At 49.5% G+C, this 433,221-nt stretch overlaps 4 protein-coding genes, 1 long non-coding RNA gene and 3 other non-coding genes across 14 annotated transcripts; 4 read left to right on the forward strand and 4 right to left on the reverse strand.

Moving 5' to 3' along the window:
- Window positions 1-40,053: 40,053 nt before the first annotated feature.
- Window positions 40,054-40,125, forward strand: Trnap-agg (transfer RNA proline (anticodon AGG)). The gene has a single exon. It is a non-coding gene; the product is annotated as a tRNA-Pro (tRNA).
- Window positions 40,126-40,635: 510 nt separating this feature from the next.
- Window positions 40,636-40,707, reverse strand: Trnap-cgg (transfer RNA proline (anticodon CGG)). The gene has a single exon. It is a non-coding gene; the product is annotated as a tRNA-Pro (tRNA).
- Window positions 40,708-48,628: 7,921 nt separating this feature from the next.
- Rcsd1 (RCSD domain containing 1) lies at window positions 48,629-101,533 on the reverse strand. 5 transcript variants are annotated; one of them, XM_026380165.2, is made up of 9 exons: window positions 88,366-88,764; window positions 87,377-87,445; window positions 64,492-64,593; window positions 63,515-63,604; window positions 59,616-59,687; window positions 56,716-56,919; window positions 54,726-55,385; window positions 52,867-52,956; window positions 48,629-49,930 (listed from the first exon to the last, which is right to left on the reverse strand). In XM_026380165.2, the coding sequence occupies exons 1-8, from the start codon at window positions 88,486-88,488 to the stop codon at window positions 52,891-52,893; spliced, it is 1,386 nt and encodes a 461-aa protein (XP_026235950.2). In that variant the 5' UTR covers window positions 88,489-88,764; the 3' UTR covers window positions 48,629-49,930; window positions 52,867-52,890. The 5 variants fall into 5 exon arrangements, with proteins under 5 accessions (XP_026235950.2, XP_026235954.2, XP_026235952.2 ...); XM_026380169.2 differs by lacking the exons at window positions 87,377-87,445; window positions 88,366-88,764 and adding an exon at window positions 101,452-101,533; XM_026380167.2 differs by lacking the exon at window positions 87,377-87,445 and having other exon boundaries at window positions 88,366-88,761.
- Window positions 101,534-149,997: 48,464 nt separating this feature from the next.
- On the forward strand, window positions 149,998-157,661 carry Creg1 (cellular repressor of E1A stimulated genes 1). 2 transcript variants are annotated; one of them, XM_026380173.2, is made up of 4 exons: window positions 149,998-150,352; window positions 153,991-154,110; window positions 155,065-155,249; window positions 157,401-157,661. In XM_026380173.2, exons 1-4 carry the CDS (start codon window positions 150,002-150,004, stop codon window positions 157,402-157,404), a joined length of 660 nt encoding a protein of 219 aa, XP_026235958.2. In that variant the 5' UTR covers window positions 149,998-150,001; the 3' UTR covers window positions 157,405-157,661. The 2 variants fall into 2 exon arrangements, with proteins under 2 accessions (XP_026235958.2, XP_026235959.2); XM_026380174.2 differs by lacking the exon at window positions 157,401-157,661 and having other exon boundaries at window positions 155,065-155,253.
- A 13,398-nt stretch (window positions 157,662-171,059) lies between these two features.
- On the forward strand, window positions 171,060-229,779 carry Cd247 (CD247 molecule). 2 transcript variants are annotated; one of them, XM_026380171.2, is made up of 8 exons: window positions 171,060-171,197; window positions 223,237-223,340; window positions 224,353-224,409; window positions 224,949-225,029; window positions 226,180-226,215; window positions 227,007-227,063; window positions 227,832-227,867; window positions 228,874-229,779. In XM_026380171.2, exons 1-8 carry the CDS (start codon window positions 171,140-171,142, stop codon window positions 228,937-228,939), a joined length of 495 nt encoding a protein of 164 aa, XP_026235956.1. In that variant the 5' UTR covers window positions 171,060-171,139; the 3' UTR covers window positions 228,940-229,779. The 2 variants fall into 2 exon arrangements, with proteins under 2 accessions (XP_026235956.1, XP_026235957.1); XM_026380172.2 differs by having other exon boundaries at window positions 226,183-226,215.
- A 12,917-nt stretch (window positions 229,780-242,696) lies between these two features.
- Pou2f1 (POU class 2 homeobox 1) lies at window positions 242,697-383,909 on the reverse strand. The gene is made up of 17 exons (XM_026380164.2): window positions 383,875-383,909; window positions 304,027-304,113; window positions 301,015-301,080; window positions 286,046-286,146; window positions 281,363-281,416; window positions 279,597-279,716; window positions 277,544-277,732; window positions 276,081-276,207; window positions 270,227-270,321; window positions 265,291-265,464; window positions 260,869-261,010; window positions 259,399-259,544; window positions 258,012-258,191; window positions 256,715-256,820; window positions 246,494-246,833; window positions 245,533-245,621; window positions 242,697-243,059 (listed from the first exon to the last, which is right to left on the reverse strand). The coding sequence occupies exons 2-17, from the start codon at window positions 304,052-304,054 to the stop codon at window positions 242,749-242,751; spliced, it is 2,268 nt and encodes a 755-aa protein (XP_026235949.1). The 5' UTR covers window positions 304,055-304,113; window positions 383,875-383,909; the 3' UTR covers window positions 242,697-242,748.
- LOC113175837 (U6 spliceosomal RNA) lies at window positions 274,091-274,197 on the reverse strand. Its single transcript, XR_003300010.1, has one exon. It is a non-coding gene; the product is annotated as a U6 spliceosomal RNA (small nuclear RNA).
- A 384-nt stretch (window positions 383,910-384,293) lies between the features above and the next one.
- Window positions 384,294-392,837, forward strand: LOC113175836 (uncharacterized). The gene is made up of 3 exons (XR_003300009.2): window positions 384,294-384,474; window positions 392,088-392,248; window positions 392,441-392,837. It is a non-coding gene; the product is annotated as an uncharacterized LOC113175836 (long non-coding RNA).
- The last annotated feature ends 40,384 nt before the right edge of the window (window positions 392,838-433,221 follow it).

Raw genomic sequence — 433,221 nt, forward strand, 5'->3', positions numbered from 1 at the left:
AGAGGGAGGGAGAGGGAGAGCAGGACCAGGCCAGGAGCCCATGCTGCCTCGCACCCCAGGTTTGACCCCATCCCAGTCACCTGGCAGCAGAGCACCAGGTCTCCTCACCACGGAGCGCGCCAGGGAGCCAGGTGCAGGCCTCACCCACAGGGTCTCTCAAGCACGGCCGCCGTCTACTTCCTCTAAGCCTCTGTCCCACTAGCACCTCCATGGGGCAGGCAGCTGGCCAGCTCAGCCGGCTCCGCGCCCTGAAGCACCATATGGTCTCAGGCACCCAGGCAGCTACCCGGCAAGGCCACAGCATGGCCAGACGGCGCTGCCTACCACGCCACAAGGCCACTCTGTGCCAGATTCCAAGTGAAGTCACTTCTCCTGCATCTCTGCAGTAGGTGGGAACCGAGCCTGCCGATCATCCAGATAAAGCCTCCCATGTTTTTCTACAGAATCCATGAAAATCATTTTTGTTTTACTCAACCCCAGGAAGATGGCTTTTCCTGTGAGTTTCTTTTAGAGGACTTCAGTACAGAACACAATTTGCTCGATTTTCCTTGGGCAATTCACTGAAGACTCTCTCAGCGGAGAAAGCCATTTCTTAATTCTACCTGGGCCACAGGAGTCACATTCTGAGCAAATAATGTGTTAGTGTGGCTGGGTGGAAACCTCAGCAGGGCAGTGTCCTCCACACACGGAGGCTGTGGTCTCTCGAGAGTGGACCTTGAGCACACTCATGCTTGCTCGCTCGCTCGCTCTCTCTTTCTCTCTCAGCTCTGCTTCCTTCCTGAACCCAGAAGAGACAGAGACCAAAGTTTGGAGCTCGGTGCTGGGGCAGGACTGCCGTCAGCCATTACCTGGTGGGATCCGGAAGGCAGACTCTTTACCAGACCCTCTGTGTCGGAGGAGGACTTCCGTGGAGCCTGCTTAACCGGAGACAAACTCTCTGATGTGTTGCAGCTGATGTAATGACAATTTGGAGAACAAATGTAAAAAGAAAATTAAAAATTAAAATGAATGAAAACAAACACAGAACGGTGAGTTGAGGCCAGACGCAGCGCAGATACGTGAACAGACAGCGGACAGTGGGCACCCGAGGGTCACACGCCTTGAAGACGGTTTTCCACCTGATACTCGTTCTCTTAAGTGGTGGATCTATTGCAGAAATCAGTGTGGTGCCACCCCTTCAGCCCAGTTGCAAATGAAAACAGGGGGTTCTGATCACAACACAGCCTGGGCTGCTTTTTAAACCCTACTTTGGGACCAAGGTCCAAAGGAGTGAGCTTAGACCTTAATGCAATCTGCTTCTGCTATCGTCAAAAGCAAACGTCTTCTGAAGGTATTTAAAAACTACATCCAGAGTGAGTCTTGGCTTTTCTTCCCCCATCCTCTGGTTCCCCATATTCTGTTTCACCACTGGTAACACAACCACACCAAAAGCAACAGAAAAAGACAAACAGCAGACAAAGAGAGCACCCAGGAAGTCATGAGGGTGGGAAGTGTGGGGTGGGTGCCACTCGGCAGGTGAACTCTCCCGGTGAGAGGGCTTCAGCAGCAAGGCTACTGAGAGAGGGGGCGGGAGCTCCTGGAAGGGGTCATCAGCGGTCCCTAAGGGATGTGTCATCAGCACAGCTTAAGTCCTTTTTTAAAATATTCATTCTTAAGTTTTAGGTGGACACAATACTTTACATTTATGTGGTGCTGAGGATCGAACCCAGTGCCTCGGGCATGCTAGGCGAGCGCCCTGCCACTGAGCCACAACCCAGCCCCTCGGCTTAAATCCTCTAGGGCAGTGTTGTGAAAACTTTGGAGTTCGGGGAGGAGCACATTTAAAGTGTGAGTGCTCAGACTGAAGCACACCACAGACACTGCGTCCATTGGGACGGGAGGCTGCCTGGCTGAGCCAAGGTCGTGTAACTGCTCTGAACTAAGAAGGCTCAGTGACCGATGATAAAACTCATGTATGAAGAAAGAAAACAAAGACGCGCCCGTGCACACAAGCGTGCACACACACACACTCACAGACACACGCGCGCGTGTGCGCATTTCCCATGAGAGCACACACAGCCACAGGAACCAACTTCATCTGGACGTTGTGCGCAGCTGCCTGACATACTTGTGGACAGACCTCGAGGGCTGCTGGTTAGCGGAGCAAGCTGGTTAGTGGCCACAGGGAGACGGCTGAACGGACACGGAACGTGAACAGCAACAGGCAGTGTGATTAGTTACCATGTGTCTACTGGAGAGGAGGAGCCCAGCCCTGCCACAGTCCCAAGCGTCTTCTACGTCAGCTCTCCTTAGGAGGGGGGAGAGGCAGCTGACCAGCGCACCAAGGGAGGGAGGCAGGGGAGGGAAAAAACCAGAGTGAGAAGAGCAGCTCGGAATGCCATGCAGGGTCTAAAGAACGTCGCTCTGCCTTTATTAGCCCCAAAGCAAGAGCTCCACCACCTGGATTAGTCCTGTGCTGAGACCCAACCCTCTGCCTGCCCAGGAGAACTCTCGCCATGCAAGCGAACCAAGCCAGCCCCAGAGAAGCGTTCCATGCGGGCCATGCCCGAACCGGAGCACTCAAGCCCGTCCACTTGCAGCACTCCTAAGCTCCACGCCAGCAGACGAGGATCCGCTGTCAACCAGCAAGAGAGCGCACGTCCCGTACCTGCAGCACTGCGCCTGTGACACGGCCCCAGTCCCCGTCACCCCAGCCTCCCCACGTGAGCGCTACGTAGCTTATGTGGGTTAGCTCTGCAGCCCAGGCGGGAAAGGCAAGGTCCTGCCATCAGACACACCGTGCTCAAAGGTGTCCTGTGAGAAGTCACAAACAGAAACCTTTTTTTCCTTGCTGTTAGATTTTTTTTAAATATTTATTTTTTTAGTTTTCAGGTGGACACAATATCCTTATTTTATTTTTATGTGGTGCTGAGAATCGAATGCCAGGTGAGCAGTTCTTCCACTACTCCCAAGAACTGGCCTCACGCATGCCAGGCGAGCGCGCTACCGCTTGAGCCACATCCCCAGCCCTTGCTGGTAGATTTCATTGTCTTACCGCCCCAGTTTGGGGTGGGGAGGGAAATTACTAAAAGGAGGAGCCCCACATCATCACACCAGGCTAGGGCAGTTAGGACTTTCTGACCAGGGTTTTGAATCAACCTAGTGAGAAAGCAGACTCTCGTGAGGTTAATGCTAAGAAATCAAACTCAGGTAGGGCAAGTGAAGTCTGCAGCTTCAGAATCCCAAACGCAGAGTGGACCATCCCAAACAGTGCAGCCCACCCTGTCCAAAAGGGACCTGCAGAGCAGGGGCCAGCCCCCTGTCCACAGCCGGGAGAGGCACCGACTGGAGAAGGCCAGTTAGGGGCAGAGGCAACGCGGTCACTCTTCACAAGCTCTCTCCACACACACGCAGACCCTGCCTTGTCTCTCCACCTCCGAGTCAGAGTCTTACCCAGTGTAATCCCGCTTAGAGTTCCTCCTTCGGTACAGGACGGCCAGGATCATGCTGACGAGCAGGGTGAGACCCACAACCACAGCAGTGACGATGCCCACCACCACCCAGACCGGGAACAGCGGCAGACTCTCTGGAGGGAGAAGACGGCAGCGGTGAGGACTCTGCAGGGAGGAAGGCAGCCCACGAGCCAGGCACCACCTTCCCTGGCCACTCGGCTGTCACCCAGCCAGACACCGGTACCCAATGGAGGACAGGCACACGTTGGCTATGAAGAACCAATGACAGAACTGAGCACTTCTGATCCCTGGTCCTAAAACCAAAGCAAGACTGAGAAGTGCACTTTATCATTCTACTCAAAGTGGACATGAATTTCCTGCTGATTCTCAAAAAAAAAAAAAAGGGGGGGGGAATATTTGTACTGCTTTTAGAAATGTCAAATTTTTGTTCCTAGAAGACATCAGAACAGCATTGATTTTCTTCTTTCCCACTGTCCTCTACAACTAGCCACCATCAATTCAGGTTCTGTACAGTCAACACTGAAAAGCCAATATCCCTAGGATCAGTCCACAGGCTCCTGATGGGGGAATCAGTGGCACAGCCGGACGACGGGCAGTTCCCAGCAGCCAGGGCTGGGAGGTGGGCCACAGGTCCACAGACACAGGCAGCACAGCTGTCTGGCTAAAGCCCTCCCTCCAGACACAACCGACAGGTCACTCTTGGTCCCAGTGGAGCCTGGGATAGAGGACGGCCACCACCGTGGAGACGCTGAAGGGCCGAGTACCTTTCTCCACCACGTACAGCCTGATGTGCCCAGGCTGGACAACGATGTCGGGAGGGTTCTTGACGTCGCAGATGTAGGTGCCATTGTGAATGAACTGCATGTTTTCTATGTTGATGGACGCATCTTTCTTGTCCAGGTCTCCAGCCCAGCTGATTCTGTCCTTAAACGGGGGGTAGTTGCCCAGGTACACTTGTCCTTGGGAGTAGTGGAAGAACTGCAATTGGAGCAAGAGCACAGTGAGCCACGCTCAGAGGCAGAACCCCTGGAGCCTGGACGGGCCGCGGTGAGGCTGGGCGGTAGTGCTTGCCTGGCATGCACGAGGCCCTGGTTTGATCCCCTTCACCACCCGTCAGACTCCTCATGGAAGAAATGCCAGGCCCACAACAGGTCTCAGACGCGGAACCCAAGCCAGAGGTGCCCGCCTGCTTGCCTCTGGAGGCTGAGCTGCAGCCCCTCCTCCAGCGTCCTCATGCTCTCCTCAGACCTGCTTTCAGCAGAGAACTTTCTCAAAGACCTTCAGACCCAGCACCATGGGAAGGGGACCGTCCTGGAGCTCAGATCTAAGCAAGCAGCTGTGCTGGGGGCCTCTGCTCTCCTTCCTCCTGGACAGGTGACGTGGTGCTGGGGACAGTGACTTGGCAGATAACCCTACCACCTCCTGACCTCATAAGCACCTCTACTCGGTGAGTGCCCATGTCCTGGCCTGGCATCAACATCTCACCTGATGGCCCACCACTTCACGGGTGGCTGCCCTGCCCTCCAAGCTTGTCACCTGCTGTGAACCCTGCTGGGCCTCCATTCCCCCTGCAAGTGTCAGGAGGGGGCTAGCAGGAGGCCTTGGGAAGTGCGGGCTGCACCCTCGGGACAGGCCCATGACATGATAAGGGGTCCAACCAAAAGAGCACGTGCTCCTGCCCCTCGGCCCTCTGCCATGGAGCTGGACGGCAAGAAGGCCCTCGCCAGGTGCTGGGCCCTTGGTCTTGGTCTGCCCAGCCTCCATCTAAAGGAAATAAGCTTAGTTCCTTACACATTATCCAGCGCAGAATGGGCTCAGACAGGAAAGACTCACTCGAGCCACCAGCCTTGGAGCGGTCCTTGATCCCTGCCTTCTTCCCAGGTGACTCCCACCCTGCTGCCGGATCTGCGGTTCCCTGTCCTGTCTCCACATTTCCATAGCAACACCTGAGTCATGCTCATCAGTGTGGCCTCGCAACTGGTCGACTCCAGCCTGAGTGGAGGCTAATCTACCTCCTAGGCTAAATGAGGGCTGGGGCTCAGTGGGAGAGCAGTTGCCCTGCAGGTGTGAGATCCTGGGTTCGATCCACAGCACCACCTAAAAATAAATAAGTAAATAACTAAAGGTATGGTACCCATCTACAACTAAAAAAATTAAAAAAAAAAAATGGCTAAATGATCACCAACAAGCAGAAATAAAATAACTGTTAGTATTGCTAATCCAATATATACCCTGCATTTAAGCTGACCCAAATACTCATCAGAAACTGTGAAGGGTCTGAGGTTTTAACCTACTTGCAAACTAACAAACTTCCTGGTAGGACGTGGGAGGGCAGTTCCGGCGAAGACTTCCTTCCATGAAGAAGACTCGGAGACGAGCCTTATTCCGTAGGACGCAGCAGGAAGCTTTGATCTGCTCCCTTTGCCTCCCGGAGCCCAGATCTGTCTGTTGTCTGAGACAGGGTCTTGCTGCGGTCCAGGCTGGTCCTGAACTGGCCAAGTGATCCCCTCCCTAGCCTCCCCGGCGGCTGGGACTACAGGTGTGCCCCGCCACACCCAACCTCAAGTCCAAATCTTCAGCTCTCACCCCGAAGGACACAGTGTCTTTACTACACTGGGCAGTCGGCAAATGTGCCCTCTCCCCCGAGGGGAACAGCGTCGGTCTTCCAAAGCCAGTCACCTACCAAGAAACTCCAGAACAAGGCACCCTGCTCTGCTCCCAGCCACGCAGAAACACTCACTCCCATGGCCACCCTGGAACCTCAGCAGAAACACCGCGACCTGCCCAAGGTCACAGGCCCTCCCGGTGGAATTCAGCCTAGCTTCGATGCTCTTCCATGACTGAATGCCTCAGGTCTGGGCACGTCTGCCTGCTCAAAGCCCTTCACTCTCTTCTTTGCCAGGAAATAAACAAACTCTCAACCCAGGAAACAAGCCCTTCCCACAGGAAGTCTGCCTCCCTCCCCACAGCATCTCTGCCCTTGCCTGGCATTTCTGGGCCAGCAATGGTAGCAGCTCTGCGATGCTGCCCACGGCCACCTTCTGCAGTGGGTTCTCTTGGTGGGTGTCCTGTATTGGACTGTGACCTTAGAAGACAGGGGACGAGATGTGCTTCTCTGCACTCCTGAGCACACAGCAGGAATCACGTTTGTGGACTGAATTGATGAAGACAACCTTGGTCAAACCAGTGAAAGACAGGAATAAAACAGTAAAAATTCACAAGAAAAACCAGGCCTCATTTTCAACCAGTATTTAAAAAGTTCAAGCTGTAGGTTGTAAGACAGGTCCATCTCCTCTCAAAACACCTGTTTTCACTGTATTCAGCTGGGGCATCTGGAGGGAAGGACGGCACAAGGCTGGAGCTCAGGAGGAGGGAAACAGAGCATGAAGGAATGAGGTGGGAAGGAGAGGCAGGGAAGAGCCAGCGCGCATCAGACACGGGGACCCAGGTCCACAGACCAGGAGAGCCATCCGAGGTGTGCTGGGCCCTAACAAGGGTTCCCTGCTCCCTGATTGAATGTGTCCTAATATTTTAGAAATAAAGAATCCTTTAATCAGTAACTGCATTCTGTAGTTAACTGTGAGTATAAACTGATGAGGTAAAAATGTGAACCAGAAACAGCACGTTCTTACTTGTGTGTGTGGAGGGTACTGAGGATTGAACCCAGGGCTGCTCTACCACTGAGCTCTAGTCCAGGCTTTGTTATAGTTTGAGATAGGTCTTGCTAAGTTGCTGAGGCTGGATTTGAACTCGTGATCCTCCTGCTTCAGCCTCCCAAGCTGCTGGGATGACAGGTGAGCAGCACCTCACCGGCTCCAGCAATGCTCTTAACATTACGCCTGGGATTATGCAGATCTTCCTCAACCCACACAACAGGGATAATTCCAGCATGGGGTACTGCTCGGTGGTTCCTTCCTCTTTCTCCTCCTCCGTCCCCCTCTCCTCTCTTTTGTAGCACTGTGTGTGGAACTCAGGAGCATTCAACCACTACGCTGCAGGCCCAGCCCTTTTTATTTTATTTTGAGATGGGTCTCTCCAAACTGCAGCGGCTGGCCTTGAACTCGTGATCCTCCTGTGCGGCTCCTGAGTGGCAGGATGCAGTGTGGCCGGCCTGCTTTATTGTCTGTGGACTGAACAACCCCCTGTTCAGAGGATAGCAGAGGGAAGGCCTCACAAGTTGGCTGCAGTCTGTCGAGAGAACACATGCATGGAGTCTGCCCTCCTGCGATGCTGATGGGTGCGCCCCTGGCCCTGTCTAGAGCAGCTGAATGCCTCGGTCCCTGGTCCTTGAGACCTCTACATGGAGTCTGCTCTCACCCTGATAGCTACCCGAGGGGAGGCTCCTGGCAGACACCTCTAGGCCATGCCTTCCGCACTCTGTCCCACCCAGAAGCCCACCCACATGGCCCCGTGAGGAAGCTGAATGGATCTGACACCCTGACTCTACCTCACCCTTCCCCGCCTCCCACAGAGGCCACTCAGAGGGCCTCCTCTTCTAAGTCCTGGAGTCTGCAAATCAGGTTTAGGTTCCAGCGCAGGGCAACAGCTTTCACCTGGGGGCCAGAGGTCATGGCTTTGGCCATACCACACGCAGAAATTAAGCCAATTGGCCAGAGAGAACGGTGCTTTCTTCCACGCGCTAGGACTATCTTGTATGTACTTGAAGTCTCCCCAGGAGACCCTGAGCAGCTACAGACCAGGGACTGGCAATCCTCTGTCCCTTCAGCAATGGCAGACGGCACATTCTCAACCCCAGAAGTTAAGTCCCGAGACCACGGCCTTCGGCCACCCCAACAGCAGCAGGCAGTCACTGCTGCCGGCCTTTCCATCGGAGCTCCAGGGGGAGGTGTGGGCACTTCTTGCTACGTCAGGGCATGGCTGGGGGCACTGCCCGGCGAGATGGACCAGTGCCAGATCTTCCCTCTTCCTCCTCTCTGGAGCCCTAGGGCCATGGAGAGCTCCACCGTGTGATGGCACCAAGCTCCTCTCTCTCCACTGACGCGGGAACACGGGTCACATTCCCAGCACGTGGACTTTGCGATGTGCAAACCACGGTGCTTCTCTGGGTGTTCTTGCTTAAGGTGGACGACAGACTCTGCCCCTGCAGAGTGCTCACAACCTAAAACGGGTGGCACTGCTGAGGTAGGGGCGAAGTTCCAAGGACGTGTGACAAGAGCAACACAACAAGGTGCATGGGGGTGGTGCCCCGAGGGCCCGCTCCCCAGGTCCTCCTGACGACCTTCCTCCTCCAGCGCCCCACGCTGGGGCATCACCTCCCCTTACAGACCACGAGCCCAGGTCTAATAAGCACCCACCTGCACCCGCCCAGTTTCTAACTAACCCCCCACCCAGGCCCTGCCTGTTCCGCCCTCAGCTGCCTCTCCAGGCGCCCACAGGTGAGAGGAAAGCCGCGCTGGGACTTTCCTGAAGACCCTACACGCCTGTCGCACGCTCAGCCTGTGGGCTCAGGAGCAGGTGGGAGGGGAGCAAGGCGAACGCCTAAAACAGCCGAAATGGAAACCGGGCAAGTGGGCTTCAGGCGCACCACAACCAGGGACCGCAGTCAGCTCAGGCCACCCTGCAGGGAAGAGGACTCCACAACAGGGCTTGACCGTGGAGGGGCGTGGCAAGTGGGCGCCAGGAGCAGGACAGACGCTGCTCACGTTCTCCTGGAGTAGAGCCTGCAGCCTACAGCAGACCAGGACCACACTCATCCTGGAAAAGGACAGTCGAAGAATGGGCTGTCCTCACGGGACAGCAGGACAGAAGGCTGCGGCAGGCCTGCGGGGGCAGAGGGCACTCCTACCGACACTGTGGTGTCAGCCCCCTCGGGCTGGAAGCTCCAGGAGACGGACGTCAACCCGCCGGTCACGTTAGTGGACTTGAACTTGCACGGCAGCTTCCCTTGTGTCCCGTTGGCCACAAAGATTTCTTTGGGTGTGTACACCTCCAAGGCTGACACACCCGCTGTCCCTGGAGAGAAGGAAAGCACAGGAGTGAGGCTTGGTGTGACTACCACGCGCACACTCACCAGATGACACAGAAGACACAAGGAGGTCGGCAGACACAGGAACTCACTGCTGTCACACCACACTGCCGAGCAGGGTGGTGCGCACCCCTGCGCCCAGCGACTCAGGAGGCCGGGGCAGGGCGAGCAAGCTCCAGGCACCCATGGAACCTGTCCCAAACTAAAACTAAGAAAGTAAAACAGGGGCTGGAATGTAGCTCAGTGGCAAAGCGTCTGCCTTGCATTCACAAAACCCTGGGTTTGACCACCAGTTCCCCCCCCCCCAAAAAAGAATCCCACCAAAAAATAAGATTAAAAAAAAAAAAAAAAGCAAAACAGAACTATACGTTTCTGGCAGGATATTCTAAAGGTTTCCTACAGAGTAACTGCTGATGGTCTTAAGTTTTTAAAGGTTTTTTTCTTTTTTTGGTACTCTTTTTTTAATTTTTTGACAGCAGAATGCATTACGATTCCTATTACACATATAGAGCCCAATTTTTCATCTCTGTGTAAGTTTTATCAGTTTTACTAAATCTAACATGTATGTTTTCAGAACTAACAGACGTTTTAAAAGCAGTTTGAGGTTTACAGACGAAATGGGAAGTGGAGAATTCTCACCATGACCCCCGTCCCGTTAGTCATGTTGTTCTCAGCTGGTCAGCAAGCCCATCACAGCACTGCTGACTGAGGCCCACAGCTCACGTGAGGGCCACTCTGTGTGTACTCTTTGGGTACGATGACATGTGTCCGCTGTCACAGTGCCACACAGAGCATCTCGACAGCTGGGCCCTGGTTCACTGCCTCATCCCTGGCGACCTTTCTCGGCCTGTTTCTACTTTTGCCAGACGCTCTACAGCTGGAACCAGCGTGTAGCCTTTCCAGACGGCCCCTCCCAGCGGAGTTCACTTCCGCTCCCGCGTGGCCTCTGTGGCACGGTGTCCCTGGCGCATGGAGTTCCAGAATTCTCCTTTACCCACTGAGAGCCGGCAGCTGCCCCCATGGCCTGTCTGTGGCAAAGTGAGGCACATCCTACTCCTCTAAGCAGCTCTCAGATTTGCACTGTGACCCCAGGAACTTTCTTCACCTACATTTAAAGCATTGGACTCTATGTTTTTAAGCTAAGAATTTTAGGGCCATATACGTTTGTTTCTAACTTTCACTTAGTTTGAGTCTGTTTTTTTTTGAGTGAAAATTCCCATTTTAGCAGCAATCCATAATAGTTCCTGCAGTGGCCTCTGATTTCAGATCCTGAGAACAGAGCTGTGTTCATGCAGCCTGCGATGGGTGTTTTCCTTGCCATGTCCTGGGCTCAGCTACTGGAAAAGCTTCAGTGGGCAAAACACACGCTGGCGCACTGAGCTCGGCTGCTCCTGGAGGCTCTTTAAAATTCCTAGCTTAAACTCACCCAGCCCTTCAAAATAAGATATTTTAAACCAAGCTGTTGGTAGTGAATATGTGCAGCGTTCTGATGATTCTTGAAACATGACAGGCAGAAAAGGAGCGGTACTGTCGCCAGGACTGATGGTCAGTTTCAGAATCTTACTGAGGCCTTCAGGATGATTCTGTCCAGGGAGAAGAGGGCACGCCCCCATTCCTCCCAACCATCTTCCAAATATTTATTCTCAGGACACAATGGGCACTTTTGGCTATTCTTTTAAATAAACTGATAGCCACACTACATCAAGCAGATTTTTTTCTGCTAAAAGAGGGTGGATTATTATTATAGGGAACAATAGATTATTATTTGTGGTCCAAACCTCAAAACAAGCCCTTCTTTCAGACCAGAAGCAAACAAAAGAAGTCCCTTGCTATTGTGGGGAGGCAGAGAAGCAGCCCCGGGCACTGGAGTTCAGACCACGCAGGAAGCCAGGAGAGCGGTTAACCAGTTCATGCAGGGAGGGGCTAGTTAGCAGCAGCCCTGACTCACTCTGCCCTGTTGACTAGCTGTCTCCACAGAGAGCCCTGCAAGGAAAGCCAGGCTCTAAAGTCCACCGACAAGTTTCCTAGGGATTCCTGAGCCAGATCGAGGCCTGGCTGCAGAGCTGTGGGCTGGAGGCCAAGCAGCCACGTTCACAGTTAATGATTCTGAGCAGAAAGACTATCCCATATGCCTAACCGGCCTCAGGCACTGGAGGCCAGGCCTGACCTAGCTGCACCAACACTGGTGACTAGTCCGTGCCTTTCATTTGAACCATCCCATCACTCTGGCTAATGGGAACACGCAGCTCTTGGAGCCAGGACTGAGTCCAAATCTAGACGATGGGCTAGTTCCAGAAAGAGGAAGGGACTCCGACCAGTGAGCCCACTTCCCCCATCCCCTGCTGACCCTCCTCCTCCCCAGGGCGCTCTGGCTGCCCTGGCCATTCGCCCCGGCCATTAGTCAGCTCCTGGTTTCCGTGTTGACCTTCCCTTTTCTGGTGATCTGGCTAAGACTGGGCCTACCCCGGCCAGTCAGCCCAATGGCCACACCTAAACCCAGGTTTTTCTGGCTCGGCATTGCTGACAACTGGGCCGGACGGTGCTGTGTTGTAGGGGAGTGTGGAGCACAGTCAAGTGTGGGACTGTGACGGTAGCCTTTCTTCTGCCCCAGGCTGTGACAGCCGCAGCTGGGGGGTCCCGGTGCTCCAGACTCTGGGTCAGGGCCTACATCCTCGCCAGTCCTCACAGGCTTCTCGACGTCTCCTCCTGGCTTCCCAGTGTCCCTGACACCTGGTTCCCCGATCCTGCTGCCAGGTCTGAAGCTAAAGCCCACCGTCCCCCAGCCACCCCAGCATCGTGCCACCCGGCACACGCTCCCCAAGTCCTCCAAAGCACACAGCCACAGGGCGGGCTTCACCCTCCACAGGCGGTCGCTGACCTCCAGGAAACCCTGCCTTTCTCACCTGGTGCGGGGACAACCTGCGACCCCTGCATACCAAGTGTGCGTCGGCCACTCCCCACAGCCCTGCCTCTCATGAAGGCTCCCAACGCGCCCAGCAGTCTGACACGTGTCCCATCCACCCATCACTTCAGCCAGACCAGGGACAGTGCCTGGATCTAGCTGGCCAGACTCAGCTGCCCACCAGCCTAATCAGCAAGCCAAGGATGTAAAAAGGAAAAGCAAATTTCACGCAGCTTGATCGAACCAGGAGAAGCAGCTAAATTTCTCTGCCTGTCCCACAGATTCGGTTCTGTCTCACTGCAACAAAAGCCAGTGACACCCACGTGGAGATTCGCCAGGCTGCGCTGGCCAGAGAACACCAAGTTGAGCTTCCCTGGCAGCAGGCAGGCCAGAGGGTACTTTTCCCGTTTCATTCTCGGCATGAGGCAATCTGGGATGCAGAAAAGCCCTTCCCAGCCCACTTTCCTCCAAATCTCCACCTCTGCCAGGTTCTCCTTCTTACTACTGACTGACTTCCTGTTTCCCTGAGAAACCGAACACCGGGAGGGAACTTCTCACACCCCCAAGCCACCTCTGTCCCCGCAGCATCTGCCCACAGGTCCTGCCTTCCCGCCCCGGGCAAGCGGGTGTTCTCTGCCCTGCCACCCGAGGACGCCGATCCGGCAGTTCTCCGTCTTGCCCCTGACCTTTCCTTTGGCTGTGAAATCACCACTGCCAGCCATCTAAGTGCCACATTCACACTCAACCCCAGTCTTAGGGGCAAAGCTCAACCCTGCAGCCCTTTCGTCCTCTCTTTACAAATCTTAGAAGAACTGTGTGCCCTGCTCACCGTGTCCAGTCTCCCATTTTCTCCTGAACGCGGATATTCAGCCTTCACCTCCACGACCACATGGCGACTACACTGGCGCTGTCCTCCTCAGGGGCTGCCGCGACCTCCAGGTGGTTAGATCAGGGTTCCTTCTCAGCTCGTCTTACAGACCTACTTCTGGATCCCGCTCCCCTGGATTCTATTCCTCTCCTATTGCCGCTCCTTCCCTGCTCTCCCTGACCTTTTCTGTCCCCGTCATCCCCTGAGCACTAGTCAGCACTCCTCTGCTGGTTCACCCAGGCTCAGACTCGGAGACATGCCAAGCACACGCTTCGCCACGTACCAGTGTCACCTGGCTGAACTGACGCTGCCTCAAACTCAGCTCCTGAGTCCCGCCCCTCAACGTACCTTCCCACCCTCTCCTCCCTCAGCACATGGCAACCAGCCTTCCGGGGCTGGGACCCTTCCCTGACTCCTCCTGCTCACCACGGCCTCCAAAGCTGTGGGCAAAACAGATGATCTCTACCGAGACCCGTGACTAGCGCTCGAAGCTCCCGGCCCCACCCAGTCGTGGTCTTGCTCGTGGACTGCTGCAGGGCCTTCCCCACTGGGCAGGGTGGTCCACAGGGCCAGAGGAATGATGTGAGAGACACAAGTTAGATCCTGTCTCTGCTCAAGCTCTCCATGGCTCCCACATCGGGATGGGCTCAGTCCTCGAGTTCTGTGGCCAAGTCTCGAAAACCTCTCAGACCTCATCTCCCACCATCCTACTCGGGCTCCAGCAACCACCTTGGTCACCTGGTGATGAAGGTGACCATTGACTAAGGTACCTCAGGACAGAGGATGCTGTGGACAGGGAGACTGGGAGCCCTGGGACACTGTGTCACTATGGGGGACAAGGAAGAGAAGGCCTCAGGTAGGGAGGGTTCAGTGGGAACGCTTGCTTCAACGTGCACATGGTTTCCCTGCACCTCACTGTCTGCAGAATCCAAACGCCTTTTCCTCTCTCTCTTTGTGGTGCTCAGGATGGAACCCTTGTGTGTGCTAGCAAGCACTCCACCACCATGCTGTACCAACTGCCTGGAATCCAAAGGACTTTGGCCAAGCTCACTGCAGCAGTCCCTGACCAAGTGCATGTGACCGTGAACAGCATCTGTTAGAGATGCTCTGCTGGGTGGGAAAGAGAAACTGCACACAGGTTTCCCCTCAGCCTGCAATCCATGCAGCTCAAGCCAGGGACGATTTCACTGGTTTCTTAAACAATTGGGAATGGTGCACTTTGTCCAGCCCACCCCCACCTTCTTAAGTGACTGAGAGTATTATGGAAATACATAGTGAAAGTATTGTGGATTCAGGCAGCTCCCCTCCGAGCCACAAAAGGGAGGTTTTACGGGCTCATTAAAATGGTGAAAATGCAAACATAAAGAACACTGAGATATACAGACAGCACTGTTCTAGTCTACATTCCATGTCACTGAGGACTGGAACCCCAGTCTGAATAAGACATAGAACAGATTCTTTTCAAGCCTAGGATTTGCAGTTATGGCACAGTGGCCAAGAAGGCGGTGACACGATTCCAGCCTTGGCCCAGAACCTCACAGAGAGAAGAAGCAAGCTTCCTGCTGACTTCTGGGAAAACCAGCAGCCTAGGGAACGAGGTGAAATGAGAACTGACAGCCAGCTCTAGGTCCTCGTTCCACATAAGCCCCCGTATGTCGGAGCCCCTGCGTGGTGACGTGGGTGGGCCTGCTTTCTCCCTGGGCCTTCTCCCAGGAGTCTGCTGAGTCATGCCAGAGTTTAAAGAGTAGGAACGAAATCAGAACCAAAAGGACCCTTCCCTTAGCGTTGTCCAGACAACAGGGCTTCGAACATGCACCTCACCACTAAAGGCAGCATGTAGTCACAAGTGACAGTGCCGCTCAAGCCTGGACCCAGCCCAACCAACGACACCTGCAAAACCATCTGAGAAGCAGTCAACAGGTCCTCAGGGCCAGCTGGCCGGGGTCATCCCTCCCACGACATTCAGAGCTTGATGTTCCTACACGGTAGATGGAGACACGGGCATTTTAGAAAGAAAAAAGAATGAAGAAAAGACAGAATACAGAACAACGCCCATCATAACAAAGACAAAAGCAAATCTGGGAATGGTTCACCCAAGAGGCTATTTCCCGAGGCGGCCCATTTCAACATTCTGAATTATTAAAGTAACACAAAGGCAACGGTGGCGCACTTCCTCCGAGTGATTCTAGCTCTCACGTTTCCAGTGAGGTCACTGGAAATGTACTGAGCAGCATCGCCATGAAGAAATCACCGGGGCAGTCGAGGCTGGCCTGGCGCCCAGCTGGCCGGTCACTTCGTGGCAGCGTCCACCTGCAGCAAGCGGGTTTGTAAGATCCTTATCTGTATAACAGGTCCTGCGACTTCCCTGAAACTGAAAGAGGGTTTTGTTTGAAAAATTGTTTGAAGCACTTTGATGTGGTCAGGATATCTCCCTGTGGCCTGTCTCTGTTCTCCCGCTATGCCGTGGCAGTCTGACACTGCGGCATCTCCTAACAAGCACAGAGCCGGAGGAATGGCTCCCGGGACGGGGCTGGCCCGTGTGAGGGACCAGCCTGGCAGGCTCAACTCCCAGGCGGGGAGGGAGTGCCCGGGCTCACTTCACATCCACCCTGGAAGTGGGTCTCTCTCATGTGTACATTCATTTTAGGATAAAAACTTTTTAAAAAAAGAGAAGGAAGACTGTAGTAAGGTGAGGAGGGAACTCCCTTTAAATTCCAGGACGTCCCAGGGAAAGCCTGGAATCCGGCAGCCACGCTCCTCAGAGCTGGGCCACCCTGGGGCTGATGCAGGCTCCTCTCTGCTATTTCCAGCTCCCCAGGTGAATGGCACAAAGTAGGGGAGGCGACAAAAACACACTCCATCCCGTGAGCCCCACACATTAATCAACCAGCTTTTCACTGTCGGGAACACACTCCGCGGCACTCTGTCTGAAATTATGCTGCAGGCCCACCTCCAAGCGACTTCCTCCAGCATCCGCCCTGAGCCCCCCCCCACATCCTGTCCTCCCCTGTTGGCTCACACTCTGCTGGAAGGACTAATGTCTGTGGCCATCAGAATGCAGGGACGGTGTCCCCGTTCACCAGCGTGTACACCCTTATCGCCGGATGAACACTGGACTTTCGCAATGTGTTCAACAAATATGTCAGAATTTTGGGAAAAGTGAATGAAAAAAAAATTAAGGAGAATAAAAACTACCAAACAGCTCAGATAAGCTCAGCCCTAAGATAAGCGGCCGCCCCTGAGTGGCTCCAGCCAGTGCCAGCAGCACAGCGTTCGCAGCTGTGGGTCCAGGGAGGCACAGAGGGTGCTCTCAGGGGACTCCCAAAGGGGGGTTCCCGCCTGCAATCTCACAGACAGGGTCACCACACCAGGCCAACGCCTTCCCCATGGTCTATGGCCAGCAGGCCACGTCCCCAGCCTCAAAGACCTTTCTGTTTCTGAAATGAGCAATGTCCAAAAGGTCCTGAATCGGGCCAGTCATGGACTAATCAAGGTCCCTGCAAGCCCTGGCGTTCCTTCCTGGCCCTGGACATCTGCTCTGCTCTCTCGGGTGACTGATTCCCTTTCCTCAATCAGCCATTCATTCTTCCCACACCAGCTAGGACTCAGCCTCAGCCCCTGGGTCCTGACAGCCCACAGGGACAAACACCTCCAGTGCAGCCGCAGCGGCTGGGTCCTGGCCCCGACTGGGGGGCTGCTACGTGGGGTGGGGCTGCGTGGAAGACTAGAGTCCACACATCAGTGCCAGAGTTGCTGGTGGAGCAGCCCGACGGTCTGCAGCAAGTACCCGAACATTCTCTCATCATAGCAGATGAAAATAAGACACCTTGGGTACAAAGTCAGACAATTTCACTTCTGATAAGCTGCAGCAGTCTGTCTCACCATCCGTGTGGAGTGCTCTGGGGCTTGTCCGATAGGTGACACATACTCCTACTTCACACTTCCCAGGGCTCGAGGGGCTTAAAGACTCCTCAAGCTGAGAACCACAGCTGCACCTTCAACCTATGTCCCTGAGCTCCCAGATGGTGGTTCACAGCGTGTTAGGGAGCTCAATACACAACACCACCGCAGTGACAGAACAAGAGGCCGAAGGACACCTGGGCTGACAGCAACAGGGTCATGCCTCACCCCAAATACGCCCCAAAGAGAGGAAAAACCTTCAAACTGAAACCACTGAAAAGTGATGAGCCATTCTCTGTGAGACCCCATGATGGCAGAGGCATCGAGACACCACGGACCACACCCATGAAACACACAGCAGCAAGCGTGACCCCAGGGGCCTGTGGGCAGGAAACTAGGGGTCACCTTGTGCCTTCCTCTCAATTTTGTTGTAAAACTGCTCTAGAAGATAAAGTCTATTAAAAAGATGACTCCTGCTGGGTCCCACTGCCACCTCTCCCCACTCTGACTTAATTGGTATGGGGTGTGGCCCGGGCATTTGGGGTGATCCGAAACACAGGACCACCCTCCAGCACACCAGTGAGATGTGAGGACCCGAAGCTCCTGCACAAGACGGCGCCTGGTGAGCAGGACGGGCTTGGACCTCAACTTCCCCAAGACCAAAGCAAGGCTCTGTGACCTTCTGAATCAGTGACCGGTGACCAGAGAACTAACAAAACCCTGCCATTTCAGAGCCGCACTGGCCTGCAGAGTTAGCCCGACGACCACCCTCCCCACACGGGGAGTGACTCAAATGGAGCTGGTCCATTGCTGGGTTATCCTTGGGCGGGCTCTGGGTGAACCCCAGCTGCCTGCTAACCTGTCTGTACCCGTTTCTTATTAAACCCAGGTGAAAAGCTCCCGCACGCCTCCCAGAGCCCGCAGTCCTCGGCCGGCAAACAAGCCTCCTCTGGCTGCAGGACGCTGGTTTCCACCCACCCCGAGGCCAGGCCTGCCTCTGGGACCCCTGCCTGCCTGCCTGCCTGCCTGCTGAAGCCCCCAGGGGCCACCCCTTCGCCTCAGCGCTCAGCACTCCCTGCGCACACCATGGCTACCGTCCACTGAAGCCAACTCCCTTTAGTTACCAGCTCCACAGTTAACCCTAACTCCTGCGGGACTCCCATCTCCAGGCAGGAGCCTGGCCCGGCCTCTGTGCCCCAACACCAGCTGCGAATGACCAGACAGCTGTCAAACATTTAAAACAGATGACAGGCAGGTACAAGGATCCCTCTGACGTGAACCTTCGGCTAATGAAACAGAAGCACCGATGTGTGTTTTACTACAATAAACAACTTGCCCTCAAATGGGCTCTTTCACTCCTAGGGAAATCCAGTAAAGGCATCCAGGCTAATCAGCACCCATTTCTCACTGCCAGAAAGGGCTCCAAGGTAAACACTCACACTTGGACATGAATTAAAACAGAAGAATGGAAACATCTGTCCCCCATCCTGTTGTGAGAAGGCTTCACCAGAACAAAAAGGATAATGAATGGGGGTGTGGTGCACGCCTCTACTCCCAGCAACTGGGGAGGCTGAGGCAGGAGGCTCACAACTCCGAGGCCAGCTTCAGCAATTGAGCAAGACCCTGCCTCAAAATAAAAAAAAAATAATAATTTTTAAAAAAGGGCTGGGAATGTTGCTCAGTGGTAAAGTATCCCTGAATTCCATCCTCAATACCAAAAAAAAAAAAAAAAAGGTTAAAAAAAAAGAAGTCAATAAAACACCTCTTTATTGAATAGCTAATAAATGCTGGGTTCTATGGGGATGCAGCCTCATTAGCTACCACACATGGACACACACATGGGAACGTGTACTGAAAAGTGCTGTGTGTGTGCTGTGTGCGTGCTGTGTGCAGGGTCTAGTCAAATGCAGAACACCGGAAAACAGCCTGTGGGAGAGAGGTTATGGACCACCCGGTCTGTATCTGACATGTCGTTTATACCACTGTTTTCCTGTGTAAGTCCCTCCTGCATCATCTCCCCTACAGTACCAAACAGACCATGTGCAGTTGAAGTCACAGTCAAGGGAGGGGTCAGGCTCCCTTTATGGAGATGCCCTTGATTTTATCTGGAATGTGGACAGAATCAAGCCAGACTGGAAGGGCACTTTGCAGAAAGAGAAAAACAAAGTTGGTGTTTAAAAGCAAATTATGTAGGTTAATTTGACTGAAGAGAGAAAAGTTCTTAAGTTGAGGGGGAGGCTTAGATTGGATGAAGAGTTGGAATTGAAACACCGCTGGGGACTTTTAGGTGGGCAATACAGTAAAAGTGGAGTCTGGTTGAGATTGGCAGATACACAGAAAAAGGAGGAAAGAAGAGGCACTTGGAATCAATCTTTTCTAAAAAGCATTTTTGTTTATTTTATTACACTCTTGATAGTAGGCAAATACAAAGTGGTGGGAGTAACTCATCTCTCAAAGACAACAGCACTCACAAAACCACACCGCATGAGTCGTGAGTCTGAGTCCGCCTTAGATATAAGATGTTTTGAAAAGAGAGTGTCACAGAGGCCTGAAGTCTTCAACAGAGTGAGTACTAAGGAATTCCACCTGATAGTTATCAAGTGCTATACAAGTTACATTTTTCAACACCACAATCATTTTGATGGGAATCTTGCTGAGGAGTTTTGCGTTCTTCTGTCTTCATAAAAAGGTGATCCAGTGTGAGTACAATGTCTGGGGAGAACCAAGACATTTACGTAGTTTCAAAACGTTCCCCACGAGATAGTCAGGAATCCAAAGGAGAAAAAGCAGTTCTTGACAGTGAAGAGAAGGGCCCAGGAATGGGACAAGCAGCAGCACGGCTCCGCAGATCATACCACCAGGACTCACCATGTGGCCTCCTGCCAGTGCGGATGACCCGCCGAGTCCACACCCGCCCAGCGTCCACACCCGCCCAGCGTCCACCTACCACATAACAGTCAATGAAAAACTCTAAAGAAAAGGAGGAAGCGTCGCAGACTAAGGGTGAGGAAAGAGCTGGGGGGGGGGGGGGGAGGCACGTGCTCGGGACTTGCTGCTGCAACCTGAGCTGAGTGGCCTGTTAGTCAGCACCACGCTGCTCCAGGATCATTTCCTGACTCCCATCATGACCCTGTGGTTACAAAGACCATGTCCTTAGTGTCCAGGAAGAACACGGCTCCTTTGCTCCTGAGCCAGGAGAAAGGGGAGAGAGGGAGGGAGAGACTGAGCCAGTGGGAAAAATGTTAATCTGCAGAATCCAAGTGAAGCACAGATGGTATTCTTTGCACTCTTTCACGACTTGTCTGTAAGTCTGAAATTAAATTGAAATCAAAAATAAGAAAAATAACGCAGTTTTCCATGTAACCTTGACTTGGTAACCTGGAACTTAGGTGGCCACCAGGAACATGCTGTAACCTAGTGATGCCTTCTGGGGCGGCTTGGCTCTGCAAGGCTGAGAGAGCCTTGAACTTTGTGGAAATGCTTTTAACTTTCTTACTCTCTGCAGCATTGGATCAGGTCAGCTGTGCTGTTCAGCAGCCGCTGAGGCACCTCTGTAAGTTTCACTTTTTAAATCTGTCTGTTATTTATTTTTTTAGTCAGGCACAGTGGTGCACACCTGTAACTCCAGAAACTCAGACAGCAGAGGTAAGAAGATCACAAGTTCCAGGCCAGCCTGGGCAGCTCAGAAAGACCCTGTCTCAAAATAAAAAATAAGAAAGGGGGGAATGTAGCTCCGTGGTAAAGCGCCCCTGGGTTCAACCCTCAGTACCACAAAATAAATAAGTAAGTAAAACATTTAACAAGAGTGTATTTTATTTTTTGGATGAGGTCTGGCTAAATTGCTTAGGCTGGCCCCAAACTTGCCATCTTCCAGCCTCAGCCTCCTAAGCAGCTGGGATTACAGGTGTGTACCACACAGACATCCTAAGTAAATTTCTCTAATCTACTGCAGGTTTGGAAACAAATTCAGGGCATGTTCATATTACAAATGAAAAAACTCTAGCCCAGAAAGGTTAATTTACTGAACAGGAAGAGGATTTGAATAATTCCAGAGTTCTTTTTTATGTTGTCATGCTAATATGACCAGGGCATACAATAAGAGCTCCCAGTCTCTCAGTGAAGAACTGTTAGCAGTAGCAGGGGCTTGGGGGGAGGACTTCATCAGTGATCTCGGCTTCCCACTGGCCTGTTCTGCTGACTTTCTCCTGGTCAGATAAGTCTCTGCAGATCAGTCCAACTTTGGCCCATTTCAGGATTTCCCCCTAACCCACCTCTTCACAGAAACCCGGGTTTCGGCCGGTGCAGGGTCAGTCATCTGGAACCAGATCAGGGAGCACCACAGCCCTGCAGGGACCTGCTTCCCCTAGAGGCAAGTCCCAGGCACTTTCAGATAACTGAGGTCCTGCCCCCTGACTCCCCGGGATTCTTCAAAGAAGCCTCTTGAATTCCTCAGGGCCATTCTGCAGAGGGCTGGGGCTTACCAAAGGCCTCTGGACGGGAGAACTGTCTACAATAACCATCTGTCTACAACAACCAAGTCTGCCAAATGGTTTAAACTGTATTTTGAGGAGGTTATTAGGGAATAACTTTTCTTTTTTTAATATTTATTTTTTAGTTGAAGTTGAACACAATACCTTTACTTTATTTATCTATATGTGGTATTGAGGATCAAACCCAGGGCCTGCACGTGCTAAGCAAGCACTCTGTTGCTGAGCCACAACCCCAGCCCCATGGAATAACTTTTCATGCCACGTTGACATTTTGAAATAATTTTCAAAAACCCAAATATTTACAAAAATTTCCAGCAAAGGGAGCTGGTCAAGCAACTTTTTTTTTTTTGGTGGTGGTGGGGGGGGGTACCAGGAATTAAACCCAGGGATATTTAACCACTGATCCATATCCCCAGCCTCACCCCTTTTAAAAAATATATATTTTATTCTAGTGACTGAATCTTACTGAGATGCTAAGGGCCTCACTAAGTTGCTGAAGCTGGCTCTGAACTCCTGAACCTCCTTCCTCAACCTCCTTCCTCAGCCTCCGGAGCCACTGGGATTACAGGTGTGTACTACCTCGCCCAGCCTGTTTAAGGAACTTCAGGGTCTATGCCCTCAAGGGAATACCCAAAGAAGGAAGAAGGAATCAGGAAGTTTAGTGGAGGCATGGAATGATCTCCAAGGCATATTATTAAGTGAAAAAAGCAAACTGTAGACACCAAATAAGGTACTAAAACAAAACTATATTAAACAAAACAAAAATTAACTCCCATGGATCATAGATGCTACTGTTAAGAGCCATAACTAGAAGACATAGGAGCAAGATTTTGTAATATTAGGCAATGACTTCTTAGATACGATACCAAAAGCTGAGCAAGAAAGAAAAAAAAACAGATCAACAGAACTTAAAATCTAAATTGAAAACTTCCATGCTTCAAAATATCAACAAAACGGGAGAAAATTTCCATAAAACAGTGGAAATATTTATTTGCAAATAAATAAAAAGTCTGATAAGTCACTTGTATCCAAATATATAAGGAAGAGCCAGGGCAGGGGCTCTTGCCTTTGCAATTGAGCAGGACACAGTCACTAAGTAAATTAGAAAATAAAAAGGGCTGGGGACGTAGCTCAGTGGTAAAGAGCCCCTGGATTTAACCCAAGTACAGCGGAAGGGGAGTGTGTTTGTGGGTCGATATACCTTCTAATGAATATTATTTGTTTTGCACATCAAAAGTCACCTCACTGGTAAGGTAAGTTTTTTAAAAAACATCTCAAAGTTTTTCCTGAACTCTGGAAGACACAGACTGTCTCACTGCCTGAGACAACAAAAATGACGTGTAACTTTGGGAAAATTCATAATGCCCAAAATGCGAAGTTTTGTTGAGCACAAAAATGACACTACAAATGGAAAACTGTATATCAAACCTCAGTGACAGATCACAGTCAAAACACAGGAGATCAAAAATACTATATGAGGCCGGGCCCAGTGGTGCACACCTATAATCCCAGTGGCTCGGGAGGCTGAGGCAAGAGGACGTGAGTTCAAAGCCAGCCTCAGCCATGGCAAGGCACTAAGCAACTCTAAATAAAATAAAAAATAGGGCTGGAATATGGCTCAGTGGTTGAATGTCTCCAAGTTCAATCCCCAGTCCCAAAACAAAACTATACAAGAAGGCTTCAAGCTCTGTGTACAAGGTGGGTATGAAACATGAGTGAATTTCATGTCCATACTTGGAGCACACCCTAAGATACCTCATCATGCACATGCAAATATCTCCAAATAAAAAAAAAAAAAAAAAAGAAACATGAAATCTGAAACATTTCTGGTCCCAAGCATGTCAAATCAGGGATGCGCCACCTCCAGTACTTAATCCATGTGCTAATTACAGGACCAAAAGGAGTTAATATTCACAAAGGACTCAGCATAGTAGCTGGTCAAGTATGAGCTCTATATACATTCTTTTTTTCCAGTGCTGGGGATGGAACCCAGGACTTGCCCTTGTGAGGCAAGCACTCCTCCATATACATTTGATAAATAAGCAGCTGTAACAACATTTAGGTCTACTTGTGAGCCAGAGTGGTTCTGGACAAAAAAATAAAATGTCTATGGAATGAGATGTTGGCTTCTCCTTCCTTGTAGCCACTACTGCACCCGGGATGAGCCCAGCAGTTTTGGTTCTGTTGACTGCATGTCCAAAGGGACTCAGGCCACGCCTGTCTTCGCTGATGTCTGCCACAGCACTGTCTCAGGAGGAGCACCTCATCTGCCCTCTGCCAGGCTGCTGCCCTGGGGCTGAGTGTAAGCGCTCAGTGAGGTCTGCCTTCCTTGGAAAGGAGAGGCTGTAAGGCAATCTGTAAGGAAAACTGTTCAACACTGTCCAATGCTGACCGGACCCAGCAGCAGAGTGCAAAGGAGACACTGTGTAAGGAACCCAGCTGATGATCCAAGTGCAAAGCTGAATCAAGGGCAAAACAGGGCAAAGCTCAGGGGACACATCACAGACGGGTCACTGAAAACACCTTTCACAAATAACCCCGCCCTCAGCTGCACTGATAAACACTGGTATGCAAACATTTTCAGTAATGTTCTCTGCCAGTGTGGTGTGTGTGGCTTACCAAGGTAGGCCTACATCCTGACACGACATTTTAACAGTTGTAAAAACTGAGATGCCTAATCACACCTCCCTCATCTGTGGCCTCACGACAGTTGGGAGGTGAGCCACAGGATGTCCCTCGGTAGCAGGAACAACACTTTTCTTAGAGAGTGATTTGGGGCTTGCTCTAGAATAAAGTACAAAGGATGGATCATACCCAAACTCTGGAACACAGAGCAAGACAATATGACTTTAGCCCTAACATTTCCCGAGGCACTTGCTACCGATCACCCAACCAGTCTATCGCCACATAATTTGCAGAGCCCAAGCCACAAGGGGAAAAGTACTTGGTACCCAGGTGAGGAGGGTAAGAGGATCCTGCAGAGTTGGCCACTGACTTGCTGTAGTGCTCCAGGGCACACCCTGACCCTGACCTTCCCAAGCCCCTGCTGGGCCTGTGCTAAACCCAGAGGGACAAAGGGCAAGGAATGAAGGTTGTTTTCCCTCCACATGGACCTGATTGCTCACTAGGGGAAGGGCAGCACTCACAGGTGGGAAGGCCCAGAGGACCAAGGGGTAAAGAGTCCAGGCCAAAACCTGTCCTGGGATGCATGGGCTTGGCAGCGGTCACAATTTTATCTGAGCTGCCACTCCAAGGTCCTGTCATAGACTTCACGTACAAAATACAAATTGAGAGATAAAATTATGCAGAATTCTAAGACAACTCCAAGTTCACTGCAGGACCCTTTTGAGTGTGAGGCTCTGTGTGACTTCACTAGTTGCATGCTTTTGAAGCCACAGAAAATTCAGCAAAATGGGTCCAGGTTTGTGTGCTGGCCCCTGGCCGGAGCCTCCATCACTACCAGGAACTGAGACTTTCCAGTGCCCTCTTCTCATGCACTTGTCTGGGGTGCAAGGGGAGCTTCATTCATCAGCAGGGAACGCACAGCAAACCCACCAAGAACTGGGAAGTTCTTGAACATGGGCCCATGCTAGTATGCACCCTGGCAGTGACAACATTAATTCTCTGCCTGTCATTTGCTGGAGTGAACATATACCAAAGTCTAGACGCACTACAGCTAGAGACTGAAAAGAAGAAACAGCCAGGAATGGCAGTCGTGCCTGTAATCCCAGGGACTCCGAGGGCCGAGGCAGGAGGACTGCAAGTTCAAAACCAGCCTTAGCAACTTAATGAGAGACCCTGAGCATCTTAGCAAGACCCTGTTTCAAAATAAAAAGGGCTCAGGACGCGGCTCAGTGGTAAAGTGGCCCTGAGTTCAATCCCTAGTACTAAGAAACAAACAAGCTGTGTATAATCTTGCATTTAAACAATGTATACATATGCTTATGTTGGGCTCTGATAGTATGAAAGACAAGGATAATCTGATACAACTGAAGGATTTTATTCATTTATTTTGAGGACTGCAGGGTTTTAAACAACAACAACAACAAAAATGGGATCTGACTATAAATAGTTCCTGCTGCTATGCTGAAAAAGGAAGGGAGGGGATGTGAACAGAAGCAGGGGCCAGGCAGGAGGATCGCCTGAGCTGAGGAGTGTGTGGCCAGTCTAGGCAACACAGACCTGTTTCAAGAGATAAAATTAAAGAAGAAGTGGGAGAAGAAGCTACTACCAAGGTCCAGCGCTGAGCAGTACAGTGGTGATCTTACTGAGGGGAGGAAGTGGCAAGAGAACTGGCGAGGCAGGGGTCTCACAGGTGGACGGAAGAAGAGCCCCTGGGCTTCCAGCCTGAGCAACTGGATAAATTAAGGTGATCACAGGGCCAGAGACTTAACTGGAGAGAAGGAAAGCCATCTGCAGTTTTGGGAAGTGTCCGTGGCACTTTGGGACATCCAAATGAGTCAAGCAGTAGGGGATGTGCAGGTGCGGAGGTCTGGGGCTCGAACCCTGGAGGCTACCAGCATGGGTGGTACAGAAAACCACAGGGGCAGGCGTCCACACTGGGAGCGGGGACTAGGCTGGAGGCACATCCACCTGTAGAGGTCAGGGCTGGGGGATCATGGCCAGGTGGGCTGAAGGGGCTGAGAGGTCACACCAAGTGACTACACAGAAGGACCGACAGGGTTGGGCAACTTGAAGTCCACAGGTGAGTGACCCTGATAGGAGGAGCTTCAATGGAGTGGCGGACGCAGCTGGGGGGCTGGACTGAACTGAGAGCAGGAAGGAGAGGTGCGTGCCAGGCTGGAGTGCAGACACCACCTGGGGAATTCTGCTGAGGTCTGAAGCCTAGAAATGTAGCTAAGGTGGACTGTGGGACCAAAGGAGGGCTTCTTAACACTGGAAACTCCAGCGAAGCCCCTGCCACACCAGGGCAACCAGAGGACAGGCCATGCAGAGCCCTGAGCAGAGGGCGACCGGCAACCAGAGAGCACAGCAAGGGGACAGGAGAGCCTGGCAGTAATCGGAACACAGCACACGCACTAGGGACCAGGCAGGAGGCAACCAGCCAGGAGTGACTAATGCAAACAAGAAAGTGGGGAAGGATTGGAAGTCACAAGAGCTCCAGGAACCGCTGCAGTGAGACTGAGAGGAAGTGGCACTTAAGAGTGGGACAAGATTTTGAGGTTAGTGCACTTTCTGGTAATTGACGCAAATCAGAGGAGATAAGCAGGGTCAGAGAGGACCACAGAAACAGGCAGGCGCTGGGGGTCAGGACTGCCTGTGTGTGACTGTGGTCAAGGGGAAGTGACACATGAGGGGTAAAGCCAGACTAAGTGAGGTACCAACCAGTGCCCTGGCTGTGGTCCCCAGGCCACACTGCTTGCCAGGCTCCCTGGGCTTCCTGGGGTACCACAGCACAGCCCATGGAGAACTCAGTGTTACACCTACACAAGGTAAACTACCCCCCTTACAACCTTAGGCAGCTTAAACGATGACAAATTCAAAAAACCCCACTTAAAAACTTTTTCCTTTTTTTTTTTTTTTTTTGGTACCAGGGATTGAACTCAGGGGCACTCAGCCACTGGGCTGGCTTTGAACTTACCATCTCTTGCCTCTGCCTCCCGAGTCACTGGGATTACAGGCGTGTGCCACCGTGCCTGACTTGTTTTGGTTTTTTTTGCCACTTAAAAATTTGTATGGAACACTATGAATACCACCAATAAATACACTCAATAAATATCTACAGAATTCCTACTATGTCCCAGACACTTTCCTAGGAATCACTGGAGGTTCATATTCTAGTGGGAAAGCCACAGAAGAATAAACATAAGAAAAGTTAATATATTCCCAGCTATAAATAGCAGAAAGCAATGTAAGTGAGCAAATAATGAGAATCGTGGCCCTTTCACTTTCTGCTGTTGTACAGCAGAGGACATGCCCATGGGCTGTGCTCACACTCACCTTTGTGCACTCTGACTTCCAAGGCCAAGAACACTTGAGTCTACACCGGAGGGGGGAGGAAAACCAGGAGAGAGTGCGCTACTGTACACAAAACCAAGGAGACATGAGAAGGGGCAAAAGGCAGTGTGTGCGAGGGAGGCCGGCAGACACAGGGAAGAGGTGAGCCAAGCTGAGGGTCCCAGTCTATCCTGGAGGAATGTGGAGCTCAGAGGAACAGCCCAATTAAGGCTGCCCACAACAGAGGTGGAAGGGCAGATTCGAAGGGCACACAATCAGCTTTGGGGAGATCATTTGGGGGGTCCTGCAGTAATCTGAACTTAAAATGATTGACAGTAGTCGCAGCCCAGTGGAAAGGAAGGGTGGGCTGAGAAGTGGAGGCATGTTTGGTGGGGAGGCAGGGTGAAGGAAAGGATCCTAGGATGAACCAACACAGTCTGGGGCTCAGGTGAGCGGGGGGAGGAGGGGAGGCAGACAGACAGCAGGACAGGAGAAGGGTACCCAGGAGGGGACCAGAGGACAGCCGGGGATGGGGGAGATGTGCAGCTGAGTTTGAACACAGAGCTCTAGCTGCTCCTGGACACTCGAGCAGATTTGTGACCCTGGAGTGATGTCAGCTGGCTGAGAACCTGCACCAAGGATACATGAAGGAGTCACCATTTATTCAACAAACAGTACCTGGACGTCTGTCTCTGCCAGATGTGCCTCTAAGACAAACCTGGATGGGATCAGCGAGCCCGGCCAGAGACTGGACAGGACCGGCTCAAGGAAAGCCAATGCTGGGGCACAGGCGGGGAGCACTTGGCAAGGCCAGGGAACAGGATCCTGGGTCAATGAGGCCAAGGAAAACAATCCAGAAACCGTGGCCTGGAGCAGGTGGGTTGGCACCACCAGGCTGCCTCTGGCAGAGTGAGAAGCAGGTGAGGGGGCAGGAGTCAGGCCACACTTAGTGGAGCTGTCCCCGAGGCCTGTGTGCTGACAGCCTGGTCCCACCTCCCTTGGGAAGTGGTGGGACTGTCAAGCAGCAGGGCCTCGTTAGTGGGAGGAGGGGTGCCCTTGGAGGAGAGGGGGACTCAGCCCCAGTCTGCTCCCTCCTCTGGCTTCCTGGCCATCTGGGGGTGAGGGCCTCACTCCTCCTTGTGTCCCACCATGAGTCACGGTGCTGCCGTGGGCCCAGAACAGCAGAGCCAAGCACCCAGACTGCAACCTCTGAAACCCCGAGCCCAAACAAACCCCTTCCCCCATTAAGCTGATCATGTGGGGCATCTGGCCCCAGTGACTGACAGAAGGCTGTTACTAACACAAGAGGTAAACAGGAGGTGCTCAAACAGACTGCAGAGATCACCAGAAACCAACAATGGGCAGCTCCACGAACGGCCTGACTTCCATCACCCATTTCTGGTATGGTGGTTAATTTTATGTGTCAACGTGGCCAGGTCACAGTGCCCAGACAGCTGGCTACACATCCTTCTCAATGTTTCTGCAGAGGTGAGGGTTGGTTGGTTTGTTTTTCAGTTGTTGATAGACATTCATTCATTCATTCATTCATTTATTCATTTATTTATATGCGGTGCTGAGAATTGAACCCAGTGCCTCACACATGCCAGGAAAGTGTGCTACCGCTGAGCCCCAGCCCCAGAGGTGAGTTTTGAGTGAGATTTACATTGAAATTGGTGAACTTCAAGTAAAGCAGATTACTCTCCCTACTGTGGGTGGTAGGCCTCACACAGTCACTTAATCTAACAGTGCGAGTACTTCTGCTGCAGGACTGTCTTTGGCCTCTACTGCAGCTCGTCCCTGGGTCTTCCGGTGGTCAGCCTACCCCTCAGATTTCAGACTTACCAAGTCATATGAGCCAATTCCTCAAAAGCTCTCCCTCATCTTACTGGGGATTCATGTCTTGTGCATGTAAACAAGCACTGACGCTGCCCTACACCCCCAGACCCCCTTGAACATTTGTGAGGAACTGGTTGACCACTCCTCCTGTCACTGGACAATGGTGTGTGGGGGGGGGGACTCAGAGATTCCAATTTCCCAGCTCTAGCCCTACAATACTGACTGGAAATCTCTATCCTGTGTGTCGTCCTTAATGTTGGGAGAAAAAAAAAAATCACACTATTAATTATGATAAAACTATCTTTTAAATGATTCCAATTACATACAACAACCCCCCAGATTCCCATGTGGAACATCAGACTCCTAGTATTGCAAGTCCAAAGCTGTTCTGCTGGTTGCAGCAGGACACTGACACTTTAAGCTGTGGATTTCACACTGCCCCAGAATTTTACCAGGCACAAGGCACAGGATAGAAAATGCAGATGGAGGGCTGGGGATGTGGCTCAAGTGGTAGCGCGCTCGCCTGGCATGCGTGGGGCACTGGGTTCAATCCTCAGCACCACATAAAAATAAAATAAAGATGTTGTGTCCACCAAAAACTAAAAAATAAATATTTAAAAATTCTCTCTCTCTCTCTCTCTCTCTCTCTCTAAAAGAGAGAGAGAGAGAGAGAGAGAGAGAGAGAGAGAGAGAGAGAGAGAGAATGCAAATGGAGCTTCTAACCAGTCAGTTAAACCTAGGACTGGGTACAATATATCACCATTGCTAAAAAACTCTCAAACTACAAGCCTGACAATAGATCAGAATATTGATCTATTGTCACAATGTAACAATTTTGGAAGTGCTTCTGAGTTTGGCTGAAAAAAAAGAATACATTACTGAAGGAGAATTTATTAATGAAATCATCTTGGATAAAGGTCTAACAGGGCCAAGGGAAATTTTTAAGTGTATAAAAAACCACAGCAGTTACATAGATCTAAAAAGACAATAAAAAAAAAAAAAAGGTTTAGAGGCAAAAACATAAAAGTCCCAGGAGGAAATTATAGTCCCTCAATTTAGGCATGTGGTCTCACAACCAGTTGACCTCTGCTGCTTATATACTCAAAATTCCAAGGACTTTTTTCTAGACTCAGGGGCATTGTTCATGTCAAGCATTTGGCAAAGTAATTTCTCATCAGCCTTAAGGATCAAGAGTCAGAGCCATACGATGCTTAAGCACACAGGGAGATGCTTCCCATTTTCCCAAGAACCAACTTCCCAAGGAGGTGTGGGAGGTGAAGAATAAACGAATCTATAAAGAATTCTATACCAGAGCAAGGCATTTTATTCTCACTTTTAAAATGACATCAAGGGTCTTAGCAAGATTAAAATATTTCCAAGACTGAAACATAGGTGAAATGCATGTCCTACATAGAGAATTCAAATTCATAGGTAACAGGCACAACTTAATAAAAACTCTTGGGCTCCAGTTCGAAGGCTCTAACCACCCAGATGTATCTGGTGGCTGAACTAAACTAGCCTCAGTGAGCATGGAAAGATCAGAAACACAGGGTGTGGTGCGGCTGGCCTATAATCCCAGTAGCTCAGGAGGCTGAGGCAGGAGGATTGCCAGTTCAAGGTCAGCCTCAGCAACTAAGCAAGACCCTGTCTCAAAATTAAAAAAAAAAATTAAAAAAGGGCTGGGGATATGGCTCAGTGGTTAAGTGCCCCTGGGTTCAATCTCTGATACAAAAACAAAGAAACCATTTTAAGCCACATAAGTGCTCTCCATTTTTTAAAAGTACTACAAATTTTCATAGTAGATGGATCATTTCCTTAAAAGTGATGTACTGTCCTTTAATATTCTTGACTTAGAGTCATTATTTACTTGAGTACAGGTATCCTATCTGAGGCCACCACTGGAACATAGGGCCCCCAGTATTCTGTGCCCAGCAGCTATTTATTTAGTTGAATAAGTAAATAAAGAGGTTGTGAAAATAAATTTACATTTTATGGGGCTGGGATTGTGGCTCAGCGGTAGAGTGATCACCTAGCACAGCACTCGCCTAGCATGGGCGAGACCCGGTTTGATCCTCAACACCACATAAAAAAATAAAGGCATTGTGTTGTGTCCATCTACACCTAAAAAGTAAATTTTTTTTAAAAAAAAACTTCTACATGAAGCTGTCTTTATTTGTCTTTAGTTAGTGAATATCCAGGAGTTGAAGTAAAATACTAGTAGTAAAAAAAAAAAAGTATATATATATATATATATATATATATATACACACACACACATATACATATATATCTCACAAATATATACGCACATATAAAATGTGATATATGTATGTGTACTTATATATGTATTGTATATATGTGTGTATATATATATAGAGAGAGAGAGAGAAAGAGAGAGAGAAAGAGAAAGAGAGAGACTGTGTGTGAGAGTGTGTATGTGTATGTTTTTACACTCTTTGACAAGTTTTTCTTTTGGGCAGTGCTGGAGAGTCAGCCCAGTATCTCTTGCATGATAGGCAAGTGCCCTACCATTGAGGGGCACTACCTCAGCCCCTTCAAGTCTTTATTTTACTGTCACAATCAGTAAATAAGTGAAAGGCTAAGGAAATGGTTACAAGATTTGGAGCCTTTCAACTGCAGAGGTACAGTCTAAGTCTAAATTTGGTCAAGAAGCATCAAAAAACAAAAATATAAAACAAGTACAATAACAACAAAAAAACATTATTTTTAATATATATTAATTTCAAAATCATGGCAGTTAGTTTATGAATGTCAACTTATTCTTAAATCTCTGAAGAATATAAAATGGTAATTAAAGAGTGAAAATAAATTATGCCTGTAATCCCAGTGACTCAGGTGGCTAGGCCGGAACATGGCAGTTTCAACACCAGCCTGGGCAACTTCATGAGACCCTGTCTCAAAATTTAAAAGGCTGGAGATGTGGCTCAGTGGCAGAGCATTCCTGGGTCCAATCCCTGGTACAAAAAGAAAAAAAGACTCTGCATGAAATCACACTTGGAAAAAACGCTTCCAACAAACATTTGCTGAGGACTTACTATGTGCCGAACCAATTCTAACCGTGTGGAAGCACTAAGATGGCAAAACGGCTTGAGTACAGTGAACCAAGGGGCAAGTGGCACAAGCTGAAGTCACAAAGTGGCAGAAACTAGATCTCACAGATCTCTGAGGGCCATGTAGGAACGTCTGAATTTCATCCACGGGCAATGGGGAGCCATTAGGAATTTTAAATAAGCAAGCAATGATCTGATTTGCATTTTAATAAAATTCATTTTTGTAACTGGATAAAAGTGGATTGAGGAGGAACTGGGGAGGCCAGCTAGGTTATCCCAGAGAAACAGGTAAGAAACAGTGACTTTGCCTGGAGTGCCAGGAGTGGGGGGTGGGAGTAACTCCAGATGCCCTTTGGAGATGGGAGAACTGACTGGGTGTGGGGAAAGGAAAGGTGGAAAGAATCAAGGTGGAGCCTGGGTTTCTGGGCTTGAGCAACTGGATGGAGAGCAGAGCTATTTACTGAAATGGGTGGTGCAAAAACAGATGGATTCTTCACCTACTGTGCGCTCATTCCTACCTGGTGATTACCCAAATGCCAAATCCGGTGAGTCCATATCACATCCACTCTCCTCCTCCGGCCAGTGCCCTACCCTCAATGCTGCTTTCTCTCCTGGTGTCTGACACCAGCACCTTCAGTGCTCCTCGTCCTCAGAGCCTCTTTCCCAGGTTCTCCTGAGCCCTGGACTACCCTTGGGCCTCCCTATCTCCTTCAGTGCATTCTCCCTGGACGACCTTGTCCAATCAACCCAAGTTTTAACTGTTGGTCACACAAACCTTGCAAATCTGTAGTTCCAACCTGAGCTTTCTCCTCACTACCCTACTGTCTCCCACATCCACACTTGGACAATTCACCAGCATTTCAGACTGAACATACCCATGTACCCCCAGGGCTGCCTTCTCCCAACATTCCTGTTTTTCTACCTCATATCCCTCATTTGTGAAAAGTATCCCTTCCTAAATCAGATCCAGCCTCCAAGCCCAAAACCTATGGTTCATGTTATCCACCTCCCAATTCAAGTCCACACCAAATCAATTTCCTATCAACTTCACTTCCTCACTAGCTCATCCGTGTGTCCTCTCCTCATATCCCCTGCCTTTCATCTGGGTCTCCATCCTCCTCCCCTGGTTTCTCTGCCTCACACCATCTAATGGTCCTTCATGGATTTAGGAGTGGCAGGTGAGGTTCCTGGTGAGCGGGGCCTCTGGCTGGGTCTCCCACCTCAGCCTCCCAGCACACTGAACTACCCACAGGTTAACTCACTATTCCAGGTGCAGTTTCCTCAGAAGCCTACGCAGTTTAAAGAACTCTTCCTCCAGTCTGAACTTCAGTCTGAAGTGATGGCCCTCCTTCAAGTTCCCACTGCACACCTGTTTCAAAAGACATCTCACAGTACCTATACAGTATTTCTCCCACGGAACTGTGCGTTACTACAACCAGACGGCCCTTCCTTGAATAGTTAGGTCCTTAACAATGAGAAGCTGCTTAATAAAATGTTTGCTGAGGAACGCTAGAGATCAAACTTAAGAAACAGCTTCTGGCCAACCTCAGGGACGCATGCCTGTCCCCCCAGCTGCTGGACAGGCGGAGCCCAGGGTTCAAGGCCAGCCAGGGCAACCTAGTGAGAATCTAGCTCCGAAGGGGAAAAAAGAATATTAGCCTTCCAGTAAGAGAGGAACTGTTTTGTGCAACATCCACAACCAAAATAAATAAAATAAAATAAAATAAATGACTTGGCAAGAAGAAACATTCAACATTTTCTAAAATTAACCAGCAACAGTAGCTGCTTTCCACATACTGGCATTCATCTCTCATAACTTAAGAGGTATGTCCAGTGTATAGATGGCTATTATTTTGGTGATCTTTTCAACACTCTGTTTTCCAGTTGTGCCTTAAAAAAAACAAAAACAAAAAAACAAAACAAAACAAAAAAACTCTTAATTGGCTTTATGTCTTACTCTAGAATTGGGCAACACTTCATTCCAGGTGTTCTCCAGTTCTGCTATTTTTGTTACCCTGCATTTAACAGATTGTGGTAAGTGCTTCCATGTTGTCTGACTTCTCATGCAAAATGATTCTGTCTGAAACACACGGATTTCTGATAGGCCTCAGTCTTAAGCTACTTTCTACTAGTCTACTTGATTAACCACCACCATCACATACATCTCTCACACACCAAACTTTAATCTTTCCTTTTTCATCAGAAGAGATAACACAGAAGACTCATGTCTTCTATATACAACAGGCATCTTCACCTGTCAATCCCTGCTGGGTAGAGGCTTTCACATTTACACTTCACAGCCCCTGGAGACAGTGGTTAAAAGGAACATTAGGCAATCCAGAAGAATTCCATCTATTTTCCCAGGTTCCAAAGATTCCACTAAGGACTCTTTCATGAGACACATCACTGATAAGTTCTGATATTCAGATTTTGTGATACAACTGATATTTTGCAAAACAAAAGAAACGAAAAGATCTGTGGTTTCTTAGCAGTTGGCCGTCTTCATAAACATTACTTCACCAAATTATGAGACAGCAACAAGTACTTTGCTTTGAACAACGACACAGGAAAAGTCCTGTGGCAGACACTACTTATCCATAAAACAACTCATCCAGTTCACTTAAATTGAGACTGAGGCTAACCCTAAACCTGAGTCAGGATATTTAATGAGACAAAAAAAGTTTTTTGTTTTGTTTTGTTTTGGTACTGGGGATTGAACTTAGGGGAACTCGCCCACTGAGCCACATCCCTAGCCCTGTTTTGTATTTTATTTAGAGACAGGGTTTCACTGAGTTGCTTAGCACCTCGCGATTAAAAAGAGCTAAAAAAAAAAAAAAAAGTACGCATTTTTAAATGCTCAAATTATGGTGACTATTTCTGGAATTATTGTGGATTTGACCAAATTGTTTTAAGCCAGGTCATCTCACTGGTATTTAAGGCCCTTTGCATTCAAGTCCAGAAGTAATGTAAATTTCTTCTTCTGCTTTGCAGATGAGACAATGCGCACCGAGGGCTCTTCTACCACCGAGTCTTAAGAGTGGATCTGAGTGCCCTGGAAATAGACCTTACGAGGTAAAACAAAACACTGGCTCAAAACAAGGAAGCGAACCAACAAAAGGCCCCACAGATGGAAAACCTGCCACCTTCCGCCACCTCCCAAAGGTGGAGCCGGCCAGGAGCCGGGTTCCCGAGCGCACTCCCGGGAGGGCCTGGTATGGAAAGTCCGGACTTAGGTGGAGGCCCTGCGGCGCGGGCACCAGGACCCTCGGCCCCGGAGGCTGCAAGGTGGGCAGCGACCCTCCTGGGCCCCCGGGCCCTGCGGACAGGGGCTCCGCGCCGCCCCGCAGCCCTCCGGCTGCGCCCCCCCCCGCCTCGGCGCCCGGAGCGCGCGCAGGGCCGGCGACCCCCGTAACCCCCGTGACCCGCGCGTGCCGACCCGCACCCCGGTCCCCGGCACCACTCACACAGCACGAGCGCCGCGGCCAGCACCGGCCACGGCCAGAGCCTGTGGCCTGCGGCTGCCTTCCCTGCCCCGGCTCCGGCGGGCGCTGCCATGGTCCTGCCGCTGCAGCCGTCGCCGCGCGCTGGACCCACTCCCACTGCAGCTGGCTCGCAGCCGCCGCACGGTGCCTCCACGCCGCCGCTCCCGCCGCGGCCCGGGCGGCTGCCTGCCTCCCCGCGCAGGCCCCGCCCCGCCGCCCGCTCACTGGCCCGCCGGCGCCCCTCGCGGCTCGCGATTGGGCAACCCGCCCGCCCGTCATCCCCTCCCGCCGGGAGGCCCCGCCCCCGTCCCACCCAGGCGCCTCGGCCGCGAGCCAGGCCCGGGTCCAGCGCCGCCGCCGAGCGTTCCCCTGCCTGCGTGGCCGGCCCAGCGCCCCATTGTCCCCGGCGCCGTGGAGCTTCGCCCGGGCCGACCGCGCCGTTTCAGCCCTGCTCGGCTTTTCCTGGCCTCGCTCGGGGGAAGGAAGGAGTTCATCTAGCTAAAAAAAAAAGGGAGAGAGAAAGGATGAGCTGAGAGCGCGGTGGGGAGAGACTCCAGGTCCAGGCCTGGACCGGGCGCTCCTGATCCGCCCTCCCCAGCCCTGTCCCCAGTCTGCCCTTTGCCCGGAATGGATGATTTATGGGCTGCACTTGAGAGATCTGCCAGCTTGGAAAGAAGTCCCCATCTTGTCCCACCTCCCCGGAGCCCGTCCTCGGCCCTTTGGTGGCCGGGCAGGGGGGGAACTGGGACTCTCCCACCTCCAGGGCCACGCGGGCCGTGCCTTGTGTTTGCTGTACTTGTGCACGTCTACACCAAGTGACACCGAGCCTGTCCCCCACTCGCTGGGGTGTGCAGGGCCTATTTAAAAGGGGGGGGGCAGGGGCCGTAGCTATCCCGGTCTCCCAGGAAGTGAGAGCGTGCCCTCTGGGTGCCACAGGCTTCCTTTGTTCCCCTGGTCTTCCCCGTCTCTCTCCTTCCTGCTCGTGACGGGGCCAGGAGATGCTCGCAGGGAGGGCCCCAAGGTGAGAAGAGAGGGGCTGGAGGGGCCTGGTGGAGTGATCTGGGCCGGAAGGCGGGTAATTAACAACTTCCTGTAGGAGGGGACCATCCCCGGGACAGGTCACCTTAGGCGCTGGTCGGAACAAGGCAGGTTATCTTGATAAGGTGGCAGGAAGGGCTCTGAAGGAATTAACATTTCTGTCCTCCCCATTCTCTGATCCCCACCCTTGCCTGTCTGCCTGGCTTCAGAGGGGGCTCTGTCTGAACCGCCCTTGAAGGTGGAGAATGGACCCTCTGGGAGGCCTCGAGGGGGCTAGGAAAGAGCGGGGGAGGAGTGGCGGAAGACCCCAAATGCCACCTCTCACTTGGGAGTTTTGTCTAGAGTCAGTCTCTGCTGGTTTTCCTACTCCAGCAAACTCATAATTACTTATCATTAATGAGAGAAATCTAAGACCTCAACCCAACCCTTCTGTCCTGTTTCTCTCAGCCAGGTCCTTCTGAAGTGTGTCTGGAATGAACCAGAGAGAATACGAACTCACTCATGAATTCAACAGAGGATGTGGAACGCAGGTCATGGCTCTGACCTGTGTGCAGTCTACCAGCGCCCTCGGTTTCCTTAAAATGCTCAAAGAGAAGGAGAAATAAAGGGGAAAGCCAGGCCAAAGGCCCTCCAAGGGCCCACACGGTCCTCCAGGACCCAGTGCTGTGGGAGCTGTGCTGCGGGCTGTGGTGGACTCTAACATAGCCAGACCTCCCTCTGCTTGGGAAGCTGGCCCAAGAGGAGTCTGGGGAAGACTCACAGCAGTGTCACATTTGAGGTGACATTTAATGAGAGTATTAGACATGGAAAATGACAACCCCCAAAAGTAGGGGGCCCTGGGATAAGGGAGTGAGAAGGAAAGCCGGACGTTGAGAGCACTGATCCTTTCCCAGTGACAGAACAAACCCTGAGGAAGAGGTGTCCATCAACCCTAGAAAGGCAGTCTCTGGGAAGAGGCTGAAGCATTAACCCTTCTAAAAATAAATCCTTTCCAGATACCAATCACTGACCCCAGGCCCTCCTTCAGGTCCAGTACAATAAATTCCAGAAACTGACTACTGACCCTAGACTCCCTCCCATTTCAAACAAACCCTAAATTCCTAAGCACTAAAACTGACTCCTTCACTGACTGATAGAGCAAACTGCAAATTCCTGGGTGCCCAGAGAAAATTGACATGCTCACCAGACCACCTCTCAGAATAACCTGTATAGGTCCAGGCCTCTTCTTTGTTTGGGGGCTCATTTTCCACCAGGAAAGTGGGTCCCACCACAGCTCATTTCATTCCTGCATCCCCTGCTTCTGTGTGAAATTTCCTTTCTGAATGAAGCGCTGAGCAGATTTGTGAAGTTTGCATTCATCTTGGTCTTTTTGTGCTAATAGATAGAGGCTCACCAGGGAAACAGGGAAAGCAAACTCAGAGATCAGGGCGAGAGACAGGAGGTTGTTCACTGTTACAGGACCATGTGTCACCAGACTTCTTTTCCCTCAGTGCAGCTGGTAGGGCATTCCTCAACATGCCCTTTCCTGTGCCACAAGACCTGACTCAGGAAGAACACACTCTGTAGTCACCTACAGACATTACAGACATTCTGCCCACCCAGAGATGGACACTTCCCACTGTAAATGGGCAGTGGACATTCTGAGTTTTGTTAGTCAGCTTCCTGCATCTTTGTGGGGGACAAATGGAACACACTAGTATTAGCCTGTGGAGTAAAAGACAAACTCAATCACAAGAGAGAAGAACAAAGGGGGAAAAACCTACAAGGATAATAACTGTTCTAGATTCCCGTGGGGAAGGAGAGCATCCAGCCCTCCTTGCTTGTGATCACTGGTTACTTTGCCTAAAGAGTCGCAAACCGTGGCTTCCTCGGTCCCCCCCCCCCCCCCAGTTAGACTTTGGTGAATAAACTGTCCTGGCATCTAGAACTCATTAACATTTTAAAGGATATTTTTATCCTTCTTGCCTTGAGCCCTAAGACTTGAAGCCAGGGCAGTTTCAAATAAAACAAAGAAGGGTGGAGACTGAAAGTTAGAACTCCAGGCCTGCAATTTTCTGATGTCAAACCTTTGGAAGAAAGTTAACAATTCACTGTCCAGCACAAAATATACCAAATGCTTGTTGAATGAATTAACAATGAACAAACTGACAATGAGTGAATGAATGAACTGTGAAATAATTAAAGGAGTCTACTTCTTGGATAGTCAACTACTTGTTGTTTCCTATCTGGTTAGTGATTTGCTAGATTGAGAATTCAGTTACAGTTTGTCAAGTTCCAAAATTTGTATTGATAAGGATTTTGAGACAAATTGCAGTCATTCAGAATTATTCACTGAGTCCCAGCTTTGCTAAAGATGTTCTACCTCAATGCAAAGTATTTAAAAATTTAAAATATAGATAAGAAGCCATTCCTTCTACATTTAATGAAAGATATTGGGACAATAGGCAGCAATTATACAATTGGTTGGCAATTATACAGTAGAATTCAGTGATAGTGCCAGGTATCCCGCCCTCTGATAAATCAAAGCAGACGAGATTCAACCCAATCATATGCCACATAAATTGTTTTTGATATGCTGAAAGATATTTTTGTGGCAAGGTCAGAGTCTGAGACACAAGCAGATAGGTGCTCCTGCTGAAGAGAACAGTCCCAGTAAAAACACAGGGACAGCAGGGTGGGACTTAGAACTCTGGCATTAAAAAGTATCCGCAAGAAACCAACAATCTTACCATAAAGGGACAGAGAACTAGCGCAACCTGCGAAACTCAGTAAAGGGGAGAGTCTGGAATTTGCCACCGGGACATTGCCACCTGCTCCGTGCAATTTATTAGTCATGGATATAAATAGAGTTATGGTTTTGAAATAAGAGGTCAGTATTACGTTGGTGATGACATCGTGGCTTTCTTCTGTGTCGCTTATTTTCAAAGAGTAAAAGGAAAATAAAAAAACAGAGGGCTATTTAAAACAAGAAACAAAAAACAGAGAATATAAACGCGAACAACCACTTGGGGGCGCATTAACTAAACTGCTCCACCTTCCTTTATGATGACTGAAAACACAGCGCCACAGCGGCTCGTTGGTCTAGGGGTATGATTCTCGCTTAGGGTGCGAGAGGTCCCGGGTTCAAATCCCGGACGAGCCCTCTTTTGCACGCCGCAGTTTCATTGACTTTTGGGGACACAGGTACATCAACGCGGTGACTACGGAACTCTGGAGGGACGCACTGGAACTCACAGCACGCTTCACTCTCAAATACTCTACGAGGAGTGGCGCGAAGACCTACACAGTGTGTGAGGGACACAAACCTGGCCCCGCCCGCGGGTGCGCGGCGCCCCCCGGGGGTCCTCGGCCCGCGGGGTCCGTGCTCCCTGAGGGGCCGCCCCTGGCTCGCGGGCTCCGGAGCTGCCGCTGCCCCGTGGCCTTCCAGGGCCGCAGAAGGGCCGCGGGCAGCGGAGACGAGCGAGGCCCCGGGGCTCTAGGGCGCTGCGCTCGGCCGCACGGTTCGGGCTACCGTAGGAGCTGAGCTCGCTCCATCTGACTTGGAAGACCGGGACGGACACCGGAGCTCGGGGGACAGGAGCAGTCGCCGGAATGGGCTGTGCGAGGAAAATAAAATCCTCCTCCAACGCAGGTGTGGCTCGAGAAAAAGCCTGGGCTCGTCCGGGATTTGAACCCGGGACCTCTCGCACCCGAAGCGAGAATCATACCCCTAGACCAACGAGCCGCTCTCCGCAGCAGCGCTCCCGGCGCCGCCCTTCAGCCTCACCGCCTCGCCGCGCTTCTTGGTCCGCGATACGCGGCTCGCGGAGGCTCTCGGCTCTGGGCCTGGAGAATTCGCACCGCGCGGGGTTGCAGCTCAGGGGCCTGAACTGCCCCGGGCTCCGCGCGGCACCGGGGAAGAGCCGGGGCTCTCGAGCGGGGCACCGCGCTGCAACCCGGGGAGGAGCCGAGGCTCCCGAGCGGGGCTCTGCGCTGCAACCCGGGGAGGAGCCGGGGCTCCCGAGCGGGGCTCTGCGCTGCAACCCGGGGAGGAGCCGGGGCTCCCGAGCGGGGCTCTGCGCTGCAACCCGGGGAGGAGCCGGGGCTCCCGAGCGGGGCTCTGCGCTGCAACCCGGGGAGGAGCCGGGGCTCCCGAGCGGGGCTCTGAGCTGCAACCCGGGGAGGAGCCGGGGCTCTCGAGCGGGGCACCGCGCTGCAACCCGGGGAGGAGCCGGGGCTCTCGAGCGGGGCTCTGAGCTGCAACCCGGGAAGGAGCCGAGGCTCCCGAGCGGGGCTCTGAGCTGCAACCCGGGAAGGAGCCTGGGCTCCCGAGCGGGGCTCTGCGCTGCAACCCGGGGAGGAGCCGAGGCTCCCGAGCGGGGCTCTGAGCTGCAACCCGGGGAGGAGCCGGGGCTCTCGAGCGGGGCTCTGAGCTGCAACGCGGGGAGGAGCCGGGGCTCCCGAGCGGGGCTCAGCGCTGCACCCCGGAAAGGGGCCAGGACCTCTGGAGCCGGGCTCTGCGCTGCGCGCTGCACCCCCGGGAGGAGCCGAGCTCCCGAGCGGGGCTCCGCGCTGTACCCCAGGGAGGAGCCGGGACCTCTGGAGCCGGGCTCCGCGCTGCGCGCTGCACCCCGAGGAAGAGCCGGGCTCCCAAGCCGGGCTGCGGGCTGCACCCCGGGAGGAGCCGGGACCTCTGGAGCGGGGCTCAGCGCTGCGCACTGCACCACGGGGAGGAGCCGGGCTCCCGAGCGGAGCTGTGCGGCCCTGGCGGCGACTCGCCGAGGGGCTCCACTGCCGCTGGAGCCAGGTGACCCGGGCGTGAGCCAGTGCCGCAGGGCGCGTGTCGGGGAGGGTGGGAGAGCACCGTGCTGGCTCGGAAGGGACGGAGACGAAGGAAGCGTAGGGGAAGAACCGCACAGCCCGGCCTCCCGAGGGCCACTCGGGTTCCTGCGCGCTCCCGCACTCGGCCAGCTCGGTCAACCCCGTCGGCTGTGCTGTGATTGCCCCATTTTGCAGACCAAGAAATCGAGGCCCGGTGTGTTCAGTCGGTCACTTAGTACACAGAGCTAAGAAGCAGCAGCGGCAGCGGTGAGCTCCTGCGACCCGGGGAGGTGCGCGAACGTGGGCAGGGTGGCGGTTAAGGGGACATGCGGCTGGGGAGAGGGACTGGTGGCTTGAAGGAGGGGAGCACAGGGGGCCCGGGTCTTTTCTCCCCCTGCGCACAAATCTGAGCCTTTGGCTGCATCCTGCTCCTGCGCTCCGCGGCCGCGTGGCAGAGGCCCCTCAGTTCTGAAGCCCTCTTCCACCGTGGACTACCTTTCATTCAGGTATGGGATCCATTGCCCTGTCGCCTGAGGGTCCAGATGGTGTGTTTGCCCTGTCACTTCTGTGGGGGTGGGGTACTTGGGATTGAACCCAGGGCCACTTTATCACTGAGCCACATCCCCAGCCCTATTTTATTTTGAGGCAGGGTCTTGTAAGTGGCTTAGGCCTTACTTAGCTGCTGGCTGGCTGGCCTCCAATTTGCCATCCTCCTGCTTCAGCCTCCGGAATCGCTGCCCTCTCACCTTTTAACCGGGACCTCCCCTCCTCTTCCTTTCCTCCTTCTCCCTCCCTCTCTTGATGCCGAGGGCTCTTGGGGCGCCACTTAATGAGGAGGTCAGAACCAGGGCTCAAGCCCTTGGGCGGTGTGAAAGGAGAAATACAAGTGGGGACACTGGAAATAAAGACCAAAAGGTGAGGCAGAGGCCTGACGGTCCTGGTGCAGGGACTCGTCTGTTGGAGGGCAGCGCCGTCTATGCCCTCCTTAGGCTCTGGCCTCCGCCAACTCTGACCGCTCTCCTTTTAGACACCACTTTTCCTCCTCCTGCTGAACTAAGGTGTGAGAGCTGGTATTGTCCCCACTGATTCAGGGATGCGTGAGTGTGGGAGAGGAGGAGATGTCGTCAGGGCAAGCCACGTGTCGCCCTCCCCGGGAGGTGGTGCCTCCCCCTGCCTGATCCTCCCCTTCCACTCACCGAGACTTTTGCAGAGCTGCACTCTCCATGTTTTTTGGTGGTGGTGGCTTTCCCATCCCTTGACGGCCATTTGTAATGGCTTCCAACTCTTCCAGCAAGACAATGAGCATCCTTTTCTTTATTCTTCTATTGTAGGGTAAAAAACTGGTGTCCAAAGTTGCACTGAGATAAATATTGCCCAATTAGCCTATTTGGGTGTAAACTTTTCCCATTTTCTGGATTATTTCCAAAGGGTATACTCTCCAAGTTGGCAGGGTCAGAGGGATGAACATTTTACACCTTGACTGCTTTTGTGAGCTTTTGTTTTTGTCCTGGCTCTTGATGCAACTCATCACCAAGGAGCTTGACTTGGCTGCTTAGCAAGTAAGGCAAAAACAGGAAGAAGAGGAGCAGAGGCCCTTGCAGGCCATTCATTGAGACCCATGATCCAGTCTTCTAATTCCACTTAAGGGTTTGGGTGGCAAACAAGTTTTCCAGAATGGTGATATTGTAAAAAGAATTATTGAAGATAATGCTGACTTGGGGTCAAATGTATGAGAGGGAGAAGATGAAGTTAGGAGAGAGTAGCGGCAGGAGGGTGACAAGGTAGAGGCCAGCCTTTGAAACTTAGCAAGACTCTCAAAAACCAACAGAGAGAATGGATGGGGATAGAGCCCAGTGGTGGACGCCAGTTTAACCCCCAGTACAGGCAGGAGGGGAGGGTGATAAGAACGACTCTGGATGGTGTATTGAAACTCAGAATGTTAAATCATTTGTTTGGGGGAATTAGTGAACTTTATAACTAATGTTTGCTCACCACTGAGTTCTGACCCAACTTAAGTTTAAGTGGCGCTGACTTGGCCTACCTTGGGATTTAAGGGCTGGGGAGCTGGGTGCGATGGTGCACACCTGTAATCCCAGTAGCTCAGGAGGCTGAGTAAGGAGGATTGCAAATTCAAAGCCAGCCTCAGCAAAAGTGAGGCGCAAAACAACTCAGTGAGACCCTGTCTCTAAATACAAAGGGCCGGGGATGTGGCTCAGTGGTTGAGTGCCCCTGAGTTCAATCCCCAGTACTAAAAAAAAAGGAGACGCTGCTGGCTCAGTGGTTAAGCACCCCTGGGTTCAGTTCACAGTACTAAAAACAAAAACAAGCCATTGATAAGTGTGAGAACTACTTCTACAAGTCCACCCACTATATATATATATATATATATGATATTATTTATTTATTTGCTTATTTTGTTTTTCGTGTCTTCATACATGTACTTTGGATAATAATAATGTCCATCACATCACATTTCACCATTATTTCTAACCCCTGCCCCCTCCATTCTCCTCCTACCCCTCTGCCCTATCTGGAGTTCGTCTCTTCCTCCCATGTTCCCCCTCCCTACCCCACTATGAATCAGTCTCCTTATATTAAAGAAAACATTCGGCATTTGGTTTTTTGGGATTGGCTAACTTCACTTAGCATTATTTTCTCTAACTCCATCAATTTACCTGCAAATGCCATGATTTTATTCTCTTTTATTGCTGAGTAATATTCCATTGTGTGTATATGCCACATTTTATTTTATCCATTCATCTACTGAAGGGCATCTAGGTTGGTTTCACAGTTTAGCTGTTGTGAATTGTGCTGCTATAAACATTGAGGTGGCTGTGTCCCTGTAGTATGCTTCTTTTAAGTCCTTTGGGTATAGACCGAGGAGAGGGATAACTGGGTCAAATGGTGGTTCCATCCCAGTTTTCCAAGGAATCTCTACTGCCAGGTTTCTGTTCTCGAGACTAAAAGGCTCAGGTTTACTCCAGTTGAACTGGGCTAACTGGGCTGCACGAAATAACCACACAAGAGACACAAATACCTTTTTCATTGGGGTCACTGTGACGGCTCCTCTGACCTTAAGGGTCCACAGGAAGAGGGAGAGAGAGAGCATGCGCTGACCCCTTTTATTGAGGAGAAGCTACTCAAATGAGGCCAGGGGTCAGGTTTCAGGGGGCTGAGTATCTTCATGATGTCCACTGTCAGCAGGTTGACTGACACCTGGGTAGGCCACACCCAAGGGCACAGTAAGAGGAGGGGACACACACCAGGCACTTCCATGGAAGATTCTATCCTAAACAGGGCAAGGGGTTATATTACAAAGAAACAGGTGAGTGTAGCTCCGCCCACGGGGCTGTAGGAAGACACACCCATGCAGGAGACACCGACCCTTGAACCTAAGAAGGGTGGGGAAAGCTCTGCCACATGTCTGTGACTGAGCGCCTCAGCACCCAGCCGGGAGTGTGACTCAGTCACGTGCAAGGTTGGTCTCCCACACTCTACTGCTTTCCATATTGGCTGCCCCAATTTGCAGTCCCACCGGCAGTGAATGAGTGAGCCTTTGTCCCCACATTCTTGCCAACACTCACTGTTGCCTGTATTCTTGAGCATTGCCATTCTGACAGGAGTGAGATGAAATCTTAGTTTTGATTTGCATTTCTCTAATTGCTAGAGATGATGAGCATTTTTTCATGTGTGTCGATTGGTTGTCTATCCTCTTCTGAGAAGTGTCTGTTCAGGAGACTCGTACAGCACAAGAATTAAAATCAAGAATCAGTAAATGGGATGGACTCAAACTAAAAAGCTTCTTCTCAGCAAAAGAAGCACCCTGTGAGGTGGACAGAGCCTGCATCGGGGGCAGATCTTCACCCCTCACATCAGGTAGAGCACTGATCTCTAGGGTACATAAAGAACTCGAAAAGCTAAACACCAAAAAGACAAATAACCCAAGATCATAACTGGGCCAAGGACCTGAACGGTCCACCACTTTCAAGTGATCCTCCTACATTTCCTACATTTCTAGGTAAAACCACACAGTGCAGGGCCTCGGTCCTTACTCACCAGGGCACCCGCTGGGCTACAGGGGGTAGCCCAGCATCCTGTTTCCCTCTCCTCGTCTGGGCCGGAGCCAGGGCCCTCCAGCTCCTTTGGACACACCCGCTGTCCTGTCCAGCTGTCCTGCTGTCCTCTGAGGAGCCTTCTGCTCGCTCAGAGGGCGTGGTTGGCTCCCAGGCTCCCTCTGGCTGCAAGGCCTGTCACTCCTTCATCGCGGCCTCTCCCCTGAGGGTCTCAGAGAGCCACAGCTTCCTGCCCCCGTGGACCACACAGTGGGCCTCCCTGGAGTTCCGCCGCTCTCCTGGGACTCAGGGCAGAGCTGGGATAATGGCCTCTCTTCAGCCTCCTGCGTGGTCAGGAGACCAGGGCCACCCTGGAGCCAGGGTCATGCGGGAGGTGGGGGCGAAGGGAGTCAGAGAAGCGGTGTCTTGGCCAGGACTTCGGTGCCCTGTGCTCTTCCCTTTTAACCCTTTTGGGAAGGATCTCAAAAACCAACTCGCACCACGGGGAGAATGGCACAGGAGGTGCAAAACATGGTCTCTCTCTGGAATTTTTGCCTTTTGACTGGGAAGGCGGACATCAAGGGAGTCAGTTGCTGATTTTGACATTTTACACAACTGGATGAGACAAGAGAGGGGTGGGAGGCAACCATGTTGAAGACCGTCCCCTTCGATCATTCATTATCTGGCAACTATTTACTGAGTACCTACTATGTAAGCGGCCTGGACTCAGTGACAGTAGTAGTGGTGACGTCTTGGACCTCCTGGGGCTCAGGTGCACTCTGGACACGTGACACTTTATTGCACAGAACAACAAGGCTGATTTCCTTGGTGACTTGTGAAACCTAGTCCCCACTTCATTTGAGCAGCATTTGATTCTTCCCGGTGCCTGCGACGGCTTCGTGAGCCAACCAATCATACTTTCGTGAGACATTCTGTCCATGTTATTTTTACCTGGTTCACAGAGCACAAAGTTCACTAGAACTAAGCAAAATTTAATTTTGAAGCCAACAATGGAAGAGTGTTGTGGGTGCTGCTCAGTTGGGGACAGTCACTTTCCGCCTGCCCCGTGTGGTGTCCTTTGGTAACAGCGCTTTGAGAACCACCGGGTCCTGGTCACAGTCGTGCAGATGAGCCGGACTCACTCACCGTGGCTGCAGGAGCGGACACTGAATCTGGCCTCTCCCTGGTCATAGGGTGGTTCAGGTGCAGGCACGCGGGCGCTGCTGCCCGTGGGAGGCCTCTCTAGTGCCTGGAGCCAGTGGACCCTTCCCTGGGGTCTGCAGGCTGGGAGGAGCCTGCCTAAGGATATGGCCCACTGTGTGAGTCAGCTTTTCGTCTCTGAGACCAAAATACTTATCCACAACATCTGGGAGGAGGAAATGTGTGTTTGGCACTCGGTTTCAGAGGTCTCTGTCCAAGGTCAGCTGGCTCCATTGCAGAGACGTCTCGGTGGAGGGGCACGTGGAGGAAAGCTGCCCAGGAGCAGAGGGAGGGGAGGGGGCTGGGACTGGATCCGCCCCAGTGACCAATGGCCTCCAGCTGGGCCCACCTCCCGTAATCCACTCAGCCACCGCTGAGGAGGGCAGCGCCCGGATCTCGTCCTAGAGCCTCGCTGTGCTGGGGACAGTGTTGCCAACTTGCGAGCTTGCAGGGAAATTCCAGATCCAAGCCACAGCCCCCCAGAGGGGGCAGCAGGGCCCCAAGTGAGACCCCCGAGTTACCTGAGCACCTGTTCCGCCTGCGTGTGGACGTTCCAACCTGTGACCAGCAGAGAGGTGCTGAGGGGCTGGGAGCGAGCTCGGCCTTCCTCTGCCCATCCGAGTTGGGCTCCTGTCACCAGCAGTGTCCTCACTCATTCGATGACATCAAACTTTCACCAGAACAAAAGAGTCAACTGCTTTCCTTTCCACTCAGTTATTCCTTTACTTGACATGTATTAGCTGAGCATCAGCCAGCCAGTCCTGGTCCAAATCCTGCCCAGCCACCTGGACTTGGCTTCCTGGGTGAGAGCGCGAGGCTCAGAGGCCGGGGCTCCTCAAGGTCGCGGAGTTGCTGTCCCCCGTGCGGCTGGAAGAGCAGCAAGGCCCCCTTGCAGGCATGGCAGGTCTGTTCAAAGCACTCAGAATTGTTTTCCCTTGCTCTCTCTCTGGAATCAGGAAGGCCCAGTCTGAAGTTCGAGCGTGACTACAAGGAGAGTGGAAGAGGGAGTCGACTCCTCTCCTGCCTGATTGCTGTGGAAGATCTGGGTTCTATTTTTAGCCTCTAAATGAACCTAAATAAAGGCCTTCCTGGCCTGGTTCTGACTTTGTGCCACCTAAGATGCCAATGGCCTTCTGCAACCCCAGTTCAGAAGTCCCCAGGTCAACCAGGCCGGGGCAAGGCCTGATGGAGGGCTCCAGGAGGGCCGAGGACACCTTTATGGCAGTACCAGAAAAGGGCCTCCTGTCCCTAGGGGACCCCTGCCCAGAGGCCCCATCAGCAGTTGGCATGGCCTGGGGTGGGTCACTGCCTTCCCCCGCGGATCAAATGGTGGGTTGACAAGGGTCAGGGTAGGAAGGGCTCCTGGCCATCAGGCGGCTCCCCCAACCCCGCCCCCTCCCCTGCTTTTTCTCCTGTGCCACTGGGTTTAGACCCTCAAGAAGTGTGCCCTCCTTCTCCACCCCAGGCTCCTGTTCCACACTGTTCTTGGCACAGTGGTGTGCACATCCCCCCGGAGCTCGCCCAGATCTGCGTGTGAGCAGACCCCGTCCACAGACAAGCAGTACCCAGACCTCAAAATAACCGACACGAGTGTTAAAATCTAGAGTTTATCATAGCAACCGCAGTATCGTCCCAACCGGGTTTCAAGTTCGTTACAAAGTCACAAACTATTTAAAAACAATTTGAAAAAAATACATGAGAATCTCAAATGTGAACACTGTGCTGGGTTTAGAAAGACTAAGTGGGATGAGAAACCTGAGGTACCTCGGAGACACAAGGCCTTTCTGTCTGGCACTGTTGTGACGTCAGGGCCGAGTGGCCTGATGGGCTCCCACTGCCACAGCAGCTGCTGAGGCACTCGATGCCAAGCCAGAGAAGACCCCAGGCACACGAGGGACCCCTCCCCTCACGGGTCAAGGAGCAGTGGCCGGGCCTTGCACCTCATGTCCTCTCCAGCGGTATTAAACACGAGCCACCCGGAGGACAGACCCGCCTGGGCCGGCAGAAGGGCCGAGAGAGGCTCCAGCCAGGGGAGCAGGGGGGTGTCTGCATGGGCAGGGAGCGTCCGGGAGGCAGGCGGGTGGAGTCAGCCAGCGTGGCTCAGGGGCCCAGCTTGGCCACCAGCTGTCTGTGGAGTCCCTCCGGCCCCCTCCTGGTGGCAGCAGGCTTGCCCAGAGCCAGCGCCCACTGGGAGTCTCAGCTGGAGACGTGGACAGGAGCGCTCTAGAGGTGGAGTAAGCCAACCTTTTTTCTTTTTAAGGCTTCAGTAAGTATCTCTTTGGGCCCAGTGTTTTCAGAATCGGCGGGCAGCTCACCTGTGCAGAAGCTGAAAAGCTGTCTCTGGGGCTTTGATACAGTCTAAGAGTTTCTATAACTTACAGGAATTCTATTTTTAGCAAGATGATTTTCTTCGTTTCCACCCACCCAAAGTTAACTTTTACTGACCTTGGAGAGCCACAGAGATCTTAGACTAGCGAAAGGCTGAACTGTACACAGGCAGCATCAGGTCAGCCCAGTCGGCTCAAAGGGCGGTGGGCTGCAGGGGGGGGGGTGCCCAGGGTCCCCAGGCTGTCCCTGGGGAGCTGTCACCACAGTCAGTGGCTTTACACATTGACAGAGTCCATCAAATGACACAAGCTCAAGCTGATAAGCTGCTGCCCGTGGATTCACTCTCCATCCACTGGGACTTTGGGCATGGAGGCCAGGAACAGCCGTCCGGGTTCCTGTGTCCCCTGCCGGCGTCAGACGGCATCTTCTGCTTCTGTGATGGCTTCTTTTGCTGCTGCTGCTGCTACCATTTTTGCTGCCACTTCCAAAGAGATGTCTGTAGCAGCTTTGCCACTAGGGACCACGAGCTCCTTTTCACATTTTGGTGTCCTGGAAGGGGCTGTCGTCCTGTGAAGAGCGGGAGAGGATGAGTTGGAAGCGAATGAGAATGGGACGCTGGACGCTCAGCAGGCCTCCCTGGGGATGCCCCACGAGGCGAAACCCAGGCTGGGGGCAGCAGTATTCACAACGTTAGGAGCTTGACATCACCTTTACAGGCACCCACCCATCCCCATTAACTCTGTGTTAAGGTGAGACAATGAGGCACAGAGTGGGGAAGTGGCTTCCCTTAGGTCACACAGCTAGTAAGTGGCGGAGTCAAGATTTAAATCCAAGGACCAGAGCTTGAGTCCTCCACTATAAGGGGATTCCCATTCAATTTCCTTTTCCTGAAATATCGCTCCAAGTTCTATGGCCACATACACATGGGAAAAGATCACAGTGAAATGAAGAGAGATGGCTGGGCTGGGGGTGTGGCTCAGACAGCGCCCCTGCCCTGTGCCAGGCCCTGGGTTTGACACCCAGCACTGCAGAAGCTAAACAGAGGCCTGATGCTGGTGTAAGAGGACACCACGGGCGATCCACTTGCCATTCGTTCTAAGGTTCACTGTCAGCGAGCTCCTCCTGCCAGCAGCGGGGCCTGGACTCAGGCCTCCTCCACCGACTAAGAAATGGAGCCTTTCATGAACGTGCCCATGATCTGTGATGTGGACCATCCTAGTGAGCTTTCCTGGCCCCAAGCAAATGCACAAGGAGGTTGGCCATTTATCCTGGGGACAATTAAGAAGGCCCGGGAGGAGAGGGTGGAGATGCCTGGCAGCCAGGGCTGGGCCCAAGGAGGTCTGCAGCAACGGCAGTGTGAGAGCTCTCAGTGGAAAGGACAGCAGAGCAGGGAGGAGGCGGTGCTGGTGGGGAATGGTGGGTGCAGGGGCTGGCTGGCTGCAGCCTGGCTCCCACCATGAGGCAATGGGGAGCCATGAAGGGCAAGGACTCCAGCAAAGCTCAGCAGGTAGAGAAGAGTGGACTTCATTTCCCCGCCAGCAGTATCCAGTCTCAGGGCAGGAGAGGCGCCAACAGAGGTGGTATTTTAAGGAAGATGAATTTGGTGCGAGTGTGAGGGGCTGGTCTGGAGCCCAGGAATTCTGGTGGGAGTTGTGGCTGTCACAGAAATGAGAAGGAGACGGTGGCAGTGCTGGGAGGGAGGCCAGCAGAGGGGTCTCTGGGAAGGACCGTGGCTAAGGAGGGTGGAGGTGGGAATGCAGGGCCATGCACCACCAAGAACTGGAGGGACAGGGCCACCCGTGGAGCCTCAGCCACCTGCCTGGGGTCTGGGAGTCTAAGGGAGAGGATCTCAGAGAGCACGAGGCAGGGGGCTCTCAAAGAAAGCCGCCTCCCCAGCGGAGGAGGAAGGTTCCAAGTGAAAGTGGAGGAAGCACAGAGCCTGGCCTGGGGCAGCCTGGAGCTGGGGAGCAGGAGGTGCCCAGGCTGGTGCGACCCCAGTGAGGCTTGTCCTTGGCAAACCTGGCTGCCCCGCCCAGTGGGATGGTGGATGCTGTAGGGACCCCCTGCAGCGCCTCCTCCCTCGTGACCTGCTGTTCCAATGGCCACCTGCCCGCCACGGCAAGCCCCTGGAAGACTCACTCTTTTGCCAGGAAATGTTAAATGCCCGTGAGGGGTGACCAGGACGGGGCTCTCTCACATCTCCGCCCTGCCTTCCCCTGAAGAGCAGAGCGTCCCGTCCCGGGGGCTCCACAGCCCGCCCGTGGAGGGCAGACCCGCGCACTCGCCTCTGTCTTTCCCATGCGGAGCCCAGTGTCTCCCACGGGGTGGGGGTGAGTGGTGGTCAGTGCACGCTGCTGGCATTCACCTGGTCAGAACTAGTTTTTCTGACCAATGTATTTCTGCCAATCCAGGCACACGGCAGGGATTGGATCAGCGGGTGGAGGAGCGGCTTAGGGGTGTCTGCCTCTGCCAGGTGGGGAGGACCTAGGACCGCGGTGCCCGAAGCTCCAGGGGCTGCCTCAGGTCGCCCTCGCTGGCTGGCGCTGACTTTGCACTGGGCCGCGGGCATTCTGATCCTCACCTTGACCAGGCTGGGGAGGGACAGAAGAGCGGAGGCCAGGCCCCTTGCAGAACAAAGTCCGCACAGGGGCGGAGGAGCTCTGAAGGCCGTTTGAGCTGATGACCACAGCGGGTCCCCATCTGTCACAGTGATTGAAATCAGTGGCCCCGGGCAGCTCCTGGACCTCCTGAAGCCTGGATGTCTGTCTCTGTAAACCCAGGGACTGGGTTAAAACCCAGGTTTTGCATCTCAGTGAAATAAGGAAAGGAGGAGCGTGGAGAGGCTGTGTTTGGGGGTGACCCCTGGGGGCTTGGCCAAGGTTCCTTTGTCAGGCGTGTGCTACGGGGAGACCTTGAGCCAGCCCCAGGCCCCCACAGGCTGCGGGAAGCCTCCTCCCCGAGACCCCCCTGAGGTGAGGTCCTGCCCTGCTAGCTCTAAATCCAAGGGACCCGACCCTTCAGGACGGGAAGAGGCTGTTGGTGAGATGAGAGGCTTGGCAAGGCAGGCACCTCTAGCCTGAGCACAATCAGATTTGGGAACCAGGGGACCGCTTGGACCCTAGAAGGAGGAAGAGCAGGCTTGTAGGTGCCTTCTGGGGCCTGGTGGACTCTCTCAGCTCCAGGGGCGCACTATAAATCTAGGCGAGGGGACTAGGGACATAGCTCAGTTGGGAAAGTGCTTGCCTCGCACGCCCAAGGCCCTGGGTTCCATCCCCAGCACCACACACACACACACACACACACACACAATCTAGGCCGCAGGTGTCTCCCTTAGAATGGAGGGTGTAGGAAATCGGAAGCCCAAAGGTCTCAGTCACACCTCCTTGTCCTCCTCTGGTTTGCGTGATGGAGTGGAGGGCGCCTGGGAGCTCTGCGACCACCCACTTCCCTTCCACCTTAGTCCTGTCCTTGGGTTACTGCTCTGGGGTCAGCAATTTTCTCACCTCTTTTAAAGTTCATTCATTCACTCAACAAATATTTTTTAGGAACCTTTTACATTCCAAGTTCTGGAGTAGGTAGGTATCAGGGATGCACTAGGGGAAAAGAGTAGAAAAGATGATAATAAAACAAACATGAGAATTTCACAATGTGATACCCACCATAGTGACACAGTGGGCTAGTGGCAGTGACTGACGGGGAGGATGGACGCCTCTGAGAGAGCGTCCAGACAGGCTTAGGCGAGCAGGGGCCATCTAAGCTGAGAGCTGGGTGGGGGTGGTAGTGGCCATGCCAGGGGGCAGAAGGTGAAGTTCTCCAGGGGAAAGGCAGGAATGAGTGCACCCGGTGTCTGAGGAACACAACCACATCATCCCGGCCTGAGCACACAGCGGGGAGGGGTGGGAGAGAGGGGCACGTCCAGTCCTGCCCCTGGAGCTGGCCAGTGCAGCCTTATTTGGAAATGAGGTCTTTGTAGATGTGATTAAGGGTTTCACGGTGAGATCACTCTGGATTTAGGGCAGACCCTCTGTCCAATGGCTGGTACCTTACAAGGGAGAAGAGAGGAGAATCTGAACCCCGCGGGGGACGCCCAAGGCCGGGTGAAGGTGCAATTGCCGGCCACCGTGTGGCCAGCAGTGCTGACGAGCCCCAGGGCTGGAACAGGCTGCAGCGCCACAGCAGGGAGGGACGGCTCTCCCTCCTGAGGCCCCTGGTCCAGAGGTCACAGCACCTAATTTTGGAGCCCAGGTCCCCAGAACAGTGAGGAAGTGTCTTTCTGTGGCTTTAAGCTGCCACATTTGTGGTCACTCATAGACAGCACCCACACAAGGGCAAGTGAGCCCAACTAACCACCCCCCATGCCCCCACCCTGGGGCGCTGCACAGGAACAGAATGCGCGGTGGGAATAAAAGTGGCAGCGGAGCCAGGGGAGGCTCCTGGTAGGACGCCGCGGTGGCGCGTGAACCCCTGAGGCCCAGCGAGGGGAGAACGCGGGGTGCTGGGCTGACGGGGACGAGCGGGTGCTGCCAAGGTCTGGCCTTGGTCTTTTTGTGGTGCTGGGCACCGAACCCAAGGCACACAGGAGGCAAGTGCCACGCTCAGCCCAGTGAGATTTTGGGGGGAAATTTCAGGTCTTTGGGGAAATTACCCCAGTCTTGGGGGCTGTTCTGTCCCTAAAGCAAAGCTAGGTGAGCTCCAGCTGGGATCCTGGGAGCTGGGGAAGGGGAAGAGCCAGGGGAAGGTGGAAGGTCCAGAAGAGAGGAAGGTAGCGAGGCCAGCGGTCCCCTCCTCAGGGGCAGCAGAGCCCAGGGCCTGAGCGGATGTCACGGAGAGCCTCCTGGGCTAACCGCCCAGCTCAAATGCCACCTTCACCGGAGGGTCCTCAACTCCTTCCCCGATCCCCACACAACGCTTTCTCCGTCCCCTGTGCTTTGGGCTTCCCCAGGAGTGTCCTGCCTCCACGTCCACGTGCCGAGGAGCCGCTGGCTGACTTGCTGGTCTGGGAGTCTCTCTTTTCTTGGAAGGAGCGCCCTGGTTTCCCCCTGGGGCCCCCGACAGCCGTGAGCCCAGGGCCCTGCACTGGTGGCCCCAGTTCCCGACTGTGCCAGGGCTCTCGCCCTCCACACACACTCAGCCCCCCAGAAGTCCCCGCCAGCGAGGCGCTGACCACAGGAGACACGCTTCCCTTCCTGTCCTGTCCCCTTGTCCTGTCAGCGACAGCCTGTCTCCCTGCAGCCTGCACGAGGCTGGAGCCAGGCACCTTGGTTTCCGCCCACTGAGCTGCTTCATCACAAGCACAGGGCGTGTGACAGTGCACTCCTGGGCCCTGCACAGCTGTCCTGGGAGACCGAGCCGGGCCACCTACCGTGGGGACCTTGCTGCTGGCCTCCAGTGTGGCGTGGCTGGAGCCTGGCTGCAGAGCTGCCGGCTCCTCTGGCTTTCCCTGGCCTTGCTCTTGTGCAGGGACATGGCCGTCCTTCAGGTCTTCAGGAAGATGCTGAGGGGCCTCGTCCCCGACAGCTTCGCTCTCTGGCTCCTCAGCACCTTGGCCCTGGCGTCCAGGCGGGTCCTCTCCATTTCCAGGGCTCTCCCCCTTCTCCTCCGTGGACTCCGCCCTCTCCTTCTCCTCTCCGGTTGCCTCCTCCTGCACCAGGCCCCCTGGCCCAGCCTCTCGCTCTGGGCTGGCCGTTCCGGAAGATTCTGGGGCCTCCTGTGCTGGGCTCTGGCCAGCTGCTTCTGAATTCTGCCCGGCCTCCCCTTGCTTGGCCTCCCCTAGGGTGCTGGCCTTCTCCTCTGGCTTCCCGTCGCATCCTGAGGTTCCCCTGTCCCCCTCTCCCTCTGGCCCCTGGCTGGCCGGGGGCACCCCTGGGGCCCTGCTCCTGGCTGTGAAGACGTCATCCCCGTTCTCCTCCCGGGTGCCGTTCTCCTGAGAGGCCCTGACCTCTCCCAGCTCCCCGCAGTCCGACTGCGACCTTCGGAACCGCCTGGAGGGAGGGCGCCTCTTTATGGAGCCCCTGGTCCGAACCTGGAGGAAAGGAGAAAGAGAAATCACCCAGAACCTGTGAGAGGGCCCAGAGGGGGCTGCTGTCCTTCCAGGGCCCGCTGGTGCTCCCCGACTGCCCCCACCCGTGGCTCAGCTTCCCAGAGAAGCCCCCGTGCCTGTCCCCTGAGGCTGCTCTCCGTCAGGAGAAACAAGGTGGCCGCGAACGCTCTGCCCCGGGAAACGCCACCAGTTTGGTGTCTAACTTGGCGATTTTGTGGGAAGATCTTTTTAAGGCTGTACCCATAAGCCATCAGTTCTTCAAATGCTCAGAGTGGACTCGGTGGCAGGCTTCTTCCTACACTGACGAGTTGGACACAGTCTGGCTCTATTTGTAAGAGTCGGGCTTTAACATTTTTTAGACAAAGGTGCGCCCGCCAAGGAAGAGGCCTGAGGTCTGGAGATGACCTGGCCCTGGTCAGGGACCTCACGGGCCGAGCTGGACGGCCGTGACCAGCTTCCTCTCTTGCCCCCGCTGGGTCTGCCTTGGCCCTCAAAGCTGGCTCACACTGGCAAAGCTGAGCCGCGAATCCTTTGCTTCCTGGGAGTCAGGCCCAGGGTCGGGAGCCCTACCTCAGCAGCTTGGTGTGATCCTCTGCATCCAAAGCAGGTAGGGCTCAGGATCAGGCTTCATCTGGGACACTAGGCTTTGCCCTACGTGACGGAAGCCATGTCTCCTTTAACGCTACGTCAACTGTTTTGTCACCCTATTTCCCCGCTGATGACATTTGGTATCTGTTGATCCCAGCTCCTTGGCCGAGGCTTGGAGTAAGCTCTTGTTTCTCAGGGGACTTCCCTGGACCTGCTCCCTAGCTGCTGTCAGAGCCCCTGGGTGTGTGGCCAGGTGCTGTCCTGCCTCCCTGCGGATGTCCTGTGGGAAGGACGGCTCTCCACCGGGCGCCAGCTGCCTCGGGTCCCAGCACCCTGTGGTGAAGGGCCTCCGCCCAGGCAGCAGCTCAAGCCTGCCCGTCATCGGGTCAGAACAGGGAATCCTGCGGTCCTGGTGGCCCCGGCAGCCCTCTGTGTGAGCCACAGGTCAGTTCCTCACGTCTGTTTCCAGGTCCCTGCCTGTGCAGCTGGGCTCCATTCTGAATCCCCACGCTCTCCACAAAGCAGAGCCCACTCTGTCCCCAGACTGTGTCGGGCCACCACGGGGACAAGGCAGGGAGGGAGGAGAGAGGCGGCTAGCTGGAAGGTGAGCTTAGTTCAGGAGTCACTAGTGGGGGAGAGGAGCGGTTTCTTCCCCTCCAGGACAACAGGGGAGGGGACATGCAGGGTCACCTGGCCCAGGTAGCACCTGGGAACCGGAGTTTACCTTATTGTAACAGGGCAGGTGACTACCTTCGGGTGGCTGGTCGAAGCTGACAGGCACCTCCTCGGTCTCGCTAGGCCGGGGCCGCACGCCAGGACTGCTGGGGGTGGATGGGGGGCTGTGGAACGGTGACACCATGGCCTTGAGTCCAGGACTCTTGGGCGAGGCCCCGGGCAGCAGAGCCGCTGGATCGAAGGATAAATTGGCCTGTTGAGAAAAGGTGAGGAGTTTCAAACAGGGGTGGGGAGAGGGCCAGGGCTTCTGCTTGGGCTTGTGGGTCACCTGGCTCGGAACTGGCTGAGATGGGTGAACTCGAGGCTTCTCCTGTCACTTGGCAGCCAGTTCTCTGGGGCCACAGCATGGCCTGCTCCCTCCCTCTGGCTGCCTGGCTTGCCACACGCTGGCTTCCAATGCTGGCGGGTCCAACCAAGGGGCCGGCACCGATACTGCCCCAGCTGGTAGCTCAAACAGCAGCTGCTAGGCACTGCAGGTCCCCGGGTCTCGCGGAAGGTCGGTCCCCACCGCTGCCAGCCACTCAGCGGCAGCTGCTACGCAGAGGAGGCCCCGCTTGGCACTGGCAGAGGTCACCTCGGCAGCAGCCCTGCGCGTGGGGTCTGTTCTCATGAACACATCGGGAACCTGGCAAGGGACCTCTCCCCGGAGCTCGGCCTCAGCCTCCTGGTTCCCTCCTGGTGGGTGCCAGCATGGTGGCCACCGCTGCCTCCTCTCAGGTGGGAGGGGCAGAACCCACCCGCGAGTGCCTCACTGGGAAGTCACGGTGCAGGTGAGTCTGCATCGAAATCGCCGAGGGTGACCAAAGGGAGGGTTGGGCAGGGGAGGGCGGGTAGACCCCAACCCACCCGCTGCCATGGCAGGAGGCATCAATGAAGAGAGTGCTCGAGTGTCCCCCTCCTGCCCTCTCATCGCCAAGTCACTGTGTGTCCTCCAGACAGCAGTGGGGCCTCACCAAGAAGAACAGGCCAGGACAGGCAGCTGCAACCGGAGGTCCATGGGTTCTCAATCTTGCACTTCACAGCTGCTGTGTGACCTTCTGCCAGCCCAGGGGCCTGAGTCTCAGATTGTTATCTTTCCATTCCTTTTAGGCTGAACTCCAGAGTCTTTATAGAGGACCCTGTTTGCTGTCTTCTGTGACTCACGGCTCTTACCTCACAGGCACACCCTCCTGACTGCCCTGGGCCCCCACCTCCTCCAGCCAAGGCTGCTGCCCTGGAGAACCCTCGGTGCACTCAGGACTTGCAAACTACAGAGTACTAACGGGTTTAAGAAAGCATCAGTATTTTTATTGTGATCCTAATAAGGGATGAATAAGGCAAGAACGAATCGTGGAAATAATTAAATGTAGCCAGGTGCAGTGGCACACGCCTGTCATCCCAGCAGCTCGGGAGGCTGAGGCAGGAGGATTGCGAGTTCAAAGCCAGCCTCAGCAACAGCAAGGTGCTAAGCAACTCAGTGAGGCCCTGTCTCTAAATAAAATGCAAAAAAGGCTGGGGATGTGGCTCAGTGGCCAAGTGCCCCTGAGTTCAATCCCTGGTACAAATAAATAAATAAACAAAAAATGAAATGTATAAAGTATTCAAGTGAAGAAGCCACATGCTGAGCCCAAGCCAGGTCAAGAAACAGCACGTAATCGGTGCCACGGGGAGGCTCAGCCCTCAGAGCCGTGGGAGTCGAGCAGGGCCAGCTCAGGGCTGGGGGCAGAGCGCCTTCTCCTGGCTGTTAAAGGAGGCTCCCCGCCCCTCCAGACTTTTCCCAGGGAAATCCCTCCCTGTGGCTGCTTGCAAGTAAAGTGGATCTTCCTAATCAACCACACAGACACAAAGAAAGCTGACCTTTGAATCAAGGACATTCTAGTGAAGAGAATCCAGTTCCAAACTGACGCAGTAGGGCGTGAGAGGAAAACCCCACGCCGACGGTGGCTTCCCTGTCCCCTCCCCAACCCGTTCCCCATGGGCTTTGGCTGACATTCTTAAGGAGCCTCAACAGTTACACGTCCAGACCTCATTCTGAACTCGCCAAGTTTTCCAAAAAGGCTCATTAGTGACTGGGAAAGGGAACGGACGCACAACAGGGTACAGAACTTGGAAACTAAATCGCTGGCCCTTGGACCAGAGTGTGGAGGGCCACAGGGAGGCGGAGGCAGGGTCCCCGGCTCCACCCCTAGCGGGCTGCCGGGAGGAGTTCTGGAGTGCTGGGCCCTTCTGAGATCCCTGGAGGGTCTGTGGGGCCCGGAGCCTAGAGTACAGGACAGTACCTTGGCCTCCAAAGACCAAGGTTGAGAGGCCCTGATGGATCAGCAGGAGCTGGCCCACCACACACCAGATCTTGGCCTTTCCCTCCATGTCTCTCACTGTATCAGGTGTGAAAACCTTGTCTCCCCCACAAGATTCTGAGCTCAGGGCAGAGTCGTCGGTTCATGGACACCCCATGGGCCTGCCCAGCCGTGGGTGCAGTGTGCAAGGGTTCTGGGCACACAGTGGAGGGGCAGGGCAGAATGCCGGCCAACCAAGGGATCTGGTCAGGTCCCCGCAACACACAGTGGCTCTGTTGCAGCCCTGAGTGAGGCTGAAGTGGTGTGTGGCTGGCTCGGGCCTTTGAGCAGAGGGCTCCGTCTTCCTGGATGTTTCTTGCAGTTAAAGTGTACTTTTCCAAGACTCTCCGGGCACCCATTACCTGTCCACTCATGCATGACGTGGTCCTTGTTAGAATTTTGCCCCAGGTGAAGGCTGCCAGTCTTGCCCTTTAGGGCAATTTGGTCATTAACTGGTTACAGGGGACAGCTATCCAGGTGAAAATGGGGAGCACCCCTTGGAGCCCCCAAGACCTTCGACCTTGGGATGAGAAATGGAAGAGAGGGAGCGGCGGGCCACGCACTCTGCACCTACCTGGAGCTTCTCGATCAGGGGCGAGCTCTTCACCTTGACTTTGGGCGGGTGGCCAGCACTGGGCGGTGATTTCTATGGAACAAATGGACCAACACGAGCAAGTGAGTGAGGTGAAGAGGGCGGGCTCTGTGGAGCCCAGAGCCCGGTGGAGGACAAGAGGAGACACGGCCTTCCTCACCCCACTGCTTCTTTCCATGCCTACCTGGCCTCAGGCCCAGGCAGGCCGGTCCCCCATCTCACCACCAGCAAGACCACGAGCCTAGGAAAAGTCAGGGCAGACGCACACGGAGCCCCCCATGCCAGGGACAATGACCTCATTGTGTCTGTGGGCAGCACAGCGGCACCTGCTAACCTCCTGCAAGGTGAGTCACCCCTGGGGGCACAAGAGGCAAGGCCTCTGTTGCACTCAGCTCTTCTGGAAGCTCCCGCCTGAGCATCGTTTAGAACTCTCCATTCTCCCAGGCACTTTAACCAAGTGGACGTGGATTGCACATCTGTCGCGTTCCAGCCACCGAGTGAGTTGTCTGAGGGTGGTTCAACTCCTGCCCGTGAGGCAGCCGCCCTCGTGTCACACGTGTCACAGGTGTGTCTGGGATGAGCTCAGGCCAGGAACCCTGTCTGCCTCTGGATTCTGCAGTTCTAATGAGATGGACTCCTTGCTTCATGTAAACTCCCTGCAACCAGGCGAGAGGGGTGACGGTGGGGGTAGGACGATCTGGTAAAGACGACGACTCTCCCTCTTCCAGGGGTGGAAGGGGTGCTCCTGAGCTTGGGCCGGACGTGTCCTGCCTGCCCTCAGCCAGGTGCTCATTTCCTGAACCTGAGGAAGGAGAAGGCTGACCTCTTAGGAGCACTCTGAGATGCCCACGGAGTGAGAGGGCTTTATTTTAGTGACACGAAGAAGGAACAGGAGGGAGCCTGACTCAACAGATCCCCTGTCACCTTTAAGGCCCATCACCAAGGGGGAGCATGCTGAAGAGGGATGACCGCTGGCCGGAGGAGCCAGGTGGGTGCCCTGGCCACAGCCTCCCCCCCGCCAGTGGGGTGAAATGAACAAGGATGAGGACTCTCCCGGGCTCCCCTGCCTCCACATCAGACATGCTCCTGGAGCAGCCTTCTGCCGTGGTGAGCACAGAACTCCCAATCCCAGCTGTGCTTTGTGGTTGGAATGCGTGTCTGAAGGTGCTGTTTCAGAGTCTGCAGCAACAATTTTGCTACAAAGCTCACTCTAGGCAATGCTATAAATGCCTCCCTGATTGAAAACTGCCTTCTAAAGACAGCATAAATTCAACAAATGCTATCTGTTAGCCACAGGACAGTACTGGGGATCCAGTCCCTGTGCCCAATGCACTAGTAATTTGAACATCAAGTCGTGACTGCAGTTCCTGGGACTGACAGCAGGCGGCAGCATTTCCTTTACAGTTTAACAAGGCTGACAATGGTTGGGGGACACAGCCTTACATTCAGGCCTGTGTATTACGTGCTTAGTGACATGCCAATCATGTCCTATACTGTCCAGCCCAGGAGGTCAGCGCACCATAGAAGCTGTGGACCTAAATTTTCATATGGGAGTGTTTTTCAGCCTTTTTCTGAGCAGATGAGGCAGGATCTGTGACTGCATTAAACATCCTGGTTCTTGCAGAAAAGGGAAACCCCTGGTCACTTTCCTGCAGGAGGGGCCCTGCAGCCAGCAGGTGCCTCCAGGGGCTGAACCCAAGGCCTCAGGCCCCAGCGGGCATGGGGAGAGGGCAGGGATGAAGAAGGGTGAAGCACAGGGCTCAGGGCACATGTCTGCGATCCCAGAGGCTCAGGAGGCTGAGGCAGGAAGACCGCAAACTTCAGCAGGTGGCCGCCTGGACTACTTGGCCAGACCCTGTCTCAAAAATGAAAAACAGCCAGACACGGTGGCACACGCCTGTAATCCCAGCAGCTTGGGAGGCTGAGATAGAAGAATCGCGAGTTCAAATCCAGCCTCAGCAAAAGCGGGGCGTTAAGCAACTCAGTGAGACCCGTCTCTAAGGTAAATATGAAATAGGGCTGGGGGTGTGGCTCAGTGGTGGAGAGCCCCTGAGTTCAGTTCCCGGTACCCCCTCCAAAGTGAAAATAAGAAGGTGCTCCGTGGCAAAGCACCCTGGTTCAATCCCCAGGACCACACACACACGAGGAAGGAACAGAGTGGCCCTTCCTAGCACTGAGCTTTGGGAAGGAGGGCAGCCTGACCCGGCCTCCCCCTGCCACTCCCTGAGGTTTCTGGCATCTCCCAGAGCCCAGGAGAAGCAAGGCCTGCAGCCTCTACTCATCCAGTGGGACAGAGCTGGCTGCCCACTTGATTTCTATATGAGTTTCCAGGTGACAAAAAGTCACCGATTCCTGGAGACAGGGTCCCTCCTAGGTTCAAGCGGCCGGTCACTACAGGCAGGGCTTTCAGTCTGACATCTACCCTTCCCTCCCAGCTCCAGGAGGGGTGCCCCAGGGGCTCGACCTCTAAGCTCACTTCAGGAAACCCAACACCCTCAACCTGACCTCGCTCCTTTTGTTCCAGCCAGTAAGCGCTCCCAGCCTCCGTGGTTCTCTGGTGAGTGATTCTGTCCTTACTTTGTGAAAAAGAAAACAGTCGGTATGGTGTGCTGACCTCCTGGGCCAGGCCCAGGTCCTCAGAGCACACGCTGCATGGCCACAGCCAGCCTCCTGGGGCAAGGCCGCGGGGAGAAGCTGCCCTCTGTGGAGAGCTGCTGTCTGTGTCTCGTGATGGCGTGGGCTGGAACCCCACGAAACCCCAGAACCGTCGCGCTAGCGCCCGAAAGGCCAGCGGGAGACCCTGTGTTTTGAAAACTCTGCTCCCTGGGGTTCAGTGGAGGGAGGGAGGTACTCTCAGGGCAGCAGGGCCCCCTGCCCTCCTTCCACCTGACCGCTGCAGCCATGTTTTATACTCTTCTGATGGGCTTCTGCTTGGCAGCCTTGGGGGCCAGACACGCGCATTCACCTCGCCCCGTCCCATGGCGGAGGAGAGGACGCAGGCGCCACGAAGTTCGCCCCAATTCCCGTGGTATTCAGTGTGCGTGCCAAGATGCTGGCCCCCGAGACGGGAGGGGAGGGAGCAGAGGTGGCCTGAGTGGGCTGGGGAGCTGCACTGCCCCCGGCTCACTGGCTCTGTTCTGGGGTCGGCCTCCAGGTGGGACGACAGGACATGCAGATGCATTCCTGGCCCTGCAGGTCCTTGGGCGGCGGGGCAGGCCCTGGAGGGGTCTTTCACAGCTGCCGCTGGGCCAGGCCGGCTGGAGGGTGTGCAGGCGGGGTCTGCTGCCCGCGGACTGTCTGCCAGAGCCTTGGTGTGCGGCCGGCTCCTCACCTCAAGGCAGCGGGCCTCTGTGCCGCTTTCCTCACCACAACGCTGGCCTGCTCTGTGGAGGGCCCTGAGGCCACACAGCCCCTCTGGGCACCTCATCTCGAACCCACCCGTCAGGCCTGGGAACAGGACCTGGCTTCCCCGAAGCTTGACCTGGTGCGGTGACAGTAGGTGGCCCACTCTTGGCTGGCGTCCTGAGGTTGGGAGAGTGGTGCTCCTGTCCTCGGCGGACCATGCAGGGGCTCAGTGGGCACTGAGACTCCCAGGTAAAGGGTCCAAGGAGCAGAAAGAAGAGAGATCCGGGGTGGCTGTGTAGCCAGCGTTGAGCTCATACACGGCGTGTGCAAGGCCCTGGGTTGTCCCCAGCGCCATAAAACCCCAAATACTACTAATAAACAAACGACCAGGAAAAAAAATTAAAAAGAGAGATTCATCCTTGAATGTGAAACGGAGAAACTCCCTGCCCAGACCTCGGAGGCCTGCAAGTGGGATGGCTGTGCCTCTTCCTGAGGAGGGGAGACCCCCAGGACGGCCTCCGCCCAGCGACACTTACCTCCTCACCATTCTGGCCCAGCTCTACCCTGGGGGGGAACAGGGGGAGGGAGCAGGGTGGCTTCCTTCTTGTTGGCTTAGTGGCTGGTGTCTAGAGGGAGGGCGACAGACGGACACACGGAGAGAGAAAGAGACAGCCCATCAGGCCACAGGGAGGAAGAGGAGGGAGTGGACGCAGGAGTGTCGAGGGCGTCTGGAGAAGGCCGGATGGAGGAGGCCGTGTGGGTGGGCTGCCCGGCGCCATGTGGCCGCTCCGGGACTCAGCATCTCCATCCCTGCAGAACCCCTCCTTCCCCCGACTCACTGACTGGACCAGCGCCTCAAAATGACAACCACAGCCAGCCTCTTTAGCTTTTTAGGCAGTGCCAGCACCGGAGATCCATGTCATCTCCTCTGTCCCTTAGGAAGTTCCTATGAGGTCTAGGAATTATGGGCCCAATTTTTCAGTGGAGAAAACCAAACATCAAAACAGCGCACCTGAGAAGGTAAGCAGGCTGCCAGGGGCCTCCCACCCTGCTCCTCTCCGCTCACCCCTGGTCCCTGAGGCTGGGAAACGAGCCCAGCTCTCCCCAAAGCCACAGGGTCTCCACATTTCCCCCTGAGCAGGACTCCCTCCCGATGCCCGGCTTCCTCCAGGAAGTGCGTCCTCTCGTCCTGCTCAACCCAGGGCCTGCTCCTGATTTCTGGGGGAGGGCAGCCCTGGGAGCCTGGCCTGGCAGCAGTGCAGGAGCTCGGTCTGGGCCAGTGGAAGAGCCAGAGGAGCCCGCTCTGTGGGCCTGTTCACAACACCTCCCGGTCCCTGCTACCCACCTCACTGAGGAGTGCAGCCTGCTCAGGCTCTGCCCCCAGGGCACATACCCGGATCCGAGGGGCCCCTCTGGCTTCTTTTCCTAATTTGGCCATAGCAAGCCTCTCCCTCCTCTTCTCAGCCCGAGCAGACTCCCCTTCCCTCCCAGAACAGGAAGCCGGGAGGCTCACCTCTGTGGCTGCAGCCGCCTGCTCCCGAAACCGCCCGGCCAGCTGGGCCACCGACGGGGGTGCTGAGCTGTCCACGTTGGCATTTGTCTCTGCTGGCCTTTCCTGGCAAGCCAAAGAGAAGCAAAAGTCGATCAGCAAGTGGGCACTTGGCTCTTCAGAGTCTCAGTGCCAGTGCCACGAGGGGCACTGTTTTGTGGCCACCAGCAGGAATGTGGTGACAGGGTAGTAATGGTGTTCTGCCGTGGACGCCTGTATTCAGGAATTTTTACAAAGCCTGCGGTCAACCACGATTAGCAAATATCTACAGTACGCTCTGCCCGATCTGCCTCTGGGGGCCTGGGGGCAAATGCATTGGTCCTGTCCTGGAGGGGGGGCCCAGAGATGTGGGGGTAGCACAGGCCAGAGTTCCTCCTTCTGCGAGGACCCAGAGAAGGACTGTATGCACAGTGGTTTCCATCCGTCACCCAGCAACTTTGACAAATGGAGGCTGCAGCGTGCATTTAGAGACATGGGCCTTTGTTGGCAGGAAAGGGGTGAGCAGCCGCCCCTGCTGAATCTAACGCACGGGCCTTGGCTTTCCTACTTAATCGACTGCCTTGGGCAAAGAGTTGTTCCGCAGACACCTGCTGCATTAGGAAGGTGCCTCAGGAGGCGGTGGCCTGCAGGGTGAGAACCAGGCGCTGAGACTCCACCACGGACTCGCCCCTCCCGCCTGGCTGGAGCTCTCCCTGCCTCCACGGGGCTGCAGGTGCCCTCGCAGGGCTGCTCTGTGGGTCAGCTGAGAGGCACGAGGCCTGGAGCCCTGCGAGTGCTTCAGGGTTCTTGTCATCCTGCCTCCAGCTCGGGTCCCTGCTCACTGTCAAGTCCCAGGCCAAGACGCGACATGACATGTCACCGAGCTGTGTCCCCGAGGCAGGGCAGGCAGCAGCCCTAGGAATGCCCCTTGCTCCTACCTCGTTACCCGTGGCCTATGACACCTGGTTTTAATGACACTTTCAGGTCCGATCCCAGGCAGCAGGCTTCACCCTCTTTGTCACAATGGGGACATTTCTTAGACTGCAGACTCCCCCTGCCACCTCCCTCCTGCACATCTAGCTGGAAACTGGGAGGATTGGCAGCAGTTTGAGAAAGTCCATCTCTGCCTGCCCACAGGCCTCGTGGCCCTAAAGACAGGCTCCAGCAGCAGCGCCCCAGCACCCCCACCGGGCACACACCCATTTCCTTGGGCCTCCTTTTTGTGTGACAACTGTCTCAAAGCTTCCTGGCTTCTCCCACCACCAGCCCCCACCAACTCCCAAGAGTGGAGTCAAGGGGCTGGGCTGGGGCTCAGCAGCAGAGCATTTGCCTCCCTCGTGTGAGGCCCTGGGTTCGATCCTTAGCACCACATAAAAATAAACAAAATAAAGGTATTGTGTCCATCTACCACTAAAAACTAAAATAATAATAATAATAATAATAATAATGGAGTTAAGTAAATGAGAGGAATTTGGAGAAGATTCCTTCAGAGGCGGAGGGTCTCCAGGGTCAGGGAACTGCTGACCTTGAGGGGCTGTGCTGGGCAGCGACCTCGTCCTGTTGCCAGCCCTGGTTCCAGTTCACCTGCATTCCGACCCAACACCCACACTGGTTTCACTGAGAGGTTGAAAGATTCACTTCACTGCTACTGAGGACGCCAGACTGCCTCTAGTGCTGGACAGACGTCCAGCGCCCCACCCCGGGAGCGCCCCACGGGGCAGGGCTCACAGGACTCACACCTGTTGGGCCTTCTCATCTGCCATGTCAGAGACCCAAACCTGTCCTCCTGGAACAGGGACAGCCTCTGGGGCGGGCGTGGTGAACCGAGCCACTCTTGGCCCACTGGCCTGTCCATCTGTCCAGCTTCCTGCCCACAGGACCTATCGGCCTCCATTCACTGCTATTTCTTGCGCGGGTCCTGCTGACAGCGCACTCTCCCCCGGCCTCCCGGGCGCCGGCGCTGGTGGCCCAGCACACATTCCAGTTAAAAATAGAGCAGGGCAGGAATCAAAACCTCCTCCCGAACTTCCCTGTCTGGAAACCGGGCTTGGCAGGGGCTCAGCAGCAGCACCGTAAGGCTCTGGGTGCATTTAGAGCTGAAGAGCTGGGTCGCAGGGAAGACTAGCCCCTCTATGTGTCTTCCTGGGGCCCAGGGAGTCGGTCTTAGACTCCAGGACGCCAGAGCTCTTGGGTCCGGCAAGCCCAGACACCTGCCATCATGCTGTGTAAGACTGATCGCTGCCTGCTGCCCACTGGGCACATGAGAGCCCAGAGAGAACAAGTAACTTAGCCAGAATCACACAGGAGAAGCCGAGGGGAATAAACGTTTGTCCCAACACCTGATAAGACGTCCGTTAAGAGGTGGAGCTGGGGGAAGTGCCCTGGAAGCTGAAAAGGTGCTATGTGAGCTCCAAATTGTCATCAGCCTCCCGGTGCCAGGTGCAGGGGAGGAGGCATGGCCTTGGGGATGGACGGGGCTGGCGGCTCAGTCTGCCTGAGGCTCTGCCTGCATTTCTGCCGGGCAATTCTGCAGCAGACCAGAAACCTCCGCGTCCAGCTCTGCCCCTGGCCAGCTCCCGCTCAGCCCTGAGCTGCTGGGGAAAGCCACGCTCTCACCTGAACTGTGGTCGTAGTTCTGGGAAGGACTCAGCGTCCCCGCTTACTCCCGGGCTTTCCTGAGACCCCTTGGGCTCCCCGGCATTGCATTTCCTTTCCTGGCCTACAAGGAACCGGGCAAGGCCTGAGGTGGGAGGTGCTCACCAAGGCTGGTCCCTTCCCCTCCTGCCTCCCACCTGGTCTGCCAGCGTCGGGGCCTGGGCACCGGCTCCAGAGGCCAAGGACACCCTCCGCTCACCCCTGGCAACACAGCGTCTTGGACACTTCTCCCTGTCCTGCCTTCGTCCTCCCTGGCCTCCGCAGCCTGTGGCCTTCCCTCCATCCTCCAGGACCTGATGTGCCTGCCAAGCCTTCCTGTCACCATGCCCACCCGCCAGCTTAGACAGACGGCTGCGGGTGCTGTCCGGCTGTGCCGAGGCCAGAAGAAAGTCACCTCTGGTGTTTTCTTTCCATTCCTTTGGCACGTTCTTCTGAAGGAACCCAGGAGCGCTGTGGCTGGACTGGGTGGACCCCTCCCATGGTTGCCATGTGGAGGAAACACGGTTGGGAAGCTGCTGACCGTCCACACAGGGCAGCCTTTGTGGAGCCAGAGTGGGCTCTCCCTCGTCTGCCTCTGCTGCTCCTCCCCCTCCTCCTCCAGGGTCCAAGTGCCCCACAGCCTTGGGCCTCGGCTTAGGGAAACGAGAGGCTCTGCCTAGCCCAGGAGCCCTTGCTCTTGGCCAGAAGGAAGGTTCTCTTGCTCAGGAGAGCAGGCCAGAGGACCAGAGCCTCGACGGCAGATGGCGGCTCGCCCCCTCCATTCTGCAGGACGGCAGAGCCGAAGACAGCCTTGCGGGGAGCCACCCCTCCGAGACGCCAGCCATCACCTAAGAGGCACCCTGTTGTCCCTTCAGGCTCGGTGGTCTCTCGTTGGCTGCTGATCCTTTAACTCTTCCCTTTCCTCCACTCCCCAGCCACCCAGGGTTGAGCACCGCCATTGCAGGTTGGCGGGAAGGCCCCTGGACTGGACCTCGTAGGCCCCTCGCCCTACCTGCTGACCCAGAGCACCTGCAGCTACAGTGGGTGTGTCCCCGTGAGGCTGACCACTTCTAGCAGGGAGGCTGGCAGAGGGGCCGAGCACCTTGCTCTTCAGGTTAGTAAGTACTGGCACAGGGACGCCTGGGCCTGGCTCCGGGGCCCAGCTCCCTCCAAGACTGACCCTAACCGCCTCTCGTACTGTTCTGGCCTCCGAGGCTGACGCTGAGCAAGACAGCAGTCCTTCCCTCCCGCAGTCGACCTCCAGTGGTCAGCCAGGCCTGTGCCACGGCCCTGAGAACGTCGAATGGTCACCTCTGCTCTGGTCGCAGGCAGACAGCACTGAGGAGGGGGATCCGGCTGGATCCCAGTCAGGGACAAGACGGGAGGAAAACTATTCTGAACAGAAACACAGATGGGGCTGGGTTGTGGCTCAGTGGTAGAGTGCTCGCCCAGCACATGTGAGGCCCTGGGTTCGAGCCTTAGCGCCACATAAATGAAATAAAGATACTGTGTCCACTGACGACTAAAAAATAAATATTAAAAAAAAAAAAAGAAAAAAAAAACACAGATGGGAACCCAGGTTGAGGGACAGGGACAGAGAAGTGGGGCAGGCCAGGCTGTGCACCAGAGGGGACTGGAGAGGAAGGGCCGGGCAGTCTGGGGCAGCAGCAGGGCAAGTGTGGTGCCTCCTGCTGAGTGATGGGGTCCACACGGAGGCTCCCAAGGAGGGACTGACCTGCCACTGACAGGCCTCTGTGGAGGACAGACGGGCAGAAGCAGACCAGGAGGCAGGCCCTGGCAAGGTCCAGCTGAGAGGAGGCGGGCCCTGGAAAGGTTCAGTGGAGAGGTGACAGTGAGTGGACCAGGCCTGTCCCAGGGTGGGGTGGGAGGAGGGCTCAGGGGTGGGACCTGGGAACCCTGGCACAGGGGTGGGAGGAAGGGACAGAGGGGATGGGTCCTGATGGCTGGCTGGGTAGCGGGTCCCTGGGGACTTCTGGGCTGGAGAGCCTGGCGGTCAGGGAGCGCCACAGACGCAGTGATGACGAGTCCTCACAGAGGTCCCCACACCCAGCGCTCGGTCTCCTCAGGGGGTACCTGCTCACACCTCAAGTGCCCACTCGGGACACGGGAAGTCCCGGGGACAGCCGTCCCTGAGGCTGCACCGCAGAAGGCCGGGGTGGGGGAGGGTTGGCTCCAGAGCGGATACTGCACCGAGGGGCATTTCAGTCTGTTCCAGGGAGCCTGGAACCTGCCAGCAAATCAAGCCCCGTGGCTCAGGGCGATGAGGCTGCCATGGATCCAGGCTTCCAGCACAGGCCTCGAAGCAGGGGACCACCCCGGATTGTGTGGGTGGCCCTCATGACCACAGGGGCCTCAGAGTGCAGGAGATGGCAGGAGAGTCAGGGTCAGAGGGAGGGAGGTCAGAGAGACTGGCCACTGCTGCTGGCTTGGAGCCTGGAGGAAGAGGCCAGAAAGCCACCAATGCAGGTGCTCCTCGAAGTCCAAGGCCACAGGGCTCCTCCCAGAGCCTCCAGAGGAGCACGCCCTGGGACGACTTGGTGCAGAGATATGTCCTGAATCTGTGACCTCCTGAACCGTCCGATGCTAAGTTGCAGCGTGCAAGCCCTAAGGGGCGGTCACTTGTTACAGCAGCCACGGGCACTGAGACCTCAGGCCGCTCTGAGCCCCGGGAACAGTGCAGCGGGGAAGAAGAGGCCGTCCCTGCTCCTCTCTGGCACCCACCCTCCTGATAGAGGCTGGAGAGATGGTGCTGGGCACCACTGCCCACCACCAGGGAGGTCACGAGGGGGAGGGGAGGCGGAGGAGACCCAGTGGAGGCTGCTGTGGTCTGGAGCCACGGGTGAAAGGCACAGTGGGAGCTCCCGACCTGGCCAGAGGCGCCACGCGGCTTCCAGGAGGAAGGGGCCTCAGAGTGCAGGAGATGGCAGAAGAGTCAGGGTCAGAGGAAGGGAGGTCAGAGAGACTGGCCATGCTGGCTGGGAAGCTGTCCGGAGCCGGCCCCAGGCCAGCGAGCCACGGGGGTGGGGGGAAGAAGCTCCGAAGCCTGCAGGGCTCCCAGGCCTGAGAGGCAAGATGAGGCTGAGGAGGAAAACAGTCTGAGTGCAGAGGCCTCCAAAGTCATTGGAGGGTTTTCAGCAAAAGAGCACAGAAGTCGGGGTTATCTGCAGCACTCTCTGGCTGCAGTGTGGGGACTGGGCAGGCTGGGGACAGGGCTGGCAGGCATGAGCAGGGAGGCCCATTTGGAGGCCACAGTCCTTGTAACAGAAGAGGAAGATCAAGCAGAAGCTAAAAAGTGGCAAGCACACTGGCTCCAGAGGGCAGGCCCTCTGAGCTGAGCTTCTGCTGGCCTGGTCCAGGGAGCTGGGAGCTGCATTGGGAAGGAGTGGGCAGAGGCCAGGAAGTGAAGAGCGGCCAGTCGCTTCTGGGGTGAGGGCAAGGAGGGAGCCTCTGGCAAGGGCTTGAGGTCCAGGAGACCCCGCTCTAGATGTGCAGCTCCCTGTTGCTGTGGGGGCTCAGCACGAGCGCTGCCTGCCACCCACAGACCCTTTCGCTGTGGGCCTTTCTAAGGGGAGGAGCAAGAATCAAGAGCGAGCCTGTGGCCCACCTTGGGAGGGGCCGGAAGAGCTGCAGACCTGCAGTTGACTGAGTCAGCCATTCAGAGGGTGTTAGAGTCCCGCCACCAGCCAGGCCGGGGCCGGTCTAGGGACTTGAGAGCAGGGCAGGTGCCTCCCACCTGCAGGTGCCCCGGTCTGATGGGCCTAGAGGGGAATGGAGAACCAGGAGTCAGCAGAGGCTGAAGGCTGGGCCCAGCGGTGACCCTGGGCACACGGCTCTGCCTGGGAATGAGTTGATATCTTAAGGATGGCTTTGGGTGGAGACTGGTGCTGACACTCTGTGGACCTCAGGGGTCTGAGAAACTGAAGAGGATGGTAGCCTAGCCTGGCATGGGGTCAGAGGAGCTAGAGATCATTAATAGGACTCAAAGGGTCGGTGCCATGGAGACATTAACAGAACTTGCTAGAGGTTGGGTCTGCAGAATCCCTTAAGGCCTGTGTGGTCCTCTGCTTCGGTCCCCAGCCTGGTACCCTTGGGAGACTGCAGACTTTAAGAGGGGGGCCTAGGGGAGGTACTTAGGTCACAGGGAGGTGTGCCCTTGAAAGTGCCCTTGAAGGGACTGTAGGGCCCAGTGTTGTCCTCCTCTTTTGTCCTGGGCCACAAGGTGAGCCAGCTGGCCCTGGACTTCCTCCACAGACCCAGAAGCAATGGCACCAATCGTGAACCGTGACCCCCAAACCGAGAGCTCAAATACACCCTTCTCACTGTCAGTTGATTATCTCAGGTGTTCGCCCGGTAATGGAGGCTGACGAGCACAGGCCGCGAGGGCCATTTAGGAGGAAAGACTGGGCTGGGGATGTGGCTCAGCGGTAGCGCGCTCGCCTGGCGTGCGTGCGGCCCGGGTTCGATCCTCAGCACCACATACCAACAAAGATGTTGTGTCTGCCGAGAACTAAAGAATAAATATTAAAAATTCTCTCTCTCTCTCCTCTCTCACTCTCTCTTTAAAAAAAAAAAAAAAAAAAAAAAAAAGGAGGAAAGACTGACCAGAATGGGTGACTGAATGGGTAGGAATAGGCAGAGTCAAGATCCACCTGCGTTTCCAGCTCGGGCTTCTGCAGGATGCGGAGAAAAGGAGCCCAGGCAAGAGCAGGGCTGGAAGGAGAGAGGAGAGAGGTGGCAAGTCACAGGAGGCGAGCTCAGAGCAGGCGGTGGACGGACGCAGCAGAGGGCGAGCTCAGAGCAGGCGGTGGACGCAGCAGAGGGCCAGGCAGACCCAAAAGCACCTGCTGGGGATCCTTGGAGTCAGAGGAGCCCATGGTTGAACCTTGGCCATGCTACAAGGTGGGAGAGCCTGAAGACTGGCGGGTGTGAAGGCCGAAGAAGAGGTGGGCGGGGTGGCTGAGGAGAGGCCGCAGGCTCCAGGCCTCCTGGGCCACATCTCTGAAATTCCTCTTCTCGCCAGAGAGCACAGAGGCGGAAGCAAGACAGCTTCAGCCTGGTGGCCAGTGGCTCTTGGACTGTGGGGTTCTTGTGGCTGAGGGCAAAGGGGAAGAGTGGGGAGGGGTGCCCCAGGACAGAGGTACATGTGATCGGGACGGGTCCCCTCAAGTGCACCTGCAGTGAACGTGCAATTCCTCTGTCTCCACAGTGTGTCCAGAAACCCCTACCTGTGCACTCTCACGCTGGTCAGTTCAGTAGCACACCTGGTGAGCCAGGGCCACCTGCTCAAACACCCTTGGCTGGGGGTCACTCCTGCTGCCTGAGCAGGGGCCCGGGGACAGTGAGTCCTTCAGGCCACAGGAGGCCTGCCTCCTGAGATGACAACAAGCCTCCAGGCCGGGCCTGCCTCCCAGTCCGCTGCGGCCTCTCCTGGTTCAGCCCTCCCTCCCGGCTGCCTGCAGAGCAGCTCTGGAGCTGGACTGTCAGTGGGGAGGCCCTCGGGTGCCTGCCCTGGAGAGGCTCGCATGATGCCCTGCAGGGGGACGAGAGCAGCCCAGGGGGAATCTTGGCCCTGTTACAGGTGGAAGAGGCTGAACACTGGCAGGGCGTGAAGGCCACAGAGCAGGTGGACAGGGGCGGGCCAGGAGACGTTAGTGTCATCATGTGACCTGCGGGTGGAGGTCACATGATTCCGGGAGCTACAAGGTCCTGAGCACCCGCCATGTGCCTGCGCGGGTGGGTGGTCTCACCTGATTCACACAACGGCACCCAAGGGGGAGTCACCGAGGCAAGAGAAGGTGGGTGTTTCTCCAAAGCCTACGAATGAGTGGTGGCAGGAGAGCTCGCTCAGGCCTCGGGTCTGCGCCATGAATGAGGACTTTCAGGAGGAGCCGGGCAAGGGCCACGGGGCATCTGGCTCTGCGGCTGCATATGTGCTGACCCGGAAGGGACAGGTCAGGCAGGGAAAGATGCCCAGGGCACAGCTGAGGCCTGCTTCATGTCGCTGAGGCAATGTGAGCAGGAAGTGAGTAAAAAGAAGGTTTTCCACTTGATCAGTATGTACTGCACATGGCCTAGAATATGGCCATGTGATTAAACTGACCGTCCCTTGAAAATTCCAGAAGCCCTAACCTCAGAGGTCAAGGCTTTTCCACATTATTTTTTCCAGGGATGGGGATTGAACTCAGGGCCTTGTACATTCCGGGCAAGCAGTCTACCACTAGCTACATCCCCAGCTCTTGCTAAGTTGCCCAGGCTGGCCTTGAACTTGCGATCCTCCTGCCTTGGCTTCCCCAGTAGCTAGGGTTATAGGCGTGCACGCCCACACCGGGCTTTTCCAATGTTTTGAAGTCAGAGAGTCATGAGATTATTGGCAGGTGTGAAGAAACTTCTTCATAGGCACCATTTACTTTTGTGATTGTACTTGGAATTGTACATGGAAGCTTCTAATTTGGAAGCAGAAGAAAATAACTGGGTTTAAATAACATCAGAAGAAAGAAATCCCGAGTTTTTAGAAGTTATCAAGTTCACAAACCTGTTTAGCTGCATTCACAGACACTGTACAGCACCACAGAAGGAGCCCCAGAGAACACGGCCCGGGGAAGGCCCACCTGAGCAGAGCTGCCGGTCCTTCCAGCAAACCCTGAGGGGCCCGTGCCCCTGGGCACCGCCCCACTCAGCAGAACAGCTGCCCCTCTTGGTGTCTCAGCACTCCTCTGACTCGGCCACTCCTTCCTGGACCCCGCGCCTGCACCAGGCCCTTTCCTACCAATCATAGTCCCCCCGGGAAGGCCTGCTTCCAACCACCGCCACTTTAACTCCAGTTTATTATTTATTAGAGCAACAAATGCCATGGGGGGAAAGGACTGGATCACAGGAGAAGGGAGCCTGGTCCCAAGATGTGACATTTACACTGAGACAAGTAGGCGTGACCCTGGCCAAGTGAGCGCGCGCGCGCGTGTGTGTGTGTGTGTGTGTGGGGATTGAGGTGGCTGAGAGTAGTACCCCAAGTGGAGTTTGCACAAAAGCCTTGGCCAGCTGAGACCAGGGAACTGAAGACCGAGGCCCTGTGCTGCTGGAACTCAGAGAGCACTTACCATGCCCCGAGTCTGCAAGGTCTCTTCCTACAGAAGCCCTGAGCACTGACCACGTGTTAGCCACATCCCCATCCCCAGTCCGCTGCCTGGCCCATGGCAGGGCATTGCTCTGGAAGTGATAAATGTGTAGCCAGTTTGAAAAATATTCTGGCAGCTTCTCATGAAGCTAAACATACATCCTCCAAAGGACTTCACAATTGCACTCGTAGGTGTTTACCCAAAGAAGGGAAAGCGCATGTGCACAGGAAGACCCGTGTGCAAATCTTCAGGAAAGCATCATGACTCCTAGCCCAGGTCTAGGAGCACCTCTCAGAGTGGACGGGCCGACTGTGTTATGTCACCATGCAAGCCCGCGCAGAGTGAAAGGGCAGAGGCTGGCCCACCCACACAGGCGAACCCCGAAAGTTTTATGGCAAGTGGAAGGAGTCACCACCAAGACTACCTGCATGATTTCATTTACTTCCTGCCCTTAAAAAGTGATCAGAGCGGGTCACTGATTGCCAGGGCCTGGGTTGGGTCCAGGTGGGGAATCAACCGCAGGGGCAGGAGGAACTTGGCATGAGGGAAAGGCTCAGCACCTGGAATGTGGCCTGGTGCAGGAGTGGTGGGCGTGACTGCACCCGAGTCGGCACTCCCTGAGCTGGGCACGAAAGCAGGTTAATTGTCTTGAGCGTCAACCTTATCCTGTAAAGGTGGCTGAACAATTTGTTGAAGCGCTGATACGGTTCAAATACAAAGGCTGACATGTACTGCGTCTTGTGATGTGCTAGCCCCAGGAGCCCAGGGCCCGGGCAGGAGGGCACCCTTTGGCAGCTGCCACGAGCAGGCCTCCTCTGTCGTCCCTGTCCAGTCCCTGGCTCCTGCAGCAACACACAGAGAGAGAACAGGATGGGGGCTTGACAAGCCCAGTTGTGCATCCCACTCTCCCATCTCTGGGCTGTGGGATCCTGGGCAACTGAGATGCGGGTCACACCACCCTCTTGGGTCGCAGATGCCAAGAGATGGTGTTTGACTGCTTACTCAAATCCTGCGTGATCTCAGGCAACACAGCCCAGCTCACAGAGCCTCTGAGCCGCCGGCCTTGGGAAGCAGGTCTGGAGCAGCACTTCTCCAACAGGACTGTTAGGGAGCCTAGAGCAGCCTGGGGCCGGTCCAGCACAGGGCCCTGCGCCCAGCTACCTTCCCTGGATTCAGCCATGGGTGTGGAGGTCTCAGATGCCCACCGGCACACAGTAGGGTTACTCTTCATGGGGATGCTAGGCGGGTGCAAGTTTGGCCCTAAAGAATTGCGGGGGGGGGGGGGTGGTGGCAGCTGGAGACGTGGCTCAGCGGACGGGCTTGCCTAGCATGTGTGAGGCCCTGGTTTAATCCTTAGCACCACATAAAAATAGATAAGTAAGTAAAATAAAGGTATTGTATCCATCTACATTAAAAAAAAAATTGAACAGAACAAACAATTGCAGGAGATGGGAGAGGTCTGCCACGGCCAAGTTATTTTCACAAGGGACTTGCCCTGGAGGAATGCGCAGAGCAGCGGGTTGGCAGGCGCTTGGCATCGAGGAACTCACAACCTGGAGGTTGCGGCAAGCGCAGGACGGCGCGTCTGGGCCAGAGCCTAAGAATGGAGCCTCTCCTCTCTCTCCTACCCAGAACCACGGGCAGCCTGTGGGGCCTTCCACCACAAATAGCGAGCTGGGCTCAGTAACTGTTTTGGAAAGGAGCTTCCAGAAGGCAGGAGGGAGGCTCAAATTATCTAGGGCCTCCAGGGGCACCTGGAAAAGGTGGGTGGGACCAGCAGAGGGACATCAGAACCCTTGTAGGATGCAAGGCCAGGAAGAGCTATGGTAACGGGAAGTGAATGGGGGAGCGCAGGGGGACCCGCAGAGTGTTAGGTGGGACTCTCCACCACCTCTCAGTCCTACGGGCCTTGCTGCTGCCCAGGAGGGCAAAGAGTAACCTTCACTTCCTTTTTATCATAAGTCATGCAAAGAGGGATGAAGATTTGCTTACTTTCCTGTTACGTTTTTGCAGTGCGCTACACCAGGGCACAGCTCTGCTGGGAGCTTCGGTTCTGCAGCAGGCGGGATCCACGCAGGGAGCGGAGCCGCAATGAGAGTATGAGTCCTCCAGGGAGGGCTTTCCACTGACCCCCGGGTGGGCGATCCTGGTCCGGGTTACCAGGCTCCGAGCAGAGGTTAGTGTACAAGGTGCCCACAGACCAATCTGCACATTGTATTCCTCGGAGGAAACCCAAGAAGGTCCTCCTAGGACTGAGCGCTGAAATAACCCAGCAGCAGGGCTCACAGATCCAAGACACAAAGAACCTGTCCTACACTCCCTCTGCTCCTTGGGCAGGTATTTGAGCAGATGCCCACATTTTTTTTAATCCATGGTGGAGCCGGGCACAGCTCAGGCAGTACTTTTCCCATTGCCTCAGCACACCCTCCTGAGTGGACTCCAGAGCCTGGGACGCTGGCTGCTGTGGCCTACCTAGGACAGGAGGCTCCTCTCTTAGTGGCTTCTAGTTGGCCTCATACAGAAAGGATCTGAAATTGCAAAAGGGCCTTCTGGATCCCCCCAGAAAGCAGAGGCAGAAGTGGTGCTCACGTCCACCCAAGGTTAGCACACTGCTGGCCATGAGGCCAGATTGGCCAGCACTGCCTGTCTGCAGCCACCCTGACTTTGGGGCACAGGCTGGTGTGTATGTGTGTGTGTGTGTGTGTGTGCGTGCGTGCTAGCGCGTGCCGAAGCAGGTCCTGGATCTGCCTCCCTAGCAGGGACTTGGTAAGGTAATAGTCTCCTTTGGACTTATTTTCCTCCTTTGTAACATGAGGATGTGTCCACCACAGAAGATCATTATGACTATGAGTGAGATTAGGTGCACAGAAATGCCTTAAAACAATATTACGCCCCCACCCCATTTGTCGTTCTCTTTCACACTGATTTTACTTAGTATGGCTGGGCACTGGCTAGGCTGGGGTTAGAACCTGCTAATAACCCTGACTTAAGCAGGCCTTCTACCGGTTCATAGTTGTGCAAGTGACATTTAAGATTTGAGATCTCTAGGAATCTTGAGTGAGCCTCTCGGTTGGGGTTACAGAGAAATTAAGCCATGGCCCCTGCTCCGTGGAAGCTGACAGAAGCAAAGGGGGACCCAATACCAGCACATGAGGACAAATCTGTGAGGGGGTCCTGGCCAAGCAGCTGCAGGAGCCCCAGTGTGCTGTCAGAGCCCAGGGGGGAGGAGTGGGGAGAGGGGGGAGAGACAGGACGTGCTCTGGGGCAGAGTCTGGTTTGTGGCTCCCTCTACTCCTTAGGTGACCATGGGCAGGCAACCTCACCTGTGCAGTGGGGACATACCGCTTAGCCCCACAGACCATATGAGAATCCAACGGGAGGGCCCAGGTGGCTGTTCAGGGTAACACACGCTCAGCAAACCCTGCTGCTCAACACAAAGCCCCGGAACTTGGAATCCACCCTTCAGGGCACGTGTGGTGGGAACCTTGAGGGAAGACACTGGTCCTGAGTTCTCACCACGCCAAACCAAGATTGCAAAGGGGAGTCCCAGCCAGCCCCACGGCGATGCAGCCTCCTGCTGGAGAGGGGGCTGGGGGTCCAGGGAAGAGTGGGCCACCCAGTGAGGTCCCAGAGCAGGGCCAGGAGAGGGCAACCCATGGAAGAGAGCAGGGAAAATGGAAGGAAAACTTCCATTTAAGGAGCAAATGGGGGTGGGTGGCAGGGAGCGGGAGAGACGCGGAGGCTGGGAGCGGGGGACGGGCATTCCAGACTGTGTCAGTGCAGCAGCTGCCCAGAGGATGGGCCGGGGTCAGGGGACCTGAGGGACTGCTGACCTCCCACACCGGGCTCCAGAGTTTGTGACATTTTGAAGACAGACTGAGGTTCTTAGGGAACACAGCTCGTGACAACAGAGTGTAGAAGGAGAGTGTTAAGTGAAACACTTCCCAGTCCAAGGGAGACCAGTGGAAGGAAGGGACCAGAGGGAGGGAGCAAGGACGGGAAGCAGAGGTACGGAAACAAATGGACCAGATCAGGTTGTCCTGTTGTGTGCACGGCCAGCGGCCAGCTCACAGCAGCAGATCCACCATCGCGTGCCATTAGAATGCACCAATAAGCATTTTTTAAAAAATAAAAAATGCAATGTTTCCCTTTTTAACCAAGACAGAATTCTAGAAGTTATTTAGCGTCCCCCCCGAAATGTCTATCTATTAAAAAATGTAAAACTTTTTTTGGTGGAAATGGAGCACTTTTTTTTTCACAGTGAAAATCAAGAGGAAATAGCAGCTCTGGAAGTGCTTGTAGCAGATGGAGCAGAGGTCGCAGCTGTCAAGTGCAGCATGACACGGACAATACACCACAGAGGACATGCACCATCCAGAGAAGAGCCAACATGAAAAGTTGTCAGGGAAACGCAAGTTCACATAATTTCTCTTTGTACTTATCAGAAGGGAGGAGGGAGGAGGGAGGAGGGGGGCAGGGGAATGAGGGAGGGGGCAGGGAGGGGGAGGGGAGGGGGCCAGAGGAAGGAGGGTGTCAGGGCGGAGTCCTGGGAGCCAGGAAGCACCCCAGATCCTGCTGGAGGAGAGGTGGGTGGTGCAGCCTTCTGGGAAAGTGACCGGGCAGCATCTGTGAAATGAGATGACACAAACCCTTGGGCCCAGCTCCCGCCCTGCCCCTCAGGCTTCTAAGTTCAAGAGCAGGAGGCCGTGGGCAGCTGTTTACAGCAGCAGGGCCCAGGAGAGAGTGAAGAGCCGGTAAAGGGAAACGGCTTGTCCTATATCCGCCCAGTGGGCCATTTTAACTCCGAAGAAGACTGAATGACACACTCCGATTTCACCAAGTTGTGGTGAGAATAGTAGGCTGCGGAGGGGGGCATGGAGATCTACAAAGAAGCAGCCCCTGAGAACCCGGGTGTGCACCTGGGTGCCTAAGTGTATAGCATAGGTGGCGGCGGGGCTGGGGACGGAGGGACGGAGCTGTCTGGGACGCAGCTGGAGGGGAGAGTGACCAATCACGCTGTGTGCCTGTGAACATGGGAGGGAATCCCACTCTTATGTATAACTGTAATGCACGCCTAAAAAATAAAAGTCAGACTACAACTGAGTTACACCTCGGGTACTTAAAAGTTTGTGTGTGTGTGTGAGTAAGCTGGAGCTGATCGGCCTATTTTTGTTTCATTTTTGACCAGTTTCTGAGTTCTTGGATCTACCCTACGCACACGTTCACGAAACACACTACAGAAAGCCTTTAAGATTTGCTCCACTTACATTAGAAATCAATCCACACCAGTCCAGAGGGATTCCTCCCACCACGGCATGGTGACCTGCCGTGGGGGTGGACCACAGTGCACACCTCTCCTCTCTGACATGCGGACACTGAGCCCATTTTGCAGTACGTCACAGTTACACATGCACTGCCATGACTAATCATGTGCACCGGTATGTCCAGACTGACGGACATGCACCTGTATGTTCAGACTGACAGAAGTGCAGCTCTCGGGCCAGTTCTCTCTGGCGGGCTTGTGAGGTCCACCAGCACCGGTGTGTGCCCACTTGGTGGGTGTGACTGTGCCCTGCCATGGAGGTGGTGCCATTCTGCACGTCCCCAGCCACGTGTGAGCCAGCCGGTGGCCCCACCGCCTGGCGGACAGTGTGCTGAACGGTATCTCACTTCTTTCCAGTCTGGAAGGTCTGAAGAAACGGCACCTCAGGGTGGATCTCGTTTTGTCTTGTTGTAAGTGAAACCTTTTCAAATGATTGAAGATGATTTTATATCTTTTTGTGAGTCGGCTACTTATCTTTTGCTCTCTTTTCTCTCTCAGGTTTCTGGGCTTTCTGCTCTTTCCAATTTTAAGAGTTCGTTATATGTTCTACATAGAGACCTTGGCTCTTTATAAATATCTTCTCCTGGGTTCTCAGTTGTAGTGTGACTTTATTTTTTGCGGGTGCATTAATTACATAGAATAAGGGGGTACCTTCACGTACTCACACAGGCACAGAACGTGATTCGGTCACTCTCACACTCCAGGACCTCCCCTTCCCTCCCCCTCTCTCCCCTGTCTCCTTCCTCTACTCTACGAGGTAGAGCTGATTTATAAGGCAAGTGGCTAAGATATATGACCATATGAAAAATATCAAGTAAAGCTGAAATGAGAGTTTCAAGCTCTGCTCTCCAACGGCTTTGGGAAAGCCTGGCTGGAGCCGGGGCAAACACTTGGAAAACCCCAAGCAGTGAGTTGTCAACCTTCTCAAAATGTCAAGACCTCAAGACCAAGTCCCCGGGGCCTGGGGAGAAGGCAGGCATGCCCATAAGGGAGGTGAAGAGTCACTAATAATTCTACAAAGATTTTAAAAAATATTTTTAGTTGTAGATGGACACAGTAGCTTTATTTTATTTATTTATTTTTTGATGTGGTGCCGAGGATCGAACCCAGTGCCTCACGCATGGAGGCAAGTGCTCTACCTCTGAGCCACAGCCCAGGCCCTACAAAAGCTAAATTTAAATCTATGCAGCCTGAAGCTCTGTTAGGAGGTTTGAGGCTCATGAAAGTCCAGGGCAGCTGGCCCCACTTGCAGTGGCCTAGGCAAATCACAGTCCCTTCTCCAAGCCCTGCTGCTCTCTGCTCCAGAAAATGACCAACCTGAAGCCAAAGAGCCTCTTGCACCTCACCATAAACTGAGGAGCCGGGCACACAGGCATTTCCACCAGGCCCCGTACCCCTGGTTTTCTTGGACAGGTCTGCGTGGACTCATAACTGGACAGTTCCTAGCCTGTGTCCCCAGGAGTCACGGTTCCACTCCATGTGTCAGTGGTGTACGTTCTGAACAGAAGCTGCCATTCTGGGAATGCAGCTTGACTCCTGGGAGCCGCGAGCCCTCAGAGTGGATGGGGCAGGGTCTGCTCAGGTGGGGTGCCTGTGCAGCTGTCTTCTCCCCCTCTTGGCCATCATGGGGGACGCATTGCCAACTCCAGTCCTCAGAGGCCAGGCGGGCGAGGTGAGAGAGTGGGTGGGTGCTGACCTGAGTCCACCTACGGGAGGAGGGTGCTGCTGCCCCCCAGCCCCAGCCCACCACCGGCATGTGCACAGTGGGTCATTTTTCCAAAGATGGTTCAAGGTCCAGCATCATCAAATGCTCTGATATTTCCACAGAAGATTTTAAGTTTAATCTGTTTGTTTTTTAAAAATCAGCTCCATGTTTTAAAAACAAGAGAATCTGAGTGGGATGGGTGGTGTTGCCTGCTGTGTTCCATCCCCAGGGCCCCTGTCTGCTGCTCCTGGTTTCTGGGAAGAATGCTTTGATCCTACCCTACCATTCTCTGGACAACTCCAGGTGGACAATTCTGGTTCACTATATGAATTTATTCTAATTATTTTATGCACATCATTATATCATTGTTCTCAGTATCAAATAACAGCAAAGGTACTATCACATCTCACTGGAGTCTAAGGAGTATCAGAGTCTAAGGAGTAACACAGGACTCAGGCGGGGTGAGAAGACCTGGGTCAGCATCCTCTACCCCTGGCCAGCCTCGAGACCCCTGAATGGTAGTTTCCGAATCAGCAGAATGAGTCAGAATGACCAGCTCACGGAATGCCCACGAGGCTTTCAAAGACAAGCTGTGCAATAAGAGTGCTCCGTAAATATTTGCTCCACTCCTTCTAGAAGACAGACACGAGGCTCCATAAATCCAAACAGACTGTAAACAAATAAATTGGGAGGGATTACTGCTGTTTTACTAATAGTCTCTTCACTTTACGAAAGGATTTCCCATAATGGGCTTCTCTGGGTGCATGGAGAACACACTGTTCTCCCTAGTTTTTGCTTACGTAAAACTTTTTTTTTTTTTTTTTTTAAATGAACAAGCATTCCATCTTCTCAATGCCCGTCTCCCAGCCTGTCCTGCGGGGCTGCCCCCACTGGGTGCAGAAGGGATTGCTGTCCGCTGGATCAGAAGCAAAGATGATGCTTCTGATGGGCCATGAGGGCCACAATCCCTGGGGAGTCAGCAACCACAGGGCACTGCTGCACATGAGAGCTCCTCCTTTCTAAATTGCCCCCGGGGCCTCCCGTCACCCTGTTAGGGGGAACCAGCCCTGTCTCCTCCATGGGTGACAGGCTGTGGAGGAGCAGCACATTCATGCCCAGCCAGGGGATCTGAGATGGCACCCACAGGCACAGCTGGGGTTTTGGAAATCTCCGGAGCAGAGCGGTTATGTCATGGGCTCTATCCTGCCTGACAGCAGCACATAGGAAGCACCTGTAGACAGCAGGGAACCAGAGGCATTAAAAATATCTGCCTGGTCCCTAAAAAAAATAAATAAGAGAGGAAAAATGGTCTCTTTTCTTTTCACAGGGAAAACAAACAAAGCGATATCTGGTTGGAGCCATTTCCTCTTTGCCAAACACGCCCCTCCTGGAGCCGCCCTCCCCGGGCGGACGTGGGCCTGAGAGTGGCGGTCAGCGAGGGTCCTGGAGCCGGGGCTAAGTCTCAGGCTCCGGGTTTCGTTAGGCGGGGAGCAGGAGGAAAGCTGAGCTCATTTCCCTGGGGAGAGGTGCATCCTCCATCCCGCTCTGGAAACAAGGGGCCTTGTGTTTGTCCCCACACTCTCCTCAACCCCAGGAAGTCTGTCCCTGGGAGCCGTGGGGAGCAGCGATGACAGGCCCATCCGGAGAGGTTGAGGGTGCTGGGTCTGCAGGACGTGGCCAAGCTCACGAGCAGATTTGGGGACAGCAACTGGGAAACATCAGATCCTGTCTCCCTGGCTCCTCACATCTACTCGGTCACCAAGCCTGCCCTTCTGTCCTTTATTTATATTTCTGCTCTGTCTCCTCATCCTCACTGTGGCCACTGGCCCTCAGGATGCCATTATCTCTCCTGCAACTGTGGGGGGTTTCTTGGTCTCCACTCTTCTTCCGCTTTTCCATTCTCCCCTCTGCTGCCCAAATGGTCTTTCTCAGCTGTAAGTCTGCCGTGTCTTCACCTGGTCACCTTCCTCAAGCTCAGCATCCCGACTCTGAAAACCCCGAATCTGACATGCTCCAAAACTGAAAACTTTTCCAACACCGACCAGACCTGACACCATGAGGGGAGAGTCCACACCTGACCTCGCGTGATGGGCACCGGTGAAACAAAGGAACTCTAAAAATGAGCACATGAAATTCTCTTTGGCCCATGTGAATAAGGTGCTTGTGAAACAAATGAATTTCACGTTTGTACTTGGGTCTCATCCCTGAAATCTCTCAAGATAGGCACATGCAAACATTCCAGAATCTGGAAAAATTAAAAATCAAAAACACCCTGGTCCCAAGTCTTTGGGATAAAGCACCCTCCACCTTTTAGACCACGAGCCCCAGTCCCCTCTCCTTCCTACGAGGTCACACCTCCTCACGGCAGCAGCACTTGCTGAGCAGACTATGGGCCACACTGGGCGTCTGATGGAGACCAGCTCTTCCAATGCTTTGGCCGTCGGGCTTTGGACAGTGGGAGTGGGGATCAGGGAGGCTGATGAGTGGCCAAGGCCTCTGAGCTGCAGCGGGGCTGGGGTTCAGCCCTGGCAATCTGACACCAGGCCCCGGCTCTTCCCATCCTGAGCCTCTTGTGCCTTTCTGAACACCCTGTACTTCCCACCTCCAATGCTGTGGTCCTCATGGCCGCCACCTACACGGATCTTCCTCCTCCAAGACCCAGCTCCCTGCCGGCTCTGGGAAGCCTTCAAGGACCTATCCCCTGGATAGTGTCGTCACGACCACCTGCTTTGCTGACCTTGACCCATCGGTCCCTCTCACCAGACTGACCTCTGGGTGGAGGAGGTACTGTGGCCTTCTCCTGGGCTTCCCGGACTTTTAGCACCCACACGTGACAGGTGTGCAATGACTATCTGCTGATCTCAAGCCCCAGCCTTTGGAGAAGGCAGGTCTGTGTTGGAGACTGTGTCTCTGCTGCTGGGCCTCCCGTCTCTGTGAGGAGCACAAGACCAGCCACGAGCTCAGCTGCTGTAGAACCTCTCCCCAGGGACCCCAGCGTCCACCCAGCTGAGCCTTCCTGCTTTCATCTGAAGACAAGTTGGCAGAGGGAAAGCTGCCAGGGGGGATGCAGAGAAACCCCCATCCAGAGTGTGAAACCTACGCAGTCAGCCCAGAAAGCCACAGGAGGCCAGGAGGAGAGCCTCTCAGTCTCCGTCTGGGAAGAAAGGTGTGACCCTGACGATCACTGGACAGTGCAAGGCACCGCTGCAGGCCGCTGGCAAAGGTGTGTGTCGATGGTAAGAGCAAGGTGCCCCCACCACGGGAAGAGTGGCCCCTTCAAAACAGCTGCAGCGAGCGCGCTGACCGCTCTGCCTCTTCTGAGACAGTAACCTGGGGCCGTGCCGCGAGAGTTTGAAAACGCCTTGTTCTTTCTTAGAAAACACACTCAGGAAGTGGGCAATGCAGTTTATACGACCTTGCGGAGCCAGAGGCCACCTGGAGACTATTTTAGAGAAGAGCTGCAGAGAACCTACGCACAAGAGTCACAAAACAGCACGCGCCCGCTCCAGTGACAGGTGACAGACCTCGGCTTTCTAAAGCCACGAGGTCCACAGAGGTCCACAGAGGTCCACGTGGAACTGCGACATCGGCTGGAAACCCTGCAGAGCTCGGGCCCAGCCATCGGTACCCACACGCGTGTGTTCACCGACAAGACTGGGTGCGCTAGCCTGGAAGTTGCTCCGCTTCCCGGAGTTAGACAGTAGCCACTGGCAATCCTGTGTCCCTGCGGGGCTGCCACCCAGCCTGGCCCTGGGAAGGAGCGCCTGGTGCCAGCCTGGCTGCTGCGTGTCTCTTCACTGGCCCAGGCTGAAAATACCCTGGAGCGTCTGGGCACCGTGGAGTTCAGTTTTAAAGGGGCCCAGTTCCTTTTCAGCCCCACCCCCTCCAGGTCCTGGTGATAAGGGAGGCAGCTCCTCCGTGAGGAATGGAGGGTGAGGAGAGACGAGAGCCAGGGCCTCCTCACCCAGCTGGAAGCCAGGCCGCCCTCCTGTGAGAAAGGCAGCGGACCTGTCCCCTGTCCGGCTGAGGAGAAACATCTGGGCCCAGCCCCAGACGAGGGGGGTGGGGGGACGCAGCCTGTGGGAGCCGTCCCCTGGTCGCCTGGGATGACAGAGGGCTGATAAGGGTTGGTGCGTGTTCCCAGCCGGGCTCTCCCCCAAGCCTGCCCACCCGTCTCCTCCACTGGGCTGGGCAGAGCGGCTCACCACAGGCCCCAGAGGAAGACAGCCACTGGGGACACAGGCAGAGGCCGGGGGCGTCCCAGGCAGTACGGCTGGGGGCGGCTCAGGTGGCCGCCGAGCACACGACACCCTGTGCTGGCTCAGGGACCCTGAAGGAGGGGGTGGGCACTGTGCCTGGGCGGGAGCAGGAGGCTGTTCAGCAGCACTGTGCCTGGCCCTCTCCCCAGGCTGCGGCTGGACAGGCCCAGCGGGAGTGGTCACCTGGCTCCAAGGAGCCCTTGGCATGCCACTCGGCCCCCACAGCTGCCATGTCCTTTCTGTTCTCACCACAGCTGAAGGTGAGGCCTGAATGGTGTCCCCCAATCCCCACATTGAAGCCTGGTCAGCAGCCCCTGAGAATGTGACTGTGTTTGGACATGGGCTCTTTCCAGAGGTAGTTAGGTCGGAGTGAGCTCTTCACGGTGGGCCCTAATGCCACTTGACTGCCGCCCTCAGGAGGAGACACACACCATGTGAGAACAGAAGGAGAAGGGGCTGTCCCCAAGCCCAGAAGCAAGGCCTTGGAAGGAGCCACTTGCAGTCCTTGACCTTGGCCTCCCAGCCTCCAGAGCTGTGGGGAAGCAGAGCTTTGCTGCTCCAGCCGACCTGTCTGTGCTGTGACAGCCGAGCAGACGACTGGGGCATGGGTGGCCTTGTGGAAGGGGCCTCTGGGCACACTCCCCTGGCTCACAGCATGCGTCAGGCGAGAGCGCCTCGGGTCCTCTCCCACCTGGTCAAGCTCTCCGGCCTGCACAAGCACAGCCACTGCAGGGCCGGATCCTGGCCCCGCTCTGTCCTAACTGGTGCTTCTCTACGGAAAATGCAAAATCCTTCCCTAGACAGAGCGGAGTCCCTGTAGCTCCTGGACACTGGCCAGAGCTCATGCCAGGGATGGCAGCGGTCCTTCTGGGGTGGACAGCAGGTCTCTCCCTGCCCCAGGCTGGAGCCCAACCCCAACACCAGGGACTCAGGAAGTTCCATGCACTGCAGCTGATGGCATCAAACACAGCCTCTGCCTAGGGTGAGTGGCCCCCGCCCCACCCAATCTGGCCTCCCAGAGCTTCAAAGAGAAGCCACAGAGGAGGAAGAAGCAGAGGCCCAGGCGCAGGTGGACAACAGGCAGCTTACCCTGTTACCTTACGTCAGTGCCTAGGCTCCAGGGCACCGCCTCTCTTAATGGGCCAAGTTATCTCCAGGTTTGTCCCCAGCATTTCCCAAGATGTGGTGGTAAAATCCCTGCTCATGTGGATCCTACACACATTTTCCAAGTTATCTCATTTAACTCTCCCTGTGAGCCAGATGGGGTGGAGTTATCAAGCTGGTGAGGCCCCCCCCATCTTGCACCATTGATCCAAGATGCTTTAGCAGTGGAATTTGGCCTGGCCCCCTGAGTGGCTCCCTGGGTTCTCCTCCAGCCCACTCACACCCATGCTCACACCATGCACCTTCCCAGGTGCCTGGGAGACATGAGAAACCCAGTCCCTGGCCTGTCTGCTTTTTTTTCTTTTTAGAGAGAGTGAGAGAGGGGAGAGAGAGAGAATTTTTAATATTTATTTTTTTTTAGTTCTCGGCGAACACAACATCTTTGTTGGTATGTGGTGCTGAGGATGGAACCCGGGCCGCACGCATGCCAGGCGAGCGCGCTACCGCTTGGGCCACATCCCCAGCCCGCCTGTCTGCTTTTTAAATGTCGTGGTGCACTGGGCATCCCTGTCCGAGCAGGCCCCTGGGAACCGTGCCTAATCTTCAGCTACGTCTTGTCCCTGTGAAGAAGGGTCCTCCTCTCAAATTCCTGTCCCTCTCCCTCCCTGGTCCCGGGCAGCCAGCTTCCTGGTCTTTAGTGTGGGTGACTGACCGGCCTCCAGAAGGGCCTCCATGACATCTCTCTCAGTCCATCCTCAGAGCCACAGCCGGAGTGAGCTTCCTGAAATAGGTCTGGTCATATAACTCCCAGCACCCCTGCTCCAGGAGTAAAATGAGCGTGACACCAAGAGGTGGCTCTAGGTGTCACATTCTCATTAGTTGTACCCAGCGTAAGTGGGACAGTGTGCTGGCTGCATGGACGCAGCTTCAGGGTGGGTCCTCCAGGCTCCCTGGCAACTTGACCCTGAGAAGATCCCAACTCCTTCCCCATCAGGCCCCGGAGAGGCTCCGAAGGTCTGGTCGGTCCCCTCTGGCATGGTCCCCCACTAAACAGGGTCCTATTTTACACACACTTTCTGGGTCCTCCAGCTAAACACCCTTCTCTTCACCCTTCAGCTCCCTCTCCTCCCTGTCCTTGCAGACTGAGCTCAGGATCAGCTCCTTGGGGGCCTCCCCGCCCGGGACTCCTCCTGCTCCAGGCAGGATGTGCAGATCGCCACATGGAACCGCGTCTGCCCAGTATGGACCAAACTGCTGCAATCACACCTTGCCTTTCTGACTCCCCGACTAGGCTGCAAGGCCCCTGCAGGCAGGAGCCAAGCTTCATTCCCCAAGGTATCCATGGTCCCAGCAGAGAACCCGACACAGTTGGTGCTCGTTACAGATCTCAGCAAGCCAGTGAGCAGACACGCTCCCCAAGACTGCAAGCCATCACCTAGAAGCCAGCTTCAACACTCAGGTTCTGCTCCTTTCCTGACCCCACTAGAGGTTCCTGTGTCCCCAGTGTCACTGTCACTGCCTGCCCCACCCCTATCTGGTATGTAATTTCCCCCCAGCGGCCCACGCTCCAGGGGGAAGTACCAGAGGATTGCTTCATTTCCCAGGGTGTCCACACCCCCTTCCTCCGGGGTATTTATTGCTGGCAGCAATACCCTGGGAGGAAAGGGCCGTTGGCTGGACACGGCTCCTGGGTCCTCTCACCTCACATTCCCTTCCTGGAGCATCCCGCTGAGCCGGCAAGCTGTACAGGGAGCCTCCGCGGAAGGAAGGAAGGAGGCCAGGGCCAAAGTGGCAACATGCATGGAGAGCCATAAAAACATCCATGTCCTCGACCTAATAATCCACTCCCGGGAATTGCTTCCAAAGAAATCATTCAGAAGAAGAAAAGGACACAGGACTGTTTATAGCTGGGTTATTTATAACAGGAGAAAGTGGAAGCCAACGCCATGGCCCAAGATAGAAAAGCGTCTAAATAAAGGATGGTGTAGTGTATCATAGACCATCGAGAAGGCGTTTAAAATGACAATATGGCTACGCAGAACAAGGACGTCATCTTGGAAATAACAGTAAATAAGAAGAGTGCAGACTTGCGTCTATGCTGACTCCAGCTATGTAAGAATCCTGTGTGGCCAAATATAATAAAGACCCAAAGCTGAAAGTAGTTATACCTAGTGGAATCATCCATTTCTCCCTTCTTTTAAATGAGAAAGAGAGAGAGAGAGAGAGAGAGAGAGAGAGAGAGAGAGAGAGAGAGTGAGTCATTGTGTTAGGATGATGACGGTTTATGGTTTACCTGAAAATGTTCAAGATTAGCTTAATAATAAATGAATATCTCACTTTTTTATAGTACTAGGTAGAGGACCCAAGGTCTCATGCATGCCAGACTAGAGCTCTACCACTGAGCCACATTCCCAGCCCTTTTTATTTTATTTATTTATTTTTTATTTTTGAGAAGGATCTCACTGAGTTGCGCAGACAGGCCTCCAAGTGGCTGGGACCACAGGCATGCACCAAGGGTTTTTTCTTGATCACACTTTGATCATCGGTTGAGAATCAGGAACTAGAACATTCCTCCTTCAGACTTTGTCAGTGGACGGCTGAAGCCTCATGATTCATCTGCTGCAGGACCACAGCCTGGGTGCCACGGAGACTTAGAGGACACCTGCCTACCCCACTCCCATCCTCTCCAGCCTCAGGTCACAGCCCAGAGCCCACAGGCTCCGTGTCCCTGAGGCCTCCTTTTCGGAGCTAGAGAGAGAATCTGGGGAAAGGACCTGAGGAGAGTCCAGGAGGCCTGGGCAGAAGGAGAGACTCAAATCCTGCATTTGGGGTGTGAAAATAAAGTCTGAGATTGAGTTATCTTTTTCCTCAAAAAAAAAAAAGTTATTGGGCTGGGGTTAAATCTGATCCGGCTCCTCAATAAGTGAATGAATAATCATCAGTAAAAGTGCTGGTGGTCAGCTAAAGATCAGGCCTTCTCACGTAACCCTGAGCACGGGCTTTCCTTCACTGTTCTGAGTCCTCCCAGTGGTGCGGCACAGCGGCCTCGCCGGCTCTCCCTCTGGTCGCGCTCCAGCACGCAGGGCCAGACGCAGGGCCACCCTCGGTGTCCCATGGTGCCCTGAGCCCTGCCATCCAGGGCCCCCCTTTGCAGTCTGCAGAGAGCACACCATCCACCCTCTTCCGGGCCTGAGCAGCCCTGTTCGTCAGCCCCCTGGCCCCGACCACCTGCTCTCCCATCCCTGGCGCCACACGTGCGCCCGTGCCCACACTCAGGAGACCCTGCGTTCTGGTAGCCGCTGTCCCCGCCTAACCCCTTCACCATGGCCGCCTGTCGGGTGCGGCTCAGCACATGGAGACTGTCCTTTTTGGCTGACGTCCTCAACCCAGGGGGTGGCAGCACCTGGGCGTCCCCGCAGCTCATTCTACCCGAAGGTCACTTCCCTCGGCCTCTGCCTCCAGGGCCAGTCCCTTCCCTCGGCCTCCACAAGGCCTCTCGGCTCTCACTCTCTTGGGCAGAACCGAGCATTCGGGTGGCCCCAGGCGTTGGTGGAGCGGTTGAACAATGGCCAGGCCCCTTCCTACAGCTAAGCCGAGGCTTCGCACCCTCCCTGTTTAGCTTCATTCTGTTGGTTCTGGCCGGTGTCTCATCCTGCATTAATCATTTTCGACTTGAGTGTGTCGTGTGTCCCATTAATAATTCCAGCTGTGGGTCATCTGGATTCTTTCTACCTTTCATTCCAGTCATTAACAAAAATGTTTAATAAGCCAGGACCAAGAATAGAGCCCTGTGTCCTGCCACTGAGACTCCTATGCTCAGGAAAGGCCAGGGGTCCTGGATGAGGATGCTTCCAGCAAGGTAGTTCCGACTACTCTGAATCCATCTTAGCAAAAATACCCGTTGTTGTAAAAGCAATGTGATTGTTCGAGAAACCAGAAGGCACTCAACTCCCTAAACCCACTGGAAGCTCCAGACTGCTGCCCACTGAGGCAGGGGGATGGCTCTGCTGTGAACGGCTGGCCTCACCCTCCACTCCCCACAGCTATCTTGTGGACTCAGACTCTACCCTCCCTGTGGGGCAAAAGACCAGTCAGGACACGGAACCAGGTGAGGCAGGGGGAAGCCAGGAAAGCTACACACTGGTCACCTCTCAGCCAGGGTTTCACTTTCTGCAGTTTCAGTTACCTGTGATCAGCTGCAGTCTGATGATATTAAATGAAAAATGCCAGAAATAAACAGTTTATCAGTTTGAAGTTGCACTCCCTTCTGAATACCACGATGGAATCTCATGCTGCCATGTTCCTGCCTGCCCAGCATGTGAATCACATTCTCCGTCCAGTGTTTCCACACGGTATGTGCTACCTGCCTGCTGGTTACTTGGCAGCTGTCTGGGCTCAGATCCAGAGCCTGTGTTCAAATAACCCTCATTCTACTTAAGAAAGGCCCAAAGTGCATGAGGAGCGATGCTGGTGATTCAGGTCTGCCAAAGCAAAGGTGAAGGGCTTCCTTTACGTGAAAGCCCAGGGCCTGTGAGCTGAGCTCTGACTGGCTACTCTATGCCAAGACTCCCCAGGGTGCAGTCTGGACAGATGCAAGAGACACAAGCTCTGGCCCAGCCCTGCCCTAAGAAGGCCCAGTGTCCCATGGAAGTACAGAGAGTTAGCCAGCAGCCCTGACCACCCCACCAGACTCCTGGGCTGGAGAGGACCCCAGATGGTCTCGTCCATCCCATGTCCCAGACAGAGCTGCACTAACTGTGGAGGGTAGGGTGGGCTGTTCCCTCCCATGACGAGAACTGCTGACCTACTGTGTGCCAGGCACCATTCTAACCACCTACTTTGGACAAGCACTGACTCAGTCAGCCCTCCTAGGGACCCTCCCAGGCAGGTGCCATCAGCGTTTCCATTGGATGGACGGACGGACGTGCAAGCCAAGCTGCAGGCAGGTCTGCAGCTACTAAATGGGAAAGTCGGGATGCAAACCCAGCCTCTTGGCTCAGCGTCTGCGCTCTTCCCACATGGCTGCCTCTCCACTGTGTGCAGCCACATCCCACCCTCGTTCTTGAGGTATGCAGAGCACACGTTATGCTCACCGTGGGACACCAGGCCGACAGCGGGGTCTCAGAGCTTAGAGTCCAGAGGAGATATGGGAAAGGGCTTTGAAAGACAGAGCACTTCCTTTGTGGCCACTGCACAGGTCCGAGCTTCTTTTCTGCTGTAGAAAACCTCCCTGTCCTGCTCAGGAAGACTCTGCCGCATAGCTCAGCTCACACTCATCAGCGTCACCCTCTTCTGCCACCTCCCACTAGAAGACACCCTCGGGCTGTTATGATCCTTCACAGTATTGGTTCAGTTAGAATTAACACCAGCACCTTGGTTTTATGGGAAAGCTCAACTTTTTAAGGTGGGTTCATCAATCACCTAACTTATCGCATGCATGATCTCACTGCCTCCTCAACACAGCCTGTCCGTCAGAAAAGCAGGTGTCAGGGCTGGAGGCGCAGTGGCAGAGCGCTCACCTAGCACGTGCAAGGCCCTCGGTTCGATCCTCAGCACCATAAAAATAAATAAACAAAATAAAGGTCTTGTGTCCAACTAAAAAATAAATATTCAAAAAAAAGACGAAATAAAGCAGGTGTCCCAGACGAGGCCTGACGGCCACTGTGGACCTGAAACCTCGGTTTCGCCGGCGGCCTTCTGTACCCCATCCATCCCTGGGTCTGTCACAGCCTGTGGCCGCCCGGTCCTTCAGACTACCACCTGATTCCCCCGTGACCAGCAGAGTGACCTCCACGAACCCTCCCATGGGCACGAGAGGCAGGACTTGTGACGAGGAGCCGCACAACTCCACAGGAAGAGGCGCCCAGTCCCCACCGTGGGCGCCTGGTAGCATCAGAAGGGCCGTGGAGAATGCAGCTCCAGAAGCAGAAGGAGCACAGTCCCAGGCACCACCGGGGGGGAAACGGCTCCTCCTGATGGTGTGGCTCTTGGACTGTCCCAGGATGTCAAGAAGCAGCCTAAAGGGCTCTCCTAATGGCTGTCATTCTCTGTAGAAATGCGACAGTCAAGCCGCCTGCCTCTCTAGATCTCCCCAGCGCATGAAGTGCAGCTGGTGTCACCGAAGCCCCCTGTGCCTGGGTGGAGCCCTCAGGTCAACCAAGGAGAGCGCCTGCTCCCAGGACAGCGCGAAGCCCAGGTCAGGAGGCGGGAGGGCTCCTCCTCAGCCTCCCGCCAGGTCAGCGGGAGGCAGTCTCACTTCAGAGCGGCTGCTCCGTGAGGCCTGCAGACTCTGCCAGGCCCCTGCGGCTGGGCTGAGCCTTCCAGGAGCAAGCACCTGATGGCACGTCCTGCAGAACCTTCCTCCCCTCTGCCCCCATCCCCAGCCATGTTCTGGGTGGTAGCTGCTTCATGAGCTCTAACCCACAGGAGGACAACACTGACCTGGAGAGAGCCCCAGCCACCCCGACAGGCGTACAGCACGCGTGAGAAGCCACTAAACTGTGGCACTGTGTGTCAGGGCGACTCAGGCAGCGGAGCTCTTTACAGTCCCCTCTTTCGTGACCATTTCTTTTGTCTCTGTTCCTCACTCTGCCTCTGGAGTCTTCTGGGTAAACACTGTGACTTAATCATTCTCGTTGCTAATTTCTCGGCACACAGCTTTAATAAGGGGATGAAAGTTCATCAGTGAAGGCACTGGGTATGGGAGAGCAAAATGTCGAAGGAGATCAGGTAGCATCGTGCCAGGCCTGGTCCTGTATGGAGGTGGGGACCGCGCGTGATCTGGAGCAGGTCCCCACCCTGCGGCACCACGGCTCTCTCTGGAAAGACACTGGAAGTGACATGCTCCCCATCACCCCAGAGCCCGCCCCTCCGGGTCTGGAAGGTCTTTGAGATGTAAAGGTTTTGAGATGAGGGGCATCCTGAATTGTCAGTGACACACGTCCCTATCAGGAACACAGGCGGGGACCAGCAAAGGCTGAGTGACGGAGCCCTCGGTAAGTCAAGACCCAGGAGGCACCCGGACACCTGGCCTCCAGAATGGAGCCAGCCAGAGGGTGGCCATTTGTTCAGGTAGGCCTGCCCGCTCGGCGGGCTGGGATCCTCCCCCGTGCAGAACCGCGGCACCCGGCCAGAGCACCAGGCGTGTCCCCCAGCCTCCCATCCATCTCCCCTAAGAAAATCCACTGACAGTCCTCCGGGTCCTCTCCTCCCCACACTCAAATCCCAGCCTTCGTGAGGGGAACCCAGCGTGACTGGGCCAAGGGGCCAGGGCCCTGAGAAAGGCTCTTGGTAGGAAGGCAGGTGCAGGCTGCCCCCGGGGCTCTGACACTCACTGCTGCTCACCCGCCCTCTCCACCTGCATAGGAGGTGGTGCCCGACGGGGAGACCTGGGGTGTGGGAGACCCCCGAGAACTCGAGGGGGCAATTCAGAGCCGGGAGGACATAAACAGTCATGGGTCCACTTCAGCACCAGGGTCCAGGGTCCTGTTGCAGCTGCAGCCAGGAGGCCTAGACCCGCTACGGCTGGGCCACTGCCTTCCCTCATGTCCTCATCTTTAAAATTAAGGGGGTGAGAAAAAGTGCTCACGTTCCCCCTGGCTCAAAGTGCTTATACCCTGACTGACACCCCTTACAAACCCCTTAGGTGCTGGCACCAGGGTCCCCCAGGGACAGGGCCTCAGGAGGCTTCCAGATGTGCAGATGAGGGCCAAGAGGCAATCCGAGGTGAAGGCCCAGCCCTGAGCCTCCTCGCGGCGGCGGGCAGCGGGGGTGAGTCCGGGAGGCCTGTGGCTTCTCCAGGAACCACACCGCCCTGGAGGAGGGCAAGGGAGGGAACAGGGCCCAGGACCCCAGCCACAGCCGTGGGTTCAAGTGTGGCTCTCTGGCAGCCACCTTCCAGGTCTGCGCCAGCCTCGCGAACATCCTCACCTAGAGATTAAAATGATAAATCTGTGCAGGAGTCCACATGGTGGGCATTCAACAGAGGCAGTCGGTAGCCCAACGGCCGGCTTTCAGGTCTGTCCCACACCACGGCGGTGAGGCTGCTCAGAAGAGAACCTCCACTATCCCTAGAGCATATCTCGAGAGCATGACAAGCCTGGCTTGAGGCCTGGGAATGTAGTTCAGGAGCTGAGATGGGTGGGGATAGGGTCCGTCTAGCCCAGTGAACGACTCAGGTAGAGGTCTAGCAGGGAGGCCCAAGGAGGCCGGAGCCTCCAGTGATGAAATTCTCTGTGCCCTGGGGCAGGTGCCTGGGTTGTGCAATGGCAGCTGCGGGTTCTGCTTCTCGTTTCCGTTCCTGGTCTAGTTGGGTGGGGGCTGAGGCCTGTGGCAGGCTGTTACTCCTGCTCCACCTGGCTCGTCCCTGGGCAGCCCTGGGCTCGGAGGGGACATGCTGGCTTTTCAGAGAGTACAGAGGTGGGGCGGGGGAGCTCAGCCGCAGACGTGAGCGCAGCCTGTGTGAGGCCCTGGGTTTGACCCCAGTGGGAGGAACGAGTGGCTGTGGTGGCTGTGAGTCGGACAGGAGCACGTGTGTGTGTGGTCTACTCCCAGAGGCCTCTGGGCGGAGCAGCGCAGGGCCTGCGGTGCCTTTTGGTGGGTTGGCCTAGAGTTCACAAACATCGCTGGGGACACATCTGATGTGACGCCCGTTTCTTGAACATTAGCTGCCACTTCCAGAGCTTCTCAGTGTCTCCATCTGAGAGCCCCCAGCTGGGGGACGCCCTTGGGGCCAAGAACCTGTTCCAAATCGACTTCCTCAGCAGGAGCCTTGGGGGTGCAGACCCAGGCAGGAGTGTGCTCACCCTTGGACTCGGTCTCCTGTCCCCGCAGACCCCCAGGGCTACCAGGAGAGGAGGACGGCCCTGGCGGAGGAATCCCGGCTGAGGCGGGGTTTCTCCACCCCGTTACAGAGAAGCTGCCTCTGAACTCCCACGTACCTCCGAGTTCATCAAGATAGTATCTTGTACTTTTTATGTCATGTCATGGGCGTATATTTTGTTTCCCCAGATAGAAGACAGTGCCTTTTATGGCAGCCACGGCACCTGACATTTCTCTGTGTCCCCCAGCAAGTCCTCCCACTGCAAACGATTTTATGGGCTTCTCTTCCAGGAGTGAGCTGGGAGCCAGGCCCGGCTGGCACCCAGGGCTCCACTCTCGCCAGGCCCTCTGACTGGGATACCTGGCCCTCAGAGAGTGGGCGGCTGACTCCTCTTCCTCTCGACACCCACCTCTGCCACCTCTAACGGGTGAGCCCCAGGCTGGGAGGCCCTCCTTCCTGCGGTGCCTGGCATCCGGTCTAGGTGCTTCCCCTCCTGGACTGCAGGATCTTCGGGGGCCAGCCAGGCGACAGATACATTCTGGTCAGGATCCCCAGTGCTGGTGGGCAGTGAGGGCCCAGGGCACGTGGGTGTTGGCTGAGTCTGATACGCCAGCGTGGCACCCTGTGAATTGCCACCATGATTAGAAAGGTCCAGCCTGGGAAAGAGCTGTGGCCCCTGCCCCCAGGCCAGGAGGATGGCCCTGGTGGAGTGCCAGCAGGTGTACATGCAGGGCAAACGCATTAGAAAGGAAGGCTGGGACATCTCTGATGCGACCGACGCCTGTTTCTCAGACGGGGAGAATGTCAGCTCCAACATCCAGCTTCTCAGGGTCCCATCTCACAGTGTCTGGCTAAGGCTGCTTACACTCCCACACGGGATGAGCTTCGGTGGCATCTCAGAGGGGTCCCTCACAGGGGACCCTGCCTGTCCACCTTGTCTCCTCCTCAGAGACTCCAGAGGCTTGGATTGGCAGTGAGGCCTTTCCCTGGAATAGGGTCTGATGCATCCGAACACATCACTACAGGGTGTGCCCCAGGGCCCAGTTTCCACGATTTCCAGGAGAAAGGTATTCAGAAAGCCCAAGAGGAACAGAGGGGTGCTCACTGCCCCAAGACCAAGGGACAGGGACAGTGTCCTCTCTGATCTGGCCCAGGCAGACCCCCTTGGATGAGGAGCTCCTGCAGGGCCCTGGGGCCATGTGGTTGGGGTGGCTGAGTCTCTACCTTGTCAGCATTGTCATTGATTGGTGTGTGGCACAGAGAGATAAAAGTATCCACACGACATCCTGCAGGCTGAACATGAGGAGCATCTTGCTGTTGTGAGGAAACTCTGATAAGAAGACTCCCCCGGAGCCACTCCAAGGCCCAGGCCGCACCTTCCCAGATGAGGCCGCACTGCCCGCCACAGACCTCTGTTCTTTATGATGTGTGGGGACAGTCAGAGAGCCCTGTTCCTCCCAGAGCTGGATGACTTCTCCAGGACTTCCAGGGAGCTGAGCCGGCTAGCTGGCTCTGTAGACCTCTGGTGTTATCACTGGGGGGGGGGGGGGCAGAGCTGCCTTCAGATTTCTCGGGAACTGAAATGCCTTCTCTGGCGGCCCTGATAAGGCTGCAGAGCTGCCTGCTCAGATTTCCCACGGAGGCTCTGCAATCTGCCTTCAGTGTTCGTCGGGCCCGCCAGGGTGCCCCACGGCCCCACTGCCCCTCTTCCCCTGGGACAAGCCACCAAGTGAAGCCATTGCCAGGGTCTGCAGAGCTCGGTGGCACAGAGAGGAAGGCAGGGCCTGTGTCAGTCCTCACTCCAGCACCAGAGGCTGCGATATCTCCAAAGATGACCCCCGGCCCAGCCTGTGGGCGGAGGGCAGCGAGAGTGTGGGCTTCTGCCGGGACACCTCCAAATAACATCTTCTAGGGCTTGGGGTCTCCTCCGTCCTCGTGATATTTTAATGCCTTAGGAAATGTGTAATAAGGCCAAACGGTATGAATGAAAACAGATCACAAAGTGGACACGTCAGGTCTACCAGCTCGGACTCTCGTCATTACCGATACTGTCCCTCCTTGAGGATGAAGACACAGCAGCTCTCTATTTTTTGGGGGAGGAGGGTGGCACCAGGGATGGAACTCAGGGGCTCTCAACCACTGAGCCACATCCCCAGTCCTATTTTGTATTTTATTTAGAGACAGGGTCTCACGGAGTTGCTTAGCGCCTCGCTGTTGCTGAGGCTGGCTTTGAATTTACCATCCTCCTGCTTCAGCCTCCAGAGCTGCTGGGATTATAGGCGTGCATCACTGCACCTGGCTCTCTATATTTTTAAAAAATATTTATGTTTAGGTTTTAGGTGGACACCATACCTTTATATTTATGTGGTGCTGAGGATCAAACCCCATGTCTCATGCATGCTGGCGAGAGCACTACCCCTGAGCCACGGCCCCAGACCCAAGGCTCTATATTTTTAAGTAGCATCTTAAGTATAAGATGTGGCACATAATAAATGCTCAACAGATATCAAATAAACGGTGCAGACAATATCCAGGAGGAACCTGGCATGCCTCAAGGAGGACAGGCTCCTTCGCTGTCTCCATCCAGGAATTCCTGATTTGTTCAGTGGTGATAAAGTTTAGTTTTCACTCATTTAAACCTTTCATTGGTTCAACTAAACAGCAGACCCATGTGGTGGGGAGAGACTTTGAATTTTCATGTTATCTACTATTTAGCTGAACAAGTGAAGGATTTAGTCAGAGAAAGTTAAACTTTTTTCAAGCACCCTCAGGCCACTTGGCAGTGCCTACGGTTTGAATATCAGGAACTGAGAATACTAATTTAAATTCAGTGTTCAGAGTTTCCAGCTCTTTCTTACTAAACACCTATGTTCTCTGGGTTCCTATCTATGATAACTTCACCCATTATTTTTTCCTACAGAAGAACCACATTTGTATCAGGTCTGTATTTCTCATGGAGCCATGGAAATTTCTGCCTAGAACCATCAAAGCTAACGTCCCTAAACACTGTTTTTTAAAGATCTGATCTTTGTCTCATTTTTAGCAAAAACTTACTCATCCAACAAGTCTTTATTGGATGGCACTGGCCCTAGAATATGTCAGAATGGCCCTGCCTCCTGCAACCTTCAGGGAGAGCCAGGCAGGTGACAGTCACAGAGCTGCCCCATGCCCCAATGGCGGTCTGAACAAAGTATTCTGGGAGGGCTTGCAGAGGTGGTGGCTTCTGAGCTGCAGATTGACAGGGAGGAGCTCCCAGTTTCTGCTGAATTTATCAAGCGAGCTTTTGTTGAGAACCGTGATTTGAGGCTCTGCACGGTGCTAATCTCTGGAGGCCTGCAGACCTGCACACAGCCCCTGCCTGGACACCTTGGTGAGCTCAAACCTAGGTGATCCAGGAAGTGACTTCTGCAGTCTCTCCAGCACACAGTCTTCCCTCTTTGCTGTGTCTCCATTCTTGCTGTCTCTCAGTGGGAACACACCTGCACTCAGAGGGGCTCCCACCCCGACTGCCTCACACACTCCATGAGCTGCTCCTCTGCCCTCTCACCCCTGCTGCCTCAGGGCCACTCTCTTATGCAACACTTCAGAGTGTCTACTGCCCATGGAGCAGAATCCAGGGGGACACACACCAGTGGGCCTGCCATCTGCACAGAAGAAATTGAGACTATTGATTTAAATTTGAAGTTCTCAGGCTCCAGCTCCTTCTTCACTATACTCCTCTGTCCTCTGGGTACACCGGGAATCTCCCATAACTTCACCTGGAATCTTTTCTAGAGAAGACAGTCTGTACGAATTGGAAAAAGGCACACAGCTAGGCAAGGGGATTTTCCTTCCTGCAGATGGCCTGGGTCCCAGCCCCCACCCACCTGCTGGGCAGCACCTGCTGTGACTAGTGGCCCCTCCTCTCTGGCTCTCCCTCCAGCCACTGGTCTACTCTCCTGAACAGAGGGGCATGTTCTGCCTGCACCTGCTCCTCAGGCTTCCCTCTCACCTTGCTTGAGGCTTCCTTGGAGGCTCACAGGCTCTGCACTCCTTTCAGGTTCTGAGCAGTCACTTACTTAGCACACACACTGAAAATCATACACCCGACAGGACACAGCGAATCCTACTGGACTGTGGGCGTCAAAGACAGGGGTCTGATGGCAGCCACCCGACTCCTGTTTATTCCAGAGGGCCAACGGCAGGCTGACGGAAGGACCAGGACGAGATAAAACTGACTTAAAAAAAAAAAAATTCCCAATGGCTCCTGCTAGGTAAGAGGGTTCTAGAGAGGAAGGTGAGCCTCACAGGTCTGGTTTGAATTCCTAGTCTTGGAAGGAATTTAACTGAATTTCTTCCCAAACCAGCAGTTCCCCCATGTCTCAAGAGTGGCCTTCACCTCTCAAAACTACTCTGAGCTTTTCAGGAATCCCAAGCCCACCAGCACGCTGTGCCCCACAGGACAAGCCAACTTCCCAGCTGAGCATCGTCCATCTCCTGCCCCTGGTGCCCCTTCACTTCACCAATACTAGCAGTGGCAGGTTGTTGTTTTTTTCCAGGTGATTTCAACAGACACTTCAAAAGCAGCCATTCCCAACCAGCAAACCCATCCCTGGGAGTCACAGTGATCTGCCAGGCTTCCTGTCAGGCCCCTCCCAGGCCCCCAAACTCCAGGGAGTTCTCTCCATCTCTGGGTTCCTAAAGGGTGGGCCTTCCCTTTTCATGCCCCACCCCCAAACCACACAGGAAATTGCTGTGCTGACTGTTTCAGGGTCTCCACCACCCACTGCTTCTTCCTCAACTGAGTGGGGGAGAAAGTCGCCCAGGGGCAGGAGCCCTTTGGAGGTTTTCCTGAAGTTCCAACTGGCTTTAAGTGTAAATTCGCTTTCCTCTGATCTCAGTCCCTTCTTGGAGGGATTAGAAAAGGCATAATTCGTATTGAACCCCTTCCCCCAGGTTTAAGGCACCCCAAGTCTCCAAGAGGATGGAGCGCCACCCAGCTCTCCAAGAGAAGGGGTCCTGCGTCTATAGCGACTTTTTCTGCTTTGCGATTGTTTCCAGACAATCCTTCTCAGACCCCAGTGGATCTCATGGTCCCTCCCTCCCTGAAGACTCCCAGGAGAGCCCAGTTCCTGGAAGACCAGTGGGTGAGGTGAACATGCAGGACAAACCCACTGTCCCTTCAGAGAAGGCCAGCAGGAGTCCAGCTTGGGAGACTGGCCTCAGGCGCAACAGCTAGCTAGTAAGAGCCAGCAGTTACTGCATCCCGAGGATGGCAGACCGCAGCCCAGAGGGGAGCAGTGTCCTTTAGAGTACCAGTGGGAACCACCTGAAAAACAGCATGACATTTGCGGCTTCTCTTGGCTCTTTTCAAAAGCCCCAGGTCCTGCTAAGGTTGATTTAGGTTAGGTTTTAAGGGGCAGAGGAAGCCACTCCTCCTAGGAACGGTGGTGGCCCTCACCCACTAAGACCAGACGGGACAGAAAGTCCCCAGCCCTCCTCCCACCCCAGCAGTCAGAGGAGCCTGGGTCCCCTCTGGAGCTCCCCCACAGATGACCAACGCGTCCCAAGACACACAGCCTCAGAGGACAGGGGCATCCGGGAGCCTAGGGTCTCACTAGAAATAAGGTCATCTGACGGCGGGTCAGGGGCGCTTTTCAGAAAGTCATGGAAGATGAGGCTGGCACAGAGGGACTTCAGAAGAGGACAGATGGACTCCGGAAAGGCCACTCTGCAAGTGGCAAGGGAAGCCCCAGACCTGCAAAGAGGGCCAGCCGCTCGCGGCAGCTGTTTCAGTTTCAGGGCCACCTCTGAGATTGGGGCTCTGCCCTCTGGCCGGTCCTGGCCGCACTCTGTCCCATCAGAGCCGGGGCCGCCCTCGGTTCTCTCCAGCGCGCGAGTGCGGGGCCAGGAGCCGCGCCGGGAAAAGCCCCCCGCGCCCGCCCGGCTGCCCGGCAGGTCGCCCCGCGGCGCGGGCCGCTCCTTACCTCCATGTCCCCGGCGAGTCGCGCCGCGGCGAGCGAAGGCGAGGCGCAGCACTGGCCGCGCGCACAGGACGCGGAGGAGGAGGGCCCGGGCGAGGGCGGGGCGGAGGCGGCGGGCGAGCGCGTTTAAATTTAGACGCAGATCTAAACAGACACTGTCCCTCCTCGGGCGGGACCGGCGGCCGGCGACTCCATCCATCTGCCCAAACAAGGGGCTGCGCGGCCCGCCCGCGCGGCCCGCTGCGCTCGCCCGGCCTGGGGTCAGGGGCGTCGGCCGCCCTCCTCCTTCCCGAGTCCACCCTCCCTGCCTTGGGCTCCGCGCTCTCCTCTCTTCGCAGTGAACCTCACACCTGGTTTTCCCGGGGTCCCCCTCCACCTGCGGGACCTGTTCAGACCGCGGCTGCCACCTTCCCCGACGCCCCTCCCTCCCCAGTTCTGTGAACCGCTGCGCTCTGCCCACCTGCCTTCCACCTGTGTTTCAGGGAGGGAGGAGGAGAAAAATAAGGAATCAAGGCAAAGCTTTCCAGTCGCTGTTGGAAAACTTTCCTCAAATCTGGTTTGATTTGTGCTCTGGGTTCTGTGGGAATCTCAGCTCCCACAGCTGCCTCAAAGGGCCTTTCCTTCCTTCCCAGTAAATATAGCAAGGGCAGGATCCTGAACATCCATTCCCATAAGGCCCGGCCTGCAACTCTCCCCAGGGCCGGCCCAGCCCTCGGACCGCAAAGAGTCTGCATGGGAGGACATGGGACTGGAATCAGTGCCAAGGTCATTGTCTGCTGCCCGTTTATGTGCTGGCCACAGCTCCAGGCGCCCCCCCCCCACCCGCTTCCCAGGACAGAGAGACAGGGGAGATGCCCCTGGGACTGGCCAGCAGAAGGGACTTGGGTGCCCGTGTCCTGCTGCAGCATTCTTACCCCCAGCCTGTCTCCAAGCCTTGATCCCAACTCAGCTAGGGAAGCGGTCCCTCCCAGAGGTGGACAGTGGGACAGGTGAGCAAGCGCTGCGAAGGGAGATGGGGACACCCTGGGGGAGGAAGGAGCTGAGAACTGGCCACAACCCTTACCCTTCTTCAAGCAGCGCATGTGGGCCTTTGAGCACTTCAGCTGCTAGTTTGTGCACCAGTCTTAAAGAAGTGGCCGCCTTCCTGTCGTAGAGACTTCTAAGGCCTGACCTTCTAAATCACTGGCAGCCCTCCTGCCAGGCTGGACAGTTCATCTACCCAGCTGAGCACAGAGGGAAGACCCGATCTCAGCAACCTGCAGAAGGAGGGTTGAACCCTGTTTTCTTGGACAGGTCACTTAACCTCTCCTGCCTCGGGTCCTCATTTTCCTTACCCTGACGATGTAATAGGTGCTCTGGAAGGATACGCTATCCCTAGCTTCACGTGTAAGTTTCAAATGGATAAGAGCCTTTCACTTAGAGCCAGCTACTCTGGGGTCAGCAAAAGAGCCCGCATCCCAGGAGTTCAGGCAAAGCCCCTCCCATCCAAGACTGTCAGCTGCAGAGGTGAGGTCACAGGTTAGGGCTGGTGGGGGCAGAGCACTTTTCCTGGTAGCAATGCATATTGTGTGCCTAACTCTTCCCTTTCTTTCTTTTAAAAAATATTTTTAGTTGTAGATGGACACAATATCTTTACTTAATTTATTTTAATTTTTTTTTTTAGTTGTAGATGGACACACAATGTCTTTATTTATTTTTATCTGGTGCTGAGGATCAAGCCCAGTGCCTCACACATGTTACACAAATGCTCTGCCATTGAGCCCCAGCCCCAGCCCTTCTCTTTCTTTTTTTAAAGGCACAGGACTGAGCTGATAATCAGAGCATCATGTATGACCATGTCTTCTAACCCGGCACCCTGGGCCTCCCCCTTCTCCCTCAACCCATCCTGCTCTCTGCTCAGATTGGGGCAGCCCTGTACAGGTGTCTGGCTTCACAAACAGAAGGGAGGAAATGCCTACCCAGAGGAAACCGTTAGGCCCTGACCACATGACAGCCACCCAAGGTGCCTTGTGGCTGCTCTCCACGCCCTGCCCAGGCCCTCCCTGGGCCGAGAAGAGATGACCCGCAAAGCAAATGCATGGCCTCCCTCCCATGTTTCTGGGTCCCCAATGCAAAGTGGGGTGTGGCTGCAGACCAAGGACGCAGTGGAAGACAGGAGGGGAGGAGGAGGGGCGGTGAGTGAGTGGCCGTGGGTGTGTGCTCCCTGAACTGACCTCTACCAGACCCCCAGAAGCCAGATTGGAGAGAACCCAGCTGGGAAGCGCTGGGGCCTGCTGGATGAGCAGCAGCTCTGTGGGAGGAGGTGACAACTAGGGGAAGGGAAAGTGGCTCTCTGAGCAGTCAGTGCCTCCCCCTCCTGTGGGGTCTGAGGCCTCAAAGGATCTGCTTCCTCCTCAGGCCCTGGGCCTCCCCTGCACATGCCCTGATGGTCTGAACCAGCCAAGCGATAAGTGGAAGTCTGCACGGACTAAGAGCAAGGAACACCAGGGAGGGACTGTGGCTTCCCCAGGCCCAGCCAGGGGCCCTAGCCACTGGCTTCCCCAGGCCCAGCCAGGAGCCCTAGCCACTGGCTTCCCCAGGCCCAGCCAGGAGCCCTAGCCTCTGGCTTCCCCAGGCCCAGCCAGGAGCCCTAGCCACTGGCTTCCCCAGGCCCAGCCAGGAGCCCTAGCCACTGTTCCCCAGGCCCAGCCAGGAGCCCTAGCCACTGGCTTCCCCAGGCCCAGCCAGGAGCCCTAGCCACTGTTCTCCAGGCCCAGCCAGGAGCCCTAGCCACTGTTCCCCAGGCCCAGCCAGGGGCCCTAGCCACTGGCTTCCCCAGGCCTAGCCAGGAGCCCTAGCCACTGGCTTCCCCAGGCCCAGCCAGGAGCCCTAGCCTCTGGCTTCCCCAGGCCCAGCCAGGAGCCCTAGCCACTGGCTTCCCCAGGCCCAGCCAGGAGCCCTATCCACTGGCTTCCCCAGGCCCAGCCAGGAGCCCTAGCCTCTGGCTTCCCCAGGCCCAGCCAGGAGCCCTAGCCACTGGCTTCCCCAGGCCCAGCCAGGAGCCCTAGCCACTGGCTTCCCCAGGCCCAGCCAGGAGCCCTAGCCACTGTTCCCCAGGCCCAGCCAGGAGCCCTAGCCACTGGCTTCCCCAGGCCCAGCCAGGAGCCCTAGCCACTGTTCCCCAGGCCCAGCCAGGAGCCCTAGCCACTGGCTTCCCCAGGCCCAGCCAGGAGCCCTAGCCACTGGCTTCCCCAGGCCCAGCCAGGAGCCCTAGCCACTGTTCCCCAGGCCCAGCCAGGAGCCCTAGCCACTGGCTTCCCCAGGCCCAGCCAGGAGCCCTAGCCGCTGTTCTCCAGGCCCAGCCAGGAGCCCTAGCCACTGTTCCCCAGGCCCAGCCAGGGGCCCTAGCCACTGGCTTCCCCAGGCCTAGCCAGGAGCCCTAGCCACTGGCTTCCCCAGGCCCAGCCAGGAGCCCTAGCCTCTGGCTTCCCCAGGCCCAGCCAGGAGCCCTAGCCACTGGCTTCCCCAGGCCCAGCCAGGAGCCCTAGCCACTGGCTTCCCCAGGCCCAGCCAGGAGCCCTAGCCACTGGCTTCCCCAGGCCCAGCCAGGAGCCCTAGCCACTGTTCCCCAGGCCCAGCCAGGAGCCCTAGCCACTGGCTTCCCCAGGCCCAGCCAGGAGCCCTAGCCGCTGTTCTCCAGGCCCAGCCAGGAGCCCTAGCCGCTGTTCTCCAGGCCCAGCCAGGAGCCCTAGCCACTGGCTTCCCCAGGCCCAGCCAGGAGCCCTAGCCACTGTTCCCCAGGCCCATGCCAGGCCTCTGGCATATATTTGATGGATGGATACATGGAAGAATGAATGAATGAATGAATGAAGCAAATTTGTAGGATCTTCACCTTTAAATCAAAGACAGAGCCTTTCTGAAATGGGGCTGCCATGGGGGAAGGACCCCGTGGGAGGAGAGATCATCAAGGCCATGATAAGTAGTAACGGAATTAGTTTCCAAACAGAACTACAGAAAGCTCAGATCAATCAGCTTTCGTATGGGGCCACACTGTTCTGCTGATCATCTGTTTTTAAAATTCAGAGCGAGAAGCAAAATTTTTTTCATAACTCTACAGATTCTCTCTCTCTCTCTCTCTCTCTCTCTCTCTCTCTCTCTCTCTCTCACATACACACACACACACACACACACACACGCACACACACGCACACACACACACGCACACGCACACACACACCCCTGCCCCTCCTTGGATACCCAAATCAGAGTGTGCTCAAGGCCTTGGATCTCTCCGGGGAGGCCTAGTTCTGCCCCTGGAGGCTGGGCAGGCTGTGGCTGAGGGCAGGCCGCAGGCCCAACCACCGGGGCTCAAGAGCAACACTGGTGAAAACCCCAGGGGACTGGACAGAGTCCCAGGGGCTGGCCCTTCCCCTCTGAGGCACCATCCCAGGGTCAAGAGTGACACTGGGCAGATCTATCAAAGACCCATCCACCTCAGCCTGAGGAAGTGTGCCCAGCAGCCACCTGCCCACGAGCTCCACTTCTGGCTGAAAATGGGGACGACCAAGGGAACTTTGAAGAAATACCTGTGTGTGAGCCCACCCAGACCTTCAGGGAGCAAGGCCTGATGTCCGTGGGTTTTGTCTTGTTTGTTTGCTTGGTTTTGTTAGCTTTTTTAGTTTCAGCACACAGGTAAATCCTGAATAGTCTAAGCCAACTGTGGAAATACCTTTTTCCCTGTGTAGAACTGGAGGATAAGTAAAGAAATTTTGGTTGAGATAAAATGAGAAATGTTTATCTTTTATGCTAAAGAGATATGCAGGAAGAAATATTATTCTACCTGATAACTGGAACTGAAGCAGCCACTTTGTTGCCATGAGGCAGAACTTCCCGAACACAGATACTTTTGTTTCTTTTTTCTTGGTACCTATTTTGTATGCCAAAGTCAAGGTCAAGCACAAATAAGCACTCAGTAAATATTCATTTAATAAAGAACTCAATGACTTTGTTGAGGTACTAAATTGACCAATCCTGGAGAGATTTCCCTCTGGGATTTCTTTATAGTTCAAACTTTTTGAGTTATTTTTCTTGTTGTTGTTGTGATAGCTGAAGGTATACGGCTGATCCAGATAGATACAAACTTGCAATAAGACAAAATCAGACACACAAGCACAGAGAGAGACAGTCCCTCCAAATACTAAGCAGCAGAGATGGGGAGAAAGAAATTGTCCAGAAAGGTCAGAAAGAGAAACACAGAGAGATAAGCGCAGAGAAGGGAGAGTGTGCGGCAGAAGAGGGGGTTGGAAACTAATGTCCTTTGAGAAGGAAAAAAATAATTTGAGAAATTGAAGTCATCATCACAATCCGTATGTCTCAGCTCCTGTCTAAATTTAGAGCAGCAGGTGACATGGACCACCATTTTCTGCCTTATTCTCATACAAAGAAAAAGAACTGATTTTTCTAGAGTGGAGGTGGGGTGACATTTACAGAAACAAAGGTCCGTTTGCAGGAAGCCAGGCCGCAGCACAGTGTGAGGTTCTTGTTAGTAAGGTGAGGAGCCGCCGTGGCCTGGTGGCCATCCCCAGCTTCAGGCTCCACGTGGCCACCACTGGAGTCTCCCCAGTGACTCTACCCTGATAAGGTGGAACAGACTCTAGGAGGGGTGCTGAGTCCCCCTGCAGTGCATCCCTGTCTTCACAGGGACAGCAGCAGGCAGAGAAAAGCCCCTGCACCTGAGTTCCAGGGTGCGACTCTGGTAAATCAGCTACACGCCTCTGTTCTTCCTGCTCTTTTTTCCTCTTGGGTGGTCCCGATACGCGTCTCTCTGCTCATGGCGAAAGGGGAGCCTCCTGGTCCCTCTTCATCTCTCCCAGTGGGGTGCTGTGATTCTACTGGGTGCTGCCCTCCGCCTCCCTCCACCTCTCGCTCTGGACTGGGCAGCTCCTACCTGTCCTCCCTGCCTCCAGCGCTACCCTCCCTGGGCTCTCTCCTAGAACACCTGGTGGCGCCCCCCACTGGGGATGAAGCCAGCTTCCCGAAGGGCTCACGCTGTTCCCTGAAGGGCAGCGCTCACCTCCCTGGCCTCCCTCGGAGAACCCCCAGCCTCTCACTGGGCCTCCCGGTGGGCTCTTTCCTCCACTGCAGTCCACTGCTTTGCCCAGAGCTGCGTCTCACAGCCTTCAGTGCTCAGCGTAGGCTCCTGTGAAGACCGTCCTGGCCACCTGGGGGCGGGGGGGGGGGCTGGCCAGCTCCTGCCTCTCCTGCTCCTGTCATGGTGAGGATTTTAGAACCACCTGTTTGCTGTGTCCTCCACCAAACTCCAAGCCCAGCCAAGGCCCAGTCCACCCTGTCTTCAAGTTCCATCATCAGCGCTGGGTTCAAGTCTGGTAAAAATACATGCTGGTGAACAAGCAGATGTGCACCATCCCTGTGTGAAGGTGGGTGATTAAATCTGTAATCCAGTTCTCCACGCCCACCTACAACTGTGGTGACACAGAGTGTAGCACAGCCACTTAGGGGTCAGCTCTGGCACCAGGCTGCCCGGGGCCAACGGTGACCTTGGACGAGATACTTTTTTGCTCCTCAGATTCTTCATCTGCAGAATGAGGAGGAAGGACTCACCACACAGGGTTGCTGGGAGGGGAACGGTCAGCATGTAGCATGTGTGACAGACGTGGGTCATGGTTGTCACAGCAACAGGAAGGGCAGCCACATGCTCTCGTGAAGGAAAGCTCACAGCCAGGGGCAGGTTCCGGCAGCAGGCGGGGCCTCCTCCACAGCGGGACTCCAAGTTCACCTCTCAGGGCCAAGCCTCCGGCTTGTGGTTCCGATTTCTACTTATAAATGAGTCTACTCGACTACAGCCCGACTCAAAGGAAGGGCTTGTCTTTGCCTTAATTCTTATCACCTGTTTTATGGGATGGTTCTTGAGTATTCCAAGTTCAGATGCAATTCTGAATTTTTTGCTTGCACATGCCAAAGAGGTGGAGGAGGAGGGGAGGTGAAAGGGGTTTTTATATCACTCAGACTTAACACATCTACAAAGGTCTACAGAGTCCAGTGCCGTGGCGCACACCTGTAATCCCAGTGGCTCGGGAGGCTGAGGCGGGAGGATCACAAGTTCCAGGCCAGCCTCAGCAACTTAGCGAGGACCCCAGCAACTTTGTGAGACTCTGTCTCTAAATCAAACCTAAGGGCTGGGGAGGTGGCTCAGTGGAGAGGTGCTGGTGCCGGCCTCCCAGGGACGGGGGCACTCTGGTCTCTTCCCAGGCCTTGCCTCCCATAGGCTGGCTCACTTGCTCCCACCCCCTGGCTCTCACCACCCCTGCCCCCTTCTCTGTGCTTTTGCTGTTGGGGATCATTATTACGTGGCCTAGGTCTTCTTTTACCTTTTCTGCTTCCCGGTTTGGGGATTCCAAAAGTCTTCTCTTCTTGGTGTCCCCTGCTGTGCTGCCCCCCTGAGGCAAACCCAGGAGCCTGCCTTATGGGTGTCATTTATCTGAGAAAGTGACAACAGTCCCTAGTGTTTGCATCAGAATGCACACTAAAGACACTACCCAGTGTCCCCAGGCCGCCCACAGCTGACCGCTGCTTGGTCCTGAGGAAAGCCAGGGCCACAGGGACGGAGTGGTCAAGAAAGACCCAGGGGCAAGAGGCAGAGGAGGCCGACCTAGATGTGCTTGGTGGTGGGGTGGACAATGGACACTGGACAGCGGAGCTCTGGGTAGAAGGAGCCTATGAACAGATAGCCCCAGAGCCAGAGGAGCTTGTGGGGAGGGCCACTTCAGGTGTCCTTGGCTCACAGCACCTGCTCAACAGGGCACAGGTGGCCCTCAAGCAGTGGTCATTCAAGAGCCCCTGCTCACCTCCACAGGAAAGGTGGCCACACCCGGAGTGCTGTTCTGGGGTGTTTTAAGCTTGGCATTTGCCCATAAAAAGAAGTGATATTTGCATTTTGAAGATAATTGAACTTGAGCAGAATTGCTTCCGGTTTGTAATTTCTGTTTCCTTCAAGGCACAGGAAGGGACTTTTTGGTGGCAGTGAAGAGCAAGAGAAGAGGTAAGAATGAGCAAGAGAGAGAGACCCCAGATGCTGGCCTGCGGACGCTGCAGCCGACGGCCCAATGAGCACAGGCACCTAGGGGCCACCACATGGGGACTGTAGAGGGCAAATTGTCCACTCTCACTTCCCCATGGGATACCTGCCTTCAGTCCCCAGGGATGTGGTAAGGGACTCCTTGTCAGGGTGACCGAAAGTCTGAAACCCTAATGAAATGGGTCAGAACTGAATCTAACCCCCGCTGCAGGCTGGCCAGGACGCAGACGCCAGTCACCCTGGAGACAGCCGTGGCTCTGCAGCCCTGTGCGGGTGCAGGGGCTGGGGGTGGGGTGGGGTGGGCCAGGGAGGAATCTGCATCTCTTGGCTCAGTCACGTCTGAGCTAACATCCTGTTTTGCTGTAGGTTGGGCACATCAGTGGCCCAAGGCCTCCTCTGACCAGCCTCAGGAAGTGTGTCTCCGCCTTGCAGGTGGGACCCAGTCCTGGTGCTCCTGCTGGGAAACTCAAGTCCCTTCTACCCCAATTCTAGGACTCCAGCCCTCTCCTGCTCCCCAGAGACCATCAACAGGAAGTCATCAGCTGGAACACTCTGTTCCTCTGTTGTGTTTTAATTCTGCAGCTGTGTTTGAGGGCTCACGCGCTCTCTCTGGCTGTGTCTGGGTTGGCTCTTTGTCTGTCTGGTGCTTTCTCTCAAAGGCGTTCTTACAGTCAGGCCCCAACCAGAAGGAGAACTCGGGCTGGTAAGAAGGAAGTGGGTGTTGAGAAAGCACAGTGGGGAGGGAGTTCTAAGAAGGATGGCCATCTTGGCCCAGGGTCATTGCTGGGCAGAGACCCGAAGGCTGAAGAGGCATCCCTCCCTAGGTCATGCGCGGTGTGCCTTGTCCCAGCTCCCTCAAGTGCACCTTTCTAGCTCAGGTGGCAGGGACATGCGGGTGTGACTTCTCAGTGTCCCAGGGCACCTGCTCAGCAGCTGCCTCTTCACTCCTCCTTACCCGCAGGAAACGGTGGGTGAATGAATGAGGGAAGCTTCCCTTCCTCTTTTCACCCCAAGTCAGTACCACAGAAATAGCACCACAGCTCCCGAAGGCAGCCCGTCCTGCTCCAGGTGCTGCCTCTGGCTCTCCTCACCTGCAGTCGCAGCTCCACCCCTCGCCTGCCCCAGGACCCTTTCTGCATGGCTCTGGGACTTGCCAGAGCACAACTCTCTCTCTCCTGGTTGTTGGTCCTTCTACTGCCTCCCCTTTGGTCCCGAGAGAAAGACCTCTACACTTGGAGGTCCGGAGTCTCTAAAGCCACCAAGAGCCTAGAAGTGAACAGTCCTTCCAAGTCCTCCTTCTTCTTCAGCAGACCCAAGGGGAAAGTCCTGTTTGTCATAGCAGCTGCTCCGCTGAGCTCACTCCCGTTGAACACAGGGTTGGCTTTGAGGACCACCAGGCAATGGCTCACCTTCGTCACCCACATTGGGAATGCTTCCCGAGGAGCACACAAGACTCACGTCTTTTGAAACCCGAGTTTGAGAGAACACAGCCGACAAGGCCGTGGTCCCCCACGTCTCCATGAAGCTGGGTCTGGAAAACCCATACAATGATCTTCTGTTGCCAGTTAGTCATCCCAGGTCAGCAGGCTAGCATCTCTTCCCTCCTTTCTTTTCTCCTCCTCCTCCTCCTCCTCCTCTTCCTTTTCCTTCTTCTTTTTGGAGCTAGGGATCAAAACGAGGGCATCACACAAGGTAGGCAGGTGTTCTACCACTGAGTTCCACCCCCAGCTGAGCTGTCATTTTTAATGCCTGGCTAGTGCCTGCCAAATTTAGTCCTCCAAAATAAATCACAAGTAAAACTGTACACAGTCCATAGTGAACATCATACTCAACGGTGAAAACTGAAATCTTTCCTGTTTTAAAAAATTAAATTTTATTTTTTTAGTTGTTGATAGAACTTCATTTTTATTTATTTACATGGGGTGCTGAGAATTGAACCCAGTGCCTCACACATGCTAGGCAAGAGCTCTATCACTGAGCCACAACCCCAAGCCCTGAAATCTTTCCTATTAAGATCAGGAGCAATGTAAGTTTGCCTACCATTGCCACTTGTATTCAACATGGTACTAGGAGTCCTAGCCAGAGCAATTAGGCAAGAAAAAGAAATAGAAAGCTTGCAGATTGGAAGGGAAAAAGTAAAATTATCTTTGTTTGCAAATGGCATGATCTAATAGGTAGGCAACTAAAGATTACGCATACATATAAAACTGTTAGAACTAATAAATGAATCCAGCAAAGTTCATGACATAAAATTAATATTAAAGGCAGCTGTGTTTCTAAACAGTAACAATGAACAATCCGGAAGGAAGTTAAGAAAACAGTCCCATTTACCATGCCATCAAAAAGAGTAAAATACTTAGGATCAAACTTAACGCAGAAGGTAAAAAACCTTACACTAAAAACTGCAAAATGTTGCTGAGAAAAATTAGAGAATTCAAAAATAAATGGAAATACATATCTCCTTAATGGATTGGAAGACATAATAATATGAAAATTTCCATACTACCCAAAGTATCAAGTAATCCCTATCAAAATCTCAATGATTTTTTTTTTGCAAAAATAGGAAAAAACATTCCAAAATTCATATGAAATCTAAAGGGACCCCAAATTGCCAAAACAATCTTGAAAAAGAAGAACAAAGTTAGAGGCCTTATACTTTCTGAGTTTAAAACTATAGTAATTAAAGACAATGTGATTACTTACTGTCATGAAGACAGACACACAGGATAGAGTCTAGAAATCATGTGTCTGGCCAAATGATCTTCAGCAAGATCCCACACCAAAAAAAAAAAAAGCCTTCAAAATTGGAACAGGAAAACTAGATGTCCACATATAGGGACTGGAATGGACAAATCATATTCCCTCCCTGTAGGATCACGTCGTCATGGACCTAGGTATTAACTAGAAAGCACGAATAGAAACAAGAATGGAGTTGGACCCTTACCTTACATCAAATAAAAAAATCAATTCACCATGAATCAAAGACCTAAGCTTCTCAAAAGAAAATGGGAAAATCTTATCACGCTCCAACATGAATGAGCCTTATGCTAAGTGAAATGGGCTTGTCACCAAGGGCCATACGATTCCGCTAATATTTAATTATTTAGTTATTTTGGTACTGGGGATCTAATCCTCAGATGCTTTACCACTGAGCTACATCCTCTGCCCTTTTTATTTTTCTAAAATAACAACTAGATAAAAACTAAAATATCTAAGTTTCTGAGGGTCTCTCTAAGTGGCTGAGGCTGGCCTTGAACTTGAGATCCTCCTGCCTCAGCCTCCTGAGTTGTAGGAACTACAGGCATGTGCTGCCACACCCAGCTGGTTTATATTTAGAGCAGTCAAATAATGAAACAGGAAGTAGGGTGGTGGTTGCCAGTGCTGGGGGTGGGGGGAGAGGGGATTGTTTGGTAGGTTTAGAGTTGCAATTTTGCAAGATGAAAACTTCTAGAGATCTGCTTTTTCTTGAGACAGGGCCTCAACTTTGTTGCCCAGACTGGTCCTGAGTACATGGGCTCAACTGATCCTCCTGCCACAGCCCCCAAATAGCTTGAATACAGGTGTGCACCACCACACTTGGCTAAAGGTCTATTACACAACAATGCGAATACAGTTAGTGCTACTGAACTCAAAACTGGTTCAAAACACACACACGTGTGTGTGTGCGTGTGCACGCGTGCACGCATCTGTATCTCAGAGCAATTGAAAGTAAAAAAGAAAGAAAGAAAGAAAGAGAAAGAGAAAGAGAAAGAAGACATTTACGTGCTTGAATATGCCTGACCACAAATTGCCACCATCAGTGCCACTCCTCGGGTCAAAGGCCAGGGAAGTGCTCACTGGGTAAAAGTTCTCAGAAAGCAGGTGTGACATCAATACAGAAAACACCTTTACAGGCCCAGCGCCCAGGTTGAAGGAGCTTGTGAAGGAGCGAGCTGCAGGACTGGACAGCGCTGCCCGTCACTGCTGGGCCGGCCCGGAAGCATCCGGGTTCTGATGCTGGTGGGCTTTCAGGGCAGCTCTGACCTGCAGATTTGAGATCTGAAACCACAAAAGTGGGCTGAGGAGCAACAGGAGAGCAGAAGGCAGCGTGCACAGCTCTTCTACTGGCCACAGGGACACGGCTGGAGCAGGAAGGGCCAGGCAGCTCCGCAGGGGCCCTGGTGGCTGGGGCTGTGGCCTCCCTCCGAGGGAGCATCAGAAATGGAGCAGCCAAGGCCTGGGGAAAGGGGGAGAGGTCGTCCAGGGAGGGCAGCACCCCTGTCCTCGCAGCTCCCTAGGCCAGACTGGGCCTCCTGGTGTGATGCAGCCAGAGGGCAGTGCCACCTACAAAGGGACACTTGCAAGAGTAATGAGAGAGAGAGAGAGAGAGAGAGAGAGAGAGAGAGTAGGGGGAAGGAGAGAGGGAGGGAGGGAGAGAGAGAGAGAGAGAAGGTAGGGGGAGGGAGAGGGGGCAGAGAGGTGGGAGGGAGAGAGAGGGAGAGAGAGGGGAGGGGGAGAGAGAGGGAGAGAGAAAAAGGAGGAGGAGCTGACAGCTCCCCCACTGCTGTCCCTGCTGACCTACTGGTCCCCACCTACAGGTGCGGGCTGGAGCTCTGGTGGCCAGCACGGCCTGCAGCCCGTGGAACCCGTCAGGCAGCCACAGCAGGCCTGAGGCCTGTGAGCCAAGGTGCACTGACCTGTCACCCTTCGGTGGCCAGGGTGCCCTGTGGCCGCCTGCTGCAGAAGCCGGATCCACGCGACACTGCAGCCCTGAACCTGCCGGCGTGGACCCTCCGACTACCTGGACCTCGGCTTCCTGCCCTGCAAGAGGAACAGCTGGTGGGCAGACCTGAGTGGAAGCAGGGACCAACAGGGTTAGTGCGTTTCCAACCCCAATCAGCCTAAGTGTGGACCAATAGCTGTGAGCCGAGTGCTGTGTGAACCCCGGAGTCGGCCTCGCTCAGAGCAAGGCTGTGACCCTGTCGGGTTCTGGGGTGCAGGAGTGCTGTTCCTGTTTGTGTTCAGTAACCCGAATCCTCACTGGCTCATCCGGGTCTGACTCAGGACCCGGGACCCAACACGGCAGGGCAGGCTTCTTGGCTGGGAGCCTCGGTCTTACTCAGACCTAACTTGCCAACAGAAGCAGAGGATCAAATTTCAAACTCTTGCTAAGCTTGAAGAGACTGAGCCACTAACAAAATCCACCAGGTGTCCCTTCATGGGATCTGTTTGATCAGTATGCGTGAGGGAGCTGGGAATTGGAACACAGGGCCTTCGATAGTGAGGGTGAACCCGCGTGGGTTTTCCTGGGTGTGGTAGTGATGCTACGGTTGTGCGGTTGTGCGTTATCTGCCAGAGGTGCATGCTGGGTATTCAAGGCTGCCGTTCACAGCCAGCCGCAGGGCCTTTGGACGCCCAAGTCAGGTCGCAGGTGTAAGGAGCGAGAAGGACCAATTTCACACTAGCAGACCGCTGAGGAGCAGCCTGCTTCCTGGGGTTGTTGGCAAAACAAAGCTTTGAGGTGAAACGGAACCCCCTGCTTCTCCTGTTGGGGAAGACTCTGGGCCTTGGCGGCAGGTGGACCTGGTGGGACTGCAGGAAAGCGGCAGGCGCGCTGGTGGACCACGCCCCTCGGCGGTGAGAAGCTCCAGCCACCCACCCACCCATCAGTTCCTTCTCTCCAGGTTCTCGTCTCATTCATTTGGAGAATGAAATCCACAGACCATATTTATTAAAAAGGTAGAAGGAAAAGCAGAATTCTTTCCATATAAGAGGAGAGCTAGTAAATAGGTTTTCTCCATCCGATGAGCTGGTCTGGGGGTTTACAGCACTTGGGTCACTGCTGTTGGTCCAAACTTATGCTGATAGGGTTTGGAAAGTGCTAACTGATATTGGTCAACTCCCGAGTCCTGACTTCCATTTAGCTCTGCCCCACTTCCACCTTCACCATGCAGGGCAGGAAGCAGGGCAGGAAGCAGGAAGCAGGAGGTTGAGGTCATGGGATGGTCTGTGCTCGAAGGTTCGAGGCTGTAGCCTGCATGAAGCGGGCTTTGCAGCAGGTGTTGGCACCCATGCTCAGTTCTGACTGCTGAAGTGTGACAGGTTGGGGCCTTGGACCCTCAGGACGGCCTATGTGCGTGGCAGGCTCCAAGCTCCAACCCTCCGGGGTTGCCACTCCTCCACCCTGCTGCCGCTTCCTGGCAGAGACCAGCAGGCTGGCTGTGTGGCTTGGCAGCCACATCATCAGGAATTACTAAATTCATTTCCTTTAAAAGGTGAGCATCTGTTCCGTGGCCCAGCGATCCACACCTAGGCAAACTCCCAAGAGAAATGAGTGGGTCTGCCCAGCAGGAGTTATGCCCAGGTTTATCAGGCAGCTTATAGACTGGAGCTGGGGATTGAACCCAGGCCTCTCACGTGCTGGGAAGGCCTCCACCACTGAGCCACACCCCCAGCCCTTATTTCACTGTATTTTGAGACAGAGTCTCCATGAATTGCTGATGCTGGCCTTGCGTCTGTGATCCACCTGTTCAGGCTCCTGAGTCGCTGAGATGATAGGCACAGATCACTTTACCCATCGCAGGGTACAACAGAAACAACCCCGTCAGAGAACAGACCAACGAGTTGTGTAGCATTCACACAGAAAAGTGTCGTTCAGCAATAAAAAGAAACAAATGGCTGAGAGGAAGGAGGAGCAGAGGAGTGGGCAGAGCAGGGCAGGCCCCTACCTGGATGGTGGGCAATGGAACAGCGGCCCTGGCCCTGGCATTGACGGGGAGGGTGTGCAGGAGGAGGGGCTGTGTGTGCAAATGAAGAACTCCTGAGCAGACACAGAGTGTTTGGAACCAAGTCAGAGAAATTCAAAGCTTCCCACATACATTTTCCCCTCTCCTTCTTCTGTGCTGAGGTTGACCCAGGGCCTCATGCATGCCGGGCAAGTGTCCTGCCAGTGAGCCACATCCTCAGCCCCAAGATAACAAAACCTTAGAGACTCTGACTCAGCAAGCCAGTCCCTTGCTAAGAAGATGCTCCTGGAGTGTTTGGAGTCCAGGGGTGACAGAGGGGTTCCACCTGGACTCCATCCTGTTTCCCTCTTGCAAGTGCGTTGGTCTTGTTTAACCAGTGGTTTGTCCCAGTAGCAATTAAAGGTCCATTCTCTTTGCTATTTTTTTTTTTTTTTTTTTTTTTTTTTTAGGGAAAAATCCTAATCATCACAGATCCAACACACTAAGCCGAATGAAATCACTGTGTGTGGAATAGCAACCATGCACCCTGCAAATAAGAAGCCGTTGTTTTCCAGGACCTCTTCCTGGGTAGCAAAGGTCAGGGAGAGGACAAGCGGGTGAGGTCGGGGTGGAGGGCCGGATGGTTCTAGACTTGCCTCTGAACTAGGAGGCGTGGGTCCTGAGTCTGGTCATTTCTGAGTAGCTCCCTGTTTGCAGGCTAATCATGCAACTCCTCCGAGAGCCGGGGACTGGAAGCCTGCGGGCTGCTGCGAGGCTCTGGAAAGATCCTCTGTGCACTCTGGTCCAGTGGATGGTGGCGGGGGCAGAGGAGGAGCACAAGGACCAGGGCTCTGGGTTCTTCTCTCTGCCCTTGTTTGCTCCCCTTCTGTTCCTCTCACCTCCCGTGCTGGGCCCTCCTCCTGCGGTCAGGACCCCACTCGGGATTCTGCAGGCACTCACTGAAGACCGCGCTCCAACCCACCCGACGTGGCCAGTGCCCTGAGGAGACACGGCATCAGGGAGCACTGGGCCCTGGGGGGGGACGCTGAGCCCGAGACACTGGGATTCATAATGAAAGACCCCAATCAGAGTTTCCCAGGCTGTGAGGTCCTCAGGAGCCCAGCGGGGGTTACGTAAAAGGGTGCCTTGGGTGAAGGGAAGAGCCAAGACCAGTGTGGCCAGGTGGGGGCGGGGAGAGGCGACTGGACTTCACCCAGCAGCGGAGGGCCACCGTGGCAGGGGCTTCTGCAGGAGTCAGAGCTGTACTTCAGGAAGATGGGACTCAGGAGTCAGGAGAGCGTGGTCCTGCGACGGGGACCCACCAAAGGCCTGGGCTGCGGGGAGGGAGGAGGCCTAGAGACTGTGGGTCAGGGACCAGGAGGAGGGGTAGGTGGGAGGAGCCGAGCCGGACTTGAACTTTCAGAGTACAGCTGCCAGGGTTATCAAATAAAAATACAGGGCTTTGGCCAATTTTCGATTTTAAGTCATGAATGTCTAATCTGCAGTATAAATATGTCCTGTGCCATGATTAATCTGAGTTCAAATAGAATGGACTGGTAACCTACTTCAGGATCATCGTCTTGAAATGCAGACCTGATCTGCTGACACCATGCTGTCTTACCTGAATCTTCTTGTGAGCTTTGGGGGAAGCGGCTGGGGCAGCAGGCTGGGCTGGGCTGACTCAGCTCCACAGCACAGCACCTCCACCCTGGCTGGACAGGGAGGAGGAGGATGCCCCTCGGCTGGCACACCGCGAGCTTGGCTGGCGAGGCCCGGCTGAGAGGGGCAAGCCTAGCTTCTGACAAGGACTGGCACGTGGGAACTGGGCTCTGTTTCCAGGATCCCGCAGATCCCAGAGGGGTATGTGGTTGGGGCCCCAGGATCAAGAGGAGCCACGGGGGCTGTGGAGGGCCAAGAACGTGGCTGGAGGCTGTGGGAGTCTAAGTCCCCAGAGGAGCGACACCTGTCTCCAGGGCTGGAAGCTGATATGTGAGATCGCTCCTTGTGGGGTTGGGCCGGACTGTGATCCACCTGCTTGCTTGCACAATGTCTAATTGTTGCTGATTTGTTGAGAAAGCGTCTCCTGATACTTGGCAGCGGTTCAGGTTGTCGGCCTGGGCCGTCCAGCAGAGGTTTCCCAGGTTGCTCAGTGCAGACTGGAGCCAGCAGAACAGCAAATCCCCTGAACTTGAACCAGCAGCCATTCTTGCCCAGGCCCCTTGGACCCCAGAAGTCATACCAAGAGTTCAGAGGCTCTGATCATGATCTGGGCGCTGCGTCCACACAATGGTCCCCAGTGTGGTGCTTCCCAGAACCCCCCCCCCCGCCCCCCGGGTATCACAGATCCACCATGGGGTAGGAGGCCTCCTGACAAGGGCAGCACTGCCCAGGCCTCTCCTGCTTCTGGAAGTCTAGGCCCTGCTGGGGGCTGGGGCGCCATGTGCCTCCCTGTGTGCCTTTCCCTGGTGGGCTGCTGGGACAGGAGGTGGTAGGAGTCACACCTTGTGACACAGGTCACAAGCTGTTCTGCAGGACAGGTGGGGGGCTGGGCCGGGGGAGAGTATTAAATGTCTGTCATGTGCCATGCTAGAGGCAGAGACCACGTCACCTCACAGATGAGGCAAGCTAAACGCAGAGCTGTAGGTGACCTGGTGAGGCAGAGAGACCAGGCTGGCAGACCACAGGCGGAGAGAGCAGGGCTGCCTTAGACCTCAGGAGGAGAGAGTGGGGCTGACTTAGACCTCAGGTGGAGAGGGCAGGACTGGCTAGATCTCGGGCTGAGAGAGCAGGGCTGACTTAGACCTCAGGTGGAGAGAGCTGAGCTGCCTTAGTCCTCAGGTGGAGAGAGCAGGGCTGACTTAGACCTCAGGCTGGAGAGCAGGGCTGGCTAGACCTCAGGAGGAGAGAGCTGAGCTGCCTTAGACCTCAGGTGGAGAGAGCAGGGCTGGCTTAGACCTCAGGTGGAGAGAGTGGGGCTGACTTAGACCTCAGGTGGAGTGAGCAGGACTGACTTAGACCTCAGGAGGAGAGAGCAGGGCTGGCTTAGACCTCAGGTGGAGAGAGTGGGGCTGACTTAGACCTCAGGTGGAGAGAGCAGGGCTGGCTTAGACCTCAGGTGGAGAGAGTGGGGCTGGCCAGACCTCAGGAGGAGAGAGCAGGGCTGCCTTAGACCTCAGGAGGAGAGAGCAGGGCTGGCTTAGACCTCAGGTGGAGAGAGTGGGGCTGACTTAGACCTCAGGTGGAGAGAGCAGGACTGGCTAGATCTCGGGCTGAGAGAGCAGGGCTGACTTAGACCTCAGGTGGAGAGAGCTGAGCTGCCTTAGTCCTCAGGTGGAGAGAGCAGGGCTGACTTAGACCTCAGGCTGAGAGCAGGGCTGGCTAGACCTCAGGAGGAGAGAGCTGAGCTGCCTTAGACCTCAGGTGGAGAGAGCTGAGCTGCCTTAGACCTCAGGTGGAGAGAGCAGGGCTGGCTCAGACCTCAGGAGGAGAGAGCAGGGCTGGCTTAGACCTCAGGAGGAGAGAGCAGGGCTGACTAGACCTCATGAGGAGAGAGCAGGGCTGACTTAGACCTCAGGAGGAGAGAGCAGGGCTGCCTTAGACCTCAGGAGGCAGAGAGCTGAGCTGCCTTAGACCTCAGGAGGAGAGAGCAGGGCTGGCTTAGACCTCAGGTGGAGAGAGCAGGACTGCCTTAGACCTCAGGTGGAGAGAGCAGGGCTGGCTTAGACCTCAGGTGGAGAGAGCAGGGCTGGGCAGACCTCAGGAGGAGAGAGCAGGGCTGACTTAGACCTCAGGAGGAGAGAGCTGAGCTGCCTTAGACCTCAGGTGGAGAGAGCAGAGCTGACTTAGACCTCAGGTGGAGAAAGCAGGACTGGCTAGACCTCAGGAGGAGAGAGCAGGGCTGGCTTAGACCTCAGGAGGAGAGAGCTGAGCTGCCTTAGACCTCAGGTGGAGAGAGCAAGGCTGGCTAGACCTCAGGAGGAGAGAGTGGGGCTGGCCAGACCTCAGGAGGAGAGAGCAGGGCTGACTTAGACCTCAGGTGGAGAGAGCAGGACTGGCTAGACCTCAGGAGGAGAGAGCAGGGCTGACTTAGACCTCAGGAGGAGAGAGCAGGGATGATTTAGACCTCAGGTGGAGAGAGCAGTGCTGGCTAGACCTCAGGTGGAGAGAACAGGGCTGGCTTAGACCTCAGGCCTCTCCCCTGGGTCTGCTGCTCTTGGAATCCTGCCACTCAAAGTTGCTTTGAGGGAAAGGGTGTTTGTGGCTCAGTGTGACTCATTGAGAACCAGGAGCGGCTTCCAAGGGCTAAGGTGGGAGGCCAATACAGTGACCATGACTCTGGTGGCTCTGCATCAGGCATAGCCCCCTGGTGGCACATCCTCCACACACAGTGGTCCTCTAGTGTCCCTCCCCTGTGGCTGTTGTTGGATGAATATACTCACGCTAGCTAGAGCAACGCTAGGCTGATATAACAAAGAAATCCAAAACACAGTGGCTTAAGCTTAAGCTCACTTCTATCACATAAAATTCCAGGTGAGTGGTTCAGAGCCCATATGCACCCAAATGGCTTCCTCAGCTCCCACCATCACATTCTGCATCCATGTCATGAGAGTGGAGGAGAGCACACAATATCTTTTCAAAGGTCTGGCCTGGAAGATTGTACCTACCAGTTCTACTTTTATCTCATCATTACAGGGTCAGTTGTAGCTGCAAGAGAGTTGCCACGTATGCAGATAAACTTCTACTGCTGTAGGAGAGAAGAGTGTTGGGAAGAACAGGAAGCAGCCTTCCACACAGCTCGGGGGACTCGGGCACAGGTGGCAGGCCACTGGTGTTTTCTTTAGGCTCTGGATCTAGGTTACCAGGCTCGGAGTCACCACTCCGCCCCTCGGATGTGGCCTGGGAAAGTGTGACCTCTCAGAATCTGTCTTCCTGGAACAACGGTCACTACTAGTCTGGTTTCTCACTGGGACGTTGGGAGAGCCTGGCGCAGGCCGCCAGGTCTGTGGGGGAGAGAGGGGCAGCCGCGATGCCAGGGGCTTAGGTTTCGTCTCCTTGTTAAACTGTGGACTCCCCGGCTGGCCCGGGAGAAAGCACCTGTCCATGGCTCTCTGCCTCGCACTTCCACTCTGGTCACAGCGTGCTAATGCTCCTGGCCTTGCTGCCCACCTGCCCACTGTGACCCATGCTCCCCAGAGCACTGTCCCTCCTGGCGGCCTCCTCCCTCAGGTGAGAGTCACTGGCAACCCGCCCCCACCTACTCCTGAGCTCAGGTCACACGTGACCCTGGACTTCCTCCTTGCAGAGGGCATTGGGTGGAGAGCCCTGGCCCAGCCTGGCAGGAAGGAAACCAGTGAAGGACCCCCAGCCATGCGGCTCTGGGTGCTCCTCCCTCCTCCCATGGGAGCCACAGACGCAGGCTTTGCCTGTCCACGGCCCCAGGAGGGCCGCATCTGGTTTCAGCAGAACCTGTTTTTTTCTCCAGGAGCCGCCAAGCTCCTTAAGGAAGGAAGGAACCTCCCAGCACCTCTCATGTCAACGTGGGCATATAAACAACGTGCCAGGGTCCATCCCTCACCAGCCTGCTGCCCGCAGGTGCCAGGGCTTCCTTGCTGGCAGCAGAGGAGCTGGAGTTTGTACGAGAACCTGGCTCAGTACCACGCCCCGACCAGAGGAGGAGGGATTTGAACCCAGGATCTCCAGCACCAACTCTGGCTCTCTTCTGAGTCCGTGATCATTTTTATTGTAGTTGTGCTTGAAAGGGTAGAAACCAGGATTCCAGTCCTGTGTCCTCCCCAGCGCTGACAAGTTCATGCCCCCGGCAGGAACTCACAGGGCCTAGAGCAACGGGGTTCCCGTCCTTTGTCCCTGGCAGTGCAGAGTCGTGCTATCAGATCAGTGCAGTCTTCCTGGGCACGCTGAGGCTGTTGGATTGGAATGTGAAGGAGAATTGCAGCAATTCCAAGGGCTGCAGGTGACAGCCCTGTGCAAAGTCCTCACGGAAGGAGAATCGTGTGCAGATGAAGGTGCAGGTGAAATCAGGGAAGACCTGCCCTGGGCAGCACACTGCACCAACTTCGCAGCGGACCACAGCAGGAGTGAACCAAGGGCCTGCCAGGGGAGAGCTGACCCTCACACGCACAGTCACGAGTCTGTCCGGCAGGAGCGGATGTCCTTCCCACAAGGCTCGGCAGCCATCCATTCCGGGTTTCCTGGCGTGGTCCACTTTTACATCCAAAGCCCGTGGAAAGTCCCAGGTGGTGGTGCACACCTGTGACCCAGTGACTCGGGAGCTGAGGCGGGGGGGGATAGCAAGTTTGAGGCCATCTTTGCAAGTTCTGTTGTAAAATAAAAACTTTAAAAGTCGGGGGTGTACCTCAGATCCAACATCCTGAGTTAATCCCCCAGTACCACAAAGGGAGGGGGAGGGGGGAGGGAGGAGAAGGGAAATGGGGAGAGAGGACAGTCGGAAGGTCATGTGTGCTGGGTAATGAGGAGGCCTGCTCTTGAGCTTGGAAGACATGGTTATGGCAGGCACTGGAAGAGTCCCCCTGCTGCTCCCACCAGGAGATCAAAGGCAGAGGGGCCGCCCGCCTGGGCAGCCCAGCCCTGACCCTGCCCACCCTGCAGCAGGTGCCAGGACCTCCTTGCCACAGTGGGGAATCGGAGGGGACTCTGTTCCGCCCTGTGCAGCACCAGCCAGAGCCGTCTGGCCTTCTGCAGGTCAGGCGCAGGGAGCCTTCTGGTAGAAAAAGCCAGCTAGGGCTGCCCCCTGGAGTTGAAAAGGCAAAGGCCGTGTTGACAGGAAAGAGGAGGTGACTGCTCTTAAAATCTACCTGCATGAAGGAGGTGAGCCAGGGTCCCTTGAGACACCTGGAGACACCAGAGCCACCTGTGTCTTCCACTAGGAGGCCTGGGCCGGGGCCTGGGCAGGCTGGAGGCCCTTTCCACACAGGGTGGGTCGCTGCTGGGCGACAGTGTCCCTGACAAGCACAGGCTTTCTGCCAGGGCTCAAGGGTGACCTGGGGACTCTTCTAGTGTCACCGCCCCCCCACCCCTCTTCTCACTGGCCACGTGGGGAGAAGGCAGTCTCAGGGTGCTTGCTCAGACTGGCTGGCTCTGTGCCCGGAGGGGCCTTGGGACCCCCAGGGTTAAAGCACAATCAGCAGTTCCCCTCTGTCCCCCGATGGGCGGCCTGTCCTGGCCCACCCGAGCTTCACCCACCGGTCCCTGCTAGGGTCGGCCTGCAGGTGCGTGCCCCCCCCCCCAAGCCGCCCCCAGTTCTAGGGCACAAAGCTTCCCTTTTCAGCCCCCCAGGGGTTCATCTGATTCCAAGCCAGACTTGGACACCAGTGCCGCCCTGCACGGAGGTCCTGCTGTCACCGGGGCCTGGCCGTGGGCTCGGTGCACGGGAGAGGGTCTCACTGGGGAAAGGTGCCGGGCCTGGCGCGCCCCGCAGCCCTCCTCCCCGCTGCACCGCGAACCCTCGGAATCCCCGCGCGAGCCGCCGAAATAGCGCCCTCGTGTGACCGCAGCGCGACAACTGGACTCGGAGACCTTTCACGCCACTCTGGGGACCATGGATGCTTTTGCCTTTTGCTTGTCTTCGCCTTTCTTCCTCTAGATGTGTAGCATGCTGGGGACACGCGAGGAAACCGCTGGACCCCAGAGCCGCAGCCCCGCGGCCCGCCCCTGGCGCGGGACCCGCAGGAGGAGGGCGGAGGAGCGGGCGCTCAGCGGCCTCCTGCGTCCTCTCTCCCTCCTACTTCCTTTTCTTCCTTGTCTTCCTTTTCCCCTTGCTTTCCCTTCTTGGCCTTTCCCCGCCCGCTCTCCGCTCTCCTCCGACCTGGGGAGCAGTTACATTTGCCTACAGGTGGCCTCTGGTGGGCTTAAGGTCTGCTCTTCGTTGAGTGCAGGGGGCAGTGGGGTGGGCGGGCGGAGAGGGGCCGCCGGCGCGGATTCGGAGCCTCTGGGTAGTCTGTCCATCCTCCCCGCTCGGTCCGCAAAGGTTGGCAGCGGCCTGTTAAAACACAGTGATGCGGAGGCCGCAGACGGCGTGGGGACAACAAGAAGAGGTCAGGGGAAGACCAGCAGGGCCAAGCGCCCTGCAGTCCAAGGCAGGCCTGGGGACAGTTCCCTGTGCAACCTCGGGGACCCGAAGCAGGAGGAAAAGCCTCAGGTGTGTATTTAGCACCTCCTTCAGGCCAACCAGCCCGCAGTGCCAGTGCGGGTCCCTGTACTGATCCGCTGACAAATTCTCCCTCGTTCTCACGGAGGAAGTACCACGTTATGGTGGGAAATGTCCCCAAGGCATCTCGGTGACAGATTTCCTACAGTTCTTTATTAAGTGACCTTCAGTGAGGCTGATGGCAGGCACCAGAGACAATACAGTAAAAGTACATCCAAACAAGGGGCCGCGTGCAGGGCGTCCCCAGGAGGCAGCTCATGCTGGGCCACACTTCATGGGGAAAATCTAGCACTGCTTAAAACAAACAAAATCCCCACCAGCATCCAGCGGCTCTTGTTCTTAGGAAACTCATCACAGGTGTTGTTTCTCCTAACTGGGCTTTTGATGAAACTGAGCACGGCAGTTTTAATCTCTTAAAAGAAGCTATGCAGTTGATAAAAACAAAGGCTTTCATGTCTGATACTTAAAAGAGAAAAGAATAAAGTCTTTTTAGGAGATGGAAGGTTTCATCCGACAGGGGACCCACAGGCCCACTTCACCTGGCCAAGGGAGGTGCAGGGAGGCCCCAGGAGCAGGCTGACCCAGGCTCCTGGCTCCTGCACCCTCCTCCCTGCCCCCCAGTAGCTGGGGCTCTCGGCTGTGCTGCCAGAGCCAGTTCCAAATATATTTAGGAAGCTGTTTGGGCCTCATTTGTGACAGAAGAAGGGACCTTCAAAGGGTTCTCCAATGCTGGTGTGCAGGGGAGGACCTGCTGCTTGTTAGGAACAGAGTTCAGTGGATTTCAAATCCAGTGTCCTAGCCCCGGCCAACGAGTCTGCATTCTCAACAATTACTGAAGAAGCCATTGGGAATGGGGACCCTGCCTTAGAGCAGGGTTCTCAGCATTCTAGCTGAGAAAAAATACTCAGCATAGACCTCGTGACTGCTCACTTGGACAAAGTAACCTCAAAGATAACTGGTTGATGATAATTTAAACTGCAGTTTCTTGGTACATCTTGTAGGACAAATTAGTTAGACTCCTGAGGCGCGAGAGACTGCATGCTTGGCGCACAGTGTGGAATTCCTGCCACGAGTCAACCCCTGCTGGGGGTCTGCCAACTCTGACTTAGTCCTAGAGTAGGTGGGTGAACCATGAGATCAGGTGGATTAGGTCTGGCTACAGGTGGCAGGGTAATCACAGGGAAGCCACACAGAAGCTCCCTCTGTCTCGCAGAAGCAAGGCCAGAGGCTGGTAGTGCTGAGCGGCATGTGCCTCTGGCAGCAGGGCCCAGGTTGCCTCTGTCGCTCTGAACTTCAGGAAGTAGCTTCCCCTTCATGCCCAAGAGGGTTGCTGGAGCACCCACCATCACTCCACATGGCAGCTAGTGGGAAGGAAGGGTGTTTCCCAGGCTTGTACTCAGGACTTCTGCTTACCTTTCACTAACTAGAACATATTCTCACAGCCATATCTAGCTGCAAGATGTTGGGGCCAGGGGTTGGCTGGCCAGATACCCAGCTAAGCATAGAGGCTGATCAAAAAGGGAAAGGGGAGGGGCTGGGGATGTGGCTCAGGCGGTATCGCGCTCATCTGGCATGCGTGTGGCCCGGGTTCGATCCTCAGCACCACATACCAACAAAGATGTTGTGTCCGCCGAAAACTGAAAAATAAATATTAAAAATTCTCTCTCCTCTCTCCTCTCTCTCTCTCTTTAAAAAAAAAGGGGGGGAAAGGGGAAATAGTGGAGGGACACCTGACGGTCTGCCTCAGTGACAGATGAGGACACCTAGGGGCATCACCAAAGCCACCCGATGTCCTTCAGGACAACACCTCTCCGACCTGAGTAGCAGATATGCCAGCGCCACCCTCGTCTGAGAGCAGTGCTCTGGCAAGCCACACGCCACAGTCAGCTCCTCCACGGGGACTCTTCTGGAAACCTCACGTCACCAGGCTGTCGCCAGCAACCAGGCAACATGGAAGGGTAAGCAGTGCGGGTCCCCTCCCAGGGCAGCGCCTCCCCCAGGCCCACCCCAAGGCCCGCCTGCTCAGTGTCTCGGTGTCTCTCCAAACAAGACCTGGCCCCTCTCAGAGGTGTGCTGGGCCTGGGGAGACTCCAGCAGTGGGGTCACTGGGTGCAGGGAATCAAAGGTCACCAAGGTCAAAGAGCTCACGGGGCTTGCACACGGGGGAGCCTTCTCCCAGTGATGTGTGACTGCGATGTTGATGCAGCATCTTAACAGGAAACCTGGCATCCACCACAGTGGATCACCAACCATCACCGACCCCTCTCAACCACGCACGTCCCTCCGCCTTGCCCCAGAGGTCATCTCATCCTGAATTGTATGTCTTAGTTCCTTTTTTAAACACTATCACTACTGGTGTATAGGTGCATAAACTATATATTGCTTTGGCTTCTTTTTGAAGTTTAAAAAGGGCATGCGGGGACAGCTTTCTGTCACTTGATTGTGTTTCCACCAAACTTTGTGTTTCCTGGACGGTCTGTGCTTCTGTGGGCAGCTGGAGACGGTTCGTTTTATTGTTGTGTCATGTTCCGCTGGTGTGAGCACCACCGTAGCCCCCTATTCCTCCGTTGATGGAATTTGGGCAGCTTCTCTTCTGTTTGTTTTTGCTATCATAAAAATTGCTGCCCTGATCATGTTTCCTAGGACAGGGTTTCTAGGATGTTGCATGTGTGTGTTTAGCTTTGGGAGATAGAGCCGTGGAGGCTGAGCCAATTCACACCCCTCAGTGATGATAATACAGTATTGACGTTCAGGTTCGTCAAACTTCATTGATTTTTGTCTGTTAATTAGAAAAAAAAAACCTGCCCTTCTTTGCATAATTCACGCCTGGCCCAGCATCTTCTCATAGCTGACTCACCCTAAACATTTAAGGTGATCTGAGCTAGGTGCAGTGGCTGGGGCGGCTGAGGCAGCAGGATCCCCAGTTCAAAGTCAACCTCAGCCACTTAGAAGGACCCTAAGCAACTCTGTCTCTAAATAAAATGTAAAAAGGGCTGGGGAGGGGCTGGGGATGTAGCTTAGTTGGTGGAGTGCTTGCCTCACATGCACAAAGCCCTGGGTTCAATTCCCCAGCACCACAAAAAATAAAATAAAAATAAAAAGGGGCTGGGGATGTGGTTCAGTGGTTAAGTACTTCTGGGTTCAATCCTCAGTACCCACCCACCTCCCCCCAAAAAAGAAAGACAAGAAAAGAAACAGGCCAAGCTGTGTGCACCACGGAGCCCGTGTGCCCCAGACACCTGACCCACCCCTGGGATTGAGGTTCTTTTCCTCAATTTCTCAGTTCACAGTGGACAGCTCAGTGAGTCCCTCTGGAGACTGGTGGGCACAGCTGACCAGGACAGGATATGAATGTCCAGCCCCTTGCCCAGTGCGGGGCAGCTCCTGGGGGCGATGAGTCGGGGCCTTGCTGTGACTGCAGAGCGGCTCACCTCCTCTCGCCCCCATCCTGCTCCACAGCGGGGGCTTCTAAGGAGCTCCCCAGTAAGCTCGTCCAGGGGCCCATCTCAGAGCCGGATGCCCAGGTGGCCTGTGGCTATTAGGGCCAGGATTGGTCTCAGAAGGAGGACAGTTTGTAAACTGGGACTTGAGAGTGTGGTCACCCACTGGCCAGCTTGCCAGGACCTATGACCAGCATGTAGATGGCCTCAAGCCCTCTGTACGGCTGCAGCCTAAGATCCTACCAGCAGTGGATGTAGAAAGATTGACATGGAACAGGATGGACTGGTCGGGGCAGGGTCTCAGGCACCGAGAGGGGCCGCGGAAACAGGGGCCACAGACGGCGGAGCTGGCGGCTGCTCTTAGGGAAACCCCATTCTGTGGAGAAGAGCAGTGGAAGGCCAGAGGAGACTCATCGCCAACCAGAGGCCGAGTGCGAAATCCAGAGCACACCCCCGGGAGCGGACCAAGGTTCTCTCACCTCCCGTAGGTGGAGTGCAGGAAAGACTGAGGGCTAGGCTAGGATTTCGTTATTAAAGTGCAGAGCTCCTGAGGAGGCTGACTTCTCAATCCCACAGGCTGGCTCCACCAAGGTCAGCACTGATGTTAGCCGAGTCGAGTCTTGTCCATCCGTGGGTGAGTGGATAAAGAAAGCATGGGACACACTCACAGCGGAACATTACTCAGCGCTGAAGAATGCAGTCCTGCCGTCCGCAGCACAATGGCTGGACCTGGGGGCGTGGTGTGAAGTGGGACCGGCCAGAAGTAGAACACCAAGCATCGTGTGTTTCCTCTTGTGTGGGAGCCACAGAAAAGTCCACCCGAATGTGGACTCATGATTAGCAGAGGTTGGGACGGGGACGCATGAGGGGCAAAGGGAGGCTGGAGAGCGTCAGCTGACTGCATTGAGCTCCACCGAGCAGTAACCTCAGTGCAGCTTCATACACCATGCATGTACGCCTGGGTTGACATATCCCATGACCCCACTCACACGGGTAGCTGATGCATGTCAATCGAGAAAATGAAATGTTCTTAACAGTCCAAAGTTTACCAGGATGGAAAAGCCAAGTGCAGTGATGTGGTCATGACACATAGTACACATTAGTAATAATAAATAACAAAATGTTACAAAATTGAAAAAACAGAGAAACTTGACTCCCTAGATCCTCCTCACCCTGTGGGCCTGCAGTGACCCTTTGCTAGTAAGCTGGCACTCTGGTGCCGTCCTCCCTGACCCCTGGCTTAAGCAGGCGCAGTGTCTCTTGTCATGTAAGACAACAGGCACCCTCCTGAGGCCCACGCGCCCGGCCTCCCGCCCAGCCTCTCTCCTGGCCACTAGACCAACACCATAACCCACAGAGCAGGGCCTGCAGACCTCTAGGCATGCCCATCCAGCTGGCCGGCACCACGCTGGGGACTGGAGTCTGAGGGACAGGATCAAGGGCAGTGGGAAGCCAAGTTGACCAGGGATGGTGGTACACATGGCATGTGACTTAATGCCCGATGGAGTTCATGAATTCTAGGACGGTCCTTAGAAGCTTAGATAGAGAGAGGGGTGGGGATGACAGGACCAGGAAGCAGCCGAGGCCAGGAGGGCACTCACTGTGCTGGGCAGCCCCTGGGGCCGGCCTGGGAGAGCCACTGAGACAGGGACTAGAATGTGACATTCCTCCAGGTAAGACTGCAGTCAGGCAGGGTCCTGCTCGACCTGTCAGCCAGAAGCCGAGAGCGGGTGCCCGGGAGGCTGGGGGCAGCACCACAGCAGACGCCGGGAACTCCCTCCAGACCCGAGCCGGTTTCAGACGAGGGAAGGTGAGGCCGGGTAGCAGGGAGCAAGGCTTGCCCCCAAGACTGGCAGGAACGGCAGCGGTCCCCTGCTCCCCTGCAAAAGGCTAGGAGCTGTTCACTCAGCCACTGTCCCTGGGAGAAGGGGTACCCAAACTGTCTGAGGACACAGGGCCCAAGCTGACACTGCTGCCTGGGAACCTAGGGCTTTCTCTTAGAGCAGGATCAAAGGGACCAGACGATAAAGGGTCCTGGCCTAGGTCCAACCCACAGTTGGTACTCTGGGGTCCATGGACTCACCCAATGGCCATTTGCCTAGCACAAAATATTTGATTTGAAATAGACGCACTTGAGAGTTGGCAGAAACCTCACGTGGGTTCCTGGGCCCCTAGAGTGAGAGGTGTCAGGGTAGGGACATCCCGTTGTGACCCTCTGAAACTACCCTGCCCAGCCAAGACCGTAGGTCAAAATCAGTATCCCATCTCAGGGAAGAGGGCTGTCACTTGTGCCATCCTTAGACCTGAAGGACGCAGGTCCCCACATGACGCCATTTAGTTTGTCTTTCTGCCCTCACTGGACCCTGGAGAGGGTCAGAGGGCTGCGGTGAGCTCCGCCAAGCCGTGTCCTCAGTGCAGCTCTGCACCATACAGGAGTCTCAGCCGGAGGGAAGTCGACCTGCCTGGACATGGGTGTTGGTTTGGGAGTAGGGCGGCCCTGAGCCCTCTTGTGACACTGCTTCCCTGGAAGGTTCTAGACTGGAGAGGTGGAAAGCTGTCTGCCCACCCTGCTGGCATGGATGGCCTTCAGCTTCTCTGAGTGTCTGGCTGGAGGGCGGTGGCTATTTTCTAAATAACCACCAGGGTCCTGTTAGGACCCTCTCCTGGCCTTGGGTAAAGAGAACAGGCTTTTTTTTCCTTTGGTGCCAATTGGCATTTCTGGGCCACCTGCTTCTTCAGGTCCAAGCCTGGGATATAGGAGATGAAGGGAAAACCAGGAGCCCACCCTGTGCTGTTCCCGGTCCCCAGCTCCCTGGCCGGGCAGCCACCTCTCTCCACCTTTCAGTCTGTTTGCTTGTATTGAGAGTGTGTGTGAGTGAGTATGTGAGTGTGAGTGAGTGAGTGTGTGAGTGTGTGTGTGTGAGTGTGTGTGAGTGTGTGAGTGTGTGAGTATGTGTGTGTGAGTGAGTGTGTGTGAGTGTGTGTGTGAGTGTGTGTGAGTGTGTGAGAGTGTGTGTGTGAGTGAGTGTGTGTGAGTGTGTGTGAGTGTGTGAGAGTGTGTGTGAGTGTGTGTGTGAGTGTGTGTGTGTGTGAGTGTGTGTGAGAGTGTGTGTGTGTGTGAGAGAGAGAGAGAGAGAGAGAGAGAGAGAGAGAGAGAGATCCCAGGGTTTATTTGTGCTTCTTGGGACTGACAGGCAAGAGTGGCATCCCACCTGATGGGAGGTGGAAGTCCAGGATCTCGGCCACAGGAGTGGGCCCTCCCCCACGCAGGGCTGGACAGGGGACCCACCTTGCAGTGCAGGAGGCACAGCAGCAGGCCTAGCCCTGGGTCCACTAGTCCTTGCATATCACACCTCCTGACAGGGACAGGAGGCCTGGAAGGCGTGCGGAGGTGTGTGGGAATGGAGGCCCTCCCAGACAGCACACGCTGTCGTCACCTGCTGCTGTGTGGCTTGGCGTCCTCTCAGGGGGGACAGACGTGAGAGGCTCTGCTGGCCAGTGCTCCGCATGGTCCACCTGGGGAGTGGTGCTTTCTGCTCCAGGGTTCTGGCTCCGCAGGTCTAGAGCTCTGGGCTTCTCGTGGTGAGACCAGCAGGAAAAGACCCTGGTCATTGCACCACACGACGGGGGCAGAGAGGGACACATCTGGCAGGCAGGGGACCCACCTGGGCATCACTCAGTACTCCCTTGCCAATTTTGATGGCAAATGCAGTAGCCATGGCCTGGGCAGGGCCTGATGACCAGGGGATCAGACTCCTCAGTGGGAAGGGTCCAGGTCACCCCACCAGGTAAGCCACCAGATGAGGAACCCAGAATAGCAGTGAAAGGGGAACTATGGCAGCCTGGGGACCTGCTTTTAGTGGAGGCCACCACCTGCCCCACCCTCCTCTCTGAAGTTGCTCCCAGGAAACAGGCCCACCAGGAGGCCCAATAGGAGGCCCACCAGGAGAACCACAGGAGGCCCAATAGGAGGTTCACCAGGAGGCCCAATAGAAGGCTCACCAGGAGACCCACAGGAGGCCCAATAGGAGGTTCACCAGGAGGCCCACCAGGAGACCCACAGGAAGCCCAATAGAAGGCCCACCAGGAGACCCACAGGAGGCCCAATAGGAGGTTCACCAGGAGGCCCACCAGGAGACCCACAGGAGGCCCAATAGGAGGTTCACCAGGAGGCCCACCAGGAGGCCCACAGGAGGCCCACCAGGAGGCCCACCAGGAGGTCCACCAGGAGACCCACCAGGAGGCCCACCAGGAGGTCCACCAGGAGGCCCACCAGGAGGCCCACCAGGAGGCCCACAGGAGGCCCACCAGGAGGCCCACCAGGAGGCCCACCAGGAGCTTCACCAGGAGGCCCACCAGGAGGTTCACTAGGAGGCTCACCAGGGATTTCACCAGGAAGCCCACCAGGAGATCCACCAGAAGGTCCACCAGGAGGCCCACCAGGAGGTCCACCATGAGGTCCACCAGGAGACCCACCAGGAGACCCACCAGGAGGCCCACCAGGAGGTCCACCAGAAGGTCCACCAGGAGGCCCACCAGGAGGTCCACCAGGAGGTCCACCAGGGGGTTCACCAGGAGGCCCACCAGGAGCTTCACCAGGAGGCCCACCAGGAGGTTCACTAGGAGGCTCACCAGGGATTTCACCAGGAAGCCCACCAGGAGATCCACCAGAAGGTCCACCAGGAGGCCCACCAGGAGGCCCACCAGGAGACCCACCAGGAGGCCCACCAGGGGGTCCCCAGAGCACTGCATCCAGCAACCACATACACCAAGCCTGCAGATCTGGGTGGCCCAAGGGGTGGTCCTGGGAGCCTTGGTGTGCCCTGGGGACCTCCTGTCCCCTCCCCCAGGGGAAGCCCTCTCTCCCCCACAGGCAGAGGGCACTGAAGCTGACAGCCCCTGGACAGCCTACAGCGGCAGAGAACTGCCCTCTTGGTGGCCAGGCCCCCCCAGCCAGGGCAGGAGGCCCCCGCAGGCTCCCAGTCCGCAGCTCTCTGAGGCATGTGGGATCCATGACCTGGTTCTCCTCTGCCCAGTCCTGCTTGCCCTGCTCCCTGCAGGAGCCGACTCCCTAGAGTCACTCCCAGCAACACTGTCGCATGCAGATAGCGGTTTCAGAATCCACTTACCAGGAAACTGAGGTGACAGAATGAGTGCTCAGCTTTCCGTACCAGAAGACGCTCGCTTTTGGACTGGTCGGCCGCGGGCCTTGCCCTGGGTCTGGGAGTGCCTCTGACGCAGGAGATACCCTGAGTCCAGGAGAGTTTCCTGAGACGTTGCCAGAGAAGGAGTCGCGGAAGGACTCAGGAGGAAGTGGGGTGGAAACACCCCAAGGGAAGAAGAAGATGGATCTACCTACAAAGCCCCCTTCCAGCTGGGCCTGAGCCGTGTGCCTGAGGACAGGGGTTGCCAGGAATCCACAGAAAGGTCCCGGCCATCCGTCAACCACACAGACCAAGGGAGCTCCAGAGGGATCCGCTGGCCCTGAGGACGAGGAGCGGGCAGTCATTCTGGCAGTCAGGAGCTCCAAGCTGCTCGGACCCACTGCAGCCCGTCCAGCCATGACAGGGAGGGTGGGGCAGCCTGGGAGCGCTGGCTCTGCTCTTTCCTCCCTGCTCGCTTCTCAGCCGAGAACCCCAGCTCTGGGTCTGTCCAGTGCCACAGTGAGAGCCTTGCTCCCCCATTTCACACCACGGTCTCCCAGTGCCCCCAAATTTAGGTGGAGCCTAAATTGGGGCCAGTCTTAGTTCCAAATTGGAAAGATGGGATTAGGGAGGCCAGAGGGTGTATTTTAAGCTTTAAGAATACCTGAAAAGTGGAATTTTTACTCTGGAGGTGCCCAGGCATGGCATAGTTAAACGATTTGCAAGTGTTCCCGGGTCATGCGAAACCCACAGGACTCAGGGGGAAAAGCCTGTGAGATATTTTGTCCCCTGTGTATGAATTTCCAAGGGCTGCTGAGACACGGCACCGCAGACTGGGTGGCCTGAAGGGCAGGAATGGCTTGTCCCCGGTTCTGGAGCTGGAAGTCTGACCTCAAGGGGTTGGTGGCCTTGCTCCCTCTGAGGGCCACGGAGGCACTTCCCAGATCTGGGGTCCTTGGCTTCTGCTGTGGCACGCCTGCCTCCACCTTTGTGGTCACGTGGTGGTCTCCCTGTGTCTGTCTCATATGACGACTTGAAAGGACACCAGACCAGGGGCCTGCCCTATGCTATCATGACCTTGTCTTAACTGGTCACATCTGCAATGGCCCTTTTTCCAAATACGGGCAGACTCTGAGTTCCAGTTTTCAGACTGGAAGGTGGGGGTCAAATCCAACCCATAATACTCAGTGAGGATGTGTTCACCCTTTCCCTGAGCCCCTGAGCTCAGAACAGGAAGGAGCTGGGCTTGGGACACCCAAAGCTGACTCAGCACAGCTGGGCAGTGGTTCCCTGGCAGGGGTTTGCAGAGCAGCTGGCAGGCAGCTGGCCCATCACCAGTACCTGGAGATCTTTCAGAGGATGTTTGCCTCCGAGGTCCAGGGGCTGGCGCCACCCTGCACCGTGGAGACACTGTATCTGACCTCAGGGTCTCGGCAGGGTGTTCACAGCTCTGTCCGGGCTCTTCCTGTGACACGCTGGACAGTCTGCATTCGTCAAGGGCTGATTTCGCAGCAGGCGTTCTCCTGAGATTTTACCTAAGCACCTGATCCTCACAGCAATGAGGAGCCTGGGGCACCAATGGGTCACACGGCCAGGAAGAGGCAGCTTACACAGCTGCAATAAAAATCAAATAGGCCAGGCGTCTTCAAAATGTGCAGTCTTTGTGTAGCAAGAACATTCTCAAGAAAGTGAAAAGACGACCGAGAATGGGGGCAACCTGCAGATCACGAGTGTGAGAAGGGGTAGGTGTTTAGACTACAGGGAGAACCCTTGTAGCCCAACACCAAGTGTCAGGAGCTGCCCTGGGTGCAGATGCCTTTAGGTCCTGATGCACCTGGTTCTGGACTATTATTGCCTTCTGTCTGGCATGGCAGGGCCAGGTCACGGTAACTTGGGTGTTACCCCAGCTCAGATAACAAGGCGTGGCTCCGGGAGTAGGGTCACCCGCTGGGGCTGAGTTACACTCACCTGTTCCTTTGTGATCCTACCCTTTTTGGGGTAGAATGTTCCATGGAAACTCCCCTTGTGTGTCCCCTGTCTAAGAACAAAGAATCCCAGTGGCTCTCTCTCTTTCCACGGACCCCTAAGGTCGGAGAGCCCTCACGGGTTTGAAAAGGTACTTCTGTGAGTTTGTGTGCTTTCTTCACCGTTTTCTTAAGTTATTGGAATAGTCAGATTTGGGAACCCAGGGTAGGTCAATAGCTGGGACAGATGGCGATAACCAGGGAGACAGACAAGCCGATGTTCACAGGAGGCAAAGAGACATTTCTCCAAAGACACAATCAACCAGGAAGCACGTCAAAAGGCCTCAGTGAGGTTCCTCATCCAGATGAAGATGCAAAGCAGAGCCGCAGTGAGGTGCCACGAGGACCCGGTGACGGGCCGAGGACCCGGTGATTCCAGATGCGGAGGAGGAGGAGGAGCTGGAACTCGGGTGGGCGGGAGCAACGGTGGTGCCCCTGCTGTGCGAAGGCTTGGTGAGTCTTCAGAAACAGAACTTCCAGGTACACGCTGCAGAGCATTGAAGAAAAGTACTCCAATCCTCATTCACGATTTTTCTTGGCGTCATTATTGACAACAACCCCAAAGTGGAGTGACCCCATGTCCACCAGAGAATGAGACTATGCCATATGCATGCCATGGGATAGCATTCTGTCTCGAAAAGGCGGGGAGCGTGGCAGGGGTGCCCCTTGGAAGCAGGATGTGAGGAGAGAAGCCCATCACAAGAGGTCGCACATGAGCTAGAGAGCCGTTGTCACCAGGGGTGAGAGTAAAGGGGGATGGACAGGGCAGGCTTTGTGGCTGTGGGGTTTCACTTGGGGACAGGTGAGTTTGGGGACTAGCTACACGTGGGGGTCGCACAACATGGTGAGTGTGCTAAATTCTGCTGAGCTCTTGACTTTAAAGTGACTGCTGTTCTGTGAATTTCATCTCAACCAAGGAAAAACTTTATTCTCCAAACAAGGGGAAGAACAGAAGGGCTCAGAATCAGGAAAACCCCGGCTTCTTGGGTTCACAAACACGGCTCTGGCTCCCTTGGAGAGTGGACATGGGGATGGAGGGAGGTGGGGGACACACCTGGGAGGCGCTGCCGCCGTCCAGGTGGTGGGCAGGTTGGCTCAGTCACCAGAGCCAGGAAAGGGCTGGGAGAAGCCCTGGGCGGAAGAATCAGCCAGGTGAAGTGTCTGGGGAGGGTGAATCAGCAGTCCCTCCTGGCCTCCCCTCTTCTGGGGACCGAGCCGGGCCTGGAGCATCTAGGTGCCTCCCCTGGGCCGCCCCAGCCCCAGCCCCAGCCCCATTACACTGCGTTGCCAAATATGGGAGAAGAATGAGGGGGTGGGTGGTTTATTTTTAGGCTTGAGGTCTAAAGGCCTCCACTCAAGTGCAGCCTCAAGTGAGAAGCTGAAAACGCAAGTTTAAGAGCTGTTCTTCCTCCTGACGCTAATGAGGCCCTGGGAGGGGATGAGTGGAAAGAGCAGGCCCCACGAGGGGCCCCGTGGTGAGCGTTTCTGAGAAGTGGGGCCTGCTGGGCTTGGACGCTGGGCAGTTGTCAGCCTTTGCACAGAAGGTGGAGGAGAGCCGCAGTCATTAGGCGCCATTAAGAGCCATCAGGCTCAAGAGTGGGAGTCGTGGTCTCCTGGCTCCCAGCAAACTGCAGGCGGCCCAGCCCCCACGGTCACGCAGCCCCTGTGCCGATGCCCTGCTGGAGGTCGGACCTGCAACCCCAGAGGCCCCGTCCCGCTTCTCGGTGCCCCCTGCCCTCGGCTCCGGCTTTCACATCGGGGGGAGCAGGTCTGGGGCCGCAGGACAGTGTGGGGAGCCTTACCACTCTCCCTCCTCCTTTCTCCCGGGGGGCTTTCCTCTCCATCTCTCCCACGCCCGACAGAGGCAGACCTCCTCCCAGGTCGGGCATGGGAACTCTGGGCAGCTCAGCTCTGGTCAAGGACTTGGTCGACAGGAACCCATTCAGTTTCATCTACCCCCACTCCAGGGCTAGGGCAAAGGCCCCCATCAATTAAGTGCTATTAAGTGTTCAAAATCCAGCCCTCCAAGGGGGGAAAATAAAGGACCTGATTTGCAGCATTTGCTAATTTCTATATTGAATATATTCCAACATGGCCAAGTTCAAGCCAGGGCAAGGCCACTGAATTCAGACATAGGAAGAAATGTGCAGAATCTTCTCTAACAAGCTGGGGCAAAGTGCCCCTGCTCCCACCTGCCAACCTGTTCCCAGAAATAGACCATGCTTTTTATTCTGAACTACTCCCTCCAGAATTTATTGACAGGCATGGCTTAAGAAGTGTGCTCGGAGCAGGTGCAGTCGCTCACGCCTGTGATCCTAGTCAGGAGACCGAGGCAGGAGGATGCAATTTTGAGGCCAGCCTCAGCAACTTAGTAAGCCCCTGACTCAAAATAAAAAAAATAAAAAGGGCTGGGGATGTGGTTCAGTGGTAGAACACCCCTGGGTTCAATTTCTGGTACCAAAAAAAAAGAGACTCTTCCTAAGGTACAGGGCTGATGTGAGGATCAAATGGAATCATGCACAGTAGAAATTCCATGGTGCTGTTTTACTGGCAGCACTCCACAGTGGAATCGGAAATTCATAAAGAGAAGCTGGGAATCAGGTTCTAAGGACACTCCAAACAAGTCAGCGACTGCAAAGGCGGGAGCTGAGGGTTGGATGGGAGGGGGGTCACGAGAACAGCCCGGGGGAGTCACCTGGGGAAGCTGGAGGTGAGACACCTCCTCATAGGGCTACTGCAAGGGCCACAGCCCGTCAGTCAGAGTGCACCAGGCGACGGCCACAGGGCCCTCGTGACTTCAAGCGCCCAAGGTGTGTGGTTCCTGGGTCCCAGGGAAGACGACGCTGGGTTTGCTGCAGAGCAACTTTGGAAAGGGGCGCTCAGCTGGCCCTGCTCCAAGCCCGTGTCTCACCGCTGGCTGCCAGGACTGGCCTCAGGGCCCACTAACCCAAGCTGACCTGGAACCGCATCCTTCCCTGTGCCCAGAAGGCGGGAAGCATGTGCTCGTGGGTGGACGGCACAGAACAACCTTTACCCTGTTGGGTAGGAGCTCAGGGACAGCAAGATGGCGGAGGCAGGGCACAGAAACATGCCACCCGGGGACAAGTCAGGGAGAAGAGTCATCGAGCCCCTGTTTACAGTCAGTCCCACTGTCACAGGCTGAGGCCTTCCCGGAAACTGAGGCAGAGTGAAGACCCCTCCTTTCAAACTCCAACTCTTGCAATCGAGTCAGAAAGATTTCAGACGTGTCGCTCGGAGTAACAGGCATCAGCTTATTGAAGGGACAGGAGAAGGAAATGGGTCACTCTCAAGGTCCTCTCGGAGAAAAGGGGGGACAGTGTGCCTCTCTGCACTCCAGTTTTATTGGGGATCCCAGAGAAGTTTCCAGAGAGTCCTACCCATGTCCACCTCCTGACTTTTGACTGACAGCAGGATGACATCAGACTTTCAAGTCCCCACTGCTATGACCACGTAGGTCATTTGGGCCCATGCTGACTGGCTCTAATTGGATTACCTTTTTTAAAATTGAAAAATGATTTCTTTAAGTGGTAGACGGACAAAATGCTTTTATTTATTTATTTGTTTATACACCGTGCTGAGGATTGAAGCCAGTGCCTCACATGTGCTAGGCAAGTGCTCTGTCACTGAGCTACAACCAAGTCCTCTAACTGGACTTTTTAAAAATATTTTTTAATAAAAAATATTAATTTTTTAATTTATTTTATTTATTGATACGTGGTGCTGAGAAGCAAACTCGGTGCCTCACACGTGCCAGGCAAGCGCTCTGCCACTGAGCCACAACCCCGTCCTCTAAGTGGATTCTTAACCATAAATTCTTAGAGATCTTATGATCAGAAGGAACTGTCCTTATCTCCCTAAGTCTTGGGACCTGGTCTATGAAAACGGTCATGAAGTCTCCCGTTCAGGGTGACGCGGGTTCCTCTTACCTGCATTTCTCCTGCAGATAACAGGTGGTTTGCTGAGGAATGTGACATGTCCTGTCCACTAGGCCGGGCGGGGCTGCAGGTAAATTGCTTAGAGGAGAAGAAAGCATGTGGGGGTCCCACGGTGGGCACATCTCATAGAATATCCCCTCATGCTCACGTTCCTACCATTCACATCCCAGTCTGTCCGTCTGTCCCCTGACACCATTATCACAACAACTCCTGCCCCTGAGGACTCGTCGCCCGTGATAACTCCCACCAGAGGCCTGGTATTCTAAAATAACCTGTGGGACAAGTGGAGGAAGGTCCCTGACCAGGTCCCTATAGGGAAGGGGACACCTCACAGCTCTGCCCACAGGACAGGAGCTTCCAGACCTGGCCTCGAACCTCTCTGTCCACCTCGAACCTCTCTGTCCACCTCACCAAGTGCTGCTTTCACCTTCACCGGCAGGAATCCGTACTTGCCTGTTAAATCTGTGTGTCTTGCTCAGTTCTTTGTTGGGGACACCAAGGACCTGGGCCCCAACCATACTCCCCAAGGATAACAGCCCCATTTGCCCACCCAAAGTCCCCCACCCCTTTGTATGTCCTGAGGACCGAGATGCATCCAGCCGAGACCCTGGGACTCTATTCCAGGGGCAGGGACCAAGCAACACTCCGTGTTTCCCTGTGCAGTCTTGTAAATGTGAAGATAGGAGTTTAACAATGTGCCCCAGGATTTCTTTAGCAAAAGAAATTTCCTTGAATAAATTGCTCAAAAAGCCATTTTATTGTGGAAAAAAAATAGCCCCCGAACTTGGGTGTCTGGGCTAAGAAAAGACATTGTGCTAAATTACTGTGCATATTAAAGAGAAAAGAATTTCAAATTTCTTAACCAGGCCAGCAAAACTTTTAGAATAGAGATCCCAGCTACACGATTTGGGATGCTGTGGTATGACCTCGCCTTCAGCAGAAGCCTGCTGCCCTTTGTAAGGAGTGTTTGTGCAGGGAGTTCAGTGTTGGACGGGTTCATTCAGGACACAAAGTCCAGAAAGCTTCCAGCAAGGGCAAGAATCCAGCAGAGAACCATTGTGAGAAACAATCCCTGGGAAGCCTCAGTTAATCCCCGGGGAAATGCTGGGTTTTGCAGCTGAGCATAGGGGACATTTGTACTGAACTAATAAAGGGAAAAGTGACCCCACTCAGCTGAAGGAAGTGGGGGTTTCCGGGCTGCTGCTGATTAAAAGGAAGAAAAGACCTCCGGGATGGGTAGGGATTTGGGGTTGCAGGTGACGAGCGGTTTTGAAATCGTAGTCGAAGTTGCTAAGCCAGACTCAGCTCATCAGGTACTGAAAGGAGCGCCTGCGTCTCCACATGCCTCCTGCCAAACAGAAAACTGCATTTGTTGAAATCCAAGTGGAACTTGGGGTCATAATAAGCTTACGTGTGGAGAACATGGGTGGTTTAGGTTGTTTGTAGAACAAAACGAGGTTCTGTGAAGAGGTCACAGTGAATAAAGAATTACGGAGCTCTAGAGTGGTGTTGTTTGCTCTTTTTTTTTTTTTTTTTTGGTACCAGGGATTGAACTTGGGGGTACTCAACCCCTGAGCCACATCCCCAGCCCTATTTTGTATTTTATTTAGAGACAGGGTCTCACTGAGTTGCTTGGCACCTTGATGTTGCTGAGGCTGGCTTTGGCCTTGTGGTCCTCCTGTCTCAGCCTCCTGAGCCACTGGGATTACAGGTGTGCACCACTGCACCGGGCCTTGCTTTTGTTTTTGAGAGGGGCCTACTTATAATTTTGGCAATGTTTCAGCTTTTGAAAAGGTTGACCATATTTCCCTATGAAGTGCTGGATGTCACCACAGTCCTCGGGCCAGAGGCCTGACTCAGGGGATGCAGCAGACACAGTCCGGCCACTCGCCAGAAACAGCAAGCAGAAAAGGTAGTGGTGAAGATCGCGAGGGCGACTGTGATCCGTGCAGCTACACCAGGAAGACACAGGGCCCGCGTCCTCAGCCCTGTCCTCCAGGGGCTGACCGTGACTTTGAGTTTATAGAAAGGGGAACGAGGGCCAGGGTCGGGGTTTGCACACTGAGGCTGTCCCGGCTTCCACAGCAGGTGGCCTGGCTCAGGTGTGCCTGTCCCTGGTGATCTCAGGATGGGTCAGGCAGGAGAGAACGCTGCTGTTGCCTGGGGCAGCCTTGACTCTTCACAGAGGTCTGTGAACCACACTTGTTGTTCCTGGATCCCAGGTGACGCAGAGCAGAGGACACAGGCAAACTGGAGGAGAGATGCCAAGTCTTTGCTCCCGCATTAGTCACCGGTTGGACACGAGCAGGCAAAAGCAAGGACTCTGAGTCCGTGTTGTATGGAGAGGGTTTGTGGGGTGTCCAGTTGGGGTCCAGGTCCTGGGTGTCACCAACAAAGAATCGAGCAAGGTACACAGGGTGACAGGAAAGAGCAGACTTCCTGAAGGAAAGCAGCACTCCATAAGGTAGGGCAGAGAGGGACAAGCAGGAGAAGCTGGAGACCCCACCCCGAAATCAGTGTCTTACACGCTGAGCTCTGAGGCGTCCCCCTCCCTACCAGGACCTGACCCCCTATAAGGACCGTAGCCCATTGGCTCTCGTGAAGTCGGTCACTTTATGATGCCCGATTAGAACAGTGTCCGATTTTCTCCCACCGGTCACTTTAGGAAACCTAATTAGAATAATGTCCTCTTCACCTCCATTGGTTATTTTCGAATACCAAAGGTGTGGCCAGAGCTGTAATGGTAATGGACTTATCCTAAACAGGGACAGGGACACTGAGGACTCGTCTCCCTGTCATGTCCTCCAGCGGCATCTTCCCTGCCTCCGCATCTTGGTGTCCTGAAGTCCCACCAAACACGAGGAGGCTTGTCGGTGGGAGTTCCCCAGGGCCGTGGAGCCCAGCAGCAGGAGCTAGCTACCCTGGCCTCTGTGTCTGGCCTCCAAGGCCTGGCTGAGGACTCAACCTCTGTAAGCATTTTTATCGTTTTATATGATTCTTAAGAGTGAGGGGGACTTGAAATTTTGACAATGGCCAAGAAAGTCCGTCAGGGAGGAAGTACAGTGGGGAGGGAAACACCCCTGGCCTCGTCAACTCCTGGAGAGGTGAGGAGCCAGGCAGGCAGGCGGCTCTCTCCCCACCCCCCTCCACTGCAGACAGCTCTCCTCCAGCCCGGGCAGGACAGGGGCCTGAGGGAGAGCAGCTCTGGGCCGGGCACCTGTCCTGGCACCTGGACTGCAGCACCTGTCCCTCTGACCCCGCCGCTCTGGCACCTGGGAGTGACCAGGTGTCTAGGTCCACCCACCAGCCTCAGCTCCCTCAGCTCCCACCATCCCTGGCCCAAACTGTGGGGCCAGGCGTGTCTCAGAATTCGGGGCCTCTCCGGTCTGAGAAAGGCATCTGCGTGCCCAGGAGCATCTGCTTCCCCTGGAAGGCATTGTCCCCACAGCCAGGTCTGCAGCAGCAGACACTGAGGAGGCCCTCGCAGGCCCTGTCCCCAGAGCTGTTCCTCCCGCCCACCGTTACGCGCTGGAGGTGTGCCACAGATCGGAGACAGGAAAGGCTCCTCCAGCCCCTCAGCTCCCCTCCACCAACTTCCTCTCTTGAGCAGCAGAGGAGATGGACCACAGGCCCCCTGTACCCCACCCGCCCTGAGAGCTCGCCCTTCAGGGCCTGGTGCTGGTGGCGCTCTGGGTGCCTCTTCCCCTCAACAGTCTCAGTTCTGCAGATCTCAGCGATACTCAGAGAGCAGAATGCAGAGACCCGGAGCCTCTCGGTGGAGCAGCCTGCTCTGGGGACTTACAAGAACTGCCCACCTTCAGAGCCCTTGGATGTGGAGATGAGGAGCCGAGCAGCCGAGCTGGAGGACCGTGGTTCTGTGCCCTGGGGCCGGTGCCGACATTAAATAAGAGCTCATGCAGGGACTGTGCTGGGCACGGTGCATGCCGTGGAGGCCATGCGAGTGTGCAGACTGACACCACCTAGCACAGCCCCAGGAGGCCTCCCCACCCTGGACCAGAGGCAGGTTCCAGCCAGGCCTGCACCTGGCACTAGGCCCCCTGTTCCAGCCACCACCCTGAGCATCAGCAGCTCCACACAGAGCCCCGGGGTGCAGCCTGTCACGAGGGCTCTGGTTCCCAGTAGTTCAGTGACCAAGGCACACCAGGCCATGCCAACAGGACCACCACACCGAGGGGGGCCCTGGGGCTTCTTACTGGGGGGGAGGACACAAAGAGGGAGGTGGGCAATGAGATCTCAGATGGCACTCCAGGTTTCACGAAGACAGAGGTGGACAGAGCCAGGCACTGTTCAGTGAGGCCTGTGGCTTAATCAGCCACCTGCTGACTCCATCGGCCACCTACTGACTCCTTGGTCCACGGAAAGCTGCAGAGACAGCGTCTGCTTTCCTGGGAGACCAGAAAGCTGGATGGCCAGGAACACTGCTAACCCCCCAACCCCACCAGGATGGTGGGCCCTCCCGTTCCCCTCCAGGCCCTCCCATGGCCAGGAGCATCTCACAGGTGAACCCAGCCTCCATGGTGGTCAGACATCTTGTCAAGGTGTGTGCTTTCAGCTGAGGTGGTTGAGGTTTGAGACGCTCCTTCCCCCCATACGTCCACCAACACCGGAGCCCGGGAGCTTAGGGAGCTGGGCTGGGGGACAGATGTGGGCTGGGGGACAGATGTGGGCTGTGGGTGCTCCTCTGCCCCACAGGCCCCCCTCTCTGAACGCCGGAGTGTGTTCAGCTCCAGTCCCACTTTCCAAGCCCCTGGCCTCAGGCCTGTGATTGTCCCTCTCCTCGAGTGATGGGTTGTCATTCTGCAATCACAAAAGTCTCCAGGAGACGCCAGCCCAGTGCTGGGATGACTGCAGCCCCAGCCAGCAGCCTGACTGAGGTGTCATGAGACACCTGCGTCGACCATTTAGCTGATCTACACCTGGATTCCCCACCCAAAGAAATGGGGAAATACGACATGCTTGTGGTTTTAAGTCACTAAGCCTGGGGACACTTTATTAGGGAGAAACACAAACATACACACAGGAAAGAACACGGATCAAGTGCAGGCCCAAGGCTGTTTGAGGAGGGGAACGAACATGAATGAGCACTGTCAGCTCAAGAAATAAGCATGGCCAACAGCCCTGGGGCCACCCTCCACAATTACCCACAATGGACTGCTACTTCATGGCTGTCACCTGGGAATGGCTTGTCTACTTTTGAATTTTATGAAAGCAGAATTTCACGACATTTTTTTTTTTATGTCCAGCTTCCCGTGTTCAACACCACATTTAGGGGGTTCACCGCTGTCGCTTCCTGTGGTAACGTTCTTTGCTGTAATATTCCATGAATTGAGCACATGCACGAATATATCATACTCCATGTTCCGTTCTGCTGTTGGTGGGACTATTCCAAATAATGCTGTTATGAACAGTCTTGTACACGTCTCTTGGTCAGTGTGTACAAGGGTGTCACTGTGTATATACTGAGAAGTGGAACCTCTGGGTCGTACATCAGTGGATGCAGCCAGCCAGTTTCCTAAGTGGCTGAAGCAGTTCACCTTTCCACCATCAGCACATGAATGTCACCACTGATCTACATTCTCGGCCACCTTGGTACTGTCGGTCTTTTTGATTACAGCTATTCTGGTGGGTATGTGGTCTCAGCTTGCTGTGATTTTAACTCCCTCTCTTGAATGATCAACATGTTGACATCTCTGATGGCTGTATGCACCCTGGAACTCCTACAGGCAAGGGCTGGTCAGACCTGCACCGCAGGGTGGCTTCTCTCTGGGCGTTGATTCTTTTTTTTTTTTTTTTTTAATATTTATTTATTTTAGTTCTCTGCAGACACAACATCTTTGTTTGTATGTGGTGCTGAGGATCGAACCCGGGCCGCACGCATGCCAGGCGAGCGCGCTACCGCTTGAGCCACATCCCCAGCCCTGGGCGTTGATTCTTAAAAAGTACTCTGCCAACCTCTGTATCCATGCCTGCTTCTGTAATGAGCTGTCTGTTCCAACAATTGTTTCCACAATGTCATTTCTAGTATTTCTAACCTATGGACTTTTGCATATGACATATGTTGTTTCTTAATATAAGTTAGCAATATCAACCAAGTCCCATAAATACCTTTATATTTGCTAAAATATATTTTAAAGCTTTAATTTATATTATTTACACTTTTCTTGGTAAGAGTATAGTACATTTGAGGGGCTGGGGTTGTGGCTCAATGGTAGAGTGCTTGCCTAGCATGTGTGAGACACTGGGTTTGATTCTCAGCACCACATATAAACAAATAAATTAAAGGTTCATTGACAACTAGAAAAATATTTTTAAAAATAGTATAATGCATTTTATATTCTTAGGGCAAGTTGTTCCTTACTATTTGCTTCATTTTACAAAAACTTCTTGGCTATCCTCATGCAATCACAATTACAGATGAATTTTAGAATGAGCTAATTTTTAAAAACACTACAGTAAGTTAGAGATGTAGCTCAGGGTTAGAACACTTGCCTAGCACTCTTGAGGCCCAGGGACTGATCCCCGGCACTAAGTCAATCAATCAATCAATACACAAATATGAACATTAGGATCAGGGTTGTAGGTTCACTGACTTACTAGACTAAGTTGGGGAGAACAGAAGGCTTTATAACATTGCATCTTCTTATCCAAAAACAAGGCATTTCTTTTAATGTTCCTGTTTTGTTCCATTATCTTTTTTACTGTTTTTTTTAAGGTGGACACAATATATTTTATTTTATTTTTATGTGGTGCTGAGGATTGAACTCAGTGCCTCACACATGCTAGGCCAGCTCTCTACCACTGAGCCACAACCCCAGCTCCTCACTAAGTTTTTTAATAGCTTTGCTAGCATGTGGGAAAGCTTTTGGTTTTTATATTTATCTTGTGTCCAGCCACCTCATGCAGTTCCTATTTAGTTCTAGTAGTTTCTACTTAATTCACTTGAGTTTCCTAGTCATATCACAAGTATATAAGCCAGGTTTTTTTCTCAACATTTCCAATATTTGTACTTCCTTTTAAGAGTCTACTCTGTAGTATGGTTTTTCCTTGTGTAAGAATTTTTAATGGTTTCCCCAAGTCAAAATCCCTCCTGCGTGACATGGTACACCTCCCCTGCCCAGACCACCTCCTGCACTGGTCCTGCACAATTCTCTTCCACCCGAGGTCTCTATTCCAAGCACTCCACAGGGGCTGGCCTCAGCCCTGTTTCCTCTGTGTGAGCCCTGCCTCCTGCGCTCTCCTACCTCACCATTCGCTGTCAGTCTTCTATTTATTCCTCAGGCTTCTACTCAAGAATTACCCTGCTGTGAGGCCTTCCCTCGGTGGGCTGAGGCTCCTCCTCTTCCTCGGCCCTTGAACAGTCTTCACATGGAGCTGATCTCACTCAACAACACTCCACCTGCTGGTTTATCTGTGAATTCATTAGGAGGAAACTTTAAGGGTAGGGATAATGTCTATTGTGGTGCCCAGGGCTTGGATGACACTTGATGCAAATTTGTTAAATGCATAGTTTGAATGCACAAGTAGTGGAAATTTTGGCACCTGGCAGGCAAGATGGATAGATCTTTCGTGTGTGCTTTTTTTTTCTACATAACTACAGTTATATTAGACAAAGGCACCAAAAGTATACATTAGAGAATAGTTTCTTCAACAAATAATGCTGGGAAAACTGGAAATCCACATGCAACAAAATGAAATTTTCGTGTGTGCTTTTTAAATTACTCCCCAGTACTGGAGAAAGAGAAAGATGAGGTGAAGCAGTCTATGCATTGATCAAGTAGAAAGTGGTAACAGAGTGGCCGGGCTGGGCCTGGTGGTGCAGGCCTGTCATCCCAGTGGCTTGGGAGGCTGAGACAGGAGGATTGTGAGTTCAAAGCCAGCCTCAGCAAAAAGTGAGATGCTAAGCAACTCAGTGAGACCCTGTCTCTAAATAAAATGAAAAATAGGGCCGGGGATGTGGCTCAGTGGTAGAGTGCCCCTGAGTTCAGCTCCCAATACTCCCTTCCCCCCTCTCAAAAAAAAAAAGTGGGAGCAGAATAGTGGACAAAAACTAATAACTACAAAACATAACACAAAGCTTAGCTAAAGTTGCCAAACTGCCTATATTCCCTGCACTGTGTTGAGTATTTTAAATTCTTTGTCTCAATCCCCAGGAACCTCCGATGAGGGAGGAGCTATTATTCACCCCCTTTTAGTGCTCAGGAAATTGAGGCTCAGCGTGACCCGAGGGGCTGGTTCCAGAGCCAGCTGTCTTCCTGCCTCACTGGCTGCTATTTGAAGCACCCACAGGGCAAGGCACAAAGCGGCCTGTTCTTCAAAGACCAAAGCCTGAGCGACTGCAGAACTGAGAACCCCTGGCAGTGGTGTAACTGTTGATGCAATTCATTCTGCCAACAACAGGCAGTGGGCACCTTACAGAAGCCTGGCACTGTACTTGGCACTGTGACAGGGAGGGGACAAAGCCACTGTTCCTGGCCTAGATGGAGGTACAGTGGGTAGAAGTGACCTAGACAAATAAACAAGGGGAAAACTGTGGGAAAGAGAGCTTGCAGTTAGAGGGGGTTCTCAAGAGGAGAACCCCGACATCAGGAGATATTCCACAGTGGGTCGGTGGGAACGGAGCCCCTCTGATATTAAAAGCTCCAAACTGTCCTACTCCTGAACTTCCTCATGCCAGGCTCAGCTGGTGCCAGGGAAGCTAACGATGACCTGTTCTCTGGCCATCTTCACATGCACATCTCCTGACTGCTGGGTCCGTGAATCACAACCTCTTCTGAGGGAAGTTCAGCTTCCCTTCTACACTGTTGGCTGGTGTGCGGCTTAACTCAGGATCTAGGCAGGTTCCTGGCTTGGCTTGGACCCCATGGTGGGTGGGGTGCGTGGGGGCTCTTCAGACAGATACCCAGTGACAGAGCAGGAATGAGGACTCAGCCTCCCTTGGCTCAGGTTTTCCCGGTACTCCAACAAGGAGGGCTTGCTCGTGAAGAGCTAACGCACCCAGCTGTCACTCAGTCCGCCTGGCTTCTTGTTGATTGTGTACAGCTCTGTGTGCCAATTATTCCATTAGCTATTGTTCATCGAGTCAGGTGGCCATTCCCCAAGTATCTGAGTGCCCACTGTGTGCCTGGGGATTTGGTGTTGGAGGAGACAGACCACATTCCTGCTCCTGGTGTTTCCATTCCATCAGTGAAGACAATTAACACGTAGCTAACTAAATAAACAGAGCCATTAAAGGCTTTGGGCAAGACTCTGAAAGCCATAGGCAGGGCTGGTGATGGAGAGAAACAAGGCCACCTGGAAAGAGGGGTCCAAGAGGACCTCCGTAGACAGACACCTGGGTGGAGAGCCGAATGGGAGAGAGGTAACCATGCCAGCAGCCAAGGCAGAAAATTTGGGCCTGGTGAACAGCAAGAGCAAGGCACACACTGAGGAGGGGTGCTTAAAGCCGAGGGTCTGCAGACCTCACTCTCATGTCCCCATGCAGGAGACCAGCGCTGGACACCTGCTTTGTCCCACAGCTGTAACAAGGCCTCTTGTTATTCTGTATACCTGCAATCATTCTTCCAAATGCCATTGTTACCAAGCAGACCCAGGCGTCGGGGTGGGTGGGTGGGTGGGGTGCGGGCTGTTCATGCCCCTGGGTTCAGTGTGGAAACCAGCATGTGTGGCTTTCCTAACCGGAGACTCCTGTTCACAGTAGAGGATCTTGTTCCAGACACACCAGTTCTGTGGAGCACCCTAAATTGGCTGCACACAATGAGGCCGCATTTAAGAAGAGGCGGGACTTTGGTTCCCGCCCCGTCCCACACTCGTTCACACGACTGGCTCAGCAGCTGCGTGGACGGACCTCTTAGACGCCTCCCCTCAGAGGCCAGGTTTCCAGCAGGGCCAGATTCGAGAGATGCCAACGGGCACCCGCAATCCCACACCAGCTTATAACAATAGAGGACTTGAGGCCCAGCCAAAAAGATGAACTCTCTGAGCAGATGCGACCCAGGCTCAACTTATACGGAATGTGGCCAACTCCAGGCCTAACAGAAGGAGGAGGGCGCCCTGGAAGAGCGCCCCCGAGAGGCAGCAAAAGGAGATGCCCTTCGCGGGGGCGGGGAGGGTCCTCGAGGGCCAGGGTCCTGAACCCGCGGACCCCCAGCCAGATGACCTAACAGGTCCCAAGTCGGCGAGTTCAAATCCTGCGTCGGGCACCGAGGGCGACAACTTCCTCGTGTGGCCACTCCTGGGCCAGGAGTTCGGACGGTCTTGAACCGTGGGGTTCGGCCTTTCCCGCTGGGCGCCCGGCCGCTCTTCGGAGCCGACGGGAGCGAACAGAGAGAGCAACGCCGAGGACGCAGCCCTTCCTCTCGGGCCGGTGTCCACAGCGAGGTCATGAAGGGAAGGTGGGTGTGCCCGGGGGGAAGTCCGTCTTCTCCGCTGGCCTCCTCCGGACTCCGTGTCCGAGGTGAACTCCGCGCGGCGGACATCCCGAGGGGACACCCCTTGGTTCGGCGTGGAACCCGGCAGGGCTGCTTTCCGACCTGGAGACTCGGGTTCCCGGTGGACACGCCGCGGTCCCGCGGGCGGAGGGGCGGGGCCCGGCAGGGAGGGGCGGTCCCGCGGGCGGAGGGGCGGGGCCCGGCAGGGAGGGGGCGGTCCCGCGGGCGGAGGGGCGGGGCCCGGCAGGGAGGGGGCGGTCCCGCGGGCGGGGGGCGGGGCCCGGCAGGGAGGGGCGGGGCCCGGCAGGGAGGGGCGGGGCCCGGCAGGGAGGGGCGGGGCCCGGCAGGGAGGGGCGGGGCCCGGCAGGGAGGGGCGGGGCCCGGAGGGGGCGGTCCCGCGGACGGAGGGGCGGGGCCGGGGCGGGGCCGGGGGGCGGAGCGGCGGTCGGTCACCCCGCCTCCCGCCCTCGGCCTGCCTCGCTCCCATTGGCCCCCGGGGGCGGCCCGCTGCGGGGCGGGGCCATGCCAAGGCCACCCGGGCGGCGGGCCGAGGCCGCGGACCCGCAGCGGACGGCGCCATGACCCGACGTGCCCGCGGCTCCGCGCGCGCCCTGCTGGCCTCCGTGCTGGCCGCGCTGCTGGCGCTGCTGGTGTCGCCCGCGCGGGGCCGCGGCGGCCGGGACCACGGCGACTGGGACGCGGCCACGCGGCTGCCGCCGCTGCCGCCCCGCGAGGACGCGGCGCGCGTGGCCCGCTTCGTGACGCACGTCTGCGACTGGGGCGCGCTGGCCACCGTGTCCACGCTGGAGGCGGTGCGCGGCCGGCCCTTCGCAGACGTGCTCTCGCTCAGCGACGGGCCCCCGGGCGCGGGCAGCGGCGTGCCCTACTTGTACCTGAGCCCGCTGCAGCTCTCCGCCAGCAACCTGCAGGTGAGCGGGCGGGCGGCCGGGAGCGGCCCCGCCTCTCCTGCCCCCGGGGGCCCGGCGGGATGGCGGCATCCTGGGAGCCGGCGCTCGGGCGAAGCCATGGGGGGATTCTTTGCCGGGACCCGGAGGACGGCGCACCCCTGAGTTTCAGGAGTCCGCTTGGCGTCTCCATTAACTGAGCTCCGACTTCAAGGTCCTAAGGATGCAGAGTTCTTTAGGTCGATGAGCATTTTGCAGATGGCATCAGGGTCCTCCTCCTGAAGTCAGGCTTTCCCTGCCGCTGTAGGAAGCCAGCGCACCAGGTCGCGCACATGCACAGTGATCGTGGCAAGCTTTGGCCTCCAGTGCGCACAGTGGCCTCACCCTTTTCCCACCTTCTAGAGCCGCGCAGAGCCTAGAGCTGTGGCGGACCTCTGCTGCCCCGTGGGTAGGCTCAGAGCCACCAAACCCAGGAAGGGAGCCTGATTTGGCCCTTTTGACAAAGATCTCAGATTTCAGGTTAACTGGAAAAGTATATTATCCACCTTTATGTTACACGGGTGGGCCCAGAAGAATACAAGCTCCAAATTCCGAGCCCTGATCCACAGTTTCTCACAACATTTGTAGGTTATGTGGCATCATCTTAGACCTATCCTGCCATTGGAGCTTTTTTTCTCTTAAAAAAAAAAAATCTTAATCTATGTGGTTGAAGGGGTTCTAACATAAAGCATGCTTACAGAAACAGATAAGAAGAAACTGTTAAATCTCCAGCCTTGAAAGCCTGGCCTAGGGATGTTTACCTATCAAGAGGGGGTAGTCAGACTCTTAGGACAGGGTTTTTGTTTTGTTTTTAAATACTTTTAGTTGTAGAGGGCACAATACCTTTCTTTTATTGATCTATATTTATGTGGTGCTGAGGATCCAACCCAGTGCCTCACACATGCTAGGCAAGGACTCTATCACTGAGCCACAACCCCAGCCCCTCTTAGGGCAGTTTTTTACAACCCAAAAGGTAGGGACCATGGTTAGCTAGGCTTCTTGGAGAAAGGCTGCGAGAGGGGAGGGAACTGACCCTTTCCCCAGGCATTGGTTTCTTACTGTAACGTTTTGTAATGTCATTTCATGACCAGGGCTGGTTTTGCCATCACACAGGGAGAGGTGAAGGGAACATGTTTAATCAGGTGCCTGCCATGCACCAAGCTGACCTTCCTGTCCATTCCTTTTCCTTGTCCCCTCTAGTAACTCTTCGAAGTAGGTCTGATTATCCCCATTTTGCAAATGCAGAACTTGTGGCTTAGATGGGTTGACAGTCTGTGGCCTGTCGTGTGAAGGCAGATGGACCCAAGGCTTCAGACTGGCACCCATGAACTGAATATGGCCACAGACCAATTTTCTTCAGCACACCCAGAGTTCTGTTTTGTTCTAAATTAAGTTTTGATTAGTTACCAGTCTTTTTAAATTCAGGTTTTACTTGAAAGTTTAAATTGCTGACTTCTTTGGAAAGTTGGAAGCTCTAGTGACCGCGGGGGCCTCCGTTTTCTGAGCAAAACCAGAAGTAGCTGCTGCTTCAGCTGAGCACACACACCCAGTTCACCACTGCTCACTCCCAGCCCACTCCACTCCTTCAAGACAGACTGTGTCACTCCACTAGTGAGGCTCAGTTTGGCTGCCAATCATAGTGACTTGGGGAGACTTAAAAATGCACTTTATTCTAAAATAATACGCCCCCACTCCCAGATCCCTGCTGATATTCTAATGGGAAGGGGGAGGTTGAGCCCCACAGCTGGACGTGGTTGTGTTTACATTGGTGAGCTGGCCAGGGCGTGTAGCATCATCCCCACGACAGAGGGGAGGAGACAGACTCCAAGGACTAACCAGCTAAGGGCCATCAGGTGGGACTCCAGCCCAGGTATTTGTAGGAAAACAATGTTGAGAAACCTACCCAGGATTTCAGGTTTCTGTGAGAGCAGGGAAAAGATGTGGCTATGTCAGAATTTGTCCTATGGCTTCCATCAGTGAGCTAGTTTGTTTCTGCCCTGTCTTCCCTCCTGACCACCAGGATGGGCTTCTCTTCATGGAGTGAGTGAAGTTGTTCGGGAGGAACAAGAAGACCCAGGTCTGGGGCCACGTCTCTTGTGTAAATTGCCTGTCCCTTGGGACTCAGAGACAGGTGGTGTGGTTCAGCTGTACTCACCACCAGGACGCTCCTGTGGTCTTTTTCTTTGTGGCCGTTTCGGATAATAAATGATCATAGGAATGTGCTGCTGGTGTTAGGGGTAATGGTACCAAGTTGGGTTGCAGGACCCGAGTTGGAAATGAGATCTGGGGTTGATTCTCTGCACCAAGACCTCAAGACTACTGGCCTGTCTTCCTGACATTCTCCTCTTGTAATATGACCTTCTAGTTTCTGAGCACTCCTGGGTTTTTTTCTTTGATTCCCTAAAAATAAGTACCTCCCAAAGTCCATTTCTTACCCCTCTATTCTCATGGTCCTTGGATTCTCTTGACTTCACTTCCTCTTACTAAGATTCACTTCCAAATTTGTGTGTTTCTGACCTCTCCAGAGTTCCCCATTTCTAATACTTGCCGTTCATTTTTACTTCACTAGATGATACCACCAGAAATCCTGTATGTTTAGAGCCAGTTCTCTTCCTCTGGAATCCGGCTCCCCAGTCCTGCATTTCTGTTAATGGAATCAGTATTTTCTCAGTGGATGCATTGGGGATTTCACTGCCCCCCCCCCAAATCCGTTGGTGCCAAAGTCCCTCCAGTTTTCCTTTTGCTTCCTCTGTGTCCATCCTTGCCCTTTCCCCCCATCCCACCGCTATCTCCTTCTGCCTGAAGCCCTGAACAGCTAGCTCTGGGGTCATCTGCCCCGTCCACCCTGCCCACCAGATTCACCTGATCACAGCGTGGCCTGTGCCCAGAGCCCTGACCAGCGCCCATGGCCTGTTGCTGCCAGGAGTTCCCTGGGATCAGCTTGTGGACAAGCTGGCCTACAGAATACAGCCCACTCCTGAGCTCTGGAATGCCGTGTGCCCTGTGGGTTTGAGTCACCTGCCCGTGGGAGGCTGGTGTTGGGAGTGTAAGGAGCAGGGACTTTGCTTGCCTCTTGAGTCTGGGAACCCTGCTGTTGCTGGAACAGGAGGGGCAGCTTCCCAGCCTGAAGTCATGTGCCGGTTCTGTTGTGCCCCACGAGATACCCAGCAGCGTGACTCAGCAGCGTGACTCAGCGACTTTCTTGCTTACATTAGGCAATTAGCTGGTTGAGCAACTGGGGTGTTTTTATGCTCAGTTCACTTTAGAGTGTAACCCTTTAGACATTTCAGCCAGGGCTGTCATCTGCCCTGAATTTGGGTGGGGCTGCAGTTATAATTTCTCTGATGAATATGGACGGATTCCAAGTCCAAGAAAAAAGTATATCAAAATAGTTCTATGGAGTCACTAATTTTAAATATGGGCCCCCCTTTTCAGAGGTCAGGATTGGTTGCTGTCCAAGTGTGTGTCTCCCCGAGAGGAAGGTGGTGTTTTACAAGTTGTCCTTTCATGGAAGAATGACCCACTGATCCAGTCCTGGGGACATTACGTGTGCCACTTGTGAAATTCACTGCTTCTTCAGGAACTGCATTTCTCACGAGAGGGTCTCCATTTTGTCTCTGCAGGAGAATCCACAGGCGACGCTGACCATGTCTCTGGCACAAACTGACTTCTGCAGGAAGAATGGCTTCGATCCCCAGAGCCCCCTCTGTGCTCACATTATACTGTCAGGAGCTGTGACCAAGGTGAGCCATCGCCCGCACCCCAGGTGGCTCAGAGAGTGACATCCACCAACAGTGAGAGAAGAGTCTTCCAAGGGCAAAAGCGGTCGTTCTGTGGCTGAGATGCGCAGGGAGAGCGTGGGACGTGATCCCGTGGAAACGGAAAGCTTCATCCGTCACGTTCCACAGGTGTCCACGAGACCGTGAGGAGGGTGAACTGTTTTCTGAAGGCAAACAGATGTGACCATAAAGGCCCTAGAGAAAGCAGCCCTGGCCAAGCAGCCCTGCCCGCGGCACTGGGCCCTCTCCCTGGCTTTGCGCTGTACCAGGCCTCCTTGTCTGGCCCCTGCCGCCGGTCCACCTGGCTTGGGCAGAGAGCACGTTACGTAGGCCAACCAGAGCAGCGTCCCTGGCAAGAGGCCAGAAGTGCGTTTGGACAGTTGGGAGGGTGCCAGGCGAAGGGATCAGTCAGGCCAGGTGTCCAGGACCAGGTGTCCAGTGCCAGTGGGTTGTTGGTCGACCTCGTCAGTCCCGAGTATCAGGCGAGTTTGATCTGTGCTTGGAAGCTGTCCGTGGGCGCGGCTCTGTCCTGGGTGTCCTTGGGGGCAGGACGTTGGCTTCCAGCCTGCTGCTGAAGGATCTGAGCCTTCGAGTACGCGCACCTGCGTGTGTCACACACAGTGTTACAGGATGAGCGGGCTCAGGTGGCTCTGCTCTGGCTCCTGGAACATCTTATTTCAGTACCTTGTGCCAGTCACTGCGGTGGCTGGAAGTTTATGGAGCAGTGAGCGCTGGCTCGCGCCATGTCCCTGCCCCGTCATCTCCAGGCGGGTTCCTGTGCATTCTTCACGCTCCCTGTGCGGTCAGGATTTGTGGCTGAACAGACTCTCGGGGTTGGTAGGATGCTAGATCCCCGCCCCCAGCAGTGAGGACACGGCGTCCCAGACACAAGAACCTCCTCTCACTTCTGTCCTTTAGGTGAACGACAAAGAAGTGGACTTCGCCAAGCGCTCGCTGTTCGTCCGACACCCGGAGATGCAGACCTGGCCTTCCAGCCACAACTGGTTCTTTGCTAAGTTGAATATAACCAACATCTGGGTCCTCGACTACTTCGGTGGACCCAAAATAGTGACACCTGAAGAGTATTATAACGTCACACTTCAGTAAGTGTTTGCACCCCTTTCTCCTTCCCAGGGCCGCAGCCCTCACGGAGGTCTCAGCCTCCTCATGTGCAGACCCCTCAGCAGGTCGGAAAGCCTGTGACCCCTTCTCAGAACAATTCCTTTAAATGCACAAACGTTAGGATTACAAAGCCAGCCACACAACTGTACTGAAACATACTTATAGATGTTTGTAAACGCAAGCTTTTTTTTTCCTGTACCAGGGATTGAACTCGGGGCACTCAACCACTGAGCCACACCCCCAGCCCTTTTTTATATTTTATTTAGAGACAGGGTCTCACTAAGTTTCTTAGGGCCTTGCTAACTTGCTGAGGCTGGCTTTGAACTTGCAATCCTCCTGCCTCAGCCTCCTGAGCTGCTGGGATTACAGGTGTGCCCCTGTGCCCAGTTGTAATGAAGCTTTTGAATCATTCAATAATCTAAGATCTAGTAATGAGTCTGTAACTTTACTGAAGGACTGAAGACAACATTTTAAGACAACTTAGCAATGTCACGTGGTTTGAAAGTACCTGTGACTCCTGTGTTTCTGTGAGGACAGTCACAGATGCACCGTCACCGCTGTGGTCATGGCCTAAATCCATCCTGGAGGAAATGATAAGTTCCATTTAGAGATTAATGAAAATGAGAAGCAGTTTTCCTTCCAAGTTCACAGACCCCTGAACTGCATCTGCAGGCCTGGCCCTCAGGTGGGGACCTCATTTAAGGCTGTGCTTGTTGGGCCCCTGGACAGAGCCCTGTCATAACCCCTGGTGGCATTTTCCTGTGAGACTCTGTGCTCTGGACTGAGCCAGCACCCCGTCCCTCTCCGTCAGCCTGCAGTGCCGTGGGTGCCTGAGGGAGGCTGGTTCCCCCACCAGGAGGGGCTGCCTGTGGCTGTGTGCAGAAGGGCCAGAGGCCAGGTCCTCTCCTGGGCTGCAGGGTCCTCTCCTGGGCTTGGTAGGAATAGAGAGGTGGCACTTACAGTATCGTGACAGGGAGCAGTTTACAAGGAGGACAACAGTGAGCACGCAGGCGCTCTTGGGGGGTCAAGGAACACTCTGGGAAGGCAGGCATCTTTGGGTAACGTGTCCAAGGGCAGAGCTTGGTTTCATAACAAAATTAAATTTTTTTCCTGGAAGTCTCCACACTGAATAAGTGAGGTCAACAGACACTTCTGAGGTTCCCCCTCTAATGCCAACCAGTGTGCACTTCCCTGCAGCTCAGAGATAAGACGGAACAGCTTCTCCTTGTCCTGAGAGGAGGACCAAAGACAAGAGCAGGGCGCCTCCCCGAGACTGAGCTCCAGCACTCTGGGAGTGGGTGCTGCCTGGCCGCCGCCCTGGGTGGCCAGTCGGGGACCCCTGACTAGTACACGTGCATTTCAGGGTCTGGGAGTGGCCACCCCTGGAGGAGTGTACACTATTGCCTGGGTGGACCAGGGCCTGCAGCCTCCTGGGGAGCCACCTCCAGACCAGCAGCCACCTGCTTGGCTTGCCCAAATCTACTTTGGAAGATACTGTCTGTCTGAAGGCCGCAAAGCCCCGGGCATCCGACATGTTTGGCTGGGACGGAGTCTCCAGAGAGCCTCCACACAAGTGTCCCCGATCGGGCCCGACTGGAGGTGGTCTGCCTCACGGAGCCCTGGGGCCACTGTCCTCCAGCAAATCCGCGCACTGAGCAGGAGGGTGAAAGCCTGGTGAGGTGTTTGCTGGCACCCAGTTCTTATGAGGACAAGCCCGCCTCCTGTCACGGAAGTCCACGCAGCTCAGTGTTTGTCACCTCTGATGCAAAGACAGAAGGTCACAGGTGAACGGTCTGGTCTCCTTTTCCTGGAGATGGATTTCCTGATGGCGGTGGACATGGTGCAGCAGGAAGGTGGCGCAGGGTCACCTCCCACTGGGCTCGGTGTCTTCAGGCACTGGCTGATCGTCCTGGCGTGACCCTGACCTTCCTGTTCCTAAACCTTCAGGAGTTGCTCCTAGATGAGCTGCCACGGCACCTGGCCTGTGTATCGCTGTGTCCACCCACTGAGTGGTGAGACTGACTCAGAATCTTACACTTCCAGGTCACAGGTTTCTCTGATAGAATGAACTGACTTCTAAGATTCGCCGACCCAGGTTATGAGATGATTCTTCCTCTCTCCCCCTTTTCCAGGTGAAGCGGAACACGCCAGCTGCCCGGCACGTGTGAGGTTTCTGGGCCTGCCTCCTGCATACCCGTGGGCCTGGCGTCCCTCTGGAAGCCCCCTGGAATACCCGCCCGTTTTCTACCTGCTGTTGGCTTCTTTGCTTGCTTGTGTGGGACCTAAACTCTATTTCTTGGAAGTTGTAGTTGCCTGAATTTTTTTTTTCATATTTTGAAGCAATTTTAAAGGAGAAATTCTTTCACATAATTAAAGAAAATTAGTTTCATGGATTCCAAGTGCTTTGCAGTGGTGCTCCCCGAGGAAGACCAAGTGCAGGTCAGATGGCCATTGGCATTTGCAGGTACTGGCATGAGTCCTTTATTCCTGGTGGCCGCTGTGCTGGGCACGTGCCCTCGCCCCAGCTATCTCCTGGCTGCTGGTGCCTGGTGCAGAGGGGCTGCCCCTGTTAAAGTGGCCACATGATCCTGCCAAAGCGTGAGCCCAGTCGCAGCTCCCTGCTCGTGCCACCTGACGGTCCCGGGTGTTGTTGACCCAACAGAGAGCAGAACTGTTTCTTATGAGGAACATTGTAAACTTCTTACATTTTAAAATGACCCTTACCTAGAACAGAGGTAGTTCATAGAAACTTCCTGAATTCTTCCTAAAGAGACACTTGATAATCAGCCTCTTCCATTTAAAGCACACATGTTCAGTGTTGCCCTAAAATACGATTGTAAAGAAGGAAGGGAGTTTGTGTATCTCCGCCATTCTTCTTTGAGTAGAGCAGACTTGGGCCTGAACCAGTTCGGGCCAGGGTTAGTCCCCTGCTCAGCCACTCGCCACAGCCCTGGATGTCCCCCTCGGCAGCCACCTAAGCCTACCTGGGTCATCTACACGTCTGGATAGCTCCTGAAGCTGCCTTCCCAGGTCAGGCCACCTGAGGGAAGAGACGGCATTGAAAGTCACCTTTCAGGAGAGAAGCCACCACTTAGTTTGAGATTCTCTTAAAGAGGTGTCAGGATTCAGCAGGCTGCTGTATCCCAAAGTGGCAAACAGAAAAGAATATGATTCATCGTGTTTGAAAACTAGAAAATGAACTGAAATCCAGCAAACAGCTTCTGTTCAAAAAACTGATTTGTATCAAGCTCAATAAAATAGTCCTTTTCAAAGCATCGGTAACTAGAGCGCGGTTTAATAAAGCGTCTTGGACTGCGTTCTTCAGCGCGGTGTTTACCACGCAGTTCCCTAGTCCGCTGTTGGGACCCTTTTGCACTTTTATCTGAGCTCACTCTGAGTCGGCCCGAGCAGTGCCCAAACCCCACTCCCCACTGGCGAGGACTCACTGTCCTGGGCTGGGCACGGCCAGCCTCGGGCTTCGCCACAGGTGCTTGGTACCCATGAGGCTGGAGTCCAGGTCGAGGGCTCCGTCAGGTTGCCCTTTGCCTGCTCTGTGAGCTTTGTCTTCAGTAGTTGGCACCCTGTGAACACGGACCCGTGCTCAGGTCAGTTCCATCATACAGAGTAAAGCTGGCCAGGTGCCACGGCAGGTGCCCTGGGCGGCCCTCTAAGTCCCGGTGCAGGCGTGCTGCTGTTACCTCTGTTGGCCACGAGAGGGCACCATAGACCACTTTTTACCCTGATGCGGGTTTCTTGTGTGGGCAGCCAATCCGGCCTCTGAGAAGGACGCCCTGGGCTGGGTTAGAGGTGGATGGCCTTGATGGTGACCCTGGAGTAAGGGCAGAGGGCAAGGGCCATGCTGCCGCTGGCAGATCCCCTGTGCTGTCGGCCTCATCAGGCTTCCCAGCCTGCACCCTCCTGCGGCCCTGAGGGACACAGCCCTGGCCCCAGGAGCAAGGCAGATCCTGATCAAGAGCAGGTTCAAGTAGAAGGGGCCAGGCGTGGTGGGGCACCTGTATTCCCAGTAACGCAGGAGGCTGAGGCAGGAGGCTCACAGGTTCAAGGCCAGCCGGGCAACTTAGCGAGACCCTGTCTCAAAAACAAAAGGCTGGGGTGTAGCTCCGTGGTGAAGCATCTGTGCAGCATGCAAGAGGCCCTGGGTTCCAGCCCCCACAGCTGGTAGCGGGGAGGGGGAGCGCTGAGGCACCCGAAGCTTCAGAGCCCAAATGGCTGGTTTGGCAGGTTTTGCCTTGGCCATCCATCTGCTCTGCTGGCCAAGGCCACTTGTCCTTACCAAACCATGGCCAATAGTCAACGTGCTTCTGTCTTGTAGCAGGCTCGAAGTCCTTGCAGGTGTGCAGTGGGGTGGAGATGAAGCCATTACGGAATGAGGAAGATCAAGTGAGATAATGCCCACGTGTTCTCCTGTTGAGTGTCATGCTGTACTCGGGGCAGTTCTCAGACTCATCACGAGGTCCTTGAAGAGGCCACTGTCCTCTCAGGGCCTGTGCTCAGCCTCAGTGCTGAGGACACAGTGCTCCTGAGTGAGGTCAGTGTCCCCGGGGGAATTCCCACTGCCTCCCCCACACAGGTGTGTGTCGGCTCTCAGGTGCACAGTGCGGCGTCAGTGCCTTTAAGAAGTCAAGAGGATTTGACTCCATACCCATCAATCTTATTTTCCCTTCATGTTGTAAGAATTATACATTTGTGTAGAAAACATGAAAATAAGATTTTGAATCCATAATCTTGCCGGCTAGCACGGAGCTGATATTTTGTGTTTTCTTCCAGGCTTTGTCTTGCGGTGATGTGTGAGCAAGGTTGGACCTTGCACACGTGGATCGCTGTCACACTTCTGCTCTCTTCTAAGCGCATTGTGTTCCTAGGCACCATCTGAGAGGGCAACAGAATGGCTGCAGTCTTTCCTCGGATCTGATGCCCAGCTACAGACTAGCCCTCTGTGCTGGCGAAGGAAGCAGAACCCCCATCAAGGCAATTTAAGCAGAAAAGAGGAATTCACCCATCTTCAAGTATGCCTCAGGACTCAGTCTTCACCTCTGCTACACCCTCTGCTCTGCAGCCAGCTATCAGAGGGCAAGGAGGGTTCATGCTTCCTAGCTGAGCCCAATGAGGGATAGGGCACCCTCATTGACTGAGGTCCTGTGTCTGGGAGCTGTGTCCTGGTTGACTGAGCCTGGGTCCTGTGTCTGGGGGTGATGTCCTGGTTGACTGAGCCTGGGTCTGTGTCTGGGAGCTGTGTCCTGGTTGACTGAGCCTGAGTCCTGTGTCTGGGGGTGGTGTCCTGGTTGACTGAGCCTGGGTCTGTGTCTGGGAGCTGTGTCCTGGTTGACTGAGCCTGGGTCCTGTGTCTGGGGGTGGTGTCCTGGTTGACTGAGCCTGGGTCCTGTGTCTGGGGGTGGTGTCCTGGTTGACTGAGCCTGGGTCTGTGTCTGGGAGCTGTGTCCTGGTTGACTGAGCCTGAGTCCTGTGTCTGGGAGCTGTGTCCTGGTTGACTGAGCCTGGGTCCTGTGTCTGGGGGTGGTGTCCTGGTTGACTGAGCCTGGGTCTGTGTCCGAGAGCTGTGTCCTGGTTGACTGAGCCTGAGTCCTGTGTCTGGGAGCTGTGTCCTGGTTGACTGAGCCTGGGTCTGTGTCTGGGAGCTGTGTCCTGGTTGACTGAGCCTGGGTCCTGTGTCTGGGGGTGGTGTCCTGGTTGACTGAGCCTGGGTCTGTGTCTGGGAGCTGTGTCCTGGTTGACTGAGCCTGGGTCTGTGTCTGGGAGCTGTGTCCTGGTTGACTGAGCCTGGGTCCTGTGTCTGGGGGTGGTGTCCTGGTTGACTGAGCCTGGGTCTGTGTCTGGGGGTGGTGTCCTGGTTGACTGAGCCTGGGTCTGTGTCTGGGAGCTGTGTCCTGGTTGACTGAGCCTGGGTCCTGTGTCTGGGGTGGTGTCCTGGTTGACTGAGCCTGGGTCTGTGTCTGGGAGCTGTGTCCTGGTTGACTGAGCCTGGGTCCTGTGTCTGGGGGTGGTGTCCTGGTTGACTGAGCCTGGGTCTGTGTCTGGGAGCTGTGTCCTGGTTGACTGAGCCTGGGTCCTGTGTCTGGGGGTGGTGTCCTGGTTGACTGAGCCTGGGTCTGTGTCTGGGAGCTGTGTCCTGGTTGACTGAGCCTGAGTCCTGTGTCTGGGGGTGGTGTCCTGGTTGACTGAGCCTGGGTCTGTGTCTGGGAGCTGTGTCCTGGTTGACTGAGCCTGGGTCCTGTGTCTGGGGGTGGTGTCCTGGTTGACTGAGCCTGGGTCTGTGTCCGGGAGCTGTGTCCTGGTTGACTGAGCCTGAGTCCTGTGTCTGGGAGCTGTGTCCTGGTTGACTGAGCCTGGGTCCTGTGTTGACTGAGCCTGGGTCTGTGTCTGAGAGTGGTGTCCTGGTTGACTGAGCCTGAGTCCTGTGTCTGGGAGTGGTGTCCTGGTTGACTGAGCCTGGGTCCTGTGTCTGGGAGTGGTGTCCTGGCTGACTGAGCCTGGGTCTGTGTCTGAGAGTGGTGTCCTGGCTGACTGAGCCTGAGTCCTGTGTCTGGGAGTGGTGTCCTGGTTGACTGAGCCTGGGTCCTGTGTCTGGAAGTGGTGTCCTGGCTGACTGAGCCTGGGTCTGTGTCTGAGAGTGGTGTCCTGGCTGACTGAGCCTGAGTCCTGTGTCTGGGAGTGGTGTCCTGGTTGACTGAGCCTGGGTCTGTGTCTGGGAGTGGTGTCCTGGTTGGCTGAGCCTGAATCCTGTGTCTGGGAGTGGTGTCCTTCCTGGTCCAGCTTGGGTTGCAGGACTTTATCTGGGGTCGGGGGTTCCGCTCTGTGCCACCTGAACCTCAGGGGCAGGGAATTTAGCTTCTGGAAGGAAAAGAGAAGTTATGTCAACCAAAGGGACCCGGGGCAGGCAAGCCCTAAGAGCTCTGGCCACTCTCCCAGTGTTTTAGGTCACCTCGGTGTTTCCTTGTCATAAAGGAGGTGTCTGCCTGTGCTGTCTGCATTGCTTCTGTTTCCTTAGATTCCCTGCAGTGAAGTTCCCAAGCCAAAAGCTGTTGGTACAGGCTACAAATGGCTTCTAAGAATTTATACAATTAACAGTCCGGCAAGGAGTGTATCACAGTGCTCACTCTGGGCTGAGTTTGATAGTAAAAAGAATATTGTGTCTTTGTAATTGGCAGTTTTTAGGTTACTAGTAACGGTGAGAAAGTTTTTAGTAGATTTTTTTTCTTTGTGAACTGTCAGTCTGTGTTCTTTACCCAGTTATCTTTTGGAGATCCTTTTATTATATATATATATTTTTTTTTTTGCAGTATTGGGGATCAAATCCAAGGCCTAACTCATGCTAAGCACAGATTCTATAATTGAGCTTATTCCCAGGCCTTGAGGATCATTTTAAAAATTGATGTTGGTAAACGCTAGATGTTAAGTATGTGAATTACTCAATTCCTGGTTTGGTGCCAATTCCTAGTTTGTTTGTTTTAAAAACAAAGGTGGGCACAGGGGTACACACCTGTAATCCCAGCTACTCAGGAGGCTGAGGCAGGAGGATAGCAAGTTTGAGGTCAGCCTCAGCAACTTCACAGAGCCTTAAGCCACTCAAAATAAAAAATGAAAATCTCTGGTATGTGACTCAGTGGTAAAGCACCCCTTGGTTTAATCCCCAGTACCAAAAACAAACAAACAAACAAAAAACCTCATAGATTTTCACATTCCTATAGCAAATTTAAATAGCTTAATAATTTCTCTAAACTTTATTCTGTTCCTGTTTGACAAGTATCAATTCTGATTTTCTTCCATTTTTATGGCTTGCTTTTTCACTCTTAAACTCCTCAATCCATTTAGAAAGCACTTGTGCATACTATTTATCCCTTCCTTCACGGACTTTAGAACTGAGATCTTTTAGTCCAGCTGTGAACCCAAATCTGAACTTGGATTTCTCAACAGTAGGGAGGACATGGAGCTGGCGCTGCTCCTTGGCCTGTGTGGCCGTCAGCGGGACAGTGTGTCTGGCGACTCTGCCACCCTCAGCTGGGGACCCGGGGACGGCAGCTGGCAGAGAACCTGGCAGAGAACCGAGGCCCTGCAGTCTTGCTCCTAGCTGAAGCCTCAGGTCCCCCCAGGGAAGCCTCGGCCCGCTCTCAACATCCTCTCCGCCCGCTGCGCAGAGTGTGTCAATGCTGTGACCCAAGTGGGCTGGCCGTGCCCCAGACCTTCCCATGGAGCCTCTGCCCGGGCCCAGGCCCCTCCGGCCAGCGTCTCCCACCCTCAGGAGCATGTTGTCCTTGACAGCAGAGGCTCAGGGGATCTGCCGCTCCGGCCCTGTCACACCAGTGTCAATACTCCGTCCCGTGTCACGGCCCCTGTGAAAGGGAAACAGATGTTTTGCTTGCCGACTTTCTACTTAAAAGTTTAGTGAATGTAGTGAAAAGTGGAGGTTGCCCTAACTGCTCTGTGACTTAGAAGAGTCATTTACTTTGGTGAAAGCACATTTAAGCCCAAGCTTGGCAGACCTCATGAGACTTCAGAAGTCAGGGTCCAGTAAGGAGCGAATCCCTGTTCCAGGCGTGGATGGAGGTGTCTGCTTGATGGACGTCCCGAGCAGCTGCACTGCGGATGGTCCACACAGAAGCTGGAGGTTGGGGCTGGGTGCAGCTCAGAGGTGCAGAACTTGTGTGTGAGGCCCTGGGTTCGATCCTCAGCACCCCACTTTCCACCCAGAGGGGGAGAGGAGAAGCAGCAGAGGATGTTGAGAAAGTCAGTTACGCGGCTTTGTGCTTTGGACCTGAGGGATGACAGCTGTATATTCTGGAAGCCTGGTGGTTGGATGCTGTTCACGTGCTTGGTGGGTGAGGGAGGAACAGCTCAGCGAGTCATCTCTCCTGAGAAAAGGCTTTGCCGCTGCACGCAGTCAGCCAGCGCCTCTTAGGTTGGTCCTAGACCTTAGGCTTTAGGTGTGCTTGTGTCCCCGCCGTCCCCCACGATGGCACGAGGCTGAGGCAGCCGGAGCCCGGGGTGAGCAGCGTCCTGGGCCTCCTCCTACCTCGTGCTTTGGCTTCCGGGGCTCGGGAGCCTGAGGGGTGAAGCAGAGGGGAGCCCTGGGCTGTGGGAGGAAGGCCCCTGGTGGCGGGCGGGCCGTGGTGCAGCGGGCAGGAGGCTGCACAGCAGAGGTCAGGGACCCTGAGGCTGCAAGAGCCCGGGTTCCAACCCGGTCTGCAGCAGTGGAGCAGGAATTGGCAAAGACTCGAAGCTGTGGATGCCATCTGCTTTCCTTCCCTCCACTTCCAAACCAGCTGGTAACCTTCTCGAAAGCCATAGTCCGATCGCCAAAGCACCGAGGTGTATCCACTGCGGTCAGCCGCGGCCTGTCACCTACCCCTTGCGACCAGCCCAGGACATAGGCAGACACACGCTGTGTTCTGGTTGCCCAGAGCAGGGGCGCCCAGTGTCGGCCAGGGGAGTCCCCAGTTCACAGTGGAGAGCTGGCCGCTGAGTAGGAAGGTCCCGCCCGCCGGAGGGGCACCAGGGACCCCCACCCTGCTGTGTGTGCTGTGGGGACAGCTGAAGTGGGCAGGTGTGGGGTCCGGCTCAGGCCTGCCAGGCTGGGCCTGGGGGGAGCCCAGGGCCGCCGTGTGGACCGCAGCCACTAGGGTCCTGTGGAAGGCCACAGCCAGCCCCACCCCAGGTCAGACCCCTGCTCCTCTGGAAGTGGGCCTTCTTCCCAATCTCCTCAGGCCCCCCTTCAGGCTGGTGGGCATCCCCAGGAGGTGTGGAGGGCTAGTGCTGGGACCCGTGGGACCCTGATGGGCAGTCCCCAGAGGTGGCCCCGCAGCTTGTCCTAGGGTGTGAGGTGGCCTCTCCACAGCTCCATGGGGACCAGGTCAGGTCAGTGAGGACGTCCCAGCCACCTCCCCTCGGTCATCCTTTTGGGAGTGACAAACATGTGGCCTGCATGGAGCTGCACCCTGGGTGGAAGCCCAGCTGTCTGCTCCTGGCCTGAGCTGGCCAGAGCCCGGGACACAGCCCTGGACACACAGTGGCCCTCCCCTCTGCAGGGGGAACAGCTGGTGGGGTGGAGGGGACAGGGAGGGAGAGGCAGGCAGAGTACAGCTTCTAACCTGCAGGGGACACAGCACTGGCCTGCGAGGTCAGCGTCCTGTCCTGTCCACCCAGTGTCTCAGTGGAGACCAGGAGGCCCAAAGTGGAAAGTGACTTGTCAAGGTTGCCCACAGGAGAAGGAGAAGCTGGGCCCCGGCCCAGGCTGGTGCATTCCCGAAACGGCTGCCGGTCATCTCTAGCAGGGGGGAGGGGGAGGAGTCAGAGCGGGGGACAAAAAGGCCTGGAGAGGCGAGGACCTTGCTAAGACACCCCTGTGAGGGTGTCCAACGTGACCCTCAGCTGCCCTGGGGGCCTCATTTTGGAGGGTGAGCTGGTGTGTGCTTGGGTGCCCTGGGGCTGATCTGTTACCAGAGTGAGGCGGACACTCAAGTCCAGCCTGGGCTCAAGCCGAAGGCACAGGCGAGGCACACAGCGGCCTGCTCCGGGGACATGGGCCCCTCCAGCAGAAGGGCTGCCTGCACAGAGACGGCGGCCACTCCTCCCAGGGCCCAGCACTCTGGGGAGGTCTTTGCCCCACTCCTGCTGAGGAACTCTGGACAAGCCCCTGCTGTTGTCCTCTCCCGAGGGATGTGGGGGCCGACGTTCCCCTGCATCTGTGTCCTGGCCCGGGACCTACTCACTCTGTTCCTTCCTGTACCAGTGCAGGGCGGTGGCCGGCAGAGCCCGTGGACGAGGCCTTCAGGTGCTGGGCGGCTCCTGAGAGGTGGGCAGGAATTCGCACTGCCTGCTCTAAAGCTCGAGCCCCAGGACCGAGGACCAGGACACGTGGGACCCACCTGCACAGCCACCGAGGACCAGGACACGTGGGACCCACGTGCACAGCCACCGAGGACCAGGACGCGTGGGACCCACCTGCACAGCCACCGAGGACCAGGACACGTGGGACCCACCTGCACAGCCACCGAGGACCAGGACGCGTGGGACCCGCCTCCACAGCCACCGAGGACCAGGACGCGTGGGACCCGCCTCCACAGCCACCGAGGACCAGGACGCGTGGGACCCGCCTCCACAGCCACCGAGGACCAGGACGCGTGGGACCCGCCTGCACAGCCACCGAGGACCAGGACGCGTGGGACCCGCCTGCACAGCCACCGAGGACCAGGACGCGTGGGACCCGCCTCCACAGCCACCGAGGACCAGGACGCGTGGGACCCGCCTCCACAGCCACCGAGGACCAGGACGCGTGGGACCCGCCTCCACAGCCACCGAGGACCAGGACGCGTGGGACCCGCCTCCACAGCCACCGGGGACCAGGACGCGTGGGACCCGCCTCCACAGCCACCGGGGACCAGGACGCGTGGGACCCGCCTCCACAGCCACCGGGGACCAGGACACGTGGGACCCACCTCCACAGCCACCGAGGACCAGGACACGTGGGACCCACCTCCACAGCCACCAGGGACCAGGACACGTGGGACCCACCTGCACAGCCACCGCCAGCCCTGTGACCTGCGCGTGTTTTCACGTCCTGACTGCCGAGGGGACTCGTGGGGAGTGTCCGCCCTACTCGGTCATCAGGGAGATTCACTGGCAAACAGTGTGAAATGACCAAGGTGTCCACCAGGGCTGTGCTTCCCTGGGAGATCTGCCCCCAGTGGACAGCGCTGGACCCACGGAGTGAGGGGCCAGGCCAGTGTGCAGGGTGCCCACGGGACCAGGCATCCGGCATCTGAGTTCCTTGAGACCAAAGCTCCCGGCTCGTGAGTGAGTGGGGAAGCCCGTGGGGCAGGCGGCTGGCCTGGCCCAGCAGGTTCTCCGTGGGTGTGTGCCCCTGGGCTGACGGCTCCTGCTCTGCTGTCCTCTCTGTTGGCCCCACCCCTGGCATCTTTCTGCTGGAGAGAAAGATGGAGGGCAGCGGAGCGCGTCCCCGCCGACCAGGGAGCACAGTTTCCTAGGGCCTTCTGTGGGAGACAGGATGGCTGCCCAGCTTTCCTCACCTTGCTGCGTGTGCCCAGGGACCTCCTGGGCTGGGAGAGGAACCGTCCACAGAAGAGCTAGCACTCCTGTGCTTCTGTTGAGCTGCGGGGCAAAGGGCAAGGTAGCTGGAGGGGTCTGACCTAATCAGGTGAGGCAGAGTTTGGTCCAGCTGGTTGCTGGGCAGCAAGTCAGAGCTATGGGGAGAAAGCAAATGTCCCCCTTGGGAACTACTGAGGGGGCCGCGTGGCAAGGAAGTGCAGGATCCTCTGGGATCCCAGGGTGGCCCCTGGCCAACAGCTAGCAGGACACAGGGACCTCACTCGGGCAGGTGAGAGGGAAGAGAACTCGGCTTCAGTGGAGCACAGCGCTGGTGGACACCTCTAGCCGAGAGCCCAGCTGGGCCAGGACTTCCGACTTGCTTTACCGTGAGGTCATAAACCCGAGTGGCTTTGGTCACTCAGCATGTGGGCATCTGCTGTGTGGAATGGAAAGCCCACGCAGTCACCAAACCCCGTGCACGTCCCGTTCTTTGGTTGCAAAGCAACAGAAAGCAGCTCTTGGCACTGTCACCAGGACATGGGGGCATTAATGCTGGACAGGCAGAAGCATCCCCACACTGTGGGCTCTTCCCCACCACCATCCCAGTGGCCGGGTGGACAGAGAGCTGTGACTGGACCACCCTGGGCTGCAGGGCTGGGTGAGCCACCCGAACCCCACGCCTGGGCCAGAATTGATCACGATGGGGGCAGAGAGAGAAGGGTTGCTGGGCCTGGAAAACCCACCGTCCCCGCAGCCCATTTCCTGGGAAGCCAGCGCCGACCGAGACGCAGGCTGGCCTCTGATGCCGCTGAGGACCCCAGCAAGTCCTTTCACTTCCAGGTCTCGATTCTCGTCTTGCAAAACAAGGGGCTCGACTAGATAATTCCATCCCATCTACCCGGACCATCTATGGCGCGATGCTAGGCCCTTCACGCGGGTGGGGGACTGATGAGGTTTGCTTTCCTGGCTGGAAGGACAGGGTCCTCCATCGGCGCTGTGCTGCGAGGGCCTAAGAACCAGTGCCCGGGAGTGGGGTGGGTCTGGTGTCGGCTTCCCCTGGCCAGTTTCAAGCTGCCAGGGATGTAACAACCCGCTTGAGACTTTCCTGAGAACGTAACGGTCAGCTCATGGGCAGACACCGGCAGCTCCAGCATGCCACCAATTATAGCTACAAGAGTGACTCTGAGTGTGGATTCGGAGTGTGGGTGGGAAGGGTGAGGGAGGCCGTCTTGTTTAGGGCTAGGAGATCCCTTGTGGAGCCTGAAGTCACATTCCACACGCCGCCACCCATGGGCCACAAGCCAGGCAGACAGTCTGGCCATTGTCTCAACCTTCAGTCCCAGCCGGTGGGGACCGCTTGGGCTCTGCCCCTCCTCCAGCTCTGGAAGGACAGGAGAGGGTCACGGAAGTGGCCGGGAGCCTCGTGTAGCCCGAATTCAGCACCTTAGAGAGCGGGTGCCACTGGGCTGGTCCTCTTCCCCAGCCTGCCCCTCCCTCCCTCCCTCCCTCCTGTCTGTGACAGTGGTGGGCTCCTGCCGCTGGTTCATGCAGGGACCCCAGATGAACAGCCTGGGTGCCCACTGAGCTTGCATTCACTTCTGGGCCTTCGAGTTGCCTCAGGCCTGGCCTCTGGCCCCAGGGACTGACCCTCCCCCAGGTGGGAGTGGGGGGTCCCCTTCTCCACGCTGTTAAATCCCACCGACCCTGGGTCCTGGGGAACAGTGATTAAGGCCTCGGCAGAGCTGGGGGGTCACACACTTCAGCATGCTGCCCGGGCAGAGAGTGGCACCAAGGGGACTCTGAGGCTTGGCCAGCGTGGCCTGGTAGGTGTGGACGAGGCTGCACAGTGAGGGGCGTTTGCACCAGGTCTGAAAAGGAGCTCCTCAGGAGGAGAGTAGAGAATGGCCTCTGGCGGAGGGACCCCGGGGTGGGGGGCACAGAGCGCAGTGCAAGCACCCAGGCCCAGAGGGTCCGTCCCTGCGCGGGGTGGCCCCTGGGAAAGCACTTGGTCAGGGAAACAGCATGCACTGGACCTGCGTGGCCTGCAGCCCTGGACGCCGGCTCAGGATGTTGGCCAGAGGTGGGGGGCTCAGGTGCTGGTGGTGCTGTCCCATCGGGGGGCCCAGGAGGGGTCGACTCTGTGACGCTGAGGACAGAAGCCAGCCCTCCCTCCGTGCCTGGTCTCTGATGACCTGGGAGTCAGGGAATCACGAGGTGGCTTGCTGTCCCCGCAGCCTGGACAAAGGTCTTCACAGTGGGCACTCGGGAGTGTCAGAAGCAGGGAGGGACTCTCAAGTGCCAGGCCTTGTGGGAAGGGGCAGAGCCCCCTTGGGGAAGACCCTGTTACTCCTCAGACAGCCTCTGCCTCGCTGTGGGTGAGGCTTCCCTCCCGACACCTGAGGGTCAGCCTGCTCCTCCTGGCTCCTGGCCACGGCTGAGGTGCTGTCCCCACTGCTCCTGTTCTCCAAGAAATAGGTGCCCCTCCCAGGAGCTGTAGAAAGAATTGGAAGAGGGCGTCCACCGCCCCTCTGTCCTGGGGAGTAACTCAGGGGCACTTGGGCACCAAGCTGCGTCCCCAGCCCTTCTGATCTTGAGACAGGGTCTTGCGAAATTGCTAAGGCTGGCCTGGAACTTGGGATCCTCCTGCCTCAGCCTCCCGAGTCTCTGGGATTGTAGGAGTGTGCCACGGAGCCTGTCTCTGAACTATCCTTGTAAACTGCAGAATATGGTGCTTTGACTGGCCGGCGGGAGGACTCGGCCTACAATGGAGACCATGGCAGTGGGAACCGCTCTCAAAGCCCGCCACCAAGGCTTACGGGAGTGTGGCCTCCTCGGAGGGGAATGAGGTCGCAGTTTCTGAGAGACGCGTGAGAGGCGGGCAGGCCCACAGCGGCTTCGTCCGCATCACTTACTGGAAGGCGCTCATGGCTGCTGGCCAGCTGTCCACCTGGGTCTCACCCCGGCCCCTGCCTGGTTCCTCCACTGCAAAGTGTGGGCCTCGCTCCAGGAGCCAACCAGCCCCAGTGCTCCCAGGGCCCGGGGCAGAGTGGAGAGCCCTGCCTCTGTGTGCCCATCCTCCCCTCCCTTTCCTGTCACAGGGGCTCTGCGAGGGCCCGGGTCTCGTCCTCCTGAAGGCCAAGGCTGATCAGCTGTGACCCGTGCTGGGCCAACAGAGCTCCCCGAGGTTGACGAGGGGCACTGAGTGTGTTGATCCTCTACCCTCGAGTCACACTGCCGTCAACTCTGTCCCTTCAACCATCTCCTAGTTGCCCGTGACTCGTGGGTGGGATGGGCTGTTGGCCCACTGGGTGGCTCCGGAGGCCGCAGCCTTCCGGTGGTTCTGAAGGGACAAGCAAGGGGCAGGTGGAGATGTCCCCAGAGCCCAGCAGTTCATCTCACATTTAGCCCGACTCTGAACCCAGCTCTGCCCTTTCCCCACCTCCACGAAACAGTCGAGGGCCTGGCAGAACGCTGACCGAGCTCCCGTGCGAGCGCTGGGACTGACCTGGCCATCAAGGTGGGAACTGGGTACACCTGGGACAAGAACTAGCCAGCAACAAAGAGACAGAGCGAGGGGCAGACCAGAGACAAAGCAAGCTCCAGCCGGCTGCAGTAAACACGCCCCCGACCTCAAGCCTCGAGCTTCCTGCCGAGAGCCAGGCAGAGTTCTCACAGGCCCGCGGCCCTCCACTTCCTGAGGCGGAGGCACACAGAGCGGCAGGGCCTCCTTCAGAGCCCAGGCTGCTCGGCCATCGTCCCCTGCCCCGCATCTTCTGGGAGAAAGGACAAGATGAAGTGGGAGGCGCTAGCCATCGCGGCCATCCTGCAGGTGTGGTGCCCCGTTACAGGTAAGGTGCTGCCCGGCGGCAGGAGCTCAGACCGTGTGCTGGGGTCCTCGAGGGCGTGAGGGCCCGGTGTCTGCCCCCTCCTGCTCTCCCAGAATCAAGGGCAGGGAAGCCCTGCGCTCCAAACTGCAGCCCAGGGTCAAGCTGCCCAGAGCGTGGATTGCCTGGTGATCAGAAGAGACAGGAGGGGGGCGAAGGAAGGAGGCCCGAGAGCCACAGGCCGGCCAGCTGGGACAGAGGGAGTGTGGAGCAGAGGCCAGCCCGGCGTCAGCCAGGCCGCCTCACGCTGCGACGTTCTGGCCACCGTCCCCTCCCGTCATCCTGAGCAGGCACCCTCACTCTGCCAACAGAGGACATGTCACCAGCCAGTCAGGCAGGGTCACAGCCAGTGGCACTGGTCACTGGCCTGAAACTCCTGGCTGGCCGGGACTGAGAGGCCCAGGAGGGGCAAGTGGCAGGTGCGGGAAGTAGGAGCTGCAGCCCCCACAGAGACAGAAGCAGGGAATCACAAGAGCACGGGCCTTGTCGAGTGGCCACTGTGAGGACTTGGGCTCTGGGAGGCCGGTCGTCTGTGTCCAGCCTCCCGTGTTCCCCAGGGCAGACCCTGGAGGAGGCCGCGGCCTGCCCAGAGGGCGTCAGGCTGCTTCTGCCAACAGGGCGAGCTCCACGTGCGTGGGTCTGGGGAGCAGGGAAGGGAGGCAGGACCGTCCTTCTGCAGTGGGGCTGCCTCCAGGGAGGTGCCGGAGGGCAGGCGAGGCCCCCAGCATGGCCCGGCCCTGGGCCAGCACCTCGCCGGCTGCGAGGGCTGCAGGACGTGGGGTTTTCTCTGATACTGTAGCTTTTCTCAGAAAGGGTGTGAGTCACAGCGAGATGTGGGGCTAGGGCACCAGGTGGAGCCGGGCAGCCCCTCCCTGTGTGCAGGGGACAAGGAGGTCCCCACTGCCAGGATCCTGCACAGCTGGAGGCCTCAGGTGGGGGGGGAGGCTGCGGAGGGAGGTCTCGCCTGCAGTTCCCTGCTGGTCAGCTTGTGTGGGCTCTGGGCTGAGGACAGGCCCAGTGGAGTCAGAAGGAACAGAGGAGACTGCGAGGGCCCGCGGCTGCCAGGAGCTGGGAGCAGAGCCCGAGGAGCGAGGCGCCCACTCCCAGAGAGCAGGGCGAGGGCTCTCGCTTTCAGGACCTTCTGTCTCCGGGCCTGACCATCAGCTCTTTCTAGAGAGGCTGATAAACAGACGGAGGCCCAGGCCGCCTGAAGGCCGCCTCAGGGCTCCCTTGCAGGAAGGCTGTCAGCAGTGGGGCCTTCCCGTCCGGGCCCTGCTGTGACCTGTCCCCGAGCCGCTTTCAAACATGGGCTTTTACCAGGTGGTCCCGTTGGCGTCTCACCAGGATCCTGACCAGGACCACCTGGTCTGTCCAGAACCTGCCCAGGCGGCCTCCGGGCCTAGGCCGGAAGGACTAGGATGGCCTGCCTGGTGCGCAGCACAGGGCTGTGGCCCTGGCTCCTTGGTGCCCGACTCCCTGCCCCGCCATGGCCAAGAATGCACGGGGGTCTGCACAGCTTTTGTGCTTTCTCTAGTGAGAAGACGGAGCTCGGACGTGAAGCCCCAGGGCTGTGAGCAGCTCTGCTTTAGGAAGTCACTGGACCTGGTGGAGTTAGGCCAACCACAGCATTTTCTGTCTGTGCAACTTTATCAAGTTACTGAGCCTCTCTGGGCCTCAGTTTTCTTATCTCTAAAGTAAATGTAGTAAGTAATACCCTCTTTATAGAGATGTGAAGGTAGAAAGTGAATGCAATATGACCTGCGTATGTGAGCCAGTCAGAGAACTTGCACCAATTAGTACTATTACACCTCGACTGAGCTCTTGTCAACCTAGGCACAGGAGAGGAGACCCGCCGCTGGGGTTCGCCACTCATTCTGATTGTGTTGTAAGGCCGCAGCAGCATCTCCCCCATCTGTTGGCACCCAGCTCGCCCCTTCTCTGGATTCTGGGTGACTCCATGATCCCACATAGGCCCAGGGGAAAGGAGGCTTGGAGCTTGGGATGTTCATGGAATTTTGAATTTAAATTTTTAAAAGATTTCCCCAAAGTGAAAACAATATATAATGTCAATAGTGAAAGGGGAGAATATCAGAAATAGTGTGGCCCCGCGACCCTCCTCAGGTGGCCGGAGGATGAGGGACACCCGTTTGCGTCTCACTGGGATCCTAGCTGGGACCACCTGGTCTGCCCAGAACCCGCCCAGGCGGCCTGGTGGTGCGGGGCGCCTGCGTGTCTAGTGTGTCCACCTGCAACACCAAGCCTCGGTCAGGCTGCTGGAGGACCGGCAGGAGCGTGGACGTGACGCAGCACAAGTTCACCGCCGTCCCTTTGCCTTGGCCTCTGCATGCCCAGAGAGGCCGCTGGTGCCTGTCCTGCAGGTGAGAGGCCACGTCTGCTGCCACTCACCACCTCCAGAGCGGCGCTGGGCGCTGGCCGAGGCATGGAACCCGGCTGTAGTCACTTGCTCTTCTCAGCTTTGCTTTTGTTCTCTAACAACCAGACTTGGTTCTCTTGGATGTCCACGCTTTTACCTCCAACAGTGGCCAGCACTGCACCCTGGACTTTACCTAGCAGGGTCCAGGCACCAGAACAACTGTCCTGCATTAGGACACACGTGTCGGGAGTCCCTTTTCTCCTGTGGGTCCCCTGGGTGAGCAGTATTCAGAAATGGTTCAAAGTAGCTTTCTTAATTCTGCTTGGACAAAGCTATTTCTGGTCGGCAGGAGAGTGATGGTCAATTTAATCAATTTGGAAAACGCATTCATTCCATCTGGTTAAAGAAAACGATTAAACCAGTCCTTTAACCTGTTAGTCGAAACACAGTGATCCCTGGTCCCTGCCGCATAGCCGCGTCCTCCAGCCCGAAACCCGCTCAGAGTTCCCGAGGGACGAGCCGTCCTGCTCCTGGAGCCCCAAGGACAGCTCCTGGAGCCCCGCAGCATCAGGGCTGGCTGAGAGCAGGGGATCAGACGTCCCCCGCCGTCAGGTTTACGTCAATGGTCTATCTGGGCCTGCTGGATTGGCGTCCTGTGACCCTCTCCTCTGGACAACTTAGCATTTAACAAAGTGCTTTAAAAACAAAACTCAGCAAAAACCAGGAATGAAATTGGAAGGGGACAAGGCAGTTTGAGTGGATCATGATTTAAAGTGAGGTCGGGTTGGTTTAAGGTAAGATCCTGCCGTCATTACAACTTTCTTGGTGGATCATGGGAAACTCTGCTACTTGTTTATTTTGGATCCATAAAGAAGATGGATTCACGTGGTTAACTAACGTATCTCAGAAGTAGAGATAGAAGCTCATTTTTCTGATTTGGCTTTAATTCTAGGGAAAAGCAGAAAACAATCAGGCCTTCACCCCTGGACTAAAGAAATAATTAACAAATTAAAGGTGCCAAGGGGAAACAGAGACCTTGTAGGTCGTAGCCGAGGTCGCACCGTCCAATCGCCCCGTTGCCTCAAAACACGGAAATAAGACACAGGGTTAGAGCCGGTCTCACAGGAGAGCCCGTGTGATCGGCGTTGAAATACCTGAGATATTTAATAAAAATATGAGGTCACGGAAGGACGTGAGCGCTGTTTCGATCCATAACCAGCCAGCCTGGGGCTCTCCTTTCCTTCTCTGCGCCCCACGCCAGCGTCTTCATGCTGCTGGTCTGGGCTCCCCTCATGGCATGTCGGATGCTGCTTTCCTGCACACTGGTGTGAGCTGTTCTCGCGCTCGGCCTGCCTTCTTGCTCTGAATGCTCTGGGCACTTCCGTGCACCAGCATCACCTTTTCTTGGCTGTTGGACATTTGCTTGTTGGACAGTGAAGCCGTTTCTGAGGTTTGTCATGGTAGCTGATCCTGCAGGAAAATCTTTACAGATGTAGCTTTTGTTAATTACTTGGGCAAATCTAGGATTGACAATTAAAAGAACGGGTTGAAATAAAAAAGCATTTCACAGGACCCTCGACTTCTGTTGACAACAATCCGATTGAGCAGAGGGTGATCTCTGGTTCTCGGGGACCATCTGCAGATGTTTGTGTCTGTCTGAAGGAGGCTGGGAAGGCAGGAGGACAGGGACGCAGGCCAGGGCCTCTCACAGCCCTCCTCGGGGGCCAGCAGCCGGCCCAGAGCCCTGCTCCTCCTCTGTGAGATGCGGAGGTGGTGCCTGTCCCCCACAGGGAGTGTGGAGGAGATGCTGTCCAGAAGGGCCTGTGCGCAGGGTGCGTGGAAACCCACGGCCACATCTTGCGTGCCTCAGTTTCCCCACCTTCGCAGACACGGCCTCGTTTTCCTGAAGCAGCAGAGCAGAACCACTGGCCTAACTGGCTTGCGTTTCCTTCACTGTAAACCAGTAAATTTCCCCTTGTGCCCTAGTGTCCTCATCAGTAAGAGGAGAGGAGGGGGCTGAACATCCCTTTGAGCTATAGCCTCATCTGTGGTCTTGAAGTTGCAGTTTCTGAGAACACTGAGTCCCGGAGCTCTCCACCGGACCCCGCCCCACCTGGGTAGGCTGTGGGGGGTGGAATGTAAGCTGCCTTCTCCGGCTGCTCTGGTTGTCTTATAAACGACTCCCTGACTGGGGAGAGCCAAGGGCGGGGTTTGGAGCTCTCTGCTGGCCCCTCAGGCTGTGCATCTGCTGCAGGTTTGAGGGGCCACTTGGGACTGCTGGAGAAGGCCCAGCTTTGCTGGAGGTGGCCGAGTTGCAGGGCTGGAGGTGTTAGGAGTGTCCGTTGGGCTGCGAGGATCATGCCACTCGGCAGCTAATTTTCAGGCATGAAGGGAAGAAAACCGGGAGAAAGCAGGGCAGGCGGGGTGCTGGCCCCTCTGGCCGCCTGTCATTTGCAGAGTCCAGTAAAGATCTTCGGGGGACAAGTGGCAGCAAAGGCAGTAGAAGGGTCTTTTCCTGAGGCTTGGTGACATGCCCAGGATAGATGGGCTCCAGACACGCTTCCCGGGCCTCTGGGCCTACCCGGGACCCTCTGCAGCTGATCTGCTCCATCCTGAGTCCGCCCGCTGAGTTCCGAAGCAGATTTTATGGAATTCTCCTTAGTAAGCACTTATTTCTAGTTTCCTCTCAATTCTTGAAGAAAGAAATAATTATTCTGTTGCTTAATATCTTTATTTACTACACATTTTCCTGCTGAGCATGAAATACTGGGTTGTCAATAAAGACCTGTTTTTCCCTGGTATGTTATTATAGTTTTGAGCTCGCATTTCCCCAAATCCGGTAAACCCGTATTTTCCATTTTACTTTTAATAAACATGCCTATTTTGGAACTTTCCTGAACGTGGTGGAACTCAGTGTGTGTTTGGTTCCTGCTCCCTCACCTTCTGCAGAGGTAGAAATACAAATGTAAATGAAATCACACTTGAGGGGTGTTGGCCCCGAACACGTTCCTGTGATCAGCTGTTGTGGGCATGGGCCTTCCTCGGCCTGCGTAGAGATTTCCTAAAGGAACAGCTCCCTGACACAGACTTGGAGTAGAGACGGCTTTTTTACTGAATCCCCAAGGAGGGGAAGAAGTTGTCTTCTATTTATGTCAGAATTCGCATCTTCCTCCTGGACCTGGGGGTGAAGCAGAACACACAGGTCCCCCCTCGTGCTCCTGGTGGAGCAGAGCAAACCACGCTGAGAAGGCCGAGGCCCCGCAGAGTGACCGAGCGCCCGGAGGCAGACGTGCAGACACCTGTGGCCTGGAGAGGGGTCCAGGGAACGGGAGGAGGGAGGGCGAGGCCAGAGCCCAGACCCTGCAGCAGGACGTTCACAGGGACGAGGGTCTGTAGCCACTGCTGCCCTGGCCAAACCGAGGGGGTGGGGGAGGGCTGGCCAGGACCGTAGCGCGACAAGGCTCTGGCGTTGGGGTCCCACAGACCCCTCTGCCTCCCTTACGCTGTAACGTCTAGGAGAGGAGCCCCCGTCCTGCAGCTTCCCACCGCCCCACATGGCGCTCATGAACGCCGGTCTCAGTTAGACTTGCCTGTCCCCACCTGGGCTGGGAGTGACAGGGAGAACTGGACAGAGCTGTTGTGGGAAGAGCCGGGTTACCCCTGTGCCGTAGATGCCGGCTGGGGGAGGGAGCCAGGCCCGGCGACTCCGTCATGCACAGCCTGAGCCAAGCCCAGGGCTTTGTCCAGGTCAGGTGGGTGCCCAGTGTGCGTGCTGATGTGTGTGGCATGTCCGTGCTCACCTGTGCTGTGTCTGAGGTGTGTGTGTGTGTGTGTGTGTGTGCACAGCAAGTGGCCTTGTGTGTTCCAGTGAGTGGCCCTGTATGTGGGGGTGAGTGGCCTTGTGTGTGTGACAAGTGGCCTTGTAGGGATGAGTGGCCTTGTATGGGGTGAGTGGCCTTGTGGGGGTGAGTGGCCTTGTGTGTCTCAGCAAGTGGCCTTGTGTTTGTGGTGAGTGGCCTTGTGTGTGTGGCGAGTGGCCTTGTGTGTGTGGTGAGTGGCCTTGTGTGTGTGGTGAGTGGCCTTGTGTGTGTGGCGAGTGGCCCTGTGTGTGTGGCGAGTGGCCTTGTGTGTGTGGTGAGTGGCCTTGTGTGTGTGGCGAGTGGCCTTGTGTGTGTGGTGAGTGGCCTTGTGTGTGTGGCCAGTGGCCCTGTGTGTGTGGCGAGTGGCCTTGTGTGTGTGGCGAGTGGCCTTGTGTGTGTGGCGAGTGGCCTTGTGTGTGTGGTGAGTGGCCTTGTGTGTGTGGCCAGTGGCCCTGTGTGTGTGGTGAGTGGCCTTGTGTGTGTGTGTGTGTGTGTGTGTGTGTGACGAGTGGCTCTGTGTGTGTGTGTGAGGCGAGTGGCCCTGTGTGTGTGTGTTGTGTGTGTGTGTGTGTGTGTGTGGTGAGTGGGCCCTGTGTGTGTGCTGGTGGGTGGCCCTGTGTGTGTGTGTGGTGGCGAGTGGCCCTGTGTGTGCCGGCGGGTGGCCCTGTGTGTGTGGTTGTGCATTTACAAGGCACCTGGGGGCAGCAGGACAGCTCTGTGGAAGGCCGAAGCCCTTGGGCTCAGAGCTGCCGTCACAGCTAGGGAGCAGCAGGGTGAAGACGTGGCTGGGCGTCTTCCAGGGTTCTGAGGATGGGACAAGAGCACTCTGTCCAGACGAGAGCCTCTAGGATCTCAGGACTCGAGGCTGACCGGGCCCGCACCCTCTCCTGCTCCCAGGCCAGCCTGCGTCTCTCCTTCCCGCCACCTTCCTGCCCCAGATCCCAGGACAGACCGCATCCCCCTGCCCCCCATGGAAGCCCATGCACCTCTCACATAAGCCCAGATGTGTGGGGATCCCCCAGACCCACAGCTGGAATTAAAACGAAGGTGGAAAATCATTGTTCTCAGAACTCGGGGTTAAAAAACCAGCAAAACTATTTCCCTGGGGTGAGCTGTTCTCACAGCGGAGACCCAGCGCACGGGAGTTTCAGGGAACTTACGCGTCAGCAGTAAATGTCACCAACCCCCCAGATTCTCACCAGTGTTCCCCACAGTGACCATCCTGTGTGTGTTGTCCAAAACAAAGAGCGTTGGATGCCTTTGTTTCTGTAAGCAATCCAACATGGTGGCTGCTGGTGGCCTGTTTGACCATGGAGATACCAGGGGCACTTGGTTCTGATCATGGAAACCGCCTGGCCGGCCACTCAGCCGGTCAGGAGTCGAGCTTCACGAAGCTCTTCATGTGCTCTGGTCAGCCGTGTCAGCCCTTGACTGGGCCCACATCTTGGAGACGGCCTTCAGTGAGTGGGGAGCCCACTAGCAAGAGAGCCTCCCTGGTTCTGGGGACCATGTTCTCAGTTTTACAGACACTGGATCTGCCCACGTGGCTGGTCTGACTCCCCGCGCTCGTCGGCCTGGCCTGCTGATTTCCATGCTGAGTTTCGAGGCCGAGGAAGCCTGTACTGAGGGGTGCCACCCGGGACTATTTTGAGTTGGACTAAAGAGCTTCAGAAATTCCTCCTTTGATTCCTCCGGGCAGAGAGAAATCTTTGTCTTTTCTCTCACTTAATGATAAGCGCTTCAAAGCCCAGACCTATATAAAATACACAAATGCTTTCTGGACAAAATGAATCTTGTCCATTTTCTTTGGGCTTCGATGGGAACAATAAAGATTGAGCTACAAAAGGTTGGCAAAGAGGATTATCCTTTTTCTTTTTATTAAGCATTGAGGCTTCAAAAGAACAGCCCAGAAAGTCCAATAATTGTCTCCACCACCGCTTACCCACCCGTCCCCCTGCCGACCTGGCCTGTGAAATCCCCTTTTAAACTCTTGGCTGGCTCTCACCTGCCCACTGCAAAGGCTGCATTGTGCAGCGTGCCTGTCCGTGACTCCAGGAGAGGCGGCTTGAAGCACACTGTCCCTTCACCAGAGCAGCGTGTCAGGGGACAGCTCTCTGGGTGGGGGTGGGGTGCGTCTCTGATTTTCAAAGCTTCGGAACCTCACTTTGGAGAGGGAGCCCCTGGGGGGCTGAAGTGGAGCGGTTTTGATCTTCTCAGCAATTTCTTGATTTCGTTAGTTTAGAAAACACCTCGTTAGTTTCTAGCTGTGGCTCTAAATCAAAGCCTCAGGCTCGAAGCTGATCTAACTCCTGATTTCAGTTCATAACTTCCTCAGAAATTCCTTGCCGGCCATTTGGAAGAGCACGGAGCGGCTCCTGCCTGCCGGGGACGAGGAGAGGATTTGGCTCTTCCGGCATTTTGAAGTTTGGGTTGGACATTTCCTAGCAGTGTCCAAGCCTGGAGTCATCTCAGCTGAAAACAGAGAGATGACCGCCCAGTTGGCCAGTCATCCTGAAGTTGGTGCAGAATGGTCACCAAAGCATGGCTTTAGTCAGTGGCTGGTCCTCTCCCTGGGCCAGTAAAGAGGCCCGTTGCTTGGACCGGGCCACTCTGGTCTCAGATGTGCACCAGGGGCCTTGTGTTGGAAGGGCAGCCACCACAGAGCTGCAGGTGGCTGCACTTCGTGGACTCAGACACCTACCCCGGGGCCCAGGCCGAGGTGGGCCTACCACCTCCACAGGCGGGGGCGGGGTGCCAAGAGGCATGAGCCCCAGGCAGCCCCAACCCAGCAGAGTCACTGATCTCCCCACCCGCTCCAGCTTCTTCAGGCCACTGTCCATCCTCTCTAGGCCCTCTGGCCTGTCCTCCCATAAGGAAATAGGGGCCGGAGGACCTGGGAGGGCGTCCACCGGATTCTCCCGGGAACATGGCAGGCAGAAAGAAAGTAGCCAGCCAGAACGAAAGCTGTGCCCACACAGGTCAGCAGGGCGGGTGCGTGTCCACAGGGGCGTCTGGGGATCTGCGTAGGCGCTGTTAATGTACCTAGGCTCAGGAACGGCATTGCCCGTCCCGCCCTCTGCTCGGATAGGCTGTGCCCCTCAGGGTGTTAGGGTGCCCACAGAGGAGCATCATTTTGGAAGTGCTGGTTTAAGGTCCCTGAAGGAGGGCTTTGCTTGTTGTTGGCTGCAGGACTTTCCCAAGCCTTCCCCTTCTCAGGGGGAAGGGAGGGACGGACAATCTTTCGCTTCGGTGCAGATTGGGTCCCTCTTCTCTGACCGTCTTTAAAACCCCATGGAGAGGTTCTCCGAGGAGTGAGAAGGGCTCGGGAGGACTCTCGAGTGGCCCCGACAGGAGGGTCCTGGGGGAGTGCTTGGGGACTGTGGGAGGAGCAAGGGTCGCATCCTGGAGGTACCATCAGATGGTAGATTTGCAAAGAAGAGAGGAAGGGAAGCCACGTGATCTGGGGCACAGCAGGTGGCAGGGGCCTCCTGAGAGCCACCCCACTTGGGGGTCCTGTGGGAGCAGCCCTCAGCCGATGGCTGGACTCCCGAGCCCCTGCTCTGGTGGGGCGCTGAGGTGCTGTGCCCCTGGGAAGGGCCACAGGGCGAGGTCCCAGCTGGGGACAGGGCTTCCCGGTGCTCCAGCACTGCCGTCTCCTCCTGCCTGCCTCAGTTCCCCAGGCTCCAACCTCAGTCCCTGCTCAGGTAACAGCGAGAGCCCATACGGGGTGGTGACAGGGCAACCAGACGCAGCTGGGCTTCAGTTCTGGCCCAAGGTCAAGGGCTGCCTCTGGGGGTGGCCCTTCTGCTGAGAGCCCTCGGGTGGCACGAGGCATCCCATGTGGAGAGCAGGGTGGGCACACGTGGCCTGTGTGTCCTGGTCTCCCCTCCTCTCCCTAGACAGCCCCACCATTCTCCAGGGGACCCACCTGAGGATCTTGCCCTGTCACCACCTCCTGAAGGCCTCAGCCCTGCGCCCATGTCAGGTCACATGCCCCCTCTCAGTACTCCCGGGGAGTACGTTCCAACGTGAGATTTCGAGGGGAGAAGCTATCTTCCCAGTATCTACCATGTCAGTTTCCTGGGGCGTGACAGTGGCTTTGAAGGCAAAGGTTTATTGTCCCAGAGTTCTGGAGCCTGGAAGTTCAAACTCGAGGTGCTGGCCCTGCCGGCCTCCTGACTCACAAGGAAGATCCGGAGCACCCTCCCCCAGCTCCTGGAGGGGTGCTGGGGCCCCCTGGCCTGCTGCCTTCTCATGTGGGGCTCCCCTGGTGTCTCCCGGTGCAAGTCAGCGTCCCCATTTCATCAGGACGCCACCCTGTTGGGTCAGGCCCACCTTGACGACCTCTTCTGCCGACCTCCTGCTTCCAAACTTGTTTCCTGGGATCTCGCCCAAGGAACTCTGTCCTCTAGCCTTTGCCTCTGGGTCTGCTTCTAGAGGAACTGGAACCTGGATGCCCTTTGAATGATGCCCCTCAGGGCGCAGAGACTGAAACGTTCCTAGCGCCACGTGCAAGCCCCTGGCAGAAATCCCGATCTGAGTCAACCTTTTAATTTCTCACTTCAAGGCAAGAATGTGCTTCCTGACTTCTTTGAAGGCTCTGGCCAGGGCCCTTCCAGGTGGCCTGGTTTCTGTGCGAGAGTGCTCATGGTGTCAGCAGGACATGGCCGGACGGGGGAGAGGAGAGGAGAGCCAGCAAGCGGCAGGGATGGGGGAGAGGAGAGGAGAGCCAGCAAGCAGCAGGGACGGGGGAGAGGAGAGGAGAGCCAGCAAGCGGCAGGGGTCTTTTCGCGGGGTGTCACTCAGGGAGGACCTTCCCTCCTGCTGGCCCCTGAACCCCAGCAGAATGGCCGGCTCTGGGGACGGGGCTTCCCAGTGTCCCCCAAGACGGGGTAGGTGCGCCTCAGAGGGCGGGCGCCTCTTGCCCGGGAGCCCCGGGGTTGCCCTTCGGAGAGCAGCAGCAGCGCGTTCTGCAGTCTCGGAATGAGTCTGCTGGTGAGTCAGGCCGCGGGGCTCCTCTGCGCCTCCGATGGTGCTTCAGACCCTCTTTCCCTGCTCCAACTCGGCATCTTGGCCGCGTAGCCGGGAGCTGGCCAGGGACTGTGAGAGGAGGAGAGGCCAGTGTGGCGGCTGGGCTGCCCCTGTGCCCTCTGTGGCTCCGTGGCTGGGAGGGAGCGCGAGGAGGTCTGTTTCCAGGTCACAGCTGCCAGGCCTCCACCTGTGGCCGTGGCTCCAGTTCAGCTCTGAGAAAGGCTGCTGCCAACAGGTGTTTCCCTGGGAGGGGACACTAAGCAGCACTGTAGGGAAAGGGGAGGGAAAGGGAGAGAGGAGACGGGAAGGGACAGGGAGCCTGCTAGAGGCCTGTCCACCGTGGGGAAGAACCTGCATTTCCAGGCTCCCTTCCCCTTCCTTGGTGGGCAGCGCTGACCGTGAGCCCTGGACACAGGGCTGTGAGGGAGACTATTGATTGGCAGCGACACTGATTTTGCTTGACCCCAACAAAGTGGCATTTGCTGTGGCAGGGGACGGCGGTTGTGTTCAGTCAGCACTGCTGGACGGTGGCTGTGAGCCTGGTTCTGGAGCCCCATTTACTAGGGCCAGGACTTCTTCTGGGTCCTCAGGGCACGTGGGCTCATCTGGGCCTGGGCCGCAATCTCTCCCTGCAAGGCGTCTCATGGAGAGCAAATGTCCCATGCTGGGGACCCAGCCAGGTCCTCTCGCAGGGCCGTCACGAGGGCCGGCTCATCCTTATCAACTGTACCGCTGACTTCTCGGGATTGCACTTGGCTTTTCCGGCTGAGAGATTCTCCAGGCAGGGACCCTGGTGTCTGCTTCTCTGTGCCTGGAGCCTTCAGCTGTGGACCCCTTGAAGGGTCGTGCAGAGGGTAAGCATGGCTGGCTCGCTCTCTGCCAAGGGTCAGGGTCAATGACACCTGTTACACACACTCACAGATGCGATAAGGCGTCCACCCACCCCTGGTGGGGAGCCATGGGAGCAGAGCCAGAGGCCTGCGTCCACGGCGCCTCCAGCACGTCTCCCTCCTGGTGTCCACCTCTGCGTTTGAGAGGTGATCCCACCAGCAAGCATCTGCCCACCTGTGTGGCTCCATCCTGTAGCACCAGGGACACCTGAGGGCCCCTCCTTAGGTAGCCACATGGCTGGAGTGGGTGGTGGCCAGGCTTAAAAACAAATGGCACCCACTGAAGGGGAAGCACCCTCAAGTCAGGCAGCCCTGTCACCAAAGCGAAATGGAAAACCAAGCGAGCCCCAGCTGGCCGGATGGCAGGGCGTGTGTCGTTCTCAGGTTTGCTCTGTCCACGGAGAGTTTAGTCATCGCAGTTTCTATTCTCAGGAACCTACCGCACATCACAACACACAGCGCCTTCATCTCCAAAATAATTCTGGTGTGCAAAGGCGAGCAGGGGCCAGTCAGGGGAAATCACAGGTGCTGCAGGAGCCGCAGAACCCAGATGGTCAGTAACGCTGATGAATGACCTGCGTGTGGTGGACGGCCACCTCTGTCTCTGCTTGTAATCCAAGGGTGGCGAATGCTACTTTAGCTGGTGCTCAACTTTAGAAATTATGTTGATTTGGAAAGTAAAACTCCAGCATCCTGTTGAGGGAAGGTGCAAAGAGACGAGAACCAAGAACAACACGAGTCTGGAAAGGGGTGGCGGGAGTCCTGTGGGGCTCGGAAGCCCTGGCCCTGGGAGGAGGGAGGTCTGCAGCGTCGGCGCCCCTCATCCTAAGCCGTCCTCGGGAGGCAGCAAGCTCCCTGGGGGCCGCCGGAGTAAAATGGACCCATTTCTTGACGTAGAGAATATGTCCCCCCGTAGCCTAGGAAACAGGCTCCAGGAGGAGCTCTGTGCGTGGGGCCTCCAGGGACGAGAGCCACATGCCCAGCGTCGCAGACGCCTTCCACGCCATGGTCACCAGGGGAGCGCTCAGGTCAGCTCAGAGCTGGGCCCAGGGCTTTTACGTGTATCGTGTCATGAAGAGTCCATGGCCTGGGGGATGTGTAGGCCTGGCCCCGTTTTCCTGATGGAGAACGAGGTTGAAGAAGGTGATTTGCTCCGGGCTGGTGACCAGTGGACTTGGGATTTGAAGCCCACTGTTGGAGATCCAGGTCCAGGCCCTCCGGCCACACGGCTGTGGTGGGCAGGATGCGCCTGACTCCGGCCTGGTGGGCGGGTGCAGGGTGAGCGGTCTTACAGGAAAGAAAGCCCCGCACAGGCCTTGCCCCGGCTTCCCCCATGACACACACCTCTTGTTTTCTGTGTTTTCCTCTTAGAGGTCACATTTTCCACTCCTGATTTTAACCCAAAGAAAGACCGAGTCGCTTCCATCAGGCCACGCTTGAATAAAGCAAGCTGGACAAAATTCCTGAGGCCCTCTGGCCCGGCAGGGTGTGGACCCCTCAGGCATGGCCAGGTCTGTGCCACCACAATTCCCCGGGGCACAACCGCTGTCCTCTGCTGTGTTGGTCTGCCTCTAGCGGGTCTCGCCGCGGGGGTTGGATGCTTGGAGCCGACTCCTGGCTTAGCACTGTGACCTCTGGGCCGGGAACTCTTCTGCTAGAAGCTGTTCTGCACAGTCAGAAGCTAACAGCATCTCTGCTTCTGCCCACTGGATGCAAGTAGCACCCTCCCCAGGTGTACAAGCACAAATGACTTTAAAAAATGCCACATATCCCTGGGGGTGGGATCCACTGCTGTCTGAGGACTAGAAATCGGAGTCATAATTTTCCTTGGTCAGTCACTCAGTGACGATCAGCCCAGGCTGGACAGTTTATCTGACTTCATTTTGGTGATTGCACTGACCAGGAGTCCAGCCGTCTGTCTCCTCCTAAAGCTGCGTTAGCTGCCGTGCTGACTCGGGGGTGCCCGTGAACATGGCTCCAGGAGGACAGTCATAAACCACAGACAGCAACCTTGGCTTTGGGTGTCCCCGTGTGGCTCCTCCTCTGTCTTCTATCTGCAGCTCCATCTAGAGAGTGGGGTTGAAGGAGCTCAGTTTAGGCAGGAAGTGAAAACAGATAGACTTACGAGGCAACCAGACCTAAATTAAAATTCGGGCTCCATCACTATTTAGCTCTGTGACTTTGGGCAAGTTCCCCGACCTCTCTGAAACTGTTTTCTCCTATATGAAGTGAAGATTGCCTACCTCGAAGGGCTGCGGGGAGAATTAAAGAGTGCATGTAAAGGGCCCTGGTGGAGCCAGGAAAACGGCAGCACCTTAGAAAGTGTTTTCTGGAACTACACATTTTAGAAGAATGGCGGATGAGGACGGTAGGAAGCCTCTCGGAGCGCCCCAGGCGTCTGGTGGGGATGCCCGAGGCAGGTCTGTCTGTGGCTGAAGCCAAGCGTCTTCTGATGGTGCCGGAAGCGGATGCTCATCCCCAGCTCCCTGGAGGCCCTCTCCAGCTGGCCTGACCCCACGTCCCTGCTCGTCTGCCCCTTGAAGGACCTGAGCATCCAGAGGGGAGCTGGGAAGGGGGAGTCACCTGGGACGCCAGCGCCGGGCAGGCCTCAGCAAGGGACCCGGGGCGTGAAGAGCCCGCAAGTCACCCAGCTGCCTCACGATGAGTGTGAGCAGGTGCACAGCCTGAACCCCTGTGGCTCTCCACCGCGTCAGCACCCCAGAAACCACTGCCCTGCCGCGCTGAGGGCGGGAGGAGAGTCCACAGGACTGGAGGGCGGCAGGGAGCAGGGCAGCACCTCAGCTGGCCAGCACACGTGGGGCAGAGCTGCCCAGGGGCTTTCTGGAGCCCTCTTTCCTCCCGCTTCTGCGTCAGGAACCTGCCGGTCGAGAGCCTGAAGACCCTGCCTCGGTCCCTTGACTCCAGGGTCCTGAGCAGGCCAGGCTGGGTGGAGCCGGAAGAGGCTGCAGGTGGAGTCCGGGTCCTGCGGGCTGGGTGCCCTCACGTGGACGTCCTGGCCGGTTCCAGCTGGGGGCTTGTGGTCTGCTCTCAGCCCAGTGCTGCCCTGCGGGGCCAGGTCGCCTGTCCCAGGCCCGCGTCTCACTTTAACTTGCACGGTTTGCAAATCCAGTGCCAACCACGGTCACCACTGTGTGTCCTTGTTTACTTCATGCTGCACCTTAATGGTCACTTACCACTAAGGAGGCCTCCGCCGCCCTGGACCACTACAGAGACCACGGAGCTGGGAGTCGGCGGGGCCGCTGCACCCACCCAGCTTTCCTGCGGGCACCCGCCGCTTCTAGACCCTAAATCACACTCCCCCTAAGACAACGTTTATCATATTTTACAAACTCAAAGCATATTTATTGTGGAAAATACAGGAAAAAAAAAAGAAAAAATTGTCTTTAAATGTGGCCATCAGGCCGCAGGAGCATGCTGCCCACTCCCCCACGGCAGGGCCTGGCTCTCACGCGCGGCTCCTTCGCTTCACCGTAAATCACGGCCATCTTTCTTGTCACCAAGTATTTCTCAGCACGGGTTTTAGTGCCTGTGGAGTCCGTGATTTACTTTCCCTCTGCTGTCCTGGGGCATTCGATGGCCTCACAGTCGGACGCATGGTAAATAATGTCACCGTGTGCATTCCTCTGTCTACGTCTGTGTCCACGGTTGTGGCTATTTCTTTGGAGTAAATTCCGCGCCCAGAGGCTGCTGGTTCCTGGAATGCCTGGAGGTGGACAGGTGCGGGAGGCCTGGCGGAGGTGAGCTCGGCCCCTGAGCTCAGGGGTGGAGACAGAGAGTGACAGTCGCCCGCAGGCTTGAGGGACATTTGACTCCCAGTGGGGTGGAGGTCTGGCTCCACGGTCCAGCAGGATGGGTCAGGTGCTGGGTGGGGGAAGGGCAGAGTGAGCCCAGTCAACTCTCCAGCCCTCGGGAACGCGGTCCTGCCGCCGCCGATTGACCAACTTCAGACCAAATATTTCTTAGAAATTTCAGAAAGTTCCAAAGAGGAAAACTTGAACTTGGTGCGCCCCAGGACCACAGGTGTGCGGTGATGTGGCCTCCGGCTGCTTCGTGGGCGGCAGGCTCTCTGGCCCAAGGGTGGGTGTCCTTTGTCCCCACAGCTCCCTCGTGCTCTGTGCGGCGGGGCCACGTGGTTTTGTCTGTCCTGAGTGCGGGTCGGTGCTTCCTGTGGTCATTCTTCCTCAGACATCCTGACGTCACGTCCAGTCAGCCTCTCAGGGATCTGGAGGGGCCACTCGTACTCTTGTGTGTGGACGCCGTGCCTTATAACACGAGGGTCTGCAGCGTCCCCCGAGTCTGGTGGGCAGGAGGCCTGGAGTCGGTGCCCCAGGCAGGGCAGCTCTGTTGCTCCGTGGTGTTTGCTCCACACACACGTCTGGGCTCCTGCGTGCCAGGCCCCGTGTGGAGTGAGGAAGACGCGAGGAGCCAGCTCTCCCTCCTCTCCGGGGTCAGTGTGACGCTGCTTGTGAGGAGCTCTGCCCAGGCCCCTGCGGGCTGGACACACCCGTGGCTGTGGCCTTGGTGGGGAGGGGCGGGGGGCCTCACACATGCCAAGCCCACGTCTGCTGAGCAGCTCCCGACCCCTGCCTTTGTCCTTCAGCAGCTCATGAGCTGCAGTCCCTTGAGAGCCCACTTCACAGGCTGAGGCTGAGGCTTGGAGGGCTGTGTACCATGTCCAAGACTACTCAGTGTCCAGCCAGGGTTTAAACCTGGCGCCGAGTGTCCGGGCAAAGCCTGCCGTACAGGCCCTGTATTGTGGGAATCACAAGACCAAAAAGTACCCCTAAGATGGCATAAGGAGTCCACTGAACTTTTAGGTGGCTCCTGGGCCACCAGCCCCTCCTGGGACCTACCCTCCTGCTCCACCTGAACGGACACCGCTCACCTGCCCGGCTCCGGCGATGCGAGAGCCAGGCGGCCAGCAGAACCGGCCTGCCCAGCCGGGGCGAGTCTCTGCTGTAGAACGGGCCTGGGGACGGATTTCCAAACCCCTTTCCAGCCCACAAACCCCAGGTCCACGAGCTGATGCAGCCGCTGCTCGGCCCTCCCCGGGATTTGCTTTGACGTCACTGTTGCTGTTTTGGTGCTGCCTCAGCCTCCCCAGGTGCTGGGGCCAGCCCCTCTGTGTCCTGCGAGAACGTCTCGTCTTTAGTGACTCTTTCTCCACATCCAGGACCTATGGGACACACAAAATGCCAAGGAAAGCACCTGCCCTCTAAGGGACACACACACAATCTGTGATATTTTTTGATCCTGGTTACAATCCAGTGACGTCGCGGTGTGCAGCCACGGGGCAAAACGAAACCCACCTCTGAGCAGTGCTGTTGGCTCTCAGAACCCCCCACCCGTCTCCCCATCTGACCCTTGCAGAAAAGGTGGGGCACATGCCCGTCTGTGGGCGGCTTGGCTGAATGGGCCTGGGCTGGACTGGGCTGTCCCAGAACTGTCACTGTCCCAGTGACTCCCAGAACTCGGGGAGTGTGCTTCCACCTCCCACCTCGTCCACAGTCACTGCCGCCTGAACAGTGCCCTCTGTCCTGCTGGCCTAGCCACCTGGGGACTCCATGTCCCCAAGCCGTGTTCTTGCTCTGCAGCTGGCCAGGAAGCCCCGAGGCCCCGCACGGCAGGTCTGCTGCCCAGAGCTCTGGTGGGCCTCTGGCAGAGGCTGCCTGCGTGGAATGAGGGTGAGCGCGCCGTGCGCCTCCTGGAGCTGATTCTAGATAAGTCACTCTGGGGACCCTCACCCGCAGAGAAGCCTCTAGAACAGGAAGAGCCCTGGGATCAGGAGGCTGGTTCTGGTCCTGGCTGTGCCCCTGGCATGAGGCCCATGGCTTCTGGTCCTGATTTCTTGGGTGCATTATGGCAGGTTGGGACAGAGATGGTCAGTGAGGCCCCTTCTGGCACTGGATCCTGGTCACTATAGAAAAGGCAGGGAAGAAATGAGCCAAAGGCCCCTGCCAACGTGTCCTGGCCACTCTCTTCCCTGCCTGCCAGTCGGGCTTCTCTCCGTCCGTCCTGCTGAGGCCGGCAGGCTCCAGTCTCCTGGCCTGGAGAAGGTGGAGGAGGAGCTGCCCAGGGCAATGACAGGGGACAGTGGGAGATTGCAAAAATAAATAAATAAAGCCCAGCGCCTTGTGACATGTCTGGGCTCTAAAGCCAGACCTTCAAGGGTCAAACCTGCTCTGCCGTGTCCAGGTGTGTGAGCCCGGACGAGTCATCAAGCCCTCCTGCGCCCCAGCATCCCCTGGTAAAATGGGCACCGCGTGACACCTGTCTCATGGGCGTCCCAGGCCCGGCACCCAGACGGCTCTCGGCACCAGGACAGCTGTTCCCCACAGCAGGCTCTGTGGGGCGGAAGGGAGAGACGCAGGAGGAGACAGGCACAGGGAGGGGAGAAGGACCGGGAAACGGCAGACCTGCCCGGCCAGCAGGAGAGGTGGCCACGGGGTGACCTCGCCGGCCCCAGAGAACAAGCAGGGCTCTAAAGAGCACTTGGCCCTCCTGGGCCTCCTCCCTCCCTGCCCTGCAGACCCTGGGCCCACTCCACCAGCGGACCCTGCCCCTGTCCTGTCCCATCCCCAGGTGTCCCTGGAGGAGTCGCCTCTGCCTCCCCACTCTCACGGAGGGATCCCTTTGAGGGGAAGGGTGATCTCCCCTCCCCTCAGAGCCACCGTCAGCTCAGGAGCAGGCTGTGCGGAGGTGTCCCCACCTGGTGCTGGGGGGCGGGGGGGGGCTTGTTTGTGATTTGAAACTGAAGGGGGCAGCTCACGTTGGAAAACCCCTCCCGCGGGGAGCCACCTGGGTCCCTCTGAAGCTGGCCGGCCCTGTTCTCTTCTCCTCTTCCCTGGGTGCACCTACAAGCTCTGAAACACAGCTGTGGCTGCCCTCACCTCCCAAAACAGTGGAAACCGGGGAACTCCCGAGAGTCACAGGCAGGAGGAGAGCGAGGGCCAGGGCCAGCCTGAGCCTGACGCCAGCCCTGGCCGCAACGGAGCCCCCCAAACTCACAACGTGGACACAGTACAGGGAGGATCCTAAGACAAACTTAATCACAAATGCTTCTGTTCTCCCCAAGTCTTTAAAAACTGTGGTCAGATATAAATTCACCACCTTGACCCTTTTGAAGTGCGGGGTGGTGGTTAAGTGTGTTCCTTGGCTCCACAAACATCACCTCCAGCCGTCCTCTCGTAAAACTGAAACCCTAACCCACCACCCCTATCCCCCTGCCCCCTCCCCCGCCCTGGCTGCCCCCAGCCCCCCGACTTTCTCCTGTGATCTGGAGACTCTAGGTACCGCCTGTGAGTGGCACAGCTCTGGCTGTTCCCCAGCCTAAGTCCTCAAGCGTCCTCTCTTCCTGAGACTGAGCAGGTGGGAGGACAGGTGGGAGGCTCCCCCTCAGCCACCGTGGTGCCCCGCTATGAACATCGGTGCATAACCACCTCCTCGAGAACCTGCTTCCAATTCTTTGGGCTTCAGACCTAATGGTGGGATTGCTGGGTCCCATGTAGCTCCACCTGGAGTTTTGGAGGGACCGCCGAACCCTTCTCCACAGTGGCCAATGTCTTCGGCCTCCACCCAGGCACTCGGCCTCCCAGCGTGGCCTCGCCAGAGCTCCACTGTGGTTCCGACAGCAGCTGTGGTCATAGCCATTCTAATGAGGGTGAGGGGCCTACATTTTTTAAGAAGGCAAAAATGACCAAAAAAAGTTTTCAAAAATTATAAATATAAAATCTACTATTGCAGTAAATTAATTTAACAAGTTAACGGTTTTAACACACCCCGTAAAAAGATCATCGCTGCTTATATAAGCTCCTTTAAAGATGGCTTCCTAAGAAGGAGAGGGCAAGATGAAAAGAATGGGAGACAGCTAATTAACCTAATTAGAATTAATTAATTTTAAAAAAGAAAATGTGAGAAAAAAATGAGGTTAAATGGGGCAGCCACCAGAACGCTCTTTCTGGAGTGCAAGGCCAGGCCTGGCCTTCCTGTGCACTGAACCCCCAAAGGTCTTGCCCCTCCTACAGGGACACACGTGCCTGGGGACATGATGGCTCTCAGTGTCTCTGTGCGGGGGCGGGGGGGGGGGGACACAGGTGAGCAAGCCCGTTCCCGACTTGGCCAGCAGGTCAGAAGAGTGGGGTGGGGCGCGTTTGGAGCTAACCCAGGTCTGCCTCTCAGGGCCAGAAGGCCGACCTCCGCCCTGGCTGCCCACCCCTCAGCACTGCCGGCTCGGTCGGAGGCCAGCCTGGGTGGCCTCCAGTCCTGGCCCTCATCATCTCTAAACCGGCTGTGAGGGAGCCGAGCAAGGCACCAGGCTTCTCCCACTTCAGGGGAGCGGGAGGCTGGGCCCAGGGGCCGCTCTGGTGCTCTGTGTGAGGGGGCTCTCACAGCGGCCGCAGCCCCTGCCCTTCAGGACCAACTGGCCAGGACCCCTGACCCTGCAGTGGATGGCCACAGCATTTCACAGGTCACAGAAAAGGAGACCCACGTCCCTGTACCGCGGCACTCTGGGTTGTGTCCCTGCATCTCTGATGCCCTGTCTTCTGGGCAAAGGCCTCTCGGGGAACAGCAGCCCTGCCTTCCCGACCAACTGAAAGAACACTCAGAGTGGACCCACAGGGCATTGCTGGCTCCCGACGGGTCAGCTGCTCACAGAGCAGGCAGGAGATCTTAATTACCCTGGTTCCAGACACCAGGGCCCCCTAACATCTCCTCCTATTTAAACACCTATTTTCAAAGAAGGGGACGCAGGAGCACTTTTAATTCTGCTGTGGGAGGCTGGCCGAGCGCCACGTTTGTCCTACACAGTCACAAGACACACGGTGCCTCTGACCTGCGGGTGGGGGAGAGACCCCGGAGCTCGAGCGCTCTCATGTTTTTCCACAGTGACACGTCCCTCTTGGGAAAAGCCTGCCCCAGATTTTTATTAGTCTTTTGTAGGCTGTTGGGTATTAAAACCTCACAGATCCATTCTGTGCGTCTCAACCCGGCTTTCAAGTTGCCTCCCGTGAGCTGCAGGCTCAGGAAACGCTGGGGAGCAGCTGCCCTGGTCCCACAGACAGCCCACTCCGCTTCAGAGCTGAGAACAGGCTCAGATGGTGGCCTTGGGGTCAGGCGTGCGGTGCCAGGGGGAAGCATGTGTTCTGCGACGGAGGTCTCTCTCCAGTTCTCCATGGCGTCAACTGGCAGAGATGCTCTGCTGGACCCCACTGTCGTCAGGCTGGACCTTCTGCAGCCCGTCTGGAGACTTTGGGAAATCCAGTTTTAGCAAGAGGCCCCCTCCCTGGACAGCTGAGCCCAGCTTCCTCACCTCACCAGTCCCAGGGGAAGTCTGCCCACCCGGCCAGTCTTCTGCCAGAGTATTAAGTCAGTTTGGCCAGAATCCCCCAAGCCTGGGGGTGTCCCCAGGAAACTGTCCTCTGACCCCACTCTGCTCATGCCGAGTTTGAAATTGAGTCCCATCTTGTCTCTCCCCCAAGACCCCCCTGTGGTGGTCTTTGTACCCACCTGCACCTGCTGAATGAAGTCCTCCCCATGGCGATTTAACAAGTAATTTTGAATAATTTTCCTTTAACCCATCTTAGCAATAAAGTCATTTTGAAGATTTTGTGAGAAGATACGATGATAATCCCTCATGGTCACCCCGACTTCCCCCTCCTCCTGGCCTCCTGTGTGGCCCTTGGAGAGAATGGCTGTCATCCCTCCTGACAGGTGGGGAGACCGAGTGGGGCCAGGACCCGTCCTGCCTCTGCTGCCACTAGTCAGGGGCCTGCCGCCCTGGGCATGCCACCTGGTCACGGGAAGGCAGCGTGGCCGGGACAACGGGTGAGGCCTGGGCACAGAGGGAGGTCGGGGCCACCTTGGTCACTGGTTTGAGCCCTGGGCAGGGGAACGGCATCCTCCAGGTCTGCAGTGCTGGCCAGGAGCCCCTGGAGGAAGCGCCCGGGCCCTGACTGCCCTCCACGGACTGCCCCTCTCCTGTTCACACACAGGCCTTGGAGCAGCAGCTCCAGTGGGAGGGCCATGTCATGCTGACCGTCAGCAGGCCACAAACCAGAGACAGGGGATGTGGTAGCAGTGGGGACTGGCTCCCAGCGTGGGAAACGGTCTGCACCCGGCGGGCACCTGCCTGCCGACGTGCTGTGTGCTGCTGGGCCCCAGGGGGCTGTGGGGGCTGAGGGCACCTGGCTCCGTCCAGCTGTGCTGCCGGCCTCTCCTCTCACCTCTGGGGTCACAGGCATCTCCCTAGGAGCAGCAGCCGTCCCCATAGCCCCCTCTGGCCTGCCCATCAGGTGGCGTGGAGCTCAGGGAGGGCCACGTCCCCAGCATCTCTGCCCCCCAGGCCCCTGCTCTGCACCCCACATGGCCTCTCAGGCAGGCCGGGTCCTTCCGGAATTTGATTTCTCACTTGAAAACTCAGGTGTGTGGAGAAGCCAGCCAGCTTCCTGATTGTGCTGTGGTTAAAACGCACTCTCTTCCTGCTGCTGTTCCAGGCGCTCACTCCTGGCCTGGCCCAGCCTCTTCTCCCACTGTGTTTCAGGAGCTGGGAGCTGAAGCCACCGGCCCCTCTGAACATGACCGTGTGGCCTGGCCAGGGTCAGCAGTGGCGTGGGCAGCACGTGGAAGAGGTTTCCGGAAGGTAGCCTGGGGACTCGTGCCTCCCTGGCCCTCCAGGCCCTTGCTTTTTCTAGTGACCTGGCTGGTCAAGCTCCTTGTCCACCCCTTGGCTTCTTTCCCCCACAACCCACCTCCTCTGGAGGCAGAGATGGCCCTGTGATGAGGTGGGGGGCAGTGTGTCGAGCCATGACCACGGCCTTGGCCCTCTGAAAGTGGTCCAGGGCGGGACCCGTCAGAGCCAGCCCGGGGCTGCTTCGTGAGCTGGTGGAGAGTAGGGGCTGGGTATGGGACGCAGCTCTGGGAACGCCCAGCTGAAGGGCTCCAGTCAGTCCTCGTCCTCCAGGACCTGGACCCTGTCCTCTGAGCTCCCCGAAGGGAGCCTCCGTTCCCACCCAGGGAGGGGAGAAAGCAGGGGCCCGACCTTTAGCCATCTCTGAGAGACCAAACTCCTCCAGAGGAACAGGAGGGAGTACAGGGGGACAGGGCCTGCCAGTGCCAGGGCTCCAGAGGAACAGGAGGGAGTACAGGGGGGACTGGTCCTGCCCGTGCCAGGGCTCCAGAGGAACGGGAGGGAGTACAGGGGGAGGGGGCCTGCCTGTGCCAGGGCTCCAGAGGAACAGGAGGGAGTACAGGGGGAGGGAGCCTGCCCGTGTCTAGACAGCTGCAGCTGCAGGCTGCACACCAACGGCCTCATAGACCTCTGCCTGCCCAGCCCCCACTCGGCTCCCAGTCTCCCTCCCCAGGGTGCTGGGGCCAGCAGACGGGGGGCCACTGGCCCTGGGCAGTCTGGGTGTCTTTAGGAAGTCTCCCAATGGCACTGTGGCCAACCTGGGGGTCCAGCCATTGCTTGCATCCCTTGGAAGGCAGCTAGGGGATCCTGTGCTGGGGCAGGGGACTCTGTGTGTGCCTCAGATTCAGACCCAGAAGGCTTGCTGGGAGAACAGTGCCAGTGTCCAATGCTGTCACGGTTGTACCATCCCTGGGCAATCATGCCACCTCCCAGAACAGTGCCCCTACCTACCAGCTGTGTGTTCTTGGGCAGGTAACCGAATCTCTCTGAGCCTCAGCTTCTTTGTCTATAAGATGGGGAGAACATGGCCTATCCCCCTAAGTGAGCTGTGAGGATCCAACAAGACACATAACAAGTTCTGGGGACATAGAAGATAGTGATAAATACCAGCTCCCTTGGGGGGAAAAACTAGCATGATTTTTTTTTTAAGGGCATAAGGATATTCAAGGTCTGTGGGGAAGCAGGGTAGGGGGGAGAATGGCTACTTTTAGGTCTCGACACACAGTCCCTGAGGGGTTCCCAGTGTTCTTCCATGGGCACTCACGTCTGAGCTGAAGGCATTGGGGTCCCGGAGATCCTCAGCAGTCTACCTGTGGTCACTAGGCTGGACTAGGCCTCCCAGAAAAGGTGGAGACCAGGAGCCAGACGATGACTTGCCTGGCCTCCCCTCCTTCCCAGTCTCCCCCTCCTTCCGGCTAGCTCTGTGCTCAGCCTGGAAGCAAACTTGGTCTCTGTCTAGTGGGCCGTGGTGGCATGCGCAGGACAAGTCACCTGCCACCTCGCCTGCCTTCCCAGGGTGGGGACAGCTGAGACTCCTCTCTCAGGGGAGAAGACCGTCCACAAGCCTCTGAGAGGGTCCCTCAGTAACTCTGGGCCCTCCAGTAGGCTTGAGGCCCCGTCCTGGTACCGCTGCGTCCCCAGCAGCCGCTGGGTGTCCCTCGGTGAGGAGCACAGCCTCTGGCCCCTCCGGTCCAGCAGGGGCAGGGTCCTGCAGGGCCTGTGCTCCTGGGGGGGTGGGTGGGAGGTGGGGCAGGGGGAAGAGGAGGCACCAACACCAGACACAGGGAGGAGAGCAGCCCCCCCCTTCCCCCAGAGGCCGGCTGAGGTGTGAACCAGACCCAGGCAGAACCCCGAGACCCTGGCCCTCAAGCAGCCTCCTGACTGGCAGTGGGGAGGGGGAGGGGGGAGGCCCGCCATCTTCCTTATCTGGGCACCTGCAGGTTCAACATTCATGAGCACTGTGGCCCTTCAGGGTGGGTGGGTGGCAGGGTGGTGTTGAGGGCAGCGTGGGGGCTGGAGCTGCTGGGCTCCACCATCATCCTCAGGCCTGGGGACTTCCCTGCCCGGCCAGCTCAGAGGGGGGGCCTCCTTCCAAGAGCCGTTCAGAGGATGAGAGCAGGCCCCCGGAAGTCCTGCTCCAGAGAGGGGAGTGGGGTCAGATGGGCCTGCTGAGGAACCCCCAGACCAGAGGGGACCGGCCTGGACCCTCTGGGCCCCACCCAGCTTCCCGTCCCCACCTGCTCTGTGCCTCCATGTCCCCTGTGGAGGGGACCAGCAGCCACCCCCCGGCAGCCTCACAAGACGATTAGAGTGACCGTCCCGAGACCCACGCCTCTCCTGGGGAGCAGGGTCGAGGTGCAGGCTCCCGCAGAGCGCTCTGAGGTCCTCTGCTCACGGCCGCCTTGCCAGTCCAGGGGAAACAGACCCTTCACCCACCACCCTTCAGCCCCCGTGAGTCCTGGGAGCCTCTGACGCCCTCCGCCCCGCCTCCCAGCTTTCTCCCCTGGGCACTTGCTTTGGAAGGCAGAGGAGTGCAGAGGGTGGTAGTAGAGGCTGGCTTTGACTGCACTTTTGAACGTTTATAGAAGTCTTTCCAAGAGTCGCGCTCAACTACTATAACTGACAATGCCATCTGCAGGAGTACGTCTTATTGTCCCTAAAATCATCCTCAGAAACCACAGTAGCCTGTTTCCATGGCCCAGACCCTCAGGACAAGGAGCTAGGAGAGGCCTTGTGTGGCCTGGGCAGGAGGAGAGCTCTGGTGCCAGGGCCCAGGGTGGAGGACAGCTGACGCAGGCAGTCACCTGCACCTGGCACGTGCTCACCCGGGAGACCAGCCTGGGCCACTCGGTCTTTCCAGCTAAATGACCCCTTCGCTCCAGTTCTCCATCCGCACAGGCCAAGGCGCTCTGCTGTCCCTCAGAGCCGCCGAGGGCCCGCCTGGCTGGTTCTTGGCCACGGGCAGCTGTGTTCTTGGACATGTGCAGAGGTCGCCGACCCCCAGTTTGTGGATTCTGCTTTTGGGTCCTGAGCCCTGAGCTAGACGATTTGGTGTGAGGCCCGGGAGGTGGAAAATGTGGCTCCGCAGTCCAGGGAGAAGGGGGGACATCAGCTGCCCGCCGCTGCTGGTGAACACTCGGATTCACAGGAGCAGCATCTGACCAGTGTGGAAGGGGCACTCCAGGTGAGGGGTCAGCGTCCAAGCTTGGTGAGGGCAGGTGTCGGTGAGCCCCCAGGGATGCGGACATGGTAGAGGGAAGAGAGTGGAGAGGGGACAGAGGGGGACGTTGGGTAACCAGAGCAGCAGGCTCTGAAGCCACACGACGGGAGGAGGGTTCGATGTGACACAAACCAAACCCAAGTCCTAGGTGGTTTCTGAGCGGGGGGCATGGCCGCCAACGGGCTGTAGCGTGCAGCGGGTGGACGTCACCTTCGTGTGGTCGCAGAACCACGGGCGCGGAAACCAGATTAGCAGGTCTCCAGGCAGACAAGCTAATGTGACCTCTTTTCCTTTTAGCTGGTTTCCATTTCAGGTTAATCCCCCACAGGCCTCCATTTTCAAAGCAATGGACATTTAATTTAGAAAATTCTGAAAGTACAGGAACAAACCCCTCGTCACCCACCCCCCCAGAGCCCCCCATTTCCTGCCAGGCTTCATTGACCTGCACTTGTTTCTTCACAGTGGGATTCAGAATCAATAACCACCACCATGAGGCAGATGGGTTTGGATGGGTCACTGTTAGTGGCAGGAGACGTAAAGCCTCCTGGTTCCCAGGATCTCGTGACATTTTTAGGTGTGTTTGCCATTTTAAAAGAGAGATTACACTTCAAGGCTTTTCTAATTATGAAATAATATAAGCTTCCCTGGAAAATATGCAAAATTTAAAACTGTAATAATTCAAATCACTCCGAGTCCTTTTGTGCAGAAATCGCCATGGTGGATGTCTTGGGATATGTTCTTCTAGTGTTCTTCCAAAACAAGGTGTGTTTTAAAAACAAAATTGGAGCAGCCTGGGTATGGTGGCACTTGCCTGTGGTCCCAGCCACGTGGGGAGCTGAGGCAGGAGGACCCTCTGAGCCCAAGGATTTGAGGCCAGCCTCGGAAACATAGCCAGACCCCCGTCTCAGGGATAAAAGAATAAACAAGTAAAAATAAACTGGAGTCACACCATATGCAGTTTGGACCTTGCGGCTTTCACTCGGCAAGCCACAGAAGCGCCCGTGTTTCAGCCATTAACAGTCACCTAACGTGTGTGGGGAACGTAGCGCGAGCCGGGCTGTCCAGGGCTCACAGTCACCCCTGAGAACCCTGTTTGTCCCCCTTCCCAGGTAGGGTAAGGGAGGCACAGCTGGTGGGGTTTGGAGCCAGGTGCTCTACTCCTGAGCCTGCTTCCTGTTCGAGGTGGGGCCTCTCCCACTGGTTCTTAGGATGTATCCTCTGCAGGTCTGGATGGTTCCATTGGTCCCCCGGTGACCCCTTGCGTTGGCCTTTTTAAAAGAGAGATCCCACACACACACACACAGGTCCAATCTCTCTTCCATGGGACGCCTTTCACGTGTGACAGCATCTTAGAAGTCCTGAGTCCCTCCAGGTCTGACCCCCTCATCTCTGATTGCTGTGGCTAGAAGGCCGGTGCCTGCTGGCCACTCCCCAGGTCTGGCTCTTCTGTGTCTCTAACTGGGTGGCCACAGAGGCAAGCCCAGGGGAGGCCGGAGCCACCGCTGCACTGTGTGTGCTGGCCGGTGGCTGTCCCCGCAGTCTGAGGGCTTGGCTTTTCCCCACGTGGCTGAGCTGCACTGCTTCCCCTTGTCCTTCGTCCACAGCACCATGGCTCGCCTGGCCAGCGCCGGGTTCTCTGCAGGTCCTACAGGGCAGAGCTCATGAAAAAAGGATGAGGTTGCCAGAGACCTCAGCAAGCCTGGGTCGAGAACTTCTGTGATGTCCTGGTGGGAACCAAAGGGCAGAGTCTGGCCTGCCAGGGGCCATGGGCACAGGAGGAAGCCTGGGGCCGGCAGTGGGGCCAGCAGGTGCCTCCGCAGCACCAGCAGCTCTCCAGATGGCTTCCAAGAATTGCACCAAGATGTCCCTAGAAGTTCCTGGAAGTCACGAGAACCCATCTGCACGAGGCTGAGAGGGCTGGTGGGGTCAGCCAGGAAGGACCTGGCCTCCCCATCTCCAGGCCTGTCCGGGGAGAAGCAAGGGAGCCCGGCCCTGCAGCCTTTACCCCGGTGCCTTACCCTCCCCGCTCGGGAGACAAAGATGGTCACAGCACACTCCTCCGAGGGCTTCGTAAGAACTACCTGAGAAAATGTGCATAATGCTTTAGAACTGAGTCTGGAACGCGGCTTTCCGTGTTCATTAGTTGTCAGCCACGGTCATGACGTGAACCATTCTTCTGATTATAGAGGAATTCACAAATATTCTGCCGTTTCATCCCCACAACATCCCTCTGCATTAAGTCTTGCTCCTCCTTCATAGACAAAGGGAGCAGAGCGCCAGCGTCCTGCTCCGAGCCCCCAGGAGGACCCACAGGCCCATGGCCTCTCCGGGCCTGGAGAGCACACAGTGGACCTTGTGCCCCAGAGGGTCCCTTGTGCCCCAGGGGGTCCCGGAGAAGCCAGAGGATCAAGGCCCATCCTTGGGACGCTTCCCAGGGCCTCAGAGAAGGCGTCAGCTGCCTGAGAGGCGGTCACTAGGAATGCTCTGGTCACCAGCGAGGCCTCACTTCCGGTCCACTCTGTCTCCTAGAAGAGGGAATAGGATGATCGTCTAGGATTTTTTCGAGGTAGAGGAAATCCTATAATGAACTACGTGGCACACTTTAGACGTGTTTCTAAAGGGCAAGGACTTTTTCTAAAAAGAAAAATCCCGTCATGCCCCTGCACGATGCACAGGGTTTTCTTACCATCATCACACACCTGGTCGGAGTCTCACTTCCCAGCCCCCTCTCCGTCTCTCCTCCTCTGTCTACGTCACTTTGTCAACCCGGCCAACACAGCACTGGGTCTCTCTGGCGTCTCTGGCTTCCTCCCCGCCCACCCCCTTATTTCCTTGAGCCCCCTTTGCTGAAGCGGCTTCCCTGTTCGTCCCACAGAACCCGCAGCCTGGATCCCTGTGGCCTCCCGGGTGCCTCTGACCTCTCTCCTCCCCGTTCTCGGTTCACCCGGCATGTGGGCCCGGGGGCTGCCTGGGGTTCAGGCCGGAGCTGGGCAGAAACTTGCCCACTGCTGGGTGCTTTCCTGGGAGGCTCCTGGGCCCTGCATCCGTAGTCATCGCCCGAGGCGCTCTTTCATTAGGGGAGATCTCTTTCCTCATTTATTCTCTGGGATGTTTCTACAGAGAGGAACTTCTCTCTCCGAGGACTTGGTTGCCCTGATAAACACCCTGGATAAATGTACATTTTGCCTTTATTCACGGTGATTTGTGATTTATGGATAAAGTGAGATGATGCCTGTGATTTGATTGAAAATAATCCAGGGAGAGGAGACTGGCTGTGGGTGTGAAAGCCTGGGGACAGCCACGGTCCACCATGGGTGTCCAGTGAGGGGCTCCCGAGCTCCGTCGTATTGTTCTCCTTCTGCGAGTGTTAACCATTTTATAATGAAAGGAGATTTTTTTTCCAGTAAAAACTTAGATTTTGTTCCCCAGCACCTTCAAAGGTGAGGCTTTAGGGTCATGATGGGTGCCTGACCCTAAGCACTCGTCAGGGTTGTCAGTGCTTAAGCGTCCTGTCCTGGCCCTGAGGGGCTTCTCAGGTGGGACCCTGGTTCCGTCCAGCACACACCGGCCACCTCCGAGAGCCTGTGCTTCCATGACAAGGTTCCCCCTCCGTGTCGCACACCCGCTGCCCCCACGTGCGCTGGGTCAGCTCTTCCCCGCAGGACCTCCTCTGCCTTGCCTCTCCTCATTCCTGCCTGGCCTCTACATCTAGAAAGATCTCTTCAGGCTCCAGCTAGATTCTGTGGCCAGAAGCAGGATTTTCCTCCCCACACCCGAGCGGGCCTGCCTCTGCCACCCTCTACCCCACTACCGCTGCACGCCCACCCCCACCCGAGCAGGTGTCAGGATGCGTTGAAGGAGCTGGTGGTGGGTGGAGGGGAAGGAGATTAAAATCTGACTTTAAAGGCTCAGGCAGCATCTTGCTTGAGACTAGCTCCCTCTCCCCAGCCGGCCCCACCCCCAGAGCCAGTGCCGGGAGAAGGGAAGGAGGGCATGAGAATGTTCCTATCTCTGTCGATCGATGATTAGGCAGATTAATCTTGCAAATTCCATCAGAGGGAGGCATTTGGGGAGGAGGTAGTGGGTACCTCTGGTTCACAGAGCTTTATCTGATCTTCCGGGGGAGAGGTCTCTGCACAGAGCACACGGAGCCCTCCAGGGACCACCAAACCCAGCCCCAAAGACCAAAGCGAGTCCAAAGAGGGACAGAGCACATTGGCCAACTCCTAGGGCAGAGCTGGGTGACCTGTGGATCCTTGTGACTAGGAGGCCACCGGGTGGAGGAGCCAGCAGTGCTGCCAGCAGGGGCCCTTCACAGGAGGCTGCCTTGTGTTCAGGAGGGTCCTCCTGGGCTTGCTAGACACACCGTCCTCATGCCGAGCAGGTGACTGCCAGGCATGGTGGACCACCCCTGTCACCCCAGCCACTCAGGAGGCCAAAGCCAGAGGATGGCAAGTTCGAAGTCAGCCTGGCAACTTAGCAAGACCCTGTCTCAAATAAAAACTCAAAAGGGCCAGGGATGTAGCTCAGTGGTAGAGTACCCCCGGGCTCAGTCTCCCCCAAAAGAAAAAAGAACCGGTGAGCTCGAGAGGCTGCGGGTGTGCAGGGCCGAGGGCCCAGGGCGGTGAGCTCGATGCCGGATGGGCCTGGTCTGGGCTGCTTTCCTACTTTGTGTGCAGGGGGACCCCACTTCGTTCTCAAGGCAGTGGTGGGGGCAGGGGGAGCTGGTGAGCTAGGAGCTCTGAGGATCGGGTTAGTAAGGCTGAGGGGTCCTCACGTCTCTCCTCTGATCCCCGAGACGGGAGTCTGTGGACGGCCAGGGAGAACCGTGCCTGTCCTCGGAGCAGCTCCTCTCTGACGGAAGGCCCAGCCTGAGGGGTGGCAGGCAGAGGGAGGCGGCCGGTGGTCTCAGGTCAGAACCATGCAGAGCCCCAGTGTGGAATGGCTGCTGCCCAAGGGAAGGCCTGAGAGACGCCAGAGGCACTCATGTGTGTAAAGCCAGAGAAGGCCAAGGCAGCAGGTGGCCGCCGAGTGGACGCCCGGCACCTCCCAGGCTGAGCTGCAGAATTCCTGGGCACATGAAGGGCTGAAGGGGAAGGCAGCCGGGCGAGGCCCAGGCCTGCAGGGACCACTGGGAGCCAGAGTCCAGGTTTCCACTCACCAGCAGGTGTGCACTGCTGCTCCCTGCAGGCCCCACGGGTGTGGACCAACGACCTCCTTTCGGACGTGCAGGTCAGGGGGCCAGAAGGCCACCAAGCCCGATGGCACTTGGGCAGAGAGTGTGATCAGGCAGGACAGTAGCCACCTCACCCAAGAACATACAGGGGCTGGGTATGGCTCAGCATTCACAAGGCCCCTGGTCCCCACACTGCCACACACACGCGAAGAACATGCAGCACAGTGCTATCCAACAGCGTCCCCAGCAAGGACGGGCCACAGAGGCAAAGGTGGTCCTAGGAAATCCTGTTTCCCAGGGACGGTGCTGTCTCAGTGTCTGTACAAGCACACGCAGTGGCACACAGTGCCCCTGGGACTTGACTTCTTAAAGAAAACTGTGATAAACTAAATATATGCACGGCAGGGGACCTGCTTTGAAAGGTGGCAAAGTTGTACAGGAAGCAGGACGGTCCTACCTACCCTCTGACCACCGAGCAGCGTGGGGTGCTGGCACTGCCCTCTCGAAGAGAGCCACCAGTTTGCCGTGTTGGTTTCACTGCGTTGAACTAGATAAGACCTGCTTTCCTGTGGGCACACAGCACGTGCGTGAGATTGTGCACACACACATTTAACATAGAATCCCACCAGCCTGGGCTGCTGCCTTGAACATCTCCTCATTCTTGTTTGTGTTTTCTCAAAACATGATTGAAATTAGCACCCCCAAGAAAACATAAGTGAATATATATTTGATCTCAAAATGAGGCAAGATGTTCTAAGCATATGAGAAAAAGAAAAAAATGATATTTTAAATCTCAATTTTTATGTGCCAAAGCCACTAAATGAATGAGAGCAAAGTGGGAAAATCCACAGTGTGTACGGCAGGGAAAGGGCAGAGATCCCCAGAGCATAACAGGGTTGTAGAAATCACCTTCTCCAAGGAGGAAGGAGCGAAAGTCACCTCCACATAATCTGTAAAACAAGAAATTACACAGTGAAGAAAGTCCATGGCAAAATCCAACATCATCCATCATCTAGTGGGAATTTCAAAGCCAGCTTCTGGACTTTGCTTCCCGGGGGGCTGTGTGGTTCTGCTGGTCCTGGGTCAGTGCTTGGCCCCGTGTTGGATAGCACATCAGAGCCCCAGAAACCCCTGGGTGTAAGTTGGCACCGTCTTTCTGGAAAATAATTCAGCCCTAAGTTTAAAGAGCCTAAGATGCATTATTTTTCCTTTGGGCTACATATTCTCATGTGTCATACTTTATTCTTTAGAAATAACAGAAGGATAAAAACACCTATTTTCAAGGATGTTGATTGTAATATCCTAATAGTAAAAATTCAGTAATTGTCTATATTTATAACAGTATATAGGTGGCTCACTAGATTATTATATATAGAAATACCCCAAGATAGTTCAAAATAGAGAGCATTCAGAAAAAACAACCCTAAAGATGGGATCCTATTTATTTTTAAAGAGAGAGAGAGAGAGAGAGAGAGAGAGAGAGAGAGAGAGAAAGAAAGAGAGAGAGAGAGAGAGAGAGAGAGAGAGTTTAAATATTTATTTTTAGTTTTCTGCAGACACAACTTCTTTGTTTGTTGGTATGTGGTGCTGAGGATTGAACCCGGGCTGCACGCATGCCAGGCGAGCGCGCTACCGCTTGAGCCACATCCCCAGCCCAGGATCCTAATTTTTTAGAAATGCATTTCAACAGACATTGGAAAAAACATCGCCAGTGTCAACAGGGACTATGTTCCAGGGTGGGGTTGTGGGTAATTTTGATTTTCTTTTTCACCCTGTGCCGTATTTTCCAACTTTTCTACGACTAATGTTTTATTCCTATAATTGTAAAACTCATATAGAAAACAAGAAATATTTCCCTCAGTTTTGAATTCAGAAACCAGATTCCTCCTAATGTGACCCAATGACCCCAGAAGAACAGGTGTGGTGGGGAGAGGTGAGCAGTTGGCCAGCACAGTCGGAGCTGAGCCATCCCGGGGCGTCAGAGCAGAGGCCCAGAGCCAGGTCAGCAGAGCTGGGGCTGCAGGCCACGGCCTGGGGGGCACGTCAGGCCCAAGAATGAGGGAGAACATCACAGAGGGATGGTCCAGGACCTGACTCCCGAGTCGCTCTGGGGACAGTTCTGCAGTGACTGACAACTCAGGGCTATGCATTCTAAAACCTCAGACCGTGTGCCTGCCCTCTCCTTCCCCTCTCTCTCCATTAAGGCCCAGTCCCGGGTGGCTGGGAACTGTGTGTAGGTAGGGGATATTTCTCCCACTTCACGACCAGGGATTGAACCCAGGGTACTTTATCCCTTATCTACATCCGAGTCCTTTGTATTTATTTATTATATTTTGAGATCGTCTCAGCAAGTTGCTGAGGCTGGCCTTGAACTTGCCATCCTTCTGTCTCAGCCTCCCAAGTGCGGAATCACAGGTGTGCGCCATGGTGCCCAGTTGTCTGTATTCTTCTTGAGGATAATACGTCTTGGCTAGAAATGAGGCTCAGTGATAGAGCAAATGCGTCACCTGCACAAAACCTGGGTTTAATCCCCAACACCACACACACACACACACACACAAAGTGTGTCTTGATAAGAATTTCAAAATTAAAAAGCACCGAGTTGAAGTTTGTGGCTCTCCCAGTGAGCACGTTAATAACCAGCGGAGTGTCGGGGAAATGATGTGGTGCTGGATGAGACCCGTTTCCCTCCTCCGTCTACTTGGTTTCCTTGACCAAATGTTTAGTAGGTTCTTCACTGAAGAGCAAGTGGGGTGCCACCTTCCAGACCCACGCATCATCCTGGGGGCCCTGGGACGGGCCTCTTGGGACTGTTAAAATGGACTCAGTCCCACATGTCCCAAACGTGTGGACTTAGCAGGCCACACCTGAGAAGCCTCGCTTCAGAGCAGGTCACAACTACCCAGTGGTGGAAACTCCTGCTTCCTTCTGCTCAGTGCTTGGGAGTGGGGCTCCTTCCCCTGCTGGTAGGGAAACACCCTTCATTCTCCATCCCTCCACGCTGGAGGGCTCGGCTGGGCCGAGGACAGTGTCCAGGAGCACTGCTTGTCGGGAAGGGAGACCGTACCACTGTAGGCTTACTGGCCCGACAGAGCAGGTGGGCCTGGAGGTGGGAAGAGAAGAGAGGCCTCCTTACCTGGGTCTGCCCTTCCTGGGAGCCAGGAATGGGGGGCAGCAGGCCGGCCCTGTACACAGGGTGGGGCGAGACCCGCCGGGCCACCTGGGCCGACTGTGTGAGCACTGACCTTGTGCCCAGGCTGAGAGCAGACCCAGCTGGCTCTGAGGAGGCGGGACCGAGGAGGCCTCCCGCGGCTCCGCGTCAGCGCTGCCATCAGAGGGGCCTGAGCTCCAGAGACTTGAAAAATGACTTGGATGAAAAAATGGACTCTGCTCAGTAATGAATCACGGGGACGTTTAGTGTTTATAGAGCGCCGTCCACCAAGGGGCTTGTTCTTTATGGACATTAACTCACCTTCCTCAGAACAGAGGAGCCATCGTTTTGTCAACTCCACATTTTTGTGTTTTCTGCCCCGTTACTGAGAGGAGGGCGGCTCTTACAGGGACGCGTTTGTGTACTAATCTGGAGGCAATAAGTCTTCCTCTCATTTTTCCCTCCACTGGTAATCTTTTCTTATTGGATATCACATAAGGAATTAAAAATGAACAGTGATGCCTAAAATGTGTGTGTATGTGCATTTATATGTCAATGTGGCTGTAGTATCTACATAAATATTTAATTTTTATGGTCTAAGCCTTCTCCCTCGGTTTTCATGAGCTAGAATTTATTAGCTACTGAACTGTGGAGCTATTATTATTTGCTTTTGCACCTAAATGATTTAAAAGTCAATTACGAATTGGCTGAGGGGATTGGAGGACTGTGGCATGTAATAGGGTTCCCGGACTTCAATTTGTTACCCACCGTCTGGAACGAGGAAGTGTCCACAATGGGAAATAGCCCTCCGCTGGACCACGCCGATATTAAACCCGCCAGACAGTGGCCCTAGGTCACTGCCATATGAGCTGGGTGGGGGGGATGGGGGGAGGACGATGGGGGACGGGCAGGCAGACCCATAACTCAGAACTGAGCAGAACCCCTGCACTGTCCAGGTGAGCGCAAGGTGAAGCTGCGGGTGACAGCCAGCACGACACCTAGGTCTGAGCTCCACAGCCCTCCCCAGTGCCAGTCAGAGCGGTGCCAGGCTGCGCCAGGGCCCCTGGGGGAGGGACTGCCATCACTCCCTGCGTTTCTTATTTATCTGCAAAGTGCAGACTACGAGGTGGGAATAATCCCTTGCGACAGAATCATCTGTCGAACAGAAAATCCCTCGGTGGGACTCATGTCCTTGGAGCACTCCAAACAGAGAGGGGCGTTTTCAGGTGGCCAAGGGGCGGAGGCAGCAAGGTTCACTTTCCTGCCAGAGGCTCCCTGGGAGGCACTTCCCTGCCCATGAAGGCCAGGTGCAGAGCAGATGCTGTTACCCTGGGAACTGGCCAGGAGCAAATGGCAAATCCTTGCTAACAAGCTGGGAGCCCGTGATAGATTTTACAAAGTGAGAGTGTGCCGCGATGAGCATCTGCAATAAATCTCCAGCTGCCTGTGCCTTCTGCTCCGAACGCTGAAAAGGATAAAGCTTCTGGAGCAAGATCCAGGCCCTCGCAGGCCTCTGCGTGTTGGCTAGCTCGCCAAGGTGGCTGGGCGTGGGCTGACTGGTATTGCTCATCATTCTTCCTGATGGCCACCAGCTCAGAAACTGAAGCTGCTGCCCAGCACACGTTATCCCCACGTGTGCCATGCACCTGCGTCTGTGCGTATCCACTCCACGTACACATCCACACCCTCAGGGGTTTCCCTTGTGAATGAAAGTGGATTAAACTTTATTTTCAATATTTGGGTGACTCTTAAAACTTAGGAGAAAATTGGAGATGGAAAACAGCAGGGCAGGGAACAGTCTGCAGGTTGCCTCAAGATGGACATCTCCTCAACAAGATTAGTTCTGAATTCTAACAACAACCAAAAAAAAAAAAAAAAAAAAACTAATGCAAGACAACATAAAGATGGACTCAGATTTAACACACAACCAGATTTAACACACAAAACCATGTAGCAGCTTGGGTCCGTCGGAAGACAAACTGGCTGTTTGCTGGTTCTGACGCGGGTCTGAGCTCACTCTGGCAAGTGGTCAGGAAAGTCTGTAAAGGGAGGTCTCTTGGGGGGTTCATTTGTTTGATTTTTGGTCTCCTAAGTGTCTCAATCGGTAGCAATAATGAGGTCTGTGCTGAGCCACAAACTCCAAAGCTGCCTCCCGAGCCCCCGGTGAAGTTAATTAAGTCTGAGTCTCAGAATCCGCAGCTGGTTGGTGCCAGAATAAATCTAGTGGGCTGTCAGCAGGCAGAACCCAGAGAGCCGAGCCCCAACCAGGAATTTCTATGCAGTAAATATCACTTACATTCCTCTCAAGTTGGAGCCGGTGTCAAAGTCCCAAAAAGCAATATTCCCTGGCAAGTGCCGTCCAGACTGTGTGCGCGCCCGGCCGTGGGTCACCCCAACTCAGAGGAGCAGGAGAGAGAGACACTTAATGTCCCCCAGCTGCTCAAAGAACTGCTCCAACTGCAGCCAGAGAAATATGGCGAGGGCACGGCCAGTCATCAGTGACCTCCGAGTGACTAGGCGCTCAGAATTTTCTGGCAGCCTGGGCTGGGAAAATAATTCCTACTGGTTGTGAAATAAATGGATGCCCCAAATATTTCAGAGAAACCAATTCTTTCCCTTCCCAGTCACAGAGCTCCGGGGACTGGAAGAGCACTTCACATGCAGAGGAAAGGAGGTGGTGGGGCCCTGGTACTGCTCACTGATCTGGGTTCCCAAGGGGCCGGGCTCCGCGGGCGGCCGGCGGGCAGGCTCTGCTTCCAAGGGCCCTGTGCGTCTGTGTGCGAGGCTGGCTTCTGTGTCTGGACAGTTCTTGGAAAGGGAGGAAGAAGGTGGAGAAGGAAGGAAGGAGGGAGGGAGGGAGATATGTGGGCAAGAAGATTAAGGGTGGGAGAGAGGAGAAAAACAAGACGCCATAAAACTAATAAAAAGAAATAAAGATGGAGAGACAGGAGTGATTGGATACTAGTTCTCTTCAAGGGAGACTTGTCAAGCTTCTTGTTTTACAGAGTATATGTAGCGGATAAATATTGCAATCTTGGAACCTTTTCAACAACTGTACCGTTACCCTTTCCTTTTGCTTTTTGTACTTTAGATAGAAACTTTGCCTTTAAAATGAAGTCAACTGAAGTTGGGGTTAGTGCTCTCAGCCTCCGTTCCAGCACTAGAACAACCACAGGCAAAATTCTCCCTTTGTTCCCAGCTTTTCGCCCTCTTCACCCAGCTTTCTGCTCTCAGAAAATGAGCAGGGGCTGAGAAAGAGAAAAAACCAGCTGGGGGTGGAGGTGGAGGTATTTAGGAGCCCGAACCCTTGCCCACAGCAGGGGAAGCCAGTCCTGAGCAGTGTTGCCCACAGTCTCCTAGGGGACGGTGTTGGAGCTATTCTCAGGGAGGGCAACCCCAGAGAGGTTCAAAAGTGGAACTAAATCCGTCCTCCCTTGAAGAGAGCCAGGGCTTACAGGAGCCCACCACGCAGTGGGGAGACAGCCTCTGTGCAGGAGAGAAGTGTTTGTAAAAAGCCTCCCAGAAACGCAGGCTGGGAAATACATGAGCTGCCCCACGCAGCCCAGCCTGGGGAGGGAGCTCCTAGCTGGGCCCCACTGCAGCCCCAGGTGGCCTCGGCTCAAGGAGAGCGGCATCTGCTTGGGGGAAATTATAGACTACTTATTTCCGTTTAAAAGTTAGGCTCCTTGAAGGGAAGGTAAAGACATTTTATTACTGCCCACTGAAAAGACAATTGCTGGCGGCACAGTGGGTCCATTCTGCAGGAAAACAGTGTCCACCTGAGCTTCCCCCAGCTTCCTCCGCGGCTGCTGAAGGCTGCTGAAGGCCTGCGTCTCATCAGCCAGTGTCAGGGGTTCTGGGGGTCTCTGTTGTCTCCAGTAATGAGAGGCCAACTCCGGGGCTGTGTGCTTTTTAAGTCAGCTAACAAAACATTAAAAACAAAGAAATGCTTTTCTTCTTCACCATTTTCCTGACCATCTCCTGTAAATGTGTAGGACATTAAAAAAAAAAAAAAAAAAAAAAAGCAGGATCTCACTGTGTTTCCCAGGTAGGTCTCAAACTCCTGGGCTCAGGGGGTCCTCCCACCTCAGCCTCTGGAGAACAGCTGGGGACAGGTGTGTACTCACACACCCAGCTAGAAAAAGGAAAATTTGTTAGCCAAAGAATTACCAGTTTTAATCCAGGCAATAGGTTGACATTTTTCTTAATTTAATGGCTTAAGGGAATTATAGATTCAGAGCCAATTCTAACCAGTCATTTCAATGAGGTCTACTCTTGAATCGTTGAAAGTTTCACTTTGTTCCACAAAATAATGGCTCTTTGAATTTAGTGTTCAACTAATAAATTAGCACAATTCAGTTCAAGTTTCAACTAAATTGGGAATCAAAAGAAAAGGATGCAAGTTGCAAACCTAGATTCTAGATATCCTCACAGATGGATCAATTCACAAAATCATCCTTTGTGTGTGTGTGAATAAGTGTATGTGTGTTACCTCCCTCTCCCCTTTTCCTTTCAAAGAGAGAGAAATGATGACTTTTTCAGGTCTCTGCTTTCTAATACGAAGGCTTTGGCTATTTGAAGTCAGAAGGGAGGCAGGAATGAACGCTGCTAATTGGGAGCGTCCTGGCGTGCGTGATATAAAGGGCAGCTATGTAACTGTGGGTGTCTGAGTACACTGCCGCACCTGGCCTGTCTGGGGACTAAGGAGGCTTGCTGGCCCCAGGTCACAGATCACGCAGCTGACCTGATGGCAATCCCCTGAGGCTCGTACTGCAGAGCAGACGGTGAGACTTTCTGTGCTCAACAGCCACAAGCAGCTCCTGCTCGGTGGCCTTGCAGGGAGGCTGCTCACCAAGGCCAGGAAGGGTGGCCAGGATGACCAGTGACTGCCTGTCCTCCAGAGATCTGGAGCCCCCAAATCCTTCAGGCCAGGGCTGCCAGGCTGTCACCCACCCAAGGCTATCCAAGGGCAGTGGCAATGGTGCCTCCTCTGGCGGTGACCATGTGGTAACCCAGGAGAGGCGGAGGAGCAAGAGCAATGTCGGAGGGGAAAATAGGCTGGTAGGAAGGACAGCAGCGACAGTGTGGGGAGGAGACACGGGCGAGAAGCCACAGGGAGGTCAGGACGGGCCTGAGGAGGGCTGCCCAGGGGGGGTGAGCTTTGAGGCAGGGAAGCAGGTCTTTGCAGGGTGGGGAACTGGCCTGGCCACTTTTCACTGTCTGGTCCATTCTTCTGACTTTACAGAGGGAGCCCGGGTAGAGGAAGTGGCCGGTGCTTCTTCATTGCGGAGGGCCTGGAGCAGAGAGGGCTGTCCCAAGGGCCCTGCACACCGCTCCTAGCAAGGGCTTGGTCCTGCCCTGTGAAGTACTTCTTTCCTGGTTCAGACACTTCTGAGAGGCGAGATGTGCCCCTGTGCAGACCTTGCACACCTCTGAGCTCTTGTGTGACACACTGGTTCACACACACAGCCTCCTGCACAGGCACACGCAGAGACCACAGCCTTGCAGGATGGCCCCCACTGCTGAGACCTGGTCCCCATACCGAGCCAGCCCAGCTGCAGAACCTGCCCCCACCTGGCACCTGAAACTTCTGTGGTCCCAGCTGCACTTGGAAGAGGCTCCAGGGACCCCAGAGCACCTCAAACCCCAGCCTGGTCCTTGCTCTGGGAAGTGAAAGGGAAAGTCAAACCCTGGGTTGGATGAGTCGATGTGTTCACTGCACTCGGCTGGGCTGGACTAGAGCCAGGTGGGCAGAGGGCCTAGATTTCACACGGGTCTGGCACTGACTGGCCTGTGGTCATGGCCAAGTCCTGTGGGACTCATACCATGCTGGTCCTTCAGCTTTCCTGCTGTGGGCATTTATTTACTCTGTGAATTGGTCAGGACCAACCTTTAACTCCAGTACCCTCCCCTCAGTTGCCCTCCATGCCAGTCCCCTGCTCCGTGTGTGGGCACGCTGGCGTCTGTAATGTAGAGCAATTTAGATATTCATTGACCTAAAGTGCAAATAGGGGTTGGGGGTTGGCAGGAGGGAGACTAATGCAATGTATAAACATGCACTTTGATTATTTTTTCTTATTTCAAAATTATATGTTCGTACATGTCGTGAAACTTGGGAAATAAGGGAAGGCATGAAGAAAAATTAAATCACCCTTCATCCCACAAACCAGGGCTGAAGCCGGCGGTAGCATTTAGCTGCACTTTTTCTTCCGTCTGCTCCTCTAGCTGGCCACAGCAAACCTAGATTTAGAACCGGATGGAATGGGCAGGTGCAGCAGGGGCCCTCGGCCACCTCACCTGCCGGTGCAGGTGAGCCTCCTGAAGACCCAGGTTTGGCTGTCACAGAGGGCGGTGACAGGCCGGGGCTCCAGGGCGGCGCCCACAGGGAGGGCGTGGGACTGGGCGTGACCCTCCCAGCGGTGGCCCCCAGCCCGCGGCCGCCCACGTGCTGCGTCCCGAGAGGCAGCGCGAGCGGGCGTCACAGGCGAGCGCTGCCCGCGTGGGCTGGGCCCCGGGGCTGCCGAACACACAGCGCCCCGGGAAGCCGCCCGGCGCAGCCCCGCCCAGCGCCGAGCCGCAGGTGCGCCCCGCCCGGGCTTGCGCTGCGCTGCGCTGCGACCGCGGGGATGGCGGGAGCCAGGTCCCTCCTACACCGCGCGGTCGCCGGCCGAGGACTTCAGAGGCTCACCCACACTCTCCACCCCAGACACAGGCGCTAGCCCCGCTCCCATTCCCTCTTGTCCGGTGTTTGGGGGAACTTGGAAGGGATTCTTCAAAACAGAAAGACGGAGGTGGCCCCTCTGGGCTCAGCCCCCACCCCCACCCCCGGGCCAGAACCCGGGGGAAATGCACCCCTTCCTCCTGTCCTCCTGCGTTTGTTACACCCTCATGCTCACCCGCTGCGAGCCGCTAGCTAGGGACTGAGGACCAAAATGAATTGTGGGGTTCTCAGTTTTTAGCAGGGACAGACCGGGAATCAAATAATTAGTGGGAAATGTGCAAGAACAGCAGGGTGAGAAGTCGGAGATAATATCAGGCTTATTTTTAAAGTAGAACATCAGCTGGAGGCTAGCTCAGTGGTAGAGCGGAGCAAGGTCCTGGGCTCGGTCCTCAGCACCCAAACCCTGCGGTGACTAAGTGCTCAGACCCAGTGCTGCTGTTCAGCTCCTGTTCAGGAGCACTCCACATGGAAGGCACCAAGGTACAGCACAGGTGCCCCAAAGCCTGGAAACCCGGAGGAGATGGGAGTCACTTCTACCCTTTTACAAGATTGACAGTGGGATCCATTTCTTACATTTAGAAGTTCTTTGCCTGAAAAGTATCTGAAGGTTGAGGGAAAACATACTGAATATATCATTTGAAAATGCATCTTTTTGTCCTGGTTGGGTCTTTTGCTGTTTTATCATCATCACCATCATCAATTTACTTATTTATAAGAAGGGGTCTTGCTGTGTAGCCCAGGCTGGTCTAGAACTCCTGGGCTCAAGAGATCCTTCCACCTCAGCCGCCTTTGTAGCTGGAACTGCAGGCCCATGACCATGCCCCCAGGCTGCCATAGCCTTCTGTTTAACAATCAACCCCCCCCCCACTATTCCTGACTTTTAACTCACTCTGGAATAGAAACAGTAGCCCACTGAAGGACATTGGTTCTGCCTGAAGGTAGCACAGAAGTTTGCCCAGAGGAGGTGACATTTGAGCTGACCCTTGGGAGAGAAGTAGAAGTTTGCCAAGTGGAGATCTTAATGTCTCATTGGAAGCAGCTGGTCCGCCCGGGGCAGCTCCTTTCAGGTGAGCCCAGGGCTGTTCTCTGTTCAGGTATCAGAAGGAACTCCTGGAGGGGAGCATTCTCCCCCGACCAGGCCCAGGCCTGAGTCAAACGCAAGGCAGGGGTCTGCTCACAGCTTGGGCCTGACAGAGGAGAAGGAGCAGCCTCACCCGCCTTCCTCTCTGTCCACCACCCAAGCCCATGCCCGGCCCAGCCAAGGGCTCGGGAATCTGTGGTGGCTGCTCATTAGGAAACCATAAGTACTGGGCACATTTCTGTAGTTGTTCCCAGCTACTGGGAGGCTGAGGCAGGACTGAAAGTTCAAGGCTAGCCTGGGCCACCTAAGAGTGACCCTGTCTCAAAATAAAATTAATAAAAGGCTGGTATGTAGCTCAGTGGTGCCCTCCTGGCCTCAATCCCCAGTTCAGGAGCTGGGGTTGGGGCACCCTTATTTTGGAGGCAGAGAAGCTAAGGGTGAAAAACTTTCCTAAGGTCACACTGGGTGGTAGGTTTTGCGGTGGTCCTCACAAAAATAAGAAACTGCAAAAGAGTAAAACAAAAAACCCTCAAATCTCTTCTCACTCGTAGGCCCTTCGAAATGTAAGGGGCAAAATTTCATTTTACTTTTTCGATCAATCTCTCAATCCTTCAAACAATTATGAATTACTAAGTCCGGGTGTTACCTAAAACTGCGCTTCACTCTGGCGATGGAAACACAAGAACCTGAAACGCTGGGCTTGCCCTGAGCAGCCCGCAGGTGCATGGAACAGGGAAGAATCCACACCTCAGAACAGCTGAGCGCTCTTTGCACCTGAAAACATGGACTCCATTGGTTCCGAGTGGGCTGAGTGGACTGCTGTCTGGAAGGTCCTGGGCCAGGGAAGCTGAGGAGGGCTGGGGCGGGGGGAGGCAGTACCAGGTGGAGCGCCCGATCCCACTGCCCCCCACCTGGGCTTCACCAGGCACAAGGCTCTCCGTCCAGGCTTGGTGGGTAACTTTGCCCTTCTCCATCCAGATAAAACCATGGGGGTAGGGGCAGGACTCCACTCCATTTTGCCTGTGACATTTCTTTGTTCTTTTCTCCTTTGCTGTCATTCTGGTCTTGGTAAATTGGCCTGTTCTCTTCAGTCAGTGAACTGTGCAAGGGGGTGTGGAACGTGCTGCGGACTGCCCAGGCACCGCCCCCCCCCCATTCCCAGAGCCCGGGGCGTCCACTGAACGGCTCTGTACCAGGAGCAAAAGCATGCCAAGATGGAGATGATGCTGATGCTGTCGAGCCCCCACCCAGGCTCTGGCCCACAGGCTGAGAGCACACCTGAGTCAGAATCTCCCAAGACACACGTGGAGTGAGGTCTTTCAGGACAGGCACTGCGCCCTCCCAGCTGTCCTCAAAGTATAGCCAGGTGTGAAGAAAGCGGGGCTGGAAGAAGAACAATCAATTCTAGGACTGTCTCCATTACAATGTGTATTTTATTTTCCTTTTCATTCTTCTTTTCGAGATGCTGGGGATCACATGCTGGACAAAAGCTCTACCGTTGATCTACATCCTACATCCTCAGGCCATTAATATATTTTAAACCAAGTAGCTCTTTAGTACGCTGTGTTAGGATGCCATGATGTCCATCCACCCTGACACCTCGAAACATGGAGAATAAGCCCAAGATGGCCCTACAGTGCAAAGTCACAGCTCACTTGGGTGTTGATAGAAAAAGGAGCCTGCAAGTGGCTCTAGTCCCTGTGGGATTGCGGTGTGTCTCTGGGAGAGCTTTGTGCTTTCCTTTCTGATACAGAGTCTCAAGCTGCTCTGGGCGATGGAGGGACTCAGCAGACTGCTCAGGACCCTGAGGAAAGAGGAAGTAAGATGGAGCTTGGACAGTCTGCAGCAGACTCCAGGCCCCCTTGCAAGGCCTGGCCACAAATGTTCAGTTGGAGCTGGACACAGTAATAGAATGTTCTGGACCAACCCAGAGCAGAGGGTCCAGGAAAAGTAGTACACATGAGAATACCTGCTTTAGAAGGCAGGGCCCTGGGCCTTCTGCCAAGACTCGGATTCAGCAGCTTTAGGAATTCTGATTCAGGACAAACTCTGGAGCACTGCTCAAGACGTGGGCTCTGCGATGAGCCAAGGGGAACAGAGAAACCCCCCATTTGCCATTTGCTCTGGAACTAGCTCAACCACCTTTTCCTGTCTTTCTAAAATTTGCAAAATCCTCCGTGTCTGTAGCTACCACGAGTCGTGGCATGCGATCTGGTTAGCTCAAGTCAGAGAAGCCAGGAAAGGCTGACCACGGCCATTGCCTGGTGTCCTCCCCCACAGCAGCCTCACTTCTGCAGTCAGGTGGGAGACCGCAGTGCAGCCAGGTGCACCAGCTCACAGTCCTAACTCCAGCAGAAAAGGTCCCTGAGGGGAGATAAAACTCCGGGCTCTCCCTTGCTGGGTATGGGCTGGTGCGCGCCAGGCTGAGAAAGGAAAGCGCAGGTCTGACGACATCTGGAGTCCCCCTGTGTGAGAACGGAGACCCCTGGTGCTTCCTGCCGCGCTCCGACGGGGGAGGATGCAGGGGCGGGGAGAGGCCCAGCGAGGCAGGTTTACTCTGCGGCCTTCCGAGGAGGCCTGGCCTCTCCCCGACTGGCTGTGCCCGCAGAGTGCGCGCGTGGGCTGCTGTGCTGGGGGAGCCGGCCGTCCGGGTCACTCCTCCCAGGGGACCCGCGCTGCAGCCTAACCCTAACCGGGGGCGGCACAGTCGGCGAGGGACCGCAGTGGGGGCGGGCGCCCGAGTGCGCCAGCGGCTCGGATGCGAGATCGCCGGCGATAACCCGCGGGGACGGCAGCGCCGACAGGAAACCTCGAGTTGGCGACCTGCCGCCGCCAGGCCCTGCTCCCGGGACGCAGGTGGCCGCGGGCTGCGGTGGGCTGGACAGACGGCCGTGCGTGCCCCGCCGCGGAATGAGCCGGCCCTCCCTCCAGGCCCAGTGAACAGTGTCTCCCGAGGCGTTGTGTCCTTTGGGGAAGCGCGGGGCAGTGGACAGGGCTCCTCCTCTGCCTCGCCACGCCCGATGGGCCACTGGAGGCCCAGACGGTTCCCCGCCGGGAGGGCACAGACGCCTGGCCCCCTCCGGCCCCCAGTCTTCCCGGGGTCTGGCCGTCACCTCCCAACTTGCAACTTGCTGAGGGGAGGGACCGGCTGGTGTGCCTTGTGGACCTGGACCGCCCCCCGCCCCCACCCCCGCCCCCTCTGCGGGTGCTCACCTAGCGAGGGTGGAGGGGGCTTGCAGGGGAGGCATCTGGTTCCTGCAGCACTGGATAGTAACACATAAGGAGCACAGTAACCAGCACGCTATGGGCCCAGCATAAACGTAATCCTACTCTACAAACACCATCGCAAACACTTTCCGTAAGCGAGGGTGCATCCAAACCTGGCAAATCACCAACAGAAAGGTCCCAAGCCAGCCCTCCCGGAGGGGCGGCTTGCAGTCCTAGCACTGGAGGCTGAGGCGGGAAGATCCCTTGAGCCCTGGAGAAGGAGACCAGCCCGGACAACAGAGGCAGACCCCATCTAAAAAACCCAGAAAACAAAAAGTCAGAAACACACCCAGCCTCAGCCAGGTTCCAAGACCTTTGCTAGACTGACCCTATGTCTGACCCTACTTCTGCATTGCCAGAACAGTGGTGTTCACGCCTTCCTTGATTGAAGAGGTCGCATAGCTGGGGATTATATTAAAATACAACCACTGTCACAGAGTTTCACACAGCACAAACCGTGCAAAGTGAAAGACATGAAAGATTCTCCCAAACACTCTTCTTCATCTGGCTTCTCTGCAGAGGTAGCTGAGGGAGATCTGTGAGCCCTTAGCCCTCCAGACAAACATATATTTAACACATTTTCAGCAGCATGAGATACAATGTTGTAGGACCACCACTGTCCATTCCCCCTCTCCATCTTCCATTACCCCAAACCCAAACTCCATCCAGAGACACTCTTATGAATATAGAAACATACATATGTAACCTACATAATATTCATTTTTTATATACAAATATTATACATACCATTTTAAATCTTGCTTTGTTAATTTTTAACATAATTGTCTTGGAAATCTGTTCATAGTAGCACATATAGAGCTATTTGTTGTTTGTGTGATTGCTGTATAAATATACCAAAACTTATCTGGGCAAGGTGGTGCACACTTGTAATCTCAGCAGTTTAGGAGTCTGAGGCAGGATTACAAGACTCAGTCTCGGCAAACAAAAGGTGTGGGAAAGCAGCTACGTGGTGAAGCACTCTGGTTCAGTACCCAGTGCCAAATAAATAAATAAACAAAAACGTACCAGATTCCCAGTTAGTGAACTTTTAAGTTAGTTTTTTGTTCTTCTATAGATGAAGATACAACAAACATTTTTGTACATATAGCTTTATATACTGTAAGGGTTTGTCTGTAAAATAAATTCTCAAAGAAATGACAAAATCCTTCCTGGAATTTTGACACAAAGGGGCTTGGTCTGGAGCAGGCTCTTTCTCTTCTTTTTTTCTGTATGTATTTTTTTTTTTCTTGCAGTGCTAGGTGTTGAAACTAGGGAGGCCTTACCACTGAGCTGCATTCCCACCCCTTTTTACAACTTTTAATTTTGAGTCAGGGTCTTGCTAAGTTGCTGAGGCTGGCCTCGAACTTTCCATCCAGCTTAAGCCTCCCCAGTTGCTGGGGTCACCACACCCAGACGGTGGATTTCTTTTAAATGCTGCTAATGTTCAAGAGCATAATGTGAGGGTCCTGTGCTTGAGAGAAAGAACAAAGGCCTGGTGAGCCTGGCCCTGATCTCTTCTCTGCCATGCACCTACCATGGGCCTGCAGGGGAATCCTTTGCCCTACTGACCTTTGGTCTCCTTATCTGCAAAGTGGAGCAAATAAGATCTGCCAGTTACCTCATTCAAGTGTCATTATGATCAAATGACATAAGAAATATCAAAGGATTTTCCAACTAAGTGTGTGGAGCAAATGTTGCGAAGGGTGTGATTGTTAGACTGGGAGGCCTGGAGCCCGAGCTGGCGTCAGAATTCTCTCTGTACACGTTGCTTTATGCTTGTGTGTATATATTCCCAAGGTGTTTTTAGGACAGTTTTTTTTTTTTTTGTTTTGTTTTGTTTTGCTTTTGAATGATTACAAGTCATAAACAGCACATTTGAAAAGGCAACATGGTATCATGTTGGTTGTAGTTGTGTCTGAACAGGAAATTATGGGTGATTTTGATTTCTCTCTCTACTTTTTTTCTTCAGAATGAGTTGGTTTACTTGAAAATAAAAAGAAAGATGGTCACATAAAAATTAGAAGTATTGCACAGAACATAACAACCTTAATGGAAATAAAAATATAAGAAGGGAAATACCCACCCATAGTCCTGTTACCCCTAAGGTACCAAACAGCCTCTTTCTTCCCTCCTACCTTGGAATCTTTGACTGTGAGCACATTGAATTTGTAGGTGGTTGTGACCAGATGATCCACTGCACAATAAAGCAAGACTACCCAAAATCTGAGGAGGGGTGGGACTGTCGGGCCAGTTACAGCAGGAGTGACGTGCTCTGCAGGTGACGGGGGTCCTGGTGGGCCAGCCTCCAGGGGCATTGGCAGTGTGTGTCCTGGCCTTACATCTGCAGCCAGCTCCCTAGGCCGCTCAGTACACTGGCCCCCGAAGAAGGAAGGCCAGTGGTAGAGGCAGGATGTTGCCTGCTGTGCAGCTGAGCCCCGAGGAGGAAGGACCCCCACAGCCTGTTGGGCTCCAGTCCGCAGCCCTGAGGGACATGTATCATCTACGGGCAGTGCCACATGGTGGCTTGGAACATAGAGTATGGCTCCAGGTAACTGGGTCCAACCCAGCTCTTGACCTTAGGCATGTTATTGTCTGGCCTAGTCTCCCCAGTGGTAAGGAAGGAATCACTGTGACGCGTGAATGGGAGCACTCACACGTGATTTCCGGCCCAGGACCCCTCGGCGTGTGATTGTCATCGTCACTCTGTTTGTCTGGCCTGTAGCTTGGCCACCGCTGTGAAAGTTGCTCAGGGAGGGGGGCAACGCCAGAGGGGAAGGTCTGGGTGCCCTGTGACACAGTGGGCTGGTGTCACACCCAGCAGCCTGCCCAGCACAGGCACCCCTAGAGCTGCTGCCACCGCTTCCTGAGGACATGTGACTTCCTGTTTTCTAAATTCTTAGCCTGCAGTGTCATTGTCAGTTCGTCTGAGACTGGGAGTGGGGTTGAGCAGTAGTGGGACCCGGGCTCAAAGTTGGGGGTGCAAAGTAAGGAAGGTCAGAAGGCTTGGAAGGTGGCCCTTCCGACCTTAGTTGTGGGCTCCTGTGATTAATACTGGTGACATTAGTTCCTGTGAACTGAGCACTCACCAAGGGCCAAGTCCACCCCACTTGAGGGCCGCACGCCCTGGGAAGGAGCCAGGGTTGCTCGGGGTCATGTGGTAGATGAGGCGGGTCTCGTCCTCACCTGCGGGGCCTAAGCGCTTCTGTTGAAGTGCAGAAGAACTGGACGTGAGCAGGCCGGGAAAGGCTGCCATGTAGAATGGCCTACTCTGCATAATTTGTGCTTCTGGAGACAGAACTGGAACCAAAGTGACTTTCTTATACTCTGAAAATTAGAGCTCTCTCTCCATCTTCGTGGATGGGAAGTGAGTAGCTCCCCATCACCAGAGCTGTTCAAGCAGAGGCAGGAGGTGCAGCTCAGGGAAATCCCTGCAGAAGGACTCACGTCCCTGGGGACACACAGGAGAAGAGAGGAACTTTGCATCAGGTGCCCTCCAGAGCTTTCCCGCTGTGCAACCTTTTGGCCTTAACAAGATCTGTCTGAGTGTGCAGCCAGATCACGGGAGGGCAAAGCATGCTGTAGGCCATGCAGGGTGCGTCCTGCCACGAGGGCATCATTTGGTGAGGCCGGGATTCTCAGCACGCCCACGCTGCCGAGGCCTCCTGTGCACCCAGCCCTCCATCCACAGTCACCAGCAACTGGGTGCTCACACCCCTGAAAGGCAGGTGTTCCCAAGGCTGGCAATCCTCCTGCCTCAGCCTCCCAAGCTGTCGGGATTTACAGGTGTGTGCCACTGCGCCCGGCTACCTCTTGACTTTTTTTTTTAATCTTTATTTTTTTAGTTGTAGGTGGACATACTACCTTTATTTTTTTTTTTAATGTGGTGCTGAGGATTGAACCCAGTGCCTCGCCCATGCTAGGCCAGCTCTCTACCTCTGAGCGCCAGCCCCAGCCCCCTACCTCTTGACTTTTGACAGTAGGATTGTCTCCGACTTCCTAGTCCCCACCGTGCATGGTAAAGGGTCACTTTGGCCCATGCTGAGCAATTCTAATGGGAAGTCGTTCTTACAGATTTTATGGTTGGAGGAATTATTCTTATGTCCCCGAGTTCTGGAATGTGTGAGGGTTGCAGAAGTGAGGTAGCTGGTGGGGAGGGGCCTTCTGGGCCTGCACTTCTGTAGATAGCGGGTAGTTTGCTGAGGAGCATAGTGTCCGGTTTAGCCAGGGGGCTGCAGGTGAACTGCTTTTTAAAAGAAAGGGCGGTGGGGGCGGTACAGTGGGCCAGTCCCCGCCCTCCTGACTCCTGTTCCTTCCCCGACAAGAGCCAGTCACAGAAGGTGGGTCGGGTGGGGTTGCAGGAGGGGGTAGTGCCAGCACTGGCAGGCCTGCAGGGTACTGGCTCCAGCAGAGGTGGAGGCCGGCGCAGGACCGCACTGTGCGGTCAAGGAGAGCCAGCAGTGAGCAGGGCTGTCTGGGCCTGGGGTGGTGAGGCAGACCTGGGTGGTGGGCCCTGGTTGGTGGCAGGAGCTGGAGGAAGTTGACAAAAGATCAGCTGGCTGGGGCCAGGAGGGGCCTTGAATCAGGGTGGGCACCAAAGGCTGTGGACAGAGGTGTTGAGGGTGGTGGGGATGGGGACAGAGGGGCAGCCTAGTCCCAGCTCCACGGCTTGTAGGGGGAGCCAAAGGATGGCTGGCAGGGAGGGTCCTCCCTGTGAGCTCTCTCCTGAGCTCTGGCGCCTGGTGCCGCTTGGAGGATCTGAGGAAGACCGCACCATGGCGGTGAGCGCTGGCCGCACACTCACTGAAGGAATGTGGCAGTTCCCATGCTCTTCACAGAAGGCAGCCGAGGGGGCAACCTGCCCAAGTCACCCAGCCCAAGTCACCCAGCTAGTAAGGCTGCGCCTCCTCAGGACCTTGTCCACTCCCTGTGCCCGCTTGAGCCCTGTGCGGCCACCAGAGGGCGCCTGCGTCCGGAGAGGCCACCTGGCTGGGGTGGAGGGAGGGGGACCAGCTGCTGCGTCCAGCCCAGAAGCTGGGTCCCCTCCCTAACGGTGCCAGAATCTTTTAAATAAAAATGTAATGTTTTGAACTACCAACAATAAAAAAAACCAAAAAAAATTTGAATACTAAAAAAAGTTTTAGTGTTTAACAATAATTTGGAAATGTAAGATAAGTATTCATAGATGAACTCTTCTCTAATATAACATACCTATAGTTTTTTGTTTTGTTTTTGTTTTTAATCATCACCACCATTTTTGAGACTCTTTTAAAAACCTTCTTTGGAATAAACTGTGAACTTCAAATATTTTTGTCAAGTAAACTTGGCAGAAATTAGTGTAAATTAACTTTGTATTTTCTACTTCAATTTTTAGTTGCCATAATGTAAATAGTGTAATAGAATATGTAATTCAAATATTAGCATTATTATCTTTTGAAAATTTGCAATGTTAATCAAAACTGGACTGTACTGTAGCTTGCTTTCTTTTCTTTTTTTTTTTCTTTTTGTGTGTGTAGCAGAACTCTTCCTGTTAGTTTAAAGAACAGAAAGTGAAATTCCTCAGGGGTTACAAATGTAAAGTTAAGATTATTGTTTGAGCTGAAGTATATAAATTACACAATTACTAGAGATGCAGTAAAAGAATAAATAATACAATTTCAACTGTGAAAAAAAAATGTAAGCCGCACATTTACTGGACCATGTCCCTGCCCTTTGTACCCGAGTACCAACTCAGGGTGCACTGAGGGCAGTGTGAGAAGGTCAGTAGGGCAGCAGGAGCCGGGCACCCTTGGAAACTTGGAGTGGAGAGGCTGAACAGAGGACTACCCAGCTAAAACGGCAGGGTGTGCGACGTTCAGCTGTGGCAGGATTTTAGGGAGGAGGAGGAAGAGGATCAGTGTGGGCAACGGCACAGAGATGTGTCTAGGGGGCCAGGACTGGTGGACAGGGAGTTCAGGCCCCAGAGGGAGGTGGACCTCTGGTCCCTTGGGGCCTGGGGGTAGGAAGCCAAGCACCAGAGCCACCACCGGGGTGGAGAGTCCTGGCAGTGAGGAAGCTGGGAGTCAGGAGGGTAGAGCTGACCCTGGTTCTCATCGTCCTGACGTCACCTGACCACTGAGTCTCTGAGCCCACCCTTCCCAGGCCCCAGAGTCCTGCTCTCTCCTGTGGGTGGCCTTGGGAGCCACATACCCTAGTCATCCAGATGGGGGCATCTGGCTGAAGCTTCCTGAGTTCACGGCTCATGTCGGGCTCACTTGCAGCTGGGGCTGGGCTCCCAGGGCACAAGCCCTGTGGTGGACAGCTTTGCAGTTCTGGGTGCCTGCCCCATCTTCCCAGGCTCTGGGGCTCCTGCAGGTATCACGCAGCCACTGTGGCAGCAAGCTGCTCCAGGAGCTGGCTGAGGTGGGATGGCAGGGCGGGGTCTACGTCCTTGTCATGGTTTCTTTGGCCACACGGTCACAGGGCACCCTGGGTGGTGGGACGTGTTCTTGTTATCCTGGGCCTGGCTGACCAGGGTCTCTTGGCAGAGGCACAGAGCTTTGGCCTGCTGGATCCTAAACTCTGCTACCTGCTGGATGGAATCCTCTTTATCTACGGTGTCATCGTCACTGCCCTGTTCCTGAGAGCGAAGGTGGGTACCCAGGGCTCTGGAGAGGGTGCAGAGAGGCCTTGGTCTTAGTTTCAGGCTTGGTGGTACCTGGGGCTTGGTTCCCACAGCAGAGCAAGGCCAGACCCAAGTGCATACTTGGGGCCGAGCCTGATGGGGGTGGGGGAGCTGGTGCTGCACCAGGGCCTGAATGGCAGCGTCCCCTGCAGGGGCCACTGCTGGAGAGCAAGGGGCTTCTGCAGAGGTGTCATGGTCAGGAGGTGGAGGACCCACAGCCTCTTCCCAAGTCCTGCTGCCAGCTGCCAACTGAGGCCATGTCAGCTTCTCTAGAAACCTGTTGGCTCAGAGCCCTGATTTCACCATGGGCTGGTGAATTTCTTAGAGACCCCAAATTTCTTAGAGGGGCTGGACCTGGTGTGGACAGAGGGTGGAGGTTACTGTCATCACTGTCTGTCACCTCTAACCCATTCCCCCTTGGAATTTGTGCTCTGACATAAGATTTTACTTAAAAAAAAAAAAAGACTCTTTTCTTCTACTGTTTTTTGTTTTGTTTTGTTTTGTTTTAATTTGGAAAGGGGCCCTGGCTGATCTCCAAGTTTCTTTCCAGTGCCCCGACTCTAATGCCTCGAAGTTCCTCCATGAGGTGGCCTGTCCTGTAGAAAGAGCCAAGTTGTGCTAAACTTGGGGCAGATGCTCCAAGTGCTGGAGCCCAAGGCTGAGGCTTCCTGCTCAGGTGCTGCAGGGCTAAGGTAGAGGGCTAGGGTAGGGGAAGGACAAAAGCCCTGGCCCAGGGGGCGAGAAGGAACTTGTGCAGTCACAACCACTGTGATTGTTCCGAGTCCCTGGAATGCCCACCCTGCACCTCTGTGGGCAAGGGCGACTGGCTGGGACAGGAAACCTCAGATTCCGGGACAAAGTCACAGGCAGGCGAAGAAAGGGCACCTGAGCTCGGGAGAGGGCTGCCGTCTCAGACCCCTGCAGGCAGCACAGGCAGGGCAGGGCCACCGTGAAGCCTTAACCCGCTGCTCTGTTGCAGTTTGGCAGGAGTGCAGACGTCGCCGCCTTGCAGCAGGGCTCAAACCAGCTCTACAATGTAAGTCCACTGGTCCACCTGTCCGTCTGTCACCTGTAGGCAAGTAGTTTGCCGTTTTCTGACCCATGAGACATGGCAGGGGTGCCGTGGGCATGTGATGCATGTAGCCAGCCTCCAGGGAGCCGCTCGGCCTTCAGCAATTCGCAAAGGCTAGAGGCTGCAGATAATCCTCCCAGCAGAGGATGACAGTCACATGTCCCTTTCAGTGGGACTTTGGTCCAACTGATGACCCTCTAGCAGCCTGGGCTTCCTTATCTGCTCATGGGAATGTTGTGACTTGTCCATCTGATTGACCAGCATGTAGTAAGAAAAGCATCTGGTGACTCTGGGTCCCTCCCACGGTCACGGTGACCATTGTGCTCTGAGAGGTTCTCTCAGGTGACGGTATCCAGATGGACCAGGTGCCCCCACCTCCCTCACCCTGCTCCCTGTCCCCTTTCTTTGTGAACCACCACCGAGAAGCCGAGCAGGCTCCCCCCGTCCCGCTGGCCCATCCTCCCCGGTTCCTCTTCCCCATGTCTGACACCTTTTTATTTTAGGAGCTCAATCTGGGACGGAGAGAGGACTATGATGTCTTGGATAAGCATCGGGGCCGGGACCCCGAGATGGGAGGGAAGCAGGTAGGGAGCCCCTCTGTGCCTGTGTGGAGGTGGGCTTGTGGGTGGGTCCCCTGCACCAGCACACATGGGGCTGGGGTGAGGTGGCGGCTGACTGGCTGCCAGCTCTCGACCCCTCCTTGGCTCCTTTCTGCATCACAAGGGGCCTCGAGCTCAGGAATACTTGTGGGCCTTGTGTCCAAGCGCCAGCTGCTGTCCTGGGAACTGCTCCTTGGCCATGGGGCCACCACCTGCCCCCAGGAGGACAGACCTGACGAGAAGGTCCACACAGAAAGGGCTACGACCACTTAGCGAGGATTGTGGGTCTGAGGACCCTCCAGAGCCTCCTCAGAGCCAGGCTTCGGTGGCTTTGCCAACTCCACCCCTGGTGGCAAGCGGGACAGACAACAAGGCCAGAGCAGAGTTCTCTCAGGAGCAGGGCTTCCAACAGAGGCAGAAACTGCCCTGTGGCCCTTGATGTGTGGGGTCACACCTGCCATCAGCCCTTCCCTAGCCCCTCGGAGCCCTGGGCTGGGTGTGCACTGCTGGAAGGAATGGGTAATAGGAGAGGCCACCGATTTCCTTGAACACTGCCATCCTCTTTCCTCCTCTTCCCTGGACTAGGAGGTCTGTGGGAAGGGGGAAAGGAGGGGCTCTTCTCTGCATGAAGAGAGGACCTGCAAACAGGGGGTGGCCTCCAAGATTTCTGTCCTCAGCCACAGTCTCACTTGTGAGCCTTCTTTATTTTTGGTACTGGGTTTTGAACCCAGGGATGCTTTACCACTGAGCGACAGCCCCAGCCCTTTTTACTTTTTGAGATGAGGCTTCACCGAGTGGCTGAGGCTAGCCTTGAACTTGCAATCCTCCCGCCTCAGCCTCCTGAGTTGTTGGGACTAGAGTGCGCCACCACCACACTGGGCACATAGAATGCTTTAGACACACCTGAACTACTCTGGAGGTCAAACAGACTGTCAGCAGACACCCTGAGGCCACCCTGGACAAGACAGGAGAGGTGTGTCTCCAAGTGCTGGCAACCGGGCGTGAGCCGCCTGGTGCAGCAGGGGCCTGAAGGTGGCCTCCCTGGGCTGTGGCGGGCAGGGAGGAGGGAGGCGGGTGGCAGATCTCGCAGGTGGCCTGAGCCTCCCCTCCTGATGTTCCCTCATTTCTTTCCTAGCAGAGGAGGAAGAATCCTCAGGACGGCGTATACAACGTGAGTAGGGAGGACCTCCCGTCAGGGCAGGGGAGGGCTGAGGGGCTCTCCTGCACAGGTGTCCCTCCCTGGGTCATGCACCTGGTTTCTGCTTGCAGCCTGCAGTGCCTCTACTTGAGGAAAGGTGTCGCCCCTGTCCCCTGCCCTTGCCTTGGCTCTGTTAGCCTGGAGCCCGCTGCTGGAGTTCCTAGGTCCACCGGCCTGTGGGGAGGAAGGCCACCGGCAGGCCAAGCTGGGTGGGAGCCCCTCCTGGGCTGCGGCTCCTGGGGGCTGGCATTTCCTGAGGGCTTTTTTTTTCTGTACTGAAGCTCACGCCTCCCCATGCTGGGCAAGCACTGACCACTGGGCTCCACCCCGGTCTTGCTGAGGCTGGCTTTGAACTGGCAATCCTGCTCAGCCTCCCTGAGTTGCTGGGACTTCAAGTGTGCTGCTTTTTATTGAAATATCCACTCCACCACCCTCGGAGCTTCCCGTCCTTGCTCTGCAGAAAGCCGATCCACAGCCCGTGTCATTGGCTGTGTAGAGACAACTTGCTCAAATGAATGATTAGGGACTTGGCGAGACCTTTACTGTGCAGTGTCCCTGCCGTGGCCTACAACTCCACTGCACAGAGAGCTACAGCTCGGAGCACATCCCCAGAGGCTGAGGAGCAAGTGGTGGGTGGAGAGACGCTGGCCGCCTGAGGCTGGGGTGGGACGGTGCAACCCTGTCCCTGGGGAATCCAGAGGCTTTCTGGCGGCAGAGCCCACTCTCTCCTGCAGTAAATCAGTGCCTCCTGCCTTCTCCTCCAGGCACTGCAGAGAGAGAAGATGGCGGAGGCCTACAGTGAGATTGGGACGAAAGGAGAGGTGAGTGTGCTGCTGGACTCCTGAGGGGTTCCTCAGCGTCCTCCAGGCATGCCTGCCACAGGATCCCTCTCCCGCCTGTTCCTCCTGAGACTCCCAGAAGCCCATGTGGTTGCCCTCAGGGGCAATGTGACTCCAGGGCTCCCCAGGAGGACACTACATGAGGCAGAAGCGAGTCAAAGCCTCACTCCTAACAGGAAGCACTGAGGGCCCCAGGTGTGCCCAAACGGTCACTGACTGGGACGGGGGTCTCAGGGCAGGATGGAAGCACAGGGGCCTTTGTACATAAGTGATCAAGGATTTCAAAATGGAGAGAGAGCATGCCGAGTCCCTCTGACGGGCGCTGTGTGTCCGTGATGCCCACGTGGCCAGCACCTCGCACTGGGGGTTCCACGAAGTCCCCACAGACCTGGTGAGGCTTGTGTGTGTGCCCGAGGCACGAGAAGGTAAATGGCTCACCCCAGGTCACGCAATCAACAGGGAGTGGGGTTTTCCACGACTCCCCCGGAGCTCATGACCACTGTGCAGAGCCACTCCTGGTGAGCAGACAGCAGGCGAGATTTTCCAGAGCTGCAGGGGGCCATTTCCAAGCTGTGGGCAACAGGGCAGCCCCTGTGAGGGTCTGAGTGGGGCCTGACCGTACTCTGCAGGGCCCCTCCTCCCTGGGGCGGAGGGCGGGGTAGGTGTGGGCTTGGACAGTCACCTGACTTCCCAGAGGTGGGCCTGAGCAGGAGCCCCTGCTGACTCCACACACCCCTTCTCTCTCCACAGCGTCGGAGAGGCAAGGCGCAAGACGGCCTGTACCAGGTGAGAGCCCAGCCTCCCCCGACTGGGGCCCAGGGTTCAAGGCTAGTGGCATCAGTTTTCGCCAACAGCAGGGCAGGCGCTCCGGGGCTCCTGCAGGCCAGCGGCAACCCCACTGCCCTAAGCCCCTGCGCAGGGCTGGGACCCAGCCACTCCACCAGATTATGTGGCTCTAGCCAGGAAGCTGTGGGCACCCCATGCACAAGGCCACAGCAGACAGGAGGCCGCTGTCCAGAGGGTATGGGGCTCCCCAAAGGAACAGACAGCTGTGGGCACAGGCTCCTACACAAGTGACCCCTGACCGTCCACATCTGTGGCTGGGTCCTGGCAGAGGCCTTCTCTGCCTCTAGTCGGCCTTGGTCAGGGAGGATGTGCAGGAAGGTTGAGGAAAAGGAAGAGAAAGGGCAACTTCAAAAGGAAGATTGTTATTACAATGAGGTGCCTGGCTCATGCAAATCAGTGCAGAAGATTATGCAAACTGAGCGTATTCAATCTACTTCTCTACCAGGGTCCCCAGGGGTCCAGTTTCTCCAGGCTTCCTGGTGCGGGCTTGCCACAGGACAGTGATATCAAAAGTGGCCTGGCTTGGCTTTGGGAAAAGGGAGGGGCCTTCCACCAGAGTGGGGTGGGGGCACCTTGAGTGTCAATTATTACATGACTGGCAAACTCACTGTAGGGACAGGGTCTGGGAACAGTAGCCAGCCCCTCTCTCCCTAGGACTAGTTCTCAGGTATCAGAGCAGCAGATTCTCTGGAGCAAGCCTGGCCCCTTTCCTGAGACTGCAGCTCAGTATTTGAGGTGGGGGAACTTCTTCCTCTTGATGACAGGAAGGGGGCCTGGTCCAGGCACCTGGGATGCAGCTTGGGGAGAGGTGAGCGCCCAGCTGGAGGGGAGCCTTCTCTCCAGCAGCTCCTCCAGCCAGGGGCCCACCTATGGCTCCTGGAGGTGGGGGCAGGGCATGGGGAGGTGGCTACGGGTTCTGACCACTCTTCCCATTTGCTTTCACCAGGGCCTCAGTCCAGCCACCCAGGACACCTACAATGTTCTCCACATGCAGGCCCTGCCCCCCCGCTAACAGTGTGGGTCTCACCAGCCCCAGGCCTGACCTGCTGATGCCAACTGTAAGACAGGATGAGCTCTTTACCACCGCCTTCCCTCATACTTCTCAGCCACTGAAGTACTCCCCTCCACAAACAGGATGCTTCCCAGTTGTGACATTTGCTGATCTCCAATTCCAAGCCCTGGCACAAAGAACATGTCCCTGGGCTCCAAGGGAGTGCAGCCCACAGTCACGGGCAAGGCCCTGCCCTTAGGACTTCAGACTTGCTGATGCCTGGAGAGCAGCCCTCTCCCTTGGCTCCATGTCTTAACCTGGGGCTGGGGACAATTCCCTCACAGCTGGGTTAGGTCTGCCTTGTGAAGTCCAGGGCAGGCCCCAGTGTCAGCACATGTCCTGTCTGTACTGCTGTCAGGAATCTGAGTGGCTTCGCTCCTGCTGTCAACCCCCCCCCCCCCCACACACACACACTTCAAGGTAACCTGTGCTTGGGCCACTCTGGAGGGCTGGGCAGAAGGGCCAGTCCTCCATCAGACATGCCTCTGCATCACCAAGCCGCATGCCAGGCACTGTGGGGGGTGGAAAAACGTGCAAGGCTGTCCTTGTCCTCACAGGTTCACATCTTAGAGGGAAAATGAGTCGTGCACAATGTGGTTTAAAAATTAGGAAATGGAGTGTGAACGCGGAGTGTCACTAAGATTATGAACAAAGCCTGGAAGTGAGTAGGGAGGAGTCCTTCCTGCCCTGCTCCCAGGCACCGTCCCTCAGCCTCCCGGGAATGGCAAGCCCGTCCTGGGGACTAAAGGACATGTGGCCGTGGGTGGCAAACCCTCTTTGCTCTGCTTGGTTTTAACTTATACTGGCTCGCTAAAGCCCATTTCGTATAATAAATGCTTCAGTGAAACCGGTGCTGTCCCCTAAGCTCTGTTCAGCAGTCAATCTGTGATGGCGACGCAGTCGGTCACTGGGAAAGCCGTGTCACCCTTGCTCCGGGGGAACTGCCTATTCTACCAGGAACATGCAGGTGGACATAGGTGCGCCAGCCCAGAGTGCTGCCATGGGGTCAGTGCGGGCCAAGCAGGGCACCTCAGGTAGTGGCCGAATCCACTCCTGAGAGCAGTGCCCAGTATAGGAGTGTTGGCCCAGTCTTGTGCCCCAGCCCAGAGAGGGCAACGGGCAAGGAGCCCTGCAGCATCATGCCCAGCTCTAGAGGGCAGGAGACCCCCCCCCCGGAGGCCAGAAGTGGGTGATGCTGTGGGCAGAGGGTGCCCGGGAGTCAATAGTAGCACATGCCACCGCACTGAATGTCTCAGCCCACAGGGCTGCAGGTGGGTGGTGGGCAAGAGGTCTTCAGGTCAGTTTCCCTCTGGAAGGTGGCCCTGCCCATAGCGGTGGCTCTCTGTGAAGCCCCAACTCGTCGAGCCCACCTGTTAAACTTTGTGAGGTCACTCTGAAGCCAGAGCCTTGGCTTGGTCAAGAAGTCCAAAGCCACCTATCCCCTGAAAACCTGGGACTCCCACAGCACTCTGTACGCTGCCGGGCACAGGGGACAGCCCAGAGAGAGGAGAACCTCCACCTGGGAGCAGCCTGGCAGGGGAACCCACTCCTGAGCCTCGAGCGCTGAAGTCTGCTGCTTCTGTCTGTTGAAATGAGTGAGCCGTACCCAGGGCTGCGCTAACCTAACCTCATTTCAGGAGGAGCAGAGTTACACATAGGCTGCGGGACCTGCACTGACCCAGTTCTGTCAGACAAGTCTGAGACGGCGGGTAGGAACCAGCAGTGCGCTGAGGGGGCTGGTGCTGACTGTGTGGGGGACTGGACGGCTCCCAACAGCACAAGTGCACAGAGCGCGGCTGGGAGAGGAGCAGACTGCCCACAGAGGAGAGCGCAGAGGGCAGAGCTCCTGGGAGAACGAGGCCCTGCAGGCCACGACTGTCAAGACCCTGCCCTGTTCCTCGTGCTGGCACAGAGAGACACACCTCCCAGTCCAGGAAACAAGGAGCTGGACCTGCATGGGGAGCCCAGAGTTTGTCAACTGGGGCAGCAGCGCGGAGGACACCTGCAGGGGCTGGCCATGCCGGTGTCTGGCCAGCTGTGGTGTGTGGGCTTCCTTCTGCCAGCGGCCCTTCTGTGAGTCAGAGTCGAGTCCTGACCATGTCTGTGCCTCAGTGACAGCCCCTCACACTGCTGCTCACGCCCTCTCCAGGAGCCGTCAGAACAGACCTACCTTACGAAACGGGACGCAGGCTCAGGTCCATCCCTTCCCTCTATTCCGTAGGATGTGACACCAGGTTTTCACGTGCTGAAGTCTGTCTTATGTTGTCTTTACCAAGGAGAGAGTTTCTGTGAAGAACTTGAAATTATTTTAGGAAGACACTTTACAAACTCGCACACAAAGCTGTATGTGCGAGAAGGGAACCCAGTGCCTCCTCGCTTCGGACCTTCTGTGGGACAGTGGCCTCATCTTGAGATAGGCACTCTCTTCTTCTGTAAACTCACAAACGCAAGACGTCGACCTGGGGATCAGACCCCACAGCTTTCTGACAAGGTCAGGCTTTCTCTGGAAAATTCACCTTAGTTTCAACTTTCCTTCCTATGGAACCCTGCAGTGGCCCATGAAGACACAGTGCTGAGGGGCACAGTGAGCCAGAGGCAGCCGTGTGCGCTCCCTCACACAGGAGACCAGCCTCCCTCAGAGGACCCCGGGGAGACCAGATGCTCAGGGTCTGGCAAGATGTGCCCGACGGGCGTGCCAGCCAAAAATACATTCAGGGAAGTGGAGTTCAATCCAAGTTCTGCAGTCCCACCTGCACAGCAGGACGGGAGCTTTGAAGAGTCCCCTGTCAGGATCATCAAGCAAGAGCCTGCATGTTTGATGACACAAAGCACTTGTGCTCAACACAGGGTCCCTTCTAGACCACCCTGAGGGCCTGGGGAGGGGAACTCAGTGCCACAGCTCCCCAAGGGTAGGAGCCAAGCCAGTGTGAGCGGATGGAGACTCGGGCTCCCGAGAGCACCTGCTGTGAAATGCAGGCTGGAAGGGTTATAGGAGTCATCTGCCAGAAGGTGGGTGAAGGATCCAGAATGCCAACACAGCAACCTCACAGAAACCATGTGAAAACACTTGAAAAATGGTTTAATGATGTTTTACAACAGAAACGAACTGTACAGTTACAGTAAGTTTAATATATATATATAAAAATTACAGCAGACAAATGCATCTACACAAAATCTACCAATTCATTCTGACTCACTGGCACCTGTGCAGTCTCTCCCAAGCCTTCAGCCCTGCGGGCAGCAGGAGGGGGTCACATAAAGGGCACTTTTGAAGAGACAGCACCTCTCACAGTCCCCACCACCTCCGCAGGCTTGGGAGGCTTCGGCTAGCTAGTTCCCCAGCAGGTAAAGTCGTTTTGTTTGAGGTTTCCAAAACCAGGAAACCTCTGTTTCCCAGGGGCACAGATAACAAGGTCCAGTGCTCCAAGTCATCAGTTGATTCTTACAAAATATTTCTACCCGAGGGGAAATGGCTACACAGGCGCTCTGGGGCAGTGAGGCTATACAATAGCCACCCAGACTGCAATGTCGTCTAAGGAGAAATGTAAAAGGACTCCCAGTAAACTACTTAGGAATTGTCACTGCCTCATTAAAGCTGCTGGACAATTTTGGAAAGAATCATTTACACCACGTCTTAAGTTTCCACAAAGAAGAACTCAAACTCACATTTTAAAGTACATAAAACAAGAAGTTTTAGGAGGTCAGGGGACAATTCCCCTTGTACCCCTCCCTTGACAACAGTGGAAAAACACCCCTGAATCAGTAATTTAAAAAAGAACAAGAAAGAAAAGGAAGAAAAGGTGGGGGAGTTAAGATATTTGAAGACAGAGAAAAAGAAAGCATCTTTAGAAAAACACAATCACTGCTTCTTTAAAACAAAACAAAACCCAGTTGGGCACAGTCATCAATGATGATGTGATCCAGATGACACTTGGTGGAGGACTATTACTGAATATTATGTACACTCACAACTTTTTCATTTTCTTTTTTATTATGAACACCTAGGCAGTGAAAACTGTTATGTTAATACATACACAGACACACCCAAAACATACAAAAATACTATTATTTCAAACTACTAAGAAGAGGACAGTTCAATTAGTTCCATGCTATGACTTTAAGAGCATTACACTGAAACAAACAAGAAGTTAAACGACATTTTTTTTTTTTTTAAATCCCAGAAATATACCAAAATATACATCTAAGCTTTGGAATTACTGAGGTTAGACTAATGCAAGTGCTGGGTAATCGTACTTAATACACAAGTCTAAGGTTCTGCAGGAAAGAAATTTTCTTTGGTATCTGCATCAGGCTAATATTATTAACATTTGGATTTTGCTTTGGGATAGAGCTTGTATGACCCTAGAACCAAATACCCCCCTCCCCCAATCAACTGAGATTAAAAAGATCCATGTAAAAAGTTCCTTCATTTGCAACCCCCCAGGTTAAAAAGTCACAGGCATCGACCTAGCGCGAGAGGTTGTGAAGTACAATGCATAGTTGCACAGTGGTGCTGGGAGGGGAGACAAACCGCAATGGAGAGAAGCGAAACGCCCGATGGGCGTCCTGCGGCCTCCGGCCACCCCAAGCAGCTCAGTGAAGGAGAGAGGAAAGCTCCGAGGCCCTGACGAAAGCCCTGCAGAGCAGACCACCGCGCGCCAGTGTCCCAACTTCCCCCACTCTGCGGGGCCTGTGGCCTGGCCAGCAGCGGCTCTGGCCCCCTAGTCCCTGTGCTAAGTCCCCCTGGTGGCCCTGCTTGCAGTCGGATGGAGTATGGTGTGACGGGGTTTGGGAAATCTGAAATGCCAATTGCTTCCTGGCATGCTCACAAGCTGGCAAGCGCCAGAGCCACCGAGACACACCTGAACGAAACCCCCAGCGTGGAAAACAGCTCCCCGCCCTGTAGAGTCCGAGGCCCTGCCCGGCCCCACTGCGCCAAGTGCCAGGACGTGGCGAACTGGCTGATGCTGAAGACTTACTTCCCTTTTCTTTGGTTTTTTTGTTTGTTTTGAGTTTATACAATCATTAAGAAATCTTTGGTTTTGGCTGGAAATTTAAAAACAAAACAAAACAAAACAAAACAAAGAAACCACCCTCCCCTGGCTTATAGCAGCAGTCTGAGGACCTGGCGAAGGGTTTCTTCAGCTTTACGGGTGGGAACTGGAGGCCAAGCACTACATTCAAAGAAAAGGTGAAAGGGCTGGGGATGCAGCTTCTGAAGAGCCCACTGAATATAAGATTGTCAAATAATAATAATAATAATAATATAATAATAATAAAAAACAACTTAAATATTTGGATTTCTTTTTTTTTTTTTGGTCATGTCAAAGGAAAAAAGTGAAATGTGTACACAGCAGTCCACTCCAAGGGACCTCTGGTGTCTTCCCTTCCACCCAGGGCTCAGGGGAAGGAGACGGCCTGGACCCCACCTGGGGAGAGGCAAGGACAGAAGTCAATGTGTGGCCAGAGTCAGAAATACGGGGTGGGGTGGGGCGCAGACAGCTGGCACCCTGAAGGCAGGTGGCAGGACAACCAGGTTATGAGACCTGGGAAGACCCTGGCAACAAAAGGAACCCTGGGCTGCGACCTGCCCCAGCTCGCAGGAGCCTCTGAGCAGCGGCATTCAGGGGCTCCTAGGGTCCCACCCTAGCCACAGGTCCCACAATGCTATAGGCCAGAGTTCAGCGTTGCCGAAAGGGGAGGGTGGGTTGGGCGGCTCTGTGGGGCTGAGAGGAAGTTAAAGCAAGCCACTCAGTCACGAGTTAGCAATGAGGTATACAAGAGCTCCCACGCCAGGTGGGCAGAACTCTGTGCTCCTCACTCGCCTCTGTCACTGCTGTCCCGTGCAGGCGGTGACCTGCAGGGTCAGAACCCTGTTGGACCCTCGCACGTGCCCAGGCTAGCAGAGCCAAGAGCTGGGAGAAGGCTCTTTCTACCCACCACCAACCTTCGAGGAGACACACTGGTTGCCCTGCATCTGTGCAGCCTATGATCCCTCCCTCTTTCTCCCATTGTTTACAGTCTTAACCACCATCAGGCTGCACTTGTTGACTCTGCTCTTAGAAGTGGGCGCCTTCTGCAGACTCATGTGGGAATGGAACTGGAGGTGGGCACCCCCCACCGCCTGCAATGCAGTGTCCCTAGGTTGCCACCTGAGCCTCTCAAAGTGCTTTCCTGCCTCCCTTGCTCTTAGACTCCAGGATGGCTGGGGCTGGACGGGATTGGGCTCTGCTGTAAGAGATTCCGGTTTCAAGGAACTAAGGTTTCCAGATGTCTTGTTTTAAAACAGTACTGTCCCCAGCTGTCCGCCCGCAGACTTGGGGTACAATGGTGGAGAAGTCAAGAGCTGTTGCCAGTTTACAGAAGCAGCCTCCATCTGTTCTTGTGAGGTTGTGGCCAACCTACATACAACGATCCAGTGAACAGGGAAAACCCTGCAGCAGACCTCAACATTTTTACACTAAATTAGTTTGGGGGTCTTAACTTTTGGCAGCATCCTGGGTTTGAACCAGAAGCTGACACTGGGCACATGGACAGACTCAGGGACACAGCAACAGTAAGCGCCTTCCTTCCATGCGGTCCTTATGCACACCTTGTCTTCCCACAGCTTTGTTTCAAGTGCTCTTATCTTCAATATCCCTATCACCTACTTAGAAACCTACCTAGCGCTTTTAAAAAAGTCACACATTATTAAGACTACCTTTACATAATGTCAGAACAATAAGATTATTAGGAAAGCTATTATGAGGTTCTGCACCCTGATCATTTTTGAGGGATGATTAAGAGAGCAACTATTCCTATTCCCTTCCCTCTCCCTTGCACGGGCCCTGTCTGGAGGACACTGAGACAGGACTACTCAACTTCCCAGAACCATATATTTTAAAGACATCTGGGAACAAAACAGCTCTACAGGAGAAGGGAAGAGCTTTTGTTTTCTTTGTAATCCTGCTCTTGAAAATGCTGCTTCATAGGCGAGACAGGACAGACACCACATCTAAACAGTGTCTGAACCCAAACAGGCTCCACAGTTCTACTTATGAGGATTAGATAAAGGGAAATAAAGAATTTACCCCATCTTTTGCCCTCCCCAAATTTCTCAGCAATTCCAAGACTATCACGGCCACACAGAGCAACCCCATCTTCACAGAGCCAGCAGAGGGACACAAAACCAATCTCTTTTTGAAAGGCAGAATAACCAGTAAGACTTTCAAAAAATGGGTAGGAGGGAAGAAGGGGAAGAAGAGACAAGGTCAAACTTTTCTAAATTCCAGCTTTTTGGTCCTATTCTCTCTGCCTGTTTTGAAAACCAAAGATAAGCAATGACACAGCAGTGTCTTTGGTCACAGACCAAACCCCACGTAAGTTCTGTGAGAATGGATCACTTATTCAAATAAAAGCCTTTCTGGAGTGCTACATCTGAACTCAGGGAGCCGGGAGCATGGGCAGAAAGGGCTCCCAATTCTCCTGACCACCACTGTTTCTCCTCTACGCCCCCACTTGGAATAGAACTCCCCTCTATCCCATCAACCAATCGGTCCTTAAAGGCCGCACCTTGTCACAGGTGTGAGGAGCAGGCTGGTGGTCTTTCTTCTGTTTGTTTCTGGTCTAGACAGAACTATTCTTTGAGAAAAGGAAGTGAGGTTTTAAATGTTGGGCTGCTAGCACAACATTCAACAGCTTGACAGAGGCTGACACGAAGAACCACCTTAACTGTCCTAGGTCAGGGCCACTGCTCAATGCTCTCTCTCAATGAGTTGGTGTGCATCTTCCTCTGTCTCTACTTCTCCCCAAACACTCCGATGGCTACACTCGTCCTTTGCCTAAGTGTCTGCTATGTACAGAGGTAATGGTCATTAGGAGAGGCTGGCATGTTTGGGGGCATGGCAGCCATAGAAAAGCTGCAAATGCTCCCGTGGCAACTCGCACACACCACTGTGCCCTGCCCTGCCCTGCCCTGCACACCAGACCTCAGAGGGCTGTAAATCCCAAGCCCAGTCCCAGGGACACCAGGCTTCCTTCGGCAGGACAGACTTAAGGAAACACACACAACAACATTTTCCTTCTAACATAATCATCTTCTCCCCCACCCCAACCCTCCCTAACCCTGTAAATTGTAACCTATAAACAGGATCCCAAATACATACAGCATCAATCATGTTTATCAATGATAATGAACATTAGTTCAACTAAATACTACAGCTAGAATTATTTCCACTATTTATAAAGTTTTTTATTTTATTTATTTGGTTTTTAGTTTAAACCAATTCTGCAACACGTAAGCTATGCTGAGGTATTTTATGAAGGTGCCAGAAGCCAGCGGTTACCCACAAGCATCAATCATCCTCACAGACTAAGGTACCACATTCACAGAGAAGGAGGGAGGGGAGGGAAGGAGACCCAGATGAGACAGCCACCTAAGAGTCCCACAAAGGCCAGGGCAGAAGAGTCCAATAAGTAACTGTGCCTCAAGAATAGGGAGGGCCATGGAAAGCGACAAGCCGTTAGCCCAGAGAACCGGATGCAAACTGGACAACTCAAGAAACGTGTTCCCTGCCCTCCTGGTAGGACCCTTTCAAGTCCCGCTGCAAATTTCAAGGCTGTCCTGTTGAATCTCTCTGGAGTAAGAAAAGGACGGGCAGAACCAGCAAAGAACTCCAATCAGCTGTCAGGGATGACCCTGCTGCCTTCTGTCCCCCACTGTGTGCATATCGCAGGTGCCACCCAGCCTGCACACAGCTCATCTCAAGTTATTTTCAGAGGAATGCCAAGGGACTTTTTTTTTTTCCCTTCTCAAAACTAAAGATAAAAACCAAAAAGATTTACCACTTTATAAAGTATCATCTTCAAAATGTCACAAACTGAAAATGACTTCAGAATGGCCAGGCTATGATTACACAAGCAGTATGACGCACTAAGTGCTTCGTACACACACACACACACACACAGACACAGACACACAGTGAACTCACAGTGGTCACAAGCAAATTCATCCACCAATTCCTGTTCCTTCTGGGTAATTTAAAATTTCAGACCTTTTAGTCTTTTTCTTCCATCAGTACTGGCAGTCTAAAGAGTAAAGAATAAATAAACTTTAAATTCTTCAAGTTTAAATGCTGATTTAATGAGAAAGTATTTGGCCAAACTCTCCTAATGAATTGTTGCAGCCCTTCCTTGACCAAGGGTTTTCAGATCACAGGCTGGCTTTTGGGGGTTCCTTATGGCCAGGCCACAGAAGGCTGCCCACAGGAGGGTCCTCACTTCTTCATACCTGGGTAGCATTTTTTTTTTTTTGGGGGGGGGACTAAAGAAAGAGGCTTCTCCTCTGCTTCCTAGCTCAAGGATCTTATTTCTTTCTTCGTTAAGAAAGACTGTGAGAATGATATAGCTTGGGAACCACTTTAGACCATGAACTCTCAGAGGGCTTCTCTGTGAACAAAGTATTTATTATCCTGATTGCAACATTTTCAATCGGGATTTCTAACTAACAGTAATTACCTATATTTGCAAATATATTCGGTTTTTCCAGCACGTTAAATAGAATTTAAAGATTGGGCTAGATGTTGTGTCAAGCAAATATTTGTGCTTCTGGATAATACACAGACTATTTCCCCATCTTCCTAAATAAATGAAAGATGATGGACAAAATAACATTAAAAAGAGGCATAATTGTGCTTTTTCTTTCCCAACAAACGTTATAGTATAGAATGAATCGGCAAGATGAACAAAAAACTTTTTAATCGATATTTTCCCTTTTGCTAAAAAAAGTTCACTTCTAATAATGCTACCACAAAGTACAAATAGGCATGCTCCTGCATAAGAGGGAAGTTGGATTCCTTTGGTTCCATTCTTAAGCAACAAGCTGAGTATGTTGGGAAGGTACTGACGTTTCTGACAATAAATAAATGGGAGTGTGTATTACATCAGCCAAGTGATATAAATATTTTTTTTTCTTAATTCTAAAAAGCTGCCCTTTTTTTTGAACTTCAGAAACAGCACTCAACTTATTTCTTAGAACAATCATATTGTTCCTGTGAGAGGCCCCCTTCAGGTCTTTCTGCTCTGTCCTTCAGATTTACATGGGATATAAATAAAGTTCATGACCAAATTGCATTGCTCATGATAAGCAGGATTCAAACAACTACATTCACCACCCCTAGGGATGGCCTGTTACCATGGGCAAATACAGTATCGTTATAAATGCATTTAAAATTAGTCTTTGGCTTAATGTGTTAAGCAAATTCAGGGATGAAATAAAACTTGTCTAAACATTAAGGGGAAAAAAGAAGAACAATGCAATGCATTGTAATGATCTACTTGTTCCTCCTCTCTGAGATGCAGAAACTCTACCAAATACTTCTTTTTGGTCAAATGGACCTTTTAGTTTGAAGACTGTTCCCAGAAAAGGTGGCCAAAAGTTAAGTCTGAGTACCGCACCTTAGGAGATAGTTCATTCAATTCAAAGAGTATCATTTGAGATGATTAAAAAAAAAAAAAAAAGGAATGATATAAAATAAACAAGGACTAAGGTGATCATGAAGCAGTATGATCAGCAGAGTTTCCAGGGATGATGATGGGGAGCTGATTCTAAACAAGACCCCCACCAACAGCTCTATTAGTGTTTCATGTGTATATGCATAAAAGTACCTTTCATTTCACAACTTATTTTTAAATAAGTGAAAAAAAGAAAAAAGTTTTAAAGTTACCTTTGTCTAAAGATTTACTTTTTTCAACAGAGGTTTTTATGCTGGCTTAAGGTCTACCCTCATCAAGTGATTCACATTAAAAAAAAAAAAAAAAAAAGACAGAATTCCCATATTCCAAAGTGATTAGAATATAGATAGGGTGGGGGACTCAAAGATCACTGTGCTGACAGTTAGGGCTTAGCATCTTCTTCGGTACTGGAGTTTGTTGGTGAAGCTTATTTGGGAAAGGGATCATTTTTTTAGCTACACAGAAAACAATAACAAAAACAGCCTTTCTCTGAACTCACTGGGCATAGCCAGATGCTTCCTTTGGTAACATTTGGGAAACTGATTTACAGCCTCGGATCCAGTATGGTGGCTATCTGCATTTCTCTTCTGGAATCCTTCCTCCTAACTTCCACCACTCCCAAAAGAGGGACTTGTGACTATGGGCAGCCACAGTATTATTAATAGCCCTAGAATCATTTATGCAGACTGAAATTAGAGATGTCAAGTCAGAATAAGAGATTATATTACATTTAACTACAACAGAGAAAAAGTTGATGGAGTGGAGAGAAATTAGTAACTAACAGAGCCATTCTATTTACATACCAACCTAAATAAACTATTTAAAAATCAAGGTAAGTCTGCCCAGAGGATATTACAATTAACCAACATAGAAGATTAAAAACAAGCAGCAACTTTTATATAAAATTAAAAAAGAAATGAAAAAGAAATTGTCAGTAGCATCTATCTCCTCCATGTGTCTGAACTGCACGATATAAACTAGTCCATTAGTACAGCAGCTTGCTAAAAAATTGACTTTGGTTCAAGCTTAGTTTAAACAAAACAAAACAAAACCACACACCACACACAGAAAGGTGGACAGACATTTGTTAGTTTCCCTGCTTGTAGTTCACTGATTTTAGAGGGATTTTAGGGAAAATGACGGGTAAGAGGAAATTTAGGGGTGGTAGTTAAATATTTTGTGAAATAAAACAAGAGGAACTAAATAATTAAAAGGGGACTAATGTTTCTGACTTTTAATATTAATTTGACTGTCTCCCACTTGAATTTCTCTCTCTCTCTCTCTCTCTCTCTCTCTCTCTCTCTCTCTCTCTCACACACACACACACACACACACACGTACACATTTGTGTCAGTATTACTGCCTTCCCGAACAATGGTGAAGAGAGGCAAATACAAGAGTCCCAGCTCCCTTGAGGACACAAGCAGAGCAATTGGAAGGAAAGCTCTTTCTCAACCCCCAGCTCAAAGAGGGACAAAGTGCAGTCTTAGGACCACCCGAGACTGAAGCAAGTGCCCAGGGACACCAAATGGGAACCTCTACCTCCAAAAAGAAGGGAAACTTAGATCAAGCTACAAGGCGGGAAGGCAGTCTTTGGAGGAAAGTTTTTGGTACACAGAGTATTATAAAAGTACATTGGCAAAAATGGAAACTGAACCTCTGTATTGCCCTTGTTCCTCTTGATCCATGTTCACAAGCTCCTCCCTTCCACTGGCTCATTTATGTGGTCTAGAAACACCCTGAAAACAATTACAGAGCTGACCTCTTTCTCTAAGAATAGAGAGATGTGCACTGCTGTTGGACTTCCTGGCAGGGGCAGCCCCCCAGGGGTGCACCATGTTCCTGCTCAGCGTTTCTTCAGAGGTTCTGCAGAACCCAAGCCCCACCAGCAAGTACCTTGTCAGTCAGAGAATGCAGAGAGTTCAGATTAGGCCTGATGAGCCATCCAGTGGAAAGGAAGTCTGCGGTGCTCTAGAGGAAAAGGTGGCGACCTCAGACTCCTCTCAGGGACTCTTTTGGATATATCAATTGATGGACAACAGTCTAATAGAAGTCCTTTAGAAAATAAAAAAGGGAAAAGTTCCCTGATACCAGTAAGTCAATTTGTTCTTTGCCAACGAAATTAAAAGAAGTTTGGATGAGAAACTCCCATAAAATGAACAAACAAACAAACAAACACACCAACAGTAGGAGCATTTTTCAGGAGATAAGAAATCAGGCGAACCACCAAGTCAGGTGTCTGCAGTAGTCTTTGCTCTTTGGAACCAAATCCTGCCTGCAACACATAGAGCTGTTCCCATTGAGAGTAGCGGAAAGCAGCTGCTGCACTACAGGATCTGGGCCTTGGGGGCGGTCCATGATTGGGTGAGTGAGAGCTACAGTTCAGCAGGAATTCCTTCCTACACAAAAGTGCTCCAAAGGCACGCCTGCTGGGGGAGGGGCGTGTTGGGCGGGAGTGTCTGCACACACTGCCTTCAGCTTTTGCACCAGCCTCTTGCATAAGTGGCAAAAGAAAATCGTTTTCTAGCACCTCTGTAAGAGTCATGGAGGATAAGGAAACCAGCAAGAACATTCCCCGCAGTTAAGAGCATACGCCTCCCTTGCCCCAAACCCTCCCTCCCCACAGTGTGGGAGCTCACTGAAACAGGATCCAGGAGCAAGAGACAAACATGTCCAAACTATATATATATATATATATATATATATATATGTGCATATATATATATATATATATATATATATGTATATATATAAAAACAACAACAATAACCGTAGAGATACAGTAATACAGGCCTGCCTAAATTGTACCAGTTAAGAAAGGAACCCCCAACGCAATTGATACGATTATAAACACCTTGTTATGACTTAATGGCCTGTACAACAGACCCATAAAAATGATTTTTTTTTTTTTAAAGAAAAAAGAAATCTAGACAAATCAGAAATCCCTTCCTACACTGGAACTGGTACCCACCTTAGCTTGTCATCACGACTGCTGGAGATGATAAGTAGTCCTTCCACTTGTTTTTTTTGTTTTTGATTTTTTTGTTTTTTAAATTTTTGGTTAGAAAGTTCTCCAATCCATGAAGCAATCCTGAAAAGACAGTGTTTTATTATAAAATTAGGCAGATGCTGTCCGTCTCCATCCTCTGCTTTCTTCTGGCATGTGGACTCCCTTTCCCCTGCCTCCCCCCTCACCGGGTGGTGAGGGCAGCGGCTGGGGGCTGGCAGCCTGGCCACACTGCAGAGAGGTAGAGGCCCTGGCGGCACCCCCGCACCCGCTCACTGGGCCTTGGAGGCGGTGGTGGTGGTGGAGGCAGCCCCGCTGGCGGAGGCTACTGTGAAGAGCGAGTTCTGCATGGCCTCTGCCGAGCTGGAGGCGGCGTGAAGGCTGGCGACTGGTGTGGAGCTCCCGGTGGAGGCTGCAGCGGCAGACACCAGGCTGACAGGGTTGCTGGTGAGCAGAGAGAGGTTCTGAGGGTTCAGGAACAGAGGGGCAGTCACGATGTTGGGGGCTGCTCCGGCATTGGCAAACACCAGGTTCCCAGTTGCATCCAGTGACGTTATTGGAAGAGAGCCACCAGAAGCAAGGGCTAGACACAGACCCCGAGAAACAGGCAGGAAGGAGAAGGTTAACGTCATCCTGGAGAAGCTGGATCACATTCCTTACAGCTCTGCGTTTCATGTAGCTCAGGAAAAAGTACGAGCCTCTGCTGACTTTTCTTCCTCACAGAGCTACACTGATACCAACCGGAATCTATTTATAATTCTGAAGAATGTAAAGGACTGAGAAACATAACTTATTGAGTATCAGTAGGGTAGGTTAAGGAGTTTTAATAACTGTCTAATGATGACTCAGTCATATTTTATCTTTAAATTAAGTTTATTTCATTTAACCTAGAAATATTTGTTAAAGCCAGTAATTTTGTCTTCAATGAAATTGATATTAAACTACCTCTGTTCAAAAGACAAATTAGCTAAAGTCATTAAAGCATTAAAAAAAAATATATATTTTTTTGTTGGGCTGAGGTTGTCACTCATTGGTAAAAAACTTGCCTAGTATGCATGAGACCCTGAGTTCTATCCCCAGCACGAGGGGAAAAAAAAGTTTTTATTAAACCAACTGGCATTATTGATAAATTTGAGCAAACTCTTCATACACAATGAAAACAGTCTTTATAAAAGGCTTTAGTTATAAAATAAAGTGAAAGGTCTGGGGCTGGAGATGTGGCTCAGCGGTAGCGCGCTCGCCTGGCATGCGTGTGGCCCGGGTTCGATCCTCAGCACCACATACCAACAGGGATGTTGTGTCTGCCGAGAACTAAAAAATAAATATTAAAAAAAAAAAATTCTCTCTCTCTCTCTCTCACTAAAAAAAAAAAAAAAGAAAGGTCTGCCTGATTCTTATTTCCTGGGCAGACCTGAGGTAGCTGCGGTAGCAAAGACAGAGAGGCAGTGAGGCATATGGCCTCGGTGGCTGGCCAAGGCCAGCACGTGGTCATCAGGGGAGGACTTCTGTAGGATGCTGCTGTTCTCCACAAATTCTATCATCAACATCTTATTTAAAATAATTAGGGCCTGGGGCTAGGGCTCAGCGGTAGAACATTTGCCTAGCATGTGTGAGGCCCTGGGTTCGAACGCCAATACCACATAAAAACACTAAATAAACAAAATAAAGGTATGTGTCCATCTATAATTAAAAGTATTAAAAAAATAAAATAATTAGTACTTCCATTTTATAGCTTATCCTATTACCTGACAACACTCCCACACACTCCCAGTCTCATAACCTCACCCCATATGTGGATTTCAGGGTTTTCTGATGGTACTAAAATTTTGGCTGGTAACATAATCTATAGCTCAAGGGAATGCTCCTGACTTTGGATGTGACCACAGAAATACGACACAACAGTGAGACTTGGTGTACCCTGAAGTTTCCTGATATTCCAGGCTTAGGGTCACAGACCAATTCTAGATCTTCCTAGACTATGATCTGTGGTCAGGCATTACGCCTTTGTAGTATCCCCATAGCCCAGAGATACTCCCTAATATAGGAGAAAAAGTGATTTATCATAAATGTAGTCCAAAAAGAAATCCTTGTATAACAAAAAGCTTTAGATCTGACCATCAATTTAGATAGAACTTAAGTCAAACAGAAAGTCAAAATAACATCAGGCAATCAGGGCTATGATGTGTTTTTTCTGCAAGTCAATATTCTCTACAGTATGCAGCTAGACACACCCATGGCACACTAATCTTGATCCAAGCTGACTAATACCTTATTTTTGGCTCCAAGAATGTTTGTATAAGCACTAAGTAGTCAAGAAAACAGTGTTCTGATTAATATGGAGATGCTCTCCTAAATCACACAGCAGCCAGCCCCTTCAGACATGAAACACAGATGTAGAGCAGGACCAACCACCCCTTCCTGATGTGGAATGCATGCCCCTCGAAGGGCATACAGGGACCCAGCACAGGCTTGGAGGCAACACTACAACCCGAATGAGCCTTCAACCCTGATGTTCATTCAAGAAATAAAAATGTCGGGCTGGGCCTGGCATGCGCGGGGCTCTGGGTTCAATCCTCAGCACGAAATAAAGATGTTGTGTCCACTGAAAACTAAAAAATAACTTAAAAAAAAAAAGAAATAAAAATGTCCTGGAAATCCGCCCCATGTGCTCTATTGACCACTCACCATAGGACTGTCCACCCACGGTCTCAGGGGCAGGGTGGGGCTGGGACTTTTACTTGGCCAAATTTGCCTTGAGAAAGATTTGAGATGAGCACTTGGACAAATTTATCTGGAGGAAAAAAAAAATCTGCCTCCAAGTCTACTCACATAAGAAAATAAACATCAGCATAAAGTCCTGGTTTCTTAAAATACACCAAACTGGGTATTCTTCTTACAAACTAACACAAACCTTTTTCACAAGGATATTTTCATAGTCCTCGAGAAAAAGCCAGTCAGCATTCAACCATCCCTCCATCAAGCTCACCTCTAGCAGAGCAGGCTCCTTGCCCTCATCTCCCCAGCACAAGCTAACCAAGGAAAGACTCCTGACTCACCTTGAATAGTTGCCAGTGTACTGTTGCTCATCAGAGCTGGGCTGAGAGCACCGCCCAGGGTCCCTGGATTGAGGCTGAGTAAGGCACCTCTGCAAGTCAAAATAGGGGCCACACTATTACACACAGATGCAGTGTCAGCTCAACAACACCCCCAAAGAACAAGAAAGAAAAACTGGGGTGGGGAAGTACATGGAGCCGTTCTCCCTATACTAATGCTTGGCTGCTTCTGAGTTCCTGCTTTCCTTGAGGCTTACTTGCAACAAGGCTATATGGTCTGCACAAACACACGACTTTTACAGTTACTTTGACTCTTCTTTGAATTATGTCATTCTTAAAATAAATAAATAAGTAAATAAAAAAATCCAAACAAACAACAACAAAAAAACTTCAGAGAAAAGGAGAATTCTCAATAATATGCCCGACAAAAATAACGCAAAATTGGGCTGGGGTGGTGGCTCAGTAGTAGAACACTTGCCTAGCATGCGTGAGGCATTGGGTTCGATCCTCGGCACCATATAAAAATAAAATAAAGGTTATTGTGTCCACCTACAATTAAAAAAAATATTAAAAAAAATAACATAAAACCAGGAATCTTCTTACTGCTTCTCTTATCCTTGTTTGAGAATTACAAAGAACACAGCTGAGCGTTTAGTGGAGAAAGCACAGAGAGAGTCAGGAATTCTGGGCTTCCTTCCCAGCCCCATCACTGAGATGCTGAGATGCTCAGTTACTAGGTGCTCTGGGTCTTCGAGTGGAGAGAAAGGTGTGGCTCTTGCCCTTACCCGAGTGCTGAGCAACCTGGGCTCAACTCTGGAATCAAGGTCCTTGTATGACCACAGAGCAGGCCATTTAAAGAGCCCCCACACCACAAAAAACAGTGATAAAAAGTCTCCCTCATAAGAATTCCTGGACAACTTCCCAGTTGTTTCTCAGATGTGAACAAAATGAGGACACTCCTTACCCAGGTGCAAACTGTGAAGGTGCCATCAGGCCTGGGCTGAGCCCTGCAGCAGCAGCCATGGCAGCGAGACTAGCGTTTGCTGGCAACTGTGCTGCTCCCTGGAGTGCAGCAGCTGTCTGCAAGCCTGATGCTGTCACCATCACCTGGCTGGCCCCAAGAGGGGAGGACAAAGGAGCAGAGGTGGTCTGTGTTGTGCTGGTCTCGCTGGCACTGGATGCCTCAGAGGTGGAGGCCGAGGCAGAAGGGGAGGGACTCAGAGACGGGGAGGTGACTGCTGAGGAAGCTGGAGGTGCGGTGGAGATCACTGTTGCTGTGTTGTTGGAGGTGCTGTCTGTAGTGCCTGAAGAGAGAGCTGGTTAGAGAAGGGCATTCTGGACAGGTGAGGCAGCACATGCCTGTGATCCCAGCCCGTCAGGAGGCTGAGGCAGGAAGATCACAAGTTCAAGGACTGTGTGTCAAAATATAAAAATGGGTGTGGCTCAGTGGTTGCACTACTGTGTTTAACCCCCAGTCCCCCCCAAAATAAAACAAAACAAAAATAATGAAACCATACGTAATTAGATGGTCACGCTGGACACCACAGGTCTGGAATATATCTCGGAGCTGGTATGTTGGGGCACAGAGGCGAGCGTGACTTAAAGAACGCTGCCACCCTGCCTGAAGCAGGAGAGCTGACCTCCCACCTCGCAGAAGACGCCAACTGACCTACAGACACTCGCTACAGGAGACGGTGTAGGACAGGTCCTCTGACGTCAGTTGTCAGGAAATGGGACACAGGACAAAAACAGCTGTCTAAAGCCAGGCAGGGTTTAATTTGGCGAAACCTTTTATGCACTAGGACATGAGCAGCTACATATATGGGTAAAGAAGAACCTAAGTGGGACCTTTTCAGGATAAAGAACTCAAAAGCCAAAAGACCAACCAATCAACCAACACAAAACAAAACCCAATCTCACAAAAACTATATGTAAACCAGGCACAGTGGGGCACACCTGTAATCCCAGCAGCTTGGGAAGCTGAGGCAGCAGGATTGCAAGTTCAAGGCCAGCCTCAAGAGACCCTATCTAAAAAATAAACAAATAAACAAACAGGGCTGGGAAGGTAGCTCAGTGGTGAAGTACTCTTGGGTTCAGTCCCCGGCACCAAAAACCAACCAAACAAAATTATATATGGAAGACAATGCAGTATAATAGAACCAGACCAATCAAAATAGGTATCTCGGACCTAAATGGAAAAAATCTCAGGTAAAAGTAAATTTTGTTTCTATTCGAGCTGCGGGAGACTCTCTTCTCCTGTAATGGCCTCATCCCAAATCCTGTGTAGAAGAGGATTTGTCTTTCCAGATCTGTTTTGAAACTGTCTTCTGAACACCTTCAAGGCCAGTTCTCTCATGTTCCCTCCCCAGGTTCTTTCCCTTGTCACAGGGCTAGGGTAAGCTCAGGTGTCCCTGTGCCAGCAGTGACTGCCTTCCCACTTCCCATAGTGCTGCCCATGTGCAGTTCTATGGCCTCTGGCTCCATGGGCCATTGCACACCTGAGAGAGGACTCATTCCTTTCTACCTTTGGGAAAACGTGAAAAAGGTGATTCCTTCTTATTGCAGCTGCCCTAGTGCAATAACATCTTTGGAAGTATCATTCACTCCATTTTCACTGATCTCTCTTCAGTTTTAAATCTATCGCTGAGCCCTGTGGCTGTGTTGCACCCTGTGCATGGCAGACTCATTACACACTCCTCCACTTGATCCTCTTCCCCAAAGACTTGGTTCTATAGGAAGGTAAATGTCTCTTCTTATTTTCCTTCCACTGCTAAGAAGTTTGAATGTACTTTCAATCTTTTCTTGAACCAATTTTCACCTTACCTAGTTCAATCTTACTACAGACCCACTCCCCTTTCAAAGTTCTGAAACTAAAACTGTCCATTTCATGTCTTAAGGTCAAATAGCTTAAAATGACTGTTTCCTTTTGCCGCTTTCAAATCATCCAGTATCTCTTTAAAATTCATAGGTTTACAGAGAGAAACTGCAGCCAACTCTTTTGGGTGAACTTAATCTGGGCTAGAAATAAAAACTATTTGGAGTTGTTTTACTTTTGGCTGTAATACTCTAAAAGCACAGTCTAGTATCTCCAATGTGAATGTCACACAAGCAACATGGTATAACATGATCTTCAAATTAATTCTCCTAGCCAGTGAGTCATGTTTCAACCAAAAGACACTTTTTATGGCCCCAGCGTCTTGGCAACTGAATTACTTGGGCAATTTTGATCAGTGAATTTAGGCTTACAGAGCCTCAATGTCTTTAACAACCACCGGAGGCAGGTAGGCAGGCAGAAGCTGGGACACTGTGTGCAAAGCCCAGCACAGCCCACTAGTCGCCATGCATCTTCTTTGGTAAAATGCACATTAAAGTCTTTTGCTCATTAAAAAAAAAAGAGTTGCCAGGGCAGTGGTAGAATATTTGCCTAGCATCCTCAAAGCTCTCAATTCAATCTCTAGGGCCTCAATCCACCCCCCAAAAAGAATAGCTCCAATGCCTTATGTTTTCTTCCAGTCTTTGGCTTGTGTTTACACTTTTTTATCGGTGTCTTCTGCTGTACAGAAGATGTTACTTTTGATGAAACTCAATTTAACCTTTTTTTTTTTTTTTTTTTTTGGTATTGGGATGCTTAACCATTGAGCCACATCCCTATTTTATTTTACTTTATTTTTAGACAAGAGTCTCAACTAAGTTGCTTAGGGCCTCATTAAGTTGCCCAGGAGAGCCTCGAACTTGCAATCCTTGTTCCTCAGGCTCCCAAGCTGTTGGGATTATGAGTTTGACTGTAGGTGTGTGCCACCAGGCTGGGTTTTCTTTTTTGTTGTTGCGTTTTTTAATGGCTTGTGCTTTGGTGCAGCATCTGTGGGAGCTCTTTGCCTACCTAACCCCCAAATTGTGAAGATCTTCTCCTGCCTTTTTATAGAAGGTTATAGGTTTCAGCTCTTACATTTATGCTTTTGGCCCATTTTAGTTAATTTCTGTAAATGAGGAGAAGTAAAGGTCTAAACTGATCTTTGTGCATACAGGTATTCAATTGTCCTAGAAATGTTTGTTGAGGGCTCTTTTCTCTTTCATGTTTGTGTTAAAAACAAAAAACAGATAAAAAAACACCAAAGTACAGAGCATAAATTTAAAGGTTTGTTTCTGGTCTCGTACTTCTGTTCCACCAAATCCACCTTTGTGCCAGTATTTTGCTGTCTGGATGACTGTAACTTTATGGTAAGCTTTGAAATCTAGACACACCTGTCTTCTAACTTCATTATTTTCAAAGTTATTTTGGCTATTCTGGGTCCCTTTCATATATTTTACAATGAACATGTCAATTTCTCTAAAACAAACAAACAAGAATCTATTGGAATTGTGACCTGATCGTGTTGAAATTATAAATCAAATTGGAGAAACAGTTATTCTTGAGAATGCCGACTCTTCCAAACCATGAACATGGAATATGAAATGTTTACTTATTTAGATTTTCCACAACCTATAGTTTTCATAAGTCTTATGCTTTCGTCATTAAATTTATGACTATTTTACTCTCTGAACCTACTGTGTATAAATTATCTTAATTTCATTTTCAGACCATCCATTGACAGTATGCATATACAAATGTGTTTCATTTTTATACACTGATCTTGTGTCTTGCAACAGTGAATTTATTGATAAATCCTAGTAGTTATTTCTTAGGATTTTTTAAATTTCTGGAAGGAACAAGTTGTATTTTGCAAAGATGGCTGGATACAAGATAAATAAGAAAAATTAATTAAGTTTTTACATATTAGCAACAATCACTCAGGAGATAAACATATTAAAATTACTATACACAACAGCACAGGAAAAACTCCAAATATCCAGGAATAAAGTTAATCAAAGACATACAAAACTTCTGAAATAAAAACTACAAAATTTTGCCTAAAGGAAATTAAAGGCCTAACTAACTAAAGATACGCAATAGCAACCCTTCAGAGGTTAGATGACTCAATATTCTTAAGACGTACATTTTTCCTTGGGATTTTTTTATACACATAGGATAATGTAAGTAAAGGCAGTTTAACTTTTCTTCCACATGGGATATCTTTAATCCTTTTTTCCTTTACTAAACTGGCTATTATCTCCAATGTTAAGAGCACCCAATCTCAAGGGTGGGGGAGCATCAGTCTTTTACCAGTCTCTCATAGTGTGAGCTGCAGGGTTAGGAGATGCTTTTTATCAGATGATGCAAGTTCCTTCTGGTCCAGGCCAAAGGATTTTTATCATAAATGGGTTTGGACTCTATCACATACTTTCTCCTTTATCTATTAGGATGATCATTGCTGTTTTTGCCCCTTTTCTATTATTTTACTGTTGTGTCAGCTTTTTGTCAATATGACCAAAATACCTGACATGATAACTTAAAGGAGGAAAGCTTTATTTTGGTTCAGTTGCAGAAGTTTTAGTCCATGGTAGGCTGACTCCATTGCTTTAGGCCTGACACGAGGCAGAGCATCATTGTGGAAGGGTTTGGCAGAGGAAAGGTATGGAGCTTTCCATGAGGACCAGAGAGACAGGGAGGGGTTGGGGATCAGATACAGATCCAAGGGCATACCAGCAAGGACCCCTCCCTCCAATGAGGCTCCACTTCCTACAGTTTCTACCACCTCCAAAGGATTAATCCGCTAATGAGGTTAAAGTCCACATGATCCAAATACTTCCCAAATGTTCCACCTGTGGACACTGCTGTAAAGGGAGTACACCTTTAACACATGAACTCTGGAGGACAGTTCAGACATAACCACAAATCTATTATGTTAACTGATGTTCATAGGTTAAACTAACCATACATTCTTGGGTAAGATTCTGCTAGGGTTTTTGGATTTATTTTCACCAACAACATGAGTCTGTAATATTTTTTCCTGTGACATATTTATTGAGCTTTGGTACCAGGGTACACTGGCCTCTTACAAGTAAAGTATCCCTCTTCCTCTGTTTCCTGGAAGAGATGTATGTTCTCTGTGTACTTGAAAAGAATGCGCTTTCACATTCACGGCAGTCGGGACAGGCTGGATGACAGCCCTGCTGAGTCTTGCATATCCCTGAAACTTTTTTGTACATAGTACAAGCATTGAAAATGCCGTGTTAATTCTTTCAACTACATTGCTGAATTGCCTACTTCTCCTTTTAATTCTATCACTTTTACTTCCTGCATCTTGGGACTCTGTTGTTAAGTAACTAAATGATTAAAATTGTTCAATAATAAACTTTTTTTTGTCCATTATAAAACACATTTTGGAAAAAAAATGGAGGCAGAGCAAATTTAGTTCAGATTACCAATGACAGTGGCATTTTTGCAAGATTCTGAGATACGTGTCTTTCTGGAAGAGTATATAATCCTAATCATTGTATCCATTCTAAAAATGTTTACCAAGGCCTTTTATGTGCCAAGCACCATGGGAAAATAAAGACGACCATGATGATCAAACAAGATTTTTCTTAAAAGGAGTAGACTGAGTATATGTGTTTTCTCTTTGCTTCTGAAATCCAACTCCAAATGATAGCAAAGCAACACAAAAGGAAATATGTTCTGGGGTTAGATATAAGATTTAGATACTTTTGCAAAAATGAGAAGAAAGAAACTGGGTGGTGGAGACTAAGGATGGCCCAGATGGGCGCAGGAGAAGGTTGCGGAATGAAGGGGGAATGAATCGCTTAGAGGGAGCCCTGAGAAGAGTCCAAACTCAGAGCTTCTGGGTACTGCTGAGGCAGAAGTAGGAAACAGGACCAGAGAAGAGAGTGACTGAAGGGCTGTTCACACACTGGGCCTCTCTCTCTAGGACCTCCCACAGGTCACCTACTCCTGAGGACGGGTGGTGCAGGCATGAGCGTATACAAGTAAAGAGCCTTGGGAGAAGTGCAGGTATGAAGCCCTGCTTGCTCCTGCCTCCCACCTGCATACCCCGAAATAGTCTGGCTGGTCTTGGTCACACTCATAGCTAGCCCTTCCATTCAGGGGGCAGACTGCTGAGTAACAGAAGCCACATGATAGCAGGAAAAACCCCACAAGCTACTGACAATAAGGAATATGGCCCTGCATTCAACAGTATAAAAGGGGGGGGGCAGCACAAAGAAATGATACAAAATGAATAAATGCAGCTAGTGCCAGAAGGAACAATTTTTAATCAACAACGATAAATGGCCAGAGTTGTTTACAGAATATGACACGAACTCAGATTGAAAGTGCTTGCTGACAGCCAATGAGGAAAAAATTTAAGTATCCATACTTAATTTTTAAAAAAATTTTAATTAGTGAATTATAGTTATTCTTAACATAATTTGCTCTTGCTCCATTCCAGTTCCCAGTACTGTTCCTTCCCACCTTCCTCCCTCACCCAGCGCCCCTTCCACTACTCTAAATTGGTCTTCCTTCTATTAATTTATTTTTAAAATTAGTGCATTCTACACAAGAGCGGAATTCAGGGTGATAGATTCATGCATGCACTTGATGCAGTTTGGTTATTTTCATTCTGGCCTCTCACCACCCTTCCATTCCCCTTCCTGTACTCCTCTATTCTCCCTTCTGATTTCACGAGATTACCCACAGCTTGAAACCTTCTAGGAAAATTTCAGAACGCTGAAGTATGAAACTCCTCAATGTTTCACAGTGAAAGAAACAACCTATTAAGAGACTGAAGTTAAAAGACTTCACTGGCAACACTGGATGCTATAACACATCTTCAAAGTTCAAAGGAGAAATAATTTTGCACCTAGAATTCTATTACTAGATAAACTCCAAAAAAAAAAAAAAATCATGAAGACAAATACTTTTCAGGTATGCCTGTACTCATACATTTTACTTCCCAAATAGTCTAAGTAAAGAAAAAGACCACTTGAGAATGTGTTCCGAACAAAAAGGAATCAAAGAGGAAGACATGGGATCTAAGAGACATTTACTTTAACTTGCTGTTTCAGTTAGCATTTTTGCTGCTGTTACTAAAAGACCTGACAAGAACAATTTTAGAGGAAAAAATATTTGCTTTGGGGGCTCAGTTTCAGAAGTCCCAGGCCACAGCTAGCTAGCTCCATTCCTTGCGTCTAAAGGTGAAGCAAAATATCATGGTGGAAAGAACATCCTGGCAGCAGAGTGTGGCAGAGGAAAGCAGGTCAGGACAGGGCCACCAAGAAACAGTGTCTCCACTTGCCAGACACAAAATACATACCCCAAGGCACATTCCTCATGACCCACCTCCTCTAGCCACACCCTACCACTTTCAGTTACCACTCAGCTAATGCCCATCACTGATTGGGTTAAGGCTCTCGGAAACCAATCAGTTCACCTCTGAATGTTCTTATATGAGCTTCTAGGGGACACCTGTTATCTAAATCATAAAACTTAGGAATTCTCTGAAATTAAAACAAGCAATTGTAGGAACCCGAGAAGAAAGTCTGCAAGAAGGAGATGGATTGCATTAGACAGGTTGTACAAAGACGACACTTGATGTCCTTAATAAATAGCGTGGTAAAGGAATATACTACTCTTTGTCAACAGAAAAAAAGAAAAGGCATATAGAAATGTCCAAGGAAAAGAGGTTAAATAAGAAAGAAAGAGTCCAAAGAGGAATAACAAATTAAAATGGGGCATGACTTTGAGCAATAGCTGATAAGAAGGCAAAACCCATTTGACTCCAATTCTTGTAATCTTTTTATAATGCAAAAATGCTATGAGATTACATTTTCTCCTGTAGATTCAATTATGAGCTGGCCTTGTACAATACCTAGGCAAACATATTATTATATTTACTTTTAATTGTTGTATAACAAAGTAGCACATATTCAGTAGCTTAAAACAACATGATTCATCATCTCACAGTTTCTGTGGGGCAAATGTCCAGGCCCAGCACAGCTGGGTCCTCTACTTAGGGTATCATAATAAGGATGTGAATACCACAATGGGTGAAGATCACTGAGACTCTATGTATAAAACATTTTGAAGAAAAAGCAAGAATAGTATTTGCTGTGATGTTTTTCCCTGTTTGAATTTTCTGTAAGATAAATTTCTTAATAATTAAAGAAAAAATTCCTCATTCCAAGAAGAGTTATCAACTTTTCATAAAACAATTACAATTAAATCCACATACATGGGCTGAGTAACTGAATTCAAGAAAATGTGATCCAAAAATGGATACAAATTTACAGTTTACAATTAATTTTGAGTATATACAGATTCTTAAAATTACTTTGATTTTTTTTTCACATTTTAAGAAATCGGTAAATATGTATGTGTATGTGTGTGTGTGTTTTAAAGTTGGTTTTCATAATATTGCCCAGGCTGGCCTGGAATTCCTGGGCTCCAGTGATCCTCCTGCCTTAGCTTCCCGAGTTGATGGGACTATACCTGGCCCTAGCTATGTGTTTTTAATATCTGGACCATTAGGAATCTCTATGCAGAAAATGAATTATCTTTAGGTCTAACACAGTGTGATTTATAACTAGTTGGGAAGGTGAAGTCCAGTTCACAATTTCCAGATAACTGGAGTAGGGTGAGACAGTTTATCAGAGGCAGGCACTTTTGCTGATGCCTAGCACAATGCCAATCTGCCTCTAACAGTTTGCTTAGCAAGACGCAGTACTGAATAGTGTGGACATACTGACCAAAGGTTCTGAACCTGGAGTGTGTAGGCTCCTAAGGCACCCATGAATAGCTGGAGACAGGGAGGACACTGACGGGGGATATCACATACACACTGCCTTAGACTTTACTAAAACTTGTGAGTATGTCTATTTTATGGGAGGGAGGGAAAAGTCCTTAGCTTTCAAATTCTCAAAAAGATCTAACACTCAAAATAATTCAACAAGTGCTATTTAAAATAAAAAAATAAGGTTTTCTAATAACTTAGAAATGTAATAAAGCATAAAGCCATTTTGAATTTTTATATCATGTTAACACAGTTGAAAATGTGAGTGAAGAAAACCAAAGACCTCAATTCTAGGTCAAATCAAGTTTGATAGTGAAAGATCACAAACCACCCAGTGACTTACTAGCATGTCACTGACTTGGTGAGTAATTATGGCATATCTTATACATCATGTGTCATGGAAATATTTGATGACAATATGAAGTCATCTTAAATGTATTGGGAAATTTGTTTCTTAAAGGAGGACAAAAGGAGAAAAGAGCATTTATTCATTTTACCATGAGAGTCAGGTAGGCATCAAAAAGAACACAGTGCTGAGATCTTCTGAGAAGTACAAAGGCCCACTGGGAAAGGCAGGTTTTTAAAATATAATACAGGTAAGTGGCAATGAACAGCTTCCTTGGCAAGCTAAAGAACACTTCTAAAAAGAATTGACCTGTAATCTGACCAAAACTGCAGACTACAATGGACAGACATTTCAGGCTGTAAGAAAGTATACAGAGGTATAGATGGAGGCCTCCCATGTGCTGGTTGGAATGGGCCAAGGTCCAGAATGAAAATAATCTATGAACTGATGAATTTGGAGGTTTTGCTGAATACAAAAAGCCATAGCTATTAAAGGTCTGTGAAGAAAGGACTGTTGTGAAAAAAATGTTTGTGTTTTTAAAAGATAATGCTGGGAACAATGTAGGAGGTGAACTAATGTGGGAAAGAAGAGGTAAGAAGGGCTGGAATTGTGGCTCAGAGGTACAGCACTCACCTACCATGCATGAGGCACTGGGTTCTATCCTCAGCACCACATAAAAATAAAAATAATGATATAAAGATATTGGGTCCACCTATAATTAAAAAATAAATGTTTAAAAAAAAGAAGAGGTAAGAAAATCCTTGAGTGAAAGTGTTTGTTTTTTCCCTACTAAAATTGATCATACCGGATCTTTTTTGAAGTTCAGGTTTTCATATAGAAAACTAACTTTCTTTGTGGCACTGGGGATTGAACCCAGGGCCTCACACATGCTAGGCAAGTGCTCTACCACCAAGCCACATCCCCAGCTCTTTTACTTTGAAAAGGGCCTTCCAGAGTTGCCCAGGCTGGCCTTAAGCTTGTGATCCTTCTCCTCAGCCTGCTGAGCGGTGGGAATTATGGGCAAGTGCCCAGGCATTTGACCATAAATAACTTTTTTAAAAAGCAATATGTGTCTTTAGTTGGAGCCTTAATTGACAATTTAGTGGCAGACTATCAGGGAAACTTATCACAGGCTGACTAGGTGCTGACAACCACAAGTGTGGCTACTGCGTACCTGTAACAGAGAGGCTGGTCACTGTGGCACTGGTCAGGGGGAGTACAGGGTTGACTGTGAGGGTAGTTGCTGTACTGCTTGTCACAAGGCTTGGTGTGGTTGCCACCTACAGGCCAGACACAAAGACACAAAGAAAGCACTCAAACTCAAACCTTGAGACATGCTTAGGTTTCAATAATGTTGAGTCAGATACATGCTAAGTCAGTAAGAAATGGTATACTAATTATCCACTTTACCTAAACAAGAAAACGACTTGGCAGGATCAGGAATCTGAGGTTCTTGTATAACTTTTACTTTTGATTCTGTGGGGGCAAGATTGTCTCATTTTTGATACCATACAAAAAGACTGCAAAGCAAATGTTTAAAAAACTTTCTTTTTGAAATAACAAAATAATTCTGGAGTTTTATATAAAAAATATTGCCTTCTTTCTAATACAAATAAATGTGAAACAACAAATAGTCACATACACAAAATAAAACTTACCTAATGCCCATCTTCTTCATAACAGCTATCTCATTAACTTAAAGGTTTTAGCCGCGCCATTTAAGAACCAAACATGTGCTTTTAATGCTGACTTTAGGTTAAAACACCTTCCTAAATGCCATGTTATTTAAATAACAAATTAACAAAAAAGGAAAGAGAAATGCAAACTCGACAATCTTTACCTTTTGAACCCTCAGGGGCACAGGGGCAGTCACATTTATGATTGCCCTAGAAATCAGGGGAGCCATGTGGCTCCTACATTTCCTTCCGTCTGGGAACACCATCCTGAGTGCGGACAGCAGGAGTCACTCGAGGAGGTAGTCTATGAAGAACCACGCGTGTGAGAGTGAAGGTCTGAGGCGACTGCCTGAGCACAGCCAAGGCCACAGTTTACCTGGGAACTTACTATCACTCAGTTATAATAACTGTAGAACATTAGGCTTTAGGCCTTCATATAAGTCAAGAGTAATTAATTTTTTTTGAGATAACTAAAAAAAATTTACCACTATAGTTACAGTTATTGGTTACCCAATAAACTATACCAGAGACAAAAACAATGAAAATGCAATGAAATAGGTAAAGAATTAAAACTGTTCATTTTAAAAAATAAGAAAGACCATTAACTTCTTGGATTAGAATGTGAAACTTCACTGTTTTGGAAATATCTGAAATATAAATTTATATACACTTATTCAATATGAATGCTGTACATATACAATAAATTCCTGTCTGTTAGAAAATAAACTGACGTCAGAAGCCGTCTGTGAAATCGCAAGTGAGCTCTGAGCCTGCATCTGCCATCTCTGCTCTTACCAGTGAGGTTGGGCTGGGGAAGATTGCTTTGATAGGCGAGCTGCTGGTCCCACCACTGCTTGGTGGGTTGATTCTTTTTTCCTTCTGCCGGCGGTTACAGAACCACACCCGAATCACCTCCTTTTCCATATTGAGCTGTTCAGCAATCAAGGTGATCTCTTCCGAGGTAGGCTTTTGATTCTGAAGAAAAAAATCCCATCTTTTGGAATAACTTTTTGAACAAATGATATTGATAACAATCATAGAGAAAAGCAAGTCAGAAAATGAAGTCAGGAAACTTATGACCATATTAGCCACTTTCGATATAGATACAATTTCTAATGAATCTGCTCATGTTAACTTAGAATAGGCTATTCTTGAATACTTAGACATAATATTTATTTATAAAAGGTGCATTAATTTTGGGAGTGGGTGCGATACTGGGGATTGAACCCAGGGGTGCTCTACCAGTGAGCTCCATCCCCAGCCCTTTCTATTATTTTTATTTTGAGACAAGGTCTAATTTGCCAAGGCTGGTTCTTCTGCCTCAGTGACCCAAGTCACTAGGATCATATATGTGCCCATCACTGCACCTGACTCTCAATCCTTTGAACTAGAGAAGTCACAATTCTGGGGCTGGGGTTGTGGCTTAGTGTTAGAGTGCTTGCCTAACACACGTGAGGCCCTGAGTTCGATCCTCAGCACCACATAAAAATGAAGTAAAGATATTGTGTTCACCTACAACTAAAAAAATAAATATTAAAAAAAGGAGTCAGAATTCTGTTGGAAGCTTTTATTATAATATTCCCTAGTACAAAAGAGATGCTGAGAGGGGCTGAGATTGGGGCTTAGCGGCAGAGCACTTGTCTCCCACATGTAAGTCACTGGGTTTGATCCTCAGCACCACATAAACTTGAATACAAAACAAAGAAATTGTGTCCATGTATAACTAAAAGAGAGAGAGAGAGAGAGAGAGAGACACACACACACACACACACACACACACACACACACACACACAAGACATGATGAGTGTCTTCAGAGTTATCTTGAACTTCAAGATCTCTAGTATTTGGCCCCAAACTACCATTGTAGGCACACAGATGCTACAATCCAACCACCACTGGTATCTCACTGGTGCAGCCCAGGCAGTTCCTCAACTTGAAGTGCTTTCCACCATCTTCTCTAGGCTATAGAGGTAGCTGCCATGCATCCTACGGGTGGGTCACTGCCGACTCTTGCGCACAGAACACATAAACATGGCTGCCACCAACTCTCTCGAGTCCACGTACTCTGGTCTGTCTTCGCGGTAAATAATCTGCCTTGTCTCATTTTCTCCACTATGTTGTAAGTGTCCTACATTAACTACAGATAATTCCGTGCACATGAAAAGCAGACCCTTACTGACCTCCAAGAAACTCTTCTCTAAGGCCGCACGGATGTTGGTCTCTATGCTGGTGCGTTTCTTTCTCCTACGATTCAAGCCCTCAACTCCTTGTCCTGACGAATTGAGGGCACTTGGGCTGGAGACAGCTGAATCAGATGAGAGGTTCTCTGTAAGAATGAATAAAATAGAAATAAGATTTCAGATGTGAGTCATATGTGCACAACACATATGTTAACCCCACCAACAAAACGGATAAAACATTTTAAACTACATCCCAGCATAAGAGGTCTTCACCCAAGCTACATCACAACACCACATGGATTCAGTGCTCGTACTGGTATTCTCTGGCCCAGGATGGCTGGCTACAGAGCCACCACACTACTTTTTTGGTTCTCTTTCTGAGAATGTAGAAGTTTACTATTCCTATGTTTTGACTCAGATCTCTCTCAGTTCTGTTCTTATGTTTTGTTCTTTTTATAAAACCGATAAAAGGGGATAAAAGGGAGAAAGCCTCTTGAAAATTGTTGACTGTTTAATATAATATTTATCTTACACATGACCTTTCATTTTATTTGTATGATATGGGGGCGGGGAGAGAAAGACTACTTGTAAATTCCTTAGTTAAAATAATGTTCTGTCATTTAATAGCTTAACGACCCACAGTATGGCACACTCATCTCTGGACTTCTTTCTACTACATGGAGAACGAGATAGAGCAGACCAGCAGCTCTCTCACCTGGGATACTCAGAAGGACTATGATGGCTCACCCAAGGCTACTGAAATGACCAAAGGTGTGTTTTCAAAAGGCCTGATTTTTGTTCACATCTACAAAGAGAACCACAATCTAGGACACCTTTTTGGTTCCCTTTGGCTCTCATGGTTTATCATTCTGTGGTTCAAAACCCAATTTTCCAAAAGGAAATCTTGGCACAAAATAGGTAAGACTAGAAGCCCAAATTTTTGTATAAAATATGTGCCATCTTTAATAATGAAAGCAGAAGTGTTACCAGGAACAAGTTCTATGATAATACCCCAAGGAAGAAGCGACAAATCTGCTGAACTTTATCTAACTACACAGCCTTCTTCTCCTCTTCCTCAAATTTGAGTGCACGTCGAAATCCTGGCTCAAACACAACAGGTATTTGAAAGCTGAAAATTATTACTTATTATTATCATTGTCATTATTAGAATATTTAAAAGAATTAGCTCTCTGATTTACATAGCCATAGTTTATGATCCTCCCAGGATTAGTGGGCTTCAAAATTTTGTAGTAAGCTGGGATTGTGAAACAGACCTCTTGTCTCTTACATGTGAGGTACTAGGTTTGATCCTCAGCACCACATAAAAATAAGTAAACAAAATAAAGATATTGTGTCCTTGTATAACTAAAATATTTTTTAAAATTATAGTAATAATTGTTCAGTAAAAATTTAAAACTCTATAGTTTATACAAAATTCCAATGAACATTGAAATTTTATACCTCACTTACCTGCATCATTTAGCCACTTCTCTAAAAGTGGCTTTAACTTGCACATGTTCTTAAAGCTGAGGTTCAAGGCTTCAAAGCGAGAGATGGTAGTTTGGCTGAAGTCATTTCCATATAGTTTACCCATAGCAAGCCCAACATCACCCTGCACAACCCAGAGCAGGAAATGGGGAGAGAAGAAGAGAGGTTCATCTCATTAATAATCCTTCCTTCTAGGGGGATGCTCCAGTAACTGCTCTAGACAAAGAATCAAAAGTCATTCTCTTTACTGGGTCCTGCACAAGCTCCACCCCTAAGCTGAGCACAATATTATAAAGGAGGACTCTGTAGGGCTTTGATCCATGTCAGTGTTCAACTCTGCCCCATATACTTTCCATTTTGAATCTCTTTTTGCTATCTTATATGATAATCATGATACCAAAACTTCTGTAAGTCTCTAAAACAGGGTGATATTCTTAATCAATGCAACCAAAGTAATATAAGTAATCTTTAAAAATCAATTCACCTGTATCACCTACCAGGATTAGGTGTAACTGTCTAGAAAACCCCAGGCATTTCTGAGCTAATCAAACTTCCCATAACACACTTCAAAAATTACAAATGATCCTTCATTCTTTTTATTTTTTTCTTATAAAGTATTTTTGGAAGCTTGGGGGGGGGAATTTTCACCCTTAGTTTGGATTTCAAAGTTGGTTACAAAAACAGGTATTCAAAAAGATCACTTTTGTAACCATTGTAGAGATAGAAATTCACAGTAGAGAGGTCTGACCCATTTAGTCAAAGCTTCATGGGTCCTGGAAACCTGGTGGCTGTAGAGAACAATGATTCCTGAATGTATTACAGAATGTGTCTTTCACCAGGCACCTGGAACCTTTGAAATGTGCACGTGCTTTTCTTCCAGCTGGATTTTCCCTGTTCAAGCTGGAAAAGGCCAGATGTTAACAGGCAGAAGCTCATGGAGTTTAAATGAGGTATCCACTCATTTCAATTAGTTCAGTGACAGGGACTGTCCCACCTGTGACCCACCCCATCATCTTCTGGATACTGTACTGTTATCAGCATCTGCATCAGTTAGTGGTTGAGGAAAAGAAAGAATTCTCCCCTCCCAACTCCCTTTTCTTACACGTGAAGTACTCCTGACAAAAAGTTTCACAGAACACAAATATGAATAAAATGAGGCATAGAGAATACTTAAACTTCAAGTCATCTACAGCCCAGGACTCCCATATGAAAGCCACAAGCCATACAAGGCTATTTACATTAAAATTCATTAACATCAAATTAACTAAAACTGCAGTTCATCAGAACATTCCCTTTCTGTTGGTGCTGGGCAGACGCTGTGACTTCCACTGCAGTGGACTGCTCATCACCTTCCTCCCAATTAGACGGGAGGGAGGGACCTGGATGGGGCAGGCTGCACAGAGGGAGCGCTCCTCTACCAGGGGCACTCCCGAGTGTCTACTGCTGCGGGCCAGGCACTGATCTTAGGCCCATGTGCTGCTCCACATTCACACCCGGGACACTCCATCCATTTAAGTTTATGGTTTCAAAAAAACTGGGGCAACTTAAACTTGCAATTTTTTGAGCATGACACTGAGTAGCAGTTAGATGACAAAAAATGTTTTCTGAAGTACAGTGGAAAAATTCACTAAGAATTTTTTACAAATACCTGTAATATTTAATCATGAAAGTAATAATTTTGACAAGTAAGCAAAAAATACCTATTCAAAAAAATCATGTCAGCTGGGTATGCTGGTGCAGGCCTATAATCCCAGTGGCTCAGGAGGCTGAGGCAGGAAGACTGAATTCAAAGCCAGTCTTAGCAACTTAGGCCCAAAGCAACTCAATAAGAACATAAAATATTAAAAAAAAAAAAAAAAGGTGTGTGTGTGTGTGTGTGTGTGTATGTGGTTCAGTGGACAAGCAACCCTGTGTTCAATCCCTGGTACCAAAAAAACAAAACAAACAACCAAAAAAAACCATCACATCATAGCAAGTATAAAAAAACAATACTTTCAGTTGGTGTCTGGTAAAGCTGTGCCATCAACTAGAACCATGCCAATAAACGGCAAATTCATTTAACTGAGATTTGTAATACAATGTTACTCCACTCTTAAATTGTTTGGTGGAATAAAAATCAATATGTCCTTTAGTTAACATATCAATTTTCAAAATTTTTGAAATTTTTTCACAATTTTTGCTATGTGCTTGGATAAGTGATCTTGAAACTCTTGGATTCTTCCCCACAAGTCAAACATTTTAAATAGCTGATTCATACATGATCTGAACTATATTATATCCCCTAAATATTTTTAAAAAGAGCAAGAGGAATAAAGAAAGATTGGGACTGGGAAATAATGAATCTACTACATTTTGTAAACGTGTTATACCTTATGACATGCTTTATAATAATGTAATAACACCCACAGCAATCCTTTAGTAAGTAAGTACTTATGTAATTAGAACATAATTGCTCTAATAATGTATATTTACTCAGAGAATAGGGATTTGTTTCAATAATGTTTAACTTTCCTTCTGTGTATTAATATAATAACCAGATACAATTCTGCTTTTGCACAACTACAACAAAGGTGAGTAACTTAAAAGCTAAGTTGATTTTCTCATGCTGCAGCAGTACGTGTGTTTTTATCCACCTAATCAAGGCTTGCAAACTCCTATAACTGCTATGTCCAAGTTATTTTGAAAAATAAGGAATGGTCATGCAAAACACAGGATGGAACCATAAAGCAGAACACAGGCCCACAGGAGAATTCCTTTACCTGGAGAGGGAGGGACACAGGGACAGGGACACAGACACACACAACACTGGCAATGTATCAGGTCATATGCTGCAGAAAGGTGAACCATGATTTGGGTGAATGTTAAAAAATAAAAGCCTTGGCATATCACTTAAGCAAAAATCTCCCAGGAAACCCAAGAGTATGCTGTGCTAATAGCTTAAAACTGGGCACACTGCTAAACATGCTAATACCTATTTCAGCTTATTAACTTACCCTTTCAATCAATCCAGTTTTAATCCTTTCAATCCAGTTTAATCTTGAGCTTTATTTTTAAAACAAGTCAGATCACTCAGGTGCTTAAAAAGTACTAAAATGTTTCTGGATTGTAATTTGTTTCTTTATAACTGAACTCCTCAAAAATGTAACAAAATTTCACCTAAAATTACATCTATTTTAAAAATCATTGTGTTCCTAATGCGTACTTTCTTTGAACAAAAATAAATTCCCAAATAAATATAACAGAAATCCATTTATAAAAACATAAATAAACATCAACTAAAATATTATAAGCAGAGATATCATCTTGATTTTTGATCCACCAGAGCAGATGGTGCATTACATACTTTCAACACAAAATAATTAGGGTAGTATATAAATGTTGGCTTAAATTCCAAATAATAACTATATTCTCTGGAAAGAAAATTTTAGGATTTTTCTGGACTCCATAAAAACACCCAACCCAACCCACACTTCAGGTTTTATTCCTCCACCTAATAACCTCTGACACTGTGTACCAAGGTCATTCAGATGAACTCTTCTGCTCTGATAAAAGGTATGACTCAGGGTAGTGCTCAAGAGTGAAAATGGAGGATGCCCAGATGACTGCCGAGTACCCTCCTTCCATAGGAGAGCCCGCTGCTAGCTGACATTAAAAAACTAATTTGGATTTTGATTAATTTGTATTTTTCATTTTCAATAGACTCTTACTTGATTAACTGGTTTCAACACAGGCTTAGAGAGATTGTGTGTGTCTACCCCCACCCTCTTCCCCAAAAGCTATTATTCTTTTCTTTCCTTTTTTTTTTGGGGGGTATTGGGAAGAGAACCCAGGGGTACTTTACCATGGAGCTACATTCCTCAGCCCTTTTGTGCTGTACTTTCTACTTGGAGGCAGATCTTACTAAGTTGCTTAGGCCCTTGCTAAACTGCTGAGACGGCCATGGAATTTGCAGTCCTCCTGTGCCAGCCTCCCAAGTCACTGGGAAAAAAACTATTTTTAAATGAGCCTTTCAAACATATCCATTTCAGCTATTATAAATAAACACTGTAAGTTTTACTCTTCGATAATGTAGCAGTAAGGTCACAACCAGATGTTCTTCAAATAATAAAACCTTCAGTACAGTTATATCATCCCCCAATAAAATCTTTCAAACGCTCATAATTTATTAATGTAATTGTGATTTCAGAGGCCTGGGCTGTGGGATGAATCTTGGATGTTTTATCTAACATTAAATTATAAATGTACGACTAACTTATAGCTGAATGCATAACATTCTAAACTTACAAATGCTAAATATGACAACAATCTATAGTCAAATCAAAACCCACCATGGCCGAGGGACACCCTGCTCCCTGAAGCCCCTTAGACTCACACCAGGAGGCTGTCTGGGGGGTCTCCTCCTACCTGAGTGAAGCCGAGTTTGATCCGCCTCTGTTTGAAGGTCTTGGCAAACTGCTCGAGCTCCTCAAGGTCGCTGGGCTCCTCCAAGCTGGGAGTGTCGATGCGCTTTGGTGTGGTCTGGCTCTGCGGAAGTGTCTGGATAGGGGTTGCTGCTATTGTGCGTGTTGGGGTTGCTGGCTGTTGTGAAGGGTCAAAATGACAAACAAGCAAAAGACATTTAATTTACAACAGTGACGTGCTGCAACCAAACACATTAAGACACTGGTTGACTTGTGGAGAATGAGGATGACCAGGGAGCACTATAGAGGGTATAGCACACAGTTCACTGGGAGCGGCCGGCCTGGGCTTAGGCATGGGGCAATCACAGCAAAGGGTAAGCAAAGCAGGTCTAGGGAAAAAACCTGAAAACATACAGATAACATCAACTGTAGTGAGCACACGATCCTTATGTCTCTTTAAAGATGTATCTCATGAACTGCCACACAGATTGGCAAACAGCAGGGACTACATCTGACTGACTCCATCTCCAAATGTGACAGTATTATAAGACTATCAAGACCATTTTACGGGAGAATTTAAACAAATTGCCTGTACTTTAAAATAACTTAAACAGGCATCATTTGGAGTATTTATTAAATTTTTACCTACAGGCCTACTTTTTAACCCTACCTGTAATTATGATTATGTGATACATGATTTTATATTATACTTTCTCAGGTAATATTATGTTTTAACTTTTTTCTATGGTGATTTAGTCTTTAAGATTATCTTTTTCAAAGTATGAGGCAGTTTTGTCATAATTTATTTAACCATTTCTTAATTACTGGACAGTTTTTCATTTATGTTTCATTCTATAACACAGAAAATACCACAAGGAAAAACTTTGCACATCTAGTTATCTATGTGTAAGCAACTCCTCAAGATCAATTCACAAGATTTTTCTGGCAATGGACAAATAATGTCCTGGTTTTGATATGCTACTGTCGTCTCTACGCATGACACCTAGCTTCCTCCACATGGATGGTGTCAGCAGTTCCTTTATTTCCACTTTGGGTGATTATGAACAAATCTGCATAACCAATATATATGGGTCTTTCATTTCTGCAGACATGTGCCTTCATTTCTAGGAGTCATAAGACACATATATATTTCACCTTATAAGAAACTGCCAAACTAATTTACAAAGTGTGTATACGTTTTGTTCCTCATGGTATACACTCAATGTCAACTCTGCTATAACTTGTATTCCTTACTACTTTCTACTATGTAGAAATCGTGTTAATTATTATCTGCATTTTCTTGGATGTGAACTAGATTTATATCCTTAACCCACTTACATATTAATGATATCCTCATTCTTGTTCTTAAATTTTGTCAAACATTTACCAAATGTGGCAGTGTGTGCCTTAGTGTAATCATATTAATGAAAATAATTTTCCAAATGTGCTTTCTTTCTTTTAACTTCAATGCACGTAAACTTCAAATGATCATTTGGTTTGAGAATTCTTCCTACCTTCCAGCATCTTCAGTAGTTCAAATGGGAGAAAGCACCACTTATTTCAAATACTGAACTGAGAAGTTTCCTTCTGATAATCTGCTACCACCTTCTTTATATTTTGTTTAATTACTTATATCCATGTAAAGTTTAGTCTGGGACATAAAATTATAGTCTGTCACCTTCTTTATCTCTCTTTGTGCTAAAGACTCAGTCCAGGGCCTAGGGTATGTTAAGCTCGTGCTCTAGCCTCTAGCACTGAGCTACCTCTAGTCCCTGTCTGGTTTTTTTTTTTTTTTTTTTTGGTACCAGGGATTGAACCCAGGGGTGCTTAACCACTGAGCCATATCCCCAGCCCTTTTTCAAAATTTATTTATTTTGAGAGGTGTCTCACTAAGTGGCTAAATTGCTGAGTCTGGTTTTGAACTCGTGATCCTCTTACCCAGCCTTCTGAATTGGTGCACCATTGCCTGCCTCTCTTTCTTAAAAAGGAAAATATTAAATTTTCTTATTACAAATGCCAGGCTAGTGTTCTCCTCACAAGCCCTGAGTAGGACTCTCTAGAACCTCTTGTGAGTACTCACTAATGGGAAGTGCTGTTCTTATTTTGTATCCTGTTTGCTCAGCTGAACAGCAGCTTGTTGAACAGTAGCCCAGGTGAAGGATTACAGAACAAGGCTGCAGATAAAGACTATGAATTCCCCTTTGTGAAATTCAGATGAGTCATATACCCGACCTTGATTTCGTTAGTCAAGGCTCTCTACAAGGAACTGATAAAGCAGAAAACTATAATAGGCACCACATCATCACTGGGTAAGTTCATTTCTATCTGCATATCCAATATACATGGGTCTTTCATTTCTGCAGTCATGTGCCTTCATTTCTAGGAGTCATAAGACACATATAAGAAACTGCCAAACTAATTTACAAAGTGTGTATACCACTTTGCAAAACCACTAGCAATGCATGAAACATTCAGTTGCTTTACATTTTTGTTGGCACTTGGTACTAAGCATGGGTCACATTCTAGTGAATGTGCAGGGATACTCCATTTGCATTTCCTTGATGACTCAAGATACTGGGCATGTTTTCTTGCTTGCTGGGCATTTGCACATCTTCTTTGGTAAAAAGGCTTCAAATTTTCTTGCCTCTTCACTGGCTTAAATCCAGTTGTGTTATTATTGAGTTGTAAAGATTTGTATCCAGAATAAAAAACTCTTTACCAGATATGTTTTAAGAATATTTTCTCCCCATCTGTGCTTTTTCATTTTATCCTCTTAAGCTTTAAATTTTTATGCAATTAATCAATTTTATTATTTCATGGTTAATGCTTTGTGCACTGTTTCACAAAATCATTGCCTTACCCAAAGGCATAACAATTGTTCCCCAAGTTTTCTTCTGCAAGTTTAGGTCTATGACTCATTTCAAATTAATCTTTGCATATGGTATGAAATAAGAGTCTAGGTACTTAAATAACATTAAAGGTTTGTTTTTGTTTTGTTTATGGACAGCCAACTGTTTCAGCATCATTTGTTGAAAGATTTTCCTTTCCCCATTAAAATCCTTTGATACCTTTGGAAAATCAGCTGGTCATTTATGTGGGTCTACTAGACTCTCTATTCTGTGCTACTGAGCTATACTTTTATCTACATTGCAATACCACACTATCTTCATTACTATAGCTTTATGTTAATTTTTTGTGTAACTGGGGATTAAACCTAGGGGTGCTCTATTATTAAGCTACACCCCCAGCCCTTTTAATTTTTATTTTAAGACAGGGTCTTACTAAGTTGCTGAGGCTGGCCTTGAATTTGCATCCTCCTGCCTCAGCCTCCCAAGTAGCTGGAATTAAAAGTATTCACCATCACACCTGGCCTTTAAGCTAATTCTTGACATAAGAAAATCCTTCAAATTTTTTTACTTTAAAAATTGTTTGTTCTATGAATTCTGCAATTTCATATAAACACTAATGTTTATATGAAACATAAACAGCATACAAATTTCTACAAAAAGACTGCTCTGGGTTTGATTATCCATTTGGGGAAAATCAACATTTGAACATCTTGTATCTTCTGACTCACAAACATATTAATTCTCTCTGACCCATAAGTCTTTAATTTCATTCAGCAATATTTTGTAGTTCTTGATGTTCAGACCTTAAAGATTGTTATATTTTCTTAATTCCAATTTCCAAATGATCATTGTTAGTGTACAGAAATATAAATGCTTTTGTATATTGACTTTGTATGCTACATACTTGCTACAACTCTGTATGTCCTTTCTTTTTCTTTTCTTTCTATTTTTTTTTTTTTTTTTGTGGGGGTAGGGGGCTTGGGAGAGAGTACCTGGGATTGGACTCAGGGGCACTAAACCACTGAGCAAATCCCCAGCATCCCAGATCCCTATTTTGTATTTTATTTAGAAACAGGGTCTTACCAAGTTGCTTAGCACCTTGTTGTTGCTGAGGCTGGCTTTGAACTCAAAATCCTCCTGTCTCAGCCTCTGGAGCCACTGGGATTATAGGCGTGTGCTACCGTGCCTGACTGTCCTTCTTTTTCTTGTGCTACTGTACTGCTAGGTTCATCAGTGCACTATAAATAGTGGCAACAGTGGTCACCCTGTCTTGCTATAATCTTAGAAGGAAGGTGGTCAGGCTTTCATTGTTAGGTAAGATATGGGTGGGATTTTTGATTTCTCTTCCTTTTTCTTAATCTGGTAAGCGGCATTCCTACAGCATGCCCCTCCCCACTTTAAAGTTACCTCCTAGTAGGACTAGGACAGGAAAGGGTTCTTACTACAAATAGATGTTGAACTCTGCCAAGTCTGGCAATGTGCTAGTAGTAAGTTTTGATCTTTATACTTTAGATATAGAATCAGACCCAGAACTGGGATTCAGAGTGAGCCAGTTCAGCCAATTTACAGGTGAGTAGACTAAGGTTCTGAGAGGTTAAAAGACAGACATGTTCAAAGTGACTGCTAGGTTAGAAGAAGGTAGGTCAATGCTTACACTTCTATACACCTTCTAGAAGATCTGTGAATTTTGTATGGGTATATGGGCTAATAAAAATGAGCTAAAGTAACATTTAAGCACTGAGACAAGAGAGCACTGAGACCTCTTTGCAGTTTCTGAGAAAGGGCAAAGGACAATGACAGATTTTAATTGAGGCATTAGGTTTCCAGCTAAAGTGGTAATATCTACTGTCTACGTAGTGTGTGTGTAACAAACAGCCAAAATTCATTACTCATTTATTGCTAACAGTTACTCCTTATGAACTATGAGAAAACAGGGACTCTGAAAATTTTCAAATACCACATCAATTTGATAGCATTGCTTTGTCAAGCCAGATTTGAATTTTTGACTAGTTTCTGAAAACTGGATTCTTTTTATTAAGTTAAAATAGTCCAAAAATTTCTCAAAACGACGTTAAAAAACAAAGAGCTGACCTGGGAGGCGAGGGTGGTGCTGGGCTGCGGCTGCAGGAGGCTGGCTTGGCTCTGCTGAGGTAGCTGTGTTAGAAGGCTCTGCGCTTGCAGGAGACCTGGCAAACACGGACATGTTACACAGGATCACTAACGAGCACTGTGAACACACAGCAAAAGGAAGAACGGGGACGTGGGGACGTGAACTGACAACTTCTAACCAATCTTCTAATAGTCAAACTCGTCCTGTTCGTCTAAAATCCAATCTTGTTAAATACAAACTGGGAAAGTAGAAATAAACATGAATGTACGTGCCTTTAGTGTAACCAGAATAATTTCTCTGATAAGCCAATTCTTTATTTTAGCAAGGAATGGATGAAAATGTAGAGTTATTCTAAATGGAAGCAGTTGAAAATTCTAACAAGAGCTCCTCCTCTTACTCCTGCATCTGTTAGAATCTGCCAGTACCAGAGAAATACCCAGTTCATGAAAGAACCAGGCTATTGTTTAAGTGGGAAAAAGATGCTGCTTTTAAGTTCTCTTTAACAAACATTTGCCTTCTGGCGATAATAAGGTGGAAATGTAAACTCTAAACTCTATCTGATAGATGGGTGTGGTGGCATATACTTGTTATTCCAACTACTGGGGAGGCTGAGGCAGGATCCCATGAGTGCAGAGTTCACAAGAGACTGCGCAAAAGGGAAAAAATAGCAATAGCAGCAATACTACACGATGACAACTGACTCCTGAGGAGAAATGTGAGTCCCAATGTGTTCACTGTAATGCTCAGAGGAGCACCTGAGTCTAGGATTTGTTACTTTCACAACCTTGTCAAGAAAGAACCAACCCAAAAGCTATTTTGTCCATCTACAACTAAAATATTAAAAAAATAAAGAACCAACCCACGATACTTGTATTCAAAGATTTAATATGGGTACATAGTTTTAAGTGTAATGCTATTGCTAAAATACTAATTTAGGATGATCTATAAGAGCAGTGGTAGGAATTCTCCAAAATGCTACATCAAACAAAGCCATTAAATATATATATATATATATATATATATATTATATGATAAGATTAGCTGGGAGCAACAAAATCTTCCTAGTTTGGATTTTTTAGGCTATTGAATTTGGATGTACTGAATGTTGAAAAACTACATTCTATGACAATGATTAAACCAACCTGGTAAATAAAATTATTTATAAAAGGATTAAGAGAAAATTAAAAAAAATAGTGATAATAAATAAAACAGAAGAAAGAAGCATGAAGGTCAGAAATCAGACCCCATTATTAAACTTAGGCATTTCAACATGTGAGTGTCTTTAGTTTGGCAATGAAATTTAGATTTTTGTTACTTATTCACAAAAGAATATATTTCCAAAACGATTCTTATTCAATCATAAACTATAATCCCAAATGATTCATTTTGGTTGCTAGTAACATGTTCTATGAATAAATTCAAACCATAGATCTTTTTCCTCCAAATGAGCACAGCTAAAAATGCTAGAAGGGCCCACAGAGGTTTAAAATTTACCTGAGGACCAACACTTGCCACCTCCCCCAACCTCAAAGAGTCAAACAAATGAAACACAAATGTATTCAACAGTTTCCTAAGAGGAACATTTCTTTGATACTTTTGGAATAAATGGAGAGAGTAGAAAAGGCAGTAGAAAGGATAAGAGTAGAGATTTCCAATATACCAGGCCTGGTGGCTTGCACCTGTAATCCTAGCAGCTTGGAAGGCTAAGGCAGTAGGGTCCAAGTTTGAGGCCAGCCTTGGCAACTTAGCAGGGCCCTGTCTCAAAATAAAAAATAAAAAGGCTTGGGGATGTAGCTTGGTGATTAAGCACCCCTGGGTTCAGTTCCTAGTACCAAAAAACAAACAGAAAATCCTCCAATAAATTGTATCTCAAGTTTGGAAATGTATTAGTAAGAATTTTCTTAAGAAAATCTAAGAAAAATAATAATAAAAATAATTCTGGAAAATGGTTTAGATTTCCCTCCCTTGTCAGAAATTAAATCTTATACAGTTAGTTATATAATAGCAATATTGCCAAAAGTACGAACTATATTTCAAAAGTTCTGGATTAATAAATGAAAGGAAAAAATCAGAAGAAATGGATATTTCAGGCTAATCTCATTCTGGAAATTATTATTAAAATCCCTACAAACTACATCTGTCCCCTTCAACACTAATTGTTAAAAGTACGAGCTGTTCAGATACTCAGTGCTCCTGGTGCTGCTGACCACAATGGATTCCACTCAGGAAAGCCTAACACCCCCACCCCCACCCCCACTCCCACCCCACCCCCACCCCGTTCTGACCCTGCAGGCTGCAAGTCAGCCATCTTGAAGAACCAGCATGACTTGGCAGCAATGGCACTCTCAGACTCAGGCTACTTTTGAGCTGGTCTTTACTGTTCAAGGAGCCATCAGCTTCCGAAATAGCTGACAAGGTTTGATGGCGACGGCAGCCCGGACCCAGAGGTTTCCATCTATGAGGTTCCTTTAGCAAAGTGCCTCAGTGCATTTACTCACCAGCCCTCTGCAACCCTGGGGTACAGGCTGACAGTATCCTCTTGTTGCAGGGGAGGGGACTAAGGCACCCAGGCAATGAGGCAGAGCCCAGATTCATAGAGCAGCAGTGTGCCTTTGGAGTCTGTGCTCTTAACTACTACGTTACAATGACATTCCTGACATTGGTCAAACATTCTTCAAAACAGACCCATTTAAAGGGAAAGATGAAAAGGAAACACATGAAACTCAAGAAACGGCAGGTGACTTGTCCAATGTCACTGGCTCTAAAGCCAATCAGCCTTCCACTGTCTGCACTCCTTCTCAATCTAAGGTTTGGAGGGAAGAGGTTACGAACACAGATAACCTTGGCAAATAAAAAACAGGAAAATGAATACTCATTTGTTATTGCAACTATATTAAGGTGAATTTTATTCTTTTAAATAAATAAAACGCAGTCCCAGATTTGAAAGAGGAAAGACGGCGCTCTTGGATTTGCCGAGAGTCAACGAGAGTGCTCTCACTCAAACCTGAGGCTTCAAAAGTTTCCATGTCTAACGTGTGCACTTCTGTCTTGACCTTCCAAGGCTTCCTGCTCCAGACTGTTCCTCCTTCCCTGTAGGAATTCCCTTCCATTGGGACTACAACTCTTCACCAGCTCTGACTTCCAATTCTTCCTACATCTGAAGTGTTGGTTTTACCAACACTCTTCCACTAGGTTAGCCCTCACCGAACTTCAGCAGGACCATTGCTATGTTCTCCTAATTGGTATTACTCTGTTCTTTTTTTTTTTTTTATTGGTTGTTCACAACATTACAAAGCTCTTGACATATCATATTTCATACATTAGATTGAAATGGGTTATGAACTCCCAATTTTACCCCAAATGCAGATTGCAGAATCACGTCGGTTACACATCCACAATTTTACATAATGCCCTATTAGTAACTGTTGTATCCTGCTACCTTTCCTATCCCCTACTATCCCCCCTCCCCTTCCCTCACATCTTCTCTCTCTACCCCATCTACAGTAATTCATTTCTCTCCTTGTTTATTTTCCCATTCCCTTCACAACCTCTTATATGTAATTTTGTATAGCAATGAGGGTCTCCCTTCATTTCCATGCAATTTCCCTTTTCTCTCCCTTTCCCTCCCATCTCACGTCTCTGTTTAATGTTAATCTTTTCTTCCTGCTCTTCCTCCCTGCTCTGTTCATAGTTGCTCTCATTATATCAAAGAAGACATTTGGTATTTGTTTTTTAGGCATTGGCTAGCTTCATTAAGCATAATTTGCTCTAGTGCCATCCATTTCCCTGCAAATTCCATGATTTTGTCATTTTTTAGTGCTGCGTAATATTCCATGGTGTATAAAAAAATTATGGAACGCTTCACGAATTTGCGTGTCATCCTTGCGCAGGGGCCATGCTAATCTTCTCTGTATCGTTCCAATTTTAGTATATGTGCTGCCGAAGCGAGCACTACTCTGTTCTTATCCATTCTAATTTTTCTTCTCCAAGTTTCGGCATGAGCTTTTTAAATACAAAATATGATATGCCACTTTTTGCTTAAAGCTTCTGCAGTTTTGTATAACCTATAGAAGATTTCTTTATTGGAAGGTATTGGCCCATTCACATTAGACTCCCCAAATTGCTGGTTAAAATTCTGGGTGTGGGGCTCAGAAATCTACTTTTCTAATTCTTCAAGTGACTAGCAAAAAAAAAAAAAAAAAGGAACCTTGGGAAGAATTACGCTATTAGATTTAAGGTCAAGCTTCTGGATACCATGCTAGTTTCTTGTATAATCCGGTTGGTCTCTCTTAATCTTTCTGTCCTTAAGTTTCATTATTATTCAAACATGTAACTTATAGTTTTTTTAAGGCATTACTTAACAGTTCTTGAACATAGCATATGAATTTTCCTCCATGTCTTTGAGCTTTGCAAAGCTGTTCACCTCCTCTTTGTCATCCTGTGCATGCCACGCCTTATCCCATCTCTGAAGGCTGCTATGGGAACAAAGATATGAGGGTTTCTCTGCTCAGCTCCCGCCGCATTCTGTGCACATAGGTTCTAACACTCATAACAGTTCTGTTTCTCTTCACTAGACTGTGAGCTCTTTGAAAGTAAAAACTGGCTTACCCCTCTTTTAATTTTGAACATATGCTAAAATAGGTATTTATACAACAAAAGATTTTGGAATAATGACCAAGAAGAAAAAAGGCAAAAATCAAACCAAAACAAATGCTCCAGAGATAATGAAGAACTGATACTTGATCAGTGCATATTGTATACATGTGTATAAATATTACACTGTACCACATAAATACGTACAATTATTTGATCATTATGCACTGTACACTGTACCAGTTATCACATTGTACTCCATAAATATGTACAATTAAAATAATATCTTAAAACATTAGTAGAGGGGCTGGGGTTGTGACTCAGTGGTACAGCATGGGTGAGGCACTGGGTTCGATCCTCAGCACCAAATAAAAATAAAGGTGTATTGTGTCCATCTACAGCTTAAAAAATATTTTAAAAAATCAGTAGAGATGCACAAATGTTTTTTGGTTGAGCTCTTGATACCCTGATGTTTTCTACACCGATAACATGAACCAGTCCTTACAAACATGACTGAACTTTTTTTTACTGTTTGATACAGTAATTATACAACAATATGTATTACATAAAGGGTTTTTTGTTTGTTTGTTTGTTTGTTTTTTTTAGTATTCAGGAGTGAACCCAGGGCCTTGTGCATGTTAGGCAAGTGCTCTACTGCTGAGCTACATCTCAAGCCTTAATTTTTTTTGAGACAGGGTGTTGCTAAGCTGCCCAGGCTGGCCTCACACCTGCACTTCTGCTGCCTTCGGGTTCCAGCAGGTGCACACGGCTGTGCCCAGCTCAACGACATTCTTTAACCACTCACAGAATGTGGGCAGTTTCTGATACAGCACCCTTTCCTTCTTTAAAAGAAACTAAGTTAGAAGCATATACTTTCAGGGCTTCCTATATAGCCTTTGAATACATTCCCATGATGAACTATGGAAGCAATAAAAGCAATTTATCCAATTTATGTTTGGCATGCTGAGTGGTTTCACTTAGACATTTGGCCAAAGCCTTGGTTCCTCTTTAGTGATGAAATGTTGACAAGGGAGGCAACCTTCAACAATGGGGTGTATATGACCAATAAGAAAAAAAGAAAAAGAGCGTATCTTTCTTTACACACATAATGATATTTTAAAATCAATATTCATGAAAACCATTGTCCTAATGGCCAGCTGTAGTGTGAAAATGACACTCAGTGTGCGTGTCACATTAAGTGGACAGCCTTGGGGTGCCACTCAGGCCTAAGGAGAATCTCACCCTGCTGGCCCTGGGGCGTCTGTGAGATGATAAACTGCGCTGGTTGCAAGTTGGTGGTCGGGTGAACCAACACAAACTGTTGCAGGTTGAGATTCTGCTGTTGTAACTGTTGCAGCTGTTGCAGATCCTGAAAAATCAGAATTAAACATGGAATGGAAATTCTGAAACCAACACTCTCTTAATCCTAAGTTTCCCAGCCGACGACTTCTGTCACTCCACCTAGAGAAGAGTCAACATCTAGCATTATTTCATGTCCCAACAGTGTGTGCCATGAATATGCTTCACGAAGCATGGAAAGACACTGGGGCTTCCTAAGACCTTACTATTTCTGTGGGCATACTGAGAGTAAGCTCAGCCTGATTTTCAAATGATATAAAATCCTCTCTGAACCAATGGTTACAGTTCTATTTTTTAATGTATAGAGACCAACATGGGTTTTAAAACTCCCATTTTGTGACAAAACATCTTTTAAACATGACTCATTTTGTTCTTGTTAAGAAAAATTGAGTGTTATGTCTGAATTTCCAACAATAAACTAAGATCAATGACTCATGAAATTTGACACCAGTTTATCTAACTCAACTGAGAGATCAGGGTTAAATTACTAAAAAGAGAAAAATAGCTATCCCTACAAAAATCTGGTCCATAGCATAACAATAGCCTCGGTGGTCTCTAGGGTCTTGTGGCTATCAGACTGCTTTCAGACACACTGCCTTGCCCAGACTCATGTCAACACACAAAGCTTGGTGATGAAGAAAGCAGCCCAAACTGAAATACTATCTTGATAAAGAAAGACTGCACAAAGAGTAATAAAGGTTAGCCTGACATCATTTTTTAAACATCTAGTCAAACTCTTGCAACGATTTAAGTCTACTATTGAGTCTTCTCTGGGGGGTAAAGGTAATTGTCCAGAATTAGACTTATAACTCTTCATATATTTTATTCATTGAATGAAAGTTCACCTTTTTCCTCTTTGTGAGATAAAAAGATTTATTTTCCTCCTTGGTCCTACTGTCTATGCCTCTTAAATAATTTCTTTAATTGTATTTGGATTCTTCACCCTAAAATGAGAAAAATCAGCCAAAAAACACTGTACTGTGTTTCTCCACAGTGCTAATCGCTCCAGAGCAGAGATGCCTTGCTGTCTCCCACACATGGTGGCCGTTCACTGCCAGCACGTGAAGAAGCACGCCTGCTGCAATTAGCTAATTAAGATAAACGCAGTAATCCCCTGCCTCAGAAATTCACCAGCTGCTTATTCAAGATCATCGCTTATATAAACAGTCAGTTATTCAAATAATCTGCTATGTGTTTATAACACCAACTCAAACAAGCAAACAAATGAATTATTGTGAACTCAGTAGTAAGAAAGAACTCTGTTAACTCACTATCTGGAGTTCCACACCAACCATCATAAAGCTAAGTGGACACTAAATAAAACCCACCACTTCCTCCTCGCTCACCTGTGCGATCTGGATGGGCTGAGACAGGGGGATCTGAGTCATAGGCGTGGCAGCAGAGGCGGAGATGGTAGCACCAGCAGCGCTGTGCTGCTGGCTGGCGGAGTGCTGCTGCACAGCTGCGGCCAGTAGTTGGGCCTGGGCTTGGGCCTGCTGCAGCAGCAGCTGCTGCTGGGCTGGTGTCAAGGTGAGCTGTGTGGACCAGAGCAGACAGGGTGTGGGTTGAAGAAGCTGGCCTCCTACAGGACAACTGCTCTAAGTAAGTGACTCAAGTGGTGCCTGGCCCTAGTTACCTAACTTCACAATCAGCACTGCAGCTAAAATGTTTACTAGTGATTAAATGACCATCACTAGCAGAACATTTGAATTAAAATGGTAGTTCTCACTTAATCATTCAAGCTTGCCCAGGGCTCTAGGGTTCAGGCAAGAAAGTAATTAACTAATAAGCAAGGGGGAAAAAAATAGAATTAATGCTGACAGGATATGAAAAGAAATTTACACCCAACAGAACAGCAAGTGATGAGCCAGATGAATGAGGAACAGGGATGCTGGATACTACCAGGAAAAGAACTGATAAGGCCCAGCTGCCTCCCCCTGGCACAAACCCCACCATATTCCAGCATTCCCATTATGTCCTAAGATGTGACTAAAGACTATGAGGCCATTTGCTTCTTTTCTAAATCTCCCTACAGGCCCCTCTCACACAATCTTTTCTGTGTTGAAAGCACTGAATCTCTGCAACTTTACATCCCCTTCCAACATATTAGAAATTAGAAATAGGTGGTGACAACCACTTTCTTTACATGCAAATGAACCTTAATGCCCAGGTTTAATAGAAACTCCAGCCACAAGAACCTGGAATCTCAAGTGCCTCTTACTATTGTAGACACCAGTCACCAAAAAGCTGCATATGGTAAAGTGGGAAATGTATATAGACCCGATTTACACTTGCTTTCGTAAAGCAACTTATTTAAAATAAGCGAAATCCAAGTTGCAAGTTTACAGAACTGCCATTTTGGAAACATTTCTAACTAAAAAAATAAGAAATCATGTAATATTCTGAAGTGCATTAAGAGTCACTTAGAGGCACAACCCTCCTTCTAAAAGGTTCTAACACAATCTGTGCATTATAAACAAGAATCAAGCTAAGCGTGGCGATGCAAGCCTGTAATCCCAGCAACTCCAGAGGCTAAGGCAGGATAGTACCAAGTCTGAGGCCAGCCTGGTCAACTTTGCAAGACCCTGTTCCAAAATTAAATAAAAAAGGTGAAGGGTGGGAGGGAGCAGGGGGAAGGTCTGGGATGGAATCAGTGGCTCAATCTCCAGTACCAAAAATCAAAACACAAAACCCCCATATGAATAAAAATGAAACTACTCATTACCTAGATGCATATATATACACAGATATATGCATGCATCTTTTTATTCTGAGGTTTGACGTGATATAAATGATGTCTTAAAGAAAGCTGGAAATTTACTGCAGTCACATAGGCCAATTTGTTACCAAGCACGGTTTTATGAGCTTTACATATATCATCTCTAATCCTTATAACAGTATTGCAATAGGTATTACCGACATCTCCATTTTACAGGAGGAAAACTGAGGTTCAGGGAGATGAGTAGTCAGCCTAGGCAGTATGCTGCAGAGCCTGGTATGAAACCACGTATTTTAGAACATTACTCAGTCACTTAGGAGAGAACGTTTCCTTTTGTTGGTACTAATCCACTCTTGAACTTCTATCCTGCAGTGACGTCGTGATTCTAAACTGACAACTGCCACTTAACCAATATAATGAATGGTCTCGACACGACTCCATCTCCTGATGAAGGAACACCTGAACGTGGGTTTAGAAACTCCTCGGGTTATCTGCAACTGTAACAAAAGACATCCTGAAAACCTGTGACAAAGGTGAGTCCTTTTTCAGAGCTGTCTGCAGCACTGGTAGTTCCTTAGACACAACAATGCCATGTTCAGTAAACAGTGCTGATCGGATGTTGGCTGATGGCACTTGTGACACAGGGGGAGTTTATTAAGATGTTCTCAGTGGAAACTTACCCCAGTTATCTGTCCTCCAGCAAGCATGAGCTGGGTCTGGGGGATGGCCGCCTGCACGGAAGGCTGCGGGGAAGGCTGGCTTGGCTGTTGAGAGTCCCCTGACTCTTCATTAGATTTAGACTGAGGTGGGAAGGATAGGAAATGAAAGATTACAACAGCTGATTAAACGAAATGTATTAGTAACTCCATATTTTAAGAATCATTTAAAATATGGGTTATTTGATGATGAATTCTCTATTTTCTTTCTTATTCACTTATATCTTCCTGGTTTTGCATATAAGTTTTTAGTTTTTATTCTAGTGCCAGCAATGTTGCAATTATAGTTTTTAAAAATAAAAAATAAATTGATCCTCCACTTATCAAAAGAAAATTTTACAACTGCAAATCCTTATCCGTTTCTGTGTCAGACCCTCCATACTAACATCCTGACACAGACTTGGCAGTCTGGAGCTTCTTCATAGGCCACCTTAGGGGCTCACTGTTTGACCCAGAGAGTTTCTCCTGTACTATTTTAAATGACCTGTAAATCTAGCATCTTCGTTAAGCTTGAGGGGAAACACCGCAGTCAAGAAAGAGCACACACTCCTGAAAGGGGCACAGAGAGAAAATTTTATGGTAATTAAAACTGGTTATGCAGAGCATTAAAATTCTGCATAGATTTGCATATTTCCCACCACCTGTTTTGGGGACTGCAGCAGGGCTAATTAACATAAAAGCTCTGATTAATTCTGCCAGTCATTGAAAGATAATTACAGTGCAGGACTGTAAACATTCTGCACTGGAGATACAGCCTGTTTGCCAACATCCCTCTAAGGGATGAAAGTTTACCATGGCAACCAAGGCAATTTTCTACCTCCTCTCCCTCAGAAAGGAAGATCACATTATCTCCTTTTCTTTTCTCTCCTTGTTTCCATGTGTTACAAGGTCCATATTCCACTGGGTTTCATGGAATGTTCAACCCAAGGTCTTTAGTCACTAGCAACACTGAAATCAATCCACCACAGTACTGTTGCTACCTCTTGACTGCTAGTCACCCAACACTATAATGAAAGGAAGCCGAAGGAGGGGTGCATGACACCTGATTTCTGCACGCTCTGCTACATACCACATGTTCACATGTGCAAACTTACAAGATTTAAGTTTTGCTTTAAATTTTTGTCTATCTACACACCAACATCCATAAACAGGTTTAGTTACAATTTTTAGAAGCATAACATAGAGTAGAGAGGAACGCTGGCAATCTTACAAATATCCACATTTCAATGAAGATAAAGGGAAAAAAAACTGGGTCCCATCAAGTGACATGACTTGCTAAAAGTCACACAGTTAGTTCACACCTAAGACTTCCACAATTCTCAGTCCAGGGCTCTCTGCATTGTTTTCCTGAGACATGAAAAATGAAAATAAAAAAGACCTTTGGAAACAAAAGAGCATTTAAGAGATTATATGGCTTAGTGATTAGATATGTGTACAGTGTGACTTAGAAACATTTTATTGAACTTATATATAAAACTTTGAAGGCAGACTTTTCTCATCCACCTTTAATGCATAGAATATAAAATTGATTTTCATGAATGGCAATAATTATCATTTGTATCTTTATGATATTCAGTAATAAAAATATAGAAATAAATAATAAGAAAATTTAAAAATGATAAATAGTAATACTTTTGTTTCCTATTATAAAATTATTATGTACTCATTATAGAAAATTTTGGAAAAAAACAAATGGAAAAACTGACCCATTATCTCATGTCCCAGCTTACCTGTACATTTAAAGACTGAGCAGCAGCCTGTAAACTTGTTCCAGCGAGCTGGACCTGTAAGTAAAGTAATAAAGGGAGGTTCTAGGCCAATACCGTTGGCATTCATCACCAGAGGTGTCCTCAACACTTTATAAGGCTCTCCATTGAAGGCGTGTGGCTGAGAGAGAAGGTAAGTACAATGAGCTCATCTTACTGGGTGAAGACGCCATGGGAAAGTTCACAGTCCCCATCTCCACTAGAAGATGCTGCTGATTTTTTCTGAAGCTGTTTTCACCCTAAATGAGTATTCGCAGGGTTTTACATCTGTACTGGATGTGCCTACTTAACATGTCTGTATTTATAGGATGCCTAGATCCTGAGCACTTAATTCATCTTTCACGTATGTTAAAGAACACATAAGAATAAGCTCCCTAACATATTAGTTTATCATTAAAAATGAGAACCATATACTTCTTTCATAATTTCCACGTATACAGAGTAAAACTTTCTTTTAAATCTTTTTGTTTTAATTAGTTATACATGATAGTAGAAGGCACTTACGCACTTTGATAGATCATACTTAGCAGAGTAAAACTTTCATATATGCACACCAACACAGGTAAATCCTTAAAATATTTAGCATCATAACTTAAAATTTCTAGCTAAAATAATCTGTCCTATAAACCACACATGAAAGTTTGTCAAAATATTTACATTTCACACATTCAGAAAGTTCAAAATCACGGTTATGTTGAAATATGGGTATAGAGCCAGTCTACTCCCAGCAGCTCAGGAGGCTGAGGCAGGAGAGGCAGGAGGAGAGTTCAAGACCAGCCTCAGCAAAATGGAGGGGCTAAGCAACTCAGTGAGACCCTGTCTCTAAATAAAATACAAAATAGGGCTGGGGATGTAGCTCAGCAGTCAAGTGCCCCTGAGTTCAATTCCTGATACCTGCCACCCATCCCACCCACTCTCCCCCCATCCCCATGTGCACGCGCGCGCGCGCGCACACACACACACACACACACACACACACACAGAATATGGATACACACACAAGGAATTAGACAGCCATTGTTTGGCAACTGTGAAAACTGTCTCAGGCAGGAGTCATCACTGGATGATCAACTACGGACAAGATTTGAGGAGTAACAGGAAATTGACAAGGTCTCAACTATTTCTCCCCAAGTGCTAACGACAAGAGCAAACTCATACCTTTACAGAGGGCTGGGGCAGCAGTGACCAAGCAAGCACAGAGCTGTCAGCAAGGATACTCGTGCCTCCTGCTAGAATGTACTGTGAGGAGCACCCACTCCCTGCATGGTAGGGAGAGAAGGGAGCACAACAGTGCTCCCACCAATCGAGGATTCTGGCAAGGGACTGTACACTGGAGGAACAGAGCATCAGGAATCACTCCAGGGCTCAAACCTGAGAGACTGGGAAATGGCTGTGTCACCAACAGGGAAGGCAGGAGTAGTTCCGCTCTGGATATACCACAGAGCATTAAGATGTTCTGGAGTTAATGGACTCGTGGAGTGAAGCACTAAAATTCACTGACCGCTAAATCCTTTATTTGAAATGACTCTACTAACAGTGCTGTTAGTAAAGACTCCCCCAAAGGAAACAAAAACAGAAACTCCCCCTACCGAGATTTATGGAGAACACATTTTAGATCCACTGGACTCAAAGAGACCAACTGAAGAGAGAATATTTACAGCATGCAGCCCAGGAGAGGCGAGGCCCAGCAGAGGAAGGGGTTTCAACACAGAGGTTTAAAGGAGATCAAGTTCTATGTGACTTTATTTAAACCACGATGGGATGCTCCTGGGCTAACACTTGTTGAGAAACAGGATATTTATGCAGTTTTGTAGAATCACTCCACAGATTATTAGTTACAAGGAGGAAACAGTGACTTACAGTGGATCAATCGGACAAACAGACCTTAGCTGAATGATCAAACTTAGTATTACAAAAATAGGACAAGGCAATATCCTATGCCTTTGGACACAATGTTTAGGAGTGTTTCTTTCAAAACCACTCCAGTCATGAGAGAACATCAAACAAACCCAAATGAGAGGTATTCTATAAAATAGCTGGCCTTTCTCTACTCTTCAAAATTGTCAGTATCATGAAAGACAAAGAGGCTGAGGAATTGTTCTGAACAAATGTGAAGACTAAACACAAAGTACGGACTGGATCATGGACAGAAAATATTTAAATAGCAACCATATATTAGAAAATAGTCTCATATCAGTGTTGAACTTCTGAAATTTGAATTGTAGTTTTTAACATAATGTTGTTTATAGGAAAAGCATATTTAAGTGTTTATAAGCAATCAGCCACAATGCCTGCAATGTACTCTCAAGTGATTTGAGAAAAAAATTCACATTTTCTATGTGTATATATGTACACACACAAACACAAAGAGCAATAAAGTAAATACCGTAAAGCAGCAACCACTGGTGATTTCAGACAAATATTGTTCCACTGCAACTGTGTAGATTTGAAAGTTTTCAAAACAGAAGGATAAAATAAAAAAGAGAGCTGTCCTTTAACACTTGATTTTGCTAGTTTCTCACATTTTCCTAGGCTCAGCTGAAAAGGACATTTCTTTGGCTTCCATCCTTTTGCTAGGAGGTATTGGAGGGTCTGTGACCTTGGAGGCCCCAGAGCTGGTTCAAGGTTTGCAACCATCTTAGAATCTAGACCAAGGGGAAAAGACTGCATGCCGTCCATGTACCTCCACCAACTGTTAAAACTGTACATTTGGACCATGTTATGGCTTGGATGCTACATGTACCCCCAAAGGACCATGTGTTGAAAGGCTTGGGACCTAGTGGAAGAAAGCTAGGTCACTGAGGACATGCTGTCAAGGGGGACATTAGGACCTTGGCCCCTTCCTTTCCCTTCCTCTTTGCATCTTGGTCATCCTTTGGTGTGTGGCTTTGTCCACCAAACATTCCTTACTATAATGCTCTACTGTATCACTGGCCCGAAGCAACAGGGCGAAGCAACCACAGACTAAACTTCTGAAATTGTGAGCTAAAATAAATCTTTCCTTCATTAGTTGATGTTGCTCAGGAGTTCTGTCACAGTTCAGAAACCTGATTAATATAGAGTGACATACATCGAAGCCAATAAAAGATGCTTTCTATGTACAACATAATTAACTACATGCATAAAAGATGAGACTCCCTTTCATGTCAGAGAACTTGTTGGAAGTTTAAGTATGTTCTTAGAAGAAAATAAACATGATAACATTTTTATAGATTATGTTATGTTTCTCTGATTCAAAGATGCAGTTGTCCCTCCTAGCCACAGGTAATGCATTCCAATATTGCCCCCTCACTGACGTTTGAAACTGCAGATAACACCAGACCTGTGTATACTAGAATTTTTCTACAGAGAGATAGCTACAATAAAGCTTAATTTACAAATTAGGCCAGTAAGAGATTAGCAAAAAAAAAAAAAAACAGAAACAAAATAGAGCAATTAAAACAATGTACTGCAACACACATCATTTGAAACTTGTGAACGGTTTCTGGAATTTCCATCATGGATAACAGAGACTGTAGGTAGGGGGCACAGCACAGACAAAGCCATGTGGCTAAGCACAGCACAGACAAGGCTTGGCCCTGGAGAAGCAGCTGGCTGCTGCCAACAACCCCCTCTGCATCTGTGGACAAATCACAGGCTTTGGAGTAGCTTTCCTGAATTTCATCTGTTTTCAAGTAGAGAAAAACTTCTTTTACAGCTTAGATAGTCTTATAGTGTATTTTTATGAGAAGAGTAGAGCAGCATGATATGCATCCATTCACAGCAACTTAACATGAGAATACACAGCCTGGGAGGGTTCATGTGGGCTTGTCACTGAGTTGCCGCCCCCATTAGGCATACTGTTACCAGCATCGCTACTAGCAAATACATTGTAAGCATTAAATTAATTCTAGGTTTTGAGGAGAAACCACTAACATGTGAAGTGTGTCTCTTAATACAGAATTGTGAACATAAATCAAGAAGTGGGATGCTCGGATCATATACCGCCTAACTGTTTTCACTGCTACCTTTCCACTGTCAATCAGCTCTCATAGCCCAAAACTCTTAGGTGACCAATGTTTGTTTTGTGCCCTCTTCCCCTTTACATTATAGGTATAACACAGATGAAGAGAATCCACGGTCTGTTTTAGACTCATGAAAAAAAAAAATCCTCTGGTATCTGGGTAATAAAGCTGAGGCAGGACTTTTTAAACGTCAAGCTAGGGGGGTCACAGTCGAGCAAAAGGCTCTGAGTAGTTGCCTGAATCAAAAGATTGGAAGCTGTTTCAAAGAAGGGATAGGAGCACTGCACCCCGAGTCCTATACCGGAGGTGACAGGCAGCAGTAATTTTGCCATTTTTGGAGGACTGACCTCAGTAGGCCACCACAAACTCACATCAGGCTCAGAATCTAGACCCAATGACCCAGATGTTACAGACATTCCATTCAACAAGAAATGCCCCCAGCCCCCGCCTGTGGCCTCAGTGGCTATCCAGTCAACTAAGGTGTACTGATTCCATGCTAACCATTTGGATGACACAATTAGATGTGACCAGTATAGGGTTTACTTAATTTTAAAAGTCTCACATTCTGAAAAAACTTCCCCAGGCCCTAGCACTTCAGGTCTCCATCTTTTACTCTCACTTATGGTCGAGCAGAACATTCTACCTGATGGAGATGTCCAAGGAAAGCCTGGGCCTGGGCTGTTGAGATTGCTCCTCCAACAGGCACAGGCTGCTTCTGGAAGTCCAGACCATTGGTTTGTGTGCCTGGAAAGCAAGCGAAATGATTAGAACTACTACAAGAAAAATTTCAAACTGAAGAGAGCAACAGACTTCAGTTACCAATGTAACTGAATGTTCACAAGAACTTACTTTGCATAAGCACTTTTGAAATACCTCCAAGGAGAAGACGGGAATAAAAAAAAAAAAAAGAAAAGAAAATATAGTAAAATGGTTTCTCTTCAGAATATAGGACTACAAGACAAGTTTGTAACATAAACAATGAATTATAGCCATTATGTGGCACTGTATCATTCTCACTATTGTAAAGAATGGTAGAGACAGAGTTCCAAAAGAGGCACCAAGCCTCTCTTCTACTCTCATCATACTTGATATTTGGCTTGGACAAAAGAAAAGCACTATGACTTTGCAAGAGCAAGGAGTTACTATTGATTTAAACCCTTTTGACGCCTCTGATGACAAAAGAAGTTCTTTATCCAGTAAGCACAATGAAAACAAAATAGTTGTACTGATTTCTCCAATTCCAAAGTATGGATTACTCCATACGGTATCCCCCAACCCCACACCCACCCCAGGGATCCAATCCACGGCCTCATGCATGCCAGGCAAACACTCCAATCACTGACCTACATCCTAGCCAACTATACACATCTATTAACAAGGGCTCTGCTCTAATTATATTTTTCAAAATGTTTTGCCAGTGCTTTTTAAAAATCTCTTATGCTGTGATTTCATGTTGGAACAGAACTGATTTTATGGAAGCACAGGGCACCCTAACACCCAGAAATATTTTCTCAGGAATATAATACATTGTTTTCAAACTCCTATATCCAGTTATTATTTTTAAAAAGCCAGAATACTTTGTACTGAATAAAGTATAACTGACCAGGAGCCTCCAAAGTCTTCTGGTACAAGGACATTTCCTACAACTCCCACACCTCACCTTCCTACCCTTACACAATGTGGCCACGCCCTGGGCAGGCAGCAGAACAGAGCTAGAACCTGACTGCATCACTGTTAAGAGCTCTCATTTTTGCCACCACACACCCTAATTTCTTAGGTATACTGCATGACCCGGAAGAGCTATTTGAGGTCTCCTTAAGATAATCACAAGAGAAATGTGTGTGTGTGTGTGTACACACACACACACACACACACACACACACACACACTTCACTTCCTGAAAAACTCACAGATCATTTCTTGTGATTTTCTTTCATAAAGTCTCCCACTTTGGGAAACTTTAGGACTACCTAGACACAAAACAGTTAATGCACTTAAGAGTACAATTGTGTCAATTAATTAGAAACTAGCATGAAATAAATTTTAAAGTAATTAGAGTCACTTCCATAGCCAAATCCAGAAGTTTTACTATTTTAAAGTTGTGCTTTGTCATTAATTGCTGCTTTTCTCTCTATGTAGGAAATCATTACCTACATGAAGATTTTAAGTTGTACACCCTAAGATTACTTAGTCAATCATAACTCAGCAAAACTGGGCGAAGACTGTGTACTTTTGGAGAAATCTGCTCAAAACATACTAAATAAGCCAACATGGCTAAAAGATGAGATCAGGAAAACCAGAGCACTTAGAGATTCATTTCAATGAGAAGTCTTCCAGAGCCAACTATTTCACTCTTATGGAGTCAAAATTCTATACACTGGGCTGGGGATGTGGCTCAAGTGGTAGCACGCTTGCCTAGCATGCGTGAGGCACTGGGTTTGATTCTCAGCACCACATAAAAGTAAAAAAGTAAAGACATTGTGTCCACCTAAAACTAAAAAATATTTTTTAAAAAAATTCTACACCCTGAGTCCACCTTCCAGTTCCCATAAAAATGATGACAAACTCCTTGTAAGTCACAAATCACCATACAACAAGAGACTCGTTTCTGGTATCCCCGGCCAATGCTCTAACAGTGGGCTGCTGCTAAACACAGTAGTAGCACTCAGCTGGGGCTCTGCCTGGGGGGGGGGGGGGGGGAAATAGGATTAAGGTATGGTCTTTGTACTGTAAACTTCAACATTTTTTACATATTAGGATGTTCTAACATCTTTTTTTTTTTTTTTAGAGAGAGTGAGAGAGAATTTTTTTTTTTTTAGAGAGAGAGAGAGAGAGAGAGAGGAGAGAGAGAGAATTTTTTTTTTAATATTTATTTTTTAGTTATTGGCAGACACAACATCTTTGTTTGTACGTGGTGCTGAGGGTCAAACCCGGGCCACACGCATGCCAGGCGAGCACGCTACCGTTTGAGCCACATCCCCAGCCCGATAGAGAGAATTTTTAATATTTATTTTTTAGTTCTCGGCGGACACAACATCTTTGTTGGTATGTGGTGCTGAGGATTGAACCCGGGCCGCACGCATGCCAGGCGAGCGCGCTACCGCTTGAGCCACATCCCCAGCCCATGTTCTGACATCTTACAAAAACCTTTTGGCTGGGAAGAATCTGTTCTCCTGTCAATTCTAAGAGCCCAAACTGACCAGTCCTGAGCCACATTTGCCCAGACTCTGGAGGCAACATTCCTCTGTCTCAGTCACCCTAGACCAGGTGCCAGGCCACCAGAGAACACTCCATGGGAAACCCAATATAGACAGTGGCCCTAACTTCCCTGCCCTTTTCTTCTCTGGCTCTGGGCCATCTTGGTGTCTTTTTCATGTGAGCCTGAATAGAGCGCCATGCTTTTTATTTCTAGGACCTGTGAGTGTAATAAACTTTGTCTTCCTGAGCCTTTACTGTGACCCTTTTTGTGGCTGTAACTAACTGACTATCTCCTAAAAGAACACAAGACAGTATTCCAAGGCACAAAGGTAACAAGAACACTCAGACAATATCTGAGATCAATACAGAGATTAAGATGCAAAAGCAGATAATTTCTTTCCTTTTTGAGGGGAGGACCAGGAATTGAACCTAGGGGCGCTTAACTACTGAGCCAGATCCCTAGTCCTTTTTAAATATTTTGTTTTGAGACAGGTTCTCACAAAGTTGCTTAGGGCCATGCTAAATTGATGAGACTGGCCTTGAACTTGAAAAATCTTCTTGACTTAGCCTTCTGAGAAGCTGAGATTATAGGCCTGCACCACCATGCCTGGCAGACAATTTCTTTTAACAAGGTGCTAAAGTTTCTTTGTAAGGTAAGGGTAGAAGTAAATAGATATTACATAGAAATCATTCTTATAAAACTGGACTAAAAGGAATGGAGAGGGGAACAGATGTACCTCCCACTCCTGCCCCCAAATGAACTTGAGTGTGAGATGGTAGCAGGAGACAGGGTGTGAGGACAGAAGTCAAGCCATACATGCCTTGCCTGCCTGGGAGAATAAGGACACTGGTAAAAAGAACCAGGGGGTTGAATTGTTGGGGGGAAAAGGTGAATCAGTAAGATGAATAATATAAGATATCTGAGGACTGAGAAATTCAAAGAACATCTAAGAAAAATGGCCCAGAAGGCATTTAGAAATGACAGGTCAGGGCTAAAAATTCTGTAAGGTTGTCACTTAAAACAGTATTACTGAACTAAATCTCAAGATCTTAGTTCAGAGCTTCTAGAAACCTTAAGTGAACAAGGCTAGTTAGTGGAAGGGCTAAGTTACAATGACCAGGTCCTTGGATTCTGCCTAGTTATTCACATCAAAGTGATAGTTAAATTAAGAGAGAAGAGATGGGGTGTAACCAGTGGTGGAGTGCTCACCTGGCATGTGAGGCCCTGGGCACTGCATGCATGCATGGAGAGAGAGAGAGAGAGAGAGAGAGAGAGAGAGAGATATCAATAAAGAATGGGTACAAATAAGAGTAGACTAAAGATGAGGGTACCTATATTAGGAGCCAGAAAGACAAAGAGCCAGAGAAGGACCAGTTAGAGCAGAAAAAACATTCAAGACTAGTCTCGGGAGCAGGAAGAAAGAGCTACAAGGAAGACATAGTTTAATTAATGTCAAGTGGTACCGGGCACTGAAAAAGAAATTAATTTGAAGAAAATAGAGAAAAGGCAATAATATAGCTAAAACCAATAATTGATGAAACAGGGGAAAACATAATAGAAAGACATCAACTTAACTTACAAATTTCTGGTTAGATGAAATGAGAAAATGAGAGAAAGAGCAAGTAAACAATTCAAGGATTAAGAAAAGGTCAATAAAATACTACAGTACTATTAATTGAAATGCATTCTGCAGTCATATATAACAAATTAGACAAATAAATTTTAAAGAAAGAAAATACTACAGATAATAAAAGATAAGGAGTATCATAAACCACTTCATGCTAATAAAATTAAAACAGAAATGTAAACCAGGAGCAGTGGCATACACCTATAATTCCAGCAACTCAGGAGGCTGAGGAACTAAGCAATTTAGGGAGACCCTGTCTCAAAAACAAAAACAAAACCCCAAAACAAAACCTAAAAAACTTAGAAATAACTCTCCAGAAAACATAAGAGTGACTCAAGAAATAGAAAATCCAGAGTCCCACAGCATTTATAGAAACTGGATTAGTAGGTAAAAATCTGAAAAAGAGAATACAAAGCCTATACAATTTGAGTATCTAAGGGTGCTTCAAATTCAAGGAACATGTAATTCCAGTGTTTCACAAACTTTTCTAGAGAACAATAACAAAACAAAATAAGAAACACTTCCTAATTCACTTAATGAGGCGAAATAACTTCAACCAGAAAAAAATACAAAAAAGAAAAAATAATACAAACTAGTTCAATTAATAAACACATATGGTAAAATCTTAACAGCAATAACAAACCTTATCTAGAAAGATAATACATTATGTGTAAAGTGGGTTATTCCGGGAATACAAGGTTGGCTTGTGGTTTTTTTTAAACAAACAAACAAATAAAAAATGAATAGGATTCACCAAATTCACTAATGGGGGAGGGAGAGTGGGAGGTGGCAGAAGCAAAGGGGTGGATTATAGCATCATCTCAAAGGATGCAAAAGATACTTAGATAAAATGCAATATCCACTAAAAACTCAAGGTACAGGAATATAAATTTTCTCAACTTTATACTATGAAGTAACGCAAATAGACAAATGAATCTGAGGTGATAGCCAAACACCGAAAGCCACTAAGGTCAGCGTGCTAAGGCCACCTCCACAGCCTCTGCAAGAGGGGCTTTGCCAGCATAAGCAGCAGGGAAGGAGACACCTGGGCCGGAAAAGTCACTCTTCTTAGGTGGTCTGATTGCAGATGTGGAACATCCCAAGGACAATAATACTGTCACAGAAGCCCAAATCTAACAAGGTGCAGCACAGAAGTCCATTGCAAAGCTGCCTTTGTCTAGGCCGAATGAAAAAACTTCAAGAGTTTATGTATAATACTTATGGAGTTCTGGGAATAAATATATCAAAGTACAGCAAGTTCTATAAGTAAAACATTATAAAGCTTTACCTAGACACGATAATGAAGACAAATGTGTGGTACAGGAAGTCTCAACCTTGTAAATAGGTCGGTTCTCCCCAAATTACCTATAGATTCAGAGAAATTTAATATTACGATTCCAACAAGTCATTTTCTATCTTCTTTTCTCTCTTTTTCTGAACAGAGGGGTAGCTGATTCTAAAATTTAAATAGAAAGGCAAAGGACCAAAATGTTATTAAAACCTAGAGGGACTTGCATGATCATTTGATTGAGACTTACTAAGAAACAGTATTTTAGTTAGCTTTTGCTCTGTGGTGACAAAATGATCCACCCAGAACATATGTAAAGGAGGAAAAGTTTATTTAGGGCACACGTTTTCAGAGATCTCAATCCACAGAAGGATGGCTCCATTCCTTGGGGCTCAAGGTGAGCCTGAACACAATGGGAGAAGCATGTGGCAGAAGGAAGCAGCTCACATGGTGATCCGAAGCAGGGGGGCGGGGGACGAGGAGACTCCACTCTCCATATACAATACAGACATGCCCCCAATGGACCACTTCCTCCAGCCATACCCCATCTGCCTCCAGCCCCCACTCAGTTAATCCCATCGCGGATTATTCACTGATTGGGTTAAGACTCTTACAACCCAATCATTTCTCCTCTGAACTTTCATGCTTTGTGTCACATGTGAGCTTTTCAGGGATACCTCACATCCAAACCATAACTGACAGCAATAATCATGAGTGCAGGGATAAACAAATAAACCAGAGTCCAGAAGCAGCTACAGCTGAAACAAGTCAGAGGTGAGGAAAGGGTATGACCCATCAGTGAGGAAAGGATGGAGTTTTCAATAAATGGGTAACTAAGTATTCATTTTGGGGGAAAAAGCAAGAAAGAAAGAGAAAGAGAAAGAAAGATTCAGAAGGATTAAAGGCTGAAACGTGAAATGCAACACTATGATATTTTAAGAAAACAATACAAGAGAATATCACTGGGACCTTGGGAAAGGGTTTTTCTATCAGGCCCTCAAAGAGAAAGGACAAATTTATCTGCTTTAAAATTGAAGGCTCTGTTCATCAAAGGGTACAAAAATGATTGGAAAGGAGAAAATACTTGCAATCCATGCAAACAACAAGGATTAGTGTTCGGAATACACAAAGAACTCCTATGAATCAATAAGAAAAAGTCAGCTCGATAGAAAAAGTGGGCCAAAAAAAAAAAAAAATGAATAGGAATTTCACAAAAGAAACACAAATGGCCCATAAACACAACAGGCAAGAAGATGTTCAATGTCCTTGGAAATTAAGGAAATGCAAATTAAAATCCCAATAAGATATCATTTGTACTTGTGATTGTTGGATATGAGCCCCCCATCACTGCTAAACTCCCCTGTGAATGCAGCAACATCCAGAAGCGAGATGACTGGATTGTGAGTGCTATAGCCTGATCAGTCCACGCTGGGTCCAAGGGGCCGACTGGTGGCGACTCTAGACAGGTGGGGCTGGAGGAGGCAGTCCACAGCTGAGCAGCTTTCCTCCCCTGGGTCTTTCCCCCATAATTCGTTGCTTCATCTCAGATGCAGAGCAAATGGAGGTGGTTGTCTATGTGCAGAGACCTCTGAAACCATGAAACTTTTCTTTCTCTAAGTCGTTCTCATCAGGTATTCTGGGCACAGCAGTGTTAAAACTGAGTAAAACAACATCCAATAAATTGGCTAAAATTACAAAGTTGGTTAATATGAACTTCTGGCAAGACTGAAATTCTCGTTTGTTGTTGGGAGCAATAAAAATCAGTCTTTGGGAGTCTGGTTGGCAGTCTTGGGTAACACCAGAAGTTCAGCAATTACACTATTAAGAAAACACTTTGGAGACTTTTTCACATATGTGAAATAAGTACAAAATTATTTATAGCAATACTGTTCTTAACAGCAAAACATGTGCCCTAAATAAACTTTTCCTCCTTTACAGAGGAAATACCCAAATGTTCATCTATAATAGAATGGACAGGAAAATTGTGAAAGAAATATTCATATAATGGGATCCTACAGCAGTGAAAATGAATCACAGATAAACATACTAACACAGATCTCAAAAACATCATAATCCAGCCACAGACTATAAACAGTATGACTCAATTTATAAATGGATATAGGCAAATCTAAGTAATGCATTATTTGAGCATAAATACACAGATGGGAAAAAAATGAAAGAGATGACCACTGACAGTAAGTTTAGGACAGGGATTACCCTTGGGGGAGAAGAATGAAGTGTTACCAGGCAGACCTCCAGAGAACTTCTGAGCAGTGATCACATTTTATTTCTTGGCCAGAGTGGCAGATACATAAGTGCTTCAACAATACATACAGGTTAAGAAAACATCCATGTCACATATACAATGTAATGTGTCACACACACATTCATTGTTTTATATAAAATAACAAAATAAAGACATCAAAATTGACAAAATAGTGCATGAAAATTTTAGGTCCACATCCAGACTTCCAGGAACCAAGGGAAAAGCCAACGTAGGGGGTGATGGCATGACTTCCTTCAGCCAGGCCAGTCAGTCAGGGAGTGTGGGAGCCTGAGGATGGCAGTTCAAAGGCATAGGTGGAGAGGACACAGGAACCTGAGCACACTCAGGAGACCGAGACACTGAAGGTGTAAGGGACACAGGGGGCTAAAAGGTGGGGCAGGAACCTAAAGGGTATGAGAAGGGACTCAATTATGAGTGAGAAGCAGAGGATTACCAATGGAAAAGAAGAATATTCCTCAGCCAGAGGCAAAAGAAAAGGAGGTGGGTAAAACAAACCCAGTGAAGAAGGAGGTGGTGGGCTTCAATTAGACAGCTAGAGTTTCTCCAGTAATCAGAGGGTAGTCACTTCCAAATCACAGAAACAGCAAAGCAAATAGAAAATATTTGGGCATATGCAATGATGTATATGATAGGGAATGAAATGAGGTGACTCCCAGGACAGTCCTGGTTATAACAAGGGTCCAGCTAAGACTGACTTTCATGGATTAGAGAACTGGAAAGTCCTCATCTGCTCCCTGTGTGAACAGATCACATCAACTCAGCTCTGCACAGGTTTTAGGCATTTAAACAGCAGCCCGAATGCCTCCGTCCTTGTTCCCAGCTGTCTAACACAGCAGCAATAGTTTATATCTCCCATTTATTACAAAAACACATTTGGAACCTCTCCACCCTTGGGGGAAAGGAAGAAGAGAAATAAAATTGAGCTAACAGAATAGGTGAATCACAAACAACTATGCTTGGTCAAAGACGACAAACTCAAGAGGCTACAATGGATGATATTATAGGACATTTCGGAAGAGGTAAAAGTGGAAGGGAGTATTTTAAAAAGAACTAGCCAACTCCTTATTTTACAAATAAGAAAGCAAAGAAATACTTCCATAGTGCCTACCTTTACTGTTCCCCTTCTTTAGCACTTGCTTGCTTCCCTACACACCACAATTTCTGTTACAACCACTTTAAACAACACCAGTAACTCCTACTGTCAAATCCAAGAGAGTCCTGACCTCTTGACCACGCTGAATACTAACTTCATGAACTCCCTGTCTGGTTCACTTCTGATCTCTATGGTTTTTCTTTCTTAATTCAACATGAGCACTGCTCAACAACTTTCTGTGATGCGTACCTGGTATCCAACATGGCAGCCACTGGCCCACACAAGGCCACCAGGCACTAAACATAACTTAGCCAGTGTGATTAAGGAGCTAGTTTTAATTTCATGTAATTTAAACGTACATGGTCCATTGCAGTCAGCAGTTTTCCTAGTGACAGTGCACAACTCCCTTTGGTCTGCCAGCCCTGGCCTGGAGAGTCTGAAGCTCTTTCCATAGCCTCCCCAATGCCTCTGCAGTAACGCAGACCTCTCTTTGCATGAACACATCTCTACCTCCCACACCATCACCTGCAGTGCCACAAGGCACCACTTCAGAACTGAAGTGTGCCACCTCACTGCCAAGTCCACTCTCCCCAGAGAATGACACCATATCCAGCTTACCCCGCACCAAGCACAGGCATTCATTTTGCATTATGCCTATTCCCTCTTCCTTTTCTTACCCTCCCTTAGTCTCTTCCCCACAATGGCTCATTATATTTGACCCCCCAATTTCTACTACTGCTGCTCTAGGCTAGGATGCTTTGGAATGGATCTAACTGAATGAGTAACAGAATAGTTTTTTGCTTCAAGCCAAGATGTAAAGTGTAACAGGGCTAGAAAATTCTTTTATATAAAAATTTCTTTTATTCCTGTTGGGAAAAAATTATGACAAGAGGGACATGACACAAAAGTCAGCTGCCCTCTAAGAGAGGAAAGAGAAAATTATAGACAATCTCTAATAATTTGTGCCTAAAGCAGTCTTTTAGAAACAGATCCTCTCATTAGTGTTCCACATTCATATACTAGTAATGAATAAAAGTAGATACTACTTTTAAAATTTATTATTAGGTTACTGCTGGCAATAGGATCAACTGATCACTCTCTCATTTAACAAAGGTATAATCATACTTCAGATGGTACTTTTTACTATTCTTACAGGTTTAGTGATCATAGCTACCTTTCCCCCTTCTATACTTAAAAACTAACCAACCAACCACATGCACCAGGGCCAGATTTTCAACAAGCGGTGGCCAAAACCTGTTAACAAACCTGTAACTCCTATCAACTCAAACCCTGGAGGAAGGCCTACCTTTCTGATGTGCGTTCTGACACCTGATGAACTCTTCACTGTGCTCTTGAGGTCCTCTGGGAGTGGTCAGCTACTGTCAGTGGCCCCTGGAATTACCCATTATTGAAAACGTCCCTGTGAAGGACTCCAAAAAATTTTGTATTGGGATTTCTACCCTCAGGCTTATAGGAGCATCTTACTCAGTGCAGAATGAAAGCCACAGTAAATTATGTATAAACATTAAGATTATGATGATAATAAAAGAAATGGCCTCTAAGTAAATGCAAGTTTAAAGGGAAGCTAGTCCTTCAGAATCTGAAGTCTGCCATTGCTCTACTCTGGTTTGATGAGATTTTTACTTGAGGCCTGTTCTCTAGTGATTTTCAGATGTTACTCCTGAAAACGCTTGTATTTTCAGGCACATTTTTGGAAATGTTTCCAAAGTGCCAGTTCAAGGCATCAAATTATTAAGAAGAATATTAGTTTATTTACTGGGACCCTGGTCTTCAGGATCCTTTCTCCTCATTCTGGAGAAAATGACCTCTGATCATTCTCTTTATGAATATAATTTCCTAACATCAGCCATGGTATTAGTAAATTCCACAAGACAAACATCACTGGTTACTAAGAACTTCTCATGAATGATATTTTTGTAATACTACTTCATAAACGCACATTAGTTTACATTAATAAATTTCTTTGGCCTTTTCATTTGCCCAAAAAATCTTACCATTATCTCTAGATCGGGGGTGGAGGGAGGGAAGACCTCTGGATAGAAAATGAAGTAAAACAGGACAGGATATGGAAGTCTTACATCTATCATAATTCAGGTGGGAAAAGAGGTAGAGTTAACCGACTAGAAAGTCAGTGACTTAACAGGTACACTGCTTTACAAGAAAATAAGTTTTCATATTTCAAAACCTGTATTATCAGAAAAAAATTACATAAAAACTTGATATTTAAAAACAGGTCCTTTTTATCTTCCTTCATTATCAAAACTAAGTCTAAAAAGCCCAGGTAAATTTATAAAAACAATGATCTGGAGGAAAGAGCAGTGGCTGCACTGCAGGGGAGGACCTGGAATGGTCACTGGTTCTGAGGATGGCTGACCGAGGACGTGTCTGGGCATCAAGGCACAACAGCAGCACCCTGAAGGAATGGAAGACCTCAGGACGCAGCTGGCGGCTCTCCCTCCCTAACTGGACTCCTGCTGCTTCGAAGGATCAAACCCTGCCCATCACCATCTCATTTAAATGCTACCCTCAAGGCACACTGGAGGCTCTACCTTCTTCAAACCCTTCCCTGGTCCTCCAAGTCAGAAACAGTTTCTCCCTACAGTGGATTCTCATATACCTTTTATGAAACTTCTCAATTTCTGCTGTATGCTCAAACATCTACAACATTAATTTCTTGAGAACAAAATCACTATCTTATTCAAGGTTTAGTACTTCCACTAAGTACACTAGGGCAGACTGTGCACTGGAGACAAAAACAAGTCTTCCATTCTTCCCTACTGCAGAAAAAGGGTGCACATTTTTTTGAAATTTTTTTTAGTTGTAGATGGACACAAAACCTTTTATTTATTTATTTTTCTGTGGTGCTGAGGATTGAACGTGCTAGGTGAGTGCTCCACCACTGAGCTACAACCCCAGCCCAGGGTGCACATTTTTTCATTCTCAAAATTTATCCTCATTCTGCACTTCCTTTATCACAGCCTTTCTTCTGTTAGTTAGGTTTCTTCCTTCTCTTCACCCATGATGGTTCCTTCCACCAACATACTCAAATTTCCCCCACTGACCAACACATTGCACCCCTCCATATCTGCTCTTGAACTACCTACCACCACCTAGCCAGAATCAGTGGGCTGCTAACCCTTTGAAGACTGAAAGAGGCTGGTCTTTTTGCACTGGACCTAATAACACCAACTATGATATGATACATACAGAAGACACAAACCTGAACAAGTCTAAACTACAGAATTTCTGTGAACACATAGGGTCATCTGACTAAAATGCACTGTTAACATTGGTTTTGAAATATGAAAACCTATTTTCTTGTAAAGCAGTGTACCTGTTAAGTCACTGACTTTCTAGTCGGTTAACTCTACCTCTTTTCCCACCTGAATTATGATAGATGTAAGATTTACTTTTTTAAATAAATCATAGAGAAAGACAAACAAGCATAATACCAACATAATCTTAAATAATTTTTAAGATCATTCTCCTTAAAATCTCACAAGTCAATATCATAATAATTATAAACATTCGAGAAAAGATGATCAACACAAAAGTATTCTGAATCCAGAAAATATCAGATTTCAATATGGCAATGGAACTTAAACATTAGAGAAACAGATAATTAAGACTTGTGTTGCTCTCAAGTGAATGTAAAGACCCATAAAGTGGAAGTAATTTATAACTTTACTAAAGCAGCAAATGCCCCAGTAGACAAATGGGAAGTAAGCTATTCTAGTTCAGAGTTGATGGCTGATCATGTCACATTTAATCCAGCTACCTATTATTGCATTAGCAAAAGCTCTTTTAAAAACAAAACAAAACAAAAACAAAAACAATAATAATGTACTCTCTTTGTAAGGAGGAAATCAAGTTCCACTAGTGGTGTTGGGAATAAGGACTTATATGAAAGTGCCAGCTCTTAGCTCCCCCTTATCTACACTGATAATGCTCAGCTCCATAATGAGAACAAGTCTGTCAAGCACCGAATATGATAACAGGCAAGAAATCCACAAGACTGTTTCCAGGAGTGCTGCAGCCAGGAGTTATCTCAGAGCTCTGGAAATGGTTTAGGACTGAATGAATACAAAGTATGGCTAAAATTTTCATTTTTATTTTATTACACTTCATGGGGAAAAATCATATTCAGGGTACAAATACTCTATTTCCTAGTTGCTTTGGTGTCTCAATTTCCTAGTCCCTGAAATAACATATAACTTGTCATAAGAACTACTATCGGGAATGTGTACAGTGCTTAGGATTTTCTAAAACAAGCCACCGGGTTTTATTATAGTTTGTAGCTGCTCAATAAGACATGGCAGGCACTGAAACTGTGATGTTAAGGCAAATATGGAGATTCTTTTTTTTTTTTAATTAGTTGCTCATGACAATACAATGATCTTGACATATCATACATTTAGCCAATCCCTAAAAACCAAATGCCGAATGTCTTCTCTGATATAAGAGGGGTGACTCAAAATAGAGTAGGGAGGAAGAGCATGACAAACATGGGCATTCTAATGAGGCCAATATAGTGAATATTTTCAGTATTCTCCAATCCTTCTGTCAGTCTGTCTGTTTCTATTCCCTTGACAGAAAAACTAAGTCTTGTCTTTGAAGATATTCTTTAGCCAAATGTGTCCCACCCACTCTCCTCTGACCTCCCAGTGTGATCAACAGCATTTTTTCTCTCTGCAAAGGTATGTACCTTTGGCTGTGGCCAAAGCACCCACACTGGCACAGGCACCAGTGCCCCAACACACAGGAAGATGGGGCAAAAACAGGGTTAGAGGAATAACAGGAAGGAGACTGTGGCTGATGATTCAGGAAGAATTCAATGGTACCCCCCACACCCCTTCTCAGGAACCTAAAGCAGTCTACCGCACTATTCAGTCAGAGTGACAGGAGACACCTTTAATGTAACCCAGTTGCACATGTTAACCTTACAGCTCAATTCACACAAAGAGGTAGAAACATTTTAGAGATGACAAGGTTGATAGGTGTCTCCAGGTATAGGATAGCCTATAGTAGAAACCACACAGGCAGGAACATTGGTTCAACCCACCCATCTACCATCAATTAAAAAGTTTTGTGGTCAATAGAGGTAGAAAACAGTTTCAAGGGTGCCTCATTCTTGCCATCTCCCAGAGTCAGGCACATTTTTTAAAAAAAACAGCCAAAGAGGGAGGTCTCTCTGCAAGTGGAAACCTGTCTCTCTAGAAATGCCACCTCCTGTGCATCCTACCCATGGTGCTCTTCTCAATGCAGCCTAATACTTGGAATCCAAGCTCTTCTAGAAATGGGAGTCTCTGCGCATCTTCAGCAGATGATAAAGATACATAGCCAAATATCCCCTGAGCAATATACTGACTTAACAAGAGTATGGGCTGCGGAGACCAACATTCTTTTAATGGATTCACCTTTCTCTCATGGGGCTTGAGTTTTCTCATTTATATGATAATGATAATTAATTGTCTCTTGATCAAAGGTTTAATCGTGTGTAAATTTAAAAAAATGAAATAAAAGAATGTATTAGAAACGAGTGTGTTTATAACTACTAAACAAAATATGGACTTTTTAACATAACTTATAACCAATATGGGGTGGATGAGATTTACTATTCTGATCAACGTCTGTAACAAGCGACACTCTGAACAGCACGATCACGGTGCAGCTGGCACTATGCTTCACACTTCACGTACTTTCTCTCATCTAATACTCCTAATGACCTATGAAACATTCCCATTGAATAATTGAATAAATTCAGTCTCAAAACGATTGGGGAAATTGCCTAAAGTAACACAGTCATTAAGTGGTAAATCCATAATTCATACCCTGAACTATCTGACCCAAACAACTATTCCCATAACGATTCTGTAGTTTCTGATAGATGGAAGCAGAAAGATAAAGCAATCTGCAGAAGAAAGTTAGATAATATTAAATAAACAACTGCACTTGGTGCAACTACTAAATCATATTTGACAACTCAATGTGCAAACTGTTCTGTACAAGCCAAATATATGTCCAAGTGAAGTGGCAAGTTTCTTCTATCAGCTCTATCTCATCTAATTAAAAAGCTAGATCAGAGACTACTTCTTACCTGTAGTGTCATCTCCACTCTCCATCGACGGTTTACTGGTTTCTGACGGATTGTTCATTCTTGAGTCTGTAATAAAGCAAAGGGGAATACGATTTTTAACTCGGAGTAAAGATGGGCTAAGAAGGCACCCCTCCCCCACAAAAAAAAAAAAAAAGAAAAGAAAAGCAAAAGGAAAAGGGTTAACTAATGTCACATTCAGACAGTTAGTTCAGGGACATATCAAGCTAAACTTACAAACTGTAATAGAAAGAACCTGAAAGAAATTCAGGATCCCTGGGATCCTGATGGCAACCACAAATAAATTACCTTTCTAAAGAATTTTAATATGGATAATAGATGGGATAGTAACTCAAAAGAAAATACGTCTAAGAAAAATATACTTCTTCCCTTCCTCAACCAAACTAATCTAAGTCAAAGTAATATTATGTCAAATATATACCTCAAGCAAAAACCAGTACAAAAGTTATACTAGCAGACACAACAGAAATCTCTAAATTAGACTTCAAGACTGAATTGTAACCATGTCCACTTAGAATCTTATCACCCAGACATCTCAAATGAACCTGCTAATTTGATTTTACTTCTTTCAGTGCTATCTATGTAAACAAGTTCGTTTCCACCAGGATTTTCACCAAGCTGTATAAAATAGTGTCCTAGAAAACAAGCAGGAGAGGAGTCAAGAACAACACTGCTATTCTACCTCTTTAAAAGGGATTTTTTTTTAAAAAAGTAAACATTTTGTTCTATATCTACTGCAAACTAAAACTTGGAATATTTACAATCAAAGAAGTTTATTAACAAAAAAGTTCTACTTTTTCAACTATTTAACTGTAGTTATTAGAGAAGAATAAACACTTCAACTAGGAATGACAGCATTGATTTGAAGTCCTGACCATGTGTTCATTAAGCTGCAGCATCCACATGCACAAAGTGCTAAGGAAAAAAAAAATCAAGAGCCCTTTTTTGATAAAATTTCATATCCAATCTACAGGCTATGTAACAGCCTCTCAAACTGTAAGCTTCTGTGCCTGTTTGTCTTTTGGGCTTAGACGGTATAGTGTATCCTTGGTTTGTTCTATAGATATTCAAAAGCATAAAGTTTGTGTCTGTGGTCATAAATGAGGACAGTTCTACAACTTCCTTTCCCCACTGTCCAGAAAATTTTAAATATCATCTGAAAGCATACTAAGGTTTGAAAGAAACAGGTGTGCGACTTAGTGAAAAACAGCTTTCTGAATGACTTACCCAAACTCTTATGAAAGTTAACAAAGATCACAAGTTTAACAGAAATGCCATTAGGAATGCAAATGGCTTAATGCTTCTCTTAGAATGTATTTTAAAGGAAAGTAGAAAAAATAATAAATAAGTTAACATTGATAAAAAGGGTAACGATTTCCCACACATAGGGACATCATAGAAACAAAGTAAGCACAGATCGTTAACTCACGAGCCTGACCCTGCGTAATTCATGTCCTTATTTCCACATTTGTAAGTTAAAAATTATGTCACAGGTATTTTATGTGAATCTCCTAAGGACCAATCACTGAATTGTCAAAGAGTTTCAAGGGCATTTAATGAAATTACTTCAAACATACCAAAGAGAATAAAACAATAAAATTCTGATTAACTGCAACAATAATGATAAGACTATTTCAATGATATTGACTGTCAGTTGAAAGTAGTAGACATAATTTCTAATTCAACTATAAATGTTAAAAATCTCTCAAAAAGGTATTTTCCTTTTGTTTCTTGAGTTTCCAACCTAGTAAATGTAAAAGAGTAAAAACAAGTAAATTCTTCTTTGACATCTGAAATCATCGTCTCTCTGGCCAGTATAAAAAATTCACATCTACGCCCCTGAGCTGACTAGACACAGTGAGACCAACACGAAGTCTACAGGCTGCTCCTGAATTCCTGACATCCATGTACTGCTCATCACGTGCCCTTTAGATGGGGATTTTTATTATGGGGGACCATGTAACTACTACCTTGGGTTCAGGCCATGCCTTCTGCATAAGAATTCATCCATCTTCAGAATGATCAATTTATTTTCCCTTGGCAACTGGGAAGGTGACGGAAGTAGCCTCAATTTTCAAGTAGGGAAAATGACACACAGGAAAAGAAAAATCATCAGCAGAAGTTTTAAACTTAAGGTATCCAACTCCCGGAGTTTCTATCCCCTGACTTTTCTGGTGATACAATAACCTAAAAAGGTTTTATTAATACTATAGAGAAATAAACAAAACTCCACACAAAATGTGGCCACCAGGAGCCACCATCTGCCTCAATACCAGAATGCCCCTATCTATTTTAAATCTCAGTCAACCAAAGGCGGTGTATACATTAAAATTAAAGTAGGATACCTCCCTCTCTAAAGGCTTGCTTGTCTATAGGGAAAACTCTTTTAAGATAAGCTTTCCAATACTTAAAACCATAGTTTTCTACAAAAGATAGTTGGTTTCAACACAAAAATAAGGACTAATCCTGGAATTTTAAAAGTTCATAATGTCTAAAATCTGGAAATGGGTCAATACATAAAGTGCAGTCAACACTACAATGTTGCAATAGTATGTAGGGAAACAATTCTAGAGGATGGCTCCACTTCATTTTTCACTGATACTAGGTTTGCAAAAATTTTATTAATATGTACATTTTATATTAGTTAGGTACAGTTCAAACCTTGTTTCTGATTTTAAAATGTTTTTTAGAATTTATATTAAATGCTTTCCACAGAAGTCCCCCAAAAGTAAAAAACGTCTCCATTGAGGTCAAATTCTCAATCCACACTATTTATTCAAAGTACCCTCGGAACCAGAAGAGCCAGCATAGGGAGGGACCACAGCTCACTCAAGCACACATAGTACTTTGCAAATGCTTTCCTTCTTCCCCACTCAACCACCTCTCCCCCCTCCCTTGCCTTGGCTGCATGTGATTAAGCATTTAGGCATAGTCAACCCCTCACATGCTATTTCCATATTAAAGCTTCTAAGAAAGAACTGTGCTGGTACCCACCTAGAACACAGTCACTGCAGTCCAGCATCGCTGTGAAGTCTTCTAGAGGTGTGGACAATCCAAAGCAAGCAAGAAACAGGTAGCGGTCTGGGGTGGGGGAAAGAAGGTAGCACTATTTCTAACAAATCTGCACCATGTTCTTCAGAGAACAGGGTGGGGAGTGGAAAGTGGATTAACAGGAGAAGCAAAATACAACTTCAGTTACACCATAGCAATCTTCAGCTGAATAAGGAAACTTCAGTTGCTCAGAGGAGTTTTAGTCTCTCCTACCAGCTAGGACTGACATTGTCAAGGCAACTGAAGCATGAAAAGTTCCCCTTTTTGTAATAAAATAGAAACAAAGATTGCAGCTGGCAGTTTCCATAATGAAGCTTAATCAGTATGCGCGTGATTAGGGCCTTATGCAAATCTCTCCTCGTTAGCACAGCAGCCAGCACTTTGAAGTCCAGGAACAATTCATTTACAGAATACACTGAAAGCACTCCCTGCATAATTTAAATCATTGCATAAATATTTATCAGCTCATTTGCATATTAATTGGCAGTGCATGAAGGGAAAAATTATCTCCTGAGTGCCAGCATAATAATTAGGAGGATAAAATGTGATTTCTTCCAATGGTCTGGCTTCTTGGACTTAACTTGAGATAGTACCAAGGGAGAAGGGAGGGACAGGAGACAGAGTTCTGTTAAAATGCCACTGAAATGACACGTACAAATTAGAAACAACTCTACAGACTTAAGCACCTTTAATCTTATTCCTGCTGGCAACAATGACTTCAGTAATAAGAGGATTTGCAAAAAGCTTTTCCACACAATCCAAATAATCCCAAGGAAACAATTAGCAAGGTAGAAGCAGAACCCAGGGCTGTCAAGATGGTGCCATTCTACTGATAGGGAATTTTCCAGTTATTAACACACAGTCAGGAGAAAGTCCTACTTAGAACATGGCAACAGTACAAATGTGGAAGCAGGACAGAGTGTATGAAAGTATCTTTGAGGGTGTGGAACTCATTATTTGCAAATCTTTTTATACTACCAAATTAACAGAAGAGATTAGTGGAATGCCACAAATTAAGCAGTGTCCTTTCTCTCATGAAAACCAATCTCACGTGAAAGAAGGCAGTATGCTACTCAAGAGTACAGATCTTCAGCAAAAGGGCTAAGCAAACTATGGAATTACTCAGTATTTTCAAGTAAATTTCACTTGATGGATCTCTCCCTTCCTTTCTACATCCTTATCAAACAAGGCTGATTCAATTTACAAGGTAAATGATCAACATAAAACCTTTTGGGCATTACACAATAATGTTATATCCTAACCATCACAGGCAATTCAGGAGAAGGTTTATAAAAAGTCCATAAAGCACTATTACCCATTTTAAGAATAAGGAAATAGGTACAGAGAACTAAAACCCTTTTAATGCAATATTATATTAATAATTTGAGGTCAGGGTTTAAAATGAGATTTTGCTAGTTTCAAACTCAGGGTTCTTGACTTTTACCATACAGTGTGGCTAAGGAACACGTTCAGGGGCCACACTAGAATTTTTGTGTAATGAGGAAGCAGACTAGTCACTTGTGGCCAAGGCACTGTGTTCCACAGTCAGGTGTGCACAGATACATGTAAAAGGACCCTGGATAGAGTTCTCAAGGGGAGCAGCCCACTATGACCTGCTTTTAAAAATTTAGAAATCCTCTTCAAGCATGCCAAACATCTAACTTTTAAAATATGCATATAGCTTTCCTGAACATTAAGGATGAAATTAAATTTCACATGCATACAAGGAAATGAAAAAGATTTTTTTAAAAAAATCAGGAGCCTTTAAAAATATTTCGTGGAAACTCAGTAACTTAGAAGCAAAAATCTTTCTTAACTTTTAGATAAACATTCTACCTATCTTGCTAGTTTTTCTCTTTTACAGAATCACAAAATGCTTACGGAGTAGAGTAGGGGAGAAACTTAACACCACCACTTAGTTCCCGTGACACCTCTTGAAGCTCCTTCCCTCTGGAATCGGAATGTACTCATCTCTAACATGCTGAGAAGGTTGCTATGGGGTAAGTGTGCTCATGCTTCTCAGTCTAGAGTAAGAGACAGCTGCACAAGGAGACACTTGATAAACATGGGACAGCTTTTAAAAATCATCACTTTTGTTCATGAAGAATTCACACCACTTTGTATCAAAATAAGCAACAATGTATCACAGAACAGAAAACACATTTTGAATGAGGTAGACTGTGTAAGGCATGGTGAGAAAAGGTGAGGTGCAATGATGACAGAGAACACAGCAGCACTAACACCTGTCCTGTTCCTCCTCTGTGGGCTGACCCTGACCGCCTGTACTACTTACAGAATTGCACCACCATTCATCATCTGCCCTTTTGTACTTTGCACAGTGACACCTTCAACGCACCCTTCTTTGCCAATTTGGTCTTTCATCTTTAGACAGGGATGGCTTGGGCCTAGAGTCAATCAATGTGTTTGCTGAGTGGTACCCCACAGATACAGCACCTTGGTGGCATAGTTACCAGCCACAACAGACCAAGAGAGTCCCACAGGGCCTCTGCACTGCAAGAAGGCCAAAGCTTACCAACACACACAAGCCACTGTCTAGAGTGGGACTCTGCTCACCTTCACTGTAGGCAGCTGACTCTGCTACAGTGGGATGTTCAGGAAAAGCCCTTCCTGCTACACTTGATGCAGGCACCCTGCGAGTTCTAGAGGGTATTTTCAAATACAAAAGTCTGTCCCGGCCTCTACAGATGGACTAGGGGCTTGGGGAGGGATGGCTACCATCTTTCCCCTGTATTCTCCAACCACAGCCCATTCATATCCAATAGAAAAGGATAGATAACTCCTCAAAGTCAAATGTTCATTTCATTTGTCCTCTGAAATATCAACAAAGAATCAACTAGATTAAAACTAAACCCCAAAAGAAAAAAGCAAAACCACCTCTTTAAGGAACAACAACAAAAAATTCTGAAATGTCTGTGGGTCATTCACACTTCAGCATGAACTGATCCCACCCAACTGCCTTCCTTCAACACTGGGTTTCCACTGGAGAAGAGACCAATAAATACTCAATTAAAACAGCTTCAGATAATTTCGACTAAGAGGGGGAGGTGAAGGAATGGGGTGCACAGAATGCACAAAGAACAGGAAATGGTTGTACAGACGCGTGAAAAGGAGTTGAAAGGGCAGAGTTCAAATTCAAATATTTCAAAATTATGCCTAAAATTTGCCTTCCTTTTCCCCTAATAGGGGGAAAGCATGTTCTTTGAAGACCTAGAATTCATGGTTATTCATACTAAAATAATTCTACACTCATGAACAAAGTTTTGGGCTAGTCTAGATCTCACTAGAAAAGAAAATGAGGGCAATAACAACCAAATTACAAACTAGGGTTTGAAAACACACTTTCTGTGTGTGAGTTAACTGAGACGGGCTTGTACTCTCCCTTACTAAACCATCAGCTCCAGAAGAACGGCTGTTTGTACACACTGTTCTGTATTGACTGCTCCTGGTCCAAGAGGCAGAGATGTCTGACTAAACAACTACTCCTGGTCACCTCCCTGCTGTCTCACAAGGGACTGCAGTTCTATTTCACCCCAGGCATCCTTTGAAATCTTCATCCTTTTTCAAATTCTACTATAGATACTCTACTAATTTGCTTACTGAAGACACTTAACACAGATTCAGCCATGAACCTTCAGTAATGAACACACTTAAGAACTGCAAATTTTTTACCAAAAAACCTCATTACTCACATACCACGTAAAACAATTTACTTATGCCTAAATATAGGAGATTCCAAGATGTGAAAACTTCAGATGTGGTCAAGTGGTGGATTTTAGTATAGCCACCACAGCTGGGCAATGTGTCACCATGTATATGAATGACACTTTCCAGGGTTGCCTTATGGGCTCTAAATACTTAAGAAAATTATTTAAATTAACATAAAATGGAATTTCTACTATTTATAAAACATTCACATGGACAGAAAGAAAGAAATGTGCTTTATCAATCTGGCTATCAAGCACTGCCTATAACAATAAATCTTAAGGATTATCTCATAAAAAGAAAACCAAAGTTTAGAGAAAGACTCTAGGGTCACACAGCTAATAAGTGGCAGAGAAATTTGGGGTGAAGGGTACAAGTAAGTAACAAGGCCCAGGAAGAAAATAAACAAAATAAAATATGCAAAAACTGTTATCCCACATGACCAAGATTAGCAGTTGTCTGGTTAATCAGAAAGGTCAACTTAGATACCATAAAAACATTATATTCATAAACATTTTACTTTAACCCAAGGCACATACACATTAATTTACCATCTTTTGATGTTAGACCAAAGCCTTTTCTTTGAGTTTAGACCCAAAGCCTTTTCAAGTTTTGAATTCAAGCCACATTTTACATATACATAGGATAAATATAAAAAACTCAAGAAATGCTCCTCCCTAGGTGTAATACGCTCTGACAGGTATTATTTTTACAATGCTGGGGACCAGATCCAGGGTGACTCCTACATGTCAGGCAAGTGTCCCACCACTGAGCTACAGTCCCAACCCTGCCTTTTTTTTTTTTTTTAATTACTAATTTTAACCCACTAAGTTAAGTTTATGATACAAAGTTTGGAAGACACCGCTTTAAAAGTGAGACAGGGACTTAAGACATATGGAGTAATATGAATGCAGAATCCCCTTTTCCATTCCCTCCAGAATCATTTATCCTTAATATTTTACAGCTCTCTTGCTCTAAATTCAATAGTATTTTTTTAGTAATTAAATTACCCTTTACAGCTCTTTTCAAAACATTCAACTTAATTTACAGAAACACTTTCTTTTCCTTGATTTATATACACTGTATAATTAAAATAAGGAGTACAACTAGCAGGCAAAGGCTTGGGAACACAAAAAGTAAGTGGCTCCTGATGGCCTTCAAGTCCATCAGTGGGAGTGGATATAGACACAGGTGCTAGGAATACTCACTTGGCTGGAAGACCTGCCAGGGTTCAAGCGGGATAGGTGCTGGCTAATCTCCCCAGTCACGTAAATGGAGGTGTGTTGAGAGCAATCGTACTAAGCTATTAAACAGCACTACTTCAGGCCTTTTTAACCTGTACCAGCTTATATTTTCAAAGCCATTTACATAACTCCTGTATTGTTCAATAAAAATTCTGGCAGCCTTTAGAAGTAAACAGGGGTGGGGGGGGAATAAATACATCATAATTACAAAATTCACTCCTGAATTTATTCCTTGTAAAAGCAGAAATCCTTACACATCTATCAAAGCTCTACCACACACTGCCCACCTGTCTATCCTGTTCTGAACCATCCTGTTTGTATCTGTTTTCTCTTCACTCTAGCTGAAGAGTTTTGGTAAGTCACCAATTTCAGGCATTAAGCATTTGACAAGAAATGTGGTGACCAAGCGGAGCCAGGCACTGGGACAGGAAGTGGGCATACAATCCTGACCTCAGAATGCTTGTAATCAAATAGAAGAGAAACAGTAAGCAATCACCTAAACATGCACTCCCAAGCTGTGAACACTCCATGGAGTAAAAGAATGGGTGATTCCAGGGTGTTAGCCCAGGCCTATAATTTATCTCGACATCTTGGCTCTATACCCGTCATGCAACTTTTCCTTTTCCTTTGATTCCATTTATTGTTTAAGTTGTAGATGGACACAATATCTTTATTTTTATATGGTGCCGATGATCGAATCCAGTGCCTCACACATATGAGGCAGGTGCACTCTACCACTGAGCTACAGCCCCAGCCCCTCTGGTTCCATTAAGTCCATGAAAACTATCTTTGTTTAAAATCCCATGCTGCGTTGATTATTCTCATCCATCCTTTGAACTACCGTTTCTGATACTGGAAATTCAGGTCTTCTTTTCTTACACTGAGGCTTCCTTAATTTGTGTGACAAGGATAACAAGTATTCCAGAGTTCTATGTGAGATAAAGGTACATTCCTCATCTCAGTTAACCTGAATGTTCTCTAAACTCATCAGATGTTATGAACATGTCTTAATACCAGTGAAGTGGCACTCATTCCTTAAACATTTACTGACTCCACTTGTCTTATATACACTCACTTCTTCCTATCTATAAACACAGGTTCAAAGACCATGGTCTCAAATCTTTCCTCATTACCCTAGTTGCTATTGTTTTGCACTAGGAATTGACCCCAGGGCACTTTACCACTGATCTACATCTCCAGTTCTTTATTAAATTTTGAGACAAGGTCTCCCGAGGTTACCCAGGCTGGGATGACAGGCGTTCATGGCCACCATACCAGGCTTCATTACCCTAGCTGTGAAGCAATCATTTCTTCCTTTGGAATCCTATAGCAAGTATGGTATCCATCTTTTAGTTTTGACTTTTTATCCTGAAATAATTAGAAATTTACAGGAATTTGCAAAGCTGGGTCCCAAGTACCCTTTGCCAGTTTCTTCCACTGGTTACATCTTACATATCAACAGCACTACACCAAATCCAGGAAGCTGATATTGATACGGAAATGTTCTTCTGTTTTCCCCCTTATTTAAGGTTTAGGTTGAGTCCTCCTACCCCTAATCATTTTTCAAAGACTATCCTTCCTTTCTCCATTGCATTGGTTTTGCACCTGAGTCACAAATCAGTTGGCAATACTTCTGTGGTCAATTTCTGGGCTCCCTATTCTGTTCCATTGTTGAATATGTCAATTCAAGTAACCTTAGATTTGATTCTTATAGCTGCATAGTGAGTCCTGAAAAACTGGGGAAATGGATTCTTCAAAAACAATTAGCTAGTCTAGTTCTTTTGCACCCCCATGTGAGTTTTAGAAATTCTTGTCTGTATGTATCTACAACAATTCTGCATACCACCTTGGGAGGTACTGAGCTATTCTATGCCTTTTCTGTCAATTTGGAAAGCATTCAGCCATGGTTTTTCAAGTGCTTTTTGGCCTTGCCCTCCTTCTTGTCTCTTTCTGGGACTCTAATGAATGTCATTGTAGATCTTTTTGTTGTAGTCCTAAAGATCTCTGAGGACCTGGCTCCCTTTCTTCTTTCTTATTCAGACTGGTAATTTACTTTGTTCCATCTTCCAATTCACTCTGTCCCCTCCATTCTGCTGTGAACCTGTCCAGTGACTTTCTAAAGAAAAGAAATTCAGTTGTTATAGTTTTTGTTCTAAAAATCTCCATTTAGTTCTTGTTCATATTTTTCTGTCTTCACTAGGCTTTCTATTTCTTTGCTGAGATCTGATACTTTTTCATTTGTTTCAATGTGCTCATAATTACTCAGGAAAGCATTTTTTGATAGCTGCTCTAAAATCCTTGTCAGATTATCCAACATTTCTGTGTAGGTGGTATCTACTGATGGGTTTTCTCATTCAAGTTGAGATGTTTCTGGGTTCTTGATAAAACAAGCAATTACCAATTAAAATGCAGATTTCACATATAATTGGATTCTAAGTCTACTATTGTAATTGTCCTCTTAACACCACCACCAATCCAGCTGGCAGGAGAGGAAGCACCTGGTTCCATCCAGGTTGGAGTGGCATTCCAGGTTCCCCACCCCTGTCTCCCAGTACACTAAGGGAAGGGGAAGGAATCCCTTGTTACTAGCAGGCAAGGGTGGAAGTTCTGGTGTCCTGCCAGGACTCCACTGACAGCTGTCCTGGCTGGGAAGGACAGGCATGTCCCATTAGCGCTCCCACATGGCCTCCATGTGTCAGGGAGATGGAGATGTCCTAACTCTCCTCTAGACCTCCTCCTACTGTACCCCAGGGAAGAAAAGATGGAGTTCAGGCTTCTCAAATTATCTAGCACCTGGGGGTTTCATTAGCTCCCTGCTGTGTCTTCCCTGGCTGCACCCTAACAGGAGGGCTGGGGCCCCATGGAACAGCCTATTGAGGACAGGTGCAGGCTTGCCACTGGGCCTGTGCTGACAGAGGAGCTGCAGTTCTACTATATGGCATTTGACCTGACAAGTGACTATTAAGGTTTTCTACCTTGCTACAAGGCTGCACCTTTCCTCCTCCTCTGGTTGGAGAAAAAATAGCTTTTACTGAGCCCTGCACCTCACCCCAAGCCTGGGTTGTTCGAAACCAACCAACCAACCAAGACCTGAGAGTGCAAGTGTGTTGCTCCTTGGGTCCCCAAGTCCCTATTACTTGGTCTCTTCTCTCTAGCTCTTAAGTCTTACATTTGCCTATGCACAGTATCCAGGGATGTGGACTGTGCTTCTCAACAGCCTCACTCCCCTTCCAGAGGCAGAGTCCTGCCTGCCTCCTTGAATTCACTTTTCTTATCAACACAGCTAGCTGTGGACTGAAATTATTTTGTCCTTTTTTCAGTGAGCTACCATAGTGACCCTAGTCCCTTAAAACAGCCTGGGTAGTTTCCCTTCTGTTCCTGCAGGGAAAGTATTGTCTGCATCTTGAAGGATTATTATAACTGGCCCAAGGATACAGTTGATTCTGGTGCCTCCCTTGGTACAGAGCTGATGGCTCCCAGGGATGGAAGGAGAATTCCTCTTGACATACCTCACTTCCTTTCATGATTATTATTTATTCAAATTTTTAATTTCTTCTTGAGTCAATAGAAATTATAGAAAATTATTAAAAGAACTGTATTTATTTAATTTCAGGGGTTCTGTTTTGTAATGACTACACTTAAGGTCAAAAATTTCTCTCCAAAAATCATTTCTAGCTATGGTCCATATAGTTTTCTTTTGTCACTCACTTGCACATTTTTAATAATGCCCATTATTTTTCCATGAGGTATCTAAGAGTACATTTTTCCCTTGAGCTCATTGTATTGTTGCCATTTTATTTTAATGACCTGTGATAAAGCAATGTAGTTTATCACTTTTTAAGAACTTGCTAAGATTTATGAAATACTTGAGCTCAATATTTGTAAAATGTTCCACATATATACACAAAAAAATGCTATTATGTTTTTTTAAGGACAAGGTTAACGATATTATTCTAAGGTGATCAACAAATTAAATCATTTATGATTTTTGGCTTTACAATGGTGCAAAAAGGAACTCATACAACTGTTTGGGTTTTTATTTTCAGTACACCTTTGATAAACTGCATGAATGCTCAACACTTTATTAAAGGCTTTCTGTTAGATGATTTTGCTCAAATGTTGTCTACTCTAAGTGTTCAAGCATACTGAAGGTAAGCTAGGCCATGCCATGATGGTAATTCAGTAAAGCATCTTAAGTGCATTTCAACCTATGATATTTGCAACTTCCGATGGATTTACTGGGAAATAACCCCATTGTAAATTGAGCACATGTACTTATTTGTAGAGAACAGATCATTAAAATTCTCCATGAGCTGGGGATGTAGCTTAGTGGTAGAATGTGTAGTTAACATGTATGAAGCCCTAGGTTCAATCCCTAGCACCCCAAAACAAAAATAAAAACTCCCCACTGGAACAAATAATTCATCAATAGTTCTTTGGAATCACTAGGATTTGCTATAAATATTTTTAGTTCTATTTTTGTGGCAAGGGCTGTTAATAGACTGCTCCTTCTTCACTTTAAAGTGAACCTACTTTATCCTTGTTCTCCTTCCCCCTGGCTTCAGAACTTCCTGCTACACCAGGCTTCCTTCCGATGCTGCCTGGTATATTTTTGTAGGTTTATTTACCATCATTTCTATGTCACTTGGTTTTAGGTATGTCTTTTAAAGAATCCAACCTGAACATGTGCTGTTACTAGGCTTGTTTAGCCCATCATTTCCTTTGTGATTATTGATACAGCTGACCTTTTGCCATCTTATAAAAAACTTTATAGTTTTTATTTTGCCTTATTTGTTTTTTGTTGTTGCTGTTCCCTCTGCCCTTCTTCCCTGGTTTATATTAGAGGCATTTTCTTTAGTCTTCTTTTATCTCCTTCTAATAGTTTGGGAGTTAATTTTTCTCTATATTCTTTTCGATTGCTTTAATTACTAAAAGAAATTTTTATTTCTTTAATAATGCTAAAGTAATCAATTTTAGGTAGTTCCCTAGTAAGAAAATGTCCTTCTATAAATTATCTTTACACATATAATAACTACTTGAGCTTTTTGGAATTCATCTTATACTTTGGTATATTTATTTCATAAATAATGTTCTACGAAAAGAATTCAGAGCTAAGGTAACTTGGACCAGAATCAACTTACAAAACATTAAAAGGTCCTCAATATTCTTACCAGGATACTGCCTAGATTCAAAGATTAATCTAGTAAGTAAATGTGTTAAGACAACATGACTTAAGTTTATCAGTGCTGGAGAAGAGAATTAAAACCCTGAAAGCAGAAAAAAACCAGAATGGACTCTACAATACTGAGTTGGAAATACATGTTCTGGTATGAACTCATGTTTTTTTAAAGTATACAGATAAGAAATAAAGAGACTCACACATAGCCACATAGCCATTCTCTGGCTGTCCTCTGAGGACCTGAGAACAGATGTGCCCTGTGGTGACTATAAATGATTCTCCAATATGAGAAATCACTTTCTCCATTCAAAGAAACTACTAGTTGAAGTGCTTTAAAAAATAAAGGGAGAAAATATGATAATACATGGAAAAGACACAGAAGCCAGTATAAAGGGTTTCTAATCAGATTTTGGATAACTGGAATAAAATAAATAAAAATAATGATGAATGAATTATACCCATAATACTTACTTGCAGGAACTCATGAGTCTATGTTGACATGGATGGATGGATGGATGGATGGATGGATGGATAGAAAGGTTTTCTTACAGAATGCCAAACAATATAGAAAAAAACTAAAATTAGAAAATTGACAGGTACTGTGTCCATCTACAACTTAAAAAAAAACCCATAATAATAATTAGTTCAGTCAAGAAACAACAGATGCTAATCTAGTGGGTGAAAACTGGATGATGAAAATTTACACTTGCCCTACAAAATACTTCAATGTAACTTCACCATGGAGGAGCCAGCAAACCGTGCCTTAACCAAGGGATCAAAGCTAGCTAACAGGGCAGGGTAAATCCAACTGATGCACCACCGGAAGGGTGTGATGAGGATACAGGCCATTTCTGGGACATCCTACCAGTTAGCAGCACCTGCCTCCAAACACAGGATGATCCTAAATGCTGCATCTATAGACTGCACTCCTCCAAAGCTCAGGTCCTGGAAGCCAACAGGCTGAGAACCGTCTTCTAGATGGGAGAAGAGTGAAGACACAGCAACTGCACAGAAGACACAACACTATTCTTCCAACTTTCCTGTTAAGTCTGCAATTATTTTAAAATTAGCAAAGAAAAAATAAACTGATCAACAAACTCAGCTAGTGCTGGTTTTATTGTCCTATGTAGCTTTGCCTTCCCCATTCCTCAGAAATCCTGATCACAAGGGAAGACAGATGTTGACATTGGCAATACCAGGGTTCTTAACATGAGCGCTCTATTATCAGAGTGCACCTGCAACAACGTGCACTGTGCTCACAGACAGCACGAGAGCTACAGAAGAGTCCACACATTGACTGAGATCTAAGCACTGGGCCTGGAACAACTTTTCATAGTTGATGTCATCACGTTTGTTATCTGAAGAAAGAAACAAAGCTCAGAAACTATTATATCCCCAAATTTTATTAAATATCTTAGAAACTAAGTTAATTTTAAATAAAATCTCCCAGATTTAAGACTATATTAGAAAATGAGTTTGATTTGATTTTTCCTTCTGTATAAACTGAAACCAGGAATAAAACACTTAAGTGACATGAGCTATTAAAAGATATATTTTCAGTGTCACACTGCCTATTCCTGGGAGCGCCCACCAGCCAGGTGGCAGTGGTGATTCAATGGAGCATGGCAAGGCATGGGGAAATATGGGGGTCAAGTCTGGTTTGAAGGTAAAAAGTCTCCTGAGTTTGGCAAACTTAAGCATTTTACTAATAAGGGAAATGGGATTTTCTTTATACTTGCATTGCTAGTTTTCATTAATAAGCCTTTATTTATCCCAGAGCCAGTTAGACATTTGAAATGTTGTATTAATTTCTGAATGATATTATTTTGCCGCAATATCTAAATTTTTCATTAAATATATCTCAGCTAATTTTGAAAGATCCATTTTAAAAAATGTTTTAGGAAAATAATCATTGGTGATCAACTACAAAAAGTAATAACAAGCCAGGCACAGTGGCACATGCTTGTAATCCCAGCAGCTTGGGAGACTGAGGCAGGAAGACTGTGAGTTCAAAGCCAGCCTCAGCAACAGTAAGGCTCTAAGCAACTCAATGTGACCCTGTCTCTAAATAAAATACAAAATAGATCTGGGGATGTAGCTCAGTGGTTGAGTGACCTTGAGTTCAATCCCCGCTACCAAGAAAAAAAAAAAAAAAAAGTAAAAACACAGAGCCAAGAGATGAGTCACACTAAATTTCCTTTTGGACTTGTTCAGGTTAATTTATTCTAGTTTAAACATCTTTGTAATACATAGGCACTTATAAGGATTTTTAAAGGGGAGTTAAGACTTAATCTTAAATCACATTATAAAAACAGCTAATAATTCCTCTAGTTAAAATCATTACAGAAAAATAGTTTCTCAGCACTACCTCATGACTATTTCTAAAATGTTCAGGTTTTTTCACAAGTGAACTGAGAGAAGAAATGATTTCATAATGAACTGGATTTAACACTGGACAAACTTTAATTCCAAAACCCAAAAGGTTCACAGTTCAGTAATGGGCTTTGAATTTAGTCTAGTAGGGACCAAACCCTAGACCCTTTTCCACTGTTGACTAAGCCATAGGCACCCCAAGCACCACTCCATTATAACAGCAAATAGCAAACAAATTTCAGAGATAAAAATGAAAAGAAAAACTTGATAAGTCATTTTAATAGTCATTCCACAAACTAAAAGGCAATCATCATTATCAGCACCTGGATTTATCAGTAGCTACCAAATTAATAGCTTTATTTAGCAGAAAATATTTATGAGGAACAGAAAGACTACATTCTTTCTTTGAACTGATTCATTGAAAACTGAGAGTAGTTTGGTAATAAAAAGGAAGGAAAGCTCTTCCTTACTTTCCCAGTCTATAAATACAAAGAGAACAAAAGCAGAACTGAGTAAGCTGCATAAAATAACCTCTCACTTTAAGGGGGGGCAACTATGCACAGGGGGAACACTGAGGACCCAAAGAGACACTCGGCTCCCTTAAGAGGCACCTGTCCTGGGCCCACTTCATCCTCACAGAGCAGAGACACCAGTGCTGGCCCTTGCTAAAGGCACACGGAGTAAATGGTGCTTCTTGTATGGGCACTATTCTTTAAAGGACAAATTTCACTAATAACAAACTAACTAACTTCTAATCCTAGCAGTCTCTCTCCCAAATTTATAAGAACCTACTTTAATTGGCTTTATATACATATAATATGACAGGTATAGATAGACTAATGCTATCATTGTAAAGTATTCTGAGAAAAAAATACAGGATTACAGTTTCTGCTTACAAGAAGGGAAAGGTCAACACAGCAAACACTGATGTAGAAAGTCACCTTCAAACCCTTATCAGGAAGTCTCAGAACCCTGACCAGCTGGGAGCTCAACAGCCTCCACAAAGACAGCTACTGGCACATGCACTGGCTCTACACCTGTACTCCAGTACCAGTGCCATACACCTGTACTATATATCTATTTTTGAATTAGTATCTTTAGAATAACTAGTATAAAATTAGTATAACTGTCTGAGTGGTAAAACTAGTTAGGGGAAACCATCTAAATCTTACATAACCAAACTCAGTAGTCATACAACCAGTCCAGGCCTTTTTTCCCTATACATTAGGTCATTTCCTACTTTCATGAAACTCAGAGCCAACAGGTAGGTTCAATGATGGCCTGTATCCTCATCACACCCTTCCGGTGGTGCATCAATTGGATTTACCCTGCCCTGTTAGCTAGCTTTGATCCCTTGGTTAAGGCACGGTTTGCTGGCTCCTCCATGGTGAAGTTACATTGAAGTATTTTGTAGGGCAAGTGTAAATAGTTCAAATTCTCTTTTGTTTTTCTCCCAGAACATTCAATCAAATTTACTGAGGCAAGAGTCTTAACATTAGATGTAGCTGCTTTAATTACCTTCTCACCAGGCCATACTTGAACAAGCAGCAATCTGACCCCACCCCACCCCACCCCACCCCACACACACACACACAAAAAAAAAAAATCCCACACAGTTTTATATATTTGAGACCTGTGTCTATATTTTTAGGATATTTTCACATGTGCCATTTCATTTGCTTCTTACAAAATCTCCGTGAGTTGGGTGATATTATTCCCCTTTTGTGGATAGTGGTGCTAAGGCCCAGATGGCTAAAATTGACTCGGAGAAAGTCTGCTGACATCTACTAGAGGGAGAGAATTGAAGGCAAAGGGACTGGGCTGCGCGAAACTTTTTTCATGTGATAAGTGCCTAAAACTTGAATCACAAAGACTGAAATTTAATTATGTTCTTCTATAATGTTGAGTTAGATTAGAAATGTTTTTCAAAGTTTTCTCCTACAGCACTGTCCTATTTAGGCATGAGAATGCTGTGTAGCTAGAAACTCAAAAAAGTACGTAGCTTCCTAACGTAGCTTCCTAATTTTTCTAAGTGTAAAATTTAATGGAACTTTTAGGTTGTTTAGTGAGAATTAACTTCTTAAAAAGGAATTTTTGTGAGAAGGGGATTACAGTGGGTTATAATACTGGAAAGCAGGGATCAACATAAAAATCTGCTGTAAGTCTCTTATAGTGGTCAAAAGTTTCTAAAATTTTATTATATAATACAAATTAAAAATTTTCTCTCTTGAAAAATTCTGATCTGTTTTTTGTACTTTAAGTTCTTATGTACTTTAAGTTCTTTATAACAATAAAAATAAAAAAGCTTTAAAGTTTAAAACACAAGCAAAACAAAATAACAATTTAAGAAAAGGGGAGCAAGACACTGAAACATTTTTATACACAACACAAATTTACACTCTACTACATATCCACTACCCCAGAGAAGTCCTGTGATGAATAAGGAAATCCCACCTCCCTCCCAATATATGGTTGCAAAGGGACAAGCTCTTTCTGGCTGTCTCCTTTTTGAAATTCCCCCCAACTTAAACTGGATGCAAATAAGCCAGGTGTGGTTCTTACAACAATAATCCTGCTAGTCCCCACTGAGTTCCCACAGGGACAGCACGGCTGAGAAGGCACTGGTTGGTTTAAGAAGTTTCAACACTCCCTGAGCAAAGTAACAATCATGGTCTCTTAGTAAAGAACAAATACAATGCACAGGAAAAAATTCTTTGCTAGAAATATCAAGCAAAATAAAGCAAAGCATTTTCTGCTAGTCCAAAAGAGTCTTTCAGCCAAGCTGCAGTAAGTAATAGATCTGTAAAAAGTTACAAGATGCCAGTCATCAAATTTAGTAATAATTCTGACTAAAGAAACAAAGCTTTAAGCAAGTACTCCCCAAGGGTCACTTAATGTAATAAGCAACATCTGGAGAGGGAGAAATAATATGAAGTCTGCTCTACATAGTAGTAAATACAGTATATTTGTTTCTTATGTAACCTTGATATGACTATTCCTTGGTTTTATTTTAAAAAATTTTTTTTAAATTAGATGCTTCAATGACAGTGATTCTCAAAAGGCAGTGCCAGGGTCAGCAGCAGCACCATCAACTCAGAGACTTACTAGAAACACAAATTCCAGCCCTCCCCTGGATATAATGAAGTAGAAACCCTGAAGATAAAGGTTCCCGAAATCTGTGTTTTAAAAACCCTAAATGCACATTCAAGTGTGAGAATTACTGGTTTGCAGTGTCTGACTCCAGAGAAGAACAATGTTTAGCCCATTCCTCAAGGGAACTGAGGATGCAAACAAAATAAAATGCAAAGAATTCACTAGCCTCCTGAATGGAGTCTTGGGCTAGTACCCCTCTCTGAGTAAAAGATGTGCAGAGATTAGCAGTGGTCAGCACATCCTCTTTCCTACACATCAAGGGAACCAAGCGTCTGTTCCCGTAGGATCTCAATCCACCTCCATTCACAACCCATGTCCAATCACTGAGGCCAGCCTTCATTCACAGGGCAGCAAGACAATAAACACATGGAGGGGTGAGTATGAAGTCTTGAGTCATAGATTTTAACACCCTTCACTAATTCTAAGAATTCCTTAAAACATGCAAGGACACACTTTAGTATCTAACTCATGAGATACAGCCTTTATGGATTACAAAACACACCTTTCGTTCTTCCTTTAACTTCAATTACAAACTTCTTCCATTTTTCTTTTCTTTCCATATTTCTAATGGGCAGCAAACATTTCAAAGAACAGCTCAACTAGTGACATTAAAGTGACCAAAGACACACAAATTTAAGAGCAAAAAAAAAAAAAAAAAACCTAGATAAATCAAATATGGCATATTTGATTTTATTAAAATCAATTTATTAAAATTGATTAATTCAACCCAAATGAATAGTTTTCTGAACCTCACAATTAAGTAGACAGCTAAATGCTTTTGGTGTTACACTTGGAGAATATACTTTTGAAATTATATTTGGCAGGTGGTGCACATCTGTAATTCTAGCAACTCAGGAGGCTGAGTCAGGAGGATTGTAAATTCAAGGCCAGAGGTGGGGATGTAGCTCAGTGGTAGAGCATCCCTGGGTTCAATCCCCAGTACTACAGGGATGGGGGAGTGTGTGTGTGTGTGTGTCTGTGTGTATACATACATACTTGAAGGAAAGGTATAGCTTAGTGGTAGAACACTTGCCCCCTGCATGCACAAGGCCCTGACACTGTAATCACCAACACTGTGATAGACATTCAGTGAAACTGAAGACCAGACATACAAGAAAAATAGAACAAAACAAAAAGACCCCCCCAAAAAAAATTCAAAGGAAGTGTTTACTTACTTATTCCCTGAGTTATCTTGTAATCTGTTTTATGATAAGAAATAATGATTAAAATCTCTCACAGGTCAGATTCTTGGTTTTACATACAAAGTAGAAAATAGAAAAAGTGTATATTTGTTTTCTTAAATTAGGAAATGGTTGTATCACAGGTTCAGTTTTATCTAAATATTTAAGGAGCCTTTTTAACTTAAGGAATAAATAAATACAACTCTTGATTTTTAAGCTTAATGTGCTGCCAGCATTTATTCTACTCTTGGAAAAAGAAATGCAAAAGAAACGAATCCTGGGTGATCATTATTATCTAAAAGCAGCAGCAGCAGCAGCAGCAGAATAAACACAAAACAGATTCACAGGCTCCTACTTTTCCACCCCTGTGAAGTGTCAGTGTTCTTTAGGGTCCACACATAGCCCACTTCTTTATTATGGCAGAAATTGCTAATACAGTCTTTGTGCCACTAGCAATGTTAGAGAACTGATCCAAAAATGTTAGTTCTGTTGCCACAACCCAGCAGGACATGTTGGCTGCCATTCCAACTCTTCCTGAGTAAGAACAAGGGCATGTAGAAAATGGTTCAGGAGTAACTATCTAGGCAAGAAAAGAGCCCCTGCCACTTTTCTGGGATAGCGCCCCTCAGTTTTAAAACTGCACCGTGCAGTTGCTCTCCTTTCTCTCAACATGAATGAGGAAGCTTGTTTCCTGACTGCTGCTGGCAGTTATCTTGCAACCACGAGGAAAACAACCAAGAGCAGAGTCAAGACAGTCCAGTCCTATTGCTCTGAAGCATCAGAGATCTCTCAATCATAGGAGCCAAATAATTCCTTTGTGTTTAAGTCATTTTCAATAACCTGAGGCAGAAAGCAACCTATCAACAGCAAATATGCAAGTTATCAAGAGTGATTAATTTTGTGTTCAAAACTTAGAAGTTACCAGAGTTTACTATGGATTATTTATTTCCGTTTCCTGCTAATAAATGTGACTGCCACATGATGTTTGTCAACTCTGCAAAAGTTCTATTATATATGCTTGTTATGTACAAGCCAGAATTTCCAAAATCTGGTCCTATTTTTAGTGCATAATCAGTTATTAAGTTATAGATTTTAGTTTCAACTATTCTTTTAATTCTTGCATATCAATTTTAGTCATATACTTGCAGATCTGTACCAACGTTTCTAGCCTATAATTTTTCAAAAATCATTCTTCATGGTACTTATCATTAAAATGCAAATAGTCCCTATATTTTATTTGACAGTGCTTGGAATATGCTGGATACTTATTCCGTTTGTAGCTACAACTATACATATATTGTGTTCATAAAAAAAGAACTTTTAGGCCACACCAAATGGTTAATATTCACCATATACACTTTTATCTTTTTTGTTTCTATTTTTTAGAGAGACACAAAAAAAGGTTTTGTAAATTTCTTTTTATTGATTAAAAAATTTTATCTGAAGGCTGGGGTTGTGGCTCAGCAGTAGAGCGCTCGCCTAGCAAGTGCAAGGCCCTGGGTTCGATCCTCAGCACACATAAAGAGAATAAATAAAATAAAGGTATTGTGTCCAACTACAACTAAAAAATAAAATATTAAAAAAAATTTTAATCTGACCAAATTTTTTTTTTTCTTTTTCAAAAGTACTGGGGTTTGAACCTTGGGGAGCCTTACCACTGAGGCACATCTCCGGCACTTTCTATTTTTTTACTTTGAGACTGGGTTTCACTATGTTGCTTCCGGCCTCATTAAATTGCTGAGACTGGCCTCAAACTTGCAATCCTCCTGCCTCAGCCTCATGAGTTGCTGGGATTACCCCTGTTCCTAAACAAATACTTTCACTTACTTAACAAACAAGTTAACTAAGGGGATGTAATGCTGTGAAGTCATTTTTATTACCTCATTACAATAAGAAGTTTTTCTGCTTTAGATAATAAAGATGTAAGATAAACCAGAAAGGATCCTAAAACTAAATTCAACAGGGAAAATTACAGGAAAGGTTGAAAATAAGTAAGAATTATTTAGGCAGGAATGATGATACTGATGTTAAATACAAGAACCTGATATGATACAAAAAAGTTCTGTAATTAAGGGGAAACAGGAAAATACAGAGGAAGATATTTCAAACACAAAGAAATGATACTGACCATCTCTCTCTTTGGTCTGAGTTTCAGCCTCATTTTACACGAATGGAAAGACTAACTGGATGAACTTTCAAAATGCTGCCCTTACTCCTGAGTCTCCACCAATAATCTGTTTCCAGTAGTAGGGTGACTTTTTTAACCACATGATGACTTAACTGTATATCTGATCAGAAGATGGAGAGGCAAAGACCATGTATATTAAAAATGGATCTAGTCTCAGTTACAAAGAGCAGTTTTTAAAAAGCTTCTCTGACCATTCAGAGGGGGAAGGGCAGAGTGAGTAGAGTGGCATATTTTCAAATTACCGAAAAATAATGTAGAAATGGATTTTAAGACTTGATCATCATTATTCTGTCAAATAGCAGTGGAAAGAGTGCCCAGTTCAACGTGACAGTTCAGGTGAAAATGCAGTCAGGACAGCAGGAGATGCAGCAGAGCCTGTCGAGGAGCCACACAGGGAGCCAGAAAGACGGCTTCCTCCTCCATCTACCACCACGAACGCAACTGACCCGCCTGCGAGGTCGGAGCACTGCCTTGACCACTCCTCGGTTGTCCAGATCAGAAACACCCAACCAACTTTCAGTTAATACAAAAACACCATCATCTGTTACGAACTTGGACATTGGCTCTAAGATGGACATCATTTAGAGCAGATAGAAAGTTGAAATCATTAATTAAGGAAATAAAAATAGTGGAAGAGAAATTGTTCCATAAACACAAAATAGAGCAGTTAGAGAATGAAGTGCTCTGGCAGGGTCCTTATGAGTAGCTCACTGACAGCTTACATGGGAGGCTCCATAGCCGGTGCACGGGCCAGCCAAAATTCAAGTGTGTGCTACTACTGTCTACCCCAAGGGCAAGGATACCCAGAGCAGGGAGCCCTCTCCTTCACTACCTGTGTCACAAGAACACAACACGTGAAAGACTACTTCAACTTGTCACTATCACAAACGCCAGAAACCAGCATGTTTTTACTTTCTACCATGTGGTACAACCAGCCATCTGAACACAGGTCTTCAGTCCAACTTTAAAACACAAAAGACAGACACAGGACCCTAAAACAACCCCACCCACAAAGAGTAATCTAGTCCCATGTCACCAGATGAGAAAGGTACTGTTTTGGATTCCAGTAAACTTCATACTGCCACATATTCACCTTGCCCTTCTTTTTTTAACAGGGCCTTAAAAATGTAAAAACCATTCCCAGCACGAAATTCCATTTACTAGGAGGCTAAAGCGCAAAGAGGCTCAACATCTGTGTCAGACAAGAAAGTCAGGACGCACTTCCTAAAGAAGCAGAAACAAGTGAGACCAAGAACATGAGGTAGGGAGGCATTTGAAAAGCAGGACATGGGAAGGAAAGAGGTGTGACACACAGGACAAGTGTGGGGAACAGCAAATGGCAGTATACATTCACAGTGACAAGACAAGCAAGTCAGCAGTAGGCACAAGGTCAGAAAGCCAGGCAAGCACCACATTACCCAGTTCCTCATGTAAAGTTCCAACTTCAACTTAAATCAACTTAAAATTTAAATTCTATCCTTACAGCCATGTGGTTTTAAGCAAGACATAACAAAAATAATTTTTTTTGTAGTTTACTTGACTAACAAAATGAACAGATCAGAGGGGCAAGTGTGAAAACAGCAACCACAACAAAGGGAAGAGATGAATGTGAACAGTCTTAGGGACAAATTAAAATGCTAGCACAGTGAAGACAGCTAGAGGGCTGCAGGCATCAGGCTAGGGCCACCAGGAGGTAGGCACTGCCAGGAAAACAGCTGGGCTCTACAGGGCAGAAGAGAGACCACTGTCCTACTCCTGAGCACACAACTCTTCATACAGTGACTCACTCCAGAAGGAGGCCACACTCTCGACAACCCTCCATGTCACTGGAAACCGTCACTTGTATCCATCATTCCCACCATATTACAACTCTCTTAAACCTACACAGTTGAAAACTGAGATCCCTTTTCTTTAGGCTTGGTTTCCTTTTTCACTCTTTTATTCGTCAGTTACCTTGCCCGATACACAAAGGGCACCTAAAGCAGGGCACAGAGGTGTATACCCGTAATCCCAGTAACTGGGGAGGCTGAAGCAGGAAAATCCAAGTTCTAGGTCAGTCTCAGCAATTCAGCAAGACCCTGTATCCAAATAAAAATTTTAAAAACGGCTGGGGCTGTATCTCAGATGTAGAATACTCTTGGCTTCAATGTCCAGCACCCAAAAATAAAAGGGGGGGTGGGGGTGGAGTGGGGTGGGGAGGGCTACAAGAGGCAGGAGTAGAGAAGATTGCTGCTAGGCATCTGCTACTCTCTCTTTAAAGAGAGAGTGAGAGAGAGAGAGAATTTTTAATATTTATTTTTTAGTTCTCGGCGGACACAACATCTTTGTTGGTATGTGGTGCTGAGGATCGAACCCGGGCCGCACGCATGCCAGGCGAGCGCACTACTGCTTGAGCCACATCCCCAGCCCATCTGCTACTCTCTCTAATCTCAGCATATGTTCTCACCTTTTCCCCTCCAGCAGGGAAGCTTAGAGCAGGATGGCTTCTTTATAAAGGTGAAAGGCAAGGGAGCAGGGCGGCTGGCTTGTGTGCATGATGATGAACTAGATAACCCTGAACTAAATCTGTACTTATATCTGATTGTTGGGGCATGTTGGGGTAGAGATAATATTATAAATGCAGGTTTCTGCTACTTGGTTACTACATGGTGCTAAGAAGTGGCACAGCCTTAGATGCCAGTAGTACCTTTCTTCTCCACAATGGCAGCAATCAAAAACTGTCCCCAAAGCTGGGCACTGTTAGTCTCAGTGACTTATGAGAATAAGCTAGAAGGATCACCACCAGCCTGGCATCATAGTGTGACCCTGTTTCAAAAAGCAAAAAACGTCTCCAGACAGTGCCAAGTCTCCAGGGGCAAAACCACTATTGGCTGAGAACACTGCTCTAGACACAAACTTGCCTAACACCTCTTCTCTGCTTCCCTTTCCTACCTTGAAAGTTCCTCATTCTTTCTGACTCCCAGAATATTCTTCCACTTTCAGCAGACCAACTTTTTGTTAGTCAAACAACTCTCCCAAAGCTTCCTCCAAAAACAATCTCAAGCAGCACAATGACATCCTAGTATTCCACAAGGATGAACATTTACATGCTGTTGGAAGCACGTCCATCTTCACTAAACTGGAGCTCTAACTTGCTAGTGAATTTGCCTAATGACATGCTGGTTAACTGTGGGGCTCTTCTAATAACCTTCATTTGTTCAGCTTTAAGTCTGTAGGAAGTTCCAGCATTCTTCACCTTGATAAATACCATTTATTGGGCCCTTGCTCTGGTCCAATAGCTGTTCCAAGCACTTTGCATACATTATAGTAAAGAACAAAAAACTAACAACAAACAATTTACAGAAAATAGAGATCCAGAGAATCAAGGTGCCAGGACTTAAGCCCAGGCAGTTGGCTCAAGAACCCATTCTAACCCCAATACCTCCTGCCTCTAAATGTAAGTAAACAACTGCATCTCTTCTACCTATTCAAGTTTTAAAACCTGAGATGATATACAATTTCAAGGTTTTGCTTGCTCTGCACGTCCTGTTCTTTCGTTTTTCCTGTAAAAGCAATAGGAAAAAAAGCTGAGACATGGTGCACTCAAAGCCAGCATTTGCTTGGAGAGAGGCATCGTTCTGTGTTCAGCACAGCAGCACAGGACCTAGAACACAGCTGCTCCTTGGTGAATACTGGTTGAATGAATGCTTAAACATGGCAAGAACTCAAAAGATTCAGCTTGAAAGTCTTTAACTCTCTGGCCCTTAATCATCCCATTTCTGGATTTTCCTTTTGGTAAAGAAATGATTCAAACACCATGGTCAATTTTACATACAGCACACAGAGCTCATTTCAGACAAGGACAGAAACATACTTTGTTTCCTTGAACTTTCTCTTAAAATCCAGAACTAGTCTTCTAGTGAACAGTATATCAACCTTCAAATAATAAATGACAATGACTTTTGAATTCTCCTCAATAACTGCTTGAAATCCATTATCCTATAAATATAAATTAGGTTATTTTTCTCACTGATGCCTTATTTTAAACTTGCACACTATAGTTCTTATGCTATTTTTTCCATACTCAGTCATTCTCAGGCATTTAACAACTGATGATATAGCATTACCAAATACTTTATATTTACTTCAAGTTAAGACTTGTCTACAAAATGGATTTCTGCAGAACTCTGTATCTTATATTTCTTCATCTAAACCCAACCAAAATGAAGACAAAGCATGTCACCCCTCCTCCGTGGGGATGTAATGTTAAGGCATTTAAAACATTTCGTTTGAGGGGAGAGGTAATGGGACAGAACAACAAGAAACGATTTCTATGAATGCCTTGGAAATTTTGATTTGCATACTGTTACCTGGGTTTGAAAAGGCACTTCATAGATGTGAGTGCCATTTGTTCCTTTTTTATTGGAGCAACACAGCACAGTAGCAAGTACATATGGACACTCAATAAATGCCTTTGGTTGAGGACTGCTTGAAATAGAAGCTGAATTTAGCACAATTAATTTCGGGGAGTGTTAGAAAGCAAAGGCTGGAAAAAAAGGGACTGGGGGAAAAAGTCAGAGAAGGGGGTGGGACTGCTAAAAGACTATGCAAAGGAAACTGTCAGTGAAAAAGGAAGAAAGGTCAAAGGTTCATAGAAGCCCAAGTTAAAATCATTTCAAAAGAGAAGAAACAATGATTTGCGATATGCCTTGATCTTCACCTTTACATGAGGCAAGGGTCAGGTCCTATGAAACCCTACTGTCAATGCTGACTGTCCCTTTAGTGACTTTCCTGGCACTGTGTGTGCCTTCAAGTGCTTCTGGCTGATGATGCTGGCACAGTGACTATAAAAACCTCACTGCCAAGAGCCTGGAAGCATGCTCACTAATAGGAAGGGGGCGGGCTTATTTTCTACATGAACGGACTAGTTGTAAAGCTAAAACAAAAAAGAAAGCAAACAAAAAAAAAACCCTACTTACCAGTTATAAAATCTTTGAAAAATATATAAAACCAACTGGAGTCAAACTCATGGCATCTTTGCCACCTGCCACATCCTATCTTCAGTCCAACAGAAGTTGTATTTCCAATACTCCAAGTTTACAATATGCTTTCAGTACAAACCATTTTGCCAACTCAGAATCCAAGTCCTGCATTTCCAGTCCCCACTAATTAGCACTCTCCACCACTCTGGACGGATCAGCCTGCCTGCCGCTCAGCCTTCTGCTCAGTCTCAGACTCACCTGGTCCATCAACATCTATCATGTTCCCTCCCAAACGCTGCAATTCCCTCTCTATGAATTGCATTCCTCCCCTGCTCTGTCGCACCTCTTCTCATCTTTAAAGTATTCCTCAAGCTCTTGTGGAAACCACGTACATTTATCTGGGTTGCAAGAGTAGGTCATGGGGCACAAGGCCTACAAGAAAGGAAGCAATTCAGCACAAATCGACATTTGATAACTTGCAGAGGCTCTCATCTGCAACCCAGGGTAGAAGTCAGTTGCATTATGTTTGTGAAACATTTGAAGAACTGATGAATTTCTTTTTTTTTTTTTTGTAAATCACATTTGCTATATCTTATCAGTCACACACCATCACCTACCACACACCTAGGAAGTATTCTACATAAAATTGTAACCATTAAACACTGCCATGCTACTATCAGTAGTACTGCATGATAATACAATCAGGAGGAAGAAGAACAGGGAACAGCAACCTTTTCCCAACAGAATTTGAGAACCTTTAACGTGCATCATTATATATTCTCATTAATTTGTAGTCAAGTGAGAAAAAAAATCAAGTGTTCATTTTATTTGTAAAGTGTCTTAAAATAATAAACACACTCAATACACATACATATTACCTATGTGAAATAGAAAAATTGAAAACCAAATCTACATTTAAAATCACTTTAAATTCCATTATCATAGAAAGATAAATGCAGGGGGTAGCCAAAGTCTGCCAAAAGCCTGGTACACTGTAGGTGCTTGAATATTCACTAACCTAGAGCAAAATCCCTACAAGTCACCTGTCTTCCTGGCAGGGGACAAATAAGAACAGGAAAATGGGCTTCCCAGACAATCTGAACAGACTCAACTCCAACCCAGGACCTGGCTGGCCTACCTAATCTCCTAAACCTGTATTAAAGGATAAACATCACAATGACCTTTGAGGCCTACAAAGATTATGCTGTGCCTAAGCATGGACCAGTGACAGATACCTTGAGTCCCAGAAAGGACAGGCTCTGGATATTTAACCACTATTTATAAACGGCCTACCTTATGCCAGGTGCAGGTAATACAACAGTGAGTAAAACAGAGGGGTCCATCCCCTTCAGTTCTCAGTCTCATCACAGAATATATAATGACAAATTATGATAAATGCTATAAAGAAACCACACATCAAGAAACCATCTTTGTGTAGAGATGTTAAGAATAAACAGGAATACGCTAGGCAAAGAGATATGGAGGGTCGAGCACAGCAGCTATGAGAATGTGAACAAAGACCTAGGCGGCTCCAGGGCAGACGGGGCAGAGGGGCAGGGGCGGAGGAGGGGGAGGGCGGAGCAGCAGGCCTGGGGAGTATATTTCTTAGCCTAAAGGCAGCAGGAAATAACTTTAAGCAGGAGAAAAACATGATTAAGTTTATATTTTCTACAAATGTACTAGCAGAGCTTCAGTGAGAAAGAAATTAAAGGAAGGTTATGAGAGTTGCTACTTCGCTCCAAGAGGAAGATGATCATTTAGACTAGGACAGCAGAGGACATAGACTTGGAAACCTCTGAGGGAGAGGGCAGAGGAATGACTCACAACTGAAATGTTATTTGGTGGAATGCAGGACACAGGACTATCCAGCCAGCTGCATCAGTGAACAAGGAGGCCATAGGGATGGGTATGAATGCTATGTTGTAGAATGAAAAGAAAAGCAGGTGTACAACTGAGCCTTCCATGTCAACATCTTTCTTTTTTCTTTCTCCCCCACCCCCCTTACTGGTAATTGAACCCAGAGCACTTAATACTTAATCACAAAGCTACATCCCCAGACCTTTTATTTTGAGACAAGATCTTGCTAAATTACTGAGGCTGGTCTGAGCTTGTGATCCTCATGCCTCAGCCTCCTGAGGCACTGAATGTGGGCCAACATCTAGGAGAACAAAGGAGTTACTAGAGGGGTGAAAGGAAGCTAAGAGAGCATGAGGTCACCATTTCCAATGAGAGGACAGTTTCAAAAAGAGATGGTCTGAACCATGCCCTTTGGATTTCTATTAGTAAGAATCTACCTAAGAACACTAAGCCATTTCACAGCTCCCAGAGCAGAATGGGACAAGCCCTGTCCTCCCCTCCTTATTCTGGTCCACACTTCCTTCCTGGGCACTCTTTCCTTCTCCTCTATGGAATCTAACAATAAGGAGTGAAGAGTGACGTGCGTTCTAACTATGCAGCCTCACCCCTCTCCATTCTTTACTGATTTCTGCCTTTACTTTTCCATTCTTTACTGGATTACAAAGTAGAACCAAAAACATCTCATTTTTTTAAAAATTTGAATTCTAACGCCACTCGGCTCCTCCAGGAACCACCAACCAGAAAATCCCTCCTCCGGCACCTCCCCAACCAATGGGAACTCTTCAGGAATCCCCGCGAGAGCTCAACTGGAACTCAACGGGAACTCCAGGAGAACTCAAAAGTCATCATTTAATGGCTCGCTGGCATCACCTCTCAACCACTACTTCTGGCAAAAATGCCATGTGTCACCCGACTCGGCCGTGGCCCTCAACATTGTCCGGGTAGTAGTAGTGGTAAAATGTCTTTACTTGCATAGAAGACTTAAATGGTTTCTTTCACGTCAATGGTTCCAACAGAAAAGAATTTCCTGAAAAACTGAATTCTTCTCATGTAAGTACGTCAATGGTTCCAACAGAAAAGAATTTCCTGAAAAACTGAATTCTTCTCATGTAAGAATAGTTCTCTATTGTAAGAGAAATGCTCTGCTCCTATATCACTAATTTCTGGATGTTATGTGGCCAAACCACCATCTGTTATAAAATCTTAAGTTGCTAAATAGGATTCATCTAAAGCAGTCTCTGCTGACCACTTGTAGGGCAATAAGGTATTCTTGTACAGGAATTCAGAACAGAAGACATAAGTCGTGTTTCCCAAATCAGTCTTTCTCAGGGTTTAACAGTTCTTCGTGTGTTATTTAACTAACCGCCATCATCATTTTTATAATGCCGAGAATGAAATTGAGCCTCACATGTGTTAGGCAAGCACTCCACCAACTAACCTATGTTCCCAGTCTTTTTTATTTTATTTTTTTAATTTGTTGTTGTTGTTGTTGTTGTAGTAGTTGGACACAATATCTTTATTTATTTTTATGTGGTGCTGAGGATCGAACTCAGTACCTCGCACATGCTAGGCAAGTGTTCTACCACTGAGCTACAATCCCAGCCTCCCCCCAGTCTTTTTTTTTTTTTTAATTAATTTGCTGAGGCAACTTGAGATCCTCCTGCTTCAGCCTCTCAAGTAGATGGGATTACAGGTATGCACCACCATTCCCAGCTAACCAGCTAACCAACATTATTCTTAATTCCATCCTTTCTTTGTGGAGGAAAGGAAATGACAGAATTTAAACCCACCATTCCTATAAAAGAATTCAAGAAAGATGTTCTTGTCCTAAACTTTCAGAGCTCTGCCAGGTGACTCAAATATAAAGATCCTAGGCTGGGGTTGTGGCTCAGTGATAGAGCACTTGCTTAGCATGTATGAGACACTGGGTTCGATTCTCAGCACTGCATATAAACAAATGAATAAAAGTCCATCGATGTCTTAAAATAATAATAATAAAGATCCTGTAACCCTATTGGCATAGTTAGGCTCAGGCAACACTTACATTTTAAAATGGGAATGGAAAAACTGGAACAGTTGAATCAGAAATAGTATTCAGCCCCATCTTCCAACTTTTTTTGGGGAAAAAAGTGAGTAGGGAGATTTCATGGCCATTGGGTCTTAGAATAATATAATTTATAGCCACAATGAAGATTTAAAATAAGCCACAAAGTATCTGCTTCTGATGGTCTCATCATAATTCAACTAAAGTCAGGACATGCATGATTGGAAGGGTGCCCCAGGTGGAAATCAGGAAAGGACTGTAAAGGAAAGCAGGAGGATAGAGATGGAAACATTATAAAAAGTGACCAGAATTCTTTAAAGAACTAGAGTTGTAAGAAAGCATAACTTTATGGTAAGTCATGGTTTGTCCAGAAAATGGAATATATCAACAAATGACAAAATAAGTACTGAATTCCCAACCCTTTGGGTAACACAGTCGGACCCACAGAGACTCAAGCCTACCAAAGGTACTAACTGGGTTAAAATGCAGAGTAGTGGGTAGACTTCTGGTTTCCAGGGCAGAATACAGACCAATTACACAGCAAACTCATCAGAAACAAAGACAATGGCATAAAATGAATGGGTAACTTCCTATTTAAAATGAAACTTGCCTCTTGAATAGCATCATATCTCTCTCCTACACAAATTTATCAGAAAGAGTAAATTCCACAAAGACCTAGAAGGAAAAAAAAGGAGAGGAAAGGAAGAATTTAGGAAAAGGAATTATTTAAAATAACCCAACTGATTTCTGCTATTAGGTGTGTGGTCACACAGATTTTTCAGAGTTCCAGTCTCTGACCACAAACACTACATTAAGCTCCTCAACCTTACCTAAAAGCAACAGGGGAGGGACTTAAAAGCAATGGATTAACAGTAAAATGTTACATGCTAGAGATTATAATTGAAGAAAAAGGTACACAACTAATGCAAAGTAGTCAAAAAAAGCTCAACATAAAATAACCCTTATAAAGTGGGTACAGAAGCCACAAGGAAGTCAGGGAATTATCAACCTTTTTAGTGCCCCATATCATAAGAAATGAGAAAATCTAGCTGAGGGGAGGTCACATATTTAGTTAGCAGCTGGTGGTCACTGAGAATAAATCAGGAGCTTAATACCTTTGCTTTTTCGTGTAGAAACAGATCACAAACCACACACTGCTGGTTCAGGCTTGGTTATTTAGGAGGTGAAGGAAGGCAAGGAAAATTAAAACACTAACCTTTAACTGACTGTTCTACCTTTGCCACACCCCATCATTTCTTTCATTCTAACATTTCTGAATCTCTAGTTTACAGTGTTAAGCATGTAAAGCCAATTAAAGGGAGGAAGAAGGAGGAATCAGGAAAAAATGGACTGCAAATTCAAATACTTATCCATACATTGCTCCCCCAACCCGGCAAGTCAGAAATGCTAACAGGTTACACTAGGTTTTGATGCAGAAGCCTAGGAGTGCTTCCAGGTGTCTTCCAACAACTGCCTCACTTCTAGCAGGACAGTGAAGCATAGCAGATACAGGCCAGAGACCAAGAGAAAGAGAAGCCACGTCCTAAAGAACAAGCCCAGATGCGACTTCTTTCTGCACCTTAAAATGCCCAAGTTATGCCAGGCATGGTGGTGCATGCCTTTAATCCCAGCAGCTGGGGAGGCTGAGACAAGAGGATCATGAGTTCAAAGCCAACCTCAGCAACAGCGAGGTGCTAAGCAACTCAGTGAGACCCCGTCTCTAAATAAAATGCAAAATAGGGCTGGGGATGTGGCTCAGTGGTTGAGTGCTCCTGAGTTCAATTCCCAGCACCAAAAACAAAAACAAAAAATGCCCAGGTTATAAATTTGGGAAGTCCTAATACTTTTTAAGAAAGACTCTACATCTCAACATATACAACTCAAATGGAACAAAATTTGCCTGTGTAAATCTAAGTACTTAAACTTTTCCAAACTGTTCTTCTGTTTATCTCCCAGGCTCTAAAGAAGACTTAGAACAGGGAGTTAGCTTGAGTTCTATTGTTTGAGTTCTCAAAATCCTATTGAGTGGTAATATACTCAAGGAAGCAGAGTTAGATATTATCAGACAAAAAAAGGGTGGGAAGGGGAGTAATATTCACTATGTTGGCATTTTGCAGAAAAAATAAAACAATTCACTAGAAAAAGCATTTTTTTCCTGAGCAAATACAAGAACATAGAAAGCAAACGTATTGATGGTAAACAATCCTAGTCTTAGGAAAACCTAGGCTGCTTTTTTTTTGGTGGTGGTGGGGGGGTGGGGAGCACAGTTGTCACTCTGCAACTGTCCCATCTGTAAAGCAAGAGTTTAAATGCACCTGTATTAAAACTGTTTCTGGCTATTTCAACCTAATGGCGAATTCTCCTATTATCAGATGCCATCCCAAGGAGCAAAACCAGAAAAACAAGCCGACATCTGAGCAAAAGCAAAAGCAGAAAAGACCAGAACCCCAAGCTTGTCTATTTCCTGAGACTCCTGGTCATATCTTTACAACATCTTGCACAGACCACAGGAATGGCAATTTCCTACACACTACAAAACAAAAAGCTCTGTCTTTTGTTATGCTGCCAAGTGTACAAACCAAAGGATTCTTGCAGGCTACTGTAGCCCCAAAACCATGAAACCGAGGAATGGCTCCTAAAAAGCAACTTTCAGGGTTCATGAGAAGTCAAAACATTCAATGTTAAAAGAAATCCTTAAAATTACAAAAAAAGTCAAATGTGCTGCATATTTTTATTTGAATGCCATGTAGGGAATAAGAGTAAGAATATGGAATTTTCAAAATAAACTGTAACTACTACACTTTCTGCAAGGAATTATCTCATTGATTCTTTATGTTCTTTTAACCCTCACTGAATATCATTATAGAACTCTATAATCCTAAAAGGGCAGATCAGGGCTCAGGAAGCATTCAGGATGGTCATTGAATATTAAGTCATGTATTGCTCACCACTAGTTCAATATTAGATTAAAAAAAAAAAGACACCTGTAGCCAGAAATTCAAATCTTGTTCTGTAGTATATTGAAAGTCTTTTTGATTTTAAAATAACACTTTAAAAATGTTTCTTCTCTTCTTATTACTCTTTCCATCTCTTTGCCACTCCCAACCTATTACAAGCCACTTATTGATTGAAAGAATAAAAATAAGCAAAATCACAGTCTAAACCTCCAGTCATCAGCTACTCCACATTTATGGGAAGTAAGAAGCTCTTTCTGGCCTAGGGTTGTGGCTCAGTGGTAGAGCACTTGCCTAGCATGTGTGAGGCACTGGGTTCGATACTTAGCACCACATAAAAATAAATAAAATAAAGGCATGCTATCCATCTACAACTACAAGGAGAGGGGGTAAAAAAGAAAAAAGAAAAAAAAAGGCACAGAGCATAATCACAGCAGCAGTCTCCAGCTTCTTCCACCTGCCTTGCATTCTTGGGTTATAGTTTCTCTAACAGCTAATTTCCCTCCTTGGAGGGTTTAACTTAGTATGCGCTGCTCTCCACTTCCATATCTACCCTGTTGTTTTTTACAGGAGTTAAAGCAACTGTATAAGAATGCCTAAAAACATCAAAGACCTAGAGCTTCACTGGATGTGTGTGGCACTGGAGGAAGAGGGGGAAAACGTGAGGTAATGAGGATCTGCTGTATTTACCTTATGTGCAGGGCATGTGGACAACAATGGAAACCACGCAGGGTGCGCTTTTGGTCAAAAAAGAACATGGCAGCCCAATGGGAGGCCTTTGTTCTTCAAAAGGGTCTCCTTTTCCCCTTTTGTGCTTCACTTAATTCATGGCATCTGAGCTGCTCTTGAACTTGACAGACTGAGAGAAAGGAAGGGAGAAGGGGGAAGTCAGACACACAAAGAGAAGGGAAAAGGAAGCACTTCAAACAGAATCCAATGGAAAAAATCAGTTTTACTGCCAGTTTTGATGAAGTTTTGGAATTTTAAAGGAGTTGGAAAGTATAATTCAGTGTTAAAATAGATTAAGTTTTCCCAAAGACGATAACAAATATAAAATTAATAAGGTACAACATTATTACGTACTGAGAACTTGATGTATTTTTTCTGCTACGTGTGCTTTTGAAATATTAGTAATAAAACAGTTTTACTTTTCAACAGCTACATGAATGATAAGCATTGTACAAGCAGAACCAGTAAATAAATGATTTCCTAGCTTAGGGGAATTTTAACAAGTGATCAAGAGACAGAAGAAACACTGTGAAACCACCTGCGCCACCTGCAGGATGAATACAGGCATGCATGCTACAATACATTTCAAAGCCCAAGATTTAAGACAAATTAATTAAACTGTAAGGACTTTGAAGTCAAGAATTCAAAAAAAAATATATCAAATAACTTCTGATGGAAGACAAAGCCCTAGGAATCTCAGGCCAACTTTAAGTATTCAAGCATATAAATAAAAGATCCACGGAAAAGTTATTATTAGCTGTTATGTATTAATACATAAGGCTGTTTCAAAACAATTTTTTTTAAATATTTGGCTGTAAAGTAAGTGACTGACCCATGGCTTTAAACACACACTCATCATAAAACAATCAACCAAGTGTGAAATATGGACATTTGCCCTACTCCAATGACTTGGCATTTTTCCAAGTCTCTCTTTTACACATGTTTAACATGTGATTTTGTGTGTTTTATAATATGCATATTAGCTTTTGTGGCCCTTTTTCTTCTTGGAACTTCATTTTCACCCATTTAATATATTTTATCTTCTTTTCTATCAGTATACAAACATTTCAATTTGGGGGAATACACAGCATTGCTTGTAACCAAAGTGCTCTTGGAGGTACTGAATTATTTCTATTTTTTCCGCTTTATAAACAAAGCTTCTAGAAAGAGCACTGTAGGTGTATCTTTTCTTACTAGTGTAAATGTTTCTGGCAAAAAATAGCTAAGGGAAGAATTCCTAAGTGAGAGGGAAAAATATTTAAAATTTAATATATAAATGTTCTTCAAAAGTTGTGCCATCTAACTTCCTAATAATGATGTAAGAGTGTTTCCCCAGACCCAAGACAACAGCAATCTTTTTTAAACAGTGACATCTGATAAATCATTATAGAACATCTACATAAATTTTCTTTGAAACCGAGAATATGACACTTATTCTCAATATTTACTGGAAAAAAAACACTCTGTAAAGGAAGTAATATTTTTAAACTACCTTTACAACCAAGTATTATTTGGTAGTCATATTTCAATTTCATCCTGGAATTATTTCCCAATCACTTACTCATCACAATGCTTTCAGAGAACAAAAAAATCCACCCTCAGCAGACAGTGTTGCACAAAGAAGAGACAGAAAATCTGCTGCGAGACCCAAAGACAACTGTCAAGACAGCCAGACCATATGAATGAACACCTTCCCACATTCTGAAAGTAGAGCTTTCAAGTGGATTTATGTGCATGTACACAACAGTGGATCAGTTATGGTATGTTTGTAAAAGTTAAGGAAGACCAGGTATATAATTTCTTGTTATCTAGACACCATGCAAGTCTATGGATTGCAGCATCATGATTTAGCACTGACCTAAGATGAAACCAGAATTTAATTCCTAAAACATGGTTTCTCGACTCAGCACTACTGACATTTTGTATCAGATGATTCTGTTGGGGGAAGGGAGGAGGGCTAACTTGTACACTTAGAATATTAAGCATCTAATCACCAGGTGCCACTAGCATCAATATACAATTTGTGACAACAAAAAATGTCTCCAGATGTTGCCAAATGTTCCCTGGGGAGCAAAGGGGTGGGATAGGCAAGTTCATGCCCAGTAGAGACCCACCACCCTAGGTGCTTAAATTAACCATCACACACATTTTACAACTGCACACTATGCTCCACTTTAAAAGTGTACAAGGGTGGGAGAGCTCTTGCCTAGCATACATGAGGCCCTGAGTTTGATCCCCAGCACCACATTTAAAAACAAATAAATAAATAAAGATTAAGATCTGAATAGTTTAAATAGTTAATATAGTATCAACTTCTTACTAGCCTTCACCACACTCTGGAGCCATCAGAGAACACAGCAACATCCAATAGACACAAACCAAATGATGACTAATTACTAGCTAACACTGATGTTTCCCAGCAATTTAGTGTAAGAAACACTGAATCTATGCAAAAACCTGAGTTGTTATTACGAACGATCCTGTTGAATCTATCTCCAATATACACCTCGAATCCTCCACCATCATCTTTCCTCTAGATTCAGAACCTTTTGTCTCCCAGCTTACGTTCTAGACTGCCAAGCCATACTCTATTAGTACAGTAATTCACTCAACTAATATTTACTGACTGCCTGTAATATGCAGCACTCTACATGAACACACAAAACTGACAAAATCCTTTACATAGTGAAACTTATGTTCTAGAATAAAGTGTTACAGCAGAGGGCAGTAAGCATTTTGGTGAAAAAGGAAGTAGGAAAAGATAGGCAGACATGGGGTGTGGTGTTAAACAGCAGCCAGGGATGGATTCCCCAGTTGTATAAAGACCAGAAGGAGGTTAGAAGTGAAACATGTATATTTACAGAAAAACCATCCCAGGTAAAACATAAACAAGTGCCTGAGGGGAGAGCATACTTCTGACTTTTACTCTGAATGAAACGGGAAACCCATAGAAGATCAGAAAGAGAAGGGAGCCATGCTCAAACATTTTCAAATAAAACAGAGCTATGTTGAGAATAGGCTGCAAGGCTGCAAGGGTGGAAGCAGGGACTAGTTAACTCATAGATTTAGACTCAGGTAGGCATAGTGGAGATGACGGTAAGTGGTTAGACTGTCAGTCTATGATTGATGTTGGATTGTGTCGATCTTCAATTCAAAAGCCCTCCAATGCCATTTTTTTCCCAATGTACTTTATGTAAAATGGAATATCCAATATGGTCTAAAGGTTATTATGATCTGACCTCTTATTCTTCCAGCTTCATTTTACTCCCCAGTAATCAAAATACATTCTGGCCACAATGATCTTCCAGGTCATCAAATACTCCCGAATTCCCTTCCCCCTGAGGGGCCTGGAAAAACACTGTTCTCTCTACTCTTTGCCTTGCCAGCATGATCTTGAATCTCAATTCTGAGTTTAAAATTCACTTCCTCCACAAGACCCTCCTGACAAGCCATTCCAAATGAGCTTCACTCCTTCCCCCATTATACTCTCTCAAAGGGCTCCAAAGCACTCTTCCTTGATAATGTTTCTCTCTTTAGACTGTAGGCCCTACGTATCCCCCTGATCTGGCACAATACCTGGTACACAGCAAGTACAAAAGATACTTGAACAATGATAGAACTTTTGTACTTGCTCTGCCAGAATCTGCTCTCGTCAAGCAATGTTTTTCCCCTCTCTGCATCTGTGATGGTCACAAGAGCTATAAAGTACATGAGACAAAGAAGTGGAAAATCACAAGCAATCTTACTAACAATTTTTTTTTTAATATTTATTTTTTAGTTCTCGGCGGACACAACATCTTTGTTGGTATGTGGTGCTGAGGATCGAACCCGGGCCGCACGCATGCCAGGCGAGCGCGCTACCGCTTGAGCCACATCCCCAGCCCTTACTAACAATTTGTGTGAGCAGGAGAAACGAACACGGATGGGCCTCCTTTGCTGGGTCATAATACCTGGATTTTATTTAGCAGTCAAAAAGAACAGTATTTAAGGCTTTTCCAGCAGTACAATACAACATTCAGAAGAAAACATACTTTTGGGAGATTATCTGTGGTGTATAATTCACAAGAAGAGTATGAATGCAAAAATTAGAACTAGAACCAACAGGTGAATAAAGCCTCAACCAATTTTCAGACTAGTTGGATATGAAAACATAAATGATTTTTTCATACATACTCATTAGTGAAGATTCTTAGTATTATTTGATAACTAAATTAAGTTCACATTATTTTAGCTGCTTACACAGAAAGCAAAAGTAATCCAACAATGGAAAATACTTTCATTTTTTTGTTACTTCATTACTGACATGATACCAGATCAACCTTCCAAAAGCATGGCTCAGATTATATTACTCAAAAACTTCAGTGGCTCCCCACTGTCCACTGAATTAAGTCCAAACACCTCAGCCTGATATTTAAGACCCTACACAAACTGGCCCCAACTTACTTGTACTCCCATAAATTCCAGCCAAATGGAAACTACTTTTGCTCCCATCATAGCCAGTTTTTCTCCTATTATCAGACCTTGCTTCAGATTGTTTCTTCCTTTTGAAATGCAATCCCACCCTCCACTCAGAAGTCCCCTGTCAAAAGCCACCGTTCCCTTTTTAGGGCCCAGCTCAGTTGCTACCACCATTCTCAGAACCTTTCCCCAGCTCACCTCAAGTACAAAATGTGCTCTCAAATCCCTGGGGCTTTGAAATTCACCACATTAAATCTTGAATGACTCTTTCCTTATACATCTGATCTCCCCCAATAACCTTGCAAAAAACCTCTAACGCCCTATTTTTGCAAAACTAAGATGGGGCATGTACATACAAGGGCAAACAACTGTTATTTGTCCTTTACAAACTGTTCTAAGAAGTAAAAAAAAAAAAAAAAAAAAAAAAATTGCCATTATCACCCTGGTCTTCCTCACTGAGCCACATTAAAAGCTGACATTTACTAAGCAAGCATCAGCACTCTCGTTGGCTATTCTATGAGCTAAGAAACAGCAGAGATGATTAAAAGTAAGTATTAAAAAAAAATTATCCCAGGGCTGGGGATGTGGCTCAAGTGGTAGCACGCTCACCTAGCATGAGTGAGGCACTGGGTTCGATTCTCAGCACCACATAAAAACAAAATAAAGATATTGTGTCCACCTAAAACTAATTTTAAAATTTTATATATATATATATATATAAATAATTATATATATATAAAATTATAAAATATATATATATAAATAATAATTTTAAAATGTTAGTTATTTAAAAAAAATTATCCCAGGTTGGCAGTGTAGCTCAGTGGTACAGTGCTGAGAGCCATAGCTAAGTAAGAATGACGCACGGCAATTTCCTTGTCAGCCTACCCCATGTTGCTTAGGGGCAGGACTCTCCATTGTGGAAATGGGCTTGTTTGAGTAAGGTGACCCTGCTCAAGGACCAGGGTGGATCCCGGTTTAGGAAGGATCCTGCTGGATTAGGGTGGGTCCAGGTTTAGGGTGTATCCTGCTGGGAATAGGGAGTATCCCACTCCTTGGGTTTAGGGCAGTTCCAGGTTTAAGGTGAACCCTGCTGGGAATAGGGCTTATCCTGCTGCCTCAGGCGACCGCCTGCTCCTTGAGTTCTCACGAGATTCAGAGAGTATTTGGGATGCAGAGTGCATGTGGATTCTCGCAGAACTTGCATGTAGAGTGCAGGTGTGAGTTCCGGAATAAAGAATTGCTGTTTGAATCTACAAGGTGTGTGGTGGCTCATGATTTGGTACCCAGGCAGACTGCAGCATTTGGTGGAACATCTGAAACTTGGAGGTAAGTGAAATTACTTGCCCCTGAGGGAAGTCGAGAGAATGGGTGGTGACTATTTAAAAAAAAAATGTGTTCTTGTTTTGATTTATTTTGTTTTTGTTTCAAGCTGCCTATCCCTAGAAATTTCTCAGGCAAACTGGGAAAAATGGTTGGCTCAAAGTTTGAAGTCTGTCCGCCCTGAGGAAGAGAAAATTGATATAAAGATTTTTTATTCCGGGCTGGGGATGTGGCTCAAGCGGTAGCGCGCTCGCCTGGCATGCGTGCGGCCCGGGTTCGATCCTCAGCACCACATACCAACAAAGATGTTGTGTCCGCCGAGAATTAAAAAATAAATATTAAAAATTCTCTCTCTCTCTCTCTCTCTCTCTCTCTCTCTCTCCTCTCTCACTCTCTCTTTAAAAAAAAAAAAGAAAAGAAAAAAGAAAAAGATTTTTTATTCTGTTTTTGTTTCATTCAGTTTCGGTTTTGTTTTGTGTTATCTTATTGGGTTGCGTTATCTTTATAGTAGATTATAAATTAGTAAAAAAACAAACCGAAAGAGTGTTAAGTAAATTGTTAGAGGTTCAGACCACGGAGAAAGACATTTTAGATCAAGCAAAAGAGAAGGTCTCTTGAGCTAGTCAGACAGAGGAAAAAAATTTAAAGGAAAAGGGGCTATTAGGAAAAAGGCTACGACAGGAGGCTGCTACTAACTCCGTTCTATCACTAGAGGGCGTAATTCAACCAACAGCTCCACCTACGGAGATAGCTGAGTGGCCCTCAACCCCCGTAGTTGATAAATGGGATCCTGAGACAGGACCTCAAAGATTAGCATGCCCTATACTTGAACAGGTAGGAGGGCAGCGAATTCACCGTGCTTTAGATTTCAAAACAGTGAAGCAGTTAAAGGAGGCTGTAACAACCTATGGTCCCCAAGCACCCTTCACGGTAAGCATGGTCGAATCCATTACCAACTTGAACATGACGCCAACAGATTGGGCTAGCATGTGTAAATCTGTGCTAAATGGAGGACAACATTTGTTATGGAAGGTTGCCAATGAGGAATTTTGCACGGAGACAGCTAGGTGAAATGCAGCAGCCGGTTACCCTCAAAGAAATCTAGATATGTTGTTAGGAAAAGGACCTTATGAGAGTCAACGGCAACAAATTGAATATGATCCTGCTATATATGCACAAATTGCTTTAGACGCAGTTAGGGCATGGAAGACTTTACAAGGACATGGAGATTTACAAGGTCGGCTATCTAAGGTAATACAGAGAACTAATGAACCTTATGCTGAATTTGTAGATAGGCTTATTCAAACAGCTTCCAGAATTTTGGGGGATACAGAACAGGCAATGCCATTAATAAAACAACTGGCTTATGACCAAGCAAATCGTTGCTGCTGAGAGGTCATTAGACCATGGAGACATGAAGATTTAAACACATATATTAAATTATGTAGAGACACTAATGAACAAGGGCAAGTCTTGGCAGCTGCAGTACAACAGGCTTTAGATGCCAGGCCAAAAACATGCTACAATTGTGAACAAACAGGACATTTTAAAAGGAGTTGCCCCATAGGAGGAGGGTTTAACAAAGCTAGGTATCAAAGGAATAGAATACCGGGTATTTGCCCACGATGTCATAGAGGGAGACATTGGGCTAATGAATGCCATTCTCAAACCACCATAGAGGGTACTCCCTTATCAAAAAACGGACAAGGACCAGGTATTTACCCACGATATCGTGGAGAAAGGCATCAGGCTCCTTTGCCAAAAAACGGACTGGGGGGCCCAATGCTCCGGGGCCCACAACCACAAATATACGGGGCAGTGGAGGAACCCAGCAACACCATCAGGGTAGTGCCCAGGACACATTGTCCATTAAATCCCTCATCAGACAAACCCGAGGGAGCGCAGGGTTGGACATCTGCGCCTCTGCCAGAGCAGTACTTACTCCAGAGATGGGAGTTCAAATCATTCCCACAGGAATAAAAGGACCTCTTCCCCAAGGAACAGTAGGCTTATTATTAGGACGTAGTTCAGTAGGCTTATTATTAGGACGTAGTTCATCTACACTAAAAGGACTTATGATAAGTCGTGGGGTAATTGATCCTGATTATGTAGGTGAAATAAAATTATAGCTAGTTCTCCAAGAGGTATATCAGTAATTTCACCAGGAGATAGAATAGCACAGTTGTTAATAATACCCAGCCTACATAATAAGTTTTCTAGACGTAGTGTAGAAAGAGGTTCCAGGGGATTAGGCTCCACAGGTGTAGATTGGGCTATGCTGTCTTTAAATTTAGATTCTCGCCCAATGCTAAAACTAAATATTCAAGGATATGAATTTAACGGGCTACTGGACACAGGTGCTGACCTTAGCATCATATCTGTTAAGAATGGCCAAAACATTGGCCATTACAACAAGCCACTCAAATGCTTCGAGGCCTAGGAGTGGCGACCAATCCCCATAGAAGTGCAATGGTATTAGATTGGAAGGATCCTGAAGGATGTGAAGGAACTATACAGCCATATGTATTGGATCATCTTCCTATAAATTTATGGGGACGAGATGTCCTAGATCAATTAGGTTGATGTTAACAAATAACATCAATCCTAATGCGCCCACTACTAGGGCTAGACAAGGTTTTAGGAAAGAAAAAAGATTAGGAGAACAAGAACAAGGTATGGCAGCACCAATACAAATAGATCAAGGAACAGACAGACACGGGTTGGATTTTCAGAAAGGGACACTGAGACAATCAAAATTACTTGGAAATCAGAAAGACCAGAGTGGGTTCCTCAGTGGCCCCTGACTAAAGAAAAGACACAAGTAGCCCATGATCTGGTCAAAGAACAATTAGCGGAAGGACATATACAACCTTCCATATCTCCCCATAATACTCCCATTTTTGTCATCAAAAAGAAATCTGGTAACTGGAGATTATTGCAAGATTTAAGAGCCATTAATAATGAGATGGTTATTATGGGACCTGCTCAATCGGGGATTCCTCAATTGTCTGCTTTGCCAAAAACCTGGTATGTTTTAGCTATAGATATTAAAGATTGTCTTTTTTTCAATTCCAATATATCCCGAGGAGAGTCCACGTTTTGCATTTACTATCCCTGCACTAAATCATGAAGGTCCTGATCAGACATATGAATCAAAGTACTCCCTCAAGGGATGGCTAACAGTCCAACTATGTGTCAAATCTATGTTAACAAAGCAATCCAGCCACTTAGAAATCAAAATCCTGAACTACAAATATTTCACTATATGGATGATGTATTATTAGCACACAAAGATAAAAACACATTGCTGGAATGTTATGCCACACTTACAAACTTATTAAAAAATTATAATCTAGAGATAGCAAAAGATAAAGTACAATTAAATTTTCCAATTAATTATCTAGGAGTTCTATTATCCTCAACCATGGTCCGTCCACCAAAAATTCAAATACGAGTAGATCAACTCAAATCACTTAACGACTTTCAAAAGTTATTGGGAGACATAAATTGGATAAGGCCTTATCTAGGCATACCAGCAGGAGAGTTGGGACCTTTATTTGATATTCTAAAAGGTCCATCAGATCCAAATTCACCCCGCATGTTAACTCCTAAAGCAAGAAAGGCATTAAAAATTATTGAAACATATGGAAAATATGCATTTGGATAGAATTGATATGTTTGCCTTTGTTATTTATTGTACTACCAACAAAAAAATATTCCAATAGGAGTATTTTGGCAAGTAGGTCCATTATTGTGGATACATTTATCTTATTCTCCTAACACTATTCTTACGAGGTATCCTGAGGCTGTAGGACAATTAATACTCAAAGGAATAAAAGCAGCGAAGGGAGTGTTTGGAATTTCTCCCAATAAAATTATTACTCCATATACTATGGATCAAATTGATGAGTTAGCTAATGAGTTAAATACTTGGGCAATAATCATGTGTAAATCTAATGTTTCATTTGATAATCACTTACCATCTAATCCTTTGTTGAATTTTTGGTCTAAGTATCCTGTAGATTTTCCAAAAATGACAAGAAAAACCCCTATCATGAATGCTCCAAATATATTCACTGATGGGTCAAATAAGTGTACAGCAGCAGTAGTTACCCCTGATCAAACTTTTACAAGCTTTTGTGATGTTTAAAGATTCTGTATTTAATTTATTTTCTGATAGTCAGTATATAGTTAATGCTATAGTATCCCTTGAAGATGCTGGTAGGATTTCTCCTTCCTCTACTGTTTTCTCTTTGTTTTCCACTATACAAAGTCTAATCTGGGACAGAAAAGATCCATTCTTTATAGGACATATCAGGGCACATACAGGATTGCCTGGAGCCCTTAGTTTGGGCAATGATTTAGCAGATAAAACTACACATGACATACATATTTTCTCTACACTAGAAGAAGCTACAAAGTTTCATAAAAGGTTTCATGTTAATGCTAATACTTTACAAAAGCGTTTTAAAATAACTAAGGAACAAGCCAGACATATAATAAAACAATGTCAAAATTGTGTGACCTTTTTACCACAAGTTAATCTTGGAGTCAATCCTAGAGGACTGATACCTAACCATATTTGGCAGATGGACGTCACACACTTGCCAGAATTTGGAAAATTAAAATATTTGCATGTTACAGTTGATACTTCTTCCAGATTTTTGATGGGTTCCCTTCATGCCGGAGAAAAAGCTAACGATGTTATAGCTCATTGCTTACAAAATTTTGCCACTGTGGGCGTTCCAAAACAGTTAAAAACAGATAATGGTCCTGGCTATACCTCTACCTCTTTTAAACAATTTTGCTCATCATTTGGTATTACTCATATAACAGGAATCCCATACAATCCACAGGGACAAGGCATAGTTGAAAGAGCTCATCAAACTATTAAAATGTACTTATTAAAGCAAAAAGAGGGAAATGGAAAGGGGTATATATCCCCCAAAGATAAACTTAAAATAACCCTTTTTACTCTAAACTTTTAAAATTTGGATTCATCAGGACTTAGTGCTGCGGAAAGACATATGTATCCAAAAAATGTACATAAGCCCAAGGTACTTTGGAGAGATATTCTAACAGGACAATGGAAAGGTCCTGATCCAGTGATTGTCTGGAGTTGGGGTTCTGTTTGTGTGTTTCCACAGGGAGAACAACAGCCAATTTGGATTCCAGAGAGACTAACCAAAGCAATTTCTACAGACCAAAAAGAAGATGATTGGACTCAAATCCATAACAGCTGATATCCAGAGCTCCAGCTTGGCTATTCTTACACCTGCTACAGTGATTAACCAGGGTGCTTTTTTCAATATCTATTTTATTATTGCATTTTCCCACATCATAAAGTTCTATTTGATTTTTTGAGCTCATACAGACCTAAGTTAATGTTTTTCTGATCAGTTTTATTTTTTGACTGTGGAGTTTTTAAACATTGCAATGGAGATTTCACCTAGGTAAAGCTACAAGGCCTTTACTATTGTCTTATGTGTTGTATTTCATGTGTGCACACTTCTGTTTTGTGTTGTATGTCTATATGTGCGTATGTCCATAGATCATATATGAGGAGCGCTCATGAAAAAATGGATCTGAATTTTTTTTATTCACGTGATTTTAATGGTTTAATTTAAATTAGGTAAACAGCTGTTAAGGATTGTTTTTAAAGGAGGTTAACAGATCTGTTTACTTTCACCTTTCCTTTTTATTATATTTAATAATTCTGTTCAGGATAATGTCTCTTTAGCATCATTGCTAGAATTCCTATCTTCATCCCAGTGCCAGTGAAGACAAAGATAAAACCAAACTACCGCTTCTATGATACCTATCACAGTAAACTGTATAAACTGATGCATCAATGAATATAACACAACAAGTAATGCTGAATCAAAGAGTCGACTTACTTTGGGAGGAAATGGACATATTGATAGACTCCTCCGCTTTGAACTGCTTGCAGAACTTGCCTGGACTATGTATCACTTGTATGCATTGTGAACTATCGTTTGGTGCAGCGAATTGTGGTACTGCTGGCATATCTTTGCTGATGGTGTCACCAGTGATGCAATTTTTCCAAAGGAGCCATCAATTGGCTTGGTGTCGTGGCATTTCTGTATCCTCCTCCCTTCTGCTAGTGATGGTCTAAAATTTGGGGGCCAACAGAGGTGAGGCAAAGGACCTCACCCCCCCCCACTGGTATCAAGGCCAAATTTGGGGGCCAACAGAGGTGAGGCAAAGAACCTCACCCCCCCACTGGTGCATAGGCCTATCCACAAGCATGGCTGCATGCTGGACCGGTAGTCAGTGATGGGTATGATCCAACTGCAGTGGTATCAACCTAAGACAGGAGGCTGACACCTAGAGGTCAGTTCATCCCATGACGGGTAAGAACCATATGTTGAATTGGACAACCTACCAGGCACGGTCCCTAAGCCACATTGCTTGTTGTTTAATTAATCAGAAGGGGGGAGATGCTGAGAGCCATAGCTAAGTAAGAATGAAGCATGGCAATTTCCTTGTCAGCCTACCCCATGTTGCTTAGAGGGAGGACTCTCCATTGTGGAAATGGGCTTGTTTGAGTAAGATGACCCTGCTCAAGGACCAGGGTGGATCCGGACTGCGGCAGTACCTGCCCATTATGTACAAAGCACAGGGTTCGAGCCCCAGTATCACAATAACAGAAACAAAACAACCCAACCCAACCCAAGCAAACCACACCACATTAAAAAAGCAACCCCCCATACTATCCCTGTCCTAGGAACAAAAGACTTACTTCCAAAGCAATCCGAAAAAAATCATAAAAGTGCTATATCAAACAACCAAATTCTAAGTTGAGTATGAACTTCAAAAGCTGGAACAGACAACAAGTGCCAGGGAAAGCTGGCTAGCCTCAAGGGAGAATGCTTAGAAGGACTGGGCCAGAGAACAAGGAGGCAAGATAAGCCCAGTGTGCTCCCAGGTAACTCCACAGTCATACACATTCCTATATCTTACTTTAAAAACAAAACAAAAACCACTCAAAGCACCATATCCCCAACTTATAAAGTTCATGGTCATTGTTACCACTGTCTGCACATGGGAGTCTGGTTCTAGTGCACACATGAAAAGTCCATAAACCCCAAAATACAACATTTTCCAAAACACAAAATCATTTCCCATATTTCTTCACATACTCTGACAGGGCCAGGCTCAACGTGACCATTTTAGAAAGCTTACTAAAATCTTCTCCCTGTCTTTAAAATCACAAGTAACAGTAAGATTTACGCACTGCATACAATGTAACAATTTGGCTCCCCAGAACCTCTCCTTTCCCTCCCCTTCTTCTCCTCGTTCCTTCCCTTTACTCTACTGATCTCCCTTCTGATTTCATGAGACCCTACCCCCAGCAACCACGGCCTATAACACTTCCCCCCAATCTTTTCTCTATAGCTCCCCTGCGTGAGAGAAAAAAATACAACCCTTGGCTTTCTGAGTTTTGTTTATCTCATTAATAATGCTCTAAAGTTCTATCCATTTTCCTAAAAATTACATAATTTCATTCTTTATGGATGAATAAAACTTCATGTTGTATATACATCACATTTTCTTTATCTACTCATCCAGTGATGGAGACAGGCTGGCTCATAATTTGGCTATTAGAAAACCCAATTAAATTATTCTAAAAACGAGCTGTGAAGAGTCCCTATGGCCTCTGCCTAACTTAGTCTAACAGTATCAGCAACTGGACAAATCTAGGTTATGGCTGACTGGGGCTGCTCTCACTCCTGCTCAAATGCTTCAAGTCAGAGAAGTCTTTTAAACTCATCAAATGAGAAGCAGTGGAGAGCCTAGAGCAGCCAGCCGGGGTTCACTACCCCAGTTCAGCTAAACTGAGTACTGAGTTAGCTGGTTGATTCTCCGTTCACTACCCCAGTTTAGCTGGGGATGTGGCTAAACGGAGAATCAGCTAACTCAGTACTATGGTGAAAATCAAATGAATTTGTTATTAAAACACCAAGTATATTAATCTAGCAAACAGTGGGCAACCAAAAGACTGCTTCCTATGATTATTATCCAAAGTAATTAAGGGCACTAATTTAGTCAGGACTACTCAGGCAGTAAAACAACAGTAAAAAAAGGTGCCAGCTTCAAAAGGGAAAATTGGATCTATTGCTAGACATATGAAATTACCATTAAAATAAAGTACCACACATGTGTGCACTGGAACTCAATATATGACGAAACTGGCACTGCAGGGAGGCTGAGGAAAGGGGGGAACCTTGACAAATCATGCTGAGAAAACTGAAATACTTACATCTTTTTTAGTTCCCCACCTAACACCCTACACAAACTCAATTCCAAGTAGATTAATAACCATCAATTAATAATCACAGTGCAAAAAAAGTAAAATTTAAAACTTAAAACATAAGGAAACTTGGAACATGGGGAACACAACAATTTCTTCAGTAAGACACACCAATCATGAAAGAAAGGATGGTACATCCAACAGTATTAAAATCAAAAACTTTTTCCATTAAGAGTCCATTTGAAAACAAAGGCAAACCACAGACTTGGGAAAATTTTTAGAACACATGTAACCAAGAAAGTATTGGAATCCAAACCATTCCTACAAATCAATGAGATAAAACAATCCAATAATAAAGGGCAAAATGTTACTAACTGGCAATTCAAAAAGTACACAAAGGAGGAGAGGGGTGGTAATGTGCATGGAGGTGATCAAGGCCAAGCATACAAAGGGCAAGCGGGGGTCCCCGGAATCACACCAAATTAAAAACAAACAAACAAACAAAAAAAGCCCACAAAAAACGAAAAGCACATGAAGAGTTTGCTTAGTCTATTTAAAGAAAATACAGCTAAAAACCCCCTATGAGACGCCAATTCACGTCCTCTGGGACTGGCAAAATTAAAAATACCTTGACAAAACTGTGGAGCAAAGAACCACACTGGTGCTAAGAACGTAACCTGACCCAGTAGGCATCCAGGAAAGAAGGTGTACACACCCACCACACAGTGACTCCACTTCTAGGTCTGTAAACGTGTACATACACTTTGCGCACACACTCCTCAATGAAACTCCTGCGCATGTGCACAGGCAACACAAGGCTACCCACTGCAGCACTGTTTGAGTGCCAACAACCGCAACAGTCAAAATGGCCACAAACAGAAGAATACATCAACCACGGCCTGTTCGTGCAGTAAAACACTTCACAGTGAGAATGAACTGTGGAAGACTGCTGACTGGCTGTGACTGCCGCCTTCTGGTGCTCATGCCTTTGGCAGCGTCCTTTGCTCCTCTTCCCATCGGGTTGGCAGCCCTCAATTCTAGGACAGCTTTGCAATGGTATGCAAAGTGAAGTCAAGCACTTTCTCCTCTGTAATCCCCGCTACTCTGAGGCAGAAGGACTGACAAGGCCAGCCTGGGCAACTCAGAGAGACCCTGTCTCAAAACAGAACCAACAGGGATGGGGAAGGAGCTCAGTGACACAGCACCCCTGGGTTCAATCCCCAGTGCCAAAAAAATTACAATAATTAATACGAGTCATATTAATAAGAATTTGACATGTTGAATATAAAAAGCTGCCCAAAATATACAACGTTATCCTACTATACATGTAATGTTTAGAAAACATAGTTAGAGACATATTACACATATATGAAGGAGGGTGGTCACCCTCAGGGTATGGAGGAAGGAGAACATCCTCCAAGAGGGTACTCCTTAGTTGAGGCCTTCCCTGTAGCCAACAAAACGACCACCAAACTAAAACTGCAATCCTCCAGCACTCTACATCCCTCGAGCCACTTCCATACTTCACTTTCTACTTGGTACTTGACACTAGCCAACAAGAGCAGGAGTTTGCGCTGTGTCACTGTTGCCCCAGCACCTAGAATAAGGACAGGTCCTCAGGTATCAACAGCCCCTCAGGTATCAACTGGGCAGCAACAAAAATGACGAGATGGGCAAAACCTGGTGCATGGAGTCCACAAATAAGAGCAGTTCTTACAGAAGAACATTTGCAACAGACTCGATGATGGAGAACATCATCAGACAACAATTAAGAGAAATGTTATCCCTCCAAAATAATCCTACCCTTGTCATTAGTAGACTTTATCACAAAATTTCTTAATTTCTATTGCATCTTGAATTCTATTAATTAAAAATGTATGGACATCTGTTTTCTCTTCTGTTCTACATGACATCCCTGATGGGGGCCTTGCACAGTAGTGCAACAACACCTGTAATGCCAAAAACAAAAACAAAAAAACCTTTTATTTCACTTCTCAGAGAATGTCTTCAGATCTGAAGCTACTGTATATTCTAAGCCTTGAATATTTCCAACATTTTCAACTGAAAATCAATTTTAGGGCTCAAAAGATTTTTCTAAGGAGAAAAAACTATAATAACTAGCTCAGGCCAAATGCCTAATCATGCTCATAGATAGATATAATGTTACTATAGCCTTTTTTTAGTTTTCATAAAACAAATAAAATAGGGCCAATACCTTAAGAAGTTGTCTTTATCTTTTTTCATGCTTACAGAAACATTTGCTACCCTGTTTAAATCAAAGAAAAAGTACGGTCAATGTCAGATTTAAAAGTGAAAGACCATTTGATGCCCCAAATAAGACACGATTCCTCAGCAATACATATTCTTGTACAAATCAATAAATGATCCCCTGCAGGATGCAGTCTTCAGCTTCCCTATACAACTCAATAACAAGCTTATCACCAGAAGTACCCTGAACAACAGAGAGCATTGAGAAGTGGCTCTGTTATAAATTTAGGAACAAAATTAAAGGTCCTAGGGAAACATTTTCCACAAGCACATCCAGAAAATGCAGAGGGACTGCCACACTCAGGCAGGATTTCACTGCTTTATAATAAGTGTCTCTCTCCCTAAAGCAACTCAGAATTATGACTGCCTCAAAACAAAGATCTGTAGAGCTATAACCACCCAGACCCTAACGTACTAAAGAAATTCACTTGGCCTCTTCAGAGCTACAAAGTCATTGTGCTGCTATGTCCCTAAGAGTTTTACAAATATAAAAACAACAAATCCTTGAATACACAGGCACTTAGTTTGTCCAAAGACCATCATTTCTCAACTTTCTGTTGGCCCAAGTGATACACATGGTACAACATCACTGAGCTGAAATGTGAGATCTAGATTCTAGTCTCAGCTGTCACTGGCAGATGCATGCTTACAGCAGGTTCACCCAACCTTGAGCATGGAGCTCAAGGTTATTTGGTGTGAATATCCCCACAAATTATTCATGTAAAGATTTATGTTGTGTCCACCATCTATTCTCCTCTCTCAAACAACAATCTTCATTTCTATATCAGTTAGAAACCTATCAATTTTTTTCAAAGGACAGAAAACCCCAATGCAAACTAGGCGAAAGTCGTAACTGGAAGTCAAGCAGAGCACATGTCAGACAGTGAAGCGCGTCCTCAGAGCCACAGGTGCACACAACTCTCAGACCGTTTCTCCTTATTTTGACTTTATCCTCCAGCTTCCCCTCGCGTGGTGGCCAGGTGACTGCACCACTCCTGCCTTTCATGACCCCAAGGCTTAATTACAATGCGGATGCTTCATCCCACAGCACACAGTGACCAGCTGTGACCACCAGAACCAACAGGTGACCTGGAACCACTAGTAGGCAAGACCTAAAGGGAGCAACCCTGTGGCAAAAGCATTACGGGCTCCCATTCTCTCACCAAAGGCCACCCCTGCATTGGGGCACCTGTTCCTACCAGCTGCATCCCCAGACCCCATTATTTTCTTTTAAAACCTAATCAACCCCTGGAAACCTCATCTTATGTCTGGCAAATCTCCCATGCACTTCATGTGGGTGAGAAATCACTGTCTTCCTCATCTTCAAAAGCAATCTGTCTCCAGTGCTAAAAGACCCCCTCCTTGCTTGTTTTTTCTGCTCTGCTTCTTCCCCAACTGTGATGCCCCTAGTGAAAACAATGGTTCTGTTTTGGTTTGTTGTTCTTGTTTTTTTTTGGGGGGGGGGCGGGGGGGGGCGCTGGGGATCAGCCGGGCGGGGTGGGCCAGTACTCTACCATGAGCAGAGAACCTCTGCCTCACTCCTGCCTGGATCATTCTGATCAACTTCCAGCCCTCTCCCTGCCTCCAATCTCCTCGCACCATTACAATTTATGCTCTATTCTGTCACCTGTGACCTTTCTATCATAAGAGTAGATGTTCAAGTACAAGTCTCCTATTATTCTCCCTCTTCCATGTTCATTAAGGTCTCCTTGCCTTTGGCAGCATAAAAACAACTTTATTTCCAACCGCCCTTACCCTATAGTTGAATCATGCCAATTACCTGTAATTTCCAAAACTCTGTAAGCAGTTTCATATCTCCATTCTTTCCTTCAAATCACTCTCTGGACTGGAATTCACTTGTGATACTCTCTGGATTCAAGGGGTCCCCCTATTCAAACATCTGACAGAATGAGATTCAGCTGTTTCTACTCTTATGAAATCTTCCCTGGATTCCCAGGATTCTTTTTGTACCTACACAGTAGCCTCCCATATGGGCAGGAGATATGTTCAAAGAGCCCCCAGAGGATGCCTGAAAGAGTAGATGTACCAACCAAATCCTATACATACTATATTATCTGCCCTAAATATCTACCTCTGGTAAAGTTTAACTTAAAATCGGGCACAGAGATAAACAACTAATAGTAAAATAAAACAATTATAACAATACAGTGTCAGGGGCTGTCCATGGGTTGCATGTGGGTCACCGCACATGGAAGCCTTGTGGATAGAGACATCTGGTGTCTAGGAATGTCCAATGGACATTTCCACTAGTCAATTGCCCAGGGACAATGTGAATCTCTGTCCCGCTCTGCCGTGGCCCATACAGCACCTGAGATGGGTATGACTGCCAAGATGTCAATCAAGCTGCTGACTGCAAGACATCGAGCAAGATTCCGCCCTTGAACCCTTATCCCTGCCTTTGATGTAGCCCCTTAAATAAACCACCTGAGCCATTTTCCCTTTGTCTAGTTCCAGAACCCAATGGACTAGATCTATCAGGGGCTTCACTTTTTGTAAACATATTTCTGAGTATTTGTGCTTTGTTATTTATTAATTACTTGAGATTCTAAGTTTTAGGGTAGCTTGGATTATCCTGGGCAGGAAGAAGAACCCCTTAATGAGATTCTGGTCATCCCCCCACCATAATACAGTGTAGTAAAATTTATGCTAATGTGATTTCTCAAAATGTCTTATGTTATTGTAGATCTTAGCAATCTTAGAAAACAATTTTTCTTTCCTTAAATCAATAAATTTTACTTTTTCATTTGAAGCATTTTGCTGCTTCTCTATGGCATTAGCAAACTGACAGAATCACCATTCTTGCTCTTTGGAGCCATTATTAAGACAAATAAGTACTGAATACAAGCACTCTGATACTAGGCAGTCCATGACTACTAAGTAACCAAGGTAAGGGTAGTATATACAGATTGGACACATCAGGCAAAGGATGATTCACACCCTGAGCAGGATGCAACAAGATGACACAAGATTCCATTCTGCTACTCAGATTAACATGCAATTTTAATGAATATTTCTGTAATTTTCTACTTAATATTTTCAGACTGAAGTTGGCCATGAATAAGGAAGGACTTACTATGATCTCTCACAGCATTTTTCTATTCACAGATTTGCCCTATTCCTATGGTTCTCAGAAGCAAGCATGAATCAAAATAATTTTAAAACTTCTATAAAAATACAGATGCCTGGGCTCACAGAGTATCAAACCGACCAACCAAAATCTCCTAGATGAAAAACCAGACCTGCACACTATGAAAAAAAACTTTAGGGTGATTCAAGTTACCTAACTTCATTTTCTAGGTAAAAATGCTAACCAATCATAATTTGCTTAAAGATTCATATTATTATGAATTATAGTCATAAAAAAATCACCCAAGAAAAGAAAATGAACCATGGGCATCCCAGTTAATTTTTTTTAATTATTCATTAGGTGAACAGTAGGGGAGGAGACAGATTTTTTTTAAAAATTACCTGAATCACATCTTCTCTGATAACCATAGGTTAATTTGCTGAAGCCAGGGATGATAATGCTCCTGATTTTTTAACTTCAAGTTCTTCAATGGTTAAGGATCAGGCTGCTTTTTACCAAGGCATAATAAAACAAATATTGCCTTCTTCATATGCCACATGCCAAGAATCAAGATACATGTGAAACACAATTATAGCATGAATCAAAGTTGGGCAATACACAAAGAAACACCATTTTTTCTGACACCAAAATTCAATTTAAGCATTTTCTGCCCATCTTCAGAGTCAGACACTAGTTCTGTTGGACTAGTAAAGTGAAACCAGAGGCACAGCGGCTGCCCTCAGGAAGCTGAGAAACGAACACTGCAGCTCAAGCACACTGGCACAACACTCAAACAAACATACATCACCCAGAATGAGGTTGCCAAATGCTTCACTTGTATTCCATCAAAACCTTTAAGTCAGATTACTATCCTGATTAAATTTTTAAAAACAATACTAAGGCATTTTCCTGGTTTGAAAGAGCATGATCAAAAGACTCTTCAAAAACTGAATAATGTGTGAACAGGTTTTAAAAAATAAAGAGTGTCACTGAAGCAAATGATTTCACAATATGATACATAAGTCTGAAATGTTTTGTGCAAGGACCTAACCAAGTCAGAAGAAGTTCTGTTCTGCATTCTATTTCAAAACTAAACAGATAGGGCTGGGGTTGTGGCTCAGTGATAGAGCTTGCCTAGCATGTGTGAGGCACTGGGTTCAATCCTCAGCACCACATATAAATAAATAAATAAAGGTCCATCAACAACTAAATATTTTTTTATAAAACTAAACAGATAAATCAGACTGTCAAGAATACAAACAATAAGGGCTGGGGATGTGGCTCAAGCGGTAGCGCGCTCGCCTGGCATGCGTGCGGCCCGGGTTCGGTCCTCAGCACCACATACCAACAAAGATGTTGTGTCCGCCGAGAACTAAAAAATAAATATTAAAAATTCTCTCTCTGTATCTCTCTCTCCTCTCTCTAAAAAAAAAAAAAAATTACAAACAATAACTTTTACACTGTTGTGGGACTGTAAGTTGGTATAACCACTGTGCAAGTCAGTGTGAAGGTTCCTCAAAGACTAGGCACAGAACCACCCTATGATGAGTAGCTGCACCACTGCTCCCATGTACCCTGAAGAATTAAAGTCAGCCACACTCCAGTGATACTGCCTACCCAGGTTCAGAGCAGCACAAGTGACAGCAGCCCAACTATGGAACCACACCAATTGTCTATCAATGGATGAGTAGATAAAGAAATGCAGATATACACAATGAAGTTTTACTCAGCCATAAAGAATAACATTATTCATCTGCAGGAAAATGGATGGAATTTGAGGACGTTGTTAAGCAAAATAAGCCAAACACACAAGGTCAGGTGTCCTAAGTTCTCTCTCCTATGTGTAAGGAAGAAAGGAAAAGAAAGAAGAGGAGGGTCTCATGAAAATCCAAGGGAGATCAGTAGAGTAGAGGAAAGAGACCCAGGGGAGGGAGAAGGGAAGGGAAAGGGGAAATACTAGGGAAAGATATTGGCCAAATAATCCCATTGTGTGCATGTCCTAAAATATAACAATGAATCCCACCATTAGGTACAACTATAACAGACCAATGAAAAATATGGAAAAAGAAAAAACTAAACTGATAAAAATTTCTACATGCAGCTAGAGTCTGAATGTTCCTGAAGTTGCCTTTTTTTTTTTTTTCCCTAGTTGCATCAGAAAAGCAAAGAGGGAGGGAGGGAACAGGGAAGGTAGGTTAGTTGGCTAATCATAGTAAAGACAAAAACTTTCCCTCAGCCAACCCAGTGAGTGGCAACCTGATACCAAGTTAAAGAAAGAGGGAAAACAAAACAAAAAACAACCACCAAAAAAAGACTAAGATGAACTCTATTTCTTTAAAATAAAAAATTCTTGCCAAGAGTAGAAGCAGATCCCTGTAATCCCAGTTACTTGGGATTCTGAGGTTGGAGGGTTGTGAGTTTGAGCAATTTTGTGAGTCTCCAAAAATAAGAAAAAAAAAAAAAAACTTTACTAACTTTACCAAATTTCATGCTGAAAAAAAATAAAACTAGAGAAATAAGAGAATGAAAAAGGATAGTGGGAAAAATGGTAACTTGTTCGACAAAAAGAGTTGTTTAGTAAATCATTATAAAATCCACAGTGGCTAGAAGTTTTGTTTCTGTTCCTAACCCTCAAGTATAAATTCTTGGGCTGATGAGAAATAAAAACATAGTAATTCAAACCATTAAATGTAATACTGTAGGCTTTGCTTTGAAATAAAACTCTTGTTCTCCTAAGTGAACCTGTCCCTTGATAATCAAGTTTGTCCAAGTTTCATAAGCATTTCATTAGGAAATTCATCATAAAGTGCTCTTTGGGTCACCAGATTTTAAAATACGCATTGTAATGAACACCGTGGTGCAATAAAACAAGATATTTTTTAAAAACACGAAGGCCCAATTAAATTATGTAAACTTAGATAGATGTACACATAAATCAGTCAATACCCAAAGCTCCTGGCAAAATGCCAGCCAGCATGTCCTGGGCATAGGAACCAGACCCTCCATCCTAGAGGGATGCATGCTTTTCCTCCTGTCATCACACAGGAGATCAGAAGTCACAGACCAGTTATACATGTCAATCTGATTCAGCTACAAGCAAGAAATTATCACACTGAACATCATGATTAAAGAAATTTAAAAGTATTTTTAATAATCAGAACTACTTTGATTTATTTTGCCACTTGTGGCTCAGTTATGAACATTCTTTAGTGTGAAGTTAATAACAAAGTAAAAAAAAAACTATAATAAAAGCTGCAACAACTGCATAATTATTCAGAACATAGTAATTTGGTTTGTATTTTCATATTATCAACAATGGAGTATAACATGGGGCTCATTTTCAGTAAGAAAAAATTAACATTAAAGACAGAATTGGAGTCTTAAGTCCCCCTACAAAACCTTGCTATTAGTGACTCCTGAATGGACTTCAATATGAACAACTGCGTAAGAACAAGATTTTGGATAGGGCTTTGGAAAATGTGCTTGAATTCTTCAAACATGTCTGTTACTCTTGACTGCTGTTTTGTAGGCATATTCTACAGATAGACTGCAGAGAGACTGTGCTTCTTTTTTGCAAAGACATAACACAAAAAAACCTTGAGTTTTTGGTTCTAAAACATACTATCTACAGAGATCTATTCACATAATCTGAATAGCAAATAGGCTGACCTTCATTTGTAGAAACTTCTAGAGAGATTCTTTTATAAGAGGTAAGAAAACACATTTTAAAACATGGAGAAAACTGCCAAACCTCAGAAAAGAAATACATTGATTTAAATAATCAAGACATTTAGAGCAAACAGGAAACAGAGAACTGAACTGTCTTATCCCATTATCCACCGTGATGCTGCTATACCATCTATTCGGTGATGAAAAAACGAGTGTTTTAACCCACTTTGCAAAACCCAGCACAGAGGGTTTTGCAAAGTGGATTAACATGCCTATAGCCAGTCCAACCAGCTCAGATCTGTCCCAGGCGAGGTTCCAAGTATAACCCTTGAATGGAAAAAGGCCATTTTCCCTAGAACTCAATATAGAAATCATAAAAGAAAATAAAACTTCCCCATTAATATTTTGAAAATGCCTCTCCAAACGTAGTGGTTAAGTATATTTCTCAGTATATTTTTCTCAAGAAAATAAATACATGAATTTGATAAATATTAGGTGTTATTTATTATAGTATAAATGGATTCAGTTTAAGACTAATAACCCATGATCTACTAATACATCTCTCTCTCTCTCACACACACATACACACAAAACAATTCACTATTATATGAAAATGTTGTACCATTTTTAAATCCTTACTTATCTTGAGGAAAACAATTCTGAAGCTACTACAATAAAGTATTGATTTTGCTTTTGAATCCCAACAAAAAAACCTAGTTTATATATGTAGATTCATTTTACTGATGCTCCCAAGGCTCTGATCCCAACCTAACCTCTATCTTCCTCAAAACTCTTCCCTGGCTCTTCCTCCCTTCCTAGTCACCTGGGCTGAGTGAGACCCTTCTAGGCACACTGGGTCTACACCCTTCAACCGTGTGTTCACAGGCTACTGTGACTTTAAGTGGACTTAGCTGTCCACACGTCCCTCCCCTCAACTGAACTGAGTTCTTCCAGGATTGAAGTTTTCTGATTATAGTTCAGGGAACTATTAAAAATAAGTGAAGTAATGTTTATAAATCAGTGTAACATGGCACCTGATGGATTTTAGACCATAAATGTCAAATAAATGAATTAACCAGTCACTGTAGCCTTTGATGACTGATTTATGCTTTCTTGAAAAGCACCAAGAAAAACAAATTCATCCTTTGAGTTGATCTACAAACTTAACATCTTATCTGTCATTTATAACTATTCTATAGCTAAACAACTTAAAAAACACACTACTTACCAAGTTCTTAAAGAGCACTGCACATCCAAAAAATTACAATTTCCCAGTGTTTCTTAAATTCAAAATATGCACACATTATTCTCAAAACTAAACCATTCCAAAATCTGACAACCAACTAAAAGGAGTAAAGCTGTTTTTTTACAGTGTAAAGGAAAATAGTAACTGGTAACTACACCTCTTCACAATCTACACATCACCCTATCACCAGCAGTTGATACTTTCCCTCCCTCCCAATCAGAAACTGAGTAGTGTCCATGGCTGACTTCCCTCCACATGTAATCCTAAAAACATTACAGACAGCAAAATTTAAACAATATTCAAAACTAAATGGCATTTTACTTGCATTTTTTGTTTAAGCCAACTTTTCTTTCTTTCTTTTTTTTTTTTTTTTCTTTTTTGGTGTACTAGGGATTGAACTCAGGGGCACTCATCCACTGAGCCACATCCCCAGCCCTATTTTTTGTATTTTATTTAGAGACAGGGTCTCCCTGAGTTGCTTAGTGCCTCACCACTGCTACGGATGGCTTTGAACTCGTGATCCTCCTGCCTCAGCCTCCTGAGCCACTGGGATTCCAGGCATGTACCACTGCACCTGGCTAAGCTAATTTTTTAAAGTACACCTTTTCAAAGGTACATAGGAAGATATATATAAAAGCCAAGCTATGTTTCTGTGTTTCCTTTCCTTTTCCTATAAGTCAGAAAGATATGCTTTACTTAGGTTACTGACCAACAACAGAATTCCTACCCCAAAGTTAGTAATATAGAATGACATATACCAGATCATTACATTATCAACAGAATAAAAGAATCTATAAACAATTCCATATTCCAGTTAAGACAGAAGCTAATAAGCACTGTAACACTCAAAATGGAAACTCAAGTAGGGATGTGGTATTTTCAGAAATTTGCAACAATAAAAATAAGAAGGAATTTTGAAAGAGGGAACAGTTGAAGGAAAAATAAAATCGGGGTAAAGATTAAAATATATGCACTATTTTGTAAGGGCCCTTTATGAAAAAAAAAATCTTTAAAATCTGGGTCATAAAACTTAACCAACACATATAACCTCACAAAATTACATTTAGCATTAAACTTTAAAGCACCATTATTTAGTTTTCAACCTACTAATAGTTTCATGGCAACTAGACATATAAATCAATTTTAAGAAATACAGTAATGCTTCATTTCTATTAGTCCACCAAAAAAAAAAAAATTCTAACCAATTCTCAGTGGAGAGGCATAGGCAAGGAAGCTGGGAGCTCAGGGTCTGTGCCCCAACTCTACCACCTATATCGGGGTCATCTCAGATGAGTTATTTCAGCTCTCCAAACCTGTTTCCTCATGTGTAAAAACAGTAGTACAAAAATACCTATGCTCCTAGACGGCGGTGAGGACTGGGAAAGTGCTCAGTAAGACACAAGTGACCAGGCTAGCATATTGTTTTATTTTGTCAATTTCTTAAAAACAGTATTACTCCTTCCATCAAATAGATACATTTTTCTTTTTTTAAGTTATATCCAAATTTAACCTTTTTAAAGTGAAGGAGAAAGGAGTGTTTTGTTTTGTCTTTTGGTACTAGGGATTGAATCCAGGGGTGCTTAATAAACCCCTGCTCACCTTCCCAACTCCATTTTTTGAGACAGTGTCTTGCTAAGTTGCTGAAGCGATCCTCCTGCCTCTGCTTCAGCCACCAGAGCCACTGGGATTATAAGCTTGTGCCACAGCACCCAGCTCACTTTGCTTATATTTTTATATTTGTTGGCAAAATTTTTTTAAAGTATTATTTTGTCTGGACTTTTTAGAAAGGAAAAGGTATGAAAAATAGCTTCTTATTCAGATAGAATAACCAATATAGACAATTTTATAATAAAATCTTACAGCTTCTTAGAAAATGTGTCATATTTTGAATTTGAAATTATTTGAGTCATATAATGGCCTACTAGAATTTGTTATCTGAAACATTTTACCAACTATTCTAAAAACTATTACTCAAAATTCCATCACTTTTACAGTTGGGTTCTAGAGTTTCCTATAAGGTAACTTACACAATCATCTTCAAAAGAAAAGAAAAAGCCTGTATTGTTTCTGCTTTGCAAGAATGTGCTCCTACTCTTCTCTCCCAAGGCCTAATCTCTCTCTCAACTTCAGGCATTAAAGCTAAAGAAAATTTGGACACAGTGACCTTTGACTGAGTTCTGATAAGTGTATTTCATAATATAGGATACTCAATAAAGACTGTAAAGTTAATAACCTCACTGCCTTTATTCTATAGTGGGATCTACAGGAGAGGAAAACCAGATAATAAGATAAAGGAGAGATGACAGGGAAGTCATTAAGAAATTTCATATACATTTCTAAAAGTTTGCCTTAAATTATCCTTAACATAGGTTTACCTTTTTATTTCCTTCCCATCTGAACTCAAGCTCTCTAAAAGAACTTTGAAGCTGTATAGAACTGTCTTCATCGCTTAATCCAAGGCTGTATTCTGCAGATGAAGAAATTTTAGCCCAAAGAAATTAAGATCAAACAAGCAGACAGTGGCAAAACTGGCAGTGGAAACTTCTGGAAAGCTGGACAGGAAACCAAACATTTTGGTTTGTACCCTACAAGTAATGCAAACATCACTTAGATACTCTTTGTCCTCCTCTGTCAACCAGGTGTTCTAACATCCCACTACTATCATAAAATCGTGCTTTGCAATCTCATGACAATGGTAAGCTCCAGAAACTTTAGTTTTTCTAACATTCACTATTTTTCCTGTCATGTTTGTGTTATTTTCTGAAAGATGTTGCTAGAAGACAACTATGTAATATACAGATCCTTCCCTCTAGAAAAGGGGGAGCCTTTCCACCCTCTGTGCATGGGCTTCCATGGCCCACCCACCACCTTGCCCTGGAGAAAAACTTCTCAAGGAAGGGATCACCTCCCTTCCTATTCCACCAGCTGCATATACATCCAGATAAGCAGGTCTCTTAACTTTGGGGTTTCAGGGCTCCTTAGGCTCTTACATATTATTTGACAATCCTGTGTTAAGCAGATTTCTAAGATAGTCCTCCTTCCAGGTACTCTCAACCCCTGTTATCTATGCCTCGAGTGTGGGGTGGATCAAGTAATTTTCCTCCAACAAAACTGCAAAACGGATGTCACCTCTGCGATTTTGTTGCAGAGCTATGATTTCCATTTGCTAGTGCTCCTTCCTTGCGAGTATGCTCTTGGGCTCTTCTCATGTACACGCTCTGATGAAGCAGGACGGAGAAGGCCACATGGCAAGGAACTGAGAGCAGCCTTTGGCCATCCATCAGGAAGGAACTAAGGACTTCAGTCTATCAGACAGAGCCAACCACCAAGTGAGTGAGCTTAGACAGAGGTCTCCACCCAGCTGAAGCTTCAACTGCTGCATTGTGAGGGGCCTGAAGCAAAGGACCCAACTAGGCCTTGCCCACGTTCCTGACCCACAAAGACTCTCTCCAACCTAAGATGTATTCCCAGTTCCAGAGATCCAGAACTTGGTCTCACACTACCCCAGCCCTCCAACTAACTCTGTAAGCCCTACTACAAGAGGACCTTTGTTTTCTCAGGATTCTCAGAATGAGTAGGAGCCTAGCAATATGATTTAGAGCATGGTAGACACGGGGACATTCTGCTTGGGTCAGTGATGGAGGCACGATGTAAATTAGAGGGCAAAAGAACAAACAGCTCTAGGTAATGGCTGCTAAGTTCTGGGTCTGCTATGTTTAACAGCATATCTGCAGTGGTGGTCACAGTACCAATTACACATGTCCAGCAGCATGTCTGCAGTGGTGGTCACAGTACCGATTACACATGTCCAGCAGCATGTCTGCAGTGGTGGTCACAGTACCAATTACACATGTCCAGCAGCATATCTGCAGTGGTGGTCACAGTACCGATTACACATGTCCAGCAGCATGTCTGCAGTGGTGGTCACAGTACCGATTACACATGTCCAGCAGCATGTCTGCAGTGGTGGTCACAGTACCAATTACACGTTTTTTTTTTTTTTTTTTTTTTAAAGAGAGAGAAGGGAGAGAGAGAGAGAGAGAGAGAGAGAGAGAGAGAGAGAGAGAGAGAGAATGAGAATTTTTATTATTTATTTTTTAGTTCTCGGCGGACACAACATCTTTGTTGGTATGTGGTGCTGAGGATCGAACCCGGGCCGCACGCATGCCAGGCGAGCGCGCTACCGCTTGAGCCACATCCCCAGCCCCCCAATTACACATGTTTAGCAGCATGTCTGCAATGGGGGTCACAGTACCAATTACACAAGACATGTTATAATGAAAGCAGTCGATTCTAAAACTAATTTGCTTCAAGAAAACAGTCTAGGAAATATTTAATCAGTGTGCACTATGAGCTAAATACTATGCTAAAATGAATAGTACTTAGCTTCTCCCCTCAAGGAGTTCTAATAACAACCTGCAACTGGAGAACTTAAGAGGGAAATTAAACAAAATCTAGTATGCATGGAATGAGAACAACATGTAACTTTAAATATGGTAGTGATATTTCTGATAAGCAATAAATTGTAGAAGACTAAATGAATTTACTTATCTAGGTACAGTACCTTAAAATCAAATAAGCTTTTAAAAATAAAGGCATTATTTGCTTTTTATGTTTGTAAATTTGTATGATACATTAAAAGTTGTAGCACCTGTTCATACTTGCTTTTTTACCATGAGGGTTCAAAGTTATGAAAAGGTTTGAAAATAATAGCTACTATAAACTGGCAGATTTCAGTGTTCCAGTAATGTACTCAGCAGTCTTATTACACATCCTCTCCTTTAATTCTGACCACAGTTATGGGAGGAAGCACTTTTACAGATAACTTCTCAGAGTCTAGATTTTCTTAAGTTTCTTAAACAGATCCTAACACACAGTAGGCACTGAAACATTTGATGACAGTTGAAAGAAATGAACATAAAGTTTCAGAGTGGCACCAAAGAACCAACTAAAAGATAATTCCTCAAAATTTTAATGAGCCAAAAAGAGTTCACTTTGCAAAACTAAGGAACATGTTATTGACACAGGTTTCTGCATTTTGCCTACAATGTACAGGTAGAATATTTATCCTACGCAAAAGAAGATATCATTCACTTTCCTATATCCAAAGCATCATTGTACAGCAAAGCAATAAACTCTTGAAGTTCCTTCACTTGTTACTTTGCTAGTAAAAACAAATAACATTTCCCAATGTGTCTATATAAAAAGTTGAATTATGACTTCTGATTTGGGCTAATTTTTCAAAAACGGTAAATAAGTAGTTTACTTATGTGTGGAAGAAAGAATATTCTTGCTCCTCTTGTCCATCTCAGGACAAAATGCAGTCAGTTATCTAGGTTCTCCAGCCACAGGCTGTTGTCCACTTATTTATCCACAGCCAACTTTGCTTTTCAAATTCCTGATAGCATCACTTCTTCTGCTCAAACAGCTTTTGCTGTCACCCTGCGAGAAATATCAGTCACTGCTTCAACACACTGCCATGGTGAGAAAGCTCATCTTGGAGTCTCTCTGTGATCTGGGTTTCTTATACCAGATGCTGTTCATGTACCAGCTTTAACAGCTTTTCAGAGACACCAAGAGCAAGGGAGTCTTTCATGAGGTATATAACACAAAACTGGTCCCTGCCGAAGGGACCGTCACCTGCTTGTGGTCCTCTTCCACCACTGCCCATGGTGCTCAAACCTTTACCTGTGGTGTTTATTTTGAGTCACTGGCAGACTAAACAACTGTCGCAGCCTTGCAAACTCTTAAGTTATTAAAACCAATGCTTAGTCCATCTACAATTAAAGTCCACAATTATTTTATAAAAGTAGGAGAGCAAGCAGCATTTAGAAGCATAATTATCTCAAAATATTTCACCATCCAATAGGTAACTTAAATTTCCAAAATCTGAAAAAAATAATAACAAAAGAATTTCTGCTATGAATATCTTCCTTAACCAATCTAACATGTGAATCAACAAAGTTAGCATGGAAACTGGAATCAATATCCTTAAATTATTTTAAGTTAACTCCACCATGTTCTTCCTCATGGTGCTAGTTATGATTCTAGTTACGTTAACTTTTGGAAAATTACACACCTTCCTTATGCCTGTTTCCAGATCTATAAAATAATAATGCCCACCTCACACAGTGGATGTGACAATGAAATAAGGCAATTCACATAGAACACTTAGAATAGTGCTTGGCATGCTGTCAATTATTATGGCTTTAATTACTCATGTATTTGCAGTGCTGGGTATCAAACACAGGACCTTATGTATGCTAGGCAAGCGCTCTACCACTGAGCTACACCCCAGGCCCATGGCTAGTATTATTCAATAAACATACACACAGGGTTAAAAACCAACTAGATACCTTGTTATTTCACATTATCCAGAACCATTCCACCTTAAAATAGTACTGCCAACTGAAGGTACATGTTGATTAGTTTGCTGATTAATTTTAGCTCAAGCCACAGCCTTGTGTCAAATTATTTATCCATAGCCAACTTTGCTTTCAAATTCATAACAGTATCACTTTATATGCTCAAATGACTTTTGCTGACCTCATTCTTTACAGCCTAGCAGCAGCTAGGACAGAGTTGTTTGTTTGTTGCTGTTATTGATTTAATTTTTATTTTCAGTACCAGGGATTGAACCCAGAAGCACTTTACCACTAAGCCACATCCCCAGTCCACTTTCAAATGTATTTTTTAAGCTAGGGTCTCCCTAAGTTGCTCAGGGCCTTGCTAAAATTGCTGAGGCTGGCCTAGAACTTGCGATCCTCCTGCCTTAGCCTTCTGAGGTACTGGGATTACAGGCATGCTCCACCATGACCAGCAATCAAGAGTTCTGATTCCTTCCTTTATAAACAAAAGTTTCTAGTTATTTCATCTGTTATTAAAGAAAAAAAAAAAAGATTCTACAGACAATTTGGAATCCTGTATAATTAGACAAATAGGTTACCACCAAAGACATGGTTCTGCCGGGTCCCTGCTTTACACTGGCCAATGAGCAGCAGATGAGCAAAGGGGAGGCAGCCAGCTGCTACCTCCTAGCTGAGAATTTTGGGGGATAATTTCATTACAGAACAAGGAGTCCCCAAAGCTCAAGTTCCAGAAGTTCTGAATCAAAACAGATATCCCCATAGAAGGAACAATAAAAATTCTAGGGAAGGGCTTCAAGCCACTGCAAAACAGAAACTTCATTAGGACAGCAGAAGCATTTACTAAAGGTGTTTGTGGAAAGCACATGAAAAAGTGAATGAAAACAGCAGAAGGCTTCCATGACTCTAGGAAACAAGTGATCTTGGAAGAAATTAATAATTCCTGCAAACGTAAGGAATTAAGTAAGGTTTAAGTTCAGTTGGCTATTATACTGCATGTTAAATCAGGAATGGCAAAATTCCTTCTCTATTTAACTATTTTATGATTTTAAATATTACCTACAAAGTAATGAAATTACTCAAAAGGTCATAAAAAGCATTCAATTACCTCTAAGATACAGCCAGTATTCCTTCCAACACCGTTCTTTCCTTAATATTTTTAATTTCTCCACTATCCCAGCAAAACACACATTCTACCCACTGTCTGCACCCTTTGGCTTAACACCTAATATAAGGGAAAGGTCTCTCTAAAGTTCTGAATCATGGCCAGCATGTTCACAGTCCTTGTTTTCCCTGAAATGCCTGTCACACACCATGGCCATTTTTATATTGAGGCATCTGTCATTTATCACTGATAACTAAGAGCACTTATTAAGATAAATTAATCCTCTTTCACACAGGCTAATATTTTTCTTATCATATATTATATTAACAATTTTATGTGTAGTGGGGTTTTGTTTTTGTTTTGTTTTTTTTAGCTAACAGAAACTTTAATATTTTACACAGTTAAATTGTTTCCTTTTATGGCAGTTGAGCTGGGTGTCATATGTAAAGAATATGCAGTGTCTCCATCCTAATTACTCAAAAAAAAAAAAAAGAACAAAAAAGACTTTCCTAGTATTTCTCTAAATTTTCCTTCAAAAAGTGAAATATCTAATCTCTCCACAATTAACTTCTGTATTTGGTATAAGGTGTGCTCTGACATACAATTTTTCCCCCAAAATGGATAGCCAACTGTCCTGTCCCAATACCACCTGGTCCTACCTAATGTCACTTCTAATCCATTCCAGGCTCCTAAACTTTGGTTTAATGCTAACAGAAAACTTTCATGTCTGCATTAAGGTGATCACTTTTCAAAGTATATTGTTGTTGAGTGGAATGTTGAGTGGTAGCATTCCCTGCACCTGCTGGAATAAAAATAAAAGAGAAAGTGGGAGTGAGTGTATCAAATTTGTCTACAGAGCCAAAATAGAACCATTAAGGCACCAGCACAGTTTACCATGTGTATGTACAACTGTAGGGTGACCGAAAATTACACTTGAATTGCTCTAATAAAGCAGCAAAAACTATACAAGATAGGCATCACACTTATACCTAGGAGTAAACTACACCTGAGAGCATGGGACACAGGAACACAGGAGTGGAGAGTCACAAATAATCCAGAATCTAATTTCAACCTCATCTCCTATTTAAAAGTGGACTATTTAATCTAGTGCTTTTTTTCTGACAGTGACAAACAGAAGGTTTTTAGGGGAGAGTGTACCTGGATTAAGAACAGAAAAGGGGAGCTGTGGATATAGCTCAGTGGTAGAAGCTTTCTTAGCAAGTGCAAGGCTGGGTTCAACCCCCCAGCACTGCAAAAAGAAAAAGGAACAGGAAGGGAAAAAGGGAAGCCCAGAGAGAGTACACCCCAGTCAGCCTGAGAGGTGCATCCTAACAATTAGACTACAGCATTAAGGTCCGTGGCCAAGAGAGTCATCAAGCCACTCATCTGATTATAATTTAGCTTATTCCAAAACAAGATAATGGGCTGAGGATATAGCTCAGTTGGCAGAGTGCTTGCCTCACATACACAAGGCCCTTGGTTCAACCCTCAGCACCAAAAAGGGGAAAAAAAGAAACCAAGATAATATACTGCGAATAGATAAGAATTCTAGTTTACTCTACTTCACAATGGTATTTCTCAAAATAGATTAGCACAACAGGCATGGTTTCTGTCTACCATGTATCTGGTTAGCAAGAGTCAGTTCCCTTGAACTTGAGTCCCCAAAACTATGCTGATAAAACCAAGTTTCTGAGACCAGGCCTACCAAAGGGCCTGCAGATGCTGTAACACTCTTTGAGATGCCACCTCAGTGAACAATGAATCTCCCCATTGGTCATCTTGTCTCTACCTTCAACATACACACGATTCAGAACTCAGTGTAACCCAGTATTCACTCTGAAAAACACTCCTTATTAGCCAACACTGCCTGGTACTGTGAACAAAGCAAGTATTTATGGAAGATGCCTAAAGAATATGCAGTGTCTCCATCCTAATTACTCCAAACCTTTCTCCTTTTAAGTCAGAAGGTTTGAGCAGCCCTCACCAGTACCCCACTGCCTCCCTGCCAACACCTGAAGGCGCTCTGCAAGGCATGAGGAAATCTGTTCGGGTATCCATAGCAAAACTACTGCTCATCCGACTATTTATAAAAGTATCCCACCACTGCTTATCACAGGGTTCATAAAATTTCCCTCTAATTTTAGTGTCAGAAATTGCTGATTTTCTTTAAAACAAAAGTTCTTAAGTTTTATAAACATAAATTCACCAGGTGTCCTTTTCTGCTTCATCTACTAGATATGAAATCTACTAGAGAAATCTGTTCCATTAGAAATAAATGCTGGATTTTTATATTAGGTTTCTTATTGAATATTTTTATATTTTATATTATTTTGCTTTGTTGCTATAGTTCATGAATTTCTATAAGCCAACTTAAGTTTCAAGGAAAAAACAAAATGAACAAAGAAATTGATAATGTTTAATACATATCTAAGAAAAGATTTAATTAAGGGGTCAGGGGGAAAAAGTCATATTCAAAGTCAAGGGAAAGTAGGGATTTCCAGAATACAGTATGTAGATTGAAAAAAAAAAAAAAAAGTCAACTCTCCACTAGGGAAATAGAGGAAGAAGAATTATGGAAAGAAAGGGAAGGAAAGATCAAATAACTTTTTATTTATAGAAATTAGACCAACAGTAGTATAAAATGACTGGAAACTTAGTCAAGCTTACATATGATATTTATAAACATTTACTATTCCACAGACATCATTCAAAATGGCAGAAACAACACAATGACATTTGGTAAAGAAAACACAAAAGTTACTTGATAAAAATGGCCAAAAGGGTTCCAACCAAGGAAACAAAGCAGACTGGCTGTAACCTGTTTCTTAGCTCTCTGCCCCTCCAGGGAATATTAGGAAAAAGCCTCTGCAGACAACCTGCCCCTCAGTTTTCCAAACACCCCTCGGCAGGCAGCCTGAGTAGGTTTTATTCTCTCTCCACAGCACTCTGGATCTCTTTCCTTTAAGGTCACTGTCACCTCTCTCCACCACCAAGGAACTTTCCAGCCCTGTCCCTGCTGTAAGCTAACCACAATTCACACATTATCACTGCTGAGCCATCTCCACTCAGCACTTAAAACCTTCCCTCTCCACTTCCTTAAAGGGGTTGTCCCCCGGGTCCCAGAGAAGCAGGGGCTTGCCAGGTGAGACTGCAGTCGGCCCAGCACTGAAGGGACTCCAGAGTTGGCCTTGCAGGAGACATATGGGCTGGACTAGACCACGGAAACCATCCTTTCATTCTTCCTTCACCCCTCCCTCCCAAATCTCTGAATAAGCAGAGTGAGACATTATGTTCACTCTAGTTCTCCTCGCCTAGAAGAAACACTTTCCCGTGGAGTGTAGGAGCCCAGTGCCGCAGCTGACCCATCCTACCCAGACCCTACATCCCACCCCTCCAGAACAAATGGCTTGCAAGGAACATTGATGACAAAGGGCGCAGTGACCCCAGCTCGACCCTCCTGCCTAAGTTGCTGCTTGAAAAAGGCACAGAAAATATTAGTAGGTGGGGCAGGGAGAGGTATTTACGGAAGAAGAATATTTAAGAAGTCATTAACTTTGGGGAAATCTAAAACTATTCTGAAAGGGCCAGAACCAGTGCAGTATAACAAGAGAAAAACAAAACACTGTCCTACATTCAAAAAATATACAGAAAAAGAAATAAAAATGTAACGAGATAGATGTCCAACCTACAGCAAAAGCATGAAAACCAAAGTAGTGCGGTGGTCGCCTACCAACTTAGGAAACAATAAGAAGACAGACAATTAACAGCACTGGAGACTAGAGACACTGACACTGTCAAGGACTGTAAATATATAACTAGTCGGTGCCACTCTCAAAGCCTGATAAATGTACAAAAATGTTAAATGCATGGTCCTGTGACACAAAGCTCATGGGAGGCCAGTGTGTTGCACTAGCCTCCTGTCTGAACGAGGGCCCTGCAGATCACACCAAATGCTAATGTGTGTAGTTCCTTACACTAACTCTGAAACAGTCCATTTCCCATTAAACAGGAGATGCACAGCAACCAGAAGGAGCCTTAGTATCTGAGCCACCATGAAAAAGAAGTCCCCTGTTTTAACCCTATGAGGAAAATAACTTCATACTAACCAATCTGCTTTTCGTTCCCTATTTCTGCCTTTTAAAGTCCTTTCCTACATATAAAATCAAGCTCCTCTGCTCAGGTCATTGAAGGACTCATTCTATTTTAAAGAATGTTTCCTGACTCTAAAATTGCAAGCAAAAAGCAATTCAATCTTTAAATTAGTTACAATTTTGTCTTCTGGCAATTCTTTAGTCTTGAAATTCCATTCCTGAGAATTTGTCTTTAAAAGTTAAACATTGTACGTGGGCATTTATAACACAGCAAGGAAAAAACTAATGTGCAGTAAAAGGGATCACATCAACAGACTGGCAGACAGTTCAAAACAACTGAATAGTGTGCAATCATTAAAATGACAAGATTAAAACATGGAAAGATGTTTGTGAAAAACTGTTAAGTAAAAGATGTAGGTAAGTTCCTGAAAAAAAGAAAGCCTGCAGAAACATCAACACCGCCAAGTTTTATAAGACAAGGTAAAACTTCCCCCTCTACTACCCTCATGGGGCTTTTCTAATTAGGAAAAGATTCTCACTTGATCAGCTATTGATCAAGTAATAATTCAATAACCAACGTCCTTGTGCCAATAGAAGAAGACATTCTACCTAATGAAATATAAGGGGGAAAAAGGAGAAAGTCAACCTTAAAGCTGCACCCAGCAAATTAAAGAAGTCTACATCCCCTGAAATTGTACCACGATTTCTTCCAGCAACACTCGTAAAATTGTTCATTTATCTCCTCAGACTATGATGATTTTAAGAGGTCCCTCACAACATCAGAGGATTTCTACCAACTCCTTTCTAACCAACACTGACTGGCATCGAGTACATGTATCTTTCAGTCTACCCAAACAGCATTCTCCTTGGCCAAGCACATGAAGCAGCACTCCGAGGGGGAGGTATAAAGGAAAAAGTTCAGAGACAAGAAGAATAATCACTAAACAGGGGAAGGCAGGTGGAATTAAACAGGCTGTATATGACTGAGAACAAATACTACTAAATGGCCAACTTCCCAGGAACAACGGTCACGCTTCTTCTCCTGAAAACTACATGGTCAATTACAATTTGATGGGGAGGGGAGATAGGAAAGTAGTAAACATATGGACGTTTTTTTGTTTTTTGGGGTTTTTTTTGCATGATTTGACTGAATTTTATGTCACAACCCATTTGAGAAACATTAAAATATTTCAAACTTGTTAAAATGACATGTAACTGGGGCTGGGGTTCTGGCTCAGTGGTAAAATGCTTGCCTAGCACACGTGAGGCACTGGATTCGATCCTAAGCACCACATAAAGATAAAATAAAGTTTATTAAAAATGATCAGCTATATAACCATTTATGCCCTAATTTCCTATCTCACTAATTGGATCACCAATAGTGATATATGTGTGTATAACTGACGGTCTAAAAGAAAAGTATCTGGATGTTCACATCTGTATTTAGTTTTAGCCTAATATATAATTCTTACTAAAAATCCAAATGTTCAGAATTTATGAGTTACCAGGACAAGTAATTTACATCCTAACAGCAAATGTCTGAAAGCTAAGCAAACAACAGATATGGAAATCAACTGTCCATTTCTCTAAACTTCAAGAGATAAAGATGCACAGCTGATTCTATACCACACAATCTGGACTTGAGAACTGTGCTAGAGCACTGAGCATCACCTCAAAAAAAGTAGATAAAGGGGCTGGGGTTGTGGCTCAGTGGTAGAGTGCTCGCCTAGTATGTGCGAGATCCTGGGTTCTATCCTCAGCACCACATAAAAATAAATAAATAAAATAAAGATATTGTGTTCAACTACAACTAAAAAATAAATTTTAAAAAAGCAGATAAAAATGTAAATCTCACTGAAGTTCACTGGATTAACAAAGGGAAATGAAAGGTAGGGAGGGGTGAATGGGAATAGGTAAGACAGTAGAATGAATTGGACATAACTTTCCTATATTCATTTATGAATACACAACCAGTGTAACTCCACATCATGTTCAACCACAAGAACAGGATCCTAATTACAATAAGTTATACTCCAGGTATGTATAATATGTCAAATTACACTCTACTGCATGTATATCTAAAAGAACAAATTTTAAAAATGTAAATCCTATAGCAGAAACTCTGCAAGCCCTCACTCTACCTGATTCATTTCTTCATCACTCAACTGTGCTGAAGCAGAAGTTAACAAAGAGAATGGTCAAGAGCATGGTAATTTTCCTGCCTACTGCCCTTACCAAGACAGGTTACCGAGCTGAAGTAGGCCACTTAGCCTCTTTAAACCTTAGCTCCTTCACAGGAAAGATGGGGCTGCAGTGATTACTATGAATCCGTATAAAGTGGTACATTAGCTGGCACAAAAACGTGGTAAATATCACTATCATTGTCACTAGAAATAAATAATGCATTTGCTGGAAGGTACAGAATCTCTTGACACAAATTTTGATTATTGATTTGGTTACAAAAAAGTATAAAGAACGTGAAAAGAGCCTTGTAATTTGAAAATCATGCTCAGCTTTTCAGGTAAATCTCACTCTTCCTGAACCAACTATGCTGAACTTCACTCAGTTCCCTGAAAGTACTGCATTTTCACTAACGTGTGTTTACATCCTTCTCAGGGCTTTCAATCACACCTCCCACTCCCAGACTTGGACTCATATACGCCTACTAGTATTTCTTGCTCAGGATACTAGCACCTCCTCAGCAAGCCTTTCCCAGAACTTCCTGTCCAGATTAGGGTCCCTACCTGGGGCTCCCAGAGCATTCTACTCTGGACCTCCTAGAGTTGAATGGCTAAACCATGAGCAGGGTCAGTGTGACTTCCCCAACAGCTGCAAGCTTTGGGAGAGCAGAAACATAACTGCATTATTCATTACTCTTATCACCAGGCCTGGGTTCATGGCAAGGAGTGAAAGCAGCTCTGTGAATAGCTGTTAAACTAAATGAGAGCAGAAGAACCATATCAAACTGGGTAATTACCGCTTAGCTCATACTCACGTGGAATACTATTGTCTTGATAAGCTTATGCCCTTACTCATTCTCATCCTAACAGGACATTTCAAGCTTAAAATCTAAATCCCACCTTTCAGTACTACCCATCACATACAATTTGGCTGCATTGCTAAAACAGCATCAAATTTATCATATTCCACATTAAAATAGTACCAAAGTGAAAGCCAAGATGCTCACAGACATACATATCTGTTGTCCTTACTGGTTTTCATCCCAAAGATGTTTTTGTAGAATTCCATAGCTTAAACGGAGAGAGAAATAAATATTTTTAGAAAGAAAAAATGTATGAGATCTACTTATTTAATCCAACTCAGCGTTATCAATAAAAATTCTATGGATCAGAAAAGGTAAGCAATTTTTTCAGGATTAGAAAGCTAGATAGTGCTCAAAACAGAAAAGGAAACAGGTCCCTAGTTCTCAGTCTGCTTTCCATCATGGAGTTGGTGGGTGGGTGGGGTCTGAGGGGTCCAACCCAGACCCTCTGAGAATACTAGGAAAGTGGTCTGCCACTGAGTTACTGGTTCAAGGCATTCTATGCTTAAAATATGACAATAATCATTTATACAACCAAATCACCTGAGAAGCCTTATAGAATAAGGGTGTGAAGACCATTTACTAATAAACTCAGGTAAAAACAAGTTTTATGCTGAAAAAGTTCCAAGGGTGATTCTTATCCTGACAAAGATTTAAAACCACTAATTTAATCAATCAAGCATTATGTGCTAAATGCCTATTCTGTCTCTAGAAGCAGGTTTCTGCTCTCAAGGTTCTTGAGACAAGATTTACTTATATAATTAACCAGAGAAGAAAATAAGGCTGTGTATAATGAAATGCTGAATTAGCTAAATGAACACAAATGAAGTAAATTCAGAGTTAGGACAGGAGCCAGGCTTGAAAAAAATTGGCTATTTGCAGAGATAGAATGTGGATAAATAGGTACCTTAAGATAAACAATAAAGCTGGGCCTGGTGGTGTACACCTGTAATCCCAGTAGCTTGGGAGGCTGAGTCAGGAGGATCATGAGTTCAAAGTCAGCCTCAGCAAAAGCAAGGTGCTAAGCAATTCAGTGAGACCCTATCTCTAAATAAAATACAAAAAAGGATGGGGATGTGGCTTAGTGGTTGAGTGCCCCTGAGTTCAATCCCTGGTACCAACTCCCCCACAAAAGAAGAGATAAATAAGAAAATTTTCAAACCCTGCTCTACAGGAATCCTCAGGATCTTGTGAAGGGCAGGGCTACTATGTAAAAGTGCAGAAAGGACACTGCCCCTGCTCCTACCCTGGACTTCAATCAAAAAAGCTCTACTTTTTCTTGAAGTCTGATACTGGGGCTGGGGATGTAGTTCAGTGGCAGCAAGCAAGCCCTGGGTTCATCCCCTGCACCACCAAAAATAAAATAAACAAATAAATAAATAGCGTGACAAGCTCCTTAATTTACAAATACTTTTTTTTTTTTAAATCCACAGAGTAATGTCCCAAAGCTATGCAACTAATTAATGATACAGAACCCAGGTCTCTCAAATCCCAGTGCCCTTTTCACACCCAGCATTCCACAGGAAGGTGGATGGCGGTCGATTCTCAGAACATCCCAAACATTACAGCAGAGCCCCCAAACATTACAGCCAGGCCAAAACGTGGGTATACTGCCATGTCACAGGTCTCAAATTGGGACAAGCTTGGAGGAGCATAGGAAGAAGGACCCAAGAAAACCTCAAAATAATACACAGTCACCCTCCTGAAGCAAGTCTTGAAGTTTTAGGGAATCTTCTAAGAATAAAACCTGATCAAAGAAATGCTGTATTTGAGGTGGGTCCGTGATGGGATTTCCTTAGCAGAATCATTGAGCTGTGTTCCGTAAGGGAAGCAGTAAAAGGTCAAGAATGCAGGAAAAGCCTGAACTCAAGGATGAGTTTGTATTTGTTTCAAAGCAATGCTTACACTGCACAGTTTTCAGAAAAGCACTAAGAGGGTGCACCCCTTTCCCCAGGCTGCTGGCTACAAGCAGAAATGTATAAGCTCCATCAGCCTCTAAGCTTCTACAGCAGCACAAGTAATAAAACTGCTAATTTTACTCTTGTGCTCATGTAAGAAGAACTATTACGGTACTTAAAAAATGCTTCTACCATCAGTTGGCTACTCCCCACAGCATCCCTCCTACACTGGTATTGTGACCACCTTATTATTGGGGAATGTAACTGTAGAAGTCAATACCAGAGTCAAAATAAGATGTCTAGAACTTATTAAAATGTTCAGTCCACACAGCAGCAGCAGCATGAACACATATCTCCCTAGCTAGTACTCATATGCTTATCACATGTAATTTACTAAAAAATTTTCAATTTTCAGAAGGAATTTAAAACCTAGTAAGATCCATCCAATCATGTCTCAAGCAACACATTTAAAACGAAATTCCTACCTTGCTCCCCAAAAAGCACCCTTTCCCAACTTCCTTACAACTATCTGTTCACAGCACTATTCTTCTCTGGATAACCAAAGCTCAAAACTTTAATATTTTCTTTGTCTCTAACTAGCTGTTAAACACTTTAAAATAAGTGCCTTGGTAGCAGCATTGTCCAGAACAAAAACAAAAGACTTCAACACTCCCTACTGCCTAGCAAATGAAAGCAAACTCTTCCACCTGGGCAGGGTACTCAGTGCTCTGTACAGAAATGCCCCAACCTGCCTTCCTCCACTCTCCAATATACAGCCCAGGTAACAGCTAGTCCAAAAGCCTGGCTACTTACTTCCCAATATACTTAGTGCTTATTACAGGATAAGATCTGGGGAGTCACTTAATCTGAACATTATTTTACTCCACTCTAAAATGGGCATAATAATGCTTGCCTGAAAAGTCTAACTGAGGTAATGTAAAATGAGTGCTGTCATAAATTTTAGGGCACTATAAAAATACAGACATTATCATTATGTCACAGTTATGGTAATTTTATTTATAGTTCTCTTGCTCAGAAAAGAGGTAAGTTAGCCCCAATAAAACACAAAATAACAAGAGTTTAAAGATGGAAGCAATAAAAGAAATACAAAACAAATGTAAGATCTTAAAATGGAACTAGGAATGAGTCTAAGAAAAATGCATACCACAACTGCATGTGGATTAGCTTCCTTTCAGGTGAAAAATTTGGCCTAACTACTGTATTTGATTTGAAAAAGAAACAAAGTCAATTAGACAATTCTATGTCTACAAGACTAAAAACAAACCCAGTGGTCAGAAATAAAACAGTTCCTGTGACAAAATGCTGTTCTTCCAAGTCATGTAATTGGACAGTCTCCTCACAGCCCTCACAGAGTGTCAGTGATCCTGTCGCTGTTCCATGATGTCTGCATCCCTGGCAGCACTTGTAACCCACATGTGGCTCCCAGAGACCCCTCGTTAATCCTAACACACCACTTCTATCTCCCCAGGCTTTATTTCAGGACTCTCCAGCACCCCTGCAGGGACAGCACCTGCTGGCCTCTGAGCACAGTCTCTCTGCAGCAGCCTTCCATTTTCCCACTCCTCTAAATTCATTTTGCTCAGCTCAAGTCTCACCTTCTACATAAGGCCACTCTGAGCAGCAGGAATGTAGGAAGGGGAGAGATGGAGGCTGGAGAGTCAGCAGGGCCCACCTGTGTGGCTCCATGGAGACACTAGGCTCTCCACACAAGGAGAGGAGAGGGAGGGAGGTGGGAGCGAGCCCAAAGTCCTGTGTTCTTATCTGTTAGAACAGTTCAGCAATGAAGGCAGGTCGGCAGGTCAGTTACCACACCAGGGTAAGAACACGGTGCTGGGTGAAGCAAAGCTTTACAACAGATTCTATCTACATTGCCTTCAGGCCATAACAGGCTACTATGGATGCTCTGGTTGATTCCAACTCGGACATGCCCCATTTCTTCTCTGATTTTGACTTCCACATGTTTTAATATGCAATATATGCATTGTTTTTAAATTTCCCTTGCTTAAATAAATAAACCAATCTCTTCACAGTCTTATATTTACTTGTTATCCCCAAAATGACAGACACAGGACCAGATATACAGCAGGTCATTTTTTAAGCTAAAAATTATTTAAGACACCTATTTTTAAAGATAACACCTTGTTGCAATATAAATCAGCAAAAAGCAACTTTTTTTTCATTAAGCAGACCATTAAAATAACTGCACTAAACATGAAGACACCCAAGTCACTTTTTCAGTGCTTGCACACAGCCATCAGTACAACTCCAATACTTAGAGCACATCACATGTTAAAGCAAATGCGTCTGAAAACATGTAACACATTTCCTTCCCAGCCATTCCAGTTTCTATTTTCTATTGCACAGACAATGCTCACTAGGGAGAAAAAATAAATCCTACCATAATTTGTTATTTCATTCATTTAATTTTATACACTATTTCTACAGTTCTAACCTAAGACACAATAAAGTTACAGAGAATTATGAATTATGTGACAAATTAAACTGTACTTGATATGATTTTCAGTACTGCAGGCTATATAAAGCTGACACAAACACTCATATTAAGCTTAGTTTTGTACTTTTCACACTTTTTTTTCAATTAATATAATGTATCCTCTCTAAATATCCAGTTTCCTGGACAGAACTTCAAAAGACAAGCAAAACTAGTTGGCTGATTCTTCTTCTGCTCAATTACTAGTCCTGTCAGCAAAATTTGAACAAAACTGAAAACTTTTGTCTGCTTAAATAGGGGAAGGCCCCACAGAAAAGCTCTGTAAGATATCCTCTCACTCAATGAATTAACATCCTACAGTGAACACACAGAACCTTGTCAACTACACACACTGCATATTAAGAGCTTCTTCAAACCACAACTTGTGAAAGGCAAGAAAATTGTCATATTCCAACTTCTACACTGTGAATAGATCAGTAAGCCAGGCAATGGCTCCACACGCTATTTTTGTTGCCATTGCTATTACTGTCGGTCTAGAACACAGAAATACTTCAGCACAAAATAAAATCAATTTAAAACTTCAGATACTCAGTCATCTTTGTTCATAAAGATTATAACAACAATGTGCAAAAATATATAAGGAAACTACTCCTGTGCAGCTTGGTTGGGTGAAATGTGTACAGATGTTTCCTATATTATAGGTTATATACATAAGTCAAATTTCCTATATAAAACTAAATTTGGGAGTTGGGGAGGAGACATTTGAATATTAATTTATTTTTAAAAATGCAGATAGGATCTTGTGCAATGTATTTTTGTAAATGTTTTTCAAAATATTTGTCTTTGGTAGTGTTTCTTTTGCTGCCACCAAATTGGTAAGATGCTATCGAGAGGTTTAGAGAGTTTAAATTTTTAAAAGTGCACCTGATATCTCAGATGAATAATAAACAGTATATTTCTTTTCTCAAAAAAATATATATATAAGGAATCTACTATTCTTTGTGAACTTTAATTATCAACTCTTTTAACCACCCCCAAAGACATTTCTACTATTTAGGCAACATAACAAAGACAAAAATTAAGCAAAATTCTGGCCCAAAGGGTCTCCCCCCAAAAAGAGAAAGATCCACTCACAAAGGATACAAAAACTCAAAGTAGATGTGTTACTGAATGAAATCCACAACTTTTAACACTAACCCTAAGATTAGATTTCCTTGAAGGAATAAATGCGTGCTCAAGCATTTGGCATTGAAGAAGATATGGAAAACAAGAACATGGTGACCAGGAAGGGGCAGGTTTTGTCCATGACCTGTTTTGTTCTGTAAACAATAATTATCTGAATAATTCTAAAAGCAGCACCTCCTTTAGGAGAAACACATCTTTATACTAATCAACAAAACCATGTCACTGAACCAGCACTGATATGTAAATGCAAGTTACGGCAGTTGCACACCATTATTTTTAGTAGTGCTTAAAAGAAGACTAAAATGCAAAACGTAGGGCTGTTGGTTTTCAATATAAAAACAAAACAAAAAAAATAGTAAGGTGATCGCCATATCACATCTATAGTCCTCCAACTATAAAAACAACTCTTCATGAAAGTGAGTGGTCAATTTTAAAACACACACAACTAGATTCAAAATCAAGCAATACAGATTCAAGAAACATTTCAACTACTTCTTTTTTTAACAACAAAAGACTTATTTAAAAAAATTTAAAAATCTAGTTTTATCATTTTAGAACTACCAACCTAAGATATTCAAGGTTCTCTTAAATATCTTTGGAGGCTTGATGAGAGTAATTTGACACTCTGAACCCTGAAATTATTCCAAAAGCCACAAACCAGATGAGTGACATATTAACAATTACTTCAACCTAGGCAGTAATGAGTACATTTTATTTCTTCTGCTCTTTGCTATACTCTGATGCAGAGAATAACAAATTAAAACTGTGACTGAATGCAATATCATTTACACCTAAGTAACAGCCACAGTTTGTGTTTTCCCTGACTACTGGTGTTTTTGACTATGACAAAATGAAAGAAATTTTAAAAGTTATTTTGGGGAAAGAGGTTAAAAAGTACTTTTAGTAGCTTGGAAGCAGGACAGTCCTTTAGAAATTAACTACATTTGATCAGCTGTCATACAAATGCTCAAGATTTGCACCAATACAATTAATAAGGGGGGCAAGCTGACAAAGAATCACGGGTGGGCTTTCTGGTGAGACACACTCTAGATGCCTGTAAAAGAAGCCAGGCAGCCATGCAGGAGCTCAGAAGGGTTCACCAGCAACCAAAATACCCTACCACACTTGGCCCACAAGCAGGGTGAGGAATAAAGCACAGCAATTTGATCACATTCCCACAGCAGTTTTAGTCATTACCATAAGACACACTAGTTAAAAACATGATGAAAAATGCCTGAGAATCTACTAATATATCAAAAATCATAAAGTGGAACCATTACCTTGCAATAGAACTATTTAAAAAATCATCAAAACAAAAGGCCCAAATTTATCCAGACTAATTAAGAAAAATTCAAAAATAATTCTAATTACGTTTTTAAAAATTTTAAAGCACACACTTTCCTGTAGGTAGTCCACCTTATTTTAAACACTAACTTCAACCTAAAACAATATACTGCTCTCATTCTCTTGAATTCAGCTCAATGCATTCAAATAGGCTCTAAAATAAATGGCACCTCCATAAATCTGGACATTACTCTGATTAAGAAACACAGCTTCTTATAAAAATTTGAGGAAGCACAACAAACCCATCTAAGATAAGCATGTATATGAATCACTTTTATAATTATCCTTATTTAAAATCCATGCTCTTCTCTTGAGAAGAAATGAATTTTTACTATAGCATGGAAAGCTAATCACAGTATAAGGCTAGTTAACAACAACACCCATCCTTTTTCTACATTAAAAATATCTTAACAATGAAACTTAATGTGTTACCTGAAATTTGTAAAATGCAATGTGTATTTTATCATCCTGGATAAAATATCTACAGCCTCAGTAGTGGTTAAATTGCAGCTATAAAGGAAACTATCCCAAGATAAATGGTTTCCCTATGAGGAGGCTTCATTGCTACACTTCACCTCAGGACAATAAATCAAAGTAACTGCACCTTGTCCTCTGTCCAATGACATCATCAGTCTGACCACATCTTGGGAATCGGGTGCAAAACATATGCTATTTAAGGCATAAAACCATATCACTCTTTTTGTTCATCAGACCTCCTGCTTCAGGTCTCTAAGGCGCTCATTCACCTGAATATTCTCCAGAAAACTAGTTATTTCCTCCCTGATGCATTCAGGGCCTACCTACTGGAAGCCGGGCGGGATGGAGAGTTATTTTAAGTTAGCTGGCTTTTAATCCTTTAGTCGATCAAATCTTAAGATTTTGTTACAAGTTAAACTAAAGACTACTGTCCCACAAAGTATCTGGCTACCTCCACTCTTCAGTGACCTACTGTGATGGAGGGTTTGACGTTAAGCACCATTCCCTGAACACTCACCTCAAGAGCCCACACACACACACACACACACACACACACACACACGCACACACACAGGAAGAAAACGTGGATTGTCTGAAGTTTACCCGGGAAGGACCAACCATCACGACCCCCGTTTCCTGTAAACAGGAAAAGTGACCTGCCCTTCCCGGGCCCACTGTCCCAAATCACCTAAACCCGACATTCTCTGACAACTCGCCGCCGCGGGGCGGGCGTGGGAGAGGAGGGCCGCTCAGGGCGGCAGACGCGCTCCCCACCGCGGCTCTCCGGCTCCGTGCCCGCCGACCTGCGGGGAAGGAGCGCCGAGCGGGCGTCGGCCTCGCGGGCTCAGCGCCGCGGCGGGCACGGGAGCGCGGCCGCCGGCTCCGGGAGCTGAGCGCCGGGACCTGGGGGCGCCGGGCTCCCCCGCTCGCAGGGGCCGGCGCTGGGTCCAGGCTCCCGGCCCGAGTCCGAGGCCGGGCGGGGGCCCGTCCCCGCGGCCCCCGAGGGTGAGGCGCAGGCGGCCGCGGCCGGGTTCCGCAGGCCCGCGGGGCGGGCGGGCGCGGGGCGCGGGGCGGCGGGTCGCGGGGCGCGGGCGGGCGCGAGGCCCGCGCGGCCGGCTGCTCGGAGCCCGTGGGCTGCCGCGGAGCGAGAGCCATATCGAACCGCACGAGCACATGGGCGAAGGGAGAATATAAACACGGCGTTGGGCTGTGAGTGGCTGTTATTAAAGGTCTGAATTACTAAACATGAGAGGCGGGGAAAGCCGGGCGGCCATTTCAATAATATAAACCTCCCCGAATTAGACATTATTCAAATGAGCGCGGCTGGCGGCGGCGGCGGCGTTGGGCGCGGAGGCCTCCGCACCGGGCCCGCGCCCCGCTCCGCGCCCCGCACCGGCCCGCGCCCCCCAGGCAGCGTGGGCGCCCCGCCACCCGCGTCCCCGGGCCGCGCGGCCTGGCGACGCTCCCGCCGAGGCCGGGCCGGAACCCGCACGCGGACCCCGAGCTGGGCACTCCGGCCCCGCCGCCCGGTCCGCCGCCCGCGGCATTGTGCCCGCCGCCCGCGCCCTCCACGCCCCCGCCGCCCGCGCCCGCGAACCCCGGGAGCGCCCGCCCGCATTGTCCTCCGGGCGGCCCGGCCCGCCCGGCGCGGGGAGTGGGGAGCGGCCGGCGGGCGGAGGGCGGAGGGCGCGGGCCGCAGCCCCTGCCCGGTCCCGCCGCCACCGCGCCCGCCGCTGCCCTCCGCTCGGCGCCCGGCGGGGGCTCGCGCTCCGGCCCCCCAGCTCCCCGCCGTTAATTATAATAATCCTGAGTACTAATAAATTATGCTAAGTCGCGGGGGGGCCGCGGGAGCCGGGCCGAGTATGAATATGAATATGTAAAATGCCGTAATGATTACCTGCTGCTGCCGCCGCCGCCGCTGAACTCTCATCTTGACTCGCTGCTCCTCCGTCCGCCATTTTGAATATTTTAACCAAAATCGCCCGGTCGATGAGCCCTCCCTCGCTCCGCGCCCCTCCCCCGTCCGCGCCGCCTCGCCCCGCCCGCGCTCGCGGCTCCCCGGGCTCGCGCCAGGGGGCGCGCGAGGCCGGCACTACTCGCCGCCGGCCCCCTGACGGAGCTCCACCCTCTCACGCGCTCTGCGCACGCGCGTCCAGGCTGCCACGGCCTCCACCACCCCTCAAGCGCACTCAACCTGCCAGTCACCCTGGCGCTCCATCTTTGGGCGACCGCTCTACGCATGCGTGGCTTCCTCCACGCGCCTGAGAAGCAGCTCGCGCATGCGCTTCTTCCCTGGCCGCCCTCCTGAAGCGCGGCCCCAGCGAAAAGTGTAGTGTAGAGCGCCGGTGTCTTCTGACGGTTCTCCCGCCTCGCTCCGCCTTCCCCGGTGGCGCTGTGAGAGGCGGGCAGGAAGCCCAGCGGCCGCTTTCCGCGCAGTTGACGCGCTAACAAAGCCGGGGCCGCGGGCCCGCTAGGTGACTTCCGGCCCCGCGGGCAGGTAGGCGGAAGCGCCCGCCGGGCAGAGGCACCTGCCGGCCGCGTCGCCTCCCGCGTCCACTCGGGCCCCGGGGCCTCGCCGCACTTCCCCGCGGGCTCCCGGGCGGGTCGCCTGCCTCTTGGCGCGACGGGACGGCCTGACCAGAGCCGTGGACTTGGCCTCGCCGCGCCTCGCCTAGTGGGCAGCCCAGTGGGCGGTCTCCGGCGTAGCCCTGGCTTCGTGAGGAGTCGGGACTGCGAGGCCGGTAGCCCTGGGCTCGGGCCGATTGTCTAGTGACTTCTCCTGTATAAACTCCCGGGGTTTTTCAAGTTCTCTCTCAAGATAATGAGGAAAGTAGTTGGTGGAAAGAAAAGGCCCGCGCTGAAGTGTCCTGCAGGGGTGAAGTGTCCTGCAGAGGTGACTAGGGTCTCCATCGCCACTCGCAGGGCCTGGGGGGGGGGGGCGGTCGTCCTAACGGCCAGGCAGGCCACCGCCAGCCGCGCACCGGGTTGAGCGGCTCTGTCCCTGACGGCCACTCTGTGGGTTGAAACCGGTCCTGGTGGTTCAGCCCGAGGGGACGCGCAGGAGCGCGGAAGCCCAGCGGTGGCACCGCGGCTGCCAGGAACCAGGCCAGAGGAGTCCTGAGACCAGACCAGGGGCCTGCTCAGGGTCAGCGGCCGTGTCCACACAAGTACAGAGCCCTTCCTCAGGCCCGGAACCTGAACTCCCCTCCGAGAACTCGCATGCCCTATTGAAATCCATAGCTTCTGTTTGATCTTAGCTGCACACTTTGATTCAGAAAGTAAATTAGTGTGACATCAGAAAGGCACTGAAGCTAGTGAGTGTGCTCTTCAGTCTTTACTACTTCATTTCCATAAAAGGAAATCTTCATGGAGTGAATTTTAAGGAAAATTTTCTGTCAGAAAAATGTTTAAAATAGTTATGTCGATGTTTCATGTTTATCTTAATGAAAAAATGTTTCAAACTGCCTAGAGAACCTCCTGGGCTGCTTAGGTGCTCACAAACGAAGACATAATAGTACTTAAACAGTTATATAAGGATTTTTAAGACTGCTGAAGTCTTGTAATCTACAAAAACTTAGGAGCGTCTTATATTCTGCCATGAACTTTACTAGGTAGTAGGGATAGGAAAATGTTGAAACACTGCCTTGACCTCAGCAAGCATAGGGTTGTCAAGACTCTCTGGAAGACAGGAACTCTGCTGGTCCCAGTTTTCCAGGAGGGGGGAATTGAGGGATAGAGATGTCAAGTAACAGTCTTCACAGGCTGAGGAGAAACTTGGGATTGGAACTGGTAGCCTCCTTGTACTGAACTGAACTCTTGGCGCTGCAACATGCATTTTAAAAAGACTCCAGGAAATGTATTTCAGTGATAATCATTGCCCCAGGTGATATGATTAAAAATTACCATTTTTATGTTAGTGTTATATCACTATTAAATAACAGAGTGGAAATTTAAATATAGGCAAGGAACAGTACTCTTAACCGATGTACTACGCTGTTTGCTATGGATCAGGCAAAATCTGGAGGTGTATTTAGTTCACAGCGGGGAGAAAATACACTAACGTCCTGTGTGTAAGCTCAAAATAAAAATGTATGCGTGAATGAGAACTTAACATTCACACAAAAACATGCACACAAATAACAACTCTTATAATTGCCAAAAATCAGAAATAATCCAAATGTCCTTCAAAGATGAATGAATAAAACTGGTACATTTGTATCATGGGATACTGTTCAACAACAAACAGGAATAACCTGTTTGTATATTCAACAAGCTAAATGAATCTCAAAGCCATTATATTGAGTGAAAGAAACCAGTCTCAAAAGGTTACATAATCTGATTCTATATATGATGTCAACGAAATAGCAAAACTATAATGAAGGAAAACAGACCAGTGGTTGCCAGTGGGTAGTGACAGGGAAAGGTGTAAATGTAAGGAATAGGCACGAGAGAGGTTTTGGCAGGTAGTGCAGTTCTGCATCTTGACTGTGATACACATAAAGTGAATACACATAACACATGCAAAATGAAGAGGGGTGCTCAATTCTGCCTAGACATTCCTGTATCATTGTGAATGATTCACTCTGTCCTACCAATGGGCATCATGCAAGGCTCCCTTGCAGCTAGATATGGCCTTGTGTTAATTTTTGGCTATTATATTATTGGGTGGGTTTTCCAGGAGATCTCCTAAAAGAAGCAAATTTGTTTCCTTTTTTTTCCCCCTTTCCTGCTGTGTAGAATGCAGATACAAAGATCAAAATTTGGGCATCATTTTTGTATGCAGTGCTATCTTCAAGATGCCATCTTCATACCATGTTAGGAACAGCAAGCAGATGGGGTCTTCACAGGTTCAGGAGAAGCTTGGGATTGGAACTGGTAGCCTCCTTGTACTGAACTTCACTCAGTGCTGCCACATGCTTTTGTTAGAGACTCCAGGAAATGTATTTCAATGATTGTCATTGCCTCAGGGGACAAAAACTACCATTTTTTTTATTTACATCCTCAACAGTTCACCTGTTCAGAAAAATTAACATTCTACTTTAGCAATTTGTTTAGTGGCCTAGGGAAGCCACTGAATTTTGCAGCAAAGGCTTTCAAGCCATGTTCCATGAAGCATTCAGGGTTGGCTTACATGAAAAGCCTTCTGCCTTCTCTGCAGCCAGAAAGGCTTTGCTTTACCATGTTTTGGTATCACTGTTTTTAAAAGTGTGTGTTTGTGTGGGTGTGTGTGTGTATTTGAATGTGAGACAGAGAGAGAGGGAAGGGAAAATAAATTACTGTATGGGAAGATTCACCCAAGAAATTTCATTGCTTGAAGATGCTTATGCTATACATCATTAAAGAAAGTAAATTTTACAAGTTTTCAAAATAAAATGGTCATGACCATTTTTTTAGATATGAAGTATTGGGACCTCAATCTCCTTTTTGTGAATGTAAAGTGAACCCAGAAATTTTTCCAAGGAAGATTTGGACATATCTCAGATATTTCCATTTTATTTGTTTGTTTTGGTACCAGGGATGGAACTCCTGCACTCAATCACTGAGCCACATCCCCAGCCCTATTTTTTTTTTTTTTTGTATTTTCTTTAGAGATCAGGTCTCACTGAGTTATTTAGTGCCTCGATGTTGCTGAGGCTGGCTTTGAACTCACAATCCTCTTGTCTCAGCTTTCTGAGCTACAGGGATTACAGGCATGCGCTACTGCACCCAGCTTTCCATAGTTCTTAAGCAGGTAGACAAGCTGTCTATTAATGAATGTGTACTGGTCGCATGTCTTAACGTTCATAAAAGGATGTCAAACCTACTTACTGTACCTAAGTGCTGCAATTTGTGTTGTATCCTTAATGGGCAATGTAAAATATTTCTACTTCTCAGAGAATGTACATGGGAATCTTTATAATTCAGTACTCCTCAGAAAGCTCAATAACATTTATGGAGAACTGTCTGAATAGGTACATAGCCATTTTCTCCTCTAGTTCAGGGTCAGCAAATGCATGACACTGCTCTTGCTGCTATACCTTCAAAGCCCCTGGCCAACTTTAATCCATAACCCTTCCTTGGGTTGAGCCTAGAATCTTGCTCAAACATCACTCTTTCCAACCAGAGCTTCAGGCAGCCATTGGCACCTCATCAGCATTGGCATGCAGCATGAAATCCATTTGCTATTTCACCTCTAGACACTCTTAAAAGCCAAACTGTCATAAAGCCATGCACTAGAAATTTTGTTTCCTCCTAAGAGTCTTTCCTAGAATCATGCTTTGGACTTATGTCATCAGCCTACATTAAAATCATAAGAAGAAGAACTCTTAGAAATGCACCATATTTACTATAGGAGTGTTTTTGGAATCTTCTTTCTGAGGGTTCTTCTCTAACATCTGAAGGGACAGAGCTAGGGATTGAGCCAGACTGCCTTTCCTCCCTGCTCCCTGTCTTGGTGCTTGCCCAGCTGCCTCCCACCCTGCCCTCCTCCTGCACCTGCATGTTCAGTCCTTCACTTTGTCTCCAGGTGTTGAGGTGCCCCTTTTTTTCTCTGCATTTATTGATTCCATTTCTGCTCTTCCTCTCCTTTCCTGCTGCTTCCTATCCTTCCTCATAAGCTTTTTCCAGATAAACTCTCCCTGCATTTATTCATCAACCCACGACAGTCTGACAACTGCTCCAATCATTTTCCTGAAATTACTTTACTGGAAGTCACTGATGACCTCCCAGCTGCCAGATCTGATGACATCTTCACTCTTCATCTTGGCCCATCTCAGCAATTTGACAATGCCGATGGTTCCTTCCTTCTTAAAGCCATCTCTGCCTCTGTCCTCAATGACAGATTGCTCTCCAGACTCTCCTCTTATCTCTCTAACCACTTCTTGATTTTCCTCACTGGATCCTCTTCTTCCCATCTAACATAGTACTCTCCAGGGACCTGTTCTTGCCCCTCTGTTCATGGGGCTGACAAGCTTATTTGTTGTTAGCTTCTCTCTCTGAAGGTGACTCCTAAATCTGCAGCGTTAGTCTTCTCTCTTTCTCTGATTGTCAGATGATGGTACATTTCTCTCTCTTACTAGGGTATAAACCATGCAAGGACTGGGCTCTAACCTCATTATTTTAAAAAATCTCTATCTTTAATATTATAGTACAGGGCCTGGACATAGTCTATGCTTAGTATCTCTTTTAAAACAGACCTTCTTGCATTCTTCCATCTGTATTATAGTGACCATCCAATGCCATGTAAAAGTCTCCATTTATCCACAAGCATCAGTCACCTGTACCTGGCATTGCTCTAGGCACAACATTTTCTTTGGATTTTTGTAATATTCTAAAATCAATATACATTTAATTCAACCTTATAATCTTTCAAGCAGCATCTATAATCCTATATTTTATCTACTCTAAGATGCACTTTTCTCATATTTTGATATCTGAAATCAACATGTGTTGTACAAGAAGGTAATTGTCATAGTCTATTTGGCAGTGTTTTTAATAGTAAATAAAATAATTGAAGATCTTATAACCAGTGATATCTTTAATTCTATGAAATATTGTATTTTATTCTGAGAAGATTTAGAAATATCCTTCTAACATTTTCTATCAACTGGGAAATGTTTAATAATTCTTAGTGTACTGGTGGGGTTTTTTTGTGCTTTTTTAATGCAGGAAAAGAGATATTTAAAGGCTTTTCAATATTTAGGTTAAAATGGTGATTTCCATTAGGACAGGTTCACACATCCATATAGTCCTCTGCTTCAAATACACAGCAATGATGGGTAAAATAGATAAAGAGAAAACTAAAAAGAAGAAGTCTGAAATAATAATTTCCATAAGCTAGGCAGAACACACCAATGCAAACCATGCACGGGTCTGTTGCTTTGGGGCTGCTACTCTGCAGCTCAGAGCAGGTGGTGTGCTACTAAGGAACGCAAAGATGCCAGTCACTGCCCCATCTCTTTCTCTTTCACTTTCACACACACACTGCACCACACACATCTTTTGTAATTGGTAGGTTCTCTCTATAATTTCATTTATTTTAATAGATTCATTTTTTTTGTAGTGATGCTGGGGGTTGAACCTAGGGCCTTCTATATGCTAGGCAATCACTCTACCACTGAGCTACATCCCAGCCCCTTAATAGATATGTCTTACATAAAAATCAGAACTGCAACATTTTATGGTACAGAGATGTTTCATGTTCCCCACTTCCTCTCCTCTTTGGGAAATTCTTTTTATTAGCTTGTTATGTATCCTTCCAACACCTCTCCTTGCAACTTTTTTTTTCTTGCAAAATAAGAAAAATACATGTACATCTACATATAGACTCTCCTTTTGCTCCCTTTCTTAAAAAGCTAGTGCACCTTACACACTGCTTTGTATCTTGTGTTTTCACTTAACGGTACCTGCAAGAGATTCCTCCTCATCCAGACATGGAGATCTTTATCATTCTTTTTCTGTGGCTCTGTGTGATTCCCTGTGTCCAGCATGGTTTACTCAACCAGTTATCTCTTGGTGGACAGGCGTATTTATAAACATAGCCTGGTGCACTGTGACAGTGACTGGTGTCACTGCATACTCCCAAGAGCCTTTGTAAACAGAGGATGAGTAAAGCCTCTGCATAAGTGCTGCCTGGGGCTGCAGCTTCACAGGAAGTTGAGAGGAGAACAAGCAGGAGGACAGAGACACAGCCTTGCAACAGCAAGTGTGTGAAACCACCTCCCCGAGCCCCTAACCTCCATCCTGAGATCTGGGAGGTAGAATGGAGGTGACCACAGAACTAGGAAACAGCAAATGAGAGTTCAAAACATATGTATGTATGCAGGGATAACAATATATATTTCAAAGTAATGTGTGTAAATGTTAATATCACATAGTAAATATTTTATTAAAATTAAATACGAATAAATAGTAAATTATATTCAATTCATATTAAAGCAATTTATCCAATTTTAAAATTGGTTTTGTACCTAAAATCTAGACCAGGATTAGTTCCCAGTGGTTTAAAAATGAAAAATAAAAGTAAAACTTCTAGAAGAAAACATCAATGATTTCCTTAATAAGAAAGCTATTTCAGGGGCTGGGGTTGTGGTCTGCGGTAGAGCGCTTGTCTAGCATGTGTGAGGCCCTGGGTTTGATCCTCATCACCACATATAAATAAATAAAGGTATTGTGTCCACCTACGAATATATATATATATATTAAAATTTTTTTAAAAGCTAGTTCAGTAATATTGTCAGAAAAGAAACAATTAAAGGCAAAAAGGAATAAAAATGCATTGTAACAAAAAACTTGAAGCATCAAGAAACTCTAACAATTATGAATTATATGAAACTAACAACCTACCTAGAAAAATATAAAATAAAAATTGCCCATTATGAAGAGAGATCAGTAAAATCACAAGCATAGAGTTTATAATACAAAAGAAATTATACCTACTGTTATTACTTCACCAAAACTACAAACTAACCATGGTACCCATCCCCTATCATTGTAATCAAATCAGTGTGTCCAGATTGAGCCTGAACTGTGAGTACCACTAGTGTCCAGCCATGTCTGGACATATCTGGCAGGGAAAGAAATGGAAAGTGTGTGCTCTTGAAGACCAGAGGAATGTACTGGGAGAAAAACTGCTCCAGGTGATCCTGGTGCTGCCAACTTGACCATGCCTCCAAGTCCATTTTGGTCTCTTAAAAAAATAGGTGACTAGGATTCGAGCTTCATGTCTGTCCTGAGGCTAAACTATCAGCTCAGAGTCCCATAAGCCTTCATCTGTGGAGTCCTATGGAGAAGTAGCTCTAGTTGCAGGGATGATATTAAAAATAGGTAGCACCTTGTGTGTTGTGACTAGACAAAACAGGCACCTCTGTTTTGTGGTACTTCGTCAGGACGTGCTAGATGGTTCCTGTACTGGGGCACACCTGATGGATTTCAGCCTGTCCACAAGGTCTCCTTTGACACTTCCAGGAGGACAGTGGAGCTCTGATTCCCCTTTGACAGAGCTGAACACACAGAAGGGGGAACTCTGCCTATTCTGACAAATGGGATTGCAGTGCTTGTGGGAGAGGGACCAGCAGCACCAACCAAAAGTAGCAGCGGGCTAGTTATGGGCTTTTGTTCTTCTCTTTCCAGAGATATCATTTCCAGAGAGAAAAACTACAAGACCTCTCCCCAAGACCATTGTAGTCTATTGGTAGTCACCAGGATGGATGAAGTACACACTATGAACGAAGTACATGCTGTCAGGGGAGCTCAGAGCAGGTGCCTTTGACTCCTAACTTACACCAGTGCAGGTGAGGAGTAGATAAGAGCTAGTAAACAGAACCCTTGGACCACCACTAGCTTTCTGATCGGGTGGCTGACGGTCCCCTCACGAAGAAAATGCACAAGAAAAGCGTCATGGCTAGAAGAAGGACCAGCAGGTGTTAGTAGAGGGAATATAGCGGGAGGAGATGGTAAATGTAACACTTTCACTTCACTTTTAGCCATCCTTGGGCCAGAAGGATCATTTCAGTGCATGGTGGTCTGAGGGACTGAAGTTCAGAGAATCGGTAACTTGCCTGAGTCCCTAGGACTGAAATCTCAACGCAGTACCACTTGCATTAGCTCGCCTCCCGCAGGCAGCTGCCCCAACCTAGGAGAGGGAAAGTCCAGTCCTTGTCATTGCCAGAGAGTTCTGATTGCTATTTACTTTCTCATCTATTTCATATTATGATAATGTTTTCCTGGAATTGGATGATATAATACTAGAAATTGAAGATGTTTATTCGCAACAAAGATTACATATGCAGGCTTCCTGTCATAGCCTAGGGAAGTTGCTCACATCATTCATGATTTCCAGTCTTCTCTGAATATGATAATGTTTATTTTAGGAAATCTGGTTTTGCTGCTGATCTTCCAAAGGAAGGCAGGCGGAGGGGGGTGGCGGTGATATACCCTTTGGGTATTTATTGAGCCTGGAGTCCTCCTCAAATTAGCTTGCTGGGAAGTATTGCATGTGATGAATGATACAGTATTTAAATGATGCTGTAGACATTTTCCTTTGTAATAAAGCAAATTATTCTAACAAAACTATTTTGTTTCATTTCTTCATACAAAATTCATGTTTGAATTCCATCTAGGCCCTAAAACTTTAAATTTCCATAACAAGTTTTATGCATTATTAAATTTTATACACCACCGCATTATGCTTTTGAAACTGATTATACAATCTAATTAATTCAGAATATTAACTACGATTTCTGTAAAATGAATAGGCTAATGTTGATGGGAGTGATGTGTATAGATCCAACCATGTCTTCCCCTCTTCATAGCATCCCAATTATGTGTATACCAAAAACTGTGTCTCTGAAGTCCCCCATCCAGTAGCTTCTATCTGAGGTACAGCCAAGACCAAAAGTCAAGTTTTGTTGCTGTTATTGATGTTGTTTATACTGGGGATTGAACCCAGGGGCACTTTACCCTGGGCTACATCCCTGATCCTTTTTTATTTTTTTATTTTGAGATAAGGTCTTGCTAAGTTGCTGAGGCTGATCTCAAACTTTCAAACCTCCTGCCTCAGACTCCTGAGTTGCTGGGATTATAGTTGTGTACCACTATGCCCAAAACTTGAGTTTAAACACTTCCAGGTAGATTAAAAAAAAAAAAAAACTTAAAAATTTGTACTTCACTCCTAGGCAAACCCTGCCAACTCTCTGCCAAAAGTTAAAACCCTGGCTGGGGATATAGCTCAGTTGGTAGAGTGCTTGCCTTACATGTACAAAGCCTTGGGTTCAATCCCCAGCACCACCACCACCCAAAAAAAAATAAATAAATTAAAAAGCTAAACCCCTGGATTTTTTTGTTTGCTTGTTATACTTTTTTTTTTTAACTAGGATTTTCACAAGAGTCACATGATTACTAAATCTAAAGCAGATAAAATGTCCAATTAAAAGTGTGATGAGGGTAATGTAGACGCCAAGGAACCACCTTGAAGAATGTATTCACAACCATGGAAGAGAGTAAAAGGGCCAAAGCCAGAGCGTGGCTCCAGGTGGTAGTCCAGGACCATCCGGTGGGGCTGCCAGGCTGGCCTCAGGTCCCTGGAGACCCACCAGGAATGATCAAAATCATTTTTCCCCTTTACTAATGAAGTTAGTGAAACAGCACACAGTGTATTTTGGTAGACCCTCCATAAAAATTAAAAAATTAAATTAAAAAACCCAAAGGAACAGACACCATTTTTAATTCTTTCCCCTTACCTCACTCCTCCATTAGAAAGATTACAACATTCCAAATCTAAAAGACCGTTTGGTTATCTAGAAAACAGACTGACTTACAGTATTCCATTTCCTCATCATGTAAAACAAGGAAAGGTGTTCTATATCATGACCCAATTCCCTTTCTTCAGTTTAAAATAAAGGGCCATGAAAACCATGTTGATATCAAGTACTCCAGATGTCTCACGGTCCCACCAGCCTCTGGATACAAATGAAGTTAAATTTCCGTCAATAATCCAAAAAGGGGCTGGGTTGTGGCTCAGAGGTAGAGTGCTCACCTACCATGCATGAGGCACTGGGTTCGATCCTCAGCACCACATAAAAATTAAAAAAAAAAATAATCCAAAAGTTCTGTTCTCAGCACTGTCCCCATCATGGCAGGGCAAAGGCACACCCCATCCAACATTGTCCTTTCATATTCCACTGTGACCCTGCCGGCCAGGAGAAGGCTTCCTCCGAAGCCACACAGCCTCCAGCCCCTTGGCTTACCAAATGCCCCAGACCCTTGTGATCTGGCCATGCTGGATGTCTAGCTGAAGTGGGAGAGGGCATCCACCGTCACCGTGTTCCAGAAACATCACTGTTCATGCCTCAAGTCCTACCAAGTACTTTAAGAAAACTACTTTGTCTTCAGGCCACCTAAGGAACAGACACCATTTTTAATTCTTTCCCCTCTTACCCCCTCCTCAAGTGCCCCTCCCCATCACAGCAAGAAGCACAGGTTCTTGAAGCTGCCAGCCAGGACTTAGCAGACAGACTCAACTGAATCTGGCTGGGACTATTCTAGAACATCAAGTACTATAATGGGTATTTTTAAGTTCTTGGGGGAAAAAAATACCAGAATTACATGGAGCATTGATTTTAAAAAACACCAGTGTTTTTAAAAAGTAGTTTTGCGTTCTTCTCAAGAGGAGCACGCCTGTGGGCTTCAGCCTCTCCCACCTCTCTGGAGTTGTTCAGTGCTTGCTCTTTGAGGGAAGAGTGTCCTTTTGTGGAGGGTTACTATTTTATCGGTCACCTTGCCATCAAGCCTCCCCCTAGAACTGGGTTTTGACATGTAAAGCAGGAGTCAGCCTTCAAGTCTTTCCCACATGGATGGATGTCATAGCCCCAGCAGGATTTGTCAAAACAACTACCTGGTGTCCCCTGCTTTGCAATGAGGATTTCCTCACAGTCCAGTATCACACATCAGTTGTGGGCCCTTGTTTTCTATACTTTTAAAGATCATTTTTACTTTTAATTAACAAATGTAATTATGTGTATTTATAGAGAACAATGTAATGCTTTGACATATATTTACAGTGTGGACTGATTAAATCAGACCAATTAATATATCTGTCACCCCACATACTTATTTTATTGTGGTAAAAATGTTTTAAACCTACTCTTTTAACAATTTGAAATACACAGTGTGTTTCTGTTTGTTACAGTCACTCTCTGTGCAGTAGACCACTACAGCCTTAGGCCACCTTGTTCCCTTGGTCAGAATCAACCTTCTCCCTGTCCACACCCACTGCCCAGCTCCGGCCTCTACTCTCTACTTATGTGAGTTCAACTCTTTAGAGTCCTCACATAAATGAGACCATGCAGTATTTGTCTTTGGTCTGGCTTATTTCATTCAGCATAGTGTCTGTACATTCATCCATGTCACAGGGAACAGGTTTCAACTGTGTATCTTTATTCACTCCGTTTTCTTGATCTGCTGACGGACACTCAGATTGCTTCCCTATCTTAGCTATTGTGAATAAACGTATAACCAGAAGAGGGATTGTTGGGTCCTATGGCAATTCTACCTCTAGTGTTCTGAGGAACCCCCATACCGTTTTCAATAATGGTTATATTAATTTACATTCACCAAACTGCACACAAGAGCTCCTGCCCAGCCACACCCCACCAATATGTTTTGTCTTTCTGATAGCAGCCAAGCCAACGTGTGAGGTGATATCTCACTGTGATTTTTCTCTGCATGTCCCTGATTATTAGTGATGATAAACATTTTTTTCATATCTATCTGTTGACCATTTGTATGTCTTCTTTTGAGAACAGTCTGTTTAGGGTCTTTGCTTATTTTTCAGTTGGTTTATTTCTCTTGCCGTTGAGTTGTTGGAGTTCCCTGTGTGTCTGTTAGCCCTTATCAGACATAGGGTTTGCAAACTGCAGACCTTTTTAGCTCAATGCATCCCCCTTGCCTGTCCTTTTGTTGGAAAGAGGAGAGATAAGAAATGGAATGCTTGCCTAAGCCAGTGTTGTGCAGGATTCCCCTCTACTGTCTTCCAGGTGTTGTGGAGGGTCCCCTCTACTGTATTCCAGCTGTTTTATGGTTCGGTTCCCGTCTGGCAGCATGATGAGTCTACTATTGAAACTCTCTATTGAATTTTTCTGTTCTGCCATTATATTCTCCAGCTTCAGGGTTTCTGTGTTTTTTCCTATTTATGATATCAGCTTTTTTATTAAACTTCTAATTTTGTTAATTCATTGTTTTCCTGATTTTATTTAGTTATTTATCTGTGTCATCTTGCACTTCATTGAGCTTCTTTAAGATATTTATTTTGAATTCTTTCTTTTTTGGTTAATTTGTTTATTTCCATTTCTTTGTAGTCAGTGATTGGAGTTTTGAGTTTCTTTTGGTGGTCTCATGGTTGTGTGATTTTTCATTATGCATGTAGCCTTGCATTGGTTTCTGTGCATTTGAAGGAGCATGCCCTTCTCTCAGTCTTTAAAGATTGTTTTCTGCAAGTACAGCTTTCCCTTTAGTCTCTGGGCTAACGGACTCGCCCATGGGATCACAATTGAGTGGGGTGTGATCCAGGTCATGTGGTGACAGCAGACCATAGTTGGCAGGCCTATTTCCAGGGTCTCTAGGGGTACAGGTGCTATCTTGTGCCCGAGGGGATTGTTCTGTCTCTAGGAGTTTGATCTGTGGGGCAGGTGCTGAGATAATGGTCCCCGTGATGTTCACAGACTACGGACCCATTACCAAGTGTGCTGATGGATCTGGCTTCCTCTAGGTCTCTGGAATAGCTCATTGGATGGGACCCTGGGCTGGCTATACTGCCAGTGATCATGACTGAGTTGGGCTGGAACTGAGACACAGGGAGATCATGTGGCTGGCTGTGAGCTGCGGTTTGCTGCCACTGCTCAGCGTCCAGAGAATATCCTGCCACTTATCACTAGCCAGAGGAAAGATCAAAACTCAAAATTCAAGGTGTGTTTTGTACTGAATGTGTACAACTGTTGTAGCATCATAAAGTTGAAAAATCATAAGTCATCATAAATCAGAAACCGTCAATGATGATAAGCTTGGCATAGAGGAAGCAGATAAATGAAGAATAGTGATGGGGTGGAAGCTGCTCAAGTTAATAGCTTCCAAAGAAATTCTAATCTTTGGTATCGAAATAGAAGTATTTGCATTGAGATCAGAAATTTTCTGAGCTGCTCAGAGCCCTGACACTCAGAGAGGTGTCCCATATACATTCCCAGCCAGCTTTGCAGACATGTCATCTTCATGACCCAGCACAGTGCATGCATCATCACAATTCAGATTCTGGCACAGAGTAAGAAGTATGTTCTTTTGAGTCACAGCATTTTTCCTCATTAGATACCATCTACACAGCATTAGCACCTTCTGAACATTTGTAATTGTTATAAGTAAAAGAAATCACAGAGGGGAACGTAGCTCAGTGGTAGAGTGCTTGCCTAGCATGTGCCAGGCCCTAGGTTCAATCCCAGCACTGAAAAAAAAAAAAAGTTGGCAAAGGAGGCAAACGTGACGGAGGGAGGGCTCAGACTCAGTGCTTGCTTTGGTTAGAAGGAAGACTTGAGAAAGGGCAGAGTCTTATCTTCTGCACTAAACAAAAAAACAAACCTGACGGAGAGTGTTTTCTGACCATTAAGGTTTATAAAACGTTTTTTTTTAATTGTTTTTAGATATTACTGGACCTTTATTTGATTTATTTATTTGTATGCGGTGCTGAGAATCGAACCCAGTGCCTCATACATACTAGGCAAGAGCTCTACCACTGAGCTACAGCCTCAGCCCCTGCAAATCTTTTAATAAAAAAAGAAAGTAAATCAAAAGCCTTGGAGTGCTCATCATAAACTACTTTTTCAGATACAGAAACTAACTTTTATAGAGCACAGCTTATCTCTCAGGGGTTTTGCTCTGTATTTTACACATCTAAAAAATTTTAAATCCCTAAGAGAAGGTTGGTTATACAGTCCACCTCATAGACATGGACACTAAGGCTCAGAAAGGTTGAGTGACGTGCCGACATTCACACAGTGGAGGTGTAGCCTAGGCTTCAAGTCCAAGGCAATATGTGTCCCTGCAGAGCCTCCCAGGCTGTCAAAGGTGGTCTGTGGCCTGGATTTTGAAGCTGCTTTCATAGAACATGCTTACTTAAAAATACCAGGAGCCAAATCTCTTTACACATACTGTTAGAGTAACAGTCACAGGTGGTCTTGGCAGGATGTAAGTCACCATCAGCACCCTTGGAGTCTGAACACACTCTGCAGATTCCTGTGACGGCAACACCAGCTAACACAAGAGTAGTAAACTAGTACAATGTAGAACAGCTTGCAACACACTTTCACACCTTCTCTCTGTATGCCTATACCTAGGCTCATCACAGGTTCCAAGTTCAGTGCCAACTCTCAGATTGTAATTCTGTACTGAAGAGAACTCTGAGGAATATTCCAGAGTCAGTAAGAATCGGGGCTATGGTTGATTAGTCATGTCTGCCATGACAAGGGAGCTGGGACTAATGGTACGTCTGTCAAATGCCTGCTATTGCTGTCCTCCTTACTAATGAATAAATGTTTTGTCTATGGTCACGTAAGCAAAACTCAGGTTTCCTTCAACCTGTTGTCATTGCCGTTAAACCACATTGCACAGGGACACAGGTGAGTGCTCTGAAGTTTAGTATTCAAAGACACTGGAATTGACTATGAAGTTTTGAGCTCAGTAAAGTTTAATCTGGCACAAAATTAAATATTTTCTACAGTAAAATGTCAATAAAATTCAGGAACAGTCATTAGGAAAGGCCTCAGGTGTGGGAGTACAGCACGGACAGGAGAGACCGGCTGGCCATCTTCAGCGGCCTGCAGTCGCCTGGCTCACTCATCTCTGGGCCCTCTAAGGAGCTCAACAACTGTCGTAAAGGCCAACAACCTTTTGGAAGTGCCAGTGGGGTGTGGACGCGACCTGAGAAATCGTCTCCGGGCTTCAGGCTGGCGCAGCATGGTCGCGGCCAGTCCTTTAGTGAATTTAGAATCTCCAGCCCATGGCAGAAGCCCGGTCAGCTTCTCAAAGAACTTTCTCTTGTGGTTTGTATGCAAATCAGTATAAAGAGGCAGAAGAGGATTAGGAACTACACATCCGCAAGCAGTGACACAAAACGACCTTGGGATGAGAGCCAAACAGGCCAGGTTGTTCCGGCTCACTCCGAGCAGCTCTCACTGTGTGACCACTGGCGGCAGAGAGTAAAGAAGGGCTGGCGGCAGAGAAGGCCTGTCCCGGGTGTAGGCTGGAGGGTCGGACACGGTGGCCACGCTCTCCTTGGTGGGCGATGTACTCTGTGAATACAAAGGACAAGGAGGAACATATTGTAGAGTCAGCGGGGCCATCAAAGGCCAGGTGGCTCTCGTCCTGCTGGAGCAACCTGCCTCCCTACACAATACCCAGGATGCAGCCCAGTGGCAGGATGCCCCACCCCACCACTTAGCCCCCGTCACTGAGAGTGCAGTGGGTTTCCTACAGCTTTGCACACTCTGCCTTTGTGAGTTGTTTCCAAGGTGATAAAGTGTTCTGTCCTTTGCTGTAAATAAAGACAGGAGCAGAAGGGTCTAGCCCTTCCCGCCTCATCTGTCAGCTCTGTCAGCTCAGCTGCGTGCTTCTCGGAGGGCAATGTGACAGCCCTGCTCCTGGACGCAGGCCTTGCTTGGGGCTTTTTCTTTGTTTGTCTGTGCACGTGGAAACCGCTGTCAGCCGTGAGCTTCGAGCTTTCACTCCGGACCCTCCAGCTCTCACTCCTGCCTCTCTCCAGAAGGTGTTCTGGTCAGAAAGGAGCACCTTCAAATACGGTCAAAGACTGTGTCCTGCGTTCCCCATTAGCCTGAACCTTCCTGGAGTAGGTAGGGTTCTATTTTCCCATCATTGGCACCCAGGGTCTGCAGGTGACCAGCTTGGGCCACACGTATTCTCGTGGAAGCGACCTATGCTGCCTTGAGCAAAGGTTTAAGACCACTCTCTTTCCTGCCATTGCCCACACTCGCCCTGCCCCACAGTGAGCCTATATCCCAGGTAGGGGCTGCTCCTTCTGCCGGGATCCCAGAACCTGGAGGACTCAGGGCGCGTAGCCACAACTGACTGTAGAAGACATGCAATGAGAGAGAAATAAAACTTTGTACTTAGTCATGAGCCTCTAGGATTTGGAGAGTCCTTGTCCCCACGGCAGAACCTAGCCAAAGCTGACTACTAACCCAAATACTTACAGAGGAAGTAAAGGAGCAAATGGGCCAGGTGGAACCTGCGTCCAAGAGCGTGCTCAGGTCTAAGGTGAGTCAGCTGCAGGGGAGTCTTGCCTAGCACACGTGCAGGCCCTTTGCTGCCAGGCTTTCGGATCTTTAAGAGAATATCAGGAATCCAGATTTTGATGTCAAACAACACATATTCTACAGCCCCAAATCAGGCACTGGAACCTCTGTTCTGTGCTTTGGAACATCTGTTCTGTGCTAACCCTCCACATTGGCAAAACAGGTCTATAAATTGTTCTCCAACACCATGCACATTCCCTCCTCCCTGTGTGACCCTTATGGTGTGGCCCCTCACCACCCCTCCTCCAATCGCCCTGCCCAAGGTGAGAACCCGTCCCTGGGCCTGGAGTCTGTGTGGCGGGCATCTTGAGTGCTCCTCTAGTGTCCTGTGTCTTCCGTGCGTGGACTCCTCTCTCTGAGCCTACAAGCCTGGTGCCACAGAAGCCACAGCTCATGCGATAAGACCTACGAGGCACAAAGTCACTCCTGTTTCTATGCTGACGGCTTCCCGGTCCAGACAAAGCCCACGGCCAGTTCTCTGCCTCGGAGGTCCTCAACAACAAAGGATGGAACTCGGAAGCCACCACCTCATTGCCTGTTTTTGTAGAGTACAGCTCATGAACACATGCTCAGGTTTGAAATGGTGCACACACATCTCGATAAACCTGGGTTTCTTGGTAGATTGGGTGGTTTGTGGTATGCACAATCAGGGAGACAACGCCAGAGCGAGTCCAGTTCACTTTAGGTTAGCCATCCTTCTGAGACACTGTAGCGCTGTTTTATTTCTCGGCAACCTGACAGCATTAAGCTGAGTTCCTAAAGGAACTTGACTTCTTCAAGCTGCTGGGACATCCTTTCCAGCACTTTTTGGGGTCCTGCTGTGTGCTATAACCTCTGTGGTGTCTGGGGAGCTTCACGTGGGTCAAGCACATGAGTGGATGAGCTGCTGGGAGGCGTCAGGCCTTTCTCCAGCTTGGGAAGACCCAGGCCCACCGCGGTGCTCGCCACCCTCGCCCGCCCGGCTAACCCTATCACTTTAGCTCTTTCAATCCCCTCCTAATGTCCGCTTAGTTTCTCTAAAACTATAAGTTCTACTCTAGGAGAATCAAGTTCTTTAATTAGCAAGTACTTATAATAAGTGTTTTTTTTTAATATGGCATTTTTAAAGTGAGTTGTTCACTTAAAAAAAAATAACCCCATCAATAAATGAGCAAAGAACTGAATAAGCACTTCACAGAAGAAGAAATATGAATGGTCAAAAATACATGAAAAAATGTTCAACATCTCTAGCAATTAGAGAAATCAAATTAAAACCACACTGAGATTCCATCTTACTCGGGTCAGAAGGGCAACAATCAAGAATACAAGTAACAATAAATGGTGGTAAGTGTGGAGGGTTAGGGTACACTCTGGTGGTGGGACTGAAACTGGTGCAATCACTCTGGAAAGCAGTGTGGAGATTCCTAAAAAAACTAAAAACAGAACCACCATTTGACCTGGTTATCCCACTCCTTGGTTTATAACCAAAGGAGTTAAAATCAGCATACTATGGTGATGCAGCCACATCAGTGTTTATAGCAGCTCAGTTCATAATAGCTAACCAGTGGAACTAGCCTAGGAGCCCTTTTAAAAAAAAAAAAGTTTTTATTTTTATTTAATTTATTTTTTAGGTAGACCCAACATAATGCCTTTATTTTTATGTGGTGCTGATAATCGAACCCTGGTCCCGCCTGTGCTAGGCAAGCACTCTACCGCTGAGCCTCAAAGATGAATGGACAAAGAAAATGTGGTATACACACCCAAAGGAGTATTACTCGGCCATAAAGAATGACTTTATGTCATTTGCCAATAAATGGATGGTTTGGAGACTATCATGCTAAGTGAAATAAGCCAATCCCCCAAAACCAAAGGTTGAATCTTCTCTCTGATATGTAGATGCTAACACACAACAAGGGGGAGGGGAATAGAAGTTCATTGGATTAGAAAAAGGGGAATGCAGGGAAGGGGGGAAGGAACAGGAATAGAAGAGCAGTAGAATGAATGGGGCATCACTTTCTTATGTTCATATGTGAACACACAACCAGTGACACTCCACATCATGTAACCAGGAGACTGGGATCCTAATTAGAATAAGCTATAATCCATGTTTGTATAAATATGTCAAAACATACCCTACTGTCATGTGTAACTAAAAAGAACAAATAAAACAATTTTTTTTTAAAAAAAGGGAGTTCTTCAGTGTTTGTGTGATAAAGGGCCAAATAACACCCCAAGGTATTAAACTAGAAGGTGTAATACCAAATCAGCTAGGGAACACACCTGTTGGAAGTGAATCACTCCCCAGTGGCAACTGAAATTAATTTGACATTTCTTTCAAATGCCAATGAGTACCTCACTGTCAAGTTAGATAAATCCAAACTGCTGGTACCAGGCAGCTCGGATGCATAGGGCCCCATGTCCCCCACATTCCAGGTCAACCAAGTCTGTGTAATTTTATCTTTTTAATAAAAGCAGTCTGTTAAAAGTATAACTAAACATGAAGTCATTTTATATATTTGCAAAACTTCATGTAATTTAATCCATAAGAAAACATTCTCTATTACCATTCAATTCAACCCAACCAACACTTGTTACCTTAACATATAAATAGCTCAAAGTGAGCTAAAAATAAACAAACATGACACAGTCCCTACCCTTAAAGATTTTACAAGATAAACAATAAACTTTACTTGGTGACTCGAGTACAACACTGGACTATGTTCCAGTGTCCAGAGGAGAGGGGCAGTCACTAGCTGGCTTCCCTGGAGGTAGGCAGAGAAGGAGGAGCGACACCCCTGCTGCCTTTCAGCAGATAAGCTGATGCCCACGAGGTGCATCAGGGACAGGGCCTGGCCTTCCAGACAGAGGAAGCTGACCTTGTGTTTAGGAAAATAGGAGCACGCTGTAGAAACGATGCTATCAATCGCCTACGATAGGGCTATTGGCCTGTGATACTTCCTATATCACGAACGCCTCTGAAATTCTAGTTTTGATTTAAAGTGATCTCTAGCTAGACTTAATTGGGAAGAAAACTTATTACTAGATATAGTTTATTTAAAAACTATGGAAAACTCCCTTATTACTAGATATAGTTTATTTAAAAACTATGGAAAACTCCCTTCCTGGACCTTACGATCTCGGCCGACTCCTGATTCTCACCCTGGGCAGTGATGACCTTCAGACATTCAAAGACGTCTCCCCAGGACGGCATCTGTCCTGGCCCACCCTCTGGCTGTAGTGGGACATCTGAGACTGGGTGATGAAGGAAGGGGATCAGCTTGTTCTGGCTCACAGTTCCAGAAGCTGTTCTGGGAGCACAAGGCCAGCAAGGGACCGCAGGGGGAGATGGGCGTGTGCAGAAGACAGAGCACAGGGGCTGCGCTTTGGGACCACCTGTTGTTGCGATAATGACCAGTCCCACTCCTGTGAGAGTTCACCCAGTCCTGCGAGAAAGGCACTGATCCCGTCACGGCCCAGCCCCGGTTTGAGGCTCCAGCTCCAGCCCATGCGTTCGGAGGGACAAGCCATATTCCAACCCCAGCAGCATCTCAATTCACTGCTGCTCGGTTGTTGGCCAACACGGGGGGCGCACAGTGTGACTAGCAGACCGTGCACAGCTGACGTTCGCTCTGCGGACTTCTCTAAGGTGGCCAGTGCACAGTGCTGAAGGCATGTGCTGGGGTAGGAGGAGGGCAGGCCATGGGAACAGGGCCCGGAGCTGGCCACCACCCAGCCATCCAGCAGCTGGAGCAGCTGTGATGGTGGAGGCTGAGGAGCACCGGGAAGTTTGAGAAAGAAGGGTTCCCCTAATCTGGAAGTGCACCATAGGCCCTGCCACCCAAAAGGGGAGTCTTCGCTGTACACACCCAGTGACGAACCGTCATGAGGGCCCCCACGTCGTACAACTGCATCAGAATGCTGTCTTCATGAAGGGTCTTTGAAAAGTGAAGAGAAGAAGCAGTCTGCCACTGAAAAGGGACCGGCGAGCTGCTGGCTGCAGGTGTGCCCGACACACACGTGCACCCTAAAGCTGTGTCCGGACTGCACTCGCGGTGGGCTGTGTGGACAAGGGGGTTTCTGGGTATTAAAAACATCGTACAGACTGTGACTTCACCCTGCTTTTTAGACACAATCTTCAAGCATTTTATTTTGATACACGCTTTCTTGTCCTTTAAAATTCAGAACAGTTGACGACGGTAAGCCCAGTGACATCTGGTTTAGGCTGAAGCCTGACCCTAAAGTACAGGGTGGTTCTCCCCTTCATCTGTTCACTTAGTGAGAACTTGGCCTCCTATCCCTGACAAAAGCACTTGCATCCTTCCTTCTCCAGCCCTTAAAACCTTTTTGTATTTATCAGAGTGAACTCACACACAGACGGATGGATACTCAGTGGCACTATAGCTTTAAGAATTCAGAAACATCCCCACTACCTCGCCTGTCCCCATTCCAGCGCCTGCTCCCCCCACAGCCGTGTAAGCCTGCGGCCACCTCCTGCGTTCACTCCGTATTTACACATAAGCGTGTACCGCGCACTGTCCAGGTCTCCACCTGAGCATTGCTCACTTACTTCCCCTGGTGAAGGCCAAGCCCCGGTCTCCTACAGCAGCCCATCTGGCCACCTGCCAACCACGCTTTGCCTTGACCCCATTTTATTGTCCTCTCTGCTTAGTTCCCACTGCTGTCACTCGCTCCGCTTCAGGTGGACACTCTTCTGCCTGTGGCAGCCTGACCTTCTGCTCCCTGGCCCAGCCCTTCCTCGCAGCCCTCTCCTCCTGCCGGCCGGCACTGGACACCGGCTCACCAGGAACTGCTGGAGGAAAAGTGCACAGGAAGTGGTTTTGCGTTTGCTTGTTTTCATTTTGAGATCGTATCAGTCTGGATCCTGCTTTTTAACCTAATCAGGTTGCTGGGTCTGCAGATCCTGCTTGGAAACCAAGAGCCCTCAGAATCTGGCAGTCTTTGCCCCGTCGCTGCCGTTGAGCTTCCAGTCCTGGACCTGAGAGGCCCCTGTGTGGCCCCTCGAATCTGCCCCAGACCTCCAGGCCTTTCTCCCTGCAGTTGGGAAGTGCTCTTTTATTATTTCTCTGAGAATTTCCTCTCCACTGTTTCTTCTTTTTGTTTCTGATTTATTTTTTTGTACCTAGAGATTATTTTTTTTTATCTTTGTTTTTTCTAGTTTTTATTTGTTTGTAATTTTATTCTCTTTGAGAGATATTTCCTCAAACTGATCTTCCCACTTTCCAGCTCGACTTTCAGCTTTGGATGCTGCGCGTCAGTTGTTTTATTATTAAGCACTTTCTCATTTTCTACACGTTCTTTTTCCCTAACATTGGATTCTTACTTGACAGGTGCAGCATCTTTCTGTCTCTTTAAAAATATGACTGATACCTTCTTGAGATTTACTTCTTCTTGCATCATCTTTCTTCTAAATCCTTTTTCTTAAAATTTCTACTTTTTGCTTTTAAAGTCAGAGGATATTCTCCAATATCTTTCAGTCGTACATATTTGAATGCGGCATGAAACCCAGGGGAAGTTTTCTGTGTGTGGCAGGCAGGGTTGATGGACTGACGACGGGAAGCTGCTGTGTATCGGGCAGCCCCAGTGTCGGGGGCCGATGTCTCCAGTGGGGACTCTTCCCACCTCTCGGGGAGTGCAGACCTGGCAGCATCTGGAACTGAATCTCGAGGAGGGGGGTCCTGACCCTCTGTCACTGACCTCCAGTTAACCGGGGCTCAGTATCGCGCCTCCCCGACATTTAGCATGGCAGGTTTCTGAACCCAGAGTTCTCTGCTGCCATCTCAGGCAGCCGTGCCCTCCGTGGTGGGGCGTGATGGGGCCAGAGCCACACAGGCAGAGGAGGACTCCGTCTCGCTGCCCCTGTCCCCGGAGACTCCACCCTCCCGCATTGAAGACTTCAGATCCACCTCTCCTTTCCTCTTGATCTCAGTTCTGTTTCTGAACCACGCCGTGTTCCTTTAAGGAATTCTTTCCTGCTAAGTCAGAAACCATGCACCCATTCACGGTGCCTCTTCCAAGGTGGGTCAACAACTGGAGTCCTCTTGGCTTCCATTTTCTTTCCCTTTTATTGTTTTATACCTTTTAAATTCTTTATTATGGTTTTATTGGAAGAAACAGAGATGGAAAAGTTTATGTGAATGATCATAATAATAATCATAATAATCCAATAAGTAGAAAGCACCAATGTTCTATTTTCTACAATTTTTTTTTAAATCAAATAGCATGACCAAAACAACACAGAGCTGAAAACACTGCCATTGAAAGGGTCACGCTGCCCGGCCAGCTCCACCACCTGAGAGCTCAGATGCACTCCCCCAGCCTTGGAACCACGGAGGGCTGAACTCCACAGAGGAGCAGTGGGTGGAGGGGTCCGTCCACTGTGGGAGTCCCCAGGAAGCAGGCCAGAGGGAAGAGAGACCTTGCAGGATTCTGTGACAGGTGATGGGTCATCAAGAACAGGAAGTAGATGTGCAATGAAGGTTGGAATTTCATTGAGTTTTCATAATAGCCAATCTAGGAAGATTTTACTCAATATTTTTATATGTAGAAACTCCAACTTTAAAAATATCATATTCTAACATTGAAAAAATCTACTAAAATTAAAGAAGAAAGCAAAACAATAGTTCACCACCTAGATATTTTACAAATTTTTTGTAAAAAAAAAAAAAATACAAGCAGAATACAGTGGCACACACCTATAATCCCAGCGGCTCAGGAAGCTGAGGCAGGAGGAGTTCAAAGCCAGCTTCAGAAAAAAAAAAAAATTTAACCCTTGCAGGGTATACCATTGTATCATATGCAGCAATGACTTAACTAACCTATACTCAGGTAGTTCCAAGTTTGGGGACATTATGAACTATAGTAAGGAGCAACTTTGGGCCTATACATGGTTGCTAAAGGATTTTTACAAAATAACAAATGTACTCTATTGGCTATCTATTGATTGAGAAAATTCATAATCATCAAAATGTAATATGAATTTAGTAACAATTTTAGGTGGAGTAGTGATTTATGGCTTTTAAAGCCTCGAGACCCATTTTTAACGTAGAAATACCCACGTGAATGAAACATCTTTACAAAAATCTACAAATAATGGTAGATACACAGAAAACTAGAAATAACTTCCTGGCCCTCCTGTTGAAGGTCCACAACTCACTGGTTTGGAATTATTGGGTAGACTAGCTCAGATCGTACCCGGGTGATCTGAGGTCATCTTCAAAGGGGTTTAATGTTGAGGACTGTCCCACACAACTTAATTCTAGCCATCTAATATCTTCATCAACAATGTAGATGAACTTTCAGTATGCTCATTACTTTTTCAGAGGATAATTGGATAGAGCTGTTTGTGAAAGTTTGAATAGGAGGCAATATTGTGTTCTAGAAATGGGGAGGAAAAGAGTCTATTGAACAAAGGGGTAATCACCCCCTTTTAGGCCAGCAGACATGGGAAGAAGAAAGGCCTGAGGGCCCTAGTGGGCTACAAGTTGGAAGAAGGTCATTTTTTTCTTCAAGATAATCGAGGTAATAAGATTGGGTGATACATCCAAGGCCAGCATGTAATTCGTTCAGTATATTTACAGTGGCCCAAAAGGGGCTACTGGGCAAATATTTTCACCAAGATACCTGACTCTTCCAAACAAGCATGGGGTCAGAATAAATTACAAGTAATCATTTTATATGTTTCCACATGTACAATGCTTACGGTGACGGGCTAGGTATTGATTCTGCTTCTACCCTACAGGTCATACACACCTGTACTTCTAGTGAGATATTCCCTTGCATTTCTGGTTTGGGTTTTGCTCGGTTTTCCCCTCTAGATGATCATGGGGGGCTCTGGATGGCTGTTTCTCCCGGGCTTCCGGGCGCCAGCTAGTCAGATCCTCTGACCCCCGAAATCCTCCGAGTTGCACAGCAATGCGAACAAAGGAACTGGCGCTGGCCTCTGGGAAATGGGGCTGAGCCCCACCCCCTCTGAGACCCTCCCGGGGTGTTTGGAGGGAGGCGTCCCAGCAGCTCCCCCCTTAATGCGGAAGGAGAAATGACTGGCCTGCGCCAGCCTTCACTGGTCAGCCTGTCGGAGTGTGAGTGGACTGACTGGTGGTGACTGAGGGCAGGTGGGCTGTGGCTGGGGAGGCCGTCCCTGGGCCCCTCCCTGGCTTCCCTCTCTCTGTCTCCTGACCCCCAGGAGCTGGGCCGCTCTCCCCTGCTCCGGCCTTCTGCCATGGTGGGCCACCTCACCTGGGGCAGAGCCACGGAGCTGGCCAGCCATGGACTGAGCCCCTACAGGAACCCTTTCCTCCTCTCAGCTGTCCTGGTCAGGTATTTCGGTCACTGGTCACAGTGTCACACGCTGACTAACACAGGAGGTGAATCTCTCCTGGACGGAACCAGAGGCAGCTGGCCTCTGCCACGCCCTCCCCCCCCCCCAGCGGGTTTCCAAGGCCTCTCCACCTGCTGCAGCCTGCGTGGCTCCAGCTTTGAGCTGGCCCTTCCTCCTGGCAGTCCCCAGCCTGCGTCATGTCTTCTTGCCTCTTTGCCTGACCAGCCGTCTTTGATGTGATGCCAGGCGTGGTGAGTGACATCTTGTTGGTGATAGAGAATTTTGCACTATAATAGACCTTGAGCTTCACTTTTATGATTTGTTAAGTGGGTCCAGGGTAGTATTCAGCACAGGGCCAAGTGTTCCTTACTACCGAGGCAAAGACTTCCCAAGAGCTCAGCCCAGTGCCCCACGGATTGTAAGTTTGTCAGACTGATGGAAATACCGCACAACTCAGCATTCTGACCACAGCGGATCCCTGGGATTCTCTTCCTGTGCACCTTCTCCCTCCTGATAGCCTGCCCTTTGACCTGGCTGCTTGTGACCCCAGACTCCCAGCTGTGTCCTCAGCCACCGACAGGAGCAGGCCTGCAGATGCCCTCAGGGCTGGCAGTGGAGCGCTCTCCTGTGGTACCCAACATCCAGGGTCCTGCACACTTGCTTCGTCTCTTCCTTATGGTGGTTGTTTCAGGCAGACGGATAAAACCAGGTCGCTGTCACTCGAGCCCAGCCAGAAGCAGAAGTCAGAATTTCATGTTTGAAGTCGCCTAAATTTGGATCAAATTACTGGCTTTGCTCTTTAAGAGCTGCGTGACCTCAGTCGAGTCTCAGTGTATTTTCTGTAAGTGGCACAAGCAAACCCTTCCTGGGCATGGCACAGCGGGAGCCTGGGGAACTGCGTCACCCAGTGAGTGAGGCTGGGGAACAGGAAGGAAGACCTCTCCAGGGGAGACCAGGGTGGAATGCAAGAGGGATGGAGGAGAGGTCCCAGGGGCCCTGGGGCATGCCCTGGGGAGGAGGTGTGGGGGAGTCAATGACCAGGGAAGGAGATGGAGACAGAAGGGAGGGGGGACATCTGTGGCCATCCAGGGATGTGGTTTCCAGAGGCGCCATTCAGGGAGAGCAGGGCCTGCCGGGAGCATCCCGCTTCCCAGGGAGGTACCTCAAGGCCTCACAGAGGCTGCTCTGCCACCAAGCTGTGGGCTGCCCTGCGGCCCCCTCTGCCCAGCGGCCAGCACTCGCCTAACTGGCACCGAGGGCTGTGTAGGCCGAAGCCCTGTCTGCAGACATTGGTGGTGTGGGGAGACAGGTCGGCTCTAAGTGCAGCATCTCCTCCTGCCTGGGAACGGTCATCAAAGCCCAGTACCACTGTGGGCTGGGTGCTGTGCTGGGGCAGGGGCAGAGTGAGGGACTCCTGGGCATCATCATCTCTGCCTTCTGAGGACAGGTCATCACCTGTAGGCACCTGTGAGTTGGTGTACTTTTTTACACAAATGCTGACTCTGTGTGGACATGAATCTGTCATCTGTCATCTAACATCTGTCTATCATCCATCCGTCTGGGTCTGCGCTTTGCTTTTGACTTAACAGTAGGTCTAGGTGCTTTCTCACCACACTTCACGGCATTGAGCGGTATCAGCCGCTCGGGCCTATGAACGTGAAGTGCTCTGTTTCTCCAACCCCCCTTTCACATGTGTATGCCTGTGAGTCCCTCTCTGACCTCCTTGCCCATGTGCTGGACGGTCAGTGCTGGCTTTCTTATTCTAATCTGCCTTTCCTTCTCGAGTACAGGATATCAGTGCTAACAATGTCACACTTGAATTACGTGCAGGAAGCAAATACTTAAGGCATTTTTTTCTTTTTAATTACAAAACACACAGTTCCTATTTGGGTCAGAGCAGTTAACTCTCTGAAGTCACTTGGGCCACCAAATCACATACCTTCCATTCCTTTAAATGGAGATTTGGGGTCAGGCTCTCACTCGCTGGTCTGGGTCTTGGCTCCACCGGGGAAGAGAAGGTGGGAGGAGAAAGTCTCTGGCCTCAGAGGTCCAGAGGCTCCAGAGAGTCAGAGTGAAGTCACTGGAGGAGGAGCAAGAAGGGGAGGGAGGGCAGGAGGGCCACTCAGTGTCCTCCAACAAGTCCTGCCAAGTCCCCCTTCAGTGTCAGAGAGGCCAGCAGTTGTCTGAGTCTAGCAGTAGGAGGGGCTTTGGGGCTTGGAGGCAGCCCAGGGCACTTGGTTAGAATCCTGGGTGCTCATTACCTGCACCTTTCACCCCTCTCCCAGCCTCATCTCTGGGGGAGGGGCCCCCAGACTTTTCATGTTTAACAAGTTCTTCCTGATGATCTATATGCGCCCTAGAAAGTTGTCCAAGCTCCCCAAATGGATGGACCAGGAGAATCCAGATGGAAGAAATCCAGGTCTACAGAGAGGAAAGGGAGCAACTCAGGCTGGAAGATAAAGAATGCACAGAAGGACAAATTGGTGCAGCCATATGGAAATCAGTGTGGAGATTCCCTGGAAAACTGGGAATCGAGCCACCATTTGACCCAGCTATCCCACTCCTTGGTCTACACCCAAAGGACTTAAAAAGAGCATACTACAGGGACACAGCCACATCAGTGTTTATAGCAGCACAATTCACAACAGCTAAACTGTGGAGCCAACCTAGATGCCCTTCAGTGGATGAATGAATAAAGAAATTGTGGCATACATACACAATGGAATATTACTCAGCAATAAAAGAGAATAAAATCATGGCATTTGCAGGTAAATGGATGGAGTTAGAGAAGATAATGCTAAGTGCAGTTGGCCAATCCCCAAAAAACCAAATGCCGAATGTTTTCTCTGATATAAGGAGGCTGATTCATAGTGGGATAGGGATGGGGAGCATGGGAGGAATAGATGAACTCTTGATAGGGCAGAGGGGTGGGAGGGGAAGGGAGGGGACATGGGGTTAGAAATGATGGTGGAATGTGATGGACATTATTATCCAAAGTACAGTTATGAAGACACGAATCGGTGTGAACACACTTTGTATACAACCAGAGATATGAAAAATTGTGCTCTATATGTGCAATAAGAACTGTAATGCATTCTGATCAGGTGCACCCTAGAAAGTTGTCCATATAAGTTTAAAAAAAAAGAATGCTCAGAAGGACCTGCCACCCGGGAATGCAAGATGAGGCTCCCGGTGAGAAGCCCCTGAGATGGGGTGGCTACAGCTTCCGAGACACCCAGGCTGCCCTCTCCTAGCCCAGTGCTTTCCTGGGTCAGAGTTCCAGCCAGTTCACGTGTTCATGGGATACGAGGGAAGCAGAGGGCAGTAAGAATTTCCCATGCCTACTTTTGATCCACTAGGAGGTCTGTCCACTGCCCTGAGCCAGGTCACCTGCTGTCAGGGTCCTGCTCACCACCTTTGGGTTTGATCCTGGGCCTTGCATCCCAAACTCTAGTGCTCAGCAGCTCCTTAGCTTCCTGCCTGTGCCTGAGGCCACCCACCCTCAGGGAGGCAAGGTGACGTTTTCTGCAAGTGACACAAAGTCCTGCCCAAGCTCAGCGATGGTTGCCCATAACAGGTGGAGCATGTCCACTTCCTGGGCTGTGTTGAGAAGGAACCGCAGGGTGTGCTGTAGAACTCCACCAGGTCACTTAACAGCTCCAGTGACCTTGGGAGGCCAGGCCAGGCTCAGTGACCAGCTTGAGCTTCCTCCTGGTTCTCTTGAGTTATTTAGAAACGGGCTCTGTGGGCAGGACACCCACGCCAGAGCGCGGCTTTTGCTGTTGTCACTGCACAAACATCAGTTTAGACTCGGATTTTGCTCTTCGTATCTATTCATCTCTACCTAGTGTTTTATTCCCCTGTGCAAAGGTCGACTGAGAAAAGAGTCAACACCCACCCGTGTTGACCAAGTGGACAGTTTAAGGAAATTATTGTAATGAAACATTCATCCAAAAATGAAGTTTTACAAGTTATAGAGTGGCTGGTTGATGATTCACCATGAAAATAGTGGAAGTCATTTTCAAATATATTTTAAATCTGATTTGCAGCAATTTAGCTTGTGCTAAGTACATAGTCTTAAGCTGAAAATACTTGCTTGAATATTCAAAATTGGTTTTTCTTTCCCTTTTTTTGTTAATCTTTTTTTTTTCTCTACCTATGTTCCTACCTCAGTTGCTTTAGTTATCCCGGAGACTGGGAATGTATCCTAGAGGTTTGTTGTTGTTTTAACTCTTATTCACCAACCCCCCCTAGGATGCTTCAGAACGCAGCCTCCTTGGCCTACTTCTGGAACGTTGCTTCAGTGGTCCCAAGACGTGGCCAGGAACATGTGCTTTTCCAACCCTGGGGTAATTCTGAGGGGCACTCCCTGCACCGACGAAGCCTCTCCTGGATCCGGCATTCACCCAAGGAGCATGGGGCCCGTTTGTGGCTCTGGCACCTTCCAGGTGCTTGGGATAGATCAGGAAGCCAAGCTTACAGAAAGCGAGGTGCAGGTCCAGGGCCGACGCAGCCCAGAGGCCACAGTTGGTGGCAGAAGAAGCTGCTGTGCCCTGTGGGATTATGCTGCAGCATCTATCCAAGACAAGCAAAGACCCGCGGAGCTCTCTGCCCTGTCTACAGACTCAGCCACACCTGCACATTCTGATGACCACTCTGTGAGTGGCCATGGTCTGCTCCTGGGAGCTGATCTATGCCCAGAGGAGCCATGGGAGGTGACAGCCAGGAACGGCTGGTGGCAGGCACACAAGCCTCCTGCCATCTCCTCCCTCCCTGTGTGGTTTCCTTGACAAGCTTGTCCTCATCTCCTTAAAACATCTGCTCCCACCCTGTCCTGAGTCGTCCTGAGCCACAGGAGTGTCACTGCGGCCCTGCTGCTGGGAGAAAGGCAGACGGCCATCACTGCTGGGTCACCGAAGACTTTTCCTGGGGTGTTTAGAACATGCACTTAGAAAATTCAGAGGATTGCCGTTCAAAGGTCCATTAGGGCCAACTTTGTCACAAAACGAGGGAGAGTGGACGGCAACCCACAGCACAGCGGCTGGGGAAAACACACTGACCCGAGATGTCGGGCGGGGTGCTGCTGTGGGCGGGGTGCTGCTGTGGGCGGGGTGCTGCTGTGGGAGGGGTGCTGCTGTGGGAGGGGTGTCTGTGTCCTCCCCAAATTCATGTGCTGAAATCCTGCCCACCAATGGATGGCATTTGGAGGGGCACTTTCTTGGGGGTGGAGCCCTCATTGTAGGATTAGAGTCCTTCAAACGAGAGGCAGGAAGATCTCCTTTCCTCCCTCCCTGGGTGAGGGAACCAGGAAGAGCCCTCACCAGAACCTGCCCATGCTGGCTCCTGGACGCCCTGCCTCCAGGCCCCTGGGAAACGCACGTCGAGTTTGAGCCATCGTCTCCGGCGTTCTTGGCACAGCTGCCCACAGTAACTGAGACGGTGTCATGCCAAGGGCAGTGGATGGCCATCACTCCCTCCAGCCCGTGCTACAGCTGAGCCCCGTTCCCCAGGCTTCCTGATGTTTACAGAGACCAAGATTCACGTTTTTATTTGAAACCACACAATTTGACAATGTTGAAGTTATTTTACATTATAAAATAATTAATGGAGCTGGAGAGGTAGCCCAAACATTCAGTGCCTGCCTAGAATGCTCCAGACCCTGGGTTTGATCTCTGGCACTGCAAAGAAAAGAAAAAAACCATGTCATCCACAGCAAGCACAGTTGCAGCCATGTCCACTGTGGAATACCAGTGTGTCACCTCTGCCTGCTACAGCCAGGGGACAGGGACAAGAAAGTGTGGGAAAACGGGCTACAAGCAACCAACACAAAACAGAAAGTGGGAGAAAGAGACACAGGTGAGTGCTGACAGCCGACTCTCTCAGTCTAGCCTTTTCTCCCTGGTCTATTACTCCTGGACTTTACTCCTGGACGTCGCTGCTGTAAGATGCTCCTGCTTCCTTATAATAAGCCGCCTCTCTGCTCCAGTTTCAGTTCCAGTCACTCAGGCACTATCTGTATCAAGTCCACATTTGTGCTGTGACTAAAATACCCAAGCAGAACCACTTAGACCAGGTAAAGCTCATTAGGCTAACGGTTTCAGGGGTTCTGTCCATGGAGGGTCCACTCCATTGCCCTTGGCCCGAGGTGAGGCAGAACATCTTGGCTGAAGGGCGAGGTGGAAGAGCTCTGCTCTGCTCATGGTGGTCAGGGCCTAAAGAAAGCAGGCCAGGTGCCAGGGAAATTCAAACCCCAGAGGCATTCCCCGGTGACCACCCCCTCCAGCCTCGTCCCACCTGCCTGCAGTTACCACCCAGTCCGCCATTCAAACTGGGTGGACTGGTCAGGTGTTGGCTCTCCCAGTCCTACCCTCTCACCTCCGAGGAGCTTTGCCAGGATGCCTCATGTCCAAACCACAGCCCTGTCCCTGGAATCTCCTTCCTAGCCCAGAGCAGCATTCTCACTAAGCACGCGTTGTAGCTACCAACACTTCTCTGTGTGTCAGACACCCAGCCCCACCCGCCTGTCGGAAACCCAGATGCCTTGGCATGTGCTTTTGATTGACTGACTTGAACCCATGTTCATCTGAACCAGTGTCTGCTGGTCCTGGCTGTGCACCAAGACCACCGGGGGAGCTTTGGGAAAAGTACACATCTCTAGGTGCCCCAGACCTGAACCATCAGGGTCTTCCCTGGTGGCTCCTGGGGACTAATTCCAAGCTCCCCACATGATCCTCGAGAGCCAATCTGGCTGAGAACCAGATGGGGACTGCCACAAGAGACCCCCTTCAGGAAAGGCCCACGCCCAAATCATGGCGGGCAGCAGTTGCTCAGCTGTTAACAGGGACCGAGTGGAGAGCTCAGTGTGCAAGTTGCCTTGTCCAGTCACAGTCCCAGAGCTTCCCAGCAAGCTACCTTGTCCTCTCGAATTGAATTAGGTTGGGAACAGGAGGCCCCCGGAGCCTCCTGGTCAACTTCCACGTGGACATGGCAATCCCCAGCCTGTGCTGGCCTGTGATTTCCTCTGACACAGTCACGTGGGAGCCTTACTACTGGGACAGCTCCCTGCAGCTTCTCTGTAGGGTGGAGCCCTGATCCCGGGGCTATTTAACAATAAGCATACTTTGTCATTATAGTCCTCTCCCTTAAAGCATTCAGAGGGCCTCCTGAAAGGCAGCTTCGGTCGCTAAGGTGATTTTCAACGCATAAATAAGCACTGTGTTTTCGGATGTGCACACCTGGAGTCTGTGGGCTGTGCAGACAAGGCAGGGGTCATTCGGGTTTAGATCTGGTAATGTCTTTGAAGCAATTATCACATAGACAGGCAAGATCACTTCCCACCTGCACCTGCCTCCCGACTCCTTTATATCACTTTTGAAAGAAGCGAGTCATGTGGAAACACAAGCTAAAGGTGCTCATGGGAGGAGGTTCTGAGAGGCCGGCTGTGGCTCCTGGTCAGAAAAGCTTTGTAAACAGGTTTAACTCTCAGACCATGTGCTCTCGTGAATCTGCAGCTGTGGACTGAACAACTGAAAGTCAGTACTCAACACACAGCTGTTGAAGTGCTGACCCACGACACTGCGTGGATGAGCCTCAAAAACCACATTAAGTGCAAGAAGCCACCACAGAAGGTCACATATCGTAGGAAACATGCAGAACAGGTAAATCCACAGAGAGAGAAAGCAGTTGCTGTCTGCCTGGGGAGGGGGTGGCTCAGGAGCCATGCCTAGTGGCCTGGGGCTTCCTTTGGGGTGATGGAAAGGTTTCAGAGCCAGATGAAGGTAGCAGCTGCACCGTGTTGTGACAGAGTGAAGTGCCCTGAATGAAACACTCTCAGATGGCTGGCTTCATGCTGTGTGGATCTGACCTCCATTTTAAAAGGCCACAGCCCACTCCCACAGGCCAGGCACTCTAGAAGGACTCGACTGGGTTTCTGTGTGGACGAAAGCTGTCAGGTGGTAGGATCCAGATGCTGGCTGGGCTACTCTGGGGGCTCCCAGGTGGCTCTGTCCCTACCCTGGCAGCTTGGAGGAGACAGCTGGGGAGGGGCTCAGCTGGGCCCCTCCCCCTCTCCAGGTCCTCTTGGGGCCTCTCCTGGTGGTGAATCTGGTGGAGTGGCCAGAGTTCTCCCATCAGAATCCCGAGATAGAAGCTGACAGTCCTCTTGATGGCCAGGTCCAAACTAGCCAGGCTTCACGTCTCCCTCCTCTGTCTATACAAGCAGCCAGGTTTTCCTGACGCAGCGGGAGGAGAAATCAACTCCATCTCTCAACAGACAGGCCAGAAGTTTTAGAGGCCATCTTTAATTCGCTTCCTCCGTTTCCTTTCATGGGTGAGGTCACCTGTTTGGGCTGCTGAGGGAAACGCAGGCCCCGATCCCAGATCCTGGTAATACCGAGAAGTTACACAGAAGTTACACACGTCGACATATTGCCTGTTACGGCTGGTGGCAATAGTTACCCATCAAGAACACTCACTGAGCACCCATGGCCGACGGAACTTCGCAGAATGGTAACTCACAATCTTGGCTTTGTTGAAGATGGCTGAGTTGAACTGAATGTGAATGGGAAGTATCTAGAAGATCAAGGGCAAGGGGGTCCCAAGACAGGAACTTACCTCAGAACTGAGGTCTCTATGGGACTGGCCATGGGACCCTGGACTCAGGGTGGACAGCAGCTCACCTGGCCTTCTCGGCCTACATCCTTGCCGACTTTCTCTGCCCTGGACTCTGAGGTCCTCCCCTTATAGCCCCCGTGACAGCTCTGGGCCAGTACACCCATTTCTAGCTCCCCTGAGTCCTGAGGCTCTTGTGTCCTGCACAGATTTAGCGGGCCTGTCCACACTTCCCAAGATGTGGCTCACCAGAGGTGTCTTAGAGTCCTCACACCCAGGACCTTCTCCGTCCACAGGCGGCTCTGATTGCCGTCTCCAAGGCACTCCCAGAAGTGGCCCTCAGCTCACTTTGGGAAGCTGAGCAGGAGCGGGCCGTCCTGCTGCCAGAGGCGGGAGCTTTGACAGCAGCAGGAACAAGCCGTGGGTTGGTGATGGGCTAAGGAGAGAAGGCCCTCTGTGAGAGGCCCTTAGGCAGAGGGCATCTCGGCTGGCTGAGTCCTGCTGCTGCTCCCCTGGAAGGGCTGGGCAGCGCCATCCTGCTGACATGGAGCTTGGCCACCACAGAACCGCCAAATGCTCCCTAGTGACCCTGACTTTCTGGTGTCCATGCCTTGGGCAGTCCTCTTCTGTGTGGAGGCAGGGATGGTTCTTGTGGCCAATTGAATATGGCAGAAGGGACACTGTGATGGCAGACAGGTTATGAAAGGCCTCTGCCTGTCTCTCTAAACCACCTGGCCTGGGAAGGTCATCTGTTGCACTGGGGATCCGAAAGCCACTTCAAGCCTTCTGATGGTGCAGCCTCAGACCCAGACCTGTGAGACTGTGAGTGGTTGTGGTTTCGGGGTCCTGGGGTGATTTGCTACGTAGCAAAAGGTGGCCAGTTCAGTAGTGATGTGGGCTGTCTCCCACAAGGTGGGTGCACTAAGAGCCAGCTCAGGTGGCTGAGCTCTCTTCCCCGTCTCTTATGACACCAGCCATCAGGATCAGCTGGGGTCCCGAGTAAAGGCAGCATGGGGTGCAGCCACGACCGGAGGTGGATGTGGTGTGTGGGCAGGAAACAAATCTTCATGGTCGTGAGCCCTGAGGCTCTGAGGTGTTGTTACTGCCTAGAACCCGGCCTGTCCTCTCTGACGCCGTTGTAGAGTGTCCATATTCCACGCTATATTCAAACTGGCTTTATTTTACTTAGAGGCAAATGTTAATGGGGAATTACTAGAGGCAGGGAGAGGTCTGATGTATAAGTGTAGTGAGTCCAGAGGACGAGAGCTGCAGATTGCATGGTCCAGTGCTGAGCCCGCCCCCTGCTCCCCTCCAGCAAGCCCTTGTGTCTGAGAAAGGGGGCTGTGTGATCTGAGGGGTGCAGGTGGCTTGAGGCTTGTCTGTTTGTTCTGCTCTTACACTAGGGCCATAAATAGCTACCAACAGTCATCCTTCCTGGCTGGTGAGGTCAGAAAAGGAAGGTGCTTTCCAGACCGGGTGGGTACAGCTCAGTGACTGCCAATAGCCACCTGATGTGCTGGGGAACAGTTTAGGTATGAGCTCGCAAAAATCCAGATTTTATTGACTCAACTGCTAGTTATATCCTCTTAGGAAAGGAGCCAACTAGAGGAAGGGGGGAGAAGGAAGTTCAAACTCATATGCAAAGTCGTATGTGTTTCCCAGCTTAGGAGTCGTTGCTTACATGATCTCTCGAGACAGTGCCTAGAACGTGTCAGTCCCTAACCGAGGGAGGCCAAGCAGGAGCAAGTGCGTGAGCCTCACTCCAGAGCTGGTCTCCAGTGGATCCGTGGGATGCAATGGGCACTGCCAGATCCAGGCGCCTTGTGTCCTGGAACCTGGAGAGAGGCCAGGCAGTGTCACTCTGGGAGGACACAGAGGATGGGAGGGAGCCTTCCCTCCTGACAGGCTGGAGCTGGGTCACCCTGGCACATGGGAGTGACTCAGAGGTGCTGGGTCTCTGGTCCTTTCCTAGGAAACAATCCATGATGGATCATCCCTGTCACCGGCTGCGTGCGTGTGTCCCAGGCTCACGTGTGGAAGTCCTCCCACTCATGGGAGGGCAACGGAGGCGATCAAGTCGAGGGAGTGAAGACCTGTGGCAGGAGGAGGCAGGAGAGATCCTCACCCCTCCCTGCTCCCCACCATCCCCAGGGGTGGGGGGAGAGGAGATGGCCATCTACAAACAACAGTGGGAGGCCCCGGCTCTCCCCGCAGTTTGGAGGGACAGCTGCAGAGACAAGCTCCATCCTCCCAGGGACACGAGGTAGTCCTGCCTGCACGTTGGTGGGAATGGATGACATGCAGTTCTGAGGTCCCAGGACTGGACAAATGGAAGCCGGACACACAACCGTGGGAACACTAAGGGGGTGGCAGAAGGACCACTGAACACGACCAGTGTGAGTGCGCACCCATGCTCAACCAGCCGTCTCAAACTGCCTGTCCAACCAGGGCATTTCGGCATTTCGGAAGCACGTGGCTTGTTCGCCTCACGGGATCCAGCTGGAAGGAACCTTGGCCTCCTCGTACCTGATTCAGGCCCCATTCAGCTGAACTTGGGATTTTAGGGAGGCTGCTGGGTCAGTTGAGACGTTGGGGTGGTGGAGAAGGATACCTGCCCTTCACACGTGAGGAGGAAGTGGAGGCTGGCGGGCCATGATAGATTGCGTGTTTATGTGTCCCCCCGCCTCGGCTCACACGTCGAAATCCTAACCCCCGCGGGACAGTGTCAGGAGGTGGGACCGTGCAGAGGGCAACCCTCATGGGAAGGACCTGTGCCCTTGGAGGAAGGGACAGCAGGGTTTGCTCGAAGGACCAGCACCTCCACGGGGGACTTCCCGGCTGCCGCAGGGTGGGGAGGGTGTGTCTGTGTTTAAATCTCCCAGAGAAGGTGTGGGCAGCCCCAGCTGATGGTCCTAGGAACCCCCTGAGGACTGCTTCTCCCCTCAGGCCACCTCCCACCAGACGCTGAGGACCCCAGGTCTCAGCGCCCTCTCCTGAGGTCTAGGAGACCCAGAGTTTTCACCCCCTCACCTGCTGGCCCCTGCTGCACCTCCAAAACAGTCACAGTGCCCGTCACTGGGGGAGGCAGCTGCAGGGAGCTCAGGGCACTCTGGTGCTGGCCGCTGAGTCCGGCCTGGGCCCACCATTCACCTGCTGGCGTTCATGGGCCAGTGGTGACCCGCTCAGTGCCACCTCGTCTCTGGAATGGCCGTCAGGGCAGTGTCAGCCTCATGGGCAGAGGGGAGGACCAGGCGAGTGCACAGAGGTAGACCTGGGCAGGTGACAGTGCCCTGGACCAGGAACGGCTGGCTCTACCGTCACTGCTGCTGTCATACTGGGAATAGCCCTACGAGGCTTTGAGAGCCTGTCCCCCTGCAGGGCGTGACCGACCTGGCAGTGGGGCTCTCCCCGTGGTGTGGGGTCCTCTGAGCTGAGGTCACCCAGCTGTCTCATCACCGCGGGCTCCATGTCAGCGCTCCACCGTGCCTCAGCTGCTCTCCCTGAGGGCTTGTTTATTTCGTTATCTCCCTGGAACACCTGGGCCCAACAGAGCCAGGCCGACCACATGTCATCACACACGGCTTCGCTAAGGGGACCCATGAAATGATTGTCAAATGCTTGTCGACCTCCTCTCTTCCTCCAAATAGCATCTAATACATAATTTGTTCTACAGAGTCTGTTGGTCTCCAGGACGGCTGGTTCCAGACCCGCCCCCGCCCCCAGATACCCAGATCCGAGGATGCACAGGTCTGTGAGGCAGCATGGTGCAGTACTTGCATAGAACCTGCACAATCCTCCCATAGACTTTCCCTCATCCTGGACGGCTTGCAATACCTAATTCAATGTAGATGCTACATAAATAATTGTGCCGCATTATGGAATAATGACTTGTCTGTACACATCAGTGCAGATGCAATTCTTTTTCAAAGATTTTTGACCCACAGTTGATTGAATCCATGGATACGGAAGGTATGGATATAGAGGGCCAACTGGACTGTTTCATTGCAAAAATATTTTATGTGGTTTATTATAGAAAAGTTACCTGCTTATACACAGGGAAAGGAGGAAGGGAGGGAGGGAGAGAATGAAAACAGGTATCTTACTGCTCTCTTTGCGAGAAAATGTCCTCATCTTGGAGGCCACGCTACCAGGGACTCACAGTGTGTAGAAAACTGCCTGTTTCAGAGGGCCGATACCTCGGCTGGACATTTTTAACTAGTCCAGAGCTCCAGTTTCCCATTACTGCCATCTTACAACTAACGAGCCAATCCTGATGGGTTTTTATTAACAGAAGTCCACCCTACTCAGACTTCCTGTTCCCCCAATGGCCTCTTCTGTCCGGGATCCCATGCAGCATACCTCACCCTATTTAGCTGCATGTCTCCTTAGGCCCTTTGGCTATGACAGTTTCTCAGATTTTAAGAAAAGCCCTGGTGGCCTTATGGGTCCTCCTCCCCACCCTCTAGCCTGGTGCACGGCCCCAAGAGGGCCTTAGATGAAGCTCCCAGGACCGAGGGGAGCCACAGAAGTAGCTGGTGGAAGAACCGAAATCAGACCCCCGACTCTTGCCCTCCCTAAGGTGAGCGTGGCCACCAGGTCGGGGGCTCACCATGACAGCCCAGGGAGGCGCAGCACAGTGAGGAACCTTGGTTGACAGGCACCTGGCCGGCGGCTGAGGAGCTTTGGTGGCCTCTCCAGGCCCCTCAGGCCTTCCTGAGCAGGCTCCTCTTCAGCTGAGAGCTGTCCTCCTCCCACGGTGCCAACTCCGCCTTCCTCTGCGGCGACACTCTACGCCCGTCCCCTGACATCCAGCGCCTGTCCACCACTTGTACCTCTTGTCAGCATAAGTCTGGGGACCCAGGTTGGCACCCCAGCTGGCCCTGGGCTTGTCCTGACTCCCCTCCCCGCCCACTCCCTGTCCCTCCCTTTCCCACTCTTGACCAGGAGAGGATTGGGGACTTAAAACACAAAGTTGAAACCCGTGACCTTGGGTCTATTTCTTTCATTTCTTAAGCTAAATTCCAAAGGGGTAATTGCATTAGCAAATCCGGCCTTCCCTGTGGGGCCGGGCTCCTCCTCCTCCTCTCAGGGAGCTGGGCACCGTTGAAAAAGCCCACACTGGGTGTCCAGCCTGTGCTCCCTGGGAAGCCTGTCCCTCTCTGTCCTCACACCTTCCCCTTGCAGACAGAATGACAGAAGGCTCCCAGGAGGCCGCTGGAGGAGGACGAAGGAGGGGGGCTGGAGGGAGGCCCTGCAGAGGGCAGGGACGGGGTCAGAGGGCTGGACTGTGCTGCAGGACTTGGGTGGGAAATCCTGCCCGGCGACAACTGCAGCTGCTGGTCAGAACTGACACAAAGGTCTGTCACTTTCCTGGGGGGCTGGCATTTTCTGCTGGGCAGTGGGCTGTGGACAGGCGCAGGAAATTCCCTGGGACCACTCAGTTTTCTCTTGTCGGGTTCCAGCACCCGCATGAGCACTGAGGTATCAGAGGTGGCCTTGATCTGTCCAGGAGCTTTCCTCCCACATACCTTCACTTCCTCTCACTGCACCTTTACTTCCTCTCCCTGTACCTTCACTTCCTCTCACTGCACCTTTACTTCCTCTCCCTGTACCTTCACTTCCTCTCACTGTACCTTTACTTCCTCTCACTGCACCTTCACTTCCTCCCACTGCACCATCACTTCCTCCCACTGCAACTTCACTTCCTCCAACTGCACCATCACTTCCTCCCACTGCACCTTCACTTCCTCCCACTGCACCTTTACTTCCTCTCACTGCACCTTCGCTTCCTCTCACTGCACCTTCGCTTCCTCTCCCTGCACCTTCGCTTCCTCTCCCTGTACCTTCACTTCCTCTCACCGCACCTTCACTTCCTCTCACTGAACCTTCACTTCCTCTCCCTGTACCTTTATTTCCTCCCACTGCACTTTCACTTCCTCCCACCGCACCTTTACTTCCTCCCACCGCACCTTCTCTTCCTCTCACTGAACCTTCACTTCCTCTCCCTGCACCTTCACTTCCTCTCACTGCACCTTTACTTCCTCTCACCGCACCTTCACTTCCTCTCACCGTACCTTTACTTCCTCCCACCGCACCTTCACTTCCTCCCACCGCACCTTCACTTCCTCTCACCGCACCTTTACTTCCTCCCACCGCACCTTCACTTCCTCCCACCGCACCTTCACTTCCTCTCACTGCACCTTCACTTCCTCTCACTGCACCTTCACTTCCTCTCCCTGTACCTTCACTTCCTCTCACTGCACCTTTACTTCTGCGGTTGGTTCCACGAACCCTGGGCGGCCATGACCCACAAGCTCTTTTCACAGAGGGAATTTTGGGGATGGGCTTGTGATCACAAATAAAAATTCATTCATTTTGTATTACTTTTGTTATTTACAAACAAATGATAGATAAGTTTTATTAAAAAAATAGTTGTTACAGGAAAACCACTTTTCTGTCATTAGTTAATCATTCCGGGCTGATGGCGCTTAAAAATGTATTTTCCGTGTTTCATGGCTGCTATGATTTTGAGGAGCACCCCCAGGCCCACGTGTTGAAGCCTGGACACTACCTGGACACTACCTGTGGCACTGTGGGGAGAGGCTGGAGCCCCTAAAGGCGGCCTCCTAGAAGTCTTCTGTGACGTGAGGGTGTGTCTTTGAAGGGGACAGGGCTCCTCCCCTCCTTTCTTTCATTCCTGCCACAAGGTGAGCAGCTTCCTCTGCCATGAGCTCTACGGTGGTGTGCTGCCTCCCCAGTGGTCCAGAAATAACAGGACCAAGAACTGTGGACTGAGACCCTCAGAACAGAGTCAAACAAGCCTTTCCTCGTTTTAATTTGATCACCTGGGGTGACTTGTTACAGCGGTGGAACGCTGGTTAACATATTAGCTCTTCTGACATCAACTGGTGCCTCCTGTGGGCCAGAGATGGCGTGGGCATGGGGGATACTGAGAGGAGAAAGACACTGTCCTGCTCCTGAGGGTCCAGATGGCAGAGGAAAACAGACCTCTTAACAGAAAAAAATCGTACGTGTACAGAAATACGGGTGTGCTGTCACAGAGATGTTAACGAATGCAGTGAAAGGACAGAGGAACAGCTGGGTCCAGAGGAGCCGGGAGCCTCCCAGGAGCTGACACCTGTAAGCTGACGAGCAGGGCAGGGACTCCCCCTGGCACCGACCACCGTGAGGTAGCACAGACCCCTTACAACTGCTCCGACTTCAGACGCCAGCCACTGAGTTCAGGGGTCCCTCAGCCACCTGCACCTCTGACCGACTGAGCCCCTGGAAGAGATCAATTGCTACAGCGACTCAGAATGCAGCAATGTGCTGTTCTTGAGGTTGTGGTCTTATTAGAAAGGGCCCAGAGGGGACGGCCACACGAAGAGACGGGGTGCAGAGCGTCGGAGCCCCGTGTCCATGCAGCTGGCACGCCCGGCCACAGCCCCGCTATAGCGCCGCGAGCTCCGCGTGGGGCTCCAGGACCTTTGTTTTCACTTCACTTATGGAATCCTTAGCCCAGGAAGCCACCACCTCCAGCCCCCCTCCTGGCTCAGAGACCCAGCCTTCTGCCCTCAGGTCGTCCCACCCTGAAGCCATCTGGCCTCCTTTAGATTAGGATGACAAGGCATGAGACCCATGGGGCTCAGAACAAGGGACCCTTGGGCTCTCGGGAAACGGCAGGGTGCTCAGCTGGGAGAAAGGCGAGTCCTTATCGTGCAGGGTGCTCCATGCTGTCGGGAATCCCAGCCAACAGCCGAGGGTCACTGGAGGTGTGGACTCGGGGGTCACTCCCTACCGACCACCAGCTCAGCTGGATTCCCCTGGCCTCTCCTTCCTCCGTGTCCCCACACCGTGGCTCAGGCTCCTCTGACCCCCCACCTGGTGGCGTAAAGCGGGGGTGCCGACCCCCACCCGACAGGAGCACTGGGGGGTCTCTTCAGGAGGATCCCCCTCCCGACTGCCCTCCCCTCAAGATTGTGGGTCAAACCTCGTCACTATGGAAACCAGGTGTGCGGAGTCCCTTGGAGATCCAGGGACATCCTGAGAGCTGCCGTCTGTCTCCCAGGTGTCCTCACACCTGGAGCAGGGGCTGGGCGCCCGGGGCCTGGTGGGCGGTGCGGGGCCTGGGTTCTGGTCAGCTCGGCCTGTCGACTCCGCGTGCCTGTGGCCCTGCCTCCTGCCCCTCGGCCCTCTCTCTCCGTGTCCCTGGACCCCCGGTGAGGACTGCACACGGGGAGGTCCCCGGGCCCTCGTCCAGGCTGGTTTAGCTCACCTGTCTTCCGCCAGCCTGACCCCAAGTCCCCAGGGAGCAGCAAGCCACTTCCTCGGACGGTGAGGCTCAGAAAGGGGACAGAGAAACTGCTCCTCAGGACCTGGGGATGGCCTCTGCCTGGGCCACTCTTCCTATCACTGGGCTCGTCCTCGCCCCCTCCCGGGAGGTGAGAGGGAGATGGTCACTGTCACTGCCCTGCAGATTAGCCCCAAGGCCCCGCTGTAAAGAGGAGGCTTCTCTAATGGCCCAGGAGCGCGGCTGCTTCTCCCTGCCTGAGCCGGTGCCTGCTGATGGGAGCCCCCTTGGGATGGAGGCCCGCTCTGGCTGCTGGCGAACAGAAGCGACTCCTCCCCGTGAGATCAAGACTCTGATTCTCTCTCTTCCCTGAGACACCGTGAGGCCGTCCAGGTGAGGAAGGAGGGCGTGCTGAGTCCTGCTTCAGCTAGACTTCCCCTTCCTCCCATCCATCTGGCCATGTGTGCAGCAATGCCCACCGTCGCCTGTGGTTTGCTGGGCACAGTGTCACACACCTGCTGCAGCAGGCCTGAGACTCAGAACCTCCCTGGGCTGGCGAAGGGTTCACTCCTTTGAGGGAAGACAAACCAGTAAATGGAGGCTGTGATGGGGGTAATGACTGCTATGAAGAAGAGCAGAACTGGGGAAGCCCTGGGAGAATGCTGGCAGGGTGGACTTACCTGGGGAGACCCAGGACCGCTGTGCAGGGGGGCTATTTGAGGGATGGAGGGAGATTGCTGCAGAGGTGACATATGCAAAGGCCCTGAGGCAGGAGTCCATCTCACAGCCCCAGTAAGTCAGCACTATTATCAATCTGTCTTTAAAAAAAAAACCCTCTTTGCTCTCCAATTGCTCATCTTCACCCTCCTCCTGCTTCACCCATCTCTCTGCCTCCTTTTCCCTCTTTTCCTTTCTATTGTTCTCCTCTCCATTCATCAGTCTTTCTGAGCAGTATTCTGGAGCAAACTGTTTCTGTCCAGAACAGGCTAAGTTTTAGAAGAGGTGGGGGAGAAGGACGGAAGAGGAAACCTGTCCGTTGAGTGAAGCCCACCGCCCCACGCCACCCACCGCCCTAGGCGGCGCCTCCTGTGCCCGCGGCCTGCTGTCTCTGGGCTGCCTGCAGAGCAGCTCTGGGCTCTTCACCGGGGGTGCCACTGGGAACCCAGCCCACAGCACCTGCTGCCACCTCTGAGGAACGTGGGCAGCAGGGCCGGGAGGGCAGGAGGGGTACCCGGGAGCAGGTTTCTCCGTCTGGAGCACCTACCGAGTGCGCCCCAGGGTTGCCAGGGAGCCCCCTGGGCCTGGGTCACATCAGCGTCCTGCGCCCTGCTCGGCCACCGCGGGGAGGGGAGAAGTAGGAGCTCCTGAGCTGGCCCAGTTCCTGAACATCGCGTCCCACCAGTGGCAGGACTTCCCCGGTCCCTTTCTTAATGGTGCGGTGCACAGGAAGACGTGCAAGGGTCAGGCCCCGGCCTGTAAAGGGGGACTCTCGTCCGCCAAAGAAGAGCGCGGGCATGTGGCTCAGTGGTGGCGAGATGGGCCAGCATGTCCAGGCCCTGAGTTCCATCCCGTGTGGGGGGACAGACCAGGGCAGAAACAGGGAGAAGAAAAAGAGAAGGGAGAGCGAACTGTCGTTCAGGGCCCAGAGACCACCATTGCCACAGATGCTCAGTCTTGGAGGTACCGTTGGGAGGGGAACCCTGGTTTTCCTCACGGTGGAGACTACCGCAGTCTGGCTGGGCACAGACCACGAGCCACTCGAGCAGGAACAAACTTTCTTTCTGAACTCACACGAACGCCACCCACGCGGCCCTTCCAGGAACACCACACACCCCCCGGAACTCCCTCCACCAACTTCACCAACCAAGGCGAACTCCCCAGGAATCCCTGCCTGCGAGAACTCCAAAGTCGCAGGGCCCCAGGCGGACAGTAGGGGTCTATGTACAATTGAGTACACAGCTTAACTAAACCATCAATCTCAATGCTCACCTCTCAACCACTCCTTCTGGCAAGATGCCATGCCTCATCCCGACTTGGCTGTGGCCCTCAACAGGAGACAAGATAGACAGGCTCTCTCCTGTGCTGGCGCCACAAGCCAGACTGAGTGTCGGCCCGTGGACACTTCCTCTGTGGCGCTCTCCCTGCACCTCTGCACCGGCCCCTGCTGATCGCACAGTACAGTCCACGGCCACGGCCACGGCCACGGCCACGGCCTGCTCGACCTGCGGCCGCTCACCGTGGGCCTCTGCTCTCTGCTCTGTACGCGAGTCTGTTTCCCAGGCACTGAAATTGGCTGAGTGCTGGGCAGGGCCACTTCTCCCGGCCTCCTCCCGGCCCTGCAGTGGCTCTTCCTGGGGCAGTTCTTGACCCTGAAGGCTCTCAGCCACCTGGGGCCCATGGGATCCCGTCCTTCTGTTGTGTCTGGTTTAGATGAAGAGGTGGCGGGTGCGTCTGTAGGGCAGGCTCTGTGCCCCACGGGCAGGAGCAGGCTGCGAACCTGATCTGGGAGTGCCTTGATCCGGGAGTGCCTCGGGCTGGAGTGTCCTGGAAGTCCTGGATACTGTGTGTGACAGAGAGGGAGGAAGGAGATCACGGAGGAACGGGGACTGCTTAAAAAGAACCCTGGAAGGACGTCACTTGTTCCTTCACTCTTCCTGTGCGTGAGGGGCGAACCAGCCCACAGAGCTGAACACTAACTGCCCCCCCCAACCCCCATCCCAGGCACCCAACACTACTAACTGCCCCACCCCACCCCCAGGAGCTGGACACTAACTGCCCCCCCATCCCACAGGCACCCAACACTACTAACTGCCCCACCCCCACCCCCAGGAGCTGGACACTAACTGCCCCCCCATCCCACAGGCACCCAACACTACTAACTGCCCCACCCCCACCCCCAGGAGCTGGACACTAACTGCTCCCCCATCCCACCCCCACCCCCAGGAGCTGGACACTAACTGCCCCCCCCATCCCAGGCACCCAACACTACTAACTGCCCCACCCCACCCCCAGGAGCTGGACACTAACTGCCCCCCCATCCCAGGCACCCAACACTACTAACTGCCCCACCCCCACCCCCAGGAGCTGGACACTAACTGCTCCCCCATCCCACCCCCACCCCCAGGAGCTGGACACTAACTGCCCCCCCATCCCACAGGCACCCAACACTACTAACTGCCCCACCCCCACCCCCAGGAGCTGGACACTAACTGCCCCCCCTGCCCCCACCCCCACCCACAGGAGCTGGACACTAACTGCCCCCCTGCCCCCACCCCCATCCACAGGAGCTGGACACTAACTGCCCCCCACCCCCACCCACCCCACAGGAGCTGGACACTAACTGCCCCCCACCTGCCCCCACCCCCACCCACAGGAGCTGGACACTAACTGCCCCCCACCTGCCCTCCCCCCCACCCACAGGAGCTGGACACTAACTGCCCCCCCTGCCCCCACCCCCATCCACAGGAGCTGGACACTAACTGCCCCCCACCTGCCCTCACCCCCACCCACAGGAGCTGGACACTAACTGCCCCCCCTGCCCCCACCCCCACCCACAGGAGCTGGACACTAACTGCCCCCCACCCCCACCCCACCAGACTCTGCCCTGGGATAAGGGAGCCAGCGAGGTGGGAGGCAGCCAGCGGCACCCCTCAGAGGCCCTAGGAGTGGCCAGGTCACATAGCTGGAATGCCTGCCAGCCCTCCCCCATTGCCAGGGAGACCCTGGGCAGAGAAGAAGGAGGGTCTCCTGTGTGTCCAGCGGTCTCCAGTGGTTTCCTCCCGGCCTGTGTGCAGCCCTTCCCCGGCTGCAAACACCACCCACACTGGAGCCCGGGAGGTCAGGGGAGCAGCTGACCCCTGGGCCCCCGGGCTGAGGAGGACGAGCTGGCTCTGCCTCAGGGCCGCCAGGCAGAGCTGCCACAAGGAAATTATGAGGTGAATTAAACTTTAATTTGATTTTTATTTGGCTTCAGCCACCAGTAAAGGCATAGCAATTTCCCGAGCCCGGCCACTGGTTGGAGGAATGTGTGGAGAACATCTGTTTGTTAACAGCACAACATAAAAGCCAGGCTACATGGGCAGAGGGGCTGGCTTCCCGGCCGCCCTCTCTCTCCTGTCCTCTGTGCCTGCAGCAGCCGGCAGCAGGAGCCACCGCACTGACTTGTAATCAGCTTAACTGCCCGCTGGCCTGCGGCCTCTGGCTCCCTGCTGACTGGTGTCTGCAGCAAGGAAGACCAGCAGGGTGGGCGGGGCAGGATGGGCGAGGGAGGAGGGTGAGGCACCCCTGCTCCTCGCTGGCCAGCTCTGCAGTGGGCACTGGGACCCGGTGCCAAGCCAGGGCAGCGCACAGAGACGGGAGGGCACAGGGAAAACGTGGACCACGTCTGGTTTTGCACGGAATTCTTTCTGCAAGAACAGAAAAATAGAGAGATTTCTTGTTTCCCCCAAATCTCTCCTTTTGCCCATTCATCTTGCTGAGATGCTAGTCACAAATGACAGCAGATGTCATGAGTAAACTTGTATGAGATACCCAAAGTATGCAGATTCACACAGAGTAGATCAATAGTTGCCAGGCCCTAGGAGGGGAGAGAAATGGGCGCCACTGCTCGCAGGTGTGAGGTTAGGGTTAGGGTTAGGGTTAGGGTGATAATGGACTGCAATCAGCTGGCACTGACAGTGGAACAACCTTGGGCGTACATTCAAGAACCACAGAATTGCACCCTGAAGCAGGTGCACTTCATGCTACATGAGCTCTATCTCAGTAAAGCTCCAGGAAGGGCTGGCGAGTGGCTCCAGGTGGAGCGCTTGTCTAGCATGGGCCAGGCCTCCAGCTCAATCCCCAGGCTCCTCCTCTCCCAAGAAAAGCTGCAAAATAATTCTCGACCCTGATAACTGAGTGTGACCCAAGGGTCTGAGGGTCTGTCCCACCGGTCATTTAATTCTTGACCCTTCATCTCCAGTTTAAGGGATTTGGAATGGCTCGCTGTCCTCCACAGTGACGGGTAAATGTCCATGCTCTGCACCGGACGCACAGAGCAGCGCCAGCCACTCATGCTGACCAGAGGCACGCTCTCACGGGGCCTCAACGCCAGGCATCCCGGCAGGACGTTTCCCTGGAGGTCCAGGACGTACGGGTGCTGAGGCTGCGAGAGATGGGACCAGGGAAGGAAGTTATTAAAACTTTGCAGAAAAAAAATTCTTAGAAAAGAACCTGGGAAGATGACCCTAAAGAACAACAAAAGGTAAATGTGACCCGAGAGCCCAGTGCCCAGGTCGAAGGTCAGCAGGGAAGAGCACCCACTGTGAAAAATCAAAATTACTTCTCTTAAAGAATGGCACAGATTCAAAATGTAAATAGATACATTTCCATTCCTTTTGCCCAAGCATAGCCTGTTGGTTATCGTCGTTATTTTTAAAGGGACAACACACTAACCCAATTGTAACCCACGGCTTTCAGTTCCTGTTGTACAAAGCGATTGTTCACGTCACCACACACTCTTGTTGAATATCACATTAATCAGGCAACTTTTTGATCACTGTATTGATTGGTCAGGGGAGCAGATTCCAACTGGCAGTTTTAATCTGAATGCATAAAGAATGATTTCTCATTTATAGAGTAAATCCCTATTTTAAAAACCACTGTTCTAACCAGGGAACAGGAAATACAGCTAAAAGCTAATAGAGCAAAGGCGGAATGAGCACCCTCCCCACCAACCTCGGCAATGATTTCTAGAATCCACTCCCGGGATCAGGGCAGCTATAGGTGGGAACAAAAGAGTTGGCCTGAGCTGTCGAGTGGGTTGTTTTAGCTCAAGGCTGAAACAATAGTCTTGGACAGAGTGCCAGAGAGTGGGAAGGTTTTATAAATTCCAAAAGCTGGCTTTGAACATCAAAAGTCAAAGCAGGAAGGAAGCCGGCATGCGATTCATCCACGAGGCCCAGAATAGGTAGGAATGCGTGACGAAGCCGGCAGCCTCCCGAGGCCTGGATTACGGAGATGAGGCGCTTACTGCAGACCGTGAACCCACTTCATCCTGCCGCTGCTGTGGAGCAGGCGCTGGGCTGGCTGTTTTGTAGTGAGGCTTTGGCGATGGAGGAGGGAATGTTGGCTGCTCTGCGGGTGCAAACCAGCACTCAGCTTGGTGCCCGTCAGCACTCTGAGTAGCAGAGAGAGGACCGAGGGGGTGAGCCAGAGAGAAGGGCACTGCTGAGCTCTCCTGGGGGCACTCTCAGAGTCCTGCCTGCCCCAGCCCTGTCCTCACAGGCCTGGTCCAGCCTGGGGGTAGGAAGTGTGTGTGGACCCACCTGCTGGGTTTCAGAGGCAGGCCTCCTGCCTTGTTCCTGGGGAGCAGGGTGGGGGCAGGCATGGGGAGGCCCCAACAGAAGCATCCTGCCCCCACCAATCTGGCTTGGTGCCAGAGAATGGTCACTGAATCAGCTGAATCGAGGACCACCTCCCAGTGTCTAACAGCCTCCAGGGCCTGAGATTAAAGTGGAGGAGGGCGAGCCGGTGACAGGACCCAGGGGCCTTGGGTTGGGGTGGGAGGGTTGCAGTAGGGCACCTGGTGTTGGAGGCAGGGGCTGCCTCGGCCTCCTCAGAGCAGGAGGACAGAGGCCCACGCCCTGAGGGTTTGCAGATGAAGAGACAGCCCCAGGCAAAGGTCAGCCGCCTGTCCCCTCCGCAGAGCCCTCCAGGACTCCTCTTACTCCCCGTTTTCATAGCGTGGCTGTGGTGGCTGTGCTGTGCCGCTCCTCCCCAGGGGCAGAACTGGAACTGACCGGCTCTTCCCCACCCCCAGATGGTAAGACTAGATCTTCCACTTGCAAAAAGGACAGTTGCACCTACTTCAGGGGGACGGGATGCACTTTCCAGCACGGCCCCTCTCCGGCAGGAGAGGCCCGTGGATCTCGGGCTCAGCGCCACCCTCTTCAGGACCTGTGCCAACGGAGCTGGGTCTGCAGCAGTTTGGAAGAGCTGCAGGGTCTCCATCAGTGACCAACGTGCCACCAGGTGACTCACGTGGTACCACTTCCATCTCTTCCACTCAACACACTGGCCTGAATTAATCACAGTGTCCTGTCCTCCCAGCTGGGGCCAGGAAGTGGTCCTCCTCCCTGTCCAGGGGTGGTCATCTGAAAATATGTGGTCAGCTCTGATAACCACCTGAGTGGAGGAGGAGTTCTTACCCACCACTGG

The sequence above is a fragment of the Urocitellus parryii genome, chromosome 9, assembly GCF_045843805.1.
Source record: "Urocitellus parryii isolate mUroPar1 chromosome 9, mUroPar1.hap1, whole genome shotgun sequence".
NCBI classification, from domain to species: Eukaryota; Metazoa; Chordata; class Mammalia; order Rodentia; family Sciuridae; genus Urocitellus; species Urocitellus parryii.

Bases quoted from the DNA above. Each gene is read 5' to 3' on its own strand.
- Cd247 (XM_026380171.2), top strand. From the start codon at position 171,140: ATGAAGTGGGAGGCGCTAGCCATCGCGGCCATCCTGCAGGTGTGGTGC. The intron at 171,198-223,236 runs GTAAGGTGCTGC...GTCTCTTGGCAG, and splicing joins GGTGTGGTGCCCCGTTACAG to AGGCACAGAGCTTTGGCCTG. The intron at 224,410-224,948 runs GTAAGTCCACTG...TTTTTATTTTAG, and splicing joins GCTCAAACCAGCTCTACAAT to GAGCTCAATCTGGGACGGAG.
- Creg1 (XM_026380173.2), top strand. From the start codon at position 150,002: ATGACCCGACGTGCCCGCGGCTCCGCGCGCGCCCTGCTGGCCTCCGTG. The intron at 150,353-153,990 runs GTGAGCGGGCGG...TTGTCTCTGCAG, and splicing joins TCTCCGCCAGCAACCTGCAG to GAGAATCCACAGGCGACGCT. The intron at 154,111-155,064 runs GTGAGCCATCGC...TCTGTCCTTTAG, and splicing joins TGTCAGGAGCTGTGACCAAG to GTGAACGACAAAGAAGTGGA.
- Rcsd1 (XM_026380165.2), bottom strand. From the start codon at position 88,488: ATGGATGTTTTTATGGCTCTCCATGCATGTTGCCACTTTGGCCCTGGC. The intron at 59,688-63,514 runs GTAAGTGTCGCT...TTTGTTCCATAG, and splicing joins TGGGCCAGAATGGTGAGGAG to AAATCACCGCCCAGTGCTGG. The intron at 56,920-59,615 runs GTAGGTGCAGAG...TTTTCTCAACAG, and splicing joins CCCTGATCGAGAAGCTCCAG to GCCAATTTATCCTTCGATCC.
- Pou2f1 (XM_026380164.2), bottom strand. From the start codon at position 304,054: ATGCTGGACTGCAGTGACTGTGTTCTAG. The intron at 281,417-286,045 runs GTAGAATGTTCT...CTTTACTTACAG, and splicing joins TCCTTGGACATCTCCATCAG to GTCCAGCTCGCTGGAACAAG. The intron at 279,717-281,362 runs GTAAGCTGGGAC...TTCCCACCTCAG, and splicing joins CTCAGTCTTTAAATGTACAG to TCTAAATCTAATGAAGAGTC.